At 36.5% G+C, this 576,716-nt stretch overlaps 3 protein-coding genes across 4 annotated transcripts; 1 reads left to right on the top strand and 2 right to left on the bottom strand.

The window, feature by feature from the left end:
- Positions 1 to 190,486: 190,486 nt before the first annotated feature.
- Positions 190,487 to 470,332, bottom strand: Mitofilin (inner membrane mitochondrial protein mitofilin). Of its 2 annotated transcripts, XM_081734496.1 has the most exons (14): positions 470,199 to 470,332; positions 463,459 to 463,526; positions 460,640 to 460,864; positions 452,382 to 452,491; positions 443,655 to 443,894; positions 437,995 to 438,222; positions 429,968 to 430,106; positions 425,202 to 425,415; positions 421,530 to 421,667; positions 310,172 to 310,306; positions 250,953 to 251,181; positions 209,394 to 209,552; positions 203,721 to 204,012; positions 190,487 to 191,002 (listed from the first exon to the last, which is right to left on the bottom strand). In XM_081734496.1, the coding sequence occupies exons 1-14, from the start codon at positions 470,241 to 470,243 to the stop codon at positions 190,825 to 190,827; spliced, it is 2,400 nt and encodes a 799-aa protein (XP_081590622.1). In that variant the 5' UTR covers positions 470,244 to 470,332; the 3' UTR covers positions 190,487 to 190,824. The 2 variants fall into 2 exon arrangements, with proteins under 2 accessions (XP_081590622.1, XP_081590623.1); XM_081734497.1 differs by lacking the exon at positions 443,655 to 443,894.
- mRpL35 (mitochondrial ribosomal protein L35) lies at positions 470,282 to 492,509 on the top strand. Its single transcript, XM_081734499.1, has 4 exons — positions 470,282 to 470,439; positions 477,719 to 477,905; positions 482,121 to 482,249; positions 492,210 to 492,509. The coding sequence occupies exons 1-4, from the start codon at positions 470,418 to 470,420 to the stop codon at positions 492,436 to 492,438; spliced, it is 567 nt and encodes a 188-aa protein (XP_081590625.1). The 5' UTR covers positions 470,282 to 470,417; the 3' UTR covers positions 492,439 to 492,509.
- Positions 492,510 to 498,673: 6,164 nt separating this feature from the next.
- LOC145666907 (oxaloacetate tautomerase Fahd2a, mitochondrial-like) lies at positions 498,674 to 529,154 on the bottom strand. The gene is made up of 5 exons (XM_081734498.1): positions 528,196 to 529,154; positions 517,374 to 517,590; positions 510,721 to 511,049; positions 505,180 to 505,267; positions 498,674 to 498,842 (listed from the first exon to the last, which is right to left on the bottom strand). The coding sequence occupies exons 1-5, from the start codon at positions 528,588 to 528,590 to the stop codon at positions 498,780 to 498,782; spliced, it is 1,092 nt and encodes a 363-aa protein (XP_081590624.1). The 5' UTR covers positions 528,591 to 529,154; the 3' UTR covers positions 498,674 to 498,779.
- Between the last annotated feature and the right edge of the window lie 47,562 nt (positions 529,155 to 576,716).

The raw sequence follows: 576,716 nt of genomic DNA, 5'->3' as shown, positions 1-576,716 counted from the left end.
GGAATTGAAATTGTGTTAATCTTTGGGGCTACGAATCGTTCATACAGCGCAACAGCATGGTTGTTCAATGAACAAACCGTGCGCAACCAAATTAGTGTTTCTTCAGTATGCCATTTATTACTCAAATTCTTTACGATAGGCAGTGTGACGAATGCCCCAAAGCCTCGAAACTCTAGTTTTGCTACGGAGCAGATACAGATACAAGTGTTGGCGGAGCTGATTGTGCATCCTCAACAGTCCATAACAACGCTGGCTCAAACGTGCGGTGTATCACGCACAATGACACACAGGATCCTTAAAAAACGTACCTTAAACACATGCAAACTACGTATGGTATTTGATCCCGATATGCGTATTTAGTTTTGTGAGCAGATGTGTGAGGCATTGGCGCGTAGGGCCATTGTACTGATACGCGTGTGTTTCAGCGATGAAAGTATGTTTTACTTGAATGGCAAGGTCAACAGGCATGACTGCCGATACTGGTGTGCCACAAATCCTTATCTATCTCGTGAAAGCAACACACAACACCAACAGTCTCTGTATGTCTGGGCGGCTATCTTCAGTAATCACATAATCGGGCCCCTCTTCATGGATGGAATATTATCAGGTGGGGAGTACCTGGCCATGTTGCAAAACTTGATTGTATCGTTGATTGTAGGGGCAGTGGAAGAGAATCTGCAAGAATTTGGAGAAATTCCGCCTGTTTTTCGGCATGACGACTGTCTTGCCCATTTTCACTGCCTTGTGCGTGACTATTTAGACGGTGTGCTTCCGCGACGATGGATTGATTGGTCGTCGCCGCATCATTGAATGGCCAGCATGTTTGCCAGATCTTACGCCACCGGACTTTTTCCTCTGGGGTTATTTGAAGACTATAGTGTTCCGCACGAAGCCCAACAGGATTGCACAGTTGCGCCAACACATAGTTGAAGCCTGTCATTCCATACATTTAATGACTTCGACCCGTGTTCGAGAGGAATTTGTCCAACGTTTACAACATTGCTACGAGGTGAGCGGTGCACACTTTGAGCATCCTCTGCATTAATGTATTATGTCCCAAACAGTACCATATTTCTCTCTGCTTATAGCATTGCAACGTTTCTTCTACCGTATTTTACGAATGGCCGCCACGTTGGCTAGGGACACCCCAGCGACATGAAGTTTCCAGAACTGGCTTCTACACATGATTACCTTTCAAATGAGGTACCACTTGATGGGGGTTGCTATTTAAAATTTTGGAGTTACTCCTCGTAACCCCCTTGCGCTTCCCTAATGGCGGGTTCTCCTTATCATCATAATGTTGTCTTTTATGTTTCTTGAATGTTATAAAAGGTTTTACGTTCCTATCTGCCTCGGTTTCTTCAGGAGACGTTCCTTAGTGTTACTCGTGGAATGCACTGTATAAATTCAGCATCTTCGCCCTTATTTCTTTATTCAAACCGGAACTGGTACAAGTTAATAATTTTCTGTTTCAACGCAGATCACCGTAGATTTCTACCAATTTCAATCGTAGTACCGAGATAAGAAATCAGACATGTCCTGTTCTTGGAACTCTGAATTGATATCAGAAAACCAGTTCTTGATACCTATTAACCAGTTTTGCTCCGATAGTTATCTACAGACGGACATAAGGCTGCCAACTTTTCAAATCTACTCACTCGAACATCGACACAGCATGAGTCCTCCAAATTCAATTTCGTTAAATTAGAACCTTGTTTCATTTAATCACCATGTTTTTTTTATCTATGTTTAGCAATATTTGTTAGACAAACAAAATAAAGTTAGTTTGAAACTGTAATTAACATTTATTTCTGAACAGACTTTGTGATTCTGATCGCAGTAGGGTAGGCAAATAACACTATTTTTTATTTTATTTTATTTATTTATTTATTGCTAAATGATAACAATGATAATGGAATTGTTGCTTTTAACCAATCAAAGAAAACCAGTGTCAAAATTATTAGTTCACCCGTACATTTTGAATAGCAAGCCCTGCACCTGTATCTGAGTTGTTAAAATAGTACATTTGGCAGCCGTGGGCGGACAGATGGACATGGCTGTTCTATAAGACACCATTTATGTATGTCATAGTCTAATAAAAGAAAGTATAATTTAATTAATTTTTCACTATAGAAACCAGTAAGAGGAACGGAAAACCACCTCAAAGAAATTATGAATAAATATTATTTTTAGTGCTTCGTCCTTTTCATAAGATAAAACTAAAAGGATGCTTGTGTACTTCTTCCCTTATATATATTCTAGCTACAAGATAAAAGTATACCAAAAGAAGATAAAGAAATAAAAACAAAAAGTATATATACGGTGAAAGAGTAAAAAGCTTTTTTCTCACAATTTTTTAAGGTCGTTCTTATCTTCTTGTGAAAGTAATTAATTAAATTATCCTCCACAAGATGGCAACATCTGCTGCTTGTCAAAAGATCCCTCTTGGCAAAAATGTTTTCGTTCACCTACAAGTTGTTGGCCTTTTGCACGCCACTTTCCCGCTTGTTTCTACAAGTTCATGAGGAAACGATGTTTCAAAAGAAAAACAAGTTGCAAGAGAAGAGAAAATAAAACAGAAGAAGAGATAAAAGAATGTGATAAAAAAAACGGGAAATAAGAGAAAAGAAGCTCTTTCTAACGAAAGAAAAAAACTAGAGATACACTGCTTAAGGGTTGCCAGAGAATATTTATTTAAAGTAAAAGGTATTCAACTAATATAGATGTACTATTTTTTTTAGAGCATAAAAGTACTACATAACCAGGGCCCGCCCTAGGTAATTTTGTTCGCCCCATGCAATGGCAACATTTGCCGTCCCCTTTCTCCAGAAAGGACAAATCTTAAAAGCTGCAATTTTAGGTACGCTACTTCATCATGCACAACGAAGGGGAAGAAAAACGCAATCGCACTCAGAAAGACCGAAACACTACAAATACAATCTCCTTGTGTCTGTTTTTTCTTTAAATAATAATATACTATGTTAGTGAAACATAAAGCAAAGAGACCTGTAGAGGAAAGACGGTAATTATATAAATATATATATATATATATATATATATATATATATATATATATATATATATATATATATATATATATAGGGGGAGAGAGAGAGAAAGACAGAGACAGAAAGTTTAATATCGAACTTCAATTTCAATTTATCAGTTTGAAATTCTAGTGCAAATGGCTCTTTTATCTTTGTTTCTTGATTTTTCCTTCTACATCTGTTAAAAAATTTAAAAAACTAAACTTGTTTCCACTTTCAATGATAAGGAACTTGTTTATGACAAAGACAAGACTAGTTTTCGTATCAAAACCGTGATAGTTAACTAAATGGAACAGGTGTTCGCTACTGTTCGAGAATTGAGTTCTTATATTTGACAACAATCAAGGAATTCATGCTGGGATTTGTTTGTTCATTTGCTTTAGTACTTAAACTAATGTGGCCTAAACATGGTTTATGAATGTAGTGTTCAAATAGAAGGTCAGTTAACTACCATCATCATGAAGTCTGTTTGCCACAAGAAATATTTATTTTAAATAATATACATAATTGTGACAGCTATGTCACCCCTCGAAACTTCCCACTTCGTGCAAATGCACGTGTTGCACATGTGGTAGAGCCGGCCCTGTATATAATTATGAGTTATTGCGTTTGTCTTGTAAAGTTGCTGCTGCTCTATTTACATGAAGATTCTAGGAGAAAGTGAGTGTTGGGAAAGCAGATGTGGCCGGTTGTCTGCATTATTTTACAGTGTTGTAGAATATAAGAGCACTAAACATAGTGCATTTCTCGGTTTGTATGTCATTTTGTATACGATTATTGAATTATTGTGGGATTAGTAAGTAAGTAATTCTATGGCCTATGGAACCCAGAAGTTCAATGCCGCGTTCACAAAAGCTCTCCATAGACTTATATCCTTAACCAACTGGATCCAATTTCTACTTTCATTCCCATCTCTGTGAGATCCATCTTAATATTGTTCTCCCGTCTGCGAATAGGTCTTCCTAATGGTTGTTGTCCGATTGGTCTCAAGAGGTTGTGTCTCAAGATCAGTCAAGACTTTGAAATCGTTTCTATTTACTTCCATCCTAGCTACATGACCTGCCCACCTAAGCCTCCTAGACTTGATGACCCTAACAATGCTTGGGAAACCGTATAAATTGTGTAGTTTCTCGTTATGAAGTTTCCGCCATTCCCCATTCTCGTTCCTCTTGGGTCCTCTTGTTCTCAAATACTTTCAGTTTATGTTCTTCCCTCAGTGTAAGCGACCATGTTTTGCATCCATACAGAACAACAGTCATGATTATCGTTTTATATATTTTAAGCTTCAAATTCCTGGACAGAATTCGCGACGACAAGAGATTTGAACTGAATAATAACACGAATTTCCTGCTTTTAGTTGACATTTAATTTCTTCGTGAATATGATTTTCTTTTGTTAATATTGATCCTAGATATTTGAAAGTATCCACTTTATCAAAAGTATTAATTTAATATTTTAACGCATTCATAATTTGCCGTATTACGGTCCCGACGCACTTCCATGTACTTAGTTTTCTCTGCATTTACTTCTAAACACATGTGCCTGCAATTGTTTAATAAGACCTCTGCGCGAGGATTACGTGAACACACACAAAAAAAATGTTTGGGCCTAATGTAGAGAAAGTATAATCAATAATACAATCAATTATCACAACATTGGATGTAGGGGACATTTTTTTAACATTTCCAATTAATTTCAAGACCAGTATCTAATGTTTAAATCACATTATCATGTATAGTATACGTTATAGCCTCTCACAGATATCTATCTTAGGCCTCTTTCTTAAGCTCATTCCTTTTCAGTGTCTAAATACATTACACGTCATAAGATTCAGCCAACGTCAAGATCACATCAAGTTTCATTATGATAGAACACCCTTAGAATAGCCAACAAAAAACAATTTTTTCAAGCCGCCAATTGCTCAGAACAGTTGTTTTCAAGGACGTTGTCCAATGGTCTGTAACTTATGACAGTTTGACGGTATAATATCTGTAGAATGTTGTGAGTTCAACAATTTAAATGAGGATATAGATTTCCTCACCTTAATCACATGTGGTTTTCATTATCATGCAAAAACGAGATGCACCAGTGTTTCTTAATTAAGGAAAGTAAAGACTCAAAGTCCTCTTAGTCATTTATGTACTTTTTCATTATCATCTAATAACCAGATGAACAATGTTTTCTAACTACGAAGGATAAAGATCTTGCAAATCATCTTGACCTCACGTAGTTTCGTGCTATTACTCAATAAGCAGATGCACCAATATTTTCCAAGTAAAGAAGATAAAGATCTCACAGACCACCTTAACTACACATGTGTTTACGTTATCATGCAATAACCAGGTGTACAAAACTTTCCCGATTATGGAGAATACATATTTTAAAGCCGTCGTAGCCATGCGTGGTTTTGTGATATCATGTAACAACAAGGTGCACCAAGTTTTCTATTAAGAAGAAAACCCATCTGAAAGTCATCTTAGCTATATGTGATTTTTGTGTTATCATGCAATAACCACACCACTTAGTTTTAGTTCATCCTATACTAAAGGCTGTCGTTGCAGTCTGGATAGTTCAAACATACATGCTTTTGACTGTTTGGTTTGTTTCCAGGAGTTTAAGATGCACAATATTACTCGAGAAGTCCACCAAACATATCTTATTCTCACACGTATATGTCTTACTTAAAAAAGGAAATTAAAAATCAAGAAAGAAGCATATACACATGAATGATAACAAATATGTAACCCACCAACAGAGCAACACTTATTAAATATAAGGTTCTTTCATCCTGCAGTGGTTAGTCCTTCCCCAACGAATTGTTTGCATAAACTTCAAAGAAAACAAAGAATTTCACTTATTTCAATTATGTCTTACGGGAAACACTTTTAGATCAACGAATCAGCTCCAAAGATGGCAACTCAACTTTCGATGTGCCTAATTGTAGCCGAGTGACAAACACGCATACTTCATCTGTACGAGATTTTATGTTTGATTACTGATGGAGATATTTGCCTTAAATCAATGGTAAAAGTGGTTCTGAAAAGGTAAGGGGTCGGTAGGTTGCGGCATGACGTCACGCCATCCCCCTGTCTATCTTTGCCCATTGTAATTTTTTAGGAACTGGGAGAACGCCGTGCATATTTTTTAGAGGTGGGAGGACGGCGTCTTTCGCGTTCCCCACACTTTTCCCCTGCCTTAGATACAAACCCAGGTATGATGTAAATCTAACGTTAAACAACAAGTTATAATCAGCGATGAAAAGGAACACTAAACTCAAATCATTTTGACTTATTCAATTTTTTATTCGAAATTTTTCAGTTTTTGGTGATAATGGCTGTGCAAATATAAGCAATTATTGTGTATATACACGGTTATTCAAAAATAGTGGTCGTGGGACGTAAAACATAAAGATGTCATTTCATTTTTTTCAAAAATAGTGGTGTAAGCAACATACAAAATCAAAATTGGTCGGACAAGAGAAAGGAAGATTCTAAGTTATTGTGGACGTTAGAAGTGTTAGATACGAGCATTCTGGATAACAAGGCAGATGTCCAATTGATAATCCAATCCAGTTCTTACCAGACGCGTCCCATCATATCATTGCTTATATGCTCAACTGCATTAAAGATTGTATTGCCTCAAATCTTTCAGGTCCTATGTGGTGCTTGTTTCTTGAATTCTGTACGAAAATGTCTCTGGATCGACCCTATTCGTACAAATCCCATCACACTCTACCTTTGTGGTCGCCATTTTCATTGTTAATTGTTAAAACAGAAAATAGCTTCTCTATCGACTTTGACATAAACTACAAACACAGATTATAAAACACATTTTTTCTTTCTTCTTTTCGACCAACTTTGCTTTCACATGTTATTTCAGTTTTTCGCTTTAGTTTTGAGATATTCTTTTTTGAATAATCCTTGCATACGGCCAGTGGCGTATTAACGATTTTGTTTCGGGGGACTTTGCTAACTTTCGGGGGGGGGGGGGCTTTGCCTGAAAATGTGAAAATTCTGCAAGATATTCCATATTCTTTACCATAGTAAGTAAGATTTCGGGGGAGCTTAAGCCCGGAAGCCTTATCCAAATACGCCACTGCACGGCAATACCAAAAGAGCCTAAATATAAGTTATGGTAGGAATAAGTAGATTTCAGTATTAGTCACTAGCATATTCTGAAAATCTAAACGTAGGCTAGTTTACCGCACCTTGTATAGGATAAAATGTTTACAATGCAATGCAACATAAATTCACGTAGCCTATATATTATATTATGATATTTTATAGCGCATGCTAAATATTGTCTTCCTAATAATCATGTACCTACTATAAGATGTAAATTGAGCATTTTCCCTGAAGCTATCAAAACCAAATAGATTGAAAGAAATGTATCTTATTGTGAATAGGACATGATGTACACATACAGAAGACGTGAACAATTACAATCAATGACGTGAATTAATAACAATTACAAGAAATGCAGTGCCGTGGAAAATCATCGCTCGGAGCGAGAGTATACGACGGCGCCCCTATCCCCATATATATGAGTGAGGTCGCTAGACTAGCCGCAAAGCGCCATCATAGTTGTCGCCAAGCATAAGAAAATTTTCTAAAATAAACCCCCTGTTTTTCCTTGATTTTGAGCACTTTTTTTTATTACTTTTTCCTTCCATTATATATATATATTCTTTTTCCTCCCGAATTTTGCGCCCGGCGCCCCGCTCGCCCCCCACGGCACGGTACTGATTACAAGTTAGATTCGTTTCCTATTGTGAAACTACGGTAGACTTCAGTGCTATGGCAATTCAATACCACTGGCACAAATCCCGAGGGATGAGGCAGACAAGTTCCCTCCAATCTTGGAATTGGGGGGCACTGTTTCCCAATAATTTGATTTGAAATGAGTTTGTTGGTGGGAGAAATGTGATGATTTGTGTCCCATTGCCACAACGAAAAGTTAAATGAAATTGCTGTCTCCGCAGAATAAGACTCAAATCTGCCCGCTTCCCAATTTTGAAGACATCTCTGCTCCTACTGATCCTCCACAGCATTTTTTTCAACTTCATAAATATTTCGAACATCGCTTAAAAAATATGGGAACGGTTGAAGACAGGTTTGCGCCGCTGTTCAATACTCAAACTTAAAGTAGTACATCTGCGTATAATTGCTGGTTGCAGTAGTTTAATAAGATCAAAGATGGAACCCGTTTCTTGGAATGAATATCAGAAACAAATCACATGCTTTGTCGTAGTGTTTTTGTCCCATAATGGATAAAAGTTAAATCCGGAAATCGTTAATTTGAACCACTTCCGGTTTGAACAGATGGTTAACAAAAAGAGACAGAACCCACTCAGGAGAAATTGAAACGATTGTAAAAACTGCTTTTGATATATATTACCGTTAAATCTATACGGAAATCAACATTGTAACTGGAAATAGTAGTAAGTTACAACTACTTCCGGTTTTGGTAGAGTATTTCTGGTTGTAACGATATGTTCTCTTAGCACCTTGAACCGACTGCAGGAAACCATTTCTAGCTATGTATTACTTTTTTGTTTTATGGTGATAAGTGTTGAAACAGGAGATGGTTAATTTGAACCACTTTCAGTCTGAAGAGAGGGTTGATGGAGAAGGCCGAACTTATTCTCGAACAGCTGAATCAATTGCAGAAAACAGCATCTCGATAACTTTTACCGGTTTAATCTATGAAAATCAGTATTGAAACCGGAAGTCGTAGTAAATTTCAACCAATCCTGATTTAGGTAGAGTATTTCAAGTTGCGATGGTCATTTGCAGAAAACCGCTTATCCCTATCTAATACCCTTTTGTTCTATGGAGATAAATGTTAAAATGGAAAACGGTTTCTTTTAACTACTTCCGGTTTGAATATTGGGTTAACAGCGGAGGTGGAACCTATTCTTGGAACACTCAATCAATTGCAGATAACCACAATTGGATCTTTTATCATTTTTCCTTTGTACGAAATCAGTGTTGAAATCAAAATAATGTTAAATTTGAACCATTTGAACCGTTTGGGTAGAATATCTGCGATAGTAATGGTACATTGCCTTGGTACACTCAGTTCTTTAAAAATACTCTTTTCCGCTATCTGTTACCGTTTACGTTTTCTGGGGATACATGTTGAAACCGGAAATGACTAATTTGAACCACTTCGGATTTGAATTGATAGTAAACGAAGAGATGAAACATATTGTTGGAACGCTGAATCGATGTCAATATCTCTTATCCTTTTCGCTCTGATCCCTGTCAACACACGGATGGATAAAACCATTCTATAATATTTGTGACACTTATGCATAACACGGGAACACGATGGTTTAGTGGTAGAGCGCTTTCTCTGGTGCGTGGGGTCCCTGATTTCATCCCCAACCAAATAAGTTTGTGTTGACAACATCTAATTCTTCCATCTTCATTCACTTGCGTTAGTCATCTTCTCCCTTAGCTTAAAGGACATAATCGTGGGACGTTAAACGGATATATTTCGTTTCGATTCACTTACTACATAGCATAGGTTGGGAGTTTAATAATAATCATAATCATAACAATAACGTCATCTGATATGGATACGTTACATATTTGGTGAATCATAAATTATTGAAAAATTATTAATTTGAAATGATAGACAATGAGATATCAATAATTTGATGAGAATTAGTTTATTCTTAAACTTTCATGTCTTTCCACTTCCAGATACAGAAGAATTTATTTGCTATGTTTATTCACTCCTTGTCTTTCTGTATTTTGTAATAGAAATACAACATGTTTGAACATGTTGTTTTCCCCTAATTTCTGCGTTCTTAACGTCACATGTCATGACGTATTTACAGACACCACCATTTCATTAGCACATGATTCCAATGATAAAAAAAACGGGGAATTCAATGACCGGCGTCGATTAACAAAACTGAGGGACGCGTATGGACGAGGAAGATTACCTACCGTTTCTTCGACATGTAAGGAAGTCTTCATATACCACTATTTCTTCATCTTGAGATTTTTGCCGAACGTAAATTAAAAGGGAGCGCGTTTAACGTCGCAAGTAATAAGTGTGATAAGTATGTATTCGTCATTTGAAAGACTCTTCATTTTATTTTATTCATCACCAAGAATTTATTTTCTGATTATTTTGGCATTTAAATCATCATCATGAGAATTCTGTCTGTCCATAGTACGCATCGCATTTCTCCAGTTGACCAACATCATCAGGCAGACAGAGCTATCAATGAATGTATTGTGTAGATGTTACCTTTCATCACTTGAATCCCTTTCTCTCGCATTGTCTAACCCTTCTCACATCACAATCTATCTTCTAATAAATCAAGTAGAGATTGAAGTAGATAGGTGTACTAATAAAAAGGTACAATACGTTCATAAAAAGTTAAGTGTACATTATTGTGCTACTAAAATTTAATATAGATGGAAGCATTAGTAGAATGTTCATGTAGATTTCTATGTTACTAATAGGTTATCTAGTAATGTTACTAAAATAATTTCAATGGTTTGCTATGCTATTGAAATATTAATCCTGATTGTAGAGATAATAAAGATATTAATGTAGATATTTTCTTGGAAAAGATTAATAAGATATGTTAAATAAAAAAAGGTTATTGTAGCCTATATTACTGTGCTTGAGAAATATGAGACACGTCCAGAAAATAAGTGTGCTAAATTTTTGTAGGTTTCATAAGATTTAATTAAAACAAAATTTTTACATGGTTACATCAGTACATATGTGAAATGTTTTTCCACGTAGTCGTCATTCCTCTCGATGCACTTAGAGAGACGAGGAATCAGTTTTTTTATGCTTTGGTCAAGGAAGTCTGCCGCCACCCTTTTTGCCCAATTCTTCACCTCCAACTTCACTTCTCCGTTAGTTGATTTTTTTCCCTTCCATGTGCATCTTCAGAGAGGTGAACGGACGATAGTGTTAAGGCATCGCGCGGGAACACGCGGGTGGTTAAAAATATCCCATCCGAATGATTCCAAAAGTTGTTTAATTACTTTGGCCTATGCGGTCTGGCGTTGTCGTGCAGAAAGTACACTCCCTTCGTCAGCAGTCCCCTCTTCTTGTTCTGAATTGTCCTATTTTGATCTCGTTAAAAACTTAAAACGAAGATTTTTCGTTCACAACGAGATAACAGATAACGCTGCGAATCTTGCACTTGACGCCAAATTTTATCGACATCTTTCACGGGAGACGTTACTGTGGCCACAATTGTGGTCGTACAGACGCATGATAGGTCTCGCTGGAAAAGGTAGGAGCTAAGCTACACGGCAGTGCGACCAACATAGCAATAACAAATTCCCTCTGGCCGCGAGGGCCCTAGTACACTTATTTGATGGACGTGCCTCGTATTAGTGAAGATTATGTGTTAATAAAGATATTAATGTAGATTGTTGCGCTGCGCTAGTAAAAAGATAAATGTAGATTTTTGTGTTAATTAAGGGTTAATATAGATTGCGATGTCGAGATTAATTGCAGTGTTAGTGAAAAGGTTAATACAGATTGCTATGTTAATAAACGATTATTGTGTCTACGATGATAATAAAATGACTATGTATACCACGGTGTTAATAAAATATTAAAATATATATAGATAGCAGTTAGTAAAAAAAAAGATTGATATGAATTGTAATGTCAGTAAAAGGTTAATGTGTACTGTGGTGTGTTACTAAAAGTACTAAGAATATTATACGAGGGTAAATCAAAAATTATCCGCAATGTAACTATAACTTTGCTGACATTGTTCATACTGGCCTCTCTCCTAGTTTATTTTATTGTTATGCTGTTGTGGTCATGCTATGAAAGTTTGATCCTAAATTCCTCCATTTGTTTTCCTTTTGTTGCAGATAGATCATGGCCGCTCCACGAGAAGTTTGTACGAAACGAACAATGAGCAATAAAAGTGACGTGGGGACTATTTATGAAGTGGCAAAAATCGTCTAGAAATTAGTCATGATTCTGCGTACGAAATCATCCACAACCGACTCGGGTTTCACAAAGTCACTCGTTCGTCTCCTTCGTGCATAACACTTGTGCGAACATTTTTGAATTTTTCAATCCATTCCTAGACACTCGGTTGCGGCAAGATACTGTTCTCGTATTTTGCCGAACGTCTTTGATGGATTGCGGCCCCTCATACACCTTCCAAGCACAAAAGCCCGATCACTGCTTGTTGTTTCTCTTTGATGCAAACTTATAATGGGGCAGCCATGATCTATCTGCAACAAAAGGAAGACAAATGGATGAATTAGGATCAAACTTTAAGAGCATGACCACAACAACATAACAATAAAATAAACGAGGAGAGAGGTCAGTATGAAAACTTATAGCTACATTGCGGATAATTCTTGAGTTATCCTCGTAGATTCTTTGTTATTAAAGAAATTAATAGCCCTGTATGAAGATTGCTACATTAGTAAAATATTTAATGTAGATTACTAGTAAAAGGATATATGATATTAAAATATATTATTAATGCAGGTTGTTTTGTTACTAAAACATCAATATAATTTAAACTGCAATGTTACTAAACATATTATTGCTGATTCCGCAGTTATACCCTGGCCGGCGAATGATGATTTCTGACAGCTCAGCTCGCGAGGATGACTGAGGAGTGCGGTGTTGCCATGTGCTTCTCGCGCAAAGGGAGAATCATCTGCTTCCTCGCTGAGAGCGGGAGGGGGTGAGTGAAAGTTTGGCAATGTGTAGTGGTTACCATAGAGACGCGATAGGTTCTAAGCCTTAGGTTGGTTGACCTGCTGTCTTCTGCTCGCTCGCCATGGCCTTGTGCAAAGCTATCAGAAACCATCGTTCACAGGCCAGGGTATAATAAAAAGGTTAATGTAGATAGTTGTATTAATAAAAGTTTAATGTAGATTTCGGTGTTACTAAAAGATTAATGTGTATTATGTGTATTATGATATTAGTGTAGGTTAATGTAGTTTGGGGTGTTAGTAAAAGATTTAATACGATAATGCATATACTAGTGTTAGCAAAATGGCTAATGTATATTGCTGTGCTAGCAAAAAATTATATAAATATCTATGTTAGTAAAAATGTTAATGCTGATTACTACTAATAAAAATGTTACTGTTGATCGTGTTATTAATAGTAAAGCTGTTGTTGATTTCGATGTTAGTTCAAAGGATAACGTCATGTTTTCTTTCTACTGTGTACTTATTTATACATGTACGAGACATTTTCATGTGATAACACATCTTTTATAGTAAAGTTTCTTTTTTAAGTATGCAGGTTAACGAGTCTGTAGGGGACATTTTTTTTCCTTCTAGTTCTACTTATATGTAAAGTAGATCGAGAAACAAAAGATGAAGACACCGACGTAAATTCACATAAAAATACTGGCAACCTCTGCGGATAGAAAAAAAAGTAGGTAAATTCAGTGAGAACAATATAACTTACTAGATAGACAAGACCAAACTTAATTTTCTGCTTTAAGCTTACGTAAAACATTTGCTGGACGTCGAATCAACTATAATACAGCTTCCTTATAGTACAACAACACACTGTAGTTCTCTGAAACGACCTCCAAGAGAACACAGGAGGAACTCCTAAGAAAAATAAAGAGCAGTGGAACAATAGAATAATAAAAAAAAAGAAAAGAAAATAAGTACAAGTCCCAGAACAGAAGAGAAAGGATAGCATGTAACAAGTTTCTTTCAAGAGAGAAATGGTTAGTGGAAAGCATAAATGAAATTTACAAGAAAATGAGGCTATAACATCCCTATAGGCAACGACATTTTCCAACATGACGACAAAGAAAAAGATCTCACACTGGAAGAGAACTAAACAACAAGATGTTAGCTTAAAAGCTGAATTTAAACTTTATAACAAAGCGAACAATGGTTCGAAACCAAAGGTTCAAACAAAATGATTGTTTTTATCGATTTTCAACGAAATAAAGAACTGATACAATCACTTATTCTTTTAGAAAAAATGTAGAATTTGAAATTAATATCGCAGATAATACGGAACTAAACATCTTGTTGCAACAGCCCTTTCTGTAACTCTAAGCTGCTCCAATGCCATCTGTTAGCGACTAGCTTAACTACGTCCAGCCTAGAACGAACACGTGATCAACGGGCTGCGTCGCCAGGAGCTTTAGACCTAGTACCCGCCACGTCTTTTATTCACGTGACTCCCCAGTTTGCCTCACGACACTAGGTAAACTCCGAAAATTGGGAAGTACCGATTGGTAATCGAACTCGGTACCACGCAGACCTGATTCCGACGCTGTAACCACTAGACGACGGGGACCCCTAAATATCACAGAGACCAAAATTTTAATTTTAATTGTGGGATAACATCTTCAAACTAATATTTAACTCATAACTAGCAGACGACACAATCGACATTACGTGATCGACGACACAATCGACATTACGTGATCGACGACACAATCGACGTCTCTGTAAATCTGCTTGTTCGATGATAACTCTTATAAAACTTAAATCATTTTAATGAATTTGATACGTGTCTTCCTCTAACTTTTGTTTGGGGTTGCAATTCATCAACGATACAAGGGTAAGATCCACCCTGTTATGCAAGCTTTCACATACTCGTTGGCTGATTGAATGATTGAGTTTAGGGCCCCTATCAGCACCGAGACTAAATAAGACGTACTCTTCTACAGTTTAAAGTGGAATTCGAACCAGAATGATGCGTTCAAATTTCCAGACTCTCTCTCCCAGGAAATCAAAGCTGAACTCCGTATACTAAAGTTACACGTTAGTCAGTACAGAGAGAAAGTTTTGCATACATAGGAACACTATTTCAGTATAAACTCCTTAAAATTATTCGATTTTGACTAATAGTGTATATTGTAAGGAACCGTACACCCACATATACCATAGATCACATGCTTTCAGTATAAGCGTACTATGAACACATGTTTTTACAATTCACAAATAAATAATGGCAAACGACAGAAGAAATTCATACCTACAGGAAGAGATGAAGGAGCCTGAAGAACCGAAGTTTCACGAGGATGACCCTTAAAAATTGTCCAACGAATAGACCGGCATCAGTGCCAGTACTGATCGTTCACCTAAAATCCCTACCTTCAGAGACCGTTGGGCTAAAGAGTCTTAACCTCTTCGAGACAGCTTAGTGCAGCAGAGCCCTGCATACCTAGGCCCGAAGGCAGCTCGGGCCGGGCAGAGCGTAACCGGCCTGAGAACAACCAAGTCTGACAAGTCAAGTCAATGCATCAATACTCAATGGAAAATTAGAAATTTGTCGTTATAACATTTCAATGTCTATTTGCCCTTCTTGAATGGAAAAATCGTGTGAAAGGTTACCCAAGGTTTGCTTTCTATATCTCTATTTTGCCTATCTATTTACTATTTGTGGGGGGGCGCGGTGGCTCAGTGGTAGAGCGTTCACCTCTGGTGCTTGGGGTCCCGGGCTCGAGCGCAGCCCCCGCCAAGTGTACTTTGTGGTGGACAAACACCGTGCTCGTGGGTTTTCTCGGGGTTCTCCCGTTTCCTCCCACTTTCCTCATTCCACCATTTCACTCATCTCTCATTATCACCGTCTCCTTTAGCCTCTCATTATTACCGTGGGACGTAAAACTTAAAGATTTCATTTTCATTTTTGCTATTTGTGGTCGCTCTGTCCATAATATATTGTCACATTTATTATATTATACAGCTCATGGATGTAAAAATCTAATACTACACTCATTAGTGCGTTATGAGTAACAGAAAAGATAGGAAAAACTGCTACACCGTATGTAGTACTAATACCACAACTACAACTGCTAATACTACTATTACTATTACGATTACGAATACTAGTGCTAATTCTACTATTACTACCAGGGCTACTACTATTACTACTGCTCATATTACTATACTAATGCGATATTACGGCTATTACTAGTAATACTAAAACAAATGAAATGAAATCGGTAAGTTTTATGGTCCCACGGTTATACCGGATAGGCTAAAGTAGACGTTGATGATGAGAAATGAATGCAATGGTGTAATGAAGAAAGTAAGAGGAAACGGGAGAACCCCGAGAAAACCCACGCATGCCGTGTGTGTACACCACAAAGTTCACTTGGCACGAGCTGGGATCAAACCAAGAACCCCATGCACCAGAAGTGAACGCTCTACTGCTGAGCCACCGCGGCTCTAATACTAAACAGTAATACTACTAATACTACTACATTACAAAGCATCGGTTCAAATTCTACGTAGACCGGTCAAAATAACTAGCATTTCTCCGATTTTTTCTGTAATTAGAACGTAAATTCTGTACCACCAGACATGTCAACTCTCATGCAAAGTCGTAGGATGTGTAGTAGTATTAGCAGTAGTCGTAGTAGTAATAGAAGATGTAGTAGAAGTAGTAGTGTAGTAATAATAGTAGTAGTAGTAGCTGTAGTAGTAGTAGTAGTAGTAACGGAAGAAGTAGTAGTAAAATGAAATGAAATCTTTGAGTTTTATTTCCCACGGTTATGCCGGCTAGGCTAAAGGAAACGGTGATGATGAGAAGTGAATGGAATGGTGGAACGAAGTAAGTGGGAGGAAACGGGAGAACCCCGAGAAAACCCACGCACACGGTGTTTGTCCACCACAAAGTTCACTTGGTGGGAACCGGTATCGAACCCGGGAGCCCATGCACCAGAGGTGAACGCTCCACCACTGAGCCACCGCAACCCCGAAGTAGTAGTGATAGTGATAGTGGTAATAGTAATAGTAGTAGTAGTAGTTAAACGGTAGTTTACAGTCTTGTATAAACAGTCAGTTTTTCCAAACAAATTACTAATAACGCTAGGCCCACAGTATAGTGCCTGATCCGTCTTTTGCAGTGTCCGACCCAATCCGGTCCAGAAATATTTGCGCCCGGTTCAGCCCTATAGCATTTGTGTCCGCCCCGGAATTTGTCCTGTCCAGTTCGGCTCAGCTCAGCCCGAAATACTTAAAACCGGCAGGGCACATTCCGGGCCGGATCGGGTAGTCCGCCAGGCCGAACAGGCGTACCCGGTCCGTGCAGGGCTCTCTTGTGCAGAGGTCTCTACCCTACCTCCTTCTAATAGCTTTGTGTTAGCAGACACCGATTGCGTCTAAGGCTGCTTTGGGCTAAGACACCATCTTGTCAACCCGAGGTAACATCTTGTATCGAGGGGAACCATTCTACCTAATACTGAAAATGCTTATTTAAATTAATAATAGGCTTATAGAAAGATTTATTGAGACTTTGCACAATAACTTTATATATACTACATTTTATAATAAAAGGTAAAGAGCTAAATTCTGTGTACTTTATTGACTTTGCCTACAGAATATTACATAGAATATTACAATGTAATATGCCTCTTCAGGAAATGTCAATGATCCACATTGGTTGCAATTGAAATTCGTTAAAAATAAATGTTTAAAGGCGTTGTTAAAAACTTTCCTTAAACTCTTAAAGTTTCCTTGTTAAGAGTAGTATGATTTTCAAAAAAATCTCGATAACTTCCACCAAAAGAAATCGATTTTTACACAATGTGAGATATATATTTTATCTATGACTTTCTAATCATTCCCCCTACATGGAAATATACTTCTCTCTCCCTTAATATTATACGCGTCTTTGGCGTGGGAGACCCGGTTGCGTTCCCGGCGGGAGTTCATGTGGTTCGGATTCCACGTTAATCAGTAGTTCCACGTCTCATATAGCCTCGCTGCTAAACGGGACTTTAAACTAAAAAAATCAACTCAACTCTCTCCTGATGTTTTTAAAAAGAAATTCCAGGATAACTATTGTTATAAACATTGGACTTTCATACAATATGGTATACGTGTATATCTATTCTTTGAGTCTTTCTTACACCCCATTGCAGAGGGTTGAACTCAGTCGTGAATTTCGAACCCCGTAAGAATGAAGGGTGAATTCTCCTGAATTAACAAAGAAAAAAAGTTCCACTTTACCGTAACTGTGGTTAAAACAAATCGATTTTGGTGAAATGTCATATATTTTTCTGAAACTTTTCAATCTTAAAAATAATTTAGTTTAACGTTCCACGATTATGCCCTTTTAGGATAAGAGACAGAGACTGATGATTAAGTCAAACGAATAATGATGGAATGAGACTGTGGGAGGAAATTGGATTATCTTGAGTAAACCCACGGACACAATTGTCTAGCAGTGGCAGATCTAAAAAATAAAACTGAAGGAACCAGCCAGAACAAAGACTATCATAGGTATATCATGAACAAACTACTATAAACTTTAAAAATATATAAAATATATAGACTAAATAATAGCTTAAATTATTTTGTCAGTCGAAAAATGGGGGCCTAGGCTTCCCGGCCCCGGGTTAGATCCACCATTGTTGTCCACCACAAACTTTTTTCATCACGATCATACCAGGAACCCCAAGCACCATAGGTAAGCTCCTGAATCATAACCGTTATCATGGACCCAGGTATATGTTCTGTATGCATTTCCATCTCTCTACTAAAATCAGAAGTGGTCGTTTTCAGTATTGACTTTCATAGAGCAAAATCAGAAACACAAAGCGGAAAATGATTTTCTGATATGAATTCAGCATCGCACATGCTCATCTCTATCTTCATTTCTTTATTAAAACTCGTAGCGGTTATTACCGCTTCAGATTTCACTATTGACTCCCATACAGTCAAAACTGTAAAACATAGCAAGAAAATATTTTTGATAGAGATTGAGCGTCTCTAAAATACATTCCATCCAACTGAAACCGGAAGTAGCTAATGAAATTCTAAATTATTTTTATATATGGCGGCTGGGTTATAAAGTGCATTAAGTCAAAAATTAGTGTTTTAGAGAAATCGCATTTGAAAGTTCAGACATAAATCCAAAATCCGATTTAGGGGAAATGATTAGCTGTTGTAGCTGTTCATGTTAATAAGACTGTTTTTCTGGATTTATGTGTTAAACCTAAACCCGGATTTTTGGATTTATATTTGAACTTTCAAATGCGACTTCTCTAAAACACTAACTTTTTGATTAACACACTTTACATACCCACCCACCATATAATATTTGAAACAGTAATTTCTTTTTTTTAGTGTTGCTGCAGTAGCGCCTCCAGAATTTAAGGTGCTACCAAAGAAAGACTAATGATTTCTAACATTTCAGAATTAGATGGACGGACAAGGTATCAAATGAGAAATTATTGGAAATAAGGATAGCTAATTCCGGAATTTTTACTTTCCGGAATCCGGAAAATAAAATCGGAAAATTTCATGAATGCTGAAAAATTCTCATTAAAAAGATTTCTTATTTCAGAAAAATTCCGGATTTTGGAAAAATTCGGGAATTCGGAAAAATTTAGGATTTTGGAAAAGTTCCAGGCTTTGGAAAAATTCCGGAATTCAGAAAAAATCCAGAAAAATTTCCGAAACCCGGAAAGTGAAATTCGAGGTTCCGGAAAATTTTTCCCATCCATAATTGAAAGTAATTAAAAAAAAAGAAAGCAGTATAATGAAGAATATTTCGGCAAGAAGAAACAGAATGATTGGATATATTATGAGACATGGAGAAATCACATTATTTGCTATGAAGGGAATGGCAGAAGGAAAACACCTAAGGAAAGATCGCTATTGAAATATGGACCAAATAATACAAAATATAAGGAATATAAGGAAAATGTAAGGAAAATATAGGGAATATAAGGAAAATGTAAGAAAATATAGGGAATATAAGGAATATAAGGAAAATGTAAGGAAAATATAGGGAATATAAGGAAAATGTAGGGAATATAAGGAATATAAGGAAAATATAGGGAATATAAGAAAAATATAGGGAATATAAGGAAGAAAAGCTACAAAGAAATTAAAAATCTGGTTCAGGCTAGGGAAGGTTGGAGAGTTGCGTCAAACCAATCGACAGGTTGCTGACCTGAGATGAGATTGAGGATTAAAATAAATACATTTGTTTTAAGGAGTCGCTGCTGTTGTGTTTACTTCAATGGATGGAGGCAAATCAGGATTCGGCGAGAAAAGAAAGGTGTTCATTCCAATGTTCCTGAAACTACGTTGCTAGCTGTATGAATCGACGCATTTTCATCCTGTAACATGACATTATTGTCGGAAAAACATCTTGACCATAGGATGCACATGGTCGCTTAAAATGGTGACATAATCACAAGGAGTGACGTGGTTGGTAAGGATCAGCAAAAACAGGGCCGTAAATTAAGGCCCCTCAGACAACGCATTGCAGGAGGGCCTCAGGCCATCAAGGGGCCCCGAATCATGAATTGGGACGTAGAGAAGGGGTCCCACTCCACGTTGTCTGCGTGAGGGCGTCCAAGCCTTTAGTTACGCCACTGAGCCAAAACTCAACTGGAAATCAGGATATTGCTGCCCACAGCATCACAGAGCCAGCGCCATACGTCACGGTTGTGCGGAGGTACTGCGATTCATAGTCTCTCCACACTAAAGAGGGATCTGACTTTAAATATGGTGAACGATAATTTACCTATCCATACTAGACCAGATCTTTCATAATTCATGTATGCGACATTATGGGCGTCGAACTAAAGCCTGTTAATTTCCTATCAGCGGTTTCACTCGTTCAGTCCATGTCATCAGACTTGGGCGGACTGTGATTCTCAACACAGGCCGTGTGAGGCGCTGCTTCAGTTCCTCAACTGGTTCTGAGTGCCAATCCAATTTAATGCTTGCTAGGATCTGTCACTGAGTTTTCTCCCGACCACTGTTCCTCTTCGGCTTTATTCTTTGTTGTGAGTTTTGTAAACTTTCAGACTTTGGACAGTTCTTCTCACAAGACGTCCAACACACTTCCAGTTTCATCACGGCCGCATCACATAATCGAGCGACAACAAATTTACTGTCTTTGGAAATAAGTGAAGTAGCCTATTTTACACTATCATTGTCTCTGCTCAGCTCACTCCACCACCATTACCATTCCACTACACTGAGAAAAAAACGTATGCGGTAGGTTATATGTGTAAATTCTGTAGTTTTTGGACTTAACGTACAGCAAACGTATAACTAAAAGAAAGTATATTTTATACGTACTTTGTGTATAGGTGTTCTGAATAAACGTACTTTCCGTACGAAAGAATGGACTTTATATAGGCGGTCAGGATCTCACTTACAGATAGACGCATATAACATATAGCTGACGTATATAACATAAGTATACGTACTTAATATGCGGAAGACTGTCAGATGTCAGACTTCCTGCAACAGCATGATTTAACATCTAAGCGGGAAAACTATGTAGCATATTGATATCGTGCCATCTGTACTGATTTCCCTAGTAAATATAAGGATTCCGTATATATGTACAATATACCGCTGTCCGGATAACGGATTTTTCTCAGTGTGCTCCTCATGTAGCTCGGAGTTTGTTCTAACAGATCACTACCAACAGTTTGGCCCTGTGGTCACCGTCTGACCGTTGCCAATCCAGACATCTGACGTGTTTTCAACTCCACTTGTTTCCAGTTCACTGTTAAATATCTGCATTTCTGCCGGTAATATTAAGCAGATTTGTTTGTTTTTAAAGAATAATTATTGGATTTTTTAAAAAAGATTATTCGGAATGCAAGCGTTTCTCCTTTAAGATCCTTTAATTCCCTTTCCTCACCTTCCGTCCGGTTCCTGCTACGTCACACGTTAGTTGTCATGATGTGGATCTATCCCGCAGGATTATTTAATCAGGACTTAATCGATTCTCAGCCTTGATTGGATTTGCTTAACTGCATTGCGCTTGACATTTCATTATTTTTTCGTCATTCAGCCTCGTTTTTAACAATTGCTATTCAACTAATCTACTTATTGTTAGATGTCACTATTGTCAGTAATTAACTATGAGTGTGTGTGGGTGGATGGGTGTGAGTAGTACAGTCATGTTCAAAAGGTCAATCCTGATGAAGCTGCTATGTACAAATTTTTATGTCGTCAATAATGAACTCATTTCTGGTACGTAAAATCACAAGTTCAATTCAAAAGTGTGTGAGGAATGTGGCGTACATCGAACTTACGCAATTTCATTTTCCCGTTGTTTAGCCTGTTAACCTATTGTTATTCATTTATATTGTATAGAAGGTTCACTGTTAATTGTAAAATCTCTTCGGTGCAGGTAGAACCAATTTGTACATTTGTATATGGCAAACCTAGGAGTAGACAATGTTTTAGAACCAAAACACTGATATCCTTGTAATAAATACACAAAGTAAAACATACAACCTCTGTCCAGAACGTTCAGTGAATGATATCATACTGCTCACGGTCGTAAGAGTGCGCCACCGACGCATTCTGCACCGGACAGATCAAGACAATCAAGACATGTCTGAACAAATTTCCGAGTGGCGGCGCTGCGCGTGAGCTTATCGTATGTAAACACCACATTGTAGAGTAAAGATGTAGTGCGCGCGGTCAAAACCAAAAATGGATATCAAAACAGAGCAATGAACGAATATGATGTTCTGTTTCAAACTAGGAAAATCAGCGATAGAGACTAATGAAATGCTGAAAACAGTTTACGAATAAGTGTGTTTAAACGTTTCTGAGAAAGCATGAGACCTTGAAAGACGCATTCTGAGCTGGCCGGACTGCAACTGCAAGCTCCCCGGACAACGTACAGAAAGTCAAGGATTTTTGGCCCAGGATTGTCCTGTGACAGTGCGAATGACAGCAGAGAAAGTGGGAATTGGTCATGAGACGGCCCACCTCGTGGTGACCTAGGATTTGGGTAAAAGCAATCTTTGCTCCCGACTCGCGCCCCACGTTTTAACGCCGGAACAAATGTAACTTCAACTTGACGCCTATGGACCTCATCGACATGGCGCATCGAGACCCAAATTTCCTGAAAACCATCGTCACGGGCGACAAGACCTGATGCCTGAAGTATGACCCCGAAGCCAAGCGTCAAAGTATGGAGTGGTGGCGTCCAGGGTCGTCAAAAAGCAAGAAGGTGCGAAATAAGATATCCCGCATCAAGACAACGTTAGTGATGATCTTCGACTCTAAGGGTCTCATCCATAAAGAATTCCTCACTGACGACACCATGTTAAATACCGCTACTTATCTGGAAATACTAAAACTTCTGCTGCAACGGATCAAGCGGGTACGCCCCCAGTACGCCAAGGAAGGCAACTGAATCCTGCTCCACGACAATATCCAGCCACATGCTGCGTGTCTGATGAGCAGTCCCTGACCAATAGGGGAGTTGTGTCACCCAATCGCCCATTCTACTCCCCAAACTTAATTCCCCCGGACTTTTTCCTGTTCCCCCAATAAAATCACCCCTAAAGCGCCAGAGGTTTTCGGACATTTTGGACAGCCAATGTAATGTTACGACTCATTACGGTGTGAGGGCCATTCCTAAAGACGAGGATAGTTTCTGGGACTTGTACAGCTGTTCCCAGAAGTCCATTACCATCAAAGGAGATTATTTGGAAGGACAATAACTGTTGTTTCTAGTAACACATTCGAAATATAGACACATTCACTGAACTTTCTGGACAGAGGTTATTTATAGGGTCTTTCAAAACAACCGACAATGTTTGAGAGGTGACTCCTGACACCAAAATAAGATAAAAATATAGACCAAATGGGTGCACAAATGCTTCCTTTCGGAGTTATGGAATATGTGTCCTATACAAATATCCATGTTTCAGAATGCTGTGGTACTTCCGCAACAATTTTTATAGAGGTAGTTGGTGAATACTTCAAATTATATGCCATTAGCCAAACTGCCTCTATAAAAATTGTTGCGGAAATACCGCAGGATTCTTAAATACGGATAATTGGCTAGAGTATATATTAGTTCCTAAGTGAAGTCTTAACCCGACTACGGTAGGTCCCATAGTTTTGGAGCTATGGATCTTTAAAGTTCATTTTTTTTTCATGTTTTCGGCTGCTTATAACTCTGAAAGGAAGCATTTGTGCACCCAGGTTGGTCTATACTTTTTGACTTATCTTGGTGTCAGGAATCGCCTCCCAAACATTGTTGGTGTTGTTTTGAAACATCCTGTATATAACTATTACAGCCTGTATTAGTTGTTGCGATGAAACCTAACCAAATCTGAATGCAGCAACTTCAGGAACGATAGTAGTAGCATTCCTGATCTCATTGTTGTCAGTTTGTTAGTTTTCAAACGACACACACTAATGATTAGCGAAATTAGATTTCCAGATTCAAATCCTACTTCTGACAAGTTTTCATCAGTTGCGCTAGGCCAAAATTTATTTGGTAGAGTATCTGAAAACACTGTTTCTAATTTCCTTCTCGTTTTCCCTTCTGAATCGTTTTTTTTTTTTTTTTTTTTTTTTAAATCCGAAAAGAAATTCATCCTAAGAGCAAACTATATCCTTTGTAGATTTTTTGTAAGAAATACTTACCTATATTGCAGTGTCATTAATGAAATGTTTATTCCTTAAATAAGAACTAAGTTGCCGGAATCGTTTTTGAGAAAATCGTTCCGAAGAAATGACGACTATATAAGGAATAATTCTCAGAGACTAGCAGTTTCTTCGATATATTTGTTTTTGTATTTTAAATTATTCTCGACTTATGTAAGAAACCCAGAATGTCAATGCTGGAACTATTAATTATAGAAATTCAGTTTTTTCTTTTAACCTATCACAAATATTTTAAATTCTACGGCAATAGCTAACAACATTCACAGCTGTTTTTCTAATATGAATAAACCGAACACATGTGAACCGAGCTTTACAAAAGGATTACAACCAACAATTTTATTATTGTTGCTTATGATCTTCTTTCAAAATGTGGTTCATATAGGAACTGAGTTGTAATAGTAGTGTTTTAGAAATAAAACAGGGAACAGTAGTTTATTTCAATTAGAGAGTGTGATTTGAACGGGTATTTGAAAATTTACCGACATGCTTTTCCTTGCCTTGTATGAGGTTAACATGTGAATTTAATAACAAGGCCATCCCTGAGCATAATATTCACTAGTGACCTCACTTGTGAATAACGGCGCAAATCTATCTTCAACATTGGGAAGGGGGAAGTCCTTTTTTTTTTTTTTTTAGCGATGTTCAAAATATTTATGAAGTTGAAAAATAATGCTGTGATGGATCTGGGAAGCAGAGTTATCTTCAACATTAGGGCATTGGCAGATTTGAAGCTTATTCTGGAGGAGGAGAAGATAAGACTCATATTATGGTACATGAATCTGATTTCTGAGGAGAACCTGTTGTATATTATATATCAGGCGGTGTAGATGAACTGGCAGTCTGACAAAAATCATCACATTTGTCTCCAAAAATCACATCGGATTATTCGGGGAGACAGTACCCCAGTTCTAAGATTGAGGAGGAAACGTCCCCCTCATCCCCGCGAGATTTGCGCCAGTGCTTGTGAGTAGAAGGATCCTGGATTCCAAAGAAATTTCATGTCTTTTCCGATATGCATGTGAATTATAATTACTGTTTTTGAATAAAGATTAAAAAATCTTTTTACATCTCTCCCTCCTTCTGTCTCTCTAAGGAGGTTCAAATTCTGTACCATACACGTAATCTTTTCCTTTCATACACTGAGAAAAATCCGTTCTCCGGACAGCGGTATATTGTACAAATATACGGAATCCTCTTGCTTACTACAGAAATCAGTATGGTGCAGACGCTATCCATATACTACATACGCACTGCAATAGGCGCCGACTTGAAGAAAATATTTAGGGGCCCCAAAACAATGAATAAATGTATAATCATATTCAGCCGTTTTCTACCAACTGCTGAATGAAGACCCCCTTCCCCCAGATCTCGGTCTGCTGCATTCGCTCCGCTGCGAAATTCATGACCTAAGTCAAATTTGTCTAAAGTCATTAAAACAAATTCAAATTCAAATTCTGGGAACTTCGCTGTACCACATTGATCTTCACGTGTCATATCAGTGTTGCCATAGTGTTGGTTGAAACTTCAGTGTGCTATTAAACGCCGTTTTGAAAACGGCGCTTTCTATCGAATAAGAAGGATGTTCCTAATATTGAATTAAAGGCACGATGAAATTTACGACAGAAATTCTTGCTCCTGTTTGTTAATTCTTCCTCAACTGGATTATATTGGGGGCAACGAGGACCCCACCTCTAAATATTGGGGGGGGCAAAAGTGTCCTTCCCCCCAAAAAACTTGGCGCCTATGCGCACTGCTCATAGATGTTTCATCATGAAGTTGCAGGATATCTGATATGTAAGGATTTCCGTATATCACATGCATATACTTACAGTACATTCCTCAGACGTCCATTTGTATGTGAGATCTTGACCACCTATACTGTTCCATACCGTATAAATGGAACACTTATAGGGAGAGTATTATAAAACATGCGTTTTCAGTTATACATCTGCTGTACGTTACGTTCAAAAACTACAGGAATTACGCTTGTAACCTACCTTTTTAAGTACGCCACCTACATTTTTTCTCAGTGTACTTGTTTCTGAAAGATCAAAATTATTTCTCTTTTTATTTACTAATTATTTATGAACTCTTACTATTTTGAACTTCCCATGGTAGATCATTACAAACATATCCTCCCCACTTCTTTTGCAAACCTGTACAAAAAACATCTCAAAAATACTGCATGACCTCGGCAATATGTTTGTCAAGTTTCATTGACTTGCGGCTAGTAAGTATGAGAAAAGTTTCTCGAACTAAAGTAATAAAAGGGTGACAGAGAGTTTTATTTATTTATTTAAAAGGTAATATACCCTCACGATTCATACGGATGACATGTAAAGCATTTACACAGTAAAAAATGATTGTGTTAATTCAACTCAATATTAACACAAGGCAGTGGTTCTAGCGTGACTACCACTATGCGGTGTTAGTTCAACACATAGCCCGCGGTGTTGGCGTTTAACACAGGGGGTGTTACGTCTTTAACACACAACCGGTGTTAAGCCATGCCGTAAGGGTTAATGAACCACAAAATTACTCCCCCAAAATATGTTAAATCGCCTATATGCGTAATGTGTTTACATTATGCTGAGTCTAAAAAAAACACTTTAAACACGTAAAAAAAAATGTACTCCAGTAGCGGGGAGGCACGAACCACCAACCTTTCAATTACTAGCAGCGTGCTCTTCCGACTTGGCCACGGAGGCGACGAAGAATATGTCACTTGTAGAGGGATAAATTTTTGAGGTCTTTTGAATTTGGCTAATTAGAGTCCTCCTTTAAGTCACGTATATTCGACGATAACAGTTCGGGATAAGATAAAATCTGCTCGCCATGTAGACCTAATTTTATAACAAAATGACGACTGTCTATTTACTTTATTTTATAGTTTTTCCATATTCACTTTCAAATGATCGGCGACAGTTGCCATCTAATAAAGTTGATGCATTTGTTGCTTCTAGTTACACAATCGCTTAGAAAAAGAAGCAATAAATACATCAAATGTGAGAGATGAATTTAAAACACCTAAATGGCACATGCCTAGCACATTTTGTGCTGTTAGGGTTTCTTCAGAAACATTATGTAAAACAATTGAAAACACATCGCGCGGTTTGCATGTTGAAATTTTGCGTATACCTGGATTTGTTTAAGTACTTCTTTCTACTGTGTTTGCCTGTAACTTCAATTCATAAACCTTTATAATTAGATGCTCAACATATTTGGGAATCACGCAGAAAACAACACCGAAGATTCTTGTGTTAATTTAACACACAGGCTGTGTGTCATTTCAATTACCGGCATTTGACATCATTTGACACACAACTCCAAATGGAGAGTGAGTTGTTCTAACCACTTGTTTGTGTTATATTTTAACACAATCGTGTTAACACATAGGCATGTCGTTGAAACAACACAATGATTTTTTAAAGTGTACAATGTAATTAAGAACTCCAAATGGCTATTAAGGATCTCGATCACCAAAAGATTCCTTGATTTGAAAATGGTGCCATATATAGAATTTTTTAAGCTTTACAGTAAGAGAGTCTTCAAATATAACGGGAAGGAAAATAAGACACATACAAAATACTGAGGCACGTCTTTCGCTTGGAAAATATGGAAAGGAAAAGAAACCTTTTCTAAGTTCGACAAGAAGGTAGGTGAATAGTGTAAAGACGGATCTTATCAAAGAAACTATAAATACAATGGAAAGAGAGATCAAAATTTTTATTAGTGCGTCATAATTTTATTATTGGTGGGTATTAGAAGGTAGAGTTTTACAAAATCCAGAGTTTTACAACTAAACCCACTTTTCAGGTTCTCCGAATCAATTTTACAGTTGAAACGTTTTCCTTGTGGAGAACATATCGTGGATTAAGAGAGAACCAATCATTGAGCGTCATATAAATCATACAACATGAACTGAATTTCTCCACCTACATCAGTATTTGTATTACACACACACACACACACACACACACACATATATATATATATATATATATATATATATATATATATATATATATATATATATATATATATATATATATATATATATATATATATAGCAAGTTTCTACATATTACGAGTAGGGTACTGTTAACATATATAAAAAAATTTCAAGGGGACGAATATACCCTGTGAAAAGTATAAAGAAAAATAATAATAAATGGAATGCTTCTTGTCCCCACACTAGCTTACAAGTTGTTCAACAACAAGTCGTTTGAACAGGGAACAGGGAAAAGAAGAAAACTATGATGAAGTCAGAGGAGGAAGAAAGATGTATATAGAAATAGAAAGAGAGACGAGAAAGAGTGATGAGTTTTGGAAGAAGAAGTTACAGAAGTAGAAGAAGAGAGTTTCTCTCAACAGGAGCGCATTACAATAGAAAGAGAGATCCGCTCAATGTGAAAGCCATCTCGTTTTAGAGTAAGTTGATGGATTAGAGTTTACTTGACGCGAAACATCTCTCTCTTGTGCGAAAGGAATATACAGAGATACGTTCTTTCTCCCATTTTCCTTCTCCCCCTCTTTACCAGCATCTGTCCCTGCCTCTCTTGATTGCACTTTCAAAGTCAATATCAGTTGGTGCTATGATGTTATAGAAACAGAGTTTCAATCTAATACTATAACTGGTTCTATGGATAACAAAACCCTAAAGTTCATTACTGCAGAAACAAACGTTTGTCATTTTATCGTATCTAATGCCACATCAATTCAATCAGAATAGTTGTTGGTCTACCCAAAGGTGTATTTTCCAAAGACTGAGTTTTGTATTTTCTGTCCTTATCCTACATCAAGATTATGGAAGACAGAACCTATTATTTTGTTATTTGTATCCTTATCCTACATCAAGATTATGGAAGTCAGAACCTATTATTTTGTGTTTTGTGTCTTATCCTACACCAAGATTATGGAAGACAGAACCTATTATTTTGTTATTTGTATCCTTATCCTACATCAAGATTATGGAAGTCAGAACATATTATTTTGTGTTTTGTGTCTTATCCTACACCAAGATTATGGAAGACAGAACCTATTATTTTGTGATTTGTATCCTTATCCTACATCAAGATTATGGAAGTCAGAACATATTATTTTGTGTTTTGTGTCTTATCCTACACTAAGATTATGGAAGACAGAACATATTACTTATGTAAACTGCGAAATACGTCAAGTGCAGTTGTCGGATTCACAAACAACCACTCAAGTTCAATCCTCAATTTATCTCACCACTATCTCGTCTCCAAGAGAGATGGAATATAGGTCCACACTTCTTTCCCAAAGAATTCTTAAGCTATTCTTTATATACTCTATACGTATTCCCATACGACTGGCCTCTCCCGTCCGTTTTATAATAGTTCGTATTTTATTATTTTCATGACACATAGCGACTAGTAGCTAATGTGAGGTTTTGCGTTGAGTAGCTTTATTGATGTAAATTGAAAAGGATGTTCATGTATCATGTAGTTTCGGTGCTAAACAGTACATTAAACTGCAAATAAATAAACATTTTCCATATTCACTCTTTCGATCGTATGTTCTCTCCAAACATGATAACATTTCTAGAGTATCTCTTCCAGGCAAACTCTCAAGGGGCATGTGATTACATGTCACTTTTAATCTCTTCCACCACACCGGTGACGTACTGCGTACGTCATGATGATTGCACCAGTTATTACTGGTTCGATCTACTGGCAGTTCCATCCAAGAATCCACTTTTCTTCTTCGTTGGTATGGACAGGTTAAGCATGACATAATTCCTGTACTACTCGATGTTTATTTGTTTCCGATGTTTTCCAAAGACATGAGGTATATATGGAACTTACAATGGTTATGCTTTGTATCGACTTACAAATATTATAATGAAAGAGAGAATTATAATTTTTATGTTAAGTTTCTGAAAGAGGGAGCTTTAAAGAGCAAAGATAAGTAAGAAATGGAAACTTATGTATTTACATTAAACTGAAGTGAAATATGCTCTCTTTAACTAGCAGACATTGTTTCGAACCCAAAAGTGTGAGTTTTAGATCCTTGCACTTTGGTTGAGAGTGGACTCATCCATTGCGAGGTGAGTGTGTCAGTCAGAACTTGATATTACTGGGCAACTTTAAATAAGACTTTGTCAAGAAATGAAAGTAATTGAGCTGCAGCTGACTGCGTATGTAGCATAGCTTTACATATTGCTTCAACTGCTGTGAGAGGTCGGAAAGTAAAAAGTGATTTGTTTACACTTTAGGCACAAAGATGTCGGATTTGAACCGTGATTACAAACTCATTTAGTGACAGTGGCAGTGACTATGAATGTTGAACAACGTCTAGTACGTGAACTGTTGTTGTATGAGTTCGAACGAAGGCATAACGCTGCGGCAGAAACCCAAAGCATGTTTCATGCGAAAGAGGAAGTTGCAGAGAATCACAGGACAGCAACCGTTGGTTCCAGAAATTTCATGCGGGTTGAATAAACGTCTAAGATCACCCAAAATCCGAACTAACAAATTCTGAGGTTATATGACACGCCATTGAGGAAAATTCATCTATCATCATGTCCTAGTCGACTGTAGTGCGTCACCTTCACGAACTCGAGCAACCCAACAGGAATTCCAACATTGTGCCACATGAGTTGATCCAGCTCGGGCCGAGAGAACAGATGCGCAGGAACATCTACTAAGATATCCTCATGATGTACGTTTGCTGAAACAGATTGCAACATACGTCGAAAAGTGTGTTCTTCCGACATCCGAATGTGCTGAAGAGGCCAACTTTCAGAACTGGATGTCAAACAGAACTCTTTCGAGCATAGACCAATACTCTGTTCAAGTTCATTCTTAACAGTCCTATCATCAAGACGACCTTTCCAAATGGTTAGAGCTGATATATGGTGCACTACACCAAAAATATCCTGTATTGTTGAACCGGAAGCGCGCTATGCTGCAACAAGATAACGCAACACTGCACACAGCTCGAAAACCTCAACATCAAATTTGAGAACCTTGATGGCATCAAACTGACGAGGACGACACACTTGGCATACACTCCTAACTTTGCCCCTTCAGATTACTAGATGTTTCACCTGAAATCAGAATGCTTCACCAACCATCAGGAGATGGAAACAGTAGTGACTGATTTGTTTGCCTCTAAGGTCAAGACATGGTACCGACATGGAATTGAGGAATTGTCAAGAAAGTGGCTGCAGACAGTCTAACATGAGGGGCTGTATTTGAATGTACTGTCATTGTACTGTAGTAAATGTAGATATGTTGTGTACTAGGATAATTCACGTGTTATGACTTGTCCTTGTATTACACAAACATGAATAAATGCTAAATTTATATTTAAAATGTTTGTTCTAATTATGTTGAAAATCTTATGTTTGGATTCAGAGTAGTCAACTAGAGCCTAGAGCGGAAAGAATTTGGACACGTCGCTGAACAAATAATGTCCAAGTGCAGCCCTTTTTGATTACCCAATCCAGACAAAAATTTCCGGAAGAAAGCCTGCTTGCACCGTGTCTATAAACACAAAAACCAGTTGCCCTGATTGGTTGATTGTATATACAATTGATTGATTGATTTGTATTATTGTCCTTTACCACCACCAATGCTCTATAGGGCAAGATCTACAGTTTAAATTAAGAGGTTTAATTAAAATCAGTTAGAAAATATAAACGTTAACGCGTTTGAAACATAAATTTCTAATGAGTACGCTTTGCGCCGAATATGAATGTGAAAGTGTTTGAAACACAATAATTTATAATGAGTATGCCTACCGCTGAATATGAATGTGCTTGAAACACAAACGATAATGAATTGGTTCAAAAGATTAAAAAGTGAGCAAGCTTAAACAAGCTTAAAACAGTCAGATAATGATGAAATTATCGAAGAATTTAGAAAGCACAAGAAATTACGAAATTTATAAGCGTTGTTCAAATTTTGTATCCAATTCTTCAAGGATGGGTGTGTACTATCTCTGAGTTAACAATGCACTGAAACAACCTCATAAATCTAATATAAATAAAATAGTTTGTTTGTGTGTTTGTCTGTCTGTCTGTGTGCGGCTTGGAGACAGACGACTGGACCGAGAGTTACCAAAATTTGATCAGGGGTTCCTTGGTCCAGTCCCCAGATCAAGACGAAGCGTTTTTTTTTTTTTCTTAATTTTCGAATCAGGGCAGTCTCAGAGGAGGCGTTTACCGGAACCGGCTTGGGAACCAGACAAATTGACCGAGAGTTACCAAATTTTAGTCACGAGTACCTTAGTCCAGGCTCCAGACCAGATGTAAAAGTTTTTCTCAAAATTCGAACCAGGGGGTCTCGGGGGGCGTTTACCGAGACATGTAAAAGTAGTAGAAAATGACCAATATTGATGTCGAATTCATAGTTTTCGCGGTCGCTAAAATCAATGGTGAAACTCCGATCGCATTAACTTCCAAATTCACGCTATTCGGCTCCAGGCCGGGAGTCATCGGGGAAGGGGGGGGGGAGAACGAGACATGTAAAAAATAGCCAAAATGGCCGATATTATTATCAAATCCATAGTTTTCGCGGTCGCTGAGATCAATGGTGATACTCTCACAGGCGTTGAGTTTCAAATACAGCCCCCGTGCGAAGCATGGGTATATTCAACTAGTAATTACATAAATAAAAAATGTATGTGTGAAAATAAATATGATGTTTTCCCTTGAATAAGTTGGAAAAACTGCTGGAAAGACAAAGAAAGAGAGCGAAAGACTTTTGTCTCTTACTACAAACTCCCTCTTTGCATGTTATTGTTCCCCTGTTTCCAGAGACGTATTCCGTCCGTTATAATCTTATTTTTTTTATTGTTTTATTTCTATTTTCCTGTTCCTCTTTCTGCGATATCTATCGTTGCCTTGCCTTGTGCTTTTCGTTTTTTACATTATTGGATCCCTTCTTCTGTTATCTGCGTTTCTATAAGAAATATTACAATCGTTAAGTTCATGAAATTCAAAGTATGTTTTAACTGTTAGATACTTCGGTAACTCAATTGTGTCATATCTAAGTTTACCTTCAGCATATCGAAGCAGAAGTTTCAGTTACAAAATGTGAAACACAAACTTCTGAAAAGAAACTTTTTAGTTTCTATATCCATCAAAAGTCAACCATATTGTTACGTAATAATTTATCCAGAACGCCAGTTGAAACGATGTCTTCCTCTAATTCAATGAAAACACTCATCATGTTCTTTGAAACATTAGAAGTCTACCTGGGGCCGCGGTGGCTCAGTGGTAGAGCGTTCACCTCTGGTGCTTGGGGTTCTGGGTTCAAACCCTCTCACGCCAAGTGAACTTTGTGGTGGACAAACACCGTGTGCGTGGGTTTTCTCGGGGTTCTCCCGTTTCCTCCCACTTTCTTCATTCCACCATTTCATTCATCTGTCATCATCACCGTCTCCTTTAGCCAAACCGGCATAGCCGTTGGACGTAAAAATCAAAAATTTCATTTCATCTTTTTCATTTCATTTTAGAAGTATACCTTCAGGAAGAGTTGTTATATTGTTATGTACAGGATTACTCAAAAAGCGCACCGATTTTGTTACGTCAAATTATGAGATTTATTTTTTCAAAACACACACACAAAATTCATAAACATTTTCGTCACACATTTCGATTTCAGGTATTGTGAATGACGTTGAGCACATGACCTCTTCTACTGCGTTGGTATGCAATAACTCTGTTCGTGAAATTCGCTATAACTGCCTGACAAGTTCCCACTTGGATTGCGCCGACAACTCGTCGAATTTCCTCGTTTAATTCACGGATGGAACAGGGTTTATTGATATACACCAATGATTTAAGAGTACCCCAAAGATGGAGATCATACTGAAGAATTGTCTGTACTGAAGAATATCCTATGCCCAGTTGTTGGAAACGGAGAGGAACCGATTTCATTGGACTAACAGCCACACTATCACGAACCACCGCAATGTTTTGTTTGGAACGACCACTATGACTACGCCCGGGACTTTTAATGTTCACTGTTGAACCCGTTTCAATGAGTTTTTTCATAAGTCTGCGAACTGTTGATTCATTAAGTGCCTCATTTCGCCCTAGAATCGCGCGAAGTCGCCTGACAGTTGCTGTATAACTTTCTCTGTTCTGATAAAAAGTTTTCACAATTAGCACAATAGTAAACTACTCCACGGCTAGAAATGAGATAAATTCAGATTAAGGTGACAAACGGAATGTTTGTAGGTAGAGTAACAATACAAAACAATGTCGGCAACCGAGAAACAAAAATTTGTCAGAAGATCCAAAACCGGCGCGCTTTTTTTTTTAATATGACCCTATATTTGAACACATATTCATTTATCAAAAGCTCTGCTGTTTCATATCTTATTAGCATATCATAACTTTCATGAACCTAATTCTAAACACCTCTTTCATTCCAGACATCCAAGTTTCATTTTATCAGATACTGTTATGAACAATGGAAAATATGAACTTGACTCCTATCCTTGTTAACATTTTCTGTTAGACAAGGGGCATGATGGTTCCTGGTCACCTTTGGTGCGAGGGTTTCTGGTTCGTGTCCGAAACACGTGAATTTGTAGTAGATAACATTGTATCTGTCGGCTTCCTTGGAAGTTCTCCCGTTTCCTACGACATGCTAGCTCCATCGATTCCATTCATACTTACTCAGTGTCATTTATCATTGTTTCCTTTGGCCTATAGGGCATAACGTGAGAGGTAAAACTGAAAGATTCAATTTTCTTAGCTATTAAAGTTTGTTGTATTATAACCGCCCTCAGAAAGAATACTCATACAAGAGAAGACAGAGCTAAAGGGGATGTATATATTCTGCTATCTATTGATCAACATAATACCGTGTTGGACTTCACATAGACCTTAAGCTACTAAAGGCTCAAATGGACAGCATTAAAATGCAGCATTCATACAACACCAAAGAGTTGTGGAAACTCTATAATGCAATGAGGTTGTGTGTATGCTAAGATCTTGTATAGAAGTGAAGGCAGGTAATTACCATGCAGAGAAACCAATTAGAGATACCTTAACAGGATGGAAACACAGGGAATAAGTATCTCATTAAAACGAAAAGGAACGTGGTACAATTTTCCACGCGCAACGAGCGGAATAGTAACCAAGAAAACATACTGTAATGGCTTTATGGATATTATTAAAACTTTCTGTGTTTTTAAGTTTAAAAAATTAAAAAAAGACCACAAAAGTAAATAAAACTTCGTTGTTAATCTGTGCTTTGAGACAGAAACTTGTAATGGCCAGAGTACGAACTCATGAAAGGAATATCATATTGGTGGAGATTGTATCACAGGAAGGAAACCTACTCAACTTCTTACCAGCATCTTTAATTTAAATTTTATTGCTTTTAGTTTCTGAACCTCCAAACTATGCTATGCGAAATTAATTAGATTCTTATGGAACTCATGTGTCTGTCCATCTATCTATCGACAAAATATCACAGCAAAAGCGGTCAGATTCAGCATTCTAAAAATAGGTTCCGTCGCCGTTCGCATTTATCTATTTCAACCGGAAGTAGTAAAAAGTATACCCTTTCCGGTATCAATGTTAATCGTAATAGAGCAAAAATAGTAAAAGATATAGCCAAAAACGTTTTCTTAGTATGGATTCAGCACAGTGGTGGTGTCAACACTGGGGCAACCTTTGAACTTTGAACGAAGGGGTCATCAAAACGCATAATTTGAAAATGAAAAAGTAATAAACTTTAAAAAAATGTAAAAGATGTAAATATATAGGTAAAAGAGAAACTGAAACTTCTTGACTAGGAAATAAATGTTAACTTACTACAGTGGATCTCGGATAACTCAAAGCTGAAGGGAATACATATAAGATCGATTTATCGAGTTTTTCTAATAATAAGATTCGAGTTATCGAGGTGGCCGCAACAACAATTCGAAATACTGAGGTTCCGCCTTCCTCATTAGAAGTGACTATATAACCTTTATAAGTCGAAGTTTTGTTTGTTCAATCTCTATAATTCGAAGGGGGCTTTCATGAGTAAAATACAATTACAATACATAATAGCAACAATGACAATTACGAAAATGCATAGAGTTATAGTTCCGAGTTATTGAGGTCGCATTAAAAAATCGACTTACAGAGGTAAACTTCGACTTGTAGAGGTTCGCAGATACGAAAGTTCGAGTTACCAATACTTCTATAGGAACGCTTAAAATCGACCTACAGAGGTTATTCTAACATTGAGTGTCATGGAGAGTTTAAGGAAATGCAGGCCCGTATCCAGGGGGCCTAGGGAAACCGGGCCCCCAGAAGCTTTGCTGGCCTCTTAAAATTTTCACGGTAGGCTTGCAAATGAACTATAATATGGTAATGAACTATAATATGGTTGGATCAGGCCTCCCTAACTTCAGTCGAGCCCTCCTAAATTTTGGGGCTGGCTACCGGTCTGAGAAAATGTGAAAAAGATTCAACTTTCAAGGAATTCAAGTTATCAGAGTCCAACTGTATTATATTATTAATTATATTAAGAATAATTAACTTTACATATAATAAAATATAAAGTATAAGTCTGGTGAAAGGATTGAAGAATACATAATAGCATCTAGAAATGTCAGAATTTGGAAATATGACATAAGGTGAACTTCAAACTTCCACCAACCAGTAAAAAATATTTCTGAAGAACAAAAATCTCTTTTTCCCATAAGAAATATACCGGTATTTAATTTGTTTCGATTCTAAATTGTGGAAAAAATACGGTTACTACTTAATAATAATAATAATAATAATAATAACAATAATAATAATAATAATAATAATAATAATAATAATAATAATAATAATAATAATAATAAACACTTCTTTTAAAAATAACATAGTACTCCGATACTCTGTCTTTTACCTAAGTACACTTTTTTATATTTACTTGAATTTGTAAGTACTTGATTATATAAGTACACTATTTTATAATTTAAAGAAAGCAATTAGTATATTTCTTGAAAATGTTTATATAAAAACTAAATATAAATCTGTCGAATTATTAAACACTTTTTATATTTACTTCAATTTATAAGTACTTGATTATATAAGTACACTATTTTATAATTTAAAGAAAGCAATTATATTTACTTGAGAATGTTTATATAAAACTAAATGTAAAACTGTCGAATTATTAAACACTTTTGTATATTTACTTCAATTTAGAAGTACTTGATTATGTAAGTACACTATTTTATAATTTAAAGAAAGCAATTATATTTACTTGAAAATGTTTATATAAAACTAAATGTAAGACTGTCGAATTATTAAACACTTTTTATATTTACTTCAATTTATAAGTACTTGATTATGTAAGTGCACTATTTTATAATTTAAAGAAAGCAATTATACTTACTTGAAAATGTTTATATAAAACTAAATGTAAAACTGTCGAATTATTAAACACTTTTTATATTTACTTCAATTTAGAAGTACTTGATTATGTAAGTACACTATTTTATAATTTAAAGAAAGCAATTATATTTACTTGAAAATGTTTATATAAAACTAAATGTAAAACTGTCGAATTATTAAACACTTTTTATATTTACTTCAATTTAGAAGTACTTGATTATGTAAGTACACTATTTTATAATTTAACCCTATAATACCCCGCGTTACATATATGTAACATTGGGATTTTACTTTATTATATTGAATATAATGGTGTTTTGCTGCTAATGCCCACTGTGACACATCTGTAACAGTACGCTCAACACCACCTATTGGATTATTGCTGAGCTTCTTGTCATTTTGTCCTCCCAGAAGTACTTGCAAGCATTTTTTTTTTTTTTTTTTGATTCTATGATATCACACTCTGGGCATTATAGGGTTAAAGAAAGCAATTATATTTACTTTAAAATGTTTATATAAAAACTAAATGTAAAACTGTCGAATTATTAAGTAAGACTTAGGAGATGCTGAACGAAGCTACTTTTATCCTAGTTCACTACAGTAAAAACAGTTGAGATACATAATGTTTCACCGACGAAGATGTGAAATTACATCTGTTTTATTGCAAATTGCTTACTTCCCGAAAAGCAGTTATTTTTTGAAACATTATTTCCATTGTGATTCACTCTGAATTAATAAAATGGCTTATTGTTTTGTCATATTTATTTTCTTGTTTCGATATGACTATAGAGGAGGCATTATGAGATGGTCTCTGAAGTTTATTTCCACGTGTGAAGAGAAAATGCAGCCCTTACCTTGGTGTTATTGTTACTAACCACAGGCAGTCTGTTTTACACGATTAAAAGAAAACTGCAATTACAGATACACCGAAAGAACCTTGACACGTGAATAGTGGCAACGCTGCTACGAGCTGTCATTCTCTTGCTAGCTTCTCTATAGCTGTTGAAAGCCACCATTATCAACCAATAAGCACAGTCGCCTAACACGCAGTGCATCAACTGCTAGTTCAGAATTTGTTAAAAATGAAAAGATCGTACCAAGCGTCGAGTTCGGAAAATCGAAAGAAACGAGGAAAAATAGAAGAAAATGGGAAGTTTCGAGGATCAATGTAGACATTTTTACGACTTAATGAAATGGTCGTAAACAACTAAATGGGTTCTGCAACTGAACGCGGGATCTTGAACCCGAGTTTCTCGCGCCTATGTTGGAAACCCTAGCCATTCAGCAACAAGAAAATCCAACATGTTTGTTTCTTTACAACTCCTCCGGGCGCTGATAGCAAGAGGGCGCCAAATGAGTAAGAAGAAAGGAAAAGTGTTGGAAAAGAGTAAATAGCGCGGCACCAAGTAAAAGTATTGGCGCCTTATTATATCAATATTGTTATCGGTTTGCAAAGAAATAGATTTGTTAAAAGTTTTCTTGCTCGCTCCGCTCGCAGCCCAAATGTTTTAATAAGACTCACAACAAGTTCTTACTTATTTCTTCAAGAAAATTATTATACAGGGTGGCCCAAAAGTTGGTATACACCCCTGCATGGATCAAGTATAAGATTCTAGTTTATGGATTTATTTGCTTTGACCGTTCCGGGCTTAAGTTATAAGCAAAAAGACGTTAATAACAAATAATTAAGAAACTAGGTCTGCCTGTTTGATAACAATAACAAATGATATAAAATACAGTGAGCTTATCAGTACGGGACCATATACCTACTTTTGGGCCACCCTGTATATGATTTCTTAATGACCATGTGATATACAAGGTGCCGAGTAATGACTTATAGTGTGGCAGGACCGTTTTTAAAACCGGAAACGCTCAAAGTCTGAAATACTCGTTCTGGGTTATGGTTTTTGATGAGTATGCTTAGTTAATGACACTTTTCTACCTAATCGGATTAATCACGATGGTGAGAATGAAGGTATGAAAATGAGAGTGATGTAGAGACACACACAAGCTGGTGTTTGCGCGGGAATATTAAAAATGAAGGTAAACAAGGAGAATAATAACATTTTCCAACTTGAAACAGTTATAAAATATGGTCTTAAGGGGTCAGAACTTAACTCAGCGAATTTCGTCTTTTTGAAAGAGTGATTGCTGCCAGTGATTTTTGTTTTATTTCATTGACATGAAATGCTTCCAATTCAAGGAATTTATTGGGATCATTTCTCCATCAACTACTTGTATCGCCAGGATATTGCTTTCTGTGCATACGTATCTAGTGGTGTGATATTTTTATCTATCTGTATACATATCAAATATATGCATACATTATATATCCATATTTTGCATTTAAATTACAAACGTTAATCATATTCTTCATCTCCAACGATCAATATTGAGAAATTCGCAGACTCTTTCTGAATTTCTCTTACATTTCACAAAATATTCTTTTTACCGTAAAGCAATCGAAATTAAAATGCTATTTGTATGGTCACGTACAGAATAAAATTACAAAAGTTATTACTGAAAATTAATGTTGTCACTCATTTCTAACATTTGAAAAGCACATAGTATGTAATCCATCGAAATTTCATTTCTTATCGATAATATGATCCGTAACTGTTCTCCAAGTGGATCCGTATACAACCTAAAGTAGTTTTGTCAAGATTAACAAAAAGTGTTTTTTTTTTTTTTTTTAATCTTGAAAACAGCTCTTATTTGAAAAAGAATACATAAAGATCACTTTTAGCTGTTGCAAGGTCTATTCAAGCAGCTTGATAAAAAAAAATACAGCTTAGCATAATAAGAAAAGTTGATTCTATTATACGTAAAAAAAAAGAAAAAAGAAATAAAAAGAAAATGAAAAGAAAAGGCTTGGTATGGAGGCGCCGAATTCTACTTCGCCCCGGGTGTCGAAATATCAGAGTACGACTGTTTATAAAAATTCTATCTATCTAAATATAATTTTCATATATCTCAAGACTAAACACGATTACTGGTAATAGAGATTACTTTTCAGTTTTCCATCATTCCTCTACTAGATTTTACCCAATTCTATAGCCTAGCACGAAATACATCTTGTGAAGATATCTCCTTTTCAACTTTCAAAACAAGCTTTACTACTTTAAAAAAAGAAATCATTCACACACAATATGTTTCGAAAACAAAGAACTAACAAAATTCGAGTTTCATTTGTCAGTTAGTTGATATTAAAAAAACAAAAATAATGAAGAAAAAGCGGGAAACTTGACAACGATCTGGAGTTTTTCCAAAGCGAAAACGGAAAACTATGTCAGGCGAGGAATGGGATAAAACTTGAGACGACGTATAAGAAATATTTTCCCATCTAGGGAGATTTATGTAGAAAAATTATCATAATAAAGACGGCAAGAAAAATGTTGTTGAATTGCCAAAGAAAAGAACAAAAAGGAGAATATGATGAATAAATCAAGCATGTATAAGGCAGGCAACAAGGCAATAATGATCTCATTGTGGTACGCTGTTTATTTCGTGTCTTTTTAGCCACAACAATAGTTGTTGTATAAAAGCGCACTGCAGACAAGACATAAGAACTTATACAGCTGCTGTTGATTTTCTTTTGTATTGCGAATTATATTTTCTTGCTCATACAAATAAAAGACCATTTACAGAACATTTTAAGACGGGGAATATCGTTATTGTTCGTAGCTCTGATATCGTTATGGCTTTTCTCGCATTCAAATATTTTTTTAAAAAAATTAATAATTGGCTTCTAAAAGTTGCAATACACATTTATTTAGTTTTATTTTTTACCATAAAGTATCCTTGTTATTATGCATCAGACTGGATTATCAAATTGTATATAGCTTTGGTGCTGATAATAAACTTCAAACAAACAAAAAACAGTCTAGGTTTTTGTCCAGGGAAATTCCCGTTGGATCTAGAAAGATGCCAAATATCAGGCCCGTAGCCAGCCCGAAAATGTAGGGGGGGGGGGTGAAAGTTAGGGGGAGGGCGATCAAAAAATATTGTTCACCATATTATAGTTCATTTGCAAGCCTACTGTGAAACTTTTAGTGGGCGCTAGTAAAAATTTAGGGGGACCGGCCTCCCTAGACCCCCTGGATACGGGCCTGACCACCATAAGGGCGCCGTCATTGGGAAGTGTCAGTGTTACTCTCAATCTATTGTTCTTTGTTGGTATGGTTGCCAACAGTCCAGTATTTTACCGGACAATTCTGGTTTTGACTTTGTCCGGTGTCCGGTACGACTTCAAAACCAGACGTTAAATGTTCGGTAATTTTTCCTCCTATTAGTCTTATTCTATGTTCTATTTAAATTATTTCTGAGTAACGAAAGGAACCGTTTGACGGTGAACATGGTTAACGCAGAGATTATAATTTGCTTTGATACCGACCTGTCGTACACGGAATTTGCTAAAGAGTTGAAGTCAGAAAAATTTACTGAACTTATCAAAACTGTTGAAGGTCAACAAAAGTACATTTTCAAGAGGGCAGCTAGTACTGTTTCATCATCAGCTACATCTTCCAATTAAACAATGCATTCAGATCCAGCAAAAGTGTGCTAACATTATTAAACATTAGCAGCCCCAGCGAAGCTGGCAAGACTTATTTTTCAAGTATATTTTGTGCATTTCATAATTATATTTCCAATTATATTTGCTTTCCTGTTTCAAATACGATGTATTATTGATAATAGACTACAAAATTACTTAGACGAATCAACCAAAACAGGGATACTTAAGTTTAATGAATGATTTCAAAGTAATTAAAGTTATTAAATTCGAACTCCGAATTGCTCAATTTTATGTAAAGGAGCCACTTCCAGGTCGTTCATATTTTAACGAGCAATGTTGTCACAATCTTAAGACTATAGTTACTCCAGGAGGGTGTCCGGTATTTCAATTTTCAAAAGGTGGCAACCCTATTTGCTGGTTAGATAAAAAGTATTTATTAAAAGTGCATTACTCTGTTTCTATATGAGAGAGTAGCTTGTTGTTTATTATACAGATCTAGAGCCTGTACTATATAAAAAAAATTTAAAGTATAATATAAAAATTATTATATAGTTATATAATCTTCTCTAATTATTATTTTAAATCTTATTTGAAATCCTTCAGCTTTCTTTTTCCTATGAAGCTACCTGGCCTACTTATCGATTCGGGCCTTTCATTCAGATATTAGTCACTTTATAACTATATATATTATATATTAAAATTTAGAATAATACAAATTTATTATTATTCAATTGGCTCTATTTATAACTCACAGACTAATGTCAAGGGGTATTCTAATTTAAAATTTCTTTGTCCCGAATTCAGGGACTTTTTTTATTTTAAAGAACAAAATGCCATCTTTCTTTTTATTATCCTTTTCGAAGATAGATAACCTGTTTAGAAGTTTCGTATTAGAACACGAAGATTTAGTGCCTCAGAGTCCTCACTACAAACTCTGAAGTGCCTCTAACAGTATAGCCCTAACCCTGAGCTAGTACGTACCTAACTTAAATTCTCTAATTTTCTAAAAATTCCTTAAAATTTGTATGGGTCCTGCGGCATAAACTTGTTGCTGTCCTCACTATTGTAACAGCTCATCTTAGCCTTAAATTTAAAAACAATTCTCTCATTAGATGAAATGCTTGTCCTAACTACGCAGAATCCTCGTATACAAGAAAACTGTGATCGGGATGCCTAACTAAAATTCTTTATGAGAATAAAGGTGAGAGGAATGTAAAAAAAATAGTCTCTCACTATAAGAAGAAAAAAGGCCCTTATAGTATGCCGTGCCCTATCCAACGGTCTCTCACTAATCAGACCCGAAAATTTGACCCTTTTTCAAGGGGTAATCCCTAACACAGGTTAAGTCAAAAAAACAAAAATGCACAAAATATAAACACTAATCAAGGTGTGAGAAAGAAATTCTCAACCTTCAAAGAAATCGAATCCAAAACCATTTGAATTCGACGATGTTCTTCATAAATCCCAACCAAAGGTTTGACAAACCTTCACCTTAAAAAAGTCTTACGTAACTGTTTAAGCATACTTTCTAGCAGGGGGAGAATTTTAAGAAAATCGTAAAAATCCAACAACTTAAACAAAAAGTAACATGTTCAAACCCTGCTCCCGTCAAGTGAACTTTGTGGTGAACAAATACTGTGTGCGTGGGTTTTCTCGGGGTTCTCCCGTTTCCTCCCACTTTCTTCATTCCACCATTTCATTCATTTCTCATAATCATGGTCTCTTTTAGCCTAGCCGGCATAACTGTGGACGTAGAACTCAAAGATTTCATTTCATTTCATTTCAAATATAACATTTTAAGTTATCTATGTGTCCTATCACCCTGCCCTGGTCTTACGCAAGACCACCTAGCCAGCAAGTCTTCACTGCATAGCCCTGACAAGAAATAAAAAAGAAATTCCCGCAGCGGGCTTGAAACAAAAGTGGTTGATCCACGCAAACCTAGGACTGTAGGTCTTATGTAGCCATGTGATCCAATGGTTTCGGAAAGAACAACCCTGATCAAGAGAACAGGGAATGCTTATGTATGAAGACACGTTGCAGAATCTGAATACAAAAAGTTCCCTACTTAACCCTACAATGCGTGATTTTTTTTTTAAATTTTCTGTGCAAAAATACTTTTGCAATTGAAAACAAAAATCAGTAATGGAAGTACTAGTAGTCTTAATAGTACCAACTATGCGGAAACAGTGGAATTACAACTAGTTTCGAACGTTCCCAATCTGGTTCAACATGCATTAGCAACTACATACCGTTATGAAGGAAAGCACAGATCATTTACCATGTGATTCTGTAATGTGACCCATATCCGTCCCACTATGCGTTGTAGGGTTAAAAAGGAAAGAAAAGATCCTGATGCAATTTTGATTTTGTAATGCTAAACAGACTAGGAAGAGATTTAAATAGACATAACTCATCATATTCCTGGTTACTAAACAAGATGAATTTACTGATTTTTATTTTATGAGAAAGAAAAGGTTGCATGTAATTTTATATATGTCAAAATTTGAACAACCGCTAACAATTTAGCAAAATTTAAATACTTGATTATTTATTAATGAACAACTATCTATTTTAATCAATTGGTTTATCAAATACACCATATTCAATGCATAGAAATGGGCAACTTACCAAAAGTACAAAACTGCTCATTCTTTTTACAACCCTCAAGTATAAGTGCTTCAATTTTGAATTAATAATCTTCCATATAATATATTGCAGCCATAGATTTCTTCACAGAAAATTAATACATTTGAGACAACCAGAGAGAGAGGTTTTCGATATATCACAAAGGTGAAATCTAACGACTACATGCATTTGCAAAATTAGCCTAGGGTTGCCATATTCTAAAATTAGAAAAGCGGGGGGATTCTAAACCGTAAGTACTGATATAAACTTATGTATTACAAATACTGATCTGGGATCCTTCTAACCATTTTTTTTTTAGTGATTTCTTTGGCAACTGATCTTTCCAATGTACTTTTCTAAAGAAACTAAAGTGCAGCAAATTTAGTTTTTGCCTTTAATATTTTACTACACTCAACAAATGTGAGTCTCGAACTGTAAAGTAAGTATTAAAGTAAGTATTACAGTAAGATATCAGTAATTGTAAGGATATCTATAAGGAAGTCTCCTCCCCCCCCCCCACACACACACACATAGAAAACAAGCGATATATGGCAGATATTGTTCATACAGTTTGCTCTCTAAGAAACACAAAATAATTTATATGAAGTCATAATTCAAGTATCCACAACATCCATAAACGAATATTCATTCATGTAGAACTCCAGTACATTACATTAAAAACACATGAACTACACAAAGAAAACCACTGGGCATTAAAGCAAATCTCTTACTTGCAAACGGCTCTACGCACGCGCGCTGGGCAAATAGCTCACAGCATGAGTCTGAGCGCAAGTCCAAATTTAACTCAATCATGATTGAGATTGACACAGAGATGTAGCGGTCTACGTTGAATATAACAACACACAACACTTTATCAACAAAATCGTCTTAGATTTTTCTCCAATCCAAAAAAAAAAAAAAAAAAAGTGGTTTTTCGTGATTAAGAGCTGATTAAGCGGGGTACGAATATAGGACCTGAAAATCGGGTGGTACCAGCTAAAATCGGGTAATATGGCAACCGTAAATTGGCCAATTGATCACCAAATCACTCAGAAAGGCTAAACAATACGGAACTAGAGTCAAATTCACAAAACTTTGGTTATGACGACGAGACCCTTGCAAAAAGAATAATGCACAATAATAACTATTTGTTGCCTGTTATATAAAGTTACACTTAACTACAGGCTTTCTATTCAGAGTGCTAGCCCAACTTACGGTTGTGTCGCTCCGAACCATGTATTCACGTAACACTGCATTTAACTTCAAGATGTTTTCCAGACCACTAGAAGTAATCCTCATGGCATTTGAAGTAGCTATGGACACCCGTAACCAAACCAGACACCAACAGGTGGCGTAGTTCCCTTTCTTAGTACCGCGGCGCTATGAAACTACACCATAATTATAAGGTCTCTAAAGCCTTTATTAAATAATCTTTCTGTGCCTGTATACTTCTGTTCAAACATGATTACAGGATAAACCTAATTTATATATACAGTGTGTTTCAAAACAACACCGACAACGTTTGGGAGGTGACACCTGACACCAAGGTAAGACAAAAAGTATAGACCAACCTGGATGCACAAATACTTCCTTTCGGAGTTATAGGCTGCCGAAAACATTCGAAAATAAACTTTAATGGAACATAGCTCCAAAACTATGGGACCTACCATAGTCGGGTCAAGACTTCACTTAGGAAATAGTATGTGCACTATCCAAAAATACATATTTTAGAATCCTATGGTACTTACGCTACAAATTTTATAGAGGGGATTTGGCTACCGGCATATCATATGAAGTACTCACCAACCATCTCCATAAAAATTGTTGCAGAAGTACTGCAGGACAGGGCGCATACTAGTTCCTAAGTGAACTCTTAACCCGACTACGGTAAGTCTCATTGTTTTGTAGCTATGGACCTTTAAAGTTCATTTTTTTTTTTTTCATATTTTCGGCAGCCTATATCTCCGAAAGGAAGCATTTGTGCACCAGATTGATCTATACTTTTTGTCTTATCTTGGTGTGAGAAATCACCTCCCAAACAAATTTACACATTATAATAAATTTTTCAATATTAATATAAATCAAGTAAGCGGTATGAAAACGTCCACTTACAAGCCTATTTATCAAAAATACTAGTTTTGTAATACCAATGTAAAGTTTTATCAAAAACAAAATATTGCAAAATTGTATATGCCATTGAATTATGACAAATTAGAAACATTAGCATTAGTAAGTATACTGTATATATATATATATATATATATATATATAAATCGGAAGATATTATTAAGTAGAAATTTTAGTGTGATAATGATTGCTGATCATTAGTCTTAACAATCTTATGCTAAGAAACGTGATATAAAAACTATATATATATATATATATATATATATATATATATATATATATATATAGGGTTGTTATGTATAAAACAAATGATTAAAACTTGTTTTAAACAATTGATTTTGTTTTAAACAAATTTTATATACGTTTTAAACATTTTGTTTTAAACACATGTATTTTTAAGACTTGTTTTAAACATATACTTATTTTTATTTTATTTCATTTTTGTAAGAAAAAAATCTGCCAGAGAGAAAATGATCAAAAAGTGTTTCTCATGCAGAAGATTATTTTCTTCCCATGTGAATGTTTTGATTTCTCGTGGCTACAGCAGGTCAATGTGGTGATCTACAATTTCTTTTGTCTCTTTTTCCCCCTTGTTTTTAATGTTTATTGTACTGTTTAAATGCTCATCAGTTAACTTGCGAGAAAGTATCGTAGTCGAAGGTTGGACTGAGATTAGAACTGATATTAGAAAATAAATAAAAGAATTATCATGAAAATAAGTTTTTTGTGTTGTATTCAGAAAACAAACAAAGGGTTCTTTGCTAAATTGTGCTTCTGAAATATTGCAGGCATTCGTTGATACAGTGTTGGTTCTCAGTCTTCATATATATATTTTTAGAAAAAGAAAGAATCCGAAATGAAAGAAAGAAAAACTACATGACAAGGTGCAATCTATATAGTTTTATATGATTGCCGCTAGAGAGAGGCGTCCGTTTAGAAGTCACCCGCTCCCTAGCCTCAATTTCAGATGTTGGGTGCAGTAATGCAGATTTAGAAACCCTTTGCTGAACCAAATCCACCAAAAAAATTTTAAAAAATTGAAGTCCTTATACTGAATATATAGAGTATATATTCACACCGTAAGGAACCATAGGCCTAAATTGCTCTCTTGTTTATTTTTTTGGTCTAGGATTTCAAAGGTGGATCTACTTTCGAGTTTCGGGCCTGCTTAAAATTCTGGAAATTGGGCTTAAGCAACGTTCCAGTTTTGATCATCTTTATTTTCTCCGTATTTATTCGATGTAAGGACCAGGGTTACCAACTTCTCTTAAGAAAAACTCGGGACGGAACAATCGGTGTTGGAACCCGCTCCCCCCCCCCCCCCCTGTGTTCGCTCGCTACACATACGGCGAGTCGTTGAAAACAATATAAATAATCAGCTGAATAACACGAACCTGAATGAATGCGGCACCTTATTATTTTTTTTTTTTATTTTTCCACCCAGTGCTCATCACTAAGTATAAGCAATATATGCAACAAATTCAAACCAAAACAACTGCAATTTATTTAATATAAACAAAGTTTAGAGAAAAAACTATAGATTTTTTTTATCACAAATGAGTGCATAACATTGTTACGGAATCACTGACAAAAAGTATTACTGAAATCAAGTCTTATTCTTTGGCTATTATCATGCAAAAAATTCAAAAAAAATAATTGTAATTTATTTAACATAAACAACGTTTAAAAGAGGTTGCAAAAGCAATATTTTTAGTACTGCGTGGAATATACTATCATCATAATCGGCTGGATTATCAACTCAAAACAATTAGGCAATAACTATAAATTAAAGACGAGCTGCTATTTTTTTATGAGTGAAATTAAAACACACACTTGTTGCAAGTTATTCTGTACATAAAACTGCTAATTAACTTTGAAAATCTATAAAACGGGACAATATGCGTCCTGACGAATGTCCGGTCGGGACGCGGGACAAATAAGTCAGAAATCGGTAAGTCCCGACAGAAACGGGACGGTTGGTAACTCTGGTAAGGACCTCAAACTTGTTCTGTTGGACTTTGCTTATCAAAAGGTTTCTAAAACTGCCTTGCTGTCCCCAAAATCTGAGATTCAGAGTGGGGTTGGGGGCGGCTGCCTACTGCCCCACTGATGCCCCTGTCTAGCGGCTTTCATATGAAACTCTCCTACGCCATTTTACGTGGTTTTAATTACATTTATTTCGGACTTTTGACTGCGAAGATATTACGTTTTGAAATAGAATTAATTTCCTGAGTAAAACTGAATCTTATTGGAAATGGACTTGGATCCATTGTGCTCTGAACGTCCAAAACATTGCGTTTCTTCAATAAATTATTGGCTTGAAGAAAAGGGACCAATTACATAGGCTTGCAGAAAATATTCTAAAGCTAACACAACGCGAAGTGTGCTCCAAATATTACTTTTCGAAAATGTATTATTTTAAAATAATTTTATTAGCATCAGTGTTCTGAAATAGTAATCAAATTTTGCAACTAAAATCTCACCCGCCTCACGATACGTGAGTTTAGCCCCTAAGGACATAACTAGAAAACTTTCACAAACAGTAACTTTGAAATGACTTGTCTTACGGCTAAAATAACCGCACAAGTGTATTTCTGTAAAATTCTAACCTTAAAACATGTAAAATGACTTCCTTTGCAATTAAAATTTCAAATTGCAATCAAAGATGGCCGCCATGATGCTTGATAGCGCCATCTGATGTGTCAGATCACTTTCAAGTTTCATCATTCTCCCTCAACCCGTTCTCAACACACAAGGGTGATGAGGATTTTTATTTCACCATGTATATTGATAGATTGTGTGAAATCTCCATAGTAGGTAGATTTTAAAATCTACCTAAAAAGCTTATTACAACCAAGAAAGTACTTATGAGAGTTACTGGCAAGAGGATGTAATAAAAGGGGGTCGTGATATGAAAAAAGTTGAGGATTACTAATCTATACTGAAATATTCTGTACCCAACACATTGTAGTCTTCACAGGGATAAAATAAATTAAAAGGTTGGTTACAAGCAGTTGTGCTATTCAGCCGGTTCCGATCAATTTGCTAGAATCGGTTGTTAAATATTCCGAGTTCGCAGAACCGTTTGTTGTAACCAGTCAGAACTAAATTTTACCTAGATATACTCAGGAACAGTAAATTTTAGTTTAACTGTCTTTGATTTTAGAAGTTCTCACAGCTAAAGCGTTAAACATATGATTCCGAGAAACAAAGTATAAGCGATTTATTTCTTAATCTCAAATGCTCAGATATCAAGAATGAAAACTGGGATCACATGAGTGTAGTGATGAGGGTTATTTAGGTCTACATATATTTGAAACGCATACCTATTATCAACACTTGCCGATCCATTGCTGGATTAAGGTCTTTGCAATACTTTTTGACAACCATCTATGTTGGGTAATTTATTTCCTAGATACTTGCAGTAGTACCTAATTTCGTCACACCACCTTGCATTAGAATGCTTTGTAGGTCGCTTCTTGTCACTTGTGGTATCCAGTAAAAAACTGCTTTTGTCTACCTTGTACGGTTTGTTTCCTAAGAGAGTTATATCTATTTATCTACCTATCCATTTACTCTCTCTCTCTCTCTCTCTCTCTCTCCCTATATATATATATATATATATATATATATGGCCGGATTTAGGGGGTGCAAAGGTGTACGTGCACTTCCCCCCCCCCCCTCCCACGTTGTAAATTACACTATCTAAAATGAGAAGCTAGCATGGAAATAGCAACACTTTCGAACCTTTCTGCCATCATATTTCGTTTGGGGCTTAAAAGAAAACAGAGCTTTGCAAAAGTAATAAAGTCGATTTTCTAAAGGTTGAATGAAAAGGATTCACCAAGCAAAACAATATAACATTTGGCAAGTAGAAAAGAAAACAGAAGTCAGGAGGAGGGAATATTTTTTCCTGCGTAACACTTGTGTATGCATCAGCGTTGTCAAGGGTAAGGAATATTGTCACATGTCACTTTGAAGAGTTTCAGTGTGATTGGTTATTTTGGTAGTTATTGGTGCACCCCCTCAGACAATAATGGATCCGGCCCTATATATATATATATATATATATATATATATATATATATATATATATATATATATAGAGAGAGAGAGAGAGAGAGAGAGAGAGAGAGAGAGAGAGAGAAACGGTTGTTAAAGAATTACAATAGAATAACATCACTGATTGCTAGTAAAGAGCAAGAAATCTTTACAAATAAGTTGTTACCCGATTTTGAAATATATGTTTAAAATCATGTTTTAAACTGTTCAAAATGTTTAAAACATGTTTTTGTGTGTGTGTGTGTTTTAAAATATGTTTAAAACATTTTAAACACTATTTTCGTGTTTTAAACACATGTTTTGTTCTTTTTTTAAAAAAAACGTATTTTTCCAACCCTGTATATATATATATATATATATATATATATATATATATATATATATATATATATATCGATAGATAACAATGATCCGTCGGTAGATGTTGAGAAACTCAAGAGAAACTCGTTTTTATTACTAAAAATAATGTCGTTTTTTGCTAATAGTAAATGGGTAGTCTTTTATTCTCCCAGGACTGACTATTATTTATTTATTTGTGTAAACAATACACTGTTGAGTAACACATTGTATCTGTTGTTCTGTCTTCACCTAACGGTGACACACTCAGTTCTAACGGTGTAACACATATTCCTAACAGTGACACACATACTTCCAACGGTAAAACACATACTCCTAACGGTGTCTCACATACATTTAAGGGTAATACAGACTCCTAACGGTGACACTCACACATACTCCTAACAGTGACACATACTCCTAACAGTGATACACATATTCTAACGGGTCTCAAATACTCCTAACGGTAAGACACATACTCCTAATGGTGGCACACACACATATACTCCTAACAGTGACTCACATACTCCTAACGGTAACACACACACATACTCCTGACGGTGACGCACACACGTACCCCTAACGGTGACACACGTACTCCTAACAGTGGCACACACAATCCTTACGGTATCTCTCATACTCCTAACGGTGGCACATACTCCTAACGGTGGCACACATATCCCTAACGATGTCTCGTATATTCCTATCGGTAACATAAATACTCCTAACGGTGACACACACAATCCTTACGGTATCTCTCATACTCCTAACGGTGGCACATACTCCTAATGGAGACACACATACTCCTGTGTCACACATATTCCTAAAGGTGACCCCACTACTACTTGAAAGTTCCAGAAATCGCTACTAATATTCCATATTTTTCCACCATTTCAGTTCGGTATTTTACATTGGTATTTTAAAAAAGAAAGAAAAAACAATTTTTTGAACGCTTGGCCCTTTGGGGGATGGGAGTTGACTGCTTTTGCATTTTCGACGCGAGTCGCTCGTCATGGGTGACACCATGCAAGGAGCATTCTATAGCCATTAATCACAGCATGGGGGAAAAGTGGACGGTGCCTTTTCCAGGAATGATTGATCGAGATCCAAGACTGTCACAAGCGACACTAATCCAATTCGCTCAGCAGGTCAAACCAGACGTAATCATTTGATGAGATTAAAAAGGAGTACTTGACATGAACATGGTAGTTCCTAAGATTAAACGTTTCACTCTAGAAACACCCAATGTCATTTTTTTTAAATTTCTTTTTTTTTCTTTTTTTTTTTTTTTTAAGGTAGTTCACGTATTGCAAAAATGGTGTGAAATTTCAATACAGATCGTTCCGAACAGAATTAGTAATGGAAATGGAAAATTAAAGTTCGTTCTTTTTTTGCAAGAATGTAGCGCGATCCTTCTTCTATTACTCTGCCTTTTCCCGCTTCCGCAGGGTGAACATTTTTGATGATTTGTTTTCATCTTACTCGGTTGTAAACATCATCCTCTATTAACCCCATTTCTTCTTAATTCTTAGTCACATATGGTCTTCCTCTTCCTGTTTTGCCTTATATGGCCATCTTTCCCAGTCTCTTGCAGACATAATCATCATTTCTTCTCATAATGACCATGCCACGGTAAAATTTTCCTCTCGTAGTTTCTTCGACATCTCAAATCACTTTACAACTGTCTCATATTCCTTCATATCTTCTTAACGAACCTGAATAACACCACATCCATCTGAGCCTATTCATTTTCGCCAAGTCTTCTATCTTCTCTTGCTCTTTCTATTTTCTCCAAGTTTCTGTTCCGTACAGTGTTCCGGGTCTCACTGCGGTCTTGTGGGTACTTCTTTTAATTTTTGACTCTTATCCTTTTATCACAAAGAACACCTGATATATTTTTCCTGTTCGCTTACCCCATCTTCGTTTTCCGCTGTATTTTCGCATTTAAAGGGCCTATGCGATTTCAATTATGTAAACAAACTTTTGGGAAGATGACAGATATTCAGCTTAAATGTAGAAAAGATTATGCAGATTCTATATTTGAAAAGCAAATTGTCCTAAATTGGAGGGAACATACTCAAAAAAGCAAGAAACACAACATTAATGTCAATGGAAAAATCAGTGACAAACAGTGATGAAAATTTTCCGGGAAAATTTTCCGATTCATAAAAACATACTCCACTTATTCCTACATCGTTATTTAGTCGAGATGTGAGGTGGAAAATTTTCTTCTATGTTTTTCCGGAAAATTTTCCGTTCTTAACAAATATCAGTGATTAAGTAACAATTCGTCAGTATTCATAAAATTGATTGAATTCATATATAGAAATGTTAAAAAGTGAAAGGTCGTTTAAAGAATCTGAAAAGTTTCATAGCTTAGACAATTTTCAAATTTTTCATGAGCCGAAAAATTCTCTCTCATGTACAGAGATGAAAATTTTCCGGAAAATTTTCCGATTCATAAAAACTTACTCCACTTATTCCTACATTGTTGTTTAGTCGAGATGTTTGGTGGAAAATTTTCTTCTATCTTTTTCCGGAAAATTTTCCGTTAACAAATAGTGATCAAGTAACAATTCGTCAGTACTCATAAAATTGATTGAATTCATATATAGAAATGTTAAAAAGTGAAAGATCTTTTAAAGAATCTGAAAATTTTCATATCTTAGACAATTTTCAGTACTATGTAGGAACAAGTGGAAAAATTTTTCAAGAATCAAAAAATTCTCTCTCCAGTACTGTGATGAAAATTTTCCGGGAAATTTTCCGATTCATACAAACATACTCCACTTATTCCTACATCGTTGTTTAGCCGTGATGTGATGCGGAAAATTTTCTTCTATATTTTTTAGGAAAATTTTCCGTTCTTAACAAATATCAGTGATCAAGTAACAATTCGTCAGTATTCATAAAATTGGTTGAATTCATATATAGAAATGTTAAAAAGTGAAAGATCGTTTAAAGAATCTGAAAATGTTCATATCTTAGACAATTTTTAGTACTATGTAGGAACAAGTGGAACAAATTTTCATGAATCGAAAAATTCTCTCTTCTGTACAGTGATGAAAATTTTCCGGGAAATTTTGAAACGGAAAATTTTCCGATTCGTAAAAACATACTCCACTTGTTCCTACATCCTTGTTTAGCCGTGATGTGAGGTGGAAAATTTTCTTCTATATTTTTCCGGAAAATTTTTCGTTCTAAATAATATCAGTAATCAAGTAACAATTCCTCAGCAAACATAAAATTGATTGAAATCATATATAGAAATGTTAAAAAGTGAAAGATCGTTTAAAGAATCTGAAAATGTTCATGGCTTAGACAATTTTCAGTACTATGTAGGAACAAGTGGAACAATTTTTTATGAATCGAATGAATAAGTGGAGTATGTTTTTATGAATCGGAAAATATTCAAGACTTTTAATAAATTGAAATTTTAAATAATAGAATGGGATATTTGTATTCTACGAACTGGATGTGTGTTCTCTGCACTTTGCATACACACACAGAGAGAGAGAGAGAGAGAGAGAGGAGTTGAATTAAGTTGATTTTGAGTTTAACGTCCCTTTCAGCAGCGAGACTATATAAGACGGGACAACTGATTAACGTGAAATCCGAACTACATGAGCTTCCGCTGGGAATCGAAGCCAGGTTTTCCATGCCAAAGGCGCGTATGCTAACCGCTTAGCAACGAAGGAACACGCAGAACAAGAGAGAGAGAGAGAAACACTGTGTAAAATTTTATTTTCCAACTTTAAATATTAGAAAATTTTCCGGTTCCCGAAAGCTAATTGGAAAATTATAATTTGTTGCTGATTAACTTTCCTCTACTGAAATTCAATTTTGTAGCTCTATGTGTAGTTAAATATAGTGGAAAATTTTCCACGTAACATCACTATACATATCCAAAATTGTCCGGCTTATGAAAAGTGTTTTCCACTTGTTTCTACATCGTGATGAAAATTTTCCGATCTATGAAAATTCCTTTCACTTGTTTCTACAGAGCAATAAAACTTTCCGATTCACAAAAAAAGTTGTTTTACTTTTTGCTTCAAAATGATGAAAACTTTCCGACTCATAAAAAGTTCTTTAACTTTTCCATATAAGGCAGAAAATATTTCGATTCATGAAAAATGGTTTAACTTGTTCCTACATAGTATTGAAAATTGTCCGAGCCATGAAAATTTTCAGATTCTTTAAACGATCTTTCACTTTTCAACATTTCTATACATGAATTCAATCAATTTCATGATTACTGAGGAATTCTTACTTGATTACTGATATTTTTTTAGAACGGAAAATTTTCCGGAAAATTTTCCAAAATGGAAAATTTTCCGCGGATTTCCACCTCACATCACTAGTGACAAACAAATAATTCCTCCACTTATCTCAAAAATCAAAAGAGGAAGACCGCTGAAATTCAGCTGAAGTGTAAAAGAGACTACGTAAATGCTATATTTTAAAAGCAAATTGTTCTAAAATGGACGGAACACAGTCAAAAAGCACGAAACATAATATTAATGTCAATGGAAAACTCAATGACAAACAAATAATTACTCCATTTATGTCAGAAACCAAAAGAGGGAGATCGCTGAAATTCGGCTTAAATATAGAAGAGACTAAATGGATTCTATATTTCAAAAGCAAATTGTCCTAAAATGGATTGAACATAGTCAAAAAGTATTAACATTAGGGGAGGCCGGGGCTGGTTGGCGATCTTTTCAGTCTTTATTTTTTATAAGCAGATAGTGCACTGTATTGCAATATAATGGATGTGTACGGAGAGACCAATATTTCCTCTAATAAATTATATTTTTGTTTTTGTTTTGTTCCTTACAGTTTTCGAGAAATAAATTTTTCTTTCTTTTAAAATAGAGTATGTCAACCGACCTCTAGTAAGGGGCTGGTTACAGATATTGTGGGGCTAGTTGGCATACTTTTTTAAATATAGCAAAACACAAACAAAAATTAGATTTATTAGAAATAAATGTAATTTTTTCTAAATTCTATTATATGTATTGCAATGAAGTAGGCTATTTGAAGTTTTAAATGACTTTTATTCACAACATTTAAAAGAATCAGCATTATGAAAAATGCAAACTTCTTTCTTTCATTCCAGCTTGGTTGTCATGATATTGAAAGCTACAAGATTATTAAACCACATCAATTTTGATAGGATTTGGTGTAGGTTAATTCTTCATATTATTTCAGAATGCAATTAAAATAACTGAACTATCAAGAAACGCAGTTTATTTTCTGCTGTTCACAAAATAGCTAAGAGAAACTAAGATAATTTTTAACTGAATTATTGAGAAACGCAGTTTATTTCCTACTTTTCACAAAGAAAGAAAAAGCAAAGAAAGAGCTAGGCCTATATTTTTGTAACAAAAGAGCACATATAAATTATTCTTGATCCTGAGAATTAGGCCTATTCAGAAAATTCAGAGTACAACATCCAGTCTTATCTCGATTTCTAAATTTTGACAGCAATCCAATACGTGCTTGCTATCCTATAACATTCAAATAAAAGATTGATAGAACTGTAAACAACATAACAATAAAACAAACAATGTAACAATAAAAGTAAAATAAAATTCCACGTGCCAACCAACCCTAAATGCTATACGCCAACTAACCCCAAACCCATGTTGTGTAACAAAGTCGTAATTACTCAGCAATTGTTTGGCATTTACGTTTTATTGTTTGAATATTCATAAAAACAAAATTCAGATCTAACTAATTCTATATTACTTACCTCTGTACTCCCAGAAAGTGGAGATTCTGTGATGTTGTAACGGAGAACAGAAAAAAAAATACTTCAGACTGGCAACAACACTCTTTATCTAATAGACGCCATTATCCGCAAGTTACAAATTCCATATAAAGGTGGCAGCTGCATCCATAGTTTTTATGACAGCAGCAACAGCTCATTATGTTCATTTATTAATGAAGGAAAATCTTTGAGTTTTACGTCCCACGGTTATGCCGGTTAGGCTAAAGAAGACGGTGAAGATTAGAAATGAATAAAATGGTGGAAAGAAGAGAGTAGGAGGAAACGAGAGAACCCCGAGAAAACCCACGAACACGGTGTTTGTCCACCACAAAGTCCACACGGCGCGAGCTGGGATCGAACAGGGACCCCAAGCACCGGAGGTGAACGCTCTACCACTGAGCCACCGCTCCTCCTCCCCCCCCAATTAATGAAGGAGTTATAAGCAGTTCGTCAACCAACCCCTGCTGCCAACCAGCCCCGGTCTCCCCTAATGTCAATGAAAAATCAATGAAAACAAATAGTGACTCCACTTACAGTATTCCAAAACCAAAACTGGGAGATGGCTCAAATTCGGCTCAAATGTAGAAGAGACTACGTAGATTGGATATTTTCAAAGAAAATTATCCTAAAACGGATGAAACATAATTTAGAAAAAGCACGAAACATGTTAATGGAAAATCAATGAAAAACAAATAATTCCTCCACTTATCTCAAAAACCAAAAGAGGGCGATAGCTGAAAATCAGCTTAGACATAGCACAGTCTATGTAGATTCCACATTCAGAAAAAGAAAGTGTCCTAAAATTTAATGGAACATAGCCAAAAAAGCACGAAACATTAACATTATTGTCAATGGAAAATCAATGAAAACAAATAATTCTTCCACTTATCTCAAAAAACTAAAAAGGGAGATAGCTGAAACTCAACTTATGTATAGAACAAACTATATTGAAAACAGAAATTGCCCTAAAATTGGTGAAGGATATTCAACAAAATCACGAAACATGAACATTAAAGTCGATGAAAAATCCGTGAAAAAAAATGAGTTGGTCCACGTATCTCAAAAACTATAATAACGAGATGGCTAATTGAAAGCTTATTGCAAAGACATACTGAAGAACTTAAAAGCGATGTATAGCGCGAAAGGTAAATATGGATAGAACATTATCAAAAGTCAAATTGTTTGACTAAAATCAACAATAATGATGAAGTATATGCATCTTCTTCGAATTGCCTAGGGTGCCCTGCACGGAGGTTATGTGCTTGAAATATCTCACATTTTGATTTGGAATCTTCAGGCTCGATTTAGCACGCAACGTGACTTTTGACCTGATACGTGACACAGTTTGCTGCTTATGGCAAACCGGATAGGTCCTTTCCATTCTTATACACAGTAGAACCAGTCATTGGGTGGTGAAAGCCAGTACAACTTAGTGCGGGCTCCACGCCAGGATAAATGGTGAGGGTTATTGTCAGATAGGGAATATAACTTTAAAAAAACTGCCAAAGTCAAAATACGACGATACGATCTAATCTTGACTCGGAAAAATGTAGCGTCATAATAGAACATAAATGCGTTTTAATGCATATAGAATAAATGTACCTAATCCTGTGTTCCATTCTGAACGAAAGGACAACTTTTTTGTGTTGACCATGCATTGTGAGGCCATTGGAGTATTGCAAGAATTACGAGGAAGCGATCTCTAATCTAGAAAGCCAGATATAAGAAACCGATATGCTAACTACATGTTACTCAACTAAAAGCCACTTGGACCGCCATAGCTTTATATGGGTTGCAGCAACAAGGAATGTTGTTTTGAAGAACATACAAATATTTTATAGCTTCTGATAACCAGAATTAATCTCACAATCCCAATACTTTTGCCTCCCAGTATCCAATGAAGATATTTATAAGTTCAATTCTAAAGAAATATGTCTTCCAATTAATTCACATCATAGTTTAAGAATCAAACTAAGAATACCAATGGCAATTAAGATATGAATATATTAACAAAAAATGTTTTTTTAATTGCCACAACATTGTTCAAAAGTGAAATAACTCATTCATGAGGATTTTTTAAAATGCACATAACATAATCGATCGCAATCAGAACACATTCAGCATCTGTATTTAATGGAAACGGAGACGGGTAAAACTAAATTAAATACAATGACCAGTCAAAATATTTTATGCTACCGCGTTTTGAACGAGGTCGTTGGGATGACGTAGGAGGCACGGGGCACGATAGACCTGCTTCCAAGACAGTGACAAGGATATCATTCGATCAGTGAGTGTGATGTTTGTGCGTAGAATGGGTAATGCCGACGATATGTTATAGTTTAATAGGGATTTTGATGGCCAAATGGCTGAGGATGAGAATTTCGGGAACTACGCAATTTCTAGGAGTTCACAATCTTCCGTGATTAGTGTCTTCCAAAAGTGGAAAAAAGGACGGTGAAGCCAGCTTAAATCCATAACACATTGGGCGGTCACATCTCATAGTGGATTCTAACAGTGGATAAAGCACGAGTGTGTCTGAGCACACAGTTCACTGTACAGTGTTAGATATAAGCATCCGGAGACGATGTTCCACGATATGACGGCCTGCCAATGTTAAGCGCATACCATCATCGATAATGACTGGAATAGGCACGTCCGCATAGTCCTGGAACGCAGAACAGTAGAACAATGTTGCATGGTCTGATGAATTATGATACTGCCTTCACCACATCGACAGTCGGGTCAGAATTCGTCTCTTTCATTGGATCAGTTGCTAGAGACGTGCATAGAGGATGACGCAGACTCGTTGTGGCTCCACCATGATTTGGATAATCTTCCCATGGTCATCCTTGGGACCGATAAAGCGCGTGAACCATGACGGCTCCTAGCTATCGGCAGGTCATTGCTGATAACGTACACTCTTTCAAGTCAGCCGTATTTCCAACTCGAAATGACATTTTTCAGCAGGACAACGCTTCTTGTCACAAGATCAACGTTGTGCTGCAGTGACTCAAGGAGCACAATAGTGAATTTTAATTTCTGGAATATCCCCAAACTTATCAGATCTTAAACCAATCAAACACCTTTGGAATGTCATTGAACATCAGATCCGAACTCATCTCCCTCTCTGCGGAATTTACAGAAATTAAGCGATTTGTGTGCGGATGTCGTGCGCTATGCCTCCAGCCACCTATGAAGGTCTCATTGCTTCAAACCATATTGCTGCTGTCCTGCGAGCCAGAGGCAAACATACCAAGTTTTAAATAGTTGTTCATAATGTTCTGGCTGTTCAGTATCCATCTCAAAAGTTTCTATAAGTAGAAACTCGTTATATTGCGCCTTAAAAGAACGCGGAATCGGTACACATGGAAAAGAAAGTATTCTTCAGTCGACAAATTTTCTTTTCCCAATAACTCGGGAACAAATGAATTAATCTGGATCTTTTTGTCGTTATCCTTAGAATAGTTATTAATATAATTTGATAACTTGCCAAAATCGGAACTCTAATAGGTTAATTTATTCTTGAGTTATTAGGAAAAGAAATTTTGTCAACTGAAGAATACTTTCTTTTGTGACTGTACTATCGCTGCTACAAACATGACATCTGAAATCTGGTTGAACTTACAACTTCTTTTACGTGTGTAGTGTAATTCGAATTTCCAACAACTTTGAATTTGTTTCTGAATTTTCTAGTTGATATTGTGCTCTCCCGGAGACAATTGAGATGACAATGACTAAACGTAAGACAAAAAAAAATTATTCAATAGAAGAAATGTCAAAAATAATTGGGCGAGTTAATAGCGGCGTATCAAAACAAGTATATTTCACGAATGTGATATAAGGGAAAAAGAAAAGGGATGAAAATTGTTGTGCTTTTGTGTCTTAGGTAAAAAAAAAAAGCGATGTTCGATTGCAAAAGAAAAACGGCCGTGTCGTAGAGAACGATGAAGGTGATGACTGCTTGTATAAGTGGTTTCTTCGAAAGCGAAGCTTGATAACTAAACTTTGTGAACATTTCTTTTAACTACCATATAATGTTAAGTTTTATTACATCGCGTTAAAGTTATCTTACAACACTGGTATAAAGTGTACTCCAGCATTCGCGATACATGTATAACCGGCTTCTATTAATCACTAGTGGAGCGGCACATTCAATTCTGCACAAAAAGTGTTTTATCCAAGCATATGTTTGCTACCTTGGTTTCATGGACTGCTTGCTCCTGGTTTCTTACTTATCCTGTTTATATGCAACCGCACTTACACTTCAATCGAATACGTTGCATAACGTTCAATGAGCAAGTCCACTGAATTTATGCAGATAACTTGTTTTTTTTTTCGTGACTATATACATATACGATTCGATGTATTGAACTCTTGATGTTAAATAGGCCTTCATTACACAGTGTTTCAAGCGGTATGTTATATTTGTACCACTTGGATGCCAAATGGTCTAACTCGAAAACTGAAATTTTTCAAGACAAAAAATTTGAAGTTCGAAATGTTTATATTTCTGTTATGTTGGCAACTAAAGCCATTACTATGTAGTTTAAGGTATTATAATTTACTGTTTAGAATAATATTTTAGAAGTGTTCTCATCTACGGAAGTAAGTGAAAACCTATAGTCCTTTCCTTTTCCACTGGAGTTACGCCACCTGACACCCGAAAGGCCCATAGATATCTCAAGATTTGGAGATGGAAAAGATTGTAGTGGCGAGAAGGTAGAGTGGCAATATTGTCTTGACACGTGGAGATAAGCAGAAAAATAAACCGTGTGTGCAGCCGTAAATATTATCAAACTTATTGGAAACAAATGTTACAAACTGAAGCACCATAAAAATTCCTCTTTCTCGATTTTGTCGAAACACTGCGCATTAGAATTGACCTAATATTCTTGTATAATCATATGCATATATAGTGGTGAGAATTTTAACAAAAACTGTTTTTGTTGTGCCTAATTTTATTTTAATAACAATGATTTGATATCAATTTTGTCTACAATTCACCCAAGCTTAGTTAGTTTCGAATCGCGCTGCGACCTACTGGTGATACGCGGAGAACACTTTCAGCAACATTGCTCTATTGTTTTGTCTACAAAAACTCCGAAACAAGACACAGACTGACCATTGAATACAATGTTATACTATGCACACTAAAACGCTTTTACGGCAATTTTATTAGATCCTAAAACATTCGTTATGCTTTACTGCCTATTTAGTGTATACAATTGAGAGCCATTCGGAGAACAATTCTAAAGGAACAACAGAGGGTATCCTATTTGCTGCCTTTTCTGTCGCATAATAGAGTACAGCCTCTTTATCCGTGGGTTTAAAGCTCCGGATGATTACGGAGAATTCCCAATGCTGTGCATAGACCTGTTTGTGTCTCTTAAATACGGTAGTACCCAGGGAATTGGGAGACTGTGTTAGCGAGACGAAAAGACTAGGTTAGGGAATGAGAGAGGTTGTAACCTCGTCGCAGAGACCCGGGAATTAATTAACAGCCTTAATCAGCTGAAATGAATTCGCTTCGGTGAAGATCCGAGTGACCATGCGTTTTCATATTACCCTGACAAATTTGTGTCGTAGTCATAAGACTGCAAATATGTGTTTAGATCTCCTTTTTAAAACTATTGCAGTGCTGGCAGAGGGAGGTCAAGAACAAAATGTCCCGTGGAGTATTTCAACAAACTTAATATTATTGAACTATAGATTCAACCATTTTCAACCTTAGGAGGAACAGCGGTTTAGTTGCACGTGGGTGCCTGCTTTGATTCCTGTTCATATGAGTTTGTGGTGGACAACATAGTGTCCGCGGGTTTTCTCGGGGTCCTTCCGTTTCCTCCCACGTTCTTATTCCACTAAGTATTTTATAGTTATTCATGTTTATTAATCATCCGTCTCCATTGGCCCAAAGGATATAAACGTGGGACATTAAAGTAGAACATTCATTTTATTTCTCTTCTTTTTCAACCTTCACTAAGGAAAAAAATGTAGGTGGCGTACTTAAAAAGGTATGTTACATGTGTTATTCCTGTAGTTTCAGGAGTTAACGTACAACAGACGTATAACTGAAAATGCATGTTTTATAATATTTCCGTATAAATGTTCCATCTATATGTACTTTCCATATGAAACAATATAGGCGGGCAGGATCTCACATACAAATAGACGTGTATAACATATAGCTGAGGAATGTTTGCATGTGATGTACGGAAAACTATTAACTGTTAGATGTCAGACATCCTGCAACTGCATGGTGTAACATCTAATGGTAGTGCGCATGTAGCATAAGGATAACGTATGCTCCATACTGATTTCTGTAGTAAGCAAGAGGATTCCGTATATTTGTACAATATACCGCTGTCCGGAGAACGGATTTTCTCAGTGTTTGGAAGCAAATCGGTTCTATGATTTCGTTTTGATTATTAAACCAGCTTCTTTCTTTGGTTTTTAAACCTAAGACGAAGGAACTTAGGAAAACACATTTTTAAAAAAAAATGTGATTTCAATAAGAACAAACGTTTTGCTCCCCTTCTCCCCGCAAAAGTAAACGAATTTTTTTTTTTTTAAAGAAAATCCTGTTGTACCCCTTACGTGAACATCCTTTGGGTAAATTTGAGCCACACTATTGCATTTCAGGATTTAATATGGTATTTGCTCAGGTAGTGCCGTGCTAACGGGATATCCAGTAAATCTATACTTTTTTCCCCATGAACGCCAAAACTTAAAACATATCTGCAGAATTTTCAGGAACATTCTTCAATAATTTCCAGGATCGCCTGAAAATTTGAATTAAAGACATTTCCTTTACACCAGTGATCGCCAAATGTATGAAGCTTCCGAGCTACCATACCGTTTTTAAAACTTACTGAAAGCTACCGACCAAAAGAACTACCAACTTTTTTTTAAAATCTTACATTAGTTTATTGCCTATAAACTTACATTTCTATTAAATATAAAATCAAACTATCCAAGTTAGCAAATGTCTAATATACACACGAAAAACATAACGTTTAGCAAATGTCTAATATACTCACGAAAAACATAACGTTTAGCAAATGTCTAATATACACACGAAGAATATAACGTTTAGGAAATGTCTAATATACACACAAAAAATATAACGTTTAGCAAATGTCTAATATACTCACGAAAAACATAACGTTTAGCAAAAATCTAATATACACACGGAAAATATAACGTTTAGCAAATGTCTAATATACACACGAAAAATATAACGTTTAGCAAATGTCTAATATACACACGAAAACAAAACGTACACATCCCCACGCGTATATAATCAACTGTGAGATGTGGCTGACAATGGCAGTTGCGCGGGAAAAACAAGCAGTTGTCTTCATCACCCCCTGTCGTTAGGGCCAGCTCAGTAGGGGAATCAAGGTTAGCCAATCGAAGCGTTAACGCGATCTGCCGATAATGTCCCCACGAGCTACTAGTGCAACGCGAGTGATGGTTTGGTGATCACTGCTTTACACTATAATCTACTCTTATTTAATGATATAATTATTATAATCTGTTTGATACATTTATCAGACAGTAAAGATTGCGAATTAGTGACATTTGATATATGTGGCAATGTTGTCAAAAGTTTTCATAAAAAAAGATAAGCTGAGCCTAATCAAATCTGTGTGAAAGCAGTTGTATACATTTTAGTAAGTTATTTTACGTTAAATATGTAAAATGTTTCATTATGCAGTGAACTATTAAATCATCCAAGTGGCTACAATCTTAACTGCTTATACGTAAAAATGGATTTTAAACATCAAAGAAAATTTCAAAGAGCATACACATTAATGGGTCTACGGGATTTTTTCTTTCCTACAGAATTTCTATTATTTATATGTAGTTTTTCTAGTATCTGGCCGTATTTCTTCCAGTGACTTTTTTACGTTTCCATTTTACTTTTCAAGTAAGAATAATCACTTCAAGAATCGTATACAAGGACAAAAGAAAACGAGAAATTGATTATATATAATGATTTTAACTGCAATTATATTTTGGTACATGCATAATTCCTGTAGATTTTGGAATTAACGAACAGCAGACGTATAACTGAAAATGCGTTTTATAATACTTTCCGTATAAGTGTTAAATTTATATGTACTTTCCATATGAAACAATATAGATGGTCAGGATCTCACATACAGATGGACGTATATAACATATAGCTGAGGAATGTAACATAAGTATATGCATGAGATATACAGAAAACTGTTAGGTGTCAGACATCCTGCAACGGCATGATGTAACATTAAGGGCAGTGCGTATGTAGCATATGGATATCGCATACTCCATACTGATTTCTGTAGTAAGCAAGAGGATTCAGTATATTTGTATACACGACTCAAAAATTGCATTACCACCTGTAATTCTCCTTTTCCTGCAATAGCAGGCAACCCAAGAAGCTCGGCGGTTGGGTTTTGTTGAGAATTCGAAAGGTTTTGGACCAAACCTCAATTTTGTAACAAATATCAGTGTGGCAAACTGCAAATAAGAGAATAAAACAAATTAACAAGAATGAAAATTTTATTATTGTGACGGAGTCGGATGATATCAAAAGTTACAAAATGATCTTATTTAAGCAGTTCAAACAAGATGAATGGCAAGAAACAGATATCAGAGGAAAGCATTTCTCTTCTTCTCCCCAAAAAGAATCTCATAAAAAAGAAAATATACATAATGTAAAAGTTTAATATAAAAGCACGACCCAAAAGTTTGAAAATTGACACCCGAAAGGCAAGAACAACTGAAGCAAAGTGAATGAAATTATGCACAGATATTGCGGACGTAAAATGAGGGAATACAAGTCGTATTTTCCTGAAAAAAAAACAGTTGGGTGGGGCACGGACCCTAGAAACACTTGATCACGAGATATCAAAATTGCTAGTAACCGTATGTCAGATGTCTGTAAAGGACATAAAGAATTGCAACGAAATTTTACGTATGAAAATCCGCAAAAAATAAACGAATACGGCTTTTTTATTTTCTGCGGAAAAACGGTTTTAGGGGGGCAAAAGCCTCACAAAAACTTTTGAAAGTTAACGCCCGAGAGACAAAAAGAAGTAAACCGAAGTGAATGAAATTGTGCACAGATATTGTAGACGTAAAATGAGGGAATACGGATTTCATATTTTCCTGGAAAAAACAGTTATGTGGTACACGGTCCCCCCCGAACCTTTGATCATGAAATATCAAACGTTCTAGTAACACAATGTCAGATGTGGGTAAAGGATATGAAGAATTGCATCCTAACTTTGTGTATGGCCAATACGCAAAAAATAAGCGAATGCGGTCTTTTATTTCATGCGGAAAAGCACTTTTAGGGGGGCAAAAGCCCCACCCAAAATTTTGAAAGTTCACGCCCGAAAGGCAAGAAGAAGTGAACCAAAGTGAATGAAATTTTGCACAGATATTGCAGACGTAGAATGAGGATACGGGTTTCGTATTTTCCTGAAAAAACGGTTGTGTGGGGCAACGACCTCTCCAAACCATTGATCACGAAAAATCATAAGTGCTGGTAACATTATATCAGATGTGTATAAAGGACATGAAGGGTTGCAACGGAACTTTTTGTATGGACAATACGCCAAAAAGAAACGAATAGGGTTTCTCTATTTTCTGCGGAAAAACTGTTTTAGGGGGCAAAAGAACCAATCCCGAAATTTTGAAAGTTGATGCCCGAAAGGTACGAAGAACTGAACAGAATTGAATGATATTTGGACAGATATTGTAGACATAAAAAGAGGGAATACGGGTTTCGTGTTGTCCTGGAAAAATCGGTTGGGTGTGACACGGACCCCTCCAAACCTTTGATCACGAAGTATCAAAAGTGCTAGTAACAGTATGTCGGATGTGTATAAAGGACATGAAGAATTGCAACAAAACTTTGTATATGAACAATAGGCAAAAAATAAACGAATGCGTTTTTTCTTTTTCTGCGGAAAAAGGTTTCTGTGGGCAAGACCACCTCTCAAAATTTTGGAATTTGACCCCGAAAGGCAAGAAGTGGACCGAAATGAAAGAAATGTGTACAAATATTGTAGAGGTAAGATGAGGGAATACGTGTTTCGTATTTTCCTGAAAGAAAAAAATGTTGAGTAGACCGACGCGTTGAGTGGCGGGAGGAGTGGACAGAAACGAATGAAATTGTATGTAGATATTGGATATGCAAAATAATGCTTTTCGTGTTTCACAAGTGTCGTGTCTCCATCCGATTTTTTTTCAAATGTGGCAGATCAACTACAAGCACAAACAGTATAGCGTATTTTATATTATTTCAAGGGGCACCTTTCACCCTTACAATGTTTTTGCGCATAAATAAAAGCACGTGTCGATTTGTTTCCAGTTTGCTGTTGATCTGTCAAATTTGAAGCAAAACGGATTGGGACACTTGAGAAACACGAAATGCCTTATTTTATATGGGGTTTATATAATATATACACACAATTTCAATTGTTTCGGTCCACTCCTTCCTGCGCTATTACGGAAATATTCATTTTTTTTAGATGGGGCCTAGGTCCCAACATTGTTTTTCCGCAAATATTAAAAAACGTTTCATTTATTCTTTTGCTAATTGCTCCTATACAAAGTTTCGTTGCAATCCTCAATATTCTTTACGAACTTCTGACATATGCTTATTTGCACTTTTGATATTTCGTAATCAACGGCTTAGCAAGTCCGTGACTCACTCAACCGTTTTTTTTTTTCAGGAAAATACGAAATGCAATTATCTCATTTTACGTCTACAATATTTGTGCACAATGTTATTCAATTTGGTGCACTTCTTCTTGCCTTTTGGGCCTTAAATTTCAAAATTTTGGGTGGGAGCTTTTGCTCCGCAGGAAGTAAAAACCCGTTTTCCTTTATTTTTGCGTATTGTCCATACATAGGTTCGTTGCAATTCTTCATGTCCTTCACACATATCTGGCATACTGTTACTAGCACTTTTGATATTTCGTGATGATATGCTTGGAAGAGTCCGTACCCCAACCAACCCTTTTTTCTAGGAAAATACAAAACCCGTATTCCCTCATTTTATGTCTACAATATCTGTGCACAATTTCATTCACTTCGGTTCACTTCTTCTTGCCTTTCGGACGTCAACTTTCAAAATTTTGGGTGGGAGCCTTTTCCTCCTAAAACCGTTTTCCCGCAGAAAATAAAAAAACGTATTCGTTTATTTTCTGCGTATTGTACCTACAAAATTTGTCGTTCGAATTTTTCATGTCTTTCAAGCACTTCTAACATACTGTTATTAGCACTTTTGATATTTCACGATCAAAGCTTTGGAGGGGTCTGGGTCCCACATAAACGTTGTTTTTTTTTTTCAGGAAATTAAGAAACCCATATTCCCTCGTTTCATGTCTACAAAATCTGTTCACAATTTTATTCACTTCGGTTCACTTCCTCTGGCCTTTCGGGCCTTGCCTTTCAAAATTTCGGGGTGGGAGCTTTTGCTCCCTAAAACCGTTTCTCTGCAGGAACTAAAAACCCGTATCCGTTTATTTTTGGCGTATTGTCCATACACAAAGTTTCGTTGCAATTCTTCATGTACTTTACACATATTGACATACTGTTACTAACACTTTTGATATTTCGTGATCCAATGCTTGGAGGAGTCCGTGCCCCACCCAACCCTTTTTTCTATAAAAATACGAAAGCCGTATTCCTTCATTTAATATCTGTGCACAATTTCATTCACTTCGGTTCACATCTTTTTGCCTTTCGGGCGTCAACTCTCATTATTTTCGGTGGGACCCTTTGTTCCCAAAACTGTTTTTCCGCAGAAAATAAACAACCCGTGTTCCTTCATTTTTTGCGTATTGTCCATACATAAACTTTTGTTGCAATTCTTCATACTCTGTACACACATCTGACATACTGTTACTAGCACTTTTGATATTTCGTGACCAAATGTTTGGAGGGGTCCGTGTCCCACCCAACCATTTTTTTAGGAAAATACGAAACCCGTATTCCCTTTTTTTATGTCTACAATATCTGTGCATAATTTCATTCACTTCGGTTCACTTCTTCTTGCCATTCGAGCGTCAACTTTCAAAATTTTGGGTGGGAGCTTTTTCCTCATAAAATCGTTTTTCCGCAGAAAATAAAAAAAAACGTATTCCTTCATTTTTGGGTACTATCCATAAGTAAGGTTTCGCTGCAATTCTTCATGTCCTTTATACACATCTGACCTACTGTTTCTAGCACTTTTGATATTTCCTGATCAAATGTTTGGAGGTGTCCGTGCCCCACCCAACCGTTTTTTTCAGGAAAATACGAAACCCGTATTCCCTCATTTACGTCTGCAATATTTGTGCACAATTTCATTCACTTCGTTTCAGTTGTTCTTGCCTTTCGGGTGTTAACTTTTAAAATTTTGGGTGGGACTTCTATATTAAACCTTTACATTATGTAACTTTTTTCTTTTTTATGAGATTCTTCTTTTGAGGGAGGAGAGAAATGCTTTCCTCTGATATCTGTTTCTTGCCATTCATCATGTTTGAACTGCTTAAGTAAGATCATTTGGTAACTTTTGATGTCATCCGACTCCGTCACGATAATAAATTTGTCATTCTTAACATTTTTATTCTCTTATTTGCGTTTGCCACACTGATATTTGTTACAAAATTGAGGTTTGGTCCAACGCCTTTTGAATTCGCAGCCAACCCAACCGCCGAGCTTCTTGGGTTGCCTGCTATTGCAGGAAAAGGAGAATTGCAGGTGGCAATGTAGTTTTGTAGTCGTGCTTACAATATATCGCTGTCCGGAGAACGGATTTTTCTCAGTGTACAGTAGCCAGCTCGTGAACTAGTTTTGTTATTTGGAAGTGACATCAGACTTACAGCACTATTGCCAGAAATAATAATCTTTACCTGAATTTTTTTGCATGTGCTTAAGTTGGTCAAATGGGTGCATTGCACCTATCCAAGTTTGGGTGAGAGATATCGTTTAGACAATTTAAATTTGAGTTCAATCTGTAATTTATTTATCATTAATAAAAGCACCCTCTCGTAGCACAAACTGGACAGAATATAACCTGCAACACAGTAGTTTAGAACGGATTTCCTAACTGAAGATGCTTCTGATATATTCTATGTTTCTTGAATATCCAGAATGTGTGAACTCCCTCATTTCCCTCGAGACGAAACTTTAAAAAAAAAGACAGCTTCGTACGCAGTTAGATTTGTTTAAGTTCTGTCTATGTACAACATTTGATATGTTAAAATCTCGTGACAAACAGACACACACACACAACTTCTTCTATGTTTAACATGGGATCAAACCTTAAGTCATACAGATGATTGATTAACTCTTGAAACTGCAGTTGGCATCTTTTCGTACGCCTGAAGCGGGGACGCTTGTAAACATCTGCAGAGCAGCGGTTTCTTTGACCCATATTTCAAGAGAACAATATCTGAAAATTTATTAAGAATAATACGAGAAGAAAAGGTGATTATTTTGAGTTTAACGTCCTGTTCAGCAGCGAGGCTATATGAGAGGTAGACCTACTGATTAACGTGGAATCCGAACCACATGAGCTCCCGCCGGGAATCGAACCCGAGTCTCCCACGCCAAAGGCGTGTACGCTAACTGCTTAGCCACGAAAGAGCTATGAGAAGAAAATGTACATATTCGTGGATGAAAAGTGCAATGCTGAGAATTTAAGACAAAAGCATACGTAATAAAATCAACTCCTAGCGTTATGTTGCTGGCGGCTAACTGAGCAGATGTTATGAACTATAGAACCAACTGTTGACAACAGGAGCAGTCAGAAAGCATACCTTATAGCAATGGTCGCCAAATTTATGAAGCTTTTGAGATATTTTACCGTTTTTAAACCCTACTATGAGCTACTATTCAAAAGAACTACCAACTTTAAAAAAAATGTTTTATATTTGTTTATTGCCTATAAACTTACATTTCAAGGTTAGCCAACCGGAGTGTTAACGCGATCTACCGAAAATTCCCCCGCGAGCTACTAGTAGCTCGCGATCGACGGTTTGGCGATCACTGTCCTATAGAATATAGCTAAAAATGGCTCAAATCTATAGAATATAAGTATAATGGCTAAATTGAACAGTTAAAATGGCTAAAATATATAGAACACAGCTAAAAATGGCTAAAATATATATAAAATAAGCTAAAATAGCTAAAAATCCATAAAATATAACTTAAAAGGCAAAAATTTACAGAATGTAGCTAAAAATGGCTAAAATCTGCAGAATATATAATTGAATTGACAAAAATCTACAGAATATAGCTAAAAGTGGCTAAATATATAGAATATAACTAAAAATGGATAAACTGTTGACACATATGATACTCATGTGCTAAGCATGTACTTCAGCTACCTACAGTTTTGGTACTTGTTACACCTTATTGATATTTGCAATTATGTACCACAAATATCGCATTTATATACCTGGCACAGTTTCACAGTCTAACAGTCATTTGTTTTTATGTCCTCATTTGGGATGTATATATGTCATGTTCTAGGTACGTCCTTTAGGTACATATTGTTTCAGATACCCTAACAGCAGAAGATGTGCTAGGCATGCGCCATTTAGGTGTTCTAAATTGATCTCCCACATTTGATGCTTTTTTTTTTTTTTGCTTCTTTTTTAAGCGATTGTGTACTAAAAACAACAAATGCATCAACTTTATTAGATGGCAACTGTCGCCGATCATAAGATAATTGGTGATGGCATGTCGTTGGTGGTTTTCACTGTTGCCAACACGAAAATGTTTAGCAATAGAACGGTATCAATCAACGGCGCCCATCAAGGGGGCAAGGTGGGGCGCTTGCCCCTCCTAGAAGAAATTGTACTTCAAAATATCGAAAACCCAATAGAAATTTTACATCAGTTACAGCAAAATTTGAAACTATATTTGAAACGTCACTTATACTTGCCTCCCTTGGAAACTACAACATGGGCGCCCTTGGTATCAATATCTTTACAGTCATTTGTAATTAAGAAATTTCGCTGGACATTTTGTGTATTGGAATCTCGCATAGAATGCACCCTTCTTAGGCATAATTCAGGGTGATGATTGTCTCTTTAAAATTCGGGACAGGTATCGACCCTACTTGAAATATTAAAGAATATATTTAAAGAAAAATATTAACATGTCTACGCTGTAGGAGGATTTTGTTGTCTAAAGAATTTCAATAGTTTTTCCAATATCTGACAGAATTACTTTAAGTGACAAATTGTTTCTGACCAATGAGAAGTAATACTGTAATCAGTATCTGAATGGCTTTCATTCACCATGCGAGCTGAGGTGTTACTAACAACACACGCTACTACTTATTGAAAGCATCGTGACTTTGTTCCTATTTAGGGGTTTCTTCTCCATCTATCTAGTACTTTGACTATTGAATTGAATTGTTAACGGTGTTAAAATTGTAGACGGTGTTAAAATTGAATTGTATTAACACCGTCACGTTTTTACTGTGAAATCTCAGTGCTGAAAGAGACGTTAAACTCCAGCCAAACCAGCGTCTCTGCAATCCATATGGAAATCCCTAAGTTTTACGTCCCACGAAAATCCCGGCTAGGCTAAAGGAGACGGTGATGATGAAATAATGAGTGAAATGGTGGAATGAAGAAAGTGGGAGGAAATAGGAGAACCCGAGAAAAACCACGCACACGGTGTTTGTTCACCACAAAGTTCACTTGGCTCGAACTGGAATCGAACCAGAAACTCCAAGCACCAGAGGTGAACGCTCTACCACTGAGTCACCGCGGCCCCCACAAACCAAATGGAGTAATTCATCAAATGCGTAAGAAACGAGAAATAAGGAGACAAATATACCGTATGTTCAAAGATTCCTGTTTTGTGTGTCGTTGTATTCTAAACTGTATTCAAGAACTTGATAGGGTGGTGAATCTTTACTTCCTCTCACGCGTATAGAGAGAGATGCAAGCTACGTACGTGCTCTTCTATGAGTTTGGGTCAGGTAGACAACACGTATCATGAAACTACCATTCCTTGGTAAAATGATGATTTCTTTCTTAAAATTTCCTAAGCAACCTAATGCTTATATTGTTATTGTTATTATTATTATTATTATTATTATTATTATTATTAGTAGTAGTAGTAGTAGTAGTAGTAGTAGTAGTAGTAGTAGTAGTAGTAGTAGTAGTAGTAGTAGTAGAAGAAGAAGAAGAAGAAGAAGAAGAAGAAGAATACACAAGGACTTACCTCGTTTTCTCAACTCCGCAGCACTCGTGGAAGCAAAGAAGCCACTCAAACTGATAGCTGTTCGTAAAGGGAAATCGATTATTCCGTTGGGATTCCTAACAGCACAAGATGTGCTAGGCATGTGTCATTTAGTTGTCCCAGCTACTTTTTAGGTACCCGACACTTGGCATATATGATATTCATGTGCTAAGTATGTAATTCAGCTACGTACAGTTTTAGGTACTTGTTACACCTAATTGATATTTGCAACCATGTACCACAAACATAGCATTTATATACCTGGCTCAATTTCGCACTCTAACAATCATTTGTTTTTATGTCGTCACTTGAGACATACAGTATATCTATCATGCTCTAGGTACGTCCTTTAGGTACATATTGTTTCCGATACCCTAACAGCAGAACATGTGCTAGGCATGCGCCATTTAGGTGTTCTAAATTGATCTCCCACATTTGATGCATTTTTTGCTTCTTTTTCTAACCGATTGTGTACTAGAAGTAACAAACGCATCAACTTTATTAGATTGCAACTGTCGCCGATCATTTGAAAGTGAATATGGAAGAACCATGAAATAAAGTAAATAAATACTCGTCATTTTGTTATAAAATTACATGGATTTTATCTGATTCCAAACGGTTATCGTGGAATATACGCGGTTAAAGGAGCACTCTGATTAGCCAAATTCAAAAGACCTCAACAATTTATCTCCCTACAAGCGACGTATTTTTCATCGCCTCCGTGGCCAAGTCGGAAGAGCACGCGGCTAGTAATTCAAGAAAATCAAGAGGTCTTGAAAGTAACTGCAATGTTCGGGAAAATAATTAGTATTAAATTTCCTTTAAATTTAAATATCCCTCTCTGCAAAGATGAGGCAGAATGGAATTATAAGATTAGATAGAAAATGTGTTAGAAAGTGCTGGAGTGTCATTAGGCAGAACAGGAAGACCAAAATCAGCATAGCGATGTAGGAGAAATGTTAGTGAGTAAACATAATTACATTCATTTTTATTTATATAAATTAGAAATTTATTGATTCCAATTGAAAAAATAAAATAATTACAAACAGAAAGATTATAGAGCTCGACTTAAAACTGCATTTACTTTAGTACTAAGCAAGATTGCAATGTAACGAATTTGACACTCACATTGAAATAGATATGTGCAGAGCCATATATGTTCATTTATAGGTCAAAAACACTCGTTTATAACGGCAAATATTCCAATCTAACTATTTAGGATCTTCAAAGTCTCCAATGTGTGTACACTTTAATCTATTTTTATCTACATGGTGTCCCAGAAGTCTCCGTACCATTAGGTTTAATTATCGCTGAGTAATTTTAACATTTTTATTTAGGAGTTGAGTAATATGTACTTACATATTACAACTATATATCCAGTAGATCCATAGACGAGCACTTATTTACACATAAAAACTACGTAGCCAGTAGATCTGTAGGTGAGTATTTATTTACATATAAAAACTATGTATCCAGTAGATCTGTAGATGAGTAGTTATTTACATATAACAACTATGTATCCAGTAGATCTGTAGGTGAGTACTTATTTACGTAAGAATATGCATCCAGTAGATCCATAGGTGAGTACTTATTTACATATAAAAGCTATGTATCCCGTAGATCTATAGGTGAGTATTTATTTACATATAAGAACTATGTATCCAGTAGATCTGTAGATGAGTAGATATTTACATATAATAACCATGACCCAGTAGATCTGTAGGTGAGTAGTTATTTACATATAAGAACTATATATCCAGTAAATCCATAGGTGAGTACTTATTTACATATAAGAACTATATATCCAGTAGATCTGTAAGTGAGTATTTATTTGCATATAAAAACAATGTATCCAGTAGATTTTTGTATGCTGTACACACAAATGTATGCGTCGTTATGTCCTCCTTGGCATGTTGTGGAGTATCTGAGAAGTTATTGTTCGAAAGGCCTCCTCCACGCTTTCTTGCAATACTTCATCCCTCCTGTACCGACGGTGAGAGACAAGTGACTTGATTATTTCTGACAATGAATTGGGTGGTGTTAAAGTGTCACATATATGTTACTGACCGTTCCTCAACTGCGTTGCAACCACGACTTGGATTCTTAACTGAAATGCTCTTCGTAACCTTGAAAGCAAGAATATCAGATAGCAGGGACGTACATAGGATCCTAGAGGTCGTGATTCCCCAAATTCTCGGTTTTTCTGCAAATTTCATCTAATTCTACAAATTTTAATATAATTTATCTTGAATTGGATCCCCCCTGAAAAAAGTTCTTGTATACGTGCTTGTCGCACAGTACTGTCTGAGACTGCAATTGATTGTTCTCTGTGATACTTAAACCTAGAGGTATGAAAACTTCTCGAAGACCCTGTATATAAGAAAAGGAAAGAATGAATGCAAGAAAAAAGTATGACGTTTATTATTCCCTTCTTCGTTAGTGTCTCTTTCTCCTTCCGCAATCAAAATATCCTGGATGAAGATTGCCTTTCGGTGTGAACATGAACAACTTAAAAATCTAACGCTTTCTGTTGTTTTCTTCCGTTGCAAAGGTAATAGAAAAGAATATTTGCTTTGTCTACAATACGAAAGGACAAGAAACACAGTATGTGTTTCTTTGTCCAACATTAAGATTGCACAAATTTGCTACAAGAAGTAGAAAATGGAAAAAAATGGGGAGGTTTAGGGCGTTGGGGGCCGCAATGAAAGAGGAGATACTCCACCGCCATCCTTTCTATGTAAATATTAAAACATTTGCTTTTTAGAGGCAGACCTATCCTCTCATTTTCTTTCTTTGTTTCTAATTCTTACCTTTGTTCCTACATTGTGTCTGTTTGTTTCTTTTTCTATTATTTTTCCTTTATCTGCCTTGCTTTTTGCATATTTACAGAATGGTGTTTCTTTTTCTCTCGTTTATGCAGCCGCTAGCGTCTTCCATTGTTTTGATACATCTTCTATTCCACCTGGTGCTATTTAAATATGGAGTTCCCTTTCGTTTCAGTTTTGCCAACTGTAATGTTTCAACTTGCAAGAGCTATTGGTCTCCACATGATAGTATGTGGACAGCTCATTGTCACAACCAATTCCACAACTGATAAGGATGTTCAGAATGTAGTTCGATATAAGGTCATATTAGTTTCTGTTGGTCAATATCGAGCCTAATAGTGCTGATAGACCTCTAGGTGGACGGGGCTCCAGTACTTTAGGGGTTCCTCAAGTTATAAAATCCGGTTCACGAAATGAAATGAAATGAAATCTTTGAGTTTTACGTCCCACGTTCTGCTGGCAAGGTTAAAGGAGACAGTGATGATTAGAAATGAATGAAATGGTGGAATGAAGAAAGTGGGAGGAAACGAAGGAACTCCGAGGAAACTCACGCACATGGTATTTGTCCATCACAAAGCTTTCTTGGCACGAGCTGGGATCGAACCAAGGACTCCATGCACGAGATGCGAACGCTCTACCACTGAGCCACTGCGGCCCCCTCGGTTCACGAAGTTCGGGGGGGGGGTAATAGACTTTGCCGTCACTGATTGTATTTATCAATTCTACATATTTTCTTTAATGCTCTACTTGCCTTCGTCTTTTTTATCACATAGGGAAAATTATGAGTGTGATATTGTACTGAATAACTGGATTTAGTTTTATTTTGTACACAGTTCTGAACCCGAAAATCACAGTACCGCATCTTTTAATTAGGAGACAAGCTGGAACATTTGGTAGAGCGCCAGCTTCAGATGTGAGGGTACCCTGGTTTGATTCCGGATCATGCGAGTTTGTCATGGACAGCATTGTGTCTGTGAATTTTCTCGGGTTTACCCCGTTTCTTACAACTTTCTCATTCCACTGATACTAATATTTTATATAATCACTTTCTTTTCACGTTAGACTGGAAGTACAAAAAAGAAAGACCGGGGGTGTACAGAATGATCCGGAAAAAACATCCCTTTGTTTGTAGTCAGTGAACATTCACAAACCCCTAAGTACGAAAATCAAGCCAGAAGTTCTCAGATTTGTGATAATGGGAAGAAATTTTAGCAGTATGTATGCTTTAAACTCTGCTTTAAAATGTGAAATACGGTATCGGACACTTATGATACGATTACTGAAAGAAAAAGATAGTCTTCGCTGTATAAGTGTTCAGGTTCGCCGCGACTGGAAAACAGCAAAAGAAAGTCATTGTAATGTGAAGGCGATATTGTGTACCATACTGGTGTTGTGTATCATAACTATGCCTTGCGGGAGCATAAAATTGACCACACATGCTTGCTATAAAAGTGTTCTCCGACAATTACGCAGATACCGTGTACAGTGCAAGTAGTCTGGTGTGTCAAGGAATTGATCTTGCATGACGATACATCCGAGGAAAATAATCAATTTATCTTAATTATAAAATCTACTGATACTCCTCAGATTCTTCAAATTTAGGCTCTGCTAACATCTACCTAATTCCAAAGTCGAAAATGTTACCCAAAGGGAACAGATTTGACAGTTGAGAGAAATTAAATGATAGCAAATTCGGATAAAATTATTGAGGCCCTCAAGAAGGAGGACTTCCAGGAATGTTTCCAAAGCTGGAAACAATATTGAAGTTGTGTGTTCAGTCAACACGAGATTACTTCAATGGGGATCTATCCAGAGCATGTCAGTACTGTCATTCTAACATCACAATCCCAGTCTTAAAATTTTCCCATCATACCACAGTTTTTTAAAAAAGAAATATATCCTAAAACACACACCACGAATGTTTTTACTTAATATTCGGAATATATATATATGAGTTCATAGTGAAACTCCAGATACGTAATTATATTGAGTAAACTCCAACAATTGTTGATTCCTTTCGTAGATTTTTTCAAGGCGTTTAATACTGTGGTCATGAAATGTTATTATGAAAATTAAAATTAACGTGAGTTCCTGTCACCACGGCATGGCTCGTACTCAGTTTGTGGATCGAGAGACCTCTAGATATAGAGGTTAGCTGTTAATATGTTGAATAAGGGCGCGGACAGACGACAAGGGGTGATTCTCCAGCTTGGGGATTTGACGTGAGGCTAAAACCTTCATTTGTGAAAAAAGATAGTTGTTCAGAAACATTCACAGAAGCTTGACCAAGCTTGGCCAGCAGATCAAGACTCATAACTTGGGACGACCTCAGCAAAATAAAATGGACATGAGATTTGGAACATAGAATATAAGAAGTACTGCAGGGAAGGCACATTCAAATCTGTAACGAATGAGTTAGAGAATATAGTGTAGAGTTAGAGTGAGGATGGGTTTGGAGGGAGTTTAGGAAGTTATATGGGAAGGAAAAGGAACAGTGCAATCCGGAGCTTTTACGTTCTTTCATGAGAAAGGATATAACAATCGCCAAGTAGGAACAGGCTTTTCGTTCATAAACGAATAACATCAACAACTAAACTGGTTGAATTTATTAAATGATAAGACTTTCTTTTATTACTCCTAAGGGTCGGTGGTGTGATATTATTGTTTTAAATATACATGTTCCAACAGAAGATAAAGATGATGACAGGGGTAAAAGTGCGGGGAAGCGTTGGGACGCCGTTCCACCGCTTCCAAAATATTTCCGTGGTGTCCCCTCACTTTCTAGAAAAATTACAATGGGCAAAAATAGGCAGGGGGACGACGTCATCCACTTTAACCCCTGGATGACGATACAGAAGACAGATTTTACGAAGAAGTAGAACGAGTATTTGACCAATTCCCAATTCCCGAAAATTGAATAAGGGGATTTCAATGCAAAGATATGACAAGAGGATATTTTCAAATCAATTATAAAGAATGCAATCTGCATAAGGTAAGTAATGATAACGGCGTTGACTGGTTAACTTTGCAACATTCAAAAACCCTATCATGAAGAGAACAAAATTTCTCCATCGTGACGTTTATAAATATACTTGGACCTCACCAGATGGAAAACCATAATCAAACTGATCACCTTTTAGTAGATAGAAGAAGACAGTCTAACATAATTGATGTTCGGTCGTTTAGAGAAGCTGGCTGTGACACTGATCATTATCTGGATCATAATAAGAGATATTATCGTTAAATAAAGAAAATATTCAACATTTAAAAACGGAGAGGTTAATTTAAAGAAATTAGAGAAGGACCAGGCGAGAGGGAATGCAGATTGAAACACCGAATAGATTCTCGGTTTTTAGGTTTCAAATGCACTAGTGTTGAGAATATTTAGGTTCAAATTAGGAATAGCATTAAAATTTTATAAAAGAACAATTGAGGCACGCAGAAATGTATTGGAACAAACCATGGTTCGATCAGGAATGTGCTAAACTAGCAGACAAGATAAAGCAGGCAAAACTACAAAATCCGAACAAAATAACTACACAAAATTTCATTGACATCAAGTGGAAAATTTCCAAAACTTTTAGAACAAAGAAATGCGATTTTTTAAAGCTAAAATTAATGAACTTGAAGATAATAGATAAAGAAAAAACACTCCGTTGTCGCTATGATTATTCAACTTTGTTCTGGAGTACGCTGTAAGGAGAATCAAAGGAACAATGATTCTCTAGAGCTGAATAGTATTCACCAGGTTATGGCGTATGTTGATAGTGTAAATCTGTAAGGAGAATCAAAAGAACAATGATTCTCTAGAGCTGAATGGTATTCACCAGGTTATGGCGTATGTTGATAATGTAAATCTGTAAGGAGAATCAAAGGAACAATGATTCTCTAGAGCTGAATGGTGTTCATCAGGTTATGGTGTATGTTGATAATGTAAATCTGTAAGGAGAATCAAAGGAACAATGATTCTCTAGAGCTGAATGGTATTCAGCAGGTTATGGCGTATGCTGATAGTGTAAATCTGTAAGGAGAATCAAAGGAACAATGATTCTCTAGAGCTGAATGGTATTCAGCAGGTTATGGCGTATGCTGATAGTGTAAATCTGTAAGGAGAATCAAAGGAACAATGATTCTCTAGAGCTGAATAGTATTCACCAGGTTATGGCGTATGTTGATAGTGTAAATCTGTAAGGAGAATCAAAAGAACAATGATTCTCTAGAGCTGAATGGTATTCAGCAGGTTATGGCGTATGCTGATAGTGTAAATCTGTAAGGGAATGATAAGAGAACAATAGTGAGAAATGAGGATGTTTTATTAAACGTTTGCAGGGACATGGGTTTAGAATACATAGAAATTAGCTGGGATCATAATATTGCAAATTATGGAAACGTCAAAATATCAAATCATACTTTCGACAATGTGGATACTTTCAAATATCTAGCATCATTATTAACAGGCCAAAACCATATCTACGAAGAAATTAAATGGTGACTGAAAGTAGGAATTCGTAACTCCATCCACCTTAATTCTGGAATTATCACTTAAATAATTAATATTTTTCTGACCAGAGTTTGTACTTCTTTATTAAAATTAAAATAAGTCCTAACAGTATCAATAATGTAACGTTATCTTCATCAGACTTTAATTGGCGTATATATGTTCATATTAATATAGGTAATACAAACATAATAGAATTTAATATTATGATGTTTGAATATTACCTACTTTTATATGAACATATATACGCCAATTAACGTCTGATGAAGATAACGTTATATTATTGATACTGTTACGACTTATTTTAATTTTAATAAAGAAGTACATACTCTGGTCAGAAAAATATTAATTATTTAAGTGATAATTCCAGAGTAATACGGATGGAGTTACGACACTCTGATCAGAAAAATATTAATTATTCAGGAATTTGTGTTGTTATTTACTTCAAAATCATTTGTTTCCGCGAATTCTGTCGAGGAATTTGAAGTTTAAAACATATAAAATGATAATCAAGACTGTTATACTGTATGCTTGCAAATCATGTTGGCATCAAACTGAAAATATTTGAGAATAGAATACTGAAGCCAATATTCGGATTCAAAAGGAATGGAAATGGGGAATGGCGGAAACTTCATAACGAGTAACTGCATAATTTATACAGCTTACTAAACATTGTTAGGGCCATCAAGTCTAGGAGGCTCAGTTAGGCAGACCATGCAGCCAGAATGAAAGTCTGCCTAACTGAGCCTCCTAGGCTCAGTTAGGCAGACTGAGCCTGGAAATTTTAACTGGAAATCCAATCGGAAAACGACAATTAGGAAGACCTAGGTGCAGTTGGGAGGACAATATTAAGATGAATCTCGCAGAAAGAGGGACACAAAGTAGAAACTGGATCCATTTGGTAAGAGCTTTCCAGTTAGTAAGAATAGAGAGCTTCTGTAAACGTGGTATGGAACCTCCGTGTTCCATAGGCCATATACGAGGGTTAGTTAGTTATTATTATGAAGTATCACTTCAAAGAATTTAAAAAGTAATGGAACAAGAATGGTGTGATTTCTGAAGTATGTGAAGGAAAAAGCCTCTATGATTTTATATTATCTTTGAAAAAAATGAAAATGTTCCTTGATTTCCTATCTATACAGTAAGTCCTATATCAATTGTTAAGCAGTGAAAATACAGTGTAATTTGTTCATGATTTAAGCATTTTCAGTAAATGAATTATTTATTTAGTCACTGGTTGAAAAATAGTATATAAATAAAATAGGAGAAACTGACACTATTGGTGGAAAAAAATCATATTAGAAGACAATCTCTAGAAAATCTTATATCGTTTTTGCTCTGAGTCCTGAAGACAGATAGATGTAAGACTTCCCATACGTATGCATAGAATAATTTGATTATCTAAAACTCATGTTATATTTTTATCTTTTTCTAAGGCAGATATACTAAATATGATTATGATTATTATGATCCATTCTTCAATTATGGTCTACTAGCTGAAATACTCGTTCTTCGCACTAGGGAGAGTAGGCTTATGTTAAATATTTGAATTCCCTTCTCTCTTAGAATATTGATATGATTAAAGTCCCAGCTCGAAGTGGGCATTATCTTTCAAAAGGCATTTGAAACAGCTCAGACGTTTTCCCGACCCAGAAAACTATGAATTGGATACATCTTAGTCATTTTTGACGTTTTTCTTTTTCCCTCTCCCCACTTCTATCGATGACGATGACTTTGAACTTAAACGATATTGAGAGCATCAGTATTAATTTCAGCGACCCTGAAAACTATAGTCTGCACACTAATATCAGTCATTTTGCATTAATTTTACATGCCACTCCTTCCAACTCTCACCCTTTGAGGTATCTTACTCCTATAGTATTTTCTCCGGATTAAAAGTCATAGGGCCTTATGCAGAGTCGTTTCGACGTATGATTAGCATCATACTAAAGGCCTGATTACTGCAGGAAACATATGTTAGTCGAACTCTTAAGGCCCATAATGCCTATCAAGTTTGGTTAAAATTGCTTCAGAATGTGTATTTGGTTAAAATACATATTCATACACATACATCCAAACATACTGTATATAGCTGTGCGAGCAACGCCGAGCCCCGTAAATTTTCAGTCACGCTGACATGCCCTTTCATGCCTTAATTTGAGATTAAATGTAATTGCTATTGTAATCTAATAGTTTGGAGAACCCTAACTATGGATTCGACATTAATCTTAGTCATTTAAGATATTTTATTTTTTACTCTTTTTGACTTACCAAGAACATAAAGGCCATCGGAAACACTACCAATCAACTTAAGGATCCTGAAAACTACAGATTCCACAGTAATATCGGTCATTTTCAATTATTTTTACATGCAATAATTTCGCCTGTCGGGTGCTAATGGGACTGGATTTGAACTTAAATGGCATCTGGAGGTTCACTTTTTACTTAAGTAACCCTCAAAACTATGGATTCGCCACCAATGTCTGTCGCATATTATTAATTATATGGCTACCCCTCCCCCTCCACTCTACGAGTGGTAAGGGGGTCTTTCCTCCACTGGGGTTGAACTTGGACGTAAACAGAATCAGCACTGTCACCAATTAACTTAGCGACGCTGAAAACTAATGATTCGATACTAATACCGGTCGTTTTCGATATTTTACACATTACCAATTCACCCTCCTGCTAATGGTGGCTTAAGTTGGTCTTAAGCGGCATCGGGACAATCTATCTGAGAGACACCAAAAACTATGGATTCCACACTTTCTAACGGCAGTATACTTATTTATCTTAGTGACATCAACAACTATGTATTCGACAATAATATTACTTGTTTTAAATTGCTTATATATGTTGACCCCTTCCCACCACCTTGCATATGCTAATGGTCGTTAAACATAGACTTAAATGGTATAGGGAGTGTCGACAATCGATTTAGGAACCACGAAAAGTATGGATTCGATTCTAATGTCGGTCATTTTTGATTATCTTTTTCATGACAGTTTTTCCCCTCCAGGGGTATAAATGGGGGTGAACTTGGATTTAAACGGCATCGGGAGTGTCTCTTCTCTATTCATAGCAGCGACACTGAAAAGTATGAACTCTTCACTAACATCGGTCATTTTCAATCATTTTATACGTTACCTCCTTCTACTTTTCCTTGGTATGCAAGGGGTGGTTTTTACCCCTATTGGAGGATGGACTTAAAAGTAATCGGAGCTGCCACTAATGAATTTAGGGACCATGAAAATAATGTATTCGACAGTAATATTGGTAATTTTCAATTATTTTTACATATCTCAATTTTACTTCCCCCTTCCCCCCAAGGAGGTCAATGGAAGCTGAACTTGAATTCAAATGGCATCTGGAGTGTCACTCTTTATCTAAGCGACCCCGAGAACTGGATTGGACACTAATATAGTTTCTTTTTTATTATAATTTTCTCCGCTCCATCCTAGAAATCTTAAGTGGATTTTTGTCTCTACCTGGGACTGAACTTGCACTTAAACGGCATTAACACTGTCACCAATTAACTTGACGACGCTAAAAACTAATGATTCGACACTAATATCGGTTGTTTTAAATATTTTCACATATCACAATTTCACAGCCCCCCCCCCCCCTCGGGATGTTAAATGGATACTAAAATCGGACTTAAACCTCACTGTGGATGTCACTATTTAACACAGAGACCCCGAAAACTAATATTGGTCGTTTTGATCATTTTTATACGTCTTCACCACCCCTCTCCGTAGGAGTGCTAGGGGGGTCTTACCCCAACTGGAAGCTGACTTTAAACTTACCAGATACCAACACTGTCAACAATGAACTTAGGGACCCCGAAAACTATAGATTCGACTCTAATAGCGGTTACTTTCAATTATTTTTATGTCACCATTCCTCTCCCCTCTAGGAGCACTAATCCCAGACAGCACAATGCACGTACAGTATCCGTATAGTACATGTACAATTGCACGGATGCAACATGTGCATCATCTGTATAAATGCACGCCTGTACATGTGATGCACATATACATGCCAGGTTCTATTCAACATCTTCACGTGCACAGAACATGTGCAATGCACACGTACACGTCCTGCACAAGTGATTTACACCTACCGCGCAGGTGATTTACAAGTAGCACGTATTCGATTTACATGTAGTTCACAGGTGATTTACATGTAAGACAGCGGTGATTTACATGTAGCACACAGGTGATTTACATGTAGCACACAGGTGATTTACACGCAGTAACTAGGTGATTTACATGTAGGACAGAGATTATTTACACGTTAACACACAGGTGATTTACACGCAGTTCCCAGGTGATTTACATGTAGGACAGATATGATTTACACGTAACACACAGGTGATTTACACGCAGTACCCAGGTGATTTACATGTAGGACAGAGGTGATTTACACGTAGCACATAGGTGATTTACATGTAGGACAGAGATGATTTACACGTAACACACAGGTGATTTACATGTAGGACAGAGGTGATTTACACGCAGTACCCAGATGATTTACATGTACGATAGAGGTGATTTGAAGCAGTACCCAGATGATTTACATGTAGTGCACAGTTGATTTCCTCGTAGTACAGAGGTGATGTAAAAGCAAATTCGAGATGCAACGAAAAAAGGAGTTTATATATTTGGTGTCTTACGCAGTAACACCATCTATAACTGCAAAGACATCACCTTCGAAGTATATAACAAGTAACTAATAATTGTCAGTGAGAATTTAGGTTTGGAGTTTATTATTTGCAACGAGCAAAGCTTTAGGTAGTATCTTTGACATGTTTGCCAAGTAACAAATAACGCAACATATTCTGCTGTAATCGGTCACGACAATAATTTTGTAAACCTATGAACTGCCTGACTGTAGTTACATCAGTACAATGCTGCCACCTGTTTATCTTGTATCCTAGCTCAATGGACGTTATGGAGTTTTTACAATCATTCAGCTGTTATTCGTCGAAAAGTCTCTATAACACCGCCTGGAGGAAAAACGACACCTACTAAAAATGGAGGTTACTTTCTGTTGATGAGAATGAGAGTAAAACAATGAAAGTAAAAGTATACACTTACACGGTATTATGGAAGTCTCACACACACGTGCAGTAGCCGTGCAAATACCCATGTGCACACAACGGCTTAAGCACCGGTAATTTAAATGTGCTTCATCCATGCAAATGAACATGTGCACATGCACGGCTCAAGCATGGGTTATGTACATGCGCTGCATCCACGCAAAAGCACATGGTTACAGCACGGGTTATATAAATGTGTGCTTCATCCATGCAAATGCACATGTGCACATAACGGCTTAAGCACGGGTTACGTACGTGCCCTGCATCCATGGAAATGCACATGCGTATATAACGGCTTAAGCACGGGTTATATAAATATGTGCTTCATCCATGCAAATGCATATGTGCATATAACTGCTTAAGCACGGGTTACGTACGTGCGCTGTATCCATACAAATGCACATGTGTATGTAACGGCTTAAGCACGGGTTATATAAATGTGTGCTTCATCCATGCAAATGCACATGTGCACATAACGGCTTAAGTACGGGTTCTGTACGTGTGCTGCATCCACGCAAATGCACATGTGTACATAACGGCTTAAGCACGGGTCACGTACGTGCGCTGCATCCACACAAATGCACATGTGAATATAACGGCTACAGCACGGGTTATATAAATGTGTACTTCATTAATGCAAATGCACATGTGCACATAGCGGCTTTAAGCACGGGTTCTGTACGTGTGCTTCATCCACGCAAATGCACATATGTATGTAACGGCTTAGGCACGGGTTATGTAAATGTGTACTTTATCCATGCAAATGCACATGTTCACATGCACGACTTGGTCACTGGTTATGTACGTGTGCATAACCCACGTAAATGCACATGTGCACATACACGGGTTATGTATGTGTGCTTCATCCACGCAAATTCATGTGTACGGCTTATGCACGGGTTATGTATGTGTTCATCATCCACACAAATGCACATGTGCAAATGTACGGCTTATGCATGGATAGTGCACATGTGTCGTACACGTACGTGTTGTCTGGGATGAGGGCAGAATTTGGATTTAAATGTCATCAGAAGTTTGAGTGTTCATCTCAACGACCCCAAAAATTAGGGATTCGACACTAATATCGCCCATTTTCGATCATTTTAATGTCACTCCTCGTTACTAGATGTACTAGAAATCATACCCCCACTAGAGAGCTAACTTAGACTTTAAAAGCATCGGCACTGTCACAAATCAGCTCATGGATCTCGAACACTATGGATTCGACACTAATATCGCCCATCTTTGATCGTTTTAAAGTCACTCCTCCTTACTGGATGTAGATCTACTAGAAATCTTACCCCCACTAGAGAGCTAACTTAGACTTAAAAAGCATCGGAACTATCACAAATCAGCTCATGGATCCAGAACACTATGGATTCGACATTAATATCGGTCGTTTTCGATCATCTCTACTAATGTTCTTCTCCCCCTTCCCCTAGATATGCTAGGCGGGTTCCACTCCGATAGTACTCTTTTCTAAATGTTAAGTAATATGTTTACCAAGTTTGGTTAAAATTACTCCAGGCGTCACAGAGTTATACTGAAACATACACTCACACACACATTTTTAAGTATTTAATAAAACAAAATTTTAATTATACGAGTAAGTAGCTTTAAATTCAATGACAGTCCGCTATTTCAACCGAACTTCACCACTGAATGCCATGGATTGCTAAATTACTCTGGAACGAGGAAAGATAGGAAGGTGAAACAAGCTACATTCTATAGCTTAACATCAGTGCGTTTATGAAAAACAGTTCAGAATGTTTTCAATACTATTGGCCAAGTAGTGAGCTTGGAGGCAACACTTTCTGAATCACCGTCGTATTGTGCAAAATATTAGTTTTATTCACTTATTTATTTTTTGAATGGGTTGGTTCGATTAAGGTTTACCATTCCTTTCAGCATCGTGACTATATGAGATGTATATCTACAGCTTAACGTGGGACCCAAACCACATGAGTACTCACTGGGAATCGAATTCGTTCTTCCACGCAAAAGAAGCATACTCCATTCATGTCGCATCATAAGATCTCAATCGTTTAGAAGCTTTGATTCTAGTAGAAACATTTTTTTCATAAAAGAACTTCGACGCGTAAGACTAGGTTAATTTTTCGATGGAGCTTTTGTGGTTCGGGTATTACGCTTACATTTGTAGGCTTACGTGTCATAATAGCACGACGCTGAAATGGTACACTAAGTTTCCAACGAAGCAACAGATAAACGTATGTATAGAAGCACATTATACCAAACAAAAAGAAATCCTCTTATTAAATCCAAATGTATGATCATTAGAGAAGTAATTAGATTTTACCGGAAAAAATAAAAGAAGAAAAACTGAAAAGCAAAAAAAGAAAAACTCAAAATAGATGTTACAGATGGCAACCCTTAACCAGATGCACAAGTGGAGATAGTGAATATGAATCTACCCACTTAATTCTGTTTCTGAGAAACAAGGTGTTCATTAGGCATCCTAATTATTGCCTACGGTTATATTGACTACACAACAGAAGACTCAAGGATTCAAATGAGAACATCTTTTTTTTTCACACGATCTCCGCTTCAAAAAGGACGAAATAACAAAAAGGAAACCCAGCAGAGTTGCGGGATAAAAGAACACAGGATAACCTGGACAATTAAAATAGACGAACCCACGCACCAAGCTGGGATGACATTTTTGAGTTGACCTTGCGATTCTGTTCAGTTACACTCTGAGAATAAACTATGGCTCGTTTTATTTAATTGGTTTAAGGATTTTGAAAATTAAAGGAAGGCTTTCCACTTGATTACCCTTTTTTATCCATAAGCTTTATAATTGCTTATTATTGTGAAAGCTTGGTAATTATGAAATATTCCATTGTAATGTAGACACAGTACAAGGGTAGAAAGGGAAATAAACCATATAGCTAACGGGGGCCAAACCCGATCGACCCGTTGGTAGGTAGAAGCCATAATACTTGTTACATAGGAAACTCATGCAAGTCTGTAGTTATGCGGGGTGCAGGTACTTATCACTCTAAGGGTCTTTTAAATCTCAGTGACATTTCGTCACAAGAATCATATTTGCATCTTCTACTCTACTACCACAGACGCCGTGATAAATTTAATCACACGAAGTCTATATATAACAGATGAAACAAACAGCTTATTATATTAGCATATATATATCTTGTGTTAGGGCGGACAATGTTTTAATAGCATCCTCTTCTTGAATTCCACTCTCTTTGTCTTCGATATTGAATACAAGTTAATAACACAAACACAAAATAATAAAACTTAAGGCCCATCTCCCGTTAGGATATGCATTTTCCAAAACGTTGGTTTATTTACAGTCTTGGACGTTAGAAGGACACCTATACAACACTTCAGGATTCTACGCCTAATAGTTTCGGAGATCTGATGAACAGAAAAAAAAATCATTTAAGTTCCCCAACTCCTTAGAATAAGCAATTCCAGAAACTTCGCCTCATTTCCAGCTTAAAGTGCAATGGAAACATTTATATAAAACTTTCAGCCAATGTTCATATCATAAGGAAAATTCTCTTAATCTAGGGAAATTTCGTAGGTAAATTTAGCAAATTTCGTAGGTAAATTTAGCAAATTCCGTAGGTAAATTTAGCAAATTTCGTAGGTAAATTTAGCAAAAAGGGAAAAATGGAACTTTTCAATACAACATTGAAAATCTAGAGGAATTCTCGCGCTGGGTGATTGACCAATATAAATACTTTTTTTTTTTTTTTCGGAAATAAACCTAATACAATACCAATAGTTTGTATGTGTGTGTCTATTGAAAATAGCGTAATTTTCACCCAATGTTGACTAGGTGTATTTGTGTGTATTTGTTTTGCAGAAAAAAGGTTAAGGTTAAAGTAAAGATAATAGAAGCAAAAAACAAATGAATAAAGTAAATGTGGTTGGCACTTCCTTTTAATATAACTAAAGTCATCTTATCACATAACTTCTGTCGTAGGAATTGAGCACTCAAAGTAGGGAAAATTTGGTACGAAAAGGTAAAATTTTGAGTAATTTGTGGGGAATTTTCTTATAGAAACCTACGAATACTCTTTAAGTTTCTTCATCTAATAGTTTCGGAGATGGCAGAAGACCCCCATCTGCCCTTAGGATATGCGATTCCAAAACCTTGACCATATTTGCGACCAAATATGCAAGGAAAACACTTATACAAAATTTCAAGATTCTACGTCTAATATTTTCAAAGATCTGGCGAACGAAAAAAAGAAATCATAGGAGCCCACCAGTTCCTCTTAGGATATATTTCGCAAATCACGTCTTCTGTACATCCTGAGGTGCAAGACGAATATTTCAACAATATTTTAAGATTCTGTACCTAGTAGTTTCTGAGATGTGTTGATGGGTGAGAAGTCAGTGGATTTACTCTCAATATATATATATATATATATATATATATATATATATATATATATATATATATATATATATATATATATACAATGGCGGATCCAAGGGGGGCAATAGGGGGCTATAGGCTCCCCCCTTCGTACTTGAAGAATAGGTTTATGGAAAATATGTTAGCCTCCTGTTCTCCTTAGGATACCATATCAACGAAAGTCTATTTTAAAAAAATGTCATTCTTCTTTCGTGATCCTCTACTCCCCTTAAGACACATCATTTAATCTAACAAAGGATGTACTTGAAGAGGTACGCGGGAATCTGCATGTGTTATATATCGTTGGAAAGGTCACTCCAAGTGCACCTCACCCGTGAAATATCTCGCTTGAATGGGTCCTGTAGAGAAGATCAGAATAAGGCAAGCTACTACGATAGGAGTGATTTGCATTTTATCCACCATCCTGGATCAGCCGTTTTGAATTGTACACTTTTCGTATCCGACTCATAATAGAGACATCGAATATCTCTCTATACAAAATTTCAGATCCATAGCTTGTTTTTTTTTTTCTAATTTGCTGAGTTGAGTTGATTTTGAGTTTAACGTCCCGTTCAGCAGCGAGGTTATATGAGACGTGGACCTACTGATTAACGTGGAATCCGAACCACATGAGCTCCCGCCGTTTTCTAATTTGTGTTTGCCATGTTGGATCTGTCACTTTGATTTGTAAACATTTGATGTCAGATTCGTATTTAGCTACTTTTAAAACCTATATACCACGTCTCAAAATAATTACATCATAGCTGCCTATTTTGCCCACGTTTTCCGGTGTTTTGGAGCATCCCTTGTTATGATCTTTCCTATAGGCCCTATTCAAGCGAGATATTTCACATGTGAGATGTACTTGGTGTGACCTTTCCAACGATATATAACACATGCAGATCCCCGCGTACCACTTCAAGTAGTTCCCTTGTAAGTTAAATGATGAAGTCCCAGCTTGAGAGGTATTAACTATATTCAAAATTAATTTCGAAATATTCAACCATTTCCCCGCGATGTAATCACAAACAACAGGCAACACGCTTTTAATCTGTAGTAAAAATATAGAGAAATGTCCTCTCCCCTCCATAAAATGAGAATCCTCAAAAAGTCTGCGACACGGATCCGCTTATTATTAATGAGGAGTTCATATGTTAAGTTTCTTCTTTCTAACTTTGATGAGGTGGTGAGAAACTGAATTTTACGCATAAAATTTGACCCCATAAGATTCTCCTTGGGATACGCATATTAATCAATGTAACATGATAAAAATCCAATTCGAGGTAGTTGATAACAATATCCAAAAATCCATTCAATTATTTCAGCCTTTTCCCGTGATGTGATTACAAATAGGGATGTGCACGAGACAAGCTTTGTGACTGTCTTGTCTCGAAAATATACTGTAAAAGTGATGTCTCGACTCGAAAAATTATATTTCTCTATTGGAAGAGCTGTGTCTCCACTCGAATTTTGTCAGGAAAATACTGTCTCGACTCGTCTCGTGCGCATCCCTAATTACAAACTTAATCCTTTTCGTTATATATATATATATATATATATATATATATATATATATATATATATATATATATATATATATATATATATATATATATATCCACTATAGAGCATAGTGGATTATATTTTGCAGAATAAAGTCTCTTCTACTAAGGCGTTCTTTTGCGTTTTCATTTTCCACATGGCATGTAGCGGGAAAGTTTGGGAACACCTTGATCTATAATATATATATATATATATATATATATATATATATATATATATATATATATATATATATATATATATATATATATATATATATATCCGCCAAATTGAGACCGCATGCGTATGCTACTCCTTGGACTTCGAGTCGAAAACATCTGCACCTTACGTCGCACATCATCTTCATAGGCGAATGTTTTACCACAAAGAAACTGTCACATTGCAAGGAACAAGTGGTAATCTGAAGGTGTTAAGTCAGGGCAGTACGCTGGATGTGATAACAGTTCAAGAACTTCAAATTCACGAACTTTTTCTTGGGTGACACGAAACCTATGGGAGAGAGCATTGTCCTGCTTCACCAGCAGATATTTGCTGTTGATTTATGGTTTGTGCGAGTATTTTTATGACACAGCTTGATACTGTCCTTCCAGCTGATAACAGTACAGCTCAGCCTTCACATCGCAATCATGAGGAACAAGTTCGCAGTGGATGTGGCCCTCCATACACTTAGCATAACTGTTTTCAAATACTCCCTATTTCACAACGGGTACTGTGTCCTGGTCTGGATCCAACCATTGGTTACTGGTTTCTAGAGTCCGATAGTAAACCAATTTTTCGTCAAACGTTACAATTCATTTAATGAAATACTGGTCCACGGGATTTATTCAACAATGATTTGCTCATTTCTCCACTTAATTGAGCCTGAGAGCAAGTGCAGATAGCTGGTTTTATAAGTACATGTAAACTGTAACATTACCAAGTGGTTATCTTGTAACTAATCTATCACAGTTCTTATTATCCTGTTTGTGATAAACCACATAAACGCATGTGTTCAAGCTAAGACAAACGCAGTTTCAAAGGTTTCTTGAGTTATTCCCGGAACATTTTAAGTCTCCGCAAAAAAGAAACTGAAAATTACTTCCAACACTGTTCTAAAAATGTTCTGAATACGCCCTCGATGTTAATTTAGTAACTTGCGAATAAATTGACCTCAGTATTGTACGTACAAAGAATGAGATATCTCTACGGTAAGGAAAACTGAATTAAAATTGGTCGATATGACTCGTTCTGAAGCTATTGACGAGAGGACATGTAGGATACGTGTTATCTCAATCCACGAAGATAGCAGTGATAAAATAATTAATTGAAAATCATACGATTGCTTCTTACATAATTCACGAAGAAGATGGGGATAATGTTAAATAAATAAATTCAGCATTTTAAAATAAATAATAGTAACAACAATAATAAAATAGTCTCCCATTTTTTTCAACTGTATGTAGGTCATTTCAATACTTTGACGACTTGAAATAAAGATCGCAGCTGGTTAAAAACAATTTGCCTTTGATTGAATTCTGTGAACAAAAATACATGACATTTCAAAGACAGGCAAGGAAGGAGGTAAGTTTTATTAAAGCAGATTGTGCATCTGACACGTCTAAGATACAGGCACCTTAGACTTCCATGCTAAACTCAGTAGGCCTTATGCAGAGTCGTTGTGATGCCTAATTAGTGCAATACTAAAGAAATCGACTAACATATGTTTCCTACAGTAGTCAGTTCTTTAGTATGACGCTAATCAATACGTCAAAATGGCTCTGTATAAAGTCCATTTATTCACGACAATTGCTTTTAAATTTAATCGACAAATGCCATTAAAAATGCACATGTTCAATAAAAACGTATTACTGTTATTATGTTTAGGAAGACAGACACCAATTTAACACTAGGCTCCCAAGTTTCAAAATTATACTGGGCATGAAAATAGTTAGTAGAATTAGTTCTTTCTTATCTGAGTTGCAGAGCCAGATAACAAGTCCAGGGAGAATTGTTGTGTGCTCATCAGTAAAAGTTGTAAATTTATTATATGCTGAAGCTTTGATATTTATGCTTACATCACACACTGGTTAATGTTTTATGAAATAATTTTATTCCAACTCGACCGAAGGTATGGATTTCGATCATGATTTTAAAAGATCCTCTCTCTTCTGGTTTTGATTTTGAAATACCACTCCTACGTCATAAATGGGTCAGTTGGAAAGAATTGGCTCAGACCATTAAGATATTAGTTTAAGAGGCCCGATCATGGCGAAATTAAAATACCGCTAATTTCACAGTAATTATATGATAACTTCAAAAAAGATAATAAAAATGTAGAACAAGATCGCCCTAGACAATATTATTTTACATGAGATACCGTTATCACGACTCACTTATCTGTTTTCGATTTGCAGCCATTTTGAAAATCGGCATTTATTTTCGCGTTTCAAAACGGCTGCGAACGAAAATCTACTAGGTGACTTGTGATAACGGTACTTCATGCAAAATGATTAGTCTAGGGCGCTCTTGTTCCACATTTCGATTATCTTTCATCTATTTGAAGATATCACATAATTACTGTAAAATTAGCGGTATTTTAATTTTGCAGTGATTACGCCTCTTAAGTTGTAATTTTCGACCATTAAATATTTATTTTTAAAGAGTGTGGTTTACCAAAGTACTTTTATATATTTTATCTTCTGTGTGTCCGTCCATCCGAAAGACAAAACATCTTAAGAATTAGTCGATGAATTATCATGAATTTTGGGCAGAATGTAAAAGGTCAAAAGACCAAGAGATCAAAAGTTGGAATTAGGTTCATAGATGGAGGTGATTCATCCACCAGAAATGATAGAAATCAAGATTCAATCACTACAAACCAAAAAATTGTCATTGATTGCAAGAAAATATTTCATGCAATCGATTAAGAGTCACAAGACTACATTTCATCTCTGCTTTTAACTCTCCAGCAACACCGGAAGTGTTAGAAATTCCGTACAACTTCCGGTTTCAATATTGATCTACAAAGTATAAAGACGATAAGAGGTAGCGAGATGCTTTCTTTAGGGGATCAATTCAACGTTCTATGAATAGTTACCATCTTTTCTCTTAACCCTCTATTCAAACCAGGAATGGTGGTAATTAACCACTTCTAGCTTTTACGGTGGTCGCTATACGATAAAAGCGGTAATTGATAGTGAGACGTGGTTTCTTGTAACCAATTAAGTGTCCCAAGAATTTATTTCATCTTACTAAAAGCTTCTTACTAAAACCATAAGTGGTAGAAATCTACCACCACTTCCGGTTTCAATATTAATTGAGAAAATATCCCCTCAAACAAACTAAACTTCTTTACGTGATATACACGTGACACTGCGGGTTATTATATGAACGTCAAGGCCATAGCAGTTTAACAATACCGCTGTCCTAACATCAGCAAAGTCAAGTAGTATCAGATCTGGTCAGAGAAAATATGAACGTACGTTCGTACCAGCAGATGGACCAGTTGCTGCGTCCATCCAGCGTCGCGTCGTAGCGAACACCGATCTGAAAAGCCAGCAATAATGGCGAGGACAGATGTATTGACAACACATCAACCTCAAAGGCATAAGTGCTACAAGCCAACTGGAAGGCCACAGCCCCCTAAGAGCTGTTACTGAAGGAGTTTAATTTCAGTTTAGGAAAAAATGAAATGAAATGAAATTTTTGAGCTTTACGTCCCACGGTTATGCCGGTTAGGCTAAAGGAGACGGTGATGATGAGTAATGAATGAAATGGTGGAATGAAGAAAGTGGGAGGAAACGGGAGAACCCCGAGAAAACCCACGAACCTTTGTTTGTCCACCACAAAGTTCACTTGGCGGGAGCTGGGATCGAACTCGGGACCCCAAGCACCAGAGGTGAACGCTCTACCACTGAGCCACCGCGGCCCCGAGTTTCAGTTTCGGCTTCCTGTGAAGAAAGACATTTATAAAGTCACAAACAAGCTATAAAACACTAGCACAGTAGTTCTCAGCCATTGTGTACGACACATTAGTGTGTCATGCAGACCCTTAGGGTGTGTTGCAAAAGTTTAGAACTTAAAAATCATGAAGAATTTAATAATAATTAGTTAAAATCAACTGTGAGCAGAGTTGGCGTGGGTCAATGAAAACTTGACCCACGACCCACTGCCCCACCGTGACCCATAACCCACTGACCCACCACCTACCGTGACCCACTCTGACCTACGTCCCACCGTGACCCACCGTGACCCTCCGTGAACCACTCTCATCCACTGTGACCTACTCTGACTCACCAAAATAAATCGTCATCAACTTTGAACATGATCCACAGCCTCTTCTGCACTGACTAAAGAGTTTACACTTGTAATAAAACAAGACTGTGAAATTGTCACTAATCAGAGTTTGAATTTCTAGTCAATCGCTCAAGCACCACTCTGTTACAATAACGGTGGATCTTACCTTTACGGTATAATATGGTAAAGTGTTTGTCAGTGAGGAAATTGAAACAGTCTGAGGTGGGGGGAAATTAGTGTGTGCCTAAAATATACTTGTACTAAGAAAGTATTCTTGCAAGTGTTAATTTCTCAACGCATTCCAAAAGAAACTTCTATTCGCAGGAAAATACCCCTGTACAATATGGAAAAAGTTATGGTTTCTCAGTTCACAGTATTTTTCTCACAAAAGATTTGAAAAATCAGTTTTTCATCGTGTATAAAGCTGCTCGGGTACCCTATGTGAGAGCATCTCCATAAAGTATGCTCATAATTGTAATTTGTGTAATCACTAAAACACCACGTTAAATTTAAGTTACAAATATGCATAATTGCAATTATTATGAATAGCTATTTATTCAAAGTAGTTTATCTAAAGCAAAGAAGAGACTTACTAAAAAAATAGGTACAAAGTTGAATAACACAAATAAGCCATTACTAATAGGCCTACAAGTTATACATTTTCTATAACTCGTAAATTTCCACCTTAAAACAAATCTGAAATCGGGTTTATTTCCTGTTGGTAACTTTTTCGTGTAAATCATCCGCAGCGAAATGATATCCATCATTCAGCCAAGAAATAACTAGCTCGTGTACTTTGAGTATGTCTAGCGGTGGGCCATTAACATTGATGAACAACAAGTTAGACAATGTTTGAGCACTTAGTCTATTTCTAATATCAGTCATCTGTAAATTCATAAAGGGAAATCCCCGTTCGCACTCTGTCGTGGAAATTGATAATACTTCTACCGATTTCTGCAACTCCTCATCGACAATCTGCTTGTTAGACTTAAGTCTAATAACGGTTTTTCTTGGTCAGTTTTGAAATACTCAGCAAGAAGTATCATCTCTCTATCACCATACAACATCTTTTCCATATCGACCATATCAGTTAGCAAAGTCGACTCATGGAGAACAGAAACTTCATCTACCACGCCTTCGATAGGGAATCTTGTGAATAAATTATCAATTAAAGCCTGATAAACTGATGATTTCTTATTTGTTTATAAATTTAATCTTTGTAAATACACATGAAGATTTGATGCCATTACCAAGTTCCCTCCCCCGTCTAGAAAGCAAAAGGGAACGAGGTTAATGGAAAGTGTTCAGAGGTGAATCGGAATTTCCGTCCTTCTTCTCCTTCAATTAAAACACTGATGTTTGGCATGTCCCAAATTACGATGAATTTCAATTAAATTATCATAGTATAATTATTTCCTTGTTGAATTATCGATACTTTTCAGTGGAAAAAAGGATGAAATTTGAAAGTTCCAAATCAAGGTAAGTAGACCAACGTAAAGGAGGAAAAAAGTGTAAAATTTTCCATATAATTATGCGTACAATCCAAACTTAAAATTTCCGTGTAATTAAGCTTACAGTACAAATTTTATGCCTATTTTTCTCACAACTTAATGGGTTGATTGCCCTGTGCTGTAAGCGCTCCATATATTCTATAGAGTAAACATAAGCTTCAACAATTATTATATTAGGAAGTAATGGATATGAAACCAAGCACTGTATTTTTGTTTCTAATTTTTTTCTAAATAACATTGATCGTTTTCGATCATTTTTACAAACCAATTCACTAAAAAATTTCCATATATAGAAAGCGCCCCCCCCCCCATAAAGGAGAATTTTTAAAAATGCTAGGACACATTCTGTTTATTTTCAATAAGGAATTTCACAGAAAGAATACACTGAATTTCAACTCCGTAAGTTTAACGGCGTGCGAGATACTAATTTTTATTTCTCAAAAATTCTGATCCTCAATACCCCCTTAGGATATTATGCATTATAATGAAAGCAATATAACATCCCAATTTGGATTAAGGCCAAACTATATATCAAAAGTAATTTCATTTGACTTAGCCATTTGACCGTGATGATCAGGCACACACAGTTACATTCAATTTTTTTATATAATAATGTATATATTACAGTGATTTAAAAATGTATTTTTTCCGGTAGTTAGCTCCTCTAAAAACTCACAGGCCTCGATATCCAAGTAGCAGTATAAGTCCTATTGCTATTATTACAATTAAAAATATCAATATCCAAAAGTGCCTGAAGTTCTTTTTTTCACTTGGTTAGATATACTCACCTCAGGTAAGTAAACAGAAACAAATGGAAAAGGAAGGGAAATGAAGGTCTTGAAAATAAAACGAAGACAAATTTACCAGTCTTCAGAAGATACTGTCTACAATGCAGTAAGCAGAGTGGGTCGGTAGATCATACTGGTCGGTGGGTTCCAGTGGGTCATGGTGGGTGGTGGGTCGTAGTGGGTCATGGTGGGTAATGGGTCACAGTGGGTCATGGTGGGTGGTGGGTCGCGACCCACGACCCACTGACCCACTCCATCTCTGATTGTGAGACAGACTGTACCAGTTAACGTCTCCAGCGGCAGCAATAATGCTCAATACTACATAAAGTTATTACATTATAAGAACCTATAGGGTTGCACTAATAATAATAATAATAATAATAATAATAATAATAATAATAATAATAATAATAATAATAATAAAAGTATGTCGCAATGTCTTGGACGTCCAGCAAAGTGTGTCGTCACTCAAAAAAGGTTGAGAACCACTGCACTAGCACATCGTTGCAGTAATCAAGGCATCTGATAAACTATACAGGGTGTTTCAGATAAAACGTCCAGTGCTTATAAATCCGAAACGGCTGAGAACAAAACGATGAAACAAAAACTGAGATAGGAAAATGTTATAGGGCGCATCACATGGTGTTTTTGTGGTGACTCCCAGGGCCCTCCTTCAAGGGGGCCCAGGGCCCAACTTCAAATTTTCAAATGGGAACACGTATTGAATCATACCTCATTCAATAGTACTTGAAAAACGAAACAACTTTTGTAGGAAACAATTTTCGATTTGGGCCACCGTTTTTAAATGGCCGCAAAAAGTGGGCCCTATATCAGATAAAACGTCCAGTGCTTATAAATCCGAAATGGCTGAGAATAAAAAGACGAAACAAAAACTGAGATAGGAAAATATCATAGCGCACATCACATGGTGTTGTTATGGAGACCCCCAGGGCCCTCTTTCAAGGGGGCCCAGGGGCCAAATTCAAATTTTCAAATGGGAACACGTATTGAATCATACCTCATTAAATAGTACTTGAAAAATGAAACGACTTTTGTAGGAAACAATTTTCGATTTGGGCCACCGTTTTCAAAATGGCCGCAAAAAGTGGGTCCTGTACCAGATAAAACGTCCAGTGCTTATAGGCCTAAATCAGTAACGGCTGAGAATAGAGAGATGAAACAAAAACTGAGATAGAAACGATGATAAAGCATATCAAGTGGTGTCGTTGTGGTGACCCTCAGGAAACTCCGTGAAGGGGGCCCAGGTGCCAACTTCAAACTGATACAGGACTTTTTGCGGCCATTTTGAAAACGGTGTCCCAAATCGAAAATTGTTTCCTACAAAAGTTGTTTCGTATTTCAAGGACTATTGAATGAGGTATGATTCAATACATGTTCCCATTTGAAAATTTAAAGTTGGCCCCTGGGCCCCCTTGAAGGAGGGCCCTGTGGGTCACCACGACAACACCATATGATGTGCTCTATGACATTTTCCTATCTCAGTTTTTGTTTCATCTTTTTATTCTCAGCCATTTCGGATTTATAAGCACTGGACGTTTTATCTTATATAGGACCCACTTTTTGCGGCCATTTAAAAACGGTGGCCCAAATCGAAAATTGTTTCCTACAAAAGTTGTTTCGTTTTTCAAGTACTACTGAATAAGGTATGATTCAATACATATTCCTATTTAAAAATTTGAAGTTGGACCCTGGGCCACCTTGAAGGAGGGCCCTGGGAGTCACCACAACAACACCATGTAATGCGCCCTATGACATTTTCCTATCTCAGTTTTTCTTTCATCTTTTTATTCTCAGCCGTTTCGGATTTATAAGCACTGGACGTTTTATCTGAAACACCCTGTATACAGGGTGTTCCAAAAATGTATCAGAATATTTTGGGAACAGATTCCTTATATTGAAAAGAAATTCATACTTGTGCTCAAAAGTGGATAGTTTTGGAGTAATAAGATAAGGAAAACATGAAACAAATGAACTTTAAAAATTCGTAGCTTCACTACTATGGGACCTATCGTAGTCGGGTGGACATCACTGACGAACTGGTATGTGAACTATCCAGATATCCATATTTAAGAATGCTCCAGTACTTGCACACCAATTTTTAGAGATATAGGTGTTGACAACCCAGCCACTCTGTGCCTAGTTTGGGGATGCAATTTAGAGTGCAACTGAGTGCCTTCCACTCACCATCTAGAATGAGTGGGACCGATCTAATATTCATATGCGAGAGGTTTACCAAATGGGGATAAAAACAAATAAGAAAACATTAACTTCATTAAATTGATAAAAAATATATTTCTCATAAGTAAGTTTTGACTGCAAGTATTCGTGATGCGTTAATAACGGATAATTGGAAAATTTGCCAGACGAGTATTGCTATGATCGAGTATTGAGCCTTTGAGCCCTGAGTAGGTGTAACACATACCTGATGGTTCTGGTGTTGCACCAAAGATGACCTGGTGTCGGACGTAGTTCCTCTACGATGATGCTCCTAATTACTGGACGGTGCGGACGAGCATTGAGGCATGGAATTCTCCCAAATGCTTCTGTGGACTAGACGTTCTACGTGGATCGAATAATGTAGTTTATGATGACTTTCCTTTGACTGTCATCTGACTGTCCGGCGATCGTTAACTAAATTCTCTAAGACTTGATCATGGAGATCACTACGGACTAATTCTCGTCGTTTAAAAACTATTTCAAAGCTTCTCGAAGACTGATCTCTCAAACTGATCCTTCTAACTGATCCTTCGAACCGATCTTGAACCTCTCTCGTCCTCCAGTTTTGTTGAGCCTGGTCCAACTTCTGTCGTCTGCTTGTCGGCACGTGCGACCCCTTTTCACATGGAAAACATCCTTCCATGTGTCAAGACTCAAAAACTGCAACTCTCGACACACTCTGATTTCTCGATTCTAAGCAATTTCCGCATATCCGTGATTTTGTGAAATGTGTGAAAGCTTACAGTTTCTCTTTTTACAATGCACAGAATCTGGCCAATGCACGAATTGACGCATTGTCTGCATTACCTTCCTGCATTGCCAGACTCTCAACGAAAACATTTTATTAACATTCTATTTACAACATTATGCTGACTCTTAAATAATAACATTCTGCAGCTTGCATTATATCTCATTCATAACATTCAATCACCTTAACCTTAATATACAAATCCTTGTAACACAAACATTAATTAAAAATAAAATTGAAAATATACATAATTATTAACTCGAAAAACGAGTCCTGCCACAGTGTAGAGCAGCGTTTCCCATCCTATTTCAACTTGCGGCACACTACGGGTGTAACTTTAATTTTCGCGGCACAATCATAGATATTATTATTATTATTTGTAAATATGAAATACCATGGTAATTTTTTTCTGTGATTACTGATCTCCTTCTCACAGAGACGAAAGCTCTATCACTGGTTTTCCCCTATGCTAATTCATTATGCTTATTTTTATTCTAATTTGAAAATAGAAAACAATTGCAATGAAATATAGGACTCAGATTTTTAAAAATATGCTTTCTTTTTCGAAAACTGTATCCAATCTTTCACTAAGAACGAAGATTACTAAATAACGAACGAACAAACAAATGTCTTGTACTTTTAACTTTGCTGTTTTAACCAAAAGCGGTGCATATTATTGCAATCACACAGCTTGCGATGCGTCTAAGTAAAAACACACCTGTTGAACAAAGTGTTGTTCTGTCATTCACGTGCGAATGAGTGTTTCTACGAACGTTCACTTGACTCCTACCATACAAGTGCTTCCATTTCTCGGTGTTAGTATGACTCTCGATTGAAGCGTAACTTAGCAGCTAACCGTGGAATTGTGTACGAGCCGAAATACTGTCTGTTACGCAGTAATGTAGATGTAGAATAATATATTACAATTACAGTAATTTTTTCCATGGTAGAAATTTATAGTAATGTGAAATACAAAAAATTTTCCCTATATCTTGCAATTTGGTTGCTATAGAATTAATAATTTTGTTTCGATTTCCTCGCGGCACACCAGCGGTCCCTTCGCGGCACACCGGTTGGGAAACGCTGGTGTAGAGTAATCAAGTACTCCCAAAGGAAAGTTATTATGCAAGTACAGGAGGTACTGAAAGATAGATATTTGAATAGCTCACATACTAGTTCCTCAATAATGTATTGACCCGACTGCAGTCTTTCCTATAGTAGTGGAACTATGGACGTTTAAAGTTTATTTTTCACGTTTTCGGCACCCTGTAGTTACAAAACTACGCACTTCCGACCACAGGTCCAAAAGAACTTTTTTCTTCATTTTGATGCAAAGAATCTGTTCCCAAAATAGTGTGGCACACTTGTGTAACACCCTGTATATACATGGAAAATGTTGTGTTTAAATTGTATTTAGGAAAAGATCTTTACATATACAACTCATTAAAGTGAATAAAACAGATAAGAATTAAAACCATAATGAGAAATGAATGTGAACGCAGAACCACAAAATTTGTTTTAACTTCATAAATTTCAGTGAAGCAAAAAAAAAAAAAAAAAGTGTGTTTTAGTTCTCGGTTCATGTATATTTCTTCTTCTGGGCTTTGAGAAATAAAAAAATGGATAGAAAAAGAAAAACAAAAAGCGCGCTATATTGCACAGAAAACAAACAAGCAAAAAAAAAAAGTAATAAAGTTGAAGACGTATTACACCATACAGTAATACACAGCGTTAACACTTCACTATTTCTCTTTTTGATTCTAGGAACGAGGAAAAACAGAATTTCGCCATTTTTCATCTCTCATTGTTTGCATTCTACACTAAATATACAGTATTTACACTAAGATAGCTTTAGTAATTATCACCTTTGGAACTTTTTTTCGAACTTTCATATTATAAATATTTGTCTTTCCAAATCATTTTAGTCAAACACTAAAAACTCACAACGTTTACACTTTCCCTATGTTCTGCGCCTACAATATTATTTTCAGGTTTACACATTGTCCTTTGAGAGTCTTACAGGCATTCTTTTAATATTTTGAAGTAAATTAATTCTCGTAGAAAAACTTATATTAATACCGCTATTAATTATCTTTAATACTACAAATATTACTCATTCAATGTCGAATTCATGCATTTTTTTTTCACAGCAATATTTCACGATTGAGATCTCTAATTTTGCATTTTACCTGACATATTTGAATTTTATAGCTAAGAAGAGATTTGCTGTTGTTTCGAAGTATGACTGAATTCAACACTGGAAATTTGTTCAGCCATATTTCAGGTGCACGCTAATATATCGTCCGAAATCAATGTTGAAAACTAGTTGAGAATACTCCAAGAGCATTGCCAGAACAAACTTAAAAAGAATTATTTTTTCTTATTAACTTCTTTATAGCAGATTGTTCTATATACTTCATTATATTACTCATTAAACAATTCTTGCAATATATATATCCATTCATAATTTAATTGAATACTAAATTTTTTCCACATGTTTTGTTTAAGAGTTCTGTTAAAACGTTCTATGATCTGTTGTTTTACAATGACACATGCTCAAAATTGAAAAATATGCAAAATATCATCTCTCTATGACTTACGGTTCCCAAACTATGGCTACTTAAATCTCCGGAAATCCGAACTTTTTTGGCCAATACCTGGGGAACGGTTTCCATTTGATCAGTGGCCAACGGTTACTATTTGGTATCAAAATGTCCCCCATCCTCTTACGTATTGATAAACATCAATATGATCTCTCTATGACTAATAGTCCCCAAAATCGGAAAGGCTCCTTTAGTTTCCAAAATCGGAACTTTTTGGCCAATATCTCGGGAACGGTAAGTTCATGATTAGTAAAGCATACTCAAATTATTTACGAGAAATATAAAATAATATAAAATCTGATCCAAAATCTTTCAGGAATTTCTTAAATAATAAAAAAGTAAATCGTAATGTAATGAACTATTCAATGAAGTTTCAAGATGTTCCTCTTGAAACTACAAGTGATATAGCGGAAGGATTTGCTAGATATTTTCAATCTGTATACACAGATAGCTCTGTACAACATACACATCACGAAAATATTCTACCTTTGTCACCGAACTCGTTATCATTAGGCTTAATTACTGATGTTGAGTATAAAAGTGCTGTAAGAAAACTGAAACCAAAACGCTCATGTAGTCCAGATAGAATACCTCCATATTTACTAAAAGCATGTTCAAATATCTTAATGCGACCGCTATGTACAATCTTTAATCTTATAATAAGGACTCAAGTATTTCCTGAAGACTGGAAAATAACACGAATTTGTCCAATATTTAAGTCGGGTGATACATGCAATATTGAAAATTACAGGCCAGTTGCTGTAATTTGCGCTCCGGCTGTTTTGGAACATATCCTATATAGCAGAATTTTTAATCATGTAAAATGCTTTATAGATGTCAATCAACATGGATTTTACTCTGGTCGATCTACAACTACAAATTTAATTAATTTCGTTCAAGATATACACAGTTCATTTTCAAATAAAACTAGTACACATACGATTTACTTGGATTTTAGTAAAGCCTTTGACAAAATAAATCATAGCATACTTTTAAATAAATTATCATCATATGGATCAACTCAACCTTTTTTTGAATTTAATTAAATCATACTTATCTGGAAGGAAATAGTTTGTTCAATACAAACAATCGAAATCATTAGAATACGTAGCTACCTCTTGAGTATCTCAAGGATCAAATCTTGGTCCATTTTTTTTCTATTGTATATTAATGACTTACAGTTCTCAATAAAACATACCAAATACCTTATGTATGCAGACGATGTAAAATTATATAAAGAAGTAAGGTGTATTACAGATACAATAGAGCTGCAAGAAGATCTTGATTTAATATATAAATGGAGTGTAGAAAATAAGCTTAACCTTAATATTAAAAAATGTGCATTTATGATAATGTCAAGAGCGAAAGAGCGAATTACTTGTTATTCATATACTCTTAATGGTGAAAACATGGAAGAAATTACCACATGTAAAGATTTAGGGGTAAAACTTACACGTAATTTATCATTTGATAACCATATCACTGAAGTGGTTCTTTATGCCTATAGACAGGTTGGTTTCATTATACGGAACACAAGAAATTTAAATGATGTTGTAGCTATTTCTATGGTGTATAATAGCTTGGTTCGGACCAAAATAGAATATGCATGCGTTGTTTGGGCTCCATATAATAAATCTCTTCAGGAGAAAATAGAAAGTATTCAAAAGAAATTCCTAAGGTATCTCTATTTTAAAGCAATGGGAGCTACCGCTGTATGAAAATATCGTATAAAACTCTTCTAGATAAATTTAACTATGTTAGTTTGAGTAACAGACGTGAGTTTCTTCAACAATTATTTCTCTATAAAATTATGAATTCTTATTTCTTACAAAAAGTTGGACTCAATGCTAGACTAGGCTATCTACGTAAGCGACATCTGTTGACTGTAGATGTTCTAAGAACTGAAATGTAGAAAGGCTCACCATTATATAGAATGTGCAGTAGGTTTAATAGCATATCAGTATTAAACAAAGATCTAGATTTAGCATTACCTCTGTCTCTGTATACAAAGAAGTTGAAAAATATATTGTACAGTAAAACAGGTCTTCAACGGACCCTTTATTAAACGGAAAACTGCCTTAAACGGAAATATTTCACGGTCCCATGAATTTTGGAGAACAAAACGTGTAAAACTCCCTTCATTAAGCGGAAACTGTGTTACGCGGACAACGGAAATAAAAATAAACATTTAACGGAAAATTCTGAGTTCCGGACTACAGCGTTTAGAACATGTTTAGACATTCTGTGAGACATATACATTACACTGTCTGCGATAAAATGTTCGTTCTGTTGTTAAATATTTCTGGACAATGTTGACCTTCCCCAATCACTATTCATATTCACCCCCACAAATTGTCCTTAATCCCCGCAACTTAATCAAGAATCATACGGAATGTCGGAAAGAAGAAAACGAGATAAAGGAAGAAGAGGAATACGATACCGAGTTCCAAGAAGAGTGTAGGATAAATACATATCAAGATTCTCTCAGAAGTTTAAAGGAACTGCAGAAATTTGCCTTACGAAAAAAATATTCTGATTCACTTAGTTCTCAGGCTAAAGTTTATGCGGAAAGTCAATCAGCCAAACAGCAATGTACACAGAAAACCCTGCTTGGCTATTAGAAAAATAAAGAAAACGTGTGCATAGCATATTTTGTATTCATTTTAATTTTTTGTGTATTTATTCGTAGAAGAAAGAAGTACTGTAATCGAACAATGTATTTCAATATATTTTCTCAGTATGCCCCTTTATAAGCATGTATTTAAAAAAAAAAAAGAAAGAAAGGAAAGGTCTACCTCCAGTAAGCGGAAACCTGACTTTAGCGGAAATTTTTGCAAGTCCCGCTCGATTCCGCTAAAGACAGGTTTCACTGTATTAGAATGTGAATACATATATTTGCATATACATGTGTAAAGCAATTATTTGACTTGTAATGGTTTCTTTACTTGTAATACTCCTCACGTTTAATGGTTTTATACTCTTACAATAGTTATTATTGTCGTTGTCAGATGTCTACAGAAATTTTGTCAGTATCATTATATTTACTATTATGTATAATATTATATTATATGAACTATCTGTATTATGTACCGGTACCTTCTGTAATTGGAGATTCTATTGAAGGACAATAAATAAATAAATAAATAAATAAATAAATGAGATCTCGAAAACCACAAGTGCTAGAAACGTTTCCACTGCTGTTTCCAGTGCTGTTTTCACTGGCCGATTCCAAATTATGTGTAGATTGTCCAGTTTTCATCCAAATTTTCAAAACCCGTGTCCATATTGTTCTATTCAACATTTTAGGGGCCGTTTTGAACCCATAAGATTAACACTGTTGCAGGCCGAAACTACGGTTAGGCATCCAGTAGAGAAGTTACGTATGGCGGGTTGATGGACATTGCAGGCGCTTTGATTAAATCTGAATGGCAAAACCTATTGCATGCTGACAACTCCAAAGGCCTCAAGAGACGCAATGAGGCATACTCGAACGGATATGGATTTATTAGAAAAAAAATATTTCCACTTGATATTGGAAGTAAAAGTGGTTGTACAAATTTGCTACAAACTCACTCCAATATCTATGCATAGCAATTCACTTTCTTTGTGAGTGTCCTAGCCTTTACTTGTAAGGAGACATGCACAGTGGGAAGGGGATTCATGGTCATAACAGAACGAAGCTCTGAGTAGACAGCGCAGATTCAGCTAGTAAGCTTTAAAAAGTATATAAATAATAGCTTCAATTATTTTTGTCACTTGAAGAACTGGGGGCCTAGGACCCCAGCCCCGACCTAGATCCCCACTGTAGATCACAGGACTACACTACAAGTCCTACTTCTTAATTATACAATGATATTTAAGAATTCAGTCTCAGAAAGAGCTAGACGTGAAGAGGTTATGTATTCTACATAAGATAGTATTTGGCACGATTTTTAGATGTGAAAGGTATACAAAAGTTCCATGTGGGAGCTCATGCAGTTTTGAATCTTATGTCAGATTGTAGAATTCCAATTTATGCAAGTGAGCATCGATCCAGGCTCAGTGAAGATCGAAGACATTATCTTGAATACGTCTTTATGATGTTACTGAAGACATGACGCGAAATAAAGAAAGAACACAAGGAAGTACACTAAAAACATGAACAAAATAAACACTTATTTCAACGTTCTAAACCTATTTTATACTTCGCAAAAGAAAATAATTTGTTTTGCGTAGTTGCGCGTATGTTAATCCTCACGGGTGGGCACAACTGCTTGCAAATTCAAGCTCCATCTGTTGGAAGGGCAATGTTTTCGCTCCAAAAATGTTGAATATTTAATGAAGATACTTTTGTGTGTGTGAGAGAGAGTGTGTGTGTCTCTCACACTCTATGGGTGACAAAATGGGATGTGATACTCTGTCGCATTTTTATCCTTCAACGAGACAAAAATAAAAGAGAAGCTTTGTTTTACTTTAGAGTCTTGAGAAGACGCTGGATACAGAAAACAACATTGCTTGCATATGAACTTGAATAGATATCAAGTCATTTTTATCATAATAATACAAAGAATTACATTTCAACCCAGACTATATAAGACCCAGCAAAAATTTTCACTGAATTTTGTGAGCTTTCTGAGACCATGTCAAGTATAAAGAAACTAAATACAAAAAAAAAAAAAAAATCATAGAGATTCAGAATAAAAGTACTACCAGATAATGTCAATGAAAATAGTCTATTCTGGACAAAAGCGTCTGCTAATGCCTTATATTAACGTATTCTATTCGTGTCTCATCACCAACTGAAAACAGATTGAGAATATGGATGCAAAATTATAAGTACCATTGCAAATTGTAATTTCTTTCGTCTTTCTCTATAAAAAGAAGTCCTGATTGATTGATTGATTGATTGATTGATTGATTGATTGATTGATTGATTGATTGATTGATTGATTGGTTGGTTGGTTGGTTGGTTGGTTGGTTGATTGGTTGATTGGTTGGTTGGTTGGTTGGTTGGTTGGTTGGTTGGTTGGTTGGTTGGTTGGTTGTGGTTGATCAACGCCCATGTCAAAATGTTTAAGGCAGAAGCTTGAAGTTTGAACAGGGCATAGAATTTGTGATGTAAGGTCACACTAAGGAAGGATTTTTGGAAATTCGACTTCGAAGAGGGGCAAGAGGGTGGCAATTTTTATCTTAAAATGGCCATATATATCTCGAAATTTCTGAAGAATCGAAATATTAAATTTGGTATATAGACTTCTCATTTAAAATAAATAGACATGTGTTTCGCCGTTTTAGACTTCCGAACTATTCTATGCATAAGTGTCGGAAGCCTTATAGAACGGCCTTATAGTAAGATACATACAGAAGCTATTTTTTGTACACGATTTAGCGTCGTAAGATAATATACCATGACCATCCGAAATACTCTACCTAAACCCGAAGTGGTTCAAAATTACTACTACCTCCGGTTTCAGTACTGATTTCCATACAGCAAATAGGAGGTATCGAGATATGTTTCCGCAATCGATTAAGCTTCCCAGGACTAGATTCCGCCTGCTCCAATAACCATCTATTCAAACCTAAAGTGCTTGAAATTAACCATTTTCCATTTCAACATTTATCGCCATTGAACAAAAATAGTAATAGATAGGGACCAATGGTTTTCAGCAATCGGTTCAGGGTGTCAAGAGAACATATCACCACAACGCACAACACTCTACCAAAGCCGGAAATGGTTGAAAGTTACTACTACGCCCGGTTACAATACTGATTTCCATGTAGCGAAAACGATATGAGATATCGAGATGCATTTTTTTGCAATCGACTCAGCCTGCCGACAAGAATGTTTTCCGTTAACTCTCTATCCAAACCAGAAGTGGTCCAAATTAACCCATTTCAGTTTTAACATTTATTGCCATAGAGCAGAGATCGTAATACATAGTGACAAACGGTTTCTTACAATCGATACAGTGTCTAATGAGTATTCTCAATATCGCAACTCTCAAAACTATATCGAAACCGGAAGTGGTTGTATTTCTGGTTTCAATATCGATTTTTATAGAGCAAAAACTGTAAGAGATATCGAGAAGTGTATTCTTGCAATCGATCCAGCGTCCCAAAAATTAGGTTCTATCTCCTCCCTTAATCCTTTAGTGAAACCGGAAGTGGTTGAAATTAACGGATTCTTGGTTTCAATATTTATCACCATAGAGCAAAAAACAATCAGGGATAGCAAATAATAGCTTTTTGATATGGATTCAGCTTTCGCTTTATTACTCCATTGCAGTTTGGAAATCTATCATAGTTTTAAACTATCAAACGAAACTTACTTGTATTGACATTTTCCCTAGAAAGTAAGGGGAAAAGCGGGAAGAAAAAGAGTGGGATTGTAACTCTTTAATAAGATGATTATTTCTCAAAATCAATTGTAGTAGAGACATGCTGATTAAATACTTGTTTTAGCATTTTTTGATGTTTCCATAGAAGGGAACAAAAAATGTTTTGGATCCAATTGTTACAAGAAGATAGCGTTCAGATTAACATAAGTTAATTTGTTAGGAATATGAGGAGTGTGAAAGATAAAACATATGAGGGAGTTTGGGAACGCAGTCCCCAGTTAGCCGATGGCTATTAAAAATACATATATCGTTTCCTACTAGGCACTTTTATTAAATACCTTGCACAAGAGACCTATCGAGACCGTGTGTGAAATTAATTCAGTGACCTATCGAGAAGTATGTGAGCTGTATCAAATGAAAGGAAGCACTTAGCAGCAAGGTTCAAGATGCTAAAGACCCAAGTACTGACGAGACGCACAATCAGTTTTTAAATAAAATTAAAAAATGCTATATATGCAAGTAGGAATCTACACGTTACTGAAATCAATGCAAAAGTTACTACTTACCGTATTTTTTAATATACTTTTCTTCTTACATTCCGCAAATACACAAAATTTCTCAATGTGCTTTTCTTTTCGCACTTCGTAAAGACTGATAACACTAGTTAACAAATTTAAACTTTTTGTTTGTTACATGAGAAAAATCACCTGATCTTAAAGGAACTTTTTGCGCTGAATTCGAATATGCACTCGGTTTCTCTCCATCACGTACAGTTTTCCCGTAACAGAGGGATTTTCGGGAAATTCCCTCAAAAATTTGCCTTTTTCAAATATTTTATTCCCCTAGCTCCTGTCCCCTTACATATAGTAACATAGAAATTATACCTAAGTATACCTTGATTTATATTTAATAAACCCTAAAAGTTTCGTAAAAATCGCTTTGTTCTTTCTAGAGAAATAAATATATTTGTATGTATACTGTGTGCACTGTTTATTGCACCTGATAGTAATGCTTTCAGATCTCCTGAGTTGGGGTAAAAACGATTTGCTTTATTACTACAAACACAGACATAAAAATGAATATTTACAATAGTCAACAACACACTTGTATTGCTCTCTGTAAATTAGAAACGTATATAAAAATAGAATGTACTTCCAACGTATATTTTTTTAAACGTACAGTATATGTATATCTTAATACATATATATACAATTCTCCAAGTTTTTTCGTTTTGTTCATGAAATAGTTATCAATATTTGTTATCAAATGTAACAGAATGCAAAAGAAAGAAAGAATGGAATACAGACTCACGAAGTACCAATGTTTTTTATGTTTATGGGATAGCCGAGCTGATGACAAACATTATGAAGTGAAGGAATGGGAACCTACAGTGAATTACGTACCTGGAGAATGCAACGTCAAATACGCTCCTTTGGTAGATCCTAATAAGATATTACTACCGCCACTTCATATCAAGTTAGAACTTACGAAAACTTTGTCAAAGCCATGGACACATCTGGTGAAGGTTTCAAGTATTTGCGAGATAAGTTCCCTAACCTGAGTGATGCTAAGATTTCAGCGGGAGTGTTTATTGGTCCCCAAATTAGCAAATTAATGCTTGATGATAGCTTTGACAGCAAGTTAAACAGTGCTGAGCTAGCTGCCTGGACAGCATTTAAGTGTGTTGTGCGCAACTTTCTGGGCAATAACAAAGCTGAGAGTTACACAGAAATCGTACAGGACATGATACAGAAATACAAAGAGTTGGGTTGTAGGATGTCTTTAAAAATCCACTTTTTGCACTCCCACCTCAGCTTCTTTCCTGCTAACCTAGGTGCTCTCAGCGGCGAACAGGGGGAAAGATTCCACCAAGATATAATGGCAATGGAGAAAAGGTACCAGGGACGATGGGATCCTTCAATGATGGGGGACTATTGTTGGGGTCTTGTTAGAGAATGCAACATTTCTTACAAAAGAAGGAAGTAGTGTACGTTTTTGTAACCCAATGGAAGTTTCATATATTGTAATAGTTTTGATTGTCTTTTCATGACCTTTTGGTACATTTGTATTATTGTTTATTGTAAATTGTCACACTTGTAAATTATATTGTCTTATATTTTATATATGTGTTTGTGGTAATAAAGCAAAACGTTTTACCTCAACTTAAGAGATCTGAAAGCATTACTATAAGGTGCAATAAACAGTACACACAGTATACATACAAACATATTTATTTCTCTAGAAAGAATAAAGCGATTATTACGAAACTTGGAGGGTTTGTTAAATATGAATCAAAGTATACTTAGGTATAATTTCTATGTTAGTATATGCAAGGGGACAAGATCTTGGAGTGTAAAATAAACGAAAAGGGAAATTTTTGAGGGATTTTCCCGTAAATCCCTCTGTTACGGGAAAATCGTACGTGATGGAGAAAAACCGAGTGCATATTCGAATTCAGCGCAAAAAGTTCCTTTAAGAACAGGTATTTCCTTTTATATAACAAAACCTTTGTTAACTAGTGTAATTGGTTGGTGTGATTTAAATTTCAAACTAACGTATATCATTTTCAAAGATAAAAATGAACTTATATACTACGGGCAGTGGTTAATCAAAATAGCCTCTATCTGGAGCCCCACATTAGTAAAATAATGATTATCGTACTGACCCCAAAATTTATGCTTTACATCTGTGAATAACCGTCCACAGAATACTGCGTGGGGAGAAAGGTGAACAGTCGTCAAGAGCCTCTTTAGGGGAAAGCATCATAACACTATATAAAACATACGCTATCGCCTAAAATTAAAAAAAAGAAACACACATACACATATTTTCACAAATAATACGCACAAGTCCACACAAGAAAATATGAAATTATGAAATAATTCAAACCGTTACTATAAACATTTGACGGAGCAGCTATGCATGAAAGCGTTAAGAGTCTTAACTTTTCTCACTGAACGTTATATACCTCCAGTCAAATTACATCAAAAATGGGCTGAACCTAGACATTTAGAATAAAACGATGGGACCTTCTGGAATTTGTTCGTGATCTCTTCCTCATTAACCTTCAGAAAATAAAAAAGAAATCCAGTTGCGGGTTTTCCGCCATTTAGAATAAATAGTCCGAATGCACTTAGTTTATGCCAAATAACTTCTAAACTAATTAATTTAGAATGATCACATACTTCTATATTATTATACTTCTAATATAGGCAATGTAACAAGTTATTATGACTTTTCCGAGTAACCATTTTTGCATAACTTTAGGATAAAGTGAAAAATTGGGATCTGTATTAGAGGACATATTCTTTCCAATGACTCATACAACTTAACAGAGTAGAAATATGGAAACAGTGCTCGAATAAAAGTTGTTGGAAATTTAATAAGCTTTAAATGATGTATATATTGTCACTATATACAATGTCAGAGATGCGCAATGAAGATTCAAACTTCATCGGACTGAGCACAATTTCTGTAGAAACATATGAAGGAATCATTAAACATGAAGGAAAAGATATTTATTGATTTGTGACAGCTTTTCATTGCAATTTCCGGTAAGTATCAACATGTTTGGAAGTCTGGCTTGTTTAAAAATAGTTCGTAAACAGTGGCGTCGGCAGGGGGAGCGCAAAAACTCTAAAAGTAGACTTTCGCACTATCTTTCAGTTTGTAGTCCTATGTGTCCATTGAAATTAGTGTTTGAGACAAACGTTTTAAAAAGAAGATGAAATCTATTGAAATATGTTTTACTGATGTTATCTCGCAAAAAAAATCTAGTTGCGGGTTTTCCGCCTTTTTGAATAATTAGCCCTACTCCAGTACAATTACGACAAAAACTTAAAGATTTTTTTCTAAAAGATTTTACCTGTTAAAGTAGGTTAGTGTATTGATATTATACTAAAATAGTCCCAAAACTCTAGTTGTTGTTTTTCTGTAATTTTTGCGGCCAATTATATGAGCAATATGTTATCACAAAACACTATGGTAAATAATGTATTGCATTTGATGGTTATGATGGTGGACCTAGCGTAAAGGATATAAAACACTGGACATGAACAAAGAAACCATGAATACGCGTAATCGTTGAGGATAACATCCATGTTGCTCCTTTATCCCAACAGGAATTTCTTTCTAACACAAAGAACAAGTCCGAATTGATATCACTTCTGACGAAATATATCAATAAATCTTGTTGTACCGTACATCAATCACCTGGAGATGCAAACGCATTAGTTGTGTTAATCGCAACAAATCTTGCAAAATCTGGCTCGTCAGTAATAGTGGGAGAAGATTAAGATATTTTGGTTCTGATTGTAGCACTCGCAACAGCTGCGACTTATATGTTTATTTCTAGCTCGAAGCCATTACATAAGATATACAGCAGTATCAAACTTCAGAGAGCATTGGGAGATATGGTGAACTGCATTTTATTTCTCCATGCCTTCACAGGTTGTGATACAACTTCTGCTCTACACAGTAAAGGGGAGCAAGTTGCATACAAAATACTGAAAAAATGAAGAAGCGCATGTGATAAATGGATGTTTTCAACAGCCCAACAGTAGTAGAAAATGGATCGATCTGGAACAACCTGGAACAACATAGGCCAACCTAGGACAACTCACAAGCCCCTGGGAAATTGAGCACCGTACACCGTGAGCCCACGGTCTTTTACGACCTCCATTTTAGGGGTGAATTTATTCCCTTTTATGAGCACTTTTTAGGGGGTGTATTCGTTCTCTTTTATGACCACTTTTTAGGGGGTGAACTCGTTCCCTTTTATGAGCATATTTTTCAACCCTTATTTTAACATAGCAGAGAATACATAAGATTACGAACACATAGCAAAGCAGATAACACACAAGACTACATAACATAGCAAGGGTGTACTCGTTCTCTTTTATGAGCACATTTTAGGGGTGAACTCGTTCCCTTTTATGAGCATATTTTCCAACCCCTATTTTAACATAGGATATAACACATAAGATTACGAACACATAGAAGAGAAGATAACACATAGCACTACGTAACACACTGCAGAACAGATAACACATAAGAGTACGTAACATAACAAGGGTGTACTCGTTCTCTTTTATGAGCATATTTTTCAACCCGTATTTGAACATAGGAGATAACACATAAGATTACGAACACATAGAAGAGCTGATAACACATAGCACTATTTTAACATAGCAGAACATAAGAGTACGTAACATAGCAAGGGTGTATTCATTCCCTTTTATGAGCATATTTTTCAACCCCTATTTTAACATAGCAGAAATTACACTGAGACTATGAACACACAGCAGAACAGATAATACATAGCACAGCTAATAAAAGAACATGGCTTATTTTCCAACCCCTATTTTAACATAGCAGGAATTACGAACACATAGAAGAGCAGATAACACATAAGAGTACGTAACATAACAAGGGTCAACTCGTTTCCTTTTATGAGCATATTTTCCAACCCTATTTTAACATAGCATAGAATACATGGAGACTATGAACACACAGCAGAACATAAGACTACGTAACATAGCAAGGGTGTATTCATTCCCTTTTATGAACATATTTTCCAACCCCTATTTTAACATTGAGATTATGAACACACAGCAGAACAGATAATACATAGCACAGCTAATAAAAGAACATGGCTTATTTTCCAACCCCTATTTTAACATAGTAGAAATTACACTGAGACTATGAACACATAGCAGAACAGATAATAAACACAACAACCTCCATTTTAGGGGTGTATTCATTCCCTTTTATGATTACTTTTCCAACCCCTATTTTACCATAGCAGAAATTACATAAGATTTTTTTCAACCCCTATTTTAAGACAATGAATACCTATGTAACATAGCGATTCGATACGCTCTTTGAACCGATTTGAATGAAACTCGGCATATGGGGGTTTTCGACCATGCTGAGTACGAATATCATACATTTAGCAATAGGTCATCAGGTACTACATGTTCCAAAATTAGTGGTCATCGAGGTCAAAGGTCAAAACTCGAAAACTGAGACACATATTGACATGCTGTTTCCACATTTAGTAATCGACCACCAACTACTACAAGTTTCAAAATAATGGCCATCGAGGTCAAAGGTGAAAACTCGAAAACGGAGCCAAATATCGAAGTGGTGTTTCCACATCTAGTAATTGGTCATCAGGTACTACATGTTCCAAAATAATGACCATCGAGGTCAAAGGTCAATATACTTAAAACCTAATAACTCGAAAACAAAGCAACGTATTGAGGTGCTGTTTCCAAATCTAGTAATAGATCATCAACTACTACAAGTTCCAAAATAATGACCGTCGAGGTCAAAGGTCAAAACTCGAAAATGGATCCACATATTGAGGTGGTGTTTCCACATTTAGCAATTGGTCATCAGGTACTACAAGTTCCAAAATAATGACCATCGAGGTCAAAGGTCAACATCTCGACAACTGAGACACATATTGAAGTGCTGTTTCCAAATCTAGTAACTGGTCATCAACTACTACAAGTTAGAAAATAATGATCATCGAGGTCAAAGGTCAACATACTTAAAACCTAATAACACGAAAACTGAGCCACATATTGAGGTGCTGTTTCCACATTTAGTAATCGGCCACCAACTACTACAAGTTCCAAAATACTGATCATCGAGGTCAAAGGTCAACATACTTAAAAACTAATGACTCGAAAACTGAGCAAAATATTGAGGTGCTGTTTCCACATTTAGTAATCGGTCACCAAAGACCACATGTCTCAAAAGTGTCAACCATCGAGGTCAAACTCGAAAACGAAGTCAAATATTGAGGTGGTGTTTCCACATTTAGTAATAGTTCATCAATCACTGCAAGTTCCAAAATAATGACCATCGAGAGCTTGTAAACGGAGCAACGGATAAATTTTGTACAAAGCAGAAAAAGTGAAGGAGGAATAAATTTGAGTGGCCTATTGAATTTTGTACCAACGAGAAATGCCAATTTAACTAGGTGAGAATTATATGTCTTCTTGTACTAATTAAATAAACGAAGAAATATTGTACCAATGAGAAATGTCATTTTTTCTAGACCATGTTCTAATATTCAAACAAACGAAGGGGTGAATTTGAGTGACTTATTCAATTTTGCACCAACGAGAAATAACTGCGTATTTTAAATCATTTTGTACTATTTAAAGAAACAAACAATCGGATAAATTTAACCGGCTCAGAAGTTCAATACTATTTTGTACTCTTGAGTGAGCTTTCCAATTTTGTAGCAAGAAGGACCATTTTTTTAAACTAACTCAGAATTTCATTTCATTTTTGTAATACTCAAATTTGGATGGAGTGTTTAGGTTTGTACGAACCAGAAAAATTTGATTGGATTATTTCCTTAGGTACCAACTGCAAAAATTAAGGGCCATTATTCAAATAAACGAAGGAATAGAGTATTTTGTTTTTGTACCAACTAGAAAAAAAGAAGTGAAGTATGAATAAAATTTAGGTGGACTATTTTCTTTTGTACCAACTGGAATGTTCTATTTTTGTATCAATCAGAAAAAAACGAAGAAGAGCCATTTTAACAAGTTCATAATTTCGATGTTCTACTTTTTATACCAACGAGAAAAAATGAACGAGCTGAATATTTAAATATACGAAAGAATAAATTTAAGTGACCTATTCAATTTTGTACCAATGAGAAATGGCTCAGCAAAAGGCGAAGAAGGACTATTTTATATAATTTTACTACTCAAATAAACAATGGAGTATTTAGTTTTGTACCACCAAGAAAAAAAAGAAATTGCACCATTTTGGAGTATTCAAATAAACAAAGGAATAAATTTGAGTGACTTATAATTTGTGTCAACTCTAAAATCAATTAAACGAAGTAATGCATTTGAGTGAGCTATTTAATTTGAAAAACCGAAGTTGAGTATTTTATACCATTTTGTATTATTTCAACAAACAAAGGAATAAGCAAAAAAAAGGATCATTTTAAACTAGTCTAATAAACGAAGGCATAAATATGAGTGAGCTATTTAATTTTGTAGCAACCAAAGGATTTTCACGAAAGAACAAAATTGTACTAATCAGAAAAAGCGAAGAAGACCCATTTTAACTAACTGAGAATTTCTGTACCTTTTTGTACTATTTAAACAAACAATGGGATAAATTTGAGTGGCCTGTTTTTTGTACTAACCAGAAAAATCGAAGAAGGTACCTTTATACTAGCTCAATGAACGAAAGAACAAATTTGGGTGTTCTACTTTTTTATACTATTTTGTACTACTCAAATAAACGAAAGAAAAAGCGAAAAAAGACCTTTTTAACTAACGCAGAATTTCTGTAACGCAAAAATTAATTTGGATGGAGTAACAAGAAAGAAAGCAAAGATATGCCATATTAACTATTTAAATAAATGAAGGGATAAATATAAGTGATCTATTCCTTTTTGTACCAAGGAGAAATGCCATTAACTTAGAATTTCTAGTGCATGTTATATTATTTAAACAAAACGAATCGCTAAATTTGAGAAAGCGAACATGAACCATTTTACTCAAATTTGGATGGAGTATTTATCTTTGTATGAAGCAGAAAAAAATGAAGAAGATCCGTTTTAACTAGTTCAATATTTCTGTACCTTTTTGTGCTATTCAAATAATAGAGGGAACAAATTTCAGTGGTCTATTTTATTTTTGTACCAATCAGAAGTGCCATATTTAACTGGCTCAGAATCAGACGAGAAATGACAATTTTAACTAGCTCAGAATTTATGTAACAAAAGAACAAATTTGAATGTTCTCTTTTTGTATCAAACCAGAAAAAACCTAAGAAGGACCATTTTAACAAGCTCAGATCTTTATACCATTTTGTACTACTTTTTGTACCAATCAGAAGAAAATCAAAGAAGGGTCATTTTAACTAGCCAATCAGAAAAAAGGACTATAAACTTTATTTAAAGAAGCATTTTAAAGGTTGCAATATTAAGAACACTTATACTGTGGAGAAAAAATTTAATCTGGTATATGAATACATTACAGAGTGTGATTATTATATCAAAGAAATACTAGAAATGTTTTTAGAGAAAGATACACAATTATTTAATTCTGTAAATGAACACTGAGACATTGTAGCATATGCATTTGATTGTGTATGAATAGAAGAACTTGAACTGTTAAATGGATCAATTTGTAGTACTGTAATATTAAGAATTTAATAGATTACAAACATTGGACTAGCACATGTAAATAATAGTTAGAGCTAAAATACTGATTTACCGGCAACTGAATTGTCAGTGAGAGGCAATTTAAATTGTTCTCTGGATGACACAAAAATAATACAAAATGTAGCATCACAAAGGTATAACATTCTGAGCTTTTCTTCTGATTGTTACACAAATGAAATAGACCACCCGTAATACAAAATGGTATAAAAATACCTAGCTTGTTATAATGAACCTTCTTCCCTTTTTTTCGTGCTTTTTCTGCTTGCTATAAAAGTGAATAGGTCACACCAATTTATTCCTTTGTTTGTTTAAATAGTACAACATGGTCAAGAAATTGGGTAGACCAAAAACACAAAAAGCTATAACATGCTGAGCTATTTAAAATGGTATTTCCTTGCTTTTTTCGATTTGATACAAATTTTACAAAAAGGCATAAAATTCTAAGCCAGTTAAAAATGGTTCTCGTTGGTACAAAAAGAAATAGGACACCCCAATAAATGGCACAAAAAGTATAGAATGCTGATCCTTCTTCTCCTTTTCTGGTTAGTACAAAGTGTTAATTCTTTCCTTTTTTCTGCTTGGCTAGTTAAAATGACCCTTCTTTGATTTTCTTCTGATTGGTACAAAAAGTAGTACAAAATGGTATAAAGATCTGAGCTTGTTAAAATGGTCCTTCTTAGGTTTTTTCTGGTTTGATACAAAAAGAGAACATTCAAATTTGTTCTTTTGTTACATAAATTCTGAGCTAGTTAAAATTGTCATTTCTCGTCTGATTCTGAGCCAGTTAAATATGGCACTTCTGATTGGTACAAAAATAAAATAGACCACTGAAATTTGTTCCCTCTATTATTTGAATAGCACAAAAAGGTACAGAAATATTGAACTAGTTAAAACGGATCTTCTTCATTTTTTTCTGCTTCATACAAAGATAAATACTCCATCCAAATTTGAGTAAAATGGTTCATGTTCGCTTTCTCAAATTTAGCGATTCGTTTTGTTTAAATAATACAACATGCACTAGAAATTCTAAGTTAATGGCATTTCTCCTTGGTACAAAAAGGAACAGATCACTTATATTTATCCCTTCGTTTATTTAAATAGTTAATATGGCATATCTTTGCTTTCTTTCTTGTTACTCCATCCAAATTAATTTTTGCGTTACAGAAATTCTGCGCTAGTTAAAAAGGTCTTTTTTCGCTTTTTCTTTCGTTTATTTGAGTAGTACAAAATGGTATAAAATACTCAGCAAGTTAAAATGGTTCTTCCTTGTTTGGTATAAAAAAGTAGAACACCCAAATTTGTTCTTTCGTTCATTGAGCTAGTATAAAGGTACCTTCTTCGATTTTTCTGGTTAGTACAAAAAACAGGTCACTCAACTTTATCCCATCGTTTGTTTAAATAGTACAAAAAGGTACAGAAATTCTCAGTTAGTTAAAATGGGTCTTCTTCGCTTTTTCTGATTAGTACAATTTTGTTCTTTCGTGAAAATCCTTTGGTTGCTACAAAATTAAATAGCTCACTCATATTTATGCCTTCGTTTATTAGACTAGTTTAAAATGATCCTTTTTTTGCTTATTCCTTTGTTTGTTGAAATAATACAAAATGGTATAAAATACTCAACTTCGGTTTTTCAAATTAAATAGCTCACTCAAATGCATTACTTCGTTTAATTGATTTTAGAGTTGACACAAATTATAAGTCACTCAAATTTATTCCTTTGTTTATTTGAATACTCCAAAATGGTGCAATTTCTTTTTTTTCTTGGTGGTACAAAACTAAATACTCCATTGTTTATTTGAGTAGTAAAATTATATAAAATAGTCCTTCTTCGCCTTTTGCTGAGCCATTTCTCATTGGTACAAAATTGAATAGGTCACTTAAATTTATTCTTTCGTATATTTAAATATTCAGCTCGTTCATTTTTTCTCGTTGGTATAAAAAGTAGAACATCGAAATTATGAACTTGTTAAAATGGCTCTTCTTCGTTTTTTTCTGATTGATACAAAAATAGAACATTCCAGTTGATACAAAAGAAAATAGTCCACCTAAATTTTATTCATACTTCACTTCTTTTTTTCTAGTTGGTACAAAAACAAAATACTCTATTCCTTCGTTTATTTGAATAATGGCCCTTAATTTTTGCAGTTGGTACCTAAGGAAATAATCCAATCAAATTTTTCTGGTTCGTACAAACCTAAACACTCCATCCAAATTTGAGTATTACAAAAATGAAATGAAATTCTGAGTTAGTTTTAAAAAAATGGTCCTTCTTGCTACAAAATTGGAAAGCTCACTCAAGTGGGTAACGCATTCGTAACGTTGCTTAAATATCTTCAGTAACATGGATCTTTAAAAAACTTTATCTTTTCCTTGATGAGCTGATTCTTCTGCTGTGATTCAAAATGACCAAGCATGCTGTTTCTTCTTTTTTCTTTAGTACGTCTTAGTCTCTTAATAACCTCAATTGCTATGAAGTATGTTCTACTGAATTAAGTTATAATTGAATTATGATGCAACTCTGGTTTGTTAAATCTCACGTTCAAATATTTTATGAACCTTACACAAAAGTAGAACATTTCAGTAGTTCAAAAGTTACATAATGGTCAATTTTCGTTTGTTTAAACAGTACCTAATGAGATAGTTGAAGTGGCTCTTCTTCTCTTTTCTAGTTGGTACAAAAGAAAATAATCCACCTAATCTTCACTTCTTTTTTTCTGGTTGGTATTCCTTCGTTTATTGGAGTAGTACAAAATGGTATAAAATTCTGAGCTGTTTTCTTCTGATTGTTACAAAAATGAAATAGAGTAATACAAAATGGTATAAAAATACCGAGCTTATTATAATGGATCTTCATGGTTGGTATAAAACTAGAAGGGGCTTGCTATAAAAGTGAATAGGTCACACAAATTTGTTTTTCTATGGTTCGTACAGAAAGTAGACCTTCTCCGATTTTTTTTTTTGCAAACAAAATTTATTCATTCTTCAATAGGTCACTCAAATTTAATAGCACAAAAGGGTATATGTTAGTTCTTTCATTTTCTACTTGCTACAAAAGTGAATAGTCAAGAAATTGGGTAGACCAAAAACACAAAAAGCTGTAACATGCTGAGCTATTTAAAATGGTATTTCCTTGCTTTTTTGTTTGGTACAAATATTACAAAAAGATATAACATTTTAAGTCAGTTAAAAATGGTTCTCGTTGGTACAAAAGGACACCTCTAATAAATTTATTATTATTTTTTAAATGTCTTCGCTTTTCTGGTCAGTACAAATTTATACCTTCGTTTATTTTTTTCTGCTTGGTACCAAAACTAAATAATCCATCCAAATTTGAGTATTACAAAATGATATAAAATTCTGAGTCCATGTTCGCTTTCTCCAATTTATCCCTTCGTTTGTTTAAATAATACAACATGCATTAGAAATTCTGAAATAGATAAAAATGCCATTTTTCGTTGGTACCACTCAAATATATTCCTTCGTTTATTTAAATAGTTAAAATGGACCTTCTTCGCTTTTTTATAAATTCTGAGCTAGTTAAAAGGGCATTTCTCCTTGGGTACAAAATGGAATAGATCACTTAAATTTATCCCTTCGTTTATTTAAATAGTTAATATGGCATATCTTTGCTTTCTTTCTTGTTACTCCATCCAAATTAGTTTTTGCGTTATAGAAATTCTGCGCTAGTTAAAAAGGTCTTTTTTTCGCTTTTTCTTTCGTTTATTTGAGTAATACAAAATGGTTCTTCTTTGTTTGGTATAAAAAAGTAGAACACCCAAATTTGTTCTTTCGTTCATTGGGCTAGTATAAAGGTACCTTCTTCGATTTTTCTGGTTAGTACAAAAAACAGGTCACCCAAATTTATCCCATCGTTTGTTTAAATAGTACAAAAAGGTACAGAAATTCTCAGTCAGTTAAAATGGGCCTTCTTCGCTGGTTAGTACAATTTTGTTCTTTTGTTTATTTGAGTAGTACACTCATATTTATGTCTTCGTTTATTAGACTAGTTAAAATGATCCTTTTTTGCTTTTTCCTTTGTTTGTTGAAATAATACAAAATGATATAAAATACTCAGCTACTTAAAATGATCCTTTTTAGAGTTGACACAAATTATAATTCCTTTGTTTATTTGAATACTCCAAAATGGTGCAATTTCTTTTTTTCTCGATGGTACAAAACTAAATACTCCATTGTTTATTTGAGTAGTAAAATTATGAGCCAGTTTAAATGACATTTCTCATTGGTACAAAATTGAATAGGTCACTTAAATTTATTCTTTCGTATATTTAGCTAGTTCATTTTTTCTCGTTGGTATAAAAAGTAGAACATCGAAATTATGAACTTGTTAAAATGATCCTTCTTCGGGTTTTTCTGATTGATACAAAAATAGAACATTTCAGTAATTCAAAAGTTACATAAATTCTAAGCTAGTTAAAGTAGCTCTTCTCTTTTCCAGTTGTACAAAAGAAAATAATTCACCTAATCTTCACTTCTTTTTTCTGGTTGGTATGCCTTCGTTTATTGGAGTAGTACAAAATGGTATAAAAGTCTGAGTTAGTTAAAATGATCCTTCTTCGGTTTTTTTGTTTATTTAATTAGTAAAAATGGTATTTCTCGTTGGTACAAAATTGAATAGGTCATTCAAATTTATCTTTTCGTTTGTTTAAATAGTTAAAATGGCATATCTTTGCTTTTCTTCTGATTGATACAAAAATAAAATAGACCACTGAAATTTGTTCCCTCTATTGTTTGAATAGCACAAAAAGGTACAGAAATATTGAACCTTCTTCATTTTTTTCTGCTTCATACAAAGATAAATACTCCATCCAAATTTGAGTAAAATGGTCCATGTTCGCTTTCTCAAATGTAGCCCTTCGTTTTGCTTAAATAATACATAGCTAGTTAATATGGCATATCTTTGCTTTCTTTCTTGTTAATCCATTTGAATAGCCCAGAAAGGTACGTTAAAATTGTGTTCCTTTGATTTCTTTCTCATTAATACAAAAGTAAATAAGCCACTCAAATTTATTCCTTCTTCGCTTCTCTCTGCTTGGTACAAAACTGAATAGGTCACACAGGCTTTGTTTAAAGTTATTAAGGCTTAAATATTTGACCATTGACCTCGATAGTCAGTACTTTTGGAACATGTAATAGTTGATGACGTATTACTAGATTTGGAAACAGCACCTCAATATGTGGATCCATTTTCGAGTTATTAGGTTTTAAGTATGGTGACCTTTGACCTTGATGATCATTATTTTGGAACTTGTAGTAGTTGGTGGCCGATTACTAAATGTGAAAACACCACCTCAATATGTGGCTCAGTTTTCGTGTTATTAGGTTTTAAGTATTTTGACCTTTGACCTCGATGGTCAGTATTTTGGAACTTGTAGTAGTTGGTGGCCGATTGCTAAATGTGGAAACACAACCTCAATATGTGGCTCAGTTTTCGTGTTATTAGGTTTTAAGTATTGTGACCTTTGACCTCGATGATCATTATTTTGGAACTTGTAGTAGTTGGTGGCCGATTACTAAATGTGGAAACAGCACCTCAATATGTGGCTCCGTTTTCGTGTTATTAGGTTTTAAGTATGTTGACCTTTGACCTCGATGATCATTATTTTGGAACTTGTAGTAGTTGATGACCAATTACTAAATATGGAAACACCATCTCAATATGTGGCGCAGTTTACGAGTGATTGGGTTTTAAGTATTTTGACCTTTGACCTCGATGACCACTAATTTTGGGACATGTAGTACCTGATGACCTATTGCTAAATGTGGAAACAGCACCTCAATACGTTGCTTCGTTTTCGAGTTATTGGGTTTTAAGTATTATGACCTTTGACCTCGATGGCCATTATTTTTGGAACTTGTAGTACCTGATGACCTATTGCTAAATGTGGAAACACCACCTCAATACGTTGCTTCGTTTTCGAGTTATTGGGTTTTTAAGTGTCATACAAAGGGCGTATCCCACATAAACTATAAGACCCAGGTAAAAATAAGTATGATATTCGTCATCAGCATGTCCGAAAACCCCCATATGCCGAGTTTCATCCCAATCGGTTCAAAGAGCGTATCGAATCGCTATGTTACATAGGTATTCATTGTCTTAAAATAGGGGTTGAAAAAATTTTTATGTAATTTCTGCTATGGTAAAATAGGGGTTGGAAAAGTAATTATAAAAGAGAACGAGTCCACCTCTAAAATGGAGGTTGTTGTGTGTTACGTAGTCTCAGTGTAATTTCTGCTATGTTCAATTAGGGGTGGAGAAAATGAATACACCCCCTGTGCTATGTCTGCTATGTTTCGTAGTCTCTGTCATGTTGAAATAGGGGTTGGAAAATATGCTCATAAAAGGGAATAAATTCACCCCTAAAATGGAGGTTGTTGTGTTTATTATCTGCTCTACTATGTGTTCGTAACTGCTATGTTACATAGTCTTATGCTATGTTAAAATAAGGGTTGGAAAATATGCTCATAAAAGAGAACGAGTCCACCCCTAAAATGGAGGTTGTTATGTGTTACGTAGTCTTATGCTCTGCTGTGTGTTCATAGTCTTAGTGTAATTTCTGCTATGTTAAAATAAGGGTTGGAAACGAGTACACCCTTGCTATGTTACGTAGTCTTATGTTCTGCTATGCTAAAACAGTGCTATGTGTTATCAGCTCTTCTATGTGTTCGTAATCTTATGTGTTATCTCCTATGTTCAAATACGGGTTGAAAAATATGCTCATAAAAGAGAACGAGTACACCCTTGTTATGTTACGTACTCTTATGTGTTATCTGTTCTGCTGTGTGTTACGTAGTGCTATGTGTTATCTTCTCTTCTATGTGTTCGTAATCTTATGTGTTATCTCCTATGTTAAAATAGGGGTTGGAAAATATGCTCATAAAAGGGAACGAGTTCACCCCTAAAATGTGCTCGTAAAAGAGAACGAGTTCACCCCCTAAAAAGTGGTCATAAAAGGGAATAAATTCACCCCTAAATTGGAGGTCGTAAAAGACCGTGGGCTCACGGTGCAAGGTGGTCAATTTCCCAGGGGCTTGTGAGTTGTCTGATGCTGTTCTATGTTGGCCCAGATCGATCCATTTTCTTCTACTCCCAACATCATCTGCTGATGACGTGGCAGCTGCTGGAGAAAAAATGTTCTTAGCATTGTATAAATATATAGAGAAAGAAAATCTGAATTGTACAAGATTCTGCATGTACAAAAAGATTGTATCCAAACAACGCATTAGTGACACTTTCAACTTAGCAGTACTATCTCCAGCAACAGCTGCTACAAATCAGCATAATCTCCATGTGTTCTATCAAGTTCAATAATGGAAAAATGAAGAGATGATTCCAACTGAATGGGACCGGAGAATTTGTGGTGATGGTCTTCTTTCTGTAACAACATTTGAACAGCCTGTTCCAGAACATTTGTTAAAGCTTATAGCATCTGCGGAAACAATTGTGGGTACAAAAGAAGAGAGCTAGATTGTACATCATTTTGTGGGCAGAGTAGTGGACACAGATGTGGCCATAGCACTACTTTAATTGAAGATGCAGATGAAGGAAGTGATGATGAAGCTGTCACCAAAACCAACTTCTTTTGAGAGGAAAGTTACCGAAAACTGGATATTCAACTGCAAAACGCCGTCGAGAAAAGTAAGACTCAAAGTACATTGGTATATTTAGAACTTTAGTTAAAAGTTCATTTATCATCGCAAGGCCTTTCACGGTGCCATATACACTGATCAGCAGTTGAATTAGAAACAGCAGGGCAGTTGTAGAAACCTCCCGGCAGAGGCTCTACCAGCGCATGTGAATGAAACGCATAGCGAAGGTATTATTAACGATGTACAGATACCAAGTTACCTCTCTTGGTATCTGTGTCAGTGCAGTGTGTGATAGGCAAGACGAAGAACCTGAGTGCACTTGACCGTGGTCAAATCGTAGGGGCCAGACGACTGGGTGACTCGATTTCGGAAGTGACTGCGGCACTCAGATATTGAAAGGCAGCTGTGTCAAGAGTGTATCGTGAGTACTGGCTTGCGGTAAAACCGCACCCACACGGGCAAACTGCCGCGGTCAGGAGCGTGTCGACGAAAGGGGTAGACGCCGATTGCCTGCATCGTAACAGCCGATAGACGAACCACAGTGCATCTTCAATGTAAGGTTGCCTGGACAGTTTCACATTGGTACATCAAGATAAACCGGTAAGGGTGCGTCGCCAACCGCAAGAGGAAGTGGATCCATCGTAACAGTAGGAAACTGTGCAGACCGGTGGTGGTAGTATATTTATCTGGGGCATGTAACCTGGACTGAAATGGGTACCCTAACACGTGTAACACAGTCCCTCACAGGTAAACACTACCGCGATATTCTGGACGACTATGTCATGTCATTTTCTCGGCTGCTACATCCAGGTGATGACCTCATTTTGCAGCAGGACAATGTGCCGACCCACCGCTCTAGGAGGGCAGCAAACTGGTTTGATGAGCACTTCTCTGATCTGGCAACACGGTCATCGGACCTCAATCTGATCTAACACATCTGGGACCACAGACAAAGGATATTTCTTTGTCTGTGTCTGGGACTCTATGGAACGACGCCCTCGGCTGTGGACCCTCTTCCAAGTAACCTGCAAGCTCTGTGGGAGACTTTGCAGCACATATGGATTGAGATTCTACAACAACACTTCAGGCAACTCGTGGAGTCCATGCCACTAAGGGTAGCTGCCGTTATCAAAGCGAAAGGTGAAGTTTCTTGCTATTAGGTAGGTGAGCAGTGTATATTGTCCTTCTTTTTATAACTACAATACTGTTAACTTTATCAGTTTAATAGATGCGCAGCAGAATCTAAGTACAATTATAAAAGCTAGTACGAATAGTGAAACAGTAAATCATGAAACAAGATATAATGGTATTTGCTGTAAATCGGATACAAAATGCATCTCAAATAATTCCGGTAAGTATAGTTTTCTTCATTTTTTATAATTAATCCCTTGTTTAAATCCACATTTTTATTTTTTCCTAAATTTATATTTTCAAGCACTAATAAATAAAACTTTAAGGTGCACTGAACTTTTGGTAACGCCAACGCGGAGAAAGTGGTAACGCCACTTATTATTAACCTATAATATTAGAAGTATAATAAGTAAAGAATAATACTTTTACGTTTATTGGCTTAAGAGCCCTAAGGCAAAAACTACGTTCTGGGGAAAATTTCAAGATGGTGTATTGCTTAAAATAAATGGCGGGAAACCAACAACTAGAGTTTTGGGACTGTTTTAGTATAATATCAATACACATAACGTACTCTAACAGGTAAAATCTCTTAGAAAAAAGTCTTTAAAATTGATCGATTTTTGTCGTAATTGCACTGGAGTAGGGCTAATTATTCAAAAAGGCGGAAAACTCGCAACTGTTTTTTTTTTTTTTCGAAATAACATCAGTAAAACATATTTCAATAGATTTCATCTTCTTTTTAAAACGTTTGTCTCAAACACTAATTTCAGTGGACACATAGTCAAGTTACTTTCAGAGTTCTTGCGCACCCTCTGCCGACGCCACTGTTTACGAACTATTTATTAAACAAGCCGGACTTCCAAACATGTTGATACTTACCGGAAATTGCAATGAAAAACCGTCACAAATCAATAAATATCTTTTCCTTCATGTTTAATGATTCCTTCATATGTTTCTACAGAAATTGTGCTCAGTCCGATGAAGTTTGAATCTTCATTGCGCATCTCTGACATTGTATATAGTGACAATATATACATCATTTAAAGCTTATTAAATTTCCAACAACTTTTATTCGAGCACTTTTTTTCATATTTCTACTCTGTTAAGTTGTATGAGTCATTGAAAAGAATATGTCCCCTAATACAGATCCCAATTTTTCCCTTTATCCTAAAGTTATCCAAAAGTGTTTACTCGGAGAAAAGTCATAATAACTTGTTACATTGCCTATGTTAATTAGTTTAGAAGTTATGTGGCATAAACTAAGTGCATGTGAGAAATCCAAGATGGTAGACTATTTATTCAAAATGGCGGAAAACCCGCAACTGGATTTTTTGGGATTTTCTGGAGGTTAATGAGGAAGAGATCACGAACAAATTCCAGAAGGTCCCATCTTTTTATTATAAATGTCTACTTGAAACCTTATTTTGGCTGCACTAAGAATGCGTTTACCGAAGGTTTCGAATTTACAATCAATAATTAAAATAAATTAACATCTCCAATTAAGAAATCATAAATCAACACGTTACTGAAATAGGGCAAATGTGAAAATGAAAATTATGGAAAATAAGTAAACATTAGATATAAATTTTTAAAATTGTGGGTGCTAGATGACTTCTTTCACATTAGGTAGTTAACACAATTACTATCTTCACGGCAACGAAGATCAAGTTTCCAGAATGGATTTGAATAATATCCTCTCCAAATTTTGAACAGTGAATAGTTATCTTCCCTAGAAATTTGGATTAGGATACAGCACAAGTTTGATCAACATAAAAATTTTCGTAGGATAGACACTTTTTATACTGAATAAATTTGAACAATTCATCTCAAAAGTCAAAGTAACATAGGACTGCTGTCACAATTACAATAGGATTACAAAAATTAAATTTCATACAAATACTTATATACATGTACAATAATAAGAATAAATACAAAAATAAAATAAAACTAATAGAAAAATAGAAAGAAAGACGAGTAAATAAAAATAAAATAAAATAAAGGATATACATTTGATTTGCATTGGTGTAAAGAAAAACCAAAACAATGTTACATCTATAACGTAACAGAAGAACAGAACAATATATACAATCTTCCAATAATCATCTGACGCACTTCTTGTTTGATGTTTGTTTCAACAATTTCAAATATAAAGGATATAATAGAGAAAAATCATTCAATATTATACAACATTTTAATAATTATCTGACACACCTCTTATATAATGTTTGTTTTAACAATTTCAAATATAAAGTGTATGGCAGAGAAAGATCAATCTATGGACTTTTCTTAGATACATTATTATAATTCCGACAAATTCGAATTAGGGGGGAACTCATATGCATAGAAGTTCTAGATTTTATATTAGAAAGTAGCGTTCTAGTCCTTAAGTTTGTTTTGGCAGTACTAAAATTTAAAATACTTATGCATTCATGATTATCTATAATGCCATTCACCAATTTAAATAAGAAAATCAATTGAGATATTTCCCTTCGTGTAGTTAATGCCGAATATTTAAAAATGTTTAATAATTTAATGTAAGAAACTCTTATGTCATAGGAATTCACCCCGTATATTTTAAAATACAAATATCGTAAAAACTTGTCTTGTATTCTTTCAATGTTTCTTTCTTGTTGTTTATAGCAAGTCCATACTATTGACGCATACTCTAACTTGCTACGTACTAAGCTATTAAGCAAAACCGTACAAGCTCTTATGTTAGTAAATTCTTTTGTATTTCTAATTAAAAATCCTAAAGATTTGTATGTCTCATTAATCATTTTATGTATATGCTGATGAAAGCATAGTTTAGAATCTATAAGGACGCCTAAATCATTTACATGTCTTCTCTTTGTATTATAATATTATTCATAGAGTAATTGGAATAAAGTAGGGTTACCTTTCTCGAGAACGTTATTACCGAACATTTATTTATATTAAAAGGCAATTTATTGTCAACACTCCATCAGTAGCAGCTATCTAAATCCATTTGTAACTTGATTACATCATTGTTGTTCTTTATTTCTTTATACAATTTTATGTCGTCTGCATTCAACAAACATTTGGAGTATTTTATAACTCGAGGCAAATCATCGATAAACAACAGAAAAAGTAATGGTCCAAGATTTGAACCTTGTGGTACACCCGATAAGACTGTAGTGTGACGAACTTAACTGATTATATAATACATACTGTACGCGATGTTTAAGATACGATACAACTAATGTCAATAATTTGTATGATAATCCAAAGGAAGATCATTCTTTTAGTAACATGATTGAGTCTGTCAAAAGCCTTCGCAAAGTCCGTATCTATGGTATCAACCGTAAAATTATTATTTATGGAATCTAAAATGTTTTAGATAAATGTAATTAAGTTGGTCACAGTTGAACGTCCTGGATAAAATCCGTGTTCATATATGGATATGTATGATTTAACATGATTTAAAATTCTATTAAAAATTATGTGCTCAAATATTTTAGCCGAAGTTGATATAAGTGATATTGGCGTATAATTTTCAATTAAGTTTATATTACCTTTTTTCAGAATAGGACGAACTTTACTGACTTTCCATAATTTAGGAAATGTTGATGTTTTCAATATTAAATTAAAAATATAATACAAAGGTGCAATTAAAATATCATCACAACCTTTGAATACATGGCTAAGAACAGAGTCTGGACCACTTGCCTTAGATGGCTTTAGTTTTTTGATTGATTCTTTAGTTTAAAGTTAAGTTATGAAATCAATTGTTAAATTCTGAGAGACTTCCATAGTACTTATATCAGGAATAACGTAAGAAGAAGATTCTGAACTATATACACTTCAAAAATACAGAGCAAAACTGTGTACCATATCCCTGTCAGAGTTCAACTTTTGATTATTGTAAAACATACATTTTTTACAAAATTATTATTTTTCTTGGATTAAGTAAAATTCCAAAAACATTTAGAATTCTTATTTAAAGTAATTTCAGTTTGTAATATATAACTCTTGTACGCACTGTTCAACATACGTTTTAGCTGTCTACGAAGTTGAATAAATTTATTGTAATTATACTCCGATTGAGTTTTGTGCTTTCTATAATAATCTTTTTGCTTGAGAATTATAATAATTTCATGTGTAAACCAACAAGGGTAAGTGCGTTTCTTAAATAATCCTTTTTTAGGTACGTATCTGTCAATAACACCATTGACTACTTCATAGAAAAGACTACTACTTCACGGCATTATCAACGTTATTGGAGTTAGTTACTTCGTTCCAATTTTGTTTCTGTAATGATTTGTGTAAATTGAAAAAGTTAGCTTTACTCTAACCACATACAATAATAGGACTTGGTTTAATAGTAAACTCAGAACTCTTAATATAAAGTTGACAACAGGTTGACTGCCCTGAGACACGAAATCTGGTCTCACATACATATCTTGTGTAGGCCACGAGACCTGTTTTCAGGCTTCACTACAACAACTGCTTCAGGCCTTGAGGTCATTATCAAAACTTCACTTCGTACTTGATAATATGGACTGAAATATTCGTTTGGCCTCAGAAAGCTGCAAAGTAATCGTAGCCCGTGCATTTTTTAATAGTATGTGTTTATAGAAGTAAACAAAAATTACAGAAATAATTGTAATTTTAAAATTTCGCGGCGTGGCCCCAAGCTAAGGAAACCACTTTACCCCCCGTGGCACTCAACCTGTTAGAGGAATGATGATTATCTTCAGGTAATAAAGAAAATATACACTTAGATACATTTAAACCTCCTTCAGCGTTAGAAAGAACTAAATTCAAAGTTTTTCCTTTACTATTTCTCACTCTATTGAATGATTGTAAATTAATTAATGATAAACAGTTGGCCAACGAAACACAAATCAGTCAACCTTGCAACAAGTCATAATCAGAATCGGTAATCTCTGGAATATTGAAATCACCGAAAATTAATAAGTTATTGTACTGAATATTGAAATGTAAATATTCGACAACTCAACAGTCAATTTTGACGTTATTTAACATTGTCTTATTCATGTAACAATATGGTAGATTCAAGCTTCAACAGGACGCCTGCATATAAAACATATGAAATTTCTCATTTTGACAAATATGCTCAGTATTTTCATCAAACGCAAATCATAGAATTGATAATGTTTCTGATGATAATTAATTTTGATAGTTTTGTGTGTCGAAGGACATGAAATATTGACTTCTTATAAAATATTAGGCCCGAGCACACGTTACAAGGTCCTTTAACTCCGGTGTTTCATTCACTAATACGTCATCTTATGATAAGTAATGATAGATAATTCTATGAGGAGTGGGGGAAGAATTCTTCATCCAATTGAGTAGTAAACATATTTTAGTTACTAGACCGAAAAGAGGATATTTTAGTAACTGACTAATATGATAACAAAACTAAAGATGATAGGGCAATGGTGATTTTTGGATCGTTTCTAGGCAATGTGGAGTGAATCTCAAAGATTTTTGAGGAGGGAAATAATTGAATTGTGGTGCCTCTTTCAAGTAAAAGATTAATTTCGATCCAGATGTATAGGAAAATAAAACCATTGCTGTTGTTCGTATTTGTTATCTTAAGGATTACAATGGTTTAAAAGAATGTGAAATATAGATCTTAAGAACAAAAATGGGGGAAATTATCTTGATTTCTTGTTAAAAGAGAAAAACAAAGAAAGTCTCTTGTCTAAAAGGACAGAAGTCAGTGGAGAGCTTTTGTAAACACGGCATTGAACCTCCGGGTTCCATAGGCCATAGAGTTAGTTAGTTAGTTAGTTGGCTCTTGATTGTAATCACATCAGGGGGAAGCATTTAAACACTTTGAAATAAATGTTGGAGCATAGGTAATCCTACCTCAAGCTGGAATTTTATCATGTTACATTGACTAAAATACACCTTAATGGGAATAGATTTGTTCAAAATTTATGTGGTAAAAATACCGCATGTCATGAGCCCGTAAAGTTAGAAAACTGGCACTTGGTATATAAACTCCTTAAAAGAATTATTGGACACCCGTCTCAGCGTTTTTGACTTTCTGTTTCAAAGGGAATGGGGAATATTTTCTATAATTTCTCTCTTCAAATTGAAAACGATGTTGCCTGTTGTTTCTGATCGCATCACGAGGAAATAGTTGAACAGTTTAACATGAAATTTTGAACTCAGTTAATACCTACCTTGAAATGGGATTTTATAATATGATTAGCCCTTTCTTAGCTGAAGGCTCCGCTCCCAGACCCCCGTGTTTCCTCGGCCTACAGCCTTGCATCCCTTATGTATCAGTCTTTGTATTAACAGTGAATTTCGTGCATTTAATCTTTATATTTCCTGAATTTGCGAAGCCCCCATGTCTGTATCTTTGCTCGGCCTACGGCTTCTCACCTCTTAAACCCACAATTCTACCGAATTTCAACTTTCTTTCCGTACTTCAATATCTAAGAGATAAGCTTTTGTATCCCCCCCCAAAAAAAACGCCCATTTAAATAACATGGGAATTTCTTCACCCCTCTTTAGACCCCTTAAAAACTAAAAATATTCACTTTTGACAATTTTCCTGTTGGTTAGTACCGGTAGGCTACAATCATGCCAAATTTCATCATTTTAATTCTGCCGGAAGTGCCTAAACATTTTGGGGTGTAGAAGACGCCCCACACTGAGAAAAATCCGTTCTCGGGACAGCGGTATATTGTGTATATAAATATACGGAATCCTCTTGCTTACTATAGAAATCAGTACAGAGCATACGTTGCTATATCCGTATGCTACATAGACACTGCCCTTAGATGTTAAATCATGCCGTTGCAGGATGTCTGACATTAACAGTTTTCCGTATATCACATGTAAAAACTTATGTTACATTCCTCAAGCTGTATGTTATATACGTCCATTTCTATGTGAGATCCTGGCCGCCTATATTGTTCCATGCGGAAAGTATGTATATTTGGAATACTTATACGGAAAGTATTATAAAACATGCATTTTCAGTTGTATATCTGCTGTACGTTAAGTCCAAAAACTACTGGAATTACGCATGTAACCTACCTTTTTAAATACGCCACGTACAATTTTCTCTCAGTGCATATAGATAACATGGAAAATATTTTTCAGTTCCCCATAAAAAACACTCTAAAGTTGGATTTTTTAAAAATTTTTTACTGACTTGCTTAGGTAGCGCTAACGAAAACATACAAGCATGCCGAATTTCAAGTTTGTATTCCAATTTCAAGTACCTAAAATATGAAATTATAGGTTCAAAAATTACCCATTTATATAACATGAAGAATTTCATCTCCCTTTAGACCCCTTAAAAGTTAAAAATATTCACTTTTGGCAATTTTCCTGCTGGTTAGTCTGCGAGTGCTATAATCATACCAATTTAATCATTGTAGCCCTACAGTAAGTGCCCAATGATTTGGGGGTGTAAAAGGTGTCCCATATAAATAACATGGGAAAGATTTTTTAGTTCTTCATGAAAGCACCCTAAAGTTGGAATTTTTTATTTTTACTGATTTACTTATGTAATGCTAACAAACCCGTACAAGATGCCGAATTTCAAGTTTCTATCCCAATCCCAAGTACCTACAACATGAGATTATAGGTCTATATGAAAAAAAAAAGACCCAGGATACGGACAAAATCTCGCGGCCGAAACATCGCCGCCCAAAACCTCGCCGCCCGAAACATCGCGGGCTAAAATCTCGCCGGGCCAAAACCTCGCGTGGACAAGGTTTTGGGCAGGCGAGGTTTTGGTCCGCGAGGTTTTGTACCCAAACCAAAAGACCCATTTAAATAACATGGGGAAGTTCTTTTTCTCCCGTTTAGACCTCCTAAAAATCAAAACTATTCACTTTTAGCAATTTTTTTCTCGGTTAGTTCCGGAAAGCTTCAATCATACCAAATTTCAGCTTTCCACATCAACCGGAAGTACCCCTTTAATTTATGTCAGTTCATGTAGTTTTCTATATAGTTAGGATAGGATGTTACGTTGATTCAAGTGCGCATCCTAAAGAGGGGTCGAGGTGATTTAAAATTTGTATTAAAAAAATACAGTATTTGCGTACCCATCAAGCTAACTCGGTATATGAACTCAACATTAAAAATAAGTGGACACCTGTCCTACCATTTTTGAGAATTTCGTTTTTTAAGGGAGAAGAGAGGTATTTTCTATAATTTCTTTCTTTACATTGAAGGTAATATTGCTTCTTGTTTGTTATAGCATCACGGAAAAACTGTTGAAATATTTTGAAATTAATTGTGGAATGTAGTTAGTACGAATCTTGAGCTAGGTTTAAATTGTTACTTTGATTAAAAGGTGTTTCCTAGGGGGATAGAGGAGGTTTAAATTTCAACACAATAATACAGAATGTCACGAGCCCGTGAAGTTACAGAGATGAAACTCGGTATATGAATTCCTCATTAAAAATAAGTGAATACTTGTATCAACGTTTTTAGAATTTGAAGGGGCAGAAGCGGCATTTTCTATAATTAATTTCTTCACATTGAAATCAGTGGCTTCTGCAGTTTGTGATTATATCACGGAGAAACAGTTCAACAGTCTTAAATGTATTTTCAATATAATTAGTACCTACCTCAAGCTATTATTTTGATTATAGGACAGTCCCAAAAGATGTTGGAGATTTAACATTTATTCCAAGTATAAAATAACTTACCAGTTTTCTATTGGTATACTTTCATAGAAATACGTATCCTAAGGGGGAAAAGTTCAAATATTTTCTATAAATCTATTTTTTCCGTGCGAAGAATGCTCATTTCAGCTAGTTTAAATATATATTTATAGTTTAGCACTTCTCTCAAACGCCAATGTGTATTTTTAATCCTTTCCGTACATTTATTTATGAAGCATATGGACTATATTTAAGTACGTTTGTATTTTGAATTGTTTGTCAGGAAAATCCCATCATATTTTTATGCTTATGTTCTTTCTTCATTTCTTTCTCAGCCGATGCAAATTCAGAAAAAAATAAATAAATTTGGAAGCACATCTGGTAGCTACTGCTACGACTGCCCACATCTTGTGTATCCGATGTGCATTTGTTTGTTTTTACTTATTTCTGGCTGAAGAAACAGCCTTATCTCTCTGTACCAAATGGAAAAACTCTGAAAACCATTCTTCCCTTGCGACTTGGAAATTGCTACTTACTTTCTTTTTTCCCTTTTATCCATATTCCTTCTGATGTATTTTCAAAGGAAGATAATATTCTAACGAAAACATTAGATTATGTTTTCCTAAAAAGCAAAATGCTTTGTCCTTTGTCTGATCATACAGTATTTATTATTAGAGCAAAGGATACGCATTATGGTTTAGGGGACCGCGGTAGCTAAGTGGTAGAAGGTTCACCTTAAGGTTCCTGCTGCCAAGAGAGGCTTTGTGGTGGACAAACATCTTTTAAATTTCGTCATTTTACCAATATCATCCATTTCGTCATCACCGATTCTCTTAGCGTTGGTGCATAAGGGTAGGATATTAACCTTTTAAAAAAACTTTAATAATCTTTGATAATTAAGAGGCCTCATCCCGGCGAAATTAAAAAAACCGCCAATTTTACAGTAATTATGTGATATCTTCAAATAGATAAAAGATAATCGAAATGTGGAACAAGAGCGCCCTAGACAATATCATTTTACATGAGATACCGTTATCATGACTCACTTATCTGCTTTTGATTTCGAGCCATTTTGAAAATCGGCATTTATTTTCGCGTTTCTAAACGGCTGAAAACAGAAAGCGACGAGGTGACTTGTGATAACGGTACCTCACGCAAAATAATATTCTCTAAGGCGCTCTTATTCCACACTTCAATTATCTCTTATCTATTTGAAGATATCACATAATTACTGTAAAATTAGCGGTGTTTTAATTTCGCCGGGATGCGGCCTCTTAAGTTGTATCTTTACGCAAATTATGTTTTATTTTATATTTGTTTTTTAGTAATTAATAGAATTCAAACATTATTCTGTTTATCAATTATAAATTAAAATTGTTTGTGGCACTGAATATATAGATAATACACGGGGAGTGATCAGAAAGTAAGGTTACATAGCCTGCAGTGAAACATGTATATATTATTTCATACAACCAATACAGCTAACAGATAGTACTACATACTTAATGTTAATTTTCGACATAATATCCATATCCGTTGAGGCACTTGTCGCAACGTGGGATGAGTTTGCTGTTTCTCTTCTGGTAGAAATCCTGTCCTTGCGTGTTCAACCATGTTGTCACGAAGTGTTTCACCTCCAGTAGTGCAGAATATCGTGCACAACGAACGCTTCGAAAAGACTTTCCCAATTCAGCCATCAGATGTCATAACGTGACCTCCTGCTGTCCTAAATCAGCTCCTCCACGCGAGCTATGTTCAAATCTGTTGATGCCGTCGGCCACTGCGCTCCTCGTCGGTGACGTTTTCTCTGCCAGCCGCAAAACTTTCGACACCATTCTGTGACATGCTGACAAAATATTATAATTTCTCCGTAAACCTCTACAAGCTGCCGGTGAATTTTAGCAGTGGTTACATGTTTCGTTCACAGAAATCGAATGACTGAGTGGACTTCTTCGAGAGACCAGTTTTCCAAACGAGTCACCATTTGTGTTTAGCTACAACTAGTGACGTAGGTAGCGGGTGACTGAAACTCGTATTAAAGTTGTACAAGTACACATTGCAATAATATCAAAGTAATGTTTAAGAATAAAGATCTACTAATTTATATCGCGTTGCAATCTTTGGACAAACCTCATATTTCTCTTGTCAATAGTACTCCCCAAGAGACAAGAAACGCGAAGTACGTTTTTAAAATCAAAACGAGTCTAGAAATTCACGATCCTTGTGGGTAACACTAGTTCACCCGTGTTTGATCTGAAATCCTGTTTTAGTTTTACATGATTCACGGTATAAAAACCGTAAATTGATAACAAGATTAAATGAACACAATGAAATGAAATCTTTTTGAGTTTTACGTCCCACGGTTATGGCGGTTAGGCTAAAGGAGACGGTGATGATGAGAAATGAATGAAATGGTGGAATGAAGAAAGTGGGAGGAAACAGGAGAACCCCGAGAAAAGCCACGAACACTGTGTTTGTCCACCACAAAGTCCACACGGCGCGAGCTGGGATCGAACCAGGGTCCCCAATCACCGAAGATGAACGCTCTACCACTGATCCACCGTGCCACGAATGAACACAATGAGGAGTATTTATCAACGTTTAAAAATACGCAGTACACAATATATTCCAATTGTAAGTACGGTTCTTCTATCACATTTTTCGTGAACCTCTTGTTATTTGTTAACTTCTGGATAAATTTCAAAAGAAAATTAGAGCATTAAGTTTGAACATAAATTCACAAAACGAGACGATGCAAAAAAAAGCCTTTTTCGAGAATCAAGACGAGACGGTACTACTTCTTCCACAATTTACGAGCCAAGGTGGGTTAATTTTATTTCTAGTTGAGTTGATTTTGAGTTTAACGTCCCTTTCAGCAGCGAGGCTATATGGGACGTGGACCTACTGATTCACGTGGAATCCGAACCATATGAGCTCCCGCCGGTAATCGAACCCGGGTCTCCCACGCCAAAGGCGCGTACGCTAACCGCTTAGCCCGCTTAGCCAGGAAGGAGCTCAATTTTATTTCTAGTATCGTGAATAATACTGTTTGTATCAGCTCACAATCATGATCGAGTTAAACGTAGAAAAGCTTCTCTCAGCTAAGACAGATGATATTGCTCTGATTCAAATTGGACAGTGATCATAAAACTTGACTTTTTAAACTTTACATTCTTTAACATCATTTTTATTTATGGCCCTTTTCATCTAGAACTACAGTTATATATTTTTTTTAATTCTCAAGTTTGAAAAGTATAGGTATGAAATAAGTCAATATTTACTATTCCTTGAAATATAAATTGTTAAAATACCTAGCCTCCATTAATAAAAATAAAATTAAAATAATAAATTTAATTAATGAGCAAAACCAGTTGAGAATGCTCCAAGATCATTACCATAAAGAATTAAAAGGAACGGAGATATGGAGCGGGAAGGATAACTGTCATTGTTCCTAAATGTAATAGTAAATCTTTTTATCCGCATCTTCTTCTCTTTCTCGCAAAATTAGCAAAATATAATCTCTCTATGACTTACAGTTCTCGAGATATGGCTGCTTAAATATGTAGTAACTCAAACTTTTTTGGCCAGTATCTGAGGAACGTTGGCCAGTTGGCAAGTAGACGGTTAATCAGTATCCACCGGTTACTATTTGGTACCAAAATTTTTACCATCCTCTTAGGTATTGATCAACATCAGTATCATCTCTTTACAACTTATGGTTCCTAACCTATGGTTCACTAAATATCTAGAAATTGACCATCTTTTGGCCAATATCACGGGAATGGTAAGTCATAGAGAGATGGTATTGGTGTTAATCAATCCCTAATAGAATGTTTTCGTACAGATATTAATTGATGGTCACTATCCAAATGGTCACTAGTTTGCCCAGTGGCCACCGGTTACTATTTGGTAACAAAATATTTAGAGTAAGTGAGGGTGAGATGCCTATGCGTCGAAGATGCCTACAAATGCACTGCTTGGAACTTACGGAACGAGAAGGCAGGGGAATGCCCACAGCAGAGAGAGAATTGTATGTCTGTTATTTTGCTAAAACCATAAGGTGATTGAAGTAATGTGTGAATAAAGAGAATTTTAAAAAGTGCGGTAAGTATCCTTTGCTATAGCTAAAACTATTTGGTGAAGTGCACATAAGTCGTGGTTATTAAGTAGCTATTAAAGTTATTATTCTGAAACTGGGCAGGAAACGTGAAGACAGATTATGCCATGAACTGATATGAGTCAAGTGCAGTTGGAGGCACATGGCGTGTAGATAAGGGATTAAGCATCTTGAACTGCTGAATGAGATAGATGCCTTTAAAAAGTGCGGTGCAAGATGCCTGTATTGTTTGAATTGCATGCTGTAGTACAAGATGTCCAGGGCAGCAGAAAATGCAAGAGAAATATGTGGATACCTGCAGATTGACACAAATGTAAAAGCTAAGATAACAGTTGCTTTTCTTATTCGATATACACAATTGTACTGCTGTTATAGTGACTAAATATGCTCCTTTTTGTCTTTGCAGGTAATTTCACGGATATATCAACGAGTCTCAACGAGCGGAGTGGTCGGAAGAAAGCTTGCAATTCGCAGTAGAACAGATACAAACAGGAGGGATGAATGCATTCCAGGCATCACAATTCTACCAAATTCCGTCGATGTCGATGAGACCGTCTCCAGATGAATGCACGTGTAGAACACGTTATTGGTGTTAAAGGGTCTCCAACGAACCGTTACGTTTGGCGAAAAAGGTGAAACCATTTCTGGCATTATATGTTGCAGATCAGATGTGTTTCTGCCTCCTACAGCATTTTTAAAGGTAAGATCAAAAGGCTGGAGTGGGCGGACTCTATGCCCAATGGTGCAACCATAATAACGAATCAAAATCTGCGTACGTCAATTGCGACATTTTCATGACTTGGTTACAGCAGCACTTCATTCCACGTAGACCTGTGCAGACCACGAAGATATCACTCATCCTTGACGGCCATGCTTCCCACTGTACAGTCCGCAGCAAAATATCTGCAGCATGACCATGTTAGTTTATTGTAAAACTACGCCTAACAGCGCAGCAAATCAACATAACGTCTAAGTGGCACGAATCACGCTGAAGAAACCTCGGCGTCCTCCCCTGTACACTTATTTTGGAACAAAAGACTTCGTCGTTACACAATAAACTTGCATGCTCATGTTGCAGGTTTTTTTGCTGCGGAGTGTACAAACCGAGATATGCTTTAAAAAGACTATCATCTACTGATGCTAAATTAGAGCCGCAACCAGGACTTTCTCCCTTCCTCAGCACGCAAGAAAAACTACAAACACACTTAGGTCTAAGAAGACATCGCCTGACCATCTTTCACATGAAGATACACCAACAAGCTCTGCTTCTTCAGACAGGTCTTCGACCAATGTAGGGTTGACCGCTGCAATTCAAACGTCTTCGCAAGTATCTTTCATTGATATTTGTCCTATATCAGTTCTCGTACCAAGAAACGTCCGATATAAATGACAGGCGTCCGTATTCAGTTTAGGTGTTCCAAACACGCCTGCGAAACAATTTTCCACCAAAACTACCAACACCAGGGAAAGAGGGTAAAGTACTTATGCTGCACAATCGGTTAACTATTGCAGTGTTTGTGGGTTGTATTATTTTGATCCAGATAGTCCTAAAGTGGATTGGATAAGGTGATTGCTTGTCAGAAATGGTTTCATGCTACATATTCTGAAGATCCTGCTAAGTGCTCTAGTTGTTTGTAATCGTACAGGCTAAGGAAATCTTATACCCTACTTGTTTTTGCTTACAGGTTAATGAGCAGATAAGGTTGTGCTCATGTCACACTATGTTCCAAAATAATACACCACATTACGTTTACAAGAACCTGTTTGTACGTTATAGTTTTCTGAACATTTATATTGCCTAAACAGTTTAACACTCCTGACATTGTATTCATTGTCCAAATGTTTATTGTACTTTCTGGTATTGCCTTAATGTTTACTTAACCTATTATAACTGTATCAAAATTACTTTGTTTTCTTAGTAAAGGTACGATTTTCTTTATGTTCAATGTTTTTTTTTCCTACAGTGTGTTGACTATAGTATTATTTACACATATTTCATATAGTTTATTTGTGCACATTAGATTAAGCCGCTGTCAATATTGTATCGGTACATAATTTATTAGACATCACAATAAACAAAAATCGTTTTATTTCCCAATCTTACGATAATAACCATGCCAAAAAGGTGTGGCATCTTATCCACAAGAAATAGGCGTCTTACACCAACAGTGAGGGAAAGATGCCTATTTGGAGAGATGTTTACTTATCTATCTCTCTATCACTTACCGTATCTAGTACTTTCACGACCGTCATACAGAGTCTAGCGGAAGGACTAAACTACTTATCCTGTAAGTTTCAGTCTTCAACTCGTATGTTTCTGTTTGCTATTGTCTTATGATTAAAAACTATGGCATCTTATCCCCACCCACTCTACCATCCTCTTAGGTATTTATCAATATCAATGTCATCTCTCTACAACTTATGGTTCCCGAGCTATGGCTCGTTAAACATCTAGAAATTGGTCATTTTTTGGTAAGTCATAGAGAGATCATATTGATGTTAATCAATACCTAAGAGTATGGTAAACATTTTGGTATCGATATTAATTGGTGGCGACTGGCCAAACCAGTGGCCAGTTGGACAGTGGCCACCGGTTACTATTGGGTACCAAAATATTTACCATACTTTTAAATATTGATAAACACCAATATGATCTCTCTATGACTTACGGTTCCCGAGATATGGCTCCTTAAATCTCTGGAAGTTGGTCATTTTTTGGCCAATATCTCGGGAACGGTAAGAGTGACGCGAAAAATTTAGTCACTTCCTCTGATAGTTTTTGATGCTCTATCAAATGCAGGGTTCAAAATTGAAAAAAATCGCAAATAACAAACAGACGGACGGACAGACAGACATACCCGCAGACATAGAGAATTCAGTAACGAACTTTTTAAGTTCGTTAATAACTAAACCAATAATTATGCTTTATTTTAAATGGTATTATGCTTTTATGCCTTATTTTGTAAATATGATGCTGTATTTTTCATATTATGCTTTTATGTCTTACAATTGTAAAACTATGCCAGATTGTGCTTTCGAAATTAGTTTTATCTGGATTCTTAGAGAACCCAAATCATGTTCAAGGTACCAACCATGTGTCTAAATTGTTGTTATAATTTTTTGAGCTTTTCGATTCCTCTATTTATTCTAGTTCAAAACTGAGAATGAATGACTCCCTTCGCTCTACACTAGACTTTACTATGTGAATATTTAAGCTTCCTTGTAATCAAACGTTTAGCGTTTACACGTTTGGTGTTGGGCACCTCAATTAGACTGAGTATAAATAGAGACTATCTAATTATACTTAGAGAATTAGATTCAGTAATACCCTTATATACATAATATGTGAATTCAATATTATTGTAAGGTTCCATACCCTCACGTGCAAGCAACTACTATAAACACGTGATTCAATCACGAACACGTGTTATTGTGTTCAAAACATAATCTCCAGCAGACGATTGAAGGAGGATATTAGGAAGACACGAAGTTGGTTCGGAAGAAAACCGAAGATAACCGACCCTCTCCTCACGGACATCCCCTTCAGAGTAAATCAATAGAAGAGGACCTCAAGTTGACAAAGGCATCAATTCCAGTGCTGATCGCTAACCTCCTAAACTATCTCCCGAGAAACGCCTTAGGTTATGGAGATTTCCTTTATCGCAATTCCTGAAGCCATCATGGGCTAAGGGGTATTTCTATAACTACCTACTTCGAAGCCCGAATTAATGAGCAAAAGGGTAATCCTTAATTACACTACCTTCAGAATCTGCAATGGTATCCTAAAAGGAGATATCCTTTGAATCACCGTCCAACACCGCTTTGAACTAGGACATTTTACCTTTTGAATCTGAAGCCAATCTTCGTGTGCTGAACTTTAATCTCCAAACTGGAAAACGTCTTATAAACTTTCAATTATTTACAAGAACATTGTAAATTTTGTATGGCACTAGTTTTACAATAAAACGGTGAAGGGTTCTCAGACTTTTATTAGATTCTACCAAGCAAAATATTGCAATACTTTCATGCTTTTAAAATTTGCATTCCTATAAATATTCCGGCTGTCTGATGATTCATTTATAAAATTTATAAAATAATATTCCAATTGCAAATATCCAAAACCAAAAGTGTAAACACTAAATTTAGTTTTGAGGATGCATAAACTTTTACAGTTTAAAGTTCAGTTAGCGTAAGGCAGGACGAATCATTCATTGCATTAATAACTCTGATTTCTCAGTCTTGAGAACTAGAATAATGAGTAGGGCAATCCAAAAGTACAAGAAGTATTGCTCTTGTTTGGAATTATCACAATCAGAACTTCAAACCATTGTATTTTTAGAACGTCAAAAACTATTTAAAGAAGTCTGTAAAAATAATTTCCAAGTTGAAAATATATCTTGGAAAATAAATAAAAATCTTTCAACGACCGACAGACTAGAGACAATTTGATGAAGAAAAATGATAGGGCAAATAGGATGAAGAAAAATATGAAGTAAAGAAAGAGAGAAAAAGACAACTAACTGAAAGGGGAGTAAACAGGGAGGTTTGGATCCAGTGTGTGATTATGAAAAATGGTTTCCAGAAAGAACTCAAACTGGAAGTGATTGGCTTTATTTCACGGTCAAACTTCGGAAAGAAGAACTAGCCATGCTCGCGGCGAGTTCTCTGACCGTGATGAATCCGTCCTCCACTCCTTCGTTTGTCGGGGTACGATCAATACAGATTATGGTTGCATGGAACAATAGCTTGACTAGACCACTTCTAAAAACTACGATATATATATATATATATATATATATATATATATATATATATATATATATATATATATATATATATATAGTGTTTTAAAATTACACCGACAACGTTTGGGAGGTGATTCTTGACACCAAGATAGAACAAAAAGTATAGACCAATCTGGATGCACAAATGCTTCCTTTCGGAGTTATAGGCTGCCAAAAACATTAAAAAATGAATTTTAAAGGTCCATAGCTCCAAAACTATAGGACCTAAGGCAGTCGAGTCAAGACTTCACTTACGAATTAGTATGTGCTCTATCCAAATATCCATGTTTCAGAATCCTGTGGTATTTCCGCAATATTTTTATAGAGGTATTTTATGAGTACTTCAAATTATATGCCAGTAGCCAAACTCACTCTATAAAAATTGTTGCGTGAGCACCTCAAGATTCTGAAAGATTCATTTTTGGATACCGCATATATTAGTCCAAGTGAAGTCTTAAACCGCCTGCGGTAGGTGCCATAGTTTTTGAGCTATAGACTTTTATAGTTCATTCTTTAATGTTTTCGGCAGACTATAACTCCGAAAGGAAGTATTTGTGCACCCAGATTGGCCTATATTTTTGTCCTACCTTGCTGTCAAGAATACCTCCCAAACGTTGTCGGTGTTATTTTGGAGCACCCTATATATATATATATATATATATATATATATATATATATATATATATATATTAGCCCCATATGTACGCTTCGAGTTTCCGAAAGGCTTGTATGCGTTTCTTAGTGGACCATCCCCATTCTTTTATCCTTTTTTTGTCCCTTCTAGATCAGTTTAGTTGGTTGGATTTGATTTTAGCGTCCCTTTCAGCTCCGAGACTAATGAGACGTGGGATAGAGCTTAACGTGGGATCAAAATCACATGGAATTGAACTCAGGTCTCCCATACCGAAAACCCGTATGCCAAACCTTCTATATCAGGCATAAAACACAAAGGAGAAACACGTGTTCATTAATTTTAAATGAAAAGTCTGAATATCAAATATCATTTATCTAAACTTAAAGTATTCCGAGATTTTGACAACGTAGTGAACCATCTCCTACTAGGTCAAATATTAGCAAAAAGATTAAAATATGTTTTTATTTGTTTTTAGTGAAAGTTCATTTGATATGATTAAAATATCAAATTTTACTTCTCTACCCTCAAGGCATTTCGAGGTATGGATATATTACACATAATAATTGCAATTGCCATGTCACACACTTCCGCGTTGAATAATAATAATAATAATAATAATAATAATAATAATAATAATAATAATAATAATAATAATAATAATAATAATAATAATAATAATAATAATAATAATAACGGACGGTGATCAGTCACTTAGAATTCCTTGTCTCAATATACAGGAAGAAGGAAAACAACAATTAAAATTTGGAATTGAGTTCATACGTTCAGCACAATTTGAAGATGTATAAATCCTTATTAATTTAATGGAAGGGCATGAGAGAAAGTGCAACTTACTGGATCAATATGCAACGTAGTCCGGAAGTGAGCGTACCCTTAATTGGTGTTTTCTGACGGTTTTAAATTTTACCGAAATTTGTTTGGTGATATTGCTTGGCATTGTCTGGTAACATTGCTTGGCATTGTCTGGCAACATTGCTATCCATGTTCATTTGTTTCCTGCTGTTTTCTGCTTGGTAACAGTTATTTGCAGTGAAGTTGGAGTAATCAACAATGTACGATCAATGTCCATATAGCATTGAACAAAGATTAGTTATTGCGGTTTGGCTTCACGAAAGGCGTAACACAGGTGACACCATCGAAAGTGTTAAAGCGAAATTTACAGATCTCTTTGGTATTAATCCACCAAGAAAAGCAACACTGTTGCGGTGGGAAAAACGTGCATTTGCTACGCGCAGTGTGAAAGAACTTCCCCGAGGCGGTTGACCGATAAAACGGAGGGAAATGTGCCGTGAAGTGGAAGCATCAGCGGAGCAGCCGCCTTCAAAATCAACACGTAAAAGGCCTTCCGAGCTTGTTATTCCTCGGGCCACCATGATGAGACACATGAAAGAAGATCTAAAATTGAAGGTTTATCGTCCAATGCATGTGAATGAACTGAGTGACGCCGATAATGATGCGCGGAAAGAGGCATGCAGAACTCTCCTTAAGGCGTTCCCTTCCAAACGATCCCATGATGCAGTCTTCTTCACAGACGAGTGTGCTCTCTACCGGAGTATGAATTCTCGGAACGGAAAACCCCCAGTTTTACAGAGAGATGGAGAAAAATCCACCACACGTGATGGTGCGAGAACTTGGCGCAGAATTCAGCTGTGTTACGACATGGATGGTGATCATACCGATGTTTATGACTCTTAAGACTCTTAAGACTTCAAGGTAACTGTGTACAGACATTCTACCATAACTAATACTATACTGTTGAAACTAAAGAGGATACGCCCACTTCCGGACCACCCTGTAATGTTGGACCACTTTCGCCCTCAGGATAGCTCTGATGTGACGTGGAAGGAAGTCATAGAGTCATAAATTGTAGGAAGTGGAATGGTAGGAAGTGCTCCATTCCGCATGCAAAGCATCAATCAGTTCCGTGAGAGATACGGACGCGGAAATTTGTGCCGTCTCCAAGACCGACCACAGATACTTAATTATATTCAGGTCTGGGAAATGAGCTCGCCAGAGGAAGTATTCAACTTCATTCCGACGATTCAACTGACCCAGCTGTGTGGAAAAGCACATTTTCATTCAGGAATATACCACCATTGCCCGAGAACAGCATCTGGACCATAGGATACATATAGTTCCCTAAAATGAAGACATAATCACGGGGAATGACGCAAGCGGTAAAGGTCAGCACAGGATCCGCAGTCCGCAGCGCAAATTGCAGCCTATAGTATCCTATAGTAGACAGCCGTCATATTTCACGGAGGCACTACACTGAGAAAAAAAATGTATGTGGCATAATTAAAAAGGTAGGTTACATATGTAATTCCTGTAGCTTTTGGACTTAACGTTGAGCGGACGTATAGCTGAATTTTTAATGTTTTATAGTACTTTCCGTATAAGTGTTCCATCTATACATACCTTCAGTATGAAACAATATGGGTGGCCAGGATCTCGCGTACAAATGGACGTATATAACATATAGCTGAGGAATGTAACATACGTATATGCATGTGGTATACGGAAGACTGTTAGATGTCATACATCCTGCAACGGCATGATGTAATATCTAAGGGCAGTGCGTATGTGGCATAACGTATGCTCTGTACTGATTTCTGTAGTAAGAAAGAGGATTCCGTATATTTGTATAATACACCGCTGTCTGGAAAACGGACTTTTCTCAGTGTACGAAGGATACGTTTCTATTAGCATTCGTCACACATAAACGGTATTATAATAGTTTTTGCTCCATATTTGATTCCGCACTCAGAAAATTCAAAATTTTGTTCTTTATTACACATTAAAGAAAAAGCACTGAACATATATAATTGTACGAAAAAAAAACTTCAATCTAATATTATTCAGCAACGATAATAAATACTCTCTGGTCTCTGGTTAGATCTAAGGTCACGCCAAGTGAGATTTGTGGTGGGCAAACACCGTGTTCTCCTATTCTCGTGATTCTCCTGTTTCCTCTCATTTTATTCATTCTAATATTGCATTTCTTTCTCATCATCATCGTCTCCTTTAGCTTGGCTGGCATAAGCGTGGGACGTAAAAGTGAAAGATTTCCTTTTCAATATTACACAGACAGCATCTTGCATTATTCGACCCCACCCCCGAACATTTGGAACCCCTACTAACAAAAAATTCTAGGTATACGTATCTTTCGAATAATTATTTTCAAATAAACAAAAGCTGGCATATCATGTGTATTTTGAACAAAGTTGTTCACTAACGAGGAAGGTCCATAAACCGTGAGAGTTGAATTTTGATGAAAATTAGTGACAAGATTCAGTTCGAGTTGCTAAGTAACGTAGTAATAGTCACTCGATGCGCAAATGCTTCGTTAAGCTGCTATACCGACGCCATCTTGAAATCCTGTAGGCAATGTCTAAAAATAGGACTAGCTCAGGAGAGTAATGCTCCCGGAAGTAGGAACGAAAAACACAGTTCTGATTGGTTGGCGTTATCTATGTCTTGCCACGTTGCATTCAAATAGCAGAATTCAGACGATTGTCGTTGTCGGTCCTCGTGGCCGAGTGGGCTAACGCTACATGCTAGTAACGAAAATCTCTTTTGGCGTGAGTTCAAACCCGGCCCGAGGAAAGTTTTTTACATCTTTTTTAACATTTTTATAACTCTTTTTAAATTAAAATAATACGAAAATAATACTCAAAAATGTGATTTACTTACTTTTGTGCAGATAAGTAGTAGTAGTAGGAGGAGGAGGAGGAACGTGTTAGAAGCCCCGCAGGGCTTGTTTTGTTGCCCTTGTACTTCATGATATAAGGCTCGTTTCGTTCCCCTTGTACTAAATGATATAGATTTTGTGACCAACTTAAAACAACTGACTAGGATAGCGCATAAAACAGCTGGCTAGAGTAGCGCGCGAAAAAAGTACTTCCTGGAGTATTACTCTCCCGAGCGGGTCGTCTAAAAATACCCTTTTGGCACAAAAATGAAAAAGCCTTTGATAGATCTGACTTCAGTATTGTAAACCAAGGTAGAGCATCTATATGTGGGAGTACTTCCAGTGCATGATCGCCATCTTGAAAGGCGCCATATTGAATCGCCGTCAAATATGATAAATGGCAAGGGGGACATGTGGGGTATCAAATAGCACTGGAATTTTCTCCTCAATCCATTTCCGAAACCAAAGTTTACATATCTGTTTTCACTTCAGAGTTAAGAGCTCTCTCGCTCACAGGAACATATAAAAACTGAGCAACTAAAATTTGTGTTATGAAATGCGGTCGTGTGAGCACTTGCAGGATTTTAACTAATGCAATAGTAGTTATTTGATCTACAATAGCCATTATACCAATCAGATCTTGAGACTAGTGAGAGATATCGTTAATTAAATTGAAATACCTGTAGTGAAAAATGGAATAGCAGCACTGTAACAAATTATACCTATTTCAAAGAGCGCTATATATATGAGTCTGTGTGTGTTGCGATTATGCATAGCATTTAAATGCTGTAATATAAGTTAGGTGCAACGGCACATACTATATGACTTTACAAGAATATATCTTGAAGTTATTAGAAAATTAATAGAAAAATAATAGAAAAAATATTAGAAAAATAATATAAACTGGTGCACATAAGCAAATATTAACCTACTAATCTTTTGCTCTTCAGTTGTGATGATGACGGAGATCCAGAACGAAGTGATTAGCACACAGCATCATGAACTAGTTCAAACACTTAACAAATGCACTTTCGTCACAATCTTCATGACCACAGAAACTATTTTCTACTAGTCTCTTGAACATTTTTAAATGAACCAACTATTGCTTCTGTTACATACCACATTTCTGCCATGCATATGCAAGCATGTCCTTTAGGACTGGCGCACAAAATTGATGATACACAACAGAATGTATTTTCTTTACGAAAATTCTGCCATATAACTTGTACACCGAACAAGTGAACATCTGCTATAATTAGTTATTTATCACAGTTATGATATGAAAACTAGTCTTGCCCTTATTATAAGCAAGTGTTTTATCGTTAAAAGTGGAAAGATGCAGATATTTAATTATTTAATATTGAAGGAAAAAAGCAAGAAAGAGGCTTGTTTTATGAACTTGATACTGAATCTTGTAATAATCTTTATTGCCATCTATTCTTAGCAGGTGTGCATGCATTCTCTTATCACTATTAGCAGAACAGACACAAGTAAAAGTGAATTCTAAGTTTCCAGGTGTATCTTCTTCTAAGAATTGGCTGTGCTTCTTCATTGTTCAATGCGGCAGCAATAAATCGATTGTATTTAGACAAACTGGCAATAAATACATTAAAGTATTTTAACTTCCTAATATACACTGTAAATTATAGGTTGTCAAGTATGAGTATTGGAAAAGAATGCAATATTCTGCAACAATGAGTGTCTTTGCGTAAGGTTTCAAGATTGCAGAAGGAATCTTAACACACTATAATGGACGACGTAAAATTGCCTAAAATAGATTTTTGGTTTGATACAGTTCAACGTCCCACACTCCTCTACGCTAAAGGAGGTGTGGATCTACTGATTATAGTAGAATCCGAACCATTTTAGTCGTTCAACTAATATGCACCAGTTTATATCATTTTTCTAATACACAGTATATATCCGAACAATCCCTTTGGTATTCTCTGCTCGTCAGTACTAATTATTAGGCATGTGTTTCATCGACCAGCAGTCTATTTCGTAGCACTTTGAAATAGGTATAACTTGTAGCATGCTCCTATTCCATTTTTTACTGCAGAAATTTCAATTTAATTAACGATTTCTCTAACTAGTCTCAAGATCTGATTGGTATAGTGGCTATTGTACTGCATTCACTACTGTATTAGTTAAAATCCGGCAAGTGCTCGCACGACCGTGTTTCAAAACACAAGTCTAATTCGCACAGTTTTATATGTTCCTGTGGATAAGAGAGCTCTTAACTCTGAAGTGAAAACAGATATGTTAACTTTGGTTACGGAAATGGATTCAGAAGAAAATTCCAGTGCTAGTTGATGCCCCACATGTCCCCCTTGCCATTTATCATATTTGGCGGCGATTCAATATGGCGCCTTTCAAGATGGCGATCATGCACTGGAAGTACTCCCACATATAGATGCTCTACCTTGGTTTACAATACTGAAGTCAGATCTATCAAAAGCTTTTTCATTTTTGTGCCAAAAGGGTATTTTTAGACATTGCCTACTGGATTTCAAGATGGCGTCTGTGTAGCAACTCAACGAAGCATTTGCGCATCGAGTGACTATTACTACGTTACTTAGCAACTTGAACTGAATCTTGTCTCAAATTTTCATCAAAATTCAACTCTCACGGTTTATGGACCTTCCTCGTAAGCGTTTTATTGAACGACTTAGCGGATAAACAGTTACCAGTAGTTCATCAATGGGACTCTGAACCGGCAACATTTCAAGATGATTCTCTAGATGATCCCGCTTCCATTCACCATGGAATAAGGAGGGAAAATATACTGATTTGTGTGTGGACGTTGCTAGTTCGTCCGAAAATGTCATTAGCTGAATTACAGAAGGATGGTGAGAAGCAGGAAGTGTACAGTCTGAAAGATAGAAGAAAGATTGTCCTGATTTCATGGAAGAAAAATGTCAGAAAAATGAGCAGGTTGACAGGCAAAGAGCACGTTGGCAGACGAGAGAAAATTATTTCTAAAATGGTGCCTAAAACGGTTGATTGTGAGAAGTGTGGATTGAAATGTTCTTCTTCGTAAGCATTTTATTCTCTGGGAGACTGTAGTGCGCAAAAGAATTGTTATAATATTTACTTTTTTTTAATGATCATAATCGTCTTTTGAAGATAAATGTATAGTACGAAATGCTACATTCATAGTTTGAAAGTGCGGTTGCTTAAAAGTATTTTTTTAAAAAACACTTTTGTATTTCGTTTTGTATTATAATGATTAGGATCGAATATGTCCATTTCACAGAAATATTTTTTACTGTAAATTCTTGGTTGTCCAAGAAGAATGGAACACTTCTTTTTGCAAAAATTATACATAACGTATACTATACCACATGACAAAATCATTTAGTTTTGTCTATCAGAAATTACAATGAAAAAAGTATTTATGTAAAATGAACATAACTTTTTTTATTAAGAGTACAGACATGAATGTTACATTTGCTGTTGTTTTTAACTTTTTGTGTAATGTCTTACAATTCATTTCAATTAAGAAAATAATTTACAAGTATCAGAAAGGGCTAAACTTTCTCTTTCGCTCTCCTGTAAAATTTGTAAAATTGGACGTGGAACCTTTGCGTTCTATCGACGCGTATTAATTTTCAAATATGTTGAGGAAAAAATAAAATAATTACTAACAAAAGTCATCTGAAAACAAAATTGGTAAATAACTCTTCGAAAAAATCAATACAATCATTTATTAACGCGTAGATAACCCAGATGGCGACTTGCCAAAAGCATATTACATTAAGTTGACTGACAAGGGATTAATTTTTATTAATGCTCCTGTATGTTCAAAACACTTTTGTTTTATTTTATAGAGCCCAAACATTTCTGTGTAAAGCTGTGTAGTATAATCAGTTTGACATGCATATCGTACTAGCTAAAATGTCCGTTCTTCGCATAGAGAGAATAGGAGAATTAAACATGAATGACAAACAAAAATAAAAGGAAAATAGCTGCCGCCAGTGGCGTATTTACGATTTTGTTTCGGGGGGCTTTGCCTGAAAATGTGAAAATTCTGCAAGATATTTCATATACTTTACTATAGTAAGTAAGATTTCGGGGGGGGCTTAAGCCCGGAAGCCCCCTAAATGCGCCACTGGCTGCCGCCATAAGAACATCTCAATAACAGAGGGGCGTAGGTCAATTTCTTGAATGCCTTAGGTACATGCTTAAACATTAATGAATGCTCATTTACTTCCTCCAACGACGACTGACTTCATGGCAACGATAAAGTGTGACAAGGCTCCTGTAGAAGCTGTCTAGGGATGGGAAATATAAGTAGATCAATTTCGTCCATTAGGAACTTCCAGGTGTATTGTACGTCATCCGTAGGATAGAAATTAGTTTCCAGAGAAACTGTTAATTTAATTATTTAGTATTTGCATTATTATTATTATTATTATTTTGTTATATAATTCACATTTGCAAATGCTTATATGTTTTGAGTTGGTTTCATTAACCCGAGTGATAAAATAGAAGCTCGTAACTAGCTACATTCGTCATTATGAGTGATGAAGTGGGTCAAACCATGCCCATGTCCCCCTTTTCCAGAAGCCATTAGATGGGATGCGATGTAGTCAGAAGACACGGGATGCGATGTAGTCAGAAGACACAGGCAGATAATATATTTTTCACTGCTGTGATGATCATTGTACTTAACCAATATAAGCAATAAAAATTAGTAAGGAATAGGTCTTCACGTTTGGCGAAACCTCACTACTAACCTTCATTCTCAAAAGGTGTTCAGTTTGGATTAATCTTACTCAACCTCACGCTCACACAATCAATTCGACCGTACAGTCACAACATTTCGACATCATGCTTTCTCGACCTCACGCCCACATCACTTCGACATTGCGTTCACTAGATTTCACGCTCAAGTAATCAACCCAAAATCACACTCACTTGACTTCACGCTTATTTCATTTTGACATCATGCTCATATGATGAATTGGAACCATAGGTACTCATTTTCACGCACGAGATCGAGTGACAATGATTTCATAACTTGTGAACGCCGACCTCCTATATACGGACATGTTTGCCAAATAGCTCACTTTGAATTAATATTAATTAGTCTCACACCATCAATCCGACCTCACATTCACATAATTTTGACACCACGTTCACATCATAATTTCGACATCACGTCCTTTGACCTCACGCTTACATAATCAACTTAATGTCACACTCACTCAACCGTACGCTCACAAAATCATTTCGACATCATGCTGAATCATGACCCAAAAGGAACGGGAATGGAGAATGGCGGAGACTTCATAACGAGGAACTGCACGATTTATATGGTTTACTAAACATTATTAGTGTCATTAAGTCTAGGAGACTTAGGTGAACAGGTCATGTGGCCAGAATGGAACAAAGTAGGAACGCTTTCAAGGTTTTGACTAGAAATCCAATCGGAAAACATCCATTAGGAAGACCTAGACGCAGATGGGAGAACAATATTAAGATGGATCTCGCAGAAATAGGAATATAAGTAGAAACTGTATTTAGATGGTTAAGGATAGAAGTCAATGGAGAGCTTTTGTAAACGCTTCATTGAATCTTCGGGCTCCATACACCATAGCTCACGGGTAGCTCACATCGTGATTTGGAACTTGTAGTCACTCAACTTCACGCTCACTTTGTGAGAGCAACGTTGAGTGAGCGTTGAGCTCATGAGTTCAAGATACTTTTGCCATAACCAAGGTGAAAATATAGAATATATAATTGCCTTCAATATATATAAGGAGTCGGACCACCCTTCTACGAAATCCCAAAGTTTATAGAGGCCAAAATATTTTAAGGTATTTTCAAATCTTTCTAACAAGTTTTTTTTGTATTTTCAATATCACTTTCTGGACTTTTTTTCTGGGTATAGCCTTGTCAAATAATGTTATACAGACAAGAACGGCCGCACTCCACGCGAGAGCAAGAAAGTTTTTAAAAAATCAATTTTTACATTACCTTGAATACCAGGTTGCATAAAAGCAGTTATATACTAGGTATATACTTAGTAATAAAACTGAGAAGTAAGTTTACTGCCATATAAAGTTTTGAAATCATCAGTGAGACACTTGTAGGAAATTCACTTATAAAACACTTTGTAAAATTGTTCTAGAATTTATTTACTAGATGTGACTTCTGTAACCTATTTCAAAACGTTGAAGATTATGTAGAATTAGGGCAACACGTTCACAGAATTGCTTAACTATATGAAATTACTAATTTCACAATAGTTCTAAATGTATAATTTCCACCTAAAGAGTTTTTAGCACAAAATGACGTAATTCACTTTGAAAGTTACATGCTTAGTAACAATAAGTACAAATAAAATTGAAACGAAAGTTAAGGGAGCAATTTTCTATCAAGTGCAATATAACGGCTTTTGCTTTATATGAATCTTAGTATCCAAAGCTCTATTGGGGTTAAATTGTTACCGTTTGTACCTTTGGTGTAGAAAATTTTAATCAGATTCTCGTTGACTTAGGATTAGGAATTAGATTTCTGTGCTTTCGTCATTTATGGCTATGTTAGTCTGTCATATAGGATTATGAGGGATGATGACCCTCGGCGATTACTTTATCCGAGGAAAGGATTGAGGGAGGAAGGAAGCGGAATGGGACCTATATGTTAGATACCATCCCGACATTTGCTTGGTGTGAATGAGAAAAACCCAGGAAAACCTCACACAGGATGGCTGGCCTAAAAAGCTTTCACATTTTCTCAACCGACAGTCCCCACCAGGAATCGAACCCGGGACCGCTCGCACCAAAGACGAGAGTGTTAGCGACTACACTACGCGGGGCCGATGCCCGGTGCAAACAATATGATTCGGATATCACGTTAAGCTGTAGCTTCACGTCTCATATAGCCTTAGTGCTAATAAGAGATTTAAAACAAATTTTAAAATGAAAGGAAATCTTTCAGTTTTATGTCCCACCATTATGAGGTTAGTCTAAGGGCGATGAATGATTAAGGCAAGTGAATGATGAAGGAATTGATGTGGGAGGAAACCCCTAGAAAACCTACGGACACGATTGTTGTATACCTCAAGCTTACTCGGCCGGAGTCGAACTAGGACCTCACGTATCAGAGGTAAGCGCTTTATCATAGTTTTCCCTTGAAGCGAAATTAAACGAATACCAATGAAAACCCCAACTTGTAGCAAGGTATTGGCCATAGACGGTAAAGGTTTTCCGTTGGTTGGTTAGGGGTTTGCGTCTCTTATCAGTACCAAGACTATGTGAAATGTGCGAACCACCGTAACGGGTACAAGCGTACACATTTCAAGACTCTCCTACCGAGAACCAAATCTGGAGTCCTGTGCACCAAAGGAGCGCACTAGCCACTACACCAATATGAAAGGCTTTTTTTGGGGGGGGGCTCCACTTCCCCCTACCTTTGTCGTTTGATACAGACTTATTTAGGACAAATTCAACTGACTCTTGATACTTTTGTGATCTTTTGTCCTCTGGTGCGTGGGGTCCCTGGTCAAGTAAGTTATTGTAGTGGACAACATCGTCTCCACGGGTTTTCTTGGTGTACTCCCACATTCTCATTCCACCAATTATCTTGCATCATCATTCAAATGCCTTAATCATCCTTCTCCCTTAGCCTAAAGGACATAATCGTGAGACGTTAAACGGAAAGATTTCATTTCATTTTTCGTTTAAAATTATCTTCTTTTTTGTCTTATATCCTCACACAGAGTGACGTGAGGTTTCCTATTTATTTTTTTAGCATTACATATTATATTTTTATGAAAAACATAATTATCTCTTTTCATTTATTATTTTTATTTATGTATGCATGATTTATTTATGTATATATTACTATTTCACAAAATGAATAGTGTGAAGTGACCCATAGTTATGTGTACTTGTATCATAATTTGTTAAATTTAATCAGTTTATTTTCATTCTACAACTTAATTTTAATAGAATTATTAGTATCTTCAGTTCTAATCAAGATAAAACTCTTATTCATGTTGTACATTCTCAGACAGCTCAAATAAACATGTATTTCCTTATTGTCATTACAAAAAATACCAATAAATACCAGACTAGTTTCCCTTCCTTCCTGAAATACATTCCTTTCTGCCTAGCCTGGTGCTTCCTAGTTCATCGTACGCAAGACTCATCGCTTTCTGTTTAACAAAACCATGGAGGACACGTACACAGGGGCACTGTGTGACCACCGTTAGTACACTACTAGATCTAGTACCTTTTATAAAATTTTAGTGTTCTAATCAAGGATGTTATAAGATAGAGGATCTGCCCTTACAACAAAATCTTGAAGCCATACGTCACAGTTTCGCCACCCCTACTCTGCTCACTCCGCCCAATAGGATCGCAATGTTTTGAGCCAACAATCATGGCGGAAACAAAAGTAGCCAATCAGACGATGGCGGAAACGAGAATAGCCAATCAGACGTGCCGATGCTCGGTTGTTTTCTGGCTTCATTTATTTTATGGGATGAAGATACATATGGGCAGATCCACTATTTTATAAGATCCTTGGTTCTAATACGTTCACCAACAAATCTAATACTTTTCTCCTCTTCTTCTTTTATCATAAATATATTTGGTAGAAAAAAGGAATCTCATGAAAATTTGGCAATGTACAAAAATTTCACTGTTCCTGGTAATTTTTTCTGCTTGTTTTTTTTTTCAACAGTGGTATTTACAAGAGCGGAAGTGGGGCATACCTGCCGTCCGGTCACCTTCTTCAACTAATAAATGACTATATTAAACAATATTACATATTTGGTGATCAGTTTAAACAGTAGGCTCGATTTCCTCAATAAGCCCATTTTATGACATTTCTTGTTTTCTCCCAACATCCTCTATATTTGTCATACTAGTGTTACTTTAGTAGCTTTACAGCAAGATCTAATACGACAATTAAGCATGGATTCCGCCAGGACTTTTAGCTTGGGGATATTAAGTCAAAGTTGGGAACGTGTAAGCGGTTTGCACGATTTGTATCGAATTTTGACTGTAAAAAAATTGTCAAGTTAGAGATTCTTTCAAGAATGTGTGGGTCACTTCCCCACCCACAGGGGAGGGGGAGCTTCCCGAAACCTTCTAATAAGATATTAATATCGTACAATATCATAAATAGGGTGAAACGGGAGCAGATAAAATTTTAGTATTTTTTTAAGGCATAGGTTAGTACAGAATGTTTTTGCTGGGTGGTCACACTGCACAGGGGGTGTTCCTTATGAAGATCTAATAGAGGTTACATCGAGTGAAGAAGAGGCCATTCCACTGAAGACGTCCAGCTCTATGTTGTTTCGACTACCATTCTGAAGGTTCCTCACCGCAGAAACTCTTTGGCAAAAAACCTGATTCATTGAGCAGAGGTGAAGAACAACGTTCATGGCTGGTTTGAATCAACGTCCCTAGCAATTTGATAGGATTTGGATCCAGATGTCGACTAGCTCTATTCTTCCGATTTCCATCCAGATAGTAGAAGACGCCACAAAGAAATATTCGTCGTTCCAGACGAGAACGACGCCAGTCACCAGGAGTTACACAGCCTAATGCTCCTCCTATGTTTCGTAATCTAAACTTTACTCTCTTCACCTCACCTTTCTAACTAGTCATTTATTTACAAAATTGAAACATTTGAATTTTATTTAATTCAAAACATAACCCTTTACAGTTAAGTTCCGTGTAGAACATAAGTTTTCATCCCCATATCTTACATCCTTTTTTTTAGCATTTAGTAACCATAATCTGAGCTACTAACTGATGTTCCCACAACGGCACAATAGTATACACCAACGCAAAGAACCAAAAACTGAAAAGAAAGTAACAAAGAAGTGATTAATAGCAAAAAGAAATGAAGATAGGGCTGTAGGTCTTCCGATGAAGGAAGCAAAGCCTTGTAACTGTTATATAAATTGAGGTACCAGTGAAACTCGCCCCCTCATTTCTCATTCTTGAAATAAACCATATAGATGCCCATGATTACCAGGAAATTTAGTATTTTATTATACTATTGTTTCCTTTGATAATATTAAGCTCATTGGCTGATCATTAATTGTCCTATAGAATACTTTGGAACACCATAAGCTCTAGGATATTTAGTATAGTAACCTCATTAACATTTTGTTTTTATTGTTGGCCACAAAAATAGTTCTGAGAAATCATATTTCTTATTTAAGATTTTACAATAATCTTTTCGCTTTCGCTTGTTCGTAAGACGCTTTTGCTTGTTCGTAGTTTGACGTATGAAGTTATTTCCAAAAGTTTCCGGTCTAACAATAACAACGAAATAAAGTGATACTCGTAATAAGCTGTTCATGGCATAGTGTCATCTACAGAAACAAAATATAATGTATCACTTTCAACTGCTCAGCTACGCCAAAGTTCGCTGGAAGCAGTTCTTTGTATCAGTCGCTATGAGTTAAGCAATGCTTTAGTCTACATGGCTGTAGTTGATAAGGCTCCAGAGCTAAATCTATTCTGTAGGGTAGGTGCTCAGCAGCATACAAGCTCAACGCACAGTGAATGATTCAAATGACTGCCTCCAACGAACTGGCACAACTTTGTTGCTAAGGCTGCAGTACAAAATCTGGGTGAGTGCTCAATCCCCTCAAAGCCACAGTATTTCACTATAGCCATAGCAACAACAGTCGTATGGACTGGAGCATTGTCATGCAGTATACGAAGTCTACGTACAGTGACTGATTCAAATTACTGCCTCCAACGAACTAACGCAGCCTTGTTGCTAAGGCTACAGTGTTAAACCTGTGTGGGTGCTCAATGTCGAAGCCACAGTCTTTCACTGCAGGCATAGCAACAACAGTCGTATGGACTGGAGCATTGTCATGCAGTATACGAGCCCAACGAACAGTGGCTAATTCATATAACTGTCTTCTACAAACTGAGGCAGCTTTGTTGCTAAGTTTACAGTGCTAAATCTGAATGGGTACTAAATTTCCTTCAAACTACAGTTCTTGACTGAAGTCATAGCATCAACAGTCATATGGACTGGACCACTGTCATGCAGTATACGAACTCAACACACAGTCACTGATTCAAATGGTTACTTGGATTTACCTCCAACGATCTGACGCAACTTGGTTGCTAAGGCTACAGTGCTAAATCTGAATGAGTACTAAATCTCCTCGAAGCCACACTCATTCGCTACAGTCATAGGAACAACAGTTGTATGGACTTGAGCATTGTCATGCAGTATACGAGTTCAACGAACAGTGACTGATTAAAATGACTGCGTCGAAGGAACTAACGCAACTAGACAGTTGAAACTAATACTTTATTTCTCCCTTAGATGGCACTAAAGAAGGTGCATTTCTGAATGTCGCAATTAGCATGGTACAAAATCACAAAATCACTTAGCTGTTTACGGAATTAATTGGTCCCACTGACTATTTGATACCATAGATGAGGTGTCACAGACGCTTATGTTGCAATAAATAATCAAGTTCTACTGTATAAGGTGTCCGACAAGTTATCGTAGATTTGAATATCAGAAACACTAATATCAGAGTAATTTTAATTAATTTATTTAGTACATACTATAGTTGAGTACTTCCATATACGAACTATGTATTCAGTGACTCTGTATATGCTCCATCGTGCTACGCTATTCTTAAATACTCAACCCGTCGTCATCTGGCAGGGTGTCACACATAACTACAGAGCACACCTCCACATATAATACTGTTGAAGACCGAAATACTATATCAAAAATAGTTACGTAATTATAAAATAATATAACGCAATCATATATATGTATTCAATTACTTTCTACGATTTATCCCCAAAAATCCAATCTAACTGCAAGAGAATTCTTTTATCATAACGTCTATGATCTTAAATCGCCATATGATTTTATTCCCTTTCGAACACACAATTTAGGATAACTCAAAACATTCTATTGAAATTATATAATCAACATGTCTCAAAATTATAAATTTACTTAACAAAGATAACAATTGAAAAATATTCATAAAAATGAATACTCTGAATGTGTTCCTAAATACAAAAGGAATATAAATGCTACCTCATTGAATATCGGGTCACTAAAACATACCACATTCAACTTGATACGCTTGGCTTCCAAGTGTGTTGCTTTTCTTTTTCACAACTTTGCCTAAACCCACATGTTAACCATTTACACATTACTCTATAATTTCGGTAATAACAACTGTACGAATCATTTCATCCAAATCTAATTACATTTTTCCTCATTTGCAATGATTTAATACACCACCAAAAATGGCACTAGCTATTCTCCTTTCTTTCAGTTCGAATAATAATTCCATTAATGGCCACACTTGGCGCTATTAGTCTGAATGACGCATCAAATAAGATGACAACCTTCTTTTTATTATTATTATTATTATTAATTATGTGTTTGTTTTCATTACAACAGACAGACGTATGTGTCTCCATATGTCAATTGAAGTGTTGCAGATAATCTGAGGCGTTATCGTTCGGAAGCTTTCCCCTATTCTTTTACACAATTCTGCATCTGTTTTACAAGGTGGGTCCTCGCCAAAATTATCTGTTAACACAGTCATTACCCGTTAGGGTATGTGATTTGTGGTCATTATTTGTATAATTGTGCAGCAATAAACATACCACTAACAGCAGAATTATTTCAAATTTTATTTGCAGGAGATAAGGTTTCCCACTGACTTAAGAGTTATATGTTTTCATGAGTGTATTGGTATACAGTTAGTTAAAACATATGTATTTTGCAAATTCAGGGTGTTTAATTGCCCCCCTCCATCTCTCTCCAAATAATATCTCTGGCTACTAAACATTTCTCAACTGTGAGGCTACAATCATTCAGATTAGCCATGGTTTTACAACTGAAATGCTCAACATGACCTTGAACACTGGGATACCAGACATTATTGTCTGTGACCATGAAATTAGTGTTACCAATACTACAACTAAAATTACACTGAGTGGTACTCAACCTCTGAGTACAGGGACTTCTGGGACACCCTATATATGAACTTCGCAGAGAATCATACTCATATCGCCAACACGAAAGGAAAGAGTATTCACCATATAAAAGTGAGAGAAACAGATAAAATATTATATATTACAAGAAAAAAGAAAAGAAAAAAGAAATGAATGAAAGAAAAAAGTATGAGAGAGTTTATTGTGTGGCAGTAAATGATTGGTAAAATTTCAGTGAATAACAATTCACGCCGCACCTGTTCAATCCCAACACTCATGTATATGTGTGAGCGACAGAAAAACAAGAAAGAAAGAGAGCAGAGAGGGTTGGTTACATGTGGATAGTGTTCCTCATCGGTTATTCGTTTGTCAGCTGGTCCCGTGCATCTGCATGCTGCTTCAGAATGGTGAAAGCTGTGAGAATCAATATGGAGCCCTCTCCTCTTCCTTCCCCCTACTAAAAAAAAAAAAAAAACTTCCGTTATCCCATATCCATCAACCCAATCACACAATGCTCCACAAATTTGGGCGATAATGAAAAACGTTTTAATAACAAAAATAATCTTTGAAAAAGAAAGAAAGAGAAAACTAACCGGAAGCATCTGCCGATACAAGAGCAACTCTTCCCTTGTAACGCTTTAAAAAATAATTTTAAAAAAAGTTTATTGAATGAATATGTTGCCAATCATATTCCTAATACTGATAAATATATTCCCAAACATCAGTTCGGTGACATGTTCATGCTTTTACAAAATAATAAACGCTCCAACTGTTAAGTTCAATTGCTGTAATAACTAAACTATTTTTTTCTTTTGTTTTAATTACAAGGAAAATATACAAAAATAAACAATGTTTTTTAACGTATTCAACAATATCTGTGTTTCAAATAAAACACATTCGGTTGATCAGTTTTCCGTTCGTTATGCTTGCTAATTTTTGTTACTCTTCCCTGATGTCAACATGTCCCTCATGTGTATGCATTAGATAGCACAAATGACCTCTTTTCTCCTTAAGTTACCCCCAAACAGTTACGCCATTGTTTCTATACTGAAATCTTCATGTATATTTTACTACGTCTTTAATATTCTAGGAAACTTTTTAAATTTAGAAGTAGTGTACGTTATTTTAGGATGTCTCTTTTATGTCTATCTCTTTTAGCAATGTGTGTCACTCCTAGGAGTAACTGTGTATGTCTCTTTTAGCAATGTGTGTCACTCTTAGGAGTAACTATGTATATATCTTTTAGCAATGTGTCACTCTTAGGAGTGACTGAGTATGTTTCTTTCAGCAATGTGTGTCACTCTTAGGAGTAACTATGTATATCTCTTTTAGCAATGTGTGTCACTCTTAGGAGTAACTGTGTATGTTTCTTTTAGGAATGTGTGTCACTCTTAGGAGTAACTGTGTATGTTTCTTTTAGGAATGTGTTTCACTCTTAGAAGTAACTATATATGTCTCTTTAAGCAATGTGTGTCACTCTTGTCCCTTTCAGTAGTGAGGCTATATGAGACGTGAACCTACCGATTAACGTGGAATCCGCACCACATGAGCTTCCGCCGGTAATTGAACCCGAGTCCCCCACGCCAAAGGTGTGTACGGTAACCGCTTGTCAACTAATGGGTATCTCATAAAAACGCAACTATTTGAAATGCCTGTCATTTCTGTTTTAGTAAGTTGGCAGCACTGAACGCTACACGATTTTTGTCTGTTGTCTTTGTGGTTATAAGTCATAGAGAGCCGAATAGCGCATGATCGTCATTTGTTTTCCATACGGGTAGGAATGGAGCGCTTCACGACGTAACAGCGTATTGTCATAGTGAAAACTTATTACCAGTGTAGTGAGCACTCCATTTCTACTCGCACAGAAAACAGATGACGGTCATACGCTATTCAGCGCTCCCTGAATACTAACCACAAATATAATAGATGAAAATAGCGTAACGTTCACTGCTGCCAACTTACTAGAACAGAAATGGCGGGTGCCCTTTCGGGACACCCTATATATTAGATTGACAACAAACAACATAGTTTCTCGTGTCTTAAAAATTCATGTTTTAATTATCCATGAAAATTTACCCTCTAGCAGAGGACGTAACTAGTAAATGTCCAGGGGATCATACATGACCCGTATAATTTTTACTTTTTTACTTCAAGAAAACATTCTTAAGAGTTAGAATAACGGAGAGGCCAAATTATTGTATTTACTGTATAAATGATGTATGCATTGAAGGAAGTTGGGTAAAGTGGATAATAAATTTGATAAGAAAGCGGGCTAGCTAGTGGTGGATCTAGCCCGGGGCCGAATAGCCTAGCTTCCCCGTTTTTTGAGTGGCAAAAATAATTTTAGCTAGTACTTAAATATTTTGTAAACTCGTAAGTTATGGTACGAGGTCAGTTTGTAGTAAACTCATGATATACCTATCATAGTTTGGGTTCTGGCTGGCGCTTCGTGTTTTTACCTTCTAGATCCGCCACTGGAGCTAGCCAATATGTGTGAAATCATGCATTGTGATAAGCAGGCCCGTATTTAGGTATTTCATGTCCCTGTAGGCACGTACGTAGGAATTTATTTCGGGTGAGGGGTCCAAAAATTTCAGTGGTGGTGATTTAAACTCAATATGAGGATAAATTACATCAAAATTAGCAAAATCGCCCCTAAAAGGAATTACAGGAAAGTTGAGAGTTTAGAGGAATTAGAACCCTCCAGAACCCACTCCTGCGTCCTTAGGGTCAAGAAAATTTTGCATTTCATCTTATTGGTCCGTACTCAGTATATATCTAAACAACACGGCCGTGTCCGCTTACATTCAGACATCAACAACGAGGCGACAGGTACAAAACCAAATATGAGAATTACGCTGGCAGCAATTAAGCGATAGCCTCAGTTCCTTTTACTGCCAGTTGCATCGTTACGAGAAAACTCGATTGCACTGTGATACTGTACCAACATTGTTTTCAGACGACATTGTAATATACCATGTGATGTTGTAAACAAACAATTCTAAATGTTTACAAACACCACCACGTGGTTCGGCAAGAAGACTTCACACCAGAGGGACCTACAATCACTTGCAGACGACAGCTTTAGCCCCTCCTATGGAACAGAAGACATCGGAAAGCAGCGCCACTGCCACCGCCACCCAAGGAACCCTATAAATTGCATGGACAAAGTCAATTCAGTATCAGTTTTCTGGTGACCCTCGTCTAGTCTGCTACGGGACTTTTGGAGTAACCTAACCCCACGCCTCTATTCTGATACGGGGCTACGACTATTTCCTGGCTTAGCCTGCTACGGGACTCTGTCTGGGAATCCTAACCTCAGCCGCTTAGCCTGCTACGGGGCTCTGTTAGTCAGTTAACCCGCCTCAGCTTGCTACGGAGCATTGGTTCCTTAATTCCCCTCTGCTTAGCCTGCTACGGGGCTCTGTAGAGATCCTGTCTGCGACCTTACGGTCAAAGACAACTATAACTAACCATGTATATTAGAGAGAGTATTATAGTGGAGAAGTTTTATAATAAAATTGATAGTAAGAGATCGATTCCGGACACTCTTTTTATTAACGCTATACCTATACCTATATGGGACAAAACTTTACAATATCTTAAATTTTAATTCAAAATAAACTTGATTTTCATTTTACCTATATAATTTTACAAAACAATAAAAAAAACAATTGTATGTAAAAATTTATTCTATAATATTGTCTGTAAATTTATTCTATGTACTGAACATAGTTGTGCATATATAACAACTGATCATATTATAGAAAGCTGCCAGAGACATATTTCATTTCATTTCCTAAATTCCAAAATTTGTTCTAAAACCCAAATTGACAACACGTAGCGTTATGTCATGTCCATTGACACTTACGTAGGTTAACAACTTCAGCAGAAATCCTAATGCGAAAACTTAAATAATAATAATAATAATAATAATAATAATAATAATAATAATAATAATAATAATAATAATAATAATAATAATAATAATAATTGCAATTCAGTTAATAGCTACAGTAAGCAACATAATCTGTCATTCATCACAAGATACTGAGCAAATACAAACGCTGTCTTAATCAAATAAATAATAAACTAATAAGTTTTTTAAAATGTATCTTACTTGTTCGAGCATGTAGCTCAAGTTAAGTTCATCACTGGCAATACAAAAAGTAATTAACACTCAATCAAATTTTAAAAACTGTTAATAAAATAGTACCATCTTCGACTTAGTCTCTAAAACCATCGCCTGTCACCAATCAACATTTAAACTAACGTTGCACCATATTTGCCTAAATTAAGAAATAATCCTCGTCGTAAATATTTTATTATGTAAAACTAAATCTGTTTTAGCATATCGCTCAGTATGTAAAACATTCACAAACATAAATACCAAATCAATTCAATTTTAAATTTTATAAAGGTAACAAAGAAAGTTCTGTCGTTTTTTCACCCACCACCTCCGAACATCGATATATCACCTAAGACGTATCTGTAATATCAAAAATAGTCCCTATCAGCATCGACGACATTCTGCCAACGTTCTGGAAAGCCATGGATTCCATCGCGGTAAAACTTGGTCGAGGAAGTTATCAAGTGCATTTTCCACCTCTACTAGGGATTTGAACTGGCGTCCTCTAAGGTGATTGTCCAAGGAATGGAACAGGTGATAAACAGACCGTGTAATGTCCGGGGAGTATGGTGGATGTAATAGTGTTTCTCATCCAAGGCGTAGAATGGTGTCCTGGGTCATCCTAGCCATTTGGGGCTTAGCGTTGTCTTATAACAGGAGGATCCCTTTGCGATTCAGAAGTGCTGGCTCCAGAGTTTTGAGTTTTCCTTGAACATGACTCAACTGCTGACAGTGCACAACTGCATTGATGCTCTGACCAGCTGGTAGTAGTTCCCGATGCACGATGCCAGGAGCAGTTCATCAAACACACAGGAGAACCTTCTTCTGGTGCAGTGCTTGTTTCGGCTGTTTTGGAACTGGTTCATGGGATGCTAACCCATAATGACGGCGCCGTGGAGCTACGCACAAGACCCACTTCTCATCACATGTCAACGTCCTGTTCAGAAATGTTCCTTCCTCAGACGAGACAGCAAAGAAACACAGGTGTCTGCTCGGAGCCAAATCATGTGGGACCTATTGACCCAACTTGTAGTATTTCCCAAATTGATGCAGATCCTGACGAACGGTTTCCCCATTCACACTGGAGTCCCAGTTCCTCACATGTCTGGTCGCTATTCGCCTCAATTGTTACCTGAAGATCTTTGTTTTGTACATGTGTTAGTCTTCCGGCACGTGGTGCGTCTTCGAGTTTTTCTTCACCGTTCTTAAACTTGTTAAACCACCGCTGGACTGTCCGCGTAGTCACGACACCCTCACCTAAAGCTTGGCATATCTTCCGCCAGGCTGCAGCGGAGTTTGACTTCAATTTGAACTCATACAGCATACACCCCCCAATGATGCTCTGTGGAGGTTCCATGTTCACTCTGTCCTTACGCAAGTTCACGGTGTAACTGGACTGCCACAACCACGTAGTATGTTGGATATGCCACACCAACATGATCTTCGACTTATCTCCATTCGCATTCAACTCACGATGTGAGGGACCCATTGAACACAGACCTCCACAAAAAGCGACAGAACTTTCTTGGTTACCTTTATATTAAACATTTCTAAATGTAAACTACCGGGTATGTGCTTTAAATTATACATCTCACAAACACTCCAAAATAATAATAATAATAATAATAATAATAATAATAATAATAATAATAATAATAATAATAATAATAATAGTAATAATAATAATAAATTACAATAATTACCATAATTCAGCATATAGATTTTCCTTAGATTTGTCTCTCTTAGACAGCCTCTTCTTCCAGGTATCTACTTCAATCTTATTTTTTAAATACGCCGCCCCGGAAATTTCGCGCCCTAGGTCCGGGGCCCTCCGACTCATGCGTGAATACGAGTCTGTTCATAAGGTATTCGAAGAAATTATTATAATACTTAGCAATCTTTTAAGATTTGGCGAATACTTCCATCGTGAATAATAGAATAGGATCGTTTATTTCCTCCCCTCTTCTCCCCCCAACCATTTCCACAATCTACTGGGCAGAGACTGGGAAACCTCTTTCCCTTCGAGCTGCTTTCATATAAAGTAAAACAAGAAACTAAGTACAGGTTTGTTGATGGTAACAAAACCTGATAGCCTTAAATGTGTTCCACGTAGTTTCGGTTCCAGAACCAAACTTACAATCGATTTTTCCCAAGAAAACGAGTCCGGGTGTAAGACTAAAAGACAAAATATGGTAAGTTTTCGAAATTAGAATCAAAATTGATTCGCTGAAGTAATCGGTTCTGGTTTTGGAACTAAAACTTTGTTTTCGAGAAACGTTTATTTAGACCCTCTACTAGAACCGATATTAAAGTGGAAGTGAGATTAAAAAGAAAAGGGAAACAAGTTTTGTAACAAAACCTTATCTTTCAGTCAGGACCGTAGCCAGCCCAAAAATGTACGGGGGGGGGGGGGGCGATCCAACCTTATCACCATATTATAGTTCATTTGCAAGCCTACTGTGAAAATTTTAGGGGGGCCCGGCCCCCTAACCCCCCTGGATACAGGCCTGCTTTCAATTTAGAAGAACAGAACCTGTATGTAAAGATGTATTTTCGGTTTTGTTAACAGAATTATAACGACGAAATGTATTTCGGTTCTCTTCCCAAAGCACACCGATTTACGATTTTCGGTCCTGTGAATAGAGCCAATACACTGAAATCATAGGCGTAATCAGAACTTTTGATATGGATGTGCACAAAGGAAATAGAAGCGAAATTTTTCGTGAGTGTACAAAGGCAATTAAAGCGGAACTTTTCATATGTTTGTGCACAACGTAATTAAAATAACTTTTCATATGGTGTACACAAAGGTAATTAAAGTAGAACTTTTCATATGAGAGTGCACAGAAATAAAGAAGAACATTTCATATGGATGCGGACGAAGACAAGTCAAGCAGAACTTTTCATATTAAAAATCAGATAAATATTATTTCAATGAATTACCAGAAACGACATTTAAGATTGTATGACAATTGAAGAAATGGGAGTCAAACCGTTTTCAGCGTGTGCACGGAAACATTCCGTAGGTATATCTATATTTGAAATGTATTTTGGTACTCTTCCCGAAGCATACCGAATCAAAACGTTATTTAGGTTCCAGGATAGGAAACCAAAACATTTTTGATTCAATTACCATAAACAACGCTGAATAAATCCTATTTCCAACGGGAATTGTCTTCCCGCCTACAAAGGTAAACACGTGCTCATGTTAAATAACGTATTTATCGCTAACTTCTGCTTCAGTAATTATCAGAATAAGTTTAAACCAGATCGGTAGAGGAGAACCAACGAATCTATTTGACCTACAAACTTTCAAACTATGCCGCGTATAAGTACGGCAAGTTCTTATAAAACCGGCTACGTTCACCTGTCTGTCTGTCCGTCGAAATTTATCAGAACAAAAACGTTAAGAGATATCAAGAAACTGTTTGTTTGGAATTGATTCAGCATACCAGAAATAAATTCCATTTCCTCCATTAAGAGGCCTTATCACTGCGAAATTAAAATACCGCTAATTTTACAATAATTATGTGATATCTTCAACTAGATAAGAGATAATCAAAGCTCCCTAGACAATATTATTTTACATCAAATACCGTTATCACGTCTCACTTATCTCCTTTTGATTTCCAGCCATTTAGAAAATCGGCATTTATTTTCGCGTTTCTAAATGGCTGCCAACAAAAAGCTACTAGGTGACTCATGATAACGGTACCTCATGCAAAATAATATTGTCTAGCGCGCTCTTGTTCTACATTTCGATTATCTTTTATCTGTTTGAAGATATCACATAATTACTGTAGAATTAGCGGTATTTTAATTTTGCAATGATACGACCTCTTAATCATTTATATTAACCGAAGTGGTAGCAATCAACTCTTTTGAGTTTCAACGTTGATCACGAAGATTAGGAATTAGATCTCTGACTTTCGGCATCTATGGCCATTTTAGTTCGTCATGTATGAGGGATGACATCCCTCGGCGATCACATTATCCGAGGATAGGAAAGGAAGGAAGCGGTCTGGGACCTGAATGTTAGGTACCAGCGCGGCATTTGTCTGCTATGAATGAGGAAATGGCTGGCCTGTAAAAGTTTTACACTTTTTCGACCGAGTGTCTCCACCGGGAATCGAACCCGGGACTGCTCACAGCAAAGATGAGAAAGTTACGCTACCAGGGCCACAAACGTTGATCACCATAGAGCAAAAATAGTAACAGGTATCGAGAACTGTTTTTCTTGTTTGTTTTTTTTTTCAAATCCATCCAGTGCTCCAAGAATAGATTCCTCTCTACTCTAATCCCTCTACTAAAACAGGAAATCCAGTTCAACTTCAGGTTTCATATTGATCTCCATAGATCAAAAACGGTAATAGATAGCGAGGAAAAGTCTTTTATATATATGGATTCATCATCTTAAGAATAAGTTTCTTCTCGACCTTTTCCAACTATTCACACCTGAAATAGCGGAAATCGTAGAACCTGATCGCCATAATGGAAAAACATTGATAGATAGCGAGAAGCAGCTTTTCGATATGGTTTCAGTATTGGAAGGGTGAGATCTATCTCCGACTTAATTCTCGTATTGCTACTGGAATTGGTAGAAATCTACTACCATTTCCGGTTTCAATATTGATCTATATAGACCAAAATCGGTAACAGGATGCAACAAACGGTTTTGAACGGATTCAGAATCGCAAGAACCGGAAGTAATAAAAACTAGTACAACTTCCGGCTTTGGTGTTGATTGCTACGAAGTACCCTATTAGCAAATACTCTTTCGGTTCTCCATCTACAACGGTGGTAGGACCGCTTTAATGTGTAAGCATATTCGGATCAGTCTCAGTATTCGGGCTTCTGTTGCTGGAGCGGCGTATAGCGCTTTTGTGGCTCGATTTTATATTCGGACTGCAGCCGTTTAGAGTGCGATTAACCTTTTCCGACCAGGAGACAGTATTATGATAGTGGACTGCAACCTGGTTTGCCGAATTATTCTGGCAGCTTCGGTCGGTCATGTTCGCTTTACGTCTGTCCATTATTATTCACATGTCTTCACGCACTTTGCATGTTATTCATCCCAATAACAGTCGCGTTTCAAATTCTCTTTTTTACGTTAGTATATACCAATGGCGGGGTCAGTTACTGACTCCATTTTATTTCTATACATTTGAATGTGGAAACAAACGTGAATATGTTCGCTAGAACTACCAACATTTAAACGAAGTTTTAAAAGAACAGCTGGGTGCATGGTGACGTTAAATAGCAAACGGTGACAGTTCTGGTTTTTTGAAAGAGCAAATAACCTTAAAATAGAACACCGCTTATAAAATAAATAAGGCAGAAATATTCATTTTTTTGGAAAATTTTACAATATAATCGCGCTCTTTTTTGTTTGTTTATTTTGTTTCCTCTAGTTATTCAGTGCTGCAAGCATGCAGGTTCCTTTTATCATCTATTTTTCTTTTTTGTAATTCATTTTAAAATGTAATCAGTATGGATTTTTTATGAGCCAATATTTGGTAACACTAATTTGGCCATGACAACTAATATGGCTGCCAATAGGTGAAATATATTTTAAAAATATGTCTTAAATGGTCAAAACTGTACATTTGCCAATAGGTGAAATATATTTTTAAAATACGTCTTAAATGGTCAAAACTGTGTTGGAAAAATTAACAGATATATTTTCCAAAATATGGTATGGGGTCAGTCGCTGACCCTTCTCCATTGGGATGCGACTGTTAAAGTTTGTGTAAGTTTGTTCCATAGAGTGTAGCTGTACATTGAAGTGTGTTACATTGAATTTGGACTCGTCGGATGGAGTTTTGTTTATAGTGGAGGGGATAGGCAGAAAATGTTGAAACAGATTTTGATAAAGAGATCTTACAACCGTATAAAAGTTACGTGGATTTTAAATCCTTGAAGTAACTTAGAATATAATAAGAAATTTTCAATTGTTGTATTAACAAATACACGCATTCAGTAACATTGCACGTAAAACGTGGGAACAGCCGAATGGGTAAAGGCAGAGTGTTACTGATCGTACGGTCGGTGGTTCGAAAATCTTTTTTATAGATACAAGCATATTTATTTATTTACTTATTACTCATACTTAATTTCGTACCTAGATATATTACTTTCGAGAGAGAGAGACAATGGCGAAAAATGAAATGAAATCTTTAAGTCCTACGTCCCACGGTTATGCCGGTTAGGCTAAAGGAGACGGTGATGATGAGAGATGAGTGAAATGGTGGAATGAAGAAAGTAGGAGGAAACGGGAGAACCCCGAGAAAACCCACGAGCACAGTGTTTGTCCACCATAAAGTCCACACGGCGCGAGCTGAGATCGAACCAGAGACCCCAAGCACACCGGAGGTGAACGCTCTACCACTGAGCCACCGCACCCCCCAACAGAGAGAATGGCAAATCACAAGCGTTATACGATAGGTCATAGTCAGACACGCACAGAGAAATTTTTGTTAGGAAGGGTCCTTGTTTGGGGGGGGTCCAATAATATAAGACAATAAATTTATGTAGTATGGAACGAGTATCATTCTATAGCCGAAAAAAAGGTAAGTAATTTCCAAGAACTAACACCTAAATTCTCACGAAAAATGATAAAAATTAAATTGCTTTTATCAGAAAGGATTTGATTTTTAGTTTAGCGTCCCTTTCCGCAGCAGGAATATATATGAGACGTGGATCTACAACTTAACGTGGAATCCGAACCATATAACCCTCCGCCGGGAATCGATCCCGGGTCTCTCGCGCCAAAGGTGGTATGCTAACCGCTTAGTAATCAAAAAATAAATAGCATACAGATGACGAGTAAGGTCAAACCTTTAGTCTATACCGAGTATTTCTCTCTCTCTCTCTCTCTCTCTCTCTATATATATATATATATATATATATATATATATATATATATATATATATAATGTGTGTGTGTGTTTTCTAAAATGCATGTCAAGTTACAAAGTTTTGTGGGGGTTCCGATGAAGTCCCCGTGGGTGTGCTCCTGGCGAGAGTCCACCGCAATTTTACAAAAAGGAAACTCGCTCTTTTATTATCTTTCAATCAATAACTCATTAACTATTAAGAATCTTCACTACAGCGAAATTAAACTATCGTTAATTTTAAATTTGCCTGTAATATCTTCAAAACAAATAAAAATATTCGAAAAGCAGAAACGTAGTGAACTAAAAATAGTTAACACGATTTTGCATGTGATACCTTTACCGCAATTCACCTATGTGCTTTTGGTATGCCGCTATTTACAGAACCCGCAAAAAATGCTAAATCTATCTATAGTTGCAAATCGAAAGCAGATAGATGAGTTGTGATAACGGTATCATATGCAAAATCGTATTGTCTAGTTCACTACGTTTTTGCTTTTCGAACATTTTTATTTGTTTTGAAAGTATTACAGAAAAACTAAAATTAACGGTAGTTTAATTTCGCTGTAGTGAAGACCCTTAAGAGAAACACGTCCTTTTCATCGTAGAATGATGGTGTGAAAGCGTTAAAAATTCAAGTTTAAAAGAATCAAATAAAAAAAAGAAAGCATAGCCGATTTATATAGTGACACAACTGTGTATATATAAATTTTACAGTGGTCTTTGACAAGTTGTAATACAATCTCCATACCAGAGCGTTTCTGTAGTGTTCGCGTGTGTTCCCACTTTCAGAAATGACATGCTTTGTAATCAGTGTATAAAAGCCATTTTACTCAAAGGCACTGTTTTGTTAAGCTTCAGTGATTGCATTGAACACTATACGAACATAACATTAAACTAGACATCACAAAACGTGTAGCCGTTAGAGGAATTACTCATTTTAGTGTTCTGTGGCCTTACTTGCTTTTAGGATGCGTATCGTCGTTGTGAACGGGTGCTTTCATCATGTATGCGCGGCATGTGTGACACATACAAAAGACCAGTTTTATTTGAGGAAAAGACATGATTTGGTTAGAGTTTTGGAAGTTGCTTTGCCATCAAAGACACAAAGATTGGAAACAGATAATTGTGAATCCTGTAATTTTCCATTTATTGGCGTTCGAACAAAATGCCATGATATAACAAGTTAAAATGCATCAGTGTTTCGAAGCTAGGATGTAACTATATCAAACAGTCACAAATGAAAAATATTACATGAAAGCAAAATTCATTTCAGTATCACTGTACTAAAGAGGGGTGGACCTGAACCGAGTCAGCCACCTTTCTACACGATTGATACTGATTAATCAACTTTTTGTTGTTAAAATCTACCTAACTTGATGCTTACAGTTATTATTTTATTAGCGTACTAGATTGTTCCAAACTCTCTGAGAGTGATTTTATTTCTTCTCATTTTTTTTTTTTTTTTTAATTTTTAAAAATCATTTTTACTTTCGAGCAACAATTGGGGGGAAGGAAGAGTGATGATCATGAAAAAAAAAATCGAATTCAAGATCTGAGTTCTTCTAAAAAAAAAAAAAAAAAAAAAAAAAAAAAAAAAAAAAAAAAAAAGCCGACTAAAACGATTTTCTTTAACGTATATCATTAATAACCCTACTATATTGCGCGAATCACGTCACGAAAATGTTTAAAGGTGTAGTTTCCTTTTTATTAATTATATATATTTTATTATTTACTATATCCTCAAATACGACTCATGTAATTTGATTGATATCTCATTAACAAATATTTCATTAAAAAAAAAACTCTCGTCATTAAAAATTCCATAAACAGTAGTTTACTTTCGAGGCTGTTTATTTTTGTTTCTTCGAATGAAGTTTTCCGAAAACATTATCGTGCTCGTATTTTAGAATCGTTTCAGTAATAACTGCAGCATAACATGATTTAGTTTAAGAAATTAGAGCGAGAAAGCTTAGTACGGTGGTCCATACTTTTTACTTACACACATAAAGGCAAGGCGACGTCAAAAAAATGGACTTCCTAAAATAAGTTTTCTTCTCCTGTGAATATTTATTGGCAGTTTCCTAGAACCTATGATTCTAATTTTCCTCAGTATCAAAACCGATGTATCATCATCATCACCACCACCACCACCACCACCACCATCATCATCATCATCATCATCATAATCATCATCAACAACAACTACTACTACTACTACTACTACTACTACTACTACTACTACTACTACTACTACTAATAATAATAATAATAATAATAATAATAATAATAATAATGTTATATAGTCTATGCATGGTAAGTTATTAATTCTTTCATCTTCTGAAGCAGGACTTTCGAGTCGCTTTTAGCATGTAAAGATCTTGGGCCCCTTTGGCAGAAGCCTTGGTTGCCCCTCCAATATATATATATATATATATATATATATATATATATATATATATATATATATATAATATTTGCTGGGTACACCCTTTCTCCCTACTTCCTATGCATATTTCCATGATTACAACACAACAATTATTTATGTTACTTAAACTTAAGTTTGAACTCGAAGTTCTTAGTCTCGTAAACAGCTAGCAACAGCAGATTACTTCAAGACTTAAATGAATGCTCTTACCAACAACTTACACAGCTTGTTACGAAAGCTCTGAAATCAATACCTGCAAACAATATCCACTTAAAAGTTGCGAAAGCATTTGAAGGTCCAAGGCCGTTCATGCATAATTCAATTAACATAATTGTATATAATACTAAAGCATATTCAAATGTGTTAACTCTATTGTTCCAAATAAAAGGCAAGAACTCCAAGTTAAGTAAAAACTCCAACTTTGGTATATCAGATATCTGGAAGTTGCGCTTCATAGCTCTTAGCATAAAAAAGAGTGTCCCTGAAAAAGTGTACGATCGCAAGACGTGTAATTTTATGTCTGTAGGTTTGCCAACTTTGTAACGTGTATATGCCATGAAGACACTTCACACAGTTGATTATAGTAGCATACAGAGGGGGGAATGTTAAAGCGCCCAACCTCACAGACTATCATTTCAAGACACGCACGGTTTAAGTATTTTAACATTGTAAACACTTCTTTTTTTTTTTCACAGTATCTTGAAGTGTGGGGGAGAGAGTGAAATCTCGGGTATCTCCCTTTTCGTATGTCACTGGTTGATCGTGACTAGGGGTCCCATTCCATATCGGTTTGCGAGAACGTAACGTAAAATGAGCGTTTACGTTTGAGATAATAGGCATAGCACTTGTAATTTATTTTTGCAATTTTTGCATAGCGTTATGCTCCGCAATTTTTGCGAAGGCTGGTACGGTAGATTTGATTTCTTCTAGTTACACGTTGATTACCAAACGCTACACCACAGAATAAAGTGAATGTCTTATTGCGAAAAAGCATTTAAAAGTATAGTGAAACTACATGCAGAAACAATTCCTCACAGACGCTATATTTACTGTCACAAAAATCGACTCTGTGGCTTCCTCCTGTTTTTTTTTTTTTTTTTTTTTTTAATTATGTAGTTACATCAAGAAATCAGAAACAAACTCGAGAAAAATATTCGAAAAGTCACGGGTGCAACTAATTCCCTAATATGCAAAAATAAATAAATAAATAAAAAATATTGAGTGTGCCATGATAGTCGTGGAGAATATTTGTCAAACATTTTATTTCAGGCCAAATCCTGACTTCCCCCAGACGAGCAACTATTGCCATTTTTCAAATATATGATGTTCTTAACTACAATACGAAATCTTGCATCATTAATGGGACACCCTTTAGTGCTATTCCTACTATACATGAGAACACTCTTGAAATGTAGTACCAAAGCAAGAAAAACAAATTCCATGATCCAATTCAAATCTTCAATACTTTCGTAGTTGCCTTAGAAATATCTTACACTTAGATGCATTTTCTATACTTGTAGTTCCTTTTATATTATTCTCAAAAACCATGGGCTCCGGCCGGTGCCGATTCAACTGGAACATGTGGTGTGGTAAGCGCATTGGTTCCCAACACTTTTGAATTTGCCTCTTCGCTTCAATTAAAATCTCCCTTTAATCGCCTCATAATGCTGAGTCAACACAGACAATTATATTCCCACACGGCAATCAGAACTTGAACTATGTGCATCATTGGGATACGCATGTGGCTACATAGCAGCACCTCATATATGCTATTTTACAAAAGTCATTCAATAAATTTTGTACAGATGCGTATATTATTTTTATCAGTTGCAATATCATGATGAAATTTTAGGTGAACATACTTTGATTCTTTGGCTTCAAGCTATTAGTAACTCTTATTTTCTATTGTTCACAGGTAAACCATAATGGACACTGAAATAGACATCAGGACACAACAACGGTCGATAATGGAATTCCTGTTCAAAACCGGTGATGAATCAGCCAGATGAATTCGTAGGAAGTTGCTTCCGGTTTATGAGCATCACGCATTGGACCGTGCCAGGATCCAACGTTGATTGCAGTGGATTAAAAAAAAAAAAACTAGATTTTCCAGATAAGGCCTCCTTTTTTTGGGATCGGTACGGTGTTATTTTCATGGACTTCCTGGAATGCTTCTACAATTAAGGAGGATCGTTATTGTTAGTCACTGGATAAGGTACGACGTGCTCTCCAGACCAACCATCATGACAATGCCAAGCCTTACAGACCCATGATGAAACAGGAGACAATCAGGAAAGTGGGATGGGAAGTCGTTCATCCTCCCTATAGTCCGGACTTGGCTCCTTCGGATTTCTTCCTGTTTGATCGTCTGAAGACCCAACTGCGAGAGCGACAAGATTCTCATTTCTTGTGTGAAACAATGGTGTAAGAATCACTACCTGAATTTTACCAAAGTGCATCCAAGGCATGGAAAGAACGTTGGGCGAGATGCGTCATAGCAGATGGAGGCTATATTGAATGACATGATCTTGTAGCTAAATGATCAAAATATGTTCACCTAAAATTTCATCATCATATTCCAACTAATAACAATATTATAATCATCTGTGAAAAAAATCATTCAACGCCCCTTGTATAATAGGAAAAAAGTGAGTTTCGTTTCAGACTATAAAATTACGATAGACTCAAATTCTGCAAATTAATACTGAGGCAGGAAGTAATATATGCTCACACTTTCACATGTAGCCCATATCAAGAACAGTTTCTCGCTATCTCTTAAAAAAAGGAAATGAAATCTTTGAGTTTTACGTCCCACGGCTATGCCGGTTAGGCTAAAGGAGACGGTGATGATGAGTATTGAAAGAAATGGTGGAATGAAGAAAGTGGGACGAAACGGGAGACCCCCGAGGAAACCCACACACACGGTATTTGTCCACTACAAAGTTCACTTTGCGGGGGCTGGGATCGAACCCGGGACCCCAAGCACCAGAGGTGAACGCTCTACCGCTGAGCCACCGCGGCCTCCCGCTATTTCTTAGAATTCTGCATAGAAATGGATACGGAAATCGGACATGGTGAGTTTTATTACTTCAAGTTTCAGTAGTTGACTAACAGATTAAATCTATTCTAGATCTATCTTTCTTATGTGTGTGTGTCTGTATAATGTCCCACGTTTATGCACCAACAGGGAAAGTTGTAATGAGATATGGTGGGATAAAGAAGGTGGGAGGAAACGGGAGAATCCCGAAAAACTACATTCACGTTGTTTGTCCATCACTAAGGCATATAAAAAAAATCAGATTATCGCCTCCTATTAGTTTCTCGCTTTATAGGGATCTATATTGGAACTGAAAATGGTGGTAGATTTCATCCATTCCCGATTACAATAGAAAAATAAAGTACGACATGGAACCTATGCTTGCGGTATTGAATTTATATTTTAAAATTTTTCTATTATGTCGATCAGTGCTGAAACCGAAAAGCGCGAATTTATAATATTTCAAGTTTGTTGTTCAGCGGTAGAGCGTTCACCTCTTGTACTTGAGGTCCCTGGTTCGATCCCAGCTCGCGCCAACAGAGCTTTGTGGTGAAAAAACACCGTGTGCGTTGGTTTTCTCGGGCTTCTCCCGTTTCCTCCCACTTTCCTCATTCCATTATTTTATTCATTATTTCATCAACACCGTCCATTTTAGCCTAGCCGGCATAAATGTGGGACGTAAAACTCAAAGATTTCATTTTCATTTTAAGTTTGTTGTTATTTGTGCATTGAAATTTAGTGTTCACCGACGCTGTATGATATGTAGGCCTACAGTTTAAGGTGAAATTCAAACCACCGTAATGCTTTCAAATTTCAATGTTCGCCCATCGGGAATCCAATTTGAAACTACCTAAACCAAATGCAAACGCGCCAGCCACTACACCAGGAGGGGAAGATTCACTCCCGGTTTAAATAGACATACAAAGGTCGAGGCGAGACTTATTCTTGGAACGCTAAATTAATATGAAAATATCATTTCTCGTATTGCCCTATGGAGATCAATATTGAAACCGAAAGTACTACTAAAATTCCATCAATTCCGGCTTTATTAAAAATAAGGATAGATATGAGATGTATTCTTGGAACGCAGATTACAGTCCAAAACAATTTTTTTTAAAAAAAAAAAAAAAAACTCTCTCTATCTATTACCGTTTTGTTCTACCTAAGACGATAAAGTTTAAACCTAAAATGGTTTATCATTATTATTTCCGATTTTGACTACAGAGTTAACAAATGGAGAGAAATGGAAAAAATGAAATCTTTGAGTTTTACGTCTCACGCTTATGCCGGTGAGGCTAAAGGATACGGTGATGATGAGAGATGATAGAAATGGTGGAATGAAGAAAGTGGGAGGAAACGGGAGAACCCCAAGAAAACCCACGAGCACGGTGTTTGTCCACCACAAAGTTCACTTGGCGTGAGCTGGGATCGAACCCGGGACCCCAAGCACCAGAGGTGAACGCTCTACCACTGAGCCACCGCGCCCCCAAGGAGAGAAATGGAATCTTGTCTTGGGTCCCTGAATAGATTCCAACAAAGCATTCTCGCTGTCTTACAGTTCTTGTGTGTCTGAACAGACTGACAGACGGGAATAGCCTTTTTTACACCTTCCAATCCTTTTACATAGTTCAGAAGTTAAACACTCTCATAAAAAAATGTTTCACTCATTGTGCGCAATAACCATTCTCAATGTCTATAGTTTCCCCGTTTTAAACAAAACATCTAACATGACGAGCATGCCGACAACAACTGGTATTGAACTTCCTCCTGGTATATGGCTAGCGAAAGTGCCTTTGGCGCGAAACACTTGGGTTCATTTTCTATTGGGGCTTATGTGGTTTGAATCCCACGCTACGCTGTACAGTGTTGCCAACAAGTTGATACCTATAATGTATATTAGGGTGTCCCTTATTTTGGGTAATTTCGTGTTGCGATACGCACACCCCTCAAATGTATTCTATGTGACCATAAACACGCATTAGTGAAATAGCAGCTCCCTACGGGAACGTTAACCCGTGCCGACTTGACGACAAAGTCATGAAATGGCGTTTCCACATTTTAATATAATTTAGAATTTCCAAACGTGATAACGAAGAAACTAAGGGAGACATAGAAACGAAACTTTGCACGAAGCAACTAGAGAAAGGGCGACATCTGCCCCTTTATTGACAAACCGCACCGGATGAAGTGTTGCCAACCCAAGACAAAGTTGTGTTTTTGTAAATGGAATGACCTAAACTGAATAACATCAGTGGAAGCAGCAATGAAATAAAGACAAAAGAGATTGTAAAGGCAGATCAGTGTTGCAAACTTTTCGAGAAATAACGTGTGATATGTGTTGGCGCACACAGGGAGAGAGATACTAACGTTTTGTACACCTTAAATCAGATATTGATAAGAAATATTTGCGTTGACTCTAAGTCTAGAAGCATCCACTGAACAGTGTTGCCATCATTAGAAGGGAGAAATTCAGTTTGGAAGAGATACAACAATTCGGAAAAGGTCACTAGTTCTGTATGCTTTAAAACCTATAATGCAAGGCGGTAGAGCATGAGTAGTAGAACCATGGTTATGTGAGATCGATAACTGACCGAGATATACGATATCCTGTAAAAGCTGACAAGTAAGGTTTGTGAAAAGTGGCAACGCATCACAGCGGGTTAGAATCCCAATAACCTGGTTAAATATGAAAACAGCGATCAATTTGCATGGATTTATGTACTCGCGGGCTTTTGAGGACGCTGATAACCATGATGAAATCAAGAGTAAAAGTGCCGCTGCTGTGCAGCGTTGCCATCTTTTACAAACCTTCGTTCTCTACTTTAACAAGATACCGAATATATCTGTCAGTACGTGAGTTATCAATCTCACATACCTATGGCACTACTCCTCATGCTCTTCTGCCTTGCATTATAGGTTTTAAACCATACAGCACTAGTGATCTTTTCCGAGTTATTGTATCTCTTCCAAACTTAATTTCTCCCTTCTGTTGATGGCAACACTGTTCAGCGGATGCTTCTGGACTTAGGTTCAACGCAAATAATTCTTATCAATATCTGATTTAAGGTGTACGAAACGTTAGTATCTCACTCCCTGTGTGCGCCAACACATATCACACGTTATTTCTCGAAAAGCTTGAAACACTGATCTGCCTTTACAATCTCTTTTGTCTTTATTTTCATTGCTGCTTCCAATGATGATATTCAATTTAGGTCATTCCATTTACAAAAACACAACTTTGTCTTGGGTTGGCAACACTCCATCCGATGCAGTTTGTCAATAAATGGACAGATGTCCTTTCTCTAGTTGCTTCGTGCAAAGTTTCGTTTCTCTGTCTCTTTCAGTTTCTCCGTTATCATGGTTGGAAATTCTAAATTATATTAAAATATGGAAACGCCATTTTATGATTTTGTCGTCAAGTCGGCACTGGTTAACGTTCTCGTAGAGAGCTGCTATTCCACTAATGAGTGTTTATGGTCACATAGATACATTTGCGGGGGGGGGGTGCGTATCGCAACACGAAATTACCCAAAATAAGGGACACCCTGTATATATATATATATATATATATATATATATATATATATATATATATATATATATACAGGGTGCGGCCCGTAAAGTGAACACATAAAATGAAATGTAATGTATTGAATATGATTAACTACAACACATAAATGAAATGTAATGTATTGAATATGACTACTCACCTTCACAGCAGCCTTCACAGCAGGTGCTGAAAGTGTCCTCCGCCCACTTCAACACACATGTGAGCACGATTGAGGAGATTCATATATACCCTTGTCAGCTCTTCTGTTGTAATGCTATTGGTGACATCTTGGATCCTGGTCTTGAGTTCTTCAATTGTGTGTGGATTTGTTTCGTATACTCTTCCCTTTAACAGTCCCCATAAGTAAAAGTCACACGTGGACAAGTCTGATGACCGAGGAGGCCACAAGCCTTTGTTGATTGTCCTCTCTGGTGTAAACATCTCATGCACAAGGGACAATGATGCAGCTGATGTGTGGCATGTTACACCGTCCTGCTGAAAGTAACATAACTGACGCTCCTCTTCGGTCAAGTGTGTATAAAACTCCTCCAGGATTCCCATATACACGTCACTGTTCACTGTCGTCTCAAAGAATATGGGCCCAATAACGCGTGTGGCGGAAATGGCACACCAAACACCAATCTTCTCATCATGCAAGGGTACCTGGTGGATTGCGTGTGGATTTTCTGTCGACCAATACCGGTTGTTTTGGGAATTTACGTACCCAGACAGGTGGAACAACGCCTCGTCACTCATGATGAGCATTAGTGGATCCAAGAAACCACTGGCAACATTGCTCAACAGCCATGAACAGAAATGCACTCTCTTCTGCAGGTCAGGCTCCTTCAGTTCTTGCACAACACTTATCCGGTACGGTTTTAACTTCAGTCCCCTTAAAACACGTCTGCAACTTCTCTCACTCGCATGAACCTGTTGACTCAATCTCCTGGTTGACTTTCGAGGACTTCTTGTCATTATCTCCTCCACCTGCATCTTTAATTCAGGTGTGCAGACAGATGGTCGTCTGTTCCTGGGAGCATTTTGAACCGATCCCGTACGCCGCCATTTTTCAATCAATTCCTGAATGGTGCTTTTTGCTGGCACAGAACGTCCTGGAAATTTCTCCCAAAACAAATTCTTTGTTTTCACAAAAGATCCAGTGAGAATGAACCCTTCAACAATGGCAACACGCTCGGGTATCGAATACGGCATTATCACACACTGACACTCACCCGGCTTAACACAACGAGGCCTTTTTCTCAACTGGTTTCGACAAGTTTCACTGGCTGCGGCTGCACGTGACTGTTGCAGGTCACGTAAGTCGACCCGACCTCGACACGCCATCTCTTGGTAGGAATGTAGATTATTTAAGTGTTGCCAAAAACACAATATACCAGAATATTACGACGGGCCGGTTTTATGTGCCGCACCCTGTATATATATATATATATATATATATATATATATATATATATATATATATATATATATATATATATATATATATATATATATATGGTATTATATCACTTTATTTTAAAAGAAAAAAAAAACTGTCAGAGTTATGAGCTCACCACTGGCCGTATGCAATACTTCTTGTAGCAATTAACACTTATTTCATTTTTAGGGAATGCCCATTAAAGCTGTATACACAAATTTACAAAATCTGCGCTAAGGAAAATTATAAGATCTGCATTTTATTAAATATAGCTTTTTTGTTTTCAACAATAAAACTATTCTAGCGGTTAGGCTGCATAATAAACATATACATATATATAGTACATTGAAGAGCTGTACAAAATTAGAAACACTCAACATTGCACTTGATATCCCGTTTCATCAAACAACACACACAAATAATTAAATACGAGAGAAGGAATGTTGATTCACGCAACAGTCCCTAGACTACAATAATTCCCAATAACAATACGGAAAATCTAATAAAATATTAACGTGTGTGATATATTGTGTAGTGTCTAGTATTTAGGATATTATGCGATGTTAACCGATTTTGAATAGAAGAAGAGCGTATAGATTATTTATAACTAGGGGAATACAATGGTTTCCGTTGGAAGAACGGATTGGGACGTAGAATTCCCACATTTTAATTACTTTATCGTGAACATAAGATAAATTATACATTACGGAAATTTATATAAAATGCCTAAGAACAAATTATCTCGAGAATGTTCACTTGAAATGGAAACATAAAAGGATGCATCTACCCTATGTACAAGGGGCATGCCGAACGTTTCAAATAGCGTTGTCGTACTGAAACATATCGCGTTTAATAGCATATGCTCTCTAGTGATGAAAGGTATAACTGTACGGCTGCAGATTTGTTTGTTTGAAAATTAAAGAGCTGGAAGTATAGGTTAGTTTGAGCCTGTCAGTCAGCAACAATGGAGCTTGAACAACGTGATTTTCCTGCAATGGTCTTTTACGATTTTAAGTACAGCTTAACGCAAGAGCAGTGCAATGATCATTTAGAAAATTGTTTCGGAAACTTTGCTCTTCACGCGCAACAGTTTTTAATTGGTTTGCGGGGGGTAGGACGGTGGCTCAGTTGTAGAGAGCTTACCTCTGGTACATGAGTTTCCTAGTTCGATCACCGGCCAAGTTAGTTTATGGTGGACATCGTCTCCGTGGATTTTCTCGGAGTACCCCGGCGCCCTAGCACTGCTGTTACGATGAGAATGTTGTAGCAGTAAGAAATCTTGTGGAACAGGATCGTCATATTACATACGCGGAAATTTAGTCAACTTTGAACTTTGGGTCAAATGCAGTCTTGTCCATAATAAAAGATTATCTCGGCCTTTCCAAGTGTTGCAGCCGCTGAGTTCCACATGTAGTTACGCCTCAGCATAAAGATTACCGCATGGAGTGGTGCTGCTTTATGCTTTAAAATTTTCACGGGGGAAAATAAAGACTTTATAATATCGTCACAGGTGATGGAACATGGATTTGCAACTATGACCCCAAAACAAAACAGCAGTCGACAGAACGGTGCTTTTAAAATGAAACTCTACCTTCGGAAGTTAAACGAGCACGGTGCGTGGGTAAAGTATGGTGGTATCTTTTTTTTTTTTATCTAACATTGGCCATGTAGCAATTACACAGTTAGATGATCGATGTACAGTAACAGGAGAGTGGTACGCCACTTATTGCCCTCCGAATGTCTTTGAAGCTTGAAGCTCTTGAAGCTCTACTCACCAAAGGTCTCCAATGTCTCATTTTCATCACGACAATGAACAGCCACACACACAGCAGCGAAAAACTTTAGTTTCTACAGGAAAGTGGAGTCCGCATTCTATCGCACCCGACTTATTTTCCAAATTTAGTTCCGGGTGAAGTTACCTTCTTCCCAAAACGGAAGAAATGCTTCGAGGACGCCGCTTTCACACAAGTGAAGAGGTTATTTCAGTGTATAAATAATGAAATTTCTTATATATGTACATTGATGCTTGTGAGGACTATTTTGAGAGATTGGAAAAGTTTTATACAAATTAATTTTTCAGAGTATCAAAAAAACTTTCAGTCATGACCCTCGTACGCTCAGAAGAACTAAAGAATGTTGAATACTACCTCTTACTGCAAAGAAATAATGCTGTCTTGTACTCCTCGTAAATTTCTTTCTCATTATTTTGCTTATTTTCAAAATAACTGTACAACCACTATTATGAAAAACTTAAAAATATAGTACCCTTGTTTAAGAGAGTTTTGAACACACTACTTTCAACTGACAAATATTACATGTCATTATATGACCACGATAAATTGCTCTTTTGAGAATTACATAACGCAGCTCTATATTCTCTTAATTTTAATATTGCGTTTTGTTTAATAATACTATATAATTGATGAGACACTATTAAGGTGGGTAGCTTTCATGCCAGGACAAATAGATTGTCAAAGAAATGTAATGGTTAATAACTTTCCAATTTACAGCAATTGGGTTGCGCTGATGGCAACATAATTATAATCTGAATCCATCGGTTCGTAATTTAACGAACATCAAACAAAAATTGAATTGCCTCACTTAATATTTCTTCCTAATCAGTGGTTCAAACGAGCGTTTGTACCGAGTCTTAAGCATAGCAAGACTTGGTACGGTACAACAGGAGTCTTGAGCATAGCAAGACAAAAATCCTATTCAACAGGAAACAAATTTGAATAAATGGTCAGTCTTTCTTCCTGGAATGACACAATAATAATTCTTTTGTCCTCCTCCTTAATTTGGAGTTCTCGTAAGTCTTATGAGCTAGGACAAAGGATGGAATGAAATCTATACCTGGTACTATGCATATAATTATGAATTCAGTATGTGAAGAAACATTCGATTTTTTTTTATTGCTTTACAAAATTTTGTGTCATACAATTTGGCTCTCAACTTTTTCGTTACGAAAACTAATAGCACTGCACCAATTTGTTTTTGCTGGTTCCTTTCATATACACGAAGGGTTGGTTTGCCAAGACACCATTCCACTAGTAGTCGAAAAAAATAAGAACAATGGCTGGCACCAAGATCTGAACATTGCTACTTTCGATTACGAAATCAAAATATTCTTAACAATTCGGTAAAATTAAATAAATTGAATCACCATTAATTGAATTGATATGTAGAAAATACTACGCTACGTGTAATTAATTTAAAATTAATTAATTGGTAGAATAAGGAAATGGAAAACAGAATTCCACAAAATCCATGTGAGAACTTCAAAAAATATTCGGTTTGCCTTTAAAAAAATGGATGTGTGTCATATCTGCATAGGTAATACTATATACGAAAATTGACAAGTATGTCTTCACATATTTATTTGTAAATCTAAGGTAGTATATTCAAGTGATTATGGTGTGCGATATCCCAGAAATGGACCAGAAAGGAAGACCTGTAACCAAATACCTTCACGAAGCATTGGTCAACATACTTGTAAACGGTTCTCCTTCTTATTTAACCTTTAGAAAAGTGTGATGTGGCATTCAAGTGGAGTAGCGACAGAGAACACTCAAGACGATGCACATTCGGAGAACCCAAATTAACGAAAACGGACCATTAGTGAAAACCATCTCAAGTATAGTTTAAACAGACGGACATGTTACGTCAAACGCACTACAGAAACAATGGACATCAGCATCGGTTTCGTTCACTTTGTTTCATTGACTGCATGAGGACAGAGACGGATACCCCGATATCGGGACTAAAGTTGAACTTAAAACAACACGAAACGATTGGCTCTTTTTCAGACTGATCCTGAAAAATTTTTTAAAATACCGATGGTTCGGAATAAGGTCTGGGTTGGTCACTTAGATTCCAACAAGATGCAGAGCAGTATATAGAAATTCAGGCAAATGGATCGATCAGTAAAGTAATGTTTCACTGTTCTGAAATATTGATATATGCTCGTGATTAATTTCTTGCAGGATATAAATCTTAATGGGAAACACTACTACCAAACTTGCTTCAAGTATTAGACGCTACGAAAGAAAGAAAAAATCTACATGGGGTGGTATTGTTTCAACACTTCAGTCCACACAGTACTGATGGGTTTCACAGAAAGGGGCAAGTGTAGCTTTGAACTGTTGTCCTAAGCGAGTCCTTGTTCCATCGTACTTTTATCTGTTTCCGATACTGAAATGCATTTGTGTGGCCCCACGTAGCATAGTCGCTAACGCTCTCGCCTTCAGTGCGAGCTGTGCCGGGTTCGATTCCCGGTGGGGGCTCTCGGTCGAAAACGTGTAAAACGCTTTTCAGGCCAGCCATCTTGAATAAGGTTTTCCTGATTCACACCAGGCAAATGCCGGGGTGGTACCTAACTTATAGGTCCCAGGCCGCTTTCTTCCTTCCCCCATCCTTTCTTCCTTCCCTTTCCCCGGATTGTGTGCTCGTCGAGGGACGTCATCCCTCAAAAATGTGACGGCTAAATGGCCTTAGATGCCGGAAGCCCAGAAATCTAAATACTAAATCCTGAAATGTATTTGGGAAGTCATCATTTTCACAGCAACATTGATGAGTATTTTTAGTTCAAGTTGCGATCCTTCTCCACGAAGAGAATAACAAAGCTTGAATATTAGTTGAACATGAGTACCCAAGTTTTGGAGTTGCAGGGAAATACATGAAGAAATAATAAGGTTTATGCTGGTAAGATCAAGCATAACCTTTTATGTTGAGACCTGAAATTGAATACATTGTTCTTTGTATGTTTCAACGCTCAGTCTTCTGCCTTTGGGTCACTGAGGCGTAGAAATTCAGTGAAGGATCACAGTTTCAAGCCTGATGATAAAGCATAATTTGGTATCTTGTATATTACGCAAAGCTTTCTATATAATATCCACATATATTCGTATACATCTGAAATTAGATAAGACGAAGAACTTTACACACACGTTTATTATTGACCCCAAACCTTATGATGCGACCTGAAATTGAATTTGCAAAGTAGAGAGCTCTCTCCTGCTGGACCACCTAACTCCATAGAGATAAAAGCACAATTTAAGGTTTTGTATAGATGGTCCAAATTTTCAACATTATTAGGGCATCCACATTGATTATATTACATCCGAAATCATCTCTTTCGAATTTTTATCTCCTCAACTAGAACGTGAAAAGAAATGTTTAAATGAAACACTACAGATTGGGGAGGTCTTGATTTTCTTTAATTTCGCACTATGTACAAACGTAAGCAGCACACTTGACAAGTGTTTCGTGTGGTATCGAACATGACCCATTTCACTATACCAAACCTAAAACTGGGAAGGCGCATATTTCTGTTTTACTTCAACAGAATCTCTCTTGCACATATACGATCATTTTCTCTCATACACATACACACAAAAACAGTCCTACATATACATGCATACATCCGCCACATATATAAACAGCCATACACAAATATCCATAACTAAATTTTGCAAGAAACGGCCATATTTTGCTACTCAATTTACCCTTCAACCATACAACGATCTCTCTACCTTTTGAACACTTACATACCTTCGTCCACCATGGCAGTGTGCTTTTAGATTTTAACCTGATAAATTAAAATTTTGAATCGGTTACATCACAACCGAAACGCTAAAGTAATTCTTTCTCAGGTACAGTGAAATAATAACTAATTCTTTTCATGCTAATATCTTTATACACAAAAAGATGCTGTAACAATTCAACAAGTTGGCAGAACATTCGTCTAGTACAGTTTCAATCTCGATGGTATGAAACAGTTATGTGTAACACATCAATATTATAAATATGCATATTGATGTCAGGACATCAGGTCATGTTCGACTTGTAACAAAAACTGTACATTTTTTTTATTTCTTCCACATGATGAACTTCAATTAGTATTTTCTGAAGGGGATTTTTTTTTTCGTATTTACACTACAACCTAGGAGAGCAGGAAATCAGTTTCAAATACTTCTGCTGTGCTATCTCTGCTCCAATTCCACGTGTTAGTCGACCATTTTGTTTCCATTTTAAATTATCTACAAGGCACCACACCATTGCATCTAGTTGCTTGCCAATCATATCCCAGCACAATATCTCTTGCACAAAGGACTCCTGGACAGGTATCCTTGGTCCAAACTTTTGTCTTTTTTGCTTTACTCTATTTCTCGGAAACAATTCACGCTGATTCTCCACTAGAATTGGCAGCATGTGCCAAAAGTACATTGGCTGCTTGTTGAGTCTCTAGAAGAATGCGAGCTTCTTTTATCCAATCACTGGCAATGAAACGTGGTGCTCCACGTAAAAGATTTAAATATCGAAGAGCTTGGTCAAAATCTCCTCGGTCTAACCAGTACCTGCAAATAGAACATTATTTAAAATGAGAAAATGTACGGGTGTGCTTAAGTAACTGTCCACATTACATTTTAACAAATATCCCAAAACACACTTACAAGGGAAGTATTTTTGAACAAGTAGTTTTGATGTAAATTTGATACACTAACACCTATTACATCTAACAAAGACAAGGGTCATTAAAGCATGCAACCATGTAACACTTCCTTTGTCCTGTATTAGGATAGAAACTCTTTAACATGCGTTTAAATTTGTAATACTTGATTCGACTGAAAAGGGACAAAATAAAAAGTTTATCAAGGAAGTTCCAAATGCAATCCTGAATAGCGAACTAGACAGTATCGTAGACGAAATAATGAATCATAAGAACCATATTCGTAAACCTGGTGATTATTACATCTCTCATACCCGGTATATTGCCAAGAATACTGAAGAATGGGATAGCACACTTAGGAAGACAACTGATTACGAATAAGTGCGATTTGTAATTAAAATAATAGTTTAGATTTGGGATTATCAACTGGCGTTCCAATGTAGTCTCATTTGTTATGCATATACTTCAGTGCCAAAGCATGGCAGAGTGCAGCAATTTGACGGTTGGTAGTCCGCTGGTGGGATCTGCACCCATGCAGACTGGACTGCCGTCCACAATTTGCTGTTTATTGCAGCTAGAGGATTTTCGATTTGACGATATTCCACATACGTTCGATAGGGTACATGTCCCGAGATTTAGGGGTCCAAATCATGCGTTGGAAGTAGCCAGAATGTTCCTCAAACTAGTTGCACGCCATGGCGAAACGAAGTCCATAAAGGATTGGAAATAATGATCAAGCAGCTGAACATAATAACCGGTTAGTGTTCGGTTCAAGCGGACCAGAGGACCCAAACATGCTATCCATATAAACATGCCCCAAACCATTACGGAGAGTGATTCGTTGATAATTTGGGTATATGGCCTCATAGAGTCTGTGACTCATCGGCATATACCTACTGGAAATGTTACTTATTTGACAAAGCTACATGTTGCTAGTCATCTAAGATCCAATCTAAATGTTCCCAAACCCACGACGTAGGTCGCCGCAGCTAATGGTCGATGTCAGTAGCGGGACTCGTGTTGGTCTGCGGCTACATAAGACTAAATTGCGTTGCACTGAACTCTGAGACATGTTATTGGGACGTCCTGCATTGATCTGTCAGTTAACGCAGTGTGCTTGTTTATATGATTGGACGAGTTTGCCCAGACGTCGACGGTCGCTGTCATTTAGCACATGTGGATGGCTACTGCGCTGTCCTTGATGGGTCGTTATACCTTCAATGTGGTGTTCATGGTTCACCCTTGATGTGAAGCGAGAATAGGTCAATGTTTGAAGGAGGATTTCTGAAATCGAATGCGCTAACAACATTCTAGAAACAACTAACATTCCGCGCTCAAACGATAATAAAAAGTCGAACTGGCAGCACTGAAACTGCTTTGCATCGTTTAATCAGTTTTCTACAACGTTCCCGCGAGGTTAAGTAGTCACGTACCGCTATTCCATGACTTCCGGCACTTGGGTGTATTCTTTAACTTGTATAGAAACAAGTGTTCAAGGGGTAAATATTTTTGCTTTATTCTATAATTTATGGCCATGTTACAACCCTCAAATGACTCACTGAAAGAGTTTATATTGTTTCGGTCATTCCATGAACCATACAACAGAACACATAACTTTAGGTTGATAAATGAATCATTCGAGGGTAGAATTGGTAATAGATCATTTAAGAATAGAAAAGAAACAGTAATTGAATTATTTGAGGCAGAAATACCTTCATATGAATGTCTAGTATTCCATCGAATACGACCAAATTTATCCATCTTCATGGAGGTATATTTCTTCACACAACATAAAATAAGTGCTAAACAGTTCAGAAAGTTCATACGAAATTTAGTTGAGAATTCCGAATTCGGAAAGCGACGTTTTATCAATATTTTTATTATTGTTATTCAAACCAAATATCTATTCAGCATGTCATGCCATACTATCCCACGCTTTCTGGAAGCCCTTCATCGCTTGTGAAATCGTAACGGATCTTGTAACTACCAAACTCAACGGTGCCAGCTGGGTCATGAGATTCTTGGGTCGGAAGCAATGTACCCTAGAGACGAATTGCTCGGAGTCACATACTTTCTTACCCTGTACGTCGGCGCCCAGGTTAGCTATGTTAGCCAATCAGAATGTTTAAATTTCTATAATAATTTGGAAAGATATTCTATATAACGGGCAGAGACAATAGTATATTTTTACTTTGATAATAAATTTTCAATTTTCTGAATTCTAGCAATAGGATAGCTTTGAGTTGGGAAGGGCAATATATCAAAAACTCATAAATATTGCCAATTTAGTTTAGAAGAAAAAGCAACAAATGAAACAATTCACTTCTTCCCAAGAAAGTTTAATACGGATTTCTCATATTTACTTCACTTGTATTTAAAGCCAAAGGGAATGAAGACACCTAGACAAGTATAAGAAACTGAAAATTATTACAATACTGAAGGTGCTAAGCCACACTGTATTAAAGGCTTTACCAACATTTAACTACAATGTACGAAGTATTATCCAGTAGTTTTACACTGTTGACTAAAGACGTTTTCATGTATTCCATAGAAGGATTGATTATTATGATTTAATATTTTACCATAATATTAGTAAAATTCTTTACCAAATTATGTTACTTATTAACTTCAGATCGTAGACAATAAGAACCACAAACCAAATCAATACATAGCAACGATGTGTGAAATTAGAGTAAAATGATGCAATTCTAACATAATTTATACAGTATATATAATATACGAGATAGTATCAAAAAGTTTGAAGACCAAAAAAAAAAATGAAATGAAATCTTTGAGATTTACGTCCCACGGTTATGCCGGTTAGGCTAAAGGAAATGGTGATGAGTAATGAATGAAATGGTGGAATCAAGAACGTGGGAGGAAACGGGAGAACCCCGAGAAAACCCACGCACACGATGTTTGTGCATCACTAAGTTCACTTGGCGGGGCCTGGGATCAAACCTGTGACCCCAAGCACCAGAGGGGAACGCTCTACCACAGAGCCACCTCGGCCCCAAGTTTAATGACCAGTTCTGTAACACGCCAACAAATGACAGCGTAAAATTGCATGCATAGGTACAAGGAGCACTGACCTTCGTAAATCAGTGTGCCAAAGGATTAGCTCTGTGTACATCAGAAGACTAGTCCTGTGTACCATATGGGTTATCACATCAGTGATTTAATCATTTCTTGTGATTGGTGAACTAACATTGAACCACCCTTAAAACTTTCATATATTCCTTAAGCTCCAGAAGTTAGAGCAACAAGCGAATGTAAGATTCTGTGTGAAATTGGGCAAATCCGACACAGAGACAGCAAATGTACAACGACGCTGTAATGAGATGTTCGAGGTGTTTTGAGTGGCACGCGCGCTTCAAGAGCGAAAGAACATCACTGGACGACGACGAAAAATCAGGATGACCTTCAATGAGCACAATACCCGGAAACATCGAAACCTTAAGCAACTTGTGCACGAGGATAGACAGAAAACAATCCACAACATTACTGCTACTGTCGGTGTATCATACAGAACAGTGCAAGCAATTCGCACGTGTAATTTGAACATGTGCTCTGTTACTGCGAATGTCGTTCTCAGGCACCTGATCCAGGAGCAGAAGCAACAGCGAGTCAAAGTCTGCCAAAACTACTCCTGTGAAGACCAGTCTTTCACACCGAGAATCACTACGGTGACGAAACTTGGGTGTACGGGTATATCTTGAGACAAATCAAGAATCTTCACAGTTGAAGAGTCCATCATCTCCACGATTGAAAAAAGCGAGGCAGGTCCGCAGGTAGACCAAGTGCACGCTATTAATCTTTTTCGACATTCGTGGCATTGTGCATCACGAATTTATCCCCAGGGATCAGACCATCAATAACTAGTTCTATTGCTAGGTTTTAAGGGTCTGAGGGAGGACATTCGGCGAAAGTGACCGGATCTGTAGCGCAAAAAACTGGCTGCTCCACGACGACAATGTACTCTGTCACTTGTGCTCTCCTCCCTCGTGAGATTCTAATCAGAAACAAGATGATCGCACTTCCACACCCACTTTATTGGCCAAATTTGGGTCCTGCGGACTTCGCCATATTCCTCAAACTGAAGATCCAGCTCAAAGGTTGCCGTTTGGACACCACTGCCAAGATTCAGCACTAATCCCAGAAGATATTTGACACGCATCGAAAATAACACTTTCAGTAGTGAAAAAAACGCTGGGAATGCTATGTTGTTGCATAAGGTGATTATTTTTGAAGATGATATTGTGTAAACGTAGATAAACAAAGTACTTTCTTGTAAACAGAACTAGTCTCGAAACTTTTTGATACTATCTTGTATACACAATTTACCATTACACCTGCAGGCGCAATCCCAGATCGAGCTCTTGATTGTATGTTCTAGGAATGAGTAACCTACGATTAACCTAGATTACGTATTTCATTACGAAATATTGGAACAACCGAATTTAATTCTCGAATTTAATCTTTAAACTACTTCTTCATGTTTCCCATAATTTTATTGAATTGTTGTGCATAAAAAAAGATAATAATTTGAAGACCTTTAGTACAGTACAAATATTTCAAAACTTAAGAATGAAGATGAAGAGATGCACTTACAGATTTCTGAGCTATAAATAGAGATCTGAAATTACGCATTCCTTCATTTAATAGCATTTTGTAAGTTCGAGAATGATTACTTATCAACTTTCTAATATTACTATCTTAATGATTATATCTTAAAATTTCACTTTGATAAAAAGAAGTGGAGTGCACAGTAAAGGAAGGAAGATTCTATAAAGTTTCTTCACACAATAACAAAGCGATCACGGACACGTCTATTGAAGCTTTCCATACAACGCGGTGAATATTCACAAAAGATAACGATGACACTTGTTTTGAACAGGCGGTTTCAAACACACTCTTGACAAAGTGTGGCGTTCATAAGCACTGACGCTAAATGGAACTAAAGTTTCCTTGTTTTGTCATCATTTGTTATCTTCTAGTAGAAATGACAGTTTGAGCACAATAATTTCGAAATGCATACTTCCACTCCACTTGCGAGAAATCAGGAATTAATATAGCTTTGGCAACAAATTGTGTATGACTGCAGCAGAATCTTTGGAAGATGCATTCAATTAAACAAACCGTCTGAGCTACTTGCCAAATCTCACAAACAATTCTTTAATACGTTTAACAAACATAGTTTACCTCAATCAATACATATCGTATCACCAGTTGCCAAATGTAAAGAATTCGTTAATTTATTTCTCTTACAAGTAAAGGTCCATATTATTGTAGCGCAAATCCAATCCAAACATATGGGAATCTGATTGAGCATGAAAAGAATACAGATAAGCAAAATTTAAGTTGCTATGGGCTATAGGGAGTGGAGCGGAGCGAAGAGAAAACTCTGAATGTCTCCGAAATTACAGAAAGGTAGCAATGATGAAAAGTGAATACCCAGCAAAGAGAGAAATTAAGCAAATCAAAATTCACCTACTTCCCATAAGGACATAAAGTACTATGAAAGATAACAAACAGGGTTGCCATCTAAAACAGTATTGGCAAGTCAGCAGGAAGTTGGTATGTCAGAAATAATACAATAAAATAGCAATTCGAAAAGTGGGTAAAAGCACAAGCAGCACAAAATACAATACTAAGAGTTGATTACACATCCAAGAAAATGGTGGGCCACACTCGGGTGTGAATATCACACGCAAGGGAAGACAAACAAAGAAAAATCGGAAGTGAGTGTAGAAACTAACGAGCCTCTGGATCCTGACCCTGGCGTCAGCTGGACGAGTTCAGTTCTAGAAGCACGGATAGTCATAAATACGAGGTGTTTTTTTTTTTTTTCTAAAATAAGTATCGTTTTGAAATTCAGCCGCTGTAGCGCTGCTGTCAGCATCCCACGCATATAAGCTGCGTACCTACATCTGTTATCAAGACACACACGCCACTACGGAAACATTCGACCGTATTTACATTTGTTTGTGAGTAGTTAAAATGCCTCTGCCGATTGAGAATCTCGTCGATTGTGAAATATATACTGTGATTCGTTTTCTTAGTGCTAAAGGCATGAAAACGGCTGAAATTCATTGTCAGATTTGTGAAGTGTATAGAGAAAACATTATTTCTTTATTTCTACTATAAGTACTGTACTGTGTAACTTCATTTCTACTGCCTATCCATACTTTTCGACATGTGTCTTCAAAAATTGCTATGTGCAGTTCTTGCTCAAAATGCGAGTTTCACAGATATAAGATCAGTTTGCTATAAATTATAAGAGCCTTTTTTCATATCCTTCATTTAAGAGAGAACTACGCAATCCCTACTGAAACGTAACAGCTCGAATCATTTCTGATGCGGTTGATCACGAATGATGACCTCTACGACATCGATCTGCAAAAAAGATCATGGTCGAAGAGAGGGGGAACTCCAAAGTCTGTGGTAAAACCAATACTGACGCTCCAGGAAGGTTATGGTGCATTTGGTGGGATTGGAAGGGAAAATAAAATGAAATCTCTGAGTTTTACGTCCCCTGGTTATGTCGGTTAGGCTAAAGGAGATAATGATGATGAGTAATGAATGAAACGGTGGAATGAAGAAAGTGGGAGGAAACGGGAGTACCCCGAGGAATCCCACGCACACAGTATTTGTCCGCGACAAAGTTCACTTGGTGGGGGCTAGGATCGAACCCGGGACCCCAAGCACCAGAGGTGAACGCTCTACCAATGAGCCATCGTGGCCCCTGGGATTGGAAGGGCATCATGCATCACGAGCTGCTGTTGTCGGGCAGAACGACATATTCGAACCTGTACTGTCCAAAATTAGCCCAAGTGTAACTAGCAATTCAAAAGAAACGGCCAGAACTGGTCAACAAAGAGGGTACCATATACAATGCTAACACAGCCGACAACGTCAGGCCCCATTATATTTTAACGACTCATCAGAAATTGAGAGAACTTGAATCGTAAATTTTAATGCATCCAGCGTACAGCCCGGACCAGGATCTGTCAGATTTTATTTGTTTCTTTCTCTGCGTGTTACATTTTTTTAAACCAGAACAAAAGAAGCTCTATAGCGACAAGGTTATGGCGTTGTCGGAAAAATGGCAGGTCATCGAACTATATTGGTTTCATAATGCTATTTTCAAATCACAATAAATTTATTCTCAATTTTGAGCTCCAAAGGCTCAATACTCTTTAGACAACCTGATAGAAAAGTAATGTATATTTTAAGAAAACAATTTCTAGTCAGTTACTATCCGTATCTTCTTTTCATCTCTTAACGTTAAGAAAGCACTGATCAACACATTGCTGCTGAAAATTGACACTGATGGTTATTAAAACTGCAACAGCAGCACTGATGGTTATTAGAACTGCATCGCAGCGATTTGCAACAAGTGCAAAGCATGAAAAAAGACAGTGACAATTAGCGATGCATCACCTACACCCATTATGCTTTTTGATAACAGTAGCCTAGGGGACAGAAAGCCACAGTATTGGAAACGTTTGCTCGACGTTAGTATGCCCATATGATTGAAATATATCCCTAATCTTCTACTGCAATCTTCATAGTAGGTTTCCGCCTTTAATTTGGGAGAGAAATCTATCATATTGAGACAATGGATTCCGTGAAATTGGTGAACGAGCTGCAGACAATTATGCGAATATTGAATTGGTGGTTGGGTTAACGAGGAATACATACATCTACGTCAAGGATTCCAACTGATTCATTATAAAATGCTGAGAGGAAACATGCTGACGGATGGATAACGTCGAACCGTACATGTACATTGGTATATACTGGAGCAGTTCTGAATTCTTACACGAGTGTTCAGAACTGCTCCAGTATATACCAATGTACATGTACGGTTCGACGTTATCTCGATTGTCAGGAAAGTTTTACACGAATTCCATTGCTGTAACTTCCATTGGCTGCATGCCATAGGCACCTGCGGTAAAGTGGTGCCAAAAAGCTTTAAATGGCGGGTACCTTTTCTGACGATGATTGCATCCGTCTGGCGGTATCGTACCAACAGACTGAGGGGAAAGTTGATCTGTACCGGGAGTTATAGTAAGGGAGACCATTGGATATTAATCCAGCTCGTAATGGGTCACTAACTAGCAGCCACTGTTCTATCGCTGTGACATTGGGGTGTTTCATCCCATTTCATCAGTATCTGAATAGGATCATTTTCAACATGTAATGCACAAACACGAGGATACGCAACATATAATAATTTATGAGTATATGTTCTAATGATTCTTTAGCCCGCGCACTTACCTGATCTGACTCATATTGAATACGTGTGCTCCATAAACCCACGATTAATTTATGCAATGTGTAGACACTGAATTGCTTACGATACTTCAGGAGAACATCCAAAGTCTCCTTCCTATGCCTCACCGTGACACAGTAGCTATTGACATTACAACGAGATACTTTGTATCGATCGATAATTACCTGTATCTTGGGCAGAAAGTGCTTCTACACAAGCACTATACCTGATATAATGTTACTTAAAGATAACAAAAGAAGAATGTTTTTAAGATATAAGAAATATACATTATTATTATATAGTTGGTTGCTATGTAGTTGTTTATAGATATATAATTAACATGTATGATTGCAAGATAGTTTGTGTGAATATACGTTAAAAGGGAATCAACGAATAAATTATCTATCACTTATCATGGACTTGTAATTTCCGTAGAAAAGGTGATAATACTAGTGAATATAATTACGGAAGATATTTTAAGGTGTAAACGATTACTGCCACTAAAGATTTACTTATATTATTAGCCGAACCAGGGTTGATGACTACCTTTGGTGAGTCGTTGTAAAATTTTTGGTTTACCTCACCCGGGATTCTTGTAAATTCATATCCCGAAGTCTAAAGTAAGGGTGAATTTACCTCTGTAAGAAGGTTCATGAATACGAACGCAACTATTCTCAGAAGTGGCAGAGTAATCACAAGAAAAATTATGATCGGTGAGATAGTAGAAAATGAAACTGTTGACAGTGTTAACAACGAGCAAAATATAGCTCCCATTACACCCGAAATGTTGACATTAGAACACAAAATTTTAATGGCATTACAGCGACAGGAACAAGCCATGAAGCAAAATTTGGCTCAGATGTCCAACGAATTAAAACAGACGGTACAGCAGAAATCCGAAGAATCAAGTAGACAATATGAAGAATTAAGTAGACGATTGGAGCACATAGATCAAAAGTCAGAAGAATTGAGTAGAAGATTAGAGCATATAGATCAAAAGTCAGAAGAATTGAGTAAAGGATTAGAGCAAATAGATCAAAAATCAGAAGAGACGAAACAATCTGTTATCCAGGCGGTGAGAGACATCACATTACAGTTTGATGAAAAGCTAAAAAGATTATCTGAAGATTGCCAGGATAATTACAACCATGTAATCCAAGAAGTCAATTGTGTAAAAAAGGATTTGGAAGTAATAGAATCTTCTGTTCGTCAGCAAAAGATTCAGGTCACAGATAATTCTAACCAAATACGTGCAAATACTCAATTGATATTTACCTTACAAGAGGAAATTAGGACGTTACAGATTAAGGACAACGCATATCACAACAACATGGTTAATGATCGTTTGGAGTTCCCTTGCTCACAAGAGATGACCTCGCATTCACCCGCAGCAGATCAACGTGGACCTTACGTTATCTCTTCTTCAAGTAATCCATCCGATGAGGACATTATTTTGGAAAGAATTCATCCAAGGAATACAGATGGGTGTAAAAGAGATGGTGGAACCACGCATAACGCAGTAGGTAGAAATTGTCACTCAACACGAACACGACATGGTGAAAGGAATGTAAAGTTAAGTGTAAAGATGAGCGAAATATGTGCTATGAGTAAGTTTAGTGGTAAATGTAATGAAAATGCTACTTCTTTCCTAGAAAAATTTCAGGATGAGTGCAGTATAATGTGTATAGATAAATCGCAATATATGAAATTAATGCCTCATTTATTACTCCCACCATGTTCTTTATGGTTTAAAGCAGTACGAGATCACGTCAATACATATGAGGAATTCAAAGCCGCGCTGATTGCAAATTACGAAAACGACTTTTTACTTGCAAACAGAGATGCCACGATTAGAAACCAACCTTTTAATCCTCGCTTGCACAAATCTGTTGTTGATTTTGTTGTAAATACGTATAACGAATTAAAAGTCGTAAATCCGTTGCAATCGGAATCTAGAGTGGTTGCATCTATTCGAAATCTACTACCGTTTAAATTACAACAGATCCTGTTTTCTACGCAGTGCATGAGTTTTAATCACTTATTAATGCTTGTCCAATGTTATGAAACTCAATACCAGGCACTGAATCATCAAGCGGGAGTAGGTAAAATTAAAAACAATTCAGATCACCTTGTACCTGTTCATAATCTAAATATCCGTAATGTGAACAATACGGAACATAACTTAAATCGAGCAAATTTAAACAATCAGAACGATCAAAATAGACAAAGATATGTTGGGAATCCACCTAACCTAATTAATCGTGACAATCCTTATGTTAGACCATATAACCAAAGTAGATTCAAAAATAGACGAAATACATGGCGAAATTCCAGAAATACAGTAAACTACATGGATAGACGTAATCGTAATTCAAGAGATGGCACTTTGTATCAAAATCAAAACAATGACGCAATTCATGTACAAAATAATGCGGAACATAATCACGATTGTGCAGTACAATGTACTTTATTAGAATCATATGCAAGTACGAATTTAAATTGACTGCAGTTGATGTAGTAAGGGTTAAGTCTATATCAGTTATAGATTCTTATGAACATTTATCTTCAAATTTATGTGTTAATGACAATAATGAAAACAACCCTTATGACTTTGAAGTACAACACATTAAAGGAGTAGGTAATGGATCCGTAGATATTTTATTACTTCTGTTTCAATAAATGATAATTTTCAAATGATTTTAATTCTTTCTTGTTAATGTGAAGAATTATAGTTCGATTCATAATTGATTAAAAGCAAAGGTTATTTATATTATAGTGATTTGTGTTGAAACTTAATTATCAAGGATTATGTTAAGTATAAGGTTCATTCTATTAAGCTAGTTATTCGACGACTGTCTTCATGCACCACCTTATATGTTACTCGAATAAGATCCTTTTGTATCATGACGCCTTATTGATATAATGTATACTGTAAAATATCATCTAAAGTAATTACTATATAATGCGCCCTAGAAAGACCAAACATTGTTATCATCACCGTTTTTAATAATGATTGAAACTGTTGATCATTGTAATGTGTTTTAAAATGAAATTATTTCTTACGTTTTTGACTTCGTACCCTTCGTTGATTATATTAGTAAGCGACGACGTTTTTATAATAAAAGATAAATATTAATGAAATAGAAGACTTGTTATAAATGTATTTATATGAAGGAAACTTTATTGTCAAAGGTAAATGACAATGGAATGATGAATGTTTTAATATAAATGTATCTATATAAAATAATTGAACAAAATGATATATGAGGTGCGATCAAAATGTAGAGAATAGCACTATTCTTATGCCATCATTATAAACGGACCAGTGGTTCTTAAATATAAAAGTCAAGCTACCTTGTAACTTTTATATTCAGTCCCATCATCGGGCGACATTTTATACAACGAGATACTTTGTATCGATCGATAATTACCTGTATCTTGGGCAGAAAGTGCTTCTACACAAGCACTATACCTGATATAATGTTACTTAAAGATAACAAAAGAAGAATGTTTTTTAAGATATAAGAAATATACATTATTATTATATAGTTGGTTGCTATGTAGTTGTTTATAGATATATAATTAACATGTATGATTGCAAGATAGTTTGTGTGAATATACGTTAAAAGGGAATCAACGAATAAATTATCTATCACTTATCATGGACTTGTAATTTCCGTAGAAAAGGTGATAATACTAGTGAATATAATTACGGAAGATATTTTAAGGTGTAAACGATTACTGCCACTAAAGATTTACTTATATTATTAGCCGAACCAGGGTTGATGACTACCTTTGGTGAGTCGTTGTAACATCCCTATGTCTCCAAATCATATAACCTCTGTATGTACTGCTAGTTTCCCGAAAAGCCGTAAGTGATACAGATCAGTCAGCATTTCCTTCCTTACACCATATGAATATGTCTAACAAATTTGGCCTTCGCTGTTCTCTTTCCAAGTTTTACCTTTTAAATAACAACCAGTGCACAATAATTATGTATAAGCGAAATGACTGTAATTGAAGGTTTCCAGCACTTGAAAAAAATTAAATCTTAGTTACGTCCTATAGACAGAAAGATATGCATGATAAACGTATGCCAACGTCTCCGTTTCAAGTCAAATGTTCTACGATCAAATTACGAACGCTCTACCAATAAACCACTATGCGGAAAACAAAAACATGAAGACACTACGAGACAAAGAGGTCGAACATGCAAAACCATCACATCTCTAGGGTCTATCTATTACAAAAACCTACTTCTACACTTAGCGTATTGCCTCAAATTAAATGTATATAATTTCACTACATACGAACATCATAAAATGAGAAATTTTACTCCGGTACTTGCCTCGCTCTATCTACAATATCGTGTGTATCCAGAGTGTTGATATCGACAGGTTCATCTGCTATCTCACTCAAAGGAATTTTCCTCGCAGAATCGATCAGCAAAAAATTTTGCAACATTGACACCAAATACAATAGTAACGATCCACCATCGTCGCCAACCAATGCAAATTGTTTCGCTAAGTTCTCCACTTTAAGAAATCTTTCTCGTAACGCATCCTCCGGAAACACGCCTCGGTCCAATGCTTCTGATGGAATTCCACTAACCACTGCCGCGACTAGAGGATCTCCTGGGGCTGCAATAAAACAATTGAACGTATAAGTTAATTACTTGATTAATTTTTCGTTTCGTATCTTCAGAAAGAAAAAAAACAATGAAGAGAATGCAATTCCATTTAGAAAATTTATTTTCAAATTGCTTCGATGCTATCGCAATTTGGTCAGTGAATGTTTTCAATGTAACACCTTGCTGTTATTTTCAATTTTGTTTCTGTTAATACTAATGTTGAACATGCAAAGAGCAAAAGCGGGATATTGATATTACACAAAGAAATTCAGTTATTTCACATCCACTGTTCTTTGCTGCAGTTGCGAACTTTTGTATTCATTAGGGTCACTTGTATTATTATTTATATTTATCGTTATTATTATAACTTTTAAGTTTCCTTACGTTCTAGTTGGCTTATAGGGGAAGCTCCCACTACGAATCGAACTCGAGAATACGTTCATCAATAAGCTTCAACCATTCTAATTAAGTTCCACAGCAAACGGGCGGTTATTTTTTGTTTAACGTCCTACGATTACGACCTTTAGGCTAAAGGAGACGGATGAATAATGAAAGTGAATGAATGTGAAATTATATTTTTGTTGTCTTCCACCGGAAATCGAACCCAGGACCACGCACACCAAAGGCATACGTGCTAACCACTTGATCTGCAGGGGGGGGGGGCTAATGGACAACTTAATACAGTTTTAGTTAGATTTAACATGTTAGTAGTTACTACACATAAAGACTATATAGTTACTTAGATACTCGAATGTCTGATAAGCTTACTCTAACAGAAATGACCTAACAATTACTATCAAATATCAATGTCAAATACCATTAATACCGTCAAATATATCAAGTACCAAATACTACCAACTATCATTAATATCAAATACAAGTAGGGTTATGGCAGTAAATATCGAACGCCCTCTAAATATCGAACACCTTGGTCATTTCGTTAAGAAATAAGAATTCCAAAAACTTCGCGTACTATCTGAAATTTGTGAACACACCTTTCCAAACCTCGCCTTGTAAAAATCAATAGGTCGATACGTTTCGATATTAGCTAACGCGGGAAAGTTTCCTAGTCTGTGGTTTTGGTGGGAGATTGTAGAAATCGCTATATTTTTTTGTAAGGTGCAGCACCGCAGTAATAATCCTTTTTCCCATGTGTGATGGTGTCATTATAAGGTATCCTTTTAATAATACGATGTGTTAATATCAATATATGTATATTTGTTTGTTATAATGTTACTTTTCAGCTGTCATCTTATTTGAAGGGAAAAGAATATAGTGTTCGATATTCGAGACTCATTTCGTAATATCGAAATGCCGTTCGATAAAAGAGGTTCCTTTAAGGTAAAGTGTTCTTTAGTATCGAACATTATTGTAATTGGAAGGGCTATTTGTGATTTAAATATTAATTTAACTAAGTTGTTGATTTCTTTTGCACTGAATACCGAGTTTTACACTGAACTGTAAGCCATTCACCTTGTATTTGAGAGTTCTTGGGCTCAAACCGTTATAAAGAAATTTTTAGATTTACCATTTTTAACAATGTTTCGTCAGAGAGAGTTATCTAATCGAGGTCTTACGTCGTGCTGATCGCATTATTTCAGACTTTTGACCCGGGCTCTTCTACTCAATATATAGACTAGTAAACACAGTTGAAATTGTTTACATTTTTTGTTGAGTATCTTTAACTACTGCTCAGAATTTGACAATGGGCAAAATTAAGAATCCGAACAAGTAAGGTGTCAGCAAAGTCAGAATCAAACCTGTCATAAAATGAAACCATTCCAGTATTCGTTATCTGCCTTGACAAGCTGTTTAGCAGGTGAGGTCCGGGGTGATGTCCCAAAGGCAGGCATCGAGAACCTTTCAGGTTCCTATAACAACATTAAGTGATAAATTATCTGGGCGTCAGAAGACTGAGATTGCTCTTGGCCGGAAGCCGTTCCTGACCCCACAAGAAGAAGAGGGAATTTCTGAACATGGCAACGAGGGGATTTCCGTTTAAGAAAAGTAATTTACTGGACACTGTTCCGGAAATTGTACAGTCTTTAGGAAGAAGCACATCGTTCAAACATGGAAGACCAGGGAAAATTTGGTTCAGGTGTTTTATGGAACGATATCCTTGCCTGTCTCAGAAGAAGGCTGAAACTATTAGCAAGGGTAGGGCTGCGGTTTTGGAAGAGAGAATACGCGGCTGGTTTGCTGAACTTTCGAGCTACTTGAATCTCAGGGATTAAGTGCAATCATGAAAGACCCAAGAAGGATCCTTAACGCAGACGAAACAAACTTTCTGTTCCACATGGTTTTAGGAAAGTATCCTGATGTGAGAGAACAGCTTCAAATTACAGCAACATCTAAAGAAAAAGAGGGCATAATAGTACTTGGCAATTTTTGTGTTGACGGGCGTTGCGCCCAAACCATGATCATCTACAGCAACATACGACTTAAACAAATTATAGAGAATAATATACCTGAGCTATGGATCTACGAGAAAACAGAGATTGGTTGAATGAAGACTACAACATTTTTTGACTTACCACCAACGGTTTGGTCCGTGGTTAGAGACTGTTATGGGCACAGGAATTCTTATTCTTTATGGGCACAGGAATCATCTATCTCTTCAAGTCAGTGGATCTTGTCACGATCATCGAATACTGGTGTCACGAAAAATCAAAACTCTCGGAGCATCGGTAACGAAGGTAAATTTTGCACCCACCTGCTGCTGTGGACTATAGCAAGTGTGTTGCCAGTATGTGCTGGAAAACCACAGCAAGAGAGTGAGCAGAGCACCCCTTCATCTTTTCAACAACTGTTCCCTACTCCTCATCAGAAACTGAAGTTCGTGCTTGATGATCTGGAAGAGTTCATCCTCGTGTCCTTAATATGTTTCGTGACAAACTAAGACGTGACAAAGAGGAACAGAGTGATGGTGATTCAGATTTGGATGATTATTGGAAAGTGTTAAAACCCGGTACAATCTGACACATGGAAATAAATTGGCTGTTAAAAAGTAAACAACAAATAATTCAATGTTAGAAGAAGAAAACGAAGAGTAATAAAGTGATAATCGCGTATTCTCATGGAATAATGAACGCTTAAATGTGTACGCATCTTCATCCAAGAAGGATCTTCTAGGTGCCGTCATTTCGAAAACTAGAGTAAAAATTCACAAGTCAAAATTATTGCATCAAGATGAGATTGCTTCGGGATTTTTATGCTCGCCTTCCTCAAATAGTAGTGATGATTTTTCAAAGAGTTTCTCAAACTTCCTGAAGCCACGGAGAAACCCCATCAATTTAGGCTGAAGAAAATGTATGCAATATCTTCCGAGGAATACCGGGAAGAACTGAAGAAGAAGAAAGGCAACAAAAAAGAATAATGTAAGATGCTCCTCTCTGTGTTGAAGAGTAACGACATGAAACAAAAATTTTGTAGCTTAGAACATTTTAATATGTACTTCTCTTTGCGTCTGCTATCTTAGTTTATATTTTAGAATTATTGCAATGTGTTTACAATGAAACTATATCCATAATATCCTTAAAGTGAACTTGTTTAAAAATAAAATATTCTGTTCCAGATTTAAACCTCGCTGTTCAATTTATAAAATATTCTGTTCGATAATTAAAACCTCATTGATCGATATATAGCAGAGCCCGTTCGATACAAGAAGTTCTATTTAAAAGTTCTTTAAATTTCAAAATTGTTAATCATAATTGTCATAATGGGCTGGTTTCAACAAATAAATAACTCCTCTACAGTTTTATCGCTCAAACAGTTCCCTGTTCCTCATTTATAGAAAATAATGATTAAATATGCATAGGAATGTCCTTAAGTGTTCGATATATAGTGCCATGACCCTACCAATCAATTTATGCAAATTCCCTTGTGCTAGCGCGTAGCCGTTATTTTGAGTTTGCCAGATTGGAGGTGGACGCTTCTTTGTTTCAGTTTCTCTCCAGTCGATTCACAACACTGGATCAATGTCGAGATTCCAATGAAGCCACCGTGAAGCCAACTTCACGAATCAAAAGCAGGTGCAAGCTATTCCGGTACATGGAAAACCATTATAAGCCCATATTTTCCTTAACTTGCTAGTTCATTAATAAAACATAACATTGTTTCTACTCTATATAAATAAATCAATTAATTGCAACCAAGTAATTATTCATCATTTGCGGGGCCAATCTACGGTAATCAACCCTGCAACAAGTACTTTTAGGAATCTAGAATATATAGTCTAAGGTTAAAAAAAAAGGTTAAATTTGCTTTTGGAGAGGACGAAAGTATTGTGGTCCATAGAACATTCTTACTAATAAAAATGGATAAAAACTGCACTAAGTGAAATCGAAGTGATGGCCATCTCTGATCATTAACAAGTAACTTCTGTTACGATTATTGGATTATCATGACTATACTGAACGCAACGAGTCGTGAAGCTTGACCTAGATCTACCGACTTCACCACCCAACAGAAAGCGAGGGTGTGTTCCGACTGTCAACCCCTATCCATGAAATTTTGACAGTCTCGTCTCTCGCGCTGTACGAAGAGTACCTCTTAAGGGCACAGTGTTGTCGGACTGCTCCTAGTTTCGTTTTGTTAATTATTTTTGTTGTCACTGTGTCATATTTTCCTTATTATTGTTACTCTTTAATTCGAATAGTTGCTACTGTTTGTGTTATAGTTCTGCATGTGCTATTTTTTTGTCGTACGTTCATCATATCTTCGAAAATTGGCAACATTGTTGGTGCATTTCTGTTACTTAACGGTTTCTCAAGTATGCGTTCGGAAGGCAGCTCCACGAATCGTACCGAAATCTTCCGATGTATTACATATGGTGAAAAGTAGTTCTCTCATTGGCCCAGGCTTTAAGAGTCGTTGCGGTTTCTATAATACTATTACTTTTACTAGTTGTTGCGCTGAAGCTCGATGTATCATAATAAATTTAAAATGCAAAATGCCTGCATCCGTTGCATCAAGCAGCGCAGTCAGCGACACTCGTTAAAAATTAGTTAACTATTAGGAATTAGCGTTACACACACACACACACACACACTTACACATTTTACTTTTATAATAAGTCCTAAGGATAATCAAAAATGTAAGACGTTACAAAATGTTTCTCTCTCCTATATCGCACAACTTAATCCGATTAACTATCAGATCTGAATTGCGTGGAGTTAAAATAAAAATTAACGGTACAAGCTAGTAAGCTATAAAACAGTTGCGGCGTCTTCTTCCCACATAGCAACGACTGAAGCAGAAATTACAGATGTGAATGAAGTTAACTGTCATGCAATCCATTGGGAATAACTCAACTTGATAGCGATACTGAATGTTATTGCTTCTCATAAACTATTATACATGAAAGAAAGAAGAAGAAAAATTATGCGTTACCTGCTGCTTGTGATACAAGCTCTATTTCAGACTTCAAAGGTCGAAGTTGTTCTTCCCACGGGACGCCGCGTTGACCAGCTTTTAGAGAACGATGCAAACTCTGACAAGCAGCCCACAAGGAGTGAGCTCTTTCAGCTTGTTTATCTGCCTCCGCTCGAGCTGAAAAGATAGAAGTGTTCAATTAATTATTACAAAAATAACTTAAGTACAGGACTTTAAAAATAATGGGGAAGGAGTTGTAAGTTCATCGTAAGTAGTACTTAAGTTGTATATGAATGATACTTAATTTATTGAAGTTTCTACATCAAACGGTTTCCGTATATGAAAGTCCAAGCAGATATCCAGTTTTTAATACAATTTCCAATGTAACATAAAAAGAAAACAATATTAAAATTTGGGTTTCAGTACTTTGATCACTCGCTCTTTAAGTGCACTTAACCGTAGATATCGAAAACCACCATTATATACTGTCGAACTTCTAAAATTAGCAATCTCTGCAGCTTGTCCAACTTGGAAGTTTGAGTTATTGCGTTTGTGTCCTTATACAGCATAAGGTTAGGGATCTACTATTAACGCTGGACTCCGCACCAGGGCTAGGGCTCGACTTCGGCGCAGGAGATAGGTGCATAGATCTCAAGCGAGATCAACCTTCACCACACTATCTCCCTTCTAAGAGAACTTGATTACAGGAACACTGTATCAGCCCGGCTTTTTAACTGTTGGGTAACAGGGTGGATCAAAAGTAGGTATACACCCTTGCACTAATCAAGTATAACATTCTAGTTCATGGGCTTATTTACTTTGGCTCTTCCAAGCTTAAGCTATAAGTAAAAACACATTGAACAAACAATAAAGAAACTAAGTCTACCTGATGGATAAGAATAAGAAATTATATAAAATGCAATGAGCTGATCAGTACGGTACTGTTTGGATCACCCTGTGTATACGTATATTATAAGCCTACCAGTACATATTGTAATATCCTATATGATGCCGTAAACAAGCAGTTCCACGCTTTAATGTTTACAAACACCACCACATGGTTGGGCAAGAGGATCTCTCACCAGAGGGACCTATAATCACATGCAGACGACGGCTTCTGGCCCCTCCCATAGAGCAGAAGACGACATCGGAGCAGCAGCGCCACCGCCACCCAAAAGGACCCTATAAATTGGATGGACGAAGGCAACTCGACACCAGTTTTCTGGTGACCCTCCTTTAGTCTGCTACGGGACTCTTGGAGTAACCTAACCCCAGGCCTCTAGTCTGCTACGGGACTACGCCTATTCTATCTCCTGGCTTAGCCTGGTACGGGGCTCTGTCTGGGAATCCTAACCTCAGCCGCTTAGCCTGCTACGGGGCTCTGTTGGTCACTTAACCCGCCTCTGCTTGCTACGGAGCATTGGTTCCTTAAATCCACTCCTCTTAGCCTGCTACGGGGCTTTGTTGGAGATCCTGTCTGCGACCTTACGGTCAAAGACCACCTATAACTCACCTTGATTCTAGAGAGATCAATTTGTATAGTATTTTGTGAAAATACTTTTATAGAGGAAGTTTTAAAATAAAAACTGGTAAGGGAGTCGATTCCGGACGCTCTTTTTATTAACTGCTCTACCCAAAATCCTATGAGACAAAGTTTTACAATATAGATACCGGATAGACCATTTATCTTGAAATGCTCTTGTAACTTATTTATTAAGCAATTGATAATAAAAAGCAATGAAACCTTGTAACATGGACATATCGACAGGGGAACGTTTTTCGATATACACTGCAATACCACCCGATTAACAGAGTTGACAACCAACTGCACATAGCTCCTGTAGACATAGTCCCCGGCTAATTAGTCGTTTTGGGAGTTTCTGTGATTCAGATTACAAATAAATTATTATATGCACATTCCACACAGCTGTTAGGAGTAGATATTGAACTCGAACGGAAAGTGTGTAAGGAAGAATTGGTAGGGAGTTAGCTTGTGAACAGTTGTTTTTGTTGCAAATGAAATATAGGGTTGATTACAAGTGTGTATTCATCGCTGTTGTGTATAATAATAGCAAAGGGTTGTTAAAAGCTTATAGTAAGAGTAGAATTAAGAATAAAGCATCAAGGTTCAAAAGTTACTTTGTGTATTTGCCTTACTGTCAGTAGAGCCTAGTTTTACTACTCAATTACGTTCAGTTAATTCTACCTACTCTGTATTGCATAACAGTCTCGGTTTAAAACCGAGCGTTTTAATTCTAAACCATGCCAACATCTGAATATTATTGTTTTGAAACCAAATCTCGCAAATCGTTACGCTTTGAAGAATATATAACTAAATTAATCTATTAAGTAAGAATTAGTAACTTTTGCAATGTTAATTTAATGTACTTAACACGAACCTTATATACTGTTCACCTCTATACAGGGTCGTAAGCAAGAATTTATTGGTATCCAAAGTCAACATGAGAATAAATTATATTCAAATTTGGAAAATCACCCCCAAAATTAGACTAAATTTGTAGGATAATCGGGTTGAGTTGATTTTGAGTTTAACGTCCCGTTCAGCAGCGAGGCTATATGAGACATGGACCTACTGATTAACGTGGACTCCGAACCACTTGAGCTCCCGCCGGCAATCGAACACGGGTCTCCCGCGCCAAAGGTGCGTACGCCAACCGGCTTAGCCACGATGGAGCTCCAGTAGGAAGATCGGGATTGGGGGGTCCAAATCTACAGGACCCATCACATGATTCTACAGTAAGTTCTCTTTTAAGAATGTTGCTATCCTTTTATTGATGAAACCAGAGTATATGACACACAACTATGAATATTAACAATGAGTTAATCAATAAAATAACCAGTTCGATGGCACCATGGAAGAAGACCGTACCCTCGCATTGGGAAAAAATTTAAAAGTTTCCAAGAAATGCGACAATATATGGTGCTTATAACGATAACATTTATAAATATGTATATTGATATGGACAACAGTCTGTATCGTATGATAGGAATTTCTTCTATGGCCAGACCTAAACATTTAACTTGTTAAGTTTTGTGGCCAGACATGTATAAACATGTTTTATTAGACAGTTCTAACACAATACGTAAAGAGGTCATAAATAGTGTATGTATTCTCAATTATAAAGAAGGAATTTTGTGAAAAATTAAAAGGTAAATGCAGAAAATCTTTGGAAAATACATCACTTTTATATATATATATATATATATATATATATATATATATATATATATATATATATATATATATATATATATATATATATATATATATATATATATATATATCCAGAAATTATAATATAACGAACTTAGGGTTAATATATAGATATGCTATAAATTTCAAGAAGTAAATTACACAAGGTTTGGTATATTCCAAAACAAAGATCAATCCAAAGACAACAGATGCCACCAGCTTTCATATAACGCATGAAAAACCATTTCTGTGGAGGAGTGGAATAGGTCTTTTAATAAAATTAAATAAATGCAATGATTGGGATTATTTTTAGTTTTCTATCCATAATTGTTCAATTCCAATTCTCCATTAAATTAGCTATAGTTTCTTAAACTATCACAACTTCGTTTATGATATTTGCTTAAAGTTCCTAACATATACGTGTACTAGATATAGTTAAAAGGAGATTTGATAAGCTTCTTTGTCTCATTACTCTACTTTCTAGGTGAACAGATCATCACTGATATTCCATATACTTCGCGATAGAGTAAGAGAAGAAAACACAGTTCTCCATAATCGAAACATATTATTGTCAAAGATACATTAAACAGACACAAAAGGCTCTTTGGACAAACCCATGGCGATTACAACAAAGCCAAGAGCAAATTCCATTCAATCCTATTAATTGGCAACGTTCAAATTACCTCAACTTGCAATTGTAACGCGCGCACACCTCAACACACACATTTATCCGCACTACATTGTAGACAGTTATTCCTAAGCTAACTGGTGAGATCAAAATTAGAGCGTGATTTGTAGCAGATGCAAAGCATCACACACAGAGTCCTTTCTGTTATCTCCTTTCATTATGCTAATAAGCGCATAAACATATATTCACACACAGATACAAACACAAGAACTCATTTACTGCCTTGATTCAGTTCAAGGCAGTATTTATTATTCTTTATTTACCTATTATACTAAAATACGTATTGGATAGATATGATACAATTTCGACAGCTATCAACAAATGCTAATTACCAGCTGTTGTCCATTAGGCTGAAGAAAATTAGTAACAATTTATTTAGCTATATTATCATCTGAATCTCTGATATTAAATTATCCAATGATGGTACACAAGCAATTAAGAGATAGAAAACATTCCGTTGTACTAACAAAACCATTTTCCAAACATAATGTCCCATTCATCCAAATAATCAAGCGATTGAACAGCTAAAAAGCATTTCATAGAATCGATTACCACATTGTAATTCTCTGTATCCAATTTAGCGCTAACCGAATTCTGTCTCTAGTCACCGTGGGTTATTGTTAACAAAATGAACTTTCAGCTGTTTGCTTGCAATGCAATTTATACGAATGTTCCATTAGTCAAGTTATTAATATTACATGGTAATGCAGTCTTGTATGGGAAGTTCGAGTAGAGACATATAATAGCCATTTGTTTTAAGTTTCTACCATGACAGAACACATAGTAAGTACACAAAAAGTGTGAACAATCAGAAGATAGAATCTTCACTCTAAACTTACATAAAGTAGTGAAAGAACACACTTCTACCATGGACAGTCGTGTTGTAATTACAATATTCAGGCAAGAGAAATGGAAACTTGAGTTGAGAACAATGCCTTCTACAGGATGTCCAGAAAGTCGCACAACCCAAACTTTAGGGTATCAAAACTTTTAAACCACGAAGTGAATGAAATGAAAGTGTTGTACAGGGAAGATCTGTCTATATAAATACTTCTGAGGTATAAACTATGGGGACAAGGTTCTGTATTTGTTTTCACGAATGCCAGAAACATACTAACCTTTTAGAATGATTGTTATTATTATTATTATTATTATTATTATTATTATTATTATTATTATTATGAAACCTGAAAATTCCTAATTGGAGACAGGTATTGTTTGTGGACAAATGGGAATGTTAATAGGTAGGCTAGATGGAACTGTATCGTTCTATAACAAGAACAACACATTTACACTAAGTGTGGACAATCTACGGCCGTGATAATGACATACCGTACAAAAATACATTTTAAGGCACTATGGTGTAATATGGATCACTGATGGTATCAGATGATGTCAACACATATAGCTGGCTATCTCTCACTATCTCACCGATAGACTAAACTTACAAATCATATAGGAAGTTATTGCCAGGGGTAGATTATTACTTTTCTTTAATGACTTGGAAGTTTCCTCTATTCGTACAATAGTTGGTGGCAGGGTTGGAAAAAATAGTTTTTTTTTAAAAAAAAGAACAAAACATTTATTTAAAACAAGAAAAAGGTGTTTAAAATGTTTTAAACATTTTGAACAGTTTAAAACATGATTTTAAAGATATATTTCAAAATCGGGTAATAACTTATTTGTTAAGATTTCTTGCTCTTTACTAGCAATCAGTGATGTTATTCTAATTCTTTACCAACCGGTTCTATATATATATATATATATATATATATATATATATATATATATATATATATATATATATATAGAGAGAGAGAGAGAGAGAGAGAGAGAGAGTAGATGGATAGGTAGATAAATAGATATAACTCTCTTAGGAAACAAACCGTACAAGGTAGACAAAAGCAGTTTTTTACTGGATACCACAAGTGACAAGAAGCGACCTACACAGCATTCTGCAAGGTGGTGTGACGAAATTAGGTACTACTGCAAATATCTAGGAAACAACTTATACCCAACATAGATGGTTGTCAAAAAGTATTGCAAAGACCTTAATCCAGCAATGGATCATCGGCAAGTGTTGATAATATGTATGCGTTTCAAATATATGTAGACCTAAATAACCCTCATCACTACACTCATGTGATCCCAGTTTTCACTCTTGATATCTGGGTATTTGAGATTAAGAAATAAATCGCTTATACTTTGTTACTCGGAATCATATGTTCAACCCTTTAGCTGTGAGAATTTCTAAAAACAAAGATAGTTAAACTAAAATTTACTGTTCCTGAGTATAACTGGGTAAAATTTACTGTTATATCTGGTTATATAACAAACGGTTCTGCGAACTCGGAATATTTAACAACCGGTTCTAGCAAATCGATCGGAACCGGCTGAATAGCATCACTGCTTGTAACCGACCTTTTCATTTATTTTATCTCTGTTAAGACTACAATGTGTTGGGTACAGAATATTTTAGTATAGATTAGTAATTCTAAACTTTTTTCATATCACGACCCCTTTTTATTACACCCTCTTGCCAGTAACTCTCATAAGTACTTTCTTGGTTGTAATAACCTTTTTAGGTAGATTTTAAAATCTTCATACTATGGAGATTTCACACAATCTATCAATATACATGGTGAAATAAAAGTCCCCGCCACCTTTGTGTGTTGAGAACGGGTTGAGGGAAAATGATGAAACTTGAAAGTGGTCTGACACATCAGATGGTTATATCAAGCATTATGGTGGCCATCTTTGATCGCAATTCGAAATTTCAATTGCAAAGGGAGTCATTTTACATGTTTTAAGGTTAGAATTTTACCAGAAATACGCTTGTGAGGTTATTTTAGCCGAAGACAAGTCATTTCAGAGTTACTGTTTCTGAAAGTTTACTAGTTATATCCTTAGGGGCTAAACTCACGTATCGTGAGGCGGGTGAGATTTTAGTTGCAAAATTTGATAACTATTTCAGAACACTGATGCTAATAAAATTATTTTAAAATAATAAATTTTCGAAAAGTAATATTTGAAGCACACTTCGCGTTGTGTTAACTTTAGAATATTTTCTGCAAGCCTATGTAATCGGTTCCTTTTTTTCAAGGCAATAATTTATTGAAGAAAAGTATGATTGAGGCGTTAAGAGCACAATGGAACCAAGTCCATTTTCAATAAGGTTCAGTTTTACTCGGAAATGAATTCTATTTCAAAACGTAATATCTTCGCAGTCAAGAGTCCGAAATAAATGTAAGTAAAACCACATAAAATGGCGTAGGATAGTTTCATATGACAGCCGCTAGACAGGGGCATCAGTGAGGCAGGAGGCAGCCGCCCCCAACCCCATCCTGAATCTCAGATTTTGCGGACAGTAAGGCAGTTTTAGAAACCTCTTGATAAGCAAAGTCCAACAGAACAAGTTTGAGGTCCTTACCAGGGTTACCAACCGTCCCGATTCTGTCGGGACTGTACCAATTTCTGACTTATTTGTCCCGCGTACCGACCGGACATTTGTCGGGACGCATATTGTCCCGTTTTATCGATTTTCAAAGTTAATTAATATTTTACTGGGCCATTTTTTTTTACAAAGAAATAACATTCTTTTACATGCAGTTTTATGTATAGAATCACTTATAACAAACGTGTGTTTTAATCTGACTCATAAAAAAATAGCAGCTCGTCTTTAATTTATAGTTATTCCCTAATTGTTTTGGGTTGATAATCCAGTCGATTATGATGATAGTATATTCCATGCAGTACTAAAAAAATATTGCTTTTGCAACCTTTTTAAACGTTGTTTATGTTAAATAAATTACAATTACTTTGATTTGAATTTTTTGCATGATAATAGCCAAAGAATAAGACTTGATTTCAGCAATACTTTTTGTCAGTAATTCTTTAACAATGTTATGCACTCATTTGTGATATAAAAAAAAAATCTATACAGTTTTCTCTCTAAACTTTGTTTACATTAAATAAATTGCAGTTGTTTTGCTTTGAATGTGTTGCATATATTGCTTATACTTAGTGATGAGCAGTGGGGAGGGGGGGATAAAAAATAAGGTGCCGCATTCATTCAGGTTCGTGTTATTCGGCTGATTATTTATATTGTTTTCAACGACTCGCCTCGGGATGGGGGGAAGGAGCGGGTTCCAACACCGATTGTTCCGTCTCGAGTTTTTCTTAAGAGAAGTTGTCAACCCTGGTCCTTACACCGAATAAATACGGAGGAAATATAGATGATCAAAACTGGAACGTTGCTTAGACCCAATCTCCAGAATTTTAAGCAGGCCCGAAACTCGAAAGTAGATAGATCTACCTTTGAAATCCTAGGCCAAAAAATAAACAAGAGAGCAATTTAGGCCTATAGTTCCTTACGGTCAATAGAAATGGTGATCAAAGTCCGTATTTATTCGGCATAAGGACTTCAAATTTTTTCTGTGGATTTTGCTCAGCAAAGGGTTTCTAAATCTGCACTACTGCATCTGAAATTGATGCTAGGGGGCGGATGACCTCTAAACGGACGCCCCTCTCTAGCGTCAATCATATAAAACTCTAGATTGCACCTTGTCATGTAGTTTTTCTTTCTTTCATTTCGGATTCTTTCTTTCTCTAAAAATGTATATATGAAGACTGAGAACCAACGAATGCCTGCGATATTTCAGAAGCACACTTTAGCAAAGAACCCTTTGTTTGTTTTCTGAATACAACACAAAAACATGTTTCCATGATAATTCTTTTATTTATTTTTAAATATCATTTCTAAATGGAGTCCAATCTTCGACTACGACACTTTCTTGCAAGTTAACTCATAAGCATCAAAACAGTACAATAAACGTTAAAAACAAGGGGAAAAAAGAGGAAAAAGAAATTGTAGATCACCACATTTACCTGCTGTAGCCACGAGAAATCAAAACGTTCACATGGGAAGAAAATGGTCTTTTGAATGAGAAGCACTTTTTGACCATTTTTTCTTTCTCTGGCATTTTTTTTTTTTTTTTTACAAAAATGAAATAAAATAAAAATATGTTTAAGTCTCAAAAATACACGTGTTTAAAACAAAATGTTTAAAACGTACATAAAATTTGTTTAAAACAAAATCAATTGTTTAAAACAAGTTTTAACAATTTGTTTTAAACAAAACCACCCTGGTTGGTGGTCAGTTACATATGTTGACGCCATCTGATACTGTTAGTGTTCCCTATTCGCCATAATGACGAAAAACATGTATATTTTAAGGTACCCCACTATACAACGGGGGACGTTGTACTTGGTGTCAATGTGTCGTTGTTTCAGAACGATACATTTCCATTCAGCGTACCCATTAACATTCCCCCCTGAACAAAAACAATGTCACACCTGTCTCCAAATCGTGACTTCTCACGTATCGTACAACATAACCATTGTATGTTTCTGGCATTCGTAACAACGAATGCCAATGCCCCTTTCAAAGTTTATACCTAAAAAATATCTAAACTAACAGGCCTTCCCTGGGTGGCTGGGACGCTGTTTTATCTCATTCCCACTTATGGTTCAAAAGTTTGGGCTGCACGACTTTCCGGACACACTATGGAAAGTATATGTGCCGATGGAGAAAAAAAAAAGTTGTCTTACATTTGTTATACGTAGGCATGATGTACAGTTACGAAAGAAATAAGTCAGCCGGGCAAGAGAAGACAATATTCCCAACCCTGTTGACGTGAGTCAACTTCTCGGAGAGACTTGCTGCTTTCACGTGAGGTCTGTAAGCAGCTCTCCCAAACAAATCCAGTGTCTGCTGTAAAGCAACGTTCTCTGTCTAAAAGCAAACTTAGTGCTTTTAGACAGAGAAGGAAAACAATACTTGAATTTGTTTTCGAGGAAAACAAATAATTCATACATAGTAGTTTACAAGTGTCAGTTTACCTATTATAATTAATTTAGGTGTCTAAATACTCATGATCTACTCACAGGTAATTGAGGAGTGAACAATGAAAAGTGATTTAGGAAATTCAAGACTCCATTATTGGTCTAGTACTATGAAATGAAATGGGAATTTTAACAACGCACGATTATGTCCTGGAGGCTAAAGGAAACAGATGATGAGTGAACAAAATGAATAATGAAAGGAACTGAGAAATGAAGTGGAAGGCAATAAGAACTCTTAGAAACAAATGGACACAATCTGTTCAACACAAACTTACATAGCATAGCCTGCAATCGAGCCTATCACCCTGACACTAAAAGTGAGTGCTCTATCATTGAGCAACCACATTCTAATTGACGGAAAGGCGCTTCCGATTCCGACGTCGATTGGTTGGGTGGTGGATTGATTTGGAATTTAGTATTCTGTTCAGTGCCGAGGCAATTTAAGACGTGGACCTATATCTTAACGTGGAATCTTAACCACATAAGGTCCCACCAGAAATCGATCCCGAGTCTCCCGTGCTGAAGATGAGACCTCTAACTGTTACGAGGGAATTCCCCCACGGTCCTGTGGTGCTATTCAGCAGCTTCGCACCGGTTCGCTAGGAACCGGTTGTTAAAATATATTCAGTTCGCAGAACCGTTTGTTAAATCCAGACAGCAGTAAATGTTACCCAGTTATACCCAGAAACAGTAAATTTTTGTCCAACTATCTTTGTTTTTCGAACCTCTTACAGCTACAAGGTTAAACATATGATCTCGCAGAACAAGATAAAAGCGTTTATTTCTTAATCTCAAATGCTCAGATATCAAGAATGAGAACTGAGATTATAATTGTGAGGGTTATTTATATTCGAAACGCATACATACCATTATCAACAATTTTTGATCCATTGCTGGATTAAGGTCTTTCTAATAATTTTTACAACCATTCTATCTAGAATAATTCGTTTCAAAGTAAACTTCGTGATTTTTGCTAGTGTTGTTCACGAAGGGGGTCTCTTTCGTCTCGTGAAGTATCATGGAAATTCAATTTCGTTTTCAAAAAGGTTTAAGTATCTTATATTGGACGATGTCTTTTCTCGTTTTCTCAGCAACACTATTTTCTGCACACAATAACACACACAAAAGTAAATAGCATGTGTATCAGTTTTCAGTATTATGGCGTTTCGTTTACTCCTCATACATTTCAATTAAAATATCATATAGTTGTAGCATCTCTACTATCATATAGGTTGTGTTTTAAATAGCTAATCATCTATTGCGTAATTGCTGCTAGTGAAATTTTCAACAATATTGTTTCAAGCGTTTAAGTCAACAGGTTTTACTATTTCTCTTTGTTAAGGGGAAAGTTTGGATCACAAATTCTTTGTAAGTGAGATTAGGAGGTTAAGGAAGAATCGTGCTTAGTCTTAAAGGAAGTAGAAAAAAAAAACCTTAGTTAACAGGAAGAAGGCCCTTAGATAACAGGAATAAAAGAGACTTTATAGTTGAATATTATGCTGCCCACACCAAACGTAAAAAATTATTTTCCGATGAACAATAACCTAGACATCTTCATCTTCTATTAAATAATCAAGGATCAGATCTTATATAAAACGCTCCAACAAAACTGTTGATTGAAAGTGTTGAGAAATAAGATGTTTCATTCACTATGTGTACGAGGACACTTGGTCGAAAAGATGTAACAGCTTTTTCAGTCCAGCCATTCTGAGTGAGGCTTTTCTTCGGTTTTCCTCATTGATACCAGGCAAATGCCGGGATGGCACCTAACATATAGGTCCCAGTCCACTTCTTTTCTTCCTTCGTCACTAATTGACTCCATGCCTCCTCGAATCAATGTGGTGATAGATAATCATGGTTCGCAGACAAGCTATTAGGTTTAAAATTATAAGATTTTTATGTTTATTGAAAAGTGTTTTATTCAAGACTAATATTAGTTTGAAGATATGAAGTGTTCACGAGCAGAAGAAAAATAGTTCTAAGCATCTGGAATTGCCAAGACAGAATGAAGTATTTTATCTTGTTCTTTTTGTTTAATAAGTAATTATATTTTTTTCTTTTGCTATGGAAATTAACAATTCTTTTTATTCTTTCATTTTTCTATTGGAATTAGGAAAAACATCTGAACAATTTTGAAACACACAAGGCCAAGGTGTAGTTAAGTAGAATATTTTGTTTTGTTATCTGTGTGAAATATATTTTTTCTTTCTTCCTTCCTATATATGAGAATTAACATTTCCCTTTATTCTTATTATGGAAATTAGAAAATGGATATTCAGAACAGTTTTGGTTTTCAAACACTTAATGCTAAGAAGTAAGCATATCTCCATAAAATAAGCAATCTTTTTCTTTCTTTCTTTCTTGACTTATCTAGTCGATAGCCAGTAGTTCGCCTTAAGGCAAAACAATGCACAGCAAATAAGCTGATTCGACACGTGCCAATGTATCTTCTGAACAGGGTTGGATGTTCATTTTTTCTCTTTCCTGCTTTCATAAAAAAAATACATATCTTCTGTACAAAAATAAGAATGTACAATTATCCATGGAAAACGGAGTTAATTTGGGACTTTTCCAAATTAATTAATCTTTTATTCAAATGTTTGTTTAAAAGCAGGTTTTAGTTCATTTGTTAATGTACCCCAGCCGGACCATTAAGGCAATAGAATAGGAAATTCTTTTCCTATTGTTCAAAAAAAAAAAAAAAAAACTTATATAGCCTACTAGGAAAATTGGAGATTAGGTAGCTAAAGTAAAGGAACATACTGAAAAATATGATCATAGATAATGTTTATTGGTTGCATCGAAAAAACAATGACAAAGTTTGGGAAGTGGTTTTCGACATCAACAAAGAAAGTATCGACCAACTTCAGTGTAGGTTTCCTTTCGGAACAAGAACCAGCCAAAAAATTATCGGAAAAATGCAAGAACAGCCAAAACTCGAAAACAAAATGTCAGATTAACGTCGTGTAGAAGAGAATAGTTATTATGCTTTGTCGAAGACTCCATTATTACAGAAATGTGGTGAAAGAGCCACGGTAACCTATAAAGAAACTGGAAAATCCTTGGAGTATTCTATCGAAAGTTAAATGTGGGGGAAATAAACGATAGTAAAGTACAATATTTAAATAAATTAAAATCATAGTACATTGCTGAAGCAGAATTCGAAAGGAGAGAAGTGGTGTCTATCGCGGTACTTGATGCTGAGTGTCCATTGCATGAGATTCCTTTCGCAATGTTCTTTCGGGAATTCGCTGACATCGATCTGCATGTAAGGACTGCAAAAATTCCTTCTGCGTTTGGAAATTATTTTCCTTGATCATTCATGAACTTTTGTGGCCACTTTGGGTTAGGATCATCAGGACTATAATTCTGATGCCGTTTTGGGTTGATCGCATTTTGGAGTGTTTTTAGACATGATAAACAACGTGTTTTTCATAAACCAACAAATCGAGCAGGTTTATTTATTGCTTGCCTGTAGACCTTTCTGCCATGTTGTCACATCTTCGTCTGGACATGTCTTGATTAGCTGATTTTATACATCCATATACAGAAGTAAAAATACCTAAGAAGTACCTAAGAAGTAAAAATACTAGCAGTTTGAAACACGTAAGATGTGTAAAGTGTTAATACTAAGGATGCGTATTCAGCGCCTGCCAGTTGTTAGTGGTGTGTTCGTGATCGTCTGCTGCCAAGCGGTGACGCAAAATGGGAGACCTCTGTAAGTTTCAAATAGGCCGAATTATAGGTACGTGATTATACGATGCAAAAGATCCAAGATGGCCGATGCGTTACGTATATTTCGAGCAATAGTGGTCAGAAGAGAAGCCTCAATGACAGGGTTGTTGAGCATTGAAGAGGACTGTTATTAAGGACCGTAGAGCGAATGCAGCAAATGTCCTTGCATAACTGTATCAAGATCTTTTACAGCCTACTGTGACAATCTGCCCACGCGTGTTGCATTACCTGAATATCCGCGGTTAAATTGCAGTTTCCAAACCGCTAATCACCGCCAACAATAATTAAGCGCAAAGAAAATGGTGACAAGAACACGTAAGGTGAATCGTTGATGACTGGAAACGAGTCTTCAAATAACATGCCATATTTGTATGTTGCGAACCCGTAGTAACACTTACACTCTGAACTGCTCTTCCCTGCCACGAAACATGCCCCTAGCACTGTGGCCTGTAGGCAGCAAATTCCTGGTATTCCGTTGGTTCTGTGATTACTCCTTTCGGACGCATTACTACCAGTGATTATGTGTAAATTTTAGGTGATCACATGCATTGGCTAGATGTCGATTCCAAAAAATGGCGCATTTTTCAAAATGACAATGCATCAATTCATGTTGCTCGAGTTGTTACAGCATGGTTTTATGAACATCGGGTTGAACTACAAACACCTCTTGTGGCCTGCCCAATATCCAGACCTCAGCATCAGTTCTGGAGTTCAAATTGTAGAGCATATATCCTCTTCTAGATTACAGATCCTCCTCCTCTAGACTACAGATTATATCAGTGATTCCCAACCGTCGAGTCCCAAAAAACTGGTTTTTTTTACACAGTAACAGAGAGTGTGCCACGAAATTGTAGAATTTAAAAATCATGATCTGATTATTAGTTAAAATCAATTTTGAGAAATACTATACAAGTCAACGTCTATAGCGCTAGCAACAACGCTCAGTACTACATCGAGTCACGCTATTTTATAGAACTTTATAGTCTTACATTACAATAACTTACCATTAATAATAAAAAAAATCAAACAAGTGAATCGCATGTCATGAATGTTCAATAAAATATCGTCAGTCAAAACAGGTTGGGGACCACTGGATTGTACCATGACGAATTAAGAGCTGTTCTGGAGCAGGCCAACTGAGGTCTCACGTCATATTAACAAGGTAAATCGTATTTTCTCCAGCCGTTTCCATTATTTTTATAATATTTGCATATGGCGTATCCCACATTGTGAGGAAGTACCTGAGAGCATGAAGTGCGTAAGTCACAAATCCTTGTTTTCTACAAAACAGCAAAAACACTTACTTTAAATACTAAATACATATTGGACATACTACATTATATACTTGGTTAATTACGTCATCTATCCGTATAGAACAAAATACAACCAACCATTCGTTGCAGAATTCCGAAAGATAAACAAAATTGGTTTTAATTCATTTTCGCCAAAATTGGACTTACGCACTTCAGGCTCTCAGGCACAGTATTGATCCTATGTACTGTGTGGTCGCCATTCAGTTTCTATCAACGTCTGACTGAGAGTTTTTCAACAGAATGGATGAGAAACTGGATGCTGGATAAAGTTACGAAGTCACTGAAAAATAAATATTGTAGTAGCTTTAAGCCTTTTGAAGAAGATTTCGTCCCCGCTATGAAGCTCGGATCATGTAAAAGTTGATTTATGACAATGTATAAAAGTTCGAGCTTACAATGATTGGTCATCTTCCAGTTAACGGTCTAAACCTGTTCGACTACTGAGTTGCAGGGCATTTCATGAGACTAAGGTGTGAGCTACAGATATAATTTGTGAATTTTAGAAATCTCTCTGGTATAAGCTACAGCGAATTTAGTCATTGTAGTCATTGTATGTGATGTGATAGATAAGTGACGGCAAAGACTGTAAGTTCGTATGAAATAAACGACACGTATTTTGAACAACAATATGTGCAGCAGTGTTTGGTATTTATGTTCTCGTTTCTACCCTGACATCTTATTTCAAACCTGTGACAAAGCCTATTATACGACTAAGTTTACAGCAGAAAAATATGAAACATAAAAACGTTGTTCATGGATATGTATTCAAGGATGTGGCTAACCCACAACATAAACGAAACATTTACTTTCTTCCATGTCTATTTATGGTAGTATTCCATCATTCTTTAAGAGTCGTGTACATAAGACATGTTCATGCATAAGTATAAACTTTAAACTGTTATGTAACGCCGAACTTGTTTACAACATGAAATGTTTTCTTTCAAAGCTTTCTGACTTCTGAGAAAAGACATAGCTTTCTTTTTCTAAAGTTTACAGTAGGATCAGACAAATCCTTTCTCTTCCCTACTGTATATTTTTACCAACAAAGAAAGGCATAAATTGGTAGATTTTTATGCTGAGAGAAGCGGCCGTAATTCAACACAAAGAAAGATCGATGAGACTTGATTCTGAAAGATAACCGAAGTTCGCAGTTGCTGCTTTCAGTTGCTACTGCACAACAAGAAATGCCAGGTGCGCCAGACGATTCTTCCAACTGGAAACGAATACAGCTTCGATGGCAAACAGAAGTCACAGATGAACGAACAAAAACAATGGACCTTTTCTTTCTTTTGAAATCTTCGCCCAAAGAAACGACTACAAGATAGGAAAAAGTGGGTTTCGTATATAAAACAGTCATAGTTACAGGTTTGGTTTCAAACATATGATAAATAGCAGCTGGAATTTATGTCTTCTATTTTAATACAAATATATATTCTATTTCTTACTTTTATAGCAGATACGCATTTTAAATAAACCATTTCTGGGAGAAATTTATTTTATTTATTTATACATTTGTGGAGATTACAGACATCTATAGCCTTAAGCTCGTCACGTATGAGGGATGAAATCTCTCGGTGAGCACACTATCTGAGGAAGGAAGGAAACGGTCTGAGATCTGTATGTTACGTACCATTTCGACATTTGCGTGCTGTGAATTAGGGAAGTCCAGGAAAAAACCTCGCTCAGCATGGCGGCCTGAAACAGCTGTTACATCTTTTCGACCGAGTGTCCTAACCAGAAACCGGAGACCGCTCGCACTGAAGCCATGCGCGTTAGCAACAACGCTACGCGGGGTACCTGGGTAATTGTACGTGTATATTTTACTCGGCTCACGGGTGCGAACGCGCTCACAACACAAATCTATATATACAATCCGACGCGCTTAGTAGAGCTTCGGCGTCTTTACCGTAAACATTAATAGACAGAGTCCTGCGTTCTAAAACTCTACTTACTTTTTGTTCTGTGTTAATTATGTTTTCACTATGATTAGTTAAGGATAATTCTATTATCATTATCAATTCTTCATTACAAACATTTACTTAAACATGTAAAAAAAAAAAAAAGAATACATACAGTACATCTTCTGTGGCTAGAATGAATTAATTGTCCTTACATTAAATTAAGGGAAAAATGATTTCGTTTTGAGAACAGTGTCACAGAACGGATTAAACAGAAATTCGAGTCTTCGAATGATCATTTGACATACTAAAAATTGTATTCCTAACAAAAAATATTCCGCAAACCACAAAAAAAATCTCTAACCACAAGGCGGTACAGTGTCAAGAGTACACTTAAGAAACATATTCTACTCGTTTCTCCAAGCCTTAAGTATGCATTTTATAAAATTACATTTAAAGCCACTTCAATCATCTCTATTGAAAATTCCTATTCTATTTTTAGACTATAACATCTTTCCACATTTTGTTGTCCTTTTCCTTATGAGTACTTTGAGAAACAGTTTGCTGCAAATTACAGAAACTAACAAATGTTTAGTGAGCTCAATATGTTCAGACACTTCCTAATTATCAGCACATACTTCATACTTGACCGACGGCAGACAACCCACCAGACAACAAAATTGTTTGGGTTGCATAAGCACTAGGGAGTTTGTCAGAATAATGCTTCAATATTGTAACTTTTTCCTTCTTTTAAATATAATCTGAAGTTACAGTTGGAATTTCACGATGTTCTACTAGTATGTACTCCACGGAACTGTGCAAAATATGGAGCAAGTTTGGGGAAAACACATGGATAATTACTATTTCTCTTAAAACATTCTATTGCATGAATTATTTACACGAATCGCCATAAACGCAAATTTTATTTGCGGAAATTTTTACCAAGAACATAAAATCTCAAATTTTGATTTTGGACTTAATTCACAGAAAATTGTGACTGTATAGCTTCTATGACGTCATGCATTAAGAACTACTTTTTTCCCAGAAGGTTTTCCAAAATGTGAATGATGTCTAAAGTGACAACAAGCATTTCAAATTTCTCCCATTCACTGGGAATCAAAACTGGGATCTCAAATGCATGTTTTCTAGTTTCTTAGACTACAGAGAAGTGTTACAAGTTTACAACAATGAACTACAGAAGGCTGTTTCAGCCTTATGGTAGCGAATTACAGACCCGTGCCCTAGGGCGTAAAACCCCGTTTCCACCAGCGATCATGTTCGATGTGAGAGCCCCGTTGGTGAACGATTGCACGACATCATAATTTCCTCTATTGAGCACTGCCTGATCCAATTTCGCCCACTCCTCCTTGCACACTTTCCAAAGGCCACCAAGTGTGGTCGGACGACGCTTATTGATGTTCCATTTGAGGAGGCCGAAAGCACAGAAGTCCATAGGGGATGCATCTGGTGACTTGACGGGGATGTCTCGAAATGGGATAGCCTTTACACCTGTCTCCTGTTCTATACGTGTCATGTAGGCCATCGTTCGTTTGGCAGTATGGCTGCTGGCCTTGTCCTGGTGGATGAACACTCTGTCAGTGTCATTACCATACAAAGATGGGTTCCAGTACATGCTCGATATAATACGTTGCATTCACCTTGACATTTGATGACACCCGATGTATCGGAAGCTTTCCTTTTGCACAGAAACCCGTCACTACCATCCCTTTGGTAAACTCTCCTTGCAGGAGCGAACCCCCTTTGCATTATCAGTTCCATCACTGCGGCGATAGTAAATTTCACGCATCTGCTCGGATCCTGTCAAACAGACCCATGCTTCATCTAAGGTGATCACATAACGCCATTTGTCACCTGCCAGGTAACCAGAACATGGACCCGCCGCTTGTGTGCACTTCTGAGTCCCAAACTGTCGCGTATGATTCGGTGTACAGTTGCAGTTGACCGTCCAACACGCCTCGCTATGTCATATTCGGTGGGTGGATTCTCCTGGGTCACAAACCGGCGGACCATGGCAATGACGTCTTGACTGCGTTGTGGAGTCGGTTGCTTCTTTTGCCCCTTTTGACGACGCATGGCAATGTTTTGCTCTGGGTTTGCATTGTGATGGATGGCTGCATTGATTCCCTTATCAGACACTTATTCTTGCACTGTGTTCTTATTCGGCTATAGCTGTAGCCTATATCAGAAAGTGCTACGATGTAGCCCTCCCAAAAAGGGTCGATTTTCGGCGGCATTCTGCTCACACACGCCTCTCCTCTGCACGGCTTGTACACAAGTGTCTGGCTACTCCGTACTGCGTGCGTCACGTTGCTGACGCGAAACTAGCGCCTCTGGTGGCGACTGCAAATTGCTATCATAAGGATGAAACAGCCTTCTGTAATTGCTGGAATTAGTAGTACCGCAAGAAATGACAATTTCCCTAGAAAAAACCTACGCATAGGATACCCTGAAGTTTAACTATGACGATTTGCACGTTGAAAATAAACGCATTATTGAATTATTGTGAACCTTTTTTTAAATCACTAAATTCTAGAAGGAATACACAAGATGATAGAAATTATTATTACCTGTGTAGACTATACTGCACTCTACATCAAATCGATAAACACAACATTGGGTTTTTGGTTAGATTGAAGTTTAACGTCCCTTTCAGCACCGACGCTATATGAGACATGGACCTACAACCAAACATGGAATCCGAACCCCACGAGGTTCCACCGGAAATCGAACCCGAGTCTGTCGAACGGAAAATGTGTACGCTAACTATTCAGAATTAAAGGAGCTCAAATCGATAAATACAACACTAAGTTCTTCTTTATGAACAGTATGCCTTACAAATTATGCTCGGTTATGCTCTAATCCAGCGTTTCCCAACCTTTTTCAACTTGCGGCACACTACGGGTGTAAGTTGAAATCTCGCGGCACACTCATAGATATTATTATTATTATTATTATTATTATTATTATTATTATTATTATTATTATTATTATTATTATTATTATTATTATTATTATTTGCAAATATAAAATACCATGGTAATTTTTTTTTCTGTGATTACTGTTCTCCTTCTCACAGAGATGAAAGCTCGATCACTGGTTTTCCCCGATGCTAATTCATTATGCTTATTTGTTATTCTAATTTTAAAATAGAAAACAATTGCAATGAAATATAGGACTCAGATTTTTAAAAATACGCTTCCTTTTTCGAAAACTATATCCAACCTTTCACCAAGAACGAAGATCAGTAAATAACGAACGAACAAACAAATATCTTGTACTTTAAGTTTGCTGTTTTAACCAAAACCGGTACACATTATTGCAATCACACCGCTTGCGATGCGTCGAAGTCCAAACACACCTGTTGAACAAAGTGTTGTTCTGTCATCCACGTGCGAATGAGTGTTCTACGAACGTTCACTTGACTCGTTCCGTACAAGTGCTTCCATTTCTCGGTGTTAGTATGATTCTCAATTGAAGCATAACATAGCAGCTAACCGTGGAAATGTGTACGAGCCGAAATACTGTCTGCTACACAGTAATAGATGTAGAATAATATATTACAATTACAGTAATTTTTTCCATGGTAGAAATTCATAGTAATGTGAAATACAAAAATATACATTTTTCCTATGTCTTGGAATTTGGTTGCTATAGAATTAATAATTTTGTTTCAATTTCCTCGCGGCACACCAGCGGTCCATTCGCGGCACACCAGTGTGCCGCGGCACACCGGTTGGGAAACGCTGCTCTAATCTTTAAAGTGGAAACTTTATTAAATCAGCTCGAAAAGTGCAAATTCATGAGTCTGATGTAAAATTCCAGTTTGGCAGTTCCCCTTTGTTAATTTACTGCAGTTAATAAGGTAGGTAAATACATCATCCCCGTCTGAGTTAATGCATATTATCAGTATACTGACAGTAGTTCTTGATCATGAAGCAATAAAGATTAATTTCGTAATCATATCTTAATATATTAAACATGTTTAGATTCGATTACTACAAGAGATGCTGGAAAGATTTCTGCGATCAATATGAAAAGAAATGCGAAATTCTGGAATTAGATTTATTCTATTTTAAAGTATTCACCTTTAAAATTAATACACTTTTGCATATGCTCGAACCAAATTTGAAAGCATTTGTTTCCACTCTGAGGCTACTACTTCAGAAACAGCTGCTTGGAATGCATCAAAGCTGCTTCAGGCGACACAAATCGCTCAGTGGCATCTTATTTTTCTAAGTGGAAACAAGATGGAGTCGTTAGGTAATAAATCATGTGAGTACGGACAATGAGTCATTAGTTAAAAATTTTTACTGAACCAAGATCAACAGTCTGGTACGCTGAGTGGGAATTGGTAAGAATACTGCGAGGATTTAGTTTGTTTACATTGTTCAATACATTGTTCCTCTGGCAAACAAGTTGTACACTGCTCAGCTTTTACACTCCTTCGATCTTCTAAACCTATTGTTGCCACATGTCCGGATAACCGAAGGAACAAGCAATTATTTGCTTGGGAGAATTCCTTAAACGAATAACTTTTGATGGTTTCGGCTCACTTTCAAACGTCTGAACAGTGGATTGCTGTTTAGTTTCGGATTTGTATGAATAGATTTAAGTTTCGTTCCCTGTAACGAAACTGTACACCAAATCTGACTTACCTCAGTTGAATTTTTTGAGCATTTCTTTACAACAATTAACATGAGCCTGTTTTTATGCCTCGGTCAAGTTGTGTAGGATCCTAAGACCTGAAAGTTTCCGTACTTTCATGTGACCACGCAAAAACATATGTATAGCTTTCGTGTCAATCTGCAAGGATGCCTGAATCTCTCAGTATGTCACATGTCAATCTCTCTCAATCACATCACGCACAACATTAACTGGCAACAGACGTGAAATGGACGACTTTCACTAAATTCACCTCTGAGAAATGTGCAATGATGGTGAAATTCAAAAATCACTGTATATGTATAGAGTCCCATTGGATGATGCTTCATACTCAAAAGTCTAATGAAGTCGCTTGATGCATTATACCGATGTTAACCTATATTTGAAATCTCAGAAATCATTGCTCGAAAATATTTACGAGAAATTTCCAATTCTCATACAAAACTACTTCAAATCGCTGTGAAAAACAAATGAATCAGCTTAAATAAAGATAATTTCAACGTAGAAATGTCTACTCTTACCAGTTTAACAATAGGGGAACACTAGTGTCATTGTAGTAGATTGCAGAAACTTTTACAGCAGCCCTCGTATTTACATATGTACCACAGAGGTTTCCGCATTGGGATCATAAATTGACATGTGAAGTTAAACTGTCAGTATTACACGCATATTACAATATAAAAAATATCCTATAACAGATGCCAAGAGTTTAAGAATAAAAATCGATATTTTAATGCTCTCATTCGTTAAGTTCTTGCAAAAATCCGACCATTTAATTAGCTGATCAGAAAATGACACACTATTTTTTATCGTAAATTAATCCTTATTTCTTCTCTGTAACAGGATACAATGCAATGACGTCATCTGTGACTGTAATATTAGACACTTATGAAGATGATGAAATATTGACACTTTTTTTTTTTTAAATCAAGTTTTAAGCGTGGTTAATGGATGAGTCATGTGATTTCGTCACTTGTGTTGTCACGATGGTGCAAGATTGCAAAAGCCACATGCTCAGTTCCATGCAATCTATCTGTTAGATATATATATATATATATATATATATATATATATATATATATATATATATATATATATATATATATATATATATATATATATATATATATATAGGGTGTTTCAGATAAAACGTCCCGTGCTTATAAATCCGAAACGGCTGAGAATAAAAAGATAAAACTAAAACTGAGATAGAAAAATGTCATAGGGCGCATCACATGGTGTTGTTGCGGTGACCCCCAGGGCCCTCCTTCAAGGGGCCCAGGGGCCAACTTCAAATTTTCAAATAGGAACATGTATTGAATCATACATCATTCAATAGTACTTGAAAAACGAAACAACTTTTGTAGGAAACAATTTTCGATTTGGGCCACCGTTTTTAAATGGCCGCAAAAAGTGGGTCCTATATCAGATAAAACGTCCAGTGCTTATAAATCCGAAATGGCTGAGAATAAAAAGATGAAACAAAAACTGAGATAGGAAAATGTCATAGGGCGCATCACATGGTGTTGTCGTGGTGACCCACAGGGCCCTTCTTCAAGGGGGCCCAGGGGCCAACTTCGAATTTTAAAATGGGAACATGTATTGAATCATACCTCATTCAATAGTCCTTGAAATACGAAACAACTTTTGTAGGAAACAATTTTCGATTTGGGGCACCGTTTTCAAAATGGCCGCAAAAAGTCCTGTATGATTCAATACGTGTTCCCATTTGAAAATTTGAAGTTGGCCCCTGGGCCCCCTTGAAGGTGGGCCCTGGGGGTCACCACAACAACACCATGTGATGTGCCCTATGACATTTTCCTATCTCAGTTTTTATTTCATCTTTTTATTCTCAGCCATTTCGGATTTATAAGCACTGGACGTTTTATCTGATATAGGACCCACTTTTTGTGGCCATTTAAAAACGGAGACCACAAAAAGCACTGGACGTTTTTATCTGAAACACCCTGTATATAAGCTGTTAATATGTTTTAACTTTATTCTCACGCACTTTTCTTTTACCTCCCTTATCTTTGATTTATTGTGGCCATTTAAAAACGGTCGGATTTATAAGCACTGGATGTTTTATCTGAAACACCCTGTATATAAGCTGTTAATATGCTTTAACTTTATTCTCACGCACTTTTCTTTTACCTCCCTTATCTTTGATTTATTTGCTCTCTAAAATCCCTTCGTTCCGAAATGTAGGTGAACAGCACAATTCTCTTTCATTATGATATTTATAAGTCTCTGAGTCCATACAAACCATACTATTGTAAGTTCCACATTTACCTCATGTCTTTAAAACCTACCGGAAACAAATGATGTAGGAAATGCTGGCAGAAATACATCGTGTTTGAACTATCCATCGGGTATAATACGACTTAGGGTATATTTTTTATATATATTGCGAAACCATCTTCTTCGTATTAGAATACATTTATTTAAACATTGTAAACAGTTGCGAATGGTAGTTTTGAAGTATAATTTCGACACTTTACGGAAAACAGGATTTTAGTTACGAAGTAGATGTTGACGAAGTTAGTTTACACAAGCAGGAGTGACCTTAGATCTTCATTGTGGAAGATAGAAGTTCTCGAAAGCAGTGATCCAATGCATCAAAAGCATGTTCTTTGCTTTTGCGCTGACAACCGTTGAGGAATGTATTTTGACCTGCTAGCAGTACGCATTGCTCAGTAACATTTGTCTGCTTACATTTAGTTGCTTTCCCTTTAAGTTTATTCCATTCCATTATCACTGATACTAGTGGGGGAGGAAGGAAACCACGGAGTAGGTAAACTTATCCTTTACATGAAGGGATAACAGAAATTCGGATAAGATTTTTTTTGCCTCCTTCATTTAAAATTAATTGTGAAAAGATACAAATTATGTTTTTCTTTAAGTAGGATTACGAAATTAAGTGAAAAGGCTCCATACTTGAGGGATATTATTTTACTTAACTATGGATGTACAATCCATCTAGTACAAATGAGTTTTCAGATAACTAAACTAGTACCATACACTTTCAGTGATGGAGAGTGATTAGCAAAAGTGCTTCTTCATTTACGATTTAGGATTGATTTTGTATCAGATAAGAACAGAAGTGTTTCAGATCTCATTTCTAACCAGTGATCAACTCAATCTCATAAAAAGTCTGTGCTGAAAACATGGTTTAAATCCAAACAAACAAGTAAATACTATGTTCTGCGTTAAATATACAGGTTTGCAGAACAGCACGGTCCCCTCAAAATTTTCCAACCTCTTTAGTTTGGACAGAATATGTTCCTAAAATTTTCAACTCGCTGCGGTTTTAGAAACGAAGAAAAGTATATTGAAGTACATTTGAAATACGTAAGCAGTGCGAATTATGAAGCTATAGGAAAATTTTAAGCATTCAATATTATGGATAAAATTTTTACCACGACTGGTTCTCTTTATCAAAATTTCTTTATTACTAGCCTAGTATAGTTGACAGCAGTTTAAATACACTTGAGCTGACTTAACCATGAACATGTCATACGCAATGCTTGTAAGGTAACCTGTATATAAACCAACGGGGAAACATGAAACAGAACAAATGACAAAGAAAAGTATAATTTGAAGACTAGCTCGAAGGAGCATTGTCTTTCACTCACAGTATTTAATATCTATTTCAGGAAGCACTTAAAAGCGGTCTACATAGGGAAGTCAGTTAAGTGACAAGAAAATTACGTGTATTCGCTTTGCACATGGTGTCGCTCTTATAATGGAATCTAATTATGACAGAAAACTCAAGATCAATTGAGTAGTATATGAAATTATAATAAAAGTTCAAAAGAAAAAAAAGTGGAGAAACAAGAAGGAAACTGTTGCAAATGTAGAAGTTTGAGGGGAAAAAGAACACGAGGTGATTTGTTTTAGATACCGACGCAGTTAATAGTGAAGATCTAAAATGTAAACGTGAATTAAATACAGCCAACCTATTCGCACCAGGAGTTACTCTAACCATGGGCCCATCATAGTGTTACTAAAGGTAATAATAATAATAATAATAATAATAATAATAATAATAATAATAATAATAATAATAATAATAATAATAATATACACAACCAAAACTAACAGGCAAAGAATAATATTTTAAGATTTCAAATTAGCACAATAGCATTTCACCAATCGTTCGTTCCTTCTCACCATTCCTCGATCCCAAGGTTATCACACAGACAATTTAATTTGACTTTATTTTATTGAGTTATTGATGACTATTATGCAACTCTTCACTGAACATTAACACGTACAACAAAATTTCTCATCTCAACTGCGTGTTCCACTGTCATCGTTTATGAAAATTTCTCTCTGATAGACGTAAATACAAACAGTATGAGCAGTAGTGAAACAAAAATGATCACTTCTCTCAATGAAGATTTACACATATAGCAGCACATTAAATGGTATTGATTTTACACGTCACCGACAATCTAAACCTTGAACATAAGTATATAAAGAGCACTAAAGAACGAAATTAAATGATCATCTAAAAGCAATCAAAACCACTTACTCATCTTTCACAGAAAGATATCCAAGAACCCTTAAATTACGAACGATCTTGTTTTGTGCCAAACCCGTAATATTCAATATTCTCTCAACACATGAATCTAAATATTTACAATAAATCATACAAGTCACTATACAAACTTTATTAACAATAAATATATATAATATAATACTAATACATCTGTTAAACACTGCGACTTTAACTTTGTCAACCAACTGAATATTTCAGATTTAACGGCCAAAGAAACTGTCAACATCACTGTTGAACATATATCTTTTATTACAAGAGAAAATCTGATAATTTTAAAACGCCACATATAAAGACAAAATTCTTATTTTAGAGTTATTGTTATCCTATGAGTAACAGCAAAGCTTAAAACAGAGGCCACGGACTCTCTATTTTCTTAGTTCGGTTTTAGTCGGTTGTTATTGCACAATGCTTGTTTAGCTTGATTTTCCACTTAATTCCATTTAATCAAATACAAAATCTACAGGCATTTAATGTTATTTATGACACTAATTACACTAATTCGTACTACATTCTACATCATTTTAAAGTCTCCTCGTGTTTTTGATGCAAGAGGTTCTGGGTTCGCTTCACTGTGAGACAGGATCAAACGCACTACAGGGATTAAGATCCCGCTTCAAACAGAAGGTCCCGTGGTAGGGCGTAAATAGAAATCAAAAAATTCTATATTATTTTTATTAAAAGTGCGTTTGTAACGTTATTGTCATAAGATTGAAGCAGATTTCAATAAGTTTCTTTTATAATCCAAATAAGCGGACTGTCAGAGAGGAAGCATTGAACCTGGAATCCTGTCCAAGCTATCTGCAAGAGTTTTCCTGAGATAGATCCATTTTCTTCTAACATTTACCTCTAGCTTTTACAGGTATTCCGAAAGTCTGAAATTATAGTGATTTTTTTTTAAATTTAGAACTATAACACGTATCTGGAACGCGTAGATCCAGAATCAGGCATCCATATCAGCAGAAATTAATGAAATTGAGTTGAGTTGATTTTGAGTTTAACGTCCCGTTCAGCAGCGAGGCTATATGAGACGTGGACCTACTGATTAACGTGGAATCCGAACCACATGAGCTCCCGCCGGGAATCGAACCCGGACCTCCCACGCCAAAGGCGCGTACGCTAACCGCTTAGCCACGGAGGCACTCTTAATGAAATTGAAACACTGGCTGACTCTATGCTTTGCGAATACTTGGGTCTCAGTTTGAACACATTCTACAAAACATATCTATGAAACCATATTTTTGGAACACGCTGTGTTACGATTGTCTGATCGATAACATATGCAATCTCCTTTTAATTTTCAATTCCTTTTCCCAAGGGAATTATATTTCACGTAGCCGGGAAAAAACTGTAATGTCCCTTTTACGGTAGATACCAATATTTTTGGCTTAGTATTATACGTATTTTCCACAGGAAATTTTATCACCATTTCTGACCGTTACATTCATTAGTTGTTACTTCCCTAATATTTCTACTACCGCCAACAGCAAAGGGATTCACAGCGCGGGACCAATTGCCTCCCACTGGATTTTCGAAAAGGGTTCGGTTCTTCGAAATGCATACCACAACATACTAGATTTGCTTACTTACCCACTAGAATATTTAATATATACAGTAGTTAATAAACACACGCAACATGTGCCAACACGACATATCAAATCAAGGTGAGTGTATTCGGTGTGTGACGGGTGTGTTCTCTCCTTTTCCCTCTGAGAAAATGTTGCAGACGTTTCTGCCAACAGTGTTAGAAATCCAGAAGAAAAAAATATATTATGTAAAATTTTCAAGAACATCATGCTGAACTGGAATATCTTTCATATATTGAAGTGGCAGACTACTTTTCTTGTTTCTTCTAGATTAATTTCCCATTCGCTAAAGTTCGATGAAATACTCGTACAAATCGAGAATGGCGAGAAATAGAAATTCGAGTTTTCTCTGTAATATAGGACTTCCGGATTGTGTTACAATTCTCGATACAACTACACTATTCCGCGGTGGCTCAGTGGTAGAGCGTTCACCTCTGCTGCATGAAGTTCTTGGTTCGATCCCAGTTCGCGCCAAGTGAGTTGAGTTGAGTTGATTTTAGTTTAGCGTCCCTTTTAGCAGCGAGGCTATATGAGACGTGGACCTACTGATAAACGTGGAATCCGAACCACATGAGCTCCCTCGCGCCAAGTGAATTTTGTAGTGGACAAACACCGTGTGCGTGGGTTTTCTCGGAGTTCTTCCGTTTCCTCCCACTTCCTTCATTTTACCATTTCATTCATTCCTCATCATCATCAACGTCTCCTTTAGCCTAGCCGGAATAACCGTGGGACATAAAACAAAGTTTTCATTTCATTTTCAACTGCATTATTATATCGACTCTTTTTTTTTTTTTTTTTTTCGAATAGCGAAACAAATCAGTAATATGGTTTCTAAGTTTGTTATACCCCGTGAATTCAACATTCGTATCTCAAAGGACAATCATGATCTTAGGTTGGACGCGAGAGAAGCGAGTTCGATTCCTAGTGCGTTCTTGTGCTTCAGATCCTACGTTAAGCTGTAGGTTCACATCTCATATAGTCTCGCTACTTAAAGAAAGACTGAAATTTTATGTTAAAGGAATCGAAATTTTTGAATCCTCTACAACATGAATAACTCAAGTGAGACGAACTGGAAAATGCACAACCAAAGTACGAGTACAGTGGAGTCCCGCTAATCCGAACTAATTGGGACCGAACCCTGTTCGGATTAGCCGGAATAATAGTAAAATCGCGGTTTGAAGCGAGTAAACGAGTCTATTGTGTTGTAGAACATAGCTTATAGAATTTCAAAACGCGTTTTCTGACTACAGTACACGTAGTACTAGTACGGTAAGGAGTACCAGGACGGTACTATGGTAGATACTAGTACTGTACACTACCAGTAATGGCGTTTAGTTTTATGGTACAGTACAGTACTTATTCTACTACATAACTGTATTACACTCTTACTAAAACCGTAAGTTTCAATATTCTACAGTACGTACTGTATTCTATTTCAAACTTTGTGAAATTGTAATGTGGCTTTAGGCCTAAATAGAGGTATTAAAGACACAACTGTATTTAACGAAAGTTTACTTTGTTTTCTAAAACTGCATATTTTCGCCATAAAAAAAATTTCCTCTCGGACCTGTTCGGATTAACCGTTTTTTCGGATAAAACGTGTTCGCATTACCAGGACTCCACTGTATCTTACAAGGAGAAAGCAGACTTTGGTAAATGAACTTCAGGGCCAATTTTCGCGAGATGGTAGTGCATATTTAAAGTGTTATTAATGTTAATGGGAGAGCACAATAGCCAAAAATAGCGGACAAAAAGCGTCGTAAAGTTTTCGACTCGCCGCATATATTATGACGCGTAAAGCTCTCAAGTAGCAGTGTGGCAGAGTGAGGAGCATCTGCGACTGACGTGCAAAGGGTCCACGGTTCGATTTTCGGTCAATTTTTCTTCTTTTTGCTTCAAACAATAAAACAGGCATTTGCTACTACAAGTAAAATTTTAATTCACCATATGTTTATAATGCATAAAATAATAGAAATGTTCAAATCAGTTTAAAATCTTTTAATGTTCCATGTTAATTAGCAACGAAATATAATCTACTCCGTAAATATTGATATCATGAGCTATAAATATTATAGTTAGCACAATCGTGTAAAAAATGTCCTTGACGCTTCTTCTCTATATCTATGGAAAGTTTGCGAATTACAATGGAGATGAGGGGGAAATTTCCGTTGGTAATGCTGGATGTTGCTATAACCAAAGGAGATTTCCCGTCATTCCCCTTGTAATTCGCACACTTTCCACAGATACAGACACGAAGCATCATGAACATTTTTTTTTACACAACAACTGTGGTAACCATAATATAACTCGTGATATCAATATATTCAGGGGATAGATTACATTTCGTTGCTAGTTAACATGGAACATTGAAAGATTTTAAACTCATTTGAATATTGTTTTATTCATTATAAACACATGGTGAATTAAATATTACTTGTAGTTACAAATGGCTACTTCATTAGTTGAAGCAAACGACAAAAAAGTAGACTCGAGTGGGAATCGAACCCGGAACCTTGTGCGTGAATCGCAGATGCTTCTCACTCTGCCACGCCGTCACTTAACATTACGCGCCGTACGATATATGCGACGAGCCGAAAATTTTAAGACGCTTTTTCTCCGCTATTTTTGGCAATTGTGCTCTCCCAGTTTGTAATATTAACACTTTAAATGTGCACCACCACCTCGGGAAAAATGACCCCGAAGTTCATTTACCAAAGTTAGCTTTGTCCTTGTTAGTGTCGAATACTATGATTATGTGACGTATTTCTGGTAACTAGGAAAAAAGCTGCAAGGGATTAAACGTTTGACCTTTTTTTTTTTTTTAAGTTTTTATTTCAAAAACTGCTTAGCTAAGTATAACACTGAATCACGTAGATTGTTCTCAATGTATACCTTCGAGAACTTGCTGCAATTACACTAGCAAAAAAAAATGCTGCTGTAATGTTACAGAAGAACAGGAAAGCGACAAGCATTACAGATATGCCCCACAAACACGTCCAATGGCTATGACCTGTAAGCTAAAGGGGAGAGTGACTAAAGAAAGTGAACAATTGTGAAAGAATTGATGGAAAGAGAATATACGAGGAAACGGGAGGAAAACCCAAAGAACACGATATTGTCCACCACAAGCTTGCATCGAATCAGGGACTCCTCGCACGAGAGGAGAGCGATGCACTACTGAGTCAACGTGGTGCCCCCTAAATAGAAACAGAAACTTTATTCGTCGAGAAGGTAATTACTTAAGAACCTGAACGAAGGCCGTTACTTCAGAAGAAACAGCCGGGTGAGGTAACAAGTGTGGTAGGAGGTAAAGGATTATAATTACTGCAATAAATTAAGTTAAATACAATAATTCTTACATCACAACGAAAATATCAACAAAGCAACGCAGTGTATATAGATTTAATGATAGTAGAATACTAATTTTATAGACCTATATTGTGCAGTAACCTAAAACAATGTGTTACTGTGTAAAAATTAAAAGCAAATCAAGTGGACTCAAAATCATTTTTAAAACCATATTATTTTAAATTTCTTATTAATTCAGATACTGAACATTTCATTGTGTGTGTGTGTGTACATTCTCACGTCAGACGAACTTATGTCAGACATCATATTCACGTTGTCATTCTAAATGAACAAATTAAAGTAAGATAAGTATCCCTTTCTTTTCACATCACATTCCAATCCGCATTGCAAGAACTCAGTTGAATGAACGCTACCGTCAATGTCCACTTTCAACAAAATCACAGAAGACACGTTTCTATTAGTAGTCGTCATCGTGTAACATCGAAGAGAACAGCAAACGTCACTGGAAACAACTTTGCTCCAGGCACTCGGATCATAGGCGATGAGGTTTAACGTCGCAGAAACAATCCATGAAGAGTGTCTACACCATCATAAAGTGATTGAGAACAACCAACACTGAAGTTCCATTCATGGCCCCTCGCAGATTTGACGGGAATTTGGTCTAGAAGTCAATTTCATTTGGTTCCTTTAATTTACAGCCAAGAAGTAAAGTGACAGTGAGTCATGAGTCTATTCATCACCCTAGACGACGACGACAATATCAACGGAAACCGGGAACATTTGAGGCTAGTGCTCCTTCCTATTCTTTTATTGATCTTGCCTTTACTCCCTCTTTTACCTTTCACCTAAGCTAGTCTTAATTTTATCAATTTGAATACTTGAATTTTATTCATGATTGAACATAACCTTTGCTTATATAAGTACCGTGTGACGAATCAGTTTTCATTCCCACTAACATTCCTTTATCTGAAATTTTACAGCAATTGAGTAATAAGTTAGAATCTAATATCTGAGCTATTATAACTGATGGTCGCACCCGCACATGGCGGAGTATGCTGTGAGGCTTACGCATTTGTAACGATTCTGAACACTGAATATTGGATTTCGGCATGGCAGCATGGTAGATTGATGCTGTGTTTCATTTTTCTGTAATACCTCTCGAATTTTAATGAATATTGAACTTTCGTTCTATTGATACGATTTCCGAAGCACAATATTTGATTGTACGTTCGTCTCCTATACAAATCCACATTCCTTGTTTGGCGTAACTCTTGGCTTAACTACAGTGAAGACATCGTAGGGTTCTTAGAATTTTTTATACATATCTAAAGAGAGGAGGTGAAGGTTGAAAATTTAAGCCAAAGATAGAGTACCTTAGAAGCCCCTTACCTTAGGCAGATAAAGCTCGGTACATAGACTCCACACTGCACATTTTTATTTACTTTAACGTCCCACGATTATGCTACGAAGTTGAGATAATAATAATAATAATAATAATAATAATAATAATAATAATAATAATAATAATGAACAAAATGGTGGAATGAAGAAAGTGGAAGGAAACGGGGAAGCTCCAAGAAAACCAACGTACAAGGTGTTTGGCCACAACAAAATCCACTTAGTGGCAGCTGGATCAATGAGGGATTCCACACATCAGAGATAAGTATTTTACCACGAAACCTCGTAAAAATAATTGCACACGCGTGCGCCAGCATTTTCGAAAATTTTGCTTCCAAGGGGAGTCAATTTTATATTTTTCTCTGCCCATTCAAATCGACGTTGTGTTATCTCATAATCACGGGAAAACGGTTGAATCGTTTCAAACGAATTTTGAACATAGCTGGTCCAGATGGGCTTCTTATATTCTTTCACTTTGAAAAAAAAAATGCTAAGGGGGGAGTACATAGGGACGTTCAAATATACCTTTGAAACATTTTCCATTAACCTTATTTTATCCGAATAACATCCGTATTTCATCAGCTAGTAATGGTAATAAGTTCTTTACATCTCATAACAGGAAATCAAATAGCATACTTCCATTCTACACAGGAAATGCCAACTGTGAAAAGGAAGAGTAGAAACACAGATACATACGACAAAACAGGAAGGCCATACATATTTTACGTCACATCTGGATTGAAAACACGCGAATTCCACGACCCATCATCATCGAAAATTGACATCAAAAGTTCTCAAGCGTGTTACCGGTCTCTCTCTTTTCCCCTTTATAGATGCTGTAGCATCTCTTTCGTGTGGTCAGAGAAGATTTCCATTCCGTCAGAATGCACAATGGAAAAGTTCTCCCTGGCGCTTTCCTCAATGTCGATAGAATGCACTTTCAGACAAAACACTTTACTCGTGCTCTCCCACGGGACATGGCCTGACCCCTTCACAAAGCTCAGCTCTTCAACTCAGCGGGCTACTTTCATGCTCAGACGTCAATTTAGATCAGAGAGCAGAAGTACGTTCCTCATGAAACACTATCTCATCATTATTATTTGTAATTATGCAAATTAATAGAGCTCTAAGAGTACATAATTAGATCAACGTGGAAGTAACAGAATTTATTTAAAAATATATTAAAAATTAAATTTCAATTAATGATGAATTCAAACTACAAGAAGTTATATTACACAATTACACGGTTAATAACGGCGTAAGATATCAGTATACATTATCGGTTTCAATTAATCCTTCCTTTGTAAATGCATGCAAATAGTTCGAATTGGAAGATTAGTATAATATAATACATATAAGATTAGGAATTAGATTGCTGGAGTTTCGGCATGTTAGCCCGTCACTTATCTGATATAAATCAGCAAAACAAAGGAAAACTTCACTCAGTGAAAACGCTTTTACACTTCATCGACCTTGTCCCTATATATATGGAGAGAGAGAGAGAGTAAGCGGGGGCAAAAATCCGCAGTTTAATGTTTGAGTTGCGCTGCAGCCGAAAGATATTACGGCGAAATAACGAATTTCGCACAGAAGTATAAGTGAACATTCCTCTATATTTTGAAGGTGCTAAAAAGCCTACTAATTTATTATTTAATAAAATACACTAATTTAAAAAAGGATGTACAAATTTGGACTTTTCCTCCAGTATAGGGGGGCAAAAGTCCTATCGCAATGGGGCAAAAGTCCGCTGAAATACAGGAAGTAGGAAATCGACATACAGGCATTTTTATTGAATTATTTTGTTTTCTACAAGAATCTTAAAATAAACAAAGAGCATAGGAAGCATGAAGTGATTCTTCGTATTTACAAAAAAGTTAGACTAAGCAAAAAGATAAGTTTATCTCACTTACGGAAAAATCAATAAACATACAAAGTATGAAGTTATTCTTCGTACTGATAAAGTTAAACTAGGAAAAAAAAAGAAATTATCCCAGTTATTTACGAATACCACAAGAACACACAAAGTATGGATTTTTCCCCTCGTATTGAAGTTACACTAAAAGAAGAAATTAGGATATCTTAGTTATTTATTTAAAAAAAAAACATACGAAGTATGAAGTTTTTGTTCGTGTTAAGTTATACTAAAAGAAAAAAATAATTCTTCCTTACTTAAGAAAAGCTCAACAGACACACAACGCATAAAACTTTTCTTTTCATCAACAAAGAGTAAAAGAAGAAATTATCCCACTTATTAAGAAAAGCACAAACTTATGAAGTGAAATAATTACAAAACCAGACTTGCGTCTAGGCATTTGTCGCATACGAACTGGCCTCCTTCATAAGCTTTGCAATCATGATGCCACCATTCTTCGCACGAATTATACATTATCCAGTTCTCATCCGGTGGATCGACATATTTGCCTTTACACAATGGACATACATATTCCACTACTTTTGAAGTTAAACTTTCAGCGGATGCAAATAATTTCTTCCGTGAGGCTGACTTCTTAGGACCCTTCTTCTCTTTTTCTTCTCGAACAGTACGTAGCTCTTTTCGTAGTGTTTCTAATAGCAAAGGACAAATCTCTCTCAGCACCGATGAACCAAATGACTCTAAGAGCACTTTTCATACCTCAATAGATGGATTCAGCAATACAAACAGGTATGTGTTAGCACTACTGACTATTAATCCTAGGCTCTGTTTACACCGCTGAATTGAGAGTAGTGCCCTTGGTGTCATCGGTTCACTAATCAGTGTTGAGCGTGGCTTGCCCAAATTCAAAGATCAAATTCCATACAGGCCTACATAGCTTTAGTTAAGCTAAAGAAAACCTACGTAGCAAACGAACTTAAATAGGTCTACTGTGAGAAACTGGAATTTAAATTTAAGAATAAAATTATTTACAAATTTAAGAGTTGGGGCAAAAGTCCGCGTTCGGATTCTTGCCCCACAAAAAAATCGGACTTTTGCCCCATTCGCACTTTTTTTAAATTACAATGAAATGCTCACGGAATAACTGATACCGGGAAAAGGGAAGATAATGTATATTGTTATTCAAGAAGTGTTTTCATATGAAACAGCAATGTCCATATGAAACAGTCGTGACTGGTTTCATATGAAACAGTCGTGACTTCTCCCACGGACTGTAGTAATATTTCTCATAAAACAAAATATTACTTCAAAGTATGACAAAATGTAATTTATCTCATTGTATTAACAAATTTCACCGCATACTTTTACTCACATGGACAGTACACCGCCGCCATTTAGTCTTTCTGCAGCATAAGCAATGTTGCACAACTCCAACAAAAAGTACCCCAAAAACCAAAAAGGACTTTTTGCCCCGGATCTCTCTCTCTCTCTCTCTCTCTCTATATATATATATATATATATATATATATATATATATATCGGGAGTTCAAAAAATAGTGCCCACGGCCAACACAGTGTTATTCTTCAGATCAATATAAAGTGAAAATGCTAAAGCCTATAATTGTATACCCACTGGGGCCTCCTTCACCCGCTATAGGGAATCAAAAACTTCACTATGTGGCAACGTCATAGATTAACTTGGAACCATTAGCATTGCTCTATGAATCCATCAAGCGATTACATCGATTGCTACGCTGGTGAGTGGCGCTAGTGTTAACGTCTATCGACTTTAACTGCCATCTGGAAAGAATCGATGTAACTACTTGATGGATTGGTAGATTTACTCTATGGCTCTTTGTCTGTGATGTTACCAGTGTAGTACAATTTGTCCCTGCAGATAAGGATCCGAAACGTGTACAATACAATTACATATAATTTTGTCTTATTTTTGACTTGTAGAATAGTGCTCTGTAGTTCTTAGGCGACAATTTAGGCGACAATTTATATATATATGGTATTTCAAAACAATACCGACAACGTTTGGGAGGTGATTCCTGACATCAAGATAAGACAAAAAATATAAACCAACATGAGTGCAGAAATCCGTCATTTCGGTGTTATAGGCTGCCGAGAACATGAAAAAATGAACTTTAAAAGGTCAATAGCTCCAATACTATGAGACTTAGCGTAGTCGAGTCAAGACTTCACTTAGGAACATGTGCGCTATCCAGAACTACATGTTTCAGAATCCTGCGGTACTCACGCAAATTTTTTATAGAGGTAGTAGGTACGCCAAATCATATGCCCGTAGCCGAACTCCCTCTATAAAACTTTTTGCGTGAATACCACAGGATTCTGAAACATGTAGTTCTGGATAGCGCACATATTAGTTCCTAAGTGAAGTTTTGACTCGACTACGCTAAGTTTCATAGTATTGGAGCTATGGGTCTTTAAAGTTCATTTTTTTTTTTTTTTTTTTTTGCCAGCCTGTAACTCCGGTGTCAGGAATCACCTCCTAAAACATTGTCGGTGTTGTATTGAAACACCCTATATAGAAAAGTTGCTATTAAATAACGAGTACTACAATGTTACATAATTTCTAGACGATAAAATTAGGTAAGTTGTTAAGATAAAATTAAGATTTTTTTTACTTTATACTAAAATCATCTTTCAAAAAGACCTTGCAAGTTTCCACCGATTTTAAGAGCGATCGAAAACATTGGATAACACACCTAAACGTACAACAGCGAAGTGAACAAGCGTTATCAGATATATGAACAATGTAGCAAGCCACAAAGACATGATCACAAGCCGAAACATTTACAAAGATCAATTAATCCCACTATGATTAGTTGGTGTACACTAATTAGTGTAGAAGCTAGCTACACATTCACAATTCCCGGATGTACTTCAATGATATTCATTGTGAAAGAACATGTTAGGATCGTTATGCAGTTATGGAACTGACATATCAATATGAGCAAACACCGGAATAATTGCCTACATTTGACCTATCCATCTCTAACAGAATTCGACGGAGCCATTTCAAAAACCTGTAATCTCCCTTGGGACATCAAGAACACGAAAATAGTTAACTCGGTAAATTACATATAACCAAACTCAATCTTCATCCGCAGTTATGAGAGTTTATGCAATTGCAAGGTTAATCTGACTATAGTTTCGATGTACAAAGAGCAGATTGCAGATTTAATATATATTATGTACAAATATACATACACAAACTATGTTACTCTTGTTTTGTAGACATCGGTTACTTAATTAAATTAACACAATTGCTATGGTACACAGTTTCTATTAATCCTTCATTTGAAATACATACAAATCGTTGGAACTGCATTTCAAGAGAGACACTGACCTACGTGTATTTAGACAACAGACGTTTAATTGGATGATGCACGATCACTGCATCGACGTCTAATCCCATTCTTTTTTTTTTCCACACTATTATACAGGGTGCCCCGCATAAAAGTATCCCGGCGTAGTAATACCGGATGCCAGCCGAAAGAGTAGGAATATGTAAACACTGGCTTACCTGCATGTTACAGAAGATACTAAAAGTGGTCCCCGATAAAAACGAGACAGGACACGTCGCACCATACTGGCTGACACCGCCTGCAGCTCTACATGGGTGATGCTCCGGATGGTGTACGTAATGTTTTGCTTAAGTTCAGCAGGGTGTGGAGATCATTTGCATACACCTTCTGCTTTAAGCATTCCAACAGACAAAAATCATAGGACGAACCCAGGGAACAAAGAGGTCACAAACTCTTGCTTACTGTGCGCTCTTCTGTAAATAGTTCATACACCAAAGCCAGGGATTTATTCGAAGTGTGCCTCTTGTTGGAAGTACGAGTATGTTCTTTCCTGTGGTGTCAGTTCGTCAAAAAACTGTTACAAGAAGCTACATAAACTTTATTCATTTCGCCCACTACAGACATCTCCCTGAAACTGCGTGCCACACACTATTTCTTGGTCATGGAAAGTGTTCCCTGCAGAATATATGAACTCTCAATTCTTCCACTAACACAACGGGCTGCTGCACGGAAAACACTATCTTCTTGACGCAACATGTTTACCAGAACTGAATAGGCATAGAATTCCAGTTAAACAACTGCATACCAGGCGATGCCAGACAGAAACAACGTCCGCAAGATGCTCATCGAGCAGCACACCAGAGTCAGCTACAATTATTTAGATTACCTACAATTATTTGCTAGTCTCTGGTATTACCCGGCCGGGCTTACTTTTAGTGGCCCGCCTTTACTACAACAGTGTAGATCAATGGTTTTCAACGTATCAGTAGTCGCACCCACTAAGGAACGTATGAATGCTGTAACACCTGAACAGACGAAGCTTTACCTGTGGCTGTGCAAGATAGGCATCGTCTTCCCTTACGCACATTCATCACTGTTTCTTGTCTTTTGTTGACGCCTCGGTTCCAAATTCCTGCCTCCATTGTCATTCCACTTCATACATTCTCAAGCTTGAAATATCATTTCAAAATTTTCTTTTTCTGCTTGAATTACAGTCGTGTTGCGTGATCACTGCACTTTCTCAACTGATTACATTGAATTGCATCGATTAACACTAACGACACACTGTTGTTGCTGAACGATATTACTATATGTTGAACCTGTAGCCGGGTACTTGCAAGCAAAGGGTACGATATCAAGACTCGAGTTGTACAATAAGAGTTGTCCTTAAAAAGCATCAAATAGTTAGTTAATTACCAAGTTATTAGCTACAGTCCGCCACTAGGGAAAAAGTGATGGGACTTCAAATGTAACATTAGGGCCTATGGCAAACACAAGAAAGAAAGCGTTTCTCCCGTCTCTCCTATGTATTTGGGAAGGTGAGATAGCGATTCGAATGGCATGTTCAAGCTATGCAGTTGATGTGGAAAGTAGAAAGGATCGAATGACCCACACAAAAGCAGTTTATACAATGTGCCAGTAGTGCAAATATATGTCTTCCACATTGGGGCCGCGGTGGCTCACTGGTAGAGCGTTCACCTCTGGTGTTTGGGGTCCCGGGTTCGACCCCAGCCCCCGCCAAGTGAACTTTGTGGTGGACAAACACCGTGTGCGTGGGTTTTCTCGGGGTTCTCCCGTTTCCTCCCACTTTCTTCATTCCATCATTTCATTCATTACTCATCATCACCGTCTCATTTAGCCTCACCGGCATAACCGTGGGACGTAAAACTCAAAGATTTCATTTCATTTCATGTCTTCCACATTGGGGGGGGGGGGAGGATAAGACCATTCCCAATTCTTTTTCGATGTTCAAAACATTTATGAAGTTGAAAACAATGCCATGGAGTATCAGGGGAGCAGAGTTGTTTTGAACATTGGCAGGCGGGCAGATTTGAGACTTATTTTGGGCGAAACATCAATTTCATCTTACTTTTCTTTGTAGCAATCGGACACAATGAAATTTCTTCCCAAAAAAACACATTTCAAATCGGATTATTGGGGTGACAGTCCCCCCAGTTCCAAGATTGGAGAAGACATGTCCCCCTCATCCCCCGGATTTGCGCGAGTGTGATGTGCACATCTTATAATGGCCATCGATTCGCATGTGATAACACAATTCAGTGGTAAGGGAGTCGAAGCAGTACTGAATGGATGTCTGGAGTGCTTCAGATTCGATATCTAGGTATCTCGTTTTGTAGGAAAAAAAAATCGAACCATATGAAACGTCAGAGCACAGAACTGATACACCGTAAACGATTGGATATTCAAGAACTTGTCACGGTGCCAAATGTTCGTTTCCTGATAAAGTTAGTGTCGAATTGTCAGTTACGAATTTGACAAAGTTCTTGTAAGGACGGAAAAAGTACACGTCCAGGGGCTGGACTAGTCCTGTGCATCCAGCCGGGATTAGTTTCTTCGTGAATGTCACATTCCCAGGAATAAATTTATCGGAAAGTTTGTTGTCTTTGTTAGTTATTGTAGGATGTGCACATTGTAGAAACTGGTTTTTGTTTGGATCATTCGATCTTTCCTTTTTTCCACATCAACTGTGTGGCCTGAACATGTCGTTTGAATCGCTATCTCACTTTCCCAAATACATAGGAAAGACGGAAGAAACTCTCTTTCTTGTGTTTGCCATAGACCCCCATGTTACCTTTGAAGTCCCATCACTTTTCTTTCTATTGGCGGACTGCAGCTAATAACTTGGTAATTAACTAACTACTTGATGCTCTTTAGGGATATATAACTTTTATTGCGCAACTCGAGACCTGATATCGTACCCTTTGCTTGTTAGACCTCTAATGGTGATGGACGACGTCGATAAATGCTTCAGAAGCTTCCGGGAAATACATAAGTTAGTCTCTCTACAGAAGTACCCAAAACGTTGTTTCATTTGCACATAAATAATATCTGAAACAAAACTGTACGATATGTAAAGTTTATTCATTAGAATTAAAATATTTCTACTATTCCAAATCCATCGCGACACTTTGGTGGGAAGTAAATCTTCCAAACCGGGACACTCTGATGAAAGGCTTATTTTCACTCCTATCGGTAAAAAGTACCTAACGAAAGAACTATTTCATTCTTGTTACGCATGAGACACGCATTTTACATCCTCCCAATATATATATATATATATATAAGTGACATGTAGGCCATGTGGCGCGCTCTGCCAATAATAATCAGCCGTACTGTAAGATTGCAGGGTAAATGTTAAATTATGTAATACAGGGATGCAAATAACCACTCGCCCGGGGCGAGTGACTCATCGATGCGGTCGAGTTTTTAATACCACTATTAAAATACCGAAGGTAAGTAAGTGATTTCTACTGTGGGATGCGGTCTAGTAGCTTTCTTTATGGGCTAGGTTTTTTTTTTTTTTTTTTTTTTTTTTTTTTTTTTTTTTTTTTTTTTGCATCCCTGATGTAATATCATAAATAATATTTTAGAATACAGAAATGAGGATACGACACAAAAAAAAGGGTGAAAGGATTGTCACGACTGAAACGGAGACAAAATGTAAACCGGAGGAACAAAAGGACAAGAGCTTACAAACGGTGCTGTCCAGATCAAGACGAGGCGTATAGCAACAATACTTACAAGGCTTAGTAAAAATAAACTCCACTGCTACAAAAATAAAATTTCATCATTTTTTTCAAAAAGAAGTGTTATACCTTGATTATCCGTACATGATAAATAAAACCTCTCCTCTTTTGTCCAGTGGCTAGCGCGTGGCCTCTGGTGCAAGTGGTCCCGGTTTTCGGTTCTCAGTAAGAGAGCACAAAGAAATCAAGTTTCACAATCATTCACTTTCCTTAACTATTCGTCTCCTTTCTGAAGAGCATAACCATAGGACTTGAAATTAAAAAAAAAAAAAAAAAAAAACTTCATTTTATGAAAAATAACATCACTACTTACCTTTCAAAGCTACATCTACTCCTTTAAGTCGACCAATCATGCTGGCCAATCGTGTCTTGAATTCCAGCTGCTGTTTCACTACTTGCTCATCTAAAGCACGAGCCAGTTGCCGCTTTAATTCTACTTCTTGTTGTTTCAAGGAATCACGGAGATGATCGCTATGTGCTCCCGCCTGCCTCGTTAGCTGCTGCCTCAATTCCAATTCAAACTGATTATGCATATTTAAAGTCTGTAAAATACAAATTTATAAAAACAAAAAAGTTAATTGGATTGGAATCAAATTTGGCTAGTCGACTATTATATAAATTCTCCTTAGGTAAAACAAATTATGCTCCAAAATTGTTTTCTTCAACTACCATATTTTATTACAAAATATTCCTCTATAAAATAGTATAATACAAAATCACTGTAATGTAAATAAACCTCTAACAACTGGGTAAAGAAAGATATTCCAAGACCTGAGCAGCCTAGGAAAGGATTTCCACAGAGTTCCGAGCAAACTAAGTGGAGTGGATTCAGGATCCCCAATGCTCCGTGCAACCAGAGGGGGGGGGATTAGAAAGCCACAAAGCTCCACGCAAGTTGAGTGGCTAAGGTTAGGAATTCCACAGAGTACCGAGGAAACTAAGTAGGCAGGATAGGAAGCCTACAGCTCCAAAGCAAGCTAAGAGAGAAGAGATCAGCCGTAGACTGATACCAGATATGGAGGCCCTCTTGGTTTTATAGCTACTATAGTGTGGCGGTGGCGTCGTCACATGACTAGTGGCGTCGCTGGTGTTCCAGCCATTTGCCACTGTAGTAGTTTGTAGTAGGATACAGATGGTATCGTTTATAAATAATAATAATAAAAAAAAACATGTGTTGATTGTTTGTAAACAGTCATGTGCGAGATATTACAACACACACACAGTGTGCAAGTGGTTACGTTATGCAGTAAGGTCACTTTCTATACATTCTTAATTACCCTGTTGCATAGCAACAATTACGTTACTATCCCCCTAAAAAGCTTAGTTTCTGCTCGTTAACGAATAGCTGACTGTCCTAGTTCTCACGTCAGGCTTTCCAAACCAGTGTGTCGCGCAACTTCATGAGGTGTGGTGCAAAAGTTTGGAGACTTTATATTATATTTATACATTTTATTTTTAGCGTAAACCCTAAAATAACATAAAATTAATTTTGTGACAGACTGTACCAGTCAACGACAGCATTGATGTTTCATTCTACTTGCTGATGCTCAGATAATACTATACAGAAAATTATAATCTTATTCTATTATAATTTATATAGTCTTATAGTATTGTAATGTATGTTATAAATAAAAATCTAATAAGCGTGTCGCGACATCGTGAGTGTTCTATGAAGTGTGTCGCCAGTCAAATAAGATTAGGAACCTGTGGTCTACACCAAAAAATAAATAAATAAATAAATAAATAAATAAATAAATAATAATAATAATAATTATGAACTGCAAAAACTGAAATAATGTCGACTGAAGTAATTCTTTAAAAATTCGTCGTGATTTCGATTAATAAAGTGCCAATACTTAGTAATAAAAGTTAGTAACTCTTACTACTATCAAGGGTCGTGATGGCTCAGAGTGCTAATCTCTACTGCGATAGGTTCCTGGTTCGACCCCGGGCCATGTGAGTTTGTAGTGAAGACTACTGGATCCATGGGCTTTCTCGGGATTCTCCCATATTTTCATTTCCCCAACCTTTTTATAATCATTCACTTTCATTAATCATCCGTCCCTTTTAGCCTAAAGGGTATAACAGTACGATATTAAACTATAAATTTTATATTATCCATTAACCGTTATTAATTAATTGATAAAATTAGTAACCCAACAAAAACTCTTTCACTTAAGTGCTACAATTATGCCTGTTAGGCTAAGGGGGATTCATGATTAAAGCAGGTGAATGATGATGAAAGAATTGGTGGAATATGAATGTGGGAGGAAATAGGAGTACTCCGAGAAAACCCAATGACGCAATGTTATGCACCACAAACTTATCTGGCCGGAGACCGAACCAGGAACCCCATGTACCAGAGGTAAACGCTCTAGCACAGAATCACCGTACCCCTAGTAATCTAAGAAGAAATGGTTACTTCACTAGATTTCCTGGTTTTCAAAATCAATAAAATCTTTTAACATTCGTGGCTTATGCCCTTAGGCTAACGAAGACATATATATATGCGTGAATCAGAATGAGGCAATTGTGAAATGAAGACAGTGGGAGGAAATGGAAGAACGACGGGAAATCCTACAAATATGTTTGTCATCCATCACAAACTCATATGACCTGGAATTAAGATCTGTACCTCTTTACTCTTTGAATATATTACTGCTGCACAATTCTCGTTTTCAATTACTCCCTACGTTCTTTCAATATTAAGCGTGTACGTATCCCTCCCCTATTACAACTAGTAAGTGGTAAAAGGATTAAGACAAGATAAACAACAATAGATACAATTTATTAGTTAACAATGTTTTTACATATACACCGCCTAGTCTTACCATAAATACTGGTGGCTGTATTTCCGCCTGTACAACTGAGCGACGTTAAGAGCGGTATCGTGAAGCGTAAGTCATTACTGCATGAACTGAAGAAATGTAAAGGTGTCAGTAATAATTATTAAAGATGGAATGGGGATTATGAAAATCGTGTGGCCATGATAGAGTTGCACAAGGTAGGCAAATCACCAAGGGAAATTTTCAGAACTCTCCAAAAGCTGCAAATTAGAAAAAAAAAAAAAAAAAAACGTTTACCACACCATCCACGCTTTATTGAGACTGGAACTGTAAACGATTGCCAATGGCTAGGAAGACCACGCGCAGTAGAGGTCTGCACGGGCTGGAATTTTTAGTCTGGGCCCAGCCCGAGTCCGAAATATGTTTTAGCATTTAGGCCCAGGTCGGCCCGGGCTTATGTGATAATCAAATGAGCCCGAATTACAGAAACTTAATAATTAACGCAAAATTAAATTTTTATTTACGGCAATTACAGCTTTAATTTTGTAGTTGTGCTTTAGAAGTTCTCCAGAAAGAACGACCCAATAAATATCGTTGTACAGTATATTTACAAAGCTAGGCCCGAAAAGACCCGAGAAATATGATTGAATATTTCAAGTTTTACGGCCCTAGGCCGGCCCGGGCCCGAAGTGATATATACTTTGTAGGCAGGTAGGGCTTAAGCCTGCTGGCTACGCCCGAGCCCGTGCAGACTTCTAACGCACTGTACGAACACCGGAACTTGTGAAAGCAGTGGTGGCGCGTGTCCAACGAAATCCAGTTAGGGAACAGTTAGTTATGGCTTATGAGATAAAGATATCGAAAATGATTATGTCTCGCACGTTAAGCACCGACCTTGGGCTCCATGCTTACAAACAATGCAAAGGACATCTGACAAATGAATTTAAGCGCCAGAGGCTCTTAAAAGCAAGGCAGTTACTTAAACAAATGGGCACCGTCGAATCCATATCACTGATGAGAAGAGTTTGAGTATTGAGGAAACTTTCAATGTCCAATATGACAAGATATATACCACATCCTCTAGAGAAGCTGGTAAAAAGGCTGCAAAGATCCAGAAAGGTCAGTATCCTGCCTCAGTTATGGTGTGATGGCGTGAGAGTTACGAGGGCACAACGGAGCTCCATTTCTGTGAAAACGGGGTCAAAACGTCAGCCAAAGTGTACCAAAAGACAATGCTTGAGAGACTTGTCAAGAATCTCTTCCATGGGCAGAACTGGAGCTTCCAGCAAGACAGCCCCAGCACACAAGCCACGGACAACCCAGCAAAGGTTACAGGCAATTGTTCCAGACTTCATTTCCACTTCACAATGGCCTTCTCAAGTCGAGACTCAAACCCTTTGGACCACAAATTGCGGTCTAAACTTTAGGAGATGGCTTGCATGAAGAGACATCTCAACATTGAAAATTTAAAGCGGTCTCTTCGGAATAAACCTGCAGATTTTCCAATTGATGTGTTGCGTAATGCAATTGATGAGTGGCCACGAAGTCTTAAGGACTATGTGCATCCTAATGGTTGCCATGTTGAATATTGTTTGTGATTTTGGTTCGTAATGCATCCAAGTAACTCTAACCATTTTGTGCCAAACTATGGGATAGTATTTATGGTAAGACTAGGTACATAAACAATTTCTAACACATAAACAATGTACATTATCACTAGCAAGGAACGACACATTTTTATTCTCTTAACGCTACAGTTTCGTTTTTAGAATTTCTCGAAAACTACGCATGACAATTTAATCTCAAAGCATATTACTTCGTTGAGTTCAATTTGATATATAGGCTGATATATGTATTATCTTCGGACAATATTTTAGTTAAACAGTAATCAAAATTTAAACGGTTAATGATAACTGTAGACTACATCTCAGCCATACTATGTACTGTCGTCTTCTTAGTATCATAACGAAGTGCTTAATGTTGATAATATATTAATATTAGTGTCACTTAATTTGGTTGGTTAGATTTTAGTTTAGCGTCTCTTTCATAAGCAAAGATATATATATATATATATATATATATATATATATATATATATATATATAAAAGACGTGGACCTACAGCATAACGTGAGATCCGAACCACAAGAGATCCCGCCAGGAATCGAAGCCAGGGTCTCCCACACCAAAGACATTTACGTTATCTATACAGTCACGACAGTCACAAGGAAGCTCTTCACCTCATTAAGTGGCACGGTTCTCGTAAATAATGGTCTTTTTAGTTATAAGAAGAAATGAATTTTTCTCCATTTTCTCTAAAACTACCCACGAGGTTTTACAATCACACATATTGCGAGGGTGATTAAGCCCACTACTTGGTCAATAGTATTGCAAACATTCTGAACTGTTTATCATTAATGCACTGTAGTTTAAGCTATAGAATATCATTTGTTTCACCTTCCTATCTCTCCTCGTGGGTAGATCGGATTGCCATGGATCCTCGGGAGCAGTGCATGGCATTCAGTGGTGACGTCCGCTTGAAATAGCGGGCTGTCATACTTACTGCGGAAGGTTGTGCACCCAGGAACATTCATCGCCGACCACGAGTCGTAGATACACCTTTACGACCCGGAAACGAAGAGTCAGTCGATGGAGTACCGCTACATGTCCTCTCCTCCGCTAAAAACATTCAAAGTCGTCCCATATATTCTGCCTCCTCCTGCCTATAGTCCAGATCTTGCACCCTGCGACTTCAGCTCGTCCTCAAACTTAAGGATCACCTTAAGGGCCAACGCTACAGTTGTGACGCGGAGGTGGAAGCAGATGTTCGGCAGCCACCATAATTCTTCGCCGACGGCACGAGAAACCTTGTCTCATGCTGGCGCAAATGTGTTGCCCATAATGGGGACTATATTGAAAAATAATGCCACCATTTGTAGCTGATATCTTCGATGCACTACTTTCTAAATTACCCTCGTATTTTGACTAAAATATATCGATTCGTATATGCCCCATCTTTGTTTTGTTTTTTTCTTTTTTGTTAAACCCAAATAATATTGTAGAATTGAATAATATTTCCTGGTTTCATTTTTAGGAAATCTCATTGGAGCAATAAGAATATTACTTTATTAAAATATATCATGTTATGCAGCACGGCAACGCATTCTCATAAACGCACCAAATACCAGAACAAGGTAATAAGAACAGACAATGTGAACTTGAAAAAAAAAAAAAAAAAAAAAAGACTACGTGACTTCATTGCAAAGCTTGAGATTTGAATGCGATTCTAGCAGTCTTGTTCCTGTCTCTAGAAGCCAAAACGAAACAACACGAGGGCTTTAGTTCAATTAGCTTAGCAAGGTCCATTTCGGATACCACAAATCCCAAATGATGGTCACCACAAAAAAGTTTCCGTGTTCTCTCTCGCTTCCGCTAAATGGGGCTAGACCTGTTGTTTACAGACAAATACAATGATGTTCTGGAACAGTTGTTACCTGCGTTACAACACAAGGCTACGTTTACAACTTCTAGCTTTTTGCAACCGTATTTGAATCATGTACATACTTGTTTAAAGGAAACTAGACCATCCGCTCTCTCGTGAATGCTTGTACTCATACAATCCACTTAGCACAAGTATCGGATATCACGTTAAACTGTAGAAACCTACGTTTGTTTGCTCCTGCACACTACTAACTTTCAATTTTGACATAAGATCTAATTAAATATATATAAGTAGACAAATATAAAACTACAACTACAGTACGAAGTGCGGAAAATGAAATACAATTTCCATTTAACGTCCCACGCTTAAGTCCTTTAGGTTAGAGGAAACGGGTGATTAGTAAAAGTGAAAAATTACGAGAGAATTCGTGGAATAAAACTGTAGAAGGATACGAGACAGAACAGCACTAACTCGCATGACCGGGTATTTCTACCATTCAGCTGGCGTGCACTCTACTTTCCTCATTTGGGATAAAAAAGTTTAATCATTAATTGCTAGTCTCCATTTTAGTATCTTGTCTAGATACCCTAATCAAGGTTTCTCTCTTCCTCTCTCTCGCTTTCTGGTTAAAAAAAAAAAATGAAAAAAGACTATGTAAAGTACATTTGCATATAATTGCATGACATCGCAGTTTCCATTGCTGCAGCTGTATCAGTGATATACCTAGGTATTTTCTCACTCATGTTTAAATGAACCTCAAAGTAAATTCCGGGTAAGAAAATTCTTGTTCACGAACTTTCACGTCGAGAATGGCCTTAAACAAGGAGATACTTTGTCATTGTTATTATTCAACTTTGTCTTGAAGTACGCTATAAGGAAAATCAAAGACAGCAACCAGGGCCTAGAGTTGAATGGTATTCACCAGGTTATGGCGTATGCTGATGATGTAAATTTAATAGAGGATCCTAGGAGAAAAACAGAAAGAAATGCAGAGCTCTTATTAAACGTTTCCAGGGACATGAGTTTAGAAGTAAATGCAGAGAAAAACTAAATACATGGAAGTTCGTCGGGATCGTAATACGGCATATTATGATGTGTTAAAATATCAAATCATACTTTTGATAAAGTGATATCAAGGATCAATATTTATAGACGAAAACCATATTCACGACGAAATTAAATGTCGACTAAAAGCAGGGAATTCGTGTTATTATTCACTTCAAAATCTCTTTCGTCGCGAATTCTGCCGAAGAATTTGAAGTTTAAAATATACAGGGTGTTTCAAAACAACACCGACAACGTTTGGGAGGTAATTCCTGACACCAAGGTAAGACAAAAAGTATAGACCAACCTGGGTGCACAAATGCTTCCTTTTGGAGTTATAAGCTACCGGAAACATGAAAAAAAAATAGAGGTCCATACCTCCAAAACTATGGGAGCTATCGTAGTCGAGTTAAGACTTCACTTAGGAAGTAATATGTGCCCTATCCAAAAAATACATGTTTCAGAATCCTAAAGTACTCACGAAGCAATTTTTATAGAGGGAGTTTGGTTCCGGGCATGTAATTTAAAGTACTCTCCAACTACTTCTATAAAAATTGTTGCGGAAGTACCGGAGGATTCTGAAACATGTATTTTTGGATAGGGTGTATAACAGTTCCTAAGTGAAGTCTTGACCCGACTACGATAGGTCCCATAGTTTTGGAGCTATGGACCTTTAAAGTTCATTTTTTAATGTTTTCGGCAGCCTATAACTCCGAAAGGAAGCATTTGTGCACCCAGGTTGGTCTATACTTTTTGTATTATTTTAATGTCAGGAATCACGTCCCAAACGTTGTCGGTGTTGTTTTGAAACACCCCGTCTAAGATGGTAATCATGCCTGTTGTTCTCTATGGTTGTGAAACATGGTCGCTTATTCTGAAGGAAGAAAGTAGACTGAAAGTATTTGAGAACAAGACTGGGAATGGGAATGGGGAATGGCGGAAACTTCATAACGAGGAACTACATAACTTATACGGTTTACCAAACATTGTTAGATTTATCAAATCTAGAGGGCTCAGGTGGGCAGGTCATGTTGTCAGGATGGAAGAAAGTATGAATGCTTTCAAAGTCTTAACTGGAAGACCAGTTGGAAAACGACCATTAGGAAGACCTAAGCTCAGATGGGAGGACAATATTATCAAGAATCTCGCAGAAATAAGGAGTAGAAACTGCATTCAGTTGGCTAGCTAAGGATAGAAGTGAGTGGAGAATTTCTGTAAACGCGGCACTGAACATTCGGGTTCCATAGGCCACAGAATGAGTGAGGAAGGTAGTTAGCTTGCAGGTTTTGTAGGGATCATTTGTTGATGGAATGAAAGTAGCCGCTTCTGAAGTACAAAAGGATAGTACTACATGGGACTAGCATCTGCACTCCTAATCCTCGAACGGAACAACATGGATGCCAGCTAAAGCTAACATACGTTGGTAAAAGGCCAGCGATATTTTGGTCGTATGAATTGAAGGTCTGTCCCCGTACAATTCCACACAATGTTTTCGTCGTCATATAATGCTGGCATTTCGTTTGTGGAAACTAGAATAAGATAGGATCTTGGTAATAAACAGCACACAGCACTGATTTTGACATTTTCTTCGATCCTATGAATCTGGAGTTTCCCTCTAAAGCCAGGAACAATAACCGAGAAACATTCTTTGCATTGACGTATCCACATAATTACATCGGTCTTTTTCATACAGTAACTCTGTACGTGATAGCCCATAGCCACTTAGATATGTATGTCTCATCCATTATCACTATTTCCAGCAGTCACCACCTAGGCAGCGCTGCGAGAGTCTGCTGCCCTCCGTTTATCACTCCTCGATATGCCGTGATGTTAACGCATGTACGCTGATTGTGCGGTCACCACAGGTCTCGTGAGTTTCACTGACGCCCTCTTTGAATGCTATTTCATTGGTGATGTGGGTTGCGGCGGAAGCTACTATATATAACATTTAATTGTAACACTAACAGTGGCCCGTCTTATTACGAAGTCATTGTTCTGACACTGTTCTACTACGGGAAAATGTTGCGTGGGAAAGAACATACCTTCGCAAAAGCGATTTTTTCGGCCATTTTGCCCACTTCAACATGTTCACTTTGCTACACAACAGTCGAAATCGAAACACGTGTGCGTACAGCTTTTGCTGCTGTGAAACCAAGTTTGATTTGATAGGTATCGCTATATGCTGTATTTTACGATGAAAACGGACTAGTCTCTGTTTCTTCTTCTACAAATAAGCGATTTTCAATCAAATTTTTGGAATGCTATCTTCACGCTCAATCTACTATCCTGAAGCCTATGATTAGAGACACGATTTCGTGGTAAATAAGAATTCGTAGTTTTGTTATAAAAATATGCGTAAAGTGGGATAAAATCGGTGAATAAAAATCTAATGTAAGAACACTATTTTCCTTGGCAATTAGAATTAATTACCTTTTATTTAACCTGAATTTCCACTCATCAATCATGACATGAGCTCATGCATGGCTATATTAAACAATATTTGAATTTTTTTAAATAACATTGAGCATCCTCATTGAATAAAAGTATCATTTAATTAAAAAAAAAAGCACACACACAGGAAGAACATTAATTAAAAGAATAATTTTAATGTTCACAGCTTACTTTTGCAAATAACACGTAACCATTTTTTCAATGTTTTCTGGTGTTAAATTTATTCTTTTGTCTGTAAGTATGTCATTGTAAGAAGAGAGAGCCCTCTCCACATCAACATTCGAATCTGATATTTACACTCGTGTCCAAAATTATTGTTGCATGTCTATAAATATGTTGTTGTAGGAATATAAATTGATAACGAATTCGCCCGGTATTTCTTATAATGTTAGTATAATCGGCAAAGACATGTATGTGGAAAATTTCATATCAAAAGAGCAGTAAATAAGAACAATAAAACGAAAATGAAACTTTCTTGTCCATTTAGCAACATTTTGTTTTACTCATTCTAATTTTCGGATCTTTAATTCTTTTCCTATGAAATTTACCACAAATATACATTTTCCGATTATACACTTAGTATCAGTATTAAAAGTACCCTGCAAAATCATTATTATATTATTACAAGAAGACAGTTATAGATATGCGACAATCATTTTGGACATGAGTGTACATTAGTTGGAGCACTCTCCAGCGATTTGTGAATGCTCATCTAACATACTCCGCAACGCTCCTTCGACAATATCCACTTCACAAGTAGATATCGTTTAGAGCTCATTTTGTAACTGGATGTAAAATTTTAAAACTTCCCGGTGGTCTATTTTCTGAAAAATAGGAATTTTCATCACATTGCTACAAAACTTACCATCAGGTTTTGCAAGTTTAAGCTGGAGAAGATGAAATAATGATGTTAAAGTCTTAAAGATCTCACCAGCTGGACTCACGGTCAAGTATGCAGAAGGGAGAGAGAACCGTAATGAATAAATCGTAAAAGTGTCGAAAAATTGTCACTTTTGCGTAAATTTCGTGGAATATCGAGACTTGTTGCAAATTTCGCTAATTCAACAGAATTTCGCCCTTAATCGTGAGCGTTGTATGGCCTAACAAATAGTGAAATATATATTTATTTTAGGTAAACAATATTTTCATACAAAACTGGCACATTTCGCGTTTTCGCGTGTCACCAAAAGATCGTGTCTCTACCTATGATCGATGAAATATATCATTTAGCTCAACACTACAATGAGAAATATGCATGTAAAAGATTTTAACTTGAATCTTCTTCGCAGGAACAAATTTTAAGCTTTGTCACTCGGATTTTGTTTCACTTCAGTCACCTCGAATTTACAGTATCAGAAAAAACATTGTAGCTATCTTTATGGTACACACACCATCAGCCGCAATCTAGTCCTTACCCAATACTAACTTCAGATTCTGTTAAATCTACGGGTTCGATTCCCGGCGGGAGCTCATGTGGTTCGGATTTCACGTTAATCAGTAGGTCCACGTCTCATATAGCCTCTCTGCTGAACGGTACGTTAAACTCAAAAGCACCTCTTTTAAATCTAGCATGACCAAAATTCTACTAGTTTCATGACATTAATTTTCCTTTTAATCACGCATTTTGATACGTAACTTCAATTTTTCGTTAGCACTTGTTAATTTGCAGACTATATGAAATGAAATGAAATCTTTAAGTTTTACGTCCCACGATTATGCCGGTTAGACTAAAGGATACGTTTATGATGAGAAATGAATGAAATGATGGAATGAAGAAAGTGGGAGGAAACGGGAGAACCCGAGAAAACCGGTGTTTGTCCACCACAAAGTCCACACGGCACGAGCTGGGATCGAACCAGGGGCCCCAAGCACAGGACGTGAACGCTCTACGACAAAGCCACCGTGTCCCCATTTGCAGACTATAGGTGCTTTTTACTCCCCTCTCTTCCGGGTTTTAAGTCATAGTTATTTACGATCGACAGTTTTAACTATATAACAGGTTATTATAAAATCATGTTTTAAAAAATGAATACACATAGACAATACGGCAATAAACTTCCTGCATTGAGTTTTTCGCAACCATAGCAAGCGGTTCATCATAGGAAAGACAACAGTGCCGTCAGCGCACATGTCTGTCGAGAAATGCAGCAAGTTTCAACACGGTCCAGACGCAGTAAAAGCAATTAGTATAACAGTGCTGCACGCTAATCGGAAACTCTGTCATGTTTTCATCATGGAGCAGAAGAATGCAATCAAGTTTAGTGTGATAAAATTTGGAACATCACCCAAGAGACCCACAGCTTGCTACAGAATGCTTACAAGCATGAAACATTCATCGGCATGGATTAGTCCAGGAAGCACGCAGAAGTCACCAGTCAAAAATCTGTTGATTGCTGTATATTTTAAAAGCCAAAACCACGAATTTGTTCTAGATGGCAGCTTTTATCAGAAGTCAGTCCGCAATTAATCACCTCCGGTAATTGGACTCTTCTCCACAATAATGTCCCCCCAAACAATTCTAATATTTGTGTTTGGGCCGAAAAGGTCACTGTGGTCGACAATCCATAGTAATCGCCAAATTTAGCTCCAGTGAATTACTTCTAGAAAACTGAAGAGCAAGAAGACTTCTCTGACAATTTCTAGTCGTTGCAACATCGAGAAAAGTTTTGCATCGAGGAAGTGATTGTTAAAAAGCTAAAGTGAGATCATTTTCCTACAGGTATTACTTTTCACTTTATAAAATCAGCCGAGAACTTTATTGCCGCACTTTCCTAGTGGGTCAAATCAAAGAGCTGCTGCCCAATTCTTCCCCTATTTCTGAGGAAAATATAAATATGATCTACATAAATAACGGACAAAATTTCTTACTGGCTGAACAGAGCCCTTCGAAACCATTGCCATATTATAGTACGTTGTACCGAACCTCGTAATTCTGATTAACCGGTTATACTCGACAGCAAAATGTGTGTTTTCATATCATACACAACAAACGCGCTGAGTTACACATTTCAACACACTTCGTGTAAATAATAAACCAACACGACTTTACAATAAAAACCGAACTACGTTTTTCTCGATGGGAAACTCTTACGCGTTATTATCCTATTTGATTAACGGGAACAGTGAACGTACAACAGATATGTGAGTCACAAGATTAACAATCCGACATTCTGTTTTAAGTTCCACTTCTGTGAGCCATACGATAGAAGCAAAAAGATACTCACATACATATTTCACAAGAATGACATTTTATCAGGTCCCTCTCACTCCTTTTCTCGGTTATCGTTACGACAATTTCCAACCACCATACTTCCACAGCAGCAATAACAATAAAACGAGAACTATCGGGTATAGTCTTTCTGATTTATCAACTCCAATGATGAAAGACCGTATAGTTTGCATGATAACAACAGCTATAGACACAGCAACGTTGTTTATATTTATGCATCTGTATAAGGTTGATTTCACACTGGATGACAATTTTCAATGGCTAGAGTTAATTTTTTTCGGTGGAGGGAACATTTTTGCTTCGTCATTCTGGATGTTAACAACACCCCAGGTGAAACATATCCTAAAACAAGTTACGTGTTTTTGCACTGATTTGTTTTTTTTTTAACAAACTTTACACCTATCCCCCCTCAAGAACAATACTATTCAGTAAAAAAAAAAAAAAAAGTTATAGGTTACCATGCTATTACCACCTAAATAACAGCATTATAATTCTCGCCTTGAGACGACAAACATAAAGACTCGATTACAGTCCACTGAAATAAAATCGAAGAAAAAACAGGAAGTTTAACAATAAAGTTTAGCAATCTTCCCTGTGATATTGAAACTAATGTTCTTCACTGGGCTTGCTTAATACTTGATATTTGTTAATAACAGAATAAATAAGAACAACACGATTATTTGAAAAGTAAATCAGATACTAATAAAATACTATTAAATTAATAGAATTTTCTTTTTTAAATACATATAGTGCGGAAATTTGAAATGAAATGAAATCTTTAAGTTTTACGTCCCACGGTTATGCCGGTTGGGCTAAATGAGACGGTGATGATGAGTAATGAATGAAATGGTGGAATGAAGAAAGTGGGAGGAAACGGGAGAACCCCGAGAAAACCCACGCACACGGTGTTTGTCCACCACAAAGTTCACTTGGCGGGGGCTGGGATCGAACCCGGGACCTCAAGCACCAGAGGTGAACGCTCTACCACTGAGCCACCGCGGCCCCCTGCGGAAATTTGAGTGCCGTCAGTTAAGGCATCATAAACCGCTACCTTAGATATCTTACTTCCCTAGTTATTGTTATAACGTTGTTTATTTCCTATTTTTCATTGATGTTTTTGCTTCTTCACAAAAACAAAACAAAGAAAAAGGTGAAGACATTAAATTAATTAGCCTATTTCTACTTTTTTTCTTCCTTATAAAAGCAAGTTGCAGTGTCACTGTGTGCACCACGGAAAGGAGTTTAGTTTGCTTTTTGATAAACTAAACTTTTTAACAAGCGAAACTTTACCAAGATCACAACATTACCTCAAATCAGGGGTAGATGTGGATCTGGAAAGGTACGGAACGCATGACGTCACGCTGTTCCCGATGTCAATGTATTCCTTAGGAAGTGGAGCGACGCCATAAACATTTTCGGAAGTGGGAGAACGATGTCCAACCGCGTTCTCCCTCACTTTTACCCCTGCCTCAAATTAAATGAAGTATATTTTAAGATCAATGGACATTTGAAAATAGAATATATTTAAGATATTTGAAAATAGAATGTATTTAAGTCTTCAATAGATTCAAACAATTAATTTTCACTCCTTTAACGAATGCTAAGAATATTGGCAAAAGTGTCGTCATTCAATTGACAACTTAATGTAGTTACGCATGCAACTACTCTTCAATTCAATGTAAGTCTTAAGATTTGTCGTGCAGAAAATCATTTAATTTCGTTTTAGTGTTGTATTCCACGTATAGATTAGTGTTCTGTATCCTGAGTACTTATACCACCCTTTTAACCACCCTGGGGTAAAAGTGCGGGTAGCTTATCAAGCAAGAATAGTACCTAATTTACTTTCATAGGAATATATATGGGGAACTGATTTTCGAGTTTCTGTATCTTGAGGTCAACTGTGTCAACGAACTAGATTTTTACGTGTCGACCCTCTATATCTTAGCCAAATTTCATAGTGATACATGAAGTAGTTTAGAGTAAATAAATATGAAGAGGAGTTTTAGGTTAATCTAATACCTTAACTATGTAGAGATGCAAAACATTCTGATATCCTCGGCTTGTTTACTAGCTGGCGCGCTCGCCTTTCAGAACTCGGTTCTCGGTAGGAGAATACTGAACAAATTATGGTGGTTTGGATCTACTTTAAACCGTAGGTCTACATCTCATATAACATCGGTGCTGAAAAGGGGACGCTAATATTCAATGGGCAAACATTATCCGAATAAAGGCATGGTGGTTCAATGGTAGAGTCTCACCACTTCTGGTGCGAGTGGACCCCTGGTTGATCTCAGGTCAACACTATCATATTTATTTATTTATTTATTGTCCTTCAACGGAAAATAGAATCTCCAATTACAGAAGGCACACAATATAGATAGTTCATATAATATTTATATTATTATACATAAGAGTGAATATAAGAATACTGACAAAATTCCTGTAGATATCTCACAACAAAAATATCTATCGTAGGAATATAAAACCATTAAATGTGAACAGTATTACATGTAAAGAATCCTTTAAAAGTCAAATAATTGCTTTACACATGCGTATGCAAACATGTATTATAATTCTAACACAATATTTTTTAACTTCTTTGTATACAGAGACAGAGGTAATGCTAAATTTACATCTTTGTTTCAGGCCCGTGCTGGGATGCCAATGAGGGTGGTGGACAAGTCTAGCAAAAGGGCGCCCATACAATGATGAATACGTATTTTATATATATATATATATATATATATATATATATATATATATATATATGTGTGTGTGTGTGTGTGTGTGTGTGTGTGTGTGTGTGTGTGTGTGTGTGTGTGTGTGTGTGTGTGTGTGTGTGTGTGTGTGTGTGTGTGTGTGTGTGTGTGTGTGTGTGTGTGTGTGTGTGTGTGTGTGTGTGTGTGTGTGTGTGTGTGTGTGTGTGTGTGTGTGTGTGTGTGTGTGTGTGTGTGTGTGTGTGTGTGTGTGTGTGTGTGTGTGTGTGTGTGTGTGTGTGTGTATGTATGTATGTATGTATGTATGTGAAGAATAAATGTCGGATCGAAATCGGGCAAAAGGGAATTTCATTATTTTTAGCCGTAGATTGAATTCGTGTACAATCGGATGTAGTACGGGGGCGGTGCAAGGATGACTCCCGAAGATAGTGGAGTATTCCTTCTAGTATTTTATCAAACGTTGAATAAGGAAAATGAATAATAACCAAGTACAATATTTCAACAATCAAAAACAATAGTACATCGTTCAAATTAGAACACTTTGAATTCGAAAGAAAGAGAGATACACATGTGTGATTGATCTATTTTGTCTCAGTACAGAATAAACTTTCGGAAGAAAAATTTAAATGGAAATAAGTCTTTAACATATCACAGTTATATCTTATAGGCTAATGGTAACGGATGATAAATGAACAGCTTCCTGTGCAAGTTAAGAGTGTATGAAAATGGAAAAAATAACTTTGATCCAGATTAGGTTTATGACGACTGTGCAGAAGACAGTCAGGCGACAAATATCATGTATGATGAACGAGAGTACAAAGGATTCTTCACGTGACGACAGTGACTCCCAAAAAATTATTTGAATACAATTTGGGCGGAAGTAAGCTGCATTAAAAGATTTCTTCCTCGTAATACGCAGAGAAGCAATGAAACTTCGACGAAACACAAGCTGTTGCGCGTGTTGCACAATGATACAAAGAAATGCAGTTTCAAACTACTGATTTATTTTGTTTCGTCCAAAGTAGGATAAGTGTGAAATACTCAGACGTACCTTGCAGTATTTGTGCAGTTCAGTATGTGTACACGAGACAGCTGTGAGGAATAACAGTTCACAGTCTGATCCTGTCGACGTTGACCGCATTGCAAAGATGACATCGGCGAAGGAATTTCTTCCGCGTGCGGTCAAGCACATCTATAATTTCGGGGATGACTGCCGCAACTATATAACTCGAGCAACAAGCTCTTTGGCTGTCGTGGCTGAAAAAGGGTTTCATACCTCCCCCTCCAAAAAAATATCAAGGGGCGTGAGGTATGGTGAACGAAGTGGTCATAACACAGGTCCTTCTCTCCCAATCCAACGATCTGCGAATGTTTCATTTAGATAGGTCTGCATATTCCTGTCAAAATGTAAAGGTGCTCCATCATGCTGGGATTACATCTGATATCTTATGTTAAAGACCACGTGTTCTAACAATTTCGGGAGAACATTACGTTAAAATAAAAGATGCGTACTCCTACACAGGCGGGTCGGTAATAAATACAGTCCTACCACAAAATTATCCACCATACCTCACCGCACGCTCACACTAAATATCTGCTGCTGATCGTTCAGTAGAGTGGCACGTGGATGTTTACGACCAACACAGGGCTGTCTCTGATTATTCCCAGTACCATGTATTCAAATTCAACTGCCCACGTGGTGCGATTTTCTCCCATTTCACGTAGGGGAAATTGAAATTACCCTATCTCTCGGGAGGCGTGAAAAAATACAGGGAAAGTTACTCTCTTTGAGGGCGACGGTCACGATATAAACACGTCGCCTATGGGCTATTTCCCCTTGTCTCTCCATAAATAAGGTGCATATCGACCAGCTCGTGGACAGGGTAATCTGCCATTGCGCAGGCTTGCTTAAACACCGATGTCTACACTTTTACACATCGATCGACACAACCCACTACCGTTGAACGCAACACTTCTTATCCTGTTATACAGCACTTCCATAAGTAACACCAGAGCATCGGACTATGTATATCACTCACAAGTTGCGTAGATGCCTACTACAACATAGTTACGCTAATTGACGCCATTCCAAACAAAACTGCAAGACAGCCTTTTGCGAGCCACTCGCAATTGACACACAAGGGACGGTATTTTCGTAGTATGCGACCAAAGCACCATGTCCTTAGTGAAAGTACTATGAGCTACGTACGTGCTGCTACGTGTACGCAAGAGTGCCACATTTTCTTTCTTCCGTGTACGTATTACATCCAGCTCCAACGTACATTAGAGCTTCGAAAAAAGATTTTTCCCCATTTTTTGAACGTAATTCCTACGAGCTTTCTTCTAGGAAATTTCTCCAAGCAGTGACAAAATCAAAATGTAAATGAACTACACTAGGAAGCTATTATGGTATATTCACAATAGCAATGTGATTTTTCATAGTTTAGTGGTAAGGGGCGATTTGCCAACTGCGATGGAGGGCTAAAGCTCCTCGAAAGTATCCCTGGAAGAAGATTCGCCTCATGGATAAATCAAGTGTACTGTCCCAGCGCATTTCTTTGTATCATTATGCAATATGTCAACATGTGTTCTGTCCATTTTTGTTGCTTCTGTGCAGAGAAGTACCCTATTCAACGGAATTACATATTACGGTGAGGAAACCCTTTATTGCAGCTTACTTTTGCCCAATATGTATTCACGCAATGTTTGGGAATCCCTGTATCATATGGAGAATCTATTGTACATTCGTTCATCACATATGATTTTTGCTTTTTTGGATACTGCATGTTATGTTTCTTTACATGCCGCCTGACAGTCTTATGCACAGTCGTTTTAAACCTAATCTGGGTCAGAGTTATGTCCCCATTTTTACACACTCGTAACTTGGACAGGAAGCCGTTTATTTATCATCCGTTATCATTAGCCTAGAAGATTTAATTGTGATACGTTAAAGACTTCGTTTCATTTAAATTCTTCCTCCGAGAGTTTATTCTGCACTGAGACAAAATAGATCACACATATGTATATCTCTCTTTCTTTCGAATTCTAAGTGTTTTTGTAACTTGAAAGATGTACATTCCTAGTGTAGCTTCCTAGCGTAATTCATTTACATTTTGATTTTGTCACTGCTTGGAGATATTATCTTTGTTGAAATCTTGTACTTGATTGTTGTTCACTTCCCTCTATCAACGTTTCATAAAATACTCGAAGGAATATTCCACTTTCTTTGGGAGTCACCCTTGCGCCGCCACTGCACTATATCCGATTATGCACTAATGGAATCTATAACTAAAATTATGGATATTCTCTTTTACCCGACTTCGATCCGATGTTTTGTTCTCGAGTTACGGCTGTTTTTACTTTTTTCCAACAAATTTTTGTGTGATCAAGGCTCCGAAAGGAGGCATTTTTGCACCCAGGTTGCTGTATACTTTTCGTTTTATCTCGCTGTCAGGAATCACCTGCCGACATTTGTTATATTAAGTTACACCCTGTATATATACGGGCTCCATTTTATGTATTAAACAGCTAAACTGTGAAAATGTCTTTACTAGAGAAACATTTTCTAGTTCTTGTAATAATCTTTTTGTTAAAGAAAATTAAGCTAAATATATACCAATAAATCAATATAGCTATATTTTAGAAATACAATAGGCACTGATTATTCGAACACTGCTTTAAAACACGCAGGAACAATCAAATTTGTAAATGTATAATTAAAAAAAAAAAAACTTGAATTGTTTAAACTACACTACATCGATTGCGCTTCCCTTCTGAAAGTTTTTTTTTTTTTTCAATAAATAAGTTGCCGCTAGAAAAACTCCTACATTATCTTACAAAATAGACGTACACGTTAATTGCTTTACTGGCTTTATACATATTTTTGAAAAGTGATCGTACTCTTTATCTTTTCTCTGCCAATAGCAACTGTATGAATGTATAATACAAAACTGATATGCAGAAGATTTTTTTTAAAAATATTTATAATGTGATATTTTGCAATCCGTCTTTTATAAGGGCGGACTTTATCCTTCACAGATTCTTTACCAACAGCCACTATATGAATTTACTATACAAACCTGGTATACGGAACAACTAAAACTACTTATCTATAATGTGATGTTTCGCAGGGAGCTCTACGCGCAGAGCACACTGTACCTTTCACGGATTTTTTTTTTTATCAACAGTATGTATTTATTGAACAGAACTGTGCTATACAGAAGAATAAATAAAACCGTTTTACTTTGATGTGGGTTTGCAAGGGCGCCTTACGTAAAGGGCGCACTGTACCCTTCACGAGTTCTTTACCAACAGTAATACACTGTAGTACGTATTCATTGTACAGAACTGTGTCATACAGAAGAATAAATAAAACCGTTTTTCCTTGATGTGGTTTTGCAAGGGCACCTTATGTAAAGAGCGCACTGTACTTATCACGGGTTCTTTACCAATTGCTTTATTATTTTTTTAAAAAAATAAACTTATATCAATTTTTTTAATAATGTGATGTTTCAGAGGGCGCACCGGGACATGTCCCGGTGGGCCAGCACGGGCCTGCTTTGTTTTAATATTGATAGGTTATTAAACCTATTGCATATTCTATATAATAGAACCTTTACATATTTCCGTTCTTGGAACATCTACAGATGTCGCTTACGTACATAGCCTGGTCTAGCATTGAGTCCAATTTTTTGTAAGAGATTACTCTTGTCAACATAGGAATTCATAATTTTATAGAGAAATAATCTTGAGAAAACTCACGTTTGTTACTCAAACTAACATATTCGTGGGTTTTCTTACGGTTCTCCCATTTCCCCACGTTATCATTCCACCAATTACTGGGGAGAATGGTGAGCTGTTCCTTAATCGGATGATTTTCTCAAAAGCGACCCAGACGATTTCGTTCATGCTTCATAAATAAATTTTACATTGCTGACCTAACAATGTCCCATACCTAATTCGTCCTGAAAAAAAAAATCACAATGGATACTTTGCTCTTGAGGTGAGTTTCCCGGACTAATTTCTCAAAAACGACTCTGGCAATTTTGTTCATATTTCTGGTGGCTCAGTGCAGAGTGTTACCTCTGGTGTGTGGGGTCCCTGATTCGATCCCCGGCCAAGTTTGTGATAGAACACACCGTTTCCGTGGGTTTTCTCGGGATACTCAGGTTTTCGCCACTTTCTTACCCCACCAATTCTTCCATTATCGTTCACTTGTCTTAATCATCACTCTCCCTTAGCCTAAAAAGCATAATCGTGGGACGTTAAGCTGAATTATTTACTTCATTTTTTCCACCAATTACTTCATAATAATCCGTCTCTTCTAGGCCTAAAGCATAATCAGTCACTTAATGGTATAATCCACGGACATACAACTAGAAATTTCACTTGAACACTTTCCGATGAACTTATATTCACAAATGCAAACTGATTCGAGTTCATGTTATATTGGGTTCAAGGACACAAAACAGCGATCATGATTTAAAACTTCACGTGCGTTACTAGTAGAATTATGCGCGTCACTTTTAGGAGGATGTGTCACTGTTAGAAACAATTAAGCAATATCAAATACAATCTAATTACTTAACACGGTATGCCTTTTATATGCAGTAAATAAATAAACCAATAATCTATCAGAGCAGAACAAAAACTACGACACACTTTTCAACGCAATAAAAATTAGTTTTTCTCTAAAACTATTCACGAGAATATATCTTCAAGAATATTATTTTGTTGAGCTCGATGTGATCTATCGACTGATACATTTTTTTTTTAATCTTTAAACTACATTAAACAAAAATTAAAAAGTTCAAAAGTTAATCACAATTCCGGCTACATCTAACTAGGCATATTGTATGCTATAGCCTTGGTAATAAATTATCATAATGAAAAGCCTGATTAGTTATATTACGGTATCAGTTTCATCTTAATAAGTACAGCTTCACCTTTTAGGTATTTACGAGGAGTAATCAGAAAGTAAGGTTACAACGCTTGCAATGAAATATATATATAGGGTTATTATAAATGATGGACACATTTTTAAAAAATCGTAGTAATTAAAGTACAAATCCAAAATGAACAATCTTTATACCAATGGAAAGAAGAAGATTGAAAGTTTCGGTGGGCAATGATGGTTCCCGAAGCGGCCGGTAGAGTTCGCGCGGCAATAGGCCGCCATTCCCCTTCCTCAGCGCTGGTTAGGTCGCAGGGGAAATGAAAACTTGGTTATACACTTCTAGCCAGTGATATCTCCTGATCTCACCCCATGTGACCTCATCTTATGGGGTTATGTTAAGGAAGCTGTTTACGTCCCACCTCTACGAAAAACTCTGGACGATCTGCGGAACCGTATCACAGCTGCCGTGCACTCAGTAGCAGTAGATACACTTGCTCGTGTGTGGGACGAGTTTAGCTACCGTATAGATATTTGCCGTACAGCAGATGGTGGACATATTGAACATTTATAATGTATTAGAAAAAAAACTTTGAAACTTCCACTTTCCATTGATATAAAGATTGTTCATTTTGGATTTGTACTTTAATAAATACACATCTTTAAAAATGGGTCCATCATTTATAATAACCCTATATATATATAACTTCGTATAACCAATACAGCTAACAAATAGTACATACATTAGGTTATTTCTGGACATAGTCTCTATATCGGCTGAGGCATTTGTCGCATCGTGGGAAGAGTTTGAAGATTTCCCCCAGATAAAAGTCAGCCACGTTGTCACTTTTATCTCTTTATCTGAAGTGAATCGATGGCTTCCTAAGTGCTCCTTCAAGTGTGGAAACAGGTGAAAGTCGCTTGGAGGAGATCCGGACTGTAGGAAGGGTAGTCATCAATGATGTCCCAGCGAAACTGTTTCAACAGCGTGGCGGTCTTCTCTTCCAGCCACAAACTTCGACATCATTCTGCGATATATCGACGAGACATTACAGTCTCTCCGTAAACCTCTACCAGCTGCCAGTGAATTTCAGCCGTGGTTACATGTTTCGCCCACAGAAATCGAATACCTGAGCGGACTTCGCGAGACCAGTTTTCCAAACGAGTCGCCATTTATGTTTACCTACAACTAACGCCGTAGGTGGTAGGTAGCTGAAACTCTGCACAATTGTTGCAATTACCGCACACTCCTCACTCTTCTATAACATACGACACTCCAGAAATATCGGTTCTGTAACCTTAGTTTCTGATCATCCCTCGAACAAAATTTTCTCAAAAACAACATATTATGATATATGTACACTCAATCACATCATTTTCTTAGGTGTATTTTTTTAAAAAACTTTCGAGAGATAATAAGAAAGTATGCTGATCGTGATGAAAATAGAATTCGAGATTTCAACGGATTTACACGTTTCATGACGCCTATAAACGGAAAAAGTTATTTTTGGACCTCCATCCGTTCGTTCTGATGTAAATGCGTTCTCTTCCCTTGGAGACCGTACCATTCAACGTATTTGCACCAAATTTTAAACTTTTTTAAACTTTTAAAGTTTTTACAAAATTTTGTAGGAGCCTTTTTCTAATTTTGTTTCTACCCGCTATATAAATAGTTTGCTCAAGCTGAAAATTAAAAAAAAAATGCTACTTTTCGAAAACAGCTCTAACGATTTTGTTTAAATTTCACTCAAGAATATTTCATAAGCAAGCTCATATTGTGTTATAAGTCGTTTTTCTGGGAAAAATCTAGAAGTAGTGGTTTTCTCTTGTTTTTTTTTTTTTTTTTCTCTGAAGATTTTCACAAAAACGACTCACGAGATTTTGTTCATGCTACATAAATATATATTACGTTATTGATTTGATAATAAGCCATAATTAATTTGTCCTGAAAAAATCCACACGAGGCGAGTATTTCTCAAAATTTTCCCGATTTTCTCAAAAACTATTCCGGCAATTTTGTTCATATTTCATAAATAAACTCTCAATTAGAAAACCTATAATACGATATAAATGTCATTTCATTTAAATATTCACAATGGGTAGTTTACTCTTGGGATGTTTTTTTTTTTTTTTTTTTTTTTTTTGACAATTTTCTCAAAAATGACTCAGGGAATATTGTTCATACTTCATAAATAAGTGCTCCAATAAGGACCCTACAAAATAAAAAATAATTTTTCATTTGAAAAAAAAAATCTCAGGAAGTTTACTCTTGAAGGTGATCTATTCCTGACGAATTTCTCAATACCGACTCAAGTAATTCAGTTCATATTTCATAAATAAACACGTCTAAAACAACCCTACAATATAGTATGAATACTTTCTCATGAAAGCATCCACAAAGGGTAGTTTGCTCTAGGACGTTTTTCCTTCTTTACAGTTTTCCGAAAGCGCTTACTATAATTTTGTATATACGAGGGTTGGTCAGAATAAACTTACTACCAACCTTGTATATTCCAGCAAAACTCTGGAAAGCCAGGATCAATTTTAACAGAACTTGGCACACATATGACGTATAGTCGAAAAAATACTGTGGGGTGGAAGTAGTAGTGAAGTATTTCAGTTTAACGTCTCATGATTGTTCTCCAGGCTGAGAGAGATTAAGGCAAGTTAATGATGAACGAACCAGGGATCTCTCGCACCAGAGGTAAGCGCACTACCACTGGACCACCGTGCTCTCTACTGTGAGGTAGAAAGGAGTGATATATACATAGAAATAATCGAAAAACACCTATATTAGTGTCGGATCCATAGTTCTGGGAGGCGTTCAGCTGATTGGTGACAATTCCGATAACATTTAAACTCGTTTCGACGAGGGAGTAATACATCCCTATGGGTGTGGATGGGAAGGGATGACATTTTAAAACAATCAAAAATGTTCCACATTAATGTCGAATCCGTAGTTTTTGGGGTCGCTGAGATGAATAATAACATTCCAAATGCCGTTTAAATCGAAGTTCAGCTCCATCAGCATGAGGGACGAGAAAATCAAGAAATCGGCTGATACGTTTGAAATGACTTCTGGAACATAGTTCTTAGCCAGCTCAAGTTGAGTGTTTATTATGCCACTTTGATTAAAGGGCGTATTTCATTACGGGAATAGGATGTTTCAAAATTTATGGCAAAACTCGAGTATCTTGTGAATTACTATTATTACACTTCTATTCAAATGCGTATCCTAAAGAGAAAGGATACTCAACATTTTCCATAAACCTATACTTCCTGTGCGAAGAACAGATAATAATAATAATAATAATAATAATAATAATAATAATAATAATAATAATAATAATAATAATAATAATAATAATAATAAAGCCAACAAAGATTCTTCAGTATCATCTTGAAATGATGGTTGTTATGAAGTTCTGAAAATTAGTATTTGATTAGAGCTTGTATGTACCAGACAGAAGATTATAGTACTCTGCGTTAATCGTAGATTCCTTTGGTAGATAACTTACCAAGAACATCCAATCACAATTAGGGAAATAGAATGTGCTTTATGTTGAGGTCCTTCTTCTGGTATGCGTTACTCTGCAATAAACGTGGTGTTGTACGGTTTCGTTTAACATGCATATTTGAAATATGTACTAATCTGACGTATTCCTTTAAACGCCACTACAACTTCATGTTAGGTGGGCAACATTGTTATTCTGGTAGTATTGCAGACTGTCGAACGATTTTGCTTTGTCGAAAATAATATCGTACAAAGTTTCAGCGATACTTACGTAGCAGTTTAAAAAATCTACAAGATTATTTCAAGATAAATGGTTCATTCTACATATTTAACATATCCTTCTCTCAAAACCATTCCATCACGCGACTGACCTCAGTCCTCCGTTACAAGGAATTGCTATCAATGATAGAACTAGAGCGGTATGTAATACTGATTCTGTATTTTCAGGCCTAAAAGCATACCACAGCGGGCAATAATGTTAGGTATGTTTCTATATATCAAAATGTATGATGCAACTTTGTTGTCCCCATGGCGGCGTGTGTGTAGAAGATACTGGTTAGTGTATATATAGTGTGTGTGTTTCATTGCACGATATGCTTAAGCAAGACGTCAGAAAATCATTTATCATCTTTTTTTTAAATTAAACCTTGTATCATATATTATAATATGGAAATTAGTCTAAAATATCCTGTTTTATAAAACAGGTGGTGTTTCCTGTGCTTTCATGACCTTACAGTAACTTAAACAAGCAAGATTAAAACAAATCTCGATATGGATAAGTGTTAAGCGGATAAAAGCATAATGGGCAATCTATGCAAATAATCTACCATCGGAAAAGGATTTATCTTATATTTTACCACGTCAGCAATGATATTAATACGCTTCAATACAAAAATAATCCTGCAAATCCCGAAACACATATTACATATACGTAGTGAAAATCCTACCTGATCAGTTGTAAGCTCAGGGAGAGACGAATTTTATCCTCACAAAGACAACATGATTTGTTTGTACACCGAAAAACCTTGTGTACGTGCTTTTTCATCAGGCAGTGGAGTTACGTATCCATAAGAAGAGAAAACTATTCTCATTTATCCCTTTTATTTAAGTACAACATAAACTTCTTTTGCAATACTTTTACGTAACATAAATTACTTATCTTAGCAGAGTTGCAATACTACTATTTATCTCTGAAGTATACGAGTATTTTGAATTCGTCACAAGTTCAAACCATGTTGGGAGTACAACGATTTGTTTACAAATGTGACAAGGGAACATCTATTGATAGTGTGAATTCCCAATCAACCAGTTCACAATCGATAGAGAGGTGGGAAAAAAGGTGCGAAATCCAAGTTTTGTGTGTTGACACGCAGAAACACAAGAGAGAGAGAGAGGATAGAAGGATCAATAATCATGTGAAGAGAGCAATGAAAAATATATATTCACAGAAATATTTTCGAAATGGTTGAAGTAATCAGAAGAAAACCTGCACAACAGTATAGAAGGCAAACACCGTACCCACATAGTGCTCAGTGCTCGTTATATTATAACACCCAATGTTTCCAACTTAGCACAAAAATAAAGTTATGTTAAATTGCACGAGGTACAAACTACAAAAAAAAAAAAAAAATCTATTTGCGATTGCAAACTAATGTGTAAAATCCAAGGATGTTATAAAATAGAGGATCTGCCCACACTATTACATACTATTAATACTATTCATTGATTTCATACTATTACATCAATGAAGCCAAAACCAACCGAGTATTGGCACGTCTAATTGACTACTCTCGTTTCTGCCATCGTCTGATTGGCTACTTTCGTTTCCGCCATGAATGTTAGCTCAAAACGTTGCTTCTTATTGGGCGGAGTAGGCAGAGTACGGCTGGCAAAACTGTTACGTATGGCTTCAAGATTTTGTTGTACGGACAGATCCTCTATTTTATAACATCCTTGGTGACATCCCAATGCACAGTCCTGTCAATTTTCGAAGATATATGAATTACAAAAGTGTTAAACTTCGGATTTATAACAATAAGTACCGTACACTATTCTGATCCACTGATACCAAAATATGACGCACAAGCAAGAATGTAATTACTCATAGGAGCACAACAAGGACATACAAAGCAGTGTCGAAGCAGTATTGCAAAAGCAAAAAATCAGAATAGCATCAAAACATAAGCAGAAGCGAGTCATTCCTTTGGATGGCTCGCTTCTGGTACACACAATACTATATCAACGGTACACATTATTGGTGGTCAGTAGTTCACCGTTGTTCTGATGTGGATGAAACTCTCAGCATTAGCATTGAGCATGGACTATGAGGAGAGGGTGGTTTGAAAAGAGTGAAATAACTCACAGAAAGTACATTTGCAAACCAGGAAGGTCTCCGTGACATTTTGTAATTGTCATATTAAACGCTTGAAACGTAGCTCACTTATTCTGATTTTGGCAAAGTGTCTTATAATATATTTACTGATAACAGTTAACATGTAGTTTTGTAAGTAAAGTGTGAGATAAGCAGAAGCATTTCGTACAATGCTGACGTTTGCATATGTTTCTTCCTGGTATCCAATTGAAACTGACGGCTCGAAACAGTACTCAATTGTCATAAAATCTTTAGCATCTTATCAGTATAACCACAAATGAAGAAGGCAAATTTGATCATGTCCCAAAACCTATCGGAAGAAAATTGGTAATGAGCAAAGGACTGCACACTAAAGAACTTCTCTGGAATTAGTCTCCGCTCAAAGTCGATTCCGTCAGGAATTGTTTTCTGAACTTGCGTCACATTCTTATTTGTGCCCCAGGAATTTACACGCAGACGACGATGATTGACATCTGATTGTTGGATTGAAGGTCAAAACACGTCTGATATGAACATTTTCAGATTGCTTTTTCCCATGTTAGCAGTAGTTCCAGCGTACGATCTATTGTTTGGGGATCATCAGATTTCGTTTTAGGAAAGCGACGAGAACGTTCGGCCACTAGCAGTACAAAAAGAACAGAAAGAAGGCGACCAGACATGAAATCACAGACACCTCAATATTAATTCGTTTAGCTTTCTTCAGGGTAAGAGTCCTGTGAGAATGCAGCTCCTTTTCGAGTCTACTTTGGTCAGCTGTTCAGGAGTGTACTTGTTCTATTAAGATTCTTGTATCAGAAATAAAGCAATCTGCACCTTCCTTCATCTTATTCCCATCCGTTAGTAACCTCTTTCAACTCGATGGTAGCTGTTATAATGCTTATATTTATTATGTTATCGCTTAAACTGTGTAACCAAATCCGTGTAGCACTGAAATTGTAGATATCAGTATGACCAATGACCGTCGATTCAGACATGAATCGGTGTTTTGCTTTCAATTCCCACAAGCGGATAGTTCGATCATGAATGGTGGCGTTTCTAGCTCGAGCTTCTTTGAACAATTTCCAGACTTTCTCACATTGCTTTTAGGATGTGATGGATACTCATTCAGTTTTTTTAGAATCTGTATAGTTGGTGTTTGTAGTATAGAAATCTAAATCTCCGAACAGTTTTGAATTTTAATCGGTCAGAGGTCCCACCAAGGACAATGTAAAATAGTTCTACTTGTAACTTTCCGCGTACTGTATGTCTTGTCCAATATTGTGTTTCTCCGTGTGTTTATTTGGCAGGTCTCTAGTTTTCTCTTCGGTGGTGATGGTAGATAATCGGAACTACTACTTTTCAATAATTGTGATGGGGTATAGGTTTTCTTCTGTAATTTCGCATTTGTTCTACTCCTTTATGTCACTATCAGTATCTTCCACTTCATTATCATCAGATTTCGAATCAAGGACGTCTAATGTGCTGAATTCTTCCACCCAGATTCGAAAAAATGCTCCCAAATTGCTACCTAACAAAATAAGCTTTTCCTTGTACATTGATTGAACAGAGCACCATAAAAACTTTTTTCTACATCCTCACCGTTCATATGTTGCGAAGACGAGGCAGATAGAAATAGCATTCATTACACATTGAGCTTACCTTTAGTCACGTAACAGAGGAAAACAAATACGGTAATTACATATAGAAAAAAAAAAACACGAAACTTCCATTCTGGAATTTCACAGCTACAATCTATTAATCATTGTGACTCGTGTTATTAACAATTCACAACAAAACAGCTTTAAGTACTTGAAACACCGTTATCATACTCAGTGACTAATGTTTGTGTTAAAGAGGATGTATATAAATTACATGTTTTATATACTAATAAAACGCAATATAAAGCGCACAAAATCCATATTTTGTTCAAGGCACTAAACGAAATATGTTTACACTGTTAAAAAAAAAAAAAAGGAAATACAAACATGTCTTAACATGATCAACTCATTCATTCTGACAAGAATTTCAGCTATTTCATTTGTTAACCGCTATAGAGCTCGTTCTGTTACAAATTTAATAATTAATCATGCGAGAATGTGGCTATAGGACTTTTCTTGTTTACGTGTTTTGACCTTTAATTACAGTCAGAGCATTCAAATATGTCACAGAATGAATTATCAATCAAAATATATGATGATTTATATATTATTTTAAAGGAATGGGCGCCCTTTTTCAACATTTTCAATTTATTTGTCAGGTATCTTGGGAAAACCCCCGCAAGACATAAAGAATTCTATATGAAAAAAAAAAAAACTTTGAGACCACAATGGAAATATATTACACAAATCAATCTTACAGATGTAACCTACCTACTTACAATGTACACGTGTTTTTAATAATAATAAATATGTACTAAATTATGAAAATTGGATATTTAATATAGAGGTGCCATTTTAGCAGCTGTTAGCGAATATGTTCCTAAGCTCAGAAAATATGTTCCACGTTCGTCTTTGTATATATGAGAACCCTACTTTTGTTACTAGTGAAAAATTTCTCATAACTGAAACACTGAAGAATTCTTCTGAACTAACTCCCAAAATGCATGGAATTATATTTAGCTAAATACGGAGATAAAATTGTGTAGCAACTGGGTTGATCTTTATTCACAGTAAATTATGTATGGGCATTTTAAAAGAAAAAGAAAGTTTGTAGTAAGTTTCTAGTAACAACTGAGCTAAATTAGTTTACTTTTTTTAAAAATAATTGTCACTGTAATCGGTTTCCAATAGTTATGTAATTTTCAAATTTTAAATAATATAAATTTTACATTTTCATACAAGGTTGTGCTTAGGTGTTTACTTGCATATTTCATGACATATTAAATTATTTTCTGTACATGTAATGTTAATATACGCATCAAATCAAAAATATGGTAATAGCTTTGCATGCTTTCTACACATATAATATCATACATCACTACTTCACTCTACTAGTGACCCCCATACATAAATAAAAAATATCGTGTACTATTCGTATTCTATAATTCACATTTCATTGCTTACAGCTGAACACAAATAATATGAAAACATAATCTAACCATTTTTTCTGGGCCACTCGGATACACCTGTACCAGAATCAAAACAGGAAGGTAATCAAATCTAAATATTTGTGGGAATTCGTTTTGTAAACACCAGCAAATTCTAAATGAAATACAAGTATCCGTTAAACTGCACTTGTTCCATTGATATTTATTTCCTGTGACTATATGTGCAATAATAAGTATTATTCTATGGAATAAGACAGGTTTGAAGAATTTTGTCAATACTATGAATTTTAGGTCATTAAATAAAAAAAATACATTTTTATTCACCAAGAAACTTTCGTCCTGCCAAAATATTAATAATTTAATTTTAGGTATGTAGTAAAATATTGTGTAATACTCGGAAATACAGTCGTTTTACTCTGTGGAAGGACGTACCATAATAAAACTATCCACGAATCATGTTCGCTGCCTGTTACATTCTTTCAAAATTAAACTTTTGCCTAGTAAAAATAATTTGAACAGCACTATTAAAAATTTCAAAACGTTATATCTAGATTTATCTTAATTTTGAGGAAACTCAGAAATAATGTTTGTAATGATGTTTCAGTTTACGGTAAAGACTTACATCAGCAAGCAAATGAAACAAATCTGGTCATTGAAGAAATAATGATCTATCTGCTCACTGGAATTTAGAGGTACTTTTGCATTTCAGATTTTTTTTCCTATTGTTTTATTCAGTGGATTTTCTTTCATAATTTTAGTTTAATACTTCCTCTTGGGCTTTACTAATTACACTTTAGCTGTCTAACACCCATTACTACTGGTAAAACCAATAAAATTGCTGAATATATTCAGAAACAGAAATTAAATACAACAGTCTTCCATTTAAAACACCATCGATGTACCTATTCTCAACCTCAGATGTTCAGCAAATCACAGGTTCACACGTCTGTTTCCATAGCAACGTTTATTAAAACATATGGGAATGTGTAAACATATGCAAGACTATGAATATAATCTGGTTATTTTTAATAATCATTGAAGTTTCCGAGTGAATAATTTTGAAAATATTTATTATAATTAACGAAATCGAACATTTAAAATACGACAGTACTAAAATAATATGAATTCATAGAATTTAGAAGAATTTTCCTCAACATGTGCATTTCACTGGGTAAGAAACTTGATCATTAGTATCACTACGCCCACATAAATCTAGCTACATAACTACATGGCTAAATAATTGACGTAGAAAACTTGGAAAAATTAAGTAAATATTAATAATAAATGAAAATGGCAATAAAATATAAAAAATGAACACTACAGGAAAAGTTAGAAATGAGATTCCTACACGGAGATAAGTAATAAAAAGTGTAGCTGGGCTTGGCTTGGTTTCGTTAGATTTAATAATAAGACTTCCATTTCTGGAGTGATGATTCTTCGAGATTTAATAATAGACTTTCATTTCTGGAGTGATGATTCTTCGGTTATCTTAAGGAGCCGTCAAGAATTTCAATCTTTCCAATAATATTAAAAACTTATCAACCGTTCTCACTGAAAGAATTCATCTATGTCTACCTCATCAATATCACTACAATGGCATGAGAAATTTTGGTTTCCATTAAATCCAAAGGTCTCTCCTTCGTTTCAAACAGGTTAACATTATCGCCCTTGGTAACAAGAGACCACATTTACATCCCTTGTGGGAGTATATATGATTCGGATCGATATTAAGCTAATGTCAATGGATTATATAGCATTGGTACTTAAAGAGGAACCTAAACACTCAAAAAGTTCATTTTACTTCCAAATTTCATAGTACAGTATTTAATATTTGCATTGCTGGATGGCAATATGATAGTTCTGATTCTTTTCCACATTTGAAATGGATATTTTCATCATTGATTCCTGGTCTCCATTTTAATATTTCGTCTACGTAGTTTAATCGAGGTCTTTCTTCTAGTACTAGGAATGTCCGATGTAGATGTTCGATGAATGAAAAATTTCTGTCAAACTCGTTGTTACTGATCATGTACTAAATCTGTGTTGCTAGCGTTACTACAAGAAATTATACGTTTCAAATAATTCTAATATCTTGTTTATTATACAGGGCGTGACATACCGATCTATCCGACTTCACAAAGACATTGCTCGGGATGAGGAGAGGGTACAATGGTGGTGATGGTGTCGTAAGACGCATCATACCATGCAATTTTATTTTTCTTCTTTTATTTTAAGTGCACAGAGTGGATTGGTCGGGAGAACATTGTGCGTTCGTTGTAGAAGAATTTTCTTAAAACTGACGGTTTAGTGACCAAAACCCAGCGCGCCTTATACATTCACTTTGCTCTCGGTCGGCATGATCTCATTCCCACTGAACCAACAATTAGAAATTGGGTATCAAATTTTAGAGTGACATCTGCATTGAAAAAAAAAAAATCTCCAGACCAGATCAAGACTTCAATGTCGGCGGGAAATGTGACTAGAATGTGGACTTCAGTCTTGCAATCCCCCAAGCGTTCTATACGAAAGCATGCCGCTGTACTTGGATTTCTTTCCCGCAATATTTGAAGAATCCTTCGTAGAGATCTCAAAATATATATCTATACAAGATGTAATTAATTCAAGACTTAAGTGAAAAGGCTGTGAAATATGGAGAAATTTATGTAAAGCCACTCTGCAGAATATCCCCTCCACAGCTGTTTTAATCTGTAGTGACAAGGTCATTTTCACTTATCCGGTACTGTAAGTAAACAAAATTTCCTGCTACTGGACTATGAATAAACGTTGCAATCTTCATTAACGATCACTTCACAGCTCTCAAGTGATGGTGTGGTACGCTTACAGTGTTTAGGATCCCTTCTTCTTCGAAGAGAATGATGAAGCCGTTACACTGATTTTTGCTCGATGTTGTCGCATGCTGGAATCTTTTCATCGACCGAAACTGGATGAATTATTCCAAGGTCATTACCTACGAGATATCTGGTTCCAACAAAATGGTGCTACGGCCCGCACTTCAAGTCATTCAATCGAGATTCTACAACAAATGTTTCTTTACCATCTTGTCTCTTTGCGGTGCGATATCGGGTGGCCCCCAAGAAGGTGAGGTTACATGAAGGAAAAGGTATACAACTGGAAAGGTTTCTTGAGAGTCGATTATGTAGCTTACCTAGCATGTGACGGGCGCACTACTCTTGCGCGACTGTGCACACACACCCTTGTCAGCAGTAGTATGAACTCATAAATTACACCACCGTCTCATATGGGGAAGGGTAAAATTGTACTGAGAAAATACTGATAACACACGTAGAACATGGTCGGGATATGCACCTAGGAAAATTTCATAGCTTTTGGAAAGGAATAGAATTTCCTCCCCAGGCCATTCCTTGAAATCATCACTAGTTCATACAACTTCCAAAATATAAAAATAGTTAATTTAATATTGCAATATGACTGAGGTATTGCTGTCCTCTTTCCAAGGATGTGTCCTCCACCAAGGACTGAACCAGAAATCACGTGTATTGGTAGTAGTATTAACCTTTCTCCTTTACAAAGAGAATTTGCTTGTTTAACCACAGTTGCACCAGATTTTAGTGTTTGAGTGAAATTTTATTACGTATTTCAACAAACAATATTGTTTCAAAACAACACCAACAACGGTTGGGAGGTGATTCCTCACACCAAGATAAGACAAAAAGTATAGAACAACCTGGGTGCACAAATGCTTCCTTTCGAAGTTAAAGGCTGTCGAAAACATGAAAAATGAACTTTAAAGGTCCATAGCTCACCACAGTCGGGTCAAAACTTCACTTAGGAACTAATATGTGCCCTACCCAAAATACATTTCTCAGAATCCTGCGGTACTCACGCTACAATTTTTATAGAAGGAGTTTGACTAAGGGCATATAATTTGAAGTACTCACTAACTACCTCTGTAAAAACTGTTGCAGAAGTACAGCAGGATTCTGAAACATGGATATTTGGATACGGCACATACTAGTTCTTAAGTGAGGTCTTGACCCGACTACGGTAGGTTCCATAGTATTGGAGCTATGGACCTATAAAGTTCATTTTTTCATGTTTTCGGCAGCCTATAACTCCAAAAGGAAGCATTCGTGCACCCAGGTTGGTCTATATTTTTGTCTTATCTTGGTATCAGGAATCACCTCCCAAACGTTGGCGGTGTTTTGAAACACCCTATATCTATCTATCTATCTATCTATATATATATATATATATATATATATATATATATATATATATATATATATATATATATATATATATATATATATATACTATGTGTGTGTGTGTTATACTCTTGTCTTGAAAAGCCCATAATACTGCCCTCAGTACAAATGGCAAGTGTGTTCACTTTTATTTCCAAAACGAATCAACTGAACAGAGAAACCAAAGTGGCGTAAATAGTGGCGACCTGATATAAGACCTTAATGTATTAAAACTAATCTGATATTTGGCGTCGCCCTGTTTTAGAACCGGAGAAATGAAATGAAATGAAATCTTTGAGTTTTACGTCCTACGGTTATGCCGGTTAGGCTAAAGGAGACGGTGATTATGAGAAATGAATGAAATGGTGGAATGAAGATAGTGGGAGGAAACGGGAGAACCCCGAGAAAACCCACGCACACGGAGAACCGAAGAGAGTCTGAACAAAGAATGAAGAAGGGATTTTCCCGTTTAAAACGAGACGGCTTCAACTAAAGTTGGAAAATTTCATGAAAAGTTCAAACTTGAAAAGTTCGCGCGAAAGTTCGGCTCATATTTTTAAATTGTCCATTTAAAAAATCCCTGTAAAATTACAAACATTTTGGTATATAACATGGCTATATTAAAAATGGAAGTAAATTTATTTTAGTTTTTTTCTCTCTCTAATAGTACATAATTTTCACATTTTTTCAAGACGTTACGGAGCGTTACAAGCATGTTTTTCAAATTTCAAGCCTATATCATAAAACAGTATGTTTTCGGCAGAAACCTTAAATGTTACATGATGCTGACAACCGAAAACTTAAATTTGACTTGCACAAACAAGTTTATATCATAAACTCACGCATTACCAATACAAAATCAATCATTTTCTTTAATATTTTTTTCTTTGTGGAAAGCACTGATTCAGTTACAAGAATGTGTTTTACGTGTTTATCCATATCATGTATAATGTCAATATGTGTCAGTCCATCTTGTATCATTATGGTGCAAATAACTATACTGTATACTACATAGCTAGCTCACAGTCATCACACTATGTTCAGAGTAAGTTATTATAAAAATGAGTATCGCTAATTAGTAAATAAAAGAAAGCGAAAGTTCGGGAAAAGTTGCTTATGAAAAGTTCGGAAACGAACTTTCGAAAATGAAAGTTCGCCTGAAAAGTTCGCTCATTTACATCTCTAGCTTCAACATTATGAACATAATTTTAAACTAGAAAAAAATCCAAAATTAATGGTCTTTCTTTAAAAAAAAAAAATGAAAAGTCATGCTTTTACTGAAACTATGTCTCAATAATATTGATATGGTAACCCTAGGCTAATGGGAATTTATGCTTACTGTTTACTATCCAATATACACCTTGCAATGGCAAGCATATCGTTCGGAATACTCTTCCGAAAGTGCACTTCCAGTTACAGGCCTCCGTATGGCCATTGTCATTGGTAAGAAAAAAAAGTGGTTCCCCTAATTTTTCGTTAATTGTCTGTTGAATGTTGAAACTTCACTGAATCTGAAGCAAACACATAAAAAGAAAAAGAATAAACAAACAAGTTCCAAGGAATCTTCCTCAAACAAAGACTCCCTGCCTCACAGCTGAGCATTGTGTTTTTCAGCACTTTTACCTTTTCAGGGATAAACATCTGGAAAGCGGAAAGCAATTCCACATGCGTCAGTGATCCTTGCATCGCGTTCAATAAATCTTTATTCCTATGTGTGCCACCAAAGTTTACTACTTTGTGAAATTCTAAAGTTTAGTACCAATAATCGCTGTTGTAGGAGAAATTTGCTTTGGATGTATAATAATTATGTGAGTGATAGTTGTTGCTGTAATCGTGGCAATAAATGTAGATATTGGAATAAGACTATCACGCAGCTACAGTATTATTTTTTAACGTATGAGCTGACAATACTACTTGCACTCGAGTAGGAGAGAACCTGCCTGTCGACCAGGATCTCAAGAAAAATTCTCTACAATACACATATCATTCTCGAACTATCGATTAGCTGAATACTGCCACCATTGAAGAAATCAACGCTATTCCATAGAATATGATTCGCAGTCATAGCAAAATACCGAAAAAGGCTCCGTCAGTATATTGAAAACGGAGGTGGGTATTCGGAAATATTTTTAAAATCCATTAAAATAAAATTGGATAATATACTTTAAAATAATAAAATAATTGTGGCTGTAATAGCTTTATTTTCATTCCACACATTTTTAAAATCGGTGAGATCAATATGCCCCACTTTACCCTGTATATCACTAATACAAATTGTATATGCACAACACTGCTATACATTTACTGAATCATCGACCATACAGTTCCTTCCACCTTCGTACCCTTATCTGAATCACTAGTTTCGTAATATAAGTTGAGTTTGAATTTAACGTTCCGTTCAGCAGCGAGGCTATATGAGACGTGAACCTACTGATTAACGTGGAATCCGAACCACATGAGTTCCCGCCGGGAATCGAGCTCGGGTCTCCCACGCCAAAGGCGGGCACGCTAATCGCTTAAACACGCAGTTTCCAATCAAAAGTTCGCCGTTACAATTAGTAAACAATTTTTCATACTTTTCTTTTAGCCGAACTATTTGGCAAGAACCAGTAAAAAAAAGTCCTTATTTGCCAATTATGAATACCTCAGAGCAGTGTTCGAAGTGGAAAAAAAGCAGAGGCATTATGCTTATTACGATTTTGACTGAACATATCGGTTATCTAAATGTTGAAATGCAATAAGGGTATGTTGCCTAAAAGATTGCATTTCTATTTATATAATGACTGAAAAGCATTGAAGAGCTTCTCTGTATTAACAGAAGGGGGGGAGAGTATGGAGAGACTTTGATCCCCTGCCAACAACTTTCTGAAAAAAAATCTTATGTGTATTATAGAGAATTATACACGAAAATGTTCAAAAACCGAATGAGGATATTAACGATTTCATGCGGGGAAAAACTCCATGTTCCTCCCCGACTGTGGCGTATTTCAAACCCCCGGAAGGTCCACCCCCAAGCAAACAAACCCTAAATCTGCCCATGCTCAAAACACGGCATACATATGCATTAGGGCAAGAAGACACACACACACACAAACATACATAACAAAGGAAACAATTCAATATGGCACATCAAAATATAAACTTGGTGAACTTGTTTGAAGACATCTCATTTTAAAAATAAAAGGTAGGAAAAAGATAACTAAAATATCGGTTTTGTCAACTTACAAATTATTTCTACATAAGAAGTAAAATCCTTTTACGTGCGAAGCTATTCGTCAATTACTGTGTATATAAAATGGATTTGTTAAACGTATTTAGCATCTACTTTCCAGTGACGGTATGCCTTCATCACTGGAAAACCAGAGACGGTATGCCTTCATCAGTGAAAAACCAGAGGCGGTATGGCATACTACCGCATATCGCCTCACTTCGACCACTGCCCCAAAGAGATGAGACAGAGCCTTTCCAATAGAAATATACGTACTCTCCGAGACAAAACTTTGCCTTCACGATAACTTTTTGAAATATATTAATTATTAAAATAATTTATAAATAATTTAATAACTAGAAATAAAACTACATTCCCGATTTGGGGAGTAAAAACGTACAGTAAGAATAAAATCCCATTTCCTACTATTCGGAAAAGGATGGTTTCCGATTTTCTATTTTTCCTTAAAATAATAATAATCCCATTACCCATCACTACGCGCTATCTCGTGATATACTTCGCGTTTATATTCAGCACGCATTCGGTAAATTACTATATATATTCTAAATATGAGATCATATTTCTCTAGTATGCCAATATCACATGCAGCTCTTCTGCGCTTGGAGATTTTGGATTATTGTATTATTTCTATATTGTTTTTGAGCCACTGTTGTGATTCCTTCGAAATGTGTGTACGATGCTACACACCTGCGATGATTCTATCACAGGCAGGAACAAAAAGTCCCCCTGAAGAAGAATCTACGGCGGAAAAAAAAAAAAAAAGAAAACGAAACAGCATTCGGAATTGCACTCGACTCAGCAACATTCGGAGCACGAAAGACACAAGAAGTGAGATAGATATACACACGGCTGCAAACACACTTTCTCTCGGAAGTTCTTGTTCTAGAAACGACGCACAAGACAATAGGAGATCAGGGAGCCCGTGCGAGCAGTATTATAAAAAGAAACATTTACACAACTGGCAGTGTTGCCAACAATACGACTTCAAATATACGAATCGATAATACATGTCTATTGTACAGGGTGTCCAAGGAACTCCTAGGTTTAAATATCAGAGAAGGCAATGTCAGTGCAATGTATTTATTTAGTACATATTATAAATGAGAACGCAGAATTATAGTTGAATACCTAAATATACGAAATATGAATTAAGTGGATCTTTATGTGCTGCATCGTGATGTATACACTGATGTCATTTCATTCTTGACATGCTGCGGAGCACCTGAGGAATTATCATTCGAAAGTGTTCGTCCACACTTTCACGTAATTCTTCATCTGTTTTACGAGGTGGGTTCTTGCCCAAGCAATCTGTAAATGCAAGCATCACCTGTGTCATTGTCTGCCCTGAATGTGATCGTTCGTGTACTCACACCTGTGTCATTAACAGTTCCTCAACTAAATAACAGCAACCGCTCACATGGCTTCAAAACTGAAATGCTCCACATGGCCTTGGTAGGGACAGCGGGGACACTTGTGCAAAAGAAAAAAAAAAGTGTAAGAGCTTCTTTAGGCCAGCCATCCAAACCAAGCAAATACCGGAATAGCACCTAACATACAAATCCCAGGCTGCTTCCTTCCTTCCCTCTTTTCCCGGATAAGTGCTAGCCAAAGGATATCATCTCTCATCACGGGGAAATCACACGACTAAATGGGTATCTTAAATAACCTGCAACACTGATCTCTGAGGATGATACAACAACCACATCCCAGGCAAGTTTAGAGCTTGTTCACGTAAACAGCACTTCCAGGCTGTGTTATGTGCAAGCAGTCTATTGCAGCCTTATGCAACAGCTATGTCTGTGCGGCCGTCCATTGCCAGGGACCAGAGTAAAAACGGCAAGAGATCGTGAGAATTGGTTTTATGATATGCACTTAGTGTCTCACGAATGGGTTCCATCTCTATTTCAACACGGCATAAGTGGCACGCTTTCCGGACGCCCTCCGAAATAAAATAAAATTTTTGCGGACATTGATATTTTAAGTAAAAAAAAAATTGAATATCTAACTTACATGTTTCTCCAGTCATTTCTTAGATAAAATAATTTTACCAGTATTTTTAGGGTCCATTTAGTTGTAGTGCGACATCCTCAAATTCGAATTTTAACTAGCTCAGAATTGTGTCCAATTTTTGTTCACCCCAGAAAAAATGTTGTACAATCTGCAGCAAAAAAAAAAAAAATGCAACGTGAGCATGTAAGTTAATTGTGAAACTACACCTAACAGCGCAGAAAATTAACAAAACGTCTAAGTGGCATGAATCACGCCAGGAGAAACCTTGGCGTCCTCCCCTGCACACTTATTTTGGAGCAAAAGACTTCGTCATTTCACATTAAACTTACATGCTCATGTTGCAGGTTTTTTGCTGCGAACTGTACTATTCAAATAAACGAGGGGAGCCATTTCCAAATTTGGGACACTTCGATTACCTGTAGTGCATCTTCAAATTCGAATTTTAACTAGCTCAGAATTTTGTTCAATTTTTGTCCATTTTTGTCCACCCAAGAAAATTTTTTGTATCATTCAAATACATAAGGGAGGGTCATTTAAAAATTGGACACACCATTTAGTTGTAGTGACCCTCAAATTCGGATTTTATCTAGCTCAGAATTTTGTCTAATTTTTGTTTATTTTTGCTTCCCCACTCCAACACAAAATTTTGTACCATTCAAATAAACGAGGAAGGACCATTTCAAAGTTCGGCCACTTCGGTCACCTGTAGTGCCAATCTTTAAATTCGAATTTTAATTATTCAAAATTTTTTCTAGCTTTTGTAAATTTTTGTTACACCAAGAAAAAAATGTACCATTGAAATAAACGGTACAGTTAGGGTATTTTTAAAATTTGTTCTCTTCCAACAGCTGTAGTGTGACATCTTCATATTCAAATTTGAACTAGCTCAGAATTTCGTACAATTTTTTTTTACCATCAAGAAAAAATGTACCATTCAAATAAACGAGGGAGCATCAACATTTGCCAATTCTATCACCTGTAATGCAACAATATTCAAATTCGAAATTTCATTAACTCATAATTTTGTCCGATTTTTGTACATTTTTGTACCACCAAGAAAATTTTTGTACCATTTAAATAAACGAAGCTGGGTTATTTAAAATCTTAGCCATATCGAACCTCTGTAGTGCGACATATTCAAATTCGAATTCTAACAAGCTTAGAATTCTATAAAATTTTTGTACATTCTTGTACCACCAGCAAAACATTTTATACCATTTAAATAAGCAACGTGGAGTCATTTCGAAATTTCGCTGGATACTTATAGCTGTACTATTAAGTGATATAACATGATCACTTTACTTCCTATTCTACGCCTTCGAACACCTGTAGTGCGACATCCTCAAATTCGAATTTTAATTAACTGAAAATTTTGTACATTTTTGTACCACGAAGTAAAAATTTTGTACTTTTCAATTAAACCACGGACAGTCAAATGGTCCTTCTTCGTTTATTAAAAGGTGCAATTTTTTTGGTAATACAAAAATATACACGAATGGGGACAAAATTACGAGCTAATTAAAATTCGAATTTGAAGATTGTCGCACTACAGGTGGTCAAATTGGCAAAATTTTGAAATGACTCTTCCTTGTTTATTTTAATTTTACAAAAAAATTTCTTGGTAAAAAATTAACGAAGTTCTGAGCTACATAAAATTCGAATATGACAGTGTTGTCAACGGCTCGAGCGGCTCGGCTCACAGCTCAGTCACCACCGAGCTGAGCCAAAAGTGAGAAGAGCTAACAGCTCACCCAACCGAGCTGGCTCGAGCCGATTCTCACATGAGCCGAACCGAACTGAGCCGGAGGCTCATCGCAACGGAGCCGGCTCAAGGCGATGACTCAATTGAGCCTAGCCGAACCGAGCCGATGGCTCATAGCAACCGAGCTGGCACGAGCCGAGCCGGCTGACATCACTATAAAGATGTCGCATTATAGGTTTTCGAATTGGCCAAACTTTGAAATGATCCCTTGTTTATCTAAATGGTAGAAATTTTTTTACTGGTGGTGGAAGAATGTACAAAAATTGGACAAAGTTCCAAGCTTCTTAAAACTGGAATTTAAAGATGCACTACAGATAATCTATGTGGCTAAAATTTTAAAATGTTCTTCCTTCGTTCATTTAAATATTACAAAATTATTTTCGGTGGTACAACAACGTACACGAATCGGACAAAATTATGAGCTAATTAAAATTAGAAAAATGAAATCTTTAAGTTTAACGTCCCACGGTTATACCGGTTAGGCTAAAGGAGACTGTGATAATGAGAAATGAGTGAAATGGTGGAATGAAGAAAGTGGGAGGAAACGGGAGAACCCTGAGAAAACCCACAAGCACGGTGTTTGTCCACCACAAAGTCCACACGGCACGAGGTGGGATCGAACCACGGACACCAAGCACCGGAGGTGAACGCTCTACCACTGAGCCACCGCACCCCTAAATTAAAATTAAATTTAAATATTGTCGCACTACAGGTGATCGAATTGGACAGATTTTGAAATGATCCTCCTTCGTTTATTTGAATGGTACAAATTTTTTCTTCGTGGTAAAAAAACGTACTTTTTAGTTAGTCAAAATTCGAATATCTCGCACTACAGGTGATCGAACTGACCCCAACTTGAAAATACTCTCCTTTCTTAAATTCAATGGTCCAAAAAATTTTCTTGGTGGTACAAAAATGAACAAAAGCTAGACTAAGTTCTGAATAGTTAAAATTAGAATTCCAAGATTCGCACTAAAAGTGATGGAAGTGGTCTTATTATATGAATGGTACAAAGGTTTTCTTGGGTGGATTCAGAGCTAGTTAAAATTCGAATATGAATATGAAAATTGGACAAAATTCGAAAAACTGGAGCTAGTTAAAATTCGAATCTGGAAACATGGCACTACAGGTAATCGCAGTGGCCAAATTTTGAAATAGTCAACCCTCGTTTATTTGAATGGTACAAAATTTTTCCTTCGGTGTACAAAAATGGACAAAATTCACAGCTATTTAAAATTCAAACGTAAAGATGTCGCACTATAGGTTATCGAAGTAGCCAAATTTTGAAATGGCATTACCACGTTTATTTGAATGGTACAAATGTTTTACAAGGATGGACAAAAATTGGTTAAAATTCTGAGTTAGCTAAAATTCGAATTTGAAGATGCCGCACTACAGGTGATCGAAGTGTCCCGTATTTTGAAATGGCCCTCCCTCGTTTATTTGAATGGTACCAAATTTTTTCTTGAGTGGACAAAAATGGACAAAATTCTCACAGCTAGTTAAAATTCGAATCTGAGGATGTCGCACTACAACTAAATGGTTTGGCCAAATTTTGTAATGGCCCTCCCTCGTTTATTTGAATGGTACATTTTTTTTTCTTGGGTGGACAAGCATGAAAATTCTCAGCTAGTTAAAAGTCGAATTTTAGGATGTCGCACTACAACTAAATAGTTTGGCCAAATTTTATAATGGCCCTCCCTTGTTTATTTGTATGGTACAAAATTTTTTCTCGGGTGGACAAAAATAAGACAAAATTCTGAGCTAGTTAAAATTCGAATTTGAAGATGTCACACTACAGGTGATCAAAGTATCCCAAGTTTTGAAATGGCCCTCCATGGTTTATTTGAATGGTACAAAATTTTTCCTTGAGTGGACAAAAATGGACAAAAGTTGGACAAAATTCTGACGTAGTTAAAATTCAAATTCGAAGACGTCGCACTACAACTAAATGGACCAGTATTTTTATAACCCTCCAAACAGCTTGTTAAGAAACAATGCTTCTGTATAGTACAGCAAAAATTATCTCGAAAAGCAAATGAATTAAACATCAATTTCTGTGTATTTGATCCAAATATAAACTCCAAATAAGATCTTACAAACCATTTTCTTCCGATAATGATATTACGATGTCAGAAGTTGACGCGAATAAGTACATTACATTATTATTATTATTATTATTATTATTATTATTATTATTATTATTATTATTATTATTATTATTATTATTACCATTACCATTTTTCGGTTTAAACTGGCTTTAACTTAATCTGACAGCTGTATCTAACGACAATAGATTACCGAAAGAATTCTCTTTTACCATACGACAGATGTCCATAATTATTGATTTTTGTACGTCTGTTAAAAGGTATTTTGTGTTTATTTGTTTCAATTGTGTCACAGTGCTTTTAGGACAATAGCTATACCTGAGATAGTGATTGGTCTTACTATGATTTTCTAGTATTTCCATATATTCTTTATTTGGTCTTTATACATGTATTTGCTAATTTTTGAACTGAATGTTGTACTACGTTGTAAGTGGCATTGCCACATCTATGAGTGTTCCTTCTTCGGCCTATTTTATTGATGATAGTAATGTCAGGTTTGTTTGCAGGTATCGTTACGTAAGTTCTGATTTCTCGATTCCAGTAGTTTGTATTTATTGTTTCTAAGTACTGGATTTGGTTGGTATTTGCAGTATGATTTGGTATCAGTGATTAATTTCATTTTGTGTGCCAGAAGGAATTGATAAATGGTATTTGCAACAATATTCGGTCTTCTTAGACAGTTCGTTGGAACCATTATGAGAAAAAAAAAAAGAGATTGTGATATGCTCAACTGTTCCGTCTCCACATTTTCTGCATTTTTTAAAATCCTGTATTCTTGCTTTAATATGAATTTTAGTAGTTGCGGGTCGGTATAACTATCCTTGATCATTTGATCGTCGTTTCTCTGAATTGTTGTATTCTAAGTGAGTCTTTAAGGTACCGTAGAGTTCTTTCATTCTCCATTTACTACGTTTCTGTTTATCTGACTCATAGTTTGTCGTGAATTCTGTTTTGGCTAAATGGAGCTGTGCTGCACATGACACAGACGGTTGATTGCTTTCTTGTTGATGAAATACTCGCGAAGGTCTTTGATCTGTTTTTTTGTGGAGTTTTAGTACATCTGCGATACCAATACTTCCTTCATCAGTGAGAAGTGTCACTTGCTCTGTTGCAGAGTTCAGCCGTGTCATTCTGAACGCTGTCATTCAAGTCCGTATAATTCATGTCAATTAATTAATTAATCAGAATGTCTACTAAAATTTCAAAATGAAATTTCATGACTTCTTCGTGACCTTTTCTTTACCAAACCATAAAATTTCGTAACATTCTCAAGTGCGAATTTGGATGCGAATTAGGCCGAATTTTTATACATGCGATAGAAGCATACTTTTGTTGCGATTTGGTAGCGTCTAAAGCCGATCATAGACATTTTTGCTGGTGAATTTTGACGTTTTATGGAACAGAATTTTCCGGTCTGCACTTATATTTGTACAGATAAAAAAATCGTGACCTAAAAGCTAAATTTCATGACTTTTGTGACTTTCGTGACCGATAGATACCTTGTTAATTATTAATTATCTATTTAATTTATTTCATTAATAATTATGATTTACATCTGTCTCTGTTCCTTTTATTCAGCCAAAAAATGAATATGTAATGAGGGGTATTGAAAATGTGTTGGGGTTCTAACTTTGTTATTAGTAGTAAGCTCTAGAATATTTTCTGTAATGTGCGTTTCAGTGTGTTCTGTATAATACGTCCAAGCTGCATTATTGCTAAATATCTGCAGTGTCCTCTTTCCTTTAAGTCCTTTCTTTTACAGTGCTCATGAGAGGAACGGTGGCTCAGTGATAGAGCCTCAGGTGCGTGGAGTTCTTTGTTCGATTCCCGGCCAAGTAAATTTGTGGTGGACAATATCATGTCCGTGGGACGTTAAACTGAAAGAAAAGATTACCAATGTTCATTCCTTGAATAGCCTTTTGTGCGTATTATCTTTCCTCTTTGCAAATGTAATGACTATCATCTAGTTATTCTTAAATCTATACAGAAGTCAACGGCTGAAAGTTGTTACAAATTTTAATAGTCTATTCCAGCGTTTCCCAACCTTTTTCAACTTGCGGCACACTTCAGGGTAACTCGAATTCTCGCAGCACACACATTATTTTATTATTATTATTATTTGAAAATATAAAATACTGTAGTATTTTTTTTTCTGATTACTGACATCATCCTCGCAAAGAAGAAAGCTCGATCACTGTTTTTCCCCATTGTAAATCATTATACTTATTTTTCATTTTAATTTAAAAATAGAAAACAATTGCAATCAGATATAAGACTCAAGTTGTTAAAAATACACTTTCTTTTCCGAAAACTGTATCCAACCTTTCATTAAGAACGAGGATCACTAAATAACAAACGAACAAACAAATCTCTTTTACTTTTAAAACACAAATGTAGGTAATTCGTATCGTATGCATGTTTACTTTGCCGGAAGGATTGAACAATATTTTAAAATTTCAAGTTACGAAATAGTCTGCAATAATAAAGAAGCAATAATGGTCAGAACAATGATAACAAATACTTTTTTTCAAAATTAGAGATGTACAGAAAAATGTTCTACAGAAAATTAAAAAATTTCTACAGAAAAGTAACACAGTATGAAACTTTAAATTTTAGATTTTAAATGTGAAATACAAATATACCTTTTTCTCTATGTCTTGCAATTTGATTGCTATAGAATTAATAATTTTGTTTCGATTTCCTCGCGGCACACCGGTTGGGAAACGCTGGTCTATTCTATGAAGTTGGCACCAGGAGTTGGTGTATAGCTTTAGACCTTCCATACCTAGCAGGAGGTTGATTGTAGATGATTTACTGCGTGATTTTAGCTTAAAAGTTAAAGCCGTAGGAAGTGTTCACTAATAATTTGCTGAGAGGATTAAGGGCTATACAGAATTATAGAGCACTGGAATATGTGGGAATATGAGATATGTCTCTGTTTATTTTTAGGGATACTATATTATTCTAATCACTGGAGATACATAGTTTGGTGGACCATTGTTTTATAGCTGTTTTCGTCGAATGTACTTTTATGTATATGTTATACATTGTGGCTATATTGCTAGCATACGTGTCTTCCTCGTGGAAGATCCGAGTTCGATTCCCGGTGGGAGCTTGTGTTCGGGTCCCACGTTAAACTATAGGTCCATGTTTCATAAAGCCTCAATGCTGAAAGGGACGCTAAACGCTTTATCAAGTAATCGATCTATTATTATTATTATTATTATTATTATTATTATTATTATTATTATTATTATTATTATTATTATTAACAGCTACTCAAGGACACGAACCAATTACTTTTCGTTTCTGTAGAAACGTAAAAACTTTTGTGCTTTAGCCTCGAAAATTTTCTTTTGTGAGAACTACATACCGAGAATAAACGAGGCAGATGGACATCGGAGGTTATATTGAAACGGCATTTTTTTTTTTTTTTTTTTTTTTTGACATGGAGGTCTGATTGAGTTACTATTGTTATCTGCTAATTCTTCTCTTTGGCGACTGGTGAAAGCCAATCTCAGGATGTTTGAGATCAGGTGTTTGGTTCCAACTCGCCATTTACTGAACAAAAGCTTCCGAAATGGAAGATTACAACACATGACGGATTAACATTGGATGAAACAAAAACGAAATGTTTGCTGTTCCAACAGATCGATGGTAGATTTGGACGTAAAAAAGGGGGGAAAACTGCAGTCCACAAAAGAAGGTCAAGTTCTGTATGAAACTGAAACACAAAAACCTCAATCGCATTTACTTTCACTTCAAGTACTACTATAATGAATCAAGGTTGATTCTTCATTCATTTAACTGCTAGTTTAGTTTTAATTAAATTCTAAAAGTAACAGTACTTCTGATACATAATGAAAATGCTGTTTGTTTAATTTCACAGTGCCATGTTCATGACGAGAATCTAGCCCGGACTAAAGTACACTTAACACTCAAGTGCCATAAATCAACTTCTTATTTACTTATTTAATCTTGAATAAGCAAAAACATCGTATGCCAAGGAAACTCCAGAGTAGGCAAACGCTGGCGAGTCAATGCCAGTAATGAAAGGACTCGAACTACATACAACGCACCTCAACCAATTTCTGCTCATCATTTGTAAGTAAATTAGCAATATTAAATCGATATATTCGTCAGCTAATTCACGGGATATTATGCTAGTCGTGGCCCAAAATCATGCTATTTAGCAGAAAATTATGCTAAACTTAATAATTTAAAATGTTATTATTATTATTATTCCTCCAAAAGAGGAGGAATAATTAGTTCCTCCTAATTCTTATTCATCCAAAGTGGAAGGAAAATTCGATATTAAAATCATAAGGACAATAACGCGTACACGAGTCTTTCCTCAGTACTACACAAACACAAGATTAGAAATTGAATTTACGATCTCAACTATTAAACGGCGGTACAATTAAAAGAGAGGGGAATTTGAAACGGAAAGAAACAAAAAAGATAAAACTGGTGAATTGGGGTGTGAGATATTTCAACCGATAACCGGATGTCATCTCCACATTATAAGCAAGCGTTTTGAGTTCTCCGCAAACAACAAATTGGTTAATAAGAGAATAATACTAGGTAAAATTCCTTACAAAAACTACGATTTATAGATGTCAGAGAGTCGCAGAAAGTGACCGTAGGCCCTGAAATTTTCCAGAAGTCTCCTTCCGACGCTAGTAGGGTAGGGACATATCTGGCTGGAATAAAGATGTGGTAGCTTTTCTCTTTTTATTGCGTTGTCTCCTTCAAATTCATTTCTCAACTTTAGTCTAACAAGGAAAGGTCACGTAGTGGCTCCGCTGAGATCCGAACGAGACAATTGTGTTTGCATTTGATATGTTATAACTACACGAATCTTAAAGTTATACGTGCCACTGGGCGGAATATCGCGAGTTATAACATATTTTGTAATGTAAAAGCTACAAAAAAAAAATTACCTGGCAGAATAGCTTGGACCGAGTCATTTGTTCGGAAATGGGTGGGTAAGTGAAAAATTCGGCCAACACGTATCCCGTCATTGCAAACGACAACCTTTTTGGGGTAAAAAAAAAAAAAAAAAAAAAAACTTTCTCCCAGGGTCCCCCGCAGGGTCCCAGACGGGGTCTAATTCAAAATTTTCAAATGGCAAGGGGGTTAAGTGGCACACCACTTGAAAGCTATTGTAAAATGAAAGAAAACGCAACAAGTCTCGACACTCTACAACAACTCTGTCCAAACTTGCGGCGGGTCAAAATGTAAACAAAAGCTTAATTGAAAATCTGTGGCCACCTTGAATCCAAGATGGTCGCTTAAAACCTATATAGAAAGGATAAGCATACCAAACTGCTGAAGCTAGGAAAACCAAATTTGGCATTAATGTTGATTAGTAGGTGACGAAAATATGCGAAATGTTCAGAAACGCGACATCTTGAGTTCAAAATGCCGCACTATGTATCGATCGCATGTCCAGTTCACACTACTGGTGTTGGAGAAACGAAATGTGGTATTTACGTTTATGGTTAATAGTAGATATCCACAAAATATCAAAGAGTATAATCTGTAATCCAATATGGCTGCCAGCGTGAAAAATGAGTTTGTATATACATATGTTATTTCTTGGAATACTGTGATCAAACCAACAAAGTTTGACGCAGCTCGATGCACTGAAGCGACTTACACATGGTTTGGTACTACTTGCCAATCTTGCAAATGATTTTTTTTATTTAATATTGCTTAAAGTATTGCGATCAAACCAACGAATGACATACAATGGTAACCATCACAAATATGTTACAATAGAGCCCCCAACCTACTGGTGCAGCAAGTCCTTTATGCATGAACTATGTATGAAAAAATTTGAAAAATACCCGAAGGTATTCAACTTTCTTTCAGCAGCATGAGTAGGAAGTCAGAGTTGTGTGCTTATCGCATATTCGTTATATTCAAGTAAATGATGTCGAGAGAACCGTGAAGAACGTGCATTAAGAACAAAACATAGGTATGTGTGTTGTTACCGAATGAAATAATAGTTGAAATGAATCGAAATTCAATTGCTCTTTAGTCTTTCTATTGTTTCTAAATATATAATAGAGAAAAACAGAGATTTAGATTTGTACTGTTATGAAATTGGCTACACTCAATGACCACGTGTTACCATTCCTCCAACATCTTCATGACTAATATGCAGTAGACACTCCCCTCTTTTAAGAGGACAACTGCCGTATTCACAAGACTCAAATCGTTTGTTTAAAAACATGATTTAAGAAACACTCATGCACCCTATCACAAGTGGTGTGGCTTGCAAGTTATCAGATTTAAACTCAACTGAACATATGCGAGACTATTTGGATCAGCAGGTGAAACGCAGAAATAGGAATCGAAATTCGGAATCTAGTTCCTGATCCTGACAAGCGAGTACCTGCACATCGATGTGGCATATCTGCAACATCTAAGGTAGTCACTTCTACTCCATGCGGTTATTCAGGCCACAGAAAGTGTTAATCGATATTAGGTAAGTTTTAGGAGGCAGTGACTTTTTCTCCGGTGAACTTATACATGGGTCAAGAGCTCGAGTCTTCCGCACAAAATGTCGGGAAAATGATGATAATTTAGTCATGACTGAGCGCATTTCGAAGATAAAAGTACGAAGTATTAGCTTCGAAACTATGGTCTACCACGAACTACGGAACATACAGAATACAAGTCGTTTGACACTAGTAGTTATTCAGTTCTCATTTGACTAGAGTAGCAATAGCTGACTAACGTAAACAAGACGTCATGGTAGTGGTTCTCAACCTTTTTCGATTAAGAATCAACTTTAGTAAACGCCCACGGTGTTTGATGATTTATTAATAAAATATAAATTATAACAGTGTAAGAATGTAAGTTTTTATAAGGTACCAATTCTATGTTGTACTCAGCATTGTTGTTACTGGGGGCAGTGAGTGTTACAATCTGTCTCGAAATTGATTTTAACTAATTATTAAACGGAGGTTGGAAGAGGAGTCAGACACGGAGAGGGCAGGAGATCAGGTCGAGAATTGCTATAGCCAAAGAAGCATTCAACAAGACAAGTTCACTCTTTACTACCAGTCTTAATACTGGACTAAGGAAGAAATTGGTCAAGTGCTACATATGGAGTATTACATTTATGGTTCACAGATTTGGACATTACGGAAGTTAGAGAAGAAATATTTAGAGAGCTTCGAAATGTGGTATTGGAGGAAGATGGAGAAAATAAAATGGACAGAAAGAGTAACAAATGTAGATGTTTTAAAACGAATAGGACAGAAGAGGACGCTTCCAGCCACCATCCTTCGTAGTAAAGCAAATTGGATTGGTCACATCTTGCGAAGAAATTGTCTTCTTCATACTGCCACAGAAGAAAAGATGGAAGGAAAGCGAGGAATAGGAATAAGGACACAAGTGATTTGATTAAGTGATGATTTGAAAAATAGAAAAAAATGTTGGGGGTTAAAAGAGGAAGCTGAAAATCGAGAAACATTGAAGAAACATTTCCAGGCCAAAATTGAAAATTAAGAAGAAGAAGAAAAGAAAAAGATCCCTCATTAGTCACAGGACCTGCCAAAAGGCAGAATACTTAATAATAATAATAATAATAATAATAATAATAATAATAATAATAATAATAATAATAATTAAATGCTTCCTGACAAATTTTAAAATTTCTTGACACACCAATGTCGGACACACCTGCGACAACACTGCAGTCGCAGTGGATATTTGGGAATGTTGTAGTTCACGACAATAAGTGGTTGGTTCGTGAAGAATACTGCGTTGTAAGATGTGAGTTTATAAAGGACTAAAACCTTATTACACCTGTAATGAAGTAAGTTTGCGATGAATAGAAAAGTTAGAAAAAAAAGGGGACGTGTGTTTGACCACACTTACAAAGATGTGATTAAGTTATTGTGCAACGTCTCCCTGCATTGTGTCTCCATCTTTACAAGCAATCAATACTTTGAATAGATTAGGTCTGTAGCGGATCATCCTAATATCATCCTGTTGCAAGTAAAATATGTGACTACAGAAAAAAAATCTGATGACTGCAGTGCAATGTTCTGTGCAATCTACAACCAAATAAACTTGGAAAGCATTCTGTGAATATGGAAAAGCTTCCTCAAGATGCTGAAAATATCAGGGCTCCAGCAGTTAATAAACAATTCATTCCAAATGAAACTGTGTCCGTCATGTGACTTACGTTCCACCCTGCTGACTGCAACATTTTAAAAGTAGTAATATTTTTTTTTTTTACGATGTTACTGTAAAGGTTATTGCATATGTAAATGAAAATATTTTTTTCATCATCTCCCCTCTGTGTATCTATTTTACATCTAAATTACGGTGCAGAGAGGGGAAAACATTGAAACTAGCATTAAACTTAATGTATGCGAGAAATTAATAAATGTCAATCAGTACGCACAAAATGAAACATCTCCTGTTACGAATCATAAAAAAAAATGAATATATGAACATGATATGGAAAAACAGAAGCGCCTGGCCAAATTGATTATAAATCTCTCTCCCTATTTTGTGTGACGCTTGTCCGCTGATCAAATTTCAGATACAATTCGCACAAGGCAACGCAAAGCGTGGAGAAAGTAAAGGGATCTGCTGTTGATGACACGCGTCTAATCTGTTACGCCGTGTGTATTACCTTTCTCCTAGATTGAGATGAAGATGCAACAATGACGGAACATGAACGACTTGACAGAAGAGGACAGCGCTCTAAATAATTCAGAGAGACATGCAGAATCAGAAATTACGTACAACCAACTGTGGGCCTCTCATCCTTGTAGCTACGACACACGTGAAATATTACTAAAACTTGGAAGTCACTCATATGTCTCACGGTTGCTCAGTAGCGCGAGGATACGTACATTTAAAGCTAAGTTCATACATACATTAATACATATGCACTATGTATATTCATAATGGTAGCACTAGACTTACCATGAAAAGTCTTGGAAACAAATTGGATAACAAATTTTAAACTTTACCTTCTCTCAAATTTGTAGATGTTCTAAAATTTCTTGTGTGTGTCAAAACTATCCTTAAAGGAAATTTTAGTTTGTTTGTTTGTTTGTTTGTATTAAATACCTTTAAACAAAAAGTTGGTTCGTTTCAAGTTTAACACCTCCATTCAACACTATATAAGAAAACATAAGACATAAACAAAATACAGTGTGTTTCAAAATGAATATCGGAGTTTTAACGCTTCGTAGTATTTATTACACTTAACGTACATCAAATCAAATGAATGAATTAATACATCAAATGAAAGAGCAACTCAAACAGTTCTTGCTACAACAGTTCAATATGAGTACCACTCGTTACACAACACGCATCCAGTCGATAGGACCATAAACTTTCCGCCGGGCACAAAACAAGTTCAATTTAGAGGTCTCGTTGCAACTGTACCATCTCGTGGGTATTTACTGCCCCCCTAGATGCGAACATTATAAGTGTTCACATCATCATTTAGGTAAAATGTCGATTCATCACTGAAGACGACACGATCCAGAAAAATCTTCGTCGTCATGCAGTAACATTTCATTGGCAAAGTTTGCGCGTAAACTGTAGTCTGTAGGTCTTAGAGCTTGTAGGAACTGCAAACGATAAGGATGTAGTTGTAAGCTTCTTCTTTAAATTCTCCAAACAGACAGTTGCACTATAACTACAGATTCAGTCTCTGCAGAACGTAAACACAAAAAGCTTTCTGCTCACTAGTCGCCATCTTTGCTACTAGCGCTTTCTAACAGCAGACAGAGGAAACAGTGAATGCTCTTTCGTTTGATCTATTATTTATAACTGGAAATTAATCATAATAAATACTACGAGGTCTTAATACTCCCGATATTCATTTTGAAATATTCTGCACAATCTTTAATGTCCCTATGAATGAATAGGTGAAAGCATATAGTAGGAGGAAAGTGAGAAAACCCACGGAATGCCCCAAGGACATTAGTTATGAACCACAATCAAACCAGCAACTCGCACTGGAAATGAAATTTCTTACTTTATGTTCCACGATTATGCTATTGTCATTAAAGAAGATAAACGGTTATTGAAAGTGAATAATTAGGAAACAATTGGCAGAATGAGAATGTTGGAAGAAACGGGGGAATTCCGGGAAAATCCACAGATGAGATGTTCATCATAATCACGTGTCGCCAGGGATTGTAACAGGAGATTTTCACACTAGTGTTATCAACGGCTCGAGCGGCTCGGCTCACGACTCAGTCACCATCCAGCCGAGCCAACAGTTCACCCAGCCGAGCTGGCTCGAGCCCTGGGTTCAGTTGGTTCGAAACGAGCCGAACCGATAGCTCACCCTAACCGAGCCGGCTCGAGCCGATGGCTCACCTGGCTTGAATCAAACCGAGCCGATGTCTCATTCCAACTGAGTCGAGCCGATGGCTCACCTGAACCGAGCCGGCTCGATCTGTTGGCTCAGTTGGTGCCGAGCCGGAGCTCACGATAAGCCGGTGGCTCAGGGCTCGAACCGAGCCGGTTGACATCACTACTTCACAGCGGAGATGAGTGGTATAGCACCAAGTCAACGCGGATTTTAAAAAGTTTAACGTGAGATCCGACTCTCACCGGAAAACAAACCCTTGTCTCCTTTGTATCTTCTATGAAACGAGAGAATGCTAATCGCATTTGTGCCTTGAAATTCGCAAATCTAAAAAAACATGAAAGAAAAAAATCACAAAATTCCGCACCATGTTTCTTAAAGCACACTCAACACATCAACGGTTACACAGAAGACCTGTAAGAATGGTAATGGTGGTGCGAGAGAACCCATAATTTTTGCACAAAGTGCGCTTTCCGTTTGCTCAAAGACATTTCACACAATCATTCCAGGAAAAGAAAGATAAATGTGTCTCCCAGACGTTATTAGTTCTTTTATCGCGAAATAATCTTAATAGGTACAGAAAACTTCAGATTGGATAGCATGAAAAGAACGTATAACGAAGACCGAAAAGAATGGGAAAGAACGTGGCTGTATATCGAAAAGAAAGTTCTTTTGCTATCTCCGGTGGACGAGGTTTGAAGAATAGCATCTCTTGTCTCTTGGTGCCTCCACCTCCGCGTTTTCCAATTCCCGGCAGCGTCCTCTGAAAAACTGCATCTATGACTTACGGCCTATTATACCACGCATAAAGAATAACAATTAGCTGACGTGCAGGGGATTCTTCTAAAGCCATTTTCTCTCCAAAGTACGTGAGACCGAGCACCAAATGTACAACATACAAGACAGGCCTTCTCAACAATTTCTCTCCCAAACACACACATACACATACACAATATTTCTTCCATTCCCTTGAAAGCGTCTGCCAAATAATAAATTCTTTCCACTAAATTTACTTACAATGCACATTCAGAAATTGCTTAGGTATCGGTTATATATACGCGATTAATAACAAGAATGATGTACGGAAATTTACGTTCGCGCCTACTACTATTTTTGAAGTAGGTCCCCTTTACATCTATACGACGGGGAGAAGAGCTGAAAAATTCCTGATCAAACATGAAAGAAGTAATATATATATATATATATATATATATATATATATATATATATATATATATATATATATATATATATATATATATATATATATATATATATATAATATTGTTTATATTATATAATAAAGTTATGCTCGTCTAATTGTTTGAAACTTGGAGAAATAAGTGCAGATTAAATAAGTGATGCCAGCTCAAATAGAGGAATTCACTACAAGAATTCAAGGATTAGGACTAGAAATTAGAATTAGGAATTTCTGGGCATTCGACATCTATGGTCATGTTAATCTGCCACGTATAAGAGATGGCGTCCCTCGGTGATCACACTACCCGGGAAATTGGGAAGGAAGAAAATGACTTGGAACCATTGTTAGGTACCATCCCAGCATTTATCTAGTGTTAATGAGGAAAACGCAGGGACTTCACTCAAATGACTAGCCTGAAAAATTTTAAATTTTTTTCGACCGAGTGATCCTACCTGGAATCGAACCCGGGACCGCTCGCACCCAAGATGATACAAGAGTTCAAACAATGAAGCTGTAATCTTTCAGTTTAACGTCCCACGCTATGTCCTTCAGGCTGAGGGAGGCAGATGATTAAGGCAAGTGAAAAATGATGGAAGAATTGGTGGAATGAGAATGTGGAAGGAGCGGGAGCACCCGAGAAAACCCACGAACACGATGTTGTCCACCACAAAGTTACCTGGCCAGAAATCGAACCAGTGATTCCACGAACCACAGGCAATAGCTCTACCACTGAGCCACCGTGCCCCTTAAAAAACTATATAGGATCCCAGGAGAAAATCGCGCCCCTTTGGTAGATATGGAAAGTTATTCTAAGCAATATATATATATGACCATGTATCCTATTCTCAATAGTTTGCGAGCTACAGACTGTTAAACATTTTTGACCTTATGTTGAATAAAAGTATTTATTGGTCATCCTATAGTTATTCTACGGAAATGAGGTATTACACTGTGCATTATTGGAGAAATCACGCCATTTTTATTTTTCGAACGATTAGGTCTTGAGCTGCACAGAAGACGGAAAGGTTTTACAATGAAGGCATTCGAAAAGTAACGAGATGAAGGAAGTTAATCGCCATCAGAGCTGAATATGTAGAGTGGTTAAGGTGGAACCTAGGTGTTCTCGGTGCTATGCTAAACGCTGCTTGAATAGTGTGGCGTTGCCAGATAGTGTCGAATGTTTACTTAAGCCAGATAATAAAGGGAGTAATCATGGAATTCTGCTTGCATACTTACCGGAGAAAATAATTTTGACTCTTACCAGAATTCACAGCTTAGTTTCGCTCTCAGACTACAACGCTAGAATCCAGAAATTTTCTTATTGTGACTATCTCAGTAAACGTACAAATTTGACAACAACGCATTATGGCGTTCTTTGCAAATTTCTTCTCAAAATATATTTCCTTAAATGTAAATTAATATTTAAATAAAATGTGAAACATAACACAAAAAACGATCAAACAATATTTCGTAATAAGATTGTTAGTTTAAAATACTTTACACATACAAATAAACATTTCATAAAATTGAGCACTTCTAGTAAGATCTAACAGCAAGTGCCATCTTGTGTGCTCATTGTACAGCGAATCAAATATTTTCTTTTATTTGTTACCTTTTACGATATCAGAAGTAACCAAAAATGAATCAGTGTCTTATGTTGTAGCTGAAACATTACTCTATCTTATAGAACAATATTTATAATATGTAACGTTTCATTGCACAGTTGTTAAGGGAATGAGCTAAAATATGTACTGACTTCCGGGTGGTGATCCACCTTAAAGTTCAAACCAATTTTTAGATATAGTGTCTCCACCTTTTTTGTGTGCAGTTGCTGTCCAGTGTCACTGCATCGTAGATGACATAGAACGTCACCAAACTCATATGTGGCTTATTTATTTTTTTAGTCTGCGAAAATTAAACAATAAATTCTAACACCAAACAAAATAAGTTGTTCTTCAATTTACAACCTTGAAAATATAAGAAAAACTAAAGAGAGCCATGATTCCATTGGGTCAAATGAGCTTTGAACTTTTCGTTACTTTTAGGAGAGTTTCAGTTGTTCTAGAAAGTTTCGGACAAAAGACAATGTCGAGGAATAGATTAAGCCGCTGGGAAGGCCAGTTGCTGGGATAATATTTTGGATGCTGTTTTGTGGTTATTACAGAGAGGGACTGAACTTTTGAGCTTATGGAACAAGACGTGAGGAGAACGGTTCTACTTAACGTGCCTTGACATTTTCATATCGAAGTACAAACCTTGTCGACAAAACCATCATACTCACCGCACAATAAGGACATCACTGTATTCAGTGTGCAGATAAATATAAAAATAGTTTTCTTTCTTTCAAGTAAATTTTGTGAACGTTGGTTACAGGCTCAGGGGTAAACCACCAAACAATGGCAGCGAAAAACGATGACCAGGTAGAGATTTTTTCCTCGATAAAGACAGTGGCAATCAAATTCAACAGAAGCCGGTTCCTGGTTTAACATCCTTTGATAGTGCAGCCGTTACGTCTGATACGTGATATTTACCGATTTCATATACCGGGTGTTTCAAAACAACACCGACAACGTTTGGGAGGTGATTCCTGACACCTAGATAAGACAAAAAGTATACACCAATTTGAGTGCAAAAATGTTTCCTTTCGGGCTGCCGAAAACATGAAAAAATTAAATTTAAAGGTCAATAGCTCCAAAACTATGGGACCTACCCTAGTCGGGTTAAGACTTCACTTAGGAATTAGTGTGTACCCTATCCAAATATCTAAGTTTCAGAATCAAAAGGTACTTCCACAATAATTTTTACAGAGGTAGTGAGTTGGTGAGTACTTCAAATTATATGTCCACATTTAAACTCCCTCTATAAAATGTTGCGCAAGTACCCCAAACTCCCTCTATAAAAATTGTTGCGCAAGTACCTTAGGATTCTGAAACATGTATTTTTGAATACCGCACATATTAGTTTCTGATTGAAGTCTTGACCAGACTACGGTAAGTCCCATTATATTTGAGCTATAGGCTTTTAAAGTACATTTTTCATGTTTTCGGCAGCCTATAACTCCAAACTTTCTGCACCCAGAGGTTGGCCTATGCTTTTTTTTTCTTATCTTGGTGTCAAGAATCACCTCCCAAACGTTGTCGTGTTGAAACACCCTGTATATTCGTGAAAATATCTGACAATATTTTCTGACGACTGTACGCAGGGGTGGATCCAGGACGGACTTTTGGGGGGGGCGCTGGGTTGTAATGTTGCTACTCAGAGATACTTTTAAGAGCTCCAAACTCTGGGATGGTTTTTATTTAAATATCATATATAAAATAAGAAAGTTTTCTCTTCTTGGGGGGCGATTGCCCCCTGGATCCGCCCCTGACTGTACGTATTCGTTTAGTAGCATCGGTACATTAAGCCTAGAGATTCTTGGTCTTCCATAATAGTGCGGAGTGCATTAGCATTGAAGTACAAAATGATTATGTGGATGGCCAATGCACGTACTTATCGAGTCTTTTATAACCGCGTTCCGTTCTTTCCACCGAGAGAATACCTCACATTTCGAAGAAAAGAAATTTCAATTTTTAAAAATATATTCTTCTTTTAACATAAATGATATAGAATACTTACAATTTGAATATAACAAGTGAATAAATAATTAATTATCAATTACATCTGTCACAAAAAGTTCGGTTCACGAGAAATAACGCTGAAGTAATAGACCACCCGTAAGTAAAAGAGAACGTAAGTTCCATGTCAGTTTTACGAAAGAGGTCCGTTTTACATTACGTTAAGATCCTGTTCATAAATTCTATTAAAATCAGAGTTTATAAACACCCGATAATGCACAACGAAATTAATACTTGTCTTTTGTATTTAAGTACATCAGGGGCCTCTCACTTACTGAAGTTCATGATATAGGGTTTTACATGTATGTATTTGTTGAAAGATACAATAGGTTGTAGGACCTAATTAGTGTCTATATCAATTTACAATACTTAAGCTTTTATCATAAGCAAATAATTATGTGTAATATTACAAGGTACATCCACTCTGAACTTTTTTGTGGTATTCATATTAATATCCGGCTCAGTTCTAGTTTTCATTCACTCCTCGTAACTTGAACTCAGTCTACCTATACAATATATAGCCAACGTATACAATGCATACATACCTTCTTCTGAAATTCCAATTCCAGCTCTCGCTTCTGTCGCTCCAATTCAGACGATAGGCGGGCTTCGAATAACTCAGCGTCAGTACCCGATCCCCTGGCTTCAAGAGCAGCTCTTAACTTCTCCTGGCCAATGGTCTGCAATCAAACGAGATTAAAACTAGCAAATTTCACTTAGTATACATTAAACGAAACGAAGTCTAATTACTACGATCAAAGTGTATTCTCTACAATTAAACTAATTCATTATCATCATCCTTGATAGTTAGGCGAACGGCGCAACAAACTAACTTCGATTTTCCAAAACAATGGACTATTTATGAGAACTTACAATACAACAGGAATAGAAGGTTCATTGCTACTGAAACGACAGCACAGAAGTAGATCTGAACGCGAACGGCAATCAAAAATTGCGGGGAGTTTTGGTTGCAATCCCAAATTTGCCGCAGCTGAGAAGCTTCCATGCTCCACGGTCTTCCGCTAACCTCTTCGTTTTCATGTATGATCTTTATGTTTTTATATTGTAGCCTCCTTCACCCTCTCCCTCTTTCCTGCCACCATACCCTCTAGCACGTTCCTCATCATACAGTTTCTTCTCAGGCAATGTCCCAACCAGTGTCTCTTCCTCTTCTCAATAATATCTAAAAATGTTCTTTTCTCCCCCACGATTTCTAACACCCTCTCATTCGTCTTCCGCTCGACCCAACTCATTCTTTCCATTCTCCTCCACACCCACATTTCGAAGGCTTCCAGTCGTTTTCTTTATAACTTTTACGTAATGCCCATGTTCCCGCTCCCTACAATAAAACACTCCACACGAAACATTTTATAAGTCTTTTTTTCAACTCTTTATTCAAGGTCCCACAAAACGGACTATTTTCTTCCTCGTAAAGGTTTCTTTCGCCATTCCTATTCTTGCTTTTATTTCACGTTCGCGCTTCATGTCATTACTAAGAATACTACCCAAATATCGAAAACTATTAACTTGTTCTATTTTTCTCCTCCCACTTTTATATTTGACACATACCGCTTCGTTCCAATCACCATAGCTTTTGTCTTTCTAACGTTTATTTTCATTCCATATTCTTCAAAGCTCTTCCTCAAGTTTTCTAACATTCTATTGATTTTCTTTTCAGATTCTGCAACAAGCGCCATATCATCTGCAAATCTTATACATCTAATCATTCTACCTCCTACCAAAATGCCATCATCAGCATGTAAACTCTTTTTCACTATCTCTTCTAGATAGACATTAAATAGCGTTGACGAGAGGCAGCATCCTTGTCGAACTCCCCTTCCAATCGCACTTTCCTCTGTCAGTTCCTCCGCTATCCTAACACTTACTTGTTGGTTCATATACAAGTTTCTTATGAGTCACATCGATCTTTCCATTCCAACCCAATCTTCTTCAGAACTCCCAACAACAATTCCCAATTCACGCGATCAAAAGCCTTTTATAGATCAATAAATACAACATACACCTGCTTCCCTTTTTCTATAAACCTTTCACCGATCACCCTTAATAATCCAATTGCATCTCTTGTGTCCTTACCTCTCCTGAACCCGTTCCTCCTCAACCTTTTCGTTTGTTCTTCCATACAAGCTTCTGTTCAGTATTCGGAGCAGAATTTTAGCTGCATGAAATATGAGACTTTAGCTGCATGAAATATGAAACTAATAGTTCTATAATCTTTACATCTCCTTGGGTTCGATTTCTTAGCCATCGGTATCATGACCATCTTCAGGAATCTTTCGGCCACGCTCCTGTTTCATATATTTCATTACAGAGTCGGAACAATTCTTTCTTGCCCTTGTCTCATATTTTTAATGAATTCAATTGGTATATTATCTATTCTGGTTGCCTTTCCATTCCCAATCTCAGATATAGCCTCTCCAAACTCATCCCGAAGAATCCTAAACTCTTTATCATTCTCACCTACTTCATTTTCTACTTCAACATTTAGGCTACACGGTCTATCCCTACTCTCATATAAGTCTTCAACATACTCTTTCCACCTTCCTATGACCGCACTTCTCTTGCTGACTACCTTCCCATTTTTATTTTCTACTGCCATCATAATAGCCCCTTGTTTCCTCTGAAATTCCACTAATTTCACCTCCTTGTACATTTCCTCATATTTCCCAACTCTTTCTAATTCTTCTGTGTCCTCGCGTTTTTTTTTTTTTTTTTTTGTGTGTGTGTGTGTGTGTAAAACTCTTCCCTTGCTATGTTTGTTTCCCATCGTAACTCATTGTTTAACTTTCTGTACATTGTTCTACCCTCTTCTGTATCAACCTGTTTCCACGTCTTTCTTTCCCTCATTTTCTACATCTATTCCGTAACCCATGGTTTCTTAGCCGTTTTGTGTTGCGGCAACCTACTACTTCTTCTGCAGCCTTCTGTATGCAAAGTTTAATACGTTCCCACCGTCCGTTACTACCTGTGCCTATCCTTTTCTCGTTTGAATATTCTTCTTCGAATTTTTCAACCAAAAGATTTCTTACTTCCTCGTTTTTCAACTTTTCAGTATTCAACACTTTGTTGCCTGTTTTTCTTCTGTCTATATTTTTCAGTTGAATATCTACTTCGGCCAGCACAAGATTATGATAAGAGAAAATGTCTGCTCCGGGAAGGGTCTTTGCGTTCCTCGAGCTATTCCAATACCTGTCCTGAATCATAATATAGTCTATCTGCTATCTTCCGCCGTCTATTGGGGATTCCCATGTATATCTTTTCTTGTGCTGATTGAACCAAGTGTTCCCATTACTAGTGAATTCTGTCTACAGAAATTCACCAGTCCCTCCCCTTTAATTTCTTTCGCCTAAACCGTATTTGCCTACGATACTACCTTCCTGTTTTTCTCCCACAACTGCACTGAAATATCCCATTACAATTACCCATGCACCCCTATTCTCTCTGTCTATAATTTCTTCTATTTTCTCATAATTTTCGTCTACTTCTTCAGTTGCATGCGAAGTCGTCGGTGAGTATGTCTGAATCACCACTAGATCCTTCGTTTCTCCTGTAAGTCTTAATATCATAACTCTATCATCAACAAATTCCACTTTCACTACCTTCTCCTTTAAGCGCTTTACAAGAATTATTCCTATGCCATTATGGCCACCCTTTTCTACCTTCCAATCTAACTTCACAAACTCCTACTAGATCAAGATTATTTTGTTTCCTTTCGTTTTTAAGATTTTCTCATTTTCCTCCCTGCAACATCGTACGTACATTCCACGTTCCTATCCTAAACCTTTTGCTCTTGCTTGTCTTTCTTTCTCTATGTCTTCCTCCCATTATTACTTTCTCGTCTAATAGTCCTTCCCAAGCCATCCCCCTCCCGGAGATCCGAATAGGAGGATATTTTACCTCCGGAACCATATTTTGACCTGCGAAAGACCATTGTGTATATATGTTCTCTTTTTGCTGCCAGCAAACTAGAAAAATAGTGTGTTGGTTGAAAAAAATAAAAATGACTCAAAAATTGGTCAATTTGCCCCTTCCCTATTCCACACACATAACCAACAAGTGCGTTTGCAGGGTATTGGTGTGTAGTGGACTACTTCATTGTTTCGCATACCAATTTTTATGACTGTACTCCCACGGGGGGAGGGGGATATCCCCCGAAAAACTTGTACTAAAACAAAAAACACGAATTTTAACCTCTCCTTCCTCCGCCTTGGTACATAAAATGCATATTCTTGGAAAGCTTCATCCTTCGCAAACACATTGGTGCCAAAATTATCTCTGTGCCTTAATTAGGGGCTGAGCTATGAAGGTTTAAAGCATTGACGCAGGGTTGCGTCAGTAAGCGTTTAAAGGTTAAAGGGACCGTTGATATTCGCTGAGGCATATCGTTTTTGCCTATACACCAGTGATCGCCCTACAGTGCACTGATCTGAGTTGAGAACAAGTAATTTCCTCACTGGCAATTATTACGAAGTTCTTCAACACCTTACTAGATCTTGAAAGGAAATAAAATATTTCATAATGTCGAATGGTCCTATCTTAAAAGCTAGGAGGAGAGATACACAAAATGGATTTAGAGATTTAAATTCAAAACATTTCACAGACTTGTTTTATGCTGCACGCAAAGCACGCAGTTTAATAATGTATTTTAATTATATCTCTTAACCTTGCGTTATCCGCGCTAGAAAAGTTGTACTAATGCCCGCGCACGGACTTGGAGACCATGTTTTCTTTTTATTGCTAAAATTGGGTTATAATGAAAAAGAAACGTTGAAATTTATAGCAAACTTTAATTTACATAAAATAGCAAGTATGCTAGTGGTAATTACATGTTTTATGTAACTACATGCCTACAATAATAGGTGTACTTTAAAAAAATGTCTACTTAAAACTTGTAACTAAATATCTAACTACAAAAAACCTTTTTACTGGAAATAACTAATCAGAAAACATTTCTTTTGGACCAGTATGCTCTCTACAGATGTATCTCTCGATCTGACACTTGTAAATCTGGGTTTTCTGTCCTGCTTCCACGAATCAAACGAACATCTTCCAGCATTACCTTCGACAGTTGCAGGTTGCTGATAATCTGGAACTCCAGCGGCTCTTCGAACCCTCATTTGCCGTTGACAAGGAAGGTTTGTCTTCCTGTTTCGGGCTGGGATGGGTAGAAACGGAACCTATACGGAATGGCCGCACGTATTGCCAACTTATAGCGATGTAATAAAAGAAAAAAACTACACCCGGAACGTGTAATTATGCGCGAGTAACGCACGGTTAATTGTCATACAGTCAGTAGTAAAAGAGTACTTCATTTATGAAGGACATATTGAAGTATATTGCATATTGTTGAGATAAGATCATTTCTCGTAATGACAGTACTGAAAAGCACAGGACAAGTCTGGAGCTTAGTTGCTGACAATTAGTAATGTATCGTTGTTTAACAACTATTGTATAGAATCTAGGCAGAATAAAAAAAAATAAATAAACTGATAACGAAAAAAAGAATGACGGAAGTAGTTATTATGCGTGTCTATTGAATCTGTGTATTTTATAGTGGATAGATGTAAGTTACACACTTGTACCACTTATAACCTAGTACCAATAGAAGTTTCCGATAACGAAGTACGCGCAAGTTACGGTATTACCTTGTATGTTAATTGGTAAAAGCCTGCGTTCACAGATAAGTTAAACCATTATGACTGATCTAATTTGGAGCGGTGGACAGTCATAATGTCTTGACAAGTCCTGTGTCCCGTTTACCCAAATCGGCATCCGGCATTCCAATTTGATGTATCAAATGCAGAAGTGGTTACCGCACGTGTAATTTTGTAACCGGTATGTGAAAAAAAGGCGCTGAGCTTTCTAAAATTCCCTAGCTTGTGAAGATTTACCATCCGCTAATGGTGAGTAGCAATAGTAAAGCGAAAAGAGGGAAATCATAACTACAGACAAGGAATGCTAAGATTATCATAATATAGCACCTAAAGGTTATCCTCTTTTTTATCCCTTGTGACTAAGTAGTAAGCACTCTTCCTTGCCAAAGTAAACAAATATTAGTTTCTCATTGGTGGAATCGTGGTCACAGAGAAAGGCGTTGGTGAAACAAACAATTTCAAGACATGTTATGATAAGGCCTACAATAATAAATATAATGGACATAACTGCAGCAGAATAAACATTTGAGACCCAAGTGACGGCTCTTAAGGGTGGATAAGCTTGCATATGTGCATTATTTTTATTCATATTAGTTTCATTTTTTTGTATATAGTTTAGTGGTTTAGTGAATTCTTTGTGATTCTTTTAGTGATTTTTCTGGTGAGTTTTAGTGAGTTGTGTTTGCATTGGCTGGCAACAGTGCCTTCAGTGTTCTATTCAAGTTGTGTCTGTGCATTCGACAATGTGTTGTGAAGTGCAACTAGGCAAACATATTTATTCATAGTTTTAGAAAAACATATTTATTCATAGTCTTTAGAGAAACACATGTTCATTAATAGACAAAATTTACATGTTGTTAACAGTGTTTTAGAGTGGTACTCAGTTTATGTGTGACCGAAGACAAAGTATAATGGTTAGCAAGCAACATGTGGTTTAGTTAGCAGCAAGCTAGCAACAATTAACTGCGAAAAGAAGTTAAGATAAGTAATTAATTGTACTAATATTTAAGTATTATATCAGTATATTAACATATGAACAAAGCATGTCATATTTATCATATTAAAGCATGTACTTTTGAATAAGAATTGAAGCAAGTAACATCTAAAATATTCGTCAAGTCTTATTTCTCGTTCCTCCATGATATCTGGGTGAATCAGTAAAATGGGTTTAATCATACAGTTCATTAGCTGTGGTTGTGATGTGCGTGATTTGTAAATAAAGTACATAAACATGTCACCCCCACATAAGCATCATCAAAGGGTTGTCACGCAGTTAAAAATTAAACTTTCAGCGCTACAAAGTAAGGGAGAAACACTTATGTAATGTTCTAATCCTTGAATTAACGAAGATTAAGTAAATTCTCTTTATTTTGCAAGGACAAAAATTCATTTTTTTGAGAGCTACCACCAGGCAACCCTTAGCTGCTGCATCACTTGTATGTCAATTTTCACGAAATAAAGACAAAATAAATCAGCAATAACAATGCTGTGCCAAACCGCACGCATTCATCACCAAGAGAAACACGACAATATTTTGTTTCTAGATGTGTCATAAGTCTATGCCGAAAAGCATTTCGAAGTTAGAACTGAGTATTACAAGAAACGATTTTTTCTCTTAATTCTGCTTACCAATGTTCATACATAGGTGTTTTTAAACTGAAAAGCTGTTACTTCATTATGTATACGGAATAAAAGTGTCCAAAAAAACTAATGCAAAAAAGGTAGAGTAACTAAATTATTCCATGACTATCAACTCTCTCTACGGCTTAAAAAAAAAAAAAACTAGTAGCAGAATCTCGATTTGACCTAATTGCATCAAGGTAATTTCCTCTCCTAGATGCCTTCATAAATAACACAGAAGTATTCCAAATTAACTCTAAAATTATTCATAACTTGGAAGGTGAAAAACTGTGCAATAGAAATAGACTTTAAAAAACGAAAAGAAACAGAAACCCCTGAGATTAATTTAAATTTCAAATACAGATTTTAAAAATTTTGAACAGAATAATAATAAGATAGAAGTTAGTTCTTTCGAATCAAAGAAAACAGTAAGCAGTTTACTTTTTAACTCTCTAATATTCTATGCAAGATTAAACAACAAACTTTAGTATCTCTAGTTGCCAGATTGCTATGCCTTGTTGCCTGGCACACTTTCACTTATACAACGTCATTTTCTGAAAACTCGACTGCAATATATACATATTCAACTAGAAACTTTTATTTCTATCTCGTGCCAGTGGCGGATCCACAGGAAAGACAGAGAGTATTATTGCTTCCTCCAAAGGTTTCCTTTCTTTACAGTATTACTTGCAGCATTAATTCGCTGCGGAGCAGTGATTCAGGACCGTATTCCATACCAGAATTCGCAAAAATTGCGGAGCGTAAAGCAACGCCAAAAGTTAATTAAAACTCTTATCTATATTATCACAACTAAAGCGTAGATTTTGCTTTGCGTTGACGCCAATTCTTTACAGAATGGGCCCTGGGAGAGCCTAACTAAAAAGTGTCATTTGAACAGTGACAGAAGGCTCAAGAAGGTTGAAGAAAATACAATCAGTTCAAACTGTCACTTTATCTTCCTTTCAAACAGAAACATGCATACTTGTTGAACTTCCACGACGAAAGCCAAAAGTAGCTTTTGAAACGCCAGCGCTCAAATGAATCGAATTGCAAATGGAATACGAAACGTATTATGTCTTCCATTATGATCGGTTCTAGTTAAAGCGAGATACATATTGCTATTCCTTTGACCTTCACAAATATTTGGATAATTTACTTTTTTCCCTTTCTTTTGGGTTTAACGTCCCACGTTACGCACTAAGAAAGAAATGGGGAAAGTAGGAAGAAATGGAACCCCGAGAAAACCCACGCACACGGTGTTTTTCCACCACAGACGCGAACTGGGACAGAAATAGGAACCCTACGCATCAAAGATGAACGTTTTAACATTGAGCCACTGCGGATTAGTACACTATTTGGTATTTTGCCGTATTCACTCTATGAAAATATCGGTGTGACTGTCACTTTTCCAGCACAAAATCTTAAAAATTACTAAATCGAGTTAATTGTGTTAGTTCATGAACCACTTCAATCGGGAAACTAGGAATGGTCAAATGTTGTGACCTGGATGACCAAAATCAATCTTCCTCACGATGCTGCTTCGTACAAGGTGTGGCTATTAATATCCAGGACTGACGTCACAGCATGAAACCGATCACTCGCCCGAGAGAGGCGCTGCTGGTATCCGGAAGGTAGTACATCTGTACATGCTCCCCGAAGCGCGCGCCAGTTGGAAACAAGAGCTTGGCTGTGAAAGATGCATGGAAACGTATCTGGTGCAGTGTTGTTGTCGAAGTGGTAATGTGGTGTTGTGGAAGTGCAGAAATGGAGTAGAGAATGAACATCAAATTCTGCTTCAAACTGGGCAAAAGTGCGACAGAAACACAAGCAATGTTGAAGCAAGTGTATGGTGAGCAAGCATTATCCCGTTCCCGCACATTTGAATGGTATGGACGTTTTCGGGACGGGCACGAAAGTGTTGAAGGTGGCGCCCACACGGGAAGGCCGATTTCCGTGCGTACGCCTGACACAATTGAGAAAGTTCGCGAGCTTGTAACATAGGATCGGCGACTGACTATTCGAATACTAGCCAGTGAACATCGACAAAGAAATAGTTTGCAAAATTCTGACGCAAGACCTAGGGAAACGCAAGGTGTCTTTCAGATGTGTTCCGCACTGTTTATCGGGCGAACAAAAGAAACTCAAAATGGACGCGTGTGGTGAACTCATCGACAACGCTGACGCTCACCCTGCTTTCCTGGATTTGATAGTAACGGGTGATGAATCTTGGTGCTACCAATATGACTCTGAAACCAAAAGACAGAGCACAGAATGGCGATCTCTCAGTTCCCCTAAACAGAAAAAGTTTCGATTTCAAAAATCAAAGGTCAAAGTCATGTTAATCGCTTTTTTGATTACGGATGCGCACGAGACAAGATCTGAGGCTGTCTCGTCTCGAAAATGTGCTATAAAAGCGATGTCTCGACTCGAAAAATGTATATTTCTCTATGGGAAGAGCTGTGTCTCGACTCGAATTTTGTCAGGAAAAATTCTGTCTCGACTCGTCTCGTGCGCATTCCTATCTTCGATAGTGAAGGACTTATTCATCATTAATTTGTTCCACCTGGCACGACTGTTACAGGACAGTATTACGCAGAAGTTCTTGCCCGACTCCGACAAAGAATTCGCAGAGTATATTCCCATTTTTGACAGAATGGGAGTTAATTGCTGTTGCACGACAACGCCCGCCTCCACATTACGTTGCCAGTGAAGCTGTTTTTGGCCAAGCATGAGGTCGTGGAGCTGCATCATCCGCCATACTCTCCTGACTTGGCCCCCGCAGACTTTTTTCTTTGTTCCCACAACTCAAATCTGTGATGAAAGGAACATGGTTTGTGGATGTTGAAGACATCAAGAAGCGCGTTAAATCGACATTGAAGAGCCTTCCGAAAGAGAACTTTAAAAGTTGTTTCCACAACTTATACAGCCGAGTACAGAAGTGTATTACGGCAGGTGGGGATTGCTTCGAAACATATTAAAAGGGTACGTTCTTCACATCATCTGTTCTGGTATTATTAGAGTAGTCCTGGAAATTAATAGCCACATCTTGTATAACGAATTTTAGGACACACTGGAAATAGACACACTGGAAATAGACACACTGAATTCCTTACATTTCAACAAATTAGTCACCTGATTTGTTACTTTTAAAACGCTGGAATGAAAGTTCTAGTTTAACGTTTGAAGGTTATGTTCTTTAAGCTAAAGGAGACGAGAAACGAAAATACCTCACAAAAACACTGATACCATATTGTCTACAACAAATTCACGTCCTAGGATTGAGTCAGGAACTCCTCACACCTGAGATGAGAGCTTTACCGCTCAGCCATCGTCTCCCCTCTCCTAACCATTAGAACTAGACGTACAATCTTCATGAAATTAATAATAATAATAATAACAATAATAATAATAATAATAATAATAATAATAATAATAATAATAATAATAATAATAATAATAATAATAATAATAAACGAGAAGACTACAACGGTGAAGAAATATCAGTCAGCAACACAACTGTGAAGTTGTAGTTTTCATTTATATCTGATGGAGAAATAAATGCACGCCAACGCACACTGTAAGCCAGCAATGAAAATCAAGGCATGGCGCAGTGTGATTAATAAAGCTGCCGTCATCCAATAAGAAAAAAACTGGAAAAATACATAAAAACGGAAATATATGAAACAGAAAAGAAAAGGGGTCGTTCCAGAGGTATAAAAGGGCATCTACAAAAAACCTTCCAGCATCGTCAGATTCTTTCAGAGAGGAGATCTCCCACCCTCATATTCATCATCATTTGCATAATCCCCGTCACCAAGTTTAAAAATAAGCGGTGGGCCGAGGCCCCGTTTTACAGCAGTCAAAGAAGTGTTACATTTAGTTTTAACGTATCATTACGAATCCCATGCCCAGAACACATACATACAAACATGCAGTAGCGAGAGAGAGAGAGAGAGAGAGAGAGAGACGTATCTACTATGTATATAGATCTACAAAACATTCTGGAAATCATAGTTAACTGGTAATCTCTAGCTCAAAGTTACAGTATCAACATCAGTTTGACCTCAATGACATAATTCTCGTACATAATCATTTTTTGTTTTAGAAGATATGTTTTTCTCGATTTTCTCGAGAACTACGTATGAGCTTTATACATTTATGAATATCATTTTGTTTAGTACAACAAGATCCATGGATTGGTTTATGTATCATCTTTGTAAATTTAGGGGTGCCTCAGTGGTAGTGTTCACCTGTGGTGCATGGGGTTCTTGGTTTGATTCCAGCTCGCGCCAATAAAAAAAACTTTGTGGTGCACCAACGCCGTATACGTAGCTTTACTCGGGGTCCTCCCGTTTTCTCTCACTATCTTCATTCCACCATTTTCATTAATTTCTCATCACCGTCTCCTTTAGCCTGGCCGGCATAAGCGTGAGACATTAAACTTCAAGATTTCATTTCTTTGGATTTTTTTCCCGTTAGGCGCTAACAAAAAATGAAATGACTTCTTATTGGTTTATAATATTGTAAAATCTGACTGCTAGGCTTGGTGAGGGCTCTATCTCGAATTCGATCTTCTGTTTCCGTTTTGCGCAAGATGTTATGCGATTCGAGTTCCACGATAAGTTACAGCTCCGCGTCTTATATAGCCTCCGTACTGAACGGGATGCTAAACTCTTCAACCGATCCTCCATTTTTCTCAAGGATTCTCACAAGTATACGTTTGCCACTTTAGAATTTCACCTCATTTAAAAAAACAAAAAACAAAAAAAATGACTGAACTCTTTAACCTATTACCTTTATCTCATAGTAAACTTATGATAGACGAGACTGATAAAATCGAGTAAATAATTATGAATAAATTGGTGGCACTAAGGTTTTGGAAGACATCGAGAATATACAAACAAAGACATCACATTACTGTTATGCACTATACGCTCAGATGACCTAGAAGTAACCAGAAACTTTCAAAACCTGGGACACTGAGAAACTGACCATTTCTCTTTGAATGTGCGCGTAGGGCGGAGGGATGAAATGAAATCTTTAAGTTTTACGTTCCACGTTTATGCTGGCTAAGCTAAAGGGAGACGGTGATGATGAGAAAGGAATCAAATGGTGGAATGATGAAAGGGAAGAAAAAGGTAGAACCCTGAGGAAACCCCCGTACACGGTGTCTGTCCATCACAAAGCTCACTTGGTGCGAGCTGGGAATGGGGAGAGGAGCTTAAACTATTAAATTCTTTTTAGATTTTCTTTTTGGTTAGAAGTTTTACCAAAAAATTTGGAATATACAGACGTAGAAACGCCTTGCATAATGCGGTTAATTGATTCCACGCTATGCAAAACCGTGTTGTTTGAAGTCTATTTACGATGATGGGATTTAAACTGAATTTGTCCACCTTAAAATTTTACTATAACAAACAAGTTTAGAAGAAAAAAAGTTTCTTTATATACAAAAATACTAAAAGTTGCTTCAAATATAATTGTAAAAAAAAAAAAAAAAAAATCTTAAATTGTAAATGAAAACTGAAATCTTTGAATTTTATGTGAAATTATTATATTTTATGTTTTATATAAACATGTATTTTATGTTTATATAAAATATATATTTTATATAAACATGAAAATAATTTAGTGTCTGCATATGTCTCAAACTGACTCATAGTTGATTATGTGAAAAACGTTACCCAACCATAATTTCATCATAAAATTGTCCCCTTATTACTTGTGCACGTTTCAAAGACACCCTCCACATATCAATCTGTTGTGCAACTGCTCTAAGAAGAGCAAAATGTTCGATTGAAGATTTCTCAGAAGTCACTCATGCGCCTGTAAAATAAATGTCTGCTGTTAATTAGGTGACTTGTGCAGCCGTGATTTGATGCATGGATAGCTCTCCGTGTGTGGTTTCACATAATCAGAATACATTATCTATATTATCATGATGATTTATGGACAAGGCTATACGTGTCTGTCGATGAATAACTGATCGATTGGTCGTTAGCCGATACAATTACCGCTTCTGAGTTGCACGAAGCGAGACTTTAATGTCTGTTTGCAGCCTTGGAACCGGAAGTTCAATGAAACTGATTATATCTACGAGAGAGAAAGCTGATAGTATGGTAAAAAAAAAAAAATCCTGTGTAACAAAAGGCCGCGGCTTCTAATCTTATTAGAACGTGGTGCTGTCGAACGACTTATTCGATTTTAGTTTAAAATATTTCCAGAAAATGGAGAGGAAATACATTCATTTGGTTCTGAAGGCACAATTTAAAACAGTCTTTAAAAGCGTTCGTTTCAACTAATCTTGTGTGTAAATTTGATAACTATAATCACATTTTAAATAATAAAGTTTCACATAGGAGCTATACGAAAACTAGTGGCGGAGTTCTTGAATTTATTGTAACATGTTAAGTTTCTTGTCGGAGCAATCGGACTTCTTATCAACAACATCAGTGTTATTTATACCAGTCTTACCATAGATTTTCGATGTTCATCTCGTTAACAGCATGATACACATGGAAACTTTATACAGTAATACTGGTATACTGATCAGATCAGGAACATCGGGAGTGTCACTTCAAATTGAGAATGTTTTGATTCCAGCCATATGTCATCCGATCTCCCAGAAGTCTCATGAGTAAAGTGTTTTCTTTCAATGCAAGCCTATTATATGATTAAATTACAGATGTAGTTAAAATTGTAAACGTTAGTAGGAAACGGAAAGTAAAGTTGAAAAAAAGAATTAGGTCACGGACGTGTATCGGAATACCATTTGACCACAAACATACATACTTTCATATGATAACTTTTATTTGTTTATTTGTTGAAATTTGCCGTCCTTTTCAGCACCCAGACAATATGAGACGTGAACTTACAGTTTAAAGCAGGATCACAACCATTGTGATACGTTCACTGCTCTTCCACCGGGAATCGAACCAAGGACTTTGTGCATCAAAGGCATACATGCTCTAGTCACTGGACCACAGAGGAACGCAAGAGGTATTTTCAAACTATATAAACGCTGTATCTCTGGATCTCAGGTTCATCTCGGGAAACATTGACGTTGAATCCTCATATACTGAAAATAATTCAAGAAAACATGACGAATATTTAATAAAGCACGTTGAAAATGGTAGCACGTGACAAATATGTAAAGCTCGTTTTGCATTATAAGGAAAGGTGTTTGTTGTTCATCACTTATCACATTTGTTAAGGACTCACTTTAGCTGGTACGCGGGGTTTCCGGTTCGATCTCAGCTCATGTCAAGTGGGTCTTGTAGTGGACAAACACTGTGTGTTCGGGTTTTCTCGGAATTCTCCTGTTTCCTTCCACTTTCTTCATTTCACCATTCTATTCATTATCCTCATCACCTTCTTCCTCAGTGTCGGAAGGTAACTGAAGGATTTCATTTAGAAATTTAATTTCACATTTTTTACAGGCCTCATTCCTCCCTCTCTCCAATCCCGAAACCTCAGCTAACAATTACAGTTTTCTAGTGATCACAGGCAAACGATTCGCAGATGAGAGAGTCTAGGTTCGAATCTCGTTGGCGATCATCTTGACTAGAATTTTCCATAGTTTTACTAAGCAAATGTCGGAATGATGCATACCTTGGTCAATTTCCTTCATGCTCTACCGATTTCCTTTCGAAGTTTCCTTCGTATTTCCTATTACGTAACTATATCTGGAATTTAATCCGGTATTATTATTTAACACATACACTTTAATAATAATAATAAAAGCGCCTGCATACGTTTTCTTTCTTAATGATTAGGATTACATTTCTGGGCTTTTTGGCATCTATGGTCATTTTTGCCCGTTACATATCACAGATAACGTCCCTCGGCGATCACACTATCCGAGGAAAGTGAAGGAAATAAGCGACCTGGGACCTGTGTGTTAGGTACCGGCATCTACCTGCTATGAATGAGGAAAATCCAGGAAACCTCCATTCAGGATGGCCGATCTGAAAAAGCTTTTGCAGTTTCGACCGAGTGTCCCCACCGGGACCGAGTGATCGGGACAACTCTAATCAAAGATGAGAGCGTTAGCAAACTACGCTAGCCGGGGCCATTTCTTCCTTATCGAGATGGGCTTTGGTTATATAATATTATAGGCCTATATATATATAGGGAGTCTCAAAAGTCTCCTGACATAGGGTACATCTGGTTTATTATCAGAGTTACAACAAAATGTAAGACGGGAAACCGTCTCCAAATATGTTTTCAATCTAAAGTGAAGGATTTTTTTTTTTAATCAGATGAGCCGTTTGGACTGTACACTCTTTATGCGCCCAATGTTAAATGAAAATGCAACGTTGCCATTTACCTGGACACACAACATAAGTGAATGAAGTTACTGTCTTTTACGCTAACGTGTCCACGGCCAACCTCCACTACAAACCTGGCCTCATTCACATTATGTTGTGGGTCCAGGTAAATGGCAACGTCGCATTTTCATTTAATATTGGGCGCATAAACAATGTACAGCCCAAATGGCTCGTCCGATTTAAAAAGTTCCTTCACTTTAGATTGAAAACATCATATCTGGTTTCCCCCTCTTACATTTTATTGTAACTGATAATAACAGTTACCCTATGTCAGGGGTCTTTTAGACACCCTGTATATATACTGTACATACCAGGTTTATCGAAAGTCTGGAGTTATATGCCATTTTTTTTCCATTATGAGTAAAGATATGAAAAAATGGAGAAGAAAGTTGTTGCAAATAGTGTTTTTAATCTCAACTGATGGATTTGTTGTTTTCAACCTCACTACCAGCTTGAGCTTTTTATCTCATAAGGCGCCCTAGTTAAATGAAAAAGTAACGTTGTCAATTTAGCCGACTGTCTCTTTGGGTCCTCACCATATCAACAATACAGAATTGTTAAAAAACGTATTAGAGTTACTGTAAATTTCCTCATATAATAACGTGCTCATTCTCCGTGGCCTTGCGTTACGTTCGAACAACCTGCTGAACTACAAACACAATTTATCTAACACAGGACGCCTTACTACTATAGACCCAAAACGGAACGTGATATTGGGAAAAAAAATTCAACATTTCAGATCGAAAACCACCTACTTCCAATATTTTTCTCTCCATTTTTCGTGTCTTCACTCATAACAGAGTACACCTGGTATATACATACATATTATATATTCTGCTATTTCCTGATATATTAATTTAGTTGACTTTGGCAAGTGAAATAAATGTTCGAGAAAAGAAGTGTAATACGCAAATAGTTTATTTAACTCTTGAGTTTGAACACGAATATTCGTCGCTAAAGGGTTTAATACATACTCTATCTACCTTGCGCCACAAAATTCCAACAAAAATTCAATTTTTAAAATGGTCAAGTTATGTCTTAATGCAAAGGGAGATTCATGTTCTAGCATTACTTATACTCATCAATATTTTACAATATTACCTGGTCTGACTGAATGCGTACGAACTTTATAGAGCTGGAAACTTGTTAGTATTAAAGCATATGAAAGGCAACGGCCAACCATACGGCTTTTACGTAGGTATTTCCAAAATTTTCTTGCCTCACATTGAAATATCGCGCCACTGGAAATAAGTCGCTCATGACTAGACTTAGGATTTTTGCATATTTGCATGTTTTTTCCTGATGTGATATTGATATGCTCTTTAAATAGAAGTTCGTTTCAGGTGTTTTGGGGTAAAATAGTAGAGTTTTATAGTGCATATATTTGCATATTTTGGAGGTTAGTGCATGTTTATGTCATTATTGCATATAAAAGCATATTTAAAGAAATGACCAAATTGATAATTTTTAACATCCAACAACTTTCCTCATAAATGGTATTCCAGGTTTCTAATATAAATAGACTCAAGATCTCTAAATGGTTCATTGTTGTCAGTTTAAATATCCTCCAAGGTCATGTAAAAGGAGAATAAGAAAGGGGTGAGTGATTCATCCTCCTAGCAATGATGCATGACTGTCACCTTTTTGTAAGAAGATACAAATAACGGCGTCAAATCACCTAGAACAAAATTTCCACGTGACCCATCTCGGAAGTTAAACTTGCTACTGTTGTGTGTGTATGTGGATTTGAAATTGTGTGGTCCTGTGGCAGTATAAAAATACCGAAAGAAAAATCTTCTAGAAATAACCTCCTGAAACAGGGTCCATTTATTTGTAGTGCGACATATTCAAATTGAATTTTAACTAGCTCTGAATTTTGTTCATTTTTGTCCACCCAAGAAAAACTTTTTGTAAAATTCAAGTAAACGAGGGAGGACCATTTAAAAATTTGGCCACTTTGATGACCTGTAGTGCGAGATCTTCAAATCTGAAATTTAACTAGCTCACAATTTTGTCCAATTTTCGTTCATTTTTGTCCACCCAAGAAAAAATTTTGAAGTTTCAAATAAACGAGGGAGGGCCATTTAAAAATTTGGCTATTTTGATGACCTGTAGTGCGAGATCTTCATATCTGAAATTTAACTACATCAGAGTTTTGTTCAATTTTTGTCCATTTTTGTCCACCCAAGAAAAAATTGTAAAATTCAAGTAAAAGAGGGAGGGCCATATTAAAATTTGGCCACTTCGATTACCTGTAATTCGAAATTTAACTAGCTCACAATTTTGTCCAATTTTCGTCCATTTTTGTGCACCATTCAAATAAACGAGACAGGGCCACTTCAATCACCTGTAGTGCGACATGTTCAAGATCTCAATTTTAAATATCTAATAATTTTGTTCGATTTTTGTACATTTTTGTACCACCAAGAAAAATTATGGACCATTGAAATAAACGGAGGAGGGTATTTGAAATTTTGGCCACATTGATCAGTGTGACATGCTCAAATTTGTATTTTAACAAGCTTAGAATTTTGTACAATCTTTGTACCACAAACAAAACATTTTGTACCATTCAAATAAACTAGGAAGGTCATTTCAAAATTTAGCTACTTCGATTACCTGTAGTGTGACATTTTCAAATTCGAATTTTAATTAGCTCAGGATTTTGTAAATTTTTGTACATTTTTGTACCACCAAGAAAACAATTGAACGCTCAAATTAACAAAGGAGGGTCATTTCAAAATTTTGGCCACTTCATTCACCAGTAGTGTAATGCCTTTAAATTTGAATTCTAACTGACTTAGAATTTTCACTATTTTTTGTAGTTTTGTACCACCAAGCTACTTAAAATTCAAATTTCAAATGTCTCACTGCAGGTAATCGAAGTGGCCAAATTTTGAAATGAACCTCCCTCATTCATTTGGATGGTATATATCTTTTTGTTGGTGGTTCAAGAATGTAAAAAATTGGACAAAATTCTAAGCTTGTTAAAATTCTAATTTGAAGATATCGCACTACAGGTGATCGATGTGGCCAAAATTTCAAATGACCCTCTTTCGTTTATTTCAATTGTAAAAAATGTTTCTTCGTGGTTCACCAATGTACAAAAACTGGACAAAATTATGAACTAATTAAAATCCGAATTTGAAGATGTCACACTAAAGGTTATCGAAATGGCCAAATTTTGAAAGGGCCTTCCATCGTTTATTTAAATGATACAAAATTTTTCTTGGATGGACAAAAATGGACAAAATTCTGAGCTAGTTAAAATTGAAATTTGAAGGTGCAGCACTATAATTAATGGACCGTCTGAAACAATGAGTTGAAGTAGCGAGACCTTAACAATTCAAGTAGAAAACATATTTTGCAAAGTGTATGTTAAACAAGTAATATTTTCAAAGTAAGTATGCTTGTTTTCAGAAGAGGACATTTCCATTTTGTTCGACAGCAAAAGCTTAAACTTCAGCAGCGCCCTATTTTATGGTTTTCTTATATTTTCATAGCAGTTTCAACTCTGGTAAGGAGTTCTACAAGTGTGAAACAACCCAGGTGTGACTTGTTTCTCATACTCAACAGAATTTATCCCAAAGAAGCCCTTTAAAAATTAGGGGAAAAAATGAACAACCCTTTTGAAAATATGCTCTACAATTAATTAAAATATTTGCTTTACAAAATCTAAAACTTGTCGCAGCAGTTACTTTTTGAGATAAGTTTCCGAGTTTTCCTTTAAGGAGTTTACGAAATTATTTAAATATAAGCTTGTGTTGCTTTGATATGCACCTCAGTCTCTCGAAACGTTACTTTCCTACTAAGTCTTCAGTTATGTTTTCGATAACTTGACCTTTTTTTCATGTCCCATGTCTCGCTCAAATCATTTTCGTCCATTTAAAGTATCAATATTATACTTTGTAAATTATTGCTGTTTGAAACGAACAATATTACGCTAGAGGAAAATATTCCAGGATTAACTCATAATTGGATACAAAAAGTAATTTCAAGTGGATTTACTTTCTTTTAAACAAGAACAGGCTTTTAATACAGTATAGGCTTTGAATACAGCTTTTAATACAGTAAAAATTGCCTTCAACAGGCCACTTATTAAACGGAAATATTTCATGGTCCCATGAATTTAAAGGCAAAAAAAAAAAAAGTGTTAAATTCTCTTGATTAGTCGGAACCTATATTAACGGAAATTTTCAAGTTCCGGAATGCAGCGTTTACAAAAATTTTAGACATTCTGAGAGGTTAAGCGTATGAACTACGTTGTCTGTAAAGGTCTTCGTTTACGTTTTACTTTATACATTTAACCTTTAGTCCACTGCCATATAAGGCCCTAGATACTGTGCAACTTTTTGAACGAAATGCAATTTATATAGTAATTTCCAAACCAATAACTATTTCTCTAGCTGGTCTAGAGACATGGAACAAGGAGCATAATATACACAATAGATCAAAGGGAACCAAAAGTCGAGGGAGGAACGCTGAAAAGAGCATAGCATCATTTTGTCTTGGCCTTGGAAAACGTATGTAGACTTTTTTGTTCACTGTAAGTTTTGTGTGTATTAATTTGTAGCATTACTAAATACTGTAATTTAATACGGCAAGTTTAACATTTTATCTCACTATGTCCATTATATTATTATTATTATTATTATTATTATTATTATTATTATTATTATTATTATTATTATTATTATTTTCATAGATCTATCTTCGTTAACTTTAACATCTTTAAGGGAAATTTTTACGAGTCCTGTTCAATTTCGCTAGGCAGGTTTTACTATATGCTTATGCCAGAAATGTTTATTTACTTCTCTGAGCATATTTATTTTTTATTTACAGATACTTGGCGCATTCAAATATATATATGGGGTAGATGTATTTTAATTTCACATACTGAGCTGTTTGAACCCGAAGAAACCAAATGTATTCAAGAAGCCGTGGATACTTACGAAGCTGAAAGTATTAAAAGCAAACTTGCGTTTATCAATACTCATTTCAATTCAATTTCAGAGATCATAACGAGATGAGAAGAGCGATGATTAGGGCTTTGTAGTGTATTTGACCTGTTTGATTCAATAACCAAACAGGCTCCACCCAGACCAATTGGACAAACATTTTTTCGGAAAGCATAGTCAATAGACGCGAGAAATCCTGACATAAAATTCTTGTCTAATGCAAATAAAGTGTTCCTGAGAACAATGACGCAAGAATTAGAGATTTATTGGCAAGTAACATTGCTTCTTTGAAATACTGTCTCTTAACGACCTGTGACACGGAAGGAACATTTTCGATGTACAGTAATGTTTTGACTGACAAATGCAGGCTTCTGCCAGAAAATACCGAAAACTACATACCTAGGTAGTTGTCTATTGTTGAATTGAAATGAGTATGAGCATGAATGCATCATAGTTGTACACCAAGTATATGTAGTTCAAGTAATACAATTTTTTTTTTCTCTAAAGATAATAAAATTTCTCATTGAACTTTAACTTTTGATTGGTGCATATTTACCCTTTTTAGTGCATATTAGCATATTTTTAGTTCATATTTTCGTGATTTTTAGCGCATATTTGCATGCATATTTTGCCGTTTTTTTAGTGCATATCCATCCGAAGTCTACTCATGACACAGCGCCACTATCTAGCTGCATTAGCGTCAGTTCGTTGGAGGCAGTCATTTGAACCAGTCGCTCTACACTGAGCCCGCATATTGCATGCATTTTCGCCGATCCCAAGCGTTTCAGTATTCGCGCGCTACCCTAGCCATCTGTTTGAAGTTGATGTAAAATGTACAGAAAAATTTGGGCAAATGTTTAATTTACCCATTTGATGTCGAGAACAGAACCCAACTAACCCCTGCGGGACTTCTAACCCGTTCCTTCTACTACTACTCCTACCCCCACTACTACTATTTTACTACTACTACTACTACTACTTACACTATGAATCCGTACAGTAAAACTGCACGCTTATTTTAATGAAAAAAAAAATTATGAATATTTCAGAAAAATAAAAATCTTTCCTTGGGTTGGGTTTGAACCCACGCCAAAAGTAAATCCCATTACTAGCACGCTCGGCTACGAGGGCCGACAGCAGCTGGTGTTTGCTTTCTACTATATGTATGTCATGACTCATGTCCTATCTGTATCGGCCAATAAGATTAGGGGCAGTGGAGTATTTACGATTTTGTTTCGGGCGGGTTTTGCCTGAAAATGTGAAAATTCTGCAAGATATTTCATATACTTTACTATAGTAAGTAAGCTTTCGGAGAAGCTTAAGCCCGGAAGCCCTCCTAAATACGCCACTGATTAGGAGATACCTGAAACGCTTGAGATCCGCGAATATGCATACTGCATGAGAATGCACCAGTCCACACGGCTTTTGTTGTTAAGAATGCAGTGCTAAATCTGGGCTATAGAGCTTCTCAAAGCCGCAGTCTTACTGTAGCCTTAGCAGTAACAGCCGTGTGGACTAGTGAATTGTCATTCAGTATGCACGCTCTACGTACAGCGACTGATTTAAATAACGCTCTCGAACGAATGACGCTGATGAAGCTAGACGGGGGCGCTATGTGCCATGAACGACTTATTAGCAACGATATTTCAGTGAGAGGCAGGAAACGTTTGGAGCTACCTTCGTAGTTGACTAATGTCTGGTCATCACACTGTCTCCAATTATAGTGATTTCTGGCTTTCCAGATGGGAGTTGCTACCTCTTTAACTGCCTCACGATGCTGAATCAATACCGAAAATTGTGTGCCCCAAATAGGTAACGAACTAAGAATAAGAACGCTAGTTAATAGACTGGACAGAATCACAAGATTTATTATATTTAATTCTGGGTTTCATCTCTCATATTTTTGTTCCTTAGGCAAAAAGAGACGATAAGAAATGAATGCTGATATTAAGGATAATGTAAAAGGATAATAATACCTATATTCTAAGCGGGATTTGAACCCACGACAAGCGGATATTACGCATTAGCATCAGACTTACAAGCCACTACAGACAAGCTTAAGGCTTGATAAATTAGTTAAAACTTGGAAATATAATTCATGACACACACTAGTATACATGCACATTGTATTCCCGTATTAGGCTTACAAAATCACTTACTTTTACCTGGTATTAACTCGGATTGCACTTCATGGGCAATTAAACATTCCCACTCCCAAGTAAAGTAATCCAGTTTGAAAGTTAAGTTTCCGTGAAGAATACTTAGCATCCTGTACGGCAAATGCATAAAGAGTGGGCATATATAAACTATTAACATCTTCCGTTTGTAATGGAAGATCTCAAGTTCGAATTCTACAATCGATCATTTTGGCCATGGTTTTGCGTATTGTGATTAAGGAAAACTGGCGTCTAACAGACAGATGCACATGCTATAAACCAAACGAAGGGTTGTTTACTAATCGCTGCATTATTCTTTCACGGTGTTTCTAGGCCAACAAATTACCGTTAGTTGGTTGTTAAATTTTCTGTAAAATATTCCAAGTACTATTATTTTCGTTATTTTGAAATCATACGTTATAAATCATCCTGTTTTGTATTAAAATTTATACTTTTGTTGCCAGACCTGCTAACATTGTCTCCAAATATCATGTATTATGATCAATTGTCAGACTCCAGTTCCACTTAACCGGCCAATAGAATCTGGTGTGAGAGGAGATGAATAAGTAGGAAAGTTGAGTTGATTTTGAGTTTAACGTCCCTTTCAGCAGCGAGGCTGTATGAGACGGAACTACTGATTAACGTGGAATCCGAGGCACATAAGCTCCCACCGGGAATCGAACCCGGAAATCCCACGCCAAAGGCGCGTACGATAACCGTTTAGCCACGAAAGAGCTCAAATAAGTAGGAGAGTTTGGTAGAAAAGTTAACTTTCATAAACTTTATCTAACACTAAAAAAAGAAACCAGTGAAGGAGCTCCACATTGAATATAGTACTGTATTTCGAGAAGTAAAAGATGTGGTCGTTTTGCTGATGATAAAGTTCTTATCATAAAACTTGAAACGAAATTGAGTAAGATATTGGGGGGGGGGGAGCTGTAAGGAATGTGTTAAAAAGTAAATGCTAAAAAGACAACAGCAGTAGTTAAAGGACGGTATTAGCAAATGAAAGCATCTAAATTTGAAGCAGTGATAGCAGAACATTCGATAACGGTAAGTATGATAATGATGATACTAGAGACGAATGCCGGTTGCTCCTAAATACAATATTTGAACAACTTCCTTCCGAATTTTCATTTCCATCCTCTGCTGTCACTGTTTTTAGCGTAAAAGAATCAACCTCTCACTACCTGCAACTACAACATCTCTAATACAAAGAACCTTGTTACTTGATTAAGTAACTCCTTAGTAACATTGATAAACTCGTCTTTTCGCGCTGGATGAGCTCATCTTGATGATACACAAAATAATGGCCTTGAAACGCAGCCATCTTAAGCCTGAAATGAAAACGTAAGCGTCTGCTATGTGAAAGGCACTGCGGGAATAAGATAACAATCGCTTTAATTACTTTCCTGGTTATTCTGACTGCCTCCGTCATCTTGTATTACGATAAGACACTGGCTGGAGAACAGCTCCTCTCCTGATAACATGGCATCGTCCCTCGAGTTCAATAGAGCTGCTTGTTTTCCCGACCTGCTCTCTTTCAACCTTGAAACACAAATTTCTCCTCTTAATCCGCAGTTACCCAATTACTCGTGTTAAGTGTGACTCCAGGGCTATAAATTATTTGTTTTGCATGCATCTGTGATAATGAGAATTTGATAACGTCTTCCACCAACACATGGCCAAACCTCACAAGCTCCTATTCTCTTACTCGACAATGTGGTAATTAATCTTTAAAGTTCTTGGAAAATAATGAAAAAAATAGTAATTTCCTTGCCTCATACAACAAAATACGCTCCTGTTTGGTCCAGATAAATTATGTTTACTTGGAAATTAACGACAAAGGTTTCTACTTTCAAAATTTTCACACATTTTTTATGATCCAAACTTCGTATAATTATATGTTTATTGATACTCAATGTGCTAACTCTTGTTGCGAAATCACGAAATATATCAAAGAAAAACTGGTGCAACGATAATAGAGAATGTAAAATATTATGTAAACGCTGAAATAATTAATTAAAAATGTAAGAGAAAAATGTGTATTTCGTTTTTTAATTCTACCTAGTACCGTACACTTAATTTTTAATTATTAAATAAAATATTATAGCAAGGTGTCTTTTCATTAAAAATATATATAAAAAGTTTATAAATATGTGTATTCTATTTTATTTATTTATTTATTTAACAATCCACCAGATACAGCTCAGAGGCCATTTTATACTCGATATCTAACAACGATAACAATGGAAAGGATTTGAGAAGGTATTGGCTAGGATCTGGATTTGTCTGGTAGGGCTGAGGAAAATCCTGGAAAAATCCTCTCAGAATGGTCGGCAGCGGGAATCGAACCCACAACCTCCTGAATGCGAAGCCAACACTCTACCACTCAACCTACTTCGATCGGTACAAACAGATAACAGCTTTCAATTTCATTGTGTAAATTTATTTAATCTATACAACAAATACACTACAATTACAGTGAGATTATATGATGGGAATTCAATAGCATACTTTTAAAAAAACTTTAATATGTGTTTCAGCAACAACTAAGTTATTAATGGCAAGACCTAGTACTGAGTACAATCTTAAACTGGTACTCTAAATTCGTAGTACCAGACACGTGTTAAAGGTAACAGTTTGGTCCCACTAAACTACCAAGGGTGCTCGAAAATTTATAGAAATGAATCCCAATCATGCATATCTATTTTCAGCTACGACTGCAAAAACATAGAATTTTGACACATGGAAGGAAAATGGTGGGAGTAATAGAAAAAATAAAATAAAATATTTGTATATATCACGATTATGTCGTCTAAGCTATAGATACACGGCATGTGCACGAAGTGAAAATCTTCAAGGTTTATCCTTCGACCTTGTTTATGATATAGGTATGTAATCCCTAGTTCATATTCAGGGAGTGGGATACGCCCACTGAACGTTTAGACCGAAGATCTTAGTGACTACCAGTTAAACTTACTAATTGAGGCAGCCCTGCTACCGAATCGTGATCTACCACGCTCTGCAGCCATGACGCCGAACGTTATAAGCCAAGTTCACCTCCCGCCACTACAAATATCACATACGAGTCCTATGGTTTGACCACATTCCGGCAGGGTCCAACTCAAATCCGAGAGACCCAGGCAAACACGGGGGAGCTTTGTCATTCGTGACTCTGCCTAGCTCTATCGTTCAATGGCCACTACCTTCCGCGTTGAGATACTTCGGACGCGTCGGGATCAGATCATCATTTGAGTTTAAGACTACTCTCTTACCTGTTGGATTCCTCTCTTCTACCGAAATCAGAAACAGTTACCCAGAATCCTGGAGTTAGTAATTTTCCCCAGTTTCTGCTTGGGCACCTTCCAGGCAATAGACTGACTCCCCTCCCTTCCCAGCAGGATCGTCAAATCAAGACGAGACTTCCTCTAGATGTGGCACAGGCAACTCCGTAATAACATAAATCAATGACTAATGTAGAGTGTCTAGTGTTTCAGACATGGTCAATTGGGAGTCCACCAAAGTTTCATTCTCCGGTAGGACCGTTCAACTCTCTTTTGCGTATGTTGTAGTTGAGCTACGTTCCGAACCCACAGTGGGGAATATATCTGATATCTATATTATATATATATATATATATTATATATATATATATATATATGAAGTGCATATCTACAAAATTTATTCGTCGCATTGGTTTCTTCACTCGGCACACCTGGCCGGGTCATCTCTACCAAGATCAGACATATTTTTTACCATCAGTTTCCTGTATTTTTTTTTTCGTAGTTTCAAATACGTGTATTTAAATCTAAACATTCGATCAACGATACAAACGAAGAATCTTTCAGAAAAATAAAACTAACAGAGAAGGTAAGTCGGCTTTACTAGGATAGATTAGAATCAGGATTGTAGTTTCTTCCCAGCACACCCACACATTTCAGCAAGCAGAAGGAGAAAACAGCTTACAGATAAGGGTCACCTAAAAAGTTCTGGAAGTTGGGATTCGATCACTTTTATTGACTTTGCTACGAGGATCAGGGAGAAAGAAAAAAAAAGGTGGTGGACTGTGAACAAGACGTCAAAGTAATCCACATTCAGTCCACAACTTGCTTTTGATTCCAATTCTGGAAAAGGGTCACGAAAAGATTTCCACATCATTCGCCTTCTCTCAGCCAGGAAGACGCCTTCCACATAGAACGCGTCCAAGAAACCACAGATATGGTTTTAAAAAAAATAACGCCAACAGTCACAATGACAATACATATTTCCATCAAATATATGAATTCAGCATCACCAGACCCGGTCAACTATGCAGCTTTCGCATTTTGTCTTCATTCTACAAACCAAATGCACATTATACGAATCATGTCAGATTATTCCACCATGCTTAACTGTTGATTAATAAAATTATTCGTGTAAAGATTTGAGAGAAGAGGGGGGGGGATCAAAAGTAGAAACTGTAAGGAATACTACAATCACCTTATCGATAATTTCTAAGGATGTTTTATGTTTTTACGTAGTTTTGAGAATTTATGTAGCTGAATGCTACATAGGTAGCAAATATCATTAATTAGAATGACTTCGGTACGGTATTCATTAGTCATTGTTTAGAATTACTTCGCAAAATTTGGTACAAACGTTTTGAACTCAGCCCAAAGGAAACTAACCTAAGACACGCGAAAGAACCAATTTCTTTAAATTATATATGAGATAAGCAAAGTTACTTAACAGAAGCAGCAAAAATAACTCTTTACATAACTAACATTCGCACAAAAGATCTTTCGTTTCTTTTTCTCCCCACTTCTACTTGGTGCGGGAAGGGAGTATGTAAAAATAACGGAAAGCGCATTCAAATTCTTGAATGGTACTTCAAAGCTATGCAAATAAAAGGCGGCTCATGATATACAGCGAGTTAACCACCTCTGACCTTGATTATTGGTGATTAAAATAAAACTCCGATCGTCAGTAATTACATTCGTTTTTTGTATGTAGATTCGTGAAAAGCAAAGATATTGGCACTTTGGATTCAGATGGTTCATATATTCAAGTGTCACATATTTTGACCATTATAGAATTCTTTGCTTTGAATATTTGAAAAGAATCATTTTTAAAGATAGCATTTTAGCTTTATTCAGGCCGGGAAAGAAACTCGAGTTACGATAGACTGTTTACGTGTGTAACAAATTATTTATTATTAGTTATTTCATCATATTTTCATGTTTAAAAATAAATAATACCTTCTTAATCTAATTATTAGCAATGGATGAAATATGTAATGTTGTCACTCCCAATTTCAACCTAAACAAAAGGTTTTAATAGTAACAGTTTCGGAAATAAAATGAAATTTTTCGATTTAACATTCCAAACTCGGGAACCAAATATCTGTGCAAGAAATATTTCACATGCGTGCTACTGAACTAAGCAAGGCACAAAGTCTACTTCCGCAAGTCAAGTTTTATCTAGATGTGATGAGTTCTGTGCATCGCGTATGAAATACATTCTTCTGATTTACTTATTTCAAGGAAAATTAAAGTATGGACAAAAGTGTAAACACATATGAAACATAGAAACTGAACAGTGATTCAAAAACCAGGACAGTTATTATAAACGCTGCCAATCCAGTTACACCACTTCAATGATTGCACCACTAATTACACTAATGTAATTTTGCAATAATACCATATTAAATTATTGCACGAACAGTAAATCTGTAAATGTTATTTATATTCATTAAATGCTAATAAAACAATCAACACAGAGAATCGAATGTAAATTATCATTTGAAAACAAAAGTTTTAAAAAATACTATTCGCTTTCCCTTCATACAAAGGCCATGGTAGAACTATATATGCTTTGTGCCATCGTAGTGAATCCCAAAGGACCTATACACGTGGGACAGCAGCTCAATTTCCAACCTTCACTCGCTCTAACGACTTTAAACTCGAGGATTTGCATATAATTTTTCATTCCAAGCCAGCACAATCTCACGCGCTGGGAGCAAAGTTGAGAGTATGCAGAACAGAGTGCCACACTTCTATTTTTTTTTTTTCCTTTTTCTCGGTCAAAAAAAAAATCAACACTTCCCTCACAAGCAGGAAGCAGTGCGAAAAGCAGAGCATGTGACATCTAGCACATCATGCTCTAGATGTTATGCAGGTAGGAATTATTTAGAAGAATTTACAAAATTCGCACCAGATGATATAGAATAGTTCTTTATGTATTTCCGTTTACAGTTCCATGATTTCGATTTGTCTTCCAAAAACCACGATTGTAATCCGATTGACGTATATCGCTTTCAAAGGCCAAAAAAATGAAAACATTACCTTGTAAGTCAAAGTAGTCTCCAGCTGCACCAATACATTTTTATCACCTAAATCCATTATAAATATGAAGTCTATGATGTGAAGAAGACCTCAACCGCAAGTTGCATCGCTCGGTCGAGAGAAGTTCTTCCCTGCCAAGAAGTGATGTAAATGCGGTGATAGTGAGAGAGATATCAGAATACTGTGGATGAGGAAGGGACGTATACTACGACTCATGGAAAGTGTGCACCGTTTTTCTTTCTTTTCTTTCTTTCTTTTTCTTTTTTAGCAAACACTATGTCTGTTGACTATTGCTGGATGCTTGCGGACACGTCTCCGGTGAATTTCACGCATTTCAGCATTGTAACGATTAGTGATGTAAACCGGCTCGGTTCAACTGAGCCAACAGCTCGAGCCAACTCGATTGGAATGAGCCATTGGCTCGGTTCGGCTTGAGCTGGCTCGGTTGAGATAAGCCACCGGCTCGGTTCGGCTTAGCTCAGGTGAGCCATTAGCTCGAGCCTGTTCGGTTGCAATGAGCCATCGGTTCGGTTCGGTTCGGTTCAGTTCAGCTCAGCTCAGCTCAGCTCAGATGAGCGTTCGGCTCGAGACGGCTCAGTAGCGGGTGAGCCATCGGCTTGGCTCGGCTCGGTGGTGACTGAGCCGAGCCGCTTGTACCGTTGACAACACTAGTAAGGATCCGTAGTGACGGTTTCACTTCGACGGAGAAAGGCATGATGGATACATCCTCTACAGATCACTGCGAGCTATAACAGCTTCTGCCAGGGAAGGCGTGGATTTGAAAACCATCCTGAAGTTGAACACGATCCAATTACTATTGTGACCGCTTACGATTGTCATAGCATATCCATTTTTCATTAGAGGTAACACTCTTGAGGTAAATCTTCCTAGTTATTCCGTACACTCAGAAAACTATACAATTCAGGAGTGCGATCCTTACTGATTGGTATCAAATCATAATGTGAGTCCAACTTTTCCACCTTTAACAATTGCACGAAGCAGGTGAATGACAGTGGTATCTCTTTGTCCAATTCAACAAAATGGCACATCTCCTTTTCAGACGAACTGTTTTCACAGTGTTTCTGAGAAACTTATTCAAACGTGCTGTTACTCGATGGCCGCGAGGCTCATGTTTCAATGCGGATCAAAATATCACACCAATCAGGTGCGCTCATTCACCATCACTGCCTCAAATGTTTTTGGTACTAGATATACAGAATGCCCCAGTTCGAACGCGTCAAGAAAAATCCTCGCAATTATGTGTTTTCTAGGGATGACCAAAATTTTCGGGAATCGGACATTTCTTTTTCCGGATTTCGGAAAAATTCCGGAATTTTTCCGATTTTACTTTCCGGATTCCGGAACGCAAAAATCTCGGAATTGGCCATCCCTAGTGTTATCCATTATGCACTTTCACACGACTCTCTTCAACAACGCAATGCCCACTGACTGATTGTGCGCCACAGTCTATTTTCGATAAACATGTAAGGAGTTTGTGAAGTCATACGCACGATCTTACTGGTAGTCCAATCACTGATTGCGTTACAGAGTAGCTTGTAACCAGAAGTAAAATCGAACATTTTAATTGCACCAACCCAATACACATTCATTTAATTGCAACATAGATCTCATCGTTGGCCTAGTAGTTAGCATACGCGCCTTTGGTGAATGAGGTTCTGCGTTCGATTTTCGGTGACAGAGCATCCGACGAACTACAGTGGTTCAGATGTACCTACTTTAGACTGTAAGTTACATCTCATCCTATAAAATCTCGCTGCAGACATAGCACTAAATACAAATCAAACAATCAACTTCAATATACAGTCGAAAAACATCTATAGAAGAAAGCAAGAATTGGAAATGAAATGAAATCAAATTTTTAGTTTAACGTCCCACGATTATGCGCTTTAGACTAAAGAATATGAAGGATTAATGGAAGTAAACGATTGTGAAATTGAACTTTCTCATTTTCCATTGGGAATCGAACTCGAGACAAGGTGCACCAAAGGCGCACGCGCTACCAGCTAATTTAGCAGAATAGCAGAAAGAGATACAGAAGAAAGCAATTTCTGGTAACTTACAAGCAGAATCAAACACACACACACACACACATATATATATATATATATATATATATATATATATATATATATATATATAGAGAGAGAGAGAGAGAGAGAGAGAGAGAGAGAGCGAAATGTTAAGTTTTTTCTAGCTTAGCATTTCTGCTTATTATTTTCACATGTCCACACTGAGAGCAACAATACAGAAAGTTATAGAAATTATTCGCTTTATGCGAAGTAAAACTTGTGACTGCAGTGAGAGTCCGGAAGAATATCCAGTTTGCTGCGTGACATTTTACCATGAAAGCACAATTCGTTATCCTCCGCGGAAAAAGAATTCTCATTTTGGCCATACACAGTCACTTTGGAAGCTAAAAACTTCCAGCTAAAATAAATAACGTACACACCACATAATTCTCCGCAAAATACATTGCGGTTTTTCATAGTCACGTACATCGAGAAGATACTACAACACGGGTAAGCTCAACTCGTGTAGGATAATAATAATAATAATAATTATTATACATGTAGTGAGCAATTTCCAGGTGAGAAATGTTTATAGCAACTTCACCATTAAGTGCTGTTCATGACATTTCAAGTTAACTTATGAAATACAGTTACACCTTTTTTTCGTATAACGACACCAGCAAGCTTTGTTTATAGAACTACAAAGACAATAAAAACACAATTGAAGGGTAAGGGGAAAAAACAAGGAATGTCCATGTATGTGCTTTATCGGGTGCTTTGCCCTATCTGTTGGTGACTCTTGGTTCTATTTGACTGTATATGCCATGCATGCGTAGATGTAGAAATGTCCATATAAAATGGCCAAAAGATTTAACTAACCCTATTCTTCTTACGCGGTTTGCAATATTAAAACGCCGTTTTCTCGAAAATGCAGTTTTGTGACATTCCTTCTTTTTTCCCCTTACCCTTCAATTGATCTTGAAATCATACGGTTTAAAAGAGAATTCCGCACTCATTCACGTAGTATTTCTTTTAAGCACATATACAAATAATATTTGCATTGTCGTTAACAGTGTTGCTGATGAGACGAGACATTTTCGGCTCGTAAAGACAGACGAGATATTTCACACATCTTGAGGGCAACACTAGTTCACCCAAATCTTGACATCTCAAACAATGTGTAAGTGTTACATGGATCATAGTATTAAAAAAACTATAAACTGATAAGGTGATAGGACGAACATAATGAGCATTTTTCAACATTTAGAGATGCGTAAATCATTTAACAAAATACTCCAATAATAAATAAGATTAAAATGTTGTTAAATCACACCGAAAGGATTCTCATTATTTCTACATGAAGTTTTTTTTTAAATAAGGTATGAATTTTCTAAATAAATTTACATACGACAAAAAAGAAAAAACGCCCTTCGAGAATCGAGATAAAGAGTTCTACAAAATTTACGACACGGGGTCCTGTGGACAACGCTAGTTGTTGTGGATGTATTCCCATTAATAATACTGTTTTGTAGCTGGTTAGCGCGTGAGAAGGGCTCTGGTTCGAGTGTGTGTTTGTGGTTAATAACATTGTGTTAGTGAGTTCTCTCGAGATTCTCCTATCTCCTCCCACATGCTCATACCTCCAATTTTCCCATATTCATTCATTTTCATTAATCGTTCGTCTCCTTTAGCTAACACAGCATATACGTAGGAAGTAAAACTACAGCAACAGAACACATGTGAGTTGAATGAAATTTATACCATGGCCATATAGAAATGATTATAATTTCAGTACTCTGCAACACCCCTAACCTTGATAAATCAATACGGCGTGAAGCCTCCAAGTGTTGAATCCGAGTTTATACACTGTGTGACAGCATCGAAACACAAATAGGCGCTGGATCTGTTTCTGTGGAATCCCTTGCAACGTTTCAAGTATAGAAATCCACGCGACATCGAAATTCTGCTGGAGGAGAGTAACGAACAAGGTGCTTTCCACGCAGTGTTACCCGTAAGACAAGAGATAAGATTTTCTCGTCTGGTCTTGATTCTCGAAAAAGCTTCTTTAATCTTGCGTTTAAATTTATATCATCTCAAAATTAAATGGTAACCCTCTTATCTCGAATTTAAAAATGTGCTTCTCATCTCGAGTGCAACACAATGATCAAAAACTTCTCAATTATGTTCCGTAGCCGACATGTCGGATGTAAGTGTAAGCCAGCGAAACAGAAGCACCCGTCGTTCTTAGAAGAGAGCTTGCACAATCCGGGATATACATACACACACACACACATATTTTATGGGGGTGGTCGGGAACTGTCCTTATGATGTCATAAGTTCTCGAAAAAACGATCTCGAGAACTTGGAAGGGTCCCTGATATAGCTCTCAGTGGTCAACGTACCCTCAATGCACAGTAACCGAGATAAGTCTTAGATGCCAGTAATGTCTAGAGATATAATTCCTAACCTTACCAGGTTTCTTAACCAGTGTTCATACCCAATTATAAAAGTCGTTTACAACACAAGAGTACTAGTAATTGATTTTAACAAAGCAATTTTCGTAATATACAGGGTGTCCCAGAAGGAAGGGCAATATTTTGGGAAATGGTAGTATGGGTGATTCTTAGCAAAAAAGATTCATATGAACATGTGTCCAATCTCAACGTTTTGAGAGCTACAGGTTGTGAACCACTTTTAACATTATGTTGCGCATTGCTTAATCTGTATTTATTTTGTAAAGGTGAAACATAGTGGATTTGAAAGCTGATGGAATTGCCTTTCCAAGGGCATGCTATATGTGGCAGTGTTGTCTTGGGAAGGGAAGCAATTGAGGGAAATTTGGGAAAGTTAAGGTTATTTAAAGAAATTGGATGGCAACACTGATTCCTAAATGTCTCTCAATAACTTTCCTTCCAAAGACACCACTGCCACATGTTGCATACTATTGGAAAAACCATTCCATCACCTTTGAAATTCGCTATGTCTTACCTCTGTAGAAAACTACAAATATGCAATATAAAGTCAAAAATGGTTCACAACCTGGACTTTTCAAACCGCTGAGATTAGGACCCATGCTCATATGAACTTTTTTGCTGAGAATCATCCATACTACCATTTTCCAAAGTATTGCCCCTTCCTCTTAGGACATCCTGTATATGAAATACAAAGATACCTACTAAACTTCTGACTTCTTACAGATACAAGTAGTGTTTCCCAAGAGGCATGGCAAAATTTCACATCTCGCATTTATAAATGTATTTGTTCGAATTTCCGTATAGTTTTCGAGACGAAACTAGATTTTTTTTTTCACGTATGCTAACCATATAGACAAAAGGAAGTTGTGATGAACCTTCGAGATTTTCAAGCCATGGGGTTTGTAAGATATAAGTAATATAATTTAAAACTCTTACTTTTCTTGGGGGCGCGGTGACTCAGTGGTAGAGCGTTCACCTCCGGTGCTTGGGGTCCCTGGTTCGATCCCAGCTCGCGCCGTGTGGACTTTGTGGTGGACAAACACCGTGCTCGTGGGTTTCCTCGGGGTTCTCCCGTTTCCTCCCACTTTTTTTCATTCCACCGTTTCACTCATCTCTGATAATCACCGTCTCCTTTAGCCTCACTGGCATAGCCTAAGCGTGGGACGTAAAACTTAAAGATTTCATTTCATTTTCTCACTTTTCTTTCACATATTTATTGTAAATATTATATAAACTTTCTCTCAGCTCTTTAGTTATGGTTGAAAATGTTTCTATTATTTAGATGTTTGTTCAGAAACTTCAGAAAATTAAGCCACTTTTGAAGAAGACCAGAACTCACGAATTTAATTTCATTTCCTAGACTTTAGGATAAAATTTTGAATCTCTAAATAATGAAGTGGAAAAACAAAGTCGTTCGATACGTAATGTCTAAACTAGAACCTATGTATAATAATAAATGTATCGTTACGTTCAAGTTTTATATCAAATTACATAACGCACAATTAACTCCATCAGTAAGCTGTTGAATAAGAAACAACCTGGAACCACCTCTACCTAAACCGTTGTAATTTTTTTGAGTGTATCCCTTGTAAATATTGAACAGCGCTTGGCTTAATGCACTGTTGACAATGTAAACTACGAATATTGACTAAACACGAACATTCGGTGATGTATTATGGTGAACGTATGACATGAAAACACAATATTCCCTGGAGCAAAACTCAACAACCAAAATCTGTGGAACCACTGCGCAAACATCTAAAGAATTCCATGAATATGATGCAACCCATTTGTTGACTTTCGTTTCTGATCTACTGGAACTAGTCTATCGCCATGTGTAGTACTGAACTAGTAACGAACTTATAAGCGGAACCATAATCATAACTGACAGAAACATTATTAAACACTATGTCTAACTAGTGATGCCGCTCACTGTAGAAAAGATCTATTATTATTATTATTATTACTGGTTATTGTGTCCAAGCCTTCGGGCCGCTGTACACTATAGGTCAAAGTTCCGCTTAATTCAAAGCTTAACAAATATATTTACGTGTGTCGTTCAATGTATATTTCCCTAAGCTGTAAAAAAAAAAAAAAAAAAAAAAAAAAAAAAAAAAAAATCTTTTTAATATACATTTGTAAACTATCTGTACACGTGTAGATGGGTTCTTCCTTACTTCTCCATTGAGATTCAAGCATATGTCCCACCATTGCGCTAATTTGTCCAGATCCTTAAAAAAAAAAAAAAAAAAAAAAATCAGGACTCTGGCTATTTAGCACTCTCCTCACATTCAGCTTCTTTTCTTCATTTGTTCCGAAACGTTCGTCAGTCTCGAGTGTAATGATGGACATATGTATGTCTCATCCCCTGTCACAATTTGCATGAGAATTGCATCTTGTTGGTATGGCACTAAACCTGCAAGGCTGCAACCCATCCTCATTTGTCGATTATCGCCACTCAGTTGATGAAGAATCCTTCGTGTAAACACTTTGCTGTATTGCAGTTTGATGGGCTATTTCAACAGAAATGTTTAACCTTTCTGCAACTTCGCGTTCTTGAACAAGTCCATCCACCCTGCCAATGTTCTAGCCCAAATAGCCAGAGCCCTGATTTTTTTTCGAAGGGTTTGAACAAATTGGTGAAACGGTGGGACATATGCCTGAGTCTCAGTGGGGATAATATGGAGAAGTGAGGAAGGACCCACCTACATATTGATGTATAGTTTACAAATGTGTCTTAAATAATACATTTTTTACAGCTTCGAGGAACTTATATGTTGTACACTATTTATTAGTTTTCTCGCTAATTATCATGAGGTAACACAAATGTCAATGTTCAAATATCGATGTTGTCACCTCCCTTGTCCTAATAATAAACGTTCATGCTCAGTACCATTACTATCCATTTTGAAATAAGTAAATTGAAACAAAACAATTTAAGTTGCAATTAAACCTTCACAATACCTTACTGTGGAAACATGGAAATATTAATGCTCAAATCTAAATATGGTTACAGAAGTTGTTTTATTTTGAAATAACTAAGCAATTAAAGCGTTACAATAGCTTCAAATCGCCAATTTGCCTGCACGCTAGGAACATCTATTAGTCAGGCAAACAGGCGACAGCGCATGTAGCGACACCTATTAGCATAACTGTAATTAATTAGGAATTAGCGTGACGCATTGAGACGTCTGCTTTCTATAAATAGATTATTATTATTATTATTATTATTATTATTATTATTATTATTATTATTATTATTATCGTTCGAGGTTTTCACTATCTTACTCATGACAGATTTCAATCGCAACCAATATGGGTACTTTTTATGTCAAGGAAAAGTATGGCTTCGTTTTTTTCTTTTTTTTAATTCTTATGCGAAGGAAAAGTACTGCTTTATGATTTTTTAAAAATTCTTATATCAAAGAAAAGTATCGCTTCATGATTTTTTTTAAAATTCTTATGCGAAGGAAAAGTGCTGATTCATGATTTTTAAAATTCTTATACCAAGGAAAAGTATCGCTTCATGTTTTTTTTTAATCTTATGCGAAGGAAGAGTACTGCTTCATGATTTTTTTTAAATTCTTATGCGAAGGAAAAGTACTGATTCATGATTTTTTTTTTTTTTAAATTATGCCAAGGAAAAGTATCGCTTCATGTTGTTTTTAAATTCTTATCCGAAGGAAAAGTATTGCTTAATGATTTTTTTAAAATTCTTATGCCAAGGAAAAGTATCGTTTCATGATTTTTTTAAAATTCTTGTGGCAAGAAAAAGTATCGCTTCATGTTCTTTTTTCTAAAGAAGGAAAAGTACTGCTTTGTGATTTTTTTTAAATTCTTATGTCAAGGAAAAGTATCGCTTTGTTTTTTTTAATTCTTATGCGAAAGAAAAATACTGATTCATATTTTTAAAAAAATCTTATGCCAAGTTTTTTTTTTTTTTTTTTTTTTAACGGAAGCTGCTCAAAAGCACGTCCTTGAAGACAGTGAATTCGTTGCTTTGCCCTGAGTTTCAATCATTAGCAACAGGTTACAGGGTGTTCGGGCCAAATTTGACAGTTGCTGGTTAAAAAGACAAAATGACAACAGAGAAAATCTTGAGCCAAAGCAAAATATACTGGGAACATAAAAAACTGACATCGTAAAAATGACAAGAATGGAGAGAATGACAAAAAAAAAAAGCTACGCTTTGCATTAACAACTGCTCCGAGGCGGCTCCAGAATCTGGCACATGCAGCACGCACAATCTCCTGAAGGGAACCTAAAACGCCGCCCGAATCCTGTTCAACAGTCTTAGAGTTATATATAGTGTGGTTGGTTGCTTGCTTGCTTGCCTCACAGCAATCAGGTGAGTTAGGGTACCACACATTGGGACCGGCGAAATCATAAAAAGGAAAAAAATGTAGCAAATACTCCTGTCTTTCCAGTGGTATGGCAGGAATTTGAATCTTGCTCCTACACGCAGGGATTTCCAGTTACCACGCTTTCCACCCAAGGCTTGACCACGGTGTTCAGCAACTCCTCATAGCCATTCAAATTTAACGTGAGTCCCTGTTCAAAGGCGTGTGGTGGCAACACATCACTCTTACTGGACAAACATCAAAACATCATTACATTTAATTATTCTAGTTGTTCTACAGGTTGTGCACTTGGTTCAATAAGTTGTTTCACTTTGATAACGAGTTTCTTTGTCTTGACTATGCGATTTGCTTGAGCTTTTTATGTCAGAAGTTTGTCTTTATCCTCCTTTCCGCTTCTTGTAGGAGTGATGGTGAAGGTCTTCACTCACAGCAACTGCATGGTGGACAAGGCAATTCCCATTTCCCGCGCAAGAGCTCACATTTACTCCCCTGGTTCTTCCGTCACTTCCTCCTGGAATTGTTGAAATTCTGTGTTCAGTAGTAGTCAGAATCGTTGTGTATTTTCTTATTGGTCACGGCTTTGTAGTCTCCGTAGCGCAACTGCATTTCATGTCGTATCGCTTTTAAGGAGTTTACACAGCATTGAGCAGCTGTCCTGATTGTGAAATTTAGATGCCCGACAAGAATCAAGTAACTCTTTTCCAATATTTAGATGTCTTCCATTAATCGATTGCAGTTCTCTTTTGATATGATGGTTGTATCTGACGATAGATTAGGACTAGGAATTAAATTTTCTGGTCTTTCAAGATTTAAGGTCATGTTAGCCTATCACGTATAAGGGATGATATTCCTCGGCGATCACACTATCCTGGGAACTGACGAAGAAAAAAGGAATGGAGAAGTCAATCCTGAGACCATTATGTTAAGTATTATCTCGGCATTCGCCTTGCATGAATGGAAAGAACTTAGGAAAACCTCACGCAGGATGTCTTGCTTGGGAAAGCTTTTACACTTTTTCGACCGAGTGTTTTCATCGAACCCGGAACCGCTTGCAGCAAAGGTGAAAGCATTAGCGACTACGCTGCGCGAAGTCACATACCTGGAGACTGAATTAAAAAAATGTTTAGACACCACATATTATGCATAATACACAATCACATGTAATCCGAATGCCCTAAATACTGGGGACCCACATACAGGAAACACATGCCATGCTTCATTTAAAAAGAGTCACGTACTTCCTTTTTTAAAAAAAATATAGACAATTTTGAAGAAATGGAACGAATTCACCCTTTGCCCTGACTGGTTTTACATTTTGGAATATATACACAAACATATATTAACTAGTAGGATAAATTCACGCCTTCGTTCTTGATCGACTTCAATCCGAAACAACAAGCCTCATATACAGAAATCTCAAGTTCCAACGATACATTATTAAATTCTCAATTGATTTGTAAGTCACTCTGCGTATGTCGAAGGAAATATTTTTGAAAGAGACAGCGATTATATGGTAAACAAATAAGTTACAAATGTTTCGAAGTTTTGAACACCACTAAGTACAAAGGTAACTGTTCTATGAAGAAAATATTTTAAGACGTGTACTAGGGTCCCTGGTTCGATCCCAGTTTCCATCCAGTGGGCTTGGTGGTGGACAAACACCATATGTTGTTTTCCTCCCACTGCCTTCATTCCACCTTCAGTTTATTATCATCATCACCGTTTCAATTAGCCTCTAAACATAATTGAAGGACGTTAAAATAATAAAAAGATATATATTTAGTCATCCGATATAATAAGAAGAATATTATTTATTTTAGTAATGAATATTATTCAAAATTTCTTAGTTCGAAAAATGAATTGATTTTTCTTAACGTGAAGTCCAGCTTGTACACTAACAAAATGCATATTTTATGTAAAGTGTTACCTTTACCTTTTACCTTCACATCAATATACGAACCTAATTGACTCATAATTGTTTTCCTTTTCATGGATAAGCTGTAATCTTCGTGAAGCACCAAAGCGAAAAATACAAGTCTTCATTATATGGGGAAAATAGTTGCTGTTACTAATTTCCAGAAAACTCCTCTCTTAATTAATATCTAATAGTTTACTTTTGAAGTAAGAAATAATTCATTTATATAGGTCGGCTAATTTGTCTGTCACATTACTCTATTTTAAAAAAGAATTTGGAATAAGCGCGTGAGAGTCGGCTAAATGTTTCTTTCGGGAAATACCGTTATGTACACCACCCACACAACGTAAGTGTAAAATGTGTTGCATACTATCCAGTCAAGTTGACAATTGTATTATTGTTCCTTATTAATCACGATTTTACTTTCTACCGACAGAGTCCTGAAACCTTTTATTGTATATGTTGCTTTATTTATTACTAGCTTAAATACCCCTTCTTCGCACGGGGAGCATAAGGTTTATGCAGTATATCACATGTGAGTGTAAAGAATTAGTGAGATAAATAAGGAAGAGCAACTCCTTCGGTGTTGTCCCTTTAATGAGTCAGATAACGAAGAGCAACGCCTTCGGCGTTATCCATGTAAATTCCCAGGCCAACTGACATGCCAATTTTGGCTGAACTTTGGCACAAATGACATCTGGACTGTCACCAATCAGCTTGGCGATCACGAAAACTTTGGATACGACACTATTATTGATCATTTCGAGCATACTACTTTTCATATACATACACTCACATACCTTGATGATGACAATGGGGCTTGTTAGAATTGAACGGCGACGGGAGTGTCACTATTCATTTCAGCGACCTCGGGAACTACCATACTAATATCCGTTGTTCCAAGTATTTATCCTTTTCCTCTATACATATATTTTGATCCTCCGCCAATCTCATCAATGCCGAAAATTTTAAAAAATGGGTAAAGAATGAGTAAAATAGTTCCCGGGCCAGTTGACATGGACCCTTTTTGCCTAAACTTGGTAACATATGAATTGTCATCAAACAGTGATCTCGAAAACTATGGATTCGACACGAATATGGTCATTTTGAACATGTCATTTTCCATCCCCATCTCCATGACCACGGTGCTAAACTTGGAATTGACCGGCATTGGAAGTGTTACTATTCGTCTCAGCGAACACGAAAACTATGGATTTAACACCGATATCCATCAGGAGATCCTCATCGTGTCCCCTTATATTAGTGCCTATTTGATCTGTAAGCGATCGGGAGCAGCATCCGCTTTGATATCAAATGCTGGCTATATGGTTAGCGTACACGCCTTTAACGTGGGAAACCCGGATAAATTTCCGATGACCGCTCATATGGTTTGGATTTGAAATTAAGCCTCTCATATACCCTTCCTGCTGAAAAAAAAAAGGCTAAACTCCAATTGTAGTTATGTATTCGAGTCTAGCGTCTCTTTTAGCAGGAAGGGTATACGAGAGTGGACAGCTTAATGACGGATCCAAACCATATGAGCTGCCGTCGGAAATTGTACCCGAGTAGAAAATAGCAAGTGGTCATAACGGTTTGGTTAGTTGGTGTATTTCTTTGTTCCTAGTTAGAAACGTCACGAGAAGAAATATTTACAGGTTGTACATTCTCAATATCAGCGAATTCGATATGTGTATTCATCGTTCTTTCCCTTTCCACTTTTTTTTTTTTTTTTTTTTTTTTAACAGATACCAATGATAGTCGCACTTTATCATCCAGATCTAGCCAGAGGTAGCCGACAGATTGTCAACAACGTTTTAAAATGTGATCTCTATGCTGCAGAGAAAGGAATGAAAATGAGAGAGGTAAAATTTTAAACCTTAAACACTGGTAAAACTACCTTTTGTCCTACGAGGAAATAAGTAAAATAACTCAAGGGTAAAAGTGGATCTGAAAAGGTAGGGGGATGCATGGCGTCATGCTGTCCCCTGTGCCTATCTTTGCCTATTGTAAATTTTTAGAAAGTGGAGGGGCACCATAACTGTTTCTTGGAAGTGGAGGAATGGTGTCCGACGTGTTCCCCTAACTTTTACCTCCGATATAACCATGAAAATTATTTGTTACTCTCGTCCCGAAGAATCTGAGAGGCTACACTGACCACGATTTCAAAACAAGGCTCCAGTATTTACTTAGTGGGAAAAGGCTTTGCTGTGTAAGACAAACTACTGTTGTTAAATTGCTATATAAAGTTCTTTTTTTAAATAAGTCGCAAAATAACTTTAAAAATATTCATTTCACAGTTTTCGATTTAAGTAAATAAAGATTAATTTTTTATTCGTTACCAACTTTTTGTAACGATTATCAATTAAAAATTATCAAATTTAATCAATTAAATTAAATAAAATTTTTAATTTATTAACTTAATCGTTAATATTTTAATGGATTAGTTATGTCTGCCGCATAGTAACACGAAAACTAAATCTTAGATGATTTGACACACAGCACGGTACTTTTCAGCCAGCCTCCGTACATATTTCACACTGTGCACTACATAACGCTTCACTAATGAAGTTTTATAATACAAAGAAAATTCTTATGTGTACTACAATATTTCAGAACAGTAATACTGCAATCTTAAAACTCCAAACTAAACTACGATTGCGGTTAGGTAGGTCAGTACAGCTACATTCTCTCTCTTTAAAAAAATAGATCCTCCGGAAATCTGAATTTCTACGATTACATTACTTAAACATATCTCTACAACGTCCTTGGATACAAGATCACGCTTTGCATTAAATGACAGAATGCTACTGGCAGTTATATAGGTGAAGGCTGCTCGCTTCCGAGTAATATCTAAGATTTACGACGTGAATTCCGTTTAAATTGTAATGAGGAAATTTCTTCCGAAATGGATTTCTGCCTTGGAATTCAATTATGGTCTAGTAAGGCAATCCAAAAATTCAGGATGAGAGAAGAATCGAAAATCGTGATTAAAGCCTTTTTGTAATACCTTTCCTTCTTCAGCTATGTTTATGTTCTTCATAATTGCAACTGCTCGATTATTTTTCCCAATAAAACAGAATACGCGCTCAAGAAAGAAAAGAGATTGTAAATGCACATCGGAAGATGGCGAACATAGCTTCTTCAATTTAATTGAGACTGTGATGGATATGCATCAGAAAAAATGCTTGATTTTTGGCACGCTTGGTCGAACTCTTGTCATACATCTTAATTTGCATTAATATTTGTACTTCTATCTATTGAATTATCATGAAGTAATATAATGTGACTCTGACTCATGAGAAATCGATATGCGCTGGAGACTGTATAGCTGCGAGAACATTTAAAAAAAAAAGAAAAAAAGAAAAGAAAGAAAGAAAAAAGAAACTCGTATATGTGAAGCACTTTTGCTTCTAATACTGTCATTTATATTAATTATTAGTCCAAGTGCTTGGCGTTACCCGGAAAGGATAGGTCTGTTGAAAATATCTGAAAGGTAAATTTGAACTCTCTTTCTTCCCATAGGATGTGTGAAGAGGTTTGAAGAAAATATTTCAAAAATATATTTGAACTTTCTTACCTTACGATGAATATTACATTCTTCGAAACGAAATGATAAAATCCCAACTCCACCAGTGCTAAATGGTGCAAAAAAATGAAAATGAAATTTTTGAGTTTTACGTCCTACGGTTATGCCGGCTAGGCTAAATGAGACGGTGATTATGAGGAATGAATGAAATGGTCGAATGAAGAAAGTGAGAGGAAACGGGAGAATCCCGAGGAAACCCACGCACACGGTGTTTGTCCACCACAAAGTTCACTTAGCGGGAGCAGGGTTTGAATCCGGGGTCGTTATTCTTTGGTCGGTAGTCGTTATACGTAATCGTCTCCCCTCTTTTGAATACGCATTTTAATAAAAGCGTAATGATTAAAATAAGGTCCAAGATTTAATTGCTAAATTTTTCTAAAATTCATTTTAGACGGTTCGACCGTTTCCTTATTTTTTGCCGTTTTATCCATGAAACGTCTGGAAAATTTTCCTGCATCTCCTTAAAGCAACACAAACGCTTCAACTATTGCTATTCTCTGGTGAAGAGAATACATCTTGCAAATAGCCATCACACATTCGTTTGCACCTAATCTTCACGGCTTTATACTGTTGTGGGTACGCAACAACAATGAGGTCCCTTTCTACCTAACTGAAAGTACAAGCAACAGCGATAATTATTAGTGCCGACTGTGCCTTCAGCAATAAGGAGTTTAATTGCAAACATGCAAGGGGACCGGCTTTTCGTAGGTTACCCGTTAACAACTTAGAAATCACTAACTTGTAGGCACGATCCATGTCAGCTAAAGTAACGAATCATTTCAAGAAGTTTTTTCCTGCAAATTCTGTTTACTATGTCTCTTTGCATCGATACTACGGCAGTTAATAACGTGAATTTTGAAAATAATTTGACAAGTTGCCTCTCGTGTATGCCACATCAAATGACAATCATTTGTCGAGCATCAGATGGTCATCATGCAGTTTATAGTAGTCGGTCTTTTCTTCTTTAATGTGATATGGTTGAAAGATTGACTACTAGTAGTGTTGACAGTCAGTTGGACCATACTCTTCCTTTGACGGGGGGGGGGAGGCACAGTGGCTCAGTGGTACAGCGCTTATCTCTGGTGCGTGAGGTCCCTGGCTCGATCCCCGGACAAGTAAGTCGGTCTTTTCTTCTTTAATGTGATATGGCTGAAAGATTGGCTACTAGTAGTGTTGACAGTCAGTTGGACCATACTCTTCCTTTGACGGGGGGGAGGCACAGTGGCTCAGTGGTACAGCGCTTATCTCTGGTGCGTGAGGTCCCTGGCTCGATCCCCGGACAAGTAAGTCGGTCTTTTCTTCTTTAATGTGATATGGCTGAAAGATTGGCTACTAGTAGTGTTGACAGTCAGTTGGACCATACTCTTCCTTTGACGGGGGGGAGGCACAGTGGCTCAGTGGTACAGCGCTTATCTCTGGTGCGTGAGGTCCCTGGCTCGATCCCCGGACAAGTAAGTCGGTCTTTTCTTCTTTAATGTGATATGGCTGAAAGATTGGCTACTAGTAGTGTTGACAGTCAGTTGGACCATACTCTTCCTTTGACGGGGGGGAGGCACAGTGGCTCAGTGGTACAGCGCTTATCTCTGGTGCGTGAGGTCCCTGGCTCGATCCCCGGACAAGTAAGTCGGTCTTTTCTTCTTTAATGTGATATGGCTGAAAGATTGGCTACTAGTAGTGTTGACAGTCAGTTGGACCATACTCTTCCTTTGACGGGGGGGGGGAGGCACAGTGGCTCAGTGGTACACCGCTTATCTCTGGTGCGTGAGGTCCCTGGCTCGATCCCCGGACAAGTAAGTTTGTGGTGGACAACATCGTCTCCGTGGGTTTCTTACGGGTACTCCCGTCTCCTCCCAGTTTCTCATTCCATCAATTCTTCCATCAGCATTCACTTGCTTTAACTATGGTTTCCCTTAGCCTAACTTCAAAGATTTCATTTCATTTTAATTTTTGTCCATTCTGGCGAATTTTACTTGTATTAGATAAGGCTTGCACAATTTAGGACAAGACAGAGCTCTTCTAATAGAAACAGATACATTTTTCAAGATGAGATACTTTTTTAACGACACATTTTCGACATGAGACACCCTCAACCAGGGTTGCCAACTTTCCTTAAGATAAAATCGGGGCGGGACAATCAGTGTTGAGATAACTACACGTACGGCGAGTCGTTGAAAATAATGTAAATAATCAGCTGAATAACACGAACCTGAATAAATGCGGCACTTTTTTTTCACCTACTGCTCATTACTAAATATAAGCAATAAATGCAACAAATTCAAATCAAAATACTGCCATTTATTTAATATAAACAAAGTTTAGAGAAAAAAAACTGTATAGAAGTTTTCATCACAAATGAGTTCCTAACATTGTTAAGGAATTACTGACAAAAAGTATTACTAAAATCAAGCCTTATTCTTGCGCTATCATCATACAAAATCTTTGGCCCAGTAAAATCAATCAAAGATTTGAAAATCAATAAATCGGGACAATGTGCGTCCCGACGAGTCCGGTCGGGACGCGGGACAAGTCAGTCAGAAATCGGTTCAGTCCCGATAGAATCGGCAGACGGTTGGCAACCTAGCCCTCAACTCTTATCTTATACGCACCCTTGGTTGTATCTTTTTTTTTTTTCAGCATTCGATGTGTACGTTGCACAGATTTCATCACTTTGACTGAGGTCTTATTCCGTGTACAAATTACGGTTGGTATCACGGTAGCATGCACACACATTCTTCCGACATGAATTCTGTGTCCCGACATTGTTTTACAATGCATTCATATCTGAGACATAAAAAGATCATTATGTACCCCTTTCCAGTACCTATTAAGTTTTAGCGTCATCCACCGCTACACGAATTCACTTCGAATTCTATCAGAATAAACCTCACTTGTCAGAGTAACGCGCCTCGTAAAAAAAAAAAAAAAAAAAAAAAAAAAAAAAAAAAAAAAATCCTTCAATCTATATTTCTGTACACCCAACATCACCCCACTTGAGGACTCTTCAATTTCACAAAACTTCAAACTTTCAGTACTTTTTATCCCACAAGTGAGATATCTTTGTAAGTATCGCAAACAAGAGCACTCTTCAATTTTGTTCCTTCTCGAACAATCTACAACTAAAAGAAACAAAACCTACCAAGTGGCTCTGAGCTATGAAGCCTTATGGATAAATTTGGTAAGTTATAAAATGGACGCTCTCCGATCTCATCTTGGGATTTTTTTTTTTTTTTTTTTTTTTTAAAGGTGGACAAGGGACATTATAACATCCACAACTATCTTCAACTTCTCTATTCTTGCAACCGTGAACTTTTAACAATACAGTCAGCTACTGGACCTTCAACTTCCTTATGATGAACGGTTAGAACAAATGACTTGTGGGATATGAATTCCCACGGCAATTTCATGTGGATTTGTAATTCACAAGCCAAGAAAAAATGATATAGAGGCAAAAACAGAGACACAGAACCAAATATGGACTTTTTTCATCCCTTCTACTATTGAAGATTATTTGGCACTAGAGGACTTAATCATATTTGAGGACAAATGAAAAATTCTGCGGTGAGATCTGCTTTGAAGTACAAGGAATACGAAATTGCTTCCTTTATTGCAATTCCATAAAAATATAAAAGGGGAGAGTGGGCGTCGTTGCTGCAAACAACACTGGTACTCAGAAGCTTTCTTTGAAAAAAAAAAAAATGTTTAAAGCAAGCCCAGCCATTCCTAACAGAACGCATTCAGAACTAATGGATTTTGACCCCAAAAAAAATCAATACACAAGTATCACTTATGGCACAAATAGCTTTTTCATTCTAATGCAACATCTTTTACGACTGTGCTTTTGGACATGTTCTTACTATATGTCGTGGGTTATAGCTTAATATACAGAAATGAAATTGTCCATTATGGACTGGTGACTAGTACGCATATACAGAAGGGCCACATCTCTTTATTTTCCTTTCGAAACTAGAATATTCCATTATATGTACGGAAATGTTTATTTCGAAAGCCGGGAAGCGAGCTGAAAATAAATATGTATGACTTTGTTGAATTCACGCTGGACTGACGTAATTAAACATAAAAATGAATGTAATGAAAACTTCTATGCAACACTATACAGTACAGTAATAACTATTTTGTGTACTTCGACAAAGAAATACGTCATCAAATACATCTACTCATTACCGGTTTGGTTTTTACAAGAACAGGTTTAATTCAGTATTTTGAATAAAATGGTGTTCATTGTTTCATATATACGAGTAAAATAAAAATTGTGACAAATGTGTTAAACAATAAATATTAAAAATAACTTCTAACAATACAAGTGTCTGTTAGAATCGTGTGCGTCACGATTAAGTGTCTGTGTGTCACTTTAGGACTATGTGCGTTTCTGTTAGGAGTATGTTTGTCACTATTAGGACTAGTGCGTCACTGTTAGGATTATGTATATCACTGTTAGGGTATTCGTGTCGCAGTTAGGAGTTTTATGCGTCACTGTTAGGACTGTGTGACACTGTTAGCACTATATGCGTCACTGTTAGGGATATGTATATCACTGTTAGGAGTTTTATGTGTCACGGTTAGGACTATATGTGACTGTTCTATGTGCGCCGCTGTTAGGAGTATTTATGTCACTCTTATTACTATGTGAATCACTGTTAGGAGTATTTATGTCACTCTTATTACTATGTGAATCACTGTTAGGAGTATTTATGTCACTTCTAGGACTATCTGCGTCAGTGTTAGGAGTATTTATGTCACTCCTAGGATTATGTGTATCACTGTTAGGAGTATTTATGTCACTCTTAGGACTATGTGTGTCACTGTTAGGAGTATATACGTCACAATTAGGATAAATCAAAGAACCATATATACAATAATCTATTCAAGTAAAATAAAAAGTGTCACTGGAACAGAAGGTAACAATCGACATACCTTTTTATACCAAGTTTTTCTTGATTTTCTCAAAAATTACGCATGAGATTTTACATTCAATCATGTTATTTTGTTTAGTTAGATATCATCTATCGACTGATATACAAGCTATGATCAAACAGCACGGTGAATGAAGCTGCACAGTGCTATTTACCGATGTTGTATCCATTTCAAGTAGTAAGTCCGGTAACCTTAACCCTTGGTACAGCAAGTGTCATGTTTGAATGACTTGTGACATGGCTTCCACAGGCAGAAGAGTGAGAACGTGTTAAGAGTGTTTGTAGCACGCCAACATTAAATTTTGTTCTAAGCTGCGAAAAAGTACCAAAGAAGCTTACGAAACGAAGACTCTTTACAAGTAGTATGAGCGATTCAAAAGGGGCAAGGAGTCGATTGAAAACGAGCAACAATCGAGACGCCCTTCGACATCAAAAACAAATGAAAACGTGCAAAAAGTGGCACAAGTGATTCGTTCAAACAGGTGAATTATCTTCGACAGCTTTCCAAAGAACTAAATATCTCGTATGTGTCCGTGAAAAGCATTTTAACCGCCAATTAAATGGACAAATGGCTTCCTTATACATCATGAAAACGCGCTGTGCCACACCTTACTTTCAATCCGCGACTTTTTGGCCGAAAAAATATTCTTGTCTGTCCACATTCGCTGTGCTTTCCAGATATAGCACCATGTGACTTCAGGCTCCTCGTAAAAATTAAAACCGTGATTAAAGTAAAACGTGACACCATTCCTGACAATGAGAAGGCCACGACAAAGCTGAACGCTATTCCAAAAGAAACCTACCAGAAATGACTCCAGTCATGGATTCAATGTTGGGATCACAGCATTGCTAGTTAAAGACAGTACTTTGAAGGAGATTAAATCAAATTCCATATAAGCTTATTACTTTATTTCTATTAAAATTATTCACCGTATTTTTATCACACCACGTATGTATTATCTTTGGAAAATATTAGTTAAACAAAGATATTAAAGAATTAATAATAATTTTAGGCCATACTGTATAATGGTATATTGCTAGTTTCATACATAAAAAGCCTGCTGATAGTATATTTCAGCATCTATATCATCTTAATAGGTGGTGTGGTTGTTGTACAAAATCAATTTTTTAGGTCTACATAAAATATTTGTTTTTCTCGAAAACTACACATGAGAATTACTCTCATCCATTATCATTTTGTTGCAGTGGACCTATCGATTGGTATTCTCTCTTCTGTACATATTTCCCTCCATTAAACGCTAATAATATTGATAACTTGAAAAAAATCACTAAATTAATATAACCTGCTACTACTGTTCCTGCACAAAAAAAAAAAAAAAACAAGCTATTTCAAACTTAATGTTTTTCACAGACTATTCCCGTGTAAACAACTTATCAGCGTGCAATTCTACGTTCGATCCCCGGTAGGGCATAGAATTTTTAAAGCAAGTCTAACCTCACTCAATTGCATATAGCAGCATATACTGAACATATTACCGCGATTTTGTTAATAGGTGATTATTGGTCCTTAAAATAAAGGGGTTTAAAAATTAGGAGATTCATTTCAAGGCACTTTTAAGTAATATTAATATAATTTCAGAGTAATATTAAGAGATTTGATTTAGTTTTATGTTTAAAACTACATTTTCTCAATATTGGAACCAGAAATGGTAGTAGATTTCTATCGCATCTGGATTTAGTAGAAAGATTAAGAGTGAAGATGGACATTATTCTTGGGACGCTTAATTGATTTCAGAAAACCACTTCACGCTATCAATTACCAATTTTCTCTATAGTGCTAAACGTTAAAGCTGGAAATAATTGATTTCTACCACTTCCGGTGGACGGATCACCTCCATCAAGGAACTTGATTCGTAACTTTGACTCCTGACCAGGGGCGTCATTTAGGGGGGCAGGGAGGGGCATCCCTGAGTGAGATTTATTTGGTCTAGGAATTAATTCGTGCGGTTGGTACGCACACATTGAAGCTGTAGTACAAACACAAAATACATAAATACCTTAAGAAAAATATTGTCCATCGCTAGCCACCACTTTCGCCCATCTGTCAGGCAATGTACGGATTCCGTGGCGAAAGAAGTCCTCATCCTTGGAAGCGATCCAGTCAGAGACCCATGTTTCGATATCTTCTGAAGAAGTAAACCGCTGTCCAATCAAATCGTTGTTCATGCAATCGAACAAGTAGTAGTCCGAAGGAGCAACGTCTTGTGAATACGGCGGGTGGGGTAAAACTTCCCATCCGACATTTGCTAAATAGGTTTTGACCGGTTTTGCGACATGTGGGCGAGCGTTATCATGTTGAACAATAAGTTTATCATGTCTGTTCTCCCATTCTGGTCGTGTTCTGGCCAGAGCTTGCTTCAAACGCATTAATTGTCGTCGATAACGTTCTCCATTCATAGTTTCACCCGGTTGCAGCAGCTCATAGTACACCACACCTTTCATATCCCACCATATGCACAGCATAACCTTTGCACAGTGAATATCTCGTTTTGGTTGTGATGGACCTGGTTCACCTGGTTTCACCCAGGCCTTTTTTCGTTTAGGGTTCTCGTAATGGATCCACTTCTCATCACCCGTAATAATTCGATGCAGAAACCCCTTTCTGCTCTGTCGTTGAAGCAGCAATTCGCAAATGGTTTTTCGTCTTTCAACGTCTCTGTCTTTCAATTCATGTGGAACCCAATGTGACATCTTTTGAATCATTCCCATGGCTTTCAAGCGTTTGGAGACTGTTGTTTGATCAACGCCTAATGTTGCTGCAAGTTGTTCCTGCGTTTGACACGAATCCTGCTCGAGCAATGCTGTCAATTCTTCGTCTTGAAATTTTTTGGCTGTCCAGCTCGCTCTTGGTCTGCCAAGCCGAAATCACCACTTCTAAACCGTGCAAACCACTTCTGACACGTTCGCTCAGCTACAGCATGGTCACCATACACTTCCACCAAAATACGATGACTTTCAGTCGCACTTTTCTGCATGTTAAAGTAATGCAGCAGGACACCCCGCAAAAACACTTTATCAGGCACAAATTGCGCCATGTTCACTTAACTACAAACTGGTGTTGTTGACGCTTTAATCCACTGCCCTATACTACGAACGATACGCGATGACAGGGGTTTGCAACACATGTGTGGATACACGGAACTGTGGGACGCTCCGTTCGTTGCGCCATCTCTTGTCCACCCGCACGAATTAATTCCTAGACCAAATATATAGATTTTATCAATAGAGAAGTAGTAAATGAGTGAAAAACGCGAAATTTTACTTATATCTAGGGGTTTTGCCCCCCCCCCCCCCAAGCAAAATCTGAAATGACGCTCCTGCTCCTGACATCCTGGCCAAAACTAATGGTGATCTATCAAGTACTTCTTTAGATTTTTTGTCTCCCGGACAGACACACGGACAGAGTAAATACATGAACGAATTTTGGTAAATAAATCTCCTTAACAATCTATTATTTTGAACTAGAAGAGGATTTTTCTTTTCTTATCTCAAGTACCTTTCACCTACGAGGTTGATTTAAAAAGTAAAGTAACAAGATCTCTTATGGACATCATACTGATCCTCTTGTTCGAATTTCCCGCCAGCCGCAACAAGTGACAACTACTCAGATGACGCATTATCTTCCGTCAGACTCAAAGTAAATGGAGGTTATAGTGGTTATAACAACACATTCTCCAATCGAGAATGTAATGACCAATGAAGAAGGCTGAAACAGACGATTAGCTAATCAAGATATCCAAAACAATTCCCGGATAGCTCCAAAGTGTCATTACTCGCATAACTTCCATTTATTTCGGTCAGACTCTTTCAATATCAGCTGGTTGACGACTGCTTTCACGGAAACACAGTCGCAAGTGGAAGTGCGTGGTACGATCAGTTTCGCGTCTAAAGATTTAAAAAAAAATCGCTAATCCGTTGGAGAGCACGCTGGTAATGTCATATCACGGAAACAGATATCAGAATTCGATACCGGTCCTACAGATATGGAAGATGAGTAAGGAACTGGTTAATATCTATACTTTTCCTTGCAATCACTGACCAAAGCACTAAATATATTAAGAACACTTGTGTAAGTTTCGGTCATGTAACATCGCCTTCATCAGACAAGTATGGAAGAAGAATCCAAGAATAACAACTTAAATATGAACAGAAAATTAAAGGAATTCACGCTCCCACTTCTCATAGCCAATCAAGGTTTTCCATTCATGTTCAAAACGTAAAATTTTAATTAGATATTTGTTACATACTTTTCCCAATTACTTGCACACCCATTCTTCATTACTTTTTTTAAAAAAAAAATAAAAAAATACATAAGAACATTAAATATAGTCTACACGTTTCTTTTGTTTCTAAACCCTATTTCTGATCTTGCCAAAGTATGAATGTATTCTAAAATTCGAATTCGTGACATGATCACTATGTAGTAACTGGTGACGTGTTCCATCAGCAAATAAGAGCATGATGGATTACCAAAAAATGTTTAAAATGTGGTTTACAAAAAAAAAAAAAAAAAAAAATCATTGAATTATATTTAACTTCTTCAAAAAATACAAGATACGTAAAATAAATAAATCGTAGCCTAACTTACTTTTATAAAAGACACCCAAGCACTCGTTTTTAGTTTGAATTTGTGGTATGGATTCAAACTGATCAGTATATTGGGTCTCAGCACAGTAGTTTCTTCATTATCTACGAGTTTTTGTAATAAGGATTCATTTTCAGCGAACTTTCCACTTTGATACAGGCTGAATCAGATTCTTGTCTATGTAGCACCAGGGCTACGTTAAAGGCTGGTCTTAAGTTTAAGATAGGGTATGAACCATATACACATTTACAGTTACGGGAATTGAGACCAAATTTCCCCTCACCAAAGCCGAAAACGCTAGTCACTCATAGAAAAGGAAGTCTTACATAAGTATTTAATCTAGCCCTTGAATATGCAATGGTTTATATGGAAATTGATCAACTGAAATCCGTTCGCTGACCACCTGCAATACAGTGTAGTGAAAGGAATGTATAGAATTAGTTTGTTTGTGTGTAGCAGAAATGATGGTTCAATGCTTCTTTTATAGTTGCAGGAATAATTGTTGAAAGATGGCGTTCCGCATTCCTTTTATAGATAATGCCGTCACGATAGAGAAAGTGAATAGAACAGTGGAAGGCAGAAGGATAACCACTGAAACTGTTGTGGCTAAAACAAGGGATAAGTTATGGATTCGTCTGGAATATAATTCATGATCAACTGCATTTTCAGAAAGTGAGTACGGTGGGTGCTACGTTTCCTTACCCTTTTTCAGAAGAGAATTCAAGAGAAGGTATCGATGGTTCGATCCCTCTGAGCGTAATGAAGAGGTTTTTTTCTGACCCTATTCTCAAATCTTTTATGACCTAAAAACAAACAAAATGTGCAAGCCGTGGGAACACCCTACCTTTCCCAACTCTAAAATGGCAAAGGTGCAAAAGTATGCCACTAAAGTGATGTTATCTGCTGTTCTGGGACTGTGAGGGGATCATAATGACTGACTATCTGTTAGAGAGTCAACCTATCACTAGTCAATATTCATTTTTATCTCCTAACTCGGTTACGAGAGGAGCTGAAGACCAAATATCGACGAATGTTCAGCGAAGATGTACTGTTGTTGACAGACAATGCACTAGATCGTTCAACCAAGGTATCCATAGCGAAGGCAGTGAAGTTAAGATATAAAATATTGTCCCACCCTTCATATTCACCAGACCTAGCTCTCAAGTTCTTTTTTATTTTTAGAAAGTGTGGCAGGTGGATCCTGAAGATTCACTCACCCACCCCCGAAATCCCGACCTTTCTGTAAATTTAATCTAATTGTAATGTTTTTTTTTTCTTTTACAAATTTTAATATCATCATATTAAATTTGGACACCTCCAAGATAAATTCCATGTATCTTCCTGCTCAGCGGTATGCACAGTTGTTTCCTTCCAGCTGATTGCACGAACTTTTTAATACTCCCTCGTGTTGCCTGTAAACATGTTTCAGTAAATTATATTTGTGTATCTGGCATCTTTAAAGGGAAACATCCCTTTAGCGACATCACTTTCACAGCTCTTCCAAAAGATACTCGTTGCTGCTGTTCAGGTAGAGAAACAGAGAAAGAACTACTTCTCTGTTCTCAGATACTTTTTCTTCTTATCAAGAACTCGTTTCTTTCTGACAGACAAACTGAAATAAAATTAAGAAACAGTCTTCTCAACCCTTTCAAGTATTGATGAAGATACCTGTCTTCCCTCTTCCAGAAGAAAATTCTAAGCTCATACAATTTTCTCTTCCTTCACTTTCTTTTTTCGTGTTGTTGTCAGACAGATCTTAAAATTGAATAATTGATTAACAAAGACTAAGACATGGAACATGAACAAGAAAAACAAAGGACTAATTTTTCCTTCTGTTTATACAGAGAACAATCCAAAAGATCTAAGTGTAGTAAAAGCACAAGAAAACTTCATATACAACTGCTATGATTTCTGTTGTTGTTGTTTTTTTTTTTTTATCGTTTTTTAAAATTTTCTTTTCCAGTATTAATGGAAAGATAACGCACCACCCACGTCTTTAAATGAAACTGTAAAGTTTCCGTATATTTTATTTGCATTACATTACGTATTCAATTATAACGGCTATTACTTTCTAAACACGTAAAGTCCTGTAAACTGAAATACGTTCTTCAAGTATGAATAGATGAAATTTCTTTTATCTTTATTTCAAGTCCGAAACTTAACCCTCGGTGGCCACTCTGGGGTCTGACAAACCCCAGATAAATTATTATTTTTTTCCTGTTGTTTTTTTGAAAACTTTTCCATCCATGTAAATTCAATTGGTAACACTGCTTATTGTTATGGTTGGTAAACTGCGTCAACTGCGAGCTGTCGGTTTTACAAGACGGTTGTGAAGTGTGTTTGCGGTCCAACAGACCACACTGTGACCGGCACGTAAGCGTTTGCTTCTTTCGTTCGCTTTTTAATTCCACCTATTTTCCTTTATTTCCGACATTTCTATTTATGAAATATGGCTCAGAGAAAGTTAAAAAAAAGATCAAAAAACTTAAACTTTTACTTGACAATAATGATGGTGACAGTGGTATAGAAGATTTTAGTATTTTCTTGAAGTAAAAGAGCCAAAGCGTTAACCATTTCAGGACCAACGGCTCAAGTGCTAAGCCAGTAGTTTAAATCTCGTAGCTTGGCTCCTCATTAGCTTAGAGAGATGATTTAGGTGGCTATATCTTCAGGAAGGATGAAACTTTCCAACGGTGTGCATTTCGTCCACATCAGGGGTCTCGCAACGGAAAGGTACGGGGGGAAATTGGATGTTTCAGTTTCTCTCTCCCTTAGCATTTGAGGGAGAAACTCTCTCCCCGAAGGAGCTACAAGCATAAAAGGTGGCACCAACAATGATAAATGAACATACTAACTAGTGACACCCTGTGTATTGTTATTGGGTTTGCGAGGGGTGAATCAGAGCGGTATTGAATTTAACTTTTTTTCAGTGTATATCTTTTTATAAAAAGAAAAACAGATTACCTGAAATTTGTGGGACGCTGCCATCACTGTTATTTGCCGTACGCCAAAAAATAATATCACATGTACGCCAGACATTCTGAGCAATCACATAAAAATGAAAAACGAAGATACAATAGCAAGACAGAAAAGAATTCGGAACAATGTACCTATGAGAATATCCTGTGTATATATATATTGTCGTCTACCCTGACGTTGGCAGCCCTAGCGACGTCCCTAATTGTCACAGAGATATGAACGATATCTCGTTGAAAAGCTTATGGGACACAGATTCTAACGAGGTAACTTTTGTGCCTCCCATGTCCAACTCGTAAAAGAAGCAGAAGTAAAAATGTCGGAAAAATACATTTTTTTGAAGTTTGTGGGGCTCTGGCCACACTGTTATTTGTCAAACGCACGGGGGCACAACGTCAGGGCAGACCAAAATATTTCGAAAAGTATGTACAGGGTGATTCTCTTATTAAACACGTTCGGAATTTTTTCTCACTTGATATTGAATTTTCGCTTTTTTTTTTTTTTTTTTTTTTTTTGACATGATTGTACTGATGTCTGGCGTACACACGACAAGTAACAGTACTGCCAGCCTTTCACGAATTTCCAAAAACAAATTCTCGTTTTTTAAAAAATATTCTTGTTGTTGTTCTACTAAGGGTTTGGCATGGGGGCACAAACGCTAGCTGCTTGGAATATGTGTTACATAACCTTCACAATGAGGTATAGTTTATGTATCTGTGACAATTAGAAGCGGTACTAGGGCTGCCAACGTAAAGGTCTAGGATTTTCTTGAAATCCCTGTCAGTCCTGAAAAGGTTAATAATTTTACCGTTCTTCATAAGATACTGTATGGGAGTTTTTATTTTTTTCATATTTTGTATAACACGTGTATGTTATGTTGGCATATAATATGCATATATTTTATTACAAATGATCCCTAAAGTGTAGAGATCTTTAGCTTTTTTGATAAAGTGAAAATAACGCATTTGTTGTTCTGGCTTTTAATGAAAATGTAATAAATGTAACCAAATCATTTATAAGTGCTAATTTATTGCTTACGGTAAAGAGAACTTATCACAGAACAGTAAAAACAAAAAGTTAATTGCAAAAAATATTTTAAAAATAAATAATAAGAAAAAAAGGTGGCGGGGTCCTGGGACCCCAGTGTGACTTCCGTGTCACAAAAAAATAAGTGTGACCACGGAGGGTTAATATTCACGGACATGAGTGCCGACCTTAGGGAGCGCAGATCTCACCTCGAAATTTGCTTCTGTATTTCTATTATAATCCTCATTGATGTATGTGGTAGGGCGTTCACTTCTGGTGTGTGTGGTCTCCAGTTTGATCCCAGCTCGCGCCAAGTGATCTTTGTGGAGGATAAACACAACGTGTGTGTTTTCTCACGGTTCTCCACTTTCATCCCACTTTCTTCATTCCACCATTTCATCACAATCTCCTTTAGCTTGCTGTAGCTTGCACGGGATAAGCGTGGTACGTAAAACTGGAAAGTTTCATGTCATTGTTTCGAATCTCGGTAGTAACAGGCATTTAAGGACAAATTTATTTTTGTTTGAATCGTGAATTAGGTTGATTTCACACGAATTTATATCAAATTTGCATATATTTCAAATTTAAAACATATGCATGGTGTAAAAGTGGAACAGTGTATTTGTCCTATACACTTTATGCATAAATTAATATACGTACACTAGTAGTAACTGTAGTATTTATGATTTAAGTTCTATTTAATGACATGGAAGCTTAAGGTGGTAGTGAATATAAATTAGCTGTGGTAGTGCGAAGCTAATTTGTTAACAAATCGTCCTAATTTTGATTCGACGTCTTTACAATTGTATCTGAAATAATTAAATGTGAGGTGGTTTAACAACTAGTGTGAAAGTATCGTGTCCTACACAATGAATCATGTGTAATAATAATAACAAATTTCGGACATGTAATGTATTGGACTCAATTCTGGGAACACGGCAAACTTCATTTGAAACCATGGACTGTGAATTTTTATTATCAGATCAATGTTGAAGTTATATTTTAATTTCTATTTCTTTCGGCGTAACTTACACTTCATTTACACACTCAGACATAAAATAATTTCCATTTTGTGTCGACTAGTTTCCTTTTATGTATTTTTTTAATCAATAAACATAAATATTGTTTAGTTTATCCACGTTCCAACAATCACCTTATTTGATATTAAGAGTCTTCATCCCGGCGAAATTAAAATACCGCTAATTTTACAGTAATTATGTTATATCTTCAAATAGATAAAGATAATCGAAATGTGGAACAAGAGCGCCCTAGACAATATTATTTTACATGAGAAACCGTTATCACGACTCACTTATCTGCTTTCGATTTCGAGCAATTTTGAAAATCGGCATTTATTTTCGCGTTTCTAAACGGCTGAAAACGGAAAGCCACTAGGTGACTTGTGGTAACGGTACCTCATGCAAAATAATATTGTCTCGGGCGCTCTTGTTCCATATTTCAATTATCTTCTATCTATTTAAGATATCACATAATTACTGTAAAATTAGCGGTATTTTAATTTCGCCGGGATGAAGACACTTAATCTACACACCTCGTAGTTTCATCATCCAAGTGGCAGTTCACTGAATTGACATTTCAATGATAGAGGATTTTCAACAAAAACGACGAAATGGTGAGGACAAGGGGGAGTTGAAGACAAGATATTCTACGACGAAAATGTATACGTGTGGATCGTTCCGTTAAGTAGGGTAACATCTGTATTTGTGTTTTCTTGTATTTGACAAGAATGATACGACATTTAAGAGAACATAGTCAATGTCCGTATATTAATTATTTCATCGCTATTGAAACTGAAACACACACTGCATCGACGCCAAACTTTTACTCAAGCCATTTGGCCACCGATTACATGGAGAACATGTACGAGAGATAGACAAAATACCGAAAGAATCATCACTGGAAAATCGCCGAGAACTTCACGCAAGTGCTGTGTAGATTTGTTCTATACCAGAGCTGTCCAAATGGCGGGCCGCATGCGGCCCGCCAAACCATTTTCTGCGGCCCACAAAGCTCTCACGACATACGATTGTTATTGCTGATCATATTTTCTTTTATGTTCATTCTTTTAATGTTTCCGCTCTTCTTTCGAAATAAGGCATCCATTTAGTGCTTCTGTACAACAGAAAGGCCCGGACATTCAAGGCAACACTGGAGTCAGTAATGTAGCTATATGCAAGGCATCGTTGCTGAAAGAACGATTACTTCAATTAACCAAACCAAACCAACCATACCAATTCACCATGAAAATTGTGAAGAATCGCTTCCGAAGCGATCTTGGAGGTTCTTCTCTTTTACATCTTCTGCGGCTCGCAACAACAGGATTGGATGTAGATATCCCAGCCCTTGTAAACTCTCCTAGTCACCCTCATTTATCACATTGAATGTAATATTTCAAATACATTTTTATATTTTTCTTTTGTGGTATTATAATAATAATAATTATTATTATTATTATTATTATTATTATTATTATTATTATTATTATTATTATTATTATTATTATTATTATTATTAGCTGCGGCCCTCCACCTTGATAGCAAAGACGATTATGGCCCTCAGGCTCATTATAATTGGACACCACTGTTCTATAGAAACATATCCTTATTCTCTTTCACCCTCTCTTCATCCCCTTAACATCACAATGTGTTTCCAAATAGCAAGTGTTCTATTTCATTTATTACGCAACCCAGGTTACGGGCCCATTACCTTTGCTCTACAAATTTATGTTTACAAAATCCTGGGGTGACTTATTACTTGTAAATCCCCTACACTTTAATTTTGCTATTGTTATTTTGAGCTATGAGAACTGGCAAGACCACACTGCACGCTAGTATAGTAATAAAATGTAAGCCTACCCCGCAATCATAAAATTAATAGTAATAGTGTACCCCATTAACTCACTCAATTCAATCATTGAGTGAGTCGTTTTTAGTGGGCCCAGCTTAAAGGACTTTTCAAATCCATTTACGTCGTAGATACTATATATAAAACTATATATAAGTTTAAAAAACAGTGGAAATCATCATTAAAATGTTTACTTAAGTTCTGGGATCGGGACCAAAAATATTTCCGGTTCCGTTACCGTTAACAATCCTTATCGATTAGCTGACCACTCATCAAGTTCAACATGCGCCACCTGCGGAAAATAATCCTTCATGGGCTGTAGTACTGTGGACTTCTATAATAGTAATTCTCAACCAAAAAATCGGGGAATTGCTGACCCTTACGTATTAATCATTTTTCCTCTGTACCTTCGTTCCACCTCTTGCAAACGCAGTGAGACACACACGTGAACTGACTCATATTAACAAGCTTTATCTTCTTAAGATTTTAATTGTGAACCCACCTTAAAATATTAACTCTACAGCAAGAAGCTTCAACTTAATTTGCGACAAGAGCTCTACAAGACAGAAAATATACAGTTCTTAGTCCAAATGCATAACTCTGTCATACGAAATGGAATTTCTTACGAGAGAGACATGCGAAACGAGATTTGCGACACGCTGTATGTGTGAGACGGACACGACAGTTGATTTGGGTAAAGGCAAAGGGCGAGCTACTTCCATTAATGCATATCAAGTGTCAGACGAGTTGCCTCATCAGCATCCTGGAGTTTGTACAATGGAAAGTGGGAAGCAATGTCGACGTTCCAATGTGTGGGTGGTCTAGCAAACGGACTAAAGAGTCTGTCGTCCCTAGTGTTGGGGAGAACGAGCGATTACGAGATATTTTATTCCACTTTTTAAGAGACCAACAATGACACGGTTCTATTATCCAAATTAAAGTTTCCCTAAATGAACCAGAACATTTCCAGATGAAAAATGTAACAACATTCAGTTCTTTTAAATTTCATGCAAATATAAAAAGGTTTTATTCCCCTAAATCATTTCTATTATACGACCAAATCCATGCAGTACTTCTCTAGTCTCCTTACCGTAACGAAGTTACGGTAAAAGCTTGACAATTCCCCTAAAAAATTGGATACTCTTCATCGTTTTTACGGACAGTACTACAAAGCTCCGAAGCAATGTATCACGAAAGCGGATTAGTGAACGTATGGATGTCAGTAAGAAATATTTTCATAGGGTATTTTTGTTTGCCATGCGAAAATGAACTTGTAAATAACAGTGTTCTACAAATTTTAACATTTTTTCTGTTACATAAATGAAAACACCCGCTCTTAATTAATTTGGAGGCGCTGAATACGAAAATGAAATTTAAAAAGTCCGATTGGCTCGCGTTTGAGCGTAACAAGGGGGGGGGGGGTATATCTAAGCGTTCCAATACTTTATATATATATATATATATATATATATATATATATATATATATATATATATATATATATATATATATGGCAATACTATTCAAGGTCTGGCAACGTCACAGTCCAATATATTATGTCAGCATTGGTGGCAAAATATACCCGCAACATAGGTCGATAACCAGACGCGTCAAGGGGGGCCCTTGGTCCTGCGTAAAATTGCTGTTATTTGACGAAAAATCTTAGTAATTTCGTTGGGTCCCTTCTTTTCTAACGTCCTGCATCCCCTTATACGTTATGGCGAACCCAGAGGGGTCAAGAGGGGCCTTAGGTGGACTAGGACCCCCTGGTCCTACCTAAATTGCTGTTATTTGATGAAAAAGCTTAGTAATTTCGTTGGGTCCCTTCCTTTCTAACGTCCTGCATCCCCTTAAACGTTATGGCTGGCATAAATATAATATAGTTACTGACCTCATGCTTGGTTTGTTGTACAAGAGAAATTAGATGTTTTCTTACTGAAATAAAGCCCTTAAACACTACAACCACAACAAACTACAAATATTGAATTACTAGGCTTACCTTCTTTAATTCCTGTGTTTTTTAGCTTGCCGTTTGTAACTAACTTCTGTACTAAACTCCAAATCAACTAACCAACCAATAGTTTTTGTATGTAGGCTGTTAATTACGTTTCCACATATTTCTATTACAGGAATAAGCAGAGAAGACAATTTATCCGACCGCGAAATGCGTTGTTTTCTACAGAAAGGTGTCTGATTGCAAAAGTTGGCTCTGAATGCTAACCAAACTCATGCATCTCAAACAAGGCTGCTGTCTGTACTGTAGTTTCATTTTTTTTTCTTTCTTTCTTTCTTTAGATAACTTACATATACAGAGTGTTTCAAAACAATACCGACAACGTTTAGAAGGTGATCCCTGATACCTAAACCAACCTGGGTGCACAAATGCTTCCTTTCGGAGTTATAAGCTGCCGAAAACGTGAAAAAATGAACTTTAAAGGTCCATAGCTACAAAACTATGGGACTTACCGTAGTCGGATCAACACTTCATTTAGGAACTAGTATGTGCTCTATCCAAGTTTCAGAATCCTGCAGTACTTTCGCAACAATTTTTAAAGAGGCAGTTGGTGAGTACTTGAGATTATATGCCGATAGCTAAATTCCCTCCATAAAAATTGTTGCGTGAGTACTTTAGGATTCTGAAACATGGATTTTTGAATAGCACACATATTAGTTCCAAGGTGAAGTCTTGAACCGACTACGGTAGGTCCCACAGTTTTGGAGATATGGACCTTTAAAGTTCATTTTTTCACGTTTTCGGCAGCTTATAACTCTGAAAAAAAGCATTTATGCACCCAGGTTGGTCTATACTTTTTGCCTTATCTTGGTATCACGAATTACCTCCGAAAAGTTGTCGATGTTGTTTGGAAACACCCTGTATGACTACACTTCGGCCAACTGGGGATTTCGCCCCCCCCCCAGATTCCCACATTTGCTGCGCCTATGGCCTCGTGCGTCATATTTCAGCCCTTGCTTCCGTTCTTCCCACAGCAAGAAAACGTTTACGTAAACCTTTTTCTCCCTTAGAAGAACCATTTCAATCAACGTGAAATGATAAAACTCATGTCGGCTCCGTTTTCCCCTGATAATGAGACTGACAACGTCGAAGCCATTTTTATATATTAAGAAACAATAGGAATTCCTCCCCTTCTCTTGTTAAAATCGGATGAGAGTCCAGAATGTACAGAAAAGGTTTTTCCTTTAAATGTGTCAGTCCTCTAACAGTCATGAAGGCCATCAATAGAATAAAATCAAATGCTACTGGAGCTGACCAAATTAGTATTGAATTTATTTTTAAAAAATTGTCTTTTATACTCAATCCCATCACTAATATTTTCAACCGTTCTCTTATGAGCGGCACTTTTCCATCTGCTTGGAAAACAGCTGAAGTCCTAGCGTTCCCCAAAACAAGTAATATCACAAGTATTAATGATTTTCGGCCAATTAGTATTTTACCTGCTCTTTCAAAGGCATTAGAATACATTGTTAGTGATCAAATTCGAACCCATCTAATGAAATACAATTTTTTTGATCCGTTTCAATCAGGCTTCAGAAAATACCACAGTACTGCTACAGCTGTTACTTATGTCACTGATGACATTAGACTAGCAATGGATAGAAAGCAAGTAACTGTTCTTGCTCTACTAGATTTCTCTAAAGCTTTTCAATCAATTATACCGGTACATAAGATTCTCTTCCATAAATTGGCGACGAAATTTAACTTCTCCAATGGTGCTGTAAAATGGGTTAAAAATTATTTACGGGGACGGAAGTAATTTGTAACCGTAGCTGATACTTCTGCACTACGGAATCTCACTCACGGCGTCCCTCAAGGAAGCGTCCTTGGCCCTCTCCTATTCTGTCTGTACATTAACGACCTTCCTTCTGTCTTACAATACTGCAAGTATCACCTATACGCAGATGATTTTCAAATCTATCTCTCAGGTCTACCCGAAAACTTGAACAATTCAATTCAACAAATGAATGACGACTTGCATCGCATTTACTTGTGGTCAAAAGAAAATGGGTTAACCATAAATCCACTTAAATCGAAGGGCATTTGCGTCTCCTCTAAACGACTCATACAATTGCACCGTTCGAATATACCAACAGTACAGATAAAAGAAACAATCATTCCATTTTCTGAAACTGTTACAAATCTCGGGGTAATAATAAATCAATTTCTTGAGTGGAAACCTCACATTAACGCTGTATGTAAGAAAGCGTTCTGGTCTTTGCATTCACTCACTAGACTAAAGAAAATTCTACCCACTGAAACAAAGCTACTACTTGTAAAATCTCTAATATTTCCTCACCTTGAATATTGTGATGTAGCTCTATCAACTTAAATGAAGAATTAGCGTATCGTTCGCAACGTATCCAAAATGCCTGTACACGGTTTGCTTATAATCTCAAACAATCAAATCATTTAACTCCATACTACAGAAAGCTAGGTCTTTTGAAACTTGCCAATAGACGTTATTTGCATCGACTCACACCACCACGATCACAATACAAGATCAGGTGTAAATAAACTCCTTTCTCTTCCCCTCGATTCGTCAAAATTCTACTCGAACGCGTTCTTTGCATCCACTATCCGTGCATGGAATGACCTCCCATCCAACACAAGGCAATCTCAGACAATCAATCTATTTAAGAAGTCGGTTGAGCAGATCCTCCACAAGTCTATCAAGGCTTACTAACATCTAAAATGCTGATTTTTATTGTTCCTACCTTTTATTTGTTCTTTTTGTTCACTAACTGAATGTGACTATATTATGTGGTTATTTGTTATAATCCATGTGTGCAGGTGATGTGATGTGTGTGTGTGTGTGTGTTTATTGGGAGTGTTTTATATATTTTATACATATTTTATTATCATTATTACTGTATTACAAATTATGATCATTGCATGGTCAAGTGGGAGACAAGGTATGATTAGCCTTAACTTTGCCATGTAAAATAAGACTAAATAAAATAAATAAATAAAAAATAAAATTTTCCGGAAACCTTACAGCATATACCCATTTGTTTTGAATCAAGAGTGTAGATATAAAATCTCATATTCCTAACATGCCTCTAATCATGATGGATTGCGAGATATGACCATCTTAGTATAGCAATTGCAACCGCACGCTTTTAACTTCTCTTCTAAAGGAAGCAACAAAAAACGCTGGAACATGTCTAAACATTTTAAATTAAAATCCGAAACAACAAATGTCATGTGTCTAACATTAAAGGATTTCGAGGTATGATCTTATTTTAATAATTACAAATCTCACCCTTTCTTCTTTCCGCCTTTTTCTTCACTTGTAGAAGAGATATAAACAAATACTGAAATACTTACTTAATTATTTTAAATGAAAAGTTTAAATACCAATTTCGTGTTTCTAATCTTAAAAAGATTTCGGGATATAGTCCTCCTGTAATAACAATTGTAAACTAAGACTTTTTCTATCTAGGGAAAATACTAGGGGGATTAGAAAAGTTTCTGGTCTCGGAGTGAAAACAAGACGCCAGGTACACAATAATAGCATTTTATTCAACGTAGTTGCCTTGCAGATTGACACACTTAATACACCCAATACATGTCGTACGACTGCGGTGCAAGTGACAGAGGAACTCCAAGTAGCACCTCTAACACCCCGTGTCGACTATCACAGTCCGACTTGAGTTACATGACATGGACATGTGAGGTCGGGTTGCACGGGTGAAATCGCTGATAAGGAACCATAATACTTTAGCACGAAGCCAATGGTGCCGTGAACATGCAATATGGACCGCTGATGACGAAAAGTTTGATACGATCGGACGAATCATTAATCACACTGTGTTTATGAGTTTTGAATGGTCAAAGACGCGTATGATCTGCAGATTCTTTCCAACCGTGAAAACGTGGCGGCGTAATGTGTCCTGTAAAACCTAGTTTTCACTGAGTCCTATGCTAACGATTACCAATCGCGTCACAGCCCATGATTATGTCGTCATTTTAACGAACAATGTGCATCCTATGGTCCAGGTGTTAATTTTGGGCAATGACACAACATTCCAAGATGATAATGCATTCATTTACACAGCTGGAGCAGTTGCGGTATGGTTTGAGGAACATCGGTATGTTAATAAACATTTTCCCTGGACCGCCAAATTGCCCGACAATATTGAACAAAATTGAACATCTGTTCTTTAACTGCGGAATGTGTCACCTTGCATTCACTGAAAGGTTGGAATTTTTCAAGATCGGGGTTTTAGAATTTATTGCAGGTTTGAAGTGTGGAATTCGTTGCTTAGCGTTCGCTGAAGGATTGCATTCTTTTAAGATTGTTAGATTGTTAGAATTGAGTTCCTGTTTCAGGGAAGAATGCAGACCGGGAGTGTTTGAGAACAAGATGGCGGAAACTTTGTAACGAGGAACTACATAATTTATATCGTTTACCAAACATTGTTAAGTTTGGTGGACATGTCATGTAGCTAGGATGGAAGAAAGCAGAAACGCTTTCAAAGTTTTACCTGGAAATCCAATCGAAAAACGACCATTAGGAAGACCTAGGGGCACATGAGAGGACAATATTAAGATGGATCTCACAGAAATAGGAATACAAAGTAGAAACTGGATCCAATTGGATAAGGACAGAAGTCAATGGAGAACTTTTAGTGAACGTAGTAGCATTGAACCATCGGGTTCCATAGGCCATAGAGTGAGTTAATTAGTTGTTTGAAATGTAGGATTAGTAGCTTTGCATTCACTGAAACGACTGGATTCTTTCGAGAATCGAAAGGCTGTAAGAATTTAGTTTGAATTGCGTAATATGTAGATTTGCATTCGTTAAAGAACTGGATTCTTTCGACAATCGGGGGTCCTATTAGAATTGAGTACGTATTGGAACTGAAGAACCTGTAACTTTATATTCCTTGAAAGACTGAACTGTTTTGATAATCGAGGACTGATACAACTGAGTATACATTCGAACTGCAGGATTTGTACTCTGTAGTATGCATTCGCTGAAGGGTATGGCTCTTTAGAGAATCGGGGGTTCTAATAGTAATTTAATACTAGAAGAATTCCTTATTCAACTACATTATCTCATGTTATTTTTAAAGATAACAGAAACCTATTACAATAAAACGGAGTTAAAGAATAAAGAAGCCTTAACAGTGAAAACTGTACAGATGCGTTTTCTCCTCCAGTCACAAACTAGCACAAAATAATTGACCTTTCACGGCCAACTTTCTTCCTGAAACTGAAGCAAGACAAAGAAACGAAATGGCAGTTCACAAAGAGAGAAAAGTATCTGGCCAGTAAAGGCAGGCAGAGGGCCTTTTTTCCCCCTTGTAACTTGGAATACTTCATGAGCGCAGTGAGGAAAGCATAACCGCCATTCCACAACCGCAAGTTCCTACAAACTATTGTATTATCCCATGCAATATTCATGTTTGGGTCTGTAGACATTCCAGCTTGCGAGAGAAAACGGAATCGCACATGAAAACGAGCTGCTACTAGTAAACACAGCCAAGAAGATATCGACTAAAACCTGGATCCAACAGAGATCGTGCCCGGCTCTCTCGAGATGATGCTAATGTTACCCGTTACCAGTGTTGCCAGTCATTTTCCCACCAAATAACAAGAATTTCCTCTTCTGGATGAACTTCTCTTCCTCCCCTACTCCATTCACCTCTTACATAGGGAAAAAATGTACAGACGAAGTTAAACTTTCGTACAACATGCAATTCTGCATTCAAAATGAGATGGAAGGAGGAAATTTTCGGTATTTCGCTCTTTAACAATACAGAATCCATTAAAACTAACCCTTTTGCTCTTTCATGCCAAAGAGAACTTCATTCAAAAAAAAAAAAAAAAAAATTCAACCCCGTGCTCGCATTCACCGTAATAACAATTATTTTCAAAGGAAGGCAGTATTACATGAACAGTATTTAGTGAAATTCAATATCTCACATTAAGAATACTGAAATACGATATCACGTGACAATATTTTTCAAAAGGGAAAAAAAAAACTCATACACCCATAGTGTAATGGCAATCGCTACTCTGTGCTAAGTTGTAAGTTCAACTTAGACAAAAGCAATTCAACTACGTTCCCTCAAACAATATCAAACGAAAACCAGGGTGGCACACTGACAATACGTGCACTTTTCCATTTTTATTTTGTATGTTTATTAATTTTGTTACAAGTGGTGACGGCGTACTGATCTGAAGAAACAACACTTACAAGAAAAATGTGCTCGACCATAACGGCAGGTGTTAGTGTGTTACAATCCTGGGGAGGTGTGGGTAGTGGTGAGGAGTGAATGGTAACGTGGAACGTTGTCTATAAATCAAATCTACAGATAACCTGAACATGTTTATGGTCCCCACAGTCATGTCAGAGCAAACAATAAGGCGGTGGTATAGATCGCTACCAGATGGGTATAAAAATATCACTGATGAGAATTGGGCAGAAGTCATCGATATCCAGTAGTGTGGAAAACGTTGACCGAGTGAGTGGATGAACTTATTGAAACTAACTGTCGTGATACTGTCCACGAAATAAGCATTGGACATGCACGAATACATACCATTATTCATGCTCTTCTGCAAAAAGGCAGCAGGTTCATTAGTAAGTGTCACAAAGACGAGAATTTTGTTTACCACTTTACATAAAAGATGAAATCAGCACCCATAGAGTGGAAACATTACAGTCTACTAGTCCGCAAGATGATCAGGGTGGTTCCATCGGTGAGCAAAGTGTTCCTCACATCTTCTGGGACATGAGAAATGTTCTTCTCATGGAAATCTCGAAGAACTGTCAGTGCACAGCAGTACTATCAAACTCTAATGCGTTTGAAGGCTGCAACTAAATAAAAGCAACTCGGTATGCTCACAACAGGTCTTATTTTTCTTGGCAACAGTATCAGGCAGCATACATCAGAAGAACTATAGAATATGAGGATAACCTTCGCTTTACACTGAATATTCTCTATAAAGACGGATCTTGCAACCACTGACTTTTACCTATTCTTTGACTTGAAAAAGTGTATAATCTTTATTACAGCTTTGGAAATATTTGACATTATAACGTGTCTGATGATGAGTATATTAAATTGCCGAAATTATTACGCAAGTGTTAATATATCTGTTACTTCTGTCCATGCGCGCCGACTACGTGGGTCCTCCAGGGCTCCGGCACCCACACAAATAATCTTGTGGGTGTGGCGCACCCACAAGATTTTTAGTTTGGACCCGGATTTGAACCAGTTTCTCTTGCATTTAAGCCAGCCGTGTTACCCACTGAGCTAGGGTAGCCCCAACTTATCCTTATAGTGCCAATACATTTTATCACAGCACAGCCCTTTACGCAGTATTCATAGAAGATTTTAACTAAAAATAAATCAATCAAATATCGAGACTTCCCTGAAAACATATAGGCTTAACGTGCACCCACATAAATTTTGTAAGGTCGGCGCCGTTGCTTCTGTCAATGTTTTATTAATGTATGCTTTTAAAAAATGGTTTGGCGGAAGCCATTTTGCTAACAATCAAGAGGTGAAAACCACTGTCTCCTTCATATGCAGGACAAGGATTTTTACGAACAGGGGTTATTAAAGCCAGTGTAGCGGTATAATGACTGCCTTAAAGTCAAATGAAAACAATGTACAGAAATAAGACGACATACGAACCCTACTTCTACACAAAATGCAAATACCCTAGAATAACTATATGGGCACTACTAGCATAGAGTAACTTATTTATGGATTATACCTTTTAACACACTTATTCAAAGCGACTTGATTTGATTTTTTGAGTTTAATATCCCGTTTAGCAGCGAGGCTATACGAGCAGGCCCGCAGCCAGCCCAAAAATGTATGGGGGCCGGTAGAAGTTAAAGGAGCCCGATCCGAATTATATTATAATTCATTTGCAAGCCTACCGTGAAAATTTTAGGACGCCAGTAAAAATTTTGGGGAGCCCGTCACCTAGCCCTGTGGACACAGGCCTGTATATGAGACGTAGACCTACTGATTAACGTGAAATCCGAGCCACACGACTTACTCAAAGCGAGATTTGAATCCAAGGCATACAGGTTTTGTGATCGGCAGTCTTACCCACTCCATATTCGGTGGTATTTTGCCCACTCTACCTTCACTCTGCTACACTACAGCTCAGCAACTGATGCAAGTGATGAGTACAGTTTTGTTGCTCTGTGAAATACGGTTTGAATAGGTGTTGCTGCCTGTTTGTTCGGATGTAAAAGGATCAGCCTCGTTATTACTTTCGGTTGAACCTAGCTATTTCGGGAATAGAAGTAATGTCGTGCCTACTCTAAACTATCCTTGCTCTAATTGCTTAACTCTATTCACTTTCATCCTCTTTATAGCCCTTTCTTCCTCATCTAGCACAAATTCTAAAACTTCCGTATTGCAATGTTCGGGATTACACACTTGAAATTATAACTATTAAAATTAATTAACAATCAACTAACAACATTCCCTTGACGAAACTTTCCCAATCTGCTAGCTCCGCAATAAAATGAATCTCTCAGTACCCATTACACAAATATAATTTTAGTTTTACTGCATAAAGAAAGGACGTAAACAAATAAAAAAAATGTTCAATTCTTAGCTACAATAATAACGAGAAAGTAGAAAATCATCCTCAGTTATTTGATGCAGTAGAGAGAAAATCCGCAGCTAGAAATTAAAAAAATAAATAAATAAAAAGGAAAAAATACAAAAAAAAAAATGGAAAGAGGGATCAATGTTTCACCACTACACCACTTCCTGGCAGCAACTGCAGACGACATCGAACGCTATAAGAATGGAGAAAAGGCCTTCTTATTATGAAACCAACACGGCTGACAACAGTAGCGCATTCGTACTTGGCAACTTGGTATCCAGAAACCGCACAAACCGAACTATTCGGTGTTTCTATAAAGAGTAAAATGGAATGTGTCTACTGTCTTTCTTATTGAAACAAGAGAACCGCGACTCTATTGCCCACTGCAGCGTGAGTTATACAGCAAAAGGACCCAAGAATATTCTGTTCACGAAATCTGGGTGGGTTCCAAGGCAATCATCCCGACTAATTGTAAGCAGCGGAGGAGGGGGAGGAGGAGAGAGTGGAAAACGTAATGAAAACTTTTTTCTGTTATTTTGAGCCCCAACATAACAGACCATTTACCAACAACGGCTCGTTCGAAGTTCGTACTTCGAAAGAACGACAACAATGCAACACGTATTCACCCCTAGTATCCACAGTTGCATAACAACAAGGATGCGTACAATGCTCTTGTGTTGACAAGTTTACTACTACATTGAATGGCACACACACACACGATGAAATGGCTCATAAAATGAAATTTTAAGGAAAACTATTACAAAAATAAACAGTAAAAGAAACAGATATTGCCCAAACCATTTAATAACTGAAGAAATTCAAATAATTATAATCGTTCTAAAAAAAATCCTACGTGTTTACTTTAAACCATAAATTAGGACAACGCACACACTATACTCGTATAATACGAGGGATGTTCAAATGAAAAGGTACGAAACGACACTGTGGGTATAATCGAAGTCTTCATACAAAATTAATCACCAGATGCCTGAGCACAACTATCCCACTGTTCCATGAGCCGAACGATTCCTGTTTCCAAAATTCCTGTGGCTATGACAGCAACCAATCCTCCACTGTGTCCTTCAGTTCGTCGCCCGAGTTAAAGCGCTTCCCTTTGAGATTTTTTTTAATTTTTATTTTAGCACGCTAAACAGATGGAAGTCGCAGGGCAACATGTCCGGGCTGTAGGACGGATGTTCAATCTCTCCCACTTGAACTTGTCCAGCACTTTGTGTAACTTGAGAGACATGTGGACGAGCGTTATCGTGAAGCAGAATCACTCCCTCTGTGAGCAGCCCAAAACGTTTGTTCTTGATGGTTTAGCGTAGGCTACGAAGTGTCTCATAGAACACGTCACTGTTAACGATTTTTCCGTGCTCGAGGAATTCGCTAACTATCGGACCTCGGAGGTCGACAAAGACGGTGAGCATCACCTAGCTGCTGAGGGTACAGCTTTCAATTTTTTAGAGGGAAGAGATGACGCATGCTTCCATTGCATGTTGTCTCGTTTTGTCTCTGGCTCGAAGTTATGACGATCCGCTCCAGAAATTTGGGGTTTTCATGATACCGGAACAAGTATTGCAATGCTAGCTCCATACGCAGTTCCTTTTGCGATTCGCTGAGCATCTTTGGAATCCACTGCGCACATATCTTTCGGTAACTCAACCTGCCGTGCACAATTGTCCACATGTTCCAACGCTGTCCCTCTCCATCACTGCCAACATTCACACTGTGACACGCCGATCACTTCTCACTAGGTCGTTCACCTTGTTGATGAGTTCGGCCGTGATTACAGTGTTTGCCTGGCCTGGTCTTGGACCATTGCTCAAACTCTTCCGGCCATCACGAAAACCGGCAGTCTACTTTCTAATTGACTTGTCTTTCCCGTATGGACCGCATCCGGCGATGAATATCGGCTGGTTTAACCCCTTCCGCAGTCAGAAATCTGATAACACCTCGTCGTTTCTCAATCGCTAATTTTTCAATGTGAACGCCGTGATTTCCTCACACGCACTGCCGCGCAAGGTTCTGTCGCGTCAATTGGATGGAACACACAACTGCCTGATTTTCTCATGTGTCATGTGAGAGGGCCCGCGCATGCGCACAACCATGCCAGACACTATATGCTCTTTCCTGGATCTCGCACTACGTTAATCCAAAACGGCATATTCCTATTTCAACCGGTTTGTTTATACGGCGTTTCGCACCTTTTCATTTGAACATTCCTTGTATTTCTTTATTTGTTGAAGCTTAGCATCCCTTTTTAAATTGAGGATATTTGACACGTGGACCTACAGTCGAAGATAGAATCCAAATACCCGCAAAGAGTTAAAATGCTCTTCCACCTGAATCCGGGACCCATGCGCGCCAGCTACTAGAGAACTTGGGGAGCTACATATCAGTATTCAGTAAAACTATAAATTGGTAAATGGTGTGCGAACACAATGAAGAGCATGTATCAACGTCTAAAGGTGCCGAAATCATCACACAATACCCTCCAATAATAAATATCTTTTTTAAGTGGTTATACCGCACTCTTGGTAGACCTCTCGTGACGCGGAACGATTTTAATAACTTCTTAATGAAGTTAAGAAAAACACCTCGTAAATTTTCCAGATACATTTATAACACGAGACGAGAAGACTTTAGTGGCGACAACTGCATTAAAATCAATGTGAATAAACTAATCTGCTCTTGCCAGGGAAACATGGTACTATATGTATTTTTTTATTATTATTATTACAGTTATTATTTACATTTTTAAGTATTTTCTGTGACTCTCTCTCTCTTATCTTCTTAAAGGCCACTAAACTAAGTAAAGCCTGTGAGGACTAAAACCACAAAAAAAAGAGAGAGAGAGAGAGAGAAAAGAAGAACAAGAGGTAGTGTTTGATCACAGAAGTCTTGATAGATACAGTTCACGGCAAACTCGCAACAGCATCGCTGGCTACAATCTCCTAGCGCCTTCCGAATAGCACGAAAAAGCGAGCACGGACTAGTTCCTTTGAGGCCCGCTGTGGCGCTACTTTCCTGCAGTATTATTTTCTCTGTAAGTGAAGCTGACAAATGAAATGGCTATAACAGGCAAAGAGTTACGAAGTTTTTTTTTTTTTTTTATGAGTAAACACACCTATCGTATCACAAAAACTAAATTTTCTAAAAAACTGAATACATATAGTACTGATTAAATAAGAATAAAATACAATATAATCACATTTACCGAAAACAAATTCTTTACAAGTGCAGTACTTTCCAAGGTAATAGATTGGCATTTAGAAGAAATTCCACAAGTTCAAAACGCTCTATTTCAACATCTGTTATCTTCTTCAGCAGAACATATTTTCACAGTTATTTTGAATAAATGATTCTCAAATAGGAAATTGCAAACACGAAAGAACAATGTAGGCGAAAAGAGTTTCCGAAACTCTGTTCGTAACAAGCCGATAGGTCTTTTCAACGATTTTTTTCCATAACGTGAATCAACCTTAAAATACTTCCTTTGTAGGATATCGCACTAAATTTCTAGTAAGTTTTATATATATTATACCTTGAGTAGGTGCACATTCTTCACTGAAATATAGAAATTAACGCAAACATTTAAACACATCCTCTAACCTCATCCTTAGTTAACGGATAGCGTGCGGAAAGATATTACCAATTCTTGTAAGTTGTTCTCCTGTCAGTAACAATCATAGCACATATACTTGAAAAAGAATCTCTCAGAATCAACACTCAAGACTGGCAACCATATTGAACGTAACGAGCTGACAACGAAAGACCTATGGTTAACTTTTGAACTGTTTAACAATGATACAATGTCTACTTCCGTATACTCACTGTTAAGACCTTCAATAGCCTTACTTTTAAATTCACGGTAACCAACCAACAGATCATGAAACATTTTCACCACAAAATACAGATCAACGACTTAAACAACAGTTCAGTTTTGTTGATGTATACATCTTTATGAAGTGAAACAGTTTCTGGATCGAAAAACTCAGAGAGCTTTTTCATAAATGCAAACTTTTTTTTTTTTTTTTTTTTTTTAGTTAAATAATATTGGAAATGCGCTCTTTTGTTATTATTAGCAATAATTAGCAAGAATTCCACTTTTTCATTTTCATTCACATTTAACTAAAAGTAATGCCAACTTTCGCAAAAATTCGCGATAATATAAACGTGATTTCTGGCTCTGAAACGAAAAGTTTAGGGTTTCCTGGCATCATTTTTTTTTTTTTTTTAACGTTTCGCAACATATCGCATTAACGAAACAGTTTCGTCTCATCGAAAAAGTTTAAAAATAAAGCTTAATTATATATCAAGCTCATAAGTGTTGAATTGCATTTGTCCTCTGGTAAATTTATGGCATGAAGCATAATCTACACTCTGGACAATTTTCCGAACAACAAAGCCTCCTAAAAATCATTACAAACTAATTTCATGAACGATTGAATGTATGAAAAGAAAACGTATTTCAGTGTGCAATATTGAAATAAAGTGGGCCCCGGGTTACAAACTTCATCCAGGGGTAAAAGTGGACCTGAAAAGTTAGGGGACACATCACGTCACGCATTGCCTCGTGCCTATCTTTGCCCATTGTAATTTTTTAGGAAGTGGGGGACGCCATAGATATTTTTGAAGTGCGGTAACGGCGTACCCCAGGTTCCTCCTCACTTCTACCCATGACAATCCGTTCCGTAACTCTGTTCGTAAACCCAAATTATTTTTTCACTGAAATCAACGTAAATATAATTATGATTACTCTGTTATCGCCACACAAAATGGCATTGTCTTTGTATATATAGTTTATATTGTTAGGTGTTTTGCGATGAATGTAGAATGAAAAATACATTATTCTTTATAAATACAAATTTTTCTCCTATGATAATGCAATTTTTTTTTTTTTTTTTTTTTTTTTTTTTTTTTTTTTTAGCATTTTCGCATTACTAGGTTTTATACAGGGACCGTCCGGACTTGATACTTGAGGATCCGGACTTCATCGAAATCCCGACCTTTCTTTAAATAATCCAATTTTAGGGCTAATTTTACAAATTTTAATATAATTTATCCTCATATTGAATTTTATAACTGTTATTTTCGTTTTATTGTCCTGATTCTAACATTATATTATCTTATTGAGACACAATGAGTAAACTAAATTGACATAATGCAAAATGTCGTTTATTGTATACCTTCTTTTTTTATAAACTTTTATGATCCTTAAAAGGTAATTGTCATTATGTCTAACCTTGCTTCTGTTTCCATAGTAACATTTAAAAACATCGTCTTGGTAAAATATAAACAACAAATATACACTGATTTATAACAAGATATATTTCCTTTTCTTCTTCTTTTAACCTAGCTAGCTAGTGCATATTTATAGAAAAGATCACACATTTAAGAATACAATTAAAAAATACAACATATCGTTGTAATTTGGACCCGCCTTCTGAAATAAATTTCTGCGTACGTCCCTGGTTTCATATATTTTACTGTCATAATTCCATAAAAAGTCTTTCTAAGTTATTGCTGTTTTTGTATTAAATACTAATATATTGTATTTCACACAACTTTAAAAAAATTGTTTTTATCTAAATGAATATATGGAATTTGCACAGGCACAGCAAACGATGCTGGAACAATGGTTCATTTTTCTATTCAATATATAGAACTTTTAGATCTAATTTTTTCTTTAGAAGTGAACCGACTTACGCCCTTGTAAGCTCAATTTCATACCAGAAGAAGAAAATAGTAAGGCGTTAAGTGCACGGCTACTCATTGCGTTTGTAACGCATTTTTATGGCTCATGCGTACGCTTGGAATAAGCTGACCATGCTTTTAAATGTGGATGTCTAATCACAATGCACTGCAAACACGAAAGTAATAAAAGCGCGCAGAATACGTTGGCTCGAACGTATTTGGTGCGTTTCGGAACAACAGATCGCCTGCTGTTTCGGAATCAGTAAAGGATGTCTAAAGGAAGGGGGAAAAGGAAAGACGTGTTGGCAGGCAAGGGGATTTTAGCAAGAAACAGCTGCTTAGAAGACGCTTTGTGTAGAGTATTAGAGTTCTGCTATTATAAAGTATGTACCAAATTTCACAATATTAAATCCCCACGTAAAGCGGGTTTGCATACCCAGGCTCCTAACTATGAAAACATTTACGCTCAGTCCAACCTCAATCATTTCACGAATTCAACCTGTTTTACGTATGTTATTAGGACATAATATGGATTGTGATTTATTCTAAAAACACTTTTATACATTGCAAGAGCTGTAACGTTCAAATATTTACTGAGAACTCATAGTCGTATCGGAATAAACAAAAGCGAGTATGGAACAGTAAACTGCTATAACAAAAGGCAAAAGAAGATGTGCAAAGGAATACAAAACAGTCGAGTGGTTTGGGTCGATACACTATCACTCACATGTTTGTGTGTTCAAACCCGGTAGTAAGTTGTTTCTTTTTTAAGTGTCTTCCTATTTTCATCCGGAGGTTGAAAATATTTCTTTGAGTAACTCATTAAAAACTTCTTTTCTTTCAAATTCAAATCTTAAATCCATAGCTAAAAAAATGAAGTATACTCACTACTCTATTATCTTCTGATTTGTAACGAAAAACTATTTATAAACAGTGGTGACTTCAGAAAATTATCCTCGGGGGGAATTTCAATATGCGTGTTGAGGGCAAACATTGGTAGTCCACATTGAGCACGATCGAATATATGGTCCTGAAGGCGGAAATTTCTTAGCTCGAGAGGAGTCTCAAATTCTCCCTCAGATCACGTCCTGAAAGCATCATTGCTTAAAAGCTTTTCGTAACAAATATAATATTACACTTGTTTCTCGTTCTACATTTAGAATTGGTAAAATCATAACTTATAGAGGATTATAATAAAAACATAAAAATTACAATACCGATCATGTATAAATTATCCTGTAAGTTACCAACTTTGGGTCAGATTAAAACTCAAATATTTGTTTTCGGATTGCACTTAGAACTAAGTCCTCTCTATATAATCCTGATAGGAAAGCCGTGTTAAACACTAATTAATTAATCAATATTTATACAAATATTTTTTTCATATTTACTATTTTTACTATTCAATATTATATACGCTTCATTTCGAAAATCAAAATCTCGAAAATGTATATTGTACGAGTGCAGACTCGCAAATAAATGATTATTAATCATATATATTGGTCTCTATTCGAAATTCTATTTAATCGAATCCGACAGGAACACAGACAGAAACATCGAGAACAGGTGAAAAAGAGAGATTGTACCCGGCGGAGACTCGAAATAAGTTCGAATGGTGCTTTATAAGCCGCACGCCTTAGAGCACTCGGCTATGGTAACAACTAGTTAGCAAAGCTTCGAGTAGTAGTTCTTATTACAGAATAACATTTTCTATTGCTTAAAATTTAAACCTAATTTACTTTAATATAATATATCTATTAATTTGTTACATGAACACGTTTTCGTTACTTTGATGAATGATGTATGTTGTTGATATAGATTCTATTACACGTTCTTTTGTAAATATTATAGAAAGTATCAAGGTTATTTATGATCTTTTATGGAAATTGACTGGCGCATGCGCAGTACACAGGAAGGCGAGGAAGGAAACGCTAACACACTGTTAGAATGTTTCCCTCGCAAGCAGTAGTTCCCAACCGAGGGACGGCGGGACGCACTTCGTCCTCCTGGGGTGGCGTGAAGGGTTTACGAAGTCCCTTCGTTGTCTTATATTTCTTGAATGATTATACACAATATCCAGTCACATCTTCTACACATTTGGAAGTGATAAATCGTAGTATAAATAAACCATCCTCCACACACAGTGATTGTTGCTTTTCCAAGATTATAAACTGAAACACTTTTTATTTCAATAGAATATAAAAGTTTCAATGGGAGGGATTACAACCCCCTCAACCCCCTGGGTCTTCGATATGTCACCACCTAAACTGTAACTTTCAAGTTAGAATCGAAAAATGGAGACATGTGACCTACTAAATATATTTTTAGTTCATTATACATTTTCATGAATAAAATATCCACAATTACAATGACAGTAAATGCTAAGTAATTATTGTAAATTTTTGTACTTTCATTTTCCCTCTTTCTTTTTAATTGAGCTTGAAAAATGTAAAAATGGGAGGTTAATAACTTCAAATATTACGTATATTTTAGCGTATTACGGAATTATATTTAATAGAATCCGGCAGGATCACAAACGGAAACGTCAAGAAGAGGTAAAATCAAATTGTACTGTGGTGGGATTCGAACTACTCTTGAATGGTGCCTCAGAATCTCTAGCCGAATGCCTTAGTCTACTCGGCTAATGTGACAAGTTGAAAAAATAGTAAGCGTGTTTCATGTTCAATCTTTTGTTACAGTATGAAATTTATTTTGTAAGCCTATTTTGGCCTGATGTAATAGTCTGTTGAAATTGTTTTATGTTTACGGTATTCTTTACTTTGACGAATGATGTTGTTAATATAAGTTCTATTACGTATTCGTTCATAAATATTACAGCAATTTTCAGGATTATTTATGATCTTTCATGAAAATTGACTGGTGCATGCGCAGTAGAAACACAAAGATCCACTTTACCGACATTTGTCATACACGCCTGAACGCAAATTTCTAACAGGTTCTCAAAATGCCTCGTTCTAAAGGTTGTGGAGAACTGTCTGTTGCTCTGAGAGGAGAAATCATAGGCCGAGCAAAAATGGGACAAACTGTGCCTCAGATTGCTAGAGATCTGGGATGTGACAAAAAAACGGTTAAGAAATAGGTTCAGCTACATGAAGAAGATGGTGAATGGTTCAGGTCTCGGTCAAGAAGTGGAAGGCCAAAAGTGACAACTGCAGCTCAAGATCAAGCTTTAGTTACAGAAGTAATCAAGAGACCTCTACGCCACACGTCAATCCTCTTGGACAAAGCCAGAGAATATAATTGTTCTTACGAAACAATAAGAAGAAGATTATTGGGGGCTGGTCTACACTGTTTAAGACCCGCTAGGAAGACTCTCCTGACTGAAACTCACAAGGCCAGACGAATGGAATGGGCACAGAATAACATAAGCCAACCTCAGTCATATTGGGACTTAGTCATCTGGACCGACGAGAAGGTTTTCAAGTCCAACCAACAAGGCAGAGTTATATTGTATAGACCGCGCGGAACCAGGTATGCTGAACAAAATATTATCAGAACTTCTTGTTCAGGACGAATATCAGCACACGTTTGGGGATACATCACGGCTGCTGGTCCTGGAGATTAGGTTGCAGTGCCTGAGAGAATAAACAGCAGTGTTTACATTAATATCCTCGAAAATACGTTGTTACCGTCCTTAGAAAGAAACTTCCCCGAACAGGAAGAATATATATTTATGCATGACAACAGCGCTGTTCACACTTCTTGGCAAACACGAGAGTGGCTAAGTGAACATCCAGAGTTAATTTGTATTGAGTGGCCCCCTCTGTCCCCAGATTTGACCCAATTGAACATCTGTGGGCCTACATGGTGCAAGAATAGGAAGAGAGACGTGAAGACAGAGACCAAACGTTTCTTCAAAATCATGTTATGGAACTGTGGCAACATTTTCGTGACACACCGTCGTATTGCTCGAGACTTGTATCTAGTATCCCCTCCAGACTTCAAGAAGTTACTGACTCTGGAGGTGACTGCACGAAGTACTAGTGTGTTATTTTTTGAGTAAGCATTTATTTAAGTTTCATTTATTTATTATATTTTTTCAAGAGCAATACTTTCGTTCTTCATTCTTTTCCTTTGCTTGTTTACTTATTAGTTCGTTAAAACGTAAAGGAAGAGTAGTATATCTTCAAAAAGTATTTGTGAATTTACTTTGAACGTTTCTAAGAATACATTTACTTTTTTTTTTCTTACTCTATATCATGCCCAATATTACTTTCATTTCAGTTAATTAATAACTTTATTTCACATCTCGGATAAAAGTATTATTGTCTTTTTAACGATATTTTTCCTATTGATTGTGTAATTTCTAGTTTCATTGAATTATCTCAATTCGAATGAATAAATCACATTTTGTTTATTGTCCCTTCCTTAGCTAAGTTCGCATTCGAGAACAATGTGGTGTAATATACGTTCTTTATTCTTCATATTGTGCAGTAATGACAATATTAATTATTTTTCATGAGTCCAGTTGATTAGTGAGAACTTGGACAAACATTAACCTGGTAATTCTTTACGCAATGACAAGCGTAAAATACATTTTAGCTGTTCTTTATACTTCACAGCGATGAAATATTCTAACAGTGTGTTAGCGTTTCCTTCCTCGCCTTCCAATTGAACTGTCTGTGTACTGCGCATGCGCCAGTCAATTTCCATGAAAGATCATAAATAATCCTGATACTTTCTATAATATTTAGGAAAGAACGTGTAATAGAATCTATATCAAAAATATACATCATTCGTCAAAGTAACGAAAACGTGTTCATGTAACAAATTAATAGATATATTATATTAAAGTAAATTAGGTTTAAATTTTAAGCAATAGAAAATGTTATTCTGTAATAAGAACTACTACTCGAAGCTTTGCTAACTAGTTGTTACCATAGCCGAGTGGTCTAAGGCGTGCGGCTTATAAAGCACCATTCGAACTTATTTCGAGTCTCCGCCGGGTACAATCTCTCTTTTTCACCTGTTCTCGATGTTTCTGTCTGTGTTCTTGTCGGATTCGATTAAATAGAATTTCGAATAGAGACCAATATATATGATTAATAATCATTTATTTGCAAGTCTGCACTCGTGCAACATACATTTTCGAGATTTTGATTTTCGAAATGAAGTGTATATAATATTGAATAGTAAAAATAGTAAAATAAAAAGATATTCGTATAAATATTGATTAATTAATTAGTGTTAAACATGGCTTTCCAATCAGGATTATATAGAGAGGACTTAGTTCTAAGTGCAATCCGAAAACAAATATTTGAGTTTTAATCTGACCCAAAGTTGGTAACTTACAGGATAATTTATACATGATCGGTATTGTAATTTTTATGTTTTTATTATAATCCTCTATAAGTTATGATTTTACCAATTCTAAATGTAGAACGAGAAACAAGTGTAATATTATATTTGTTACGAAAAGCTTTTAAGCAATGATGCTTTCAGGACGTGATCTGAGGGAGAATTTGAGACTCCTCTCGAGCTAAGAAATTTCCGCCTTCAGGACCATATATTCGATCGTGCTCAATGTGGACTACCAATGTTTGCCCTCAACACGCATATTGAAATTCCCCCCGAGGATAATTTTCTGAAGTCACCACTGTTTATAAATAGTTTTTCGTTACAAATCAGAAGATAATAGAGTAGTGAGTATACTTCATTTTTTTAGCTATGGATTTAAGATTTGAATTTGAAAGAAAAGAAGTTTTTAATGAGTTACTCAAAGAAATATTTTCAACCTCCGGATGAAAATAGGAAGACACTTAAAAAAGAAACAACTTACTACCGGGTTTGAACACACAAACATGTGAGTGATAGTGTATCGACCCAAACCACTCGACTGTTTTGTATTCCTTTGCACATCTTCTTTTGCCTTTTGTTATAGCAGTTTACTGTTCCATACTCGCTTTTGTTTATTCCGATACGACTATGAGTTCTCAGTAAATATTTGAACGTTACAGCTCTTGCAATGTATAAAAGTGTTTTTAGAATAAATCACAATCAATATCATGTCCTAATAACATACGTAAAACAGGTTGAATTCGTGAAATGATTGAGGTTGGACTGAGTGTAAATGTTTTCATAGTTAGGAGCCTGGATATGCAAACCCGCTTAACGTGGGGATTTAATTTTGTGAAATTTGGTACATGTATAGCGAAAGAAAATTCACAATAATACAAGGAAATTCCAAAAAGTTAGCTAATCCCAGAAAAAACTATTAACACAAATAGTGTCATTTCTCGTGATTCACATGAATGAGAATAAGGGTATGACAGAAAGACCTAGAAACCCTGACTGGCTCACAGTATGATTTTATAACTCTGGCGAAAGTAAAATTACCGAGCAGCCACCTACGTCGCGTTTGCTGCGGGGGATAACGCATCGGAAACGCATCTTCAAGTAGCCACAATCTACGAGATGGAGCCGGCGATGCTCAAAAGCATTACTCGACGCGTGGAATTGTGGATACGTGCGCACGTGTATATGCCTTCGTACCCTGAAATGCTGTTCGTAAACCGAGCGAAAATTGTTGAGGTAATTTGTTAGTACCCCGGGGTCCACTATATAGCAAACTACGATAATAAGTTTTATCTGGCGAACTATATTTTTATTTCATACAAAAGAAAAGAGTGGTAGTGAACTGACATACCGTGTACCTAAAAACTGCATATTGAAGCGTTAAAACTCTCGCATTGTCCTAAAGTTTTCCTCTATATCTGCTTCTCTCTCGTTACATGTGCGTATTTTGGTTTCACGTCAATCTAGGAATAAAATTCGTACGAAAAAAAAAAAAAAAAAGCATATACGAGCAGTGGGAAGAAGAGGAAACAAATATATTATATGAATCTTTCACATCGAACTACACATTCTATCACAAATGCCAGATCCTCGCTTACGCGATCAATTCCCGTTAGTTACATTTTGAGAGTGAAGCGACGCACGTATCATCTTTCAAACACGTGGAGCACATAAACAACATTGCTTTTAATAGATTACATAAACACTCGGGTTCTCGTCTAGTTGTCTCGTATTTATAAATAATATGACAAGTCAGTGATTACACTTTCATGGCAAACAAACTTTAGTAACGATTAGGCCTATCTGACATGCAGAAAATGAAAATAATAGCACAACTACAAATCGGCAACTTGAATCCTGAATGTAATACCAGGATATATATAGGGTGACCGCGTGACTATGTTACAAAATTTATAAGATGATTCCTGACACGGAAACAAGAAAAAAAGTTCAAATAAACTTTTGTCCAACGTACATAATTTCGGAGCTACAAGGTGCCAAAAGCGTGGGAAAATGACATTCAAAGCTCTATAGCTCGACTATGGTGAATGATACAGCTAATGCGGCATGGTCACGTCAAAGACACCGAAGCTGCTGTATTCAAAAATGGTTAGGTCGAGATCGTGCAATTCGTGCATAAGGGATTCCTCAAAGGAGCGTAGGGGTTCCCGGATAATCTGTCAAGAAAGATGGGTCGAAAAGGATACGGATGAATAGCTGTCCCAACTGCTAGCAATAATGCGTCTGTACTAAGTCGATATCTCGCACAAGCACAAAATGGCGAACAGTTTTATACGTGCCATGTGTGGTTGCATAACGCGCACTAAATAAGAGTGGGAAACATGAAAGGAAAATGTGAATAATTTGGTACAAATGGTAAATACATGATATTACACTGTCCTACCATTGAACAGACGCTTTTAATAAAAGGTATTACTCATGAAACGTACTAAAATGTTGTAAAAGGATCACACTATTAAAGTCTTTCTTCCATGTAGTTTTGTCATTGAAAGCAAGTAAAACTGAGGGGAAAAACGGGGGGATATGGGTGCTTTCTTCCAGGCAGAAATCTTATTTTATTTGATGATAAGAGCCGAGGATACTTTGGGATCCGAGAGGGGGATTTTTCCGCCATCCCATGTTAATTTGACCACTGCCAAAGAACAACAGTAAAATGTCCGTTTCTTATCATTAGCCGTAATGTGCGTTACCCGAACATTGAAAAAGAACAAGGAAAAACAATTTATCACGACGTTTGTTTTAGTCGCTGCTTCCGCTGTTTTGCAGGACTGATTCTGAGATTTTGTCTAGAATGCTTAACATGTCGTCATATTGTTATCGTTTAGAAGATATTTTGTTTTCACAGACTGTGTTATCACCTGAAGTACGCCACAGTTTGCAGGTTCGGTCACAAGCATCTGTTCTTCCTTCTGTCGTAGAAAACAATCGAAGGTAAGGAAAGTATAAGACAACCCTACTAGAAGGCGTTGTGGAAGGTGGAAGGTCATTCTTCATGTGGTTTGTTCGTAGCGTACGAGTTCCTTAGTGCAGTTTGTGCTTTGCTTGTTCGAATGTAAGATCAAATGGAGTATTCGATAGCAGAACTTGCGGACATGATATTTGTATACGGTCAAGCAAATGGCAACAGTCGAGAAGCTGATAGGTTATATCGACTGAACTATCCACAAAGAAGACATCCAGCCCATACTATGTTTGCCAGACTTTTTCAACGCTTACGAGACACGGGGAATTTACAACCTCAATACTACGACCAAGGAAGACGAAGAACCACAAGTGCTCTGGACTTTGAAGAACAAGTGCTTGATCGTTTCGCCCAAGACCCAACAGTAAGTATCCGGAAAGTAACACGTGAAAGGGGAGTAGCACAAGATACTGTTTGGAAAGTAGTACACGAGCAACAGTTACACCCCTATCATCCGCAGAGGGTTCAGGCCTTACGTCCAACTGACTTTCAACCTCGCGTTCGGTTTTGTGAGTGGTTTCTCCAACGCTCTGTAATTGATCCGCAGTTTGCTTCCTACGTGCTTATCACCGACGAAGCTTGCTTTACGAAAGACGGGATATTTAATAGTCACAATAGTCATGTATGGGGAGACGAAAATCCTTATGCAATTGTGGAAAGGGGCCACCAAGACCGATTCGCCATAAATATGTGGGCGGGTATTATCAGTGATTAGATAAGAGGTCCATATTTACTACCACCACGATTAACTGCACCAGTGTATACGAGATTCCTGCGAGACATACTTCCAGAGTTATTAGAGGATGTCCCTCTCGGTGTTCGTGAATGGATGTGGTTTCAACATGATGGCGCCCCAGCCCACTTTTCAGCTAGTGCTCGAGAGTATTTGAATCAAACGTTTCATGACAGATGGATTGGAAGAGGCGGTCCTTGTAATTGGTCTGCACGTTCCCCAGATTTGCCTCCACTTGATTTTTTCTTGTGGAGTCATGTCAAAACACTTGTCTATGAAACGCCTATAGACAACGCAGAAGAACTATTAGCACGAATACTCGCTGATTGTGATACTATAAGAACAGATCCTGGGTTGTTACAGCGGATGCGTCAGAACTTACTGCGACACTGTAACGCCTGTGTTGAAGTAGAGGGAGGTGAGGAATGTCCATCACGTATTGTAGGATAATTGGGAGATTTGTCTCGTTTACAGGTAATTATGTTCTTGGCCGCATTCAATCCTGCTGTAAAATGTTGATTGAAGACACATTATTCCCACTCATGTGACTTTTGTTTTTAGGACACAACCTCTTTTGCATTATGGTTGTTTCGCTCAGTTTTGTTTATTTGTTTTCAATGACAACAATACATGGAAGAAAGACTTTAATAGTGTGATCCTTTTACAACATTTTAGTACGTTTCATGAGTATTACCTTTTATTAAAAGCGTCTGTTCAATGATAGGACAGCGTAATATCATGCATTTACCATTTGTACCAAATTATTCACATTTTCGGTTAACTCACATTACGGCTAATGATAAGAAACGGACATTTTACTGTTGTTCTTTGGCAGTGGTCAAATTAACATGGGATGGCGGAAAAATCCCCCTCTCGTAAAAAGTATCCTCGGCTCGTATCATCAAATAAAATAAGATTTCTGCCTGGAAGAAAGCATCCATATCCCCCCGTTTTTCCCCTGTTTTACTTGCTTTCAATGACAAAACTACATGGAAGAAAGACTTTAATAGTGTGATCCTTTTACAACATTTTAGTACGTTTCATGAGAATTACCTTTTATTAAAAGCGTCTGTTCAATGATAGGACAGTGTAATATCATGTATTTACCATTTGTACCAAATTATTCACATTTTCCTTTCATGTTTCCCACTCTTATTTAGTGCGCGTTATGCAACCACACATGGCACGTATAAAACTGTTCGCCATTTTGTGCTTGTGCGAGATATCGACTTAGTACAGACGCATTATTGCTAGCAGTTGGGACAGCTATTCATCCGTATCCTTTTCGACCCATCTTTCTTGACAGATTATCCGGGAACCCCTACGCTCCTTTGAGGAATCCCTTATGCACGAATTGCACGATCTCGACCTAACCATTTTTGAATACAGCAGCTTCGGTGTCTTTGACGTGACCATGCCGCATTAGCTGTATCATTCACCATAGTCGAGCTATAGAGCTTTGAATGTCATTTTCCCACGCTTTTGGCACCTTGTAGCTCCGAAATTATGTACGTTGGACAAAAGTTTATTTGAACTTTTTTTCTTGTTTCCGTGTCAGGAATCATCTTATAAATTTTGTAACATAGTCACGCGGTCACCCTATATATATATATATATATATATATATATATATATATATATATATATATATATATATATATATGAAAGTGACTATGCTTGTGACTTAACTCTTGTACCAGCCGACCGATCTTGATCAAATTTTCAACATTGATGAGATTCGGACCTGGGATTGTTTCTGTCATTACACTTTGGCGGTGCAACTTACAGGAGGAGGAGATATTTAAAAATGATCGAAAATGACCGATATTAGTGCCAAATCCACAGTTTTCGGGGTCGCTGATATGAACTTTGACACTTTCGATGGGGTTCAAATCCAAATTCAGCCCCGCAACTTGGGGGAGGGGAGGAGTGAGATATAAAAACGATCGAAAGTGACCCATATTGGTGCCGAATCCATAGTTTTCGGGATCACTGGGACAAACAGTGACACTTCCGATGTTGTTTAAATCCAAATTCACCTCTTTATGTCCAAAATGAAACGTATGTTCCCCGTGCGAAAAATATGAATTTTGCTAGTACCTAAAAAAGATATGAACACTATATTAGTGCCACACGGGATCGTAAGTCATCATACTGTTTTTATTCTGCTGCTTATGGACAATTTGAATTGCCTACTTTATGTTTGTGTTTGGTACTTTTTTTCTTTAATTTTTGTTCTACATAATTAAGGTTCAGTGTTTCTCTACAGCCTCGAGGTTATGTAAGACGAGAACTTACATTTTAAGATATAATTCAAACCACCGTAATGAGTTCTACGTCTCCCATCGGACCCGCTAGCCACTAGACTTGCCCTATCCAATGCGATAAGCCATTGTGCCCGGGATATATTTTCCTGTCGCCCTCCGGTATTTTAACTTTGCTGGCATTATTCATATTTAAAGACAAACATTATCATTGGTAGAGATGCAAGGGCTCGGAAAAAACCGGCTTTTTTGGAAAAAAACTCGGTTTTTTCTGCTTCGCTTTTTTGCTTGGGAAATTTTGGGCTTTTTTCAAAATACTGCTTTAAATTGATAAAACAGACTTTGTATCGCTTCTCTATAACACAAAAAATCATTTAATTAGTGGTTGATGCTGATAATAATATAAAACATCGAAAATAAACTGAATTTCGAAAAAATATTTCAAACAATTTTTCTTCAACATATTTACATTATGAATTCCACAGGATTAACCAATGCATATAAGAAGAATTTTTTATCCTCCTATACACAAAAGTAAGCAGAGTTGGCAAGAACCGCGGTTGTTTTTGAAAATGCCAAAAACCCGTTTTTTGGGGGATGTTTAAACCAGGCTTTTTTGGTTTAAACCAGGCTTTTTTGATTTAGACTTTTTGTTTTATGTGTTTATATTACATATTCACAGAAATAAGTTTGTTTCGCCTTGGTGTTATTATGCAACAGCGGGGTTATGCCAGAAGAACTCCCATAAGCTTAAAGAAGTCCGGTCAGTAAATTTCTTAAATTGAGAATCTCCCGCCCTAGCCATTGGGAAAATCCCGTCATTACTTGAAATGTAAGACAATAACGGGAAAATCCTGTTATTGCTTTGCATGTAAAATTTAAAGGTCAGCGTACCATAATCAGTACGCTACAACTGAGGTATTAAATTACAAATTTAGTACGTAGATATCATTGAAAGTCCAATCCAAGCTAATGTTGGAAGCTACGTAGGCAATCGATAAATTTTGCCAATTTCTATCAATATATTTAAGCAATCTTGGGTTCTTTATAAAACAACACGCATTTAGACATGCAGAAATATACAATTTGGTTTGTTTCACATATTTAGGCTTAACATCCTTACGAAATACCGAGGTTATCAAGGAGAAGACTTTCGCTTAAACTGACATCCGAATTTCTACTTCGGTTACGCATGAAAGAAGGTTTGTGGTTCGACCGAGAATTGAACATGGGACACCTTGATTAAAAGGTGAAAGGGAAATAAAACTATTGCAGGTGGTTTGATATTTGGAAACGTCACCATAAAGTTCACACGATTCGCATTTTTCATTCTTTTTATTTTTGTGGTTTAAACCAGTTATTAAAAAAAAAAAAAAAATGGTGTAAACCAGCCAACCCTAAAAGTAAACACTTCTTTTAAAAGAATACACAAATAACTAGCAAAATAGTATGTAGCATTTTTACTTCAAAATATTCCATACTTTTTTTTTTTTTTTTTTGAAACAAAATAAAATTAAAATAAAACATAAGAGAAATACTTAGATTTATATGATACACTTAAACACTGCACATCTAGAGCTTTTGGTTCTGTATATTCTTGAAATTCTACAGTTAAGTTTTATAGGACCACCATCACAGTTTACCCAATCCTCAAGTTTTCTGAATTTTTAACAAGAGGGATTCAACATATCATTACGGAACTCCCCCCCCACCCACCCAAAAAAAAAGGACTACGGAATATATTTAAGTTAAGCTAAATACAACTGCACAACAAACATGACTGAGTGGTTAGCTATTGCGCTTCTATCGGGAAGTCCGGGATTCAACCAGCATTCGACCATTCTGACAAAGCTTTTCTTCATTCCATCTGTGAATGTAGAAATAGTGCGTATACTGTGAGTTGGGCGACTTCCTTTCTTATTGTTTTTAAATCGTTATTATTACTAATTACCAGCAGTGACGGTTTTGCGAAGGTTAGGGGGGGCGGTCTTTCGGACTGAAGCCTGTTCCCCAAAGTTACGGAATGTATGCAACAAACGAAATATCTATTATTTATGCCTTTACTCATAAACTTTAAGCTCCCGTCAAATAAAAATTACGAATGTTTAAAAAAACTAAACATTAGTAAGAAAAACCCTTCCCAAAATACTTTTCTAAATCCGCCGCTGACTCTCAGTATAAAATGATTTTTAAAGTTGTATCCGGAAGATTATTGCTAAACATATAAACGAAACGAAATATTAGTTATGCCTGTACTCATAAACTTCAAGTACCTCCCAAATAAAATTAGGACTTTTAAGGAAACGAAACAATCAGAGAAACCCCTCCTAAAGTACTTTTCTAAAGCCGCTACTGATTATTTGTATAAAGTGGTATTCAAGGTTGTGTCCGGAAAATTATTGCTAAATCACTTCACAGCTACAGTATAATAGAAATGTGGAAGTACGGTTTGACGGATATATTGAAAAACGTACGCTTTGACCGATAAATAGAAAAACGGGCAAGTTTAACTTTTGCGCTAGAAGCTAGAGTACTAAAAGCTCTTAGAAATGAAACACGGATGACAAACTAGAGAAGAAAAAAGATGTCGATAACTCAAAAGTTAAAATAAAGTTAAATAACCTCTAAAATTACCGTCAAATACTACATTCTTCATGTTAGCTAGAGATGCAAAAAAGCCGGCTTTTTTGAATCGATGGTTTTTTTCACATAAAAAGCCGGCTTTTTTGGGAAAAAAACGAGAATTTTGGAAATTTTGGCTTTTTTCAACTTCATGATTTTTCTATCTAAATAGCTTTCTTATAGTATATTCTATAGTTAGATAAGAATTCCATGACCTGAATGTGATATTTCGCTCTGAAATTCACCATCAAGATGGATGGAGCACATGTTTTACGAATTAAAGCTAACATGAAGAATGTAGTATTTGAGGGTAATTTTAGAGGCTATTTAACTTTATTTTAACTTTTGAGTTATCGACATCTTTTTTCTTCTCTAGTTTGTCATCCGTGTTTCATTTCTAAGAGCTTTTAGTATTCTAGCTTCTAGTGCAAAAGTTAAACTTGCCCGTTTTTCTATTTATCCGTCAAAGCATACGTTTTTCAATATATCCGTCAAACCGTACTTCCACATATCTGTTATACTGTAGCTGTGAAGTGATTTAGCAATAATTTTCCGGACACAACCTTGAATACCAATTTATACAAATAATCAGTAGCGGATTTAGAAAAGTACTTTAGGAGGGTTTTTTCTGATTGTTTAGTTTCCTAAAAAGTCCTAATTTTATTTGGGAAGTGCTTGAAGTTTATGAGTACAGGCATAACTAATATTTCGTTTCGTTTATACGTTTAGCAATAATCTTCCAGATACAACTTTAAAAATCATTTTATACTGAGAATCAGTGGCGGATTTAGAAAAGTATTTTGGGAAGGGTTTCTTACTAATGTTTAGTTTTTTTAAACATTCGTAATTTTTATTTGACGGGAGCTTAAAGTTTATGAGTAAAGGCATAAATAATAGATATTTCGTTTGTTGCAGACATTCCGTAACTTTGGGGAACGGGCTTCAGTCCGAAAGACCGCCCCCTTAACCTTCGCAAAACCGTCACTGCTGGTAATTAGTAATAATAACGATTTAAAAACAATAAAAAAGGAAGTCGCCCAACTCACAGTATACGCACTATTTCTACATTCACAGATGGAATGAAGAAAAGCTTTGTCAGAATGGTCGAATGCTGGTTGAATCCCGGACTTCCCGATAGAAGCGCAAAAGCTAATCACTCAGTCATGTTTGTTGTGCAGTTGTATTTAGCTTAACTTAAATATATTCCGTAGTCTTTTTTTTGGGGGGGGGGGGAGTTCCGTAATGATATGTTGAATCCCTCTTGTTAAAAATTCAGAAAACTTGAGGATTGGGTAAACTGTGATGGTGGTTCTATAAAACTTAACTGTAGAATTTCAAGAATATACAGAACCAAAAGCTCTAGATGTGCAGTGTTTAAGTGTATCATATAAATCTAAGTATTTCTCTTATGTTTTATTTTAATTTTATTTTGTTTCAAAAAGAGGGTATGGAATATTTTGAAGTAAAAATACTACATACTATTTTGCTAGTTATTTGTGTATTCTTTAAAAAGAAGTGTTTACTTTTAGGGTTGGGTGATTTACACCAACTATTTTTTTAATAACTGGTTTAAACCACGCGAATCGTGTGAACTTCATGGTAACGTTTCCAGATATCAAACCACCTGCAATAGTTTTATTTCCCTTTCACCTTTTAATCAAGGTGTCCCATGTTCAATTCTCGGTCGAACCACAATCCTTCTTTCATGCGTAACCCAAGAAGCGGTTCGGATGTCAGTTTAAGCGAAAGTCTTCTTCTTGATAACCTCGGTATTTCGTAAGGATGTTAAGCCTAAATATACGAAACAAACCAAATTGTATATTTCTACATGCCTAAATGCGTGTTTTTTTTATAAAGAAGCCAATATTGCTTAAATATATTGATAGAAATTGGCAAAATTTATCGATTGCCTACGTAGCTTCCAACATTAGCTTGGATTGAACTTTCAATGATATCTACGTACCGGTACTAAATTTGTAATTTAATACCTCAGTTTTAGCGTACTGATTATGGTACGTTGACCTTTAAATTTTACATGCAAAGCAATAACAGGATTTTCCCGTTATTGTCTTATATTTCAAGTATATGACGGGATTTTCCCAATGGCTAGGGTGGGAGATTCTCAACTTAAGAAATTTACTGACCGCACTTCTTTAAGCTTATGGGAGTTCTTCCGGCATAACCCCGCTGTTGCATAATAACATCAAGGCGAAACAAACTTAGGCTATTTCTGTGAATATGTAATATAAATACATAAAACAAAAAATCTAAGTCAAAAAAGCCTGGTTTAAACCAAAAAAGCCTGGTTTAAACATCCCCCAAAAAACGGGTTTTTGGCATTTTCAAAAACAACCACGGTTCTTGCCAATTCTGCTTACTTTTGTATATAGGAGGTTAAAAAATTCTTATTATATACATTGGTTAATCCTGTGGAATTCATAATGTAAATATGTTGAAGAAAAATTGTTTGAAATATTTTTTCGAAATTCATAGTTTATTTTCGATGTTTTATATTATTATCAGCATCAACCACTAATTAAATGATTTTTTGTGTTATAGAGAAGCGATACAAAGTCTGTTTTATCAATTTAAAGCAGTATTTTGAAAAAAGCCCAAAATTTCCGAAGCAAAAAAGCAAAGCAGAAAAAACCGAGTTTTTTTCCAAAAAAGCCGGTTTTTTTCCGAGCCCTTGCATCTCTAATTAATTCGTAAAACATGTGCTCCGTCCATCTTGATGGTGAATTTCAGAGCGAAATATCACATTCAGGTCATGGAATTCTTATCTAACTATAGAATATACTATAAGAAAGCTATTTAGATAGAAAAATCATGAAGTTGAAAAAAGCCAAAATTTCCAAAATTCTCGTTTTTTTCCCAAAAAAGCCGGCTTTTTATGTGAAAAAACCATCGATTCAAAAAAGCCGGCTTTTTTGCATCTCTAATTATTGGACATGTTTTTCCACTTTCCTTGAAGTCAAGTAACTTTATCGGTACTTTTTATCCCTCCAAACAGCTAGTTAAGCAACCATACTTCAAAGTAGTACACTGAAAATCATCTCGAAACTTAATTTCTTTCTGAAGTACATGAATTACTCGTTAGTCTTGCAATATTTTCACAATCCAAACAGCTGGAGTCAGTATAATGTCAAACTGGTCCACGAGGCAGTGTGGCAAGCGGACTTCATCAGTATCTTTAGTCAGTTTTTTGTAGCAGTGGCAGTGTCGATGAGTGTTCAATAAAGTCTGATACGTGAACTGTTACTGAATGAATTCGAACTCGGGCATAACGCTGTGGCAGCAACTTAAACCATTTGTCATGCAAAAGAGGAAGATGCAGTGAACCTCAGCACAACAACAAATCGTTGGTTCTAGAAATTTCGTGCAGGTTGAAAAAAATGTCGAAGAACAGCCAAGAACCAGGCATCCCAGATTTTGAGGTCATACGACACACAACTGAGGGAAATCCGTCCACCAGCATGCATCAATTGTTAGATTAACTCGGCGTGTCCCAGTCCACTTAGTGCGTCAATTTCACGAACCTGGGTAAACAATCAGGAACTGCGGTATTGTGTCACGTTGTATGGCAAGTTGCCGCAGGCGCAGATGAGAATCGGTATACGGGGGGCAACTGCTGCAAAATCCGTCTCATTGAGTTTGCTGAAACGTATTGCCACAGCGTTGAAAGTGTGTATTTGTCCGAAATTCGAGCGGATAAGCAGGAGCCAATCTCCAGAACTGACTGTCAAACAGGGCTCTTTCGAGCATAAAACCATACTCAAGTGTCGTGGAATTTCGAGTTCGTTACTAACGGTCGTATTATCAAGACCGACCTTTGTTCTGAACAGTTGGAGCTGATGTATGCTGCACTACGCCAAAACTGTCCTGCATTGCTGAACTGAAAGCGCGCCATGCTGCAACACAATAACGCAAAACCACAAACACTTAATGGCATCGAACTGATACCACACCCGGCCTATATTCCTCTGAAATTGCGCAGAGGAATAATAGACGTAAAATTAGAGGCTTCTGTTCTTAACTTCTGTTCACCTAATCGCCAACAAGCTGAGCGCTACGAATTTACTGTATCTTCGGTTTCTGATTTAAAGTTTTATTCATGAATATATACAGGGTGTCCATAACCTCTTGGGTCAGATTTATACGGGTGATAAAGGGGTCCAATATACGTAGTTTGAGATAGGAAACAGATAACAAATGTGTTTATCTAGTCGATCTAACCACACTACACCTAAGTATGTAAGGTTTAGTACAAACTAACTACTGCTGCTGTAGTTAGTCCAATTTCGATGCACGTAGCACAACGCTTAAGGAAATTCTGCCTCACTCGCTCAAATATCCCCGGCGTCCTTGCACAATCAAGCAGGCAGCTAAGGACTCTTGCAAGCAAGTCCTCCTTGGATTCTACTGGCGCTTCATATACCAAGGACTTGATGCGTTCCCAAATGAAAAAGACGAGAGGGCTGAGAACCAGGAGCGCGCTGGGATCCGGGTGGAACCTCTTCTTTCAATCCAACGGTTAGGGAAAGTTGTATCCAAATAATTGTGAACATCCACATCGAAGTGAGCAGAGGCGCCGTCATGTTGCACACACATTCTAGTGCGGACACTTAGAGGTACAGTCTCCAATATTTCGGCAGTACATCACGAAGGAAACTACGAGCTGATCGTGTACAATTCCACTCGACAAGTTGATACGGAATCGTTCCTGATGACTAGACACGCGAATGGCATGTGGATTGTCTTCACTCCAGACATCGGTATTGTGGCTATTGAAAATACTAGCATAGGTACAAGAAACCTCATCCATGAACAAATCACGTTGTTGGAAGTTGGTTACATCATCATATTGCTGGATAAACCACTGACAAACCTCCACTCAAGGTGCGAAATCAGCTAGTCCCATGTGTTGAACCCGTTGTGTGTGATAGGGGTGTAACTGCTGGTTCCTGAGGATGGACCATACACTACCCTTTGAAGCACGTACAATACGGGCAATATGAAGGGTACTTGTTCACGAAGATTGTTCCATAAGATCTAACGCCCTTTCTTAAAACTCAAGAGTGTGAACAGTTCGTCGCCTAGCACCCTGACTAGCTCGTATTCCCTTCAAAGAATCATTCGCATGCAATTTCCTATCGATGGCAAGAAATGTCTTCCAATTCGGGTGACGTCTGTTCGGAAACTTCTCTCTGTATATCCGTTCAGTTTTCTGGGCACTACCACCTGCTGCACCGTACATTAAATGTATGTCTGCAAGCTTGTGTAACGTGTAATTCTCAATTTCGACCACCAGAAACACTTTCACACGCTAAGACACTGTCATCACCGACGTAAACACGTATTAGTATTTCAAACACACTCGATAAGTTTTTTAAAGCGCAGCTTCATTCCCATCTATAGATGGGCGGGCCACAGAAGGTAACGCCTTCTCTTGGGCCCGTGACATTAATTTAAATGTGGTAAGAAGGTATTAGTAGTGAATATCAGAATTTTTTATTTATTGATTTGTCATTAATACATAAGAATGTGATGGAATATGAGGTGATGGTACCAATGAAGTGCTGTTCACATAATATGAGGTCAAATGATCTTAGCTGACAAGTAAATTGTCGAAATGGATTCGTAGAGTTGCGAAATGAGACATAGTGCGCCTGATAGAGGCTGAGAAAATGTGTGTATGTGAAGTTATAGCAGTTGAGCGCCATAAGAAACGGAGGGAGAGGGGTTAAACTTGGTGTGAGAAGAGTTATGCTATGTTATAGAAATACATCAAATAAACTGTTGAATCGTAAAAACAGTGAAAGATAAAGCACACGGTGACAGTTTCACATATTGGCAAAAGAAGAATGGGCAGAGTAGATCACGAACCTCCGCGCAATCTTGAAATCCGCCATTTTGAAATCTGTGATATATATATATATATATATATATCTTGAAATGGAAAGGTAGTCATGTGATATATCAAGTAGGGACAGCATGTTCTCAAAAAGTATGAACATCAGTATTCGTTATCTGTGCTTGTTTGGAAGATTCAGGATCATCTTTACAGTTATTTACGAAAATCTAGGAGACTGATATTCGTATGCTGAAAATCTGGATTATCATGAAAACACATGTAAGTTAAACATATCTGCAAGCCAAGAAAACTAACAGTGAAATTTGATATCCAAGTTGTATATTGTTACATTATTATTTATGACATTACTCTCAATTTGCTTCATACAATGCCGAAGAGCACTGTTCCGGTTTGGAAGAACCGCTTCCGCTTTTTTTTTTCACATTTGATACAAAACAGTGTGGAGTTTATATAGGTGTCTGTTGTTAAATGACATACTTACTAATATAGACAATAATACAGAATGCAATTATTACGTACTGTACGTAAATCACTATGTTTTTCACTACTAGCTATATTTTTCACTCAACTTTCTTTGTCCACCTTCGTTAGCAATAGCAGTTTGGAGCGAGCGTAGCATGTGAATCTGGATTAAAAGTGGACTACTGTAGTCTAATACAGTAATGAATTTGTAGTGGAAAATAATTTGTGTGAGGTGGTTTTCTCGAATATCTATCACGACGCATTATGTTTGAAATATAAAGCCTTCGATTATTGTGACAATGTTAGTTCACGAGTTCCGGAACTTGCAAATGATGATCCATCGTCGGAGGAATACAGTGTGTTTGAAAGAATTAAAAAGTTGTTAGGAGAAAACGAAATATACGAGGGCGGGATGAAAAGTTCTCCGCCTGACCCAGAGATGGCACTCCAATCAGCAAAATTTTATTGTTCTTGCCTGGGGCGCTTTTCAGTTGTTCGTATAACAAGTGTCAACTTGTTCTCTCAAGTAGTTTGTGTGCAGGCATTGTTGCAGTTGAATATCGTGCGGTAATTAAATTTTTCGTTTTGGATTTATTAACCACTACGAAATTTCATCCGAAGTTGAGAAAAGTTTACGGAGACTCTGATCCTTCTATCCTCCGCTCAACCGTTAAAAAGTGGACAGCTGAATTTAAACGTGGTCGCACATCTCTCGAAGATGACCCACGTGAAGGAAGGCCGAAAGCCGTAACCACGCCGGAAACAATCGAAGAAGTGCATGATATCAAGTTGGACGACAGGCGAGTGAATGTTGAGTGAGATAGCTGAGAGTGTGGAGATATCGGAGGAACAGGAGCGAAACATCTTGCACAAAGAACTAGGAATGCGAAAGCTCTGCGCAAGATGGGTGCCGCATTTGCTGACTGTCGACCAAAAGCAAATGCGAAAACGATTTTCGCAGCAATCTTTGGACCGATTCAAAAGGAATCCGACAGATTTTGTGCGGCGATTTGTGGCAATGTATGAGACATGGGTTCACCAATACACGCCAGAAATGAAACAAGTCCAAGCAGTGGGTGGAAACCGGTGGTGCAGCGCCAAAAAAAGCGAAGACGAGCGTATCGGTCGGAAAGGTCATGGCCAGTGTGTTTTGGAATGCGAAAGGGATCTTGTTAATTGATTACCTTGCAAAAGGGAGAACAATTACAGGCGAATATTACTTCAAACTTCTTGACCAGCTGGATGCCAAAATTCGCGAGAAGAGGCCTGGCTTGAGGAAGAAGAAAAATCTTTCACCAGACAACGCACCTGATGTACAATGGTGCGTTGGCGATAGAAAAACGGCGGGGTTTGGGGTACGATTTGCTCGACCATCATCCATATTCTCCTGATTTGGCACCATCGGACTGTTCCCAAACTTGAAGAAATTTCTTTCTAGGAAGCGCTTAACATCGAATGAAGAAGTTGAAAGGGTCGTGGATGACTATTTTCACAACCTTCCAGACTCTCACTTCCGGGAAGGAATACTGATATTGGAGAAACGCTGGACTAAGTGTATTGAAGTTAAAGGAGATTATGTCGAAAAATAAAATAATTTTTAAACTGAAATTCGCACTTTCATTGTCAGGCCGAGAACTTTTCACCCCGCCCTCGTAGTAAATGAGATACAAACATTAGTGATCGATGACAACTTGGAACCGAATAGATATGGTGATGATGTTGATAATACCGATAATGATTTAGAAAATCAAGATGTTGTTTCGAAAATAGAATCATCCATTGAAGCTGTAGAAGATAGTTGTTTGCAACAAAGCAGCAGCTCCTCATATATACCTTCCCCGCCACGAAAGCGTCCAGTGCGTTATACCCAAGAGCAACTACAAAGAGCGTACAACTACTCAATCGAAATAGAAGCAATATCCGGGAAACGGAGGAAGCACTGGTCTGTGTTTAACAGGTATAAATTTTTGGAAGGTAATTTGAATCCTCTGTGTACGTTCAAGTAAAATATAAGGAAATCATCTACAACGAAAATAAATAACGAGGTGCTACATATATTTAAGAGTGCGAGAAACAGTGATGCTATCATTCATGATCATACTCTTCGGATGTGGGCGTTGCATGTGTAAAAACAAATCGATCCAAATACCACCGATCCAATTTCAAGGCGCCCGTATCATGGGCAAAGACATTTAAGAGACGAAGTCACACTGTGTCGCGAAATATTACACTGTCAGAAAGACCTCAGGGCGGGTTGAGACAATGGGAGCCTGTTACTGAGAACAACAGAGTGCAAGAATGACATTATGCGCAATAGATAAGCGGATGGTAATGGCAAATGTGACGATCTGGGTTGTAGATAGGAGTGGTCTGATCACGTTCATGGAATAGAAGATTATGATTGACTGGTGAATATACGTAACATGGTATAGCTGGAGTCTGATCTAATCGTTCAAAAAAGATTGGGTGAGCAGCGTTGATACAGTGTTGAACGTAGCGACAGTGGAGATAGTAAAGATTCTGTGAAGAGTATGGATAGTTGTACGGTGATAGATTTCTTGTACTGGAGTTCATGCAGGTAGTGAGTAGGCAAGGGGTCATCATTTGCTATCAAAATATTTCCATCATTTTAGACTGAAAGCTATCTACTTTTAACAACTTTCCTCTCCATTTTCTGAAATGTTTATCATACCGGAGCTGGCCTGTGGCCCTTGACATTTCATACAACCGATACTTGATTAAGATTCCAAAAAGCTCAGTAATAGAATGCTCATCTTTAGCCGAAGTTCGTATGTTCAAAACCAATCGAAACATACGGGCTTTGTGGTTAAACATATACCATTATAAAGTCGCATATTCGGACCATTTTATCTATGATCTTGGATTCAACACGCATAACAGTATGACGTTTAACCTTCGAATTTACTTAATTTCACTTTCCTAGTTGAAATAGCGTAGATAGTTTGTAATTTGGAAGGAAAATCAAATTCAGCAAAATATCTCTGATTCCTGTGTTTGGATAAATGTCACATTACTGATTCGTTAATGAAGTTCGTAATTAAATCACAGCTGTTTCATAAATGAAACAAAAAAATGAGCAAATTATCTGCTGTACAAACTCGTATGACGAGACCGCTCCGTTATCGAATGCATAAAAGATTATGCATAATAAAATCATTACATCAGCTGATCAAATGCTACGAAAATGACTATTTTCATTAATCTTCTTACTTCATTAGGCTTAATAACATCTAATATTCATGGTATGATACGGATCAGATTATACTATGCACCCAGTTTCATCATTTCCCATGAGCTATGTTTGTTTCTTACATTGCAGAATAAGTTTGTCATCTGAAGTCTCCAAACAAATCAATGACAAACAACTAAATTACACATACTCATGAAAAAATCGTCCTTTCATTTTTATGTTATGTAATCATAAACTTAGTGACCCTACATCATTTTCATTGGTGTTAAAGTGAACCATTTACCTGCAACAGAATTGTGAACAATGATATTCACAAGAGAAAGTTAATTTCTATACAAGCCTGACCATTACTAGAATCTTCAAAGAATTTTCGAGCCAGTTTGTAACCACACTGGTAATGAATAATCGATAATACTATGCCCTTCTTCTGTTGTCCTGATTTCATGAAAGAATCCAATTTGCTCAAAGATTTCTGCAGAGGGAGAGTCAAATCGAGATTTATGAGCAAATAAGGTCAGACTGATGAGACATCGAATCCTTATTTACGTTACTTCTGTTCAAGACTGACCTTCAATTGCTAATGGCGCCTTTAATTTCTTTCCCAGTATTCATTACGTTTATATTATGCCCGCGTAACGTAGTCGCTAACGCTTTTACCTTTGGTGCAAACGGTCACGGGTTCGATTCCCGGTGGATTCGGTGCCTGAACTTCGTTTTAGCCCAGTTATCCTAAGTAAGATTTTTTCTGAGTTTTTGTCATTCACGCCAAGCAAATGCCAAGATGGCACCTAACATAATAGCCCCAGGCCGTTCCTACCTTCCCCATTATTTTCTTCCTCTCCAATTCTCGGGTAGTGAGATCGCCGAGGGACGTCATTCCTTATATGTGTGACGAGTTAACATGACCATATATGCCGAAAGTCCAGAAATCTAATTCCTAATCCTAATCCTAACGTTTATATTATGCTAAATTAATTGTTTTTACAAACTTTGATTTTGCATAATTTACGAACCAAAGTTCTGCACATCACAATATTCCGCAAGCTTTTGCAGGTCGAGGTCCCCACCATGACAAGTTTGATCAAAATTGGATGATTTCGGCTAACTCGTATTCATCCCTATCATTATTTTTCGAGGAGATCAAACAAGGAACGAAAATATGAACATCCCGGTTTAAATTTAACCTGAACCATACCGACATGTAATATAAATCCAAAATGGGAATACCTTCTCTGCGTATGCTCATGAGTTCGATCCCTGGTGGAGGCGTGCTTGCTTCAGAAATAAAATCCGAACAGTAGTTTGTATCACACCTTTGAGAATAGGTTTTGTTTTACGCAGCCTTAGTACCAGAAATGAACGTTAAATTATCAATCAATCAAGTAAACCATATTAGTTTAAATTTAATAATAAACAAAAAACAGTTTAAAGGTTTTTGCAGTCGTCTTCAGTCTCAGTAGTTCCCAGTGTGCGAATTAGATAACCTATGTTGGGGGGGATAAAATTAGGCCAAAGGACATAGTCTGAAGGTTCAAATTTCAAAATGAGACAATAAATGCCTTACCCCCCATATATATATATATATGTGTGTTTGTGTGTGTGTGTGTGTGTGGCATGTGTAATAAATAAGATATTTATTAATTTAATAAATCTACCGACAATAACTATGCACATATATATTGTGTGACATACACACACTCCACTAAACCTTTCTGAACGTGTTTTAATGTTGTACTCATTCTTGTCCCCGTAGCTCTCTAAGGTTTATTTAGTTAATAATTCGGCTCGAGCGATAGCCATGATCACAAGCATATGTTAATTTTTCCACTCATATTGAAAGCTTCCACTTTGCATTAATACATACATGTTGCGAAAAGAAACCTACTTCAGTCTTGTGAAAACCACTAAAATTATCAGTTAAACCGGACATTTTTTTTTTTTATTTTTTTAAAATAAAATCTAGATATTAGCCTATCAAATAAGAAATGGATTATTGCTGGTCCCGATTTCTCACATCAAGGTCAAATCGAAGGCCAAATATTTAAAATCTCTCGATTCAAATGTCGGGCTTGTGCTTCTACTTCCAGCTAAAGCTGTGCTCATCACGACTTTTTTTCTCCAAATATCGATTCCGTGATGGGCACGGAAAGTCAACACTTAAAAATTACTTTACTGTTAGGTTGAAGATGAGTTGATTCACTATGGGCTACGTTATTCAAATAAAGTAAAACATTACACTGAAGTTTTTCAGACAACATTAATTGCGTGGACAGCAAACTGTACAGCGAAAAGATGGAAAAATGAACGGTTTACTTTTAAAAAAACCCGCTCCAGTTGAAATGCTTATACAGACACGGACAATGACACGGAGAACCAGTCGTATTAACAAATGCTGAAACAAATCTTGAATTATTCGCTTATTCACCTAAAAATCACCTTCATTAACATGTCTGCTCACTAGGAGCGTATCCCCCAGCGTGTACGTTAACATACCTATATCTCAGATTTTGAGTAGTTTCAAAAGTTCATTTCCGTTAACTGTAAAATCAGTAACTACTATGCTAATTATCACAAATTAAATGCAACTTTTGAGTTGCATACACACAACCTACTAGGGAATGAAGACCATGTGCTAACAAAGAGTACACTGGAAAATGAAATATGTTAAAACAAAAATTAAAATAAGATGATAATCGTTAATGTAGAGGATGAATATGACATATCCGAACTTCGCCAAGTATGGTAGAAGAAGCTATTTGTTTACTTCTTCTTGGCCAACCGCTAAGAACATTTATAAATCTATATGTGGCTTTGTTATACGCAATTAGTACATTCAAATTCACAAACGATGACGAACTGAAGGGTACGAAGGTACAGTTGCAAGTAACAACCGTAGTCATAATAATATAGTTCTACTAAACAACGTTGAAAATAGTGGGTAATTAGGTGGTAAGTAGAAATGACCAAAACTGAACAGTTTACATCGATCATTTCGAAATACAGCTAGAAGATTAAATTTACAAGAAATAACAAAAATCAGTGAAATTTGGAGTTATACTAAGCATAATTTGAGGGGGAAAGCGAGCATCCCCGGTGGGGATATTTCAGCTGACTTCTTTGGGGGGGAACAAAATGTGATTGAGGGGGAAAATCCCCCTCATCCCCCCCGGTAATTCGCACCCTGGTAGTTCCAGACTTAAAGTAAATACTGAATTGATTTATTATGCCCCATTTAAATGTTAAATCTGAGGATAGATTTTCCATACTCAAATACACACAAATACAAGGTGCTACCAAATATTTCCGACAATATTAATGTTCTATTCAAACAAGTAGCAGTACGTACACCAGCAGCTAGCTGCCTCTTGGTACGTGTTTCAAATGACATTCTGCCAAGCGACATTGCCATGAGTGCATGTTTCTTAACTTTATCTGGTTTTGTTACACTATGTTCTTCTGTGTTTACGAAGTTCAAAATGGCTCATCTAAACAACCAAAGATCTAAATTAAGGCTTTCTTTCATTGTGAAGAAATCCAGTTCCGGAACCAGTTTTTCGAATCCAGGTCCGAATCCGGGTTTTCGGATCCAGGTCTGGAACCGGTTCTGAAAACGATCTGTAAGAACCGGTTCCTCGCGGAACCGGAACTTTGTGGCCATCCCCACGCTAAATCTGAGCTGCTGGCAGGCTGTGAACAGTGTGCTAGATGAAATGGTGGAAGCGACAGGTAGGCGCCCAGGCGGCGGCCGCTTGTCTCATTTGGCTAAACAAACTGGGTAACTGGCAAACTCATTTGGCTAAACACAAACTGGTGGACCAAAAATTTTTTCTGGGGGGCATAAGCGGGTCTGGATGGGGAAGGCACAAGCGCGTGGTCCTTATTGCAGTGTTTTGAACTTTGTGCCTCCTTTACGGGTCTTTGGGGGCTTTCGGATCCAGGTCTGAAACAGGGTTTTCGGATCCAGGTCTGAAACAGGGTTTTCGGATCCAGGTCTGAAACAGGGTTTTCGGATCCAGGTCTGGAACCGGAACTTTGTGGCCATTCCTAAAAGATTCGGACTGACTCTCATCATGCACAAAGTAATTCTTGATGACACACGCATGAAATACCATGTTATTAGTATAAGCGATGGACTGTCATATGCAGTCAGTAAAACTATCAAAACCTGTGCGGTGGTGAACGTCGAAAATTTATTGTGACAATAAACGAAGCATGGATCTACCTAAGTGATGGTGGAAAAAGTTCTGGACATCACTTGCAGAGATGTTCATGAAAAAAGATGATTAACTTTGTGCGTCGAAAGTAAACACAGCACTGTATGGGGATGGCAACCATCGTGTAGAACAGTACTAGGACAAACTCCAAGTCACACGGCCAAACCAGTGTCGGCCTTCTACTGGTGCATGGTACAACAGATGAAACAGGTATTCATGCTATTTAGTTGGAGGATATTCGCGAGAAAAGCTCACATGTTACTATCATAGATTATTGTGCTTTTGAACTTTTTAAACGAGTCTTACACATTTGCAGAAGTTCAATGATAAAGCCTCTATCTTTCGGATACAGATTTACAAGATTGAACCTTGTTCGTACGAGGTTCGTTCCAAAATTAATGCCTTCTTTTTTTGGGTGTGTGTTGGCTTTGTATGTCCGTGCCAGTGGTCGTTGGTGTAGTGCTAATGCTTGAACCTTCCTCTTTTATTTGCAGCTGGTCCCGTTGTTCTGCGGTAGTTGGCGCCAGGATAGGAGTGTTCCAAAATGGAGCCTGATATGGATGTGCGTATAACACAACGATGTATGATTGAATTCCTCTTTGCTGAAGGAATTGCGCCAATTAAAATCCATCGAAGCTTGGTAAAGGTTTATGGAGACGATACAATAGACGTGAGCAATGTGAGGCGATGGTGGTCAAAAGGGTGTTCATGACAAGCCACAGCCCAGTCAACCCTGCACAGCTATTATCCCTCGCAATGAAGAGCGTCTTGATCAACTCATCCGTGCTGATTGCCGGATAACGGCCAGAGAATTGTGTACTGAATGTGGCGAACTTTTTCAAAACTCGGAAGCTGTTGTTCAAGCTGTAAGGAAGTGATCAGCCTCATGGATTTTTACAAGCGCGGTATGCAGGTTCTGGTTCATCGTTGGCAAAAGTGTTTAACGAATGGTGGGAACTATGTGGAAAAATGGCCGTCTGTAGCTGACATATTGCTCTGTTTAGCTGTGCTGTTGTTATTTATGTATCTTCATTAGTTTCCATGAGAAAAAAAAAATAGAAGGCATTACTTTCGGAACGACCCTCGTAGTTTGAGGGCTCTATTGGAGGTACATGCCTTACGGTGAATTTTCTTTCTCATTTTATCTCCTTTTTTCTCTCATTTTATCAATTTATTAATTATTTCACTATTACCCCTCGCAAAAAAAAAAAAAAAAAAAAAAAAAAAATGGGATGCATATTTCAAGTTAGAAAGATCAGTTTCCTTACTTGAAGCATCAAATGAGCGTATTTTCGCATGCTGTTCCGAACTCAACTCACTTTCTCTTCAGTGCGAGTCTTGAAAGCTACACTACTAAATGCACTATATGATGACGACTTCTTTCATCTGATTGATCCTAAACTTTATTTGTAAGAAAACAATCGTTTCTTACTTCTGAAATCCTTATATAAATACTGTACTCTGTTGAAATAAAGTTAAACTGGGCACTAAAGCATAATAAGACACTCAAAGACTAGCATAATAAGACAAACTTAATCACAGTAGGCTACTAACTTGCGATTTGCGATTAACCCTTTGCATTCCAGTGACATCCATGGGATGTCATAAAATGTTCCGTTGCAAAATACCAGTAACATCGACGGGGATATCACATATCCTTTATTAAGGTTCATATTAATCCGGTGGGTCCAAGGCACGAGTTAGCTCTACTATTTCTCCTTAGCTGATAGCACCTTGCTGACAGAAAAGATAAAAATATTGTCTTAGTAAACGGCAGGCTTAAGGAAGCATTCAATTACGACACTCACGTTTTACTTTGACGATAAACAATTGGCAACTTCGATATCGTATTTCGAGATCGGAAAAAAGAAAAAAAGTTTATTTTTGATATCCGGTCAGTGTTGCCAACCTGAAGCAGCATCAAAAACCCTTCGGAACATCAAAATTCCCTTTTACAGTTTTTTTTTCTCTTTAAATAAGTAATGTGAATGCTCTCCTCGCGCGTGCACAAGAACTATGCCTTTTATAAACGGTCCAGATATTTTTTAATAGTAAATGAATATCTGGTATTCCTGGTATTACAGCACGCACATAGGAAAATGACACCTGGAACCCAAGGAGTTAAATAACTTGCAGATGTCTTTGTCAGAAGTAACTGGGTACTGCAATTTGTGCAAACATCAGCCATGAGAAATATTGTTCTAACATTTTCTTAACTGTAGGGGTCACACATCCAAAAGGTACAGCGTATCTCAGAAGCCCTTCAAGTTAAACAACCCGAACTACTCTACTGTGTTGTAGGTTATACTTAAAGTCCGTGCGAACAACGTCCACCTCTGCTAGTTATAAATAAACGAACAGTGTCCCAGCGTTTCTGAAGATTTCCGTTTTGAATGGGGGGTCGGGAGAATTTTTAAATTTTATTCGCCATGTTCAAATCGATATTATCTATTGTTTGTGATCACATCACTAGAAACAGGTTGACCCGTTTGAAATCCTTACCTCAAACTGGATTTTTATCATGACCTTTTGATTAACGAGTGTATCCAAAGTGTGTACGAAGGTTCAAAAATGTATGTCAAAAATACATTGTCTTACGAATTTTCATCATTACACTTTCATTACGAGGATGATCAAAAAATAAAAAGGTTACAAAGCTTATTATGGCTTATGTGTGAGACATAGATATATGAGACAAGATCAACACTCAACAATAGTCCCCGATGGAATCACAGTTTTTGTTCAACCGCTTTATCACAACGACAGATGAAGTTTTCTATACCATTCGCATAGAAATCCGCGTCAAGTTCTCATAGCCACCGTGAGGCAGCGGTTTTGACAAAATCACATGCCAGAATAGGACGGAAAAAGGTTTGCTTTAGAACAGGGAAAGGGTAAGAAGAACTGGGATTACGTCAGGGCTGTAGAAGGCGTGCTCTAGTCGTTCTAAGAGTAACGTCAGTGACTTAAGTTACTGGTTCTACCGCTGTGTCTAAGCTTACACCACCTCCCAAAATGTTGCTTTGAAATTTGGCCATCCCCATACACCTGTACAATCTGCCTATGAATATCAACAGGTATAGTGTTTTTGGACCACAGTAACCGCACCATTGATCTCACTTCTACTTCTGAACCAATTTTCCAGAGGAATAATCATTTTTAATGTCCGCTTCTCGGATATACATGATCAGAATCCCGTCTTCAAACCCGCATCAAGACTGACATGTTATTAATCTACCTAGTTACAAATAAATTTTCGTTAAGTTACCTTGAATAACATAGAAGTTTTATGCTTTGTAACCTTTTTTCGATCATCCCTCGTAAAATGCGTTTTTTAAGTAAGGGAGGGAGTTCAAATACTTTCTATAAACTTATTCGACCAGAGAGAAGAACGTGCATTTCATCTAGTTAATATACAGTATAATGCAAATTTATTTTCATAAACCAAGAGAGTTATTTTCATTTAACTAGACTTAAAGAAAAAAAATCAGGAAAATCAAATCACTGAAATCCATGCTCATTACTTCCCCATGTAAATCAATGGACTACAAGGAAAAGATGGTGCATCCTTAACTGGGCAGCATTTAAACATATCTTCCAAGAGTCACGTTAGTTCACAACCAGCATTAGGAAAATTTAACGATATTTTCAATCAAGACCATCGCAGTTGACAATGAATGTGCTTACAACCTTCCTGCAAGTTTCTTGACAATTACTTCGGAAATGAAATGAAATCTTCAACGTCTCATGATTATGTCCTTTAGGCTAAGGGAGACAATGATTAAAATATGGAAATGATAATGGAAGAATTAATGAAATGAAAAGGTGGGAGGAAACGGGAGTACTCCGAGAAAACCCCACAGATAGGATGTTGTCCACCACAAATTTACTTGGCCGAGGATAGAACCAGAGGTAAGCGCTCTACCACTGAGCCACCGTGTCTCCAACAATTACTTCGGAATGGAAGAACAATTTCGAGAAACTGTTGGCAAGATACGCTTCATTCTCTATTGCCGACTATTGTCAGACCACCAGTATATAAGAGAAGAAAAAACACGAGCTGTCACGTTAAGGTAAGTACCTATACTTATGTTAAGCTTTTACTTCGCGAAATGCAGAATAAATGTCTGGAAGAGGGCTTAAATATTCAAATAGTTTTCTATTATTCATGAAAATCGTTCGCCCACTTACGTGAGTTTTCACACAATCATCCCTAAATAAAGATTCCCTAACGTCAACATCTACCTTAATCACTTTCTCGCAGCCGAAAATGGTCATTTACCTCATTTCATATATACAAGTTAGGCACTCCCTGAAATGAATTTTCTTATAAAACTTCCATGAGTGAGTCTCCCCGAAGTCGCGACGTAAATGTGTAGCTGATCGCATCTGAAACGGTACATTTAGCCAGTCGTGATATTCTAATTTTTCTCTTTTTTCTCTCTCTCTCTATATATATAGGGTAGATACAAGAGTTCTTACGATGTAGAATGCAACGCCAATTTTACCACCTTGCGTTCGAACTAACAACTGTTTCTCTTATATTTTGTATCAGCACGTTTAAACAAAACCGACTTAAAGGAGGGGAAAACATGTGACAGAATATACAATTATGTATTTTTGTTAGTGAGATTTAGCGCATGTAGCTTCAAAGCTTTACCACAACAGTCTTTTGTTGTCTGAAAATGTCACCAATACAAACATGGAGCACTCAAAAAAAAAAAAAAAAAATAACAATTAAGATCTGGAATCTTCTTATTAGCTTCATTGCGAAACAGATGAATTAGTTTCACACAGATGAATTAGAACAGACACATCAGATGATGAATTAGAACAGTCACATCAGATGAATTACTTTGCGGCCACCCATTCAAATTTTTATCTGCCCACTGAATTGAAAGAATTCAAAGTTGCTTGTTTTCACAACAATGCAAACGAGCGGGAAAAGTACAGAGGTTTTTCGCAAATTTATTTGACTTCCTTTTTCACTCTTGGTTATGTCATGCGTATATATGCATGTTTGTATTTATGTCTGGGTATAACAAACGGTTCTGCAAGCTTGAAATATTTTAACAACCGGTTTTATCGTGTAAACTTTTACAACTTGGAATATAAAATTACAATATCCGTATAAAATTACTATATTCGTTTAAATATGGCGTCCAGATATATGGATAAAAACTACAGTGCAGAAAACATAAATCAACCTATGCTAGGTGGCCACTAAAACCCACAAATGTTAGCTAACCGAGTCAGGGCAGATCGAAGCTGGTACACTCGCACAGAAGCGCGGAGGTGCGTCTGAAGGGAGTAGGCACGTCAGCGACGGCTGTACGCGCGTAGGCGACGGTAGTGAAAACAGGTATGTTTTAATGATACGAGTTTCAATAGCATTTGCCGTGCTTTCATACTAATAACTATCCACTAGCAAACATAAAATATACTTTCTTCACTGTTTGCAGAAATACACCGCCGTAGTAGCCAACTAGTAGGTTAGGCTGATTAAGTTACATTAGGTTAAGTTATAATTTGATAGAACTCAAACCCGAGTGTCAGAACCTTTCCCGCCAATAAATCATAACAAGTGTGCCTCTCCGCCAAACAGTCAATTCTGCCTCCATATTGCAATGCCGCTTACATCAAAAACAACCGACAACAACAGACACTTTCTTAACTTCAACTATTCCTATCACTTCAATCATTCTTCATCAGATATCAAATCAAAACTGGTCAGGCGATACAGCACTTAACCCTTAATTTGGAACACAAATATATAAGCAATGAAAACATCGGGATATTTCTTATAACGTGTTTAGTATCGTACAAATGCATTATAAAACTAAGGTAACTTGCCATATATAGTGTTTGCCCTTTCCTCGTTCACATGTATAGCCATCTTCGCTGACGCACACCTTCGCTACTGATCGGGCCACTCCTCTGCGCTTCTTTATAACTCGGTTAGACAGCATTCCTGCTTTGTAGTGACCATCTAATACAAGTTGGTTATTGTCTTTTCCGCAATAGTTCTTATCGTGTACATACACTGAAGCTCCCCTACAATGAATCTGTACTCGATTTGCTGGAAAAAGTATATATGCAAGGAATGTATGCTTGGATCCGTACATAAACCTGCACCGCATCTCCAATTGGTAACATTAAGCAAACCCGACACGGAATTACTAAAATAAACTTTGCTTAATTAAGAAAGTCATATTTACGTACACCAGTGCTACTTTCTGGAATTAAGCATAATCAATTGGCGACGCAAATGTAAACTTACATCTCTGCTATTTGTTTTCAGCGGAATTGGCGTGGCGACGTAAATGTAAATCTATGTAAAAATTTGGATTATAAAAAAATTCTCCGAACAGGGTCGTGAGGAAGGGGTTTCTTGCTGACAAAATTGTTAAATAAAGTGTCTTAGTGAGACGCGGCAGTACGATGAGCTAACCTAACCTAATCTTTCCTACTCTACCCTACATTTCAAAATAATGGCTATATATTGAATGTAAGGTAACCTAACATGACACAACCTAACTTACTCTACCCTACATTTGGAGCGCTTACTCCTGGTGCGTGGGGTCCCTGGTTCGATTGCCGGCCAAGTAAATTTGTTTCGGACAACATCGCCTCCGTGGGTTTTTTCAGGGTACTCCTGTTTTTTCCCGCATTCTCATTACACCAATTCTTCCATCAACATTCACTTGCTTCAATTATCGTCTCCCTTAGACTAAAGGTATAAGCGCTGAACGTTAAACTTGAAGATTTATTTTCATTTTCTACAGTACATATGAAAATAATGATAAATATTGAGCTAACGTAACCTAACCTACTCCCCCCCGCACTACATTTGAAAATAATGGCAAAGCATTGACCCAATATAATCTAATTTAACCTACAGTATTCTACTCTAATATCTCCTACTCTTCCGTATCCTACCCTATGTTTGAGTGCAAAAACCGAACGTTGGACTTAAGACGGTATTTGTGTGAAGCTTAGCAATGTTTGTAGCCAAAGATTATTTACGAAAAAGGGACTATTCACAGAGCTATTCTTTTTTTCTTTCTTCAGCATCCCTTTCAGCAGCTAGGCTATATGAGACCTGGCCCTACAGCTTAACGTAAGATCCGAACTACATGAGCTCTCGCCGGCGGATCTCTCATTCTTTTATCAAAAGAAAAATAAAAAAAAACTATTTGCTTCTATATATTTTTTGGAATATCAGAAATAGCTTCCTTTTCAGTATTTGATATCGTTCTCTCTCTCTCTCTCTCTCTCTCTCTCTGTGTGTGTGTGTATGTGTGTGTGTGTGTGTGTGTGTGTGTGTGTATGTGTATGTGTGTGTATGTGTGTGTGCGTGTGTGTGTGTGTGTGTGTGTGTGTGTGTGTGTATGTGTATGTGTGTGTATGTGTGTGTGTGTGTGTGTCAACATAAAACATATTTTGCCTTCCCGAGGAGTCAACTTCGCCAGTTTTCTTCCCATATATAGTACGAAAAGTTACCAAATGCTACACGAATCAATTTTCAGATGTTACTGCACTGTTCTGGTCAATCAAACGTATGATATTGCATGACGTAGTGTCGTAAAAGTTATAGTTTTATACAGCTTCCAATTACTCGTGGAAAAGTTAATCCTTTCTCACAAACAGTTGGTGCAACGATGTAAGGTTCTTATCCAAAGATAAAAATAACCAATGGATTATCTTATCCGATCTTAATCCTCGGTTGGTGCAACCGAGCATCAGAGTTTTAACTATGTCGCAACGGAAACGGAAATTCTTTAAAACAAAAATGATACACGGAAATTTCCAGACACAATTAAACTATTCTGAATAGCAGTCACAATTTTCACTTGTACGTCACTGAAGAATGCTTGTAAGCAGGGGTAAAAGTGAGGGGGAACGTAGGGGAACGTCGTCCCCTACTTCCAGAAAATATCTGTGGCGTCCCCCCGCTTTCTAAAAAATTACAATGGGAAAAGATAGGCACGGGGGACGGCTTGACGTCATGCGTCCCCCTACCATTTCAGATCCACTTTTACCCCTGCTTGTAAGCAAACTAGATATGAAAATTCATGTACTTACCTCCAGCTTTGATAGTTCCTTCTGGTAATATAATACTGTTTTATACGCGTGAAGAATGTATAAATTCAACTCACTCTCGGAAAGATTCGGCAGTTTTTCACCAAGTTTTAAACCGGGAATCAAATCAGCAATTTCTTCCTATAAAAAAAAATCAAAATTAATTTTTTACATATAATTAATCCTATTATAGTGGACTAAGTTTTATTATTCATTCTTAATTTTCAGTCAAATCTTTATTTATTTATTTATTTGTCATTATGTTTGTTATTGAAGAAGGAAGGATAAAAGAAAGATTGTACTGTTAAGAATCTGTTCTACTATGTACAGTATTTCATGAGCAAATGTCTGCGTACTTGCTGACTACAAGCTTCAAGAGCTTTCAAAGAGCGTGAGCAGACACGATTTTCTCATCGATAATATTCCAGAAATGTACATTATCTGGAGAAGAATTACAAGGCATCTGTAGTTACGTAATTTCCTGGTTGCTTGGGTTCGCTCACATCAGCGAAAATACTCTATAAAACACCAGCTGATTGCCCGTTCTTCGCTCGGGAAGAATACGTTTTATTTTGGACATAGAGGGCTGAATTTGGATTTAAACGATATCTGGAGTTTCACTGTTCGTCTCAGCGACCCCGAAAACACGGGTTCGACACTAATATCGGTTATTTTCGATCATTTTTAAATACCTCATTCCTCCCCTCAGTTGCACCGTCAAAGTGAAATGATAAGAACACTCCCACGCCCGAATCTCATCTATGTTAAAGATTTGATTGAAATCAGACGAATGGTTCAAGAGTTAAGTCACAAAGGTAATCACTTTCATTTTTATGTATTTATATATATATAGCTCCCTGTCCCCTCCTCAAAGTTGCACCGCCAAAATGAAAAGATAAAAAGCAACCCAGACTGAACATCATCTATATTGAAAATTTGATCGAGATCGGTCGGGTGGTTCAACAGTTATAAAGTCACAAACATAGTCACTTTTAATTTCATATATTAGATAAAAGGAAAATCAAAGACGGTGGATTAGTAAGAATTATCTCGGATCAACACTAACTACATGACACTAGTTGCCAGAACTTGTACTTTGGCTATAAGTTCTCTATTTCCTGAAAACTGAAAAAGAAAATAGTCATTATTCAAGTAACACAGTAGTGAACTAAATCCGCACGATCACATGATAGTGAGTATTAATTAGTTCGTAAAAAGTATAACTCGTCTAACAAATAACAAACTCAGTGCTATCTAGATACGAACCAAAGATTGATTACAAAACAGGTCAATCACAAAACAGGACAAGTTGATTATCAGAAATCTAATGTGAGTGAGAAAATCTGCCTACTTGCTATATGAGTCAATCAACAAATACACAAACACAAATATTCAACAGAAATTAGAAAACAATAAACGATCTTTAATCAGAAGCTCCGTTTTCCTAAAACATTCTCCGGACGTACAATCCTCAATGTTTACCAACCTTCTATTGGTGCTAGTTAAATTCTTGTATAGCTCATTAAAACGTTTACCTCTCGCTAGACGAGTACATATACATAGATAGTACAATTACACTATTAGCAAGAGAAAATAGAAATGAGATCCAATTTGCAACATAGCTTTCCAAATTCTGGTAAGATTACCGCGAAACATATACGAGTAAATTAATAACTTTGGATGCTTAAGTGAATTCATGGTTAGTATTTCAGTATTAAATATGTATCTTTTTAGCTAATTAAGTAGTTTCAAGGACTGGATGCATACAAACGTGATCTTACAAAAATTTGGAGAATTACTTTGCGAAGTGGGTCTCATTTGTTTAGATATTCTATTCCAAATGGGAAGCCACGAATTAACGTTTAAAAAAAAAAAAAAAAAAAGTGCTTACCAGACACATACCAAGGATTACAACAACTGTCACTAAAACGTGTTCCTGTGTGGACACTAATTAAGATATCGGTATAATTTTTTGGGTACAAATATGGTTGGACCAGTTTATCATATTAGTTTCTTTTTCTCCTGAGTGTCGAATTTTCTTCTCAAATTTCAACCCAAAGTTGAAAATTCGAGAATTTTCAGATTTCGAATCTTCTTTTTTCCCCTATAGCTTCCTTCGTTGTAGAGAGATCTCCTTAAGATTTGACAGGTATATACCTCGGACGGATACCTAACTGTTGACATCAATTGGACCGGCTCGCGCGCAGTGTTGCCAACTAGGGAAATTAAAATTTCCTTAAATTTAGGCAAAAAAAAATCGAAATTTTAAAAATAAATCCGTACATCTTAATGGTACGTCCGAGCGCAAGTCAACTTACGCCAGTCGAACATTGGTCCTTACGGAACAAAAGCGCGTATATATCGTTACAATGGGGTAATTAGGAGGTGCACAAAAAATTCGTATTTACGTTCTAACCTTGATTTTATTCTACTTTTCTGTTTATCATAATTATTTTATTTTATTGTAATTAGAAGCTTTGTTTCTTAAATATCGCCATAATATTTGTACGATATATTAGTGGTGTATCAATGTTTATTTTAAGCTAATTTGCGTCTGTCTAATAGCAGTGTTGCCAGCTACAGAAAATTCCCAATTTTAGGGGGAAATTTTGGAAAAAGTCCATTTTTTGTCTCTGTTATTTTTCTCTTCTTCGCTCATTCGAACAAGCGTATCATTGTTTGAAAGCCTCGTTTCTAACCTACAAAACAAACCATAAAAAGTTTCAGTAGGACAATTAGGAGAAGTACAGTTGAGGTTTATAATAAACCATGTTCTGTAAATGGTAAGAAAATGGTGAATTTCTGAGATAGAATGAGAGTTTTTTTTTTTTATTTCATGCTTACTTTGTTAGATATCACCATGATACTTATAGGATATATTAGTGGAATACCAAGGTTTATTTTTGGATAGTTTGCGTCTGTCTGGTGGCAGTGTTTCCAGTCAAAAAAATAATTCCCGATTTTAGTTGAAAAATTCGGAAAATTTCCCTTTCTCCCCTCTTGCTGGCTACATTGGAACAAATGTATCACTACCTGAAAGCCTCCTCTTTGGCCTACAGAACGCATTATAAAAAGTTTCAATAGGATGATTAGGGAGCTGTAGCCCCAGTATATCTGTTGATTTTTGCTTTTGAGACGTAAAAAGTGTCAAAATTTCATGTGTATGATGACAGAGAATTTTTGCTTTCTCTCTTTGTATGGCAGCCAGCGACTTCAGGTTTTCACTGTACCTTGTCAACACACCAAAGAATCTTTTAGGAAACTTGGACTCATGTGACAACAATGGTGCCAGCTACAAAAAAATCTTGAAATTCAATTAGGGAATTTTTTGTAAATTTTCACCCCTACATTTCCTTCAATAATTTCCCTCTCGTTGGCAACACTTCAATGTAACCACATTCCTTTTCTAAAAAATTCTCGGGTAAATAGTTTTTGAACAATACGTCACTAACTGAAAATGTAAGAAAATGCCAAAAATGACCTCTGTCCAAAAGGGTTAATCAAGTTCTAGGTTAGCATTCTAATTTTTAAATACACATCCTATCAGTTCAGATTTTTTTTTTTTTTTTTTTTTTTAAAGTTCCTTTTCTAAAGACATTGGGCATCGTTCTCCTTAGAAATAATTCTTGAAACTGTTAAAATAAAACATGAAACTTATCATGAACGACAACATACCTCGAAATGCCTCCTCGCATCTGCCACCAACTCCTTGTATTTCTCTGTAATATTACCCTCACTTATTGCTCTATTTAGACTAGACTGAGCATCTTCAAGGACCGATCGAGCCTTCGTCACACTTTCTTTTGCTGCATTAATTAAGTTCTGCGTTGCTTCGTCAGCTTTAGCTTCTGCACTACTCAGGGCTATCGTTGCCTGATCTATCTTCTGCCTGAAAGTAAGCATGGAAATATAAAACAAATGTAGATCATAGTTTCCTTACGACAAATAACCAAATACGTAAAATTTGCAATGAGTTACGAAATTATTGCCAATCAAAATTTTATTATTATTATTATTATTATTATTATTATTATTATTATTATTATTATTATTAACAACAACAACAACAACAACAACCTGTCAAAAATAAATTGTGAAAGAACTAAGTATGTGGAGTATAGCAATGAAACAACACTATTAAATTAGCAAATAATATTAATAGAGAAACTCAACAGAAAACTGAAGATACTTATTACGTTTAATAGACATGAAATTTCGTAGAGCACAAGGAAGTAAAAAAGTATAGGTTCCATAAGATGCTTTCCAGATAGTAACGGCGAACTCAAAAATGCACTCTGAACGATGAAACTAATCATTCAGATATTTCGAAATTGTATTTTCTAAGGGAAAGGGCAACAGCTTTCACAAACTACACACACAGGTGCGAGAACTGGCTGCTCTGTTTGGTACGAAAGGCGGTCAAATAGTTCCCAGAATTTTGTTGTAGTTTTAGCACAATGAATCTGATACAGTATAGTCCTTAGGTTTCCTAATTATGAATATGACAAGCAGTCAGTTTACGAGTAGTGTAACTAAACAAAGGGGTATGTGGTGATCAGTTGATGCATTGTCGCAGTTCGAGCAATCCGTAAACATCTAGTTTTTGTGCAAATTGGGGAAACTCGCTTCAGATACCTACTTTGATAGCCTTAAAGTCAGTTTACAGTGACAATGCTTTAACCCTACAACGGTCGAGCGGAAAAAAGTTTCATGAACGGTCGGGCTAAGTCTGAGAGCCCAAGAAAATAAAACTGCCTAATTAATTTGTGAACGATATTTTTTTAAAATAAAAACATATTTTACGTAATTACAAGTAGGGTAACTGTCCCAATAATTGACAGTGTACCAGTAATTGACACTGTCGTCTTTTTTCCGACGCAACAAGACTGCGGGACTAGGTACAAGCAAACGCTGCCACCTTTTCTTCCGTTGCAGTGTTGTTAATCCCACACCACTGTTAATATTTGCCTCTAAGTAGTAGTTCTCCAAAGAAAACAGAAAATCGATGGACAGTGCAAAATAGTACTATAATAGCTATATTAGCGAAAGAAATAAACATGTTTATCAAGGTGGAAACTTATAAATCAGCTTGATAAGTTGGTAGAAAATTATATGGTTCATTAGAATAAGATATTAGGAGATGTCAATTACTGGGTCACAAGGTGTCAATTACTGGTGAATCTCACAAATCTTGGTGTCAATTACTGGTACAATGATCAACTTTTCGTATACATATTGTAAAAAATAATAATTATTAGTCTATTATTTTTATAATGGTCTATATAGATGAAGGAAGGATGCCTTCGTACCTCTACGAGAGATCAGTAAGCCAGGCTCATTTAAAGGGTGAAAAAACTTGCAATTTGTCAAACACTGTTCTTATACTGTCAATTATTGGGACAGTTACCCTATTTCTAAAACACAAAAAAGCATTTCAGCTCAAAACTGGCGTTTTCACTTATTTTTTAAAAATATTTATAATTGTTTTCATATTTTTGTTAGTAAATTATATGAGCTTTTCTTTAAAAAAATATATAAAAAAGAATAGTTGCTTAAATGTTGTTATAGATAAGTAATATTGTAAAGGATACTTATAAGTTTATTCAACATAACCTAAGGCACCACCTATATTGAAAGGTACTGAATGTCAGGGGGTAAGTTTCTTAGTTTTCAATGTTGGCAAGATTGTTATCTAATGGCTGAGTAGGTGGAGTTTTTTCAGCTGCTGCAGCAGATAACAATAATTTACTCCTATCACCTTCATCACACTCACTGTTACTATCATGGTTACTAAATAAATCAAAATCAGGATCTGCATCGGAATCATCCAGTTCACTTTCATCATCATATAAAATTCTATGAGTTTCACTCACAGATTTTGTTCGATTTTGTTCAAAAGTTGCTCAAAATACCATCTGAAATGTTCTTCGTATAAATACACACTCAAAAAATGTCGAATAGGTAATCACAATAAAAAAAGTAAACTTCTTATAAGATTTTTGACACTAGCAAAAAAAAAAAAAAAAAAAAAAGTTACGTGAACGGTCGGGCTGGGTCTGGCAGGCCCACGCGATGTTCAAAGCTCTATTAAAAGCAAATTAACAATAAATCAAACCAGTATGCCACATTAACATCTCTTATCAGGCTTTTCAAGAAGGTATACGAAGTTACAACTCAAACCGCTAACTTTACGTTGAAAAATTTATTTAAAATATAAGTAGATAGGTCTCTCAGACCCGGCCCGACCGTTCTAGGGTTAAGGAAAACAGCACGAGGACTCATTCCGCCATCATAGAAGACACCAAAACCAACACGACAGATGAACTTTGGAAGATGCCAAAAAAGGACTTTCGTCCGTGTTTCCTGCAATGGCAGGAGTAGTCGAGGAAGTGTGTGCATTCCGAAGATGTCTACTTTGAAGGCGATTAAGTAAATGTGTAATAAATATTGTGGTAATAAAGATCTACAATAAAATTTCGGCAACTTTTCGACTACCCCTCGTATTACTACTCAAACACCTGAAATGTAGTTTCCGAAGATTCAGATTGCACGTACATTTTCATGAGTTCGTCCTTACTACCCGAAACGCATGATTAAACAAATAGCCTAATATTAGAAACAATTCGTATGTATTCTATGATCAATATTAGACGTCAGTTTAGTCAGTGGTGGCCTCTACATAAGGCGAACCGGATAACCGCCCAGAGCCCGCGCTTCAGAATAATACCATTGATCTGTTAAACATTTATGGACAACAGATTATGTATCGTTCTGAATAAAATTCTGAAGCTTCGAAAATCCCGAACAGTCAAACTGATTACAGTTCTATAAGTAGTCCATCTGTAGGACACCAATACACCCACCATGAATAAAATTATTTCATTTTTTTTTTTTTCATCTAAATGTTCAGTATATTAGTGAGTCCCGTTCCCATTCAATGCATCCTGTAGCATTTCTGTACATTAATATCCATAAAGGAAGTGCTCTGTGACATCATCAATACACACTTTTTAACTCTGAGGAAGCTTCGAAGTTTAACCAGAGCATCCAGGTGGTATCACATTAAAGAGGAAGTTTTATCAACCGGATGGGGAAATTATGTCAAAATAATCTCAAATTTATGTACTAAACACAGACCTTGTACAATGTACACTTTCCTACGATTCTTGAGTAATATCAATGGCAAAATCTTGGTGCATTCCTTTCTTAATTTTCATAACCTGCACCCTGCTTCGTTGAGTGTCTCAAACGCTATTTGGCGAACACAAGACGAATGCGAGTTCAGCTTGCTAGGGAAAGGGTATTTGTATAAAATGGTGGAAAACTGACTACTATTGCCATAATCGTTTCTGATTTTTCTATTTATCTTACAGAACTCCCTCGCGCTTACATGATCAGCAAACAGGCTGCCTTCGATTCCCGCCGACATCCTCGTACTAAGTCCAGAGAGGAAATTCAGAAAAATGCGATGACAGTATTATATGCCATCGAAAAGAGTTATTTCCAGCAGGCGTTCCAGAATTGGGAAAAGCCACGGCAATGGTGTATTCACAATAGAGGGGAATACTTTGAACGAGAGAGTGGTTGAAAGCTTATATAATGAGCAATAAAGCAAGAACAGCAAAAGTTCGATCTTTTTTAAACACTCCTCGTATACGAGGCGCATCCAGAAAGTAAGTTTCCTACGCGTCCCATAGCTAGGAAACCGTATGTTGCGCGAAGCGACTGCATGTACGTAAGAAAGTAAGGTCCTAACATGGCGCATGCACCAGCCGAACTTCCCTAATTCTCTCAGTACCGTTGTGGCAGTCATTGAAGACTGGCGTTCCTATTCCAGCTCCCGCCGCGTGTTAAGTGCGAGCAGTGATAAAGTTTTTGAATCCATCGTCAGCTGTATCGTTGCAAAAATGTCAATGCTGACTCTGCGCGCCTTGCTTTGAGCTCTATGATCAGTTACCTCAACACAAAACTTCTTGATCAACAGGCACTCCGTGACAGTAGTGTGAAATAAAGAGCGGAAAATCTGCAGGAACTGCTTGCTCATGCCGTTAGGCCCATGGACCTGGAACAGCTAACGATGGATTTCGATTGGTGCTATGCCCTGTGCATTCAAAAACTTTATCACTGCTCGTACTTCACACGCGGTGAGAGCTGGAATAGGAACGTCCATCTTCGATCACTGCCACGACGCTACTGAGAGCACTAGGGAAGTTCCGCTATTGCATATGCCATGCTAGGACCTTACTCTCTCAAGTACACGTAGTCGCTTCACGCAAAATACAGTTTCCTAGTTATGGGACGCATGGGAATCTTACTTTCTGGATGCGCCTCGTATTAATCAACTCCTAAACAATGACACAACGGCACGAATGCAGAACATTATCTTTAAAATTAACACAAAATTATTGCAAACAAGCTTAAATGTTTATTAAATTTATTACCTCACATCTTTTGCTATTTGTTTAGCTGCATTTATAGCGTGCTCTTGCGCTTTCGCTGTTTCTTCCAGTGATGACCAGACTTGACCAGCTAACCTATCGACGGACGATTCGACTGCACGATACACTTCTTCGTTATGCTCTGAAAAGCAACAACATGATTAAACATAATTAAGTCCTTACTGATTATACATGTAATGAATTACTTGCCAGAAAATAGTAAGGAAGTAATCACACTATAAGCGTTTTCGCTGAACATTTTATTAGATAGGAAGAAAAACAAGTAGATAGAAAAGAAAATGAAATCTTTGAGTTTTACGTCCAACGTTCCCAGACAGCTTACTGACGCTCATAAAGAATCAAGGCTTTCCATTTGTCAAGCCTTAACGCAACGAAGTTTGATTGAAGGAGACGCTTTTTTTTTAAGAATAGTGACTTGCGACGAGGCCTGGATCCATCACTACGACCCTGAGACCAAAAGGCAGAGTATGGAGTGGAAACACACTAGCTCTCCAGTTCGCAAAAAATTCAAGGTTCAACCTTCCGCTGGTAAAGTGCTGCTGACCATCTTTTGGGACTCACAGGGTCCAATCTATTGCGATTTCCTTGAAGATCAGCGAACTATCAATAGCCTATACTATTCTGAGATGCTAGAACACGAAGTTAAACCAGCTATCAGGAGCAAACGCCGTGGACTCTTGTCAAAAGGAGTCATTCTTCAGCACGACAACGCCCGCCCTCATACAGCCCAGCTGACCCGAGATAAGCTTCAAGAATTGGGTTGGGAGGTCTTACCTCATCCTGCCTACAGCCCAGACCTCACCCCATCTGATTTTTACCTGTTTGGACCACTCAAAGACGCCCTATGTGGAAAAAGATTTGCTAACAATGAGGAAGTTAAGGCAGCAGTGCAAAGGTGGCTTCGGGGTAAATCGAAAGATTTCTTCGCCAAGGGAATTAGGAAACTGCAAGAAAGATGGGACAAATGCATAACTGTAAAGGGGGATTATATTGAAAAATAGCCTTAGTTTTGAAAGACTGAAATAAATCTTTATTGAGCTATAGCAATTTGTCTCTTTACTTATTGAATGCCCCTCGTATATAGTAAAATTCTGCTTTTGCAGGTGTAAATAGAGAATAGATAGAGCAAATTACAGTCTGGGATTGTTTTCCCACTACCGGATTTTATTACAAAATTCTACCATAACACAAAATAGATACAAATTCTTTAATGTTTTGATTTAAGTAGGTGTCCAAAGAATCCTCACGGAGGAAGCTACGTGAGGAGGTGTAAGACACTCGCTTGCAAGCCAGGCCGGGATTGTGATTAAGAATCTCTCACTGCTCCACTGCAAGCAGAAAGAGAGGTCAAGTTTCTCACAAGGCTCTACTGGAAGCCAAGAGGAAAAGGAACCAATAGCTCCACTGCAAGCTAAAGGCTTTAGGTTTAGGTGAGGTACTTTCTAGGCTCCATTGCAAGCCATGAAAGGGGATTTACGAGCAGAGACTAATAGCTGTCGTTGAAATCCCTTCGGTTGTATGGGTGGCGCTGCTGTTCCTCCGTCATCATGTGACCAGTAGTGTCGTCGCTGTTGTCTCCGTCGTCTACAGCTACAGTAGTCGGTAGTAAAACACACGCGGTGACGTTTGTAAACAGAAGCACATGTTGGATGTTTGTAAACACAACCATGCGGAACATAACAATATATAGGGAAACGGGAATTTAAAATAAATAAATACGAATAGCAAATACAATACAACAATAAAAGCGTGCGATATGGCAAAACGAAATATAGAAGAAACGTTTTTAAACAGTAAAAGAAACTGAAAAAGATTTTTTAATAATATATGGGTAACAGAGAGAGCTAAATTACAGTGTATTACAATCTGTAATGTTATCACGCAGCGCCTAGCGTCAATTTAATTTTTCTCGCACCGCATGCACGTCATCATTAATTAAAAGGAAAACTGTTCGATTTTTCTTTTAATATATAAAGAATAATTTTCCAGTTATATATAATTCAGTTATTAATTATGTATCTGGCCCAAAACAAAGAAATACACAAACTTAATTTATGTTTTAATAACTACGTATCAGGATCCAGATTTTTGAGTTTCGACGGGTAACCTCTCTTCATAGAGCTCAACAAATTATTAATTAATTTAAGCATTCTCCAAAAGCATTCAAGCCATGAAAATTTATTCTTGTTAGTAAATTAACACCAACTATCATTTGATTAACTTATTTGTTTATTGCTTATTTCTTTCTCAAATAATCAACAAATAAAGAAATGAGATAAATTTCTGAATCTTTGCTCAGCATAACGCATAACGAATTACTTGGCTACACACTTAAACAATATGTCACTTCCATTCTTTTGATTTAAACTATCTAGTTTTACATAGATTAATTGGAACAAAGAAAAAAATTTCTTAGGAAGCTTGTATTTACCAGTGAATGGTTAATTTCAACACATTGTATATTAATCCCGTAACGAATCTTATTCAATGTATAAATTCTGTTCATCTCAATTATGTTAGTAAGTATCCACGAATGTAATGAAAGAAATCTAGTATCTTATGGTAGCTAATATTTCATATTTCCATTTACCTCAATGTTAGCAAGTATCCACGGATGCAATGAAACAAATCTAGTATTTCGTATATGATATTCAATATTTCATGATTTCATATGAAGAAAGAAAAAAAAAAGACTATAATATTGTAAGAGTAACAAATATTTTACGTCCAACCATTCCTTCGGCACCCAGCTACAGCAGCAGCTCCGCCATCACGTGAACTTCTAGCACGTAGCTGATGGGGGATTCTCTTTTTAAAATATATTTAACCTAACATATGCCTTGAAAATAATAATGAGAATTTTCCACCATAGATTATGAAATAATGCATATTTACAGATGAAATTACGAAGATGAACACATGCATCTCGCACAATATGAAAAAGGGAAAGAATGGACACAAATTCTCTTCAACATCGACATTACTCTCTAAATTCAAATATGTATAGATCGATGCTCCTGTGAATATTTGACTACTATTTTTAGTTGTTCATTTTTATTTTTACGAAATATTAATTTGATCTACATTTCACATATGTTGATACTACACAAGAGAAACAATAACAGACATGAAGGGAAATCTGGCTAAAGATATATATATATATATATATATATATATATATAAGACCAGTTTTAGCGTCATTTGTCATTGTTGATTGCATGAATATTGAAAAACAACACTGAACTATCGTTATTGTTACTGAGACAATTATCGTAACTACTTATTGATTTTGAGTTTAACGTCCCGTTCAGCAGCGAGGCTATATGAGACGTGGACCTACTGATTAACGTGGAGTCCGAACCACATGAGCTGCCGCCGGGAATCGAACCCGGGTCTCCCACGCCAAAGGCGCGTACGCTAACCGCTTAGCCACGAAGGAGCTCATATATATATAATTAATAACGTATGAACTTATTTATTTTGGACTAGGTATAACCTTTTGTGAAGCATATCTGACTTTTCCTATGTGACAAAAGTACATACTGTTCCGGTCATTTTGCTACTTCAGTACTGCAATCATTGTTGATTGATAGATCGGGACAAAAGGCGGAACGAATTAATGATGCATTATATTTATCATTTGTCATTCATTCTTACTAAATTACAGTAGATATGAAAACGAACTTTGAGAACAAATTTTAACTAAGTTCCGGAGCACCGAGAATGTTACAACAACATTTCTGCTTCCTTCTATGCACTGCAGAAAATGTTCTGACTATATATTACCTAGACGAACCAAAAGTTATAGAGCAATCCGTGCTTACAAAACGTGTTCCTTATGCTCCCACAAGCAAAAACTTAATTTTTTCCCAATAAACTTAATTTTCTGGTACATTTTCCAAAATTCCAAACATCACATTCATCATTATTGCATTGTTTTGTGTGTACAATAAGACGCACTAAGCAAGTTAATCCAAATTCGCTCAGGAATATAATTCGCGATAATTTTACACACCAAATATTTCAATGGTCATTTTACCTAATAAGAAATTTAATACGGAACATATCATTGTAATAACGATTTACTTATACAAACAATGAAGTATAAATTCTCTAAAATTATACTTACAATTTTATAAAGCAGCACGCAATTCACATACTGTGTATTCGTCCGCGCTTCCTCCTTTCTAATACTATCAACAACTTTTTCTTCCGTGGACAGGATCTACGAAACGTAAAGCTTGCCACACGGTTTTAAAAAGCACGCAAAAGCACGTACAGAATGAAAATAGTCACACTTATACTAAAAGTTAAGTAAACAAATAACAGTAAAATTTTGAGGATTTTTTTTTTATAAATATCAAAGCATATGGGTATTTCTGCGATTCCTGAAATTATTCATGCAATCGTAAAGTGTACATAGGCGCAGATCAAGTAATTATCCGCCGTTATGCAGTAGGTTAATTACACATGGCAAACATCGAAAACACAAACGAAAACGAAAAAAAGTAGCAAAAAAAAAAAAAAAAAATAGTACAGAAAGTAACAAATTACCAATTCACAACATGTTTGTGTAGGTCTACTTTAATCACTCCAAATGAAAGGAGCTTTATACCAGAAATATTATATCTGGATCCTTCCACCTTAGAATTATGCAACCTTTAATATAATTTAAGAGGTCTGTTGCACAGCATATTAGTAGACATTTAATGTAACGGTAAATTATTCCGTTACAAGTCTGTTAAGACCATGGACTGGATAATTACGCACGTGTCTTTTCTTCTCTTTCTGAAACGCATTGAAAGGCTTGGGAAAATGATTTTGAGGATACTTAAGAATGATGGTCACAGGGATTGGTAAATGGGGAATTAGAACGCGGCCCCAGGAGTATGAAGCCCAAAACGAATTTTGAATACAAGACGAGTTTTGCACCTAGGCTTCTGTAACTTCTTCGGTGGAGGCAAACGAAACTCCTTTTAAAAAGAGTAAAGGTATAGAGTTTGGAGGATCTTCGGTAAACGATTTTATCAGTAGAGCGAGCCGCGAAGTTTTTTTAAGTATGCGATAAACAAGATTCATTAGTTTTTCTGGTTAACGAAAACTGACATGATAGTAAGGAAGTTTGAAGGAAAGAATATTATTTTCGGTAAGCATTTTTAAATGACTGAAATATTTGCTGGTAACACTGAGTACTAGTGAGTGTTTTTATTATTATTATTATTATTATTATTATTATTATTATTATTATTATTATTACTTTAAATTTTTATTTAATGCCCCATGTTTATGCACTGTGGCTAAAGGAGGCGGTGATAATGAGATGAATAATAATGGTAAAATGATGAACGTGAGAGAAAACGTGAGACACCACGCACACAAGTGTTTATCCACCACAAAGTCCACTTGCCGAAAGCTGGAATCAAATCAAGGGCCTCACGCCGAGAGGTGAGGCTCTACCACAGAGCCACTGCGGTTCCGAGTACCAATGAGATGGACCTCATGAGGCTGCTCATCTTCTACACACATTAGGCTGACAGGATTCCATATAGGCTAAACACAGAGTGTACTGTATGGCGCATGCACAGTGCAAAAGCATGATGGCTGCACCACTGAGGTAGTAGTGCATGGCGATTCTGGGAAAGCTACATTGAAGCATTTTCCGATACTCACTTCAGTTGTTCCAGCACAATTAAACAGTACCACGAGTATGGGTTTACTGCTGGATACTTCACTGTGAATGCCACGGTGTAATGATATCCAGAATAACCGCTCCCGGATTGTGAATCAGTGATTATACAATAACCGAAATGGACATTAGACAAGCTGACACCACCGACGTTGAGCGGAATTAAAACATAATGGCATCATAGAACTCATCTACACAGCATGCTACGATCACCTTGTTCCGTGTGTTCCAACCAAACAACAGTCATCCCCTTCACAAACAAACAAAACGTCCCAAGGCTGTCCGTCCCAAGGGATAAGTATATCTGATCGATTGTGGAGAAGTTCAAGCAATTACGTGCAGAAGTAACAATGAAAAAGACCAGAAATGTTATTCTTTAGTGCACCAACAGTTACCCATGCAGTTTCATGGCTGTGGCTGGACTTTCTTAAGGAGAAAACTAAAGCTATGTCGCGTTGCCACAATACGAAAGTCAATGCTACGTATTATTAGGAACCTGTTTTGAAGGACATTTAAACAACGACATCCCCCACTGTATAAAGCGGACACCAACCGCGTGAAACTGCCTCACGACAAGGTGTCCAGTCACAAAGTCAAATCATAATTGGCATTCTACAAACGCACGGAAGGTAGGACCAGGAATCGTGCTATTTTATTCTTCGATATCCCAGTAGAGAGTGCTGTGCCTTTGAAATTCTATAACGCACCCTTTCTACTCGTAAGATGCACAGATTCTGGCCTCTGTAAAGCATTACAACAGAAGTGAAATAAAATGCCTCTTGTATACCTGCAAAGAAGTCTTCTCCATTGAAAAATGTGCTGTCAGACATTCGCCAAGCTTTTTAATTGTCACACAGAACAAAACCGGTGGTGGAAGAGCGGACTGTCATAGATGAATAGTCACTTTCGTCTGTAATGAAGCCTGTTAGCCTTTATAGTATCATCTAAGATAGTTCGACCGCCCTACAGTAAAGCGTACGAAAAAGGTTACGTGTCCAACATACGCTTAACCTGAACATTTTTTACAAGTAGCATTCTGTTATTACGCCACAGACGCATATTTTATCTTTCTTGTCTTGTACAGAGCCTTTCCTTCAGTACTAGTTGCTAGCATATGACGAAGTAATGGCAAGGATGTATAACCTTTCAGTGTGATTTCACATACATTGTCGCTATAAGCATATCAAGACCGGTGCTAATATTTTACATATTTAATTATTCCTCACTTGCGCTTACGGAAAAAAAGTTGAATCGAAGAAACAGTAACACTGCGCCGTATCATATAAGGCAGAGAGTATATGGTAACTATCCCGTGCTGTATTTCATGATAGGCAGAATGTCTGTATTGTATCATCAATATATCGGACAACGAAGCAAAAGGTCGAAAGTTTCACATTCTAACGACAAAATATAGCCTTCTAATTAGTACTTACTTAGAACACTTTATAATGAAGTGGAACAATATTTCGACAATTCATATATCTCCTTTTGAGTCTGTGTATCGTTCGCGCCGCCTAAATTTGTTAAAGAAGATATCACGTATTAAAGACAGTACTATGATCATTACCATGCAATGTCGTCAAACAAGTGTTTGAACTAGTTCGTAACAACGAAAAGTTCTTTAAGTTTCTTTGTGTCTTTTAGTACCGCTATATAATTAAACAACAATACGAAATATAGTGATTATATATTATCTACTTTCTTGTGTCTTAACGCTCTTTTCTCTAGCGGATCTTCGAATGATCATTGTATTTCCTACTTCTGGCTTATATTGAAACATACCATTGAATATCTTGTAAGCCTAAATCCAATCCATATAGAATTGATTAACTGTAGTTTTAAAGAACATAAGGAACACTTATCTAAATTTTTCACACTAATCTCCATGTTCACTGAAGACTGACTGATAAGGGACATAAACATATGCTGCAAACTGAGTTATTATCATTAAGTATCATATTTCTGAAAATCTGTAAACAAGAAAATTTAACACCAAAATTCCTTAAATGAAAGATGGAAGATACACACATCTACAGAATCGTAACAAATAAACATGTAAGTGATAAGAGTATGAAAAAGTAGCAATCTTTAGTGCCAGAAGAAGAAAAACAGTAGTTTTGGAAATATTGGAGATGTTTATGTCTCCAGGAAACATGGATGTGAGTGTAAAACATTTGGTAAATATACATGTACCGGCAATGCCAGCAAACTACTAGTCTCGATCACAAAGAAAACTCACCCATTTAAAAAATATCGAAATTTTCAGGTCAAACCTATAACTCTTTTATTGATTAATTTTACTCAAAATAATGATATTACTTACTTTTCACAGCATCTACTGCATTTTCCAACGCTGCCGACGCAGCTTGCGATGATTCAATAATGCTCTGTTCCACTTCTTTGATGTTATTTATTAGCGCATCTACATCTACCAGTTCTGATTTTCCCTCACTCGGTGTTTCTGATTTCGATGAAGGCGGACTGGGTGCTGTTATTTTTGATGGACTTACAATGGCTGGTGCGCTTGATGTTGATGGCTGTTGTGGTTCTTCTATTAAGAAAATAAGATAATTATTAATATAAAGTATTACGAACAAGACTCAAAGACACATTTGCAATTACGAACACTATTTAAAGTTTCAAAATATAGAGATGGGGCAACATGGGTACATATAGTTTAGACAAAATGATAAGCGAATTTGTTTCAAAATTAAGTATCTCGTGACCTACCGTTGAGCTAAATCAATGAAACGGAACTTACATTGGATGTTCCAGAAAGAGCGCTAAAATGTTAAAATGACACCCTACATATTGCAAATTGTTATAACGTTCGTTTGTTTGTTTGTTGAACTTTACCGTACCTTATCGGTATAAGAGATATAGATCTATAATTTTAAGGCGAAATACGAACCGCCACAATGTGTTCAAATTTTTAATGCTCTTGCACCGGGAATCGAACCCGGGACCATGTGCACCAAACGCGTGCATACTAACCAGGGGATTGCTTCAAATCATTGTAAGAGCGAACAACGTATTATTTTTGTGAAAATTTCTTACAAATACAGAGGAAACTTTGCAGGAACTGTTCGCAATTGGACAGCGATCAGAACTGGCCACTGCCAAAGATCGTGCAATGTGACACCTCGTGACTGAAATTCTCTGGAGTTTCGTTAAACTTCGTATCTCCCACAACTCTTGAGGTGGATTAAGATTAGGAATTAGATTTCTGAGCTTTCAGCATCTAAGTTAGTCCGTTACGTATGAGGAATTACGTCCTTCGGCGACCACGCTATCCGGGGAATTGGAGAGGAAGAAAGGAATGGGGAAGGAACGACGCGGCGTGGAACCATTGTGTTAGGTACCATCCAGGCAGTTGCGTGGTGTGAATAAAAAAAAACTTCACTCAAGATGACTGGCTTGAAAAAGCTTTTCCATTTTTTCAACTGTCTCTCCTATCGGGAATCGAATCTGGGACCGTTCACACCAAGGATGAAAAATGTTGGCGACTACGCTAAAGGGAACCACAATTCTTGAGTTATGGGAAGGAATTTCGTCGCGACAATGAGGAAATGAACTGCAATTATGCTTTTATATAGCCAAAACTTTTGTCACAAGAGCAGAAGTAGTCACAAGAGTAGTGAGGAAAATCTTCAAATTACGTTCTACATTTAATTCTAACGCAGGGTTTATTGAAATGGTAAAGGTACAGTATATGCCTCTTAGCTGAGGCCTCTGGGGAACAGAAAAATCTAGAAATGTCTAGCAATCTAGCAGCAGGTAAAGGCGAAAACTTGTGAGGTATTGAAAACAATGCATTTCCAATCAATTAAACACAAAAGAGAACCAACATTATCTTTCCCAAGAACACACAGCATGAATGTGACGAATTTCGAAGTGGAAAAAATGAAATGAAATCTCTCAGTTTTACGTCCCATGGTTATGCCGGTTAGGCTAAAGGAGACGGTGATGATGAGTAGAACCCCAAGCAAACCCACACACGCGGTGTTTGTCCACTACAAAGTTCACTTGGCGGGGGCAATTTCGAAGTGGAATACCTTAAATGAATATAGGAGAAAATTCAGAATCCTATTCTGCAGAAGCAGTCTGCTCTGTGAAATTTAGAGGGAACAAACAATCGCTTAGACACCCAAGCAATACGTATTAGAGGAAGGAACTCAAACAATACATACAATACATACTGGTGGATGGAACGCCAGGAGTCTGTACAAGGCATGCAATTTTTAAAAAAATCTGAAGAAAGAAAACACGACGTGGATAAAATGGGAATCAATAAGTATAACGGTAAGAATAAGATAATTTCAGATCAGCTGGATATAGAATTATTAACCCTGGAACAGTAAATGAATTAACTTTAGTAGGACTCACAATAAAGTTAAGGTGACGAAATTATTACAACATAGTAAGTGAAGTTTTCAGAGCAGTCAAATTAATTACCTAAGGAGTACCACTACCATACAGGCATATTTGCCAACAACCACGCACAATGATAAAGTAGAGAAAGTATATGGAGGACTGACCAGTCACGAAAGATGTCAAAGGAGAAGTAAATTTATTCAGCAGACAACTGGAACGTCTCTCCCTGCTGGCTTTGTGATTAGCGCGTACACCTTTGATGTACTTACTCTTGGGTTCGATTCCCAGAAGGAGCATTGAAATTTAAACGCATTAGAGTTCAGATTTTACCTTGAATTGCAGGTCCAAGTCTCATATAATCTCGATGCTGAAAAAGAATTCTACACTTCAATCAACAAACAAACAAAAGATCGGAATGTAGTCGTAGAAGGCAGAGAATGGTAAAGAGTACGAAAATGCGAACTAGAAATGCAGAGCAACGAAAGAGAAGGCTTAATGAGTCTGCACGACGAACAAGCCAGTAGTTCCAAACACTCGACTCAAGATACATACAAGCAAACCTTACACAGGGTATTTCAAAACAACACCAATAACATTTGGGACGCGTTTCCTGACATTGAGATAACTTAAATTGGGGAAAAGTGCTTAGTTTAACAGCTAGACCTTTTCAAAAGTGTGGAAAAGCTACAATGCAACACGTATTATTTCGAACATGAGAAACCGTGGAATGACGATCCGTATCAGCTTAAAGGAAATCATATATATGCCATCCAGAAATGGATATTTCAACGATGTGTAAAGTGTGCGCAAGGGATTCCTTATAGGGTATAATTCCCAGATATGCTAAACAGATATGGCCTAACGTACAAAGTAGGTGTGTATTGTTCTAAGGTGTGTTTTACAGCGTCAAATAGTACATCGCACCACGCATTAATTCCGAACACAAGAAACCGTGGAGTGACGATCCATATCAGTGTGAAGGAAGTCACATATATGCCATCCGTAATGCATATTTCAACAATGTGTAACGTGTGCGCAAGGGATTTCCTAGAGGGCATAATTCTCAGATATGCTACCAAGAAAATTCTCAAATATGTTCTAACCTAAATGTGGGTACAAAGTAGGTTTGTATTATTCCGCGGTGTGTCCTACATTTTTCTACACATATAAGCGTCAAATAATACATGGCACCAAGAGTTATTCCGAACACGAGAAATTGTAGAGCTGGCGTTCCCTAACGCTTCAGATTTCACGTTGACGTATTGTGTATTCAGTTGTTCAGGCTTACCTTCTGCCTATTTTAACCCAACTTTAAGTCAGACCATATCTTAGAATCCTGTTGGGAACATGTCTGATAGTTTTCAATTTGAAACTGTGACCACACATTAAGCATGGTTACATATGGTCATTTATTTCAGAATTGACCTATAATACAAGAAGTTTTGCTTACAACAATTAGTTAAGAAGCACCTACCTTTTGAAAATTAACATTTTTACATTTCTTCAGATGTTCTCTCTGTAAGCCGTATCATGACGCGTCATTAAATTTATTTATTTTTTTTAATCATTTCTGCGCTGACGTGATTGTTGAAGATGATCGTGACACTGTAGCCAACTCAAGTCGTTTCAGGTCCCATTGAACGTTGGTCAGCAGAACATCAAGCATCCATCCTTTTTTTTATTCATTTTTCTTTTTTCTTTTTTTTTTTTTTTCAATGAGTTACTGATTCTCACTCAGCATTTATTTAACCAGCAATTGACCATTCATGGGAATCACAGTATTCCAGCTGCAATACATTCCTGCTGTAGCTTAGAAACCTTCGGGAAACAGCTTGCACCGTAATGAAGAGATCTTCACGTAAACTTCACACCGTTCGACAATGAAAAGAATGTGTCGACAATGGCGTAAATCATTTGAAAAAAATGTAACTTTCAAAAAGTAGGAGCAATATGTTTTATATCTAATTGTTGTAAGCAAAACGCTTTTAATTGAATTCGAAAGTATTGTAAAACTTGTGAAATAATCAGTCTTAGTCACGATTTCAATTTCAAAATCAAATTGTCACATTTTCTTGCCGAATTCTGTACAATACTGAGGTTAAGAAGGACAGAATATCTATTAACGTGGGCTCTGAACAGGACCAGGGTTCGAATCTCGTGAAAATGAACTGAAATAAAATCTTTTAAGTTTTACGTCCCACGATTATGCCGGCTAGGCTAAAGGAGTCAATGACAATGAGAAATGAATGAAATGGTAGAATGAAGAAAAGTAAGAGGAAACGGGAGAACCCCGAGAAAACCCACGCGCACACTGTTTGTCCACCACAAAGCTCACCTGGCGCAAGCTGGGATCAAACCAAGGACCGCATGCACCAGAGGTGAACGTTCTACCATTAAGCCACAGCGGCCCTTGAACCTGGTGAAGTCTGCGGGTGCACAGACCATTACAGAAGATAAGCTCTTAAAGTGCAGGTCATTCTATTACATCTGTAAATTCAGTCTTTTGTCGTTTATGCTCAAAAGCTCAGAACTTCGAATTTCTGCTTACTATTGTCCAATCTTACACTAAGCCAAGATGGGTATTTGACATTAGCATCTGAGCACATATATACTTTATTGTCTAAAGCATTCACAGATGTTTTAGATTTTATACATAAATAAATCGACCTCTATGCTACACAGAAAACAGCTGTTTATTGGTATAAGAATTTGAATTTCCGACTTGAATTCTATTCGTCTTATTAAGGTTAAAGGGCCTGTGACACATGCATAAGGTGTCTGGGCCACAACAACCGATTTTGATGAAGCTTGGTAAACTAATAGGACACTTTGCAAAACTAATATAACTAGCACGAATTTGTCGAAAAAGCTATAGTTTCTGAGACACAGTCGATTCATTAAAGATGACATTTGTCGAGATATCTCGAGAACGGCTCCAGCGAGATCAAGCAAACTTTGCAGGCCATAGTAGATACATGATAGCTTTGAAACGAAATTAAAACGAATTGTCTGCACCTGCGCAAATAATTGTGCGCATGCGCATATCTCAAAAACGTGAAGACTGCGATATATTTTTCTCTTGCTTAGTTTGAACTACATGACGAGTATAACATAATGCAGGAAAAAAATTAGACTCAAAGGTGAGCGTTTTCAAGCAATTGAGGTGAGATGATGTTGGGGTGGTCTGCCCCCGGACACCCGCCTCTAGTTGTGTACTCTGTCTGGCTTCTCAGTCATACATTTCCATTATACCTGTGTAGAAGTCATATAGTTAACGTTAATAGTCGCCACATTCGGGTCGTAGTGATATCAAGTACTGTGAGTCATCAATGTTACAGAAGGACAGCGCGCAGACTATACTCCAGTTAAGCCTACATAGTACGGTAAACGAGCAGCATATAAGCTCACCGTATATCATTCTATGAGGTGGAACTTTGTTTGTTATGGAGAGGAATTCTTGCTACTGAGTTATCAGTACCAATGATATTTTTTCCTCGCTCAATAGTGTAAATTATACACAAGTATTAGTACTTAATGAGCTATCTTATGAAGAAAAGACAAACCTACATTTAGCTTATGAATACATTACTTGTTTTTCTACTCACTTACCAATATCGAAATCTTCTTCATAATCTTTTCCTCTTTTGCAACGACTAACATTAACCCTGGGTGAAGAGTCACAAGCAGACACTCCCACAGGCGGAGGAATATCCGCATCCTTAATATCGAAAGGAGGAGGAACAGGGCAAGTCAAAGTTTCTTTCCCACCACCAAACCTTTTACCATAACCAATATCCTCACCTTCACTGTCATCTTCAAGATCATCATAATCATCGTCTTCAGCAGCCACTTTTGTTTTAAAAACATAAAAGATTACAAAGCAAAAGTAACATGGAAAAAAAAAAAGCGAAACATATTATATGCAAATAGCATGTGCATGCAAATTACAGCAATGGTCAAGAGATATTTCATGCAATGATTTTTCATAAGTATTAAATACTAAATGTTCGAAAGTCATTGTTAGGCCAAATATTTTATGCAAATATTTTTCCAAAGGACTATAGGTAAAGAAAAAGTCTCCTGCAATAGTAAGGAGGATTATTGGATGGATTTTAATACATTTTTGTTACTTTTCCTTACTGTTTACGATTTGTCTAGCATTGTTTTTAAGTCTACAATTTGAATGCTTCCGGTTTTCTCTTTGTTGTTTTCCAAATTTTCCCTCCCCCCAGTGTTTCTTAATGTATACATACATATATACATACTAGCTTTTGCCTAACTGGAATTTCGCCCCAAGGTCTCAACCTTTACTAGGCCTACAGCTTCGCACCTCAAATATCAGTCTATGCTTCCGTTAGTCACACGGCAAGAATGCGTTTATGGCATTATTCTTTGCAAATGCGTTTATGGCATTATCCCTTTTTCCTTAGAATAAGCATTTCAATCGCAGTGAAATGATGAAAACCTACGTCGATTCAAGTTCTGTGCTCAAAAATTCATCTCAAATGGTTCACCCGTTTTCTCCTAATTATGAGACTGACAACCTCCAAGTTATTTTTATATATTGAGAAAAGGCTTGAAATTGACCCCTCCCTAGTTAAAAACGTAATTTCCGAAAATACTGTGGCATATTTGCGCTTCTTTTGAATAAGGAGTTTATATGACACGCTTCATACTTTTAACATGTCTCTGATCTTAAGAGATTTCAAAATACGATATCTTACAATAACAATTAGAAACTCCACCCCTATTTCCTTCCCTTCTAAGGGAAACACTTTAACACGGCTTTCATTATTTTAGATTAAAAGCCTGAATACAAATTTTGATGTATCTAACCTTTAAAATATTTTGAGATATGGCCATCTCATTACAACAATTATAAGTCCCATCCTATTTTCGTCCCTTTTAGGGGAAATATACACGAACTGTGAAACACTTTTTAATTAATTTAAATGAAAAGTCGAATAAGAAAAAATGTCTCTAAGCTTAATGGATTTCGAGATATGGCCATCCTATTGTAACAATTGCATCCCACCCTTTTTCTTCCCTTCTAGGAAAAACATAAAAACACGGTGAAACACATGTCTTACTATTTTAAATGGAAGTCCATATACCAAATTTCATGTTCACCTTTCAGAGCTTCGGAGATACGAAATTTTCACTTTAATAATTGCTACTTCTATCTCTTCCTTTTTCGTCGAATTTCCGAAAATCCTTCCTTAGACCTTACGTCACAAATCTTATGCACTGTCAAAATTTTCCAGTTTCTAGCTAAACACTTTGGTCAAATCTTTCCCTGGAGGCCAGTCAAATATTCACTCACTCAAGGCGACTTCTTTTACGAGGGTCGGCCCCTTCCGAATGTACTACCCTGATGTAATTGATGTCACGTGAAATGTTGATATTTTATATGTTTAAGTACCAAATTTCACGATTCTACCATGAACGATTTTTATTTTACAGGTAATTGAATGAACCATGGCGGAGCCAGATGTCAAATTCACCAAAGAGGAGTTGCGAGGTGTAATGAAGTTGTTCTTTCTGCAACAGAAGTCGCCCAAGGAAATCCATGGTTGCATGGTAGACACATTGGGTGGACAGTGCCCTTCATACTCCACTGTGAAGAAATGGTGTGCGAACTTCAAATGTGGTGAATTTTCAACAGAAGATGGTGACAGGTGTGGCAGGCCAGTGTCAGTGTCAACTCCGGAAAAAGTGGACCAGATTCATGACCTGATTTTGAGTAACAGACGAATTTCGCTTCAGGAAATAGCTGACAAAGTGCACATATCCAAAGAACGTGTTGGGTCAATAATCCATGATCAGTTGCGAAATGATTCCAAGCTTTCTGCGAAATGGATTCCGAAATGTTTGAACGCGGATCAGAAAAGCAAACTTGTGAGATCATCGCAGGTGATTTTACGGCATTTTGCGAACTCCAAGAACGATTTTTTGAATCGGCTTGAAACCCAGGATGAAACGTGGTTGCATTACTTTGATCCGGAAACCAAACAGCAGTCATGCAAGTGGCGCCACTCAGGATCTCCAAGGCCCAAAAAATTCAAAGCACAAAAGTCCGCGGGGAAGATGCTTGTCTCAATATTCTGGGATAAGGATGGTGTTTCGCTCTCAGACTACCTTCCAAAGGGCCAAACCATAACTGCAGAGTATTACTGCAGTCTGCTGGCTAAGATAAAGGACGCTGGACGCTATTAAAGAAAAGCGCCGGGGAAAGTTGGCACGAGGTGTCTTGTTCTTGCAGGGCAATGCTCCCGTTTACAAGGCTGGTAGAACAATGGATTTTCTGAGGGACCTAGGGTACCTAGAGCATTGACCACCCACCTTACTCGCCAGATCTTGCCCAATTCTGATTATTATATATTTCCAAAACTCAAAACAGCACTGAAAGGACAGAAATTTCACAGTGATGAAGAGGTGATAACAGCTGCGGAACAGATTTTTGCAGTCCTTGAGGTTTATATATATATATATATATATATATATATATATATATATATATATAAAGGGTTTGGAGAAGTTGCAGCATTGTTGAATAGCCTCACACTTTCATGCCTGCAGCTCAAGTCCTGGGTCGGGCCGACAACTTATCAGCCCACCCTCGTATATAGAGAGATACATTTACGCCATCTATTCTAGTTCTCAGACTTGTTAAATTTTAATAGAAAGAGAGGTCGAATAATTACACTTTTGAAAGCTTGTTTGATGTCTAATATATTGAAGAAAATTTATTTTCTAAAAATCTGAATAACGGGATATCGCTTAATATATCGCTGAAGTGACATTTTAACTAGGGAATATCTAAAATACACGTTCCAAAATTCGTGATTTACAGAGTATATCTGCTTGAATGATCATGAAATGAAGATGCACTCACCACAGTATGTTTCCTCATCTTACGACTATACAATGTGTTCATAATCAGTTTCATGGCACGTCCATTCGAGCCATTCTCAATTCACAAAGTTTGGGTGGGGGTCGCCACGACGAAAAGTACGTCATTGAGATTTAAGGGGAGAATTAAATATTACACTTAAACTACATAGAAACTAAAAACGTGTAAATTTATACAAGAACAATCTCTGCTCAAAACGTCTAACCTCTATAGGTTCTAATATAGAACTTGGCAATGCTAAATCTGGCTCTAAGGTGGGTGATAAATCTTCTCTAAGCCACAGTCTTTCACCGTAGCCATTGCAACAACAATCGTATGGACTGGAGCATCGTCATTAGTTATCCGAGCTCAACAATATTGCTTCAAATGACTGTCTCCAACGAACAAGGAACTGACGCTGCTAAACAGTTCAAACTCATAGATTATTTCTTTCATAGATGACACTGTGTGCCAGGAACGGCTTATTACCAGTGCCACGATATTTCATTGTCAGGCCAGAAAATTTTGAAAATGCCCTCGTATATCAACAAAATCTGACTTTATATCCTGATGCAAATAAGCTTTCCTGTTCGACCATTTCTTTCATTTACATTTTTTAAAAGATTACACCCGTCTAGCATCGCAGAAAAGACGCAATGTTATCAAGAGTATCGCCGTATATTATTACTAACGTAGTTTGGGCAATGAGTTCGATTATTATTAGATCTAATAGTGACTTTACAGGAAATTTGTGTATTTTCATTTTAAAGCATTTCATTTTCATTTAACTATACAGAGGCTGGTAGGCTTGGATATAGATGACTTTGAAGTGTTCATTCATCTTTCACTGAGAGTCTGTCTTTTCACTACCGGTTGTATTCTATGACGTATTCCCATTTTATCTACATGCAAACCTCTGTACTATTTCTAGTCCAAACGATCTCTACTATTATACATGCTTCGCGAATGAATGCATCACACTACGCAAATAAATGTAAACATAACCAAGTGCTATAGGTAACACCTAAAATGTCATTATTCATACTATTTACTCACCACTTTCATTCATACACAGTAAGCAGCAAATGCAAATCACATTTAATATTTAATTGCTCACACCACATTTTTCAGTAAAGAAAAAGCTTTTAACATGCATATTAGATAAATTGCAACGAAGAAAATTATTTATGTAAGATGTGAAACAGAAAAAAAGAAGTTATAAATAAGCAAAACACACACACACAGACATACAAACATTAAGAAAGAAAATCAAGATAGTTCAAGATTTCAATAAATGAAATTTCTGCTACTCACCTTTCATTTTTATTTCATTTGTAACGTTAAAAAAATGGGGAAAAAAACTTACAGTCTAATATTTACATTCTAACGTTAAGTCCCTCTCCTCTCGTGACAAAGAGTTTACATTTCCTTACCTCATTCGGCTTTGTTTCTGGCAAATTTAACATTGTTTTCTTTTTCTCTCACATTCTTACTTTCAACAGAAATCTATCCAAATTTTTACATAGAAAAAGGTGAGAAGTAGGATCTTTGAGAATTGACTAAAGAAGAACTCCTGCCTGGTTTGGCTAGGTATAGGATAAACCGATTAGTAAGTTTTAATTGCCATGGCAATGAACTTTTGTATTTTAATACGCTGCATAGCTAATTAGTTATAAAGAAAACCAGTCTTAATGGACACCTCCATAATATCGGCAGTTTTGAGGAGATTGAATTATCAAAACTCCTTTATATATTTACCCTGTCACTCCCTGTGTTAGTCCGTCCGTCCAGGAAACCAAAATATCAAGAACTACTTGATGACAAGATTAGATTTGATGAAAATCTCACGAACTAGCAAGGATATACATGGTCTCAGTTAGGAATCGAGTTCGTTGGAGATTATATTCAAACCGGAAGTGGAAGAAATCGGCTTTTTTATATATTCAAACCGGAAGTGGAAGAAGTCGGCTTTTTTTGGCGTTGATCACTATACGAAAAACGGTAATAGATAGCGAGAAGACGTTTCCTGCAACCGATTGAGCGTCCGACGAATACATTTCATTGCTAACTCTATTAAATCGGAAGTGATAAAAATCCACAACTTCCGGCTTCAATATTGATCTACTTGCAGCAAAAATGATACGCCATAGCGAGAAGTGTTCTTTTATTATTATTATTATTATTATTATTATTATTATTATTATTATTATTATTATTATTATTATTATTATTATGTTAAACCGATTTAGCGTTGTAAGAATACATACCATCTTCTCTCTTAACCCTCTATTGAAAAATGAAATGAAATATTTGAGTTTTACGTCCCACGGTTATGCCGGTTAGGCTAAAGGAGACGGTGATGATGAGAGATGAGTGAAATGGTGGAATGAAGAAAGTGGGAGGAAACGGGAGAACCCCGAGAAAACCCACGAGCACGGTGTTTGTCCACCACAAAGTTCACTTGGCGGGGGCTGGGTTCGAACCCGAGACCCCAAGCACCAGAGGTGAACGCTCTACCACTGAGCCACCGCGCCCCGCTAACCCTCTATTGAATTGGAAGTGGTAAAAATATATCATATCCGGTTTTAACATTGATCACTATAAAGCAAAAAAAAAAAAAAAAAAGTAATAGACAGCGAGAAGCGCTTTTCTATAATCAATTAAGCGTCCCAAAAATACATTTCATTTTTATCCTTAACTAACTGAAACGAAAAGTGGTAGAAACTTAAACTTTTCTCAAAATATTAATTGGGAAAATAGCACACCACACAAACTACTTCACGTGGAGTACAGGGGACTCTGCAACTTGCTTTTCTCAGAAAGTATATATGTACCTGTAATATTATACAATACAGAACTTTCCGTTTTTACTGACACGGACATCTCCATCCTCCCCTTCAATATTTTAATAATCTCTTCATTATGGGCAGGAAGTATTTTCATTTTATTCGTATTTAGCACAAAACGAAAAAAAAAAGAAAGAAAAAAACTCCGCAATTTGAAAATAAAACTGTGATGCAGTACAGTAGAAAAAAAAAAAAAAACCTTTCTCACAAAATACCTTGTCATAGACCAATGATCTGGTTAGCCAGCACACAGAAACCCATATAAATATTCAAGTTGAATCTCTTCTTTCCTCTGCCCACACTCAATTTTTACTATTTAATAATAATGTTGCGTATTCTTATTATGTTTATTTTACTTTTAAGAAAGTCAACATGCGACTTGAGCTGATTTGCCGGAGGGTAACTTGTATTCGAGAACAAAATTTCCATATATGCTGTATAACTCAAATAAACACATCCGTCTACGATAATTTTGTTCCTTTACGAGGGGCATTTTCCAATCATCATTCCAGTAATTAGAACACTTGCGTATAGTATTTCGATATTAGCCTATACTTACTCTTCTAATTAATATGTTTACTGTATGCGGTATACAAATATCGCATCAGGTGTGAGTAATTTAAATTTGTAACTTCTCTGTAACGGACAAAAAGATCTCATTTACGGAGAAATAATCACATATCGTTGATATCCGTTATTTACAAAATATCGCCGTACACAAAATAATATCACTTTTAGAAAGGAAATTACTTGCCAGAATTCAGTAAAAGCATTGTCACACACATGCAAATAAAAATAAACTGAGCACTTTCGTTGACGCTCTTCTAGACACAGTGGAAAAGAAAAAAATAACGACATATTAAAGGTAAGCACGGTAATTGAGGAAGACAGAACCGGTGCCATATTGGTTTTCGAATATATGAAGGTTTTTCCATGTTGACAGTTGGGAGAATTTAGTGCAAGAAGAAATCACAATATCATATTACTACGGAAGCCAGTATAGCACCGATACTCTACGATTATTTAAAATGGAATTTCTAATTTAGTGTTATACGTTCATACCCTTGAGGCTACAAGAAACGGGAGATTAATATAATTGCTTATGTAAGACACCGTAGGATGAAAATGTATGAGAAAACGGGAGAAAATCGACAAAACCCATATAAATAATGCTATCTACTACAAACTTATACAGCCTGAAATCAAACCAGGAAACCCTCACTCTAGAAGTAAAATGAAATGAAATCTTTGAGTTTTACGTCCCACGTTTATGCCGGCTAGGCTAAAGGAGACGATGATGATGGGAAATGAATGCAATGGTGGAATGAAGAAAGTGGGAGGAAACAGGAGAACCCCGAGGAAACCACGCACACGGTGTTTCCCCACCAAAAAGTTCACTTGGTGGGAACAGGATTTGAACCCGGGTCCCCACGCACCAGAGGTGAACGCTCTGCCACTGAACCACCGTGGCCCCACTCTAGAAGTAAGTATTTTACTAAGCCATTCTGCCCTCTCCTCAAATATTTGGTTGGATTTTTCAGCACCAAGGCTATATAAGAAGTGGACCTACGATTGGAAACGAAATATGAATCACCGTAATATGTTAAAAATTTCAAAGCTCTCTCACCGGGAATCGAACCTAGAACCCCGTGCATTGAAATCGTGATTGCTAGCTAGTAGAAAAAGTCTCTCAGTTTTACGTCCCATGTTCATGCCGTTAGGCTAAAGAAGACGGTGATAATGAGTAATGAATGAAATAGACTGGCAATGAAGAAGGTGGAAGGAAATGGGAGAACCTCGAGAAAACCCAAGCACACGGTTTGTTCACCACAAAGTCCACTTGGCGCGAGCTGGGATCGAAGCATCGAAGCAAGGACCCGACACACCAGAGGTGAAAGCTCTACCACAGAGCCACCGCGGCCCTGCTAGCCACTAGACCAGCGGAAAAGCAATTGTTTATTTTAGTATTTCTTTCTTCTTACGTCTTTCTTTTCCTGTTTGATGAAACATCCACGAAAGCGCTTACAGATTACTTTTATTTGCATTGTATGTGTTTCAACGTTTTTATTAAATTGCCACAAAATAATTTGTTTTCTAAGCTCACTTACGGATTCCTTTGTTTTTACAAAGAACACAGTATTTAAGTAATTATATAGAAGAATTCTATGAGAAAATCAGAACATTAAAACTTCATTAATTTTTATGAAAATGAGGGAATGCTCCGCCACATAAATCAGTACAGTTAAAATTCCGATTATTCGGATAAGAAACAATTATTGGAACAGTTTCTCGAATATAGAAAACGAATATTCGGATATCCGAATCAGCAGAAAAGTTACTCGAAACGAATATTGACATACTATTAACAGCACTAGTTGATTTATACTAGGGATAGCCAAAATTTTCCGGAATCGGAAATATTCCGGAATTCAGAAAAAATCCGGAATTTAGAAAATTCCGGATTTTTTCAAAATCGGGAGTTTCTTCGATTTTACATTCCGGATTCCGGAAAGTAAAAATTCCGGAATTAGTCATCCTTAATTTATACCAACTACAGTGTTCCTAATATACAAGCCTTAAGAATTAGTAAGTACTTACTATCAACTGGAGGTGTTGCTCGTTTTTCCTTCTTCGGTTTCGGGGTTGCTAGTGGTGGAGGTATCTCTGCTTTCGTTTCTTTCACGTTAATCTGAGGACTGCTGCTGCCGCTTATGGAAACAAATAAAGAAGCAAAAATTTAAAATCTGTGGTTCGTTTCTCAACGTAGAAATGATATTGAAAAAGCATAACTTTAAACTTGAATTCAGAGTTTCTTCAATCACTTTTTCAGTTTTTGGCACACTTACTGTGTAATTTAGAATCCTACGACACGCTTTTCTTTTCCACAGTTAATGCCAAGTTGCTTTGTGCTTTTAATCATAAAGAAACATTATCTACAGAACTGCAACTGCCTGACTTCAAAATAATGAAAAAATAGTTATGTTACAGTTTTGAAATAATAAACTGTTCTACAGTACATTAAATTCCCTAATGGGTATCTGCATCATTAAAATCAGTTTCAATATCCTAAGTTTCTCCCGACACACCAGTGATTCCGTCACGCCACGCCGTTTCAGAACATCTGCTCTAAGTTCTCAATCTCTAATGAAATAATACACTAAATCTTTAAATTAATGTCTCACACAGTGCCTGCCGTGGAAAATCAGCGCCCTGGCCGAGAGTATACGACAGCGATCCCGTACATATAAGTGAGGTCGACAGACCAGACGCGAAGCGCTACTACCATGGTTAATGCGAACCGTAAAAAAATTCAAAAATTAACCCTGCTTTTCATTGATTTTGATCACTTTTTATTACTTTTTTCCTTCCATTTTACATATGTGCACATGTATTTTCTCTCCTCCTCAGTAATTCGATCGTAAATAGATGGGTGAGGCGCTTTTAGCAAGTGTCTAGGGACGCAAAAAGTATAAATCTGACCCTGGTCAAATTAAATATCAGATTGAAAAATACTGCTGTTGATTTAAAATATTCCAAGTAATTTTTCCTCTCTCTTTTTTCATTCCTTCTTTTTTCTTTTCTTTTTTTTTTCCTCTCGAATTTTGCGCCCTCTTATTTCGGCGCCAGGGGCTGTCGCCCCCCCCCCCCAACCCGGCACAGCACTGGAATCACACTTGTCCCTGTACGCTAAAGAAGACAGATGATTACAGTGAACTATTATGAAAAAAACAGGTGGAATGAAAACTGGGAGGAAACGGGAGAACCACGATAAAACCCACGAACACAGTGTTGTCCACCACAAACTCTTTTAGTCTAGAATCGAGCCTGGGATACCCTCATATCAAAGGTGAGTGTTCTACCATTGAACTACGATGTCCCCCAATATATTTTACAAAATATATTGGGGGAATACTGTACAAAACAGAAGTATTCCAGAAAAAAAAAGTAACTTGCGTGCAGTTAAGATATAGACAATCAAAAGGTTTCTGTACTCTCTTCTCTGTCGTACATTTGAAATAAACCACAGTATGTCTCAAGAGGTGCTTTATAACTTCAATGTTATATAGCTCAACTTGTACTTAGAGAAACTTAGTATAAATTAGAGAAACAGAGTAAACTTAGTTTGATGTAGCAAATCAAAAAGTTTTGCTATGTGAGGTAATTAATAAAAGTTTTGTCTTTTCAGGTGACAGGAGCACAATAAGTGAAAAACTTTTTTTCTTTGTTTTTGCATGGTGGCAGAAGTATCGTAAATGAATTGAAGAATGGAGTCAGCATAGGAAAAGACCCAATGTGTGGCTTGGTGTATTCAAACGAAGTCAGAACCCAAGTTCAGAGAAATTTCAAAACGCGACATGCGAAACCACCATCCTCTCGGCCATCCATAAGAAAATGGCACAGAAACTTCATGGAAACAGGAAGTGTGGATTTGAAGCACCACGTAGACAGGCCAAGGAGAAGTGACGAAGATATGGAGACAATTTCACAGATTTTCAAGTGTTCGCCACAGAAGCCTATTCGTAAGGCATCAAAAGAACTGCGAATCCCTCGTACAACAGTGCACAGGATACTTTGAAAGCGTCTTCATTTGTTTACGTACAGAGTGCAATTGTTGCAGGAAGTCAGCCAGATGACAAGCCAGAACATGGTGCATTTGCTGAGGGCATTATTTCACGGAGCAGGACGTTTGGGCGCAGACGTTTAGGAGTGAGACGTTTTGGGCGCAAAGCAGTCCACGATGAACTATTCGTTATCCCTATTGGAAATAATGCTGTTGTTCTTTTGCCATCCAATCATATCATTCCTTTACGTTGGATATATTATAAAGGACAAAAATTTGTTTTGGGGTGTCAGACTGCCTACAGTAAATTTTATTTGGCCTATTCTTCCTATTTCAATGCATAGTTAGTGGCTATAAGTGATTATTTTTATGAAATCTGAAATAACTTTTTATTAATACAATAGAGTATCAACTATCCGGCCTAATGGGCATATCAAATAACAAAAAAGCATTCAATAAATACTTCCTGAATCACCCATATCATTAAAAATACCATTCTTATTCTAAAAAGAGATCTTATTCGTTTCTTCTGACTTCTTGATACAGGGAAGTACTTAATAAACCTTTCTTATGTTTTGTACCACGCATTCGAATAATTTATTACAGAAAGTGAAAATATGTACAGTATTGTACACATTTTAAGATAAATTTAATACCTGACTCAAAAAAATCAAGTGCACAGTGCAGTATGAATATATAATCACATCTTTAAAATAACTAATTGTTAACGAAAAACGTACTTTTTTTAAAACACAAATTACATGTCTTTATTACATATGTCTTATTTTATTAAAATGAAATATTCTTTTAAAATTAAGCCGCATAGTACGGAGACCGAATAGTCAATAGTTTGCTACGGTTTCTTCCCATTTCTTTTCAACTGGTAGAGACAAGTTGAACATGATATGCAGAAGTTTCGCTGTGTTCATGATGTTATTTTTAGTTTTTGCAAAATTATTTGCGGAAGTTTTTCGAAATTTCCAGTGCTTAAACATTTGGGCTCTAGTTATGAAATAGATTGTAACATATATAGGTAGGTAAACCTATTTGGATGAAAGGTTTTGCGCCCAAATGTCATGGACCCTTATTTCACGTGTAGATAGGGACAATTTCTGACGCACGTTGCATTTTCAGATGAATCAACTTTTCATGTGTGTGGGAAAGCTAATACCTAGGTAAACATAACGTATACATCTGGGGCTCGACTAATAAACATGCTGTAAGGGAGGCAGTACATCCGAAAGTTAATGTCTGATGCTGCATGTTAGTTGACCGCATTATAAAGCCGTTCTTTTTCGCCGGAGAAACAGTGAATGCCTCAAATTCTTTGGACACGCCCGAACTGTACCTAATACCTCAACTGCATGACCAGCAACTTCATGTTCTATTCTAGCAAGATGGAGCACCTCCACACTGGGCTTTGCCACTGAAACATCTGCTTAACAAGACTTTCCCACAACGTTGGATTGAAAAAGATGGTCCGATTCCCTGGCCTCCTCGATCCCCTGATATTACACTCCTCCACCTCTTTTTATGGGGTTATGTCAAGGACTAGTGTAGCATACACCCGTGCACTGATTTGAAGGCAAGAATAACGGTAGCTATTGAGACAGCTGATGGTGACATGTTAGAACGGTCTTGGTCCGAGTTGGAATATCGAATAGACACTATACGTGCCACCAGGGGTCCTCATGTAGAACTTGATTAAAGAACCAGAAAAAAAATTTGAGTTGGTGCATCAGACAAACTTTACTCTGTTTCTGTAAGTTCATTACAAGTCGAGTTATATTACATATAAGTTGTAAAGTATCTTTTGGACACCCTGTATATTATCAGTTATCAATTGTATCTACTGCGTTCTCGCAAGTTCTTTGTCTGATAAGTAAGAAGAAACTAGGAAGATAAATTAACCATTATATAAAAAAATCAAGTAAACTTATTACATAATTACTAATAGATGCTGTAGGGCACATATTTTTAAAAATTAAAGGATTGAGTACAAGATAAGCCTTTTAATTTTTTTATCATGCCTACTTTTTTGTTGCACTCCGACATCTTGGCCATAGTTGTCAGATGGTATTTTGGAAAACAGCATTTCCTACTATGTTTCATGGACCGTTTTACCGTATACCGTATAATATGAATAACAAACGTTCTAAAACTATTAAAAATGTCAGGAATATAGACCGCTGAATTCCTAACCTCAGTTAACCTATTATTAAGGTAGACTGAATATAGTACCGTTTTAAAAACGGGGGTATTACTATAATTCTGATAGAATCTAGTAGTTATGTTCAGGATACCTTGATAAAAACATATTTATATATCGAAAATTATTTATAACATGAAAGAGTGAACAAAGAAGGGATTCATAAATCAATCTCTTAGTTTCGAAATTGTGTAGAATGAGTACACTGTTATGTTCATTTTCAAATAAGTATTTTAGCTATATTGAAGTAGATGCATCTAAATGTTAGAGGTCCTTTACCTATTCTTTAATCATAGTACGCACAATACTTCTAGTCATATACAGTATTAGGTAGTCTAAAAAGTATTGAACCTTCTACGCTGTAGATGGTATTAATGTCCCAAATATCAGTGTGTATGAGCCACAGATGTCAGCTCTAACGTCATCTGACAGCTGAAGCAGGTAGGAGTGAAAAATGTGTTGAAATTCTTCTAATCCGACGTACGACAAGTGAACTTTCCTCAAAACTGCGCTTTGTTATTTCGGTAAAGGTGCAAATACTGCGCAGGCCTGTGAAGAAATTTGAGCTGTGTATCGGCAATATACATTATCAAAAACAACAGCCAAAAGTGGTTCAGTTGCTTTCGTTCTGGAAATTTCAATGACCGAAAGATGCTCCTCGCAGTGTGCGACCAATCACAGCAAAAGTGAATGATATTATGGGAAAAGTCTAGCAAGATGGCCCGCAAATGACCTAAGCATCCATCACCAAACAAAGCTAAACCATCTGGAGAAAGCTGGCTACAGAAAGAAGCTCGACGTTTAGGTGAGCTGACTCAGAAACATTTATTCGGTCAAATCTACGGAAACGTACCGAACTCAAGCCATTTGGAAGCGGTTGATCACGAGTGGTGAAAAGTGGATAATCTACAACAACAATGTGCGGGAAAGACTGCGGTCGAAGCCACGAATAGCTCCACAGTCTGTGGCAAACCTCACACTGACGTCTAGCAAGGTTATGCTGTGCGTTTGGTGGAATTCCAAGAGCAACGTTCACCACAAGCTGCTACCACCGAGCAGAACGATAGACTCGAACAATTATCGCGAGTACACCTAAAAGTCAAAAAGAAAAAATGAAAGAAATGAAATCTTTGATTTTTACGTCCCACGGTTATGCCGTTTAGGCTAAAGGAGACGGTGATGATGAATAATGAATGAAATGGTGGAATGAAGAAAGTGGGAGGAAACGGGAGAACCCCGAGAAAACCCACGCACACGGTGTTTGTCCACCACAAAGTTCACTTGGCGGGGGCTGGGATCGAACCCGGGACCACAAATACCAGAGGTGAACGCTCTACCACTGAGCCACCGCGGAAAGTCAAAAAGAAATGGTCGGAACTGGTCAACAGAAATACTGCCGCACATCACAATGACAAAGCCATTAATCCTGCATATTATTGTATTTTCTGTAAAATATAGTTGGGCACTTTGAACCCTTTCTTAAAGGCAATTCGAACCGGCCTTGAGAACTATTTTCAGGTGATTTGTTTTATAAAATGTTAACATTGAGTTTTATTCCACTAAATGCATTCCTATTACAAAAATGAAATGAACCCACGCTTATGCCGGCTACGCTAAAATAGACGGTTATAATGAGCAAGAATGAAGAAAGTGGGAGGAAACGGGAGAACCCGAGGAAACCCACGTACACGGTATTTATCCACCACAAAGTTCACTTGGCGGCAGCAGGGTTTGAACCCCGGACCCCATGCACCAGAGCTGAACGCTCTACCACTGAGCCCCCGCGGCCCCCGTATCCCTATTGCAATCACAAAATATATAGACATATATTATTAGAATGTACGACTTATTTCTCAATTCGGTATTGCTGAAAATATTTGGAATAGAATTCGTAAGCTATTAACAAGGAGTTGGTAAATAACTTTTTTGAAGTGTGGCAGCCTTAGTTGAGCTATTTCCACTCTTCCACCTAACGTAACCTGTGGTATTGAAATTCGACACATCTACATTATCAATATCGAGGTACAGATGCCACATCATAATCATTCAGTTTGTCGAATTGTACATTTTCAGATAAAATACATACGCTTAGATTTGCGGACGACATCACACTGTTGGCAGAAAGTGAGAAAACAATTAGACACAGGTCTAAACTGCATGCAACAGGACCAACAGAGAAGTTATGAGATGCGCAAGAAAAAAAAAGAGAAAAAAACTAAGAACAAGAATCTTAAGAATGATACAAAAAAAAAAAAAATGGATCAAAAGATTGCGATCTTGGCCAATAATAAGTTTTTCGATCAGGGACCACAAAATTTTTGAACGGTACTTAAGTCGAGTTCCCGTATTTTCTACGGAATAAGCACATCACACTGAGTTAAGTGATAGTTTGGGTTTAGCTACACTATATGTAGTTCTCCAGATATAAGCCGTACAAGGAAATTTTTGCTGAAATATACTGGATCTTTTGATCCAAAAATGAAGATCAAAATAGGAGAGCAACCGGTGGAAGAGGTGCAGAAATTCTGTTACTTAGGGAGTAAAAATACAAGCGATAATAGGTGCAAACAAGATCTAGAATCCAGAGTAGCTCAGGCGAAGAAGACACTGAAGAAAAACAAAAGATCATACCGGAAATATCAACAAAGAATTAACAAAATGGCTGATGAAAGAATATGTACGGAGTGTGGCGTTGTATGGATCTGAAGTATGGACTTCAAAATAATGGGTGCCTTCAAAATGTTGTGCTATAGAGGCATATCGAAAATTAAATGGGTGACTACAGTACATCATTGCAAATGTTAGAAATGGTAACAGATAAGAATATGCCAAAGAATTTTTTTAAAAAAAACAGCGTCACGTGATTGGAGATAGTATAAGACATGGAGGAATCATGGTATTCGCTATGGAGGGAACGGAGATGGAAAAAAAAACTCAGAGGAAGATCACGATTGAAATATAGGGGTCAAACGTAAGATGTAAAGAGGAAAATGTACATGGAAATTAAAAAATCTAATTTAGGATATAGAAAAATGGATGCGTCAAGTCAATGAAAAGATTACTGACTTGAGAAGAAGTCTATTTCAGCCCAGGGTGGAAAAAAATCATGATTTTTTTAAAAATCATTTTTGTTGACTTTTTTTGTTCAAATCGATTTTTTGATTTAAATCAAATCTTTCTCCGCGCATAATACAAGTCGCGTCAAAAAAAAAAAAAAAAAAAAAAAAAAAAAAGTATTAAATGTTAATCATGTCATTTAAGTGAATGTATTGGAGTTGAATTTTGAATTAATCCCCAATAGTTAACCTATTTCAATCCTAAACAGTGTATCTTAAGCATTAAGGAAAAAGCACAGCAAAGTTTAACAACGTGACTCTGCGTTTTTTCACAGAAGTTACTGATATTTGGTAGGGGGATTTTTAAAAAATCGGAACTTGCTTGCGGCATGAGATACATATAAAATACATATATTTAGCCTAAAGTTATAAAATCTTTTTAAAAAAATCGGAGATCCTTAATACGTTCCTATTATCTGGGAACAAACAAAAAGATATGGTCACAAAAGAGTTTTCGTCTTAAATGTCGAGACTGTCATTTCCTCGGTGGAATAGTTAACAATTTACAAACTCTAAGTTACGAAGAGAAGAAAGTAGGATTGTCCCATTCCCCGTTCAAAATGGAATTTTCCTTAATCATCCTTCTGCATGACACTCGTTTTCACACTGTGCTATATATACATTTGAGTCTCATTGTATTACGATTACATTCTTTAATCGAAATAACAGAACAGAAACGGGATTTTACTTATTTTCACTTTGAATTAATTTGTTTCGGAATTTGATTTAAATTAACAATTTTTATTTAAAAAATTCAAGTGATTGAAATCAGACTGATTTAGATCAATCCACCCTGATTTCAACTTCCTTATTTTCCAGTTCACATGACAATGTGATTGCTCTTGACATATACAGAAGAAAGGTGAGTTCTATTATTTATATTTCAACCTGCCTTACATATTACAAAATATTTTATTCATGTTTATAAGTTTGCATATAATTCTAGTAAACATTTTCAGTAAATACTTACAATGGTAACATTCCTTTGATTCCTTCAGTAAAACCATCTATCTTCTCTTTTCCTTTTGCTATTGAATCTTTGGGATCAATCGACTGGAAAACTCGGTCGGAGTAAGGCACGGTATCTTCTATCCATTTCCTGAATTTTGGGTCAAAAAAAGCGTACGTAACAGTGCCTCCAGTAGCTAAAGTCAAAGTTCCCAACGCGATAAGTATTCCACGGCCACCGCCCTTGCTGAAAAAGTAGAACAGGATAAAGAATCAATATGTTTCACGTGCCAAACAATGACACAGGCTTCTCATATTCCTTATACTTGACATAAAAGTCCAATTTAAAATAAGTATATAAAGTAACACTTCACAAATACATACAATGATAATTACATAAATAACAAAAAGCACTCAATTCCTCTTTGTCACTGAGTTACATATTTAAAGAACAATTATCAGTTGTGAGTCTTCTCTGCCTTTACTGTCAATGCTGTTGACACATAGTGGAAAATACGGACTTTAATGGAAATAGAATGAAAAGGAATCAATCACATAAGTGATAACTAATGAGTTGGTGCGAATGACATGTCCACTTTTACGTCTGGTGGGAACTACTCTCTCTAACGCAACCAATGGATGGACCGATGTCACAAATTCCATACTTATTCAGATAAGAAGCTGCGGTGCCCAGTCACTTTGAAGGGTTGTGTGGAAGTGCACCACAAAATTCACAGTTTCGAGTGATTTTCCTTATATTCTACACATCTAGCCGCGAAGAAAATCAACACTTCATATGCAACAGAGGTGAACGAACGCACCATACGCCACTGGTTTGTGAATTCCGTACCGGTAACCCAATAAAAAAATAAGTCCCGTGGCCTCCGACCAACAGCATGATCTGATATATCTCAGAAACATTTGGAAGCAATTATAGATAAGTTAAGAATATACCACGCCACTGTCCTACGGCGGTTCCAAGAAATCGGTAAGGTGAAAAGCTTGGGCTCATTGGGTGCTACATGGGCCACAAACACAGCTATCCGGAGGCGTGCAACTCTCTAGTGTACACAATAACAAGGAAGGTTTCGTCCAGACTGTCACTTCTGATGAAAAGTGGATCTACTAGAACAGTCGTAAATGGTCCGCATAGTAGTTGGCCCATAATTAACGTACTGTTTCCAAAACCACCCTCCACCTGCAAAGGCGCTGCTGCTGGTATGGTAGTCTATGTTAGGGAATAATAGATCACGTATTTCTCCGTCGAGGCGAAACCATTACCGTGAATCGTTATAGTGATAAACTCCCAGCTTCTAAGGATGGAAAGGACAATTTCTTCTCTCCTTTTTTTTTCCCCCTCCACATCCAAATCAACGTTGTCTGTTCTATCATCGCGGCAAAACTGTGGAACCGTTTGAAATTCAATTTTGGGAACACAGCTAGCATTTTCAAGTAAGCTGACCTGCTCTTTTATCATTACGTTTCGATTTAAACGTGTATCTAAAGAAATGAGGAGGTTGAAATTTATGTCATAAAAGGGGGTGTACCGTTTGAAGTGAATTTTTGAGAATCATTAGGATCAAGCAGGTTTTAATCGTTTCAATTCAAACACGCCTCTTAAGAAGAGGAACAGGTTCAAGTATACCTCTCAAATATTTTTCATAAATGTATTCTTCACGTCCGAAGAATAGGTATTTCTACTACACTTTATTCAAGATGACCGATACACTTTTTCCATTGGTTTTAAAAAGTACACTGACTGCAATAAGCATGTAAATTGAGCCAAATACATATATTTTAAGGTTTTGAGAGTTGTTTTGTGTTAGTAATCCTAAAACTGCTTTGTTTATACTGCAATCATAAGTTTCAGTTATAGCATTCGCCCTCTTCAAATTTTTCGAACATCTATATTGTATAAATAATGATTCAGCGTGTGTGTGTGTGTGTGTGTTATAGCAGGAAAAGTGACTGAACGATATCCCTTTATTTAAATTGTAATTCTTTGAAAAAGCCCAAAATATTCCACAGTAAAAATTTGTGGAATCAAATTTCGTACGCCATCCCATCCCCCACCTACCTCCAGAAAAACTTTAATTGTTGTTTTTCAAGACTGATATCTCTTGCGCAAAAATAAACCAATACCAAACACTATGTTATCTTATGTTATTCTGTTATTGATGGCCTGTAGTTTTTCGACGATTCAAGGATTAAGAATTTTGACTGAGTTATAAATGATAGATAGTAACGTCGTGAGGTTATTTTTATTGAAAGTGGAAAGATATTAATTAAAGACCGTGGAAATACTGAAGTAACTGAAAATGGGCTGTGTGCGTTTTAATTGCTGACTTTAAGCATAACCAATTGTGTGTGTTACTTGTTGAAGACGCAGATTAAAGCTATGTCATATGTGATATATAAAATTATCTTCATGAAATGAAGGAGTTCCAATCGAAGATTCATACATGGTTCGTATCTTTTTTTAGTAAAATCTCCAATACTTCCATCAAGAAATCCCTAAAAGATATTTTTTTCTATTAACAAAAAGTTTATCGATCGTGAGGTCAGTTGTACATATTTTTCAATCTAAAGACAAGATAAAGTGATCCAATCTTCATCTCCACCTGTTGGGAAAGCTTACAAAATAACTGACTGAAGCCGTAAGGAAAACTCTTACAAACGTAATAACCAAGCTAAATTCACACTTCCATCTTTTTTAAGATAGCTTATTTTTATTGGTGTGCTGGAGGAAACAAACTAGTGTAGCTCCTGCCTGAGTAGATAGGAATAATGGTAACCGAAAGAACTCAGCATACAATCATTTAAACCCGTGTTGCAATTTACCTTTCACCAACTTGAGTCGACTGAAACCTTGATGGAGACTGGGGTCTGTACGGCCACTTTCTTGACACCTACGAATAAAGAAAAAAGAGAAAGAGTAATAAAATAATGTCCAGAAAAATTAAAAGTACAAAGAATCTCAAGAGGTCTTCATCCGACTTCAAAGGTGTTACAGTTTGAAAATAGCTAATCGTATTTGAATAAAACACCTCAAGTTTGAAAGACTGTGTTCAAGCTTCGTTTGGCTGACGCGAGGTGCCACTATGTGCAAGACTGACACACGCTACCGACATTTCCCACTAAATATTACTCACCTTGTCAGCTCCAGTCAGAATTGAACGAGATGGGAAGAGTTTGACTATCGAGTTGATGTGCCGTGTGGTCTAGATTTTTTTTTTAATTAACTTTAACGTATCATGATTATGCACCGAAGATAAGACTGTGATGATAAGGCACATGATAATGGTAGAGTGAAGAAAGTGGGAGGAAACGGGATAACCCGAAGAAAATCCATGCAAACTGTGTTTGTCCATCACAAAGCCCATTTGGTGCATGATATCTGAATAAACGTGAACACTTCCTCTTTCGAACTGTAGGCGATTCATTGGAAGTTTTTAACTTATAACACTGTGAAATCGGATAAAAAGTATAAACATTAGTCCCATACACTTTGATTATTTGGTTTTCTTATTCCTTTAAATATGATGATTGTCTAATTTTAAGGATTCACCATCTGTTCCTCCTTGACATAGTTATTATGAATTATCATCTGCTCTATTTCAAGGAAAACTAACTCCTCGTCATCAGGCAGCGACGACTGCGTATTTTACATATTCCTGCTTCTTATTAACCAACTTAAAAAAAAAAAAAAAAAAAAAAAAAAAAAAACTCAAGTCGACCCGTTTACATATAGGTATATGCAAGTTTTGGGAATATTTACATAAATGCAGCGCTCTTGATTATACTTTTTTGTTTAAAACCTTCGTGGTGTTCCCATATAATCATTTTATATATATATATATATATATATATATATATATATATATATATATAATTCTTATAGTAATTTTTGGAGCTTAGACGGATGCTATGTTAATACCATATAATTGTTTATGATAAAAAGGTCTCGTGTCCATCTTTAACACAAACTAAACACAACTTTCTTACAAGGCTGTCTATAATCTTTATTATAAATTAATTAGAAATGTTACATTTTCGGAAGTATATCACTTCCTTCTTCAGACTACTATTCCAACTGAAATCGTAAATAATATTACATCATTTGTTATCTCTACCAATCAGGAACCACTTTTCTTTAAAATTCAATATATATGTCCATTGTCGTGAAATTTAAATTCTTAACAGACATAATACACTGTTAACAATTCTTTATATTTCTTTTAACATATATTAACTAAAATAAACACTAATTAACTACTTAAATATTGAAATTTTCTACCTGAATATTGAATACTATTTAACTACCTAAATATTGTAAAAAGATATAAATAAATTTAAGTCCCATATTAGTCCTTATATTCTACCTTTCTTCTTTCTTCTCTTTTCAATATGTCTCCCCACTCTTCATTAATATTCAAACCACTATTCAAGTTCATAGCTTTATCGTAAACTTCTTTTATCCTCTTCGCTTCTTTCCACTTTCTAACCAGTTGTCTATCTTCATATTCCAATATATTCACTCCTTCCCAGTTTACTTCGTGGCCTGTTTCCTCGACGTGATGTAAATGGCATTATTATACAATTTGTAAGAGAAATCGTGAGTTTTCGTGAAAGGCAAAAAATACTTGAGAGAGATACGAAGACTGTAGTGACGTCTATCTGCAAAGCTTTTGCCTTTAAACCAATCTTAAGTTTTCAATTTACCTTGAACTTTGACATTAATGGCCCATCAGAAGGTTTTAATCCACCCAGAACAGTGGGAAATTGGTATTTCAGTGCTCAAACTACAAGACGTACTTGGCAAACTACAAGCACATGCTGCTCCTTTGTAACATTTCACTTATATTGCCTTGAACTGCTCTTACTTGAAACTTTTTCTAGCCCTGCTCACAAAGGTTAACTAAGAAACAGTATGTGAATGGGAGCTTGGAAAATTATCCGACTTTACACACAATTATATGCACAAACTAAATACAATTTTCTTACAAAGCTGTCTATAATCTTTAGTATAAATTAATTAGAAATGTTACAGTAGTCCGCTTCCCAGAACAGCCAAGGTACAATAGAGCAGGGCAGGGAAAAGAAGAGTACAGTATTGTAAAGTTTCGTTAGGGTAGTTTGGACCCATCTTGTTAAAACAAATCGAATGTAATTTCTCGTATCTGCGTAAGGGTACCAGCTGAAGTAGGTTTTGTAAAGTTTTGCACCTAACTCAAGGTGAAGTTGTTTACTTAGCTACTGCTAAAATTTATTGGCTGGGGTGAAGCGTTGTGGCATAACAAGCAGGGTTGGCAAAGACCATGGTTTTTATTGAAAAAACCAAGAAACCAGGTTTTTTTGGTTTAAATAATTTGCTCTATGTATTTATATCACATATGGACAGAAATAAGTTGGTTTCGCCTTGGTGTTATTATGCAACAACCAGGTTATGCTGGAAGGGGTCATATAAGCTTAAAGCTGAATCTAAACGACTTTTCGGCTTACATCCGAGAAAAATTGCCCCCATTTGAACTCGAAACCGGAAGTAATTGGGTTATAAATGCGATACGTCTGCTGACTCACTCACGAAGGACTCCTGATAAAAATACGTTGTACTAATCTTTACATACTTGTTAGTTGTCAAGAGTCATTTCAGAAGTGAAACCATTATACGGAATTACATATGGACAATTTCAAAATACTACAGAGTACAGAAGAATTAATTTAAGTCCACGTTAGTACACTAAGACTTTTTATTAGTCCAAGTTAAAGAAATACGACCACTTAATTTGCATGCCAATAAGAGAAGTGAATAAAGATACGAATTACTTGAGTCCACTTTGGCTCTGGCTCATTTTTAGATAAATAGATACCAAAGATACTTGTGATTTCAAGAAATGCCTTTCGTGGGATTTGTATGACCCCTTCCCCCCCCTCCCACACACACACACACAAAAGTACGACATTTCGATGCATTTGTATAAATAGTAAAAATTGTTAAAAGAAAACAACATTTAGAATTTTCTTCGACTGCAATTGCATAACAATAATAATAAACTATACAAAAATCACAAAAGAAATATTCATAAACTTACATATATATATATATATATATATATATATATATATATATATATATATATATATATATATATATATATATATATATATATACATATATATATATATATATATATATAAAGTTGCTTTTGTAGTATATCTCTTTTGAGTAATGAATGGAGAATTTAGGTCAGAAATAATACGTATAATATGAGGGAGTAAAACGTGATAACCCACAAATGTGTGTACATCAAGATTTTACGAACACTTACCCGTTTACGAACATTCTTCGTTTTTGGTTTAAACCAGCAAACCTGATAACAAGTATTCTTTTCGATTATTACAAATCTCGATAAGAGGAACACAATGATGCAACAAACTTTGCGATCCGAATTTTGGAACTTTCACTTCCACGTTCACTTGAAAAGCGTTGTAGGTAGGGTTTTGATTTATTTATTTATAACAATAACCGTTGATTTCAATGAGAGGAACACAATGTTACAGAAATTTTGCGATCCGACTTTCGAAATTGCAGATAATCGCAGTTCTTTGGAACTTTCACTTCAGAAGCTTTATAACATTTAAAATATTTTTCACTGCACAGGTCAAGTTTAGGCACATCACGCAAAACAGTTGTGGAAAAATTATAATTCTTTCACCAACTTCCCTCTTATTGCTCCCCAAATGATTTGCAATAGACGATACGATAATATTCGACTTATATGAAGGGGGTCACTACAAGTAATTGTTGAAAAATTACAATTCATTCATGATTTCAGCATAAATGCAGCGTCCAGACATATGCAGTAAAACCACAGAGCAAAAACACAAACAAACCTGTGATAAGTGGCCGCAAGAAAGCTATCTAACTAAGTCAGGACAAGGCAAAGCTGGTCGGCCTGTATGGTAGTGCGGAAGAGCGTCATAAAGAGCAGGAGCGTCGGCGAAGGGGTGGATATACGAATAAGCGAGGGCATTGAAAACATGAGTTTTCGCAATGATACGAGTTCCTATGACCCCTGTAATAGTCTCAGACTGTTACGCTGCACTTGTAAACATACAGCTTCAGAATGAAACAAGCTGCTAGAGAAAAAATCTCATCAGACGTTTGGAACTTGAGATACTTGCAACTTATGAGTACTTTTACTTCTACTTACAACTGAAAAGTATTATGGCATCAAAAATGTATTCCAAGTTATTACAGATATGGATGGGAGAAATAAAATCGGATTAAAAAAAAAAAAAAAAAATCCGAAAGTTGAAATAATCACATTCTTACAGTAATTTCACTGACAACTGAGAAGCAATTAGGTGTACAGTATATGAAGTACCGGATGACATTTAGAATCTCCCCCAACCAGTTTCATTGCTCCAGAACCGAGTATCTTATGTTTGTTTAAATTATGATAAAGACAGAAAACAACGAGCCCTGCGGGGTTTCTAACCCCTTTCGCTCGCTCACCTATACTTTGTGAAGTAAGTAACATTGGAGATGTTATATCTGAAAGATTGGGGGAGAAACTAAAAGCTACCCTGAAGTACCGAAAGTCAGATCGCGAAAATTTTTGTACTGCTGTTTTCCTCTCATCGAGATCTAACATATAATAATCGTGATGCCATAACGCTTCACTTCAACCAATTTTATTAGTACCGGTTGAAGTAACAGAAAGTTTTACAACATTTAAATAGGCATTTATTTCGAAGTTGGTCATCCGCCTAGCTTCGACAAAAAGTATAGTTAGGTTATGTGGGTAAACTTTACAATACACGCTCCAGCTGCGTATCCATAAATAGCACCGCTTTAGAAGGGTAGAGTGGAGTAAGATACGGATAAGTAGGGTAGCGGTAGGTTAGCTTAAAGGGTAAGTCTTTACTTTGACTCCAACTGTGACTTTAATCGGTTCTTATAGGTTCAGTTACTTCCTGGAACTGTTTGTGCGTGAGTCACTTGTTAGAACTGTTCGTGCCTTTGGTGTGACGTCTTAGTTCATATTTTTCCCACTAGGTGTCTGTGTAGTCATATGGTAGTTGGTTAGTGTGACGTCACATGTTTTGTGTGCATGTATGTGTGTGCTGCTGTTTGTGGCGGGAAGCACGTAATTGAATTGGTTGAATTGAGTTAGAGAAAACCTATCATAGTTGTGGTCTAAACTGAAGATATTTTCGACGTATTGTAAAAGTGGACGTTTATTGGTTTCTTGTTTGTAATAATAGCAAGTGTGCTCGGTTTAATAAAATGACGTGTGTGCGGAAAGGAACATTTTTCAGTAATGTTGAGTATTGTGCATGTGTTCTTGGTATCTTATTTTTTCGTGTGTGGAATCAGCAATTATGAGTTCATTATTCATGAGTGTTCTCCTATGGGGAAATGGTGAGTGTTTTCTTTTTTTAATTCATATTATTTTTATTCTTGATTTGTTTTACATTTGAGTATTAGGCAAAGTATTTGGTTTGCTGCTGCTTGTCCTATTGTCTTGTTGAGATGTAATTTTTTTTTCTTTGTCATGCACTGATTTATGATTAGAGACGAGTGTTTTTTTTTTTTTAATTTTCCCTTCTTATCTTAGCTTTATAGTAGTGGTGTGATTATTTATTATTATTTTGGATGTTTTTATGGTACTTGAGCGGGGGGTTTGGGGGGCGGTAGCCCCCCATTTAGATCTGAAAATTCATAGTCACCGCTTCACCTGAATTGTTGTTTAGTAACATTGTGGCCCTTGTACTTATAGTATAATTCTTAACATCGTACATTACTTTCACTGTGTTAGTAATTGTAATCGATTCATGTGATCCGGTTCCGGGAGCAGTTTAGGAATGATTCCTAAACTGCTCCCGGAATCGGATCACATGAATCGGTTGAAGTCACTGTTTGGCTCAAAGTAAAAATTTGCCGCTTAAAGTTAGGGGTTTTGGACCATTTTCATAACACAGATTGTACTTTCTCGTTTCTGAGTGAGTATACCAGCTGGAGCGGGCGTTGGAAAGTTAACCCGGATGAGTTATGTTAGGATGCTAGAAACGGACAACCTTGCAACTTAACCATTTAAACGATATCGCAAGTAGACCATACAAATAAGTATTAATATCAAAGTTCAGATTAATATTTCGGGAACCTGACGTTGCAAATATTTACAAAATCTTAGCAGCATTTCATTAAAAGGTGCGAAGTTTCGAATCATTTAGTTCTAATATTTACGATATATTTTTATAGTTCATTAAAATGTATGTACACAACATAAACTAAATTTGGTAGTTGGGAACAAACTAACACTTCACTACATACAAGTGACGCATACAATATCTTTACGTTATGTAAATATTGTCTGTAAAGTTGTTATTATTAGATATTACGTTAGATTTGTATATTCAATATCCAAGCCCACAAAGTATAGTAGCGACCGTCTTATGTTCTTCCGTAAATCGGAAAGGTGTTGAAAAGTCTACCAAACCACACAATTCTGCTCTCCTGCCACTTATTAGCAATTACATATGAATTTACTTCTATTTAGTGATAATAAACATACCTTAGTGACCCAGTAACACGACAATTTAGTAGGAAGTCGTAACATTTCTAAAATTCCTGCCCGGCAGACGAGAGCAACACCTCCAAAAGAGACATATGAACATCATTCACGAACATGGCGTGCTGCGTGTTTAGACAAAACACTATCTCTTTGGCATGGATCGAAGGATGATTGCTGATATCGGTGGTATAGTTGTTGATAACTTATGAAAGGGAGAATATGTTGCGAAGTCTGGGTATAGGTATTTAAAATCATAACTTATTTACGTATATATGTAATTTCAATTAGGTATAAAGTGTACTGTAATATAGATATAACTTGGAGAGGTAGGATTATAACTAATTTGGTGTTTACCGGTACTGCAAATTCTTTCAAGAGTATGCCCTTGTACAAAATACAGTGCACAGTAGTTTCAGAGTACCCGAAAGATTGCATGCTTACTTTCGATATGCATAGTCCGTGAAGCAATTTCTATTCCTGTACATTACATATGGTGCAAACATAGAATCTGGGACCATATAGTTTAAATTCAATATTTTTACTTCTTTCTTCACAAAGTCGACTCTTAGTATCTTTAAAAATTGTTTCTTGCGGCAGGAGTTGATATCTTGGATGCAGATTCACTTTAGTAGAGCTTAATCATTATGAGTATAACTAGTAAAGGGTATGGTTCTAGAATGCTGGCGCGCACATATGGATGAAGGAGGGTTAGTAATTATGTTGGTTTATTTCTTCTCAACACTCAATTCACATAGTAATGACGAGCGAGTGAAGGAGGGTTAATAGTCAGGTTGATTGTTTTTTTATTACAATTCAGTGGTGATGCTGTGCAGTGTTCTAAAACCCTTCTCTTACTATAACCCAATGGTGTAGTTGACATTCTTAAAATACGCTGCCATGTTTAAAACAATGGGAAAGTCTCTAACGCACTGTTTAATAAATAAGCACAAAATAATTACGAACACCACCTGGATACATACGAAGATAAACTGAAGCGTTTATTCAAAGTTTACTCCGGAGCTAAAGTGTAGAAAGCCCTTTCGTCTATAACCTAATGTTGGAGCGAGTATTATAAAGTTTATCCCCGGGGCTAAAGTTCCATTTATAAACCGATGCTGTAGGTAATATCCTTCACACTATTTTCGAGTCAAAATCGTACCACTATATTTAAAACATTGTTTAATAAGAAAAGCAACACAATTTCTACACTTAAGGGTGCACAAGCATCCCCCCCTAAAAAGACAACATATAATACAATAAAATATCCAATACTACTAGACACAATTTCAAAATTAAGAACTGTATATATAAATCAGCGTCAATCTTCTGCCTAAGTAACTTTGATTTTTAAAAAACTGTTCCACGTAAAGCAGAGACAGGTCAAGAGCCTTTTATCCCATTAACCCGCCGATTACAACGGAAAGTATAATACCTTCTATCCTTGGACAACTTCAAACTTGCTCCTAAACCATGTCGTTCCAAGTGCTTTAACAACTCCTCGTAAATATCTGAATCTCTAGAAAATTCAAGTAAATTTATATCAGAACTAATACCCAATAAATTCATAATACAAAGTTATGTCAACACATAGTGCTTCACCGCTTTAGGAAACCGACCTAACAAAAGATCCACCAAGCAGAACGAACTCATTCCACACATCTACATAATCAAGCGATACTTAACCACGTGAAGAAACTCAAAGCAAGGTTATCTGTTGACGACACCTAACACTATCAAAAAAATATAAACACTACCTACTTTTCGATGCGTATGACGACAAACTGGAACGTGTATTGTGGAGTTTGCCCCAGATCTGTATTTCGATCCCACGATGTGAGTTGATTTTGAGTTTAACGTCCCTTTCAGCAGCTAGGCTATATGAAACGGGACCTACTGATAAACGTGGAATCCGAACCACATGAACTCCCGCCGGGAATCGAACCCGGATCTTCCATGCCATCGATCCCACGAATTACGAGGTCGTGCTATAGTGCGGGTAGGATACGATACGCCAAAGGTTCCGGGCAGAGCCAGGTCTGGCGGGAGCAACATCTACGGCGTTGCTTGTTGTCGTCCTCCCAAGGTGCTGGGGTGAACTCCGGAAGCATTTCACATCATACTTTCTTCGTTGACGCTTCTACAGAACTTTCTACATTCAATGTACATAATGTGTGCTGTAAAACGAAAAGAAATAGGAAAAACCAAGCTTACTTTATAATTTAATACATTACTTTTACTGCCTTCGATAGTAATTCCATAAAAAAAAATGTAAGTTTAAATAGTGTATCAGTTTGACTCTGTTTTCTTAATCTGTGCGCAACAAAAATACAGTAATAATTATCCGAAATTCCAGTAACTGAATTTCCTGACACGTTTTGTGTAATAAAAAATAGGTTTGCAGCGTAAAGCTTGAAACCCTGTTAAATAAGGGGATTCATAACCTGCATTCTGTATATTTTTTATTGGATAAATCAATGGGTGATATCAATAAAAATAAGTAACTACTCCTGAGAAGTCCTGCTCGAGAATCGGAGTAACTACACCTGGAGTAATCTCCTCCCTTAATTTTGTATCAATAAAACAAGCCACTACTCAGATCTAGACTGCTCCAGATTTATGAACGTTCACTCGCGTTTCTTCTGCCCGTGGCAGTGAGTCTTTCTTATCAATTAAAAAAGTGATTAGTCATTTCTCCCATCCGTCGCGCGGTCATTTCGTTGTTTTTAACCCATGGCGTAGTATCCTAAACGCCATGAAAGAGGCGAGTAGCGACGACAGTTTCAATCAAAGTGCATTTGTGGATATTATAAAAGAGTTTCCAATGGTACTTTCAAAGTCACAGCTACCAGAAAGTAAACGAAGAAAAGCCGAAGGTTTGAAGGCAATTACGGTGAAATGCAACGAAATATCAAATACATCTACGACTGAGACACAAATTCAAAAGATAATCTCTAATATTCGTGCGAGAATAAAACAAAAAGAAAAAAAGGGAAACAAGAAAGTAACACTGAAATCATGAGAACGAACCTATTGAAGCTGGTGGTTGTTGATTCGAATCCAGCAATATCAAGATTAACACGACAAGCGCATATCACGTGTTATCCAAGGTCTTTGTAGATTGTTTGGCTTTAAGAACGAAATCAGACTCCTCCTTTGTTTCTTTTTTTAAAAATAAGTCCAGCCACTCACGTCATAAAGCACGTCCATTTAATTGCGTTTTCCACACCATACGTGTCCCCTTTCGTCTTGACATAAACAAAATACATTCTCATGTATACACCCTTCCTATCAACGTTGAGTTGAGTTGATTTTGAGTTTAACGTCCTTTTCAGTAGCGAGGCTATATGAGACGGGACCCACTAATTAACGTGGAATCTGAATCACATGAACTTCCGCCGGGAATCGAACGCGGGTTTCTCATGCCAAAGGTATGTACGCTGACCGCTTAGCCACGAAGGAGCTCTTCCTATTATTGTATTCGTCTCCAAAATACTAGGTTTCTTTATTGCCACGTGTGTATAGTCAAGTGCTCCGATCGCACCCGGAAATGTACGTATATTGTTCTTGCCACTCTGTCTTTGCTGTTTGCATATACTCGCACTTTCGGAAACAATCAATTTTCAGATTTCGCAATAATCGCACCCATTACACTTGTAGTAGTCATAGATACAGTACTTTGAGCCACACCAGAATCCCCTGACATTCCGACCTCGAATCCCGGATCACTGACGTAACGCAGGAAAAATCAACTCTAGGCATGGTTCGCATCGCACGTAAATAGAACTCGTCTTTCATCACCCCGATTATCATCATCATCATCAACAACAACCACTATCAATCCATGGCTGGATGAAGGTCTGTCCAACTTTTCTGCACATCCCTCTGTGGTGGCCAACTCTCTTCCACCTTACTTCGCAGTGCTTCTAGATTTCGTGATAGCATATTTTTAGGATTTACACTTATTTGGCGACCACGAATTCCCTGACTATTCCAGGTCACGATTTACAAACTTCTAGGTTTATATATAATGTAAAAAGTGCAGCTATATTTTTCGCAACCATTACGCTTCCATCTACAGGGTATACAATATACAATGCAACCCGGAGTTTGGGATAGTAGAACTTTTGAACCTGAAGTGATACACAAATAATGGTTATACCAAAATGAAGCCTTGTTCATGCATATATTTTTAAACTAGGAAGCAACGATTGAAGTACACTAGGAACGACATAGTGTTGCCAGATAACCGAAGGTGTAAATCAATTTTTTTGAAAAACATGTAAATTGACTCATAACTCATACGTATGGATGTTCTGTTATTAATTTTCAGTTTGCTTAGTTGGAGTAGCTTACAAAATATGGAGCGGAAAAAAGAATTTTTCATTTCCACCGATAACTAATCGGATGAGGCCTCTGTAAGGGGAAACTAGGGAAATCGTATTTTTCATAAATTAACACTCTGAATTGGCAACCCTGCTGATGTTTCATGCATCAAAGGGTGGTTAAAGATCTGTCTACATTATGCAATTCCTGAAAACAATGAAAAACAAACTTTGAAATTATGATGATAAAATTTTTACTTTCATGCACAAGGCAACAGGTGGGTGTGTAGGTAAAGAACTTTTGCAAAACAAACTAACTTATTTAAAAAATATCCCCTAACAATATCCGGGTATGGCAAAAAGAGTAGTAGGCCGGGTAAAAGTTCTGAGAAGCAAAAATGCGTGCTTAAATTCTGTGATTTTTCCAAGTTTTTTTTTTTTTTTTTTTTTTTAATTTCATTAAATTCCCTGACTTTTCTAGGTCGATGGGAACTCTGATTTTATAAGAACTTTTCCTAGGTCGCTTCTCTTCTTTATATTCATTCAAAAACTGCTTTTGTCCACCGTTTATCATTTCTATTGTGGTATTGTGCATGCACGTAAAACAAGATTAATCAATCAATCTAATTGTAAATTAGACTAGGCTGAGATTAGAAATAGAATCGATACGACACTGGTCTTGTATAGATAGCCTCAAAGATATAAAATAGCATGATCTCACAGTTTGTCGTTTCACTTAATATTTCAATTATAATTTTAATTACTATACATATATATTTAAAGATATTACAGGATACATGTGGAATAATGAAAAGAATCTCTTACCTTTGTGTCTACTTAAGACATATTCTTATATCACTCGCTGGTATCTTGCTTACTAACCCGTATCTCATTCCTACTCGGTTCCTAAAAAGGACCTTGTTTGTCCTGAGAGTCAAAGTTTTGCGTTCTGGTGAATAGAATTTTTATGTAAAGTGGCTAATACGAAGTACAAAAGTACAGAAGTACAAAAGTACAAAAGCAACCAGCTACATATCATCGCAAAGGGACAAGTATCCGTGACAGTCTTGTGAACACAGTTTTCTATGAAACGGGCGTAATGCAGAAAATGTTTAGTTTGTTTGGTGTATATTCAATTGATTCTTCATACTCTTCTTGGGAGTGAGACTAAGTGCAGACTCTTTGCAACAAGTGTTTTAAGTGCAGAAATTGATCATAATTTATATACAGGGTGATGTACGAGTGAGTGGAAATATTTCGAGTTCTGATAGTATGGGTGATTCTACGCAAAAGAAATTCTATAAATGTAGGTTCTCAACAGTTTGCGAGTCACAGGTTGTTAACCATTTTGGACACCTCCCTACAGAAAAGCATTTTTTGCTTGGCATGTAGTTGCCCTTTCTGGGAAGTGCTTTACCGCGTTGGAAATGTAATCTTTGAAATGTTGTGTAGTATGGTACTCCAATGCACATGATGGGGAAATTTCCAAAATTATCTCGAAAAATTCTCCCTTTTCTTCGAAAAGAGCTCCTCCGTGGCTAAGCGGATAGCGTACGCGCCTTTAGCGTGGGAGGCCCGGGTTCAATTCCCGGCGGGAGCTCATGTGGTTCGGATTCCACGTTAATCAGTAGGTCCACGTCTCATATAGCCTCGCTGCTGAACGGGACGTTAAACTCAAAATCAACTCAACTCTTCGAAAAAATTGTGGGAATTGGTTGACAACTCTGTCCCCGAGTTAGACAAGAAAGAAAATAACGTTGTATGCCATACATCGATGAAAGTTTTAGGTCGTTAGCGTTCATAGTGAATGTGAACAATTATTAACATTGATGACCGGTAATTGATATCAAGGATAGATGAACAAATACGGAAGTGAATAATCATAATGGAACCGAAGACAAGAGGCAAACTTTTTTAAAGAAAGATAATAATCGTAAAACAGAAAAAGGTAACACACGAGAATTTCGTAGAAGTTAATGAAAAAAGAATAAAACGAAATGTGTTTCAAAAAAGTTCATGTTTTTATCTAAACAGTAAATAGTAAGTAGTAACTACAAAGAACACGTCATTTAATTTCGCAAGGACGAGAAATAATCTTGAAAATTTCTGTTTCCCCTTGACGTATCACACATCTCACAGCAAATGTTCAAAGATACCCCACCAGCCTCAGTGCATTTGTCAACTGTGTTCCGAGTATTTTGGGTGCAACGTCTTAATACATCGCGATTGTCCTTCAAGCGGGCATAGTCATTGTTGATGCGAGCAACAAGTCAATCCCTTATATTGACTTGGTTTCGTACATCTCGGCCTTTAATCACTCATACACAAAGTTCAAGGGGGTGAGGTCAGAGGAATGTGCAGGCCAGTGAACGAGGCTCCCTGCCCAATTCACCTGTTGGGGTAGACGTGATTAAGATAGTCTATGGCAACCCTACTGTTATGGATTGGTGTGCCGTCATGGTGTATGTACATGCGCCTTTTTTTTAGTCAAGGATAAATCATCCACTTGTACAAGTAGGTCAGTTTCTAAGAGATGTAGGTAACGGGCACCTGTCATTCGTTCTGCGAGAATGACAGAACTAATCAACATATTTACCAACAGAGAAACGTTGTTGGAAATTGGTTTCGGCAGTAGAATGCGGGTTATGCACTGATCAATAATGATGGCATAATTAACATTTAGTATTAATTCCTAATGTTTTATCTTCAGTTCGTGACTTGTATTACACGAGAAGAAAGTTTTGATTTATTTTTTATTTAAAAAAAAAAGAAAAAAAGAAAATCATTATTTTCTCCACCCTGTGAATTACTAATAGACACACCATCAAGTGTTGAAGTGATATAATAATAAGTCTTAAGTCGATACAAATGTGATCGATTCTTTTCATTATAATTACTACAATTGAGTACATATGTGGTCTAGTGATTGAAATGGTGATTACAGGTTCGGATTTTAGTTATTAGTAGCACACCATAGTGAATTGAATTATGCAATCAAGTTTTACATTTAAGTCTTGTGTTTATTGAAACAGAAGTGACAAGACACAGTGCCATTTTCTGGACTACGTCACTTCTACTGTGCCCAAAATATACTTCTACCGTCAGTTCTTGAATTGTTAAGGAAGTTGTTGGTTTTGAAATAGTTTTGTTCATTGAGATTAATTAAGAGAAAAGAATCTTAATTTCCTTTTCTTTCAGCTTCATGCCGATTGGTCGGTAGGTCAACATGTGCATTGGCAAAACATGGATCGTTTGTTGGAACCTGTACAAAACAGGTGTTGAATCCTTATAGGCAATTGTCAACATTCTTTCCACAAGTGGTTGGCAAGTCTTCAGCGGTTCCCTTAATTTCAAATCACACTACTGTATTAACAAATAAATTAAGGTAAGTTGATATTATATATAATATTATTTGTTCCATTTTCGTCACTAGATATTTTACCATTTATTGTACGATTTAAAAAAAAAAAAAAGTGAATTTAACAATAAACTATAGAATATATTTATTAGCATTTTATTCAAAAATCTTTTTGGGAGAAAAATAAATTACATTTTCCACTATACAGGAGAAAGAAATGTATATACAAACTTCTCTGAGTGATTACATTTTATCGATTCCTGGCGAGAGCTCATGTGGTTCAGATTCCACATTAATCAGTAGGTCCACGTCTCATATAGCCTCGCTTGCTGAAAGGATGCTAAACTCAAATTCAACTCAACGATTACATATTAAGCAGAGCATCCCTATCACAGATGTTTTTTGCTCAAACAGAATTATAAATCCATAAGGGCAATGTGTTAGAACCCTTTTATTCCGACGGGAGAACACCGACTTGTGCCAGAAAATATGTTTACCTTCTACAAGATCACCTATTTACTACACCCAAATGGAAAAAAAAAAAAAAAAAAAAAAAAAAAAAAACTTCAGTCGTGTATAATTATCAGACATTTTTAATTTTATTTTATGATTCAGATCAGTGTTCGAAGTGGAAAAAGAGCAGAGGCGGTATGTTCTATTATGATTTTGACTCGACATACCGGCTATTTAAATATTGTCTTGATCATTGAAAAACCAGAGACGGTACGTCCTCATAACTGAAAAAACCAGAGGCGGTATGGCATACCACCGCATACCGCCTCACTTCGACCACTAATTCAGATTTTATTTTATGTAGTGACTTTCCACGGGCTTGGTTTAAAGCAGCATTTTTTAATTCTCTCTAATCCTTACTTGATGGTGATCTTACTATACAGTACATCTATTCCTGCCATATTCTGTCAGATCGGAGACACGACCTATATATATATATAAATAATGTTATAGTTAGTTAATTAACAAGACATTCAAAGTTAATTTGAAAACAGTGTGTAAAAATTGGGGGTTTGTGGTTTTTAATTCTCTTCAAGGCTACTGTATCTTTTATTTTGATTATTTAATCCAGTTAACAAAATATACATCAGTGCAAACACAATAGGACAGAAAACTTGCAAAGCGCTTTCGTTGAATTGGATTTTTATCATTTATTGTTACTACCCAAATTATCTTCTGCTTTTACTAAGCATTTTTCATTTCTACTCTTTTCATTACTTTTAATTTTAATATCTTTTTACAGGGTTCTTACTGGTCAGGGAAGTCAGGGAAATGTTGCAGGTCAGGGAAGCTCTGGGGAAAAGACTGGAAATCAGGGAAAGTCAGGGAAATGTTGTAAAATATTTTTTTCTAACATTAATTGTACACCAATTTCAGTTAGGCAACCATCTGCAGAGTAATTAATTGTCAAACGTTCGTGGGTAGCTATTAATGATCACAGTATGGGACGTTGCTCAGATTTTTATAGGAGGTAAGTGGAATATACGAATGAGCAATTTATTACTATTTGTCTTTATAGAATAAATGTTCTCGTATATAAATATTTACTGTTATTTATTCCTTATTTATATGTCTACGTCATCCGACACTTGTCATGAAAGTCAGGGAATTTCCTGCCAAAGGTCAGGAAAAGTCACGGAAATAGATTTATCCAGATTGGATTTTTTCGATTTTTCTTTCTGGATTCCGGAAAGTAAAAGTTCCGGAATTGACCATCCCTAACCTGTTTTATTCCTCTAATTTCAACTTAACTCTTGACCTAGTATCTTTTAGATCACTTTTTATCGTTTATAATCATGTGTTGTTATTAATTTTATCCATGGGCGGCGATTAGGGGGGGCAAAGGGGGGCAGTTGCCCCCCCCCCCACTTTTTTGAAGTAATCCATTAATGTATATAATTTCATTTGGAAGTGTAGTTTTTGTATGTACAACTGTTTCATAGAAAAAAAAGTGGTGTCATATGATTGCCGTTGCGTGAGTACGTATTGGTTGTCTTCCCGTGAAGTTAAGAAACCTACAGGAATTGCGTTTTGCTACGGAAAATGGCCCAAAAATTGACCTATTGAAGCACAACAATTCCAGCATACTTTCAGTTCAGGGATATAGAAGCAAAACTTGCTAAACTTGCAACAACTTTTTTTGTTTTGTGTTCACTACTTAATACAAATGTGTGAAATCAACCACTAAAAAAAAAAATAAAAAAATAAATAAAGTTGTTCAACAATTTTGAAAACATGATGGCGTCACTTTTTCTTTGTTCCCAGATAAAATTCGAAAATGGATTTAGGAGGGTTTGCTTCTATACCCCCTTCCTACAAGGGCTCGATATGTTAGTCAGCCGTTTTGAAGCTAACTGAGAGAACGTTTCGCAAAGAAAATAAGTATTTCACAAGGTATTATTTAATTACACAAAAATTGACAGTTCCTAAAATGTCTTTTCTTCTTTATGAAGTAAGGAATATTGATTAAAAGGACCGTAATAAGAAACAACTTCTACCTTTTTAATTGTTTTGTAGTGTAGTATACGCGTGAAGTGGTGTGTTTAGGGGTGTACGAGTGTATATACAATGAAATTTAGTGAATTCAACACAATTCTATGTTTTAGGTTTATTTTCTATAGCTGGAATGTGAAGTGATTCTAAGTATTGTGTTTTAATATGTTCCAAGAAAGTGAAAACTGCACCTAATGGCAACGAACATGTTTTGGGAAGCTGCAAAAGCTAATATTGCTTTAAATGTCGTAGCATATGCTTGTAGTATTTACTGTCTTTCATTTTTTAAGAGTAATATACATTTAATAGCATGTCCGGAATTAAAATTTAAGTTGTTCATTAATCCCAAGTTTTAATATTACTTCTACAAAACAAGACTCGTTATTCATTACTGTTTAATATTATCCTTTCTATTTATTTCTTTTGTAAATTCGTTATTAAATAATCTGATTACACAATTTTCCAGACAAAATTTTAAGATATTCATGAGCGTAATCACATCTCTTCTTACACATTCGTTGTTTAACAGTACAAAGGGCTAGCACCTACTTGCGTTGCTCTTGTCAATTTAATTAATAAAATATTAAATACGATATACAGTATTTTAACCGAAAAAGATAGTATCCTATTAGTTATACAACCTTTCGTCAAACAAAGTGTTAGAAACAACCAGGGAAACTAAGATTTATATAGAGATATTCTGATTATATCTTGCCCCCCCCCCCACTTTTAACGTCCAATCGCCGCCACTGATTTTATCTATTTAGCAATCGTTAAGGTTTCTTCCCCCCATTGCTATTACCTAGTAGTTAGTCCGTGGACAACAATCATCCTCCACCGAAATTCTTCCCGCTTTCGAGTTAGGGATATTATTCTGCGCAAATATGATCCTGGTTGTGACATCAGCTGCGAACTTGTTAGTAAGTTAACTCCATGTTACTGCGTATGAAAGGCTTTGGCTGCCAATATCCCTCTTAGGTGGGTGACTTGTGGTCAGCACAATACACCCATTTGAGTCTTTTGTTGCTCTCTACATCAATGTTCCATATCATTAAATTTAGATGGCTCTTCAACCGCTGAACCAATGGAGAAAAATCTTTATTCCGCCGAGATTCGAACCTGGGAATACTTGTACCAAATGTACTTGCTCTAACCATTCGAACACGAAGAGTCAGAAGCAACTCATACCTCTAATACATATTTCTTCAAAATCAGATTTGCCGCTTTCAGTCTGATGAACGAATGAATGGAATAAAAATCTGGATAATTTAATTCAGAAGCATATAGCACAGAGCGCGAAATTTTCTGACCCCAGGTCGCCTTAACGACCAAATATAATTGGGCGATAGGCACTTGGCCTTTCCATTGTTTGCTCAGTACCCAATGCGACTTAACTCTGATCTGACTGCTGGATTCAGATCTGAAATTTCGTATCCTGTTGTAGCCTTCCCCTCTGGTCTAGTGACTAGTGCGGGCGCTTTTGTTGCACGAACTCCCTGGTTAAATTCCCGGTGTTAGAGCCTTGATATTTGAACGTCATTATGGTGGTTTGGCTTTCACTTTAAACTGTATGTCTATGTCTCATATAGCCTCGGTACCTAAAGGGACGCTAAACTCTAATTAATCAATCAGTCAGACCCATGTATTTGTTTTTGTGTATTGTGTGTTATTACATTAAACTTGGATAATCGCAGAGGCAGATTAATATTTTTTTTTTTTTCCTTTTTTATATTCTAGGTGTTTCGTTACTCCTAATGTCAGCCTTCCAGCTGTAACTCAGACAAGGACAGTAACCAAATTTTCTCTTACAAAAGGAAAAAGAAAAACTGTAAAAGCTGTTTTAAAGCGGTTTTATAGATTAGATTGGTGAGTAAATTCATATTTCCAACGTATTAATAATAATAATATATATGATATTTGTTTAAAAATATATATATCGTACCAGTATTAAGGATCGACGAGGCGAGCGTGTTAGCACATGTTCCCTAGCTAACAATAATAATAATCTGCAGGAATAAGTTGTAATTCAGACCATACCTGAATAGTAGCAAGAGATAAAGCACTGATATCTGTTCTCAAAAGATTATATGTAGCTGTCTGGATAACAAATCAAAAATAATGGTCCTTTTTCTTAGCGGAATTGCGAACATAGTGCTTTCAGTAGTCTCTTTTTTAGCTTTGATTTAGAAAATTATTAAAATCAACGCAAATTGAAAAAAATCTAAGATAGTACAAGAATGATGACAGACTTATATACCATACCTATGCTGTTTTTTGAGTAAGTCCTTGGATTAGTTTTTTTTAAACCAAAGTTTATATGTGAAACTTAAAATACAGAAGAGAGGAAAGAAAAATCTTGATTGAGCAGATGTCACAGTACCATAGACATGACACCAGTATGAAATTAGCATACTTCGTAAGTATAATTCCCTGCAAATTGAGTATAATTTAAAACTGTTAACTCATTCTTCACGTTAAAATATGATTTCTTAACAGCGCATTAATATTTTAACGGCACCGTAGCGCATAGAAGTAAAAAGCGTACACTTTTCTCGTTTAGCAGTCTGGAAATAGGACTAACTTCATCCCGCGGCAAACAGGCGAACAACAGCGCTGCTGTCCCATCTAGAAGAACGCATTAAGGAGCAAGTGATTTCATGTGTATTTCCGCGATTCCGTGGTTTTCAGTCATACTTTTTGGTAGTAAGAATTTTTGTGCGAAATAGAGGATGCACTTAAACTTCCACACATTTCCTCTGCGATATTGTTTTGTTTTCTTACGATTGTAAGCAAGATTTAGTATAAATAAGTAGCTGAAAACTCCGTTATGTTAAAAAAGAAAAAACTTGAATCCCTTAATATAGCCAGTGTGCGGCGTCTCTAATCTTCTCAGCTGAGATACAACCAACTTTAAAAAAAAAATGTTTTCAATTTTACGCGTTTATATATATATTAACAAAAATTGGTTACTTACCAATAAATCTTCTAGACACTTTCCACAGCTTCCACAGAGTGTCTAGTTACCCACGGGAGGATTTATTGGTAAGTAACCAGTTTTTTGTTAATTTGAATCATCCTCTCATGCTACTACATAATAATTTTAACGTGTGTATATATATATATATATATATATACTGAAGCATAACTTTTCGGCATAGATACACCGATTTTATTCTTTTCTTTTCTTTTTATTATTATTGTTTTATAAATGCGCCAGTTTTGTTCATTTAATTTTTCTTTTAAAAAGTATGTTGTTGCGGTAGTTTCGTGTAACTTTTGATTAGGATCTGATGATAGTCATTGGAGCTAGACCATGAAACTTCTCAACAGTTGATAGTAATAATATCACAATTTACCTTGTTCATTGTGTGCATACTCCGTGTAACTTCAACACAGATGTACCAATCTTGATTATTCTCTTTTAGTTTCAAAACGTATACATGCAGGTTCCACATAAATTTTATCAGGCTCTTTGGAGTTGGAGCTTAAAACTTGTCTGCAGCCAATAATCTTCGTAACATGTGTGTGTGTGTATGTTCACGTATAATTCCGTAACTCCTAGAACGTTGAAATAAATAAATATATATAGTCACGTATGCTTCGTAGGTCGACCCATTTTATAGGAAGTTAGTGCCCTACCTTTAATTTTGGTATCCAACTAAACTAATAGGATTGCGAAATAGGTAAATCTTTCTCAGGGAAAATCTGGTTAAGTCAGGGAAAAGTTTACAGAAGTTTCGAAGTCTGTGGAAACCCTCGAAAAGTAAATTCAGTAAAAAATAAAACTTTTTTTTCTTAAACCGCCGAAAAATTATCTTTTTGTAAAGTAGAACAAACATTATCTCAAAAAGACAGAAATTTTAACGTAACCTTTATATGTGTGTTGACCATTTTGATGAGAAAATTACTTTAAACTAGGCCTAATATTTTCTTATTATTGCAAACAGGAAGAAGAACTTCACTTATTTCAACGTTGACCATTGCATTTCACAATTCCTAATGAAGGAGGAAATACATTGCTTGTGAAAAGGACAGTTATACTAGAACCGAATCTATACGAATTCGTGTACTACAAGCAGAAACTAGCGAACCTAACGTCCCTCCTGTAAATGTGTCAAATAGAAGTCAGGATGCCACATGTCATTCTTCTACAGAGTCGGAACCCAACCATGACAACAAAGCTCATCTAAAACATCCAACAATTAAAGGGATTTTTTTTTAAATCGTACTTAGAACTACGGGAGGTTAAGAGAGAGTTTTATTCTACTCAAGCTCCTTTTTATTATTTACTTTATTTTTCTCGTTCATATGAGTTCAAATAATTTCTGACGGTTACCTGAATTTTAATGCTATTGTACAAATCATAGCAAGAAACATTGCTATGTGAACCAGATCAACTTATCAAAATAGGAGAAACAGTAAAATTATTCGGTTTGTATCATCCATCAAATGACAATGCATATAATTTGGTAAAAGTATTCGAAAATCAAGTCATTATACACAGTGTACTTCCCTTCCAGTTTTACGTCCGACGTTTATTTTGTATAGGCAAAAGAAAACTGTGAGGATGAGAATGAATGAAATTGTGGAATGTTGGAACTAGGAGGAAACATGAGAACATTAAAAAAAAAAAAAAACGCACCCGGTGTTTGTCCACCACAAAGCCCATTAGGCGCGAGCTGGTAACATTACGTTATGTTGAAATATTAAACTTATCACGCACCATATTTACCTCATGTGTTCAACTCATTATCTCTTATTTTGCTACTTGAACGACTTTCTGTTGAAGAAAGAATTTCAGAATGACAAATATATATCTTATAGTGAATGAGTTCTTAGCATTACAACCACTGCAGTTCTTTCCTTTAAGCATGGGATATACCAGGGATGACCAACGCTCCGAGCCGAGTCTACTATTCGACTGGCAATTCGCGGACAATCTACAACACTTCTAGCCGACTAATTGAGATTTACCTTCCAAAGAGTGTATTTGTAAATCCTCAGAAACGCTCTAGAATGACTTTTAAGATGGCAACATAGATGCATCTTGAAAGTTCGCAGTAGTAAGATTATACTTGGTATGGCTATAAATGGTAGCGGAAAGTGATATACAGATTAGTTATACCGCAAGCAGTTGCTACAGTATACAGATGTTAAGAAACACCCTTCAGGATTTTTTACCTGGGAAGGAGACTGACATACAAGCGAAGTCGCGAATACACATCCTTTGATGCCAGTGGCGTGTCGTGACACTTTGACGATTGTTACCGGTTGTTGATATTACAAGTACGTATCTCCAGTTTTTCAATATCAGAAAATCTAGTATTTTTTAGAACCATTTTAATCTATAGGCATTGGCAACAATGTTTTAGGGGGAGTCAAATCCCACTTCAATTCCTAGATCTTTTAGAAAAGTGTGGCTCTTTAGGTTTTTTTTTTTTTTTTTTTTTTTTTTTTTTTTTTTTTTTTTTTTTTTTTTTTTTTACTGAATATAATCGAAACTGTCTCTCAATGATCTTAGATATTCTTCAAAGTAATCTATTTTCTTTCTGCAGTAACTTAGACCATGAATTTTCTTTTGTAAGATATTGAATAAGATTTCTTATCTTAATCCTATAAAACAAAACAGTTCAAATAAAAATTGAAGTCAAAACTTTGAAGGGTTTGATAGAATTTTGCTACACGAACTCTGGTTTCAGAATCCCATTCGTCGATGTTTTCGTCATAGATTTGAAGAGTCCTAACAGTTAATCTTTAAAGCTATACATCACATCATTTATCCTACTTCTATAGTTCCACCTTGTGTTTGAGGCTGTTGGGATACTTTTGTTGAGTACATAGTCCAAAGCATCTGTTCTTTCTGAAGACTTTGAGAAAAAAGAAGCAAGTCACGACATAGTTTTTTAAAAACAACTTACACTCTGTTTTATAGCCAACGGAAAAACTAAATTAAGCGTATGGGAATAACAACAAAATAAATTATTCTTCTTTATATATCTGTTTAACAAGAGGCTGCAGCTTCCTACCTCACCAACCATAGCTAAAGCTCCATCGTACATTTGAGCAACAAGTTTTCCGTATTGAAAATTAGTCAGACGGTCAAACATAACTTAAGACAGTCAAACTATGGTATGGTGAAAACGATTGCACAGTTCTATTTCAACACATCAAACTGCATCAAAGTGTAAATTCAACTACTAGGCTAGAGGCTAGAGATGGAAATTTGCTGAATCGAAAGTATTCTATACTAAATTAAAAACAGAATATTTTCAACTTGATTAGCAAAAATCCTAAATAATAATAAGTAGTCGAATTAGAAGGAGCACCGGGAAGCATCTTTACTTCTCCCTAATTGTCATTACTATTCCCCACTTGCTCTTGAAACAGTTCACATATAGCACAATGTGTTTCATCGATGAGCATTCCTGTATATTTAATGACACACTTCAGAGACTGACTCTTTGTTCTTTCAGGCGCGAAACAACTGCCATCCAATTTTTTCTACCATTTAAACAGAAATAAAATCTCAATAATAATAATAATAATAATAATAATAATAATAATAATAATAAAATTCCCATAGATCAAATTAACAGTCAATAAGAAACTATTGAATTAAAGCAAATTTATATTAAATTTCTTTGTTAGAATATTGTATTGAATATGTTCTTGTTCTCTGTTAGTATATTATTCAAATTTAAAGATAATGTATTAACATACAGTCATGCAAAAAACGATATTTTAACATATAAATAATGGACTTCGGAATATACAGTCTCGCAGTAGATGTTTAATTCTATTACTATGAAAAACTTGCTACTTATATTTGAAATTGTATACAGTACTGTTAAGACAATGAAATAACCTTACGAAAACGGAAATTACAGCCAAGTTTCCATGTCAGCTCAGCTCGATCCTCTATAGCGAGAGCAGAGCGAGTAGAATAAACATGCTGATGATATTCTAGATTCTCCTTGTTTTGACAGGGAACGTTCCTATTTTTTCCTGTTCCACTCAGCCGAACGGTAACATAAAGGGCCATTCCGAAAGTCCAAATACGAGCGCCCAGGATGCTTCTGGCTGGCACGCTGAAAGGTGCTACAGGAGTGACTGACCGCTATCGGGGTTCTCCTTACCTCTGAAATCTGCGGTATCAACAACAGTATGTTCCTGTTTGGCGCTAGCATGTTGTGTTCATTCACATTGTAAATGCGGCATAGGGCGTAAGAACTCTTTAAAAAAAAAAAAAAAAAAAAGAAAAAAGAAAGAAAGAAAAGGAAAATATGTAAAAATCTTCGCATGTTGGTGATGAATTTTAAAGACATATGAAAACAACGGAAAACTGTCATATTTTTACCGTTACCGCCGGTAACAGCGGTAATATGCACTACACGTCCCTGTTTGATGCACATAAACACAACCAATATAAACATAACGAACACAAAGAGATTGGCATTTGTAATATGAACTATATAGAGGTTAGCTGCGAATATACTGAATAAGCAGTCGCGGACAGCCGACTAGGAGTGGTCCTCGAGCTTGGGGGGTTTGGGTAGGGCTAGCAACTTTTTTTTTTTTTTTTTTTTTTTTTTTTTTTTTTTTTTTTTTTTTTTTTTTTTTTTTAAGCACTTGTTCAGAAATATTCACAAAAGCCTCGGACAAGGACTGATAACTTGGCACGACCTCAGCAAAAGAAAATGGACATGAGATTGGGAACATGGAATATTAGGAGTCTTTATAGGGCAGGCGCGTTAAAATCCGTCACGAAGAAATACAGGATGGACGTAGTAGGAGTTCAGGAAGTTAGGTGGGAAGGAAGTGGATCTGTGAATTCCGGAAATTTTACGTCCTTTTACGGGGAAGGAAATAAAAATCACCAGTTAGGAACAGGGTTTTTCGTTCATAAACGTATATTACCAGCAACTAAACGGATTGAATTTGTTACTGACAGACTTTCTTTTATTACTCGTAAGGGACTGTGGTGTGATATTATTGTTTTAAATGTACATGTCCCAACTGAAGATAAAGATGATAATATAAAAGACAGGTTTTACGAAGAAGTGGAACGGATATTTGACCAACTCCCGCGATACCATATGAAAATTCTATTAGGGGATTTCAATGCGAAGGTAGGACGAGAGGATATTTTCAAACTGATTATAGGGAACGAAAGTCTGCATGAGGAAAGTAATGACAACGGTGTTAGACTCGTGAACTTTGCAACATCCAAAAACCTAATCGTGAAGAGTACAAAATTCCCACACCGCGACATTCATAAATACACTTGAACATCACCAGACGGGAAAACACATAATTAAATTGATCACGTTTTAGTAGATAGAAGAAGGCAATCTAGCATAATTTAATGTCCGGTCGTTTAGAGGGGCTGATTGTGACACTGACCACTACCTGGTAGCAGCGATAATACGAGAGAGCGATTATCGTTGAATAAAGATAATATTCATTGTCCGAAAACGGAGAGATTCATTTTAAAGAAATTAGAAGAGAGCCAGGTAAGAGAGAAATACCAGATTGAAGTTTCGAATAGATTCTGGCTCTAGAAGGTTCGGAGTGCACTAGTATTGAGGATACCTGGATTGAAATTAGAGATAGCATTAAAATTTCAGCAAAAGAAAAATTGGGACACGCGGAAATACGTAGGAACAAACCATAGTTCGACCAGAAATGCATAAAACTAGCAGAGAAGAGGAAAGAGGCAAAATTACGCTGGCTACAAAATCCGAATGAAATAACTACACAAAATTTCGCAGATATCAGGCGGGAAACTTCCAAAACTTTTAGAACAAAGAAACGCGATTTTCTGAAAGCTAAAATTAAGGAACTTGAAGATAAAAGTAAAAATAAAAACATCCGGGACGTGTATAAGGCTATCAACCTCGTGCTTATATATTAAAGAAATCAGACGGTACAGTTCTCACTGACACGGATAGCATCTTAAATAGATGGAAAGATTTCTTTGACGATTTGCTTAACACGCAACCAAAAACTAGTGTTCGTGGAGAAAAGGAGATACACACCGCAGAACCGTATATTCCAGAACCCAACCAAATAGAAGTAGAAACCGCTATAAAGAAATTAAAGAAACACAAATCTCCGGGTGTAGATGAAATTCCGGCTGAGTTAATTTTAGCTGGAGGCGAAAAATTGTGGAACAAGATACACAAACTCATTGTCCTTATCTGGAACAAGGAAGGATTGCCACAAGAGTGGAAAGAATCAATCATTGTTCCAATTCACAAGAAAGGCGACAAAACTGGCTGTAACAATTATCGAAGCATTTCTCTTCTGTCAACATCCTATAAAATCCTTTCAAATATTCTATTAGCAAGATTGACCCTATACGCAGATGAAATTATTGGAGATTATCAGTGCGGATTTAGACGAAATCGATCAACTATTGACCAAATATTTACCATTCGCCAAATACTCGAAAAAAAGTGGGAATACAATACCCCGGTACATCAACCATTTATTGATTTTAGAAAGGCGTACGACGCGGTTAGCAGAGAAACATTATACAACGTTCTTACAGAACTTGGAATACCGAGAAAGCTAATTAGATTAATTAAGATGTGTTTAAATGAATCCCAAAGTAAAGTCCGGGTAGGAAAATTTTTGTCCACAAGCTTTCACGTCAAAAATGGCCTGAAACAAGGAGATGCGTTGTCGCCATTATTATTTAACTTCGTTCTGGAATACGCTATAAGGAAAATCAAAGATAGCAACCAGGGCCTACAGTTGAACGGTATTCACCAGGTTATGGCATATGCTGATGATGTAAATCTAATAGGGGATGATAGGAGAACAATAGAAAGAAATGCAGAGATCTTATTAAACGCTTGCAGGGACATGGGTTTAGAAGTAAATGCAGAGAAAACTAAATACATGGAAGTGCGTCGGGACCGTAATACTGCAAATTATGGATGCGTTAAAATATTAAATATTACTTTTGATAAAGTGGATAGTTTCAGATATCTAGGATCAGTATTAACAGAGAAAAATCATATTCATGGAGAAATTAAATGTCGACTAAAAGCAGGGAATTGTGTTACTATTCGGTTCAAAATCTCTTGTCGTCGCGAATTCTGTCGAGGAATTTGAAGCTTAAAATATACAAAACGATAATCATGCCTGTTGTTTTGTATGGTTGCGAAACATGGTCACTTACTCTGGGGGAAGAACATAGACTGAAAGTATTTGAGAACAAGATCCTGAGACGAATATTCGGACCCAAGAGGAACGGGAATGGGGAATGGCGGAAACTTCATAACGAGGAACTACATAATTTATATGGTGTGATTGAAAAATACCGGAACTTTTCCCGCCGCGCGGCTCCCTGGCGTTCGAAAAATGTGAGGGGTGGGGGGAAAATGTGCGCGGGACCTTCCTCTTTCAAGCGGAACTTGGCTCAGTGCGCTGCGAGCAGCGGTTGAGAAAGCATCGCTGTCCGCGCGAACGTCGTTTTGGTCGTCGGTCACGTTTTTTAAGCGCCGAAAATGGAGTCAAAGATTGACCAACGCTACGCCATCAAGTTCACCGAGGGGTCGTACTCGTAGCACCATGTTTCATCACCACTGATCACACTGTCTAATAACTCTTCGTCGGCCTCCACACAATCCAGTACTTCACGACTCATTTTCACTCGCAGTTCTTTTTGCTCCTCGGTCAACACCTTGGGGACCAGTTTGGCGCACACCTTCCGCATGTTCAATTCTTCAGTCACAATTTTTTGCACTGCATAGTATGTCAAATTAAGTTCTTCGCTGATCTCCCGGAGGGTTGTCCGACGGTCCAGGTTCAGGTATTCGCGAACTCGGTCGACGTTTTCATCGGTTTTCGACGTCGACGGCTTCCCAGAGCGTGGTTCATCATCATCTTTGTGCCACTCAAAGATCCGAGTACGGGACATCACATCTTCCCCAAAGGCTTCCTAGAGCAGGTTCTGGGTCTCGGTGAACGTCTTTTTTAGTTTGACACAAAGCTTGATGGCGTAGCGTTGGTCAATCTTTGACTCCATTTTCGGCGCTCAAAAAACGTGACCGACGACCAAAACGACGTTCGCGCGGACAGCGATGCTTTCTCAACCGCTGCTCGCAGCGCATTGGGCCAAGTTCCGCTTGAAAGAGGAAGGTTCCGCGCACATTTTCCCCCACCCCTCACATTTTTCGAACGCTAGGGAGCCGCGCGTCGGGAACATGCTATTGTACGTATGGAACGAACTGGATTGCCATTTGGACGTATGGCTAGTGGCCAGTACACATTGAATATCTGTGATTTGTACCCGAAACCGTATATGTTTTTATGTATCGCCTATGTTTGTAGGTTGTATACTTCTAAATCCACGGTGTTTGTAATCCAGTGAATCATTTATTCTTACCCTGTATATAACTGGGTCACTTGACCAATTTAAAGTCTAAAACTCGAGTTTTCCAGGAGAAAAATTTGACACCGCATCAACACCTCAGCAACAATTAATATTTCTGTTTTGTTTCAGCCAAAACTTTAACTATAGTATAATTTTGTAATTTACTTACAATTTACTATTTTGAAAAAGGTACCATCTATAGAAGTGAATGAAGGCATTAGTCCTTTCTTTTTAATTATATATATATAACTTAAACCACTCAGCATCCAACGGTCCGACTGTTTACACATGTAAACATGTCAGTCATCTCCCGGATATTTCAGATGTACTACCCAACTTTTTAAGTCTGTTATAACTGAGCTCCATTGATTTGCTTAATTGAGATTTATAACGTCAACATGTTAATTGTTACTATCAACTTGCCTATTGTTATGTTCTAGGGGAATCTGGATACGCACAAAGGCAGGAAAGAAGAAGAAATTATGGAAGAAAAGTGGGCGGCGTATTCGCAGGTTGAAGCAACATGTGTTTTGTAATGCACAACAGAGTACACTGTTAGACAAAATGGTTTCCAAATTCTGGAAGCGAAGAAAATATTATGTTGATGACCCGTACGAGCCATATCATACTCGAGAAGAATTCTGGGCTACGCGTAAAAGGCCTTTGTAATTAAATATAAGACTTGTATATTGTTTCTTACTTTCTTGTAGTATAACCTTAATAAATAATAATTGTACATTCTTGTATCGTTTTAACTTTTAGCTTAGCCTTGTTAGAGAATATAATATCAGATATCTTCGATTACAATGGATTTAATCCACTGAATGAAACAGAAAAATCCTCTGTTAAGATACAGCATCAGAAATTGAGCTTCTTGTACGAACCCAAGTATTACTATATCTGGCTTCTTGGATTACTTAGACATAATTTCAGATGTTCTACCTGGATTAAATGAATTAAATACCCATTTTTCTTCTTTTTTAACATAGCTGTAACATTGTTATCAATATATAGTTGTATAATTCTATACGTTTCAGAGTATAGGTATTACACTTTTAATGTGCAAAATGGCTATGTTATGGCTTCAGAGTTCACAGATTTAGCGTTAACAATATGCCTCTTACATTCCGCAAACATTTCCAAAATTGTGGTCCTGTTATTTCCTATCCAAAGTTAATACCGAGTTTATTTGAATGAAAAATGACTCCATAATTAACCTCTCTGTATCAGTGTTAAAGTTAAATAACATTTTTGTTTCATTAATTTTACGTAAATTATTATATTTTAAAAGTTGTAATAATCCAAAAGTTAGTTTTTAAATTTACTTAGTTGATCTTTGTGGTTCTTGTAGTATTTTCTCCAGGAACAGGGTCACCCTAAGAAGGAGCAACCCAGAAAAATATCAGGTGACCAAGCCGTTTGAAGGGCCCGTTAAAAAACTTTCAAGGTTTTTTTTTTTTTTTTTTTTTTTTTTTCATTCAGTTTTCTTTTTTCAAATGTGAAACTCCCAACAGCGACAAACTAATCTTGATTTGTATAAAGATTAAATTAAACAGAACTAGATTTTGCAAATATGAATTTAGCAACTTTTCAAACATCCTTTGGTGATAAGAATAAAATTTAGACAATGGTAATACATAAATTTAATTACTATTGAATTTATTACTATTTATTGAATTACTATTGCTATTTTTATTTAAAAAAATGCAGACTTGACAATAGTGGAGACCCATGAAATCTATGGACATCTTGTTCAGGAGTACGGAACTCTGTAAAGTTCGTAGGTTTGTAAACTGTCCGTAAAATTACTTCTTCATTTAACTAATTCTTTACTTAAGTTTCTCTACATATTTGCCTGTATATCTCCATTTATTTCTTATGGGATGAAGGATCAGTAAACCAATCGATTTTTCTTTATTGTATGTTTTCTTGACAGCTCTGAAGCCAGGTAACATAGCAGTACCATAGAGGAAATAGGAATGTGTACTCTTAAGAGAAGATTACTTTTGTTAAATTATCTGCATTTTGGTGCTTTCCTTAATTTATTTCTTCACAAACCTGAAGACGAACTACATGTGAATTCGAAACGATGTTATAGTTTGTAGATATGCACACTAGTGAGAAATGTGAGGGTAATTCAACATTTAGTTGAAAAATGTTTACTTTTCCGCAAGGGAACACACGTCAGTATTGCAGGAAAGGTAAATACGTAAACTTGCTTCTAACTTCACGCAAAGCAGTAATAGAAAATGTATTAAACAATCATAACAAAAGTGGAGTACTCACCGTAGCATCTAAATACCAATCCGAACGCAAACATTTTAGGGACATGTTTTTGCCATTTTCAATGCGTATCCTTAAAAAATTTACGTTACTTAAAGAACTACATTTTTTTGGTCATTTTCCTTCATTGTAGGAATAATATATAAAGTTCTTGAAGTATTACTGTTCAGTCTCCTTAATAATCGAGTATTTCTTATTACCAGTTGGTTTAACTAGATTACAAGTGATAAATGAATTACATTTTGAAAATTAAGGACAAAGTAATGTGAAATATCAAGTCTAAGTACCAGTAATATGAAGACAGCACATGTTTTAAAATTCCCTAGTGAACAATTCAGACTGATATTTGTATCAGATATTTAGGAAGAAATAATATGAAAGAGTTAAGTTTGTTGTACACAGATATATATTTAGTGGAAAATAGCACAAGTTATAAAACGAGAAAATTACACACTATGTTTGAATAATCACTAATATTTATTTCTACAAAATATACGTATGTTTATTCTTCAAATCAGTATAAACGTAATGAGATGATAGGTTGTTAACAAGGAAATTCAACAGCAGTACTTCAAAAACCTTATACATCATTTTTATAGTGAAGGAGATTGTTCAAAAATGTAGTTCCCAAAGTAACGTAAATTTTTTAAGGGATACGCACTGAAGATGGCGAAAATTTGACACTGAAGCTGTTTGGCATCGGATTGCTGTTTGGATTCGTAGGTGAGTTCTCTATTTTTCTTATGATTACACACATATAATAAAATCGTTATTGTAAACGATAATCATGGTACTGAGTGATTCTGTTTAGAACTAATAGACTTCATTTGTTTATAGAATTTCTAACTAAGATCCGATTTTCATGTAGTTTGTGGCAAATGATCAAGCAAGGATGGGAAATTTATGGGACTACATTTACTGGTTTAAATACAGACAACGCGTCAAAAAATGGAGCAAATATCCATTAATCTGTCTTTATAATTGGAATAGATTTTTAAATTTTTGAAGCTGGATTGAGGAATAAAATTAAAAAATGAAATGAAATGAAATCTTTGAGTTTTACGTCCCACGGTTATGCCGGTTAGGCTAAAGGAGACGGTGATGATGAGAGATGAGTGAATTGGTGGAATGAAGAAAGTGGGAGAAAACGGGAGAACCCCGAGAAAACCCACGAGCACGGTGTTTGTCCACCACAAAGTTCACTTGGCGGGGGCTGGGATCGAACCCGGGACCCCAAGCACCAGAGGTGAACACTCTACCACTGAGCCACCGCGCCCCCCGGAATAAAATTAAGTTGTTAGTGGTAATACGCATTATTAATATACGAATTATTAAATTAATTATAATTAATGAAACGAAAGAAGGCGCATAACATCTGACCTTTAGAGGAGATGTTGAATATGTCGATTTCTCCTGTAAACAAAATCGAACACACCGTTCCTTGTTGACCCTGTGTGAGTTCAGTACCGTCGAACTTTTCAACAAATTCTGTTGACGAGATAGTCATCTAGTGGAAATAATATCATCACCGCACCGAACAAACCTGTAAAGTACACTGATGCTGTTTTCCTTGAGACGTTGCCTATATTACCCGGGATGAAATTAAACCAGTAAACAGTCCTGTAAGTCTCCCATTCTTCCTTGAATATTTCCGGCAAACAGCATAAAAATTGGACTTCACTTAAAAATTCCATAAAAAAATTAAATCCGTTAGTTTCTTTAATACACTATAATTTCAACATCAAAAACATTTATCATCCAGTATGATCTTACAGAACATCTGTGCGTTTTTAAAGATGATCTGAGGAACGAGTTTGATTTTAAAAGATTTAATTTTAATTTACAGTACTAATGCAAATAACAGTTATTTTCTGCATATACGAGGAGATAGTGATAAGTCTTGAGATTTACTATTAAAACCGAGTCATAGTCACATGAAACTAATATATACCTGTGAAGTTGAATTCCCCGAGAACACCTTTTCTGCATCTCCTTAATACATCCAGGGGCCAAAGTTTCATGGTTGTGCTTGAAATCACAGGTATTGCATCTTCGCGAATAAAAAAAAAAATGTTTTTCCCAGGTATTCTTCAGATTAAGAAAAAAGTCATATCAGTCGCTTGGTGAGTAAGGTGGATCTGACAAAATTTTGAACTTTTTGATATTGACCAGTTCTTGCTTTGTGTAGCGATGACCATATTTCAAGGAGCATTCTCTTACAACCCCTCCCTTCTTCTTCTTCCTTCTTTGACGATTTTCCCAGCGTTTTATGTTTAGTTTAAGCCTTGCTTTGTTCAATAGTGATGTGCAGTTACCTTCTCTGACTGGCTCCATAGAAAAACAGTCCGAAGACAAAATCTTTTTGCCCCTGTCCCAAAATACGAGTGCCATCATTTTGGGTGTAGACACTTTATAGTCGAAATTTTAAATGAGAATATCCCAAATTTCACTACTCTTTTTGCTGCTTTTTGGTCTCTGAGCTGCATAGGAATGATTAGAAGTAATCTTGCAAATGATCTCTTTAATAAATATAAGAAAGGAAAATACTTTATTCCTCTCAAAATGCTCATGTGGTTCGGATTCCACGTTAATCAGTAGGTCCACGTCTCATATAGCCTCGCTGCTGAACGGGACGTAAAACTCAAAATCAATCAATCAATCAATCCTCTCAAAATGTTGAAGAATGGTCCGAGAAGTGACCGTACGTTCATGTTTCTAGTTATCAATGAAACCTCTTGAAACCTTTCTTACCTCCAATACGTTACTCAAGATATTCTACGCGTATCTGTTATATTTTTGGAGTTTCTGAAATGTAGTTTGCAACATCCGTCTGTTCTTCTAAATTATTTCACGCACGATGTTATGCCTATTTGAACATGTTGCATCTATAAGCCTATCAAAATGTTCTTTGTCAACAACATTGAAATAACCTTTCGAAGTCAGGCCTGTCACATTTTTAGTATTGCATATAAAGATACATTGTTTCCTAGTTGTAAAAATATCGCTCGCAGATTCCCCACGTATGAACAAAAAATTAACGTGGCACGGCCTGTAGGTGTCCATAATGAGCGATGATCTCATCATTTAATCCAATGGTTCTAACAGTATAACAATTTAACCAATACATTTTTCTTCTAGATACGATACATGAAAAATCTCAAGGTACCTGTAATGTAAAAATCCTTGTACTAAGTGAAAATAATAGGTGGAGTGAGTGTATAGCAACAGAAGAAAGTAGACTCGCATTCAATTTGTTAACAGTTACTCCAGTGAAGAGACTTGTGGTGCTATTTTACTCCCACGTCTCGTAACTGAGTTACATCTTTTGTGCTTGGTCCTGCCTCATAGAAAAAAAAATGAAATGAAATCTTTGAGTTTTACGTCCGACGGTTATGCCGGTTAGGCTAAAGGAAACGGTGATGATGAGTAATGAATGAAATGGTGGAATGAAGAAAGTGGGAGGAAACGGGAGAACCCCGAGAAAACCCACGCACACGGTGTTTGTCCACCACAAAGTTCACTTGGCGGGGGCTGGGATCGAAGGGACCCCTAGCACTAGAGGTGAACGCTCTACCACTGAGCCACCGCGGCCCCTTCCTGCCTCATAGACGTCAAACAAAACTACTGGACTGGTGTAGCAAATGATCACGTACTTGACATACTGCAAACTTATTTCATGAAACATTGCCATGTAACTCTTCATAGTAAGGAACTCCTATCTATAATAACCTTTACATCATCCATATAAATGTAAATACAGGGATGGTACTACCACAGATTTGCTTCCAGCACTTGTCAGCTGTTCGCGGAAGACCATCATCATCAAACAGAGCAGGAGGCAAGGAGGCACATTATATAGCTTATACGTATACTTTAATCTGTCTATTCTGACATTACCAGATATAGTTCAGTATTCATCCATTTGGAAGCGATATAGTTCAATCAACATGAGATTTGACCTTGAACAATTTGCAGTAGAAATGAGACCTGCGCTAAAATGATGCCAGCCGAGTAAGAACTACAGTGAAGAAACCAAATATCCACCTAAACGATGCTTCCAGTATCTATAAACAATGAATAAAGTATAGTAGATGTTCAGGGTCTCATTGGAAAAGAAATGTAATGGTGAATAACTTCTGAGGAGGTGTTAAGGCTGTAATTTTAACCCAAAGCCACTTAATTATCCCGTTTGTTATTATGTCTGCCAACGGCGGCCACGTTGGATTTAACGATCTTCCAGACTGCTGAATATTGTTGAGAGCTTTTTCAGGCTTGCTTAAAATTTGCTCAGCACCATTTTGGCTCAGATCTTATTTCTGTTGCAATTTGTTCTAGGTTAAACCTCGTATTACCTGGACTAACATGGACTATGGTAATTATCATTAGTTCAAACTTACGTCCGTAAAATCTCTCAAACCTTATGACTTAATTAGAAATATTGGAACAGGATAAATCAAATGACTTCGTAATTTAACCATATTTTTTCCCACTCTTAGTAAACTATGAAGATTTTCATAGATGGAAGCCCATATAATAATAACTACAGGAATCTTTATATTACAATAATACAGTTGTTCTCCTGTTCCTATGCGTATACTATGATGGACCAAATGAAACAACGTTAGTTCAAAAAAGTATGTATTAAACTTTTTTTTCTATTACTGACAAACTGAATAGGTGTAGTATTCAGTCAGAAGTAAGCAGTCTTTTTTAAAAAAATGTAACACTTATACTATTTTATTCTTCAATTTGCCAATCCCAGATATTTCACTTTCAACGACATCTCCAGGCTGAAAATATAAAACAAAATAATCCATGAATAAATTTTGCAAAGAAAATTTTAACTATTTGCAATCAATCACAAATGTTACTTCTACGGTGGGTAAAAAGAATGAGTGTTTGAAATTTTGTATTTGGTCTAGGAATTAATTCGTGCTGTTGGTACGCACACATTGAAGCTGTAGTACAAACACAAAATACATAAATACCTTAAGAAAAATATTGTCTATCGCTAGCCACCACTTTCGCCCATCTGTCAGGCAATGTACGGATTCCGTGGCGAAAGAAGTCCTCATCCTTGGAAGCGATCCAGTCAGAGACCCATGTTTCGATATCTTCTGAAGAAGTAAACCGCTGTCCAATCAAATCGTTGTTCATGCAATCGAACAAGTAGTAGTCCGAAGGAGCAACGTCTGGTGAATACGGCGGGTGGGGTAAAACTTCCCATCCGACATTTTCTAAATAGGTTTTGACCGGTTTTGCGACATGTGGGCGAGCGTTATCATGTTGAACAATAAGTTTATCATGTCTGTTCTCCCATTCTGGTCGTGTTCTGGCCAGAGCTTGCTTCAAACGCATTAATTGTCGTCGATAACGTTCTCCATTCATAGTTTCACCCGGTTGCAGCAGCTCATAGTACACCACACCTTTCATATCCTACCATATGCACAGCATAACCTTTGCACAGTGAATATGTCGTTTTGGTTGTGATGGACCTGGTTCACCTGGTTTCACCCAGGCCTTTTTTCGTTTAGGGTTCTCGTAATGGATCCACTTCTCATCACCCGTAATAATTCGATGCAGAAACCCCTTTCTGCTCTGTCGTTGAAGCAGCAATTCGCAAATGGTTTTTCGTCTTTCAACGTCTCTGTCTTTCAATTCATGTGGAACCCAATGTGACATCTTTTGAATCATTCCCATGGCTTTCAAGCGTTTGGAGACTGTTGTTTGATCAACGCCTAATGCTGCTGCAAGTTGTTCCTGCGTTTGACACGAATCCTGCTCGAGCAATGCTGTCAATTCTTCGTCTTGAAATTTTTTTGGCTGTCCAGCTCGCTCTTGGTCTGCCAAGCCGAAATCACCACTTCTAAACCGTGCAAACCACTTCTGACACGTTCGCTCAGCTAGAGCATGGTCACCATACACTTCCACCAAAATACGATGACTTTCAGTCGCACTTTTCTGCATGTTAAAGTAATGCAGCAGGACACCCCGCAAAAACACTTTATCAGGCACAAATTGCGCCATGTTCACTTAACTACAAACTGGTGTTGTTGACGCTTTAATCCACTGCCCTATACTACGAACGATACGCGATGACAGGGGTTTGCAACACATGTGTGGATACACGGAACTGTGGGACGCTCCGTTCGTTGCGCCATCTCTTGTCCACCCTCACGAATTAATTCCTAGACCAAATATATATATCGTAAATCCGATGATCATGCAGTATTCTCACACAATTTTTACTGTAGTGTGAAGATATCGTGTCCAGCACGATGAATGATGTGATTTAAATAATAATAATAATAAGTTTTAGACATGTATTATATTGGATTGAAGTTTAGTAAAAACTACAAACATTATTTATTTGAAACCATGGACAGTGAATTTTCATTATCAGATCGATGTTAAGGTTATATTTTAATTTCCCTTTATTTCAGCACAACTTAACAGTTCGTTTATACGTTCAGATATATAAAAAAAATTCTGTTGTGTGTTCACCCTCTTCTTTTGTGTATTTCTTAAGGGATAAATTTACAGATTGTTCCTTTGTTTGCATTCTTAAAGATCACTTTATCTGACATCAATCTACACGCTTTGCATTTCATCAGCTTGCCTTCGATTTCAGTGAACTAGGAATTCGATGACCAACGCCTGGCAACAACATTACAGAGAGAACACATCGTTAGACAGACTTGACCAACAGTGACGATATAGAGATGAACTCGCCGCAACTTTCTATTTTGGCACCTAAACTTTATCTATGTTTGTAAGAGTAATGCATATAGTTGCGTATTCTTTATCAACTGCAAGAATGGTATTACTATTAGAAAGCGTTCGTATTCTGAGTTATTCCAATCTATAAGTTTATCCTAACTTTGTTGCTTCCGTTAGAGGCGTCTGGTTGTCCATAACTCAAACTCCCATATTCCTGAGAGCAGACAACAGTATAACAAGAGAATCATTGACGGAGGATCGCCGAATGTTCCCAGCAAATGCTGTGTAGACTTTTACCTATCCTAAGTTACATCCTTTCTCTTTCACCCTCTCACATCACAATGTGTTTCAAATTGAAAAGTCCCGGCGGGAGCTCATGTGTTTCGGATTTCACGTTAATCAGTAGGTCCCGTCTCATATAGCCTCGCTGCTGAAAGGGACGTTAAACTCAAAATCAACTCGAATTGAAATGTATTCAGTTTCATTTATTAAGCAGCCCAGGTCACGAACCTATTACCTCTACTCTAAAGATTTTAATTTACAAAATCCTAGGATGGGCTTATCAGCTCTAAATCCCAAAATTCTTAATTTTACGTTTATTACATCGAGTTACAAGAACTGATGAGATTATGCTACACAGTACTGTAAAATTCATTATTTAGAATTAATTATCGATAGCTTGCTGCATATAGAAATCCAAAACCTCACAGAAGTGTGATTGGTTGTTGAAGATTAGACATTCTGTTGACCTCGTATCAACAAGTTTGGGAATTCATATTTTTATATCCTGCAAAAAATTGGAATAAACTAAGGTGTAAAAATCTTGTAAAATGTTCTTAGAAGACAAAATACGTAAGCTCTCACATTAAAATCATATAACATTAAGAAAGAAAGGAGTAAAGAATTGATCGGGGAATTGAGTATTGAATAACGACTAAAAAGTTAAAAAAAAATCGTTAATTCTTTTTTTATATAAAATGCTTTAAAAAAGAGAAAATACTTTTTTAATGGAGCAAAATGAAACTAAAACCTTTGGACACGAGCTCTCAATTTTAAGACAAGCGTAAGACGTCTTAGTTTTCTCACATTTCACCTCACAAAGCATTACCTTTAAAAGGTTTATATATATATATATATATATATATATATATATATATATATATATATATATATATATATATATATATATACAGGGTTCATTATGAAAGTAATGAGCATGATGCTACCCTGACTCCAACAATCCACCGCAGCGCGCGCTGCCGGCGCGGAAAAAGTAGTGGGTGGTCTGTCCTTCCAAACGCGCCCGGAGTCAGTCTGCTGCGAACAGTGACAGCGTGTGGATGTCGATCCGCGTGAAGCACGTTTTTACAAGCTGTAACACGGCGCGATGGAGGGTTCGCTCGAACAACGCTACGCCATAAAATTTTGCGTCAAGTTGGGTAAGAATGCTAGGGAAATTTATCAGATGCTGAAAGAGGCCTACATGCAGGAGTGTTTGTCAAGATCCCAGGTCGGAAAATGGCACAAGTCGTTCAAGGAGAGTCGGGAGGAGGTCGCCGTCGAGCCCCGTTCTGGACGCCCAACAACGGCCAGGACCGACGACAACGTTAAACGTGTGCGTGAAGTGTTGCGCTCAGACAGGCGTGTGAGCATTCAACAAATCGCGGACACCCTAAACATGCCAACATTTGCGGTACATGGGATAGTGACCGAGGACCTGCAAATGCGAAAGGTCTGTGCGAAGCTTGTGCCGAAGGTGTTGACGAACGAACAAAAAGAACTTCGAGTTTTGCGCTGCAAGGAGTTGCTGGAATTGTGTGAAAGTGATCCGGACTTTTTAGACTCGGTCGTAACTGAAGACGAATCCTGGATGTTCGAATACGATCCAGAATCCAAAAGGCAGAGTGCGGAGTGGCACACCTGCCCCAAAAAGGCGCGTATGAACAAATCCCGAATCAAAACCATGCTCATTGTCTTCTTCGACGTTCGAGGAATCATCCATTTCGAGTTTGTGCCACCAGGACAACCTGTTAACGTAGGGTTTTATCTAGAAGTGCTCAAGAGACTGAAACGCAGGGTCGCCCGCGTTCGAAGTGACATCAAAGACTCAATGAAACTCCACCACGACAATGCACCAAGTCACACCGCCTTCACCGTCGTCGACTTCCTGGCCCGGAGCAGAACTCCAGTGATCCCCCACCCCCCCTATAGTCCTGACCTGGCTCTTAGTGACTTTTTTGTTTCCCCGTTTGAAGAGACACCTCAAAGGAAAACATTGGGACTCCGTGCAGAACATTCAAGCCCATATTACAAGGTTTTTAAAAGCCATTCCAGCCGAGGACTTTAAAGATGCTTTCCAGGCGTGGAAAACACGTCTCCAGAAGTGTATCGATGCAGAAGGAGCGTATTTTGAGGAATTTTAAAGATTTGTAACAATCGGAACAATAAAAAAGTTTTTCTAAAGCAATGCTCATTACTTTCATAATAAACCCTATATATATATATATATATATATATATATATATATATATATATATATATATATATAGGATGTTTCAAAACGACACCGACAACGTTCGGGAGGTGATTCCTGACACCAAGATAAGACAAAAAGTATAGACCAATCTGGGTGCACAAATCCTTCCTTTCGGATTTATAAGCTGCTGGATGAACTTTAAAGGTCTATAGCTCCAAAACTATTTGACCTACCGTAGGCGGGTCAAGACCAGTTAGGAACTAGTATTAGCCCTATCCAAATATCCAAGTTTCAGAATCCTGTAGTACTTCCGCAATAATTTTTATAGAGGCAGTTGGAGAGTACTTCAAATTATATGTCTGTTGCCAAACTCCCTCCATAAAAATTGTTGCGGAAGTACTGCAGGATTCTGAAATTTGGATAATTGGATAGGGCACATACCAGTTTCTAAGTGAAGTTTTGACCCGATTACGGTAGGTCCCATAGTTTTGGAACTTTGAACCTTTAAAGTTCATTTTTTTTATGTTTTCGGCTGCCTATATCTCCGAAAGGAAGCATTTGTGCACCCAGGTTGGTCTATGGTGTCAGGAATCACCTCCCAAACGTTGTCGGTGTTGTTTTGAAACACCCTATATATATATATATATATATATATATATATAGTGTGCGTTAAGTAAAGCAGAACAGGACCTAAAGAAAGCGGATTAATCTCGGTTCGACTCTGAGTAAGGATGGAAATTTGAATGTTGAAATAGATCATAGAAGTAATGCGCAATGGACGAACTGAAAGAATCAGGTAGTCTTTCCGATAGAAGGATAAGCGCTAGAGTAAAAGGGTGAGCTTACAAGAATAATGAGACTTACAATGTTGTATAAAGAAGAAACATGCGAAATGAAGAAGGTGCGAAAGAAACTAAATGTGACTGAAATGAAAGTGCTAAAATGGTTGTATGTTGTGTCACCAGGATAGATAAGAATAGAAACGAAAAAATGAAAGACTGTGTTAAGGTAGCTGAAAGTGAAAAGAAATATTGTGCTGGTATGGTTGCATCATGGCAAGAAATGAGGATTATGAAGAGAAGAGAGAGTGCGAAAAATTGTAGAAAGTAATAGAGAAAGAAAAAGAACAGGTTAGAATGTGTGAATAGGGACTAAGAGGAAGAAGGAGATCAAAATGAAAGAAATGGCCAGATTATGTGAATACGGACTAAACGAAAGCGAGAATAGTAAGATTATGTAAATATAAATTTGAAAGAATGGACCTTAGCAGAAGATTTCGAAAAATAAAATAGTCAAATTATGTGAATACGCACTAGGAGGAAGTGGGAGACCAAAGAAAATAGCCAAAAATGTGAACACTACTGACTAATGCTTAGTTGCACTAGTCGAGGATTAAGATCGGATAAGATAATCCGTTGATTATTTTTATTTTTGGATATGAACCTGACATCGTTGCACCAACAGTTCGTGAGAAAGGATTAACTTATCCACGAATAATGGAAAGTTGCATAAAATATGATGTTTAGGACATGACGTCATGCAATATCATACTTTGATTGGCTAAAAAATGCGTGTTGAAACAGTAATCTGAATTCCCTTTTCAAACGTATTTATAGTGGACCGTGTACTTGTATCAATGTGTAAATAAGTGGTACGCTCCGATGCTAATTTATAATGTGACATCTTTCAGCACCTCGATGATAAGAAGAAACATTAAACTTCAAAAAAACAACACATTTCATCACCTGCTATTCAATAACCTATAACCACTGTTACCTTATCGTGATATTATTTTAATAAAACACATGCATTCAACTGACGCAAAAAAAAAAGGCAAATTATCAAATGAAAATAAGGAAAGCACTATTGAACATAAATAGACTGTAAAATATTGGTAATTATCATTCCCTAAATTACCTCACATTACTTACTTTTAAGAATTGTGGTGGGTTTCTAGCGAAGCCAACCCCTCCAGGAGTTCCCGTAAGGATTACATCCCCAGGCAAAAGCGTAAAGAACCTTTAAAAAAATAATTGTTATATTAAAGCAAATTTGATAATATGCAATACTTAAGTGTATAGATTAATTCCACTATATAGGATTGTTCTTAGAGAAGACCAATACATTTTATACGCTGTTTTTCACACCACAAGAAAGAAGTAAAAAAAAGAAATAGTAGTTTATCTTCCACTTTACTGCAAGAGGCGCAGTTTTCATATTAGGATTCTAGTTAGCTTTTAGGTATAACTTTGGCTGGTACAATCAGTGACAAAAATTCTTTCCGTTTGATTAAATTAATTTCGTAAATAACTTCAGAATGGAAGGACAAGTTGAGTACAGTTTTCAGTAAGTTAGAAAGAGTGTAATTTTCTGTACTTCCAGCCAGGGACGTATGCAGGGGGTGGGTCCTGGGGGGTCCGGACCCCCCCCCCCTCCGAAATTCCAACTTTTGTGTAAATTTAGCCTAATTTTAGGGACAATTTTAGGAATTTTAATATAAAGTACCCTCATATTTAGTTTGGACCCCCCCGAAATAAATTCCTAAGTGCGCTACTGCTTCCAGCCATACCACGTTGTAATTTCTAGCCATATCACCGTTATTCCCGAAATAAATTACACCAAACGGAAAGAACTTTTGTTGCTGACTGTACAACTTTCAGTCACCCATAATTCTGCAAGTAAGCGTCACACGACAAAGTGCAAGATAGATATTATTTTTGTTTTGAAATAGATAACATGTGTGTAAAACTTGATTGGTTTTAAGCCAGAAAACATTGTATTCGTTTTAACGTAAAATTCAATACCTAAACTACAGAATAACCTGAAATTACAGTAAACTTAAATTATCTGAACTCTAATATCTGTATCAATACAAGGAAATAAAAAAAAAATTACATCTAAAAAAAAGAAAGAAAAACTTATTGAAACGCGAACTGTGTTATGAGTTCGTAGAAATATTATTTCCTATCTAAATCAAAGTTAAAAATTGTGTTTAATTGGAATTGTTGACTTCTATATTTCGATAATTCTAAGTTTATATTTCACCAATTTCAAAAATACTGTACGTTTCTTTTCTCATACTCTAAGAAAATTCAAAGAATTAACACTTGTATTCTAAAAAAAAATGCAACTGAACTATTACGAAAAAAGCAGGTGTGATGTATATTCTTGTCAAATATGGTAGGACTAAATAAGAGAAAATGTCTGGATTTCCCACTGTTTTCGTTTCACAATATAACCCTCTTTGGATTACTGCCCTCAATTGTGCAGGATAGACTCAAACTCATTAGTTCAGATAACTGGAATTTCATTGTATATCTTCTAAGAAAAATTGGAATATATAGTATTCAAATTGTTTGCTGGATTATTAGAATAGTAAAATTCAATTATTGGTTACATTAGTACATACGAGCTCGTCAATTAAACTGCTGACTAATTGATTTATCTTATAAGATACTCAGTTGGTTTTGAAGCTGTGCCAATAATTTATATTTTAATGTGACAGTTAGGAAATTCCAATTTTAGTTAAGTATGTATGTATGTATGTATGTATGTATAGATACACTATTGAATACATATTTCAATTTTAGGAAGAATAAAGTACTATAGTTGCAACTTATGTTGCAAGGTAAGGTATTCAGTTTTACTTTTTATATATATTTATCTTCTATTCTCACTTTGGAATTTATCTGCTTTAAGTTTTAACATGAATTAAATGAACTGTTTGGTTTAAATACCAAAGAGGAAACCAAAACTGACTATTGAAGCAGACTCCTACCAAATAGTATTTTTATCAACATAATATTTCGTTTCCTCTGGTATTAAAGATAATATCCTTTTCCTATTTAGAAAGCAAATATTGTAGCATTGTTTGTTGTAATTAAAATTACTTATTCAAGAAATACAAATGTATTCTTTTAAAAAAAAAACTTTAAAAACGCTTTAAAAATTGTGTATTTTCCTTCAACTTTTCCAAGAAAAAAATGATGAAAAAGAGGAATTACCAGCAGCAGAGATGATTACTTCTTTTGTTCTCACTCATATCCTATATGTATATATTTACAGAGCCGATATAAAATCAGAGGGACTTGGGGTAGGAAGAAAATAGAAGAATGACAGAAACAGGAGGTCATCTTAAAATCGTGATTGGATCGGCTTAGATAGAATACAGCAGTTTGTTTGTTCGGTTTATATCGAACCGATTTTGGAGGATACTTATCTCACGAGAAACCTCCCACACATCATGTATGGTATTCTATTAGATTCCCAGGACTGTGAATCAGTTGGTCTACATCGCAGTTTTCACTGCAGCAAATTACATTGTAGCACAGGCACTTTCTTCCTATTCATCCTTTGATGTTTCCATGGACAATAAAAGCGATATTATAGACGTCGTTGCGCAGAAATCAATTGGGCTGATATATATATATATATATTTTTTTTTGGGGGGGGACAAGTATCATGAAAGACTGGAGGGGATGGGTAAACGCTTTGCCTATGTCAACCCGTGCCTTATTCTTGTTCCCTTCATACAAATGAGAAATATTCTTCCCGATATATTGGGGTCATGATGAATTACTTCTAGTAGGCACCATCAACTTCCCTTCGTAGCTATATCCGGTGACAATCACGAGATTCCCTACAAGAAACTTTCTCTGTACTGGCAGTGAAACCTGGTACGTCATTCGCTAAATGTGTCACGGCACGTAATTCCCGAACGTTAGCATTTCACGTAAGACAAATTTAGGCATCATCCAATGTGACAACATCTTCCATTTTGACCTTCCGACCCCCTTGTAAGCGTATTTCATCAGTTTGCGGTAGTTTGTCTTACGTTTAGCTAAGTGGCATCTGATAAGGTTGTGGCTGACAGTGGACTGTGTCAGGTTTAAACTCTAGGCCATGTGACATTTAGATGGTGGATTCTCCTGGCCTGCCAATCGACGAATTCATGAAACATTTCAGGTGACGCTTTCGCTGATAATCTCGGGGCCTCTTTTGTTCTCGAATATTTCTGCATGAGCCCCATTTGTAATTGGGGGCATACTGATAACGACACCGATTTCATGTCTCTGTTGCAACTACACGTGAGAGCAGCGTTGCCAAGTCGATCAGATATAAACCGAATAACCTTTTGTAAGATCCACTGGTAAACTTACTAAACTGGGTATATTGTACAACAAAAGAAAAGTATTAATATAACAGAAAACTATTTTTTTAAAAATGCCATTATTTCGTATACTTCAGTTATTTCAGCAGACTTCCTGCCTATGCGCAAGTTTTTTTTTTTTTTTTCAAAACGATAAATCGAGCTATTAAGCGGCCAACTAGAAATCTAAAGTATGTTTCCATGTCATTAAAGACATAACAGTATATATGAATCTGATCCACTAAAGCACACATAGACATTGATATATACAAGGGATGGATAAAAAGTAATGGCACAATTGTTATAATTTACAAATGACTGTATTAGAAGGGAAAATACGTTCTACATTCCTTTAATGTAATCATCCCCCATGTCCACAACCCTCTGTCACACGTATGGAAGGCGCCGTACTCCGTCAGCACGTTGTTCTCTGGCTATGTCTCGCAGCGACCGCCCTACGGCATTGAGGATGGCCTGTCTGGTGTTGTATCGTTGTCCGCGAAGTGGTTGCTTCATCTTGGAAAACAGGTCATAATCGCACGGACTCATATCCGGCGAATATGGTGGATGTTCCAGAATCTCCCAGTTCCAGGCACGTAAAATGGTAGCTGTGTGACAGCGTGCATTGTCGTGCAAAATGATTGGGGTCCGTGCCAAAAGATCAGGTCGCTTTCTCCGAAGTGCGGGACGCAGATGGTGTTGCAAGAACGTGCAGTAATATGGCGCATTCACAGTCTGCCCTGCTGGTACAGCATGGTGCAGGATAACCCCTTGGAAATCATACGCCACTATCAACATCACCTTCACTCCTCCCTGACTAGGGCGCACAGTCTTTGGCCGAGGGGAACCGGGATGCTTCCATTCGTTGGATTGGCGCTTCAAACATGGTTCGTAGGATCGAACCCAGGTTTCATCAATGGTAACGATCCTGCCCAAGAAATTGTTATCCTCCCTCTGGTGGCGGTCCAGCAATTCTTGTGCCAGTGCATATTGGTACCATTTCTGCACCTCGGTAAATGACATGTGGAACCCAACGTGCTGCAATTTTGCGAAAACCCAGGATGTCATTCAAAATGTGAAGCACAGTTTTATGGCACACCCCAACCTCTGCCGATAACTCACGCGCAGTCCACCGTCTATCCACGTCCAGCAAGGATGCAAGGAGCTGAGTTGTCATGTTGTCCACTAGAGGTCGTCCAGAACGTTGGCGGTCTTCCACGTTCTGTCTGCCTTCGCGAAACACTTTAACCCATCGAGCTACGGTGAGGTATGGCAACACTGCATCACTACAGGCTTCCCGCAGTCCCTGAAAACATTCTCGTGCACTACGACCACGTGCCACTTCAATTTTGATCCACGAACGCTGTTCATGTTTAGTGAACATTGTGTTTAGAGCGCTTCCACTCGCGATACCAATTTGACGCCACTGCTATCGTTGATTGACTGACTCAACAGCGTTCCCACTCACCTAAGTTCCTCAACTGAGATTGTCTTCTCCGGTGCTGCCACCTCGCGGTTTTCCGTCACTAGACTGGCGCGTGCCGGCAGGGTTGCCAGTACTTTTTATCCAACCTATGTATATATATATATAGTGTGGTATAACTGAAAAGCTCTCGGAAGTTGGATACGTTATAAATTGTCACTACTACGGGACTCAACTCTAAAACTTTACTGTAAAACTTGAGTTTGTTTATAAACTCTGTAAAAAATTCCGATCTGTTTCAGGTTCAGATTATTAACTTTACTTTTGTGAATATGGTTCGATTAACTGGTGAGAACAACAATCAACTCAAGAAGCGACATTTGCTCTACTTCAAGTTCATGTAAATTAACCAATTTTGTTTTCCTGTAAATGACAGCGATGTTAATGCTTTATCTAGTCTTAAGACTGCAGCTTAAAGAGATTATATTTGTATTTATTATATGAGTACTGTTCGGCCTAGCAGTAATTTATTATATGAGTATAGATATTTGCATTTGTTTATTTTTTTAAAACAAATTTCATATTCTACCATTTAAATGTAGCTAAAACATTACTATGCTATACATTTATTGAAATATTACCTATGTTATCATCTTTTAATTGTTATGCAATTTTGCATTGCATTTTGTAATGTACATTACATGCCTCCCTTCGAGGAATCAAACCTAGGTCTCCTGCGTTAACAGGCGAGTATATTAACCTCCATACTACCATATCAATTAAGTGGGAAATAGTGTCAGGCGAATTTATCGTAACTACCGCATATTGTCTCATTTCTGCTGTTACTTGTATTACATTAACTTAGAATTATCCTAAAAATAAAAACAAAGTTGTACTTACTGAGATAGATAGGAGATAATATAATCTATCTTATTAATCAATTGGGATGTTTCTCCTTCTTGTTTTAAGGCTCCGTTAATCCAACATTTTAGTTTGAGTTTGTTTACGTCAGGGACAGATTCTTTTAGAACAACTGCTGGTCCAAGTGGGCACGATGTGTCGACAGATTTGCCCAGTAACCATTGTCCGCCATTTCTCTTTTGCCAGTCCCTTGCAGTAATATCTTGTGCTACCGTGTATCCGAAAACGTATTCCATGGCATTTTCACGGTGAACATTCTTAGCCGTTTTTCCTATGACAACGGCTAGCTCTACTTCCCAATCTAATTTCTAGATGCAAAAAGGAATACATATTGTAATACACCAAAATTATTGTAATCTGGAAGTATATTGTATTATAATCAAAATTGTATTGAAAAAGCAACAAATAAATGTAAAGAGGCTGGGAAAATAATTAACAAGGTGAATGGTAGTAAAGAAAACAAAATGAGCTTGTTTCACCAGACATACTAAATACCTTTTTCGTAAACTCAGTTGAAGAAATCAAAATGAATAGTACAAACATCACTGATAATAATCAGGATGATACACAAATCACTTATCCATACACATTCGTATTCCAATATGTGAATCCGAAGAAGATAATTCCAGTAGTTAATACATTTAAATCATCAAATAGCAAGGATGTATATGGCCTAGGAAATTATCTGATTAAAAAGATTATTAATTATATTGCCTGGCCTCACCACTCACAGTTTGCATTAATAGATGTTTTATGGAAAGTATATTTACAAATTAACTGAAAATCTCTAAGGTTGTACCTGTCTTAAAAAAGGGTGACCCCACATATGCTTCGAATTATTGTCCAATATATTTAATACCGATCTTCTCCAAGGTTATTGAGGGAGTAGTAAAAGAGCAAGTCATTAATTACTTAAATAAATGCAATATAGTTAGTCAATGTCAGTTTGGGTTTAGGGCTGGTAAATCTACGATAGACGCAATAGATGCGTTGATAAGAAATATGTATAAAACATTCGAAAATAAAGATTACAGACTTGCTACCTTTTGTGATCTAAGTAAAGCGTTTGATTGCGTAGACCATCATATTTTAATTAAAAAGCTAAAAAGTTGTGGATTCCAGCATAACTGTTTGAATTTCTTCAAAACATATTTAAAAGGTCGAACACAAAGTGTCTATGTAAATAAGGACTTCTCACAAGTAGCTGAACTAAAATACGGTATACCTCAGGGCTCTGTTTTAGGGCCTTTAATTTTCATTCTTATGATAAATGATCTACCATTGAGTATTGAAGCTAATTCTATTCTGTACGCTGACGACACAACTTTTCTGAACGTAGGTAATAATTTGACTGACCTAGACGAGCAAGATAAGATTACACTGATGCAAGCCACAGAATGGTTTGGAAATTATGGTTTTCTACTAAACAAAAATAAGACTACACAGATAACATTTACACTTAAAGATTACACTAATATTAGTATGGACAACATAAAATTTCTTGGCATTATGTTAGATAGTAAGTTGACCTGGGAACCACATATACAACATGTGTGTCGTAAATTATCAAGAACAATATGTTTGTTGCGATCCTTAAGAACTACAGTGCCACATAATTATCTACGAACTGCATATTTTGCATTTTTCCAAAGTACAATGACGTATGGTCTAATATTTTGGAGTAACAGTAATTATATTAATGATGTGTTGTTATTACAAAAGAAGACTGTTAGAATAATCAGTGGTGTATCTTTCAATGAACATTGTAAGCCACTATTTGTTCAACTAAAGATAATGACTGTAATTAATCTTTACATTTATCTAGTATTGATCTTCACAAAGCAGAATGTTCCAACTATGTTATATAGACAAGATATACACACATATAATACAAGATCGAGCAAAATAATTGATACACCTTATAGTAGATTATCTAAAGTTAAAGAAAGTTATATTATTGCTGGTATAAAATTTATGAATATGTTACCAACTTATATGCATTATTTGCCTATTGAGAAATTTAAAGCTAAGGTATATAAAGGTCTAGTGGCTTTGTCTTTTTATAATATTAATGAATTTTTTGAAGCGCAAAAATTACTTGTCCACTGGTGATATCTTTGAATATGAAATTTATTCCAACATGTATGTACCCATTGTAAAGTATGAAAGTAGCTAGTGTAATGTTTTAAATCACGCCATGTATAATCCTTTGACGTTGTCCATTGCCTAATCATAGGATTAACGACATTAAAATATTCTATTCTATTTAAATTTTGTATTTCTTAAATTTATGTAAATATTTTAGTCTGGCTAAATTATAAAAACATCATCTGTTCAAATTAAATGGATTAAGTTAGAGTTGTTTCCAAAATCCAGTTCAAATTACAATATTAAGATAAGTCCAAAACTTATTTTATCCTGCCAAACAAAGTATGTAAACCTCTAATTTAAACATATCATTTTTTTTTCATTGAAACGTTAACTCCAAAAGACAAAGACTTACTACTTGACTATGTTGGTACAAGTCTCAATGCGACTCTACCCTCAAACTATCTTGACTACAGTGGTACAAGTCTCATTGTGACTCTGCCCTCAAATATCTTGACTATAGTTTTACAAGTCTCAGTGTGACTCTGCCCTCAAATATCTTGATTATAGCGGTACAAGTCTCAGTGTGATTCTGCCCTCAAGTATCTTGACTATAGTGGTACAAGTCTCAGTGTGATTCTGCCCTCAAATATCTTTACTATATTGGAACAAGTCTCATTGTGACTGCCTCAAGTATCTTGACTATAGTGATACAAGTCTCAGTATGACTCCGCTCTCAAATATCTACAATAAATCACAATGTAAGTGCTAGTTAATATTGGCGTCGGTTAACAATACTTTTGTGCCCTTAGGTCCCTGGCTATGGTCCAGAGGTGCATACGTTCACCACCCCTCTAAATTTTAATATGAATATCTTGACCCACACCCCAAATTTTGGGAAGGGTGTATAAGATTTCATTCCTTAAATTTTGGAAACTATCAAATTTTAAAATTTGGTATAGTAGTATTGGACTATGGCATGTACCTCTGAGTGTCGGTGGTCCATCCCGTTCCCCTTTTCTGAGTAAAATAATTGCCAAAAATTCAAATATTGGTGGTTTTTGACCTAATTTCTCCTCTGATTAGATTTTATCATGTTATATGGTTCAGTACAGGGGTCTATTTTCTTTCATAAGACATGGTACATTGATGATACCTTCTCAAAATTTGGGAGGGGTACATAGAACCACCCCTTATATTTTGGAATTGTCACAAAAATGGTAAATGTTCTCTAGGACTTGAATATATAACTAAATTTTGGTGGTATTACTTACCCCTTCTGTGGAATAAAAAAATGCCAAATATTCGTATTGCCATGTGCTTACCATCGTCGGTTATTGATCTAATTTATCTTCTTTGATGGGGCTTTATCACGTTACGTGATTATATGATTAAATACAGGAGTCTTATTCTCTTTTATAGGACATGAGCTGTGTTGAAACTTGTAGACAGCGGTAATCGCAAATGTGAGACTTCCCTGAGATTCAATGAGCTCAAAATGTGAATGTAAATGTATCCAATAGTAGTAGCCTCAGTGACAACAATCGCCGAACATTAAAAAGAAGTGTCACCAAGGACCGTATAGGGCAGGAGCCACCAACCTTTTTATTTTAGGGCTACTGTTCATTTCAGATATCACTAGCGGTCTACTTATCTTTTCACTAGCCCAGTTCACATAAAAGATATAGAACATAAAAGAAAAGATATGTCCCCCGGCGGCGATTAGGAGGGCAAGAGGGGACAGTTCCCCCTCCCCCAACTTTTTTGAAGTGATGCCCTAACTTGTATAATTTCATTTGGAAATGTAAACAGGGTACACACAATTTGGAGAAAAGATCTCCGACTTTTCCCTGACTTTCCATGACGAAAGTTCCAGATTTCCCTGAACCCCTGAATAACTTAAAAATATAGAAAAAAAGAAAGAAACTCCAGCCTCAACACTCCCCATAGTTGGCCTCGTTTTCTTCCGCTTCTGTTTCTTCCTTTTTTCAATTTTCTTTCCAAAGGAATGTAAATTTTCAAACATATGCATTACGCCGATATTGGTTAGGCCTACATATTACACAAAATGTAAAGTTACAAACGAAAGTATGCAGTATACAGAGTACTTAAGATATGAAAAAAAAACACATTATAATACCAATTACACAGCATTACAATATTGCATATAGTAATAAACAGTTCATACATGATTTTACTGATTATTAAAAAAAAAAGAAAAAATAACACACACATTATGTAACACATACTTTTGCTGGTGCAGTTGTTAAATGTAACCCATTTAGAAATGTGTTTTCATCCTTTCTCGCATAGTTTTCTTCTCATTGATCTGAATATCCTTCTTGTTGTCTCCGCAGTTTAATTTTCTTTTCTTTTTCCTCCAGCTCCTTTAGTTGTTGCTGAATCTTCCGTTTCTCTCTCCTCTCCTCGTCTCCAGCATTTATTTCTCTTTTCGTTTCCAAATACAACTGCTATTGTCTCATTGAACTTCTCACTGAATTTATCATTCCTCTTGTAATTATTAATCTTGATGATCCACCTATTCTTATTACAGAATCATATATGATCCTGAGATTCTTCTTGTAAGTTGTCAACAATGAGAATTTTATTTATTGTGAAACCACTTTCAAAAAATGCGTTTCCATGAAAGAAGATAAAACACAATTTCATAACTGACCATAAGTGAACGAAGTTCTTCCCATTTCCTAAGACTAAGTAAAAAACTTATCAAGTCCAATACCATCTCTATCATTGGCTATGAATTCATTCGAGTGTTCTTTAAATTCTTCAGTCTGAGCTTTCACTATGAGCTGGAGATACTATTTCTTCGCGTTCTCAGCCACTTGTCCAGATATCCTCTTGGCACCAAGCAATTCTTATAGAACAGCGTCTACCCTTTCGAGCAAATATGCCAGGATGCAGTTAGATATGTGTTTTTCGCCGAAAATTAGTTTCAACAACTATATCAGAGAACACTGCCTCCCTCAATATCATCATTGAGAACACTACATTTTGCATCCAGTAACAGTAAAGAAATCAACCCTATTTCATAAATTCAGTGATTGAACAATGGACCAAAATCGATTTTTCCCTGACTAACCCTGACCAATATGCCATTTCCCTGACTTCACATGATACATTTTTACTTCCTTGACCTTTCCCTGACTTTCACTTATTTTCCAGAATGTGGACACTCTGGTAAAGGTTTTGTATGTATTACTGTTTCATAGAAAAAATGGTGCCATATGATATTGCGTGAGTACGTATTGGGTATTTGTCTTTCCGTGGAGTTAAGAAAGCTACAGGAATTGCGTTTTAATTGCAAGTCAAAGCAATTAATATTGCAATTGCATATTTCCTTAAATGTCATAGCATATGCTTGCAGTACTTAATGTATTTCATTTTCTAAGAGTAAAAACATTCATTTAATGGCATGTGTGGAATTAAAAGTATAAGTTGTTCATTAATTCCCAGTTTCAATATAACTTCTGCAAAACAAGCGTCATTATTCATTACTATGATTAATATTATCCCTTCTATTTATTTGTTTGGCCAATTTATTAAATAATCTGATCACACAATTTTCCAGACAGAATTTTAAGATGTTCATGAGCACGAACTCAAATCTCTTCTTACACTTTCGTTGTTTAAGAGTGTAAAGGGCTAGTACCTACCTGTATTGGTCTTATGAATTTACTTTATAAAATAGAAATACGATATACGGCATTTTAAGTGAAAAAAGATAATATCCTATTACTTATACAACCTTTCATCAAACAATGTTAGAAACAATCAGGAAATTTAACATTGATATACAATTGTTAAGATCATGTCTTGCCCCCCCCCCCCCAACTTTTAACGTCCAACCACCGACACTGCATGGGGAAATCATAAAACAATATCAGTGATCGATACAGACAGTATGATACAGATCACCCCGGGCCACTTCTCACGACTTGCCAGTCGTCTCGGCCACTCCTGATGTAGGGAATCCGGCAAAACTGACCATGGAATTCAATAAGCATCTGAAATAGCCTATTCCAACAGTCAGTCCGTTGTTAGTTCCATAAGCTGAACATCCGGATTCCAATATCCAAACCACTGGTTACCGACAACACTTTAGAGCGAAGAAAAGGCTCAAGATCCCGGGACATATACCCTCCATCTTCCCTGACAAACTGAGTACTGCGCTGCGTAAGGAATGATACTATAAATCATTCATAACTTATACAGCTCAATTCCAGTTGTTCTACAGGCTAATGGTAGTACCACGTCGTATTGATAAGTGTATTCTGATAACCATCTGTATATGTTAAATAGAATTTTTTTCATAAATTGGTCTTTTTATTATAAGTTCGTTCGTTCTGAAACCATTCTACAGAAGGGAAAGCGCTCTAATTCCAAATTTCAGAGTCTCCCCTCTCCTTATCACTTCCCTGTCTATACACATATTTCTCAAGTCAAGTTGAAACATAAACATAAGCTTGATTTGCACTGTCTAAATTTTTTACTTATTCATAATAGACTGGTGGTACTATACTTACATTAGATATAGCAGGGTGTTTAATATCATCATTCGGGCCAATAATACAGCTGCTAAATTTACTAAAAAATATAGGTTCTTCTGGTTGTGCTGCTTTTTGTTCATCGATGTGTTCCTGGTAATTTCTACCAATACATACTATTTTGGAAGGCTCTGTAATTGGCGCATGAAAAGTAACAGAATCCAAAGACACTAAAGACCTTGCTTCAGCTACTATCCTGAAAGTATAAAATTGCTACTTTATTAAGTTACACATTATTAATCTTTGAGATACAATATTTAACACCATTCAATATAGCTACTCCTTGAAGATAAACTGTAATGATTTTTATTTATTTCTTTAGTTTTGTTTAAAGTTTTGCGACATTAGAGGGAGCGATGTGAGAGGGCGCCCACCGGTGGCTTCGTCCGTCCCCCAGACATGTTGTCCTAAGTCAAATAATATAAAACTATTAAGTTCCGTATACAAAAAAAAAAAAAAAAAAAAAAAAAGCCCCTGCAAAAATGTCTCTGCTCTTTTATTTGCCCCACCCAAAAAGTTAAAGCTAGCGCTGTCACTGATTCTTATGCATTGAGGTTAAGAAGGACAGGATCTACTATTACATTTGGAATCAAACCACGACCAGGGCTTAAATCAAACGCAGTTAGTGGGTGCATAGCCCATAATGCAACGTCAACCCTCACAATAACTAATTAAACAATTTCTTAAAGCATCTGTCATATTGGCAACGAACGACTTACTCGTACTTCTTATTGCCATAAAAGTTCGATTTTCTCGAAAACTAATGTAATATTCCGTACATGACTCTGTTTACTAACAACCAACATGTACTCATATTTATAAACATCAACCATGTGCGTCCTACTACGACTTTCTACAGTGGCAAACGACAGAAACCCCAGTGACACCACTGGTCACGTGACGACGAAGAACCATGAGCGCCACCACAACACTGGAGCACTTATAAAACAGGAGGATCACAGGAATTTCCATCAGTCTCCTGCAGGTCACTTGCACTCTCTCAGCTTGCCTGGATCTTTGAGAGGAACCTAACCCAAAGTCTTTAGTTTGCTCGGATCTCTAGGCCTCCTTTCCTACTCACTCGGAGCACTGTTGAGACTCTTAGCGTCAGTCTTCTTCTTGGGTGGAGCTATGTGACCTTTAAACACGCCCTTGCTTGCGTGGAGCATTGGGGATTGTAAATCCACTCCACCTAGCTTGCTCGGAGCTCTGTGGAGATCATTCCCTAAGTTGCTCGGGCTTTGAGATATCTCTCTTTATTTAGTATTAGTGAACTCTTTGTACTAGAATGATTTTTGTATCATACCATTTATAATAAGGAGATTTTTATAATAAAATTCAGTAGTAAAAGAAACCTTCCCGAGTTGAATTTAGCACTATCTATGCTCTACCTACACCTACATAAGCAGAACTTTACACTATGCATGAGAAAATTTCCCCTTAAGTATGTTACTTTGTTCCTTTGAATGTAATCTATCGACTAATAATATCTTTATACAACATCGTAGTTAAACACAAAATAAGAGTTAATCAGAATCTCCGAGTTGTATTTCATTAATCATACACTATACTTATAATTCATTATTGATATTCATTAATCATACATCAATCTTGTTTTAAAAACAATGTCATAATCAAAAGGGTATGTTTCAGTATCGATTTCATCCTAATAGATGAAATTATTATTATTATTATTATTATTATTATTATTATTATTATTATTATTATTATTATTATTATTATTATTATTATTATTATTATTATTATTATTATGGGATGGCACATACGTCACGCATGGGTTTTAATGCCTCATATTTTGTTTGGTAAGTTATTAATGGAAGTTTTTCTTTTTCAGGATTGTAAAGGAATCCTGGTAGATTCATCATGGAGAGACTGAGTCCTGAAAAACGCAGGAAACTAATTGAACTGTATTTTGAAAATCAAAGATCAATCATACTCACCCAGAGGAATCATACCGACTTCAACTGGTCATCACGTTCCCCTGACTTAACTGCTCAAGATTTTTTCCTTTGGGAATATCTCAAAGAACGTGTATATGTCAAACCAACAATCATCGAGCAACTCAAAAAGAACATAAGGGCAGAGATCCGTGCGTTACAGCCAGCAACTCTTCGTAAAGTTATAGACAATGTACTCAAAAGAGCCAACCTTTCTGAGGCTGCACATGGCGGACATTTGAAGGACATAATTTTTCACACATAGTGTTTTCAAATCTCCCAAACATGTAACTTCTTTCCTGTGACAAGAATAATTACTTGCATTTACAAACACAAACGTTATACACTGTTTTAACCCATGCGTGACATATGTGCCACCCTGCATTATTATTATTATTATTATTATTATTATTATTATTATTATTATTATTATTATTATTATTATTATTATTATTATTATTATTATTATTATTATTATTATTAAGTATTCTGCCTTTCGGCAGGTCTTGGGACTAATGGGAATTTTCTTTTCAGTTTTAGATATGGGTCTGGAAATATTTCTTCCACGTTTCTCGATCTTCTGATTCCTCTTTCAACTCTCAATATTTTCTCCTATTTCTCAAATCATCGATCATCTGTGTTCTTCTTCCTATTTCTCGCTTCCCATCCATCTTTCCTTCTATGGCGGTATGAAGAAGACAATTTCTTCGCAAGATATGTCCAATCCAATTGGCCTTCCTATGAAGGATGCTGGATAGAAGTGTCCTCTTCTCTCCTATCCGTTTTAAAGTATCTTCGTTTGTTACTCTCTCCGTCCATTTAATCTTCTCCATCTTCCTCCAACACTACATTTCGAAGCTCTCTAAATATTTCTCCTCTAACTTCCGTAATGTCTAAGTATCTGAACCATACAGTCCAATACTCAACATATAGCACTTCTTCTTAAGTCCAATATTGAGACTGCTTGTTAAGAATGATCTTTTCTTGTTGAATGCTTTTTTAGCTCAGTCAATTCTTGACCTGATCTCTTTGGTGCAGTAAGCGTCTTTCGTCAAAATACTTCCCAGGTACTAGATATTATCGACCTCTCCAAATTCTCTTTGTTTTACTCTTGATCCGTAAGGGCATGTTTCTACGGGTCGACTTTTCGATGTTGGTTTCCACTCTGTATAGTTTTTCAATGTCAACTATTTTGTCAATCATCTCCTGTAGTTCTTTTTCGGTTCTAGATATAATACCCGTATCATTTGCATACCTGAACTTGTTAATGATCTGCCCTCCAATATTGAAGTCTCCAATTCTCATTAGTGCTTCTTTCATTAACCGTTCACTGTAAATGTTGGATAATTGGGGCGACCTACCACATCCTTGTCTGGCTCCTCTTCTAATCTCCATACTATTGGTTTCTCCTTCATTCAAGGGCAACTTCACTCGTTGTCCTATGTACAGGTTTTTTAATGAGTCGTCCATCTCTCCAGTTGACTCCAAATTCTTTAAGTATTTTTAGAAGTTTCGTCCAATTGACCAGGTCGAAAGCTTTTCGCCAGTCGATGAAGCACAAACACAACTCTTACTTTACATCAAGAATTCTTTCTGATATAATTCTCTTGAATCCAATAGCGTCTCCGGTGCCTTTTCCTTTCCGGATCCCAAATTGATCTTCTAACCTCTCATCTATCTTACTTTCCAGCCGCCTGTTCAGTATGCTTGCAATAATCTATCCAGTGTAGGAAATCAGGCTAATGGTTCTGTGATCGCTGCACTTCTTTGCTTCCTTTTTTCATGGGCAATGCAATCATTGTAACATCAAGAAAATCCTTCGGCCATTCTCCACTCAGATAGATCTTGTTAATAAGTAAAGTCAGCACTTTCATTGCATTGTCTCCTAATTCCTTGAGCAAATCTACTGATATGTCGTCGTCTCCAGTGGCCTTTCCCCTTCGCATGTCTTTGGTTGCTTGTACTACTTCACTTTTCAATATATTGGGTCATTTTTCATCATCATCCATCTCTTCCTCTGCTTCGATCTCAATATCTGCGGGGCGGTTCTTCTGATCATACAGATCTTTTATGTATTCCTCCCCCCCTCCTAGTTCTTGTGCTTTCTGGTACATACATCAGATCATATCTGCCGCGCCGTTGAAGTTCCCTTATTTCTTCACATATTTGCTCCATGTACTTTCTTTGGCTTTGTCCGTTTCTCTTCTCAATTCATTATTCAGTCTTCTGCATTCTTTGATGTCCGTGTTTATCGTCCTTCTGCGTTCCTCCATCTTCTTAAGCATTGCTTCAGTTATATGTGGTTTCCTCGGTGCTCTTTCCATTCTGCCAATGTTATTGTGAAGTGTGTCAAGTAGAATCTGTTTAACTTTTCCCCAACTATTTTCTGTACTGTCGACCATATCTTCCATTGCACAGAATTTTTCTTCAGTCTCTTCTTTCACATCATCGTCGATTTTTCTTAGTCGCTCCAAGTTCCATTTTCGACTTTTCCTCCCATTTTTCTTGATCCCACGAATCTGGGTAAGGCTCTGATCCCACGGAAGGGAGGAAACTCTGTAGGATATGGGTCGGCACCAAACTCATATTGTGACTTTAACATGTACCATTGGGTCCGGGATGAGATACGGGAGTATCTCGACGTGTGCGTGGTACCTCTACACGACAAGGCGGTTGCCAGTTGAACTATAAAGGTAGGCAGGGCCGGGATTGAACAAGCAACCTCGGGCATTGCCTGGGGCCCCGGATTTGGGTTGGACTCTGCAGGCTGTGGTCATACTGTGGGATTCGGTAGCTCATATGAGCCAATCCCAGGAATCTGGGTAATGGTGAGCATGGGCGAGAGGTGAGCTTGTCTTGTAACGCTCGGGCGCCATGCTTGCAGAGCATGGTAGGACTGCCTCGCTAGAAGTCTGCTCCCACCAGTAGATTAACTGGTAGGCACTTAGGACTTCGGTCTGGCCGCGCAGTGGGCGTATCCCACTCCCTCAGAGAATGGGTGTTACATCGTTTAGGCGAATCAGGATTAGAGGACAAATCCTGGCGATGCACCCCGTGCACAAGGACTCAGGTCCAAATTCGAGCAACTACGGGCGGGATGAATGTTAAAAACGGAGCTCGTTCATTAAATAGACAGAATGGTCGCGGGCATCTCTCCATACATGCAATTAAGCGTGGAATAGTAGACTACTAGCGTCAACGTGTTGGCATATACACTTGTATTATCTCAATATCCATTGGTTTTGCACGTAGTTTTACAAACATCAAGCGATCAGTGCAGCATACTACTTTGGTTACACTTCTTGCTACTTCGTTCTTCATTGCTGTCGCCACATCATTCTCGGCCTTATCACCACCCGAATGGTATATTCTATAATTTCCCGATACTATCTCATCTTTCCCTGGCCATCTCACTTCGCTCAAGCCCACTATGTCCACTTTACATTTGTCCATTTCTACTTTTAAATTTTCAAGTTTTCCCTCACGTCGTAGAGTTCGTACGTTCCTGGTTCCTATGCTGAAATTAAAGTTACTATTATTTTCTTTTCTAATGATTCTTCCTGGAGTAATCCCCACCCGGAGATCCAAACGGAGGACTATTTTACCTCTGGAATGTTTTACCTCAGGAAGACCCATCATTATATTTATTTATTCTCCTCCTTCGTCCCTCCTGGGAAAATAATAATGTGGTAGTATTCCCATTTCCTCTCCACATCTCCATGCCGTTGACCACCTACTGGTTCATCCAACTTTCAGGACAGTTTCCTCTCCTAAGGGCAAGAAGGCACCCTGACCTTCACCCGCTCATCCGCCCTCCGAGAAGGCCCTTAGTAGAAGCTGACTCCATATCCCGGGAGTCGGTCGGTACCCACCAAAGGTAGATAGGGATTTTTCTTTCGTTTAGGACGAGACACGAAGGCTTTTCTCAAATCTCTCCAGTACTTTTAGAAGGTGTGCAGCATCAATTTTTAGATGTACAAGAGAATTATTTTCTTCGAAAACTACACCTTAGGATTTACATCCATCCACAGTGATGATGCTAAATGGAGTAAGCGGAGAGCCCCCCTAACATGTATGTTATGATTGATCTATATAAAATTTTCGGTATACAAAAAGCTTCCCCTCCCAAAAAAAAAAAAATCTTCTGTGATTCCTACCCCCAAGAAATTAAAGCTGACGTCGTCACTCTTCATCCATATCATTTTGTTCAGCTACAACGTAACGTAAACAGTCTTTATTGTGTACTATACGTCTCTATTGAGTTGAAAGATAAAGTCTAGCCTCGTTCCTGTCTATGTCTAACATTTGCATAACATACACATACACAAGGTGAAAATTAAATGTTTCAATCCTATTCTCACAAAACAAGCACTACATCCACTGCGGAATGAATTTTTGAACCCACTGTATATGATGTCAAATCGATTTGAAAAACCAAGGAACATTTAATTCAATTTGAAGAAAAAAATCACTAAACTGAAATTAAAATCCCCCCGCCATGTAAATCATGGGCTAAAAAAAAAACAAAGGTTGCGTAGGTACCCAACATCGTATGCGCGTAGGTCCTACGCGTTTTTGGCGCGGGGGACCCGGCGAGAGATCATATTCCCCAATTTAAGCTGTAGTTCCACGTTTCATATAGGCTTGGTCTGAAAGGAACGCTAAATAGGAACGCTCACTGACACTCCAACTGTTTTATTAATAGATTATTATTATTATTATTATTATTATTATTATTATTATTATTATTATTATTATTATTATTATTATTATTATTATTATTATTATTATTATTATTGGACGAATTCTATATTTCTATTAACGCTATTAAAATTATGATGGGGATAAGGTACTTAAAATCGTCGCTATTAACGTGTGCTCTTTCTAGGGTGTGGTAAATAGTGCTAATGCATAGGGTAGATGATTGCCTAAGGCTGGCGCAGCTTACTCGTTGGTCTTTCGTCAAAAAGAGCTAAATTTCTCCATTCTTTTCCATAACCACAGTTCGGATTCTTATGATACTATAAAATTTAATTTTAAAAAAATGGAAAGAAAGAGAAAATGTTGGATGATACCAAGGATCTTATAAAATAGAGGATCTGCCCTTACAACAAAATCTTGAAGCCATAAGTCACAGTTTCGCCACCCCTACTCTGCCCACTCCGCCCAATAGGATCACAATGTTTTGAGCTAACAATCATGCGGAAACGAAAGTAGCCAATTAGACGTGCCGATGCTCGGTTGCTTTTTGGCTTCACCGATTTAATAGGATAAAGATACATATGGACAGATCCTCTATGGATGATACTGTCGATTAGCGATCATAGTAATTTCAGTATTTTATAAATTTTCTTTTTCTTTCTTTGTTTTTTTTTCTTTCTTACCAAACTACGTTTTAATTTAAGAATTGCATATTTGGACCTATTTCGAAAATATACAAGTAATTCTTTTATAGGTATTGTGGAGACATTCGTCTATTGTTTTGATGGGAACATGGATGTGGTCACGGAAACAGGAAATATGTTCTTCTGTGCTTGAAGATTGCCTTCGTATATTAATTGTGTATATTTGTTCTGCTCTATTTCCTTCACTTTCAAGGTATTTCAGGACATAATACAATAATAAATGAAGAAGGATTTTTTCCTCCTTACTTCCTAATACGATACTAAGGTTATAAACGGTTCAACCTACTACTTATAACTCCAGTTAACCGAACTTCAGTCATTCGATTCGTTACATATTCAGATCGATACCACGAAATAAGCAAGTAGCAGTGTCTCGTGTACACCATGAGAACGAGTTTGGTTTGTATGGCATGATAAATATTGAAAACGGAAGTGGTAGTAGAAATTTTCTGCCACATCCGGTTTCAATACAAAGATTATAATGGAAATGGAATATATTTTGTGGGCGTTTAATTAATTGCAAAAAACCGCTTCTTGCTGTTTCCATCTTTACTTTATAAAGATCAACGTTAGCACCGGAAGTGGTTTATTTCTGCCACTTCCGGTTTTAGTAGAGATACTAGAGTAGAGATCGAATATATTCTTGGGATACTTAATTTATTACAGAAAACTGCTTCTGGCTATCTAGACTATTATGTTTTTTTTTATTCTATGTCAATCAACGTTAAAACCGGAAGTGGTTGATTTATCCTTGCTATTTCCACGGTTTGAATAGGAAGTTAAGAGAAGGTTAAAGGATACTTATTCATAAAGCGTTAAATTGATTAGAACTGGTTTAGCCTTCTACGTTTACCTTCTGTTCATACCGGAAGTGGTAAAAATCAACCGTTCCCAGTTTTAGTATTGATCGCCATAGAACAAAAATGATAATGGATAACACCAATCATTTTTTTTAGAATCGAAAATGAAATGAAATCTTACATACAACGGTTATGCCGGCTAGGCTAAAGGAGATGGTGATAATGAGAAATGAATGAGATGGTGGAATGGAGAAAGGGAGGAAACGGAAACCCACGTACACGGTGATTGTCTACCACAAAGTTCACTTGGCACGAGCTGGGATAGAACCAAGAACCCCATGCACTAGAGGTGAACGCTCTACCACTGAGCCACCGCAACCCCCTTTTTTAGAATCGATTCAGCGTCTTAAGAAAAAATTAAATCTTCCCTGTATTTCTCAACTAAGGCAGAAAGATGTAGAAATTTACATTTAACAGATTTCACCTCACATTAATTCTCTATAGTAGCCGGATTGTTTTAATATTGAATTCACATAGTTTGGAATTCTACCAAGTATCATAACTGTGAAATGAAACTCATTATTATTTTAGGTAGCCTGAACCATGTGGAAACGTGTTGTAAAATTCCATGATCAGCCTCAAGGAAAAAGAAGCAGAGAAATGAATGTCTATTTTAAGGTCCTGTCCAACTTTCACCTGGTATATTATCGATTAATATAACTTTCATCAGAACTTTGTTAGTATTACCTAGTTTATATGCTTTAAAAATCTCAGCCACAGAACGTTCATATCTGCTAAACGTTTGTCACTTTGAACGCACTTTAAACGTCTAAGCCAGAATGAGTGCCGAGCAAATACGCAATTGATGTGTGCTATATTTGCGATGTCCAAAATATTTATGAAGTTGAAAAAGAATGTTGTGGAGGATCAGAGAAGCAAAGTTGTTTTCAACGTTGGGAGGCAGGCAGATTTGAGGCTTATTCTTGGGAGACATCAATTTCATCTCACGTTCCTGTGTGGCAATCGGACAAAAATAATCAAATTTCTCCCCAAAACACATTTCAAATCCGATTATTGGGGGGAGAGTCCTCCTCAGTTCCAAGATTGGAGGGGACATGTCCCGCTCATCTCCTCGTGATTTGCGCCAGTGACGTGGCGTCCCTAATCTTATTCTGAATCTCTCTTCAGTCGTTTTTTTTTTTTTAAATTCCAGTTTTGCATATACTTTTGTAAACCACGAGGGAAAAGAACTGGTCATCCTACCCCTGCTTCATTGGCTTAGTACCCTGCTGCATGAGGTAATGGACTAAACCCAGCCTTCAGGGAAAGCCAGACAATACCCAGCCTTCAGGGAAAGCCAGACAATACCCAGCCTTCAGGGTACGAAATACTGGGGGTGGAGGAACTTTCCACTTAATATTCTTGGAAGAAGATTCCCTCCATTAGTAACTTACTTGGGGCAGTTAATAAAATTATCACTATTGACAGAAGTTTGCAAATTGATTACAATAATTCATATATGAGGCTAATTGAAGTATATTTCACTTGTAGGCCTAATTAATGAGTAAACTAGTTAACGGTATCTCTACACAATTTAGTAATTAGGATGTTCAAATATGTGAACAAACTCTCCATGTCGAAACATTTCAGAGCTCCTCGTGGCTAAGCGGTTAGCGTACGCACCTTTGGTGTAGGAGACCCGGGTTCGATTCCCGGCGGAAGTTCTTGTGGTTCGGATTCCACGTTAATCAGTAGGTCCCGTCTCATATAGCCTCGCTGCTGAAAAGGATGTTAAACTCAAAATCAACTCGAAACATTCCAGTGTTTATATATATAATTATAACACTTATCTACTTCCACTTCGACTATTATGATTTCACACGCTGATGATTAGCATACATAACTTCGGTATGAAAGACCCGAGTTCAATTCTCAGTAGGAGTTCATGGGGATCCCACGCTGAACTGTAAGTCATATACAATGCCCTCGGTACTGAAAGAGGTGTTCAAAATCAACCAACAGCTCAGAGAACGGTAGTTAACTGAGGTCACTTTGCACCGAAAGTTTGTCTGAAATGAGAATTGGACTTATCTTTTATGGGCAAGCAAGGGTGCCCATATTGTGGTTTCTAGGGGGAGCAAGTATATGCGACATTTCAAATATAGTCTCAAATTTAGCGGTAACTATTCTAAAAAAATATATTGGGTTTTTCGATCTTCCGAAGTACTTTTTTCTCTAGAGGGGGCAAGCGCCCCATCTTGTCCCCCTGATGGTTGCCCTTGTGGGCAAGGTAAGTTGATTCGACGCCTCAATAGCGTACACCCCAATTAATGAAGTAGGCTACCTGCAGTGGCGTATTTAGGGGGGGGCTTCCAGGCTTAACCCCCCCCCCCGAAATCTTACTTACTATAGTAAAGTATATGAAATATCTTGCAGAATTTTCACATTTTCAGGCAAAGCTCCCCCCGAAAGTTAGCAAAGCCCCTCCCGAAACAAAATCGTAAATACGCCACTGGCTACCTGTCAAAGCGTTCTCCTACTTATTATTTACAATTCTCTAAATGTGATAAATATGGGACTTCATTAAGCTATAGAAACATGAACATCAATTAATTAATACATAAAAATACAATATTACCTTTTAGTTCTTGTCAGCACATCATCATCTTCATTTTTCCTCAGGAACTTCAATAACGTATTGGGAATAGTAAGATCAACACTACTGACATCTATGACGTCAGAATCCGATTGTAATTGGACACCAAGTCTTTGCGGGCCATTGTTAACTGAAAATTGTACAAATCGCATTGGATGTTGTTGTGATGTGGAAAATCTAGCACATTGAACAGCAAAAGTGTTTACATAATTGTACTTTGAACTACGTAACAAACAGTTATGTACTGAAGAATTAAGATAAGCGTTATCTGTGTTTAGATTGGCAAAATTCCTTCCGCAACGAAGGAAGATAAAAGCTGTTTGGTTAGAGAATCGAATCGATTTGATCGAGTATAAATTGAGAAGCGCACCCGTCATTTTTCTTTCTGTGTCGTAGAAATCGTCAAGGAACACAGATATACTTTCAACATTCCAAACTTAATAATCTAATAGTAATTTAACTAGGCGAAGTTTCACATATACATTCACACACTCACTGACGAAGCAAAGGTGTTTCAATGCACAACACACTTGCACCAAATGAGCGAAGATAACTCACTACATGTCTCTCTTACTATCAAGGGGAGAAAATGTGACAGCCGAGCTCAGAAACCGCTTTCTTGTAGCATGTAAACAATGTCAAGGTTCTAGTTCTTCATTGGTTCTTCCCCGCAGCGCAGAAGGCACTGATAACGTTGCATTGTATGCTATAAATTTCCTTGGAACAAGAGAAAGTATTTTCCTGTAGCACAAGGTGAAATATATTTCCCTGTAACACGTGCACAACTTTTATTTTAATACAGTGGAAAATTTGTAGTTCAATAACCTTAGGAGTATTTAAAGATGTGAATTAGTAATGCTTCAAATAGTGTAAATATCAATTTATATGTCTGGTAATGCGTTCAGACAAACGAATGGTTATTAACGTAAACACGCCAAAACGATTTTCTAAGCTCACGCAGTGTCGTAATAGGAAGAGAGATCAATGTGGTCTGACCATCTGACTGAACTCACAAAGCTTGCGGATGCGCACGACCCTCTGCCAAAACTAAGTTGTCAGCGAAGAACTTGGGTCATAAACTACAACAAAAGAACTACGTGAGCTAGAAAAATCAATGATGGCTAGTCATAATTTACATTTTAGAAGATATTATAGGCGTAATCGTCCCTACACGTTCTCGAAGACATTATACTTCGGCAAAATGACTCAAAAACAGTGGTGGAGCTATAGGGGACCAGGCCCCCATTGACGAAATCTTGGCCCTTGCTTGCCAGTGGTCATGTTGCTACTAACTATAATTTTTAAAAACAGTATAATTCGATGAACACTTTGTACCAAAAATTCTCAACAATTTTTTAATATATAGAAACTACCAATAATTCTTAAGGTACCATGCTAAATTAACTAAAAACAAAATGGTTTACTCCAGAGTGTCCGTAAAGTTGCGCAACCCAAAGTTTGATTGCGTGTATCTTTTGATCTAAGAATGATAAAGGCTTGAAACAAATGTAAGCATGTTCTATGTAGATATTTTCGAGATCATAACCAATGCTGGATTTTGTAATGTCTTTGTGTAGTAACGAAAGAAATTACCGTAAGTGTAAAGTAAAAAAAAAAAAAAAAAAAAAAAAAGTGCAAAATGAAAAAAATTAATATTCAGTTGCAGAAAACTGATTTCCTGCGACTGAATTCCTGTGTATATATACAGTATGCATCAACATTTATCCATTGGTGGGAAAATGTGACAAGGTTGATGCAGTGTTGCCATACAAAAAGGCTATTTAATGCAAGTCTGTAAAATGGGTGTTTTTTTTTTTTTGACAGAAACGCGGTTCCTGGTAACACTGTTGTCGTAAAATTACTGTAACAAGTATGTTTTAGGTTAATTGATAAGCAATGAGAATTTGCACAAAAATTTTCGATATCCCAAATTTATCGCAAGTCTTTGAATAAACTTTATGTTACCAATTATGTGCGAATTCTCATTGCTTATCATTAATTAACCTAAACCACACCTGTTGCAGTAATTTTACGAGGTAATTCTATTCTAGATTTCGGTGGAATTGCTTGAAACTGTGATATGTTGTAAATATTGTTACCCTGAGAAAAAGTCTCAATGCACACAACCACCAATCAGTGACCATTTGGCAACTACAGGTCCACATGTTTAAAACAGCAGAAGGTAAGGATACTCTGGAGTTTTGGTAGAATTGTTTGAAACCCTGAAAATTTCTATCCCACAACACGGAAAAGGGATGGGGAGAGTAGCGGTCAAGATCATTTAAACATAGACAACATTCAGATATTCATCTTGCGGGACAAAGGAAAACCCTGGAAAGCCCTAGACATTTTTTTTCTCAGGATCACGAGAACTACAACATACAGTTTCATTCATTTACACCGATATCAAAAATATCGTTATATCTGGCTGTGATTTGTGATTGTGTTCATTGAGACGTTTTCTCAGGACGACAATATCTACAAAGTATCACTGTTTTTGTCATTTTGACTGAAATCCAGTCTGAAATCTTCGACTCGGCTGCTTAAAAAAAAAAAAAAAAAAAAAAAAAAAAAAGTGGCCTTGTAGTGAACAAACGGTCAGTGATTAGTGGTTGTGCCCATTAAGACCTTTTCTCAGGATCACAACATCTAACAACATGTCACAGTTTCAGCCCACCCAACCAGGTACATTCTAGGAACGTACCATTTAAGTTCCATATGTACCGTTTACGTACCTGGTACTTGAAAAATGTACATTTCATATGCATAGCACGTGTCGCTAGGTACGTGCCTTTCGAGGAATTTCTGACACTTGAAAGGTACTTTTACATGCTTCACTGGAATGTGAGGAATGTGAATGGCACATACCCCATGTACCATGGCATGGTTGTGCGTAAGTTGCTTCGTATTGCGACTAGGGTTGCCAATTTAGCCACTTTGTGACGAGATCTGGCCATTTTGAGAACGTCGTTAGTCACATAATTTCCAAAGAGCCAATAGTGGCTTTTTAGCCATATGCTTTTCACTTCTATAGCCACTTTCTGAGTTTAGCCACATTGTAATATATTGTGTGTGTCATTTTGCAATTTTCTGACGTTTGATGCGTTCTCTAGGTTGTAACATTCTAAACCCCACTGGCAGAATTGTCCTCATAAAATTAGCATTGATGGTTATATTGTGACGTTACACAGCAGAGAATTAGTTCAAAACCTGTACGTTAAAACTAGACGTTAAATAAAATTTGCGGGAAGACGTAAGTTTAAGTATAAACTAACTCCTTAAAGAAATTCAGCCTGATAATATAGACATCCTTCAGGAAATGGTTATCCTTCCTTTTCCATTATTATTTTCTATGAAACAAATGCCGGAGACATATACAATCGCTATATACAACAGTGTGGTGTTGGAATGTGTAATGATTAGGATGTGATGTTTTATTTTATTTTTTTGAAAGTTCAACACTTCCAATGTACCCGTAAAAATGTACTAAAGAAATAGTGCCCATGTTTTTTAAATATTCAATTAGAACTGGACAATCTACATGAAATTTGCAATCGATCAGTGAAAACGTCATCTTTCTAGAGCCTGTAGTTTCTGAGATCTCATTGTCGAGAAACATATATGTGTATTTTAAAAGAGCTCCAAAGATGGCAGCACAATTCATTTGCATGTATTTCGGAGAAGGCTTACTAAAGGCAAAGGCCTTTGAACAATAATTTAAAAGGATAAACTTTGTGAAAAATATTTATTTCAGTAATTTATTTAAACTACACTCTTTTAAAAATATTTGTCTTTGTTATAAACGTGAAATCACAAATAACCGTAAATCAAAGTTTTGAATGCTAAGATTATAGGTTAGAGCTCGGTCGCTCGTAAATGTTACTGTAGTATTTTAATAGATAGCTAAATTGCCACACAGATGCCGGAGGTCATATATTTTCAGAGTTAGTTGCTTGGCTTTATTTAAAAGTACAAGCTCCTAAATTCGAACGTAAAAATGAAGCGTTAAGGTTTTAGTATTTAAGTACTCGCACCCCCAGTTGCATAGCACTGCCCTAAGGAACATTACTGACATGCCTAGTACATTCCTGGCACATGCCAATGCCAAGTAAATGTGTCAAGTACATACACGGTACGTGATATACACATAATAGATACATTCCTCGGTATGTGTCATGCACGTACTTTTGGGCGGAAGTAACCTTATTCCTTACATGTGTATTTCACATGATTGCTCTATTCACGTACCTATCATGTACATTCCAATGTACCTCGAGGAACATTCTTTACACATGATCAGTATGTACTTGTGTTGGGTGGGAGTCATTTTCACCGAAATCCAGAACATTAATATCTTCGATTGCTTTCAAAAAAAGTAGCCTCGTAGTGGTCTAACGGTCAGTGAGTGGTAGTTGTGCCCATTAAGACTTTTCCTCAGGGTCCCAATATCTACAACATATCACGGTTTCAAGCAATTCCACCGAAATCCATAATAACGTTACCTTATGCTGTTTTCAAAAAAGCGACCCTGTAGTGGCCAAACGGTCAGTGATTGGTGGTTGTACATACAAATTGAGACTTTTTCTCAGGATCACAACATCTACAACATATCACAGTTTCATTTTCACCGAAATCCAATTTCCGTAAGGATTGTGCGGAGGGGGAGGGGGGGTCATTGCTCCTGCAACTCTTTTCTCGCAAAAACGACAAAATCCGTATTTCCTACTTTGAAGTCATCTTTGCATCGGCAGAGTTAAGTTTCTTTAATGTGGCCCTTTTAATCAAGAGGATCTTTTTTTTTTTTTGAAAGAGGGCTCTTTGCCCCCCCTTAATTTATTTTCCGAAAGAAACAAAAAAAAATGTGTCGATTTATTTTCGTCTAGTATATACACCTGGGCGTCTAGTATATTCATGCAGGACTTGTGGACCATCCTGTACAATACTAATATATTGATATAATATTTCAAGCTTGATGTCCCCTTTCAACGCTAAGGTTAAATAAAACCTCGATCTACACAGGTGGTTAGGTATAACCAGTTGCGTATTTAGGGTGTTATCGGGCTCAAGCCCCTGTTCCAAAATAAATTTGTTATATGCATAACTTCATTAAAATTTGTCGGCTCCCAAAAGGAAAAATATAAGTGTTTATTCACGTGTTGTGCATAGATTACCCCCCGAAACGAAATCCTGAACCATTGGGTATAACTAATATTTGATTTGGTTAACTTGAATTCCCACCGGAGATATTCCCACGTCCGCCGCTCAAGGCAAGTACGCGATCAATTTTTAAGTTCTTTCTGAGGAAACTCCACTTTTATGATTTCGTAGAAGACATCTGTCAGCTACTAAACAGGAAATCGTTGCCATTTCCTTATCTCGGTACGTCTAATTTCTCAGAAGGTTTATTCATATAATGTATACCTTTTAAAAAAAAATAAAAAATAAATAAAACTAATATTTGTTTTATTATTCTTAAACCTGCGTAATTTATTGCTTTCCTTTAGCTCAAATTGACATTATATAAGCTTTTCCTTGTGCAATCTTCAGCATTATTATTCATGACTACAAATAGATTACTCATATGATATGTTATATATTCTTCATCTAAAGGATCAACAAAGCATAACCAACTGAAGCGCACAACATCGAGATTACGTGTAATGACAGTTGGCTCACATGTCCCCAGAGCGTCACATTGCATAATATAAATGACCTTGACTGCTAGCTAACTAGGACATTGGTAGTAGAATTCTTTACACATGAGTTTACTTGAAGACGCAGACAGAACTAGTCGATTATGTATACGGCCATTATATATATATATATATATATATATATATATATATATATATATATATATATATATATATATATATATATTAAGTATTAGGGACTACGCACATCAGCCAACAAACAACCACCTTCAAACTGCGGCAAAATATTCTTCAAAATTATTTTGAATGTAGACGCCTGCAATTCTTTGTCGGCCGCCAACAGTTACATATACCATTGTCTATTAGAAGAAAATGTTATAGTCACAAAGTAGGCGACTACGTGATAAGAAGGAACAAAATCAATATCATAGAATCTTACAATTTCCACCATACGACACCATTAGATACATTTTGACTGTATAGATGCTTGACTCTGATGTGAGTAATAATGGACTTTTACTGAATAAATAAAATGTTATTTAGCTCATTTAACACAATTAATTTATAATGAAGAGATCGTTATCTGTTCCGTACTTCTACATCAGAATATACATCTACAATATCTAATACAGCCTTAGAATTTGTCCCTGATAGAAAGTCACTTACACAGTAATTGACGATACAGTGTAATGTATGGCATTAAATTCTTACCTATACACCATCTGCATCAACAGATGGTTATTCAATAATTTGACCCTTGTCCTTTACATACCTCCCACTTACCAATCGCCGAACTCACCACCGCCGATGCTGTGATATCTGCACCAAATCTGCTCTCAGAGCTTCAAGATTGCGATGAGATTTAGAGCAGGCCTCCTCTTCTTCCAAAGCATTAAGATCGGGACTGCATAAAGGCCAATCCTCATTGTTGTGATGAAGTAATATACATTGGATATCGGCTAGCGTTATGTCATGTTTGCCCAATGCGCAGGTGGTTGAGATGTCCACTGCTGCCCAGTATACAGTATGGTGCTAAAGAGCTCCACAACTGTCTCCAACACATCATTTAGACACTTGACGGCACATGATTTAAATCCCGCTTCACAGAAATATAATTAGTGACAACTGCATATGACACTCCATCAAATTATTACTGAAGCAGGTAATTTCCTTTTTCACATCATTTCTAAAGCAACTAAGTATTTTATTTGACTATTCATTTTCAGCACCAACACGTAGATATACTGTTTAACGTAGAATTCGTTAATCCATTAGAATCCATTTCATGTTTAATGTGGTGCAGAAATGAGACAATATGAAAGGTTTGCAGTAAAAACTGAATTCTAGAAGAAAGAAGGAATCGGAATTAATTAGTGTTTCATTCGTTTTTATTCATCTCCTGAGAAATTTGCATTTTGGCGCTTGGCACCTTTCTGTTTTCTGGGGTCGATATATGCTCCTACTGGAAATCAAACCCTGATATCCTATGTCGAAGATACGTTTGCTAACCATATATCCATGCTGTAGCCCCAAATAAGCGTAAAGTTCCGCAAATCTAGCGAGGACCGAATTGACTGAACACACCTTGTGTGTTGCCCGCCTTGAATCTACCCTACATGACTTACTTGCCTCAAATTTACGATCATGCTGACCTTCAAGCTAGAAAAACCAACAGAAATTCAATTGTAAAATTTGAAATTTTATTTTTGAACAATTTACTATTCTGTACTTATTGGCATTTTTATAATTATTTATATGAACTGTAACATGTCTGTAGGTTTGTATGCGTGCTTTCACCGTAAAATTTCAGAATTTTAAAAATGTAGTTGAAGAATATCCGAAACTAGATTAAAGACCCACAAAAAAGTTACGTAAACACACATCAGGTGTTATTAAATTGCAAAATTGTAAATACACAAAGAAACTTTTATTTTTTTTCCTTCGTAATAATTTGTATACGAACGTGAAAATCTACAATAGATTTCTATTGGCCTTGAAACAATATAAGTTAGCGTTTCTTCTTCTGAGAAACAGAAGAAACCTGTCCCACCTTCATTATGTGCAGAGCATCATCAACACAGAGCCTACACCTATGTAGTACTTTATTCCCTGGTAAGTATTGACCAGATATGAACCAAATTTGGTGGGCAAGTAGCTCATCGTGTAAAGAATAAAGCGCTCTATATTTAGTGGTCTAGTTCTGTCAGGAACAGGCTCGTCTCGGCCACAATTTGAACGGCGCGAGCGTCTGAATTTGGTTAACCGAATCGCTTGTTATTTTTCTTCGAATTAATTGGGGAGGCATGTAACTTCGTAACTATATTATAGAACCGCCCCTAGTTGAAAATTGTGTTTATTCATTTAGTTTATATGTATGTCTGAAGCATACTTATTCATTTGTTTTGTCACGGTTACAACGCGTATCTTTACGCGCGTGGTCACCGGTGCGAATTTGGAGGTCTATTTACGGTTTATATTCGGGGATGTGAGACTTGAATTAAAAGGCTTTTAACTGTAATATTGAAAGCAGATGAAACAGTGATGTTAGTCAACGTGCTTAACATCACCACTAAATAAAAAGCCGTCTGGATGATCTTAGTCAGTGAATGTAATTACAGAGAGTACGGTAATACAGTGCTTGTCTTTAGAAAGGACATTGCGTTTTTAGCCCGTAAAGACTTAGGCCACCCAGACAGCTTTATAGTTAATTATTGTTGTTAGAATTAGTCCCGTTGCCGTTACTTCTAACATTTTAGACAGCATTTAATCGTCCACCAGCAATATGGTAGTTCGAATTTTACCTTAAACTATAGGTTCATGCCTCACATAGCCTCGGTTTAGAAACAGACGCTAGCAGTGTCATCTTAACAGAATTATAGATCCCTGGTTATGCCATATTGTTAAGTTGTTTATGAAATATTTATTTATGAAATACAGTAGAGCGTCGATTATCCGAAGTAATTGGGGGACATGGGTGTTCGGAAAACTGGTTTGTTCGGATAATCGAACTGTACATGTTTATTTGCCAAAAAGAAGTACTGTACAGTAAATTTATTCATAAAAAGAAGTGTGCTGATTGTTGAAACACAGCGACTGGCGGCTTGGTCGGTCAGCAGCGCCTTATGAAGGCCCCCATTAGAAGCAATGTTCCGCCAGCGGTGGCTCAGTGCGGCGACTACTGTGGGAAACTTGGTTTGGGAGTGGGGGGGGATGATGGACGGTAGGGTGGGAGAGTAACCGGTGCGAGCGAGTACACAGTTCGGTTAAGCGGTCGTTCGGTTGACCGACGTTCGGATAATCGACGCTCTACTGTATAAACAAAATCGCCAGAGAAAATCATCCAAAAAATATCACCAAGAATAAACTACCCCTCGTAATTGTTTTTCAGTACAAATTTATTTACACTAAATTGTCAGATTAGTAATGGAATATTTGTTTATGAAATAAGAAGAAAATTGCATGAGTCGTTTTTTGATAAAATAGTCCGAAAAACGCCCATCAGCAAGAATAAACTGTCCCTCGCAAAAATAAACATTTTTTCAAGACAAACGAGTTAATGTTATATTTTCATGTTATTAATGAAATATTTATTTATGAAATATGATCAAAATCACCTGATTCGTTTTTGAGAAAATCGTCCGAAAAAACACACTCCCAAGAATAAACTACCCCCTCCTCTTGTAATTTTTCAGGACAAATGATTTATGCCATATTGTGAGGTTAGTAATGAAATACTTATTTGTGAAATATGAAAATATCACCTGAGTTGTTTTTTGAGAAAATCATCCGAAAGAAAACTCCCCTCCCCCAGAATATACTACCCCATCTCGATTTTTCCAGGAAGAATGATTTATACAATATGAATGGAAATGAAATCTTCAAGTTTTTAGTCCCACGGTTATGCCGGCTAGGCTAAAGGAGACGGTGATAATGAGAAATGCATGAAATAGTGGAATGGAGAAAGTGGGAGGAAACGAAGAACCTCGAGAACACCCACGCACACGGTGTTTGTCCACCACAAAGTTCACTTCGCTTCATCGGAGATCGAACCAGGACCCTCACGCACCAGAGGTGAATGCTTTACCACTGAGCGGCCCAACACAATATCAATGGGTTGTTTTTTTGCAAAATTGATTTATAAAATACGAACAAAATCGTTAGAGCTGTTTTTGATTATTTTTACCCTTAAGTAAATCACCCTTATTTTTAGGATTAGGTAGAACATTCGAAAAAAGAACTGAAGAACCACATTAAAACTTTTAAGATTTGGTTGAGATACGTTGAACGGTATGGCTTTAGGTGACTGTATATTAGGGATGGATAAAACCGGTTTTTTATAAAAACCGGAAACCGGTTTCTAGAAAAAACATTGCGATTTTCTCCAAAACCGATTCGGTTTTTCAGCGAAACCAATTTCGGTTTTACACCGAAACCGATTTTGGTTTTCTTCAAAACCGGTTCGGTTTTCACCGAAACTGGTTTCGGCAAAAACTTTTGGAAAAAACAGAAAATTATTTCTGTGGAAAAAGAATCGGTTTCCGGAGAACAACGAAACACTATTCTGGTCAGAAATAGAACAAATTTTGGATAAAACCGGAACCGGATTTGAAGAAAACCGAAACCGGATCCAGTGAAAAACCGAACCGGTTTCGGAGAAAATCGAAACCGTTTTTTTTTAAATTTTCAAAAAGTTATTTTTATAAAAACCGAAAAACTGTTTTTTATGCCCACCACTAGTGTATATACATCAGAACGCACAGACAGACACATGTCGAAAAATAACTTTTTCGGTATCTATGGGGCCTGAAACGTGTAAATCCGTTGAAATATCGAATTCAATTATTTTCACGATCACCAAACTTTCCTCTCTTCTTACGTCACTCGAAAGTAAAAAAGAATTGTGATTGGTCAGCAAGCAATTGTTGCACATTATGTGGAAAAACCACATCATTTCGAACTTCTTCCCCCAAATAAGCTGTTTTCACATATGAAACAAATGGGAGTCACTGGGAGAGAGATCTCAGGGGTAGGGAGAACGTACAAGTAACGTAGTTAAACCACACAGCCTCAATTGGTGGCATTGTGTAGTGATTTCTGTCGCCAGGGAATTATACTGATGCAAGAGGACTTATCTGCATAACATACGTCTCCTTTATCACTTTACGCCTGCCCGTAATTTTGGAAATAAATTGTTGTTATTATTATTATTCTGTCATCATCAGATTGAGCACAACAGTAATATTTTCCTGCGTTAAGTCCGGGAGGAGATACAAAGTAACTAAAAAAAAAAAACTGAAGCAAACAACAAAGATTAAAAAAAAATATATCCTTTAGCCTTCATTTTAGCATCTATTAATGTTTGCTTTGTTTGTCCTGCAGATTGCCCCACAAGCACGTGTGTCACTGTTAGGATTATGTGTGTACGGTTAGGACTCTGTGTGTATGTCACTATTGCGAGCAATCAAACAAACTGATACTTAATAAACAATATATAGTTTTCATATACAGTTCATAAATTAATAAATAATCTATTCCAGTAGAATAAAAACTAAACTAGTGACAAACAACATGTTTTAACACCATATAAAATAGATTTTTCTCAAAAACTACGCATTAAAATTTTGTCCTCAATAGTGCTGGATTTACGTAAAAGCTATAGCTTAGGGTCCCACTCGCTTGGGGGTCCCAAAAATTCTACCAGCTTATCAAATAGTTACATTGGTTCTTTCCACATGGAAGTAAAAGTTGACAGTAGCACCATCTATTAGCATAACAATCGATGTAACCGCTTGATGGATTGGTAGAGCAATGCTAATGGTTCCAAGTTAATATTGCGACGTTGCCACATAGTGAAGTTTTTGATTCCCTATAGCGGCTGAAAAAGGCCCTGTAGGGCATACCATCATATAACGTTTTTGCTTTATTTTGACCTGAAGAATAGCGCTCTGTTGTTCGTGGGCGCCATTTTTAGAACACCCTATATATATATATATATATATATATATATATATATATATATATATATATATATATATATATATATATATATATATATATATATATACTGGGAGAGATAGTAGATGGGTAGGTAGATAGATAGATATAATTCTGTTAGGAAACCAACCATGAAAGGTAGAAACAAAAGTTCTTAATCCTAGAAGGCAAAGCTAATTTTACGACTTTGGATTCGATCTAAGAACTCTTTCTATTGTATTTTGTACAGTCACGTTCAAACAAAACCGCTTTAGGAGGGGAAAACATATGACAATATACAATTGTATATTTTGCTAGTGAGAGTTAGTCAAAGCTTTAACAAAACCAGTCTTTCGCTGTCTGAAAATTACAAACGTTTATTCTCGCCAATACAAATACGGAGCACTCAAAGGAATTAACAATTGAGACCTGGAAACCTTTTATTGACGTGACTGGAAAATTCTTTATCAGTAGCTCAAGAAAAATATCTTGGCTCTCGTCCATTCAAATTTCTGTTTGCCCATTGAATTGAAATAATTCAAAGTTGCTTGTTTCCACAACAATGCAAGCGAGCGGGAGAAGTATAGAGGTGTTTTCACAAAGGGCATCTCCAGTTACTCTGCACATTCTTTACTGGTGAGTATCAGGGTCGATATAGGTATGTAGAAAACCGATAGGCTCTGTAGGTCACGATTTATTGATCTCGATGTCGCAAAGTGAGGTGTGTTCGAACAGGAGTCTAAAAACCGATCGATAGTCTCGACAGTGTAGTAATCACTTCTTGGGTCACCGTGCGCCACTGGAGAGGCTTTCGGTGGAAATATATGGTTCTATTCTCATCTCCTGACTCTGCTGCGTAATTCTATGCCGCACATTATCCATGAAACTACAGAAATACAGCTGGATCCTCATAAGAAGTAACGAGAACCGGCCCAGTAGCTCAGATTGTTTACATGTCGGGGCGCGTATTTCCGGTAACTGACGGGCCCCCACGGGTAATGTGGATGTGAGGAGAACGTGGAGATGCGCTAGTTTCCGAATGTGCAAACCCCGATGTCACATTTGAAGTTGTTCCTGTGCCACGGTCCAAAACAACCATACACTGCTGATTGCTCCCGGCTATTTTGACACATGCATCAGGTGAGCTTGGTTTGTGTGTGTGTATCAGGAAACAAATTGAACTGTGCCTAGTTACGGGTCTGCTGGGTATCACAACCAAACCCAAGAATGGGTTTCAACTGAAACCAAACCAAGCTCAGCTGACACGTGGCTCGAAATAGCCGAGAGCGGTCAGCAGTGTCTGGCCGCTTTGAGCTCTGGCACTGAAGTAAATTCAATAAGATATCAGGGTTTCCATATTCGGTAACAAACATGTCTGGCCGTTTTGAGCTCTGGCACTGAAGTAAATTCAATGCGATATCAGGGTTTCCATATTCGGTAACAAGCATGTCTGTCCGTTCTCCCAATATCCACGTTGTCCGAAGGGCTTGTCGGTCACTGAGGATACGCGCCTCCACAAGTAAGCCGGTTCTCGTCACTTCTTGTGAGGATCTTGCTGCATCTCTGTGATTTCATGGGTAGTGTGCGGCATAGAATTACGCAGCAGAGTCAGGAGATGAGGATAGAGCCAAAGATCTCCGCCGAAAGCTTCTTCAGTAGCGCACGGTGACCCGAGAAGTGACTATTACACTGTCGGGATCGTCGATCGGTTTTTTGACTCCTGTTGGAACACACCTCACTTTCCGACATTGAAACCAACGTATTCGTGACCTACAGAACCTATCGGTTCTCTACATACCCATATCGACCCTGATACTCACCGCTCAAGAAAATAAGGAGTCAATAATGCATTGGGTGTAGATGGCCTCTATTTGGCTTCTTTCTTTCACTCTTGCTTGGGCCATGCGTTTTATATACAGGAATGTTTGTGTCTGGGTATAACAAACGGTTCTGCGAACTCGAAATATTTTAACAACCGGTTCTAACGAACCGGTTGAATAGCACCACTGTATACTAGGCTTTTATGAAGCAAGTTATAAGGCTCTATTTCTTAGCCCCAGTTGTAATGAGGCCCTTGTTATCCAGCCCCCGTTTCCCAGCCCTGCTTGTAACGAGCTCTTGTTTCCACTTAGATATTCATTAGGTCCATAAATTAGAATATAGCATATATTCAAACCTTAAAAATAAATAAATAAAAAACAGCGACTTTGTTGCTGAAAAAGAAAGCTTACGTATAAATGCCTCTTTCAATAGTTTAGGGTTCCATCAAACCTAAATCCGGCACTGATCCTCAACAGGCACGTAGCCAAGGTCTGGGAGCCCCCCTTCGAGACCAGAAATAAAGAAAAGTAGGGAAGGATGAAACAAAATGAAACAAGAAAAAGAAGGATCAGTGTTAAAAATAAACTACAGGAAGCTTTTGGTTACTCTTTCTTATGAGGAAATTTGTATTACTTGCAATACATGGTTGCGAGGTGAGCGATATATCCTGGAAGAATCCGGGAATTTGAAATTTCTAGAAAAGTTGCGGAATTCTCAGAATTTCTGCTACTAGTTAGGGAGATTTCAAGCTTCCGAAAGCATAGTGCCGTTGTGTAACAGCGTGCACATTTTTTATCATAATTTTTCGGCATCGCTTCCTTGCAATATCAAACATGCTATTTCAAAAACAATTTTCTACTGCTCCTTTAATCTGTCATTTGAAACAGACAGTAGTTGACGGAATAATAAAAACAAAAATATATATGGAAAGAAAGTTCTGTTAACATCTGATTCTACAGAAAAAGGAACGCAGGTATTGCAAAATATTTTACAAGACATTATTGAGTGTGTACTTTTTATAATAGTGAATATGTACTTTTTATAATAGTTGAGGTCATAATGAAAGGAAAATTGTTATATTTGAATAAACAGAGGAAGGATGTATATATTGTATAATTTTTTTCAATACGTTTACTTTATTATTATTATTATTATTTTACTTAAGATTTCTTCATAGTTTATTATAATACTTACCAACATATGCTCACAAACCAATATATGTTGATAGTAAAGTAGTTTAGATTGATCGAGCTCCTTGGCCTTCAGAATTTCATGTCACTCCCCCACCCCCACCCTCCCCGTTACGAAATCCTGGCTTAACGAACCAATATATGTTCCAGTAAAATTGTTTAGAATGATCGAGCCCCTGGTGTGATGACCACAGTATTCCATGTCACGGACCCCCTCCCTTCACGAAATCCTGGCTACGTGCCTGTCCTCAAGCATGTAGTCTTGTTCAGGTCGATGTGACCTATCGACTGGTACATGTCTTATCTTTGTACGTTATTATAGTTAAACAAAAAATATGTTGAAGTTTAATAACAACTTTTAGTGTCATAATGAAAAATTTGATTAGTGCTTACTTCAGTATAAATTTCACTTTAATAATCCGACATGGTTATCGTACAGGAGTAGGACACATGGAGGACAAAGATTGGAAGATAAGAAATGAAGAAGATGAGAAGATACACTACAAGTGGTGAAAGCATATGACTTTACAATCCTAAAAACATTTCATAAGAAGAAAAAAAGAACACCTTATTACATGTAAGAGTGACACCTCAAGGTCTCACTCAGAGCGACTACATTGTAAGAAGCAGAGAAAACTCATGTGACGTTAAGGATGCGGAGCAACACCGCCTCGTAGTAGCCGACATCTGTATCAAGGACAAAGTAGGAAGAAGGCGAATTTTCCTATTCGAAGGAAGTGGTGGAAACTAGATGAAATAAGCAAGCAGTAGTGTAGCGTTAAGTTTCGCAACGGGTTTCTTTTCTTTAGAGTAGAATTCAATTCGCAATTGAGATTTGAAAATGAAATGAAATGTTCCAGTTTAACATCCCAAGATTATACCTGTTAGGCTAAAGGAGACGATGATTAAGATAAGTGAATGATTATAGAAGAATTAGTGGAATGATAATGTGGGAGGAAATGAAAAATCCAAAGAAAACCCATGAACACGATGTTGTCCACCACAAACTTAACTACTAGAACTAGAGGTAAGCACTCTATCACTGAGCCACCGTGCCCATTCTTCAGTGAACCGATAATGTCAAATAGACTAAGGAAATACTTACCTGACAATAATTTAATATCACTATCACAACATGGGTTTTTAAGAGCAAATCTAACGATTTCGATTTTTTTTTTGTTTTTTTCCTAATATGGTCATGCACACGATAAATAAGAATGGGTCATTGGGCTCTATGCTGATCTTACTAAGGTATTCGACACTATAAATCATTATCTCTTGCTTTAAAAATTATGTTCTTTTGTTATAAGAGGAACTGCGAATAAGTTGTTTGAATTTTACTTGAAAAATAGATAACAAGTTGTTCAAATTACGAAAATAAATTAATGGAAAAATTCGAAGTTTTATTTTGTACCACAAGGATCAGTGCTTCGTCCACTACTTTTTCTTATGGACAAGTATATTAATGATTTAACACACGCCATTTAACTAATAAATGTGTTTTTACTGATGACAAATATGATTTCAGGAAAATCACGTAAATATATTAATAATAGCCTAAACATTCCATTTTCTCGATTAATTAATTAGTTAAATACCAATAAATTAGTTCTGAATAACGATAAAACTACTTTGCTAAATTTTTAATCTGCTCAAAATAAACATGTTCCTCATACTAAATAACAAAAAAATGAAATGAAATATTTGAGTTTTACGTCCCACGATTATGCCGGCAAGGCTAAAGGAGACGGTGATGATGAGAAATAAATGAAATGGTAGAATGAAGAAAGTCGGAGGAAACGGAAGAACCCGAGGAAACCCAAATACACGGTGTTTGTCCACCACAAGGTCCACTTGGCGGGGCTGGGATCGAACCCGGGACCCCAAGCACCAGAGGTGAACGCTCTACCACTGAGCTACCGCGGCCCCCTAAATAACAAAAAACTCGAATGTTCATCTAACTTTCTTGGTGCGAACGTTAGTTCCAAATTAAATTGGAATGAGCATATTTTTCAACTTAACAAAAAATTATTATGTATTTGTTTTGGTCTTTGTGAACTAAGAGGTAATGTCACCACGCAAGCCTTGCTATTATGCAAAATTCCAATCATTAATAAGTCATGGTATTACTTTCTGGGGTCACACCAGTGAACGTATCGGTTGAAAAATAAGGTCATCATGGGCTATGCTTGGATTGTCGCCAAAGATTTCTTGTAAGCCTATCTTTCTGATAGAAAAGATTTTACCTCATCCATGTATGTGCATTTATATAAAATGACATTATAAGTAATAAAAAAATTATTTATAGAAAATAGTAACGTCCATAGGTACAATACTCGATATATGAATAATTTACATGTTATTCGACAAAATTGCTTTATTTTTTTTAGAAAAGCGTTTAAATAAACTGTACAAGAGGTTTTAATAAGTTATCTGAATTTCTAAAGCAAAATAAAATATATTCTGCGTTCAAATTGCAAGTACTATTTTTTTATTAAATAAATGTCCTTATGTTCTGGATGTAGAGAGAGTATATATATATATATATATATATATATATATATATATATATATATATATATGGGGGGGGTGTATGTATGTATTTATGAAGGCTTTATCCAAATACGTATATGTAGGAATCTTATTTTTTCTACAGTGTAACTTTTTTAAAAATATTAGAATAATTTGTTTGAAATTTCGTATATTAATAATATGTACTCAATATTTTCAAGTCTCCGTTTACGTCACTTACTTAGTTCTGTTGTGACTTGACTAGTTTATATGTAAGCGTAATAATACTATTGATCCAATTTTGTTACCCGTTGAAATACATATTTTAAGAAATTTTTTCTAAATTATCTAAATTTATATCATTTTAGTATTATTTTTAAATATTCAGTTTCTTTAATTGGGATAAATAATTTCAAAATTATTCAATCAGTAAATCTAATGATTATTGAAAATAGGCGGATTATATTCATAGTGTTGTATACCTAGGTATGTTTGTTTACATTTCCATATGGTTTAATAAAGCTGTTGCCATGGAAACAGAGTTGAAGATGATTGAAAATGGAAGCCGGTAGTGCTTCATTTTTGTTCCGGGAGATATTTAGCAATTTGCTAACTTCATCAGAAATAATATATGTTTGACAACTGAAGTGCAATTAATAAAGCTCAAATAGAAGTATTGAACTAAATTTGCTGAAGAAAATCTATTAAAGAAAAAAATTTCGAAAATATCTGAAGTGAAAAGACTTATTTCATAAGTAATTTAACTCGTTTAATCTGCTTGATGATTATTAAATCTTGAGCATTAACGTAAGCTGAACCATTATTTTGACTTAGAGGATTCTTCAAAATTAAGTTAGAACTAAACATAACGTTTTGGCAGTTTTAACATTACAGTTCAAATTACTTTTACTTGAATTTTCCATAGCATAATAAAGGCAATTAACACGATTAGTGGTTAATTTTGTTTTAGTCCCTTCTTCCGCAGAGTAAAATGACTATATTGCCGAGCACTGCACAATATTTTACTACGTATGTAAATTATTAATACTTTAGAAGAATGAAAGTCTTGACGAATAAAAATGTAATTTATTTTATTCCAATTAAATGACTTCAAAATTACAGTATTGATAAAATTTTTCAAACCAGTATTGTTCTGTAAAATGTTAGGTATTTTTGCACACATAGTCACAGCAAATTAATATAAATCGAACAAGTACAATTTAATGGATATTTTTATTTAAAATGTATAGTAGTGAGTACAAATTTAATTATCACGAAAATTTAGAACTGATTACCTTCCTATTTTGATTCTGGCATGGACGTATGCTCAGTGGCCCACAAAAGAGGATTAAATTGTGTTTTGATAATATCTGAGTTTAATTATAAGTAGTGAAATGTAAATTATAGAAAACAAATGGTACGTAGTTTTTATTTATGTATGGGTCAATATTAGAGTAAGTGAGTGATATATGTTATAAAATGTGTAGAAAGCATGCAAGGCTATTATCATAATTTGGATTTGGTTTGTATCTTGATATTGCATGTATGGAAAGTAACGATTAATATTTCATAAGCTACGCATGTAAACACCTAAACACAAAATTGTAAGAAAATGTGAAATGTATTGTATTTAAAATTTGAGGATTTCATAGTTATTGAAAATCGATTACAGCGACGACTATTACGAAAATACAAATGAATTAATTCAGATAAGTTGTTACAAGATGTTCATTATATATTTTTTTCTTTGTAAAATATTCATAAACAATTTGATATGAATAAAATTTACTTAAACAATTTACAATTATATTTCAGTAGTTAGCTAGATAATTTCTTTGCATTATGAAAGTTATTTCGTGAGAATTCGTCAGCATACTTCCAATTATGAGATTATTATTATTATTATTATTATTATTATTATTATTATTATTATTATTATTATTATTATTATTATTATTATTATTATTATTATTTTAAATTAGCAATATCGATAGAAACTTCAAGTATTCAAAGACGAACGTGGAATATTCTTCTGAATTCTAATTTTGACAGGTTTGTGATAACTCAGGTTGCCATTGCCAAAGAATAATAAATAATAATTTTTAATTTAAATAAAATTTCGTTTTTAGCATTTGTAGGGATATTCTTAACAGCTGCTAAAATGGTGGCCCAATCTACATAAATTATTACACTTTTTTATTATTATCAAGAAATATATATATTTTTAACAGTAAATAGTAAGTAAAAGTGAGGCTATATATATTATTTAATAAATTATTGACAACTCTATGCGTATTTTTCGAGGAAAATTTCATTTGTATGCAGAACAAGCTAATAAATAAATAAATTAATTAATAGTTTTCACTTTTTTAGCCTTTTACATTAGAATCTGGAAATGTTTCTTTCACGTTTCTCTATATTCAGGTTTTCCTTTACACTCCCAATATTTCCATCTATCTTTCAAAGCATTGGTCAGTTGTAGTCTCCGCGTTCCTTCCATCTTTCCTTCTAGGTATTATGAAAAAATCAATTTTTTTGCAAGATGTCCAATCCAATTGGCCTTCCTACAATGGATCCTGGTTAAAAAGGTTAGCTTCTCCTTTCTTCGTTTGTAACTCCGTCCATTTTATATTTTCCATCTTTCCACAACTCTTTAGATATTTCTTCTCTAACTTCCATAATACCCAAGACTCTAAACAATAAAATCGCATACTGCATATCTGTAGGAAAAGATATAAACACAAATTATCTTGGATAAACGCGAAATTGCAAAGCATAGTATAATTGGAAGATAAATATTATTCTGTAATTTAAAAATCCAAATAATGTAAAGATGCGTACTGAATAAAAGAAATTTAGAAGCTTGGTTGCCTAAGCCAATAAGGCAATTAAAGAATGATTACTATCATAAGAAATGACAGCAATCTTTGTGTTATAGGAGAAAATGATTGAAAAGCTAACTAATAAGGAAAATAACAGTGCCATAGATAGTATACAAATTAATATAGATTTTTTTTAGTTGGAAACGATCGCATACCAAATGTACTGAATGATCATTTTGTAAACGTTAACAAAAAATCAGGATCAAATACCCTCATTGGAAAATATTGCGTTAAATATAGGTATCTCAATTAACCACTTGTTCCTTTTATTTACTTCTTTTTTCAGTTCTCTCTGTAGAAATCACTAGAAATATATGTACCATAACGGCAGAGAAAACTCAAACGACAGAAGGGTTACATAATAATGTGTTAATTATTAAATGTACTGATAAAGTATATAGCTATTAATGAAATATTTATCTTGAACTTCACTTAAGCTCCCGTATTATTAATTTACTCGTAGACGTTTCGATGACTGCTTTGTCATTATCGTCAGTATCTGATAATTAAGAAATATTTACATAATGGTAAATGTTCAGTTCTTAGTAGGAAACTACTATTAAACTTCGTCAACAGTAAAACACAACTGTAAGTTTTACTTCAATAAATCACTTCAAGAATTGGTGAAATTGCTGTCACACGATCGTTTCCTCCTTTTTATGTATTCGGTTAAATATTCTTCTACATCCACGAATTATTTAGCCAAAAACAGAAAAATAAATAAATGATTGACAGAATTGAAGTTAATATTTCACAATTGATTTTCGGGGAACTTCTGAAGCATTAATACTAGCATTTTGTAATATTTTCTTTATCTTTGCAGGTCCCAGGTTCGTTTCTCGTTGGGGGCACTCTGGTCGAAAATATGTAAAACGCTTTTTCAGGCCAGCCGCCCTGAATCAAGTTTTCCTCACTCACACCAGACAAATGCCGGGATGGTACCTAACTTATAGGTCCCAGGCCGCTTCCTTCCTTCCCTTTTCCCGGATAGTGTGATCGCCGAGGGGACGGGCTAAATGGCCTTAGATGCCGAGAGCCCAGAAATCTAAATTCTAAATCCTAAATCTTTATTTTTGCAAAAACATGTGGAACATTGGCATACTTTCAAACTTTCTTCACCGATTTTTAACTATCTATGATAGTATAGTTTACACTGTTATTTGCCAGTGATAAACTGTATATAGATCAAATCAAAAGGAACATTTGTACCTCAATGGCTGAACTCTCAATCCTGAAAAATTATTTGACCTGTCATTACATCTTAGAGAAAATGAACATAATATTGCTAATGAAAGTTTAATGGAGAAAGCAAGAACTACGACTGAATACATTTTTTTAACATTTATAAATTAAATGCTGCTCTTAATCTTGACAAAGGTGAAATTAAATCGAATTCGTGTGATCTTTTTACTTCATATCGGAAAGAAAGAGAAATAACAGTGACTAGCTTCGTAGTGTTATGAATGTTCTTATGCCATATTTTAGTTTTTGATCTGAAGAGAGCGTCTACTTCGAATAATTTTCTATGCTTTCACCTTCCTACATGTTTTAAAATTTATAACCTTGCTTTTTCAGATGTAAGTAAGCCTGATGAGAACTGTGTTCCTCGAAAATACTACTTAATGTTTGGGAAATTTTGCAATGAGTATGAGGCTTTCTATTTCATTTCTACGTTGATTATCATCACTCACAATTTGTATCTGTATATTTCGAGGTTATTATTTTTTCGTTTTCTAAGAACTGTACAAAGTACTTGAGAAAAAACTTATGTTCCTTTGACAAATAAAGCTCTTCCAAGGATGGTAATGGCTAAAGAATAATAATACATTATACATGGGTAAAGAATGATAATCCTTTCAATCAAGGTTGAAGGAAGAGGGTGGAAGTCAGAAACCTTTTTCCAAGATTTTCAAATGTGGATAAAACATAACTTACAAGCCCTTCAAGTAAGAGTTCTTGCTTTTAATTAATATATAGTCTTCTCAAATATTTTTTTCTGAATACGGTTTTCCTTTCATCTATACGAAATATCTTAAATGATTAAAATTTCTTCTTTCACAACTTCAATTGAGAATTTATATCAGGTTTAAATCCAGGTTCCAAGTCAAGTAATTACATTAGCATCCGAAAAGAAACAATGAAAATTTCAATGCAGTTTACACAAATATTTATCACCTTTTACACCTAACTAACGTATTTGTTGCTCGCAACAATTTAAAATATTTCAAATTACTATGGAATCATATTGTAAAGTATGAGACAAAAATAAACGACCAATAAGGCCATGAAAACTAATCACGATTTTGATCATTTATTTTTGTACCGTACATTATTAGATTCAATAACAGTTTGAGTCCAATAAAGAGGTGAGTTAACAGTGGTTTTCTTCTATTTTAATATTTTAGAAAATGTAGTTAGAAGCATATACAACGTAATAAAGTACTTAGAATACGACCTCTTGAAGTAGAAAAGAACACGGTAGTTAAACATCAAGCATAATCTATATATTTTCAGGAGTTGACTTTCTTGCACGCAATAGGCACATAACGGTGTGAGATTTCAATATTTCTTCTTATTTCTTATTTCTTTCTTATTTAAAATGGTGGAGTTAAGGCATAACCTTTTCTTCCACTCAACCATTTACATTTTTCTTTTACAGTCGGATCTCATAATAGATTTTTTTTTTACAACGAGAATAAAAAGGATATACACACTTAGGCACATTAAAGAGTTACAGACATACAGAACAATACAGAAAATAAAACATGAAAAGTGAAAATGAAACTTATTACATATAAAATAAACACTAAAATAAACAAGTGACAATGCTGAAGACATGTTAAACTATACAAGGAGAGAGAAAGAAATCGATTTTGATTATATATAACATATAAAATACATTGCTTTGATTGACTATGTATAGATAAAATAATGCACATATTTAAGTGATTGTGTATAATATATACGTACATACATATGTTTCAGAAAGAAATAGAAAAGAAAATAAGAAGAAATAGAAAGAGAGAAAAAAAAAATAAACGACTGCTTGGTAATGCAAGGAATAGTTTCGTGTTTAACTTTTTATTTATTTATTTATTTATTTATTGAAGACCTTCATTAGAAAGATATTCTTAAAGCCGACGTTTAAAAGTCAACACTGAACCAGAGTTTCTGATGCTTTCAGCGATGTCATTCCAAGCTTTGGTGGCAAATAGTGTGAAAGATTTGGAAAAGATATTAGATTTGTGCGTTTGAACGGCGAGTGTTGTATTTCCTTTCGAACGGGTATTTATAGTGGGTGAGTATCGCAGAGAAATTTAAATATTGAGGATAGATAAGTAGGTTTTTTACAATTAATTATTTTATATAAAAGTGTTAGAGAATGAATGCGGCGGCGGGTGCTGAGATTGCACCATCCTAGTTGATAACAATGGGAGATGTGGTCGAAGCGCTTTTTATTAAATATGAAGTAAACATAGGCATTCTTAATGCTCTGTAAACGTTTTACCAGATCTTCGGTTAAATCAACATATGCTGCATCACAATAATCTAAATGAGAGATTACCAATGATTGAACCAGGGACGCTTTAATGGATTCCGGAAGAAGGTTTTTTTAAACGCTGAAGGGAATGAAGGGAGCTATAAGTTTTCTTGCATACTCTATTAATATGGTCTGTTCAATTAAAGAATTTATCGATCTGGAGTCCTAGGCTATTGATGCTATCGCTTACAGGAATGGCTACGTTGTTTACAACAACATTCGGTAGGCTTGTAATATTGATTGTGGAGAGTAGTTTACGAGAACCAAGCACGATAAATTTTTATTTGGTTGGGTTTACTTACAATCCATTGTTACGTGCCCATGTGCAGATACTTTCAATGTCACTGTTTAAGTGATCAATCGCGGTGGTTAAATTTAGGGAATTAGTGGTTAAATAGTATTGTATATCATCTGCATATAAGTGATATTTACGATGGGTGATGTGTTCAGGTAAATCGTTGATGTATAAGGAAAACAGAAGAGGTCCTAGGACGCTGCCCTGCGGGACTCCACATGGGACAAGTTTCGTATTGGAACATATGTTATTAGTGACAACTTTTTGTTTTCTGTTTGATAAATAGGAGATAAACTAAGATAAAGTTGACTGGGAAAAGTTGTAGAAGGAAGACAGTTTGACAATCAGTATATCATGGTCTATAGTTTGGAAAACTTTAGAAAAATCTAGTAGGGATAACAGTGTAATTTGGCGTTCATCCATAGCGGCACGAATATCATCAGTGATATTTACTAGAGCAGTGCAAGTGCTGTGCTGAGATCTGAAACCTGACTGAAAGAGATTTAAGATTTTTTTTTTTTTTTCGAAAAACTTAGTTAATTCGTCATGTATTATATGCTCTAACGCTTTGGAGAGTGCAGGGAGTATACTAATAGGGCGGAGACCTTTTGATTTTGTTGGATTTGTGGTTTTAGGCAATGGGCGAACGTGAGAGAATCTCCAAATTGATGGAAATTTTCCGGTTGTGATGGAACTATTAAAAATATGCACAATGACATCTACAATGAACGGTAATATTTTTTAAAAAATAAGAATGATTGGCAAGTCGTCAGCTCCTGAAGCAGGTGATTTGATTTTGTTTATTGCCTTCATGACTTCCGGAGCAGTGACGAGGTGAAGGTTAAATATATTTTTTACAGGGATCGTTTTTTAAATATTCTTCGAAGTATTGACTTTATCTGGTGTGATATTTGGTGTATAGCATGGCTGTTCATATATGGTGTCTATATGGAGCTCTGGAAGTTTATCGACTTTGTCTTTGACTCCAATACCAAGGAACTTCAGTTTTTGCCATAGCTCTCATGGTTGAGTCGTATGGCTCAAGAGACTTCTAGCGAATTCGATTTTCACCTTACGAACTTCTTGATTACAACGGTTTCGTAATTTTCTGTATTGCTCCTGCATTAATGAGATGTTTGATTTTTGTTTTAAAGCTGCTCTGTAACGTCTGTGGGCAGAGTCTCGAAGAGCCATGAGCGCGAGTATATCATAGTTAATCCAAGAATCTACACACTCTTTTCATTCCCAAAGGGGCATGCTTATTTTACAGTTGCTGCACAAAATTATTAAGTGTTACCTTTCGATCCAGAGTGGGAGCACAGTAAACTAAAAACCACGGCACGAGATTTGTGTCTTCGTACAACGCGTTGCCATTTATTTGTTTTAGATTCCTTTTATATGGTACTCGCGGAACGTGTTTTGGGCATTTTATGTTATAAGTTAGATAAAGAAGGTCATGTCGGCTCATACTTTGCACGGATACTTGACCTACATTTGTTACTTTACAAGTATCAGAGACTATTATGTGGTCAATTAAAGATTCGTTCGTCTCAGTTCTGTGAGTAGGTTGTAACGTACAAAAAGAAAGATTTAGAGAATTAATATAGCTTTTATATCACAGCACCTCGGATTTAGACATTAAAAGATCATAGTTCATGCCCCCCATAATTATGATGTTACTGTACTGGGGGATAACTTGGGAGATCGCTTCTTCAAAATTTTCAAAGTTTGTATTAGGTGGGCTATAAACTGAGATCAATAGAATATGTTTATTTTGTATATTCAGATCGAGCATGAAGTATTCTGCAGAAGCGGAATATAAACTGGGGGATTGATCTAGTATTTTCACTTTAACGTCTTCTCTAACATATACCAAGACGTCCCCGGAACCCTTCCCTATTCTTTCGCATCTTATAGCCCTGTAGTTGGGTATGTTTATTAATGAGTCGGGTAAGGTAGGTTTCAGCCAAGATTCAGAAACCAGCAAAGCATGCACAGAGAGAGGGCTAAGAATGGCCGTAACTTCATCGTGGTGCTTTATGGCACTTTGTGTATTTAAGTGCAGAAGTTGAAGATCATATGGTTGCTTTGCCATCTCGCTTTTGAGAATTTCACTGGTTTGTAGGTCAAATATCCATGCACAAATTCACAAATGTAGGTCAAGTATCCATGCAAAGTATAAGCCGACATGACTTTCTTTATCTAACTTATAACATAAAATGAAAACCGGGGGTGAGGAGAGAAGGGCAGGAGAGGGAGGGAAGAGTCCGGTTATTGACACCAAGGTCGATGCCGCACAACTCCCCAAAGAATGAAGACCCCTGGATCAGTGTTTCAAATCTATCTCCTTTGTTACTCTGCATTCTGTAATTAGCGACGACAGTAATGTGCACTGTTTATAACTTTTTCTGTTTTCTAATGAGGTCTTTGAATAAACAGGACATTTTCTACCACGTGTTAGAATTCAACCTGATCTTATGTGATGAAAATTAATAACATTGGATACATTGTGTTTCACATAACTTAACTGGAAAATAGCAGAAAAAATAATGCGAAAGAAAGTAATTGTACTAACCCTGCTTTTGCTTTGGTGACTGCTAGGAAACGCTGAGGAACTAACTACACTATAATATGTATAAAAAAAATAAAAAAAAAAAAAGTGACATTAGACATATGAATAACTATTAATGGAACTTGGCAGTATTTTCGAAACATATCATTCATATTGACACGCACACACCATGTGATAAAATATGCTTCATTTTGGAAGTAGAGAAAGCAACTCGCCCTCGTTTGTCAGATTTTTTTTTCTTCTTTTTTAACGACCGATGAGAATCACGATTTTTCCTCGTTTGTCCACACATTTCGTACTCCAAAGGCATCCTTAGCACGTCATAGAAGGTCTAGGCGTTTGGAGGTAAGGGATTCGGTAAGGAGGAGTCCACTGCCTTTCAATAGTTTTTTTTTTTACCTTCCGAACTTGGTCTCGAGATCGATAAAAGACAAATTTTACAATGATGGGACGGGATCCCTTACGCACAACTTCTGCAGCACTTCGACTACGACCAAAAGATCCCAGCCTGTGGCAACGATCGATTTGGTCTACGGTGAGATTTACACCAAGCTTTTTGCTGAAAGTCTCAAGAGCAAGTGCCGTGAGATCTTCATTTGGTGTTTCAGCTACTCCGTGGAGGACCAGACACTACCTCCTGCTATATTGCTCCAGTTGATTGATGCACTCGCCTTGGTACTTTATTTCCACTTTCAAATCGCATACTTCTTTCTTGAGTATTTTCAAGTTCTCAGAGAGCTGTAGTAACTCTTTTTGAACTTGAGTAGAGATGCTCGGCTCAGGATTCTGTCCCGAACTATCTCCTGTTAGTTGTTTTAGTGCAGTAATCATTTTATCTTCGAGTTTGTTAATTGTGTCCTCGATCTGACTGCACCTTGACTTATTTGTGATGGAGGCCATTTTCCTGCAAAGGATTGCAACACTACACTAGAAATCATACACTATGTTCTGGCGGGGAGAAGAGTGCAGAAAAATGTCGACTTAATTACGAAGCACAACGTTTAGTGATTGTTGGAAGAGATTTTTTGATTCGTGAGCTATTTAGCTACCATTTAGTATTCGAAATTCACGAAATATATATATATATATATATATATATAGAGAGAGAGAGAGAGAGAGAGAGGTTGTTCAGCCTACGTTTGACCGATTTCGTTCCTTCACCCTCCCGGGCAGAATGGACTCACCCGACCTGGCTCGTGGCATCCTGCAGTGTTGTGCAGTGGCTTCCTGGGACGGAGTTGTTTTTCCGCGCGGACGACAATAACGCACAAAACAGGACCATTGTTGTGAGTGTTGTGTTAAATTTGTTTCCAAGTGTGTGGGTTTCCGCTCTGTGACCAAAATGCCGCCCAAACTAAGCCGGTTTTGGGAAGGCTATGTTGCGGCTCTTTATGACGCCCACTTTAGTGTTTCTGTCATTAGAAAACAGTGCAAGAAGAATGGTTACAACATCAGTTTAAGTGGAATAAAAAAATGTTATTAAAAAGTACAAGGGCAACAAAGCTCCACCATTTGGATCACCAACGAAGTTGCCTAGGAAGCTGGAATGCACCAAGGCCACCTCCACCATGCAGAGAAAACTTCGCAAAATGGCAATGCAAGAAAATCCGCCAACACAAAGGTGTATGGCTAATCGTCTTGATGTATCTTTGGGGAATGTGAGCCGGACATTACACCAACTCAAGCCGGAAAAAGTCAAGAAAGCTCGCGGCCATCTTCTCACGGATGCCCACCGAAAAGAACGAAAGTATAACGCCCGGAAGCTGTACGAACGGCATCTGGCAAAACAAAGGTGGATGTACGTCGTAACGCTCGATGAAGCATGGATTTACCTTTCCGACTGCGGCAAACCGAGAGCCATCATGTACCGAGAGAAAGGCGCCAAGAACTTCAGACGGTGGGTCCGTGTCTGTAAAGAATCCTTCCCAAAAGAGTTCATGGTCGTTACTGGCTACTGTTACCGAGGTGAACTGAAGATTTGTAGGGTGGCGAAGAACTGCAAAATAAATTCGCAATATTTTCAGGAGCAGATCATGCGGCCGATCTACGAGCATGAGATTCCAACAATGTACGGAAATGACGCCAATCTGGTGCGCATTCACATGGACAAGGCCTCATCACATACCTCACGATCGTCCCTCGCATTCTACAGGGAGATGGAGGAGGCAAGTGGTATACAGGTGATACCTTTCAATGAGGTACCAGTTCAATCTCCAGATGCAAGTCCTATGGACTATTGTGGATTTGGATTGCTGAAGCGGGCTTTGGGAAAACGGCGTGTGACAACTGTGGAAGCACTTTGGAAAGCTGTGCAAAGGGAATGGGACAAGATTCTCCTCCCAGTTCTTCAGAGAAGCCTATTACAGAGGAAATTACGCTGTCAGGCTATTGTTAGGAACCAAGGAAAACACATCAAACACTTACGGGTCTGGCGCCATGGATTCTTCTAATTTTTTAGGTAAGTCGAGATTGGCCAAATGTAGACTGAACAACCTCTGTATATATATATATATATACGAGGGTAAGTCAAAAATTATCCGCAATGTAACTATAACTGTTCTTATATTGTTCATATTAGCCTCTGTCCTCATACTGACCGCAACTGAGTGTTTACGAATGGATTGAAAAATTCAAAAATGGTCGCATAAGTGTTACATACGAGGAAGGAGCCGGACGACCATGTATGACCACAAATGACAACATTGAGAGTACACGTGACATGGTTCTGTGAGACAGACGAGTAGCTATTGATGAAGTGGCACATCGTCCGGAAAGTAGTCATGGTTCTTAATACACCTTCCGACCACAGAAACCAGATCACTTCTCGTTGTATCTCTTTGGTGCAAACTTCTAATGAAGCGGTCATGATCTATCTGCAACAAAAGGTAGACAAATGAAAGGATTAAGGTCAAACTTTCAGAGCATGACCAAAATAGCATAACAATAAAATAAACGAGGACAGCGGTCAGCACAAACAATGTAAGCAAAGTTATAGCAATTTGTAGATAGCTTACTGATAAAAAGACTTATTTGATCATGAGTGCTTCCGATTACAAATTACGATTCATAATTGAACGGTTCAGACGAACTTAATGGTAAGCGCTTTTTTTGGTGAAATTGAGTTATAGAACAGTATGTAGGTAGTTTAATTTCGGAAATGTGCCTCCAGATGTTAGGGAAAGCTTGTTGAATTGTGTGAGAATGTTCAACCTTTTTTCTCAATTTATTTGAAAGTTAGAAAATGTAACATAGCATTATGTATCCCCAAGCTACTCAATTATTTAGTTTACGGATTGAATATAACCAATGACTACATATAATAAGTTACCAGAAAACACTAATTGCATAAAAACTAATAAAGACCATTATAAGCCCTTTCGCTAAATACGTCATCAAATAATTAGAAGTAGAGAGGAAAGAAAATTAAAGAACTTAAAAATAGCTATGAAACATCCAGATGGATACTGTGTGTTGCTTTAGGATGTGGTCATATACAGTATGGCGCTAAATTCGTTGTACAAAAGCAGAAGAGTGATTCCTGAGAGTAAAACAAACATAAAAGTTCCAATAAACATAGGACGAAAACCCCATCGTTTACGTGCTATAGGCTGCCGAAAACATGAAAAAATGAATTCTAAAGGTCCATAGCTTCAACACTATGGGATCTACTGAAGTCGGGTCAAGACTTCACTTAGGAACTATCCAAAAATACGTTTTAGAATCCTAAGGTACTCGCGCAACACTTTTTATGAAGGTAGTTGGAGAGTACTTTATATCACAGGCCCGTAGTCAAACTCCCTCTATAAAAATTGTTGTGGAAGCACCTTAGGATTCTGAAACATGCATTTTTGGATAGGGCACGTACTAGTTCCTAAGTGAAGTCTTGACCCGATCAAGGTAGGTCCCATAGTTTTGTTGCTATGAACCTTTAAAATTCATTTTTTCATGATTTCGGCAGCCTATAACACGTAAACGATGGGGTTTTCGCCCTATGTTTATTGGAACTTTTTTGTTTGTTTTACTCCCAGGAATCTCTCCTCTGCTTTTGTACAACGAATTTAGCGCCATACTGTATATAATTTGTTTTCTTTTCATTCACTATGTATACAGGGTGTCCCAGATGTAATGGCGAAAAATGAAACCACAGATTCGTGACACCAAAACAAGAAAATTTGTTTATATGACATATAGTCCGAAAGTGGACAGGGGCGGCGCTAGATAGTTTCGAATGTGAGGTGAAAGTAACTTCACACTTAGGGAAAGGAATTTGCCGATTTACAAAGCCGCATTGAAAATGCGTACGAACAGTTACTCAACACACCGGGAGTGATAGAATGCATTCGAAATTCATGATTATCACGTTGCGTAGATGTTGCAGGACAGCATTTTGAACATCTTCTGTAGGTACGTTTCTTGTTAACACGTATGACCTAGTAGTTTGTAGTGATACTATGTTACAAATGCAGTACGTCGTTGTGGATTCTGCCTATTATTTTATTACATGACACGATTAGTTACACTTATTTCTACCCTCTCTCTGCAAGTTTCTGTCTAGTATGCCACTTTCCGTTGCCCTGAGATTATGCAACCATGCTAAGTTATTTTTGCTTTGGCTCCCATTGTGCATGTACGTGCAATCGTGCCATGGATAACAAGTTTTTTCTGTATGATTTCCATCTTTACTGCACCATTTCATTATCCCTGCCGTTCAGATATTCGGTGAATCCTTAAATGACGTTCGGAGAATTTCTGGCGTAGTTATGTAACATACATTTAACATGTCAAGCCGCTATGACTTTTATGTCTTTCTGAACCCCCTTCCTAGCTCCTATCATTATCCTGTTGGCAGGTATGAAGTTCCTTTCTTCCTACACTTGAAGCTGTCTAGCTCTGCCCCTGTCCATTTTCGGACTACATATCAAACATTTTTTCTTATTTTGGTGCCAGGAATCTGATTTCATTTTTCGCCATTACTTTTGGGACATCCTGTACATGATAAAAAGAATTTCAACCAAGAACATACTGTATTCTTTTGAGTTAATGTTTCAGTTCTGTTTATTTGATTGAGTTATATATACACCATAATTTTGTCTGTCAGGCTAAAAGAGTATGTGAATAGTGCAACTTACGGTGAAATGGCATCTACTTACCGCAACATATATTTTTTAGATATCCAGGAATTTCTAGTGTACTATATGAAGTATTCCATTAAATGAAAGAAGGAAAAGTTTCTCCCAATTAATGTATTAGCAGTCACTGTCGAGATTAAAAGATAACGAAATAGATTAAAATAGCTAAACTAAGATTCTGTAATGACTAAATATTAGACGAGACTTTAAAATACGTTGACTTTCAATGCAGCGCTAAGAAAAAAATCTGTACATTTACCATGACAAGGGAAGGAAATGTTATCAACTTACGATATTCATGAACAGAATATTCGAAAGTTAGTCCTATTTCCTTATATTCTTTCTTTTACGATCTTTATGAAAAGTTGTTGAAATCGTATTACGTTAAATTATGAAAGAAAGGAGAAAAAAAGAGAATATTTTTAAGATTTTGGTTAGTTTAGTAAATTAGGCCTGTTTTCTTGCAGATGTTTATAGGGGCTTAAATAAAGGCCCGATACTCTAAACAAAAATTGTTCAAAAGCATTTTTTGTGTCTGTTTCTATCGTGTTTTGGTTATTTTGTAGATTATTCGTGTAATTCACTTATCCGTGGATAATTGAGGTTTTGCTGCATATATATTTAGGAGGTGATTCCTGACACCAAAATAAGACGAAAAGTGTAGACCTTCCTGGGTGCATAAATGCTTCCTTTCGGAGTTACAGGCTGCTGAAAACATGAGAAAATTTTATTTATTTATTTAGTCTTATTTTACATGGCGAAGTTAAGGCTAATCGCGCCTTGTCTCCTACTTGACCATACAATGATCATGATTTGTAATACAATAATAATAACAAAATATGTATAAAATACATAAAACATTCCCAATCACACACACACACACATACATACACACATACATACACACATGCATCACATCACCTGCACACATGGATTATACCAAATAACCATATAATATAGTTACATTCATTTAGTGAACAAAAAGAACAAATAAAAGGTAGAAACAATAAAAATCAGCATTTTTTCAGATGTTAGTAAGCCTTGATAGACTAATGGAGGGTCTGTTCAACCGACTTCTTAAATAGATTGATTGTCTGAGATTGCCTTGTGTTAGATGGGAGGTCATTCCATGCACGGATAGTGGATGCAAAGTACGCATTCGAGTAGAATTTTGACGAATGTAGTGGAAGAGAAAGGAGTTTATTTACACCTGATCTTGTATTGTGATCGTGATGAGCATTTAGTGGTTGCAAGCGTTAAAATAAGTAGGACGGTTGTTCAAACCGCAAAGCGTTAAAGAGAAGTGTGAGTCGATGCAAATAACATCTATCGGCAAGTTTCAAAAGGCTCATCTTTCTGTAGTATGGAGTTAAATGATTTGATCGTTTGAGATTATAAGCAAACCGTATACAGGCATTTGGATACGTTGCAAACGATACGCCAATTCTTCATTTAAGTCCAAAAGAGCTACATCACAGCATTCAAAGTGAGGAAACAGATTTTTCAAGTAGTAGCTTTGTTACAGTGGGTAGAATTTTCTTTAGTCTAGTGAATGAATGCAAAGACCAGAACGCTTTCTTACATACAGCGTTAATGTGAGGTTTCCACTCAAGAAATTGATCTATTATTACCCCGAGATCTTTGGATGGGGCACATACTAGTCCCTAAGTGAAATCTTGACCCGACTACGGTAGGTCCCATAGTATTGAACAGTTTCAGAAAATTGAATAATTGTTCCATTTATCTGTACTGTTGGTATATTCGAACGGTGCATTTGTATGAGTCATTTAGAGGAGACGCAAATGCACTTCGATTTAAGTGGATTTATGGTTAACCCATTTTCTTTTGACCACAAGTAAATGCGATGCAAATCGTCATTCATTTGTTGAATTGTCCAAGTTTTCGGGTAGACCTGAGATATAGATTTGAAAATTATCTGCGTATAGGTGATACTTGCAGTATTGTAAGACAGAAGGAAGGTCGTTAATGTACAGACAGAATAGGAGAGGGCCAAGGACGCTTCCTTGAGGGACGCCGTGAGTGAGATTCCGTAGTGCAGAAGTATCGGCTACGGTTACAAATTGCTTCCCTCCCTGTAGATAATTTTAACCCATTTTACAGCACCATTGAAGAAGTTAAATTTCGTCGCCAATTTATGAAAGAGAATCTTATGTATAAGTGATTGAAAAGCTTTAGAGAAATCTAGTAGCACTCTTGCTTACTATTCATTGCTAGTCTTATGTCGTCAGTGACATAAGTAACAGCTGTAGCAGTACTGTGGTACTTTCTGAAGCCTGATTGAAACGGATAAAAAAAAAAAAAATTGTATTTTATTAAATGGGTTCGAATTTGATCACTAACAATGTATTCTAATGTCTTTGAAAGAGCAGGTAAAATACTAATTGGCCGAAAATCATTAATACTTGTTTTGGGGAACGCTAGGACTTCAGCTGTTTTCCAAGCAGATGGAAAAGTGCCGCTCATAAGAGAACGGTTGAAAATATTAGTGATGGGATTTGGTATAAAAGGCAATTTTTTTTTTAATAAATTCAATACTAATTTGGTCAGCTCCAGTAGCATTTGATTTTATTCTATTGATGGCCTTCATGACTGAAGACTGACACATTCAAAGGAAAAAACGTTTTCTGTACATTCTGGGCTCTCATCATATGCAATTTTAGAATCTGCATTACTTAAAAACTAATGTCACAAAAATTGTTATTAAGATCATCTGCAGTAAATTTATTGTTAGCCGTATTTGGTTTCCAAATGAAGTTTAGTAGTCCATAGCTCCAAAACTATGGGACCTACCGTAGTCGGATCAAGACTTCACTTAGGAACTAACATGTGCGCTATCCAAAAATACGCGTTTCAGAATCCTAAGGTACTCACGCAACAATTTTTATAGAGGGAGTTTGACTACGGGCATATAATTTCAAGTACTCACCAATAACCTCTATAAAAATTGCTGTAGAAGTATCACAGGATTCTAAAACATGGATTTTTGGATGGGGCACATACTAGTCCCTAAGTGAAATCTTGACCCGACTACGGTAGGTTCCATAGTATTGAAGCTATGGACTTATAAAGTTCATTTCTTCATGTTTTCGGCAGCCTGTAACTCCAAAAGGAAGCGTTTATGCACTCAGATTAGTCTGTACTTTTCGTCTTATCTTGGTGTCAGGAATCACCTCCCAAACGTTGTCGGTGTTGTTTTGAAACACCCTGTGTATCTATCTATCTTTATATATATCTAACAGCGGGAGGAGTAGGATTAAATTAGGACTCTTCCTAAGGGTAAGACCTAAAGGTTTTATGGACAATTAAACATTAAATTTAGTGTTGTTATTGAAATTTTTTCATGATTTTTTTTTCTCTTTAATCTTTATCATTATCACATATCTTTCTTAACTTTAAAATATTACAAGTTTTCTATGTGTGAGCATATATATTTTGTAAGAGCATTTTACAAGATTTACAACAAGGCTAGAAGGCACTACTTCCACCAGGTGTAGCTTAAATACTAACAGTGCCGATTTGCTGTAATTACTTATACACATAATAACACCTTCAGGAATTCAAAGTAATTTTTCTTATTGGTGCCAAGAAAGTCCCTTGCACATCTAGCTTTCAGCTCTCCCCTGGTGTATTAAATATATAAATTAAAACAGGACGGGAAAATAATAATAATAATAATAATAATAATAATAATAATAATAATAATAATAATAATAATAATAATAATAAAGAACAGGGAAGTAAAAGGAACGGACTCACCAGGACAGAGTAGTGCACAGAAACAGCTTATCAAAGTTGTTGGTCACTCATCTAATGTAGAGGTATCACGATATAACATGGTGAATGTAGTTTTTATATCAGGCCTGTAGCGAGAGGGGGATTAAAGCGAACGAAGCTCGCCCTAAATGATTTTTTACCTCTCTAGAACAGAACATTGTAGAGAATTTTTAAATTAAAGGCGTGGGACCAGATGCTCTCCCAGAGAACAGTTGCATCAAGGAACAGAACATTAATATCGAATATAAATAAAACTGTAGAATAGACAAGTAGCTATTGTTTGGTCAGGTAAGGCTTAGCACCCTCTGTGGCCAACTTCAATATTCACTGAAACTTTCAATTGTTTCTTTAAATAAATATATGTTCAAAAAATAAGCAATCAACAACGTAAAATGAAGAGGACCTACAATTCTGTTACGGGTTCCATAAATAAATAAATAAATAAATAAATAGAGTTTGCGTGGTGCTTCTTGATGTTTCTTATTGTTTCCTCTTGTATTAATTTCTACCCTCTTTAAAAACTTGGACTGGCTACTGAATTGATATGTATTCTTCTGGTTAGATGTGAATGAAAGGTTGTGTTCTAATTTTGATTTTTGTGCCAATGTTGTATGTATTTTCCAAATACCGCTTACCATTCGTTACTTAATCAGAACCTATCAAAGATTAATTTTGGATTTCTTAAGCAAACAAACAAATTTTCAAAAACTAGTCTTCTGTTTCATTTTTGGCATCAAATTAAACTTTTGAATCGTCAGTATTAATTGCATTTCTTTCAAATGTTCCGATACGCCCGAAACCGGATGAATCTGTTCTTTTTACTTTCTTGATGTTCTATTATTTTCCCACCTACTTTTAACCTCAGTGATCAAGACTCCAGAGAAGAGCCGAAAGCTAGGTAGTGCAAGCGCTTTCAGCAGTTATAGTTACTTGTAAATAGAATTAGTTACCTGGAAGTAGTTATTTGTTCAGATGGCGTCTTCGTTCATAGTTTCCACCCATTTATTTGCCTTCCCTCTAACTTGAGGAATACTGCTGTAGATCTCGCGAGTAATTGGTTGGAGTTTAATGTAAGGATGCTCAATGGATGTCTTCGTTTGAGGCGGAGGGACATTCACCATCCCGACTTGCTTTCAGTGTTTATTTTTATATAAAGAACTAAAATACTACTCATAATAAAACGTAAAAAAATCCCACCATTTTTCTGATTTCATTTGATTTCGGTTGTACATTTTATTAATACTACTTCTCGTTCTCTTTTTGCTTCTACTTTTGTTCCAGGGCCACGTGCTTGTGTCGTCAGGCAGGGTGGTTTGGTGCATCTTCCATTTTCTTGGGCACATCGGCCCCAATCGCATGTTGCACGGCCCAATTAACAGAGCAAGTCTCGCCAGGAAAGATGGTAGTCGGAGGGAGAGGAGTCAGCAAAATACTGTAAGGAAGGAAGGTATCTCAGCGAGACCTTGCACCATTCTTTGTGTGACATGTGGATGGGCCAGCAGTGTTCTGCAACACAAGAACACTATGTCTATTATTGCTGAATGCTTGTGAACACGTTCGCGTGCATTTTATAAAGTTCAGTATGGATGGTTTTATCTCGCCTAAGAAAGACATGATGGGCCTTATGCAGAGTCGTTCTGGCGCGTGATTAGCACTATACTAAAGAGTCCGACTAACATATGTTTCCTGCGGTAGTCAGGCCTTTAGTATGATTTTAACCATACGTCAAAATGACTCTGCATAAGGCGGGATAGATCACTGCTACCATATCAGCAATAACACCTACTGTGGGTGGAAAGTTTTTTAGACGCTTCCCCCCCCCCCCCACACACACACACACCTTCCGAGTCGTTGATCACTATCCAACCGTTGTTCTGACTGCTTACGATTGTTATAGCATATTCACTTTTCATTTGAAGCGACAATCCAATGTAGCAAAAAAAAAAAAAAAAAAAAAAGTCTGAAGCCAATATTTGTTTACACTCTATCACAAATCTGGTATTCATCGTATGTCTGGCAACCAAAAATTTAAATACATAAATAAATAAACTAGAGATGCAAAAAAGCCGGCTTTTTTGAATCGATGGTTTTTTGCACATAAAAAGCCGGCTTTTTTGGGGAAAAAACGAGAATTTTGGAAATTTTGGCTTTTTTCATTTTCATGATTTTTCTATTTGAATAGCTTTCTTATAGTATACTCTAAAGTTAAATAAGATTTAATGACCTAAATACCATATTTCGCTCTGGAATTCACCATTATGATGGATGGAGCACATGTTTTATGAATAAAGTGAACGTACAATACGTAGTATTTGAAGGCAATTGTAGAGGATATTTAACTTTATTTTAACTTCTGAGTTATCGACATTTTTTCTTCTCTACGTCATTTATTTTTAGTCATCCGTGTTTCATTTTTTAAGAGATTAGTAGGCCTACTCTAGCTTCTAGCACGTAAGTTAAACTTATGTTTTTCATATATCCGTCAGAGCGTACATTTGTCAGTATATCTCTCAGAGCGTACTTCCACATTTTTGTTATGCTGTAGCTGTGCAATGATTTAGCAATAATCTTTCGGATACAACCTTGAATACAGTTTTATAGAAATAATCAGTAGCGGATTCAGAAAAGTATTTTGGGAGGTGTTTCTCTGCTTAATGTTTGTTTTTTCTAAAATTTCCTAATTTTTATTTGGGAGAAGCTTGAAGTTTATGAGTAAAGGCATAACAAATATTTCGATTGTTTTAGAAATTCCATAATTTTGGAGTACAGGCTTCAATTTGTAAGACATCCCCACCCTAACTCCCTTCGCAAATCCGTCACTGCTGGTAATTAGTAATAACAACGATTTAAAAACGATAAAGGAAGTCGGCCAGGATTCACAGTACATGCACTATCTCTACATTCACAGATGGAATTAAGAAAAAATTTTGTCAAAATGTTCGAATTCGGGGTTGAATCCCGGACTTCCCGATAGAAGTGCAAAAACTAACCATTCACTCATGGCTTGTGCAGTTGTGCTTAACTTAAATATATTCTCTCTCTCTCTCTAAGGCTTATGGAATCCGAAGGTTCAATGCCGCATTCACAAAAGCTCTCCACTGACTTATATCCTTAGCCAACTGGATCCAGTTTTTACTTTGTATTCCTATTTCTGCGAGATCCATCTTAATATTGTCCTCCCATTTGCCCCTAGGTTTTCCTAATGAACGTTTTCCGGTTGGATTTCCAGTTAAAACTTTGAAAGCGTTCCTACCTTCTTCCATTCTGGCTGCATGACCTGCCCACCTGAGCCTCCTAGACTTGATGACCGCAACGATGTTTAGTAAACCGTATAAATTATGCAGTTCTTCCTTATAAAGTTTCCCCCATTCCCGTTCCTCTTGTGTCCGAATATTCGTCTCAGGATTTTATTTTCAAATACTTTCAGTCTGCGTTCTTCCCACATAGCAAGCGACTATGTTTCACAACCATACAGAACAACAGGCATGATTATCGTTTTATATATTTTAAGCTTTAAGTTCCTCGACAGAATTCGCGACAACAAAATATTTTGAACTGAATAATAACACGAATTTCCTGATTTCAGTCGACATTTAACTTGTTTTTGTGGATATGATATTTGTCTGGTAATATTGATCCTAGATATTTGAAAGTATCCACTTTGTCGAGAGTATTATTTGATATTAACATCCACAATTTGCCATATTACGATCCCGGGGAACTTCCATATATTTAATTTTCTCTGCATTTACTTCTAAACCAATGTCACTGCAAGCGTTTAGTAAGGCCAGTGCATTTCTTTCTATTGTTCTCCTATCATCCCCTATTAAATTTACATCATCAGCATACGCTATAACCTGGTGAATACCATTCAGCTCTAGGGCCTGGTTTCTATCTTTAATTTTCCTTATAGCGTACTCTGGAACAGTGCTGAATAATAATGGCGATAACGCATCTCCTTCTTTCAGACCATTCTCGACGTTGAAGCTCATGGACAAGAATTTTTCTACTCGGACTTTACTCTGGGATTCATTTAAACACATTTTAATTAATCTAACTAGCTTTTTCGGTATTCCGAATTCTGTAAGAATTGTATATACAATACTTCCCTCCTATCCGAGTCGTAAACCTTTTTAAAATCAATAAACAGCTGATGTACTGGGTAATATATTCCCATTTCTTTTCGAGTATTTATCGAATAGTAAATATCTGGTCGATAGTTGATCGATTTCCCTAAATCCACACTGATAATCTCCAATAATTTCATCTGTGTATGGAATAAATCTTTTTAATATAATGTTAAGAGAAATGCCTCGCTAATTATTACAATAAGTTTTGTCGCCTTTCTTGTGAATTGAAACAGTGATTGATTCTTTCCACTTTTCTTAAATGTATTCCATAGTTTTTTTTTTTTTTCAACAAAAAGGTTGAATTCCTGTCGTAAAAAATTCAGAAACCTTTAGGACTGGGTAAACTGTGATGGCGATTATAATCCTACAAAACCACACGATCAGATGAACAGTCTATTACGCATATGATCCATGAACAGAAAATTCGGTACTTGCCCGATTCTAAACAAGCTTAAGGAACAGTCAGTGCATCATAGAATTTGGAATTTTACCGATTTTGCAGATCCGAAACACCTGATAGGTGATAACAGGTTATTACGTATGTGATCAATTAATGAAAAATTTGTTCGAAATATCCATACAATGTATATGAAAGTTAAAATTTAAAAGTTTGAAGAATGTGCAGAACCACCCGAAACCAAGCTCTTGATGTGCAGCCTTTAAGAGTATCATATAAATGTATTTCTCTCATGTTTTATTTTATTTTGTTTCAAAAAGAGGGTGTGTGATATTCTGAAGTAAAAATACTTCATACAATTTTGCTAGTTAATTTGTGTATCATTTTTTAAAAATAAAAGTACTTACTTTTGTGTATAAGAGGTTAAAAAACTATTACATCTATTGGTTAAACCTTAGGAATTTATAATGTAAATGTTAAGAATGTTTAAAAAATCTTTTCGAAATGCATGGTTTATTTTATGTTTTATACTATTACTTACATCAACCACTAATTAAATGAGTTTTTGTGCTGTAGAGAAGCGAAACAGTCTGCTTTATCAATTTAAAGCAAAATTTTGAAAAAAAAAGCCCAAAATTTTCCAAGCAAAAAAGCGAAGCAGAAAAAACAGAGGGTTTTTTTTTCCAAAAAAGCCGTTTTTTTTCCGAGCCCTTGCATGTCTAAAATAAACCCTCTTTGGATACTGATAAACAAGCTTTTAATCTTTTGAAGGGACACTGCACCTTATAGAAAGAGTAATTGTTTTCATTATAACTATACTTGGCTTTCCTGCCCTCAAAACTACAAACAAAATACTTAAAAAGTGGAACTCCTTTATCTTAGGATAAATGATATGGAATAAACTAAAGCGTCCCCAAATATTTAACAACATAATTAAGAGCTACTATTCCTTATATCTCTCGTTTGAAGTAAATTTTCAATTTAAATATATACCAGCATTTTTAAAGTAGTATCGCATCGCAGTTTGTGACACAAAACCATAGAAATGCGAAGCAAACGAAATATTACATCGCAAAATGCGATATACGTGTACTTATGGTCGTAATTGATTACCGAACTGAGTTACCTTTGTAACAAAGCAAACAGTATATCATTGTCTTTCCTTCAAGACAGAACTTCTCTTTTGATGTTGTGTGTTGTATAATTCAATTGATACAACTTGTCCCGTGTGACAGTTGCTTTCCTCTGTTTTTTTGGCTTTCTGCACGTGGTCGTAACAATCAGCCAAGAAGGACTGTTTCTATGGCAACAGCACATTCAGCCAATTATAGTGGTTAATTTCTCTCGCTCTGCAGTGGTAAGCATTCCACTCTTTCCGCACGTTGCCAGTTTGAATATAAACAAATGCACATTGTTTTAGTCGAATGTTGACTTGAGTAGTGGACCTGGTGGTTATTGAAAGCATTCCTTTAAATTTAATTTTGTGTCATTTAGCATTCTACATTTAGTAAATGTTAATATGGAACAAGAAACAATTTACTTGTTCTGCTCGTGTAGTTTCAATATTAGACGCAAAAGCGGGCAACGCAGCATTGAGCACCACATGCGCGCAGCGAATTGTTACAAGGGACAAGTAATATCAATTGCAGTGTAGTAATAAATATCCCCTCGCTCGTAAGCCTAACCTTTCCCCATTAGATTTAATTTAGGTTCTGAATAAAATATAAACCAATTTACTACACACCATATTACTGCAGACTGATCATGAAATTGTCGACAAAAACATTTTTGTGTATTTGGACATTATATTGTATCTGGACGAAAAGCACCTTAATGAGATTTTGAGATACCTCTCTTAAGTTTCGGAAACAAGATCACTAGCAAAAGCACGGAACTTGAGTAGTATCCTACTTTTTTTAGCTCTCCCATTATTTTATAGTTGTTTCAAGCTGTGGTAAGTTCATAAATTACGCTTTTAGTTTTTACATAGCATTAGTCCAGAAATGTTTTTCTAAGTCCTCTTGCTTTTCATTGAAAACGGAAAAAGAAATTAGTGTTTGCTTTAGATCTTTTAGAAACGAACTGGATCCGAGTAGCATTTGACTATAATATAAGTTGGGAAATGAATATTTGTATGAAATTAACTTATATTTCTTTATCATTAAAATGAAGGTTAACTGTAGAATTCTAACGTTTCTTAATGACGTTATGGATTCAGCATTTAATAGAAAACCGGTTAACTGTAGAATTCTAACGTTTCTTAATGACGTTATGGATTCAGCATTTAATAGAAAACCCAATATGGACGCATGCAAAACCACCTGCCAGCTTAGACAATCTGTAAGTTGAGTTGAGTTGAATTTAAGTTTAGCGTCCCTTTTAGCAGCGAGGCTATATGAGACGTGGACCTACTAATTAACGTGGAATCCGAACCACATGAGCTCCCGCCGGGAATCTAACCCGGGTCTTCCGCGCCAAAGACGCGTACGCTAACCGCTTAGCCACGGATGAGCTCGACAATCTGTAAGACTTTTAAAAAAAATATTTGTGATATACATGATAATGTTATCTTTTTTATATATATATTTCTGATCCACATATAATAATTGAATATATAATAAAATATTTTAATACACTGCCGAAAATGGTACAAAGTACAAATAGCTAGGCAAATTTAAATTATACAGATAGGTAGATATAAAGCTTTTTTTGGTGGTACGCGGGTATACATATACTCAAACTTTGGAATAGGCCCAATCCATATAATTCGGATTGTGGAATCTGCAAATTTAAAAAAGAAATACTACGTCAAAATCAAGGCTAAACACAATTTCAGAGTTTATACATGAAGATTCGCCATATGCAATCTTAAAATATTTTAACATAAAAATATCACTGTGTTGTATGAGTGGAGTTCAAAGAATTTACTCCAATTTAAAGAAGTGTTGTTAAATGGTCCTAACTAAAAGCAAAATTTACATTACTCCAACATATTCTATAAATGGCCTCTTAATGAATTGTGTGAAATCTATCAAAGATCTAGGAATTATTATAGATAGTAAATTGACATTCAATCATCATATACAGTATGCTGTTAGTATTTCCTATAAGCAGTTAGGATTTATAATTCGGAATTCAATCAAGTTTAATAATACATTTGTCCTTTAAATACTTTGTAGTGGAATTGTTAAATCTCGATTGGAATATGGGTTGGTTGGTTGGTCATCTACCAAAAAATCTCATATTGAAAGAATTGGACAAATTCAAAAAAGATTTTTCTCCGTTTTCTATATTAAAAAAGAAAAACACGTGTCTGTGTTTCCGAACTGAATTTCTTATAGAAGACTGCTGATTCAGTTTGAATGTATCAGCTTATTGGAAAAGCAGGCAGTGGCTGACCAAATATGCTTATATAAGTTAGTTGTGAATGACTTTGATAATATTGACATGAAAATTTGGAAACAAAATAAAATATTTCAGTTTAATGTCCCACGATTGAGCCCTTTGGATTAAGGAAGATTGTCCAGTAACGATATTGATTCTTTAGTAAAACTCAAACATCGCAACCGACAAACAATATCAAATCGTAAAAGGATTCATTAATGTTTTTTAAGGATATTTTTCGCCTACATGCAATTACTAGCTGCAAGTAGCAACTTGTAAACAGGACTCCTAAATATCACCTTAACATTCACCCCCTGCAAGGAAATCAGAATAACTTTTTTTTTTTAATGAACTATATCTTAGCTTGACTTTTTATGTTTCTTCTTTTATCCTCTATCCTTCCCTTTAGCCTTCTTTACATTAGGTAAATTGGATAACAGACCTATCTAAATCCCGGTTAGACGTTGTGCTCCTTCCCCACAACTCTACATCGCTTCTGAGGTACTTTTTATCCCTAGATTTTCGCAGAATAGCCTCAATTCATTTCTTATCTATATCATAGTGTAATCCTCTTTGTGCCTCTTTGTCCTCATCCGCTGTATTACACTCATCGTGCGATTCTTCAGATACATCTTTGCTCTCCATATATATATGATTGTATGTATGTTATTACACATATTACTTACAATCTGCAAAAAAAAAAAATACTGTGGGGTAAGATCCTCCTAGGTGCTGAGGGGAAATGGGAAGGGAAGATATTAAAATAACTGGAAACAAGTAATATTAGTATTGAATCCATAATTTTCGGGCTCGCTGAGATGTATAGTGACACTCCAGATGCCGTTTAAGTCTAAGTTCAGCCCCTTTTAGTACTTCTACGAAGGGGTGAATTGGTGACTTGTAAATATAATCAAAAAACAATCGATAATAATGTCGAATCCAGTCTTTGTTGTACCCTGGTGACAGTTCCGGTGTTCTTTAAGTCCAAGTTCAGCTCCCAGATGGGGCAAGACTCCCTAAAACACCTAGGGGGAAGTGGGAGGGGTGACTTAAAAATAATCGAAAATTATCGATATTATGGTCAGATTCACAGTTTTGCGGGACGCTGAGTTGAATAGTCCTACTCCAAATTCAGCCCTCATCAGTATAGGGGTGAGAAGGGGTGAAAAATAAAATTAAGATATCCGAGATTTGCCAATCTCGATGACATACGAGGGGAGGCTGGAAAGTTCATGAAATCACAAAGAAGAAATTTACCTGGAAGAACCATTTTAATACACTATTCAACGTATTCTCCCCGAAGCTCAATATACTTTTCATAACGATGTTGCAACATTTCTAACCCTTGCAAATAGGTCTTGTCCTGCTGTGCAAACCAGCCCTCTACGTCCGCAATGAGTGCCTCGTCGGATGGAAAATGTTTGCCTTTAGATGTTTTTTCAGATGTGGGAAGATGTGATAGTTGGAGGGGGCTAGATCAGTTAAGTAGAGTGGGTGAGGTACACAGGTGAAGCCCAGATCCACCAGCAATTGCATGGTTTGATGAGCCTTGTGGGAGGGTGCATTGTCCTGGAGAAACTGAACACCACTGCCCACTTTCCCCGACGATTTTTCTTCAGAGCCTCCTTTAGCTCAATCAAATAGTTGGAATAAACCCCAGCATTGATGGTTTCAGCCTTTTTAAGATATTTGATAAGGATGACACCGTCTTCCCAGCTGATCTTTGGCTTCGGGACTTCTTCGGCCGAGGAGATCCACTGTGGAACCACTCCATGGATTACTGTTTAGTCTTTGGATCATAGTAGTGCAGCCATGTTTCATCTTCTATCACCAGACTGCGCAAAAACTCATCAGGGTTTTGAAACTTTGCAAAATTTCCTGTAATATCTGCACCCGGTCTTTTCTTGTTCTGGTTAGCATTCAAACATTTTGGGATCCATTTGGCACTGACCTTCCGCATGTCCAAATATTTTGCTATTATGACACTCTCACGCTCACGCGATATTCCCACACACGCAGCAATGTTTTTGATCGATATGCGCCTATCCTCCATGATCATGTAATGCACTTTGTCGAAGTTTTCCGTGGTCACTGCACTTGAAGACCTGCCTGAGCGAGGTTCATATTTAGTCTAACGATGACCAGTCTTAAAACGCCTCACCCACTTCGCTACTATTGTATATCCACGAGCGTGTTCCCCCAAAGTATCCTGCAAAGTTCTATGAATTTCCATAGAGGATTTGTCTTGCAGCACAAAAACTTGACGACACTGTTAAGATCATTATTCTCGTCTTACAGAACCTGTAAAAAAAAAAAAAAAAAAAAAAAAAAAAAAAAAAAAAAAAAAAAAAAAATCAAATACGAAATGAGAGGTTCACAATATATGACCTTTCTAATGACTACAATGGTATGTTTCAGTTTTTATTTCTTATTGGTGATTTCATGAATTTTCCAGCTCCTACCCCCTTCTCGTATAAGCCCAAGTTTACGCAAAAACGGGAATGTCAGATGGTTCAAGAAGTTATAAACACAACGCCATTGTTCTTTATTATTCTGTCAAGATGTCCACAGGAAAATTCCTTTCCAATTTTCCTGACTTTTTATTGGCTTCCACCATTCCAATAGCCAGCCAACTCTCACTTTTTTATATATATATATATATATATATGTGTGTGTGTGTGTGAGAGAGAGAGAGAGAGAGAGAGAGAGAGAGAGAAAAGTTACGAAGGGAAGCCATATTTTGCACAATCCAATCAAAACAGATTTATTTTTAAAAATTTGTTTTTCATGTTTAATAAAGAAATACGTAACGACAAAAGGAACTCAAAACTCTAACATAATTGTAACTATTATCGTAAACTCAAGCACGAGCCTGAGCTCCCCCGTGGCTAAGCGGTTAGCGTACGCGCCTTTGGCGCGGGAGATCCGGGTTCGATTCCCGGCGGGAGCTCATGTGGTTCGGATTCCACGTTAATCAGTAGGTCCACGTCTCACATAGCCTCACTGCTGAAAGAGACGCTAAACTACAAATCAATCAATCAATCAAGCACAAACCTATTATTTATTAATGTAGAGTTTCATTAACGAAGACTCAGCACATCTGTATTATTAAGTATTCTGCCTTTCGACAGGTCCTGGGACTAATGAGTTTTTTTTTTTTTTTTTTTTTTATTTATTTATTTATAGATTTATGCCTGGAAATGTTTCTTCCACTTCTGTCGATCTTCAGCTTCCTCTTTTAACTCCCAATATTTTCTCCTATGTTTCAAATCTGTATACATCTCAAAAAATATAATACAAGGTATGCTTTAAAAAAAATGTAATGAGACTTTAACAATGAAGTCTATTATTGTTACAAATGAAGGTTATACCTGTCATAATAGTCCCCTTGGGCAACTATACAGTGATTGAGGTGTTGTTTCCAGTATTTGCAGCAGTGCTGAAATACCTTTCAGTTCGTCGGTTACGGTCTTCTGGATATTAGAAAAAATACCGAATACTACTCTTTCAAGTGATTTTTGGGTTAAAAAAAAAAAGGCACAGAGACAGGTCCGGTGAATAGGGAAGCTGAGAAACCCAGCAATGCTTTTTCTCTGCCAAAAATTCATTGATGGAGTACATATGATATGGTTCTTTGGACCCACCTTAGCGCATACTTTTTTTCATGTCCAAATCCTGTGTTAAAATTTGATGAATGTTCAAAATTTTTAACTTACTCTCATCGTCAATCAACGATCTAACCTCACAAGACACTTCATTCTTGCCAGATTGTCATCCGTCTTTGAGATTGAAAGACTTTCCCGCATGAGATTCTCTTCCACTTGTTCTCGGCCTTCTAAAACTGATTATAGAAGAGATTCTGATGAGCTGAAAAGATTTCTAGAGCTTTAGAAGTGTGACTGTGTTAGCCCCTTTTAAACAGATTGTATACTTGTACATTTCCTGATTCCCTCACATGTGTATGCAAATAAATTACTGGTAAATAGCAGACATGAGGAGTCAATTATGAAAAATGTAAAAAAAAGTTTCGTTATTATCGTTAAACTTAGTCAGATTTCTTATTTCGGATTCTAAGTAATGTTTTGATTAAAAATATTCCGTTTTTACACATAATTGCATATGATCAGGAAAATTCTAATTGATATGGAAAAACCATTGCTTTCCATTTTGAACATTGATGTATACTGAACACACAAAAAAAAAAAAAAAAAAAGTTTTTTGGAATAATGTATTTCTGTCTTCGGTTATTTATGTTGCTACAACTAAACGCTAAATTTTTCGAACTAAAGCAGTTGTTGTCTGTATTGTCTATCCGTCACTTAAAAGTAAAAGAAATTAAATGACTTGTGGCAGAAACAATGAGTTATCAGGTTAGTTTTTTGATTGACCTCATTAATAACTATTGACCTTGTAGTTTGTATTTCATATACAAAACACGGGACATTTTAGGGCTCCGGCAAACGTTTTTGGAACACCGCGACAGAACTCTAAGAAAGGGATGATAATGTATTTTACGGGATGTATACAACTCCTACCGTGGGGGTCCTAAACTGCTCTTCCAGTCAGGGCCCAGTCTGACACTACTGCTAAGCATAACTTTAGCGGTAAAATTCTTCACAATACAATTAAAATCATAGTAAGTATTAGTGTATTTGAAGCTACTGTATTTGTTACAAACTATTCATAATAGTATGGCATATGTATTTTGTGGTCAGTATGTCATAGGTAAGTTCAACCATACAGGCAATATTATATAATGGTAGCCATGAAATATTAAAATGGCAGTGTGCGTTTAATGTTGTCGCTGACGAAGGTGAGAGTTTCCATTGAAAATTTCGGGATTAATAAATATTTAGATGAGTTAACCTTAATTGATAAATTAGTAAGAAACTTTAATTGATAAATTTTTAATTTCAAAAAATATTCTTTAATTCTTATGCAAATGTCTTTTAGGTACCCCAATATATGACACTTAGCAATTTGCACCTTCGGGTACCTCCTTTCTTTTGTTTATTATTATACCATACTTGTTGCTGATGGCACTTTAACTTTTCCGAAAATCAAAATATTTACGTGTTGAAAAATTCAAATCTAAGATAGGTCTTCGTAAATTTCTGTAATGATGTTTTCCAGAGCGAATTTAATTATACTAGATCCTTTTTCTTTTTCTTTTTTTTCATTTGAAAAATCCTATCCATAGTCGAAAAATTTTGTGGAAACAGATGAATT

The sequence above is a fragment of the Thermobia domestica genome, chromosome 12 (assembly GCF_964235325.1).
Source record: "Thermobia domestica chromosome 12, izTheDome1.hap1.1, whole genome shotgun sequence".
Classification (NCBI taxonomy): domain Eukaryota; kingdom Metazoa; phylum Arthropoda; class Insecta; order Zygentoma; family Lepismatidae; genus Thermobia; species Thermobia domestica.
This window is presented reverse-complemented; position numbering and strand designations above follow the sequence as displayed.

What these genes read in the sequence shown, in the direction of transcription:
- mRpL35 (XM_081734499.1), top strand. Translation starts at nt 470,418, where the DNA reads ATGTTGCGAAGTCTGGGTATAG. An exon ending in GTTGCGAAGTCTGGGTATAG is followed by an intron (nt 470,440 to 477,718) that starts GTATTTAAAATC and finishes CTTTTCTTTCAG; the next exon opens with CTTCATGCCGATTGGTCGGT. An exon ending in CGGTTTTATAGATTAGATTG is followed by an intron (nt 482,250 to 492,209) that starts GTGAGTAAATTC and finishes GTTATGTTCTAG; the next exon opens with GGGAATCTGGATACGCACAA.
- Mitofilin (XM_081734496.1), bottom strand. Translation starts at nt 470,243, where the DNA reads ATGTTACGACTTCCTACTAAATTGTCGTGTTACTGGGTCACTAAG. An exon ending in TGCAGTAGATGCTGTGAAAA is followed by an intron (nt 430,107 to 437,994) that starts GTAAGTAATATC and finishes GTTGCTTTTCAG; the next exon opens with AGCATAACGAAGAAGTGTAT. An exon ending in ATGCGAGGAGGCATTTCGAG is followed by an intron (nt 421,668 to 425,201) that starts GTATGTTGTCGT and finishes TTTTTTTTATAG; the next exon opens with GAAGAAATTGCTGATTTGAT.
- LOC145666907 (XM_081734498.1), bottom strand. Translation starts at nt 528,590, where the DNA reads ATGACGGGTGCGCTTCTCAATTTATACTCGATCAAATCGATTCGATTC. An exon ending in ATTATCTCCTATCTATCTCA is followed by an intron (nt 505,268 to 510,720) that starts GTAAGTACAACT and finishes ATTTTTTTAAAG; the next exon opens with GTTCTTTACGCTTTTGCCTG. An exon ending in ACCCACCACAATTCTTAAAA is followed by an intron (nt 498,843 to 505,179) that starts GTAAGTAATGTG and finishes TTATATTTTCAG; the next exon opens with CCTGGAGATGTCGTTGAAAG.